Source organism: Loxodonta africana, chromosome 8 (genome assembly GCF_030014295.1).
Source record: "Loxodonta africana isolate mLoxAfr1 chromosome 8, mLoxAfr1.hap2, whole genome shotgun sequence".
Classification (NCBI taxonomy): Eukaryota; Metazoa; Chordata; class Mammalia; order Proboscidea; family Elephantidae; genus Loxodonta; species Loxodonta africana.
This window is the reverse complement of record NC_087349.1, coordinates 32,063,918-32,512,482: the sequence shown is the minus strand read 5'-3', so window position 1 is coordinate 32,512,482 and position 448,565 is coordinate 32,063,918. Positions and strand designations below refer to the sequence as shown.

Sequence of the window (448,565 nt, the reverse complement as noted above, 5' to 3'; positions counted from 1 at the left end):
CAGGAAACTGGAGCTATAGGAGTGCTCTGGGCTAGAAGAACAGGAGGTTAATGAACCTGGGAAATGAGCAAAGCTAAGGACTCATTCATGGTTCCAAAACTAAATCCATTGCTGTCGAGTGGATTCCGACTCATAACGGACACTCAAGGTGAGACAGTAAATATGGCTGTATGTTTTTCTTCAACCACATAAAGCTGCATGGGTGCAGGCGTAGAGTAGGTGAATGCAAGTTGTGACTTTGCTGAGAGGGTATGACTGACCACACGAAGACAGCAAAGTTACAATGACTGTCTGTGGAATTTAAACAGCGTAAGCAGGGAAGTCACCGTGAGCTTGAATTGACTCTATAGCAACTGGTTTAAGGACGTGAGGGAGTCCCTGGGTAATGCAGACAGCTAACACACTCAACTTCCAACTGAAAGAAGGTGTAGTCTACCCAGAGGCATCTCGGAAGAAAGGCCTGGTAACCTGTTTCTGTAAAATGAGCCATTGAAAACCCTATGGAGCACAGTTCTACTCTGACACCCATGGGGGCTCACCATGAGTCATTGGCAACTGGTTAAGGGCATAAGGGGAGGGGAGGGATGGTGAAAATGTGGTATAGTGAGTGGATTTTAGGTATATTTAGAGACAGGGTACTAGAAGGAATGACCTGAAAATGTAGAAGTATTTAGAACATGTTTAAAATTGAGATTTGGAGGAGTTACAGGTAGTAATGACAAATAGCCAGGGAGTGACTAGCTGAGGTGGAACAAGAGAGAAATTCAAGCCACTATGAGGCCTCGGGTTGGAAGAATCATCTCTCGATATTGAAATCCACAAGAATTACCATGGAAGTGAGTGTTCTGACATGCGTGCTGGTTTTCCAGACTGTACCTGGGTATTCTTACATATTTATGAGCTAGATAAATATGTGGTGCAAATGTTCTTAGTGCTTTTCCTCATTTGGAATTTTAGAAATTAAAATGGGCAGGAGCAGTCTTCATGTTAAGTGAAAGGTATCTTGGAAGTTGTGGTTCATTGCGAATGTTCTTGGAGGGTGAACTTCTTAAGTAAGACTACTATCAATAATTCTGTAGCCTTTGGGCGGCTTCTTTTGTGGTTAAAATCATATTTGACTTCTAATACCCCCACTAAAAGCTTTGGAACAATGCAAGTTTCTTTTAAAAAAGATTTTCCATACTCATTGTTTGTGCCTTTGCCAACCGATTATGCAGGTGTTTTATAATGCATCCCAGCCCCACCCATACATGTTACGAAACATCCTTAGAAGGATGTATATTCTGTTAATTTCTCTAAAGTGAATTAATTTAAATGGAGAATCACAATGAACTTATTATTCTGAGTGTCGTGCAAAAACTTTATTGTAGGATTGGCCAGTAGTGCTAGCTATTTCAAAATATTCAGCAGTTCAAATTAAAGTAACCAGCCAAACTTTGACAATCTAACTGGTATTAGAAATTAATGTCAAGTCAGTCAGGAGTAATCGAACTGTTCAGAGGACTATTCTAGGCATTGTGGAGTCAGGAAGATATAAAACTAATTGTTTCTTAAGGAAGTTCTCAGACTAGTCATGGGACTATAGCAGTGTTTTCTAACCTTTTTCACATCACACCCATCCCCATTACCATCCAGTCGTTTCCGACTCGCAGTGACCCTACTATACACGTAGAAAATTGTAAGGCATGCTGGGGGAAATGGATGAGGCTATTTGCCAGCTGCCCTAAAAGTTGGGCTCAGTGTCTTGCACACCTGAACCCATTTAGGAAGGTGTACCACAAATAAAATACCTTAAGATTGTTCACAAGATAAACTTCAAGCCTTACCTAAGGTAGCTTTTAGAGGGATGTCAAGCCAAGGAAGATTTCCTGGAAAAGACAGAATGAGTTTTAAACTTCACTTGCGCACACTAATGTTTTTGTAAGTGTGCATGTAACTGGTAGGCAGAAAATCCCCTTGTAGCCCAATAAAGCATCAAAATACAGATAACAAGTTTCTAGTATCGCTGCCTCTGTTACATTATGGGTCAAATAGCATTATCCGGTTCAAAACTAAATCTGACTTTTTTTTTTTTTAACACCACAGTAGAAAATGGAATCATTACACAGGGGATAACTTTTAGGAAAAATAAGTGTTCTTATAAAATTATAGTATGGCAAATAAGTTTAAACATTTTATCCCTAGTTTTGATACAACCTAACAAAAATACGCTAGTGAGTTTTTTTAGTTGAAAAATTAATGAATTACAGAAATTCCCTTGAAAAAACTTTACACATCTTTTGAAGGATCAAATGAGCACTGAAATATTAGAATTCATATTAAGCATATCTTTTAATGTTGGTTTTAAACATACCATGTTAAAAACAACATATCTGTTTTCATTCTTTTGCATTGTGAACGAAGTTTGTCACACAATCTGAATAGAAAGTCACTCATACAGCATAAATCTTTACTCATTAGCTTGTGGGACTGGTGAAGTTACAGCACTCTGATTGGTAGAAGGCTGTTAAACAAAGTTGGCGTATCTTAGAAGGTTGATGACTTCTTGGAAAATTTTGTAAAATGTTCAGCTCGTAAGTAAATTTCCAGGGAGTTCTCTTGCTGCAAGGATCCCCCTAAAAACCTTGCCGACAACAGTAGAACTTAACGACCTTCCTTCCTGGCTTCACCTTGGCTGCTGATGACCACTAACCTAGCAGAATCTGGAGCACTGACGCAGATCTCTCCATCCCAGACTTACCTGAAACTGAGGGCTGGCCTCCTGCTTCCCTAAAGAATACTGAGGAGAAATACCAAGGAGCTGCGGCTCTCAGGTATAAATTAGACACCTAGAGAAGACTTTAGTTCTTTTACAGTTCACAGAAAAATATAGGTCAGTGTTCCAGGACACAGGAAGTATCTCGAAGAAAAAGCAAAGTAAAAAAAGAAAATCCTGCCTGTATGCACTCACTTTTTCCTCACTTTAGGGTTTTATGCAGGAGAAAGAAAAAGGAAATAAACTCCATGCCGGGTACTTGTGATGGCAAAAACAGTAAACCAGTCTAAACATCCAGTAGCAGAGTGAACACCAATACTATGGTGTGTTAACGTAATTGGGATAATGTACGGCTTTTAAACATGAGCCAAAGCTTCATAAATCAACATACTATATAGATATACACGTTGAGAGAAAAAAGCAAGTTGCGGAAAGGTAAGCACAGTGCGATAGGAATATAAAATTTTAAATCTGTAAAACAACAGTCTATATTTTGTCATTGATAAGTATATAAATGTATAAAACATGCATAGGAATGAAAACCCAAGTTAGGATAATAGATGTGTGGGGCGGAACATAAGGGAATGGGGTTGGGAACGGTGTGTTGTGTACCATCAAGCCAATTTTGACTCACAGCAACCCCGTATGACAGAACTGCGCCATAGGGTTTTCTAGGCTGAAATATTTGCGGAAGCGAATCACTAGGACTTTGCTCCTGTGGAGCCGCTGGTGGGTTCAAACCACTGACCTTTCAATTAGCAGCCCAGCGTTTAACTATTCCATCATCAGGGCTCCTTGGGGAGCAGTAAAGAGAGATTTAACTATCAGTAAACATTTATTTCTTAAGCTGTGTGATAAGTATACAGTGTTCATTACATCATTCACTGTTCTGCTCCCACTCAGGGGAAGAGGATTATACAAGGACGGAGGTCCAAGGCCCTCTGAGAATTCTGCCTACCAGAGGAGTCTTCAAAGGAGCCTCTAAGTGGGGGGAGGGAGAGGCCAGGGCCCTGGGAGAGCACAGAGGAAAGAGGTGAGTCACCATTTAAGCCTAAAATCTTACTCAGATGTCATATTTGGCTGTGGTTACTTGCATGTTGCACATAGAACTGAATAAAAGAAAGTCTACTAAATTTTTGAGGGACTTGTTTTGCCCTCAAACCCGATGAGGTGTAACCGTATAAACCTTAAAGTGTGGACTCAAACCAGTTTGTTCTGGTTCAAACCTCTGCTGAGAGTTTGCATTTCTAACAAGTCCCCTGCTGAGAGTTTGCCTTTCCACCCCAGATATACTGAATCAGAATCTACATTTTAACAAGATCCCCAGGTGATTCTTGTATATAACTTCCTGGGAACTCGTTAGAAATGCAAATTCTCAGCAGCGGTTTGCCCTGCCTTGTAGTAATGCCTGAACACCTGAACATTACCAGGAGTGGAGTGGTTCTGTAATTTATTACCTAAACCAGAATGCTTCTGAGAAAGGGGAGGAGGTGTGTGTGTGTGTGTTTATGTACACTTTAGGTGAAAGTTTACAGAATATTGTATTCCCATTCGATAGTTTGTACATAAAGTGTTTCATGACCTTGGTTTCATTCCCACAATGTGTCAGCACTCTCCCCATTTCTGCCCTAGTTTCCCCATTTTCTTTCATCCTGATTATATATCCTTCCTGCCTTCTCATTTTATAATTGATTATTCTAAGAGTACGTTCCTCCAGGTGTTAACTGTTTATCTCATATGCATGTCTGTTGTTTGGCTGAGAGGTGGTCTCCAAAAATGGTTTCATTTTCAGTTCAGAAGCGTGACTTAGGGCCATAGTCTCAAGGATTCCTCCAGTCTGTCAGACTGGCAAGCCTGGTCTTTTTTGTGATTTTGATTTTTTTCTCTGATTTTCTCCTGCTCTGTCCAGGACCCTCTGTTGTGATCCCCGTTAGAGCAGTTGGTAGTGGTAGCCAGGCACCATCTAGTTCTTCTTGTCTTAGGGTTGTGTATTCTGTGGTTCATGTGGTCCATTAGTCCTTTGGACTAATTGCGCCCTTGAGTCTTTGGTCTCCGTCACTCTCCCTTGCTCCAGATGGGAAGAGACCCATAGTTGTACCTTAGATAGCAGCTTTTATAGGCTTTTAAGACCTCAGATGGTACTCACCAAAGTAGGATGTAGAACACTGACTTTATGTACTCTGTTGTGCCAATTGACATAGATGTCCTTCGAGTCTATCGTCCTTTGTATTCTAGCTGTAGGAACTTCATCCCACAAGGTGTTCGGTTATGTCTAAGAGGTTTCCCTGACTTTATACTTTGTGTGCTCTATAATAGCCACACCTATAGTCATGTATGTAGAAATATCCACCACCTAACCTATATTTGCTCATGGATGTGTTCCCTTACATAGTCCCACACCTCTTGGTGTATCTATCTACATTTTTTGTCCACTTGTAAATTATTATTAATACTATTGCTGCAGAATTGTCAAAGCTGTAGTAGCTACTGTTGTTGCCCTTTATTCTTACATTCCTGTCAGTGTCCTCTCTTGCCTTGGTCGTGCTGTACTGACTTCCCCCATGTATTGTCTCTCCTTTCACCAATGTTAACTCTTGTCTTCTGTTTAGTTGGTAGTTTTCCCTCCCTCCCTCTCCCATCCCTGGTAACCATCAAAGATTTTTTTTTTCTTGTGTGTAAACCTTTTGTTATTACTTTATAGTAGTGGTCTCATACAATACTTGTCCTTTTGTGACTGACTTATTTTACTCAGCATGAACATAATGTCCTCCAAATTCATCCACGTTGTGAGATGTTTGGTGGATTTGTCATTATTCTTTATCATTGGGTAGTATTCTATTGGGTGTGTGTGTACCAGTTTGTTAATCCATTCATCTGTTGATGGGCACTTAGGTTGTTTCCATCTTTTTGCTGTTGTGAATCAATGCTACAGTGAAGATGGGTGTGCATGAAAGGGGGGCTTTTAATGATTACGTTGAGAAAACAGGTGTAAAGACTATTCTGGGCAAACTGCTATTTCTGGTCACTCTAGTCGACTACAGCAAACTTTGAAAGCTGTGTAGCCCCTATTGCAGGCAGGAAGGATAATGGACAATGAAGAACCTTCCCAGGAGCAAAGAACAAGGAGTTCTTCCCAGAGAGCAGAATGGGGCTGCCATGTAGGCTAACCAGGGAGCTCAGTACTTGCCAGGGTGAAGAGACCTTGAAACTCCTGCAGAGCGATATTTGATAAACAACAATGTATATATAGTTTCCATTTCTGACTTGTGGTCATTCTGTTCCTACACCTCCATTCTATATTGTGCTGGGGCAGATAACTTGTCTTTTCATTTGTAGTTTGCTGGACAATGAGGAGATTCGTTTGTTTTTGATGAAGAGGGCTGCATATTCACTCAGATATCCTGGACTTTGGGCTGACTGCTATAGGAGGATGGTCTTTGGGTGTGTCTCCCTTGGGGAGGGGCAAATATACTACTCTTTGTGTGGGTGAATTCAGAGAAGTTCAAAAGTAGACTGGCAGAAATTGCTAGTTGCCGCCCTCCATGTCCATTTTTAGCTGCTCATCTGCCCTAGAAGAAGAAAGACTACATTTCCCTGTACCCCTTACAGCTAGAAGTAGCTGTGTGACTAGATTCCAGCTAACAGAATGAGGAAAAATATGGGCCATTTCTGGGAACTTCCCTAAGGGTCAGGACCTGCAAGTTCTCATCCTGTTTTCCTCTTTCTCTATCCTGCTACCTTGACACCTTGAGTCCCCATACCAGCTTGAACCGTCTACCTGGGCTTTGACATGAAAGAGAAGTAAACCTCCATCTTGTTTCAACCACAGCTCTTTTGTGTTTTGTCACTGGCAGTTTAGCCCAATCCTGAAAAATAGAGCCTTCTCCTACCCCATCTCATCTAATATTTTAAAAAAGAGAGGAATTCCAGATGAGCTAAAGAAACAGCCAAGCCGAATACGAACATTTTGGAATTAAAAATTATATTCTGGAGTTAGGGAAAACCTGTCTTAAAAAAAGACAAAACTCAGAAGTCATAGAGGGAAAGATGGAGAGATTTCTCCTCCCAAAACATCTAAGATTTCTGACCACAGGAGAGCCCGTGAACAACGGTTGCAAACTTTTTTCTCTCCATCTGCCTTTTATCTTTTGATTTCATGCCTGGCATTTGTTGTGGTCACAAATGTTATCGTTCTGTGTCTCACTAAGCATTTCCAAATTCTGCTTGAAAGGCAAAACATTCAGTGTTTCTGTTCCATGTTTGAGTGGAGTGAGATCATATTCTGGAAAATTTCACTGCAGGAGTGGATGAGGTTGAAGTTTCTGAGAGCAGGCAGCAGGTGTCGCTGTTCTCATTTCAGACTAAGAGCAATCCTGGGATGTGCTGCGTCTGCCTACCTGGAGCACCCGGGCTTGTCATGACACAGCTGTTACTCAGCAGGTGACGCTGCTGGTTCTGACAAAGAAACTTTTGGTGGTTAACATCCAAGGAAAAAGACTTCGTGATGTGGAAATCGAGAACAGTAAGTTAGGATATTGCCCACTAACACTTGTGGAAAAGTTTATTAATGCCAAGAAGACAGCGATTTTGAATGGTTTTGAAGTTGAAGATTCGTTTGAAAACCTGAAGAAAGATATGATCCCTCTTCTCAGAAAAATAAAATAAAAGCTGCACGCTGTACTAGAGGCAAAGCAGGCCGGTAGCAGGAGCCTGCACTTTGATGACTTCCTTGAGCAGCTGCACTAGCCTAGACTCTGAACTTCATGTTATGTGAGAAAGAAATGTCCTATTTGGTTGTAGTTAGTTGCCATCAAGTTTGACTCAGGGCGACCCCATGCATGCAGAATAGAACTGCTCCACAGGGTTTTCAAGGCTGTGGCCTTTTGGAAGCAGATCACCAGGCCTTGCTTTTGAGGCTCACCTGAGTAGGTTCGAACCACCAACCTTATGATTAGTAGTCACGTGCTTAGCCATTGGCACCACCCAGGGACTCCTACTTGGTTAAACCACTATTATTTAGATTTTCTGCTAATTCAGCTCATCCCAATCTTAATGAGTACAAACCAGCATCCCCAGGTCCTAAAATATGCCTACGAAGCAGGCTCCCAATAAACATTTGTAGAATGAATTAATAAAATGCAGATGCAGCACTAAAAAACCTTGCAGCAGTAGTCAGTTTTAAGGTAGTAACAAGATGCGGGGCTGCAGGGTTGCACGACTCTGGAGGTCCCCTTGACATTGTGGAATAGCACACGTGGAGCATGAATGAGCACCGTGTGACAGTGCCCCAGGAAATAAGCAATATGGGCATTGTTCTTGTCTTAGGCTGGGTTCTCTAGAGAAGCAAAGCCAATAAAGCATATAAATATATATAGAGAGAGATCTATATCAAGGAAACGGCTCACGCAATTGTAGAGGCTGGAACATCCCAAGGTCTGCAGATAGGCTGGTAGCTCAAGTCCCAAGAGCCAGAGGTCAGACAAACAGGAGGCAGCCGCAAGATCCAGAGTAAGCAGTCAGAATGTCAGCTTATATGCAGATGTAGGCCACACCACCAAGGAAACTCACTTTCAACTGATTGGCTACTCGCAGCAGATTCAATCATGGCAGTGATCACATATAAACAATGAGAATCATGGCCCAGCCAAGCTGACACACAATCTTAACCATCACAGTCTTGATCACCCCAAGTACACGTACATCGATTTTTCATGGTTATCACACAAATGAAAAAGCACAAAAGTTCTTACCAAACTTACAGGTCTCCAAACATCACCCACTTTGAGCTACAAGCCCCAGGGCCTTGCTGAGCCTTTCAGTTAAAAAGAAGTGGCCAATTACCCATGAAATTAGCACATTCTATTAGACTGCTGAAAATCCTGGTGGCTTAGTGGTTAAGGGCTCTGCCACTAACTGAAAGGTTGGAAAGGTTGGCAGTTTGAATCCACCAGGCATTCCTTGGAAACCCAAATGGGCAGTTCTACTCTGTCCTATAGAGTTGCTATGAGTCGGAACCAACTCAACAGCAACAGGCATTAGTAGCTATGAGCATTCTGAACTATCATCTAGTCATATAACTTCACAAGACAGAGGGAAAACATGCATGTTCCTCACCTTACTAAATTTCCAGCAAATTCCAAGTTTGAAGCCAGCATGGTGAGTGTACAGGACAGATCTGTACTCTTGTTTCAGTTACAGTACACCTACCAATCAGCACACCCTATTTATTTACTCATGAAGCCCTATTCACCTGCAATATGCATAAAGCTACTGAGTTCTAAACATAGGCCTAACAGTGTGTGGTTTATTTTCATTACATACTCTTTAAAAGCAACTCTTTCCACCCTCTGAGTGATACACAAGTCAGTCAGCAAGTTAAATCACTTAATGAATATAAGTGAAAGAAATGTAGGGATCTTCTTTAAAAATGATGGTGTATGGGAAGAGTCTGATTATCCTGATTATTGCTCATGTCTCTCTTCCTCCCCTGCAATCTTAGAATGTAAGCTCCACAGGGGCAGGAGTCTTTGCCTTTTCACCCATGTAGCCCAAGCATCTAGAACATTGACCTTCACCCTGTCAATCCTTGCTAATGAATGAATGAACAAACTGGAAAAGAAGGCAGCATATTTGTACAGTGTAGACAAGTAGTCTATAAAGGATTATTGCTTGAAACTTAAGAATAGATTATTTCATCCATGAAATAAGACTGTTTCCTAAAACAGGTTATGAAATATATGGAATTATTCCTAGAAACATTTTCACAAAACTAACCATACCGTAAGATTCATTTTTCCTGTGATTACCTCATGGCTGAATTACCTCTTGCCTTTTGCTTTCCTTCTTTCTACCTTGTAGGCTCTTTCTACAAGTCCAAATCCCATCAATACATTACAGCCTCACTCAAGGGCTTCCCCCCCACCCCCAAAAAGCCCTCCTCCCATTAGCTTCTTTCTTTTTTGAATTCTTGTAATATGTATTTGTATTTCTTTTAAACAATGCATCACTTCATAAATCCTATTATAGTTATTTTCGGGACATCTTGATGGACTGATACTCCATTTACCCTCATTCCTGAAACAACAAAATGAGCAAACCATACGAAACAATTGTTGAGACACTGAATGTATAACAACAAAGGGTAGTGATCCCCAAGAGTTGGGAAACAAATGAGATGAGCCCTACGATTACTCAGCTTACTGCCTGGAGAGAGTTTCCAGGTCGCAGCACAGGTTGGGGAGACTGAAGCAGGGTCCGGCAGGCACCCTGAATTGAGACAGCTGAGAGTCTGGGAAGACCAAGGCAGCTGGAGTCCACAGGACAGAGTGCTGGAGAGGAGAGAGCTGCGCACAGAGAGAACTCCATAGCCCTGCAGAGGGGCCCCATAAGTATTCAGCAGAGTATGACCAGTACATGTGTGACGAGAGAACCACCTTAAATTAAGGATAACAGGGGAAGAGTACCCAGTGCCGGCACAGGCCTAGGAATAATGCCTGTTCTCACTAGTCAAACTAGAAAGCTTCATAATACATGGAGCACTGAACAGATTACTCAGAAAAATCTTAGTAGTGGAGAATAATTAGCCCTTGACTAAACGCAGCTAAAAAACAAGACCTGAAAGAATCAAACTATTTCTAAGTAGTTCACTTCCCAGAACAAAGCTCAAGAATAGTTATAAGAATAAAAAAATAGCCAACACCCAACAAAGTAAAATTCACAATGTCTGGTATTCAGTAAGCCCTGGTGGTACAGTGGTTAAAGTGATTGGCTGTTAACCGAAAGGTCTGTGGCTCAAAACCACGAGTGGCTCCTCTGGAAAAAGAGGTGGCAGTCTGCTTCCTTAGAGATTTACAGCCTTGGGAACCCTATGGGGTTGCTATGAGTCAGAATCAACCTGATGGCAGTGGTCTGGTATTCAATAAAAAATTACCAGGCTTGCAAAGAAGCAGGAAAACATGACCCATAAAAAAAAAATAATAATAATGACCCATAAATCAATCAAACGTTGAAACTGACACAGATGTTAGAATAGCAGACAAGGACATTAAAACAGGTTTTATCACTATACTCCACGTGCTGAAAAAGTTAAGCATAGATATGGAAGATATTTAAAAAGAGCCAAATTTCATCTATTGATGAAAACTACAATGTCTGAAATGAAAAATACACTAGATGGGATCAGTGTACCTGAAGACATAGCGATAGGAACTATCCAAAATGAAATTAAGGATGAAAAAAATAAAAACAAGCAGCGCATCAGTGAGCAATAGAAAAACTTCAATAACCAAAGGAGAGGAGAGAGGGAGAGAGACAGGGAAACAAATCATATCTGAAGATATAATCGCTGGACATTTTCTGAATTTGATGAAAACTATAAACTCATACATCCAAGAATCTCAGTGAACTCCAGCAACATGAAGAAAACAACACCAAAAAAAAAAAAACCATGCCCATTGCTGCAGAGCTGATTCCAACTCATGGTGAGCCCATGTATACAGAGTAGAACTGAACCCCACAGGATTTTCTTGGCTATAAGTTTTACAGAAGCATATTATAATAAAATTGCTCAAAACCAGTGAGAAAGAAAATCTTAAAATACACTCAAAGAAAAGACAACGTTAAACATGATGCCTGCCTCCTATCTTTCCTTTCTGGTAGTAAATTGGGGCTTTTAAAGTTAACCAATTTTTGTTGTTATTGTTAACTTTAGTCCTCTATTTCCTAGTACAAATAGTACCACATTTGGCACATGGTCCATGCTCAATAAATGTTTTCTAGGTGTTACATAAAGATAAAAAGTCAATTATATCAAAAGAAATGCCAAATATTACATTTTACAAATATAGACACAAAGAATACTAATACTCAGATTTAATCTGAGGGTATAAATTAAGATTTGGCCTTCTACACACGATGAGTTTACCTGACTCTGGGTAATAGTTGTTAAATGACCATTAACTTATAGAGATTAAGTAAAAAATGGTATGCTCCTAAATGCCTTTTAATTTGTTTATGTATTTGATTAAAACGTATATCTCTGTGTGATAATAAAATACCTGAGCTGAATAAGAAGAAACCAATCTATTAGGGAAGAGCTTTAAAAGTCCTTTAATAACCCTTTCTTTTTTTTTCTTGTAACGATGCTTGGAAGTATAAATGTTTATAATGACTGTCATAGTCTTTAGTGTTATACTTTGTAATGAGTTTAATAATCTATTTTTGTAAAAGTTTGAGATTTAAATGCAAGAAATAACTGTTCTGACTTATGTTTTTTTGTCTGAAATAAATTTAAAAAATCTCACTCAGGTTTGTTGGTTGAGTTTATGAATTAGAGAATGTCATGGATTGAATCGTGTCTTCCCAAAATATCTGTCAACCTGGCTAGGTCCTGATTCCCAGTATTGTATGATTGTCCACCATTTTGTCATCTGACCTGATTTCCCTATGCGTTGTAAATCCTATCGCTATGATGTAATGAGATAGATTAGTGGCAGTTATATTGATAAAATCTACAAGACTAGATAGTGTCTTATGCCAATTTCTTTTGAGACATAAAAGAAAAAAGTGAGTAGAGATGTGGGGACCCCACATCATCAAGAAAGCAGCACCAGGAGCAAAGCTCATCCTTTGAATCTGGAGTCCTCACACCTGAGAAGCTCCTTGACCAGGGGAAGTTTGATAACAAAGACCTGCCTCCAGAGGCTACAGACAGACAGCCTTCCCCTGGAGCTGACAGCCTGAATTTGGAATTGTAACCTACCAGACTGTGAGAAAATAATTTCTATTTGTTAAAGCTATTCACTTGCGGTGTTTCTGTTACAGCAGCACTAGATGGCTAAGACAGAGAATGTACCATCTTCTTGAATAACATCATAAATAACTGATTAATCCTGTTTAGCGACTTACATAGAACTGAGCAAGTACCAATTCAACCTAGTTTAGTTTTGAAAACCAGTAGAGCAGAAAAACAGGTTTGGAAAGGAATTCACCATTTCTAACCTCTACAAAAGAATATTATCTCTCATAGATTATTGAAGATATAGAATTTCAGCTATAGTTGAAAAAAAAACTAAAAAAAGATTATTTAAATAGCAAAAGTCTTAGGAAGAGTTTTCTCAAGATATAATAGTGCAAAAATATATTTCCATAATCAACATACATATTAGTCTTACAATGAAAGAGACGTGATGACTAGTTTTAGGAAGTATACAATGAATTATAATATTTACCTTTTGTTTGTCCATTCTTTAAAAAGATACTTTAGTTTCTATGTTAAGTCTTCCACAGACATGTCAGCATTCAGTAACACTCCTTAGCACCCCTGGTTTGGTTAGAAATCAAAATCATTTTAATAAGATAAGCTTTGTAATAACAGAATAATTCTGACAGCAAGAATGCAAAATGAAACAATTGGAGCTTTGTGTAAAGAATCAGAAGGCAACCTAACCTTATCTCACCCAAAAAACCTTCCCCAGCCAGTGGAGAATAGTAGTTCCTTATTTCCTAAGGAAAAGAAAAATTCCTTTAAAAGAAATAGAGAAATCAGTACAGACTTCTCCTATATGCTACAAAAACAGAATCAGGAGACAAGACCAGAGGAAGGTAAATAAGACTAGACAAAAAAGCAAACAAACAAAAGACTTATACAAAGAAAACTTCAGTACACTTCCGCAAGAAACCAGAAGAGATTTACATAAGTGGAAGAATGTCCCTTGCTCATGGATAGGAAGACTTAACATTATAAAAATGTCTATTCTACCAAAAGCGATCTATACATTTAATGCAATTCTGATCCAAATCCAAAGAACATTCTTTAATGAGATGGAGAAACAAATCACCAATTTCATATGGAACGGAAAGAAGCCCCAGATAAATAAGGCATTACTGAAAAAGAAGAACAAAGTCGGAGGCCTTACTTTACCTGATTTTAGAACCTATTATACCACCACAGTAGTCAAAACACCCTGGTACTGGTACAACAACAAATACATGGACCAATGGAACAGAATTGAGAATCCAGGCATAAATCCATCCACATATGAGCAGCTGATATTTGACAAAGGCCCCGAAACAGTTAAATGGGGAAGAGACAGTCTTTTTAATAAATGATGCTGGCATAACTGGATATCTATCAGCAAAAAAATGAAACAGACCCTTACCTCACTCCATGCACAAAAACTAACTCAAAATGGATCAAAGACCTAAATATAAAATCTAAAATGATAAAGATCATGGAAGAAAAAATAGGGACAATGTTAGGAGCCCTAATACATGCCATAAACAGTATAGAAAACATTATAAAGAACCTAGAAGAAAAACTAGGTAACTGGGAACTCCTAAAAATCAAACACTTACGCTCATCCAAAGACTTCACCAAAAGAGTAAAAAGACTACCTACAGACGGGGAAAAAGTTTTTAGCTATGACATTTCTGATCAGTGCCTGACCTCTGAAATCTACATGATACTGCAAAAACTCAACTGCAAAAAGACAAATAACCCAATTAAAAAATGGGTAAAAGATATGAATAGACACTTCACTAAAGAAGACATTCAGGTAGCTAACAGATACATGAGGAAATGTTCACGATCGTTAGCCATTAGAGAAATGCAGATCAAATCTACAATGAGATTTCATCTCACTCCAACAAGGCTGGCATTAATCCAAAAAACACAAAATAATTAATGTTGGAGAGGCTGTGGAGAGATTGAAACACTTCTACATTGCTGGTGGGAATGTCAAATGGTACAGCCACTTCAGAAATCAATTTGGCGCTTCCTTAAAAAGTTAGAAAGAAAACTACCATACCATCCAGCAATCCCACTCCTTGGAATATACGCTAGAGAAATAAGAGCTTTTACACGAACAGATATATGCACATCCATGTTTATTGCAGCACTATTTACAATAGCAAAAAGATGGAAGCAACCAAGGTGCCCATCAATGGATGAATGGATAAACTAATTATGGTATATTCACACAATGGAATATTGATAAAGAACAGTGATGAATCTGTGAAACATTTCATAACATGGAGGAACCTGGAAGGCATTATGCTGAGTGAAATTAGTCAGTTGCAAAAGGATAAATATTGTATAAGACCGCTATTATAAGAACTTGAGAAATAGTTTAAACTGAGAAGAAAATATTCTTTTGTGGTTACGAGAGGGGAGAGGGAGGGATGGTGGGAGAGGGGTATCCGCTAATTAGATAGTAGATAAGAACTACTTTAGGTGAAGGGAAAGACAGCACACAATACAGGGGAGGTCAGCACAATTGGACTAAACCAAAAGCAAAGAAGTTTCCTGAATCAACTGAATGCTTCGAAGGCCAGTGTAGTAGGGGCAGGGGCCTGGGGACCATGGTTTCAGGGGACATCTAAGTCAATTGGCACAATAAAATCTATTAACAAAACATTCTGCATCCCACTTTGAAGAGTGGCGTTTTCCTGGGGTCTTAAATGCTAGCAAGCAGCCATCTAAGATGCATCAATTGGTCTCAGCCCACCTGGATCAAAGGAGAATGAAGAACACCAAGGACACAAGGTGATTTCGAGCCCAAGGGACAGAAAGGGCCACATGAACCAGCGACTACATCATCCTGAGACCAGAAGAATTAAATGGTGCCTGGCTACAATCAATGACTGCCCTGACGGGAACACAACAGAGAACCCCTGAGGGAGCAGGAGACCAATGGGATAAAAAAAAAAAAAAAAATTCTCATAAGACCAGACTTAATGATCTGACTGAGACTAGAAGGATCCTGGTGGTCATGGGCCCCAGACCTTCTGTTGGCCCAGGACAGGAACCATTCCCAAAGCCAACTCTTCAGACATGGATTGGACTGGGCAATGGGTTGGAGAGGGATGCTGGGGAGGAGTGAGCTTCTTGGATCAGGTGGACACTTGAGACTATGTTGGCATCTCCTGCCTGGAGGGGAAATGAGAGGGTGGAGGGGGTTAGAAGCTGGTGAAAAGGACATGAAAAGAGAGAGTGGAGGGAGAGAGCAGGCTGTCTCATTAGGGGGAGAGTAATTGGGAGCGTGTAGCAAGGTGTATATGGGTTTTTGTGTGAGAGACTGACTTGATTTGTAAACTTTCACTTAAAGCACAATAAAAATTATTTTTTTAAAAAAAGCAAACAAAAAAGCCAAATCTGAAAAATAGCAGAGATATCAGATGTATTCAAGAAAAACCAGACCAAATGTATTGAAGGTACCCCCTGAAGTCCTGTCTTTGATAATTCCTGGTGATTAAATTTTATATTCGAAAGTGAAAACAAAGAAGGATCAGTAGTTGGAAAATATGGCCTTGGTGATAACAACGATGCTGGAGATCGAGTGATAGAATTTTGCAAGACCAACAACTTATTCATTGCAAATACCTTTTTCAACAACATATACACAGGAATCAAATCAACTACATCTGTGGAAAGAGATGATGGAAAAGCTCAATATCATCAATCAGAACAAGGCCAGGGATGGACTGCAGAACAGACCATCAATTGCTCACAAGCAAGTTCAAGTTGAAGCTGAAGCAAATTAAAATAAGTCTTTGAGAGACAAAGTACAATCTTGAATATATCCCACCTGAATTTAGAGACCAGCTCACGAATAGATTTGTTGCATTGAACACTAATGACAGAAGATTACAGGACTTGTGGGATGACATCAAGGATGTCATCCCACATCAAGGACACATGAGGAAAGCAAAAGGTCATTAAAAAGACAGGAAAGAAAGAAAAGACCAAAATGGGTGTCTGAAGAGACTCTGAAACTTGCTCTTGAACATCTAGTAGCTAAAGTGAATGGAGGAGATGAAGTAAAAGAGGTGAACAGAAGATTTAAAAGGATGGCTCAAGAAAACAAAGTATTATAATGAAATGTGTAGAGAACTGGAGTTAGAAAACCAAAGGGAAGAACACAGTCAGAATTTCTCAAGCTGAAAGAACTGAAGAAAAAATTTCAGGCTTTGAGTTCCAATACTGAAGGATTCTATGGACAAAATATATAATGGAAGGAATACACAGAGTCACTGTACCAAAAAGAATTGGTTGACATTCGGCCATTTAAGGAGGTAGCATATGATCAAGAACTGATGGTACTGAAGGAAGAAGCCCAAGCTGTACTGAAGACATTGGTGAAAAACAGGGCACCAGAAATTGATGGAATACCAATTGAGATGTTTCAAGAAATGAATGCAATTCTGGAAGCGCCTGCTCATCTATGCCAAGAAACTTGGAAGACAGCTACCTGCCCATCCAACTGGAAGAGATGCATATTTGTGCCCATCCCAAAGAAAGGTGATCCAACAGAATGCAGAAATTATCAAACATCATCATCAATATCATGCACATATTCAGATTCAGAAGAGAGCATGGGAATGAGGGACATCATTGCTGATGTCAGATGGATCTTGGCTGAAAAGCAGAAAATACCAGAAGGATGTTTACTTGTTTTTTATATGACTATGCAAAGGCATTCAACTAGTGGAACATAACAAATTATGGATAACATTGCAAATGGGAATTCCAGAACACTTAATTGTGCTCTTGCGGAACCTGTACATAGACCAAAGGCAGTCGTTTGAACAGAACAAGGAGATACTATGTGGTTTAAAGTCAGGAAAGGTGTGTGTCAGGGTCGTATCCTTTCACCATGCTTATCCAATGTGTATGCTGAGCAGATAATCTGGGAAGCTGGACTATATGGAGAACACAGCATCAGGACTGGAGGAAGACTCAAGAACAACCTCGATATGCAGATGACACAACCTTGCTTGCTGAAAGTGAAGAGGACTTGAAGCACTTACTAATGAAGATCAAAGACCACAGCTTTCAGTACGGATTAGACCTCAACATAAAAAAAAAAAAAAAAATTCCTCACAACTAAACCAATAAGCAACATCATGAAAAATGGAGAGAAGATTGAAGTTGTCAAGGATTTCATTTGCCTTGGATCCACAACCAATGCCCAAGTAAGCAGCAGTCAAGAAATCAAATGACGTATGGCATTGGGCAAATCTGCTGCAAAAGATCTCTTTTAAGTATTAAAAAGCAAAGATGTCACTTTGAGAATTAATGTACACCTGACCCAAGCCATGGTATTTTCAATTGCTTCATATGCATGCAAAACTGGACAATGCATAAGGAAGATCAAAAAAGAATTGCTGCCTTTGAATTATGGTGTTGGCGAAGAATATTGGATATGCCGTGGATTGTTGGAAGAATGAACAAATCTATCTTAGAAAAGTATAGCCAGAACTCTCCTTAGAAATGAAGATGGTGAGACTCAGTCTAATGTACATTGGACATGTTATCAGGAGGGACAAGTCCCTGAAGAAGGATATTGTGCTTGGCAGAGAGTCAGCAAAAAAGAGGAAAACCCTTGACAAGATGGATTGACACAATGGTCGCAACAATGGACTCAAGCATAGCAATGATTGTGAGGATGGTGCAGGACTGGGCAGTGTTTTGTTCTACTGCGCATGGGGTCATTACATGTCAGAAATAACTTGATGGCACCTGACCTAGGCTAATGAATCACTGGAGATAACTTTATTACCCAGTCTCTTTGCTTACTCTGTATTCTTTGCAATGGTACTCAGTCTCTCTGTCTCTTGGGAATAGATTCTAAGATGGACTGGTTTTTCAGTTACACTTCAAATAGTGTGAAAATTACCATAATATACTTTTTTAAATGGATACTCAAACCTAAGAGTTTTTAATTGTAGCTGTTTTAGTCAAAATAAGAATCCATTGTCTGAAATTTTCTGTATATGTGAAATATCATCAGCTACTACAATTTTATATATTTTACTTTAAAACTGCATAGTTTTGGTCCATGACTAGATAGAATTTCAGGAATAAGATTCACAGCTAGATATCTCTTTACTAAAATCACACAATTCCAAATTAGCCAGCACTAGTGGTAACCAGCACATAAACTAATTACAAGATAAGTACAAAAATAATATGCTGTCTATTCACTTCCCATGTGCACAGCATTTTGCTTCGTGGTTTGGGTTTCAAATTTCAAGTTCATTCATACAAAACTCCAAAGCTCCTGACAGATTTAGGCACAACAGTTTAATAAACAATCAGTTGCAATAAAAAAAAAAAAAATGCAGAAAACGTGTTAAACTGATGTGATAGGATTATTCAGTAGAATTAAGAAAAATGTGATAGCTGTGATAGAGGCGGAAACCCTGGTGGCGTAGTGGTTAAGTGCTATGACTGCTGACCAAAAGGTCAGCAGTTTGAATCTGCCAGGTGCTCCTTGGAAACTGTATGGGGCAATTCTACTCTGTCCTATAGGGTTGCTACAAGTCGGAATCAACTTGACAATAGCGGGTTTGGGTTTTTTTGGCTCTGTGACAGAGGCTTACATTTGTTTTTATCGACACAAAGTATTTATTCTTACATTCCTGAAAATTTATTCCATTTTTTAACCAAAATGTATTGCCATACACTTTACCAGTTACATTTCATTTTATTCTCATTTCTAATGTGCAAGATTTACAATAGGCTTGCAAATTAAAGTGGAAATTTTACAATCATCTGGCACATTTGGCCTATGTAGAAACCTAATTCAAAAAAGGGAATGAAAGAAAAAAATAGATTATTTTTATCTTAAAGTACACTTCAAAGGCTAGTATTAAATAATGCAATTGCCCAACCCTGCCTAAATTAGCTGTGTTTCTAATATTAATTCTAACTTCTCATCTTTACTTTGCATTGCAAAAATCACTCCAGGTTTCCATTTTATTCTGCATTTCAATGCTAGTTGCACTGCTGCCAAATTTAGCATCTTAGGCATGTTTAACTATAATGCGTTTTATCTTCTTGTTAATAATGACAGCCAACATGGACTATAATTGAAGCTGTGCCTCCCCTTGAGTTTTTCCTCCCCCTCAGAATTATCTTCATAATACTATTTTAACAGTACAACTTCTTCTCTTTGATCAAAGTTTGTCATCCAACCTCTGAGCTGGAACATGTCTGCCTATTCCACTCAAGTCAATTTGAATTACTTTGTCAAGTATGATTGATTGGACAAACTGTCACAAGTAACTTGTTCTAGCCTAAATTTAATTATTGCATATCTATTTCATGTATGCATTGCAAATTACACTTTTATTCCAAAAAGGCAATTATGTTGGGCTACCATAATTGTATACAAACATACCAATGATAATGAAGGTGGCACAGGCCCAGGCAACGTTTTGTTCTGTTGTACATAAGTTCACTATGAGCTGGAGCCAATTCGACAGCAACTAGCAACAACTATGTAGAGACACATTTACAAGTGTTCTTTATAGATATGTTCAGTGGTCCATGTTCTTTTATTATATCTCCTCCTGGGCCTACACAGTGCATTTTGTGCTGATTTGAATGGAAATGAATATGTTGAGTTAGGGGTGAGGCTGTAGGAGGTATTCATTTTTTTTGGCTTCTCACACAATGGTTTTCTAGATTTACATGTGTGATTTTCATACAACAAAGGAGGAATGTATATAAATGACAAGGGACAATATTACAGTTTGAGGAAGAAGCACCTAATAGAACCATTAGCTGACTTTCCACAACTGAGGCTCTCTTAACAGAGGTTTGGCTGACTACCCAGGCTCATCTGAAAATTGGGAACAATAATAGTCTGGTTTACCATGTAGGAAAGGATTCTTGCAGAAGGTGGGAAGTTGGGTGACCAATTCATGCTGATTTGCCCAAGACTGTTCCGTTTTTAAAAGGAAAGCTTTGCATCCTGGAAACCCCTTGACTCACAGTTGGGCTAAATAATCTTTGAGTTCTTATTACCAAGTGGAAAACCCAGGTTCTTACTCAGAATGACTCATACTGGCCAATAAATGAGAGACCGAGGTGAGAAAACAAAAAGGGACCTTTATTTCACTGTACAAGGAATAGAGTCAGTCAGCACTTACTGCTGCCAAGACTGCTCGCCAAGGGTGGGCAGGGAGGTTACTTTTAAAGGGGTTTACAAGTAGAGAGTTCATACAAGTTACGTGAGCAACATTCTTAATTATACTATGCAGGCACAATGGGGCTTACATACAACCTCGAAGCAAAAGTAGAATTCAAATGTAAAGCTGAGGTGGGAAAACCCAGCAAAGGAAATGATTTTGCAATACAACACTGTAGGGGATGAGGCCAGGTGAAGAAAATACAGCACTGTGAGGGTTCTATCTTGTTCTCTTTCTACTCAAGATGCTAAAATGCAGCGCCTACCCCAGGCAAAACTGGGAAGTAGATGTAACTTGCTTTCTACACTTCTTAAAGGACTTTCTCTCCCCCGTATTTGCCTAGGGTCTTCATATGCTTCCCTTGTCTACTCTCAAAATCTGCTCTTGAAACTATCAATTTATTTAAACATAAGTAATGTTACTCTTTCAAGTGTTATATTAGATATCAAAGTCGTAAAATAAAATAATGCTTCTTAAATGTTTCCTGGCATTAGCATATTTTGAAGTCTGGGGCCTTCCTAAACCTTTATATGTGATTAAATTTAATTCCATTAAACAAGATAAGAATAAATACATATCTGAAAATAGAAAAACACAACTAAAATCATTTGTCTGTAAAAAACAGGTTGAGAAGCTAAAAACCTCTATACCTTATGGTGTTTTATTATTAATTTACTATTATTCATCTCTTTTATTGTTATCTAGGACTCCAGAAAATAAATTACAACAATAGGCAAAAGTTTAATAAGAATGTATGGGAAAGAAACTTAGCCTTGAGAAAGCTATTCTCTTTACTGAGAATTAAGAAAAGACTGCGGTTTTAGTCTTGTTCACAAAACACCTGAGTTCCAAGAAATTACAAAGGGAGAAAATTGAGCTAAACAAATGAAACTCCAAATTTAGACATTAACCAGCTGAGGTGGGATTTTCATCATGATATTGTAGAAGCAACATAGAATTTAATAAATGAATATGCATGTTTAGAGAAATGGTCTTCAAGCCTTTTGGCCAGCAGTAAAAAAAAAAATAACTCACTCCTGATATCTGTATATCTATTTATTTCCAACTTAGTATGTATCACACGCTTACTAGTGTGTGTACTATGAACACATGTTGACATTTCAAACATAAACTGAAAATAAATATGTTTTAGCATTTCCTTCCTGAAACCCCGTAGGTTATCTACGCACTTCTTGGCTGCCTGTACCCCACTTTAAGGATCAGTGATTTGGAGAGCGTATGTGTGACTGTTAGTTTATTATTCCCAAGTTCCCTTAGATCACATAACGATATTGCTGCCTATCACAGCTAATCTTAACATAAGTTTGGATGGTTGCCTCATTTTTCTGACTTTTCTGAGTGACCTGAGCAGTTATCACTCTCATCTAACCCTCATCCTATCCCTTTATGGCTTCCTTGCAATGGTCTCTGTTCATCAGTGTTTGACTGTTTATGTCTGAAAGTCTACAGTGGCTGTACTTTTCCAGGAGTCTCTTCAGCCCACGTATAAATCTTTGGATACAAAAGATGCAAATAGGTACCAGAAGTGGGGGAGATTGTTGCCTAATCCCATAAAACAGACGTACTTGAATCTCAACACACACTCAACAGGGATTAAAAAAAAAAAAAGTCATACTGTTATAACAGTAATTTACTTTGGTTTTAGAATTATTTGATTCTTTGTTTAGACTCCAATTTTTAAAAAAGTGTCATGGTATTCTCCATCTTTTTATCAGTTTTTTTCAATTTTTTTTTCTGTATTTTCTTTAAAAATTAATCATAGTTATTTAAAACTCCTTATCTCGTAACTTCCAGAATCTGGATCACCTGTGGATCTATCGCAATTGTTTTGTTTGCTTGTTTTTTGCCTCTTGGTTTTCTCATAGGTTGCTCACCAGGTCGCTCCTGATGTTATTTTAGGATAACCCATCCACCCAGTGCTGTCGAGTTGATTCTGACTCATAGCGACCCAGAGGATATAATGAGATAAACCAAAAAACACCAAATAAATAATGTTCAGTATTTTAGGCCTACCTATTTCCTACTAACCTATGGGCATTCCACAGTTACTGGTAATATTAAAGGGTAGAATTTGTGAATCTCCTTTTGCTTTCTTTCAGTTGTCCTACTTCTCGGGTACTGGTGGTTTGAACCCGCCTAAATGCACCTCACAGGACATGCCTGTGATCTGCTTCCAAAAGATCTCACAGCCTTGAAACCCTACTCTGCACACATGAAGTCACCAAGAGTGGAAGTCGACTTGGTCGCAACTAACAACAACTTTCCTTGGGCGTTCTTTCTCTTCTCATACATTGATTCTTAGTGTCTTCCAGCCTTTCTTCCCCAGCCCTTTCTTCTTGTTCTTTTCTCTATTCCTGAAGGATCATATCCATACGGATACAATAGCTTGCAACTCCTTAGATATGTCTACCTGCCTCTTGACTGCCTCCCAATGGATGGCCTAAAGTCATCTCAGGCTCCTCACACCCAAAACTGAGCTCATTACTTTGTCACCCCTACCTGTTCTTCCTACTAGAGGTCCATTCAGGAATGGTAGCCACCCTTCCAGCTGCCTAATTTGGATATCTAAGGGTTATCCCACCCAGCTCCCTCCCTTTCACTCACCTCCTTTTCTCTCCACATCCAACTGAATATCGGACTCTTGGGCGTACCTCAGATCTGTCTCCTCTATTTCCCTGCCATCATCTTTAATAATGGCCCAGATCATTTTTCATGGAGACAAAGGGAGTAGACTCCCTGCCTCCAGTTTCCCCACAACCAACACCACCATCACCCACCACCCATCCCCCACAACCTACCACCCATACTTTGCTGTCTAAATTACCTTTTAATGCACAAATCTGATAATTTACTCCGTTTAAAATCCTCCAAGCCCCACCCCCACTCCACTGCTACTTCCACCCCTCAAAACTGAAACTCATTGCCATAGAGTTGATTCTGACTCATATCAACCCTATAGCACAGAGTAGAACTGCCCCATATGGTTTCCAAGGAGCACCTGGTGGATTTGAACTGCAAACCTTTTCGTTAGTAGCTTTGGCTCTTAACCACTATGCCCCCAGGGTTTCCACTTCCACCCCAGTACCGACCTGAAGGATGAAATCTAGATGGCACACAGGGCCATTTGCAAGGCCACACTTACCTACGTATGGAGTACTATTCATACCACCAGCATTTTGGCAAACTTGCCATTCTCTTCCACAATGTTGGGGATCTACTCAACAGGATCTGCCTCTAGTATACTTCTCTGTGGTATACGTCACTGTTCAACCTTCTCTCTCTGTCCCAACTACACAGTAGAAGCTTATCGAGAGATGCACTTGAAATATCACCTCCTTTGTGACCCCACCCTCCTCTCCAGAGTTCACTGTCTCTTCCTTAGAAGATATAGCACCAGGATGCCTATAACATAGGCTTAGAGCCAGACAATTCTGGGCTCTACTTCTGGCCCTGCCATTCACTAACTTTGACAAGTTACTGAGCTTCCCTGAGCCACAGTTTCTTCATCTGTACAATGAGGTTACACTTGTACATATTACATTGGATTGTTTTGAAGATTGAATGAAATTCAACCTATAATTCTTTATCCAGTGAAAATACCTTTTAAAAACAAAGAAGAAATTTAAAAAAGTTTCTTTTAGACATGGAAAGCAGAAGGAGTTCATCGTCAGCTGGTGTGAACTACAAGAAATGTTAAAGGAAGTCCTTTAGGATGAAGGAAAATGATATTCAAACACGCACATCATACACACAAAAAATACACAGATAAACACTAGAAAAATATTTGGAAGGATATAGGTTGAGGTTTTAACAGTGACAGTTTCTGATTTGTGAGAATATAGTCCTTTTATTGTGTGTGTGTGTCTTGATTATCTGCATTTTATAGTATTTTTGTACTGATACATACTGCTTTGTAATAATAAAAAATACAAATTAAAGCGGTTAAAATAAAGCAAGCACGAGTTACTGAAAAGGAATATTCATATGTGATATATCGATCATGACATGAAAATGTCCACTTGGCATTTAATTTTCCCTTCTCTTTACTCTCAACCCCTCTTCCATGGCTGGACCTCTCACATGAGCTCCTCCCCACCCCAATTTCTGTCAAAGGCTGGAGACCCCTTTCCAATGGCTGAGGACAGGCAGTGGGCTAAGACTGAGCAGTGTTTCAAACAGTCCTGTCTCTGTAGAGGGTATGAAGTAGAGGGCACTATTCAGGGGGCTAGAAAGATCTAGAAGGAGCTAGAAAGAAGAGGGACCATCTGGTCAAAGGGAATTGGTAGAAAGGATGATACAATACCGAGTACTGCAGGACTTCTCATTGCCCAAGTCTGAATTTTCACCTGTCTGGAACTGTAGTACTTATAAAACAAAAAAACCCAGTGTCATTGAGTACTTATAAGAAATGCTAATATCTGCAGCACTTTACAGATTAGGAGGTTCTTTTAAAGTTAACTAAAAGATAAAAACAAAACCCAAAACGACACTCGATAATATTGAGAGCTCACCGTATACCAGACAATGTTTAGGTTTTAGACATCTTATCGTGTTTAATGGGGCCCTGGTGGTGCAGCGGTTAAGAGCTCGGCTGCTAACCAAAAGGTTGGCAGTTCGAATCCACCAGGTGCTCCTTGGAAACCCTATGGGGCAGCTCTACTCTGCCCTATAAGGTCACTATAGGTGACAGCAACGGGTTTGGTTTTGGTTTTTATTATGTTTAATGCTTACAACAACCAGGGAACTTAGATATTATCACTGTACTCATTTCACAGATGAACAAATATGGCTTGGAGAATTAAACTTTGAGCACAGCCCTGCTTGAGTTTGGATGCACCTGAGAGAGTGAGAAGCATCAGCTTTATTACTGATCAAGGCAGGATTGGGAAATATAGCTTTATTACTGATCAAATGGGCTTACTAGTGTTGCCCTGAATTGAACCTGAGCCTGCCCCATGAACCACTGCAAGACGGAGGAGAGGCCTGTCTTAGTCATCTAGTGCTGCTATAACAGGAATACCACAAGCGGATGGCTTTAACAAAGAGAAATTTGTTCTGTCACTGTCTAGAAGGCCACAAATCCAAATCCAGGGTGTCAGCTCCAAGGGAAGGCTTTTTCTCTCTGTCAGCTCTGGAGGAAGGTCCTTGTCATCATCTTCCCTTGGTCTGGGAGCATCTCAGCGCAGGAACTGCAGGTCCAAAGGATGTGCTCTGCTCCCGGCGCTGCTTTCTCGGTTGTATGAGGTTCCCACGTCTCTCTGCTCTCTCTTTTTTTTTTTTTTCAATAATTTTTATTGAGCTTTAAGTGAACGTTTACAAATCAAGTCAGTCTGTCACATATAAGCTTATATACACCTTACTCCATACTCCCACTTACTTTCCCCCTAATGAGTCAGCCCTTCCAGTCTATCCTTTCGTGACAATTTTGTCAGTTTCTAACCCTCTCTACCCTCCTATCTCCCCTCCAGGCAGGAGATGCCAACACAGTCTCAAGTGTCCACCTGATACAAGTAGGTCACTCTTCATCAGCATCTCTCTCCAACCCATTGTCCAGTCCCTTCCATGTCTGATGAGTTGTCTTCGGGAATGGATCCTGTCCTGGGCAAACAGAAGGTTTGGGGACCATGACCGCCGGGATTCCTCTAGTCTCAGTCAGACCATTAAGTCTGGTCTTTTTATGAGAATTTGGGGTCTGCATCCCACTGATCTTCTGCTCCCTCAGGGGTTCTCTGTTGTGCTCCCTGTCAGGGCAGTCATCGGTTGTGGCCGGGCACCATGTAGTTCTTCTGGTCTCAGGATGATGTAAGACTCTGGTTCATGGGGCCCTTTCTGTCTCTTGGGCTCATAGTTGTCATGTGACCTTGGTGTTCTTGTTCTTCATTCTCCTTTGATCCAGGTGGGTTGAGACCCATTGATGCATCTAGATGGCCGCTTGTTAGCCTTTAAGACCCCAGACGCCACATTTCAAAGTGGGATGCAGAACGTTTTCATAATAGTATTATTTTGCCAATTGACTTAGAAGTTCCCTTAAGCCATAGTCCCCAAACCCCCGCCCTTGCTCCGCTGACCTTTGAAGCATTAAGTTTATCCCGGAAACTTCTTTGCTTTTGGTCCAGTCCATTTGATCTCTGCTCTCTTTTATATCTCAAAAGAGATTGGCTCAAGGCACTACCTAAGCTTGTAGGCCTCATCAATATAACTGCTGTTAATCTATCTTATCTCATCACAGTGATAGGATTTACAACATTTAGGGAAATCACATTAGAAGATAAAATGGTAGATAATCATACAATCATACAAAGGAATCATGACCTAGCCAAGTTGACAGATATTTTTAGGGGACACAATTCAATCCATGACAGGCCCCAGCATATGCTCCCCTCAGGCTAAAAAAAGGCTAGCTACTCCAAACTCACCAATCAGATAAGAAAGGAACAAGGGGCCAGACGTGACACTCTAGAGAAGGTCCCTTTACCTGAAAGCGTGACATGGGGAAAAGGTGCTGCCCTATCATGAATGGTCCCACCCAGGAGCCACCCTTTATTCTTTGTATTTACTCTGTCATCAGGTACCAAGGTCTGCCAATTCTACCTCCATAACATTTAAGTCCCATTTTCTCGTAAATCTCTGGATTATTCCAGCACTGTAATAACTCCCAGCCCCTCCCATCTATTCCCCATATCACCACCAAAGAGATCTTCTAAAGAGTAAATATGATCATATTTCCCCAATTAAAATGCCTCAAAGCCCTTCCAAATAACTCTGATGCCTTTGTATTTTCACAAGGCCCTTCAAAATCCGGTTCAGGCCTACCTGTTCAGCTTTATCTCACTCAATGCTATTCTTACTCCAAGTGTAGCCTGTGCTCCAGCCATACTGAAATAGTCAGTTCTCAAGACATCATGCTGTCACTTCTGTGTCCAAATGCAATGACATACCTCCAACCTCACTCCCACTCCTGTCTGCCCACCAGGGAGAAGCAACGACAAGTAAGACAGGGCAGATTCCCAGAAAATTGTGGCTCACCTAAGTCATATTTGCAACCCTTCATTGAAGCTCACTGACATTGAGAAGCCAGGTTTCTGGATGTTCATTTAAATTGTTGTTGTTGTTAGGTGCTGTGGAGTCAGTTCCAAATCATAGTAACCCTATTTACAACAGAATGAAACACTGCCTGGTCCTGTGCCATTCTCACAGTCATTGCTATGTTTGAGCCCATTGTTGCAGCCACTGTGTCAATCCATCTCACTGAAGGTCTTCCTCTTTTTCACTGACCCTCTACTTTACCAAGCATGATGTCCTCCTTCAGGGACTGGTCCCTCCTGATAACATGTCCAAAGTATGTGAGACATAGTCTCGCCATCTTCACTTCTAAGGAGCATTCTGGCTGTACTTCTTCCAAGACAGATTTGTTGCTTCTTCTCGCAGTCCATGGTCTTGTCAATATTTTTCACCAACACCATAACTCAAAGGCAGCAATTCTATTTTGGTTTTCCTTATTCATTGTCCAGCTTTCACATGCATATGAAGCAATTGAAAATACCATGGCTTGGGTCAGGCACACCTTAGTCTTCAAAGTGACATCTTTGCTTTTTAATATCTTAAAGAGCAAATTTACTCAATGCAATATGTCATTTAATTTCTTGACTGCTGCTTGCAAGTAAAATGAATTTCTTGACAACTTCAATATTTCCTCCATTTATCATGATGTTGCTTATTGGTTCAGTTGTGAAGATTTTTGTTTTCTTTACGCTGAGGTGTAAACCATGCCGAAAGCAGGGGTCTTTGATCTTCCTCAGTAAGTGCTTCAAGTCCTCTTCACTTTCAGCAAGTAAGGTCGTGTCATCTGCATATCGCAGGTTGTTAATTAGTCTTCCTCCAACCCTGATGCCGCATTCTTCTTCATATAGTCCAGCTTCTCGGATTATTTGCTCAGCGTACAGATTGAATAAATATGATGAGATGATACAACCCTGATGCACACCTTTTCTGATTTAAATTAAGCAGAAAATATTCTAGCCCTGTGAATTGCAGAGAATCTGGTGGGCTACTTAATCAGCACATGAAATAGGTGGTTCATTCACTCATGTTTTATTCTATTGAGAATCCAGGTGTCATTGTTAGATGCAAATATCATTTGGTACTGTGCTGCCATAAATTACCATAAAGAGTATGTGTGTAAACTTCTCTTTTCTCTGTACCTCAGTGGAGATCAAACGTATGGAGACACCAGCAGCTGAGAAAAAAAAAAAGGGAGGTTGGAATTAGTGAAAATGCAGACTAGTCCTATTATGTGTGCCGCAAATAGGCACTAGTTCTACATGTAAAAAGTTAAAGGTACATATTTTATTATGGAAAAAACCACAAGTAAGCAAAACAAAATTTGTAATAAAATATTCCCCTGAATGCTCAGAATTCTAAAAATGGCTTGGGTAACTTGCAATTGCTTCTAGTTATTTTCTAATACACAGAAAATTAAATCACACATGGACAGACTTTAAAATTTCATCTGATACAGGCAGCGTTTTATTCAGCACAGGCAAACACATTATAATTCTCCTTTTAAGGAGCAGGTTCAGAAGAAGCCAAAACTATTCTAAAGAACTATTAAAAACAGGCTAAGAGTTGTTTTAACTGTGATCGTCAAAAAATTGTATGATAAACATCCATCTTGTCAAGATTTCTTTGGAAAACCCCTGCAGTGTTTCATGGAAGATAAAATAAAGGTAAATAGCGTGTGCAACCTAAATCTTTCTAAATAGAGTGATTTATCTTCAGGCCTATTAACTGATGAAAAACCTCTCGTCTTTTTTTATATAGCCGCTCCCAATTTATCATCCCTCTGAACCTAGATTGTGACAGAAAGTAGTATAGGGTTTAAGACCTATTCCTGGAATCCATGATTTGCAATCGAATTTTGGCTCCACCTTAAGGGTAACTACGCAAACTACTAAACCGCTGCATGCTCAGTTTCCCTGTCCATAAAACGGGCATGACAATGATGCCTATCAGAATTGTCGTAGCGGTGAAATGTGATTGACCTGGGAACAGCACCTGGCATATAGTAAGCTCTCAACATAGGTGAATACCATGATTACGTCAAGAGTTTCCTTCAGTGAGGCCACTTGGCCTGTCTTTTAAATGTTAGCATAATAAATATAAACGGCATCAGAAGGTGAGGGGGCAGGAGCCACGTGATCCCTGCACGAAGGCCACTTGTGGGGGCCTTAAGGGAGTTAGCAATAAGGCTGTAAAAGGAAAAGCCAGGCGCGCCCGCGGCCCGCGTCCCATTTCCCGCCGCGCCCGCGTCCGGGGCGGCGGGCGGGCTGACAGGCGCGCTCCGGGGGCGCCCGGGCCGCGGCGGCGGCGGCGGCGGCGGCGGCGGCGGCGGCGGCGGCGGCGGCGGCGGCGGCGGCGGCAGCGCGAGCGGCGCCTTCGGGCCGGTGAATCATCCCGGCAGACACCGAGAGCCGCGGCAGCAGAGAGCAGCGCCGAAACATGGCTGAAGCGGGCACGGGCTTTCTGGAGCAGCTCAAGTCCTGCATAGTTTGGTCTTGGACGTATCTCTGGACCGTGTGGTTCTTCATCGTGCTCTTCCTGGTGTACATCCTGCGGGTGCCCTTGAAAATCAACGACAATTTGAGCACAGGTAAGATCGGGCCAGCGGGGCCCACGGGGCTGGCCCCTCCCCCGCCCTGAAAGTTAGTGCAACTCGCGCGGGGCCGCGGCCGGCGGAGCGGGCGCGCGCTCGGGGCCGCGCCGGGGCCCGCGCACCGGCCGCCCGCTGCCTCGGGCCGGGAACCCGGCGCCTCAGGTGGCTGGGGCAGCGGGAGGCCTTCTGCGGGCCCGCAGCCCCGCGGGGTGGAGCCGCGCCGTGCACACGCCGCGAGGCGGGCCCGGCCGGGGTCCGCCCTGCGCCCGTGCTGGGCTCGAGAAGCTGGAAGGCGGAGGTTGGGAGCGCGGGAGCTCCGGGGACTCCCCGTCGTGGGTCGGCGCTTGACGTCTGAGGGCGCCTCAGAGTTAGACGGTGGTCCCCCTCACCCCCTCGCGGCCGTAGATGCTGACCTCTCGGAGGGTCGTCGGCGAACCGACCCTCCACACCCCAGCGGGAGTCTGGCCGGCCGCCGGCTCCCCCGGCGGGGCGCTGCCCTGTGTTCTCAGTGGCGGAGCCCCAAAAAGGGCCGTTCGGGCGGCGCCCTCCGCCGGCCCGGATTTGAACTCCGCCGGGCGGGCGCGTGGGCTTCCTCGGATTTCGACGGGAGGAGCGATTCCCGAAGGTGCTGGTAGCACTGTGGATGACGTGTCAGGTTACCAACCGGAATGTCGGAGGAACAAAAGGAGAGAAGGCCGATTTGGAATTGATGGTGGTCTAAAAGGAGAGAAGGCCGATCTGGAATTGATGGTGGTCTCAGTTGAAGTTTGAAAATGATTCGACCCTTCTCCCTCCCTGTCCTCGCCTGCGAACTGGTTAAGGCTCTTCGAACTAGTAAATGTTTAAAAAGTTAGATAAAACTCCCCTTGCTGAAAGGTGAGCCCTGCTTGTCCTGCATCCACGGTCATGATTGCAGGAAGGTAGTGAGAACAGGATCTTAAACATGCAGTCAGCCGAATCATTAAAAAGCAGCCACAAGGAAAACTCATAAAAACAGTACCACCCCCGAAGCGACTCAGAAACTCAAGGTATATTTTGAAGGAAGAGCGCGATCCTTCTTGAAGTCTGGCAATAGTTGTGGGATTCAAGTTAGGTAGACCTTTTCCTTCCTTCTCCGTTTTTTCTTTCCTTCCTTCCTGCCTCATTTCCTCCTTTCCTTCCTTATTTCACAGTACTCTGGGAATTCTCACAGTTCTGAGAATATATATTTATATTATTGTTAGGTGCCATCGAATTATTTTCGACTCATAGCAACCCTATGTGACAGATTAGAGCTGCCCCCATAAAGTTTTCTAGGCTGTGGTCTCTAGGGAAGCTGACTGCCTTTCTCCTGGAAGCCACTGGGTAGGTTCAATCTCGTAACTTTTCAGTTAGCAGCTGAGCACTTAACCATTGTGCCACCAGGGTTCTCTGTATGGGTGCTCACAGTTTCTCTCTCTCTCTCTCTATATACATATTCATATTCTACCTAGTGTGTGATTTCATACTCTGGGAGTCCAGGTCTGGAAATGCATTTTCATGTGTGGTGTAAACTGCGCTAAAGCAATTTTTAGAACGCTTAGGGTAATGTACTTTGTTAGGTCTTGTGCTTTTAAATGCTAACCCTCAGCTATCTTGAATTGCTTTAACTTTAACCCATGTACCCGCTTTAGTTCATATTTACATTTGTCTGGTAGTGTTATTGGGAGGCAGATAGGATTTGGCACCCCAGAACCTTCTCACCATTTTATTAGACGCCGCTCAGCACTGTGGAGTCAGTCATCCCAGAGGTCATGGCTTCCTGGCTTTTCATCGTTTAGGGTGGCTGCTTGTCAAATGCTGTCTTCTTTGCTTTAGGTGAATATCTGTAAGATACCTTCTAACTTCAGAGTTCCATAATTGTAAGAAGTTGTTTGATTGTATGTTGTAATGGAATCATGTAGTTACTAGTAAAGGACCTCGGCTTTTTTCCTCCCAAAAATTCATTATAGGTTTTTTAAAATGTGAGTGTTTCTTATTTAATACATATTTTAAATTTCCATTTCAGGGCACACATTTGTATACCATTTTTTTTTTAAAGTGGGTTAAATAATTATCTGTTTGTGTGTGTATGTGTGTGTGCATGTGCACGCAAGTGCCACATACCAACATTTTATGCAGAACAGGCAAGAAGCAAAATGCCTTTTGGGAAAGTGTGTAGTTTTTAAGGCAGAAAATTTTTAGGTGTTTTCCCAGTAACTTTAAATGTAGCGTTTCTCAGGAATACTTCTGTCAATTTGTGTAGGGTCATTTCTCAGTTGAGCTTATAAGCGAAAGAGAAAAGTATGAACAGGCCATAGGGGGAGCCTGAGGCTATTTTTCCAGTTAATGCTGTACTTCTGTTTTCTGTGTGGTTTTATGCACATTTTAGTCATACTAAATAATGAAAACAAAAACAAACCCATTGCTGTCAAGTGGATTCTGACTCATAGCGATCCTATAGGACAGAGTAAGACTGCCCCATAGGGTTTCCAAGGCTGTAAAACTTCCCTGTCACATCTTTGTTTCACAGAGTGGCTATTGGGATTGAACCGCTGACCTTTTGGTTAGCATACGAGCCCTTGTAACCACTGTGCCACCAAGGCTCCTACATTTTAGTCATAAAGGAGGTAAAAAGGAGAAGCCTACAGAGAACACTTATTTCTCTGCTGTTTCTGTGAGAAGAGAGGGGAAGAGGGAAACTTTGGCATCAATTATGAGACATGAAATTATGGCAGTAAAGCACCCCAGTTTAGATTTTAAAAAGGCAGTAGCAGACGTTTGAATTCTTTTGTCTTTTCTTTTATAATAAATTTTTTTTGTAAAAATATACACAGCAAAACATACGCCAGTTCGACAGTTTCTACATGTACAAGTGTCTTCTCTTTTAAGTGAAAGTGAGAATAGTAGGAAAACTGCCAAAAGATTGCAGTCAACTTAATTTCCTTGCTTCCCGCCCCCGCCTTGGGAACAATTTCTATACTCCAGTTACTGAGGCTCCATAGCGCCCCCTAGGCAACACATGACCTACCTTCCTATTGTCGCACATGTTCTTACAGATTTCAGTGAGTTCTAATAGGACTGATTTTGCTATTCCTAGGCCCTGCAGTGCTTGCCCTTTTCCTGTGTAGGTGAAGGTGCGTGTCCCTGGGGAAGCTGCTGTTCTAGCACTGTTTTTAGGGAGCTGCAGTAGCGCAGGCCTCGCTTCTCAGGAAAGGTGAGGACACAAACTCAGTGAGGCAGATCAGCGAGGCAGCCAAGTGCCAGGGCTTCTGTGACGCAGGCCCAGCTCTGCACTTTTCAGGTTATGGGATATGATGAAAATGTTCCAGTGTTCTTCTCGATATCTTTGTTGTCTTGGTAATTTTAATATTTTTAACCTCATTTGATCATGTTTTGTGGTAAAAGTGCTTAAATTGAGTTTTTAAAAAAATTTCTTAGATGTTTTCTATGCATGGGGCACTGTGACATAGGGCACTATGATGGGAAAGAAGATGAACAAGTTTGTGAAACTTGAGCTAATTAAGGAGTTTGCAACATTTGTACAACTTCCCATAACACAAAGTGGAGTGGGGTAAGGTGATAGGACCTTCCCTTGAGCTGAGCCTTAGGGGATGAGAAGAATTCCAGGGTTTTGAGTTGGGGACGCCAAGGGATGAGCCTAACCCAACACAGGCATGGAGATGTGAAAGTGCAGGTTGCGTTCAGAGAACTGTGAACCACATGGACATTTACCTTAAAACAATAAAAGTAAAGGACTTTAATGGACAACAGTATATTTCAGCTCTTGTATCATGTGCAATTTTCCAAGTAAAAATACTTTGAAGATTCTTTTCATAGTGTGCCTGAGTTTCATTGTTCTTCTCTATCTTACCATCTAGGTTTGCTTGTTCTTCATTGCATTGAGATAGTGCCATTTAAGAAAACGATAAAGCTCAAAACATTCTGCAGTGTTCTGTTAGAACACAGGAGGAAATGTCACATAGGCAAGCAAACCCTGTAGTGAAAAATGAATTTCCAGAAAGAGGAGAAAACAAAAATATTGGAATAGCACATACTGGTTAGCTTTCATCACTGATATTTTTTAAATTAATTTTTATTGTGCTTTAAGTGAAAGTTTACAAATCAAGTCAGTCTCTCATACAAAAATTTATACACACCTTGGTATACAGTCCTAATTGCTCTCCCCCTAATGAGACAGCAGTCTCCTTTCTTCCACTCTCTCTACTCGTGTCCATTTGGGCAGCTTCTAGCTCCCTCTGCCCTCTTATCTCCCCTCTAGACAGGAGATGCCAACACAGTCTCATGTGTCTACTTGATCCAAGAAGCCAGTTCTTCACCGGTATCATTTTTTATCCCATGTTCCAGTCCAATCCCTGTCTGAAGAGTTGGCCCCGGGGATGGTTCCTGTCTTAGGCTAACAGAAGGGCTGGGGACCATGACCTCTGGGGTCCTTCTAGCCCCAGGTTGACCATTAAGTCTGGTCTTTTTATGAAAATTTGGGGTCTGCATCCCACTGCTCTCCTGGCTCCCTCAGGGGTTCTCTGTTGTGTTCCCTGTCAGTGCAATCATTGGTTGTGGACGGGCACCATCTAGTTCTTCTGGTCTTGGGCAGATGTAGTCTGTGGTTTATGTGGTCCTTTCTGTCTCTTAGGCTCATAGTTACCTTGTGTCTTTGGTGTTCTTCATTGTCCTTTGCTCGAGGTGGGTTGAGACCAATTGATGTGTCTGAGATGGGCGCTTGCTGGCGTTTAAGACTCTAGATACCACTCTCCAAAGTGGGATGCAGAGTGTTTTCTTAATAGATTTTATTATGCCAATTGACTTAGATGTCCCCTGAAGCCTTGGTCCCCAAATCCCCGTCCCTGCTTCAATGGCCTTCGAAGCATTCAGTTTATTCAGGAAACTTCTTTGCTTTTGGTTTAGCCCAGTTGTGTTGACCTCTCCGGTATTGTGTGTTGTCTTTCCCTTCACCTGAAATAATCTAATTAGTGAAAATCCCTCTTCATCATTGATTTTTGATGCTCTACACTTGAGTTGGAGCCCTGGCGGCTCAGTGGTTAAAAGCTCAGCTGCTAACCAAGAGGTTGGCGGTTCTAATCCACCCACAGCTCCTTGGAAACCCTATGGGGCAGTTCCACTCTGTCTTGTAGGGTTGCTATGAGTTGGAGTTGACTTGACAGCACCTAACAACAACAGCCCTTGAGTTGGATAGGAGAGTGTTAAAGTAGTTTAATAAAGTATCGAAAATAAAATGATATTTTAATAAGATTTAAAAAATACTGTAAATTATCACTTGTCAGTTTTCAAGTGAATTAATATCCCAAGACAGTGCTTATCCAGAACAGCAGAAAATTACTTGTTCATAGGAAAAACCATATGGGATATTACTCAGAAAAAACAGTAGAATAGATTAGTCATCAGGATTGGAGAAAGTCTCATTGACAGCCTGCAATATGCAGATGACGCAACCTTGCTTGTTGAAAGCAAAGAAGACTTGAAGCATTCATTGGTGAAAATCAAAGACTATAGCCTTCAGTATGGCTTACACTTCAATATAAAGAAAACAGAAGTACTAACAACCGGACCAGTAAGCAACATCGTGATAAATGGAGAAAATATTGAAGTTGTCAAGGATTTCATTTTACTTGAATCCACAATCAATGCCCATGGAAGCAGCAATCAAGAAATCCAACAACATATTGCATCGGGCAAATCTATTGTAAAAGACCTCTTGAAAGTGTTAAAAAGCAAAGCTGTCACTTTGAGGACTAAGGTGCACCTGACTCAATCCATGGTATTTTCAGTCACCTTGTATGCACACAAACGCTGGACAATGAATAAGGAAGACCAAAGAAGAATTGCTGCCTTTGAATTATGGTGTTGGCGAAGAATATTGAATATACCATGGGCTGCCAGAAGAACAAACAAATCTGTCTTGGAAGAAGTACAGCCAGAATGTTCCTTAGAAGCAAAGATGGTGAGATATGTCTCACATACTTTGGACATGTTATCAGGAGGGACCAGTCTCTGAAGAAGGACATCATGCTAGGTGAAGTAGAGGGTCAGCGAAAAAGAGGAATACCCTCAATGAGATAGATTGACACAGTGGCAGCAATGATGGGCTCAAACATAGCAAAGACTGTGAGGATGGCACAGGACTGGGCAGTGTTTTGTTCTGTTGTACATAGGATCGCTATGACTCAGGGCTGACTCGACGGCACCTAACAACAACAGCAGATTAGTCAAAAACCAAACAAACGAAAATACTGTAACTTACTTTATGCCATAGTGTTGATAGCACTTTCTCATCTACCCTACGTTAGGACTTTAGATGCTGAATTTTTTCCCAATTTGGATTCTGATAGTGACTATGACTCCAGATTCTATGTGACCTCCTTCAGTGGCTTTTCATCGTAATAAAAATAAAATCCAAATGTATAAACCATGTTTACGAAGTCTGATAATCTGGCCCCTTCCTACCCCTCCAGTTTGAACTTCTACCACTCTCTGCACTCCAGACATGCTTCTTTTTTATTCTTTAACATGCCTAGCTTGTTCCTGCCTCATGGTATTCGTGCTAGCTTCCCTCCACTTGGCCTTGTTCCACTTGATTTCTGCATGGTAGTCTTCTTGCCATTCATATCTCACCTTTAATTTCACTTCTTTCGAGAGGCTTTCCCTGATGACCTATCTAAAATGATCATCCAGTCTCTGTAATCTCACTGAATTTTAATTCTCTGCATAGCACTTTGCACTGTTAGATGTAATTCTTGCTTATTTATTTATTGGGTTCACATAGTTTTTCCCCATGTGATTGTAAACTCCATGAGAATAGGGCCTTGTCTGTCTTACTCTGTTTCATTAGGATCTAGAACTGTTTGTGGGGAAAAATAGGTTAATAGAAGAAAAATTTCATTGGGAAAATTTTCAGAACAATATCTGTAGGCATAATGAAATTTAACACAGAGAAACATAACTTGAAGTTATTAGAAATACATTGACAAAATTTTACATCCATCTGTTTCCAGATTTTTCCCCCTAACCATAGAAGCCATTTCTAATTTTATATGAGAAGCCAGTCTGAAAATAATTTTAGCTTTATAGAAATTTGTTTTATATCCAATATTACTGGGATATTTCTTGCTCCATAAAGTACTATGTACCTACTGAAAGAAGTAAATACCAGCTGTGATGAGATGAAAGAAGCATTGGATTTAGAATCAGAATGTATGAGTTTGAATTCCATTTTGCCATCTGTGGGGTAACTTTGGGCAAATTACTTTGTAAGACCCTTTCCTCACTCATAATATGGGGATAATAATCTATTTCATAGGTGTATTTTGAAGTCTAAAAGAGGTAACAATTAGCAGTGAGCCCTGGGCATAGCTCATACATATTAGCAACCATATATTGTACACCTAGTTATTCTAGTTGACTCATTAACTCTGAATATGTTCCTTCATTGGTTAAGTCACTGATCCACTGGTTTTGTTTCGTTTTTTTTATTGTGCTTTAGGTGAAAGTTTACAGCTCAAATAAAAATTTATATACACATTGTTATGTGACCCTAGTTTCTATTCCTGTAATGTGACAGCACACTCTCCCTTTCCACCCCAGATTACCTGTGTCCATTTAGCCAGCTCCCATCCCTTTCTGCCTTCTCATCTTGCCTCTGGAAAGGGGCTTCCCATTTAGTCTTGTGTATCTACTTGAGCTAAGAAGCACAGTCTTCACAAGTATCATTTTATGTCTTATAGTCCAGCCTAATCTTTGAAGAGTTCGCTTCGGGAACGGTTTTAGTTCTGGGTTAACAGTCTGGGGGCCATGTCTTCTGGGGTTCCTCCAGTCTCAGACCATTAAGTCTGGTCTTTTTATGAGAATTTGAGGCCTGCACCCCACTTTTGTCCTGCTCTGTTAGGGACTCTCTGTTGTGTTCCCTGTCAGGGCAGTCATTGGTGGTAGCCGGGTACCATCTAGTTCTTCTGGTCTTAGGCTGATGGAGTCTCTGGTTTATGTGGCCCTTTCTGTCTCTTGGGCTAACGTTTTCCTTGTATGTTTCTTGTTCATTCTCTTTTACCCCAGGTGGGTTGGGGCCAATTGATGCATCTTAGGTGGTCATTCGCAAGCTTTTAAGACCCCAGACGCCGCTCACCAAAGTGGGATGCAGAATACTTTCTTAATAAACTGTTATTCCAGTTGACCTAGATGACCCCTGAAACATGGTCCCCAGACCCCGGCCCCTGTTACTCCATCTCTCGAAATGTTTGGTGTCAGGAAACTTCTTAGCTTTTGGTTTAGCTTAGTGGCACTGATTTCCCCTGTATTGTGTGTTGTCCTTCCCTTCACCTAAGATAATTCTTGTCTACTATCTTCTGAATTCTCCTATCACTCCACACCCTTGTAATCATCAAAGAATGTTTTCTTCTGTGTTTAAACCTTTTCTCATACAATATTTGTCCCTTTGTGACAGACTAATTTCATTCAGCATAATGCCTTCCAGATTCATCCATGTTATGTTTTGCGGATTCATCATTGTTTCCACTGGTTTGTTCATTCATTCATTCGGAGAGGAAGGTGCTTGTAAACTGAAGCTACATGATTTCTGTCAGTTATTATTTAGATACACAATCTCATGTCAGTTTTGTTCCTCCAGGTTTCTGTGTATTTTTTCTATGTTGAACAAGTAGTGTCCTTTGCTAATATACTGCCTTGTTCACCAGTGCTTCCAGGTGTATTTTGCTTCCTATGAGCAGGGGCCACGCATGGTTGAAGTCACGTCTTGAAATAAGTTTGACTGTAAGTCTGTTGATTGGAACCAGGAAGGGATGAGGGAATTAAGCTTTATTGAGTTCTTACATGAGTCAGGCACTGCTTTATGGTTGGTTGTTAGACTCCCTGGGCTTGTCCACAAAAGCCTGTTTATATCCCATAATATAGTTGATTTTCTCTTTGCACCTAGGAATGAAAGTTGTTTAAGACAAAACAAGTACTGTTATAATAATACTGGTTATACTAAAAACAAAAAGAGTACAAGTGAACACATTCAGAAATGTATTTTAATGGGAAAGCAGCTTAATTTACGAATGAGGATGAGAACTTGGTGAAGACCCTTGGCATACTTTTGGAAGGGACTGTTTCCTTAGTATACTCTGAGGAGCTTTAGAGCAGGGATTGTGACTTTTTCATTTTGTATTTCTACCATATGGTCATTGCTTTATGATGGTGCATGAAAAGATAAATGCATGGATTACTTTGGGTGTTCTTAAGATAGACTTTCCAAGAATGATGGCATTGGTTTTCTTTTTTTCATATTATACTTCTTTTCCTTTGGTTCAGAAAGTGTTGCTAATACTCAGCACTCGAGACTGGGGCTTATCAGGCAAACTGGAATAGTAGAGAACAGAGGACCACCTATGACCATTACCCTGAGACACTCTTTAAACCTAGAACCAAGCCTATCCTGAGATTACCTTTTAGCAAAATAGCAGAGTGGCACCCAAAAAAGAATATTACCCATAAGATCAGTGCCCTACTTGAAGAACATCAGTTTGAGACCTAAAGGTCAACAATTTCTCAAAAGCAAAAATGAAAAGATAAGGGGACAGGGAGACTAGAATACTGGAAAGGGAACAAACAGAACACAATTAAAGAGAATGTTGACGCATCGTGATAAATGTAACTAGTATCACTGAAGAGTTTGCGTGGAAATTGTCAAACAGGAACCTAACTTGCCATGTAAACTTTCACCAACAACTCAATAAAATATTATTTAAAAAAAAGACTGGGGCTTATTGTTTGGCTCAAAACTGAAACTCAGGAGAGAAAGAAAGATCTTTCTGAGGTAACTGGTACAAGGGTTAGAAGACGAGGGAGGAGTAGAAGTGTCCCTGTGAATTCAGAGAAGAGTCTCCCGAATAAAACTAATGGAGGAGTTCAGAGCAGGAGAAGGGGTGGTACAATGTGAGCACAACTGGTCAGATAAGTCAGAACAGTCCAGTGACTGACTAGAGGTGGGGCTGGAATGGGACTGACAGGAAATGTGCAGCTGGACAAATAACAATTTAAAGAGTGTTTGTCCTTTTAAAGTAGCCTGTAGTAGACACATCACAGGGCATTCTGTGGTTGAGATAGTTGCCTGTGGCTTCCAGCTCCGTCATAGAATTGGTCCCTTGACTGGAATGCAACTTGAGTTTGCACTTTGTGGATTGTAAAGTACTATTTAAATCTAAGACATTCTAGTAGGTTGTTTCCCCCAGGAGCTTGTATTCCATAGACTTGGCTTTCACAGTGAATTGACAGGTTAAAATATATAGTGGAATCTCTTTTATCCTGGATATTCTCTCAAAAATAACATCAAGCAGGATAATGGTTTTTTGGATTGTTTGTAACCACACTAAGAGCCTGACTGACGTGTACGTGAAAGACTGTCTCCCAACATCCTCATTGTATTTGGGATGTCATTGTGAAGATATCCACAGAGGGTTTTGTGTTTTCCGGAAGACAGAGGATGTGTCATGAAACTCATTTTTGATATTAAAATGGAAGAGGACAGTTAGTTGCCCCTGTAGCACTCTCACCCATCATTCAAATATAGCTGTCATTTCTGCACTACCTACTGTGCTAAAATAAGAAGCTGACAGGCCCAGTTAGCTTCAACAGTGTTTTATTTTAGCTGTGGCTGTGGTCAGAGGAGCCACTGTTCAATTGCAATGGCTAAATCTTCCAGCAAAATAAGGCAATATTTATCTGAGAGCATTTTTTCTCCTCTAAATTTTAGGAAACGGAAAGCGTACTAGTTGCATGCATAGTCTGAGCAGAGCGCTAGCTTTGGTTCTTAAATTGACCCCCAAATCTAATAGAAGATCTTAGTTAAGTGGCTGTCTTTCAGAAATTGTGTGCAAGCCTATGGAGAGTTCAAGGACACTGAGGAACTCTCTTAGGTCAGCGATCAAGAACTTTTTGTTTTACTGTAAAAAAGCTTAACTATTTAAAATGGGACAAACAGTGGAAACACTGAGCATAAAATAGTCTTAAAAGAAGTGCTTAGCTTTTAAAAATAAGTAGTTTGGATCTGGATACATGTGTGATTTAGAGTTCTTTTTTTTTTTTTTTTAAGTTGTCCTACCATTCTAAAGTATTATTTTATTAATAGTAGGTGATAGCAAAGTATTTACAGTTCTTCCTTCTGTTAATCTTTTCTAATTTTCAGTCTCCCTCTTTTAAGAGTGAGAGAATGAAATTTACTTACCAAATTGGTCTTTTCCATTTTTTTTTGATAGGTACTGTTTTTGAGCATTAATAAAAAAAAAAAAATTTTTTTTTTTTTTTGCATTAATAGAACTAGTAAAATAATGTTCTTGGGGTAGTTTACAATTTACTGCACTCACTTTTCTCAGTTGGTATTATTTCTATGATATATATGTAGATTTATACAGTGTCACATAGTTAAGGACTATATGATCTGGTTTGTACTTTTCTCTGAGGCAGGAGGCAGAGGAATTCTTATCCTTTATCATTGGCATCTTTTATTAAAAAAACTAACAAAAACAAACCAAATTATACTTTTATTAGTTCAGGCTCAGAGTATTTGACATTATGGTTTAGAGAGAAGTTTTTTTTTTTCTTAAGTTTATTTTTACTGCAGAAATTTAATATTTTGCTATTTTCATAATGGCTCTGTTAGGAAAAAATGTTTTAAATTGCCCCCTTAACGATTGAGAGACGAAACATGAGAGCTTAAATTACATTTTTTAAGTATTAGAAACTAGTTTCTCAATTGTTTTTTCTCACAACTGGAAGCTGTATATTTGTTATCGTTCAGTAAAAACATGAAAATGTAATTGAAAAATCTTATTGCAAATTTAATCAGTTGGAGGAAGTCATTATCCTAAGAAAAAGCCTTTTCTTTCTTTTACATTGCTTGAAGGATTAGATTCTGTTTTTGGAGGGAAAGCACAAACGTGATGATAGTATAATATCCATTAAGTTTGCGCAAAGATATGCAAATATTAATTCATTTTGGCTATGAAAGTATCCATTAAAATGTTTTTTACACAAACAGTTTTTTTTGTTGTTGTTGCTTGTCTGCAGAAAATAATGTAACAATTTCTAGTAGCATTGGAAGGATGGCTAAAGGCACTGTGGTTCTTAAAAATGAGCATTTTTAGTTTTAACCACGAGAATAAATCTGATGGAGAAAAGTAATAAAGAAGATAAGACAAACAACATGTTACTATTCCAGCTGGAGAGGATCTAGATTCAAAGCTTGCAGAAAAACTGGCCAGCTGCTAAGAGAAAACAAAGATTTATTATTGCCTAATCCAGAGGGAAGATTTATTACTATGGCAGATAAATGCCTTAGATGATATTGGTAGATGTAGTGATTAGCAGGCTGGGAATGGCGGGGGAAAAGGAGTTGCTTATACTGGTCACAGGAGAGGCTTATCCCCACCATGTCTAGAACAGTTATGATGGCCATCCATTGTTTCATTTCCTTCTCTTTTTCTAGAAATAAGCATGGCTTGGAAGTAAAATATAAAAAAATCTCTTTTAACAGTTTTTCTTCTAACTGTAACGCCTGCAAAAACAGAGAAGATATAAAACATATTTGGACATGAAAATATTTAAACATTAAGTGCCTCTTATTGGGTTACACTTCTTTGTGGCAACCATTTATTATTTCAATAAAATATGCTGTGTTTCATTTTAAAATATACTGTTGATATGTGAATGCTATCGATACTTGACTCTGTGGAGACATCTCTTCTTTAGTATTGATTGCTGTCATAATTTTTCCTCTTGTTCAAAACTTTGTTATCCTAGTCAATGAGAAGACTTAGAAATGGTAGCTAGACAGTGTCAGCCTTTTCAAATTGATTTATTTACAGAAGATTTTGAAATAGTTTAGGCAAAGGTCACATGCCCTCCTAGCCAGGAAGCCCAACCGTATTTGTGAAGTGGCATCGTTTTTACCTTGCATTTAAACAAAAACTGCTCTTAGAAGTGCTGGCCCTGGCACATTGCTTCTGCCCCTCTTTTTTTAGAGGCTCTGGAGAACAAGTAACCTTTGCTTCTTGCATCACGATGTTCTATGTCCTTGATTCCTTGTCCTAGTTTTACCATCCAAAATGGGATGGTATATGTCTCAAATTAATAAAAAATTCATGTATCAAATGCTACTTTTAGAAATAAGATTCACATTAGGAAGTCAGACCACCTATGATGTAATAAAGTGTTGCAAAATACCAAAGGATTCACTTTGCACTTTGTGGTTTTCTATCATTCCTACTTCCTTTTTGCCAGTAATCACAAAGTAAGTCAAATAAACCTGTGTCCCTATCCCTCTGGTTATATCTGCCTGGAGATGTAGGATGAAGGATATGTTGGTATTAATAGGCAGTAACAATTCTGGCCTCGGCAGGGTCCCGCAGGCTTCACATGCCCCCAGTGAGGGCCATTAATGTCCACTCCTGCCTGTGACTGTCACTTTTGGCTCCTGGTGCTCAGGACCAGCATCTCATCTTCCTTTTCATTGTTTCCCGTTGTTGGGGACATTAAAAAGTGGCTGTGGTCAAGCAGTCTGTGCAAGTCAGTGTCCTGGGGGCAGGTCTTCCAGGTCTAGCTGGTCCAGTCAGCATTATTAGAAGCCCTGCAGGCCTTTCTGCTAATTATCTCTGGCCTTACCTGTACCAGTTGCTTTGGAGTTGATTCCAACTCATGTTAACCCCATGTATGTCAGAGTAGAACTGCGCTTCACGGGGTTTTCATTGGCTGATTTTTTGGAAGTAGATCACCAAGCCATCCTCTGGGTAGACCTGAACCTCAACCTTTGGCTTAGCAGCCGAGCAAGTTAAACATTTGCACCTCGCATGGACTCCTGCATTTGGCCTTAGCACGCTTGAATTACTCACCTACAATGAAAACAGGAGCTCTTAGAACATTTTAGCACAAGGCCAACGTGGGTTCAAGTCCTTTATCGGCTCTGTGATCTTTACACCAGTTACCTTGTCTATAACTGAAGATAATAGTAGTAAGCTCCTCATAGGATTGTTAAGAGTGTTGAATGAGATAATATGAATAAAGTCATAGCGTAAAGCCTGACACAGCTGAGTGCTCAATACATTTAGCTACTTAAATGTAATTATAGCGACTGTAATGTTGACCTTGTTCTCTAATCCTCAATGTCTGACTCATTTTTTTCTCTTGAGGTTTTTTTTTTCCTTTTTTCTAAAATAATATTTATTTGTGTTTTTGGTGAAGGTTTACACAGCAGTTTAGATACCTGTTCAACAATTTCTACACAAGTTCAGTAGCAGTTACATTTTTCACAGTGGGTGAACATTCTCATTATTTTTGTTCTGGTTGTTCTATTTCCATTAATCTAGTCTCCCTGCACCCTTACATTCTCATCCTTATTTTAATCGTTGACCATCTGGTCTCCTATAGGTAATTTTTTAAAGGAGTATAGTTCTTAGAGGTGATACCTGTAATTTTTTGAGCAAATTTGTTCTTTAGCTACAAGGCTATCTTAGAGAGTAGTTTTGGTTCATGGTTTGAAAAGTATCTCAGGGCAGTGGTCTTGGAGAGTCCCCTAGTCTCAACCAATCCAGTAGGTCTGTTTTTTTTTTTTTTTTTTTTAAGGAATTTGACGCTCTGTTCTACATTTTTCTCCCATTCTATCAGAATCCGTCTATTGTGGCCCTGATTAGAACGGTTGGTATTGTTGAAGCCTTGGTTTATGTCCGCTATTTGTCTTGTAGACTAGGTTCTTCACCGAGTCTGGTTTCCTTCTTTCTCTTTTGCTGTGAATGAGTAGAGACCAATAGTTGGATCTTAGATGGCCACTTGCAATCTTGAGTTAAGTTCTTGACTAGTAGTTTGCTTTTTTTTTTTTTAATACAGTCTTCCTCCTCCTTCATAGTTACTTGCATCTTTGTCCACCGTATGCTTTTGTGTTTTTATTTTCCTTCAATTTTGAGGAGAATTATACGACAGCAGCGATAGGAGCTACACTGCTGGTCAAAACGAATAAGCTTTTCTTATCTATTTCCTATCTTTACTTCTTAATTCTCGGTACTCTAGTGTCCACCTTCATCATTTTCCTGGAACTTCTTAAATCCATGGACAATTTCACAGCCAGCTTCACTACTCTGTTGTTCCCAGATCTTATTTATTGCTCTGTTGACTCTGTACAAAAGGACTTTCTGTGCTGAACTTCTAGTCTCTTATTATCAATTAATAAAGTCATGGAGTCACACTATTACCAAACCACAGTGCTTGATGTGTGTGTGCAGGACTAGAAAGATGACCAAGACCTCGCACCTGCCCTCAAGGTATTTAATGCCTAGAGGCAGAGAGAAACAGGCACACAGCTAACTGTAGTCCAAAGCAAAGTGTGTAGAGTGTAAAGGAGCAAAGAAATACCAAACACAGGGATGAGAGAAAGCTTTAAATTCCTATTGTGGCTGTTGAGTTGGACCTTGCTCTGGGAATCCCAGGTTAACTGCATTAACAAAGGAGTGTGAAACTACTTGGGCCTTCAGAAAACTGCAAGTGTGGCTGAAAACTGAAAATCCATACCTGCTGCTTGCCGTCGAAAGGGTGGGTGAAAAAGGGAGACAAGTTTAATCTGTTGGGGTTAAATTGGAGTTCATTGTGAAGGATTAAAAATATCGATTGAAAAAAATTTTAATTATATATTTTACTCAGATAGAAGAGGAGAGGAAGTAATATAATGGGGTAGCTCACTAATATTTAAAATAAGTTAACATTTTGCCATGAATGTTTCATATTACCTCCTTCCCTCTTTATAATAAACTGTATTTGTTAAAATAGTTTTAGACTTAAAGAAAAATTAGAAAAATGGTAGAGTTCTCAGATAACTTCACACTCAGTTTCTCCCATGGTTAACATCTTGCATTACTATGGTATGTTTGGTACAATTAATGAACCACTATTGACTTTTTTTTATTGACCAGGGGCAGTGGTGGTTCAGTGGGAGAACTCCCGTCATGCATGTGGGAGTCTGGGTTCCGTTCCCAGCCAACATACCTCAGGCATAGCCACCACCTGTCTCTCAGTGAAGGTTTGCATGTAGCTATGTTACTGAACAGGTTTCAGTGGAGATTCCAGACTAAGGGAGTCTAGGAGGAAAGGCCTAGTGATCTACTTCTGAAAATCAGCTGATGAAAACCCCGTGGCCTTCTTCCTCGCAGAGTCTCTAGGCATTTTATTCACCCCTAGGCAGGATGAAAGACAAAGGGCAAAGACTCTCTTCTAGAGGTTTTCTTTAATTTTAGAAGGGGAACTCTTCCCAGCTGACTTCTACTTACATTTCATTAGCAAGAACCGGGTCATATGGCCACACTTGGCTGGAATGTGGGTAACAAAAAAACAAACCAAACCCGATGCCATCGTAGTGATCCTATAGGAGAGGGTAGAACTGCCCCATGGGGTTTCCAAGGGTATAATCTTTACTGAAGCAGACTGCCACATCTTTCTCCTGTGGAGCAGCTGGTGGGTTAAAATCACCAACCTTTCAGTTAGCAGCCAGGTGCTTAACCACTGTGCCACCAGAGCTGCTTGGCAGGTGGATAGGAAAATCAAATATTTACCTCCAGATTCTGTAGAAGAGGAAAGAAAGGGGAAGGGTGTTGTTAATGGCTTTAGGGGAGGGAACTGTCAGTGGCTTTGGAGTAGCCAAGTCACAGTATTTGCTGCAGCCTGTTTGAAATTTCTCAAAGAAAACATTTTTAGACAACGCTGTGATGGTTAAGGTTGTATGTCAACTTGGCTGAGCCATGATTCTCCGTGGTTTGGCAGCCGTATAATGTTGTGATCACATTCATGATGAGATTTGATATAATGCGATCACCTCCATGATGGGATCTGCTGTGAGTAGCTAGTCAGTTGAAAGGGAGTTTTCTTGGGCGTGCAGCCTACATCAAATTTAAGTGGACATTCTGGCAAGTTTCATGGGTTTTTGCTTGCTCTGGATCCTACAGCTGGCTCCTGTTCATCTGACCTCTGGCTCTTGGGACATGAACTAGCAGTTAGTTACCTGTGGTCTTACCTGCTGATCTCGGGATTTGTCAGTCTTCACAGTCTATGAGCAAGAGCCCTGCTCTCTGACCTACTGGTACTGGGTTCACCAGTCCCTGCAGCTATGTGAATTAGGAGAAGCCTCTAACCCATGGGCTTGGGATGTTCCAGCCTCTACAACTGCATGAGCCATTTCCTTGATATAAATCTCTCTCCCTATATGAATTTATACGTTTTACTGGTTTTGCTTCTCTAGAGAACCCAGCCTAAGACAACCCTAGAGAGCAACAGTGGGCTCAGCATAACAATAATTGTGAGGATGATGCATGATCAGGCAGTGTTTTATTCTGTTGTACATAGGGTTGCTATGAGTAGGAACTGACTTGACCGCACCTAGCAACAACAGAGTCAAGTAAGCAGGGAAAGGTTAGTTCTTTGGTCTCAAGTACTTAGCTGAATCATTCCTTGGCCCCTTCTGGCCAGCATCATGTCCTTTGGTAAGACAGGTTGACTTAGTACAGGCTGTTGCCACATATCTTCTGAGAGAGATCAGAGAGGCAAGCCAGTGCATGTGAAACAATGAGTTTCATACCAGCTAAGGGATAGGCTGCTTCCTGATTTGCAGGTGTGGGCTTTTCTGATGTTCCCCGGTTATCACTTTCCCTGGAAGCATCAGCTGAGGATCTAGCCCACATCTGATGTCTTAGAACCAAGCATCTTGAGAGGCAGCAGAGGAGACCTAAGATAGAATGGACCAGTTAGATACAAGAAAAGGCTGTTGAATCGGACTTTGCACGGGGACTTTTGAGTAAGCTGTATATTGTGGAGATAATTGTGGCTGACAAAGGTAGGGTCCCAGTAAGAAACAGATCATACACTCAAATTGGTAACTGAGGAGAATGTAATAAAGGGACTTTTTACAAATGTATGGGCAGGATAATAATAAAGGACACTGTTATGGATTGAATCTTGTCCTCCAAAATATGTGCTGGAGTCTGGACCCTTATTCCTGTGCATGTAATCCTATTTGGAAATAGGTTTCTTTCTTGTGTTAATGAGGCCATGTCAGTGTAGGATGTGTCCTAAACCTAATTACTTCTGAGTGATATAAGGAGCAGCATAGACACAGAAACAAGAAGCACAAAAGGGGGAAGACAGTTGCTGTCTGATGATGGTGGATGAGAAGAATCTACAAGCCCAGGACTCCAAGGATTTTGAGCTTGTCGTTGTTGGGTGCCGTTGAGTCAGTTCCAAGACCCTATGTACAACGGAACAAAATACTGCCCGGTCTTACTCCATCCTCACAGTCTTCGCTATGTTTGAGCCTATTGTTGCAGTCACTGTTTCAATCCATCTTATTGAGTATCTTCCTCATTTTTGCTGACCCTCTACTTTGCCAAGCATGATGTTCTTCTCCAGAGACTAGTCCCTCCTGATAACGTGTCCAAAGTACGTGAGACGAAGTCTCGCCATTCTCACTTCTAAGGAGCATTCTGGCAGTACTTCTTCTAAGACAGATTTGTTTGTTCTTCTGGTAGTCCATGGTATATTCAATATTCTTTGCCAACACTGTAATTCAAAAGCATTAGTCCTTCTTTGGTCTTCCTTATTCACTGTCCAGCTTTTATATGCATATGAAGAGATTGAAAATACTGTGGCTTAGGTCAGGCACACCTTAGTCCTCAAAGTGACATCATTGCTTTTTAACATTTTAAAGAGGTCTTTTGCAACAGATTTGCCAATGCAATACGTCATTTGACTGTTTCTTCCATGGGTGTTGATTATGGATCCAAGTAAAATGAAATCCTTAACAGCTTCAATCTTTTCTGCATTTATCATGATGTTGCTCATTGGTCCAGTTGTGGGAATTTTTGTTTTCTCTATGTTGAGGTGTAGTCCATACTGATGGCTGAAGTCTTTGATTTTCATCAGTTAGTGCTTCAAGTCTTGTTTGGTTTCAGCAAGCAAGGTTGTGTCACCTGCATGTCGCAGGTTGTTAATGAGTCTTCCTCCAATCCTGATGCTGCGTTCTTCTTCATATAGTCCAGCTTCTTGGATTATTTGCTCAGCATACAGACTGAGTAAGTATGGTGAAAGGATACAACCCTGATGTACACCTTTCATGATTTTGAAACCACGCAGTACGCCCTTGCTCTGTATGAGTGACTGCCTCTTATTCTATGTATAGGTTTTGCATGAGCACAATTAATTGTTCTGAAATTCCCATTCTTCCCAAAGTTGTCCATAATTTGTTACGATTCACACAGTCGAGTGCCTTTGCATAGTCAACAGAACACAGGAAACATCTTTCTGATAGTCTCTGCTTTCAGCCAAGATCTGTCTGACATCAATGATATCCCTCATTCCACATTCTGAATCCAGCTTGAATTTTTGGCAGTTTCCTGTTGATGTACTGCTGCAACTGTTTTTGAATATATTGAGCAAAATTTTACCTAAACGTGATGTTAATGATACTGTTCGATAATTTCCGCATTCCATTGGGTCACCTTTCTTTGGGATGGCATAAATATGGACCTCTCCCATTCAGTTGGCCAGTTAGCTGTCTTGCTAATTTCTTGATGTAGATGAGTGAGCACTTCCAGTGTTGCATCTGTTTGTTGAAACATCTCAATTGGTATTCCATCAATTCCTGGAGCCTTGTTTTTTGTCAAGTGCAGCTCGAACTTCTTCCTTCAGTACCATCAGTTCCTGATCATATGCTACCTCCTGAAATGGTTGATTGTCAACCAATTCTTTTTGGTACAGTGACTCTATGTATTCCTTCCATCTCTTTTTGATGCTTCCTGCGTTGTTTAATATTTTCCCCATTGAATCCTTCACTATTGAAACTCAAGGCTATAGGGTTGCTATAGGGTCGCTATGAGTCAGAATCAACTCTACGGCAGCAGGTTTGGTTTTGGGTTTTTTGGAGTGATAGCTATACAAACAGGTTATAGACTTCAGTAGAGGGACGTAGCCGATCTGTGATGACTCCGTACATTGGGATACAAGGGGAAAATGTTGTTAGCTGCTGTTGATTTGGCCCCCAACTCATGGCAACCCCTGACTCATGATGACCCCATGCACAAAGGAACATAAACGTTGCCCATTTCTACGCCTTCCCCATAATAGATTGCAGATCGGACCATTGTGATCCGTGATTTTCACTGACTGATTTTTAGAAGTAGGTCAGCAGTCCTTTCTTCCTAGTCTTAGTCTGGAAGCTCCACTGAAACCTATTCAATCATAGCAACATGCAAGCCTCCACTGACGAATGGGCACTGGCTGCACGTGAGGTTCATTGGCCAGGAATTGGACAGGGTTTCCCTCTAAAGGGATCTCCTGCCTGGAAGGTGAAAATTCTACCACTGAACCATCAATGGCCTCAGGGGAAAATACCCTACCTTTATTCCTTTTGCCCCCTCTTGATCCCTTGTTGATCCCATTGGCCCAGAAGCTAGAGGGCAAGGAGCCTATTGATATGGTCCACAAAGGTCAGCCTACCAGCACAGAGCAGGGTAGGGAGGGTGGGAAGTACACCGGGGGAGCAAATGGAAAATATCCAGCATAGGTATTTTTCTCGGACTCTTTGAACCATGTATATATATATTTTTTCCCTCAGTCTCTTTTCCACACAAGAGACATTTCTCAAGATTCTGTTTTCAGTAACATTTCCTTATGCGGCACCCTTCAGTAAACTCATATAGGTGAAAATTCAGATATACGTTTCTTTTTTGATGCTCTCTCAACTTCCAGGTTTACATTTTCAGCTGCCTATTGGATATTTTCCTTGAGCTAAAGATCACCAGCTCCATTTCTTCTCTTCTTTCTAACAGACCCTAATTTCTCCTAAGGATTTTAGGGCTTTGAAGGCTCATAATAATCTTTGTCTGCTCTCTTTCCCGTGTGTTTAGTTGTAAAACTCTGTCAAATTTGTAGTGTCTCATGAATCTCTTTCTTCAATTCCTACTTCTGCTTTTATTTCAGCCCTTATAATCTTATTACAGTTATCTCCCAACTGATCTTCCTGGCTCTAAGCTCTCCTAGTCTATCCTACATATGGGATATTGCTTTTAAATCCTTTAATGTCTTTCTGTTGCCTAGTAAATAAAAGAGACATCAAAACCTAATATTCTAGTAATATTTTAGTAATATTCTAGGCCTTCTACCATAAGCTCCAGTGAACCTTTCTATCTTGACCTGGAATATGGACTATAAACCTTTCCTTCATATTCTATGGTATACTGAAAGTATACTTCATGTAGCATCATCATTTCCATCATGCTCATATTCTTAATAATCTTCAAAATTCCTCACTTTTCTTATCCTGGAAGCTAGATTATTCATTTACAAGCCTGATACCTCTAGTTTACTTGAGTTCAAATACTCCAAAATCTAAATGCTCCCTCATAACCTATACCCTATTGGCACCTTAGTCTCCTTTTCCTTTGGGTTCCTGAGGACCTTAACCTCTTCCTCTAGAGTTTTACTTCTGCATCATGGGACATACAGGCCTGTCTGCCCTTGGGCTCTGAAGACCCCTGGGCCTTCTACCCCACAGTGCATGGTTCCTCTGCCAGCTGCCTCCTACTATTCAGTGCTGGTCACAGGGAACCTCTGACAGTCTATATGAGGCCCCTCTAGTGGTCCTGACTCACTTTTTCTTTTTTTAATTAAAAATTTTATTTTAAAACAATCTCAAATTCACAGAAAAGCTGAAAGTACAATAAGAACAGGCCTCCTCCCTGCCCCCCCAGAACCACTTAAGAGTACATTGCTAAGATGATACCCTATCACTCTGCAATACTTTAGTGTGGGTTTCCTATAACGAGGACATTTTCTTACATAACCACAATACAGCCATCAAAGTCATAATTTAATTAGAGTAATTAATTAATCAGAAACTGATACAGTACCACATTTAATTTTAAGACCCAATTCAAGTTTTACCGGTGGTTCTGAGTTGGAATTGACTTGATGGAGCGGGTTTGGTTTGTTTTGGTCCAATAATGCACTTTAACAGCAAAAGGGTCCAGTTTACAATCATGCGTTAGCAATTATGCCTACTCCTCACTTACTGACTGTCTCGTTATCTGACATTCACATTTAAAATAGTAAAAAGTCTACTATCCAACTGCTTTGTGCATTAACAACATATGTCTGGAAGTAACGAAGGCCGAGGTACGAGGTGAGAGTAATGCTGGCTGTGATAGTTACGGTTACGTGTCAGCTTGGCTAGGTCGTGATTCTCGGTGGTTTGGCAGTTATGTGATGGTATAGTCATCTTCTATTTTGTGATCTGACGTGGTCATCCTCTGTTTTCACATAATAACCTGCCCTTTGGAACCTAACCATGTCGACAAGTGAGGAGGGAGTGTAGTTGCATGTCTCTCTAGTCTTAAGTCTGGAACAGTTCCTCAGTCTTTCCTTGACTGTCATGACCTTGATAATTTTGATGAATACTTACTAGTTTTTTTGTCGAATGGCCTTCAGTTTGGGCTTGTCCAGTGGTTCCTCATGATTAAGTTAGGTTATGCATCCTTGGCAGGTATATCACAGATGCGATGTTGTTTTTCTTATTGAACCTTATCGTATGGCGCATGATTTTTATTTGTCACATTACTGATGCTCATTTTGATCACCTGATAAAAGTGGTGTCTGCAAGCACTCACTACTGTAAACTTATTCTTTTTCCTTTTGTAATTAGTATTTTGTGTGGAGGCACTTTGGAACTATGTAAATTTCTCATCAAACTCTTTTAATCTATTCATTTATTTCTTTATGCTGGTGGGGAATCCTGGTTTCCTGTTTTATTCAATGGAATATAATTTCTTATGATTATTATTATTTTGATATCAAATTATCCCACATTTGGCCTGTGGGAGCCCCTTTAGGCGGGCTTCTGATTGCTTTTGACGTGTCCTTACCATTCTCTGAGGACTTTATCACTTTCTAAGAAGTTGCAGTCTCTTCTTGTACTTTCCCTGCCCCAGCCTTGGAATCAGTTATTTGTCTAAGAATCCCTATCTCCTCCAGTGGAGAAAAATATTTAGAAGCCAAGATCTGGGCATGAAGTGTGCATATTGCGATTGAGGTGTCCCTGTTCCCACCCCTAGTCTTGTCAGTAGAAAGAACAAGGGACTAGATACATAGATAAAGATAGATGCATGTACACTTACATCTGTGTTTGTTTTTATGCTATCTGCTACCTATCTAATCGGATGTATCAACCCTGAGTTGACGTCAATACCTCAAATTCCAATCTGATCCCTGCAGAGTTCAGTTTAGTTTTCTCCCTTTCTATATATGTTCTTTCCCTGACAGCGAGAAACCTGGATCCCATTATCTTTAATATATTTACTTATTTGCTCAATCCATCTGTATGTAACCTCTATCTCTTAACATTCTTGTGTGATTGGATCCCTCCTCACCTCACTTTGGCTCCAACATGTTTGGATTCTAAAACCACATGTTGAACAACCGTCCTCAGAATCCCTGCTTATTTTCTTTGGGCTCCAACCACAGTGTCCCGTTCTTCCACTTCCCCTTCCCCCAGTGGACACCTTCCTTACACCACTTGGTTCTAGCACCACATGTGGGGCTGCCAGTTGTGCTTCCCATTGCTGTCAAGTTGATGCCAACTCACAGAGACCCTGTAGAGCAGGGTAGAACGCCCCATAGGGTTTCCGAGGCTGTAAATCTTTACGGAAGCAGACTGCTGCATCTTTCTCCCACAGAGCAGCGGGTGGGTTCAAACCATTGACCTTTCAGTTAGCATCCAAGTGCTTTAACCACTGTGCCACCAGGGCCCCTTGTGCTTATACACTCCTTACTCTGCTTGGGCTCTGATACTGCAAGCCAGCTTCTCCCATGCCTGGGTGGCTTCTCTCACCCTGCTCTGGGGCTCTGCTCCCACCTCCTACCATGTGCCCACCACCCCTGCATAGATGTCTACCTTGCTTGATCTGATTTAATGGCTTTAGAACTGAATTATTCAGGAACAGGAAGAGAAAGCGGAAGAGGTGGATCCACTTTTAAGATTCTCATTCATTCTCATTCTCTTGTCCTTCTTCTTACTGTTTTATTTATTTAATAATCCAAATAATCTGTTATCAAGTTACTACAGAGCAGGAATTTCAATGTAGACCTCTTTTTGGCCTTTTCATTAAGCTGTGCTATTGTCCATTCGTAACATCCTTCAGTTCTTAAAATGGAATTGATCTAATTCTGTGAAGATGCAAGGATTTAAAAAATGTAACCTTGTTGCAGTGGGCATGCCTTCTGGAAAGCAGCAGTTTGCGTGCAGGCCCTGGTTTGTGCATATTTATCTCATCCGAGCCAGTGCACGTGCATGTGTGTACGGAAAGGGAGGAATTTTTGAAAGTTGGGATCCATAATTTATAAAGGCCTCTCTGGTGAAGGGTGCAGTAGCCTCTCCCATTGTGTCAGAAGGCCCTACTTGTCTGCCAATTTCTCCGCTAGACTGAAAGTGTTTCAAGGACAGGACTGTAGGCTGTATGAGGGTATGTGTCTACTGTGGACACCTTTGTGCCCAGGCACTGTGCTCTGCCACATAGGAGGCACTCATTCCCTCTTAGGAAACCCTATGGGGCAGTTCTACTCTGTCCTGTAGGGTTTGGTGTGGTTAACGCCGGTTTCTATTGCAGTCTGATGCCAAAGTCCATGATCTTTACACTATACTTTCTCCTACACTTCACTTTTCTCTTTTAGCTAGCGGTCTGGTCAGTCCTCAAGTCTAAGGAATTATGTGTTCTCCACCAGCACATCTGTCTTGTTCATGTTGCAATCAGTTATATATGTCCTAAACTAAGTGCTCGGTGAGTTTGTGTATACTTCACTTATTGTATTACTTTTTTTTTTTTTTTCCATTTTTTCCCCAATGACGCAGTAATAGATTGGCTGTGGGAAGAGGTAACTCCACTACTTAATGTTTGTATGAGTTAAGATAAATTATTTAATGTCTGAGGCTCGGTTCCCTCATTTGTACAGTGGAGATTTTAATAGACTCCTTACTGGGTTGTTGTGTGGATTAGATGAGATGGAGCATATGAAATATGTCTAACTCAGTGGCAGAGTTGGTGCTTAATACATGCATTAGTTCACTTCCTCAGGTTTAAGCACTTCATTCAAAGGATGTTAAAACAGGTAAACCTGGACTATCCTGATGACCATTTAATCTTTGTCTTAAAACTGGGATAATATCAGCTATTCCATGGTTACTAAATTTGTTAAAAGAAATTGGGTCCTGAATAAGAATTGTCCATGTCTTGGATTTTGCTAGGCTAGACCTACTGTTAATACGTGTTTAGCTGGAGCACTTCTTTTTGCCACTGGGTGGTGCTTGTCCCTGTGTTTATGAAACTCTTATATTAACAACAGCAACACCAACGAACCAAACCCAGTGCCGTTGAGTCGATTCCGACTCATAGTGACCCTATAGCGACCCTATAGGACAGAGTAGAACTGCCCCATAGAGTTTCCAAGGAGCGCCTGGCTGATTCGAATTGCCGACCCTTTGGTTAGCAGCTTTAGCACTTAACCACTGCACCACCAGGGTTTTTTTTTTTAATTAGAGTTAGATTATTTAGGGGGGGAGAAAAAACCACACACACATCCTGTTGACCTTTGAGAGTTGTGTATATGGTATTGATACTCATATTCAAAATGTTGGTAGGGTTTCCAAGGCTGTAATCTTTACGGAAGCATACTGCCACATCTTTCACCCACAGGGCAGCTGGTGGGTTCAAACAGCCAACTTTTCAGTTAGCAGCTGAGCGCTTTAACCACTGTACCACCAGGGCTCCTTGAGTAAGTATGGTATTCATATTTTCAAGATGTGCACAAAATTGGACCTAGGCTAATCATGAATTAGTTAAAACTATCAAAACGAAGCACTTTGTTGGCCCCTGCATAATTTCCTCTTGATTTTTCAGTATGATCAGAAGGGCTTAGCAGACCTTCCATACTCAGGTATTCTGTAGTGAATAATCAACATCTTATGCAACTCAGCATGGGCATCATTTGGATTATGTGATTGTTTTAAAAATGTGAAGCATTTTCTGTATTACTCACTGTGAAATTTAACAGATGTTCAATAAGCCTGCCTCACACGGGGATGCAGCAATGAGGAGACATGATCCTTTCCTTTCATGAAGTCATGAGTAATTATTTGTGTTTGACTGAGACTAGCTGCTGTCATAGGAAATTGTGTGGGATTAGAGGAAAGGATTGCCATGGATTCATCATTTTTCTTTATCGATGGATAATATTACACTGTGTGAATATACCATAATTTATTTATCCATTCATCAGTTGATGGGCACCTCGGTTGCTTACATGTTTTTGCTCTTGTAAACAGTGCTGCAGTGAATATGGGTGTGCATATATCTGTTCGTGTAAAGGCTCTTATTTCTCTAGGATATATTCCCAGGAGTGGGATTGCTGGATCGTATGCTAGTTCTAGTTCTAGTTTTTTGAGGAAGCGCCAAATCAACGTGCAAAGTGGTTGTACTATTTTACATTCCCACCAGCAGTGTATAAGTGTTCCAGTCTCTCCACAACCTCTCCAACATTCATTGCTTTGTGTTTTTTGGATTAATGCCAGCCTTGTTGGAGTGAGAAGGACTCTCATTGTAGTTTTGATTTGCATTTCTCTAATGGCTAATGATGGAGAGCATTTCCTCATGTATCTGTTAGCTATCTGAATGTCTTCTTTAGTGAACTGTCTGTTCATATCCTTTGACCATTTTTCAATTGGGTTATTTGCCTTTCTGTAGTTGAGTTTTTGCAGTATCGTGTATATCTTAGAGATCAGACGCTGATCAGAAATATCATAGCTAAAAACTTTTTCCCAGTCTGTAGGTAGTCTTTTTACTCTTTTCGTGAAGTCTTTGGATGAGCGTAGGTGTTTGATTTTTAGGAGCTCCTAGTTATCTGGTTTCTGTTCTGCATTGTTAGTAATGTTTTGTATACTGTTTATGCCATGTATTTGGGCTCCTAACGTCCCTATTCTTTCTTCCATGATCTTTATCATTTTAGATTTTGTATTTAGGTCTTTGGTCCATTTTGAGCTCGTTTTTGTGCATGGAGTGAGGTATGGGTCTTGTTTCATTTTTTTACAGATGGATACCCAGTTGTGCCAGCACCATTTGTTAAAGAAACTATCTTTTCCCCATTTAACTGACTTTGGGCCTTTGTCAAATATCAGCGGCTGTGTGGATGGATGCATTTCTGGATTCTCAGTTTTCTTCCACTGGTCTATGTATCTGTTGTACCAGCACCAGGCTGTTTTGACTACTGTGGTGGTATAATAGGCTCTAAAATCAGGTAGAGTGAGGCCTCTCACTTTGTTCTTCTTTTTCAGTAATGCTTATCTGGGGCCTCTTTCCCTTCCATATGAAGTTGGTGATTTGTTTTTCCATCTCATTAAAAAATGTTGTTGGAATTTGGATCAGGATTGCATTGTATGTATAGATGATTTTGGTAGAATAGACATTTTTACAATGTTAAGTCTTCCTGTCTGTGAGCAAGGTATGTTTTTCCACTTATGTAGGCCTCTTTTGGTTTCTGGCAGTAGTGTCTTGTAGTTTTCTATGTATAGGTCTTTTACATCTTTGGTAAGATGTATTCCTAAGTATTTTACCTTCTTGGGGGCCACTGTAAATGGTATTGATTTGGTGATTTCCTCTTCGAGGTTCTTTTTGTTGGTGTAGAGGAATCCAAGTGATTTTTGTGTGTTTGTCTTGTATCCTGATGCTCTGTTGAACTCTTTTATTAGTTTCAGTAGTTTTCTTGAGGATTCTTTAGGGTTTTCTGTGTACAAGATCACATCATCTGCAAATAGAGTTACTTTTATTTCTTCCTTACCAATCTGGATGCCCTTTATTTCTTTATCTAGCCTGATTGCTCTGGCTAGGACCTCCAGCACAGTGTTAAATAAGAGTGATGATAAAGGGCACCCTTGTCTGGTTCCCGTTCTCAAGGAAAATGCTTTCAGGCTCTCTCCATTTAGGATGATGTTGGCTGTTGGCTTTGTATAAATGCCCTTTATTATGTTGAGGAATTTTCCTTCTATTCCTATTTTGCTGAGAGTTTTTGTAATGAATGGGTGTTGAACTTTGTCGAATGCCTTTTCTCCATCAATTGATAAGATCATGTGGTTTTTGTCTCTCTAGTATGGAACCAACCTTGCATACCTGGTATAAATCCCACTTGGTCGTGGTGGATTATTTTTTTGATATGTTATTGAATTCTATTGGCTAGAATTTTATTGCAGATTTTTACATCTATGTTCATGAGGGATATAGGTCTGTAATTTTCTTTTTTTTGGTGTCTTTACCTAGTTTTGGTGTCAGGGCTATGCTGGCTTCATAGAGTGAGTTAGGCAATATTCCATCCTTTTCTATGCTTTGAAATACCTTTGGTAGTAATGGTGGTAACTCTTCTCTGAAAGTTTGGTAGAACTCTGCAGTGAAAGTGTCTGGGCCAGGGTTTTTTTTGTTGGGAGTTTTTTGATTACCTTTTCAATCTCTTTTTTTGTTTTGGGTCTATTCAGTTGTTCTACTTCTGATTGTGTTAGTTTACGTAGGTAGTGTGTTTCTAGGAATCCATCCATTTCTTCTAGGTTTTCAAATTCATTAGAGTACAGTTTTTCGTAATAATGTGATATGATTCTTAGACTTTCAGGTGGGTGTGTTGTGATAAGGCCCATCTCATTTCTTATTCAGGTTATTTGCTTCCTCTCCAGTTTTTCTTTTTTCAGTTTGGCCAGTGGTTTATCAATTTAGTTAATTTTTTCAAAGAACCAGCTTTTAGTTTTGTTAACTCTTTTAATTGTTTTTCTGTTTTCTATTTCATTTAGTTCTGCTCTAATTTTTATTGTTTCCTTCCTTCTAGTGCTTGAGGGTTTCTTTTGTTGCCCTCTATTTGTTTAGGTTGTAGGGATAATTCTTTGATTTTGGCCCTTTCTTCTTTTTGGATGTGTGCATTTATTGATGTGAATTGGCCTCTGAGCACTGCTTTTGCTGTGTCCCAAAGATTCTGATAGGAAGTGTTTTCATTCTCATTGGATTCTATGAATTTCTTTATTCCATTCTTAATGTCTTCTTTTATAACCCAGTCTTTTTTGAGCAGGGTATTGTTCAATTTCCAAGTGTTTGATTTTTTTTCCCTGCTTTTTCTGTTATTGTTTTCTACTTTTATGGCCTTATGGTCAGAGAAGATGCTTTGTAATATTTCAATGTTTTGGATTCTGCTAAGGCTTGCTTTATGACCTAATATATGGTTTATTCTAGACAATGTTCCATGTGCACTAGAAAAGAAAGTATACTTGGCTGCTGTTGGGTGGAGTGTTCTGTATATAAGGTCAAGCTGGTTGATTGTGGCATTTAGATCTTCCGTGTCTTTATTGAGCTTCTTTCTGGATGTCCTTTCCTTCACTGAAAGTGGTGCGTTGAAGTCTCCTACTATAATTATGGAGCTGTCTATCTCACTTTTCAGTGGTGTTAGAGCTAGTTTTATGTATCTTGCAACTCTGTCATTGGGTGTATAAATATTTAATATGGGTATATCCTCCTGGTATATTGTCCCTTTAATCATATAGTATCCTTCCTTATCATTTGTGGTGGATTTAACTTTAAAATCTATTTTGTCAGAAATTAATATTGCCACTCCTGCTCTTTTTTGATTGTTGTTTGCTTGATACATTGTTTTTCCCATCCTTTGAGTTTTAGTTTGTGTCTCTAAGTCTAAGGTGTGTCTCTTGTAGGCGGCATGTAGACGGATCATGTTTTTTTATGCATTCTGCCACTCTCTGCCTACTTATTGGTGCATTTAGTCCATTTACATTGAGTGTAATTATGGACAGGTATGAGTTTAATGCTGTCCTTTTTTGTGTGTTGTTGACAGTGTCTTTTTCCCGCTTGATTTTTTGTGCTGAGTAGTTTATCTTTATATATTGTCTTTTCCTTTTATTTGTTGTTGCTGATTTTTTATCTGCTGAGTATTTTTTTTTCTTGTATTTTATTTTGATGTAAGTCTCCTTTGTGGTTGCCTTAATATTTACCCCTATTTTTCTAAGTTTACACCTAACTTTTATTTCTTTATATTGCCTTGTCTTCCTCTCATATGAAACATCTATGACTACATTTCTTAGTCCCTCTTTATTGTTTTAATGTTGTCTTCTTTTGCATAATAACATCACTGTTTCTCTGTTTTGAGCGTTTTTTTTTTAATCTTGATTTATTTTTGCAATTTCCCTGTCTAGGTTAACATGTGATTGCTCTGCCCAGTGTTCTAGTCTTGGGTTGATACCTGATATTATTGATTTTCTAACAAAGAACTCCCTTTATTATTTCTTGTAGTTTCGGTTTGTTTTTTACGAGTTCCCTAAACTTCTGTTTACCTGAAAATGTCCCAATTTCACCTTCATATTAGAGAGACAGTTTTGCTGGTTATATGACTCTCGGCTGGCAATATTTTTTCCTTCAATGCTTTATGTAAGTCATCACATTGCCTTTTTGCCTGCATGGTGTCTGCTGAGTAGTCTGAGCTCATTCTTATTGACTGTCCTTTGTAGGTTACTTTTTGTTTATCCCTAACTGCTCTTAAAGTTCCCTTTTTATCTTTGGTTTTGGCAAGTTTGATTATAATATGTCTTGGTGACTTTCTTTTCAGATCTACCTTACGTGGAGTTCGATGAGCATCCCGTGTACATATCTTCTCATCTTTCATGATATCAGGGACATTTTCTGCCAACAAATCTTCAACAGTTCTCTCTGTATTTTCTGTTATCCCTCCCTGTTTTGGTACTGAAATCACTTATAGGTTATTTCTATTGATAGAGTCCCACATGCTTCTTAAGATTTCTTCATTTTTTAAAATTCTTTTATCTGATTTTTCTTGGAATATATTGGTGCCAAGTGCTTTATCTTCAGGATCACCAATTCTGCCTTTCACTTGCTCAATTCTGCTCCTCTGACTTTCTACTGAGTCGTCTAATTCTATAATTTATTGTTAATCTTCTGAATTTCTGATTACTGTCTCTCTATGGATTCTTGTAGCCTCTAGAATTTTGCATTATGTTCTTGAATAAGCTTTTGAATTTCTTCAAATGCTTTACATGTGTGTTCCTTGGCTTGTTCTGCATATTGCCTGATCTCCTTCCTGATGTCTGGAAGAGTTCTGTATATTAATCTTTGGTATTCTGCATCTGGTAATTCCAGGAAGACATGTTCATCCAGAAGATCCCTTGATTTCCTGTTTTGAGAGCTTGTTGAAGTGATCATGTTCTGTTTCTTTATATGGTTTGGTATTGACTGTTTTCTCTGAGCCATCTATAAGATATTGTATTAGTTTATGTCATGTTTGCTTACTGTATCCTAGTTTCTTGCTTTGTTTTGTTTTCATATGCCAAAATAGGTTGCTTGAGTGAGCTAGTTTGATTATTTTCACCTTTGGAGCTCTGATGTCCTGTCACCAGATGGCAAGAGCTTTTATTAGGTATATGAGCTTATAAGTCCATTCACTTTTCTTGTGTGGATTCAGCTCAGGTGTCCAGGTAGCTGGTCATCAAGTGTGTGGTATAAGCTCTGTCCTACAGTCTTAGAGGGGCAGGGGTGTTTGGCGTAGGTACCGGTATCTGGTTGCAGCAGGGGGGTCACGCTCTGAACAAGGCAGGGGGCTGAGAACCATTCCCTGAGTGTGTGTGAGGAAAGTGCGTCCCCATTCCCTAGAGTGTACAGGTGGCCGGGTTCTGTATACGGACCATGGGCACCCAATGGTTTTGGTTGTAAGGACTGGGATATACCAGTTATCCTTGGACCTCTGTCGCGGGTGACTGGGTGAACTGAGTGGAGCCACCACTCCTTACAACCCTGATGTGGGTAGGTGAGGACACTTTTTAATAGGCAAAGTGGTGTCAAATGTCAAACACCCACTTCTCCACTGCACAGTTTAAAAAGTTGCAGTCTGCCAACAGTAGGCCCACACAGATCCATGCAGGGGGAAAAAGTATTCAAAATCCACAAACCGTTTATACCTGGACAGGAGCTGCTTCTGTCCTGAGCTCTCTGGGTTAGTTGAGGTGGCAAAATATCTTTTCCCTCTATTGTGAATTTATTCCTTCTCCAATGCTGGGAGCATGGCTCAGCGCGCTCAAATGGGCCTATCTCAGGCCCAGGTAAATCAACAGCCACTGAAGCTGGCTTGGGGGCTGGGGGCGTGGTAAAATATACGCAAGTACTTAGCTTTTGCCGAGAGCGCCATTATTCTCTGGTTCTGGAGGTGTGAGTAGGCTGTGCAGCTGGCTGCTTCTCCCTAAGGAAACTGCGGCTGAACGCTACCACCAGCTTGTCACAGCCACTCCTGGAAATGGTGCCTGAGGGATCCTGGCAATTCAGGTCAAGTAACTCCTCTCCACTCCTGAACCATCTCTTCCTCCCACTGCCGCTCAGTCCGTTTTCTAACTTTGCCTTTGATGTTTAGGGCTTCTAGCTTGTCATAAATATAAGCATTTCACTTGATTTTCCAGGTCTTTATTGTAACAGGGATCTCGGGAAGCATCTGGATATTCTGCCATCTTAGCCGCGCCTCCTCATCCCATATTCTTGTAACTAAAAACTGGCCCCTGGTTTAATTTGTGACTCTGTACCACCCCTGAACTTCATACGTGTTGATTTCCCATAAGATTGTTCTGGGCACCTGCTCCTGCAGAGAGCCATTACTGACCTTACTGTTTGCTCAGACAGCTACCTCCCAGAAAACCTGTCACCCATGTGCTTCTCTTGTTTTCACTTCTGGAGTCTTGTACCAGGAAACAGCCACCATGATTACCTCCTCTTTTTTTTTTTTCCCACAAGAATTTCCTAAGCAGTCCTAATACTGTGCATTATGTTTTTCCTTTTCTGGTTTAGGGTTTGTACAGAAAACATATCAGGCCTGACTGTTATCCTTTAAAAGGCCTGCTTACAAGGTTGACCCTTAGCTGGCATCTGGAAACTTTGATTTTGGGAGAGTCCCAACCATTTCCAGAATGGATGAGTGGCTCGCTGTGCCTAATCTGTATTGGTTACATGCCAGGCGGAGGTTGTGTGCAGGATCAGCCCCCAAAAAATACCTGAGCACTGAGTTTCTAACCAGTTTCCTTGGTTGGCAACTTTTCACACTTCACAACTCGTTGCTGGGGGAATTAAGCACATCCTGTATAATGCCAAGGAACCCTGGTGGCGCAGTGGATAAGTGCTCTGCAGCTAACAGAAAGGTCGGAGGTTCAAACTCATCTGCTACTCTGTGGGAGAAAGATGTGGCAGTCAGCTTCCCTAAAGATTTGTTGTTATTAGGTGCTTTTGAGTTGACTCCGACTCATAGCGACGCTATGAGCAACAGAATGAAACACTGCTGAGTCCTGCGCCATCCTTACAATCATTGTTATGCTTGTGCTCATTTTGCAGCCACTGTGTTAGTCCACCTCGTTGAGGGTCTTCCTCTTTTCTGCTGACCCTGTACTTTGCCAAACATGATGTCCTCCTCCAAGGACTGATCCCCCCTGACAACATGTCCAGAGTATGTAAGGCGCAGTTTCTCCATCCTTGCTTCTAAGGAGTATTCTGGTTGTACTTCTTCCAAGACAGATTTGTTTGTTGTTTTGGCAGTCCATGGTATATTTCAGTATTCTTTGCCAACACCACCATGCAAAGGCATCAATTCTTCTTTGGTCTTCCTTATTCATTGTCCAGCTTTCACATGCATGTGATGCAATTGAAAATACCATGACTTGGATCAGGCGCACATTAGTCTTCAAGGTGACATCATTGCTTTTCAACACTCTAAAGTGGTTCTTTGCAGGCTTGGAAACTCTATGGGTCAGTTCTGCTCTGTCCTACAAAGTTGCTGTGAGTCAGGATGAACTCAGTGGCGGTGGGTTTGGTTTGGTTTTGCATGACTCCACGAGGAAAGGACTCTCAAAGTTTGCACCTGATTTCCCCTGTACTTTTTTTTTTTTGCTCCATATACCTTTTCCTTTTGCTGACTGTGACTGGCATCCTTTCACTGTAATAAATCATAGCTGTGAGCGTGACTATATCTGAGTCCTGTGAACAAAACTAGAGAATCATTGAACCTGGGAATGGTTTTAAGGACCCATGACAGAGAGGTCCTGGCTATTTAACCCCAGTTCTGAGCTGTAAAAATCCAAAGGGACTGTGACACTTTTACAATTCTATAGAAGGCCTTATAATCGAGTATTTTCCTCATTCATTCCTTACTCCAACTTTATTGGTTGTTTTTATGAATCTGGTGGTCAGAGTGTTTATTCGGATCTGTTGGGAGTGGTATTGGTGGCAAATGAGATTGCAAGGTTACCCACTTTTATGAGTTAGGATAATTATTGTTATTTTTAAAAAAGCACAGAAAGATATTTTTCTCTTCAATTTACGTTTTATTAAGCTGGTTCCCTTAAGACCAGTATTTTAGCTATCTGCAGCATTTAATTTTTGCTGTGTTTTTCTAAGTTCTTTAATATGATCATATGCAGATTTCATATTTAAATTTATTTAAAAATTTTTTTAGAAAACAACTTGATCTTTGCGGACCATGTAACCTATTAATATTCTAATAACATTAAGAACTCTAGAGGGCAGTGTTTAAAAGCTAAAACAGCTGATTTCTTCATTTAAAAAAAAAACTCTTTGCTCATAGCTGTTGAAAATAATTGAGGCTAATGATTAAAACGATTGTTGTATTCTAATGAAGTATGAGGGAATAAATCATGATCTCTAAAGTATATTAAAAAAACCCGGTGCCACAAAGACAGGAAAGGAGCAGCATTGATTAATTGACTGTCCACCTTGCCTCAGGATGTACTTCCAAAATGACACAGTTGGAGACTAATGCTGTGAAGACATATGTCATCTGTTTATTCAGCAGGTACACACTGAGGGTCTACTGTGCTATACGCGCCGTTGTCCTCAACAAATGTATAATGTAGTATCATAGTGCAAACCAAACCAAACCCGTTGCCATCGAGTCGATTACGACTCATAGCAACCCTATAGGACAGAGCAGAGCTGCCCCTTAGGGTTCCCCAGGAGCCGCTGGTACATTCAAACTGCTGACCTTTTAGTTAGCCGCCATAGCTCTTAACCACTGTGCCACCAGGGCTCCATAGTATAGTGCAGTGCAATAGAAATATGTGAGCCATGTAGGAAATTTTAAATGATCTAGAAGCCACGTTATAAAAGTAAAAAGAAACAGGTGAAATTAGTTTTGATAATATATCTTATGTAACCTGATATATCTAAATATTATCATTTCAACCTGTGATGAATATAAAAATTATTAATGAGATATTTACAATTTTTTTTTTGTACTAAGACTTTGAAATTCAGTGAGTATTTTGCACTTAGAGTGGCTCTGAATTTGTACTGGCCACATTTCACATGCTCAGTTGCCCCATGTGGCTCGTGGCTGCCCTCTTGAACAGTGCCGCTCTACAGCCTTGCACTCTTACCAGGCTGCATCCTGGGAATTGGGGCAATGCCCCGCTGTCATTGACATGTAACTTGTATACCAGAAATTCACCCATTGTAATTGTACAATACTCTCACCCCCTCTTTTTTAATTTTTATTTTAAGTAGTATCTGTTCTTTTTCCATGGGTGTAATATCTTCTCTTATCTGTGGAAGGGTAGTATACTTTTAAAAATTTTTCTATTTTCATTGGAACTCTGTATTTCTTCCATATTCTTTTTGTTTTTGTCACTGTCCCGCTAGAAGTTTGCCTCATGTGTCTGGTACCCTTGGCTGATAGAAAACTCTGTGTGTGTGTGTGTGTGTGTGTGTGTGTGTGTGTGTGTGTGTGGTGTGTGTGGAGTGTGATTGTGGGGTGTGTGTTGGGTGTGGGGTGTGTGTGTGCGGTGTGTGTGTGGGGTGTGTGTGGGGTGTGTGGGGGGGTGTGTGAGGTGTGTGTGTGTGCGGTGTGTGTGTGGGGTGTGTGTATGGTGGGTGTGTGTGTGTGGGTGGTGTGTGGGTGGTGTGTGGGTGGGTGGTGTGTGTGGTGTGTGTGTGGTGTGTGTGTGGTATGTGTGTGTATGGTGTATTCCAGGCAGGGAAACGAAGATTGTTTAACCCTCGCTATCGCTGTAGAGTGAGTGGATGAGTGAGTGAAACCAAGTAATTTCTCTCTCAGCCTTTTCCTCTCTCCAGCTTGGGCCAGTTTCTTTCTAATCTGGGTGAACTCATCCCCTTTACTTTTGTTCAGAATGCTAGCTCTGTCTATGCATAAGAATCCTTTTTCTCTGAAGGCTAAGTCTTGTGTTGTTTTCTTTTGTCCTCACATGGGGAAATACCCCCCACCCCTCTTTTTTTAATGTTAAAATGATCTAGGTTGTTTTAATTCCACTTAAAAAAAAAAAAAAGGAAGGTGGAACTCCATTTCGTGTGTTGTATAAATTGTAGCCCCCATGTGTCTGTCAGTTTGTCGTACAGTGGGGCTTGCGTGTTGCTGTGATGCTGGAAGCTATGCCACCGGTATGCAGATACCAGCAGGGTCACCCATGGAGAGCAGGTTTCAGCTGAGCTTCCAGACTAAGGCAGACTAGGAAGAAGGATCTGGCAGTCTACTTCTGAAGAGAATTAACCAGTGAAAACCTTATGAATAGCAGCGGAACATTGTCTGATATAGTGCTGGAAGATGAGCCCCCCAGGTTAGAAGGCACTCAAAAGACTACTGAGGAAGAGCTGCCTCCTCAAAGTACAGTCGATCTTAATGATGTGTATGGAGTAAAGCTTTCAGGACCTTCATCTGCTGATGCGGCATGACCGAAAATAAGAAAAAACGGTTGAAGACCGTCAATGAGGTGGATTGAATTGACACAGTGGCTGCAACAATAGGCTGAAGCATAACAGCGATTGTGAGGATGGTGCAGGACCGGGCAGTGTTTCGTTCTGTTGTGCGTAGGATCGCTATGAGTCAGGGCCCACTCGACGGCACCTAACAACAAAATAAGTTGTAGTGTAGGAGCGTAGATGGAACTAGCTATTCTGTGTTCCTGCTCCTCATCTGTATAGTTTCGTAACTCATATCCTAACCTTTTTCAGGTTTCTAATCAAATGATACCTTCTCAGTTCAGCTTTCCTTGAGGCTTTCAAATTGTGAATCCCTTTCCACACCCATCTATATACGAAGGCACTCTTTAGCCCCTTCCTTTGCTTTATTTTTTTCTTGCTACACTTATCACCTATCTGACATTCTTCATAAGTAAATTTTTATTGAATATGATACTGATACAGAAAAGGGCAGAAATAATAAATTTATAGCTTGATGAATTTTCACAAAATGAGCACAACCGTGTCACTATTACCCAGATCGAGAAATAGAGCATTACCAGCATCCAGGGACCTTCCTCAGGCCCTTGTCTTAGTTTGTTAGGGCTGCCACAATGCAATTCCAAAAGTGGGTGGCTTTAAAAAAAAGAAACTTACTTTCTCGCAGTTCTGGGCATGGTAAAATATACGCAAGTACTTAGCTTTTGCCAAGAGTGCCGTTCTCACAATTCTGGAATCTAGAAGTCCGAATTCAGGGTGTCTGCTATAGGGTTGCTTTGAGTTGGAATCGACTTAACGCAACGGGTGTTTTTTTTTTTTTTTTGGTTCTAAGGTAAGATCCTTCTTCGTGTCTTTCAGCTTCTGGTAAAGCAAACCAAACCAAAACAAAACAAAACCCAAAACCCTATGTCATTGAGTCAGTTCTGACCCCTAGCAGCTTTTAGTAGCTGCCGGCAATTTTTGGCATTCCTGGGCTTGTAGATGAGTCTGCCCCTGTCATCACATGGTGCCTTCCCTTGTGTGTCTCTACCCAGACACATTAACATAACAAAGGAAACCCTTTTCCAGACAGGATTACAGTCACAGGTATACCAGGTGCTCCTTGGAAACCCTATGGGGCAGTTCTACTCTGTTCTGTAGGGTCTGTATGAGTCGGAATTGACTCAATGGCAGTGTGTTTGGTTTTGGGGTTAGATTTCAACATAAAAATTTTGGTGGGGCACAATTTAATCCATAACATCCCACTAACCCTTCTCCCCAAAGGTAACCATTCTCTGGCCTTCAGTCACCATTTATTGGTTTTACCTTTTTAAAACTTTATGTAAACAGAATAATGTAGTATGTATTCTTTTTGTCTTTTTTTTTTCCCCTCTGTGCATTATATGTGTGAGTTTCATCTATGATGTTGAATCAGTAGTTCATTCTCATTGTTTTATAATATTCCATGTATGGCCACAATTTATTTGTCCACCCTACTGTTGATATATATTTGAGTGGTTTCTAGTTGGGGCTGTTATGAATGATTAGTTTTTGTTTTCTAAAAACCTGAAAGGTTCTTAACCCATTGTCATCGAGCCTATTCTGACTCACAGTGACCTTATAGGACAGAGTAGAACTGCTCCATCGGGTTTCCAAGGAGTGGCTGGTAGATTCGAACTGCTGACCTTTTGGTTAGCAGCCGAACTGTTAACCATTGTGCCACGAGGGCTCCAAAAGGTTCTTAGGCTGCTTCTTTTTCTACCCTGGTACATGCCTTCTCTGAAACGCAGCGAGCAGAGCTGACTACCTGCTTGAATTAGGAGAAGAAAAGATATTATCCAGCCATACTTGCTTCTTCATTGAGTTCCTTGAAAATAGAAACCTTGATTTAATCATGTTTGATGCTTAAGTACTTGGCATGGGCCAGACATAATCTAAAGCCTATTTCTGAGGGATCACGTTAGCTTTTATTTTCTGAGTGAATACTAGAGATTGGAGAAATAGGCTTTGTTGAGAAGAGTCAGGGATGAAATTGAGTCTCACCATGTAGAAACTTCAAAAGCAACGATAAGAGGGGTTCCAAATACATTAAAGATGGGAAAAAAAAGATGGAAGTAGGGCTAAAAAAACCAATAGTACTCTTTGATTATATTGTAAAAAGTATCCTCAGATAGGACATGCAAGTAGCAGAGATACTGGATGAATTTTCTGCCTCAGTATAAGGTAGATGTTGGGAGGTAGATGTCTGATTTCTACATTTTTTTAAAAAAAGCAAATAGATTGTGGAATGTTTTAGATCTGATTAGTAAGTAAAATATATTTACATTTCTGGATTCAAAGGTATTTTTTCCAAAAATATCAAAGAAGCTTAAGGACATAATTAATTATTTGCCAAAATATGTAATGCCTAATTGACTAGTAATTTTCTCATAGTAAAGAATAGAATCATTGACTAAGGAAGCAACTATAGCTCTTTGGACAAAGATAGCCTAATTTTTATTAGAATCTACTAACCGTATCTGAGAGAGTATGTTTACCTCCAAACAATGAAAAACCAGTGGTCACTATATTTTTACATTAAGAGAAAACCTTTGATGATATTTTTACACTCAAGGCTATTAAAAATGAATTCATTAAGGCATTAGAGAGAATACTTTGACATGGAGAAGATCTGACTTAGAAACCATCATCAGAAGAAATAAGTGTATCGTTCTGAAATACAATCAGGAGAAATAAATATATAGCTCTGGAACATGACCTGCTAGCAGTAGTTTCTCTAGGAAATTGATGTTTGCCTACTTATAATATCCTTTTTTCCTTTTTAAATAAATGATTGGAGATTTTTTGATGTGCCAACCATCTTCTATTTGTTCCTTCAGATTCACTTTTTACAACTTCTTCACCCTTTGGTTCAGCCCTGGGAGGTGACCTATGTGGATTTTTTTAGTCAGTCATCTTGCCTTGTGGCTTCTGATTGGGTTCAGCCAATGGGAAGCCAAGTAGGAGTTTGGAGGACCCAACAAGAGTGAGTTATCTGGCTGTGCCCATCCACCAAAGTCCGCAATATCTCTGGAGGCAGCCACCCTGAGATACTTGGTTCTGGTAACTTCCTCTTGCCCTTTCCACCTTAGAGATGGTAAGATCCTAGGGAACTACACTATCACTGCCTTTTGTGACAATCCTATGCCCTTTCCATACTTTTGTAAGTAGTCCCTTTATTAAAATCTCCTCAAAGTATTTTAATTTGGTTGTGGTATATGCTTCCTGCTAAGATTCTGACTAATGCACATAACAAAATCTAGTGGTATGTTGAAAGAGAAGAAGAAACCACCAACCCAGGAGATTTAGATATCAGTCTTGCCTCTGCCCTTACTGGTGAGACACTGTAATCTCTTTGCATCTTTACTCTTTGACAAATTAGGAGTAGTAATATTAACCTTCTCCGTCCTGCTGTAGTTTTGTGGTAATATACATACCTAAATTTACCTGAAATGCCTACCACAAATGAAAGGCATTATTATTATTAAGCTCATGACCAGTGTGAAATGCCAAGTGAGGGAGAATAAACCCTTCCTGGTGAGGTGATATGAATGAGCAGGAAGGCGAAAGCTCTATTATGCTTTATCCATCTGCAGAGACCAGAATGATGGCACCTGTTATGTTTTAGTGTATTTTCATGTTTTGTCACGGTGCAAATGAGTAACCACCTTTTGTGTCCCATAAGATATTATCTCTGGGAGATCTGAAGATTTTCCACAAGAAGAGGGTTCTATGGCCAGTAAGTTAAAGAAATATAACCTGTCCTATAACTGTCTAGCAGAGTCACAGTGTAAATTTTCTTGAAAAAGTCTAAGTAGTCTTGTAGGAAGGAAACCTAGTTAACTTTATTTAACCCAGAAATCCGTCCATCCATCCAATATTTATTGAGAGTGTACTGTGTGCCAGGCACTGTGTTATGATCCTAGGATATACAGTGAAACTTGTGAGAGCTGGAAACTCAATGAGACTGCCTTTTTTTCCCGGGTCTTGCAAGTTTTCCACCTTTGACAGGGCGCAGTTTTAACCACTTTTCTATTACTCCTTTTAGTGGAAAACATTTGCATTTCCCTTCTCTGACAGGTTTCCGCCTTACACAGGTTCTGGCTTTCACAGGTTTTACTATACCATCCTCATGGAACTTTTTTTCATCCTCATGGACTGATAATAAAGAACTAAACTAATATATAAATTTTTCATAGATTTTCAGAAGTACCAGGAAGGAGATAAACAGGGTGCTATGACAGAGAATAACGGATATAATGAACTTGAATGGGCAGGGGTCCTCGCTGAGGAGGTGACATTTAAACTGAGACTAAGATAAGAAGCTGGCTCTGTGAATTACCAAGCAGAAGGAACAACAAAGGCAAAAGTAACATTAGCTAAAACATTTTGTGCCCCTACTATGTGGTAGGAAACCCTGGTGGCATAGTGGTTAAGTGCTACAGCTGCTACCTGAAGGGTCGGCAGTTTGAATCCACCAGGCGCTCCTTGGAAACTCTATGGGGCAGTTCTACTCTGTCCTATAGGGTTGCCATGGGTCGGAATCGACTCGACGGCACTGGGTGGCCTACTATGTGGTAAGCACTTTGCATATTTTCATATCATCCACTTTATAGATAAAAACCTTGGCTTATCATACAGTTTGCCTAAGGCCTCGGAGCTTGTTCGTAATCAATCAGGGATGGAACTAAGGCATGCCTGTCCATATGTGTGCATATATATATATATACCAAAAACCAAAACCAATTGTCGTCGAGTCATTTCCAACTCAAGGCAACCCCATGTGTGTCAGAGTAGAACTGTGCTCCATAGGGTCTTCAGTTGCTAATTATTTTTGGAAGTAGGTGACAGGCCTTTCTTCCAAGGTGTCTGTGAGTGGGCTGCCAATCTTTTGGTTAACAGCTGAGCGTATTATCCATTGGCAGTACCCAGGGGCTCTGTGTTCTCCATACTGCCTTCCAAATTACTTGTGACTAGAATACCCACCCCCGGCACTCAGCCTTTTAAAAATAGTGGGCCTATTAATAAACTTTGGTATTTTTTTTTTTATATAGAAAACTCTAGTGTACAAGAAATTACTACAAAATTAAAACCCTTTGCTGTTGAGTCGATTCTGACTCATAGCAACCCTGAAGGGCAGAGTAGAACTGCCCCATAGGGTTTCCAAGGAGCGGCTGGTGGATTCAAACTGCTGACCTTTTGATTAACAGCTGAGCTCTTAACCACTGTGCCATCAGGGCTCCGCCACAAAATTACTGCCTCGAATTTTAGAGGGGTAGAAAAATGCTTTTATGGTGTTATCGAATGGTTTTTTAAGAATTTACATACTAAACATCTTAGATCCTTGAAGTCCAACCTTCTGGACCCTTTCTTGGGGCCAATTCCAAGGCATGGCAAGTGCGTGAACAACAAATCCTGTGCTAGTGAGGAAGAGTACCTGTGACAGATAAAAGAGAAGATGGAATAGTTCTGAATTTGGGGGCAGTGAATAGACCTCTGTACCTCTGTAGCTCTAAAGGGCTACACAGAGCCTTTCAAAAGGCACATCAGCCACTGAAGGGTTCTTTTGTTAAAAAAACAAAAACAAAAACAAAAACAGTTTAGCACTTAATAGATAACATCTAGAGAGGAAAGAAAGGTTAGGCCCCTTGCTAGTATTATTTCACTGATCACCAAGTATTCCATAGACCATTTTGTTTAGGAAATATTATCAGAAAGCTAATTCATTCTGTAGATGCTAGTCAACTTGGTCTAATAATGAAATTTCTGTTTTTAATGTTGCTTACGCCTGGAATTTTGTTCCAAAGCCAGATGTTAAAAAGAGCTCGGAGATGAAATATGGATTAATGAGTGCCTTCTGTTACTGCCACTGAAGAATTCTAAGTCTTTGCTGTGAACATTCCTCAAAATGGCAATGAGGTGGCAGGTCATATGTTTAGGAAGCCTTAGAGCAGTGATGTCCAATAGAACTTTACGTGGTGATGGAAATGTCCTTTAATATAGCATCTGTTGAGCACATGTGGCTAGTGCTAATGCTAGAGCTGAGTTTTTAATTTTAATTCATTTAAATTTAAATAGGCATACATAACTAATGGTTATCATATTAGACAACACAAACTTTGAGGTAATTTGTAATACCTCTATAAGGGAGAAGCAAGGGACTAAAAAGCAAAGTGACCTTTGGGACTTTTTCAAGCAGCGTATTTAAGAAGGTCACTATGAGTCAGAATGGACTTCAAAGCAACAGGTTTGGTTTTTGGTTTTTAGTAGTTAGTTCTACTTCCCCGATCATCTTCATGTGAATCTTTAATTACTTTTGTAGTCTATCAAAAGAATTTGATTATTAAGAAAAGCTTCTTTGTTCTTGTAAAAAGACCAGACTTAATGGTCTGACTGAGACTAGAAGGACCTCAGAGGTCATGGTCTCTAGGCCTTCTGTTAGCCCAAGACAGGAACCATTCCCAAAGCCAACTCTTCAGACAGGGATTTGACTGGACTATAGGATAGAAAATAATACTGGTGAAGAATGAGCTTCTTGGATCAAGTAGACACACGAGACTACGTTGGCAGCTCCTGTCTGGAGGGAAGATGAGAAGGCAGAGGGAGACAGAAACTGATCCAATGGACATGGGGAATACAGGGTGGAGAAAAGGAGTGTGCTGTCTCATTACGGGGAGAGCAAATAGGAGTATATAAAAAAAAAATTTTTTTTTTTTTTATATAGCAAGGTATATATGAATTTTGTATGAGAGATTGACTTGATTTGTAAACTTGCACTTAAAGCACAATAAAAATTAAAAAATAAAAGAAACACTTCTTTGGAACTTTGTGTGACTTGTTTAGGATGGCAGGGAAGTACGTTGTCAAGGTGGGGAGGGCAGTGCTGTTCCATTAGGGGCATATAAAAATGTGTGTGTGGGCTTTGTGTTGTCACAATGATAGCGTTACTGGCCTTTAATGCCTGGGAGCTAGAAATGTTAACTGCAGTATTATCCTGCTTAAAATACCCATAGCATCCTCATTGAGAAATACTGTTGAGCCTTTTTGAGGGTAAAAGTTATATTAAAATGTAGAAACCCTAACATCTAAAGGGATGCTCAGACATCTGGAAAACATTCTGTAAAGTTTCTGGATATGAGGTTTTTCTACACTGTAGCCTATGGTGGTGTGAATCTAGGACTCCCTTTCAACACCAAGCAGTTGGTAGAACATTTATTTTGATGTTGGAAAACACTGAAGAAGCTATTTGACATTTGTTAATAGTAGCAGCTTTGAAACTGGCACCTTATTTAGTGTACATCAAAATCCACTGGGATGATTAAAAAATCATTTCTGCTGCAAATGAATGGAAGAAAGCAGGTCTAAGCAATGTTAGCTGAAACCTCACCAAAGCGGTATCCATCTCTCTCCACTTTAAAAGACAGATCAGTCAAACTTCTTGTAGTGTTATGCAGAAGAATGCATGTATTTATAGAGTATATTTCCAGGTTTAAAGGCCACCTTCCTGAAAGAACATAGTAGAAAAGAAAACTACTGATGCTAAGTGTAGTTGAGTGGTTTTACTGCTGTTTCCTCTTACTATCCCTGGAGCTCCGGTGTCTGTTTTTCAGGAAAAGATACTTTCACTTGATAAATGAGCTGAAAAGAGGCTCTTACATCTGTGTGAGTTAAGGAAAGGACTAGTAGTTAGTAAAGGTGATAATGTTGCAGAGGTCAGGTAATGATGCTTTCAGAAGCAATCTGATGTAGGTTGTTAACAGCCGCCGAGGCTTCTAAACAGCCTCCAAGATTTTTCCTGGGCTGAGCTTCACGGAGAACATGTCTTAAGTAACTGTCACAGTAACTGCAGACCATTCGTGACATAGTCTAGTGTTGCTACAATTTTTGATAACTGTACTAATGTCATTTAAAAAAACCTATTGCCATTGAGTTGATTCTGACTCAGAGCTACCCTATATGACAAAGTAGAGTTACCCCGTAGAGTTTCCAAGGCTCTGATCTTTACAGAGGAAACCCTGGTGGCGTAGTGGTTAAATACTACAGCTGCTAACCAAGAGGTCGGCAGTTCAAATATGCGAGATGCTCCTTGGAAACTTTATGGGGCAGTTCTACTCTGTCCTATAGGGTCACTATGAGTCGGAATCGACATGATGGCAGTGGGTTTGGTTTGGTGTTGGTAATCTTTACAGAAGCAGACTGCCACCTCTTTCTTTTGCAGATTGCCTGGTGCGTTCGAACTTCTGACCTTTCAGTTAGCAGCTGAGTATTTAACCACTGTGCTACCAGGTGTATATTAAAAAACTGAGATGTGTCCAATTTTTTCCCCAATTCCATGGTAATAGTAGGATCCTTATCTTGTTCTAGCAAAACACACTACTTTGCCTGAAGACAAAATACAATAAAAATATCTGGAAATCTGAAAAGGCATCATGTTTTATTAATATACATTCTTAAATACTTAGGTGTATCTAAGTATTTTTAGCTGGTACCAAGTAAAAAAAATCTATCATTTTGAGATTTCAAATTTCTAATAAAATATGGTTGTTTTTGTACAGTATTTGGTTATGTTTATAAGCTTTGTTAATTATGTCCAGTTGATAGGATGATACAATTTTCAATTCAATTTATTTTTGAATTGATCAGGTATGTAGAATCTCAGCCAACTCCGTAAGGTTCACAGCAGCTGTATGTGTTTTTTAAAGGCAGAATCCTCTCAGAATTCAATGAACTATTGAATGAAAAAAGTTGTGTAAAATATTAATAACATTGTATATATATATATAAAATCAACAATGCCAAATGCATATACTGAACTAGTTTTTTAGAATATAGATTTTTTTTCGTGTTGTGTACTGCAGGTTTTTTTTTTTTTTTTTTTTTGATATGTTTTGGGAAGAAGCTCTGAATTGGTTATCTGTAGGCCGGGATTCCTCTGATTTGACTTGTGTTATGAGGGGGAGTGCCTTTGCAGGTTGACCACAATCTGCTTAAAGATCTCTCTTCCATTCTCAGCTGTCTCTACAAATCTGAGGTTAGGGTCTCTCAAAATGGTGCTGCCATTGTCTGTTGTCTACCTTTTATATTAAGAAGACTGACTTTCATGGTATCCTCTCATAAATTACATTTCATTTTAAAAAATTTCTTTACATCCATACGTATCAGTATTGGTGAGTGTGAATAATATATTTTTGACAGAATAACTGGATCCAGATGAGCAATGGTTCTCTTTTGTGTATATTACAGTAAAATTGCTCACGTTATGGAGAAAAAAACTAATGTTCTTAAAATTATTTCTTGAGCGATAATAATAGGAGATCTAGGGAGATACCTAATAGGTTGTTTGACCTTGCTTTTATATTATTCACTTGGCTCAGAATTTTACCATTTTGTTTTGGTCCAAGCCCCTGAACAAAAGGGATGAACTATTCAGCCTGTTTAATCTCTTGACAATTCAAAAGTACATTGTATATGTTGAAAAGAAATGAATAGTCTGTAGAAATTTTTAATAATTTAGGGCATCTTAATAATTTAGAACTTTTGAAAATAATTTTTATTGTGCTTTAAGTGAAAGTTTACAAATTAAGTCAGTCTCTCACACAAAAACCCATATACACCTTGCTACATACTCCCAATCACTCTCCCCCTAATGAGACAGCCTGCTCCCTCCCTCCACTCTCTCTTTTTATATCCATTTCCTCGGTTTCTAACCCCCTCTACCCTCTCATTTCCCCTCCAGGCAGGAGATACCAACATAGTCTCAAGTGTCCACCTGATCCAAGAAGCTCATTCCTTACTGGCATCCCTCTCCAACCTGTTGTCCAGTCCAATCCCTGTCTGAAGACTTGGCTGTGGGAATGGTTCCTGTCCTGGGCCAACAGAAGGTCTGGGGACCATGACCACTGGGGTCCTTCTAGTCTCAGTCAGACCATTAAGTCTGGTCTTTTTATGAGAATTTGGGGTCTGCATCCCACTGGTCTCCTGCTCCCTCAGGGGTTCTCTGTTGTGTTCCCTGTCAGGGCAGTCATTGGTTATAGCCGGGCACCATCTAGTTCTTCTGGTCTCAGGATGATGTAGTCTCTGGTTCATGTGGCCCTTTCTGTCTCTTCGGCTCGTAATTACATTGTGTCCTTGGTGTTCATTCTCCTTTGATCTAGGTGGGTTGAGACTCATTGATGTATCTTAGATGGCTGCTTGCTAGTGTTTAAGACCCCAGATGCCGCTCTTCAAAGTGGGATGCAGAATGTTTTCTTAATAGATTTTATTATGCCAATTGACTTAGATGTCCCCTGAAACCATGGTCCCCAAACCCTTGCCCCTGCTATGCTGGCCTTTGAAGCATTCAGTTTATCCAGGAAACTTCTTTGCTTTTGGTTTAGTCCAGTTGTATTGACCTCCCCTGTATTGTGTGTTGTCTTTCCCTTCTCCTGAAGTAGTTTTTATCTACTATCTAATTAGTGAGAACCCCTCTCCTACCCTCCCTCCCTCCCCCCCTCATAACCACAAAAGAATGTTTTCTTCTCAGTTTAAACCATTTCTCAAGTTCTTGTAATAGTGATCTTATACAATATTTGTCCTTTTGCAACTGACTAATTTCACTCAGCATCATGCCTTCCAGGTTCCTCCATGTTATGAAATGTTTCACAGATTCCTCACTGTTCTTTATTGATGCGTAGATTCCATTGTGTGAATATAGCATAATTTATTTATCCATTCATCCACTGATGGGCACCTCGGTTGCTTCTATCTTTTTGCTATTGTAAACAGTGCTGCAATAAACATGGGTGTGCATATATCTGTTCGTGTAAAGACTCTTATTTCTCTAGGATATATTCCAAGGAGTGGGATTGCTGGGTCATATGATAGTTCTATTTCTAGCTTTTTAAGGAAGCGCCAAATTGATTTCTGAAGTGGTTGTACCAGTTTACATTCCCACCAGCAGTGTAGAAGTGTTCCAATCTCTCCACAGCCTCTCCAACATTAATTATTTTGTGTTTTTTGGATTAATGCCAGTCTTGTTGGAGTGAGATGAAATCTCATTGTAGTTTCGATCTGCATTTCTCTAATGGCTAATGATCGTGAACATTTCCTCATATATCTGTTAGCTACCTGAATGTTTTCTTTAGTGAAGTGCCTATTCATATCTTTTGCCCATTTTTTAATTGGGTTATTTGTCTTTGTGCAGATGAGTTTTTGCAGTATCATGTAGATTTTAGAGATCAAGCACTGATCGGAAGTGTCATAGCTAAAAACTTTTTCCCAGTCTGTAGGTACTCTTTTTACTCTTTTGGTGAAGTCTTTAGATGAGCATAGGTGTTTGATTTTTAGGAGCTCCCAGTTATCTAGTTTTTCTTCTGTATTCTTAATAATGTTTTGTAAACCGTTTATGCCATGTATTAGGGCTCCTAAGATTGTCCCTATTGTTTCTTCCATGATCTTTATCGTTTTAGATTTTATATTTAGGTTTTTGATCCATTTTGAGCTTGTTTTTGTGCATGTAGTGAGGTATAGGTCTTGTTTCATTTTTTTGCAGATGGATATCCAGTTATGCCAGCACCGTTTGTTAAAAAGACTGTCTTTTCCCCATTTAACTGTTTTGGGGCCTTTGTCAAATATCAACTACTCATATGTGGATGGATTTATGTCTGGATTCTCAATTCTGTTCCATTGGTCTATGTATCTGTTGTACCAGTACCAGGCTGTTTTGACTACTGTGGCGGTATAATAGGTTCTAAAATCAGTTAAAGTAAGGCCTCCCACTTTGTTCTTCTTTTTCAGTAATGCCTTATTTATCTGGGGCCTCTTTCCCTTCCATATGAAATTGGTGATTTGTTTCTCCATCTCATTAAAGAATGTCTTTGGGATTTGGATCGGAATTGGGTTAAATGTATAGATTGCTTTTGGTAGAATAGACATTTTTATAATATTGAATCTTCCTATCCATGAGCAAGGTATGTTTTTCCACTTACGTAAGTCCCTTTTGGTTTCTTGCAGAAGAAATTTTCTTTGTACAAGTCTTTTATATCTCTGGTAAGATTTATTCCTAAGTATTTTATCTTCTTGGGGGCTACTGTAAATGGCATTGATTTGGTGATTTCCTCTTCAATGTTCTTTTTGTTGGTGTAGAGGAATCCAACTGATTTTTGTATGTTTATCTTGTATCCCGATACTCTGATGAACTCTTCTATTAGTTTCAGTGGTTTTCTGGAGGATTCCTTAGGGTTTTCTGTGTATAAGATCATGTCATCTCCAAATAGAGATACTTTTACTACTTCGTTGCCAATCTGGATGCCCTTTATTTCTTTATCTAGCCTAATTGCTCTGGCTAGGACTTCCAGCACAATGTTGAATAAAAGTGCTGATAAAGGTCATCCTTGTCTGGTTCCTGATCTCAATGGGAATGTTCTCAGGCTCTCTCCATTTAGGGTGATGTTGGCTGTTGGCTTTGTATAAATGCCCTTTATTATGTTGAGAAATTTTCCTTCTATTCCTATTTTCCTGTGAGTTTTTATCATGAATGAGTGTTGAACTTTGTCAAATGCCTTTTCTGCATCAATTGATAAAATCAAGACTTTTATTTATGTGGTGGATTACATGAATTGTTTTTCTAATGTTGAACCATCCCTGCATACCTAGTATAAATCCCGCTTGGTCATGGTGAATTCTTTTTTTGATATGTTGTTGCATTCTGTTGGGTAGAATTTTGTTGAGGATTTTTGCATCTACATTCATGGGGGATATAGGTCCATAATTTTCTTTTCTTGTGGTGTCTTTACCTGGTTTTGGTATCAGGGATATGGTGGCTTCATAAAATGAGTTTGGTAGTATTCTGTCCTTTTCTATGCTCTGAAATACCTTTAGTAGTAGTGGTGTTAACTCTTCTCTGAAAGTTTGGTAGAACTCTGCAGTGAAGCCCTCAGGACCAGGGCTTTTCTTTGTTGGGAGTTTTTTGATTATTTCAATCTCTTCTTTTGTTATGGGTCTATTTAGTGTTCTACCTCTGTATTGTGTTAGTTTAGGTAGGTAGTGTGTTTCTAGGAATTCATCCATTTCTTCTAGGTTTTCAAATTTGAGTATAGTTTTTCGTAGTAATCTGATATGAGTCTTTTAATTTCAGTTGGGTCTGTTGTAATATCGCCCATCTCATTTCTTATTCGGGTTATTTGCTTCCTCTCCTGTTTTTCTTTTGTCAGTTTGGCCAGTGGTTTATCAATTTTGTTGAGTTTTTGAAAAAACCAGCTTTTGGTCTTGTTAATTCTTTCAATTGTTTTTCTGTTTTCTATTTCATTTAGTTCTGCTCTAATTTTTATTATTTGTTTTCTTCTGGTGCCTGTGGGTTTCTTTTGTTGCTCTCTTTCTATTTGTTCAAGTTGTAGGGATAATTCTTTGATTTTGGCCCTTTCTTCTTTTTGTATGTGTACATTTATTGATATAAATTGGCTTCTGAGCACCGCTTTTGCCGTGTCCCAAAGGTTCTGATAGGAAGTGTTTTCATTCTTATTGGATTCTCTGAATTTCTTTATTTTATCCTTAAAGTCTTCTGTAGTCCAGTCTTTTTGGAGCAGGGTATTGCTCAGTTTCCAAGTGTTTGATTTCTTTTCCCTGCTTTTCCTATTGTTGATTTCCACTTTTATGGCCTTATGGTCAGAGAAGACGCTTTGTAATATTTCAAATGTTTTGGATTCTGCTAAAGGCTTGCTTTATGACCTAATATGTGGTCTATTTTAGAGAATGTTCCATGTGCACTAGAAAAGAAAGTATACTTGGTTGCTGTTGGGTGAAGTGTTCTGTATTTGTCTACGAGGTCAGGTTGGTTGATTGTGGCATTTAGATTTTCCGTGTCTTTTTGAGCTTTTTTCTGGATGTCCTGTCCTTTACCGAAAGCGGTGTGTTGAAGTCTCCTACTATTATTGTGGAGCTGTCTATCTCACTGTTCAATGCTGATAGAGTTTGTTTTATGTATCTTGCAGCCCTGTCACTGGGTACATAAGTATGTAATATGGTTATATCTTTTTGGTGTATTGTCCCTTTAATCATTATATAGTGTCCTTCCTTATCCTTTCTGATGGATTTAACTTTAAAGTCTATTTTGTCAGAAATTAATATTGCCACTCCTGCTGTTTTTTGATTGTTGTTTGCTTGATATATATTTTTTCCATCCTTTGAGTTTTAGTTTGTGTCTCTAAGTCTAAGGTGTGTCTCTTGGAGGCAGCATATAGACGGATCTTATTTTTTTAATCCATTTTGCCACTCTCTGTCTCTTTATTGGTGCATTTAGTCCATTTACATTCAGGGTAATTATGGATAGGTATGAATTTAGTGCCATCATTTTGATGTCTTTTTTTGTGTGTTGTTGACAGTTTCTTTTTCCCACTTAATTTTATGTGCTGAGTAGATTATCTTTATATATCGTCCTTTCCTCATATTTGTTGTTGATTTTGTTTCTGCCGAGTGTCTATTTTTTTCTTGTACTTTGTTTTGATGAGTAGGATAGTTTGTCTCCTTTGTGGTTACCTTATTATTTACCCCTATTTTTCTAAATTTAAAACTAACTTTTATTTCTTTGTATCGCTGTATCTTCCTCTCTATGTGGAAGGTGTATGATTACAGGTCTTAGTCCCTCTTTATTATTTTAATGTTGTCTTCTTTTATGTAATAACATCACTGTTACTGTATTTTAAGCTTTTTTTTTGTTTCTTTTTTCATGATCTTGCTGTGTTTTTTTGGGTCTCCCTGTCTGGGTTGACTTCTGGTTGCTGTACCCAGTGTTCTGGTCTTGGGTTGATACCTGATATTGATTTTCTAACCAAAGAGCTCCCTTTAGTATTTCTTGTAGTTTTGGTTTGGTTTTTACGAATTCCCTCAACTTGTGTTTATCTGGAAATGTCTTAATTTCACCTTCATATTTAAGAGATAGTTTTGCTGGATATATGATTCTTGGCAGGCGTTTTTTTCCTTCAATTTTTTAAATACGTCATCCCATTGCCTTCTTGCCTGCATGGTTTCTGCCGAGTAGTCTGAATTTATTCTTATTGGCCCTCCTTTGTAGGTGACTGTTCATTTATCCCTTGTTGCTCTTATAATCCTCTCTTTATCTTTGGTTTTGGCAAATTTGATGATAGTATGTCTTAGTGACTTTCTTTTCAGATCTACCTTATGTGGAGTTTGATGAGCATCTTGTATAGATATCTTCTCATCTTTCATGATATTAGGGAAATTTTTCACCAAGAAATCTTCAACAATTCTGTCTGTATTTTCTTTTATCCCTCTGTGTTCTGGTACTCCAATCACTCGTAGGTTATTTCTCTTGATAGAGTCCCACATGCTTCTTAAGGTTTCTTCATTTTTTTTAATTCTTTTATCTGATTTTTCTTCAAATATATTAGTGCCAAGTGGTTTATCTTTGAGTTCAGAAATTCTGGCTTCTACTTGCTCAGTTCTGCTCCCCTGACTTTCTGTTGTCTACTTCTGTAATTTTATTGTTAATCTTCTGAGTTTCTGATTGCTATCTGTGTATGGATTTTTCCAGCTTATTAAACTTTTCATTATGTTCCTGAATAATCTTTCTAATTTCTTCAGTTGCTTTATCAGTGTGTTCCTTGGCTTGTTCTGCGTTTTGTCTCATTTCTTTCCTGATATCTTGAAGGGTTCTGTATACTGAACTTTTGTATTCTGGCTCTGGTAATTCCAGGAATGCACTTTTACCTTGACGATCCCTGGATTCTTTGTTTTGAGAGGTTGTTGAGGTGATGATGGTCTGTTTCTTTATGTGACTTGATATGATCTGTTGTCTCCGAGCCATCTATAAGCTATTGTATTAGTTTATGCTTGCTTAGTGTTTTGTAGCTTCTTGCTTTGTTTTGTTTTGATATGCTCAAATAGGTTGCTTGAGTGAGCTAGCTTGATTATTTTTGCCTTTGGAGCTCTGATGTCCTGTCCACAGATGGAGAGAGCTGTTATCAGGTATATCAGTCTAGGAGTCCATTCAGTTTTCTTGTATGAATTCAGCTCAGGTTTCCAGGTAGCAGATCATCAAGTGTGTGGCAATGGCTCTGTCCTACAGTCTTAGAGGATCTGGGGTGATTGGCGTATATACCGGTATCTGATTGCAGCAGGGGGTCACGGTCTGAACAAGGCAGGGGGCTGGGAACTGACCCCTGAGAGTCTCTGAGGAAAGTGTGTCCCTGTTCCCTAGAGCGTGCAGGCGGGTGCGTTCTGCAGACGGACAATGGGCACCCAAAGTTTTTGATTGTATGGACTGGGAGGTACCAGTTATCCTTGGACCCCTGTCGTGGGTGGCTGGGTGACCTGAGTGGAGGTACCAGTCCTTAGGTCCCTGATGCGTGTAGGTGAGGACCTTGTTTAATAGGCAAAGGAATGTCAAACACGAAACACCCACCTGTCCACTGCACAGCTGAAACGGTTGGAGTCTGCCAACAAGGGCCTATTTTCCTGAAATAGGCCCACACAGGTCCATGCAGAAGGGAAAGGTACTCAAAGTCTACGGTCAGTTTATGCCTGGACAGGAGCTGCTTCTGTCCTGAGCTCCCCCAGTTAGTAGAGCTAGCAAATTATCTTTTCCCCCAGCTGTGAAATTTTTCCTTCCCCAAGGCCAGGAGGATGGCTCTAGATGCTCAGCATTGCCTGTCTCAGGCCCAGGGAATTCAGCTGCTGAAGCCGGCTTGGGGTGGGGGGTGTGCGGTAAAATATACGCGAGTACTTAGCTTTTGTCGAGAGCACCGTTCTTCTCCGGTTCCGGAGGTGTGAGTAGGCTGTGTGGCTGGCTGCTTCTCCCTGAGGAAACTGCAGCCTAATGCTAGTGCCAGCCTGCCGCTGCTGCTCTGGGAATCATGATTGAGGGCTCCCCGGGATTCAGGTCCGGTAACTCCTGTCCGCTTCTGAATGGTCTCTTCCTCCCTCTGCCCCTCAGTTAGTTTTCTAAGCTTGCCTTTGAAGTTCAGGGTACCAGCTTGTCACAAATATACTCGTTTCACTTGTTTTTTCTGGCCTTTGTTGTAAAGAGGGCTCGCTGGAATTGTCTGTCTATTCCGCCATCTTGGCTCTGCCTTTATAATTTAGAACTCTTGCTAAACGCTTTTTTTTTTTTTTGTGCCTTTTAACATGGAGTCCTCCAATTTTTTATGGCAAAGATGGAGAAAATGATTGTGATAATATATTATATGAATGTGTCTACCATAGTTTCAGTGTCTCTAACATGCAATAAATTCATAAATGTTAGTTCTCTTCTCTCTTTTCCTTTGAAAACCTTTGTCGAAAAATGTAAAGCAAGCATTCCTAGTACTATATGTTGTTGTTGTTAGTTGTGGTACAGTGGATTCTGACTCATGGCGTCCCCATGTGTGCAGAGTAGAACTACTCCATAGGGCTTTCAATGCTGTGACTTTTTGGAAGCATATCACTAGGCCTGTCTTCCAAGGTGTGTCTAGGTAGGTTTGAACTGCCAACCTTTCGGCTACTAGTCAAGCACTTAATCATTTGCGCCACTTAGGGACTCCATTCCTAGTATAGCTTTATGTAATTTTTACACTGTTAATATTTTTCATCAATTCATACAAATACATTTACACTCTAGTGCTGAAATGAGCTACCAAAAAAGAATGCCTCCTCCTACAGGCATTGACTCTGAGTTCACACACACTTGATCCTTAATTCTTTCAATGGATCCAGAGGACTTCTGCAACCTAGTCCTTGTTGTGTGTGTAGGGAGAAAAATGTGGATGCTGTCAGTGAAGTATCCCCCCACATAACCTGTTTACAGTGAAGAAATCTGTCTACCAGTAGGCATTGATGCTAGTTAATAAGTATAAAAAGAGACTTTTGATTATAGAAATATAATTTATTTTTCTACTTATTTCATGTTGTACTTTTACTTATGCTTTATGTCTGGTGTTAAAAATTGTTTGTGACCCCTGTTTTCATCATGTAATGCTTTAGAGATGAGTGCTTTAGTGTCATTTTAAAATAATGTCTTCTTAAAAAAATGTGTAAGTTACAGAAATGATTAAAAAGATAATTTATCTTTCACAGAATATTTCAGATAGAACAAAAATTTATGAAATTCAAATTTATATTTCTATAACGAAGAATTAACTCGAGTAGAATTAGTAGTATTTTAGGTAAATAGCATAGGGGAACCTAACATGTTTTATGTTTTGATTTGTTAGCTATTTTTGATACTCTATGTTTAAATGTGTTGCTACCATGTAATGGCTGGAATTTCACTGGCATCTGTATTTTGTTCATTGTGATATTATCAATCCTCGATGTATACTTTTTTAAAAGGGACACACATATTCGTAGAATCTTGCATGTTCCCAACAAATGAAAAATCAAGACATCTATATTTACATATCCGTCTGTTCAATCTAATTTTACTGAAGTGGAAAGTATTTGTTAATACATTATAAACGGGCGAAATAATGTTTGTAAAAAAAAATCCCCATTTTATTTGGTCATCATTTGTTTCTGATTTACTATGAGGAATTTTTGATGTTAATAATTCAATATTACATAAATACACATCTGGTATTATTTTAACATTATACAGACCAGGAAAATCTAAAAGTTATTGATCCTTAGTCTAGCCACAGTTTCGATCTACTTCACTTTTAGCTATCTCCTGTGATAATGAGCCACAAGTGGTTCCTATTCCCTGTCTTCCTGTTGTTGTTACTACTTGTTACTATTAGTATAAATATATTTTCAGTTTTCATGAATAGTTTAAGTATGTCAGATTTTTCATGAAATGCTAGCAAACATTATTGATGGACCCCATAGAATTCAGTTCCTTCTTTGCATTATCACACTTCCTGCCTCTGCGATGGTGGCCCCCGGAAACAGTGCCTAAAGTGGAACACTGTGTTTAAGATACAGAAGGCTGAATTCCCAGACATGAATTTAAAAATAAATTATGCTCCTGAAAAAGTATGTAGGGCATGTTTCTGTTAAAAAACTAAGTCCTGGGAAAAATTCTGAATTGAATTGAGAAGAAGATGGAGCACCATGTAAAGAATGACTTAGTCAAAGGACAGATAATTTGTTATTCTTTTATCTTAAGTATTTTAATATATTTTAAAAAGCCAATGCATTTTGTTTGTTAAACTTAAATAAATACGTAAATCACAAATAGAAATATTTCAGAGATACTTTATTATTTAGATAAAAAGTCAATAATAGCAATTAAATTAATAATAATAAATAATAATAAATCCTGACATTTTACCATTTACAAAGTGTTTTTGCTCATATCTCGTGTGACCCTTACAGCCACCTATTACCCATATTTCATGTCTGTGAAACCTGAGGTACAGAATTGCCTAAGAAGGATCCAGAAGCAGATCTTGCTCTAATTATAGTACTTTTCCCACCTCATACCTCTTTCATGATTGATTTATAGTGAGGTCAATGTGCCTTTTTAGAGGACCAAACCCATTGCTGTCAAGCTGATTCTGACTCATGGCAACCCACGTATTACAAAGTAAAATTGCTCCATAGGAGATTCTTGGCTGTAATCTTTACAGAAGCAGCCCTTGACTGTAACCTTTCTTCCGTGGTGCCGCTGGGTGCGTTCAAACCCCAAACCTTTAGATTAGCAGCCGAGAGCAAACCGTTTATGCCATCTAGGGACAATATCTGTATTTTACTGGAAATAATAATGCTTTCAGTACAGAGCTGTCTCTTACAAGTTTTAAAGTTTCAATAATTAACTTTCCTTTCCTAGTTATCATTGTTTTGTCTTAGGGATGCTGCACCAGTTAGGAGCAGTGTGTTGAAATCATCCATTCCGAAGGGTTTGTACATTCTCTGAGATTCTAGGAGTTGCTTTCTACTCAAGCTTGTCTTTTTATTACTCAAGAAACATTGCTAGACACTAGATTTAACAATAAAATTTGTATTCCTTATTTATATTATGTTGTGTGCTGTCGAGCTGATTCTGACTCACAGCAACCCTATAGGACAGCAACCCTATCCTATAGGGTTTCCTAGACTGTAATCTTTATGGAAACAGATCACCGGGTCTTTTCTCCCATGGAGTGGCTGGTAGATTCGAACTACCGACCTTTTGGTTAAGTAGCTGAGCACTTAACCATTGCACCACCAAGCCTCCTTTATATTATTATAATGTCTTTACAGCTGCTAACCAAAGGGTTGGCAGTTCAAATCCGCCAGGCGCTCCTTGGAAACTCTGTGGGGCAGTTCTACTCTGTCCTACAGGGTCGGTGTGAGTCAGAATCGACTCGATGGCACTGGGCTTTTAAATTCAGAATTAAAAGTTATATGAACTTTACATAAATGCTATTTAAAGTTAATACTTTTCGACAAAATCAAGAACAGGGTATTCTTGAACATACAAATTCCTGCCGAAACAAAACAAAACAAAACAAAACAAATTAAACCCACTGCCGCTGGGTTGATGCTGACTCATAGTGACCCTGTGGGGCAGAGTAGAACTGCCCCATGGGGTTTCCAAGACGGTAAATATTTATAGAAGCAGACTGCTACATCTTTGTCCTGCGAAGTGGCTGGTGAGTTCGAACTGCTGACCTTTTGGTTAGCAGCTGACTGCTTACCACTGTTCCACCAGGGCCTCTCAAATTCCTAGCAGTCCTTTACAGCTACTCCTCACTTATCGACTGTCTCGCATCTGACATTTCACATTTACTACAATAGTAAGAAATCTACTATCTGACTATTTTGCACATTAACAATGTATGTCTGGCAGTAACGAACACCGACGTGCGAGGCAAGAGTAACGTTGGCTTTGATGGTTAGGGTTATGTGTCAATTTGCCTGGGCCATGAGTCTCGGTGGTTTGGGAGTTGTGTAATGATGTAGTCATCCTCCATTTTGTGATCTAATGTGGTCATCCTCCATTTTCACATAAGCCAATTTTTGCATTATGACTTGGTTTTTGGAATTTAACCATGTTGATAAGTGAGGAGTGGAGGTATAATTCTTTCAGCCATTTATTTTGACCCTAATCCTATACATAACCCTGGTTACAGTATTTGATCTTAACGTATTTCAAGGCTAATTTTTCCCTTAGCTGCTAGGTTTCATAGCTTTGAGGCTTACTTCTTTTCTTATTAGGACCCAGGCTAATCAGAGGGTGGCTGCAGTTTGCCGTCCTCCTAAATGCTTTTTACGTCCATGCTTCTTCCTCTGACTGCAGGTCCTAAGGCCTCTTTCTTTCCCCTATGTGAAAAGTCCAGAACATTGTTCTATCTGGGAAACATAAAACTTCTTCCTCACAGAACTGTAGTTATCTGTGTCCCACCCAAATCTTTGAGATAGTAGTGTAATAGCTTAGCTTCTTTATTTGACTTTGTTAGCAAGATTGATATACACAAAGTGACATTTTTTAGATTAAAGAAATTTTCCCAGATTTTCTTTCATATCAACTGCAGATATAGTTTTTAATATAGCTAATTTAATATGACTTTTAAGGAGCCCTCATGGTGCAATGGTTAAACACTCAGCTGCTAACCAAAAGGTCAGTGGCTCAAACCCATCAGCTGCTCTGTGGGAGAAAAGACCTGGCCATCTGCTCCTGTAAAGATTACAGCCTTAGAAATCCTATGGGGGAGGTTCTACTCTGTCATACAGGGTCACTATGAGTCAAAATCAATTCAGCAGCACAGAACAGCAATGTGACTTTTATATCCTGAATGTGAAAAGCAGAATTTTTTGTAATGAATGGAAGAATAAAAGGTTCGAAAATCAAACCCAGGAGGAAAGATGAAGATTGACGTTGGCTTGACCTGTAGACTAATTTATTTTGAGCCTGTTGGAAAGACTTAACAACCTCTTGTTGAGAGTCTGTTGTGTGTAAGACATTGTGCCAGATGCTATGAGATTTACAAAAATTAAAATAAATTCCATCTCTGCTGCCCTCAATATGCTAGGGCTCCTGAGCTGTTGGTTTTTGAATACCTACATGAGACACCATTTGTTTACATAAAATGAAAATGCCTTTATTTTTTTTTGGATTGAACATTTTGCATTAAGAGCTTGCACTACTTCTGCAGTAGTGAAGAAAGTAGAAAGGGAAAATCCTCAGTAATTTTACTGCCGGAGATATCTACTGTATGCTTTAAAAAAACAGCTGCAAAATGTTATCATATCATTCCTGTGTTCTGTAAATTCCTCTTCAAGCCTCACAACATATTGCAGACGTTTTCCCACATCAATAGTTATACACCATTATGTACATGTTGTTTCCATTGCTACCATGTGTACCAGCATCTCTGTTCTACAGATGGGGAAACTGAGGCTTAGAGGTGAGGAACTTTTAGTTTATGATTAGCAATGGCAGGAATAAAATCCAGGTCTGTTTCACTCTAAGAGTTAGACTGAAGTGTGGTTCATATAGGTCACAAGTGAGATTATTGTGGAAAACTGAAGTAACTTTAAAGACAAATTTCTGTGGCAGCTAAAGGAACTTACTTTATGCTTTTGTTATGGGGAAGTTCCACAAGTTGGAGTTTGTAGTTGCAGCAGACAAAAATGTATGTCTCTAGAAATGTCTTCCAAGTATCACCCTACACGGTATTTTCTCTTGGAATCACTTTTCTCTGTGTTAAGACTGGTTAATTCCTAAGAGGGTAGCAATTATCCTGATCAGAAATATATTTTCAATGGCCTTCAGAGATAAAAGAACAGAGGAAATTGCTTGCTTATCTGAAAGATAATGAAAAGTGAAAATGGCATCCACGTGAACTTTGATAGAAAAATGTTGAAACTCTCAATGGACTGGATCAGATATCATGATTAGTTGGCTCTTTACAGAATTGTTTCATTTTGGAGTTAGAAAAGACCATAGAAATAATCTAAGCCTAATTCTTAGTTTCATATCAGATGCTGTTTTGAAACGAGCTAACTAAACTAGTTAACTGTGCAGTTAGAATTATAATATGTTTCTTCTCTCTCTCAGCAATTGTTGGTGAATGAGGCCGGGTTTTCTTATGCCAAACGAGCTATTACTTGTATTTAAGACTAAAGTGTGCTTTGTAGAAAGTTTCCTGGCTTGTAGTATAGTTGAAGAGACTTGGATATCTTACCCAGAGATTTCCCTTTTTACAGGAGCTTTGAGGACTGGAGATGTATGAGCACTGGAGATGTTTTTGTTATCCTGTGAAAGTAGGTGAGAATGTCTGAGAGTCTGTCTCAGAATTTACCATTAATGCTAATGTGATAGAGAATGAAAAAGGTAGTGTGGCCTATCAAGACAAGGTGTTGCTAAGATTATTATTAGAAGTGAAGGAAACAGGATTGAAGTTTTCACTGCCTTGATCCGTCAGGCAGTTGTTGATGGAATCATTATCTTTGTTAGCCTTGTCAATGGCAGAGACCTAACTGAAGATCAGAGCCCTTTCAGAAAAAGATCAAATTGACTACAGTAAAGATTATAAATCAAGGTTTTGGCATGCTGTAGTCCATAGGCTAAATCTGGCCTGCTGCCTGATTTCTTATGGCTTGCAAGCTAACAATGTTTTTTTATGTTTTTAAATGATTGAAAAAATTCAAAAGAAGGATGATATTTTGTGATATGTGAAAATTACAAGAAATTCAAATTTCAGTGTCTCTAAGTAGAGTTTTATTGGAACACAGCCACACCTATTTATTTACATATTGTTTATGGCCTCTTTTGCACTGGAACAGCGGAGTCGAGTAGTTGTGACAGACAATATGTTCCTACAGAATCTAAACGATTTATTATTTGGCTTTAAACAGAAAAAGTTTTCCTATCCTTGTTATAAAACATCAAGAATGATTTATGTTTTCATGTACCCTGGAAATGTGTGGCATTCTTTGCTAACCAAGAACTCTAGCTGAATACTACCATATTTCTTGAAGAATTTCTCCGCCGTGTTTTGCCACTGAGATGACCCACAATGGTCCATTCATGACTATTTTCCATGACTTCCTTCACTTATTTTCCAGTGGTTCCTTTTGCCAGCCAGGTGAACAAACCAGAGCCACACAGGAAGGCCTATGGTTTGTCTAAAGAAGCTTTCCTACAGAGGGATATATCTATTGTACCCACTGCCATCGAGTTGATTCTGACTCATAGTGACCCTATAGGACAGAGTAGAACTGTTTCCAAGGCTGCAGTCTTCATGGAAGCAGACTACCACATCTTTCTCTTACAGAGCAGCCAATGGGTTTGAATCGCTGACCTTTTGCAGCTGAGCACTGTAAGCACTGCACCACCAGGGCTCCTTTTCCTGTTTGTTGTAGAAACCTGAATTTTGCTTCTAATGTTTTCACTAGAGCTTTGATTCAATTGCATATAAAATGACCCCCACTTTCAGGGTGTAAAATGAATAAACACATGTATGGTTGGAAGAGAACAAGCTTCCATATTTGTAGGAAGAAAATCTTAATTCTTTCGTATTTTTACTAGGTATTTTAGTAACTTTAGTCATTTTATATCAAGACTAATTGATGTGTATTCTTTTTTATTGGTTACGCTTAAACACTTGAACAGATATCTTTTTTTATAATCATCTTCTTATAGAGTAAAAATGTCAATGATTGGGACACTTCACCTGTTATGGAAGTTATTTCTTCCTTCCACCCTTTCCAGCTGTGGTTACTTAATGTCAGTTCTCTTGGGACTAATGTAAGGAGAAGGGAGTGGTCCTGCTACTTTATAAGATGTCCGTGTTTTGCAAATATGGGAGCCTTAGGTCCCACCACCATTGCCATCAGTCTTTTTTTTTTTTTTTTTAATAATTTTTATTGTGCTTTAAGTGAAAGTTTACAAATCAAGTCAGTCTGTCACATATAAGCTTATATACCCCTTAGTCCCTACTCCCACTTACTCTCCCCCTAATGAGTCAGCCCGCTCCCTCCTTTCAGTCTCTCCTTTTGTGACAATTTTGTCAGTTTCTAACCCTCTCTACCCTCCTATCTCCCCTCCAGGCAGGAGATGCCAACACAGTCTCAAGTGTCCACCTGATACAAGTAGGTCACTCTTCGTCAGCATCTCTCTCCAACCCATTGTCCAGTCCCTTCCATGTCTGATGAGTTGTCTTCGGGAATGGTTCCTGTTCTGGGCCAACACAAGGTTTGGGGACCGTGACCGCCGGGATTCCTCTAGTCTCAGTCAGACCATTAAGCCTGGTCTTTTTATGAGAATTTGGGGTCTGCATCCTACTGATCTCCTGCTCCCTCAGGAGTTCTCTGTTGTGCTCCCCGTCAGGGGAGTCATTGGTTGTGGCCAGGCACCATCTAGTTCTTCTGGTCTCAGGATGATGTAAGTCTCTGGTTCATGTGGCCTTTTCTGTCTCTTGGGCTCATAGTTATCGTGTGACCTTGTTGTTCTTCATTCTCCTTTGATCCAGGTGGGTTGAGACCAATTGATGCATCTTAGATGGCTGCTTGTTAGCATTTAAGACCCCAGACGCCACATTTCAAAGTGGAATGCAGAATGTTTTCATAATAGAATTATTTTGCCAATTCACTTAGAAGTCCCCTTAAGCCATAGTCCCCAAACCCCCGTCCTTGCTCCACTGACCTTTGAAGCATTCAGTTTATCCCGGAAACTTCTTTGCTTCTGGTCCAGTCCAGTTGAGCTGACCTTCCATGTATTGAGTATCGTCCTTCCCTTCACCTAAAGTAGTTCTTATCTACTAACTAATCAGTAAATAACCCTCTCCCACCCTTCCTCCCTCCCCGCCTCGTAACCACAAAAGTATGTATTCTTCTCAGTTTATACTGTTTCTCAAGATCTTATAATAGTGGTCTTATACAATATTTGTCCTTTTGCAACTGACTAATTTCACTCAGCATAATGCCTTCCAGGTTCCTCCATGTTATGAAATGTTTCACAGACTCGTCATTGTTCTTTATCGATGCGTAGTATTCCATTGTGTGAATACACCACAATTTATTTACCCATTCATCCGTTGATGGACACCTTGGTTGCTTCCAGCTTTTTGCTGTTGTAAACAGAGCTGCAATAAACATGGGTATGCATATATCTGTTCGTGTAAAGGCTCTTATTTCTCTAGGGTATATTCTGAGGAGTGGGATTTCTGGGTTGTATGGTAGTTCTATTTCTAAATTTTTAAGATAACGCCAGGTAGAATTTCAAAGTGGTTGTACCATTTTACATTCCCACCAGCAGTGTATAAGAGTTCCAATCTGTCCGCAGCCTCTCCAACATTTATTATTTTGTGTTTTTTGGATTAATGCCAGCCTTGTTGGAGTGAGATGGAATCTCATTGTAGTTTTAATTTGCATTTCTCTAACGGCTAATGATGGAGAACATTTTCTCATGTATCTGTTAGCTGCCTGAATATCTTCTTTAGATGAAGTGCGTGTTCATATCCTTTGCCCACTTTTTGATTGGGTTGTTTGTCTTTTTGTGGTTGAGTTTTAACAGAATCATATAGATTTTAGAGATCAGGCGCTGGTCGGAGATGTCATAGCTGAAAATTCTTTCTCAATCTGTAGGTGGTCTTTTTACTCTTTTGGTGAAGTCTTTAGATGAGCATAGGTGTTTGATTTTTAGGAGCTCCCAGTTATCTGGTTTCTCTTTGTCATTTTTAGTAATGTTTTGTCTTCTGTTTATGCCTTGTATTAGGGCTTCTAACATTGTCCCTATTTTTTCTTCCATGATCTTTATCGTTTTAGTCTTTATGTTTAGGTCTTTGATCCACTTGGAGTTAGTTTTTGTGCATGGTGTGAGGTATGGGTCCTGTTTCATTTCTTTGCAAATGGATATCCAGTTATGCCAGCACCATTTGTTAAAAAGACTATCTTTTCCCACCACTAGTCTTTTAAGGCATAAAAACGGGTGTACCCTGTCCTGAAAGTACCCTTATCTGAAGGTATGAGTTTGGTAAAGTGGATCTTTCTATCAGGTTTATCCATATCATTGGCCATAATTGTGCTTTTGTGCCTGCTAAAGATGATTCTTTGCTTTGGTTCTGTGCCCTGGAAAATATATAGTACTGGTCTATGCCAAGGGAGCAGTTCAAACCCAGCAGCCAGTCCATGGGAGAAAGATGCTTCCGTAAAGATTACAGCCTTGGAAACCCTATAGGGTAGTTCTACTCTGCCCTATAGGGTTGCTCTGAGTGGGAATCCACTCAGTGGCAACAGGTTTTTTTTATTAGTTTGTTTGCTGTGAATCATGGTATTGAGTTGAGCAGTCGTGCTTCCTCCTCATTTCATAGAGCTGTTTTGTTATCTGGTTGGTGCTTGATGCTCCTCTGTCTTCCTTTACGTAAAAGCTGTGAGGTATGGAGGCATAGAACTCACTTGCTGGAGGAGTTGGGCTCATTCTAGTAATCTTTTTTATTCAGGGAATCCTTTTTGGAGTGTAAGTCTTCTCACATTTTTGGGCAGATCATGAGGCAGCCTTAGGGCTCAGAAAGCAAAGCCAAGGAAGGAAAACAGACAGGAAAGCAAAATGCTGAGGCAGATGCAGCCTGGTGTGGGTGGTGAGAGGCCTGGGAGAGCAGCAAGCTGAGATAATATCTTAGATAACATTTGCTCTGACTTAGTAATAAGGGGAAGTTGGAATGAGGCAGAACTTTTAAGGCATTTTGACTTAGCTCTGACATGTTGGTGAGGAGAGTGAAAATGAAGGTTGGAGGGAAACCCCCTATTTCTATTTCTGAAATGTGGAGAAACTTAGGGTGAGCAGTTATAATCCAACCCTGGGGTTTTAAAACATATGTAATAAGCAAAGTGAGTTATTATATGTGTCAGAAATATGATGTGGGATATTATGGTCAAGTTATGGTTTGGGGGTTTAAGAGGGAAGGTTGAAGTGGGAGCGGTTCTCACTCTCCTGCTCTGGCAAAGGTGATCAGCTGTGGACTGTTTGTCCCTGGATCCTCAGCACAACATGGCACAGCAGGAGCTACTCCCAGGTAAGAAGGCCCTGAAGGCAGATATGTCTCAGCCCCAGAGCTGTTATCCACAGTAAACCCAGCACTCCCTGTATGGGCTATCTTAATCATACCCTGCAATCATGCCCTTCCGAAGCTTTATAGGGGGCAGTGAGGCTGCATTGTCCTAAGATGTGACCACCAGGCCACGAACCCTGCAGTAGGCAGCATCTCTGCCAATTATTTCTAAGTGTGTTATGTGAGTGTTTATGTGTATTTGTCTGCTCACCCCAGCCTGCAACTACTGGTAGGACCTGCCTGGAGAGAGCAGCAGTATGCCTGTTAGCAGGAAGAGCACCAGCCATTCACTGTAGTAAATGCACTGCCTTTAGGACAATACCCCCGGCAGCCTGGTTTTCAACCCCAGAGAGACTGTTTCCAGAGCCCCAGCAAGGTGGAAGAGGGGATGGTGTGGGCTAGATAAGGAGGAGCTGTTACCTGCGGGGACTTACTTCAGTTTTCTCATCCAGTTCGTTTGATGTAGAATTCTAGAGTTGTCCTAGATTTTAGGGATCATCCAGTTCAACCTCCTCATTTTACCAGTGAGGGATGGAGACCTATGGAGGTCCCAAGACTTATCTGTGACCAGAATGGTAAGGAATGGCAGTGTTGGGACTAGATCCCAGGTCTCTTCATTTAGTAATTATGCTTCTTCCAGCATGGATTACAAGGGGTTAAGCTGTACCAGGAATCTGGGATGGAGTTCAAAAGCACCGTGTGGGCAATGGGTCAGTGAGTTATAGTTACGAGAATGGGTGATCAGGGAAGGGCCTCCAACTTGGGTTACTTGTTACTACATTTTGGGGAGGATGTGATTGTGTGGGGGACATCTAGGTGCATTAGCAAGTCTCATTCACAGAGGGTGAGGTCAGAAAGTGACGATTCTTGCAGAAGTAGGTGGAGAGATCTAGTTGAAGGCTCTTATGAGATTTGAAGTTACAGAAAGATGAATCTGCTGTAACTCTTTAGAGGTTAGGCCAGTAGTATCTGCTGTGATATTTGGAGAACTGAAGAGTATTGCCAGACTTAGTGGTTGCTGGATAGCTGTGGATAGTTGGTGTTGTTAGGTGCCATTGAGTCAATTCCGACTCATAGCGACCCTATGTACAACAGAATGAAACACTGTCTAGTCCTGTACCATTCTCACGGTTGTTGCTATGTTTGAGCCCATAGTCGAACCCACTGTGTCAATCCATCTCGTTGATGGTCTTCCTCCTTCAGTGATCCTCTACTTTACCAAACATGATATTCTTCTTCAGGAGCTGGTCCCTCCTGATAACATAACCAAAGTACGTGAGACATCTCACCATCATCACTTCTAAGGAGCATTCTGGCTGTACTTCTTCCGAGACAGATTTGTTCATTCTGGCAATCCATGGTATACTCAATATTCTTTGCTAACACTATAATTCAAAGGCATTAATCTTCTTTGGTCTTCCTCATTTATTGTCCAGCTTTCACGTGCATATCAGGCAATTGAAAGTTCTATGGCTTGGGTCAGGCACACCTTGGTCCTCAAAGTGACATCTTTGCTTTTTAACACTTGAAAGAGGTCTTTTGCAGCGGATTTACCCCGTGCAATAAGTTTCTTGACTGCTGCTTCCATGGGCATTGATTGTGGATCCAAGTAAAATGAAATCCTTGACAGCTTCGATCTTTTCTCCATTTATTGTGATGTTGCTTATTGGTCCAGTTGTGGATTTTTTGTTTTCTTTATGTTGAGGTGTAATCCATACTGAAGACTGTAGTCTTTGATCCTTCTCAGTATTTCAAGTCTTGTTTGCTTTCAGTAAGCAAGGTTGTATCATCTGCTTATTGCAGGTTGTTAATGAGTCTTCCTCGCATTCTGATGCCCTACTCTTCATATAGTCCAGTGTCTTAGTCATCTAGTGCTGCCATAACAGAAATACCACGAGTGGATGGCTTTAACAAAGAGAAATTTATTTCCTCACAGTAAAGTAGGCTAAAAGTCCAAATTCAGGTGTCAGCTCCAGGGGAAGGCTTTCCCTCTCTCTCCCTTTTTCTTCCTCTTTCCCTTGCCCCCCCTTCCTTCCTCTCTTTGTGTCTCTGTCTCTCTCTGCTCTGGAAGAAGGTCCTTGTCCTAAGTCTTCCCCTGGTCAAGGAACTTCTCAGGCATAGGGGCCTCGGGTCCAAAGGACATGCTGTGCTCCTGGTACTGCTTTTTTGGTAGTGTGAGGTCCCCCGTCACTCTGCTCGCTTCTCTCTTTTATATCTCAAGAGATTGCCTCAAGACACAATCCAATCTTGTAGAGTGAGTGCTGCCTAACTAACACAACTGCCACCCATCTTCCCTCATTAACATCATACAGGCAGGATTTACAACATATAGGAAAATCACACAATACCGGGAACCATGGCCCAGCCAAACTGATACATACATTTTTGGGGGGACATAATTCAATCCATGACAACCAGCTTCTTGGATTATTTGCTCAGCATACAGCTTGAGTAAATACGGTGAAAGGATACGTCCCTGACGCACACTTTTCCTGATTTTAAACCATGTATTATCTTTGTTTTGTTCAACGACTGCCTCTTTGGTCTATGTACAAGTTTCCTCACGAGCACAATGAAGTGTTCTGGAATTCCCATTCTTCTTGATGTTATCTGTAATTTGTTATGATCCACACAGTCAAATGCCTTTGCATAGTCAATAAAACACAGGTAAACATCTTTCTGATATTCTCTGCTTTCAGCCAGGATCCATCTGACGTCAGCAGTGACATCCTTCATTCCACACCCTCTTCTGAATCTGGCTTGAATTTATAGCTGTTCCCTGTTCATGTACTGCTGCAACTGTTTTTGAGTTATCTTCAGCAAAATTTCACTTGCATGTGATATTAATGATGTTGTTTGATAATTTCCAAATTCTGGGCGTGTTCTGTAGATAGCAGGTCCTTTTATGGCTATAGCTCTCTGCACTTGAATCCTTGTTTCTGCTTAACTGATTAATGCAACTCATTTTAAGCTGTCACAGTGATTGTAAACATTATGACTTTCATTCTCTCTTTAATTTTTCTATATGTTGAAATTGAGCGTATAATATAAAAAGAGAATTTTTATAAACCCAGAGTTGAAATATTTGGTCAACTGTAGAACTGGTTTTATTGGGAAGAATGATTCTAGTTTTTGAAATGATTTTTCTTTTTTTTGCTTCCATTTATCGATCACCTACTTTACAGAGGCAATATTTCATAGTGGTTAAGTGCAAGGACTCTGGAGCTGGGGTTCTTGGGTGTAATCTTTCCTCTCAGTTATATTGTATGACCTTACTTGAATTATTCACCTTCCCCACCTCAGTTTCCTCATCTATAAAATGGGGATAATACCCATATTATTATTCTTGTGAGGATTAATAAATAATGGATGTGTTAGGACAATGCCTGATACATATTAAATGCTGTTTACATATGAGCTGTTATTGCACCACAGGCATTGTTCTAGGTCCTTTGTATATATACATTGTCACTTAATGTATGAGCAAACTCAGGCTTAAAAAACTTAAGATCATCTAGCTAGTCAGTGGCTAACATGGGACTTGAACCTTGTCTGACTCAAAGCCTTGCTCTTAACCACTCTACTCTTATTTCTGATGTGTTGTAAATCACTTTACTGTAGGTGGTAGGTTATCCTGTCCTATCTAGCTATATATCTGTGGCACCATGGTTAAACACTTGGCTGCTAACTGAAAGATTGGAGGTTTGAATCCATCCAGTGGTTCCAGGGGAGAAAAGACCTGGTGATCTGCTTCCATATAGATTATAGCCTAGGAAACCCTATGGGGCAGTTCTACTTTGTCATACAGGAAGTGACTATTAGTCAAAATCGACTGAATGGCACACAACAACAGCCTATTGATCCATCTATCACATACTCCCTAATTAGATTTTTCATTGTATTTGCCTTCTGTTGTTAAAATGCATTTCCTTAAAACATCTGTGACTTAAACAAGAATTACAAAATGTAAAGACAGGTAAAAACCAAATAACTGCTTTTAAAATAATGCTACTCACACGATTAGGTAAACCAAAAACCAAAACCAGTGCCATCGAGTCGATTCCGACTCATAGTGACCCTATAGGACAGAGTAGAACCGCCCCATAGAGTTTCCAAGGAGCGCCTGGCAGATTTGAACTGCCGACCCTTTGGTTAGCAGCCGTAGTACTTAACCACCACGCCACCAGGGTTTTGATTATGTAAGAACTTTAAAAAATCCATGCTAACTGTGCTAAATTGTGAAAGCGTAAAATGTCCACACACATACAAGTTCTGTGGATGTTAAGAGATTGGTTAGTATTAGGCACTTTTAGCTTACTGTTTTAAAACAATAATGGCATTAGTGTTTTAACCATTTGTACATTTTAATTACTAGGAAGAAATTATATCAGTTTTTTGTAGCTCATGGAAATCTTCCCTGTCCGTACCCTAGAATAAAGAGAATTAGGGCCTGAGAAGTGAGATGGGGCTTCTTGGCAACGGCGACAAGTGAAGTTGATGAGAGTTAACAGTTTTTGACTGTTCTTAGCAGACGGGTGGTGCGTTGGGACTTGTTCATGGTAATGAAGCATTGATTGTACGAGCCAGTGAAGTAATGCTTCTCCCATTGATTTCATAATATTATTGGGAGATCTGTTAAGTGGTTCGCCTAAGCCCCGAATTTGAAGCTGTCTGTACTATACATACTTTTGATATTACATTAAAAATTAGAAATCATTTATTTTATAGTGTTGTCAACTTTGTAATTATTTTATGGAGAAACTTATTCAGTAGAAAGGAAACTAACAAGACAAAAACAAAACAAAACAAAACACCCCACTACTCCATCAGAATCACTCTAAACAACGAATTGCCTTATCTTTCTCAGAGTAGCGCTACTTTTTAAAATAAATCTAAATTGGAAATTGTCTAAGCGTTCAGATTGCTTGAAACAAAGTTGATTAAAATTTCAAATATTTATTTATTTACTTACCTACTTATTTATTTATATGTTGTCTCTGGGCAAGGTGAAGAATTGTTTTATCAGTACAAAGTAGCCATTGTTAAAATTTATTTAAAGTTTAGCTGGGGCATACTCAAGGTGAAGAACAATTGGCAATGAAGGAAAACATGGCTCAGGGGACATGGTAATATGACATTAAAGATTACATCAGATAGCATCTGTCTCAGTAATGACCATATGTCCTTTCCATCTGATGTGTGTTTCAGGTCTTGGATGAATGAGTCGGAGGTCTTAGATATGCTTTAAAGGAGTGTTCTTTTATTAGGTTTATTAGATTTGTTTTCAAATTAATCAAATGTTATAAGTGGATCAAACGTGCCTACTATCAAATGAGGAAGCATAATGACAAAATTGCATTCTTCCTAACAGTTTGGATGCTGACTCCTTTCAGCTTCTGTAGCTTTGTGACATTGAGTGCTAGGATGAAATGTGGACTTCTTGTGTTCTTTCCACGTAGAGAAATAAAAGAATTTTATTTCTCATTTCTAAACTAATAATACAGGAATGAAATGGGAAGAGATGATTAAAAAAAAAAGTTCTTATTTTCTAATAACTGTTCTTTTCTAAGAGACTTTTCTGAGGTCAACTTAAAAACAAAACAAAACAAAAAACGAAACAGGGAAAGAGAGCAGAGTCACGGCCGTTGGGGTTTGAGTCAAGAGATAAGCAGAAGTGTGCGTGTATTAATGTCACATGGCAGGAGACTTTCCCCAGAGTGGTTTGCCGGTCCAGGGAGCTCTTTCATTTTGTGTCTGAATTGAGTTATACTTTGGAAGATACCTGGTTTCCTGCCTACTGCTTCATTATGGATTATACAGGTAAAATTAAATTTGAAACATTTCTCAGCCATATAGTTACTTATAATATTGAATTGATATTTTAAAAAATTATATTGATTGTGTTTTTACTTTTTTAAAAAAAATGTTATGCATGACTTTATTCCAGGGTACGTATGAATCGGTTGTGTGCACTTTGCGATTAATTTAGGATAAGCACTTAAAGAAGTTTCTCAGACAGACCTGTGCAGATCTTCTGTTTCAGTTTGGGTCAGCCATGAACAGACTTAAACTGCAACCCGTAATTAATCCACACTTCTCCCTCCGGGCCAAAAAGTTTAAAGTACAAACGTCTGAGTTCAGATTATGACACAGAGAGGATAAAATATGCACCCTCTTTAAAACATCTTTGAACGCTTTTGGCATTGTGGTGGTTGTTGTATGTGTGTGTCTCCATATGTTTTAGATGGAGTAGACACAATGTAGTGAAGTGGCTTGGAGAATTGCAGTTTTTATAAAAGATCTTCTGAGTATAAACATGTCCAGATCTTTCTGGTGGATAACTAGCATCTTCCTTTTAGATTGCATAGCTTTGGTCTCCGTGTCTGGTTTCACTGAGTGACAAACTGGTGCAGGTCTAGAAACAGAGTTAAGGTTAGACTAACTATAGGCAACAGTTTCTTGATGAGTAAGTGGTACATTCTCTTAGCTCTAGTGGTGTGAAGGCGGGGGTGGGAGGGAAAGTGGTGATGAGGAGGTAAAGACAGTGAGTTTTTTGCCCAAAACTTGTGCGCCAATTCAGAATTATATTACCCTAAATTTGAACGTTTGGATACCATTGACACCGTTTTCTGACAGATTGCTTCTAAGCTAAGGAACAAAGGCTTTTGGAAGATTTTCCCACCTGTTGCAGAGACCTACCTTCTGTAGCCAGTGGGATGAGAACATCCCAGCGCGTATTCAGATGAAGTTCTCCTTACATATTCTCTATAAATGATCCCTTTAAACCGATAGTTGGACCTTTGGCAAGACAGCTAATTATGGTGTGCAAGTAAAATTTTTGTAAATCGATAATTTAAAATGCAGTTTTTAGGAACTTGCTATTTAGGGGACTTATGTGGTGAATATCTTTTTTTAAAGATAAAACATTTTAAAGGAGTTAATTGCCTCAAATATGTTTGTTTTGTAAATTTATTATTTTAGGGTTCCTTTAAAGCACGTATACCTGTATTCGTGCGTGCATGTGTATGTATGTGCACGTGTGTGTATGTGTGAGTGCGTGCGTGTGCTTGATTTTCTTTTCCTTAAAGAGTAGTTACCAGAATTTTTGTTGCAGGGCTCTGAAAGAAAATGTACCTACATTTTAGAAGACTCACTATATGAGTGGTACTGTGTTGAAGCAGGAAGGAACACTTTATAGCCATATGCGAAGACACCAAACTTTTACACTCCTATTAGGGCACTTTATTATGATTATGCTTTTAATTATAAGTTGGTACCTTTAAAAAAATTTTTTTAAGAACAGAATTACTGCTTAATTCTTTCATTTTCTATAGTTTATATATTGCCATTAAAATATTTTTCTGTTGTTTTTAAATAATATATGTATAGTTGATATTTTAAACAATATTCTACTTTAACATGCTTAGGGATTCCCCGGGTGGCCAAGTGACTAATTGCTGCACTACTAGATGAAGGGTTGGTGGATCAAATCCACCCAGAGGTACCTCGGGAGATACCCCTGGTGATCTGCTTCTGAAAGGTCATAGCCTTGCAAATAGTAGAGCAGCTCTACTCTGCACACATGGGGTCACCGTGAGTCAGAAGAAACTCTACAGCAACTAACGACAACAACAGCTTAAAGAGACATCGAGGGGAATACAAATAAAGACTTCGATGTGAACAAAGGGGATGGCTCCAAAGAAATTCACGACATGACGCTTCTAAAATTAGTCCTTGTGTATTGTCTAGAGAGAATATGTGGTTTAAGTTCTTACCACATTAATAAATACATTTATTAAATTAGCTGTCTGATGTGGTTGGAAGCCATTCTGAATGCTGTCTTCTGTAGTAATTTTTATGAACATTTACGCATCTACAAATATAACTCTATTTAGTTGATTAAACTTTGAAGAAAGAACTTATGGTTTCAGTTCATGGGGGAATGAATTCTTTTGGACTAGAAGAGAAAATTTGTTCCCAGCATAATGCAGCACAACCACTTTTGTACTAATCACTTTATCATATCACTGAAGGAATATCTTTCAATGTAAAATCGATGTTTGTGATTTCGTTTTTCTTTTAGGGGCTAAAAACACTCCTGTTTAGTGCTTTTGCATTTTCTATTCTCTCTGCCTGGAATGCTCTGTTTTCAGTTACCCACGTGGTTTCACATCACTTTTTCTTAAGTCTCTGTTGAAATGTCACCTTTCCAGAATGGCTCTACCCGACAATTTTACCTCTAAAATAACCCTCCCATTCTGTCATCCTTAAGGAGCCCTGGTGGCGCAGTGGTTAAGCTCTCAGTGGATGTTAACCAAAAGGTCAGCGGTTCAAACTCACCAGCCACTCCACAGGAGAAAGATGTGGCAGTCTGCTTTCATAAAGATTTGCAGCCCTGGAAACCCTATGGGGCAGTTCTACTCTGTCCCACAGGGTCATTAGGAGTCAAAATCTACTCAGTGGCAATGGGTTTGAGTATTTGGGTTTCAAACATCCTTATTCTCTAGTTCCTCTTTATGTTTCTTGGTAACATATACCACTACTTGACATACTGTGTATGTTTGTCGTCTTACCCACTAGAATATAAGCTCCATAACGGTTAAACCAGTTGAGTCTAAATCATGGCGGCCTCATGTGTGTCAAGGTAGAACTAACTGTGCTCCATAGGTTTGTCAATGGCTGATTTTTCGGAAGTGGATTGTCATGCCTTTCTTTCAAGGACATCTGGTTGGACTCAAACCTCCAACCTTTTGATTAGCAGCCAGGTGCTTGACCATTTCTACCGCTCAGAGCCTCCATAAGCTCCATAAGGAAGGGAGTTTGTTCCTGGTAGTATCTCTAGAGCGTAGAACAGTAGGCTCCCAGGAAATAGTTGTCAAGTACATGATGGAGGTTTGCTCCAAAGTAACTATTGACTTACTTTAAGATCTTCACTGTTGTCTTTTTTTCCAATAGCATTTTAACGTAATAATTATTTTGACCATGGAGTTATTTTGATTATTAATCATTTCTTTCATTGCTAACTTTATCCTGAAATCAACAATACTCTCAAAATGGAAGGGCAAGGTCACTGGCAGAGATAATCAGAAAGAATGGATAATCCAAAGATCATTTTGGCTTTGGAATGTATTATGTAAATCTTTTGGGGGGGTGGGGTCATCAGATCGGATTTATTTCCTTAAGCAACACATTAAAAGGCATCTCCATCTCCTGAGCTCATGCCTTCTGACTAGAAGAGAGAATTGGAACAATCTAAACTTTTGGAATCATTTTTGTCAAAGATGGGTGTTCAGCTATACAGATCCAAACTTCTAAGGTATTTGGAAACACATCAGGCCTCCAGAGGTTACACAAACCTTAAGAGGAGTCAGAGGGTGTCAGTTGTATCCAGTTTTGCTGGCAATTGAGATATGTAATATTTTTGACATAGTCGTGCTGTTACAGTATTCTAAAAAGTAGACTCCTTGAAAAATATTGCAACCTTGATCTTACTCTTAGAAGTCTGTGCCAAGAAATAAACATAGACTCCAGAAAAATGCATTTACATATGCATATATACACCCACACATATGAGCTAGAAAAAGGAGCTACAGAAAATGAGTCAGCAAAGTAGTTATTGCATATAGACCATGGCCTCCATTTGAAAATATCTGTTGCCGGGGAGTATTTTTCTCATTCTGCTTTCCCTCTTGTCTTTCTGATGGCCACATCCATCTACTATTTGGATATCTATTCATATGCAACAGCTGGTATGTGATTTAAAATTGATCTTATATGAGATCAAATTGCTCATTTCCCATTGCTGCAGTTATATCTTGACACCGTTATTGATTTTTTTCCCCTGGTGGTTGACCTGATTATTTTTTGGGGGACGGGCTTTTCTTTCCTAATTCCTGTAATTTTTGCTATAGCCTTTTCTGTCATTTTTAGTTTTCTGTGGTTCTTTATCACTTTTTAATAAAGATACCTTTTCTCCACATTTTCAATTGTTTTTTTTTTTTCCCCTCCATTTGAGTTGGATTCAGAAAATATTTCTGTCAATTATTCATTTTTTCAAGAGGCACTATAGTAGGGTATTAAGAGCATATAATTTGGGACCAGACCACCTGATTTGAATCCTGGCCCATTTGCTACCTTTGTGACCTTGCAAATTATTTAACTGTCTGTCAAGTGGGGATAATAATGGTATCCACTCTGTAGGGATGCTACGAAGATTGAAAGAGTCAATCCATGTAAAGCACCCCAAAAGTACCTGTCACATACTAAACACTAGATAAACATTAACCCAACCCAAACCCAGTGCCGTCGAGTCGATTCCGACTCATAGTGACCCTACAGGACAGAGTAGAACTGCCCCATAGAGTTTCCAAGGAGCACCTGACCTGACTCGAACTGCCGACCCTTTGGTTAGCAGCCGTAGCACTTAACCACTACGCCACCAGGGTTTCCAAATAAACATTAGCTTTTGTTATTCTGGGAATCCCTGGGTGATGCCAACAATTAAGCGCTCTGCTGCTAACTGAAAGGTTGGCAGTTTGAGTCCACCCAGAGGTAGCAGGGAAGAAAGTCCTGACGTTCTACTTCCAAAAAATCAGCCACTGAAAACCCTGTGGAGCACAGTTCTACTCCGATGCACACGGTCACCGTGAGTTGGAATGGGTGGCAATCGGTTTTTGTTTTTTTATAATTGTTATTTTAGCCTGTGAGAGAAGATTTGTTCTTTATCTTGTTTAGAATCATTATACTTTCTTCACAATAGTTCGACATTTTCAGTAAGCTAAACATCAATTTACCTTGAATATATTATGATACATCATACAGGGCAATATTTTGCTGTCATGAAAAGAAAGAGAGAGATCTATATATAGTGCAGAATAGCTACTAATGATGTTTTAGGTGGTAATTTGAAGTTCCACGTTCATATCAGAATTTAATTTTTATAAACTGTGAATCTATATATAGATAAGCCTTTGTAAGCAAAATTTATGAAAATATTGTGAAGGGTAGATACCTTAGATGAATGGGTAGAGAAGAGACTTGAACATCTTATTTTATGTGATTTATAAAGTGGTAGTGAGAAACCCTGGTGGCGTAGTGGTTAAGTGCTATGGCTGCTAACCAAAAGGTCGGCAGTTGCAATCCACCAGGTGCTCCTTGGAAACTGTGGGGCAGTTCTACTCTGTCCTATAGGTTCGCTGTGAGTCAGAATCAACTTGACAGCAATGGGGATATAATGTTATTACGTATATATATGTTTACTTTTTGTGGATTTCAGTATTTAAAACATTAAAACAAAAGAAAAGAAACTTCTTTCTTTGCCTGCTATGGATAGGCATTCTAGTGAAAGTCTGCACACTTATAGTACTTTTTTTAAACCAGATTTCTAAGAACAAGATAATGCAGGAAGACTTTTATTGTCAAGTGTATCAATAAAGTATTAATATCTTCAATTATTTTTGTGCATGCATATTCAAAGGAAATATGTTGGTCACAAAGCCTACTCGTATGCAGGTGTATACAAGTGTGCGCAAACAGCCTTAAAATGACTGAGTTACTCTGGAAAATGACAGCTGCCCTCATGAGGCAAAAATAAAGAGAAAGAGGCGAAAGAATAGGATAGGAGAATATATATGTATTTAAATGTATTCCTAGAGCAGTGGTGTTCACGTCTGAATAATAGTTGTAAAATAACTAATAATATAATTGCTGACATTGAGTGTTCACTATATGCTAAGCAGTGTTCTAAGCATTTTACTACTATTTTGTTATCACATTTGTGTGTGCATTTATATGCTTGAATATGGTTATTTTCCTATTTGTGTTTGAGTGTGCAACCCTTGATCTGTCAGTCTACTATAAGCTTAAAGAAAATGACAGTGAACTCTTCTGTAATTTTTTAAAAGACAGATTATTTTTCTTGTTTCTGGTATTGACTCTATTGTGAAAGTTCTATCTGCTGCATAAAACCAAGAACCCTAATCTGTATGATATCCTTGTGCTTAGGTGCTATAAAACTACTATTTAAATTTCTTTGAGGTCTCTTTACCTGCCTGCCATCACGGGATGAAGATCTAGGCGGAAAGGGGAATGTATATGTTATGTGGCTCTTGGTCTTTTGCATTTTGTGACAAAGGAATTCCCCTTGAGTCGAGCTGCTCCCCTGAAGCCCCTGGAGCCTCTGGCTCAAGCAGCGCAGTCGGTCTGTGCAGTGTCCCTGACGTCATCCAGTGTATGCATAAGCCTTGCTATTGTCTTACTGCTACAGCAGGGCTGGGGATTGCAGTATCCGCTGTAGCTGCTGCTCCCAGTCCTACTCCTGCTGCTACCTAGTCCTGCCTCACCGCATCCCACAAGAGCCACGTCGGCCTGTCTTTGCCTACTGGATTTTCACAAGCAGCTCTTCGGGTTTCGGTTCTATAGGAGAGCTTTCTTCTCAATCACTTGGGAGAAAACTGAAGCTCGTGAGAGGAGAATCTGGCAGCTGGACACGCTTGGACTGCATTGTCTGGCTTCATGACCCCTGCTGTGTAGCCGGCTCATCTCTCACACGTACTCTCTCCTCGCTGTTTCTTCCTTTTTTTTCTTTCTTCTTCTAATTTTTTTAAAGCAGCATCTGGAGCCAGCCATGTTTGGCACTGAATCTTCCTGTAAGTAAATGCATCCCACTTCTTTGCTATTTAGAAATCTGCTTGCTGTCATGGTTTCACTGGCTTTGGGTTCATATCACTTTGCCTTAGGTCATTAACAACATTTGTATTTTGGCTCTAATTATCAAAGAATTGGTCTCAGGGAAGGGACTCCCCCTTAACTGGTTATTCATTCCTAAGGCGAGAATGTCAATGTGGTCAAAACCAGGCCTCCAAGAGGGGAGGGAGTAAGACAGGGATCCAGGCATCCTCCCCAGAACGTGTTGATTGATGGGATCAGGTCTGTCACTGATCTGTTGTGAGTTTTGTAATGGTGCTTATTTTGCCTTAAACCCCAAAATAGATACTGGGAGGATCTGAGATGATAGTGTCTATTAGAAAGGAAAGAAGGGCTTAACATTTTATCGAAAGGAAGAGTAAGGTATTGCACCCCCTTCCTCCATATTTTCACAAAAATATAAGAGTAGATGTTATATGTAAACTTAAAAAGAATAAGAAATAAGCTTTATTTCTGGAGATGGATTGTTTTTATGTATAGTGGCTTGAATTTTGATATGCTGGCTACTGTCACAGCCCAGAAGCATCATATCTGTCTTAAAACTTATACAATGAAATTGCTTTGGTGCAGAGCAGGCCCTGCACAATGGGATGGGCTGGACAGCAGCTGAAATTGCTTTTTAAAAATTAGTAAACGACCTAAATTATTTAATGTTGGATATGGAGTGATATCACTTGTCAGTGCAGTTGTATAGGCTCTGCAGAATATTTTGTTAACATCTATAAGCAAAGGTGACAGTTAAGGATTTCTAAATAGACTCAACTTGCTGACCTAGATCATTAAAAATTGCAAGGCACTACCAGGGGTGCAGGGGGCAGGAATTTAGGGAAATTTCATATTCTTAGAAGTTCCATTTTGACCTTTCCTTTCTGATCTCAGATGATCAGTGTGACTGTTTGTGCACAGCTGATGACTATTCTAGAATAGTAGCATTTCAAGAGAGCTAATAATCCTCAGCTCTTTTGTTTCTTGATTGGCTTTTTAAAGAGTCAATTATTTTTGTTATTTCACTCTGGAGGCTTCCCATCTCTAAAGCTACCACACTGCCAAATCAAGGTCAAGATAGAATAACAGTGAGATGTTACATCCCATTCAGCATGTGACAATATTATTTTCTAACAATTTTCAAAAATTTTTGAGTCCACTTAATGGTACCTTTGGAATCCTTGTCATCTAAGAAATAGATTATTAGCTGGCAAAGACCTTCCAGTTTCATTTCGGTCATGGAATTTTGTTTATATAGAACTTAGGTAGGGACAAAAATATTTATATACTAAGGGAAAATTAGTCCTGTTACTTTGTTTAGCTGAGAATGGCAGTTGAAACTGGCGGGGGGGGGGGGGATGTGGGGGTGGGGACTAGGGACTCTTAACATTGTCTGGCCAGGTTTTTGCCAAGCAATGCAGCCATTCTTGATCTTCAAACCTGATCTTTAGACAAGAAATGCAACGCGTGATTTTTGAAAACTGCTAGTTGCTTTTGGTCTCCATAGCTATCAGATTATTGAACAGAACAGAGTATCGTTCAGAAGACAGAACACGATCATGCAGGATTATAGGATTTTTTGACATTACTGGTATTAAGTTTTGTTTCTTGCTTGTCACTAGAAGACCACTGATAGGCTGGTACCGTCAGTGGTTGTTAAGTGTTGAGAATGGACTGCCTTCTTTAGCTTGAAGGATGCCCTGAGTGTGTGCTCAGACTCAAGACAAATGTATTTTCTTTGTGTTTTGAGACATAACTTTCCAGACCTTTGGTATCCACCTTTTGGAGGCTATTTTATAGGCTTGAAGCTCTCTATATTTAGCATATTCAGAAACATGTATACATTTGAGATTTTTATTATGTTCAGAGGGATCTCATGAACCATCTAGGGTGTTCCTACAAAATCATTATAATAAATACTTTAAAAAATGCCTACCTTGTGTACGGTGCTGTGCTAGGTCCTGGAAAGGTTAATTTTTTCTAATATATTCCGATTTTATGATTCTTAACCTTAATGTCTGGTTGCAGTACATTACTTGTATTGGATGCTTTTAATTGAGGTATGGTTTACATACAACAAAATGCATAAATCTAAGGTACACCTCAGTGAATTTTTACTCACGTGTACACCTGTGGAACCACTACCAAGAACAAGACGCAAGACATTTCTCTTACTCCAGGAAGTTCTTTCCTGTCCCTTCCCAGTCAATATTATCTCCCACCTTGCCAAGAGGTAACCACTATTCCGAGTTCTGTTGTCATAAATCTGCTTTGTAAATGGCTCTTCTTAATTTTCTTTCTCTCCCCCTTGCTTTTTGCATATAAGATGAAGAAATGTTAAGGTCTTAATTTTGAAATACTGGATTAAGCTGATTTTATGTTACAGACCTTTGAGGTTAGGAATTTGTAGTAGCCTGGGTATCACATTATAACGTGTTCTAGCTCACTGAAACTAGTATTGCTTGATTCAAATTAAAAAAAAAAAAGAAGAAGCCTTAAAAACAACAAAAAATGTACCTGAAGAGTAGAGCCCAGCTCATCAGAGTTACAGACTTACATAGTTATGGCAGCAGAGTTAATAAATGCTCTCTTATGTCTGTCAGCATTTTAGTGAAGCTCTCCCACAGTGCTAGTTCATCTGCCTTAGTGGAGCTGAATCTCCACAATTGTGTAGATTGGCCACGGCCAATCTATTTTGGGCCCACTTTGAGATGGATGTGTGCTATGGTATGTGTAGATTAACCATTACAAAGCAGAAAGCGTAGCTTCTGTAACCATGTGTGTTACCATCTTGATGTATTTCACTGAGCTTTTCCTTTACTGAAATTTCCCACGGCTAAAATTGGAGTAGCATGTCTGCTCTTTATCTGCTTGAAGGAAATGCAATTTTAGTTTCCGTGGCCAGAATAATTTAGGATTAAGAAGAAACTACTATCAATGAAGTTTTGCTGAGGGTCATTAAAACACATATTTTGGGTACTTAATTAATGGTAGTTTACATTTTAAAATCAACCCATTGAATTTCACAAAAATTTTAACATTTTAACTTCCATTTCAAATTTTCTAAAGGGAGAAAAAAAGAATTTCATCTTGTTTTTTGTGGAGTAAAGAAAGTTTCATCTTTCCTTTTTGTGGCCTAGCAATGCTGCCATATAAAAGCCAGCTATTCTCCAAAGAGTAAATACTTCTTGTATGATTAACATTGATTCAATTAGCATTTGTTGAGCTCAATCCTCCCTCTTCCTGCCTTTACATGTTTAGCTTTTTCAGGTCTCAGGGGTCCTATTTACTATTGTGGGAATTGTCTAACACTAATGTGTCTTCCAAAGCACCTGCCTTATTAATCCCGTGAAGAGAGCAAGATCATACCTTCTGAGAAATGGGTGCCCCTGGGGCAAATAGTGTCAGGCAATCCCTCCTCCTCAATTTTTTTTTTTTTTCATAGTTGTAATAAATTAAAGAGAATATCTAGGGCATCTGTGAAAGGGAAAAGATGTCACCAAAGGGCTAGCAAGGAGGCGGTGTAAGACCACCTACCTCAGCTGAATGGTGATGGGGAAATGGTGAACATGTGAGTCAGGTGTTCTCTAGCGCAGATGTGGCTGCCCACATGTCTTCCCTGCCAGTCTGTATGCCCACATCCCCTTGAGTAGGGTAGCCAAATGCTGGAAAGGAATTGGGGTGCGTGTGATATGCCTTTCATGGGCCCCAAAAGTTCAGCCGTTGCCTTTTATTTTCGTTACTGATAAATGCATTCAGCGTCTCAGCTCTAATAGTAGTACCATGTTACCAAGAAAAAGGCAGTTACCTCAAATTTTGAGCCATTGTGTGGGAGATAGTCGAATGAATATACTCTAGCAATATTAGGCCACCAAGATACCGTATAACTAAATAGTCATCTCTTTGATAGGGAAACAAATGAGTCACACTTCCATTTTACGTGTATTTCAGGGCCATTCTTGGCAATCGATCAAAGTGAGATTAAACCTGGGTCTATTGTTTTGGTGTAGTGCCTGTGAGTCCATTGCGATGTTAATAGTGACTATGGCTGTTCAAAACTGACTGTTCACAACTGGACCATTTCTTATTAAATAATTGCTTCAGAGACTGCTGTTTTTACTGTCAGTATGTTTGACATTTTAGTACTATATTTTCCTTTTCCTTTTGTTAGTATTTTCCATATGAAGCTAGGTAATTTAGGAATACTAGCCATTTTTTTTTATACCTTCAGTCTGTCTGTTAGTGTTCAGCCATATTGGATTTCAGATACCTTCATCTTACTTAAAGATAAAATACAAATCCATAAGCGTACACGAAAAAGCTCACCTCTATGTCTGTATTCATGAGACCCTGCGTGGCACAAATGGTTAAGTGCTTGACTACTAGCCAAAAGGTTGGCAGTTCGAACCCACCCAGGGGTGCCTCAGAAGACAGGCCTGATGATTTGCTTCTGAAAGGTCATAGCCTTGAAAACCCTGTGTAGCAGTTCTCTGACACACGTGGGATTGCAGTGAATTAGAATCAACTCAATGGCAGTTAACAGTAACAGCAAGTCTGCACTCATATCACTGAATTAAAAAAAAAAACTCTTGACATGACTTTAGATAAGTAGAATGCACAGACTGCTGAATTCACAAATATGGAAAAATAGTTACGGACCCCAGGGACTTCCGTTGGGACACTTTCCATTGGGAAGGTAAGGCTCATATAACAATCTTGATTTGTCTTACAGTATCATCATTGCTTTCCTTGGGTTTCTTGGCTGTTAATAGTTCCCATCATAATTTTTAGCATCAAAGTAAATATTTTAAAGTAACTGTGATATTTTTCCCCTCTAGATATTTATTTACTTATTCTGCTAGTACAAAAATGGAATAAAAATACCCAGTGGCTATTTTTACATTCTCACTCAGATTTCTTTTATTTTCGCTTTAGTATTGGTCTCCCTAATTGCTAGTCTGTAGTTTGTTCAGCAGAAATTACATATGAGTTTTCAGTGATCTGTTGTTTTCCTTGTTACAATGAACCAGATTCATATCCTGTATAAACTGCGGGGAGTCTATGGGGAAAAATTACCATATATGGAAAATTTCCCCATAGAATCCCCATGGAGTTGCACAGGATGTGAATAGGATTCATTGTTGTTATGGATTCTAAGCCGGAAAAGTCACTGATTATGTGTGTTTTTTAAACATTAATAGTAGTCACTGCATTAAATTGTGTTCAAATATTATTAAACTTTCAATATAAGACCACATAGAATACTAGAATGTGAATTGTATGATCATTTTTTGTTGCTATTTTTTCGAGGAGCGTTGGTATTCCTCCATTTAATTAAAAACCCCCCTCAAAAAACCCACTGCCGTTGAGGTGATTCCAACTCATGAGCAACCGTATAGGGCAGAGTAGAACACTCCCATAGGGTTTCCGAGGCTGTAATCTTTACGGAAGCAGACTGTCACATCTTTCTCCTGCAGAGTAACTGATGGGTTCCAACCCCTGACCTTTTGGCTGGTAACAGAGTGCTTTAACACCGTGTCATGAGGGCTCCTTCCATTTAATTAACACACTTATTGATGTGTTTTTGATTAGAAAATATACAATATTTGAATTTTTTAAAAGCCTTGTAATACAGTTACATTTGCCATGCTAGAATAGTAAATTGTAGTATTTTTTCTGTAGAGATTTTATTTGCATTAATAATGTATTCAGATAATTATGAACTGAAAGAGGTACAATTTAATACATGTTGCAGAAATGGCAGCAACCACATGCCAGATGCAGGGACTGCATGCAGAGTCTCAGGAACTTGATTGCCTGGATTCAAATCATAGATCTACCGTGTTCTACCTGGGTTTGGCCATCCACCAACTAAGCTCTTCTTGCCCAAAGTGTGGCTTATCCAATGAAATCTTGGTGTTAGAGGAATTGGCCTTTTTGGGCTAGGACATCTGTACCAGGGTGAAGCTTATCAAGGGGCATCCTGGAGAGTAGAGTCTAGCAGTGGGAAAGACTATCTGAAGAAAGGGAGATTTACCTCCTAAAACTGGGTGGAAGTTCCATCATGGGAACCTGTGAAGGGTCCTTGTACGAGATTTGAAGGGAGGAGACTGCGTGAATCTGGATGAAATGGGCCAGGGTTACCAAAGGCCCAGTGTATTTCTCACTGCTAGTCACCCCTGTGGCAAGTGTCATTAATGGGCCATAGCACTTGCTGAAGTGGCTTAGGCAGCTTAATGGTTGGGATGTTCTTCACTTAAAACACTATCTGTGCAAGTGTTTTCCATGTTAGTGTAATAGTCACATAGACGAATATTCAAATAAACTTGCAAATAGTTACTGAATTAAGAAAAAGTTAGCAATCTTAAGAATGTTTCAGAAATGTCCCATTAGATATAAGATAAACACACTATTCTGTGTCACATTGTGGTGACAAGTAATGTCATGGGTTAATGATTCATAGCTACCACTGATGTGTTTTGAATGAAATTTATACCAGTTGAAGACATATTTCCAGAGCCTGGTAAGGAACCTCGCGTATACTAAGTACTCATAGTCTTTAAAATTTGATTCTCCCTATGGCTGAAAGTAGTATCATTGAAAATATGATGTATGGGCTTCTAGGGGGTTAATACTGAGTTTAGTCAAATGTCCTAAGCTAAAGAGTGTATCACATGTAACTGGCACATATCAGAAACCTGTTATGAGCAACTCTTACCTGTCACCCTTCAAAGCAGGGCAGGTGTTGCAAACAGAAGAGCACAGAGGCTTTTATTACTAGGCCCACATTTGTTAGTGGATGAACTGCCCTACACTGATGATCTGCCATGTGTTGATAACTTGACTACATCTAGCCCAAGTTTACTTACCATTTTTTAAGTGTATTAAGTAAAAATGATGAGGCACTATAATCACCAGTTTCTTTACAGGTTGAAAACTGAGAATTGTTTGTACATCAACTCTGATGTGATTTTAGGTACCAGAAAAATTATTTTCCATTTCTTTGTAAGGGTTTCACACTGTTATAATTCAGGTTTGTTGGCATATTTTGGGAATAGCTGCCTGATTGCAATGCATAAGGATTAGGGAGTCCCTGTGACTCTGTTGGAGTATTACCACTCCCTGCACCACTGGCTACTTCTAGAACACCTGGGGTTAGGGCAGAACCTTGATAGGGTTGGCCTGGTGATAGCATGGATGGTCCAAGCCTGGGCATCCCTCAGAAGCCTAGAATTTCTCATCTGAAACTCTTGGATTTGTTTTAATATAATGGTGTTCCAGTTAGCTATTGCTGCATAACAAACCACCACAAAACACAGCGGCTTAAAATGAACATTTATTATTGTCTTTCACAGTTCTGTGGATCGAGTGGGCCCATCTGGTGGGTCCCACTTAGTGATGTAGTTAGATGTTTGTTGGGGCTGTAGCCATCTGACGGCTCACCTGAGCAGGAGGCCCTCAGATGGCTGGCTGGTGAGGCAGCTGTTTTCTTGGGGCTCAGCTAGGGCTGTAGGCAGGAATGCCTATCCTTGGCTTCTCCATGTGACTCAAGCTTCTTAAAGCATGGTGCTAGATTCTCAGCGGGAGCATCTCAGGGACAAATATTTCCAAGAGACCCTGGCTGAAGTGGCAAAGTTTCTTAGGACCTAGCGGTGTAAGTCCCAGAAGTCCCTTCTACCATATTCTGTTGGCCAGGCGAGTCTCTGATACCAGCCAATTCAATGGGAAGGGAATTAGACCCCTCTTCTTGTTTTTTTTTTCCTCTTGGTTAGGGAGTGGCAGAGTCACATTGCACCAGAGACTGTAGGATGGAAAAAATGACAGTGACCATCTTTGGAAAATACCATGTGCCACAAGTAGTTTCCAGACTCCACTCCATGCAGCTGGTTCCCCAGAAGTGCTGCCGAGATTCTCTAAATCAGGGAACTACAAACTTTTTCTGTAAAGTAGGGCTAGATAGTAGATATTTAGGCTTGTGACGATACAGTCTCTTTTGCAGCTACCCAGCTCTGCCTTTGTAGTGTGAAAGCTGCCATAGACAAACAAGTAAGCACGACTGTGTTCCAATAAAAAGTATTTAAAAAAAAAAAATTTAGGGGCGCTGAAATCTGAATTTCATATAATTTTCACATATCACAAAATATTGCTCTTCTTTAGATTTTTTTTTTCTACCATTTAAAAATGTAAAAATACATTCTTAGCTCGAGGGCTGTACAATACCAGGTAATGGGCAGGTGAATTTCATTTTTAATTACTGAAAACTAAAATAAAGAACAACAGATACAATCATGTTTTATAAAAAACTAGTTTTAATGTATTGAGTGCTATTAATAGATAACCTTATGTTCTCATTGGTTGACTTTATTAAATTTTATGAATTTGTACATATCTGTTTTACATATTGGACTCTTGCATAATATTTTGTTTGAAAAATATTCTAAAAATGAGTAAAAGAAAAAAATAAACAAAATCCTAGGACATTTGAAGACTTCAAATTCCAGTCTGTTCTCAAAATAACAATAGGTGACAGAAGTAGGAAAGCCTATGGAGATTTTGTTAGACTGGATTCTCTAGAGAAGCAAAACCATCGAAGCATTTATATATATTTATAACAAGAGAGAGACAGAGATTTATCTTAGGGAGATGGCTCACATGATTGTAGAGGCTGGCAAGGCCCAAGTCCATGGTTCAGACATCAGGCTGGAGGCTTCTCCTGACTCACATAGCTGCAGGGGCTGATGAATCTCAGATCAACAGGTAAGATGGCATGTTGCTGGCTCAGATCCCGAGAACTGAAGGTCAGATGATGAAGATCCGAATGCAGGATCCAGAGTGAGCAAAAGCCAGTGAACTTTGCCAGAATGTCCACATATGTTGGGTGCATGTCACACCCCCAAAGAAACCCCCCTTAGAACTGACTGGCTCATCACATCAGACCACATCATGGAGGTGATTACATCGGCTTACAGCTGCCAAATTACATTATTACGTAACTGTCAAACTACATCATAATTGCCAAACCACTGAGAATCATGGCCTAGCTAAGTTGACATACAACCTTAGCCATCATAGAGACCTTCTGGTTTTTTTTTTTTAATTGTACTTTAAATGAAGGTTTACAGAACAAACTACCTTCTCGTTAAATAGTTACTACACATATTGTTTTATGACATTGGTTAACAACCCCACAGCATGTCAACACTCTCCCTTTTCAACCTTGGGTTCCCTATTACCAGCTTTCCTGTCCCATCCTGCCTTCTAGTCCTTGCCCCTGGGCTGGTGTGCCCCTTTAGTTTCATTTTGTTTTATGGGCCTGGCTAATCTTTGGCTAAAGGGTGAACCTCAAGGTGACTTCATTACTGAGCTAAAAGAGTGTCCAGGGGCCATATTCTTGAGGTTTCTCCAGTCTCTATCAGGCCAGTAAGTCTGGTCTTTTTTTTTTGTGAGTTAGAATTTTGTTCTACATTTTTCTCCAGCTCTGTCCAGGACCTTCTGTTGTGATCCTTGTCAGAGCAGTCAGTGGTAGTAGCTGGGCACCATCTAGTTGTGCTGGACTCAGCCTGGTGGAGGCCGTGGTAGTTGTGGTCCATTAGTCCTTTGGACTAATATTTCTCTTGTGTCTTTAGTTTTCTTCATTCTCCCTTGCTCACAAAGGGTTGAGACCAGTGGAGTATCTTAGATGGCTGCTCACAGACTTTTAAGACTTCAGATGCTACTCTGAAGTAGAATGTAGAACATTTTCTTTATAAACTTTGTTATGCCAGTTGAGCTAGGTGTTCACTGAAACCATGGTCCCCACAGCTCTCAGCCAAGTAATTTGGGCCCTCAGGGAGTTTGGATGTGTCTATGGAGCTTCCATGACCTTGCCTTGGACAAGTTGTGCTGAATTCCCCAGTATTGTGTGCTGTCTTACCCTTCATTAAAGTTACCACTTATCTATTGTCTCTTTAGTGTTTTTCCATCCCTACCCCTTGCCTCCCTCGTAACCATCAAAGATTGTTTGTTTTTGTGTATAAACCTTTTCCTGAGTTTTTACTGAGTCGTCTTATACAATATCTGTCCTTTTGTGATTGACTTATTTCACTCAGTATAATGCCTTCCAGATTCATCCATGTTGTGAGATGCTTCACAGATTCATCACTGTTCTTTATCATTGCATAGTACTCCATAGTGTGTATGTGCCGTAATTTGTTTATCCATTCATCTGTTGATGGGCATCTAGGTTGTTTCCCTCTTTTTGCTATTGTGAACAATGCTGCAATCAACTTGGGTATGCGTATGTCTATTTATGTGATGGCTCTTATTTCTCTAGGATATATTCCTAGGAGTGGGATTGCTGGATCATATGGTATTTCTATTAATAGCTTTCTAAGGAAGCACCATATCATTTTCCAGAATGGTTGTGCGTAAGAGTTCTGGTCTCCCTGCAGCTTCTCCAACATTTATTATTTTCTGTTTTCGATTTGTGCCAGTAATGCTGGGGTGAGATGGTATGTCATTGTGGTTGTGTTTCTCTAATGGCTAGTGGTTGTGAGCATTTCCTCATGTGTCTGTTAGCCCCTTGAATGTCTTTGGTGAAGTGTCTGTTCCTTTCCTTTGCCCAATTTTTAATTGGATTATATGTCTTTTTGTTGTAGAGGTGTTGGATTTTCCTGTAGATTTTAGAGATTAGACCTTTGTCAGATTTGAAACAGCCAAAATTTTTTCCCCAGTTTGTAGGTTCTCTTTTTACTCTTTTGGTGAAGTCTTTTGATAATCATAAGTGTTTAATTTTTAAAAGATCCCAGTTATCTAGCTTATCTTCTGGAGTTTGTGTGTTATTAGTTCTGATTTGTAGCCTGTTAATGTCATGTATTAGGGCCTCTAGCATTGATACCATTTTTTCTTCTATGATCTTTATAGTTTTTGGCTTTATATTTAGGTCTTTGATCCATTTTGAATTAGTTTTTGTATATGGTGTGAGGTATGGGTCTTGTTTCATTTTTTGCTGATGGACATCCAGTTTTGCCAACACCATTTGTTAAAAAGACTGAGACCTTCTGTTTGATTCAATTCCACAAATATATATTAAACACAGAGAAATAGCATGTGGGAAGGCTGGAGGAAGACAGCAAAAAGCTTTTAAGAAGTTTAAAAGTTCAGTTGGGCAAAGGGACAGGCGTATAGGAGAAGAAGACCAGAAAGGGTAATGATTTTAAAAGTGTGTGTTTCTGATTCAGTCAAGGCAGTGTAGACGAGATTTTTTTTTGGACACCAGTGCCCCCAAATCAAATAAAAAGTTGGTTCTCATTTGACTTGGCATTGTATAATATGCAAAATACGGCAAGGGAAACCAGTTTCTTCTTTAAATAATTAATTTATTGAAGAACAATTTACCTGTAATAAGAGGTATCCATTTTAAATGTACAGTTTGATGAATTTTGAGATATCTGTCTGTCTATCTGTCTATCTTATCCTATCTCATTACAATCAAGATATACAGCATTTCTGTCACCTCAACTAAATAGCTCCCTTATGCCCCTTTGCAGTCAATCTCTTACTTGCAGGGAATCATTGATCTGCTTTCTGTCACTGTAATTTAGTTTTCATCTTCCAGAATTTCATATAAATTGTATCATACAAATATATATAATTTTTGTGTTTGGTTTCCTGTCAGCATAATATTTTTGAGATTCGTTCTGTTGTTGTCGGTATAGGTAGCTCATTCCCTTTTATTGCCAAGTAGTATTTCGCTGTAGAGATAAAAGAATTGGCTTATCCACTTATCTATTGACACTAAGTTGTTTCCTGTTTGGGGCTCTTATGAATAACACTGTTATAAAAATTCATTGTTAATTCTTTGTGTGGACCTATGCTTTCATTTCCCTTTGGTAAATACCTAGGAATGCAGTTGTTGAGAAACTGCCAAACTGTTTTCCAAAGTAGTTATACCGTTTTACATTCCCACCAGCCATGTATGAGAGTTCTATTTGCTTCACATCTTTGTCAACATTGGTCAACATTTTTGCTAATTTAGTGGGTGGGACACCTGTGGTGCAGTGGTTAAGAGCTCAGCTTGGCTGTTAACCAAAAGGTCGACAGTTCGAATCTACTAGTTGCTCCGTGAAAACCCTATGGGGCAGCTCTACTGTGACCTGTAGGGTCGCTATGAACCAGAACCAATTGGATGGCAATGGGTTTGGTTTTGTTTTTTGGTAGTAATATCTCCTGATTTTAATTTGTATTTCCCTGGTGCTTAAAGATGTTGAACATCCTTTCATGTACTTATTGGCTATTGATAATATGTTTTTTTTGGTTGAAGTATCTGTTGAAAACCTTTACCTATTTTAAAAATCGAGTTATTTGTCTTATTACTAAGTTTTGAGAGTTCTTTATATGTTCTGATACAAGTCATTTATCAGATATATGTATTGAAAATATGTATTTTTTATAGTTTGTAGCTTTTCCGCCCATTCTCTTCGTAGTGTTAGGTTTTTGAATCTGATAAAGTCCATTTGTATCAATTTCTTGCGTCCTGTGTAGGAGATCGTTGCCTACCATACATTGTGAAGATATGTCGCCTGCATTTCTTCTAGTTGTTTTATATGCTTAGCTCCTATGTGTAAGTCTATGATCCGTTTTGAGTAAATTTTTGTGAATTGCATGAGATAAGGGTGGAGGCTCATTGTTTTTCACCAAATGAATATTCCGCACCATTTCTCAAAAGACTATCCTTTCCCCATTGAATTGGCAACTTTACAGAGATTCAGTTAACCTTCTATTTCTGGTCTGTCTGTTTTAATCCAGTGACCTGTATGTTTATCCTTAGGCCAAAGCCATAATCTTGATTGCTATATAGCTTTATAGTAAATCTTGAAATCAGGTAATGTAAACTCTTCATCTTTATTCTTTTTTTATAATTGTTTTGGCTATTCTGGATCTTTTCATTTCCATATAAATTTTAAAATTGATTGTCAATTTTTATGAAAAAGTCTGCTGGGATTTTGATAGTGTGTTTAATCTATAGAGGAATTTGGGGGAGATTGACATTTTAACAATATTAAATCTTCCAATTCGTGAACATGATATATTTCTGTTTATTTAGATCTTCTTAAATTTCTCCTAACAATGACAAAACCAGTTATGAAATTAAAAGGATAGTTAGGACTTTTTTTGATGATGAAAAAATATTTGTTGGACATGGGGTAACTTATTTTCTGTTACCCATCTAATATGTATTTCTAAGGAAAGTATAATAAAATAGAAAAGTCATGGTATTAGTAAAACCTTGTTAATTTGAATTTGAAGGAGGACTTGTTTGAACTCTTGAAAGTCTAAAATAACCTAGAAGGATGAGATTTTACTAAACAAATCTTGCCATGAGAAGCCTTTTGGGGTATGTTTTCATACATAGGTAAGAATGGCTTGTCCGTAGAACTTTTAAAATTATGCTCATGTAAATGTTCCTTTTATGGCCCTTTAAAATGTTAGTTCTCTCAACAAGGTGAACTGCGTTTTACTTCCTCTTATTTGTTATGTCTTAGGAAATCACATTATTACATTTTAATAGTAAACTTCACTCCAGTCCTTGTCTAAATGTTCACATTTCTTTAATTAGAAGAGTCTGAACTAATGAGTAATGAGCTTTTATATTCAGAAATAGGATCCCGTTTTTATGAAACTAGTTCTGTAATTCTGTTGCATTATCAGCCTTTTTGAGAATTTGATAAATTGATGGATCCTCACGATTTCAACAGATTGAAAACCAAACCTCTCTCTAAAAATAGATTTAAGATGGTATTTATCACCTTTCTAGATTAAACTTTTTTTTAGAATCTTTCTAATTCTTTGACATATTTAAGATAATTTTCAAAATCCTTAGCTTTCATAAAGCTATATTTGATAGAGATTGAATTTACCTGAAATAGCATATTATGTATATGTATTATAAATAGGAACCTATAAACATATACCTGTACCTGTTACTGTCAAGCTGATTCCAACTCATAGCGACCCTACAGACGTAGTAGAGCTGTCCCATAGGGTTTCCAAGGAGCAGCTGATGGATTCAAACTGCCAACCTTTTGGTTAGCAGCCAAACGTTTAACTACTGCACCACTAGGGCTCCTATAAAGGTATAGATGTACCATAATACCTAAAATAATTAATATCAAGTGTCCTTACACTTTTTTGGGGCAACTTATAAAACAGTAGTCCAGTGATAACCCCCAGTTGACAAATGTGTTTTTTGAAACCTGTGGGAAGGAATATACTTCATAGCTTCTGGGTTTATCTATGTGAACTTTCTTACCTTTTTCTAAGTGGTCCCAGGCAGCTCTACTTTTGTTAGTTTTTTTTAGAATATAGCACAATGGCTTAAGAACCTGGATTTTTAGTCAGGCAGACAAGGGTGTCTAGTCTTACTGTGTTGCCTTGGGCATCTTATCTCTTAGCTTCAGTTTGTTTGTAAAATAGGGATAGTAGTTAACCTCACTGAGATGTTGTGTTGCTTAAGTGAAACAGTAGGTAGAGTGGCAAGCCTTTAATAAAAAAAAAAAAAAAGGCACATGATAAACAGTCAATAGTTTATTTTTTAAGTTTCCCGTACCAGGAACACCTTACAGTATAGTATTATCAACATACTGTGTTTATATTGTTTAAAATAGAATATAAATGAGAATAGAAACAGCAGCATCACATACAAATGAGAATGACAAAAATTATTTTAAATAGAAAAAAATAGCATTTCATATCACAGAATGTAAAATTTTGGCTCCTGCTGTCTAGCAGCTTACATTCTAAGGGGACAAGATAAATGGAACTATACTTTGTGTGTGTATACTTTATGTTGATACTGATTTGTATATATGTTTGTACACACTGTTGTATATGATCAGGCCTGTTCTCTTTAAACCCACAGTCATCTCACTTCAGGTATTGTTCTGCAAGGTCTCTCTAGTAGTCACCTTAACTTGTTTCCCTAGTTCCTTTTCTCCCTACCTGGGTCTGTTCCACAGGTGATTATTATTATTTTCTGTTTTGAAGTATAACTAATATACAGTAAAATGCACAGATATTAAGTGTTCAATTTGACAAGTTTTGACAATTGTAGATACTCCTTTAACTACCAGCCCAAACATGATATAGAATGTATCTGTCACTCCAGAAAGTTCTTTCATGCTTTCAGTTTCCCTTCTTACCAGCCAACCTTCCTGATTTTTATCATTATAGATTAGTTTTGCCTTAGAATTAATATATGTAGAATTATATGATTTGTATTCTTTTATGTCAATTAGCTTGTTGATCATGTTCCTCAGTGCTTAAATCCTTTTCAGAACTCTCTCAAGGACTCTTCCTTGCTTTTTAAACTAAATGTAAAATCTTTGCTGGAGTGTTCAAAGCCAGCCACCATATGGTCCCAACTTTCCTTTCTCAGCTTAACTCCCACTACTCTTCTGTATATGCTGCCGTCAGAGTTTATTAACCTTTTTGAGTGTTTTCTCATGCAAGCCCCTCTAATTGAATCTGCACCCATTAACTTTTCCCTTGTCCCCATTTCCAGCTGTTCAAATCTTAACCCCTCTTTGAAGTTCATCTCAAGTACCAATTACTCTATGAAAAATTTCCTGGTTCTCTTAATGTGATTCTCAACCTCTTTTCTGCCTCCATGCCATGATCATCATCACAAACACCTCTTACAGATTAAGGATTTTCAACTCCTTTTCTAATGTCGTCCCTCCCTTCCCCCACTAGAATCATTGCCCTCTACCAGAAAGCATTCCACACTTTTGAGTACTGCATTGCACTTTATAATGGAGGGAGCATGGATACAGGTTTGCCAGCTCTGGAGTCAGACTTTATTGCCTGGACCCTCATTCTACTAGCTACATGGCCTTGGATAGATTAACTTCTCTGGGCCTCAGTTTCTTCCTCTGTAAAATGGGGATACAAATAGGACTATGACATGTTATGAGTTTTAAATGACATAAAATGGCTATTACCTAGTAAAGTTTCAATGAATGTTACCTATTAATATTATTATTATTTTAGAGTCATTTATGTTTGTTTCTTGTCCTTCCAATTGCCTAAGACTGGGTTTACTTATCTTAAAAAAACCCATTGTCGTCCATTCAATTCTGACTCCTAGCGACCCTATAGAACAGAGTAGAACTGCCCTGTAGGGTTTCCAAGGAGTGGCTGGTGGATTCCAACTGTCAGCCTTTGGATTAGTAGCCGTAGTTCTTAACCGCTACACCGCCAGGACTCCTTACTTATCTTAGTGTCTGCCAAACCAAAGACAGTAATTTTTCCATTTAATAGTTTGCTGATATAAAAGTCTATGATGTGTTGGGAGGTGTAGGGTAAAGAGTTACTTAAAGACAAAGCATCAGTAGTTCTGGGGTTTATGCTTACCTCACCTGTTCGTAGTTTATTTCATCTCTCAGAGTGTCCTGCTTGTTAAAATGAACGCAATAATGTTAGTATCCTTCTTCTTCAGGAAAATGTCTGAAAAAATGAATGGAATTGTGTCTTCATCATGGTATCATATTTTAACTTATCTCAAGCTTGATATTTAAGGAGAATCTTTCTAAATACAAATACAAAAAACCAAACCCAGTGCCGTCGAGTCGATTCCGACTCATAGCGCCCCTATAGGACAGAGTGGAACTGCCCGATAGAGTTTCCAAGGAGCCCCTGGTGGATTTGAACTGCCGACCTCTTGGTTAGCAGTGGTAGCACTTAACCACTACGCCACCAGGGTTTCCAAATACAAATAATCGACACCTAATTTATCTGATTTAGAAGTTTCTATGTTTGTCAGATTTTCTTAAAGTCATAAACATTCTTAATTTTTTTTTTTAAGGCTCTAGATGTTGGATGATGCTTTATATTTAAACGTAAATGAATTAGGTGGCATTTTCTCCACCAAGAAGTTTGATAAACTCTTCTTAATTGAGGCAGACAATTATAACGATTTAAAAAAAAAAAAAATTTTTTTTTTTTTTTTTTAAGAACGAATAGTAGAGAAAATGCCTGTGAGTTTATCTTTTGGATAAACTGGGGTGGGGATCAGAGATTGTTTTTGTTTGGTGTGTCAGGGGGGAGCAGACAAACATTGCTTCCCTTTCCAGTATGTTATGCATATTGCGAAAGACTTTCGCTGTTGTTACAAACCGAGTTTCCCTACCAGCGTTCCACTAGACAAAGACGTTTTGTGTGTACATTTGCTTCCATGCAGAGGACTGGAGAGCTGATTTTCTTAGATATAAAATACCTAGGTCCCCCGAGTCCTTGGATCTTCACTTGTTGGAGAATCACCCAGCTGCACACCTGACTTCAGAGTTTTTCTACTTAATGTTAATTTGACCTTTGCTAGGCTCCCTTTCTGAGGAAGTTGAGTCCATCCACTCCAGCCAGCTGTGTGTGTGGTGTCAGAGTGGAACAATAATTCAGGGATGCAAAGTATGCCTCGCCTTTGTTTCCTGAAATTGTGCATTGATTTCTTTGGTCAATAGAAAATTTCAAGTGAATGAAAGCACTGTTTTCTATTTTTAGTCTTTTTTTGAGGGGGGAGGGCAAAGACTTCTTTAAAAAGCGAATATTTCATCTGCAAATTCAAATTGTATTCAGCACATTAAATTTGCTTAGAGTAAAATGTGCACATATATAGTAGAAAATTTAACTAATGAGTGTCTCAGTTTCATAGTTGTCAGATGCCTTCTTTTCGCAGCAGCTTGATTATTTATATTTCATTTTCAGTGAAGGAAATATCTCCACTTTAACCACCGCTTCCTGCATGAGAACAATTTTTTCATGAACTTTTTCAGGATTTTTTGTACCTGGCATTTTTAAGTAGATGAACCTGATATGTTCACATAGTTAACCTCTCTTTTCCTTTGGCATTGAGTATACTTTAATTTGTACCTGCAAAAAATTAGGGTTAACCTTTTTTTTTTTTGAGTGAATTCTTTGTACAGCAGATGCTCCTCAAAGAATTCACTAGTTTAGGATATAACAAGAATCAGTAAATAGTTTCTGTTAAGGAATGTGAAAATCAGATCATTGGGAATTCTTGAGAAGCATACAAAGAAATATATAGCTTCATACCTACTTCACAAATCACTGTGGAGATTTCTTAGAATATTAGCGTCCTAAGCCTGAGATACTGGCTTTTCCTTTTCTCACCTGGAACACATTGGCTGAGGTCCCAGGCTGAGAAGTAAAATAAAGTTACTCGCTGTTTAATAAATCCCTGCTGGGGATTGTTTATAGGGTCACTATGAGTAGGAATCAACTTGACAGCAACAAGTTTGGGTTTTGGGGGTTGTTTATTACTCTTTGGGAAGTTCATCCCAGATGTTAAGACATGACTTTCCTGTATTTATTGGAACTCCTTACTCCTGAAGCACTAAAATTCCTGTTTTGCCATCTCCTTTATAGTGAACGGTCAGCCTCTGCACGCAGTCACATCACTGCTACAAATCGATGGATGTCAGCCCAAACAATGCAGAATACTTTACTTTGTCATTTGTACCGTATGGGGCCCCAAAAATCATCATGGTTGGACAGCATAACATGTATCATGAATTAGTGGGTTTGGTTAATCTGAATGGGAAATTACTGAGAATCTACTCATTTAACAGGCTGGAGTTTTTTTATTCGCTTTTGAGAATTGATGGTAGAAATAAGACTAGGTGCCAGCTGTGCTAGGTAGTACACTGTTTCAGTCACTGCGAAAAAAAGGGAGACAGGATCGTTTATGCTGCCTTTCCGAGAAGCTGGTTGAACACAGAAAGGGGGAGGGCAGGAGCACTTGGGTGGCAATTACAGCTTTCCCTGGGGCAACCATGTATCACGTTCAGACACTTTTGGGTTTGGCTGCCTGCTTTGTATTTTGAAACAGTAGTTGCATAATAATAAAATGCCCTGCGTTTGGTGGAGAAGCCCCACTGGTTGAATTTCCCAATCCAACCTCGGTTTGAATGGCTTTACTAGGGGTAGGGGTAGGCGTGACAGAAGTGTCAAACTTTTTTTTTCCCCCTTTTTATGCCATTGTTCAGCACTTCAGCCTAAAGGCCCGTTATACTCTTACAAAATCCAGCAGTTCACTTCATGAGAAGTTCCTTCTTCTTCTAACCAGATTTTAGAAGCTGTTGGTTGGACCCAGCATCCTGGCTCTAGAAATCCTGGCAACGCAAGTGGAGAGAGCAGCTCTGCCCTGAACAGCTGCTGCAGAAGCTGCTCAGGCAGCCAGAGCAATTGCCACTGCCATGTTCTGTGAGGCAGTCTTTCCCCTGAACATTGATATTTTATGCTGGTGATTAGAAGAATTTGGGATTTGGGAGTAAGTTCCCATGACCTTGTATTTTGTGTGAAAATACACAGCATTGCATTTTTATGTTGTACCCTTAATGCACAGTCCTACCACAAATGCTTCCAAGAAGAGCCAACTTCAAACTGAGTGCACAGTCCTACCACAAACTCTTCCAAGAAGAGACAACTTCAAACTGAAGCGGAAAAACAATTATGATGCCATTTAAGCTGAGCAAAGTCAATAAATTAGGATGGAGTAGACAGACAAGTCAACGGCAAAAAGGTTGACCCTAGCCTTTGCCCGACACCTGTTACGTTGATTGCACCTGAGTTACCAGTCCATGTTTTCTCTTAAAATCAAGATAAGTGACTCCTATGGTCTTTTGAGATTTTCCTGTTAGAGATGGTGGACTATGTTATTTGATACAGTTTTCATGAAACTATTAAAATTACCCGTTACATGTTCAGCACACTGTGTTATACTTAAAGATTTTAAAAATATTGTTCTTATGTATCCCAAGGGCTTTTATTATTTGCCTATGATTTTGAATGGGAGAAAGATCACATGAGACTTTTAATTGCATGACAAAGAGCGTAATCCTGATTTCGTGAGATTATTTCTAGATAGTGTTGAATTTGATATCTGACATTATAATTTAGCCCATCATTTCTCAACATTTAAGCTGTCTACTCAATGGTAAATGGGAACTTTGGAAAATAATTTACAATAGTAGACTTCTCAGGCACGTTAGCTACCTTAAAAAAAATCTGCATTGAAATAATTGTTTCAGGTTATTGTGCTCAGAGTGTGGAGATGTTGAGGGGAGATTTTTTCTTTTTTTAATATTTTATTGTGTTTTTGGTGAAAGTTTACACAGCAAATTAGGTTCTCACTTAATGATTTCTACACAATTGTTCAGTGACATTGGTTACATTTTTCACATTGTGTCAACATTCTCATTATTTCCATTCTGGTTGTTCCGTTTCCATTATTCTTGCTTCCTTTCCCCCTGTCCACCCCTTCCCCCACACCTTTTCATCTTTGCTTCAGGGCAAATGTTGACCATTTGGTCTCAAATAGATAATTTTTAAAAATTATGTCTATAAGGAATACAGTACTCACAGGTGATTGTTTATTTTATGAGCCAATGTGTTATTTAGTTGAAAGGTGACCTCTGGAATTATTTTCAGTTCAGAGTTTAAAGGTTATCTCAGGACAGTAGTCTCAGGGGTTCCCCAGGTCTCAGCCGGTCCAGTAAGCCTGGCCCTGTTTTTTTTTTTTAAGATTTTAAGTTTTGTTGTACAGTTTTCTCCCATTCTGTCAGGGACCATCTATTGTGGCCCCAGTTAGAACGGCCAGTAGTGGTAGCTGGGTACCATCTAGTTCTTCTGGTCTCTGGATCAGTGAGTGCATGGTTCCTATAGGCAGTTGGTCCTGTAGGCTGTGGTTTCTTCTTTATGCCTTTGGTTTCCTTCTTTCTATTTGGTTCCAGACACATAGAGACCAATAGTTGTAACTTAGATGACTGCTCGCAAGCTTTTAAGATCCCAGACGCTACTTACCAAACTAGGATGTAGAACATAAACTTTATAGACGATTTTGTGGCAGTTGATCGAGATGGCAAGGGGAGATTTTTTGATATAAGCTCTCAGTGCTGTATTCTTTAAAGGGAGCCATTGGGGGTTGGGGGGTGGGAGCAGGGAAGGATCTGGGCTTGCTATCACTACTGCCTTAAGTGAAAAATATCTGATGATAGATTCTAGATACTAAAAGGGTTGTCTGGTATGATAACTTTTCAAAAGAGATAATTAAAAATAGCTGTAGTGATAAAAAAAGTTTTGGAAATAGTGATGATTATTGCCTAACAGTTTGAATATAATTAATACCACTGAATTGTACAGTTAAAAATTTAAAAATTGACAAATTTTATGTTATGTATATTTTACCACAATAAAATTAAAAAGAGTAGATCTAATGTAATAATTTTTAAAAATAATATTTTGTTATGTTTTAGGTGAAAATTTATACAGCAAATTCGGTTCCCTTTTAACAATTCTTATACAAATTGTTCTGTGCCGTTGCTTATAATTGTTACAATGTGTCAGCATTCTCATTATTTACATTTTATTTGTTTAGTTTCCATTGATCTAGCTTCCCATCCCCTCCTTACCTTCTCATCTTTGGTTTTGGGTAAATGTTGATTGCTTTGGTGTCATAGTTAATTGCTTAAGGGAGCATGTTACTCAGCGGTGATACTGTTTATTTTATAAGCCAATCTATTGTTTGAAAGGTGACCTACAGAAACAACTTCAAATCTGAGTTCAAAGGTTATCTTAGGACCACCCTCTTGGGGGCCCCTTTAGTCTCTGTCGGTCCAGTAGATATGGCCTTTTTTTGTGGATTTCAGTTTTGTTCTACATCTTTCTCCCATTCTGTCTGGGATCTTCTGTTGTGTCCCTGGTCAGAGCAGTTGGTAGTGTTAGCTGGGCACCATCTGGTTCTTCTTGTCTCAGGTTAAAGGAGGCTGTGGTTTGTGTGGTCTGTTAGTCTCGTGGACTAGTATCTTCTCTGAGCCTTTGATTTCCTTCATTCTCTTTTGCTCCATATGAGTAGAGACCAATAATTGTATCTTAGATGGCCGCTTGCAAGTTTTTAAGACCCCAGACGCAACTCACCACTCTAGGATGTAGAACTTTATTTTTGTGCATGATGTTATGCCAGTTGACTAAATTGTCTCCCAAGAATATGGTCCCAAGTTTTCTAACCCAGTAAACCAATCCTGCAAATTTTTTGGATAGGTCTAGGAAGCCTCTGTAACTGTGGCCCCTATGTGGTTTGTTATACATGTGGATATATATGTAGCACGCACAAATATGTGTGTGTGTGTGTATATGCCGATGGATAAACCTATGTACACATATGCATTTACTCACATGTGCCATTCTATATACATATATGCATCCATATCTACCCACATAACTGCACACAGAGCTTTTGGTTGTTTTTACTGTTGTAAAATTGTATATGTTATATCATTTACTGAAATTGTCCCTTTCTCTTGTGTGCCTCTTAGTATCTTTATTTACCTTGGTCATGCTGTGCTGACCTCACCCATATTTGGTCTTGCCTTTCCCATCACCAAAAGTAACAAATGTCTACTATCTAGAAAGTGATTCCCCCACCTTCTCCCTCCCATCTCTGTTAACCATCGAAGAACTTTGCTTTCTGTGTATGTGTCTGTTCTTGATTTTTTATAATAGTGGGACCATACAATATTTGTCTTTTTGTGATTAACTCACTTCATTCAGCGTAATGTCCTTCAGATTTATCCATGTTAAAAGCTATTTTGCAGACTCCTCATTATTCTTTATAGTTGTGTGGTATTCCATTTTTTGATGCACCAATTTGTTTATCCATTCATCTGTTGATGGCCACTTAGGTCATTTCCATCTTTTTGCTGTTGTGAATAATGCAGTGATGAACATAGGTATGCATGTGTCTATTTTTGTCACTGCTTTTATATCTCTAGGATATATACCTTGGAGTGGGATTGCTGGATCATAAGTTATCTCTATTTCTAGCTTTTTGAGAAAGCACCTGTCATGGATTGAATTGTTTCCCCCCCAAAATATGTGTCAACTTGGTTAGGACATGATTCCCAATATTGTGTGGTTGTCCTCCATTTTGTAATTGATATCATTTTCCTATGTGTTATAAATCCTAATCTCTGCCTGTGGTTAATGAGGTAAAATTGGATTATATTGAAGAGGGTTAGGGTGGGATTGTAACACCCTTGCTCGGGTCACATCCCTGACCCAATGTAAAGGGAGTTTCCCTGGGGTGTGGCCTGTACCACCTTTTAACTTAGATAAAAGGAAAAGGAAATGAGCACAGGTGGGGAACTCAGACCACCAAGAAAGTAGCACTGGGAGCAGCATGTGTCCTTTGGACCTGGAATTCCTGCGCAGAGAAGCTCCTAGTCCAGGGTAAGATTGATGACAAAGACCTTCCTCCAGAGCCTACAGAGAAAGAAAGCCTTCCCCTGGAGTTGGCACCCTGAATTCAGACTTCTAGCCTGCTGGACTGTGAGAGAATAAACTTCTCTTTGTTAAAGCCATCCACTTACGGTATTTCTGTTACAGCCATGCTAGATGACTAAGACAGCACCATACTGTTTTTCGTAGTGGTGGTACCATTTTACAATCCCATCAACAATGTATAAGAGTTCCAATCTCCCCACAACCTCACCAGTATTTGTTGTTTTCTATACTGTGATCATTTTTAAAGGTATAATTAAAGTACATCTCAAGTAATAGCTTTTTTAAGGATAATTGTCTATAATTTACCTGGAGTCTTCTTCATTGCTAATGATCATTTCCAAACTTACTGGAAAGGAGTCCCAGTATACTAACTACAAAGGAGCTTTGGTGGCCCAATGGTTAAGCACTGAACTATTAAGTGAAAGGTTGCCAATTTGAACCTACCCAGTGATTCCTCAGAAAAAAGGACCTGGTGATCTGCTCCCATAAAGATTACAGCCTAGGAAACCCTATGGTGCCATTCTGCTCTGTCATATAGGGTCACCATGAGTCAGAATTGACTCACAGACACACAATAACATACTAACTACAGGGGATTGTAGCAAATGGCAGGGTTCGGCAGTTTCCACTGGTAAGAAAGTCTCTTGGTTCCTACATTAGCCTACACAACCAAGGTTTAGTCTTCCTTATAAGTATTTTTTCCCTAGTGGGTATTGATTAACATTGGATGACATTTTCTTTTTCAAGGTGAGGATGAGATCTATTTTTTAAAACATGAAACCGTTTAAAATTTTTTAGTGTATCTAAACTAATGTATTGTTTCCTTGACACACCAGAGTTTATTTTCACTTAGAAATCTTAAACAATAAAAATAATGAAAAAGGAAAGGAGAAGAAAAAAGAAGACCTGAGCTTTGGAGCCAGACAGACATGAAGAAACATATACGAAGCACTTGTATTTTAGACAGTGTACTAAGAGATTTTCACTATACGTAGATGTGTAGATATCTGTAAAGATGTGTGTATGTGTGTAATCTAATGAACATCTCTAGCTATGTGTTTAAAGCAGAGTGGCTCTGCTCAAAAAATGGGAGATTGTATGATTATTAATAACGTCCAAAACCCTGCTACTCAGTGATAACTTCTCTTAACATGTCTTCACATAATCTTTGGGTAAAAAGATACCGTTTTGGTATACTCTTCTGTGATCTCTTTTTTTTTTTTTTCATTTAACAGTATTTTATAAATATTTTGCCATGACAAAATTTAACGGCCACAGAGTATTTTCTTGTAGGTTGAAACGTACTTTTAAACCAGTCTTTTACTAATAGTTATTTAGAATTTTTCCCCCTATAAACAATGATGTGTTGAACATTCTTATGGTTAAATCCTTGTGCATAGTCATGCTTTTTTTCTTAGGATAAATTCCTAGAAGTAGAATTGCAGGACAAAAGGTATACAAAAGTTTAAACTCTTGGTTCCTATTACCAAATTCCTTTGGGAATTTGTATTTCTTTGGCATGCATTTTAAAATATCTTTGTGTAGACTCAGGATAGAGAAGAATATAATACTATCATTCACCTTTTCTCTTTTGTGTAGGAAAAAGAGTTTTATTCTTTAAAATTTATATTCCTTGTGTAAAAGAAACGTGGCTGGAAATGAATGCTGCCTCCTCACTCTGTGCCAGAGCAGTTCCCAGGTGGCTGATTGGGGCCATTGGTCAGGCTATGATCCCAACAAGTCTGGTGTGACCTCAAGCTGTCCCAGCCTCATTCATGGTCACAGAACACACTGCCGAGCCTGGCCAACCATCTCGCATATCTTGGGCAGCAGACCCGAGAAAAATGGCAGTTAGAAGAGCCCAAGGAGGTTCATCAGTAACATGAAAAACAGTTCATTATAAGAAATTCAGATAATGGCAATTGGTGAGTAAGTATATATTTACCCTACGCATAGTAAATCCTCTCCCTAGGTAGCATATCCATGTCTTGGGAATGGTTGTAGGTAAACTGTTTTAAAGATTGGGGCTCTATCTGGTGATCCAGTCCATTTCTTTACCAATTGGCCAGGGTGTGCTTGTTTGTCAGTCTGGAGAGCTGATAGGTTCTAGTTCCTCTTGGGAATCCATCAGTGGTAGAGTAGTTGCTGATATAGTTAGCCTTTCGTATTTGCATTTAAAGTAGTCCGTGTAGTAATAGCATTGCCAAAAGAGTCTATAGTTAACTCTGAATTAATCTATTGCCTTGAAGAATATTCTTCTCTAGTTTCATTCTGTAGACCTTATCCCATGGAATTACACACACACACACACACACCATTCTTTTTTTTTTTTTTTTTGCCTCTCTTCTTCCTTCCTCTCTCCACACATTTCTGTATCTACCCCACCCCTTCCCTTCTCTGGATTGAGTTAAAGTTACTATCAGTAGGAGATGCTTTCTGGAATGTTCAAGGATTTTTCTGGGGCACAGCCCTCAAGGGCTGTATCTCATTTGTGATGTAAACACTCTGAACATGAGCAAGAAAGCTTGGGTGATATGTGTGCAAGGGTGTTCGCTATTTTCTTTTTAAGAGACTTAGAAATGTGTCCTCCTGAAATGCAGGATTGAACTTTTACTGCATGTTTATTTTCTATGCTGAGAATGAATATAATCTTAGTAGATGAGCAAGCAGATTGGTTATTTATCGCAAATTGTGCTGTTACTGGAGTGTTTTGCTTTTCTCCTCCAGTGAAGCCTGGAGACGTTTATGTGCCAAGGGATCCTGTTACAGTCACTAAATTAGCCAGAGCTGTAAGACAGTGGTAACGGACAATTTTAAAGAATTTGTATTAGAAAATAATGAAGGTCTGCAAAGCAGTTGCTACTGGGAGAAATTATTTGATTAATCCTTGGTTCTAACTGGTATTCTCCCTTCTTTTCCATATGTTTTCCTATATGTTCTTTCTCATTGCATTATTACTTTTGACATGTATCTTCTTTCTATATATCCGGTGTATATTGTCTTTTAAAAAGATCACTTTCCTTCTTATGCACAAATGCTCCTCCTTTCTGCGTGCTTGTTCATCTTTTCCTAAAATGGGTGTATAGACTGTTCTCACAAGGCATATTTTGCCTCAAATAAAAATAAGAAAGTCTTTTTCCCTAAGCTGCATGCCCATGTATGTAGAAAGCAGAAGAATGACACCCCCCACCCCGCCCCCAGGCAAAGATAACCATGTCCTTGTCTCCGGAACCTGTGACTATGTTTCTTTAAATGGCAAAGGAAATTAAAGTAGCAGATGGAATTAAGGCTGCTAATCAACTGACTTTAACAGAGGGAGCCCAGCGTAATCAAGGGTTCTTAAAGTGTGAAAGAGGGGAACAAAAGAAGAGGTTAGGGTGATGTGATATGAGAAGAACTCAATATTGCTGGCTGTGATGATGGAGGAAGAGAACCATGAGCCAAGGAATGTGGGTGGCCTTTAGAAGCTGGAAAGGGTGAGAAAACAGATTCTCCCCCAGAGCCTACAGAAAAGAACACGGCCCTGCTGACATCTTGATTCAGGGAGACCCATTTTGGACTTCTGAGTTACTACAAAACTGTAAGATGATAAATTTGTGTCATTTGAAACCACCAAATTTGTGGTAACTTGTTCCAGCAGCAATAGAAAACTAACACAAAAAAACCTTACAAATAACCTATCAGTTTGTCATATTTCAAATACCATCAGGGTCACTATGGTGGACAGGTTTCAGGGGAGCTTCCAGACTCAGACAGACTGGGAAGAACAGCCTGGTGGTCTGCCTCTGAAAATTAGCCAGCAAAGACCCTATGGATCACAACAGAATAATGTCCAATTCAATGCTGGAAGATGAGCCCCTAGGTTAGAAAGCACTCAAAATACACAGTGGTCGCAACAATGGACTTGAGCATGCCGGTGATCAGTGAGGGTGGTGCAGAACTGGGCAACATTTGTTTTTTTGTGCATAGGTCAGCGTGAGTTGCAGCTGACCCCACGGCAACTAACAACAACAACGTTTTATCTGCCACCTTTGGTTTCTCACTTCTTCAGAATGAGGAGTCTGTTTACTTATTCCTTGATCTAAACATAGTGGCTAAAATATATTAGGTATTCATTTCTCTTGAAAAAGAAGTTTGGATACAGGCAGTCCAAGACTGGTATTGTGACTCCATGAAATCCTTCACTCAGGCTCTTTTTAGCACTGGCTTTTTTTTTTCCATCGTCAGGGAGCCCTGGCGGCTCAGTGATTAAGAGCTAGGCTGCTAACCAAACAGGTTTGGTTTTTCCATCTTGAACGCCGTAGGATTGTTACTGGGGCACCAGTTATCGTTTCTTTTTTTCCAGGTAGGATGAAGGGAAGGGGCACACACATACCAGCTATCTTTCCCTCTCCGAAAGAGCTTTTCTAGATGTCTCAGCCAACAAGCTGCACTAATACCTCACTTAAGGAATGCTGGGAAGCTAAGTATGTTGCCTCCCAGAATAAAATTGCAATTCTGATACTAAATGGAACGGATGTTGTGGAGGTAACTAGCAGTCTCTACCTTGGTTTCCCTTTGAGCCGTCCACATGTCTTTACCCTTCCCCTTCCCTCTAGAGGCAGACAATATTACCAGGTTCTTATATAACCTTCCAGAAATATTCTTGCATAATAAATGCACATACATATGCATTTTATCCTCCTCTTATTTTACACAGCTTACTATCCATGCTTTTATGTCCAAGTTTTTTCTTTTTAAACATGTTTAAAAAATATAGAGAGACTATCACATTTACATCGGTTGTATTCCTTTTTCATAGTATTCCTTTATGTGACTATACCCTAACTTTTAGATTGTTTTTAATTTTGGGCTATTATAAGTCTTTGTGAATATGTACAAGTATATTTGTGGCAGAAATTCCTAAAAGCGAAGTTGATGAACCAGTTTATGAATTTAAAATTCTGATGGATATTGCCAAATTACTCTCCAAAGAGGTCATCCAATTTATAGTCTGTTTTATAGCTCTTTCTAAGCTAGATTGTGCCTCGGTTTTTAGTCACAATGAAGTGGGAAGTATAGGACACTGAGAGACAAAGATCAGACAGAGGCCCACTCTCTCTTTATTCCCTAGTAAAGACAATACCAACGTTGTTGAGTGATAGTCCAGATGATCCCTCATCTTACAGCCAGTGTGGTTCCTTTGTCAGTGAGCGCAGTGCCCATGTCTAGTGTCTGTGGGCATGACTGCCTCCACAGCAGAGGGAAGAGGGGAGGCATGACATCCAACCTGGTCTTTTACCTCATTTGACAGGCTGATGGACATAGAAACATAATATTTAGTTAATGTGCATAATTTCTGCATGCAGCTGTTTGTTTTGGAAATATACAGCTTGTCTCTAGAAGGGGCACAAGACCTTGGCATGTCTTGACGTTGCAGTGACAGATAAGATACTAATCACATGAGCAGGAAAAATGGTATAGCACTTTCAGGGACCTTGGATTCCATATAGGGCATTTTTCCCAGTAGTTTTCCATAAGGCATTATCAGCAATAATGTATGAAAATACTTGCTGCATCTCAGTCTCACCAGTGTTGTGTATTAAAGAAACTTTTAGAAATGACAGCTCTACCCCTTCCTAGCTCTGTGATGCTGTGAAGATTGCATAGCTTTTTTACCTATAAACTGAGGATAATAGTGTATAGTAGGCATGATACATTTTTACAATTATTGTTACTGTTTATCTTTGTGAACCTAATCGGTGAAAATAATATCTCATTTTAACTTGTGTTTCTTTAATTATGAATGAAGTTGAATATTGTTAAATATGTGTTACGAATTGGTTCTTTTTCGTATTGATGCATAGTAGCTTGTTTTATATTAAGAAGAATAATCTTTTTTTCTGCCATATAGTTTAAAGATAAATTTTTCCAGTTTATTATTTGTCATTATTTATGACATTCTTTTCTCATACAGGCATTTTTTAGTATTTATATAGTGTAAGATTTGTACTTTTTTTGTTTATGGATCTGATTTTGTTATCTTGCCTACAAAGGCCCTCTCTTCTCCAAGATTAAAATCAGTTATAAAAACTTCCTTTATTTTTTTTTAACTTTTATTGTGCTTTAAGTGAAAGTTTACAAATTAAGTCAGTCTCTCATACAAAAATTTATATACACCTCGCTGAATACTCCTAGTTGCTCTCCCCCTAATGAGACAGCACACTCCTTCCCTCTACTCTCTATTTTCATTTCCGTTCGGCCAGCTTCTGACCCCCTCTGCTTTCTCATCTCACCTCCAGACAGGAGCTGCCCACATGGTCTCATGCATCTACTTATTCCAAGAAGCTCTCTCTTCACCAGTATCATTTTCTATCCCATAGTCCAGTCCAATCCCTGTCTGAAGATTTGGCTTTGGGAATGGTTCCTGTCCTGGGCTAACAGAAGGTGTGGGGACCATAACCTCCAGGATCCTTCTAGTCTCAGTCGGACCATTAAGTCTGGTCTTTTTATGAGAATTTGAGGTCTGCATCCCACTGCTCTCCTGCTCCCTCAGGGGTTCTCTGTTGTGTTCCCTGTCAGGGTAGTCATCGGTTATAGCTGGGCACCATCTAGTTCTTCTGGTCTCAGGCTGACGTAGTCTCTGGTTTATATGGCCCTTTCTGTCTCTTGAGCTCATAATTACCTTGTGTCTTGGGTGTTCTTCATCCTCCTTTGGTCCAGGTGGCTTGAGACCAATTGATGCATCTTAGATGGCCACTTGCTAGCGTTTAAGACCCCAGACGCCACTCTCCAAAGTGGGATGCAGAATGTTTTCTTAATAGATTTTATTATGCCAATTGACTTAGATTTCCCCTGAAACCATGGTCCCCAAACCCCTGCCCCTGCTACGCTGGCCTTTGAAGCATTCAGTTTATTCAGGAAACTTCTTTGCTTTTGGTTTAGTCCAGTTGTGCTGACCTCTCCTGTTTTGTGTGTTGTCTTACCCTTCACCTAAAATAGTTCTCCTCTGCTATCTAATTAGTGAAAACCCCTCTCTGTCTTCTTCTCTCCCTCCCCACTCTTGTGACCATCAAAGAATATTTTCTCCTCTGTTTAAAATATTTCTCGAGTTCTTATAATAGTGTTCTCATACAAAATTTGTCCTTTTGCAACTGACTAATTTCACTCACCATAATGCCTTCCAGATCCCTCCATGTTATGAAATATTTCACAGATTCGTCATTCTTCTTTATCGATGCATAGTATTCCATTGTGTGAATATACCATAATTTATCCATTCATCCGTTGATGCCACCTTGGTTGCTTCCATCTTTTTGCTGTTGTAAACAGTGCTGCAGTGAACATGGGTGTGCATATATCTTTTCTTGTAAAGGCTCTTATTTCTCTAGGGTATATTCCAAGGAGTAGGATTGCTGGGTTGTATGGTAGTTCTAATTCTAGCTTTTTAAGGAAGCGCCAAATAGATTTCCAAAGTGATGGTACCATTTTACATTCCCACCAGCAGTGTGTAAGTGTTCCAGTCTCTCCATAACCTCTCCTACATTTACTAAAAAACTTCCTTTATTTCCTTCTAAGATTTTTGCACTTTTCATTTTTAGATTTGAACTTTTGATCCATTAATGAATATATGTTTTTTTCAATTTATTTATTGTGCTTTAGGTGAAAGTTTACAAATCAAGTCAGTCTCTCGTACAGAAAGACATATACACCCCACCGTGCGTTCCCAGCTGCTCTCCCCTTAACGAGACAGCACATTCCTCCTCTCTACCCTGTCTTCGCCATGTCCGTTCAACCAGCTCCTGTACCCCTCTTCCTTCTCCTCTTGCCATCAGACAGGAGTCGCCCACATAGTTTCACGTGTCTGCTTGAGCCATGAAGTTCACTCCTGACCATCATCATTGTCTATCTTATACTCCAGGCCAGTTCCTGACTATAGAGGTGGTTTTGGGAATAGTTCCAATCTTGGGCTATCAAAGGGTCTGGGAACTCTGACTGTCAGGGTCCCTCTGGTCTCAGTCAAACCACTAAGCCTGGTCTTTTACAAGAATTTAAGATCTGCATCCCACTGTTCTCCTGCTCCATCAGGGATTCACTGTTGTGCTCCCTGTCAGGGCAGTCATTGGTGGTAGCTGGGCACCATCTAGTTCTTCGGGTCTCATGCTGATGGAGTCTCTGGTTTATGTGGCCCTTTCTGTCTCTCGGGCTCGTATTTACCTGTGTCTTTGGTATTCTTCATTCTCCTTTGCTCCAGGTGGGTTGAGACCAATTTATGCATCTTAGATGGCCGCTTGCTAGTGTTTAATACCCCAGGCACCTCTCACATTAATGGATATTTTTCAGTCTGTGGTTCACTCTTTTTAAGGAAGAGTTCATGCAATTAAATGTTAAAATGATATTTGATACAATTTATAGGGCCTCTCTGTTAACTATGTATTTTAGCATGTTGGTACCTCTCAGTATGTATTCTTTCATGATGATGGTAATAATTTTTTTTTTTTTTTTGCTTTTGAAGTTTTCAGAGTAACTGTTTATGGATGGGGTACGTAATGTTTGAACCATCATTGCAACCTACAAAACAATTCATCTTTTTGTTTTAGAATTATAGTACTAATCCATAAAAAATTAAATAGACTTTGAAGAATGAGTTATTACCGAATCATCACAAAACACAAATGCTGTTAATAATCTTTGGAATACCTTGCTGTTTTCTAGCTCTATTTCCCGATGTCTGATTATAGCAATTTGGGGAGGAAAATGTATTCAGTCTTAGTAATTTTTTATTTTGACTTAAGCCTCCCAATGGGAGAAATAAAGACAAATTATTTATGCTTTATAGCTTTAGAGTCGTTTGAAATTGGCGTTGATAAAAGTAGTGACGAATGAACCAAGCACTGGTATGTGTTGGCTGTGGCACTTGAGACTATTTCTTTTGAGTTTTTCTATTGTGGCTTAACAGACTTGTATTTTGCCACTTGAAGAAGTTATGTGTTTGAGACAAATTGAATTTTGAGGTCAAGAAACATTTACTTGATTAAACCTGTATTACTTGTATGATAACTGCCTTGTATTGCCTGATCAACAGGACCTCTCAGAGGAGTGCAGGGAGTGTCCTGTATTGTTCAATTGCCTTTAGCCAATTAAGGCTTAACATGAGTTGGGCCTAAAGGGAGCCTGACCTCATCTCCCATGATGAGGAAGTGATTGTAACATCGTAATACACAGATGCTGCTATTCATTGAGGTCTCTCTGAATATTTCATAAATGTTATTTCAGTTTTTCAGACTTTATTGTTGTGCAAATTCAAACTTGCAAAATAACACCACCACACCCCTGTGAGATAGCAAATATTATTTCCATTCATAGTTGCGGGGATTCTAATTGTGTGAATGTTAGTCCTTGCTTTGCCTGAAAATGAGGATGGCAGTATGTGATTCTTAACTTCCCAGCCAGTTTTTCTTAATTACATTTTGCATTTCTCAGGGTCAAAAAGAATGGATAGAAAGTCACTCTTATCAGCGATGGCAGCCACTCTGAAAAACAATTCTTTACAGTACTCTGCCTCTTGGACTACCCTGCCTTTTGTCATTACTTAGTTTTCAACATATGTTTTTCGTTCACCGCACACAGCACTGGGATGGGTGCTTAAATACCTGTCTTTTCCATTCCCTCTTAGAAGTGTTCTTTCCTTGGCTTCATAAAGAAAAGAGAAGGGTTTGTTTAAGTTTTGATTTACTTTCTCGTAGAACATTTCATTTTAGGGGAGGGATTAGGCAGGCATGAGGGAGGTGGAAGTAAGAAAAGAAGGGAAAGAGGAACTTAATTTTTTTAACAAAACATTTGATCATATTACTCATTTGCTTAAAAACCTGATAAAGTCAGTACCATTTAAGTGCTTGACCTGTGTTACGTACGCACCATCAATGTGCTTTATGCATTTCATTCATTTCATCCCTAAGGTAGGATTATCATCCCGTTTCACACCAGAGAAAGTAAATTCAGAAGAGTTAAAGCAGCTTGTCCAAAGTCACCACAACCATGTCAGAACCAAGAGTTAAACCTGGGAGTCTATGACTCCAAAGTCAATGTTCTTTGTTCATTCATCCAATCTTGCCTCTTTAAATATATTGGCAGATAGCTCCCAGATATATATCCCTAGTCCCATTCTCTGAACTTCCATTCAGCTCAACCAGTGGCCTACTACACAGCTCTACTTGGATATCCCATAAATACCTCAAACTCAACATATCCCCAAACTCCTTATTTCCAACTCCTCTCTCCACCTACAACTCATCCAATCGTCACCTTCTCAGGTCATGACTGCTCCATCTCTCCAGTTGCTTAGGTCAGAAACCTTGAAGCCATTCATGATCCCTTTATTTCCTACACTAAACCTGTACTCTTTTTTTTCTTCTTCTTCTTTTCTTTTATCCCCAGCCCCTGCTATTCTGTCCCTGAAAGTGTTTGGTTGTGTCCAGGAAATTCCTTAAGCTTTTTGTTTAGTTCAATTGTGCTGACTTCCCCTGTATTGTGTGTTGTCCTTCCCTTCACCTAAGCTAATTCTTCTCTACTATGTAGTTAGTGAATTCAACCTGTACTCTTAAAAGAAATTTTGTGGGCTGTATCTTCAAAATATATGTCTGCCTTTGCCTCCGTTACCACCCTAGTCTGAGACACCATCTTCTGCCTGGATTATTGCAAAGGTCTTCTGACTGGTGATCCTACTTTCACTTTTGCCTCCTGACATCTATTCCAAACATCAGCCAGAGAGCCTTTTCAAACTCAAGCCTGACTATTTTTCTGCTCAAACTCTCCAATAGCTTCCCTTTACCCTAAGAGTTAAAGCCTTACAGGATCTAGCCCCATCACCTCTCTGACCTTACCTTGTTTGTGTGCCTAGCTGACCTGCTGTTTCTTCAGCACACCAGGCACACTGCTGCCTTAGGGTCTTGTACTTCATATTCCGTCTTCCTAGAATGCACTCCCCTCAGATATTGCATGGCTTGTTCCCTTATTTCCTTCTAGTCTTTGAGCAAATAGTACCTTCTCAGTGAGGCCTACCCTGATCGCCCCACTTGCTGGTACTCCCCATCTTCCTTATTCTGTTTTATTTTTCTCCATTGCATGTTAACACTTTCTAATATATTACATAATTTACTTATTAATGCATATTGCCTATCTAACCCATCCTTTTCCCTCCCACTCCCAACTGAAAGCTCCATTGTTGTTGTTAGGTGCCCTCAAGCCATTTCTGAGTCATAAAGACCCTGTTTATGTACAACAGAACAAAACACTACTGGGTCCTGGGTCATCCTCACAATCATTGTTATGCTTGAGCCCATTGTTGCAGCCACTGTGTCAGTCCATGTCTTTGAGGGTCTTCCTCTTTTTTGCAGACCCTCTACTTTACCAGGCATGCTGTCCTTCTCCAGGGACTGATCCCTCCTGATAACAAGCTCCATAAGGGCAGGCGGTTTTGTCTGTTCAGTTCATTGTTGTATGTCTAGCACTCACATCAAGTCCTGGCACATTGTAGGTGATTAATAAATTAGTAAAGGTGGCGTGAATAAACTTACAAACATGTATCAGTCTCTGTGCTAAGAGCTAGGGATACAGAAACCATTCCTGGTTCTCAGGCTTTTAGTTGATTCTATTCCTTTAGGATTTCTACCTTTCAGTTAAAGGGAAATCAAGTTCAAGAGATGTCGTAACTTGTCTAAAGTTACATGGAGCTCCTAGTGGTGATGAATGAACTAGCATGAGCTGAACAGATGCTTTGTACCAAGTGCATCATATAAATAGATTAGAATGGACTCATTTACAGCTTACAACAACCCCATGTGGAATATATTATCTACATTTTGCAGATGAGGAAACTATGGTTCAAGGAGATTAGGTACCTCACAGAAAACCACCCACCCTTTAAACAGCACGAAGAGTCAAGCCCATGTCTGTCTGCCTGTGCTTTGTTCCCTCTGCCACACTGCCTCTGTAACAGCTCCCTGTTGCCTGTGGGGTAAGCCCCGCTTCCTTAGCATGGCATGTAAGACCCTTCCCAGTCTGCATTCAGCCTGTCTGGCAGCCTGGGTTTTTCTTTCTCCTCTGAGCCACATCAGCTCCAGCTTCTCTTTAGTCTTGGTTTTCACCTAATAGGCCATGTTCTTGCATAGTTTTACAGCTCTGCAAAGTCTTTTTCCTCTAACTGAAGTGCCCTTTCTTCACTTTTTTGCCTGGGGAATCTGTGCTTGCCCTTTGAACCCCGGCTCATGTGTTACTTTCTCTGTGAAGCCTTTATAGTGTCTCTTGAAAAGTGCCTGCTCCTTAGAGTGTTTTTCTATTGTGTAATTATTTATCCCTTCCACTTTGTTCCAATTAGTCCTCCAGAATGGGACTTTCTTTTATTTTTCTTTGCTTTATCAATGCCTAGAATATAATATATGTGAAGTAAATGTTTCTCCAGCCACTTAATGGTGATATAAAGTATAATAGGTAATGGAAACATGTAAGGGTTTTTAATTTAGAAATGGAAAAATGCCAGGTATAGAAGTCTAGAAGACATCACAGAAATACTCTGTGAATGAAGCATTTATTCATATATATATATTCATTGCTATAGCATAGTTATTAAGTGCATGGCTTTGGTGCCAGATGAATTTGGGTTTAAAACCCAACCCTGCCACTTCAGGTGTAACCTTGCCTTCACTTCATCTGTGAAATGGGGATTATATTGGTACCTACCTAGCAGTGTTGCTGGGAAGATTTAATGAGACAATGCGTATAGAGTGATGGTCACTAAATAAATATATGTTATTACAACAAAACTTTCCAGAGGTGTTGAAATCTGTACTATATAGTCTCAGATTTAAACTGCATTGAGTAGATTAAGCAAAATACTAAAGTAAGGATATCAGTCATTAAGAAAAAAAGCAAGCCACTTGTTCTTTGTGCTACCTTGTGGGTTCATCCTTCAAAATTATTTTTGCCACTCATCTCCCCCCCCACCACCTTAAATAGAGCCCTCATTTGAGGTGACAAATTTAATCTTTCAAGCATTCACATGGTAAGGGTTTAGTAATGGTCATTTATCGCAGGGGTAACGGCTGGAATCTAACAGTTGTGTGTTTCATCGGAACAGTTTAATTGCAAGCATGTGACAATCTTAGTGTCATTTATGAAATGGGGTCGGGAGAGGTTTTACCAAGTAGAAAATTTGATTGCAAGAATTGAGGCTAACCCAGACCCTCATGGAGGGCCCTGTGATATGGTGCCCATATGATAGGATATGTCTAGCGAGTCCTCTAGGAAAATTTTAGAACCATGCAAATGTGCATGTCCAGCTGCAGTACGATTTTACATTGATTTGGTTTCTGGTACTTTATACTCTGTGCATCGTCAGATAACCTCCTAGGCTGGCAATAATTAAAGGATTTGGATTAAAAAGATGAAATGTGAAGTCTGTGACATGTGAGGGCAGGCTGGCCAGCTTAATACCAGGTGTTTGGAGGCTGGGAATGTTTTTCCTGGTTATAAGGCTGCATGCCAAATTTTTATCCTAGAAATTGGTCTGAGAGAGCATGCTGAGAAAATGAATGCAAAAGTAAACAATGACTTCAGAAATCAGCTGGAAAATCAGGAAATTAGTTTCCCTGCCCTGCTCTAGTGATTATAAAAAACCAAAAACCAAACCCGGTATTGTTGAATCAATTCCAACTCATAGCGACCCTATAGAATAGAGTAGAACTGCCCCATAAGGTTTCCAAGGAGCAGCTGGGGAATTCAAACTGCTGATCTTTTGGTTAGCAGCCATAGTTCTCTGTAGCTCTTAACCACTGCACCCCCAGGCCTCCAGTAATTATATACTTGAAAGGCAGGTAAGGGCCAGATCTTGAAGGGGCTTGTGTCCGTGGCAAGGAATCTGGGGTTTATTCTGACTTCATGGATACTGCAGGGTTTTGTTGTTTTTGAGAATATACACAGCAAAATATACAACAATTCAAGAGTTTCTACATGTCCCATTTAGTGACACTGATTACATTCTTTGAGTTGTGAAACTACTCTCACTCCTTTTCTGAGTTGTTCCTCCTCCATTAGCATAAATTCACTGCCCACTAAGGTTCCTATCTAATCTTTCAAGTTGCTCTTGTCAGTTTGATCCCATGTAGCTAGTTCTTAACAGAGCATAATGCCCCAGGCCAGCATATTTTACTTGTGAAGCTAAACTATTCTTTGATTTTAAGAAGACTTCAAGGGGATATTTTTGGTTTAAGATTTAAAGGTTATCTCAAGTCAGTAGTTTCAGGGGTTCATCCACCCTTCATGGCTTCAGGAAATCTGGAGTCAATGGAGAATTTGAAATTCTGTTCTGCATTTTCCCCTTTCGATCAAAATTCTTCTATAGAATCCTTGATCAAAATGTTCAATAATGGTAGCCAGGCACCATCCAGTTCTTCTGGTCTCAAGGCAAAGGAGACAGTTGTTTAGGGAGGCAATTAGCCACACATTCCACATCCTCCTACTGTTCCTGACGCTCCTTCTTCCCCTATTGCTTCAGGCGTAGAGAGACCAATTACTCTGCTTTGGATGGCTTCCTGCAAGCTTTTAAAACCCCAGGCACTACGCAACAAACTAGGAGATCAACAGAGGCACTAAACATGTTATTAGGCCAATTAACTGGGATGTCCCATGAAACCATGACCCTAAACTTCTAAACCAAGAAACCAAATCCTTTTTTTTTTTTTTTGTCATTGTTGTAAATAATGTGTATCACACAACTTTTGACAATTTAACTTTTTACAGGTACACAATTTATTGACAGCATTTAAAATTATCGGCTGTGCAACCTTACCCCTAGTCAGTGTGGTATTTCCGTCATCATTAACCACCCCCTTTCTTTCTCCTTCCAGCCCCTGGTAACCACTAATAAACTTCATTCTCTATACGTGTGCCTTTCTTGTCTTTTTATATAAGTGAGGTTATACAGTATTTGTCCTTTTTTGATTGACTTATTCCACTCAGCATAATGTCTTCCAGCTCCATCCATACCATAGCATGTATCAAGACTTCATTTCTCCTGTTGGCTGAGTACTATTCTATTGTAGGTATGTACCACATTTTGTTTATCCATTCTTCTGTTGATGGATATTTAGGTTGTTTCCATCTTTTGGCTGTTGTGTACAAGGCTCTGTTTGAATCTCTGCTTTCAAGTCTTTGGGTATATACCTGGAAGTGGAATTGCTGGGTCATATGGTAGTTCTTATTTTTAGTTTCTAGTTTTTTGAGGGATTGGCACACTATTTTCCACAACCACTGTACTATTTTGCATTCCCACCAGCAGTGGGTAAGGTTTCCAATTTTTCCATGTTCTTACAATTTGTTATTTCCAGTTTTTTTAGTCTTAGCTGTCCTAGTGGGAGTGAAGTGGTATCTCATTGTGGTTTTGATTTGAATCTCTCTGATGGCTAATGATGCTGAGCATCTTTTCATGTGACCATTTGAATGTCCTTTTTGGGGAAATGTCTATTCAGCCCTTTTGCCTATTTTATGATTGGGTTATTTGTCTTTTTGTTGTTAAGTTGTCAAAGTTTCATATATATCTTGGTTATTGGATTCTTGCTGGGTATATGGTTTCTGAAGATATTCTCCCAGTTGGTAGCTTGTCTTTTCATTTTTTTGGTAAAGCCTTTTATGAACAGAAGTTTTTAATTTTTATAAGGTTCCCACTTATTTATTTTGTCTTTTGCTGTTTGTGCTTTTTGTTATTAGGTAATCCATTGTTAAAAGCTAGGCCTGAAGTCTTCACCTCGTTTTTCTTGTAAGAATTGTGTTGGTTTGTGTTTGCACATTTAAGTCCTTAATTCATTATGAATTTGTTATTGTGTGTGGTATGAGGCATAGATCCTGTTTCATTTTTCTGCGTGTAGAAATCCAGTTTTCCCAGCACCATTTATTCATTTATTCTAATTTGTCTATTGTGCTTTAGGTAAAAGTTTGCAGATCAAGTCAGTTTCTCATACAGAAAGCTGTACACACCCCACCATGCACTTCCAGCTGCCCTCCCCTTAATGAGACAGCACATTCCTCCTCTCTACCCTGTCTTCGCCATGTCCATTCAAACAGTTCCTGTACCCCTCTTCCTTCTCATCTCACCACTGGACAGGAGCCACCCACAGTCTCATGTTTCTACCTGAGCCACAAAGTTCACTCCTGACCAGCATCATTGTCTGTCTTATAGCCCAGGCCAATTCCTGTCTGTAGAGTTGGTTTCGGGAATGGCTCCAATCTTGGGCTATCAAAGGGTCTGGGGACCATGACGGTCAGGGCCCCTCTGGTCTCAGTCAGACCATTGAGCCTGGTCTTTTTACAAGAATTTAAGATCTGCATCCCACTGTTCTCCTGCTCCATCAGGGATTCTCTGTTGTGTTCTCTGTCAGGGCAGGCATTAGTGGTAGCCAGGCACCATCTAGTTCTTCGGGTCTCGGGCTGATGGAGTCTCTGGTTTATGTGGCCCTTTTTGTCTCTTGGGCTCATATTTACCTTGTGTCTTTGATTTTCTTCATTCTCCTTTGATCCGGGTGGGTCGAGACCAATTTATGCATCTTACATGTCTGCTTGGTAGTGTTTGAGACCTCAGACGCCTCTCACCAAAGTGGAATGCAGACCGTTTTCTTAATACATTTTATTATGCCAATTGACCTAGATGTCCCCTGAAACCATGGGCCCCAGAACCCCATCCCTGCTCCTCTGGCCTTTGAAGCTTTTGGTTGTATTCAGGAAAATTCTTTGCTTTTGTTTTAGTCTAGTCGTACTGACTATCCCTGTGTTATGTGTTGCCCTTCCCGTCACCTAAAAAAAATTTTTTTGTCTACTATCTAGTTAGTGAATATCCCTCTCCCTCCCTCCCTCCGCACCCTCATAACCATCAAAAATGTTGTCTTCTGTGTTTAAACTTTATCTAGATTTCTTATAATAATGGTCTCATTACAATATTTGTCCTTTTGCAACTCACTAGTTTCACTGAGCATAATGCCTTCCAGATTCCTCCGTGTTATGAAATGTTTCACGGATTTATCATTGTTCTTAATCATCCAGCACCATTTACTGAAGAGACTCTTCGTTCCCCATCGTATGGACTTAGTACCCTTGTAAAAAATCAGCAGACTATAGATGAGTGGGTTTATTTCTGGTCTGTCAATTCTATTCCATTAGTGTATGTGTCTGTTGTTATACCAGTACCAGACTGTTTTTTGATTACTGTAGCTGTATGTTATGTTTTAAAGTCAGAAAGTCTGAGTCCTCCTAGTTTGTTCTTCTCTTTCAACACTGCTTTAGCTATTCAGGGCCACTTGCCATTCCATATAAAGCTGAGGATTGGTTTTTCTGTTTCTGGAAAGAAGGCTGTTGATGGGAATTGTGTTGAAACTGTACATTGCTTCAGGTATCATTGACATCTTAACAATGTTAAGTCTTCCAGTCCATGAATGTGGGACATCTTTCCATTTATTTAAGTTTTCTTTAATCTCTTTCAGCAGCGTTTTATAGTTTTCATTGTATAAGTGCTACTGCAGGATTTTGAATAAAGACGCAATGTGGTCCAGTGTTTATATTTTGTAGAAAGTAGGTTGGAGGGAATAAGCAGGAATGGAAACGGAAGGCCAGTTAGGATGTGGCTTACTTTTCAGTGCTGCTGTAATTTAAATACCACAAACGGGTGGTTTTAACAAACAGAAATTGATTTTCTCACAGTTTAGGAAGTGAGAATGCCGAATTCAGGATACTGGCTCTCCGGGCTTTCCCCGTCTGCTCTGGGAAAAAATCCTTGTCTCAGCTTCTCTAGCATTCTTCTCAGTGTTCCTTGGAGATCTTCACATGGCATCTACCTTTCCCCCTTTGTACTTGCTTGCTTCCACGCTGAATCTGCTCTTTTATATCTCAAAAGTAATTGATTTAAGACATACCCTATACTGTAAGGCCTCGCTAATGTAACAAAGAAAACCCTATTCCCAAATGGGATTATACCCACAAGTATAAGGGTGAGAATTTACAACACATATCTTTTGGGGCACAGTTAAGTCCATAACAGGAGGCTATTGTGTATGTCTAGATGAGAAATGATGGTGGCTTGGACTAGGTTGGTAGCCATGGAGAGGGAGAGAAGAGGTGCATTTGGGATGCGTTTGGAGAGTAGAACTAGTGGGGCTTGTGCATTGGATGTGGGAGTGAGGGAGATGGAAAAATCAAGGATCATTACTGAGTTTCCAGCTTGAGGAACTGGGTGGATGGGAGTGTTGCTAACCAACCTAGGGAGTTTTCTGAAAGAAAAAGGACATCCAAAAAAGGCCAAAGGAAATGTGAAGGTTGGCAGCCCTCTGCAGAGTCTAGCCACCCACATGTTTTTATTCCTATTCTCTTGCTTTTCACCAAAATAAAAGCTTTTCTTCTGCTGCAGACTCTTTGAACACAGTGCAGCCTCTGTATCATTAATAATTTATGCAGTGCTCTCAAGTAAAAGCATTAGTGTCCAAGGCCTTGTGCTTCTGTTAGGGCTTCCCAGAATATTTCATGGGGCAGATATGAAAGGGAAGATTAAAAGAAAAAAAAGCTCATTTATTACGATGGTACAATTCAAAGGGTCATGATTAAATTATATCCAGGGTCCCTCTCCATTTTATGGATGTGTAATTTAACTATAAAGGTTATCTTTCTTTTGGGCCCTGTTGTACCAACACCTGCGCCCTATTTATAGGAAACTAAACAGGTTGATTGGTATGTTTTACTTTCAGCTGATCCCCCCCAACCCCCCGATATGCATTTCCAGAAAAGACTTTGGAGGTATAGCTTTGCAACCTTCAACCTAACATTGGTGTCTTAGTTATCTAGTACTGCTATAACAGAAATACCACAAATGGATAGCTTTAACAAACAAAAATTTATTCTCTCACAGTCTAGGAGGCTAGAAGTCTGAATTCAGGGCGCCAACTCCAGGGAAGACTTTCTTTCTCTGTTGGCTCTGGGGGAAGGTCCTTGTCATCAGTCTTCCCTGGTTGAGGAGCTTCTCAGCACAGGGACCCTGGATCCAAAGGACGTGCTTTTCTCCTGGCTCTTGTTTCTTGGTGGTATGAGGTCCCCAAGTCTCTCTGCTTGCTTCTCTCTTTTATATCTCAGAAGAGATTGGCTCAAGATACAACCTAATCTTATAGATTGAGCCCTGCCTCACCAACATAACTGCTTCTAATCTTGCCCGTTAACATCATAGAGGTAGGATTTAGAACACATAGGAAAATCGCATCAGATGACAAAATGGTGGACAGTCACACAATACTGGGAATCATGGACTAGGCAAGTTGACACACATTCTTTGGCGGGGACACAGTTCAATCCACAACCATTGTTAATTGCTTTTTCCGGAAAATAATTATTCTCCTCAGTTCTTATTCTTTTAATAATAAATATCTTTTTCTTGTTAAAAATGTAATATGCAGAGGGCGCCAGAAACTACCTGAATGGACAGGAGGAAAGAGAGTGGAGAGAAGAACTGCGCTGTCTCATTGGAGGGAGAGCATTTAGGAGTGCATGAAAATTTTTTTATGAGAGACTGACCTGATTTGTAAACTTCCACTTAAAGCACAATAAAAATTAATTAAAAAAAATGTAATATGCTCATTGTAGAGAATTTGCGAAGTGCAGAATGTTTTTAAAAAATATAATCACTTGTAATCCCATTACCAAGAGGTAATATTTTTTTTAGACTTTTTTTTTTTGTAATAAGTGTCTGTTCAGCTTCATACTCTATGTGCAGTTTTGTATCTTCCGTTTTTCACTTCATGTTCTGTTGTGAACTTAAAAAAAAAAAATCTTATTAACTCTTACCCAAAACAACGTTTTAAATGTTTATATAATATTCTGTGACATGGAATATTTAATCATTTTCCTGTCGTTGAGCATTTGGTTATTTGTTATTCTTAATAGAGGAATCTTACTTTAAGGAAAAAGCCAGATAATTTTTATAGGACCCATGTTCTAACAAAAAGAAACTAAATCTTCTACTGAAAGCAGAATAATTTGTAAAAACCACTGTATTTCTCCAGGCAGCTTTAGAAGAATGATCAGGGCATCTAAACAAAAGCACTAAAACCCCAGGCTCCTGGCAAGTCGTTCCTGGGCTCTCAGCTCTTGCAGTGCTTTTCTGTGTGCTGGCAGGTACCAGAGCTAACCATGGCCTCTTTGCTAGGCTCCTGTGTACCTTACTCACAGGGGTCAAGGCCCTGGTCCTTTGGAACCTCTCTCTCTTTCTATTTGTTGCTGACACCGTTGTCTTGCCGTGAGCTCTGGCTGGAACTAGGGAGAGAAACGTACAGCCCTCTTGCCACAGTTCTCGGCTGCCAAATTTGCACTGCTTCATCCTCAATCCTGACCTCCACTGTAGCGGGCCCTCAGATCTGGGCAGACTGCCTCCTTCTACCTATCCATCCACTCAACAACTGTTTATTGAGTGCCTGCCAAGGTCCAGGAACTGGGCTAGATGTTGCCCTTACAGGTATGTTTGGTGGGAGTAGACGACAGGGGAGAGAGGACAGATTATTATGTATAGTTTTGGAGAGTGATGTAACAAAGCAGTGGTCTAGGTAGTTCTGACCTCAGCTAGCTTTCCCAAGCTCTGTGAACACTCTCTAGGTATCTATATTCTAACTAGTTGCCGTTGAGTCACTTGAGTCACTTGAGTAGAACTCCGCTCCAAAGGGTTTTCAGTGACTGATTTTTCAGAATTAGGTCTCCAGGCCTTTCTTCCGAGCCCCCCTGGATGGACTCGAACCTCCAACCTTTTGGTTAGCAGCCCAGCATGTTAACTCTTTGCACCACCCAGGGACTCCAGCTATATTCCAAACATTTTAAAGCCTGCGCATGCACGTGTACACGCATGCGATCCCTTCTTCCCTATAACCCTTCCTGGATAGTAAGAGCCACATCTGTTAAAAATATAAAATGAAAGACTAAACAGTGGGTGAGCAAAGTAGAGGCACTGCCTGGTAATGCTGCAGCTCTCTGCTGGCCTTTTCTGTTCTTGGACTTGTCAGGCTGGATCCTCAGATGCCTCAGTGCAAGTCTGTTACAATCCTTGGAGATTAGGAACTGCTCTTTCTGCTGTGCCTGTGAAAGGATGTGTCCCATGTCAAAGGTGGAGGAGCGTGGAGTGGAGCTTGTAGTCTGGCTGGAAGGTGACATTCTTGTGTTCCCCTCCTCTTGAAAGGACACCATGAACATGGAATATCAGTGAATTTTGCCTTTGTCTGGTCCCTGAGTCTGTCACAGTGGGTCTGTGCTGTATCTGAGTATGGGCCCAGGGTACTTTGTAACAGCTTTTTGTTTTATTTTGTATATTTGGCAAATTGCCAAATATTTGGCAATTTGCAAACAACAAGGTTTTATCTGCTAGTGTTCATTGTGAGCATTTTCCCATTTCAATTTTTTTTTTTTTTTTGGTAAAAAACCAGTATTTCTGATGGATGTAATTGCTGTTGAACTCTCTGCTGGACTTTCAGACAAAACGAGTCTGGATTTTAGCAACACATCCATCTTAGGTCACTCCTGTGCGAAGGTGAAGAAGTATGGCCTAGATACAAGGAGAAGCAGATGAATTGGGAAGAGCGGGTACTGGACTAATGGTGATATGGGATGAGGAACCGTGGGCGTGCATTCATTGGTCTGAGTTAACATTTTATTTCACCTCTTATTGGTTGCATGGCTTTGTACAATTTAATAGTAGTTATCATAATTATGTATCATAGCAATTGACATTTACTCACTAATTGCTCAACTACTAAACAGTAATTCACTATTAAAAAACAAACCTGTTGCCGTCTAGTGGATTCCAACTCACAGTGACCCTGTAGGACAGAGTAGAACTGCCCCATAGGGTTTCCAGGGAGCAGCTGGTGGATTCGAACTGCTGATCTTTTGGTTAGCAGTCAAGTTCTTAACCACTGCGCCACCAGGGCTCCATAATTCACTATACTAAGGAGTAAATGTGATGAATTTAATCCTCTGTGAGATATAGGTACTGTTATTATTCCTCAATTTGTATGTGAAGAAACTGAGGAGCAGAAAAACTGAGTGAATAATCCCAGGTTATGTGGCTCATCACTACTGGGACCGGGATTGCATACCGGCCATTGCGACTGAATAGCCTGGCTCTGACCACTGTGTGTACTTAACCTTTCTTAGTTCCATTTCCTCAGTTGTATAATGGGATTTGTTTATCTGATAAAAATATTAGGTGCTGTCGGTGTTCATATTTTGGAAAATTCCAAGTCACTCCCTTTCTGGCACTTTTCCTTCTTCCTGTTCAAATTGGCAGTAGGACATTTTGTTCTGGCTTAGTAAGCCAGGTGAGATGGGGATGTTGATTTGTGCCAGGTGAAAAAAGGGGTTTCAGCGCATTTCTGGCAGTTTTTCTCTTGCTCCGAGTTGTGAGGGTTACATGAGATTAAATGAGATAAAATAGAAGAAAGTATCCAGTAAGTAAAGAGCTCTTCACAGATAAGGGATTATTATTATTTTTTTAATCTTAGGGACACCCTGGGGAGGATTCTGGTGGTGTATTACATAGCCCTAACTTCGATCCTCATCTGTCAGTAGAGGCTTGCATGTTGCTATGGTGCTGAACAGGTTTCAGCAGAGCTTCCAGGCTAAAACAGACTAGAAAGAAAGGCTTGGCAATCTACTTCCCAAAATCACCCAGTGGAAATCCTATGGATGGCACTGGTCCAATCCTGTCGTGCATGGGGTTGCCACGAGTTGGGGGCCAGCTTGATGGCAGCTAACGACAACTTACATCCTGCCCATTTCAATGTTGTATCAGTATCTGGCGCGAAGAAAAAGACAGGGGATGGTCATCATCTGTGGATGACCTAAAACTCTTGCTATTGCTGGGTGCCATCCAGTTGGGTTTGGGCTCATAATGACTCCACGTGACAGAATAGAACTGCATCTTAGGGCATTCTTGGCTGTCGTCTTTATGGATGCAGATCACCAGATCTTTTTTCCGTGGAGCCGAGATACAGCAAATAATTTCATTTCCGTTGATTCTTTCTATTTTATTTTCTCTAATGATTTGAAAGGTAGACTATTTAGAAGGTAATGATTTTAAAATGTATCCAGTTTAAACCAAACCAAAAAACCAAGCCCAGTGCTGTCGAGTCGATTCCGACTCATAACTACCCTATAGGACAGAGTAGAACTGCCCCATAGAGTTTCCAAGGAGCACCTGGTGGATTTGAACTGCCGACCTCTTGGTTTGCAGCCATAGTACTTAACCATTACGCCACCAGGGTTTCCACATTAACTAGAGATTGTGATATTTCAGACCCACACTAAGTTGCCATTTGAATATAGTATAGGAAACTGCTTTATTGGTATCTATGTTTTCTTTTCACCAAATACACTTGAAAAAAGATGGCAAAGTAGCAGAAAGTCAAGAGAACTGAGTTTTGTCAGTAGCTGGTGTGTGAACCTGGGCCTGTCACTTAAGCTCTTGAGACCGACAATTTGTCTGATTTTTCGATGCCCTTTACCGTCTGTGAGGTCTGGTGGCCATAGTCATCCTGCCAGAGCGGGGTGTTTGCAGAGCTGCAGCCGCCCTGATGTAGTCCTACTGCCGTTCCTTGTGCACGGGCCACCGGTTCCAGGATTTGTATATTCCAGTTGCTAACTTATTTTTTACAAGTTTTTATTTTTTAATCTCTTATTGTTATATTTGCAACTGAGTGTCAGGAGTATCAGGAATATTGACTAACTTGTCTGAATGAGTGGTTGGAACCACATCTGCTTTACCTTTTTGAGAATAGATTGCTCTTCAGCTAGTCAAGTTATCTGTCTAAATAACACAGGGAAAATAACATTTTCTTTTTGCATAAGATCAATTGTTTCTCATAAAGTTTAGATGATGGTATTCAAAAAAATTTCTCAGTAAAACATAAACATTAGGCATTTCTATAGCTTTATCTTCAGAAATTAATGGTCAGTTTGTATAAAAAGCAGCTGATATGGAAAACTTAAAATATGCTCTATTTAATACCAATTGTATTCTATCAATATGTATAATAAATTGTTAAACATACTCAACTGGTATTTCTTCTCTATTGGTTATTGATGAAGACGTCTTTTCCATGAAAGTACATTGTGCTTTTTACTTGGAGGCTGAGTTTGCTTTGATTTCTTAGTTCATTTTGGTGAAATTGAGCATCGTAATTCTTAAAAGGAGACAAGTACCAAGAAAGGGTTATTCTTGAGAATTATAAATCCCATTTTCGTAACCATCCTGTGTTTTTAACAGAAATTATAATATAGCAAAATTTTAACTCAACTTTTAAGTCAATTGGCCACATTTATTCAATATTGCTGTGCGATGGTATCAAAGAAATAGACCATTTAGTTTCCACTCTTGAATTGACTGTTATTTAAAAGGCGCAGAGTGTTCAGTTCAATAAATGTTTCTTTGCCTGTCTAGCATGTGCTAGAATGAACACAGATTTTAATAACATGAAGTTTCATTCACATACATGTGTATTATATGCATTATATATAGATGTTACTTTATGTATGTGTTTATAATGTAGTATTATATATATGTACATGTGAAAACTCTGCTAGCATAGTGATTGAGAGCTACGGCTGCTAACCAAAAGGTTGGCGGTTCAAATCCAAGCTCCTTGGAAACCCTATGGGGCAGCTCTACTCTGTCCTATAGGGTCACTATGAGTTGGAATCGACTCAACAGCAATGGGTTTGGTTTGGTTAGTTTTTTGTATGTATATGTATACACACACCCATATACACACTAACAGGAAGTTTCTACTAACTTTAGACATATGAATCTAGACATATTCTGGAATTGATAATTATGTCGCCCACCTCAGACACTTTTATCAAGTGCTATACGCTTAAGTCTCCCTTCTTACACTTACCATTTCTTAGAAATGGTGCTTCTGGTCAGAACTGCGTTGAGTCGTATACGCTTGATGTTAAATCAAATTCTTACATAGTAACTAATTGTTAATTATGTTTTCTGAACTTGAGCCTTTGGCTTCCACCAATCTTCAGGATTTGTTTAAGTATTAAAATTTTGTGTTGAAATTTCACATCCATTTGATCAGAATTACCAGCTGACACATGTGCATGGAATCCTTTAATTGGCTTAGAGCCTGGGCAGGGGTGACAAGTCCACTAGAGACAGACTTTGGGTGGAGCTAGACAGTGGCTGGTCCAAGGATAAGATTCTGCAGATAAAAAAGGCCCAAAAGAGCCTTCAGTTGAAGTGGGAAATGGCAAATAAGACAACAGAATGTTAAGTAATTCATGACTGCAATACCATAGTATAAGGGATAAAAAGAAAATAAAACAAAAAAATCTGTTGCCATCGAATTGATTCTGACTCATGGCGACCACGTGTGTTACAGGGTGTTCTACTCTACTCTGTAGGATTTTCTTGGCTATAACCTTTACTGAAGCAGATTTCCGGAACTTTCTTTCCTGAATGGGTTGAACCCCCAACGTTTAGGTTAGTAGTTGAGTGCAAACCATTTGTACTGCCCAGGGACCTGATATAAGGGATGTTGTTGTTGTTAGTTGCCTTTGACTCCATTCTGACACCTGACAACAGAAGGTTTCTAATCACAGTGCTGGGATTAATTACCCTCTGTCTCTTTCAGAGCTAGGACTGCTAATCAGAAGGTTGGCAGTTTGAATCTACCAGGTGCTCCTTGGAAGCTCTATGGAGCAGTTCTACTCTGTCCTATAGTGTTGCTACGAGTTGGAGTGGACTCAATGGCAAGGCGTTTGGGGTTTTTTTTTAACGTCCTTCGTAATTCCAGCTGAGTGTGGGAAATCTTCTCTCTCCAGATGTCTTTGTAACTAGAAGAGAAGATAGGCCTTCAAGTATGTTATGATCTAAGTAAAGTCTGGGCGTGGAAATAGAATTACAGAGAAATCATTGTATGTAACAGTCTCAAGAAATAAGCAGGAAGCTTCTGAACGCTGAGAGAAAGTAAAATCAAGCATTAGAAAGCCAAAGCCTTACTGGGTTCTTTTTATATGTGTGGAGAGTTTTAATTTATAAATCCAATCCCTGACCTTTCCAATAAAATGCACTTTAAGTCAACATCATTATGGGAATTGGAGGGAACTTGAAAGAATGATTTATTGGAAAATAAACATAGGAGCTTTCCCAGGAATTTTCTGAAAAAGAAGAGCAATGAGTCATAATTGATGAAAAAGTAAAAATTCAGATCTATGGAAAAAGATTTGAGTCTAGAAATACTCAACAATATATAAACACTTAATATAGTAACATGTTTTCTCCAAAAAGGAAGGATTACATTGGTGTTGGGAAGCTGGGTAGAAGGTAGCATTTTTTAAAAAAGTGAGTTAAATCAACATCTTTTACTATATATCCATATAAATTTGAAATGAATTAAATGTAACAAATTTGAGTTCTAGAAGCACCAAAATAAAATAGAATATGTAATAGAACTGTGAAAGGAATCCATTTTATTTTGAAAGAATAGAAGAAATAAAAAAAAGATAGATTTGAAAATGTAAATATTTAAAATTTATGCTAAATGATAACAGTTTTTCAAAAGGATAGTAGCAAAGTGGGAAAACAGTTTGGCACAAACATGATTGGAAAAGGGTAACTATAAAATATAAGGAAAAATTCATATTTATTCCCCAAACATTGAGACTTTTGTAGATGAATGTACGAAACTATGTAAACAGATAATTTAGACAAGGAAAAATGCAATTACTAAAGTGAACATGAAAAAGTGTTCATCTTAAGTTATATAAAATATTTTGAATTTATAACACAGATAACTTTTTTATAAACTGAGATAATCCTCCCTCCCATTGCAAAAGAGAACATCTCATATTGGCAGAGTTGCAGTCAAATTTGTATACTTTTAATTTAAAAAGAAACCAGGAGGCTCAATTGCTGATGAAGATTGGCACAGCCCTCTTTAAAAAAAACAAATGACAAAATAGAGAAAAAGTAAAAAATTATTCAAACCCTTTGACCTAGTAATTCCATCCCAAGGAATCTATCCCAAGGAAGTATGCGTGCACCAGATGATCAGACCCTTTTGTTGCCTGAAATAGCGAATGATTGGAAATAACTTCAGTATTCATACAATGGGAACTGGTATATAAGTGATGCTACGTCAACATGACAGAATCTCATAAAATCATTAATAATAAAAATTTTGAAGACTAAATGCTTAAATACATTCAAGATATGTTAAATAGAGTAGAATCCACAGTATTATTTCAATGATAATAAATGTGTGTGAAAGCTAATAAGCAATAATGCAAGTAATTAAGCTAATAGTTTATAGGAAATTTTTAAATAGTTAAAGTAATGTTTAATGTAATGTGACCTTTCCCATAAATAAAAAGGGAAAGAAATCTAATTTCTTCCCTTGTGAAGTCAATTATAAGCATCATGGAAATGAACCCTAAGATCAGGACATAGGGTTTCAGATCCCTGAGGTGAGTAGACTGTGGAGAATCAGACAGATTGACTATTTGGCAACTTTCCTGCAATCCCACACACACAATTGAGCTCAAAAACTCCTACACTAACAAGGGAAGCAGGGAGGGCAGATCTCTTGAGATTCAAGCCCATTAGCCCAGCTTTTTCACTAGCCAGCTTGGTGAAACTTAAGTTATCCAGTTTTACTTTCTGTACCTTTTGTGTGTGTGTGTGTGTGTGTGTTGGGAAGTTAGTAGTAATAATTTACAATGCAATTTGATGCAAATTATTTATCATGTAAAGTAATTAGATACCCAAAGAACAATTTATGTAAATCATCTGAGTCCTATATTAAGTGATGAGAAGAAATTAGATGTAAGTGCTCTACTTCCTAGAAGACATTAGCCAGGGCCTCTAAATTTTACTTCTGCAAAGGCACAGGGAAGAATGTAAATTGAGTCAGTAATGTAACTGGAAAGCTTGAATCCACAGATATAGCAAAGATAGGAGATCAGATGTAAGTGGGTACTAGAGGGTGACACCAACATTAGAAGGAAATGAGTAGCCATCACTGTGCCAGAAGAATAAAGTAAAATATTAGTCATGCTAGTTGTCACTTGGAAAATTAATATGTAGGACAAAGCTTAAGAATCCAAGCATGTTTTCAGAGTATATTTTTTGTCCCCTATTCAAAACGGTAGCTTGTTTGTCACCGATTTGGTGGTAATCTTGTCAACAGGGACCTTCTCTTACACTTTTCAACCCCAAGAGCAGAGAGCTCATTCTAGATATCACAGTCCCTATGCTCACTCAATATTGGTTGAGCAAAGCTGATACTTTGTTAATCTTTTGTGATGTGAAATTCAATCACACTTTCATACTAATCGATGGAATTTATTTCATCAAGCTAGCCTCCTGTTAGAATGCCAAGTGATAACAGCAGTTCAGGTGTTTAATTATTCTTTTTCCTTTATCTAAAACAGTAACATACATTAACGTATTTAATATATGCAAAATCCTCTTGGATACAATTAATTTGTGAGATCTCAAAATATATAATTACATAATTTATTTTCATAATTTTAGGTTCTTGATAGAAGTAAAGTTAATGTTTATCTACTCTGTATGTCAAATATTAGACTTCAACATGAGTGACAGGAAGAAATGGTACCTCATGAACTTGGCTGGCTCCAATCCAGTCCATTCTATGTGAAAATAATGGGTCAGTTCTGTCATTTTAGTAAGAATTACATAATACCATATAATTTTATGTTATATATTGAGGGAAGCATAAAACACTGGAAACTTAGATTTTTACATTTCTCAAGAGAATTCCCTTGTGTATTCATTTCCTATGACAGCCATAACAACATACCACAAAGTGAGTGGCTTTAAGCAATAGAAATTTATTGACTCAGTTCTGGAGGCTGGGAGTCTGAGATTAGCATGTCTGCTGTGTTGATTTCTTCTGGGGGGCTCTGAGATAATAACTATTCCGTTCCTTTCTCCCAGCTTCTTGTGGCTCCTGGAAATCCTTGGTGTTCCTTGGCTTGCATCTGCCTTCATATTAACATGGTTGTCTTTCCTCTATCTCTTTGTCTGTTCCCTTCTTTTTTTAAGGACACCACTCAGATGGGGTTAGAACCCACCCTTCTCTGCTATGACCTCATATTTACTAATACATCTTCAAAGACCCTATTTCCAAACAAGATCACATTCACAGGGCCCAGAAGTTAGGACTTCAACATATCTTTTGGGGGACACAATTCAACCCAGTTCTTGACTTTGATTTTTATGGAAACTCTCTCATTAGTCTTTATCTAATGATATTTAAAAATCTATATCTAATTATATTTTAAAAGAAAGGTTTTTTTAAGCATACTTTGATGAAGCATTGTCCTATAGATAGAAAAATATCTCATTCAAAATACAATAAAAACCATTGCCATTGAGTTGATTCCGACTCAGAGCAACCTTATAGGACAGAGTAGTACTGCTCCATAGGGTTTCCAAGGAGCGGCTGGTGGATTGGAACTGCCAGCCTTTTGGTTAGCAGCTGTAACACGCTGTAGGTCTGAACCACTGCATCACCAGGGCTCCATTTAAACTCAAAAGAGAACTTGAAATAGAGCCTAAGAGGTCCGCCCCCCACCCCGCAATTTACTCTGTTCTTGGAGGTTCCAATTAGAATTCAATTAGAAAGAAAAGAAAATCTAGGTGATAAGGATCTGATGATTTTATGTAAACGTAAAACAATTTTAGTGTTTCTTTTTTCCCTTCAAGCCCAGGACAAAGATAAAAAATTTTCTGAATGATAAGGCTTTTTTTTTTTTTCCCATTCATTTTTGTTTCCTTCAATTGATATGTCACAGAGTAAGGATTTTTGTGTTTATATTTGAATAATGTAATTTCATTGCTGATTTCTTAGTTTCCTCTGTCTTTCTATAGAAGCATAGTTTACTTGCTCCTTTGAAGGAAGCTGGAATTTTTAAACACACACCAATTAAAAAAAATATCTAGGCTACAGTTATCCTCCAGAGTGTCATTTGTAGCAACTCCCAGTAGGAATTACTTCTATTAATCTATATCCGTGTCTGTGTTTAAGATTTGAAGTTACAATAATTTTCAGAACATTAAATCCCTGTTTAGTAGTCATGAGCTAAATAATAAAAATTAAAGGCCAAAAAAAAAGTCCTTGATGGAAATAATTACATTTCCTCATATTTATTTAATAATTTATTGCTATGACAACATAATATGGCATTAATTTAAAGGTGTCTTTTTACCTTTGGTTTTTCAATATGGTATTTTATTGAACAATAGAAAAGCTACTTTTTTGGAGTTGAAAATTAGCTTAGTATTTATGGGACAATGTGTGTAGGAAGGTTTTTTTCTTCATTATTTGACTCTACATGGTGGTAAATAAATACATATTTATTTGCCTTCCCTTTGTTTAATGTTTTCTTAGAAAAAATTTAAGGAGAAATATTATGTAATAATTATAAAAAGTCAGCAAAAATTAATGAAATATCAAGGTAATTAAAAAACTACCTCCCTAGAGGCTTTTGTCAGGGGCTTCCAGAAGAATCTCAGAAGAATTTGCTTTTTTCACAACCATTTAATTAATTTGAGAAAACTCCCAATTGAACCGTTATTACAAACGTGCTTAAGAAAAGGTGATGGATGACTCTCACAGTGTACAGTGGTGTCTTCACGAGCAACGAGACCAAAATGTTATGTTTTTCAGGGTGAAATTTGGGTGTCATTCATTAATTTCAGCAGAATGTTAAACATGTAAACAGGATAATTTTGCCATGTTTTTTTTTCCAAAACATCTCCTAAAATCAGTACTCATATTAAAATTAGTTGCTTTATAAACCTATGCTATAGCACAACATTAAAAAAAAAATTAAAGTATAACTCATAATATTTTATAGTAATTATCTACCATCTGTATTGAGTTCAGGTTTATAAATATTTATTGAGCATTCATCCCCTTGCTGTGGAACGCAGTAGTAGATGAGGGGGTGTAATGGTGGATAAGATAGATTGCCTTCTAGAATCCGTGCCATCTAGGAGCTTATAGTATTATTTATGTTAACAGATGTAAAAATGTGAGGAGCAACAAACATACAGAAATAACTTTGTATGACATAGGTGGAGGAGGATAACAGATTAGGCTCAGGGACCCTGGGGAGGTTTCTGTCTCCTGTCATCCTTAATGGGGAGCCAAGTGTTTGATATAACTTCTGAACTCCAAAGAGGCAATGCCACTAAGATTAAAAGAAGCTTATGTGTTTGTGAGAGAAATAGTGTTAAAAATCATAAAGAACCAAATATATCTACTTATCATCACATACTTTCCGCCAAGCAAAGACGCTTCAAGTTTTTTGGCAAGCGAAATATGTTTTTTGAGGCTGGATAAAAACAACTACCTCTTGATTCCAGTCTAGCCTGTGTTCCCGCAGCCACTAGCCACTGCTGCTCTCCAGGGTGATGCATTTCCTGCGCTGGCTGCTTCGGGGAAAAGCTGTCTCTAAATATCATTTACTCCCACAGCTCCCCAGAGCCGAGTCTGTGGGAGAGGAGCTTTATCTGCAACAACTTGAAGGGTTTCCCAGCAAGTAAGTGCCCACCCAGAGAAAGACCTGGCCATCTGCTTCCATAAAGATTATAGCCTAGAAAACCCTGTGGGGCAGTTCTGCTCTGTCACATGGGGTCACTGTGAGTCGAAAATAGACTCAAGAGCACCTAACAACAACAGCAAGTGTCACAGAACAAGAGTATGGATTCCTGCCGTGTTCTTTACAGACCCTACTGTATTGAAAAAGCCCAATAACCCGTCCGTTGCCATCGAGTCGATTCTGACTCATAGCGACCCTACAGCCTAATACATGCTCTTAAAAAAAAAAAAAAAAAGCTGACCTTAATGGGGGAAAAACAACTAATCACAACCTGCATTTTTTTTTTGGATAGCTTTTGAGCCAGCTAACTTTTATAGAGCACACTGCCTGACACTCTACAGGCACTTTTTCACATGTTAAATATATGAGAGCTCCTTGTGAAGTTGAGGTGCTATTCTAATCGTATTGCTAAAGCAGCGGAGGCTCAATGAGCAAGTATGTGCCAAGATTCCATAGCTGGTTGGGAGCAGAACGAGGACTTTGAGGACTTTTTGATTCAAGTTTGGTATAGTACACTTTCCTCCAGACCATGTTTATTCTCCTTCTTTTGTTCCATCCAGTTCAGGCTGAGTACATAAAAAAGGAAGGAATTCTGCTGAAAATCAAGGTTATTAGGATTTCTACCACAGCCTAATCCAACTTGTCGTTTTTTCTTTGGAACACTGCTGTAGCCTTCTGATTGGATGTTATCCTCTCTCATACAGCCAGTGCTCGTTTTGAAATGTAATTTGGATCAAGCCATCCTCCTGTTTAAAACCCTTCTTCATTGATTTTCCATTGTTCTCAGAATAAAATCCAAAATATTTATTTTAGTCTGCAAGACCCAGCGCACATTGCGTTCTGCTTATCTCTCCCTCACTTCTTAGGCATCCTCTGAGCACAGTTCCTCAAATGCCTCAAGGTCATTCTTGCCCCATGACCTTTGCACTTGTACTTTCCTCTGGTTGCAGTTTAAGTAACTGACTACCTCTAACTGATCCTTTAGATTTCAGCCCCCATGTTATTTCTTGAAGAGATATGTTCATTTTCCCAGTCAAAGCCCTCCTGTTTCATTCATATGCTTTCTCTTATGACATTTATAATTTGCTATTATATTCACTGAATAATAATAACCGACATTTATGCAGACCCCAAATTCTCGTAAAAAGACCAGACTTAATGGTCTGACTGAGACTAGAAGGACCCCGGAGGTCCTGGTCCCCAGACCTTCTGTTAGCCCAAGACAGAAACTATCCCCAAAGCCAACTCTTCAGACGGGTTGGACTGGACTATGGGGTAGAAGATGCTGCCAGTGAGGGGTGGTGGGCTTCTGGGATCAAGTAGATGCATGAGACTATGTTGGCACCTCCTGTCTGGAGGGGAGATGTGAGAGAGGAGGGGGTCAGAAGCTGGCTGAATGGACACAAAAATAGAGAGTGGAGGGAGGGGGTGTGCTGTCTTGCTAGGGGGAGAGCAGTTAGAAGTGTATAGGGGTGTATATAAGTTTTTGTCTGAGAGACTGACTTGATTTGTGAACTTTCACTTAAAGCACAATTAAAACTAAAATAATAGTAATAATAACTAATATTTAGCAAGCCCTCCCAATGTACCAATCAATCAGTGAGTACTGCTTGAAACCATGTTGTATAGATGAGGAACTAAGACACTTTCCCAGTATACATTAAGTAAGTGGTGAACCAGGATTTAAACCCAATTCCTCTACAAAACTATAAACTCTAGAAGGGCAGGGGCTATGTCTGTATATTTGTTATCTCCCCAATGCCTGGCACACAAGAGGCCTTCAACAAATACTTATTGAACAAATCAACCCATAGGAATGACTCGTTTTTTAATAACAGCTTTATTAATACACATGAGGCCCTGATGGCACAGAGGTTAAGCATTTGTCTGCTAACCGAAAGGTCAGCAGTTTGAATTTACCAGCCGCTCCTTGAAAACTCCACGGGGCAGTTCTACTCTGTTCTGTAGGGTTGCTATGAGTTGGAATTGACTCGATGGCAATGGGTTTGGGTTTTGTTTTTAATTAAAATATAATTCATATACTGTAAAATTCATCCTTTTAGAGTGTACAGCACAGTGACTTTTAGTATATTTACAGGATTATGCAGCCCTTACCACTAATTTTAGAACATTTTCATGACCCCAGAATGAAACCCTGTACCCATCAGCAGTCATTCCCCATTTCCCCCTTCCCTACCCCCTGATAACCACTAATCTACTTTCTGTCTCTATAGATTTGCCTATTCCATACATTTCATGTAGATGGAATCATACCATATATGGCCTGTGTGACAGGCTTCTTTCATTTAGTGTAATGTTTTCAAGGTTCATCTGCGTTACAGCATGTATCAGTAGTTCATTTCTTTTTATTGCCAAATAATATTCTCTCATATGAATATACCACATTTTATTTGTCTGTTCATCAATTGATGGGTATTTGAGTTGTTTACACTTTTTGGCCGTTACGAATAATACTACTGATGAACATTTGTATGCAAGTTTTTGTGTAGATATGTTTGCTGTTCTCTTGGGTGTATACCTAGGAGTGGACTTGCTACGTCATGTGGTAGCTCTATGTTTAACATTTTGAGGAGCTACCACACTGTTTTTCAAATTGGCATAATGACTTTTTAAGACTCATAACTGATAATTCAGGTATTCCCTTTCCAGTTGTTTTCCTCTGTGTGTTAAGAAGGAACAAAAAACTCATAAAAACTCAGTGCTAGCTAGCAAGGAGGCTTCCCTTAAATTCTCTGATACACAGTGGCATTTCATGTAACATTCAACAGGTGTTATTGACGAGGTGCTGGCTAATCTGGGATACGGTCTGTGGAGTATTTTCTTCAAACTGGTAAAGCTGCTTTATTTTCTGATTTACCTGTCTACGTATTAGTGCTTTAATGTTGTTCAGATCTGTACGGGAAGATTTGGCAAGTTTGATAGTTTAGGTCTCTTTGGAAATGTCAGGCTGTAAAGAGTTAAAGACAACATCATATATCATTGTAGGGTTGACAGTTTAGGACACTGGTGTCATTTAGGTAAGTGACTATGTCCAGCATAAATGCGTATTCTAAAATATTTTGATTATGCCTTTTCCCCCTTTCTTTTCCTTTTTTATTCTTCTTTTATAGAAGTGTTTTCTTTGTTATGCCTCAGAATGGCAGTGGCCCTGACCGAGTCTGCTAAGTTGTTTTTATTACTACTGTTATTTTATCACACGTACTGAAACATTCTTGGATGGGCTGTTTATAAATTAATCAGGCTCTGCTAAGAATATTTTCACTTTCTTGCACACTGTGTTATTCCATGTTTCTTCTACCTTGCCACACCACCTTTCTGCAGTATGTCACGTGCTTTCAGTTAATGTGCATGCAAATTCATTTATTTTTATGAGAAGTTAGAGCTGCTCCCAGAAACAATTGGCTGCCTTGGGGAGTTGGGAATGCAAAGTTGTGGCTAGATTAGAAAAATGAAGGCCTCCTGTGAGTGACTAAAGCGGAGCCTCCTGACCTTCACCAAGGTTAATTGCAGCTTTGTCTGTCCAGTTAGTAACTAACACGTGCCAGATCCCATTGTATGTGTTTTTATGACAGGAAGTGGATGCTAATGATTATAATTGCACGAGTCATATTAATATTCATGGCACATGCCTTTTACCTTAGGTGGTGCTAATTCTCTGTGTATTTAACTAATGTACCATTTTGCCTTTCATTTTGGCATAGGGAACCATGATTTTAGAGGGTGTGAAGCAGAAAGCAGCTGGAGGAAGAATGAATACCCAGAACTCAGTGCCAGGATTAACATACTGATGTAGAGAATCTGAGAAGGGATCTTTTGAGGCAGGTTAAAAGGAAACGCCAAGTGGAACCAAAGCCGACCTCGCCCTGGCACGTGATGCTAGTCAAGGAGGTGTCTGGCTTCCCTCAGCTGCATTTTGCTCTCGGGTTGCCAGCTGCTTCAAGCCAACTGCTTTGGCACAGCTACAATAAAGAAAATTATTACTGTTTTATATTTGAGAATCTGCCAGCAATTTCTAAAGCTTAGGATGTTGACTGACAGTAAATAGCATATGGAGGAAAGCTAAAAGCATAGAGATCTCTAAGCAAAATATCTTATCCTTCCTCCCTCTCCAGAATTATTTTCAAAAGGTTATGCTTTTTTTCTTTGGATACTTTTCAGAAGAAAGGGGAAAACGTTTTTCACTCTTTAGTATAATGAGATTTGATGCAGTAAGTATATTGCAAAAATGAATTTAAGCGGGCATTGTAGTGTACCGATTTTAAGTTTTTCGAATGTGGAATTTTCAGAGAGAGGAAGTAACTACTGGAATTTAAATGTCATGCCACAGTGGACCTTCAGAATCCAGTTTGATAGGTAATGCAACCTTTCTCCTCTACGACCTACTCCCGCCTTTCATCCTGATGTCTAGTATGAGACAATCACTCCATTTTGTGTTCTTTTGGTTGGTTATTATGATTGGGAGACTCCCCTAACTTGTTCCTTCTGTGAAGCCTTTGGATGCACATGGAGAGCACAGGTGCTAAAGAGCTTCATTAATTGGCATGAACAGTTTATTTTCCACTTCAGATAAACTAGAAACTCTACAGGATATTTGTATGGCTATGGTTAATACTGGTCTTTAGACCTAACTGGAAGTCCCAAGTGGTGTGAGAATGGGCAGTGAGAGGTTTCCAGAAGGGTAATACTTTTCATTTAATATTCACTTGTGTGACTAATCCAATAGTTTTCATGTTTTTAAAGTGAGAACATACATACTAATATTAAGCAAACTAATTCACAATGGTAAAGTACTTGGCTAAGGAGCCCTGATGGTACAGTGGTCAAAGTGCTCAGCTGCTAACCAAAAGGTCAGTGATTTGAACCCACCAGCCGCTCTGCTGGAGAAAGGACCTGACGATCTTCTCCTGTAAAGATTGCAGCCTAGAAAACTGTATGGGGCAGTTCTAACCTATCATATAGGGTTGCTGTGAGCCAGAATAGACTCAATGGCACACAACAACAACTCTCATTTTTTTTTTTTTTTTTTTAGTTTTTATTGTGCCTTAAGTGAAATTTCACAAATCAAGTCAGTGTCTCACACAAAAACTTATATACACATTGCTACATACTCCCAATTGTTCCCCCCCTGCTGAGATACCCCACTGTCTCCCTCCACTCTCTCTTTTCGTGTCCGTTCCACCAGCTTCTAACCCCCTCTACCCTCTCATCTCCCCCCCAGACAGGAGATGCCAGCATAGTCTCAAGTGTCCACCTGATCCAAGAAGCTCACTCCTCACCAGCATCCCTCTCCATCCCATTGTCCAGTCCAATCCCTGTCTGAAGAGTTGGCTTTGGGAATGGTTCGTGTCCTGGGCCAACAGAAGGTTTGGGGGCCATGACCACCAGGGTCCTTCTAGTCTTAGTCAGACCATCAAGTCTGGTCTTTTTACAAGAATTTGGGGTCTGTATCCCACTGCTCTCCTGCTTCCTCAGGGTTTCTCTGTTGTTTTCCCTGTCAGGGCAGTCATCGGTTGCAGCCAGACACCATCTAGTTCTTCTGGTCTCAGGCTGATGTAGTCTCAGGTTTATGTGGCCCTTTCCGTCTCTTGGACTCGCAATTACCTTGTGTCCTTGGTATTCTCCATTATCCTTTGGTCCAGGTGGGTTGAGACCAATTGATGCAACAACTCTCATTTAAAGAGAAAAAAAATCTTTTTTTTTCAATCTTACATTTCCTAGAGGAATAATTATTTGGGGGCAGTGATACAGATTGGATGCGGAGCACAAAAATGTATTTATATTAGTACATTCTTAAAAGAAATGTGGTATAAATCAGTGAACGAGACTAACATGTTTCCATGTAAGAGAGCCCTCACCCCCTCATCCCCGTCACTTTGTATCATTCTGTAATATTCTGTCTTCTGAATGGCTTATGTAGATATTCTAGACTAAAAGAAAAAACAGAATAGATTAAATTTGAAATTGACCGTTGTTATTGTTCAGTGCCCTGGTGGTGCAGTGGTTAAGAGCTACAGCTGCTAACCGAAAGGCCAGCAGTTTGAATCCACCAGCCACTCCTTGGAAACCCTATGGGGAAGTTCTGCTCTGTCCTTTAGGGTTGCTATGAGTTGGAATCAACTCTATGGCAATGGGTTTATCATGTGGTTAGTGTTTCCACTCAGCTCACCTAGAAACTAAGGTAAGAAGTAATCATGATCTACTTAGTAATTGACTTTTGACTTTTAGAAATGCAGGTCTTCCCAATTATTGCCATTTTCTCCTTGAAACAATGCTTATGCTTACCTGCTTTTATTCACTGTGTATTGTTTTCTCAAAAAATCCTATTGGAGAGAGTTCAGGGTTTAAAACTAAACTTAAAATTGCATCTTGCTTAGCGTCAGGGACCCGCTGAGAAACTCTATTGACAACCTATTTTGGGCTTTTGAGCCAGTTTAATTACCTATTGGGAGAGTCTGATTTGGCCCTTCTTGGGACCTGGCCAGGAAGAACTAATTCCTTCTACAGAGCAAGGCAGGCTGGTGGGAGCCAGAATTGGAAAAGAGATGTAGCCACTGTAACTGGCCCAGCTTCAGGTGTGTCAGATCATGTCCAGAGTCCCATCTGTGTGCAGTCATGGTGTGCAATCACAAGGGGCAATCGAGACACATGGCAAACCAGAGCAACAGGAGTTCGAGGCAAAGAAAGGGGAAGCACAACATTAAAAAATTGAAGCCTGAAATTCTTAGAACCTCAGGCAGGAAGTGCTGACAACCCACAAGGGAGACTTCAGGCTGGGCATCTGTCTTTGGGGAGGTTCAGGTAAGAAAAGACTGAAAAGGAGCAGGGTATTAAGCAGGTTACTAGAATGAGACCTAGAAAGAAAGCAAGAAGCTCGTAAATAAAAACTGGGAGAAATCAGTAGGCTATTTAGTCATATCCCTAGGCCTCCCCACAATCTAATTCTGTATAGCATTTTAAATGAATGAGGTATATCTGGATGGACTGAAATGATTTATTAAGTGAAAATGAAAAGTGAAGTATATAACATCTCAGTGAATGGAATTTTGAGATATGATAAGGTAGAACTATTCAGATGAGTGATACAGATACCTTAGGCATACTTTACAGGGACAGATATTTTGTCTTTTATGTTCATCTTTCTATCCCTCTTGGAATTTCCACAATTATTGAATAATAACTGCCTAAAAGTGATAAAATTTTGCTGGTACTCAGGTGAGAGGCAGCATGTGTGAGTGGTAGGGGCATATACTCTGGATCCAGATTGCCAGGGTTTAAATCCTGGTTCTGCCACTGACTACTTGTATGACTTTAGGTAAGTCTCTTAACTTTCTTTGTCCCTCTGTTTTCCCATCTGTAAAATGGGGACAACAGTAGTTTCCACCTCATAGGGTGGTTATGAGGATTAAATGAACTAATATTTGTAAAATATTTAGAGCAGTGTCTGGCCCATAATAGGCTCTATATAAATGTTTATTGAACATATAAACAAACAAAACCCCTGTTTTCTCAACTTCCAGGAATTTATCACAACGAGCTTCAGACTTTTCTTTCTTTCTCCTTAAATATTGTTCTCTTAGGCTATTAAAAAAATACTCTTTGAAACACTGTGAAAGAAACATAGTTAATATTCTTGTTAACAGATCGCTGGATTGGATTTTTTACCTTAATTCTTCTAAAATTAAGGAAAAAAATACACTAGTTACTTTAAATTGGCTGTTCTATTTTAATGCTGTAATGATACGTTGTTTGTTGTTAGGTCCTTTGAGTTGGTTCCAACTCATACTGACCGTGTATAGAACAGAAAAAACACTGCTTGATCCTGCGACATGCTCATGATGGTAGCTGTGTTTGAGCCTATTGTTACAGCCACTGTGACCTTTTACCAAGGATGATGTCCTTCTCCAGGGACAGGTCCCTCCTGATAACATGTCCAAAGTACATGAGTTGAAGTCTCGCCATTGTTGCTTCTAAGGATAATGATATAATTGATAGATATTATATGATTTCTAATGTACAATTAATCTAGTATCTAGTTTGGCTGGAATGTCCTTTTTCTTCATGGTTAGTGCCTTGACAAGAAAAGTAGACCACACCAAAACTGTCTCCTCTTCCCCCCTCAACACAAGCTAGTCTGAGGTGGAAAAGAAAAGTAATTAGGTACATCATGACTTCAAATAATGAGGTAGAGTAATAGGCTTCTGTTTTAATAAGGCTTTGAGAGGTTAAACCTCCTAAACCTTTTAATGCTATTGGATAAAGTTAAAGAAACCAGACTAGACAAAATAAACGATGGTGTTCTAGTTAGAACCTCTGTGAAATGTACAAATTTTATTGACTTCTCAGAAAACAGTGAGATATAGTTAGTTGACATGTTTGTCAGTAGGTAGCGACACTACAGTGTAGCGCCCTTTTTGCATTTGTGTTTTTTGTTGTACAACTTCATAGAATTATTTCAAATTAATTGGCCTTGCAGCTGAACTATAGCATGACCTGAGATGATACCACAATTTGGGTTATTGGGTGAATTTATTGATTTTTGAGTACAGTTAATACATTCTGTCTATCTTAATGCCAATGAACTGAACATTTAAAAATTATCCCTTGGTGATGAAGATGGTACTGGTGGTATGCTAGTATGGTAAGAATAATTCTTATCCCATCCTAGGGATGTTTATAAGGAATAAAGATCAAAATAATTACTCAAAACATATTGGAAATCTATTAAAATATATTGATTTTTAATAAACTTTTTAATAAACAATATATTTTAATAGATTTCCAATATGTTTTGAGTAATTATTTTGATGTTGCTCAAGAATGAATGGGCTGAAAAATAACAATGATTGTGAGGATGGTGCAGGTCCAGGCAATGTTTCATTCTGTTGTACATAGGGTTGCCATGAGTCAGAACCGACTTGATGGCACCTAACGACGACAACAGACTTCACGTTGCTTACATATATAAGTACCCACAATCACAGGTGTATAATTTTTTTTTTTATCTTGAATAGACATTACATACCCATGGAACTCATCATGATGACAGTTTTTCCGTGGTGGAAGTCCTACCTACAGAAATAAAGGGATAAAGTGGGTAGAAATGGATTATGATAGAAACTAGATAACTTTAGGGGCTAAAGTTCCTTTGCTCCCAAATTAAGATATTTGAACTGGTTGGGAGGCCGAGAAGTTCAGTGCCACCCATTGTTTTCCCCTACATCCCTCTCACCTGGACATTGGGAGAAGCAAGGGGAGGTAAGGCACGGTTCTGTGCACTCCTTCAGCTCTGTACTTTCTTCTGCTCCCAGCCAGCCCTGCCTGTTGGGATGAGGTCTGCAGTGCGTCTGTGTGTTGTGTGGTGTGTGTGTGTGTGTGTATGTGTGCATATAAATGAAACTTCTTTAGTTTAAGTTTTGTTTTTTTTAGGTAATTTTTTTTTGTACTTTAGATGAAGGTTTACAGAACAAACTAGTTTCTCATTAAACAGTTAGTACACATATTGTTTTATGACATTGGTTGACCACCCCATGACATGTCAACACTCTCCCTTCTCAACCTTGGGTACCCTGTTACCAGCTTTCCTGTCCCCTCCTGCCTTCTAGTCCTTGCCCCTGGGCTGGTGTGCCCCTTTAGTCTCATTTTGTTTTATGGGACCGTCTAATCTTTGGCTGAAGGGTGAATGTCAGGAGTGACTTCATTACTGAGCTGAAAGGGTGTCTGGGGGCCTCACTCTCAGGGTTTCTCCAGTCTCTGCCAGGCTATCAAGTCTGGTCTTTCTTTTTGAGTTAGAATTCTATGTTTTTCTCCAGCTCTGTCCAGGACCCTCTATTCTGATCCCTGTCATAGCAGTCAGTGGTGGTAGCCAGGCACCATCTAGTTGTGCTGGACTCAGTCTGGTGGAGGCTGTGGTAGATGTGGTCCATTAGTCCTTTGGACTAACCTTTCCGTTGTATAGTATAAGTATTTCTTATTGGGATCTCTGAGTGATTTATAAATATTGCTTCATTATTTTCTATAACTTCGAGAAAGATAGAAGTATTAAAAAAAAATTATGACTAGGTATAGCCAGCAAACAATTTTATCCAAGTTCCTAAAAGACTGTCCTCTAGCCAGAGGAGTCCCCTTTAGGAATCCAGTAACTCTGCTTTTATACTGCTGCAGATCCTGTGCTAAGTGGGTAGTAGTTATAATGTAAGCTCTAATAGCTCCAGATTAGGTTTTCATGGAGTTTAACAATATAGAGTGAATTCTATATGGTAGGGGAGTTCGTGATGGTGCAAACAGTTAAGGCGCTCACTGTTACCCAAAAGGTTGGAGGTGTAAGTCCACCCAGATCCACCTCAGAAGGAAGGTCTGGCGATCTACTTCTGAAAAATCAACCATTGAAAACCCTCTTGAGCACAGTTCTTCTCCGACACATATGAAGTCTCCGTGTGTTGGAACTGACTTGACAGCAACAACAGTGATAATAATAATGACAAAAATAGTAATGGTTATTACAGGCAGCATATGGGCTTGCCTCACTTTAAGCAAATCTGAAAAAAAAATGCATATATTATCAAACTTTGAAATTTTTGCCAGCCTAACCATGTAGAAAGGAGCCCTGGTGGTGCAGTGGTTAAGGTGATGAACTGCTAACCTAAAGGCTGGCAGTTCGAAACCACCAGTGGCTCTGCAGGAGAAAGATGTGGCAGTCTGCTTTTGTTGAGATTTACAGCCTTGGAAACCCTGTGGGGTCCGTATGAGTTGGAATTGACTCCATGGCAGTGGGTGGGTTTTTTTTAACCACATAGAAGGAGCCCTGGCAGTGCAGTGGTTAGGCATTTGGCTGCTAACCAAAAGGTTGGCAGTTGAATCCACCAGCTGCTCCTTGGAAACCATGTGGGGCAGTTCTACTGTGTCCTGTAGGGTTGCTCTGGGTAGATATCGACTCAATGGCAACAGGTTTTTTTAACCACTAGAAAAAAGTGTAACTCTGTGTGTTTGAATAATCTTGTGAAAGAGGTATTGACTTCTAGGAGCTCTTTATTTATTAGGGAGATTAGCCCTATGTGATATGAGTTACAGAAGTTTGTGGATTTTTAGAACAAAATTCTAACTCACAAAAAAAGACCAGACTTACTGGTCTGACAGAGACTGGAGAAACCCTGAGGGTATGGCCCCTGGACACCCTTTTAACTCAGTACTGAAGCCACTCCTGAGGTTCACCCTTTGGCCAAAGATTAGACAGGTCCATAAAACAAGGCAAGGACGAGAAGGAAGGAGGGGACAGAAAAGCTGGTAACGGGAGCCCAGGGTCGAGAAGGGGAGAGTGTTCATGTGTCGTGATGTTGGGAGCCAGTGTCACAAAATAATGTGTATTGTTTAAAGAGAAACGAATTTTCTCTGTAAACCTTCATCTAAAGCACAATAAAAAAGAAAAAAAATTTGTGGATTTTTAGCTTAAATCCTGTATTAGATTTGTCTTAGAGCTGGAAAGAACCTTACAGTCCAAATTCCTCAATTTATAGATGAGGAAAAATTGATCCAGAGACATCAAGGTATTGGCTTTAGAGAGAGCAAAATCTGGCCCCCAGAGCTTTTCTAGGAAGCAGTGTTCTTAGAGCTAGAAAGGGTTGAAAGACAAAGGCAAGAACTTGGAGTTGCAGCTTTGTTTATGTACTAGTTTTATACAACGTGAACATTGATACAGAATCTAGTGCATAGTTTGTAGCTCTTTAATGTTTAAAAGGTGCACCTGGGCATTTCAACAATTTAACAGTAAAGTAGAAACATAACGATGTCAAGAACTATAATCATTATGTTTTTACTACCTTAGTTTTAGGAGCATTCCAGATTAGACATGTTAATCTATCCAGCCATCTGGTGACACAAATTAATTGCACTCATTGGATTTTATTATCAGCATGGTGAATCCAAGTCACCATGTTACTTTCATTCTTTCTAATAAAGGTATTATTCCATTATCCATTTATTACCATGCAATAACTTACATCATTTTAACAGTGCTGCCCAAAGCCCATGGTGAGGCCTACAGATTCATGTCCAGCTGGAAGGAGCTGAATGCCAGCTACATGGTAGCAAGATAGACGCTCTGCATCAGACTATCGCTACTGTTCTCAAGCTTGAAAAAGAATAGAACAAAAAAGAGCCATGGTTGTATGGGTGCCTTTATGGGTGAATTGGCAAATATAGGACATTTCAATGCCTATTCTTTTAGTTAACTGGTTGGGGGTGAATTCTCTTTTACTGTTTCATTTGCCTTAAAACTAGCAATAGCTCAGCCATTAAGTCATGCCACCAGCCCACTGCTACACTGAAGGATGGCGATAATGCTTGGGTGGGTGGGTGCTGCTCGGCGCAGACTGCACGTATTAAAGCAGAGTTGCTGGCTGCCTAAGCGGATAGCCTTTGGCTTCAGAACAGTCTTTTAGGTTCTTAAATAAATCTGTGTGTGTTACCCATACGCAGTCATAAATGCACTGATTTTAAATTAGAATTTTGTGATCGAAACATTATAAAGGTTAAAACTGCTCATTATTCATGTACCATCTTTCTAAAACTCGAATTCAGATACATATAAACATATATAATACTTTTTCTCTCTAATTCTCCTTAGAAAAACTCCTTAATAAGATAGATTTTCTTGTTGTTGTTGTTGCTATTACTCTATCAATTTATCCTTAAATATCTTGTTTTAAACTAACATAAATTGAATTGTTCTTTAAAAATTTACCCTAAAATTCCTGCTTTAGGAAAAATTCATTTAAGTAAGAAATAATACATATTAGTTTTAAAAACTATAAATGCTTTGTTTAACTACCAAAATAATACATGCTAATGTAAAAAGTTTAAGACAGTGCAGAGTGTAAAAGTATAAAATGGAAGGTCCAGGTCATGTCACCCTCCAAAGATAATTACTTTATGGTTTCTAGTTTGATGTCATGCTTTGAAAACCTTTTCTCCCTCTGGTTAAAAAATAATGGCAAGACATATTCATAGAAATTATTTCAAGTATAGTTCATAGAAATAAATCATAGAAACAAATAACAAGTCTATGATGAAGTAAAAAAAAAAAAAATCACCCTTAATTCTACCATGTAGAGGTGAACGTTATTGGAATATTTTGCTTTATCTCCTTCCACACTTTTCTGTGCTATATATGTTGTAGAGAGTGTACGTGGGCTTATGTACCTTGACTGATTGCTATGTGTATAATCTCTGAATCTTTTGCAAAAGGTACCATATTATACGTAATTACATAATTTGCTTGTTTTAAAAAAGCTAAAATGTGATAGCCTCATGTCATTTGCAACTTGGTTTTTAATGGCTGCATACTATTCTATAAAACCAAACCAAACCCATTGCTGTCGAGTTGATTCCAATTCATAACAACCATATAGGACATAATCGAACTGCGCCATAGGGTTTCAAAGGAGTGGCAGGTGGATTTGAACTGCTGACCTTTTGGCTAGCAGCCGACCTCTTAACCACTATGCTACCACGGCTTCATATTCTATTATATAGGTCTGTGATGTTTAACTAGTTCTCTTCTTGGATATTTAGCTAGTTTTCTTTTACAAATAATATATTTATAAATATATCCTTGAAGATAAATATTGGCACATTTCCATTATTATCTCCTTAGGATAAATTCCTGAATGTGTCATGATTCTTACAAACCAAAAAAAGCCAAACCCACTGCTGTTGAGTCGGTTCTGACTCACAGCGACCCTATAGGATAGAGTAGAACTGCCCCATAGAGTTTCCAAGGAGCACCTGGCAGATTCGAACTGCTGACCCCTTTGGTTAGCAGCAGTAGCACTTAACCACTACACCACCAGGCTGATTCTTAAAGAACAAGAAAAATGTGTTCAATTCACATGTACAAATTTCTGGAATCTGCAAATGGATGAACAAGATCTCATTATATTCTTAGGATGAGTTCAGCAAGGAAATGTGAAGATTCCAAATTATAGGCTTTTAATTTAAACAGTTACCTCGCCTTAAATACTCCGGCTTTAGGTATTCAAATACTGTAATTGAATGTATAATCACTGATTTGTGCAGTGAGGCCCGTTGTGCATGTTTCAATACTGCTCTTGTTCGTGTCACTGAGTTTTTATACCTATTGAATGTTTAGAACTGTGTGTTTCACACCAAAACCCAAATCCCAGATGAAAAATGTGGTCAAACACGGGTTTTATGGGATGCCCAGTAACAAGTGTGACTAGATTGTCTTGGAGGGAAGACACAATCAGGATGTGATGACTTCTCAGGGTGTTCTACATTTCTTTCTTATTTTAGCAGACCTCACTCTAGCAGGAGAAAATTAGTTCAGTTGATTATTTTGTTTTAAAATAAACACATTTAAATTTATCATAGCTTGAAAAATGTAAAAGAATACCGCTTCCAATGTTGATTAAAGTAGTAGTTATGAATTATAAATTAGAGTAAAATTTTAACTGTATAAATGTATTACCTATAATAGCTACTGTGTTAATAGCTACTGTGTAGAGGCTCATATTAGGTGCTGGAAATGGCCATAGGAGCTTCATGCCACTCATTAATCCTCACAAAGGCCAGGATAATAATATAGGTAGTCTCCAACTTACAACGTATTCAGTTACAACGAACTGCACTTGAGACCGTGTGTTTTGTGTTTTGTTTGTTGTATCTCTTACTGTTAGTGATATGTCCACAAGTTTGTATGTAATGTTTCCAACTCTTAAAGACCAATAAGTATTGGATTTATAAAGATACTGATAATAAAAGGCAATAATAATGAAAACTTAAAAAAAAAAAAAGAAGTATTCTATTTATATCAGAACCGACTTATGACGGAGTTGTCGGATCAGAACCCTGTCTTAAGCCGGGGACTACCTGTATACGTATGACAGACCTAAGTGTTTTGATTTTAAATACTTCTCCTCAAGTTATTCATCTTTCTGATGTATTGAATCCAGGAAATGTTTGGGCATCTCACACAGTTTCTTAAACTTTTGCAGTATCTTAAACATTTACTTTAGACTGCAGCATTGTTACAGAAAATGTTTCAAGTATAATTGGTACAACCCATAGCACAACTTTAAATTATTTCATCCTTACTGTCATAGTTTATCTGAGATGTAAGACTTTTAAAACTTAAATGGCCTCTCCATAATCTATGGTTTGAGTAGGTTAGCTTGATTTTTCCTTTTTTAGAATTTATGGTTTGGCAGAGTGAAAATGCTATTGTCCTTTCCTCAGATAGGAGGAATTTAGATATAATAGGAGGTGTGACTATAAAATAATGAGTTTTGTTTCCAGGCAGATATTTTCATCCAAGGGATTGTTGTTTTATAAAATGATAATTGTAAAGAGATAATTAAAATTATTTCTAAAAATTTTCAGACTTGATGTATCAGTCAGGGCTCCACCAGAAAACAGAACCAGTAGAGTCTCCATGAATCTGAAATGACTCAACAGCAAATAACAACAAATATATATGTATGTGTGTGTATGTCTATATGTACATATAGACATACATACATATGTTTATAAATACATGTATATACAGACATATACACATACACACACAGAGAGAAAGGGAAATTTATTTCAAGGAACTGGTTTATGCAATTACAATTGTGGGGATATCTCAGCAGGTCTGAAATCCATAGGGAAGGCCATCAATAAGGGCAGGGGGAACTCCTGGGCACAAGCTGAAGCTGCTACCCACAGGTGACATTTCTGCTTTCTAGGGAAGCCTCAGTTCTGCTCTTAAGGCCTTCCAACTGATTGAATTAAACTCACCCTGGCTGTCTAGGCTAATCTTCCTTACATAAAGTCAACTGATTATGGACTTTAACCACATCTACAAAATACCTTCCGAGCAACACCAAGATTAGTGTTTGATTGAATAACAAGTTGTATCCTAGGCAAATTGACACATAAAACTAACCATCATACTTGATATCTGAACCAATTCACAAGTCACATAAAAGAACTAGCTTCATTAATATATAATTATAGTTTATTTATGATAAAAAAAAAAAAAAGCCAGTAATACCCACTTTGACTGCTTACCCTATGTGCTACTTTGGGCCATAAGATTTTTTGTATATTACCAAAAATAAAATCAACCCTCAAATTTTTTTTTGCCAGAATTGAGAATATTGCAGAGAAATTGCATCATGCGGCAAGTATAATTTTTGAAAAGTTTTAAGAAATGGCAGCATCAGTGGAGTACTGGTGGCTTCCCACAAGGATTTGAAGGGGAAATGGTCATTTAAGTCTATACTTCTCATATTGGGCTTTATAACTCCCCTGCAGTACATATTTACTCTGCCTTTAGAGGTATTTTAGTAGAAAATACCATAGAAGTACTGCTTTTATTTAAAATAGACCAGGAGTTGGCAAACTATTTCTCCAAAGAGCCTAAAGGTAAATAGTTTCAACTTTGCAGGCCATATGATCTCTGTCCCAACTATTCGGTTCTGCAGTTATAGTATGAAAATGGCTATAGACAATAAGTAAACTAATGAGCCTGGCTATGTTTAAATAAAACTTTATTTACTAAAACAGGTGGTGCACTAGATTTGACCCATGGGCTATAGTGACCCTGATTTGCTGACTCCTGGTGTTGACAGTCTGGTTTGTTGTTTAAACTAGGCACTTACTCTGCTTGTAACACCATATATATCCAGTGATATAGAGTGTAAAAAAAAACCATATATATCCAGTGATATAGGGTGTATCTCAGCATAATTTAGAAAGTTAGGAATTGATCAAGTATTTATCAAACACCTGCTATTTTTCTGTTATTTTTGTAAAAACCATGGAGGAATCAGAACAAGTGTAAGAACTGGGCAAGGCCCAATCTCGTTAGGAAATTAAAACTATTCTATATAAAGGTATTAGCAAACAACATGTAACAATACAGGGTTTTATGGTATATATTTTATATATTACATGTAATTGTATAACATCATGGATTATATGTTGACTTATATATTTGTAATGAGCTATATCTCCTAACTCTCAAGGGAAAAGATGAGAGTAAGTATTTGTGTGTGTCTGTTCTGTGTCTTCAGCACAGAAACTAGGCCAGTTATGATTTCCTTGTGAGCATATGGAGCCAGCACAAGAAGACAAACTGCTGATTGCCAGCTTCCTAGCCTTGGTTCCTTCTGCCGTTTTCTCTGTATTAAATAATAATAATAACAAGGGAAAAGTGGAAACTCAAGAATTATTTGAGGATATATGTAGAGGATATAGGCATTTGGTAAAACATCACAGACAACGAACTGTTTGGGTTTGAGATTCTACATTCAGTACCAGAAGTTATACTATCTGTTCTTATACTATGTAATACATTTTAGTTCAGTCACAGGATAAGAAATCAGAAGATTTTTCTAGTACTACAAATATGGCCTAATTAATGATACTTACCGTCTTTGGCCATTAGTTTCGTCATCTGTTTTTTGTCACGCCTCACATTAGTGATCTTTAACCTGGAGTGGATCAGTTGCGATGTGTTAGAAAGATGACTAAGGGTCAGTGCAGAAGATGGGTTAGACTCAGTGCTGAAAGACAGCAGCAAGGAGACAGGTTAGAGGATATGATGATAGCCTCGGTAAGAGAAAGGAGCACTGGACTGCTGAGGGGAGCACAGATGGAAAGAATGACCAGACTGGCAACATCTAGGAGTGCACGCTTCGCGTACAGGCGTATTTACATGAACCCAAGATGGCAACTGCTGTGGGATCTATCCAGTGGAAGAGGCCCTTAGAGCAGTGGTTAAGGACTCAGGCTTCAGGGCTAGTTGTGCCCGAATTTATATTACTGTCACTTTCTAGCTGTGTGATCTTGGGCAAGTGACGTTAGTGATTTAGTCTTTAGTTTCCTTATCTATAAAACTGGGCAGAATAATAACAATGATCTGATCAAGTTGATGTTAAATAAGACAGCGAATGTGAAGCATTTAGCTCGTTGCCTGGCATTTTTATTAAAAGTTAGCTGTGGCTTTTTTTTTTTATTTAATTTTTTCTATTGTACTTTAGATGAAGGTTTACAGAGCAAACTAGTTTCTCATTAAACAACACACATTTTGTTTTATGGCTATTATTATTATTAGTCAAGAGGAAACAAAGCTTTAGTGCCAATGAAAATTTTCAGCCATTTGTTTATTTATATTAATTTGGGAATAAACATACATTTTATATTTTTACTTTTACCAAAGTGGTAGAGGCAAATCAACATTAGGTTATTATTTTGGCTCTCTGGTTCCTGGTTTCCGAACAGTAGACACCTGTTCTCTGTAATTTGGGTGCGTCCATTTATGTCCTATGAAGATTCTTCAGCATCTGCCTAGTGTGATGCTTAAGTCAGCTCATGGCAGTTATTTCTACCAACCTCACTGGAAATATCAAGTGACGAGTAGATACCAATTCTGTAAAAGAAGAAAGGAAGAAAACAAACCAAAAATATCTGAAGTCATTAGTTCTCACTGACAAGAAGAGAAAGAGCTTCTGTTTCGTACTAAGCTGAGGTACGCTTTGTGCTTTAACCCCAAAGCTCTACAAGCGGGACTTTTTTCCTGAACATTTCCTTTCAGCACCTAGGTTCCTTCTCTTTCTGCTTTGAGAAGTTACTTGATCTGATTTTCTCTGCAGCTGTTGACCTGTCTCATATTACACTCCTACCATTTCTAAATCTGGTTTTGCCTGTGACGAAGGCTGAAAAATAACTCCTTTTAACGGTTTCCATGTTCTGTGTCTGTTTGTTTTTCATTCTTTGGGAGGCCCTTAAACCTGTAGTAATGACATCTCATGTAATTACCCGCCTCTACCCATGTTCTCCTTTCTGTGTAGAACAGTGTTTATGGTTTGTGCATGTGTGTGCCATAGCTGTTTGCTGTACGGTTGGGCTGAAGCCCTGTGAAGCTCCACATATTTAATTTGTTCTGTTTCTGCATGTCATCAGATATTCCCAGAGTGCCCCTTCCACTTTCTGGATCAAAGTAACTAGAAAATGGAAAGGAACATTCCAATACATTTTAACTTCCAGTAAATTGTATTAGAATGTATTTTTCTAGTAATATATTTTCTGTCAAACTTCGAATTTTTGTGTAGAAATAGAAAACAAACATCAGAAATAAAATTAAAAGGCAAATGAATACCTAGAGAAAAATTACATCAACTATCACAGATAAAAGGTTAACATACTTAGTAAAGAAAGAGTTTTTACCAATCAATGACATTCCATTAGAAAAATAGGCAAGCAATATGAACTAATAGTTCCCAAAAGAATAAAAACTTAAGAAAATAAACATGAAAAAACTTCAGCCTACTTAGTTTTCCAAGAAATGATTTTTTTTCCCCTTTCTTTTCCTTGATTGTTAAATATTTGACAAAACGTCATACCTAGTTTGGTGAGGTATGTGCTGTCAAACTGCTGGGAGTAGGAAGTGGCACAGCCATTTTGGAAAGTAATTTGATAATATGAATGGAGACTTTAAAGTGTTTGTGACCTTTGATCCATTAATGTTACTTCCAGGAATCCATTCTAATGAAATAATTAGGGATGCCATCAAACATTATGACAAGGATGTTGTGGTTTTGTTAATTGCCATTGAGTTGGCTCTGATTCTTGGCAACCCCCCATACAACAGAATGAAATGTTGCTCAGGCCCATTGTGGCTACTGTGTATTTTGAGCGCCTTCCAACCTAGGAGGCTCATCTTCTAGCACTATATCAGACAGTGTTCTGTTGTGATCCATAAGGTTTTCATTGACTAATATTTGGAAGTCAATGACCAGGCCTATCTTCGTAGTCTGTCTTAGTCTGGAAACGGTGCTGAAACGTGTCAACCATGGGTGATTCTGCTGGTATTTGAAATACCAGTGGCATAGCTTCCAGCATCATAGCAACACACAAGCCACCACAGTATGGCAGACTGACAGACAGGTGGTGACTGTTCGACGATAGTCAGTGTAATTTATAATCGCACTTGAAACATCAAAAAATTTAGAAACAACCTAAATTTCCAATGACCAAAATGGTTGCACAAATTATAGAGAATTGCCAAGAAGGAGTATTATTATGCAATCATTAAAATCATATTTTTGAAGAATGCTTAACAACATTGGGAAATCTTCACACTATAATTTTAAATAAAGAAGGATGAATGGTGCCTAACTAAGAACTGGAGAAAGGAGCCAGATCTTCCATTGCCCATGTTTATGTTTTGATCACTGGACAGTGCTTCTCTGTTTGTGTGAAATACTGGCACTGGGTTTTAGCTTGACACACAATCAGATGAATGAGCCAGCTGTAGGACAGAACGAGCATCAGGATATGTAGACACCATCCTTCATTGCTAATGAGAGCCTTGAGGGAGAGTCACAGTCATTTAGCTTCAGGTTTGGTGGTAATAAAATGACTCAGTAATTGGTCACCGTTCCCTGTTACCCTCAACTCAGGAGGAAGTCATTGCCCTCAGCCCCGGCTGTGGTTTGGGGCACCCCTTGCTCTCTGATTCCAGAGACCTCCCTGAGCCCAGTCATAGGGCCTGGTCCTGGCAGCATGCACCAAAATGCCATTTCCAAAGAGGGAGTGGACATTGCAAACCTCAAACAGCGAATCCAATGTTTAGGTTTTTTTCTGTGTTTTGTCTTCTCCAATGTACTTTAAATTACCTTAAAAGAAAGGTATGTCAGAGGGGAAAGAGCACAGGCTTTGGGGTCAGGGACAGCTGTGTTAATATTAGCCATTAATAGCTGAATGTCTTTGGGCGAGTCATTTAGCCCCGATAAGACTCAGTTTCATCCTCTGAAAATGTGGCTAATAAAAAAAAAATTTTTTTTTTGTTGTTTTTTTGCAGGGCTGTGGTAGGGATCAAATGATAAAATATCTACATCAAACACTTAAAACAGTGCCTGATATAACAGTACTCAGTGGATGGTTGATAAATATTAGTCAACCCTTCTTTCCACAATGTTTGTTTGTTGAATTGAAGCAAGTACTTGAAAATACGGCCTGATAAATATTTTGTTTGCTCCCATAATGATGGTGTCGGACCTTTTGCATGTAGCGATCAGAGTCATATTGAAGGTGGCATTTTTGCAAATCACATGATATAGTGTTTTTGCATAAAGAGTATCCATGCAAATATTTCTTTGTGCTTTAGGATCTGTATCTGTTAGATAAGTTTGCATCCTTGTATCTTAGGAATTAATCCTAAGAAAATCCTAGCCTGTGCAGTTCTATCATTAACAGTGCTACCTGTGCTGGTTTTTTTTTTTCTTCTGTATTTAAAAAATGTATTTTAGAAAAAACGTTGGAAAGCAGTTCACTTTTTTCTTTTAAAATGGGATTGTTTTTATAGCAGTGTGATGGTTGTTTGGCCTCCCAGCGGTAATACCCATTTGTAATACAGCTGGCCAGAGGTGCCTTCTGAGTTTGTGGCACTGGATTCCTGGACGGGAAGCCCAGGTGGTGGTTAAAGTGCTAGGCTGTTAACTAAAAGATTGGTGGTTTAAACCCATCAGCCGCTCTTCAGGAGAAAGATGTGGGCAGTCCGCGTCCATAAAGATTGCAGCCTTGGAAACCCTATGGAGACAGTTCTACTCTGTCCTATAGGGCCACTATGAGTCAGAATCGACTAGATGGCAGTGGGTTTGGTTTTTGGTTTTTTAAGGTTGACTGACTCATTCAGACCCAGGACTGTGCCCTCATTAATCTGAGTCTTAACCAACTGCTGATCTACCTAGAGGTAAACTGCCTGGGTTCTAAGGATCTAGACATTAGGCAATTGCTAATTGAAAACATGCAAGTGTCTTTTTTAAGCTTTACGATGAATGGGTCATTCGCAGTGCGGGATGATAATGTCTGAAAATATTAGAAACAGTAAGAATAGATTCGAAAGATAGGAAAATACCATTCGTTAGGTTGGGAGTAGACACAGAGAATCTGGAATTTAGATGCATCTTTTTATAGATTTTTTTTTTTGAATGGGCTTACCAATATTGAAAAAAATCAGTGCTCCAGATTCCATTGATTTTTTTTTTTTTTGTCACCTGTAAACCCAAAAACCAAACCCATTGCTGTTGAGTCGATTTCGACTTCTAGCAGCCCTATAGGACAGAGTAGAACTGCCCCATAGGGTTTCCAAGGAGCTCCTGGTAGATTTGAACTGCCAACCTTTCGGTCAGCAGCCATAGCTCTTAACCACTATGCCACCAGGGTTTCCTTTTCACTTGTAGACATTGTTTAAAGCCAAGTGCATTTGCAATTTACAACTTATAATTTGCTACCAGTCCTGAACCTGGGGAGATAATTTTAGGTGCCCTTTGGAATAGCAGCTGGTCATTTGGTGCAAACACAAAGCTGAATCTAGTTACTGGAATTGAAACTAAAGAAGCCAAGGGCTTGTTCTAGATGACAAGGCATTCAGAATAGTCAAATACTAAAACACTGGCCAAGGTGATTTCCACTGCCTCTTATCCTGCAGTGGTGCACCCTCACCCAGAGGGAGATAGGCTTGATGGTGCTGCCAGCAAACACTCTGGTGGGGCAGCTTTCACCTCGAAAGAGAAGAAAATGAGTCATCAAACTTTTGGTGAATGTTATGAAAATAAAAACCTAAATTAGGATCAAATTTGAATTTTACTACCTTTGGCCTCCAGCTGCTTTTCTGGCCCAAACTATCATCTTCCTTTGAGACAAACTCCTCAGCAGAGGATTTTAAAACCAAGCAAATTAAATTAATAGAATATGTGAAAATCAGGATAAATGGAATAAACTGTGTGAAAATAAAACAGTTGAAACTAATATGCACTGCTCTAGAACATTTCAACTTATGACAGATTTATTTTTGTTTTGTCATATAATCCCAGCTGATGGACCAGGAGTATACAGTGGTTCAGTGGTAGAATTCTCAACTTCTACGCAGCACACCTGGATTCAATTTCTGGCCAATGTACCTCAAGTGCAGCCACTGCTTGTTGGTCAGCGGAGGTTTGGATGTTTCTGTGATGTTGAACATCCATCTTCGTCTTTTCTTTCTTCCCTGTCTTTTCAATGACCTCTTGCTTTCTTCATGTATGATGTCCTTGATGTCATTCCACAACTCATCTGGCCTTCAGTCACTAGTGTTCAATGCATCAAATCTGTCCTTCAGATGGTCTCTAAATTCAGGTGGGATATACTCAAGGTCATATTTTGGCTCTTGTGGACTTGCTCTGATTTTTCTACAGTTTCAGCTTGAACTTGCATATAAGCAATTGATGGTCTGTTCCACAGTCAGCCCCTGGCCTTGTTCTGACTGATGATATTGAGCTTTTCCATCGTCTCTTTCCACAGATGTAGTCAATTTGATTTCTGTGTGTTCCTTCTGGCGAGGTCCATGTGTATAAAAAAAAAAATAGTCGCCGTTTATGTTGGTGAAAGAAGGTATTTGCACTGAAGTCATTGGTTTTGCAAAATTCTATCATTCGATCTCTGGCATTGTTTCTATCACCAAGGCCATATTTTCCAACTACTGATCCTTCCTCCTTGTTTCCAACTTTCCCGTTCCAATTGCCAGTAATTATCAGTGCATCTTGATTGCCTGTTCGATCAATTTCAGACTGCAGCAGCTGATAAAAATCTATTTCTTCATCTTTGGCCCTAGTGGTTGGTGCGTAAATTTGAATAATAGTCGTATTAACTGGTCTTCCTTGTAGGCGTATGGATATTATCCTATCACTGACAGTGTTGTACTTCAGGATAGATCTTAAAACGTTCTTTTTGATGATGAATACACCACCATTCCTCTTTGAGTTGTCATTCCCAGCATAGTAGACTATATGATTGTCTGATTCAAAATGGCCAATACCAGTCCATTTCAGTTCACTAATGCCTAGGATATCGATGTTTATGCATTCCATTTCATTTTTGACGATGTCCAATTTTCCCAGATTCAAACTTCGTACATTCCAGGTTCCGATTATTAATGGATGTTTGCAGCTGTTTCTTCTCATTTTGAGTCATGCCACATCAGCAAATGAAGGTCTTGAAAGCTTTACTCCATTCACGTCATTAAGGTCGGCTCTACTTTGAGGAGGCAGCTCTTCCCCAGTCATCTTTTGAGTACCTTCCAACCTGGGGGGCTCATCTTCCAGCACTACATCAGACAATGTTCCGCTGCTATTCATAAGGTTTTCACCGGCTAATGTTTTTCAAAAGTAGACTGCCTGGTCCTTCTTCCTAGTCTGTCTTAGTCTGGAAGCTCAGCTGAAACCTGTCCTCCATGGATGACCCTGCTGGTATCTGAATATTGGTGGCATAGCTTCCAGCATCACAGCAACATGCAAGCCCCCACAGTACAACAAACTGACAGACACGTGGGGGAAAGAAAGAAAAGACCAAGATGAATGTCAGAGGAGACTCTGAAACTTGCTGTTGAGCATCGAGGAGCTAAAGCAAAAGGAAGAATTGATAAACTAAAAGAACTGAACAGAAGATTTCAAAGGGTGTCTCAAGAAGACAAAGTAAAGTATTATAGTGACATGTGCAAAGAGCTGGAGATGGAAAACCAAAATGGAAGAACATGCTCGGCATTTCTCAAGCTGAAAGAACAGAAGAAAAAATTCAAGCCTCGAGTTGCAATAGTGAAGGATTCTGTGGGGAAAATATTAAACAACGCAGGAAGCATAGAAAGAAGATGGAAGGAATACACAGAGTCATTATACCAAAAAGAACTAGTTGATGTTCAACCATTTCAAGAGGTGGCATATGATCAGGAACCGATGGTACTGAAGGAAGAGGTCTAAGCTGCTCTGAAGGCACTGGTGAAAAGCAAGGCTCCAGAAATTGATGGAATATCAACTGAGATGTTTCAACAAACAGATGCAGCACTGGAGGTGCTCACTCGTCTATGCCAAGAAATATGGAAGACAGCTTCCTCGCCAACTGACTGGAAGAGATCCATATTTATGCCTATTCCTAAGAAAGGTGATCCAACCAAATGTGGAAATTATAGAACAATATCATTAATATCACACACAAGCAAAGTTTTGCTGAAGATCATTCAAAAACAGCTGCAGCAGTATATGGACAGGGAACTGCCAGAAATTCAGGCCGGTTTCAGAAGAAGACATGGAACCAGGGATATCATTGCTGATGTCAGATGGATCCTGGCTGAAAGCAGAGAATACCAGAAGGATGTTTACCTGTGTTTTATTGACTATGCAAAGGCATTCAACTGTGTGGATCATAACAAATTATGGATAACACTGCGAAGAAGGAATTCCAGAACACGCAATTGTGCTCATGAGGAACCTTTGCATAGATCAAGAGGCGGTTGTTCAAACAGAACAAGGGGATACGGATTGTTTTAAAGTCAGGAAAGGTGTGCCTCAGGGTTGTATTCTTTCACCATACCTATTCAATCTGTTTGCTGAGCAAATAATATGAGAAGCTGGACTATATGAAGAAGAACGGGGCATCAGGATTGGAGGAAGACTCATTAACAACCTGCATTTTGCAGGTGACACAACCTTGCTTGCTGAAAGTGAAGAGGACTTGAAGCACTTACAAAGGAAGATCAAAGACCACAGCCTCCAGTATGGACTGCACCTCAACATAAAGCAAAAATCCTCACAACTGGACCAACGAGCAACATCACGATAAACGGAGAAAAGATTGAAGTTGTCAAGGATTTCATTTTACTTAGATCCACAATCAATAGTCATGGAAGCAGCAGTCAAGAAATCAAAAGACGAATTGCATTGAGTAAATCTGCTGCAAAGGACCTCTTTAAAGTGTTGAAGAGCAAAGATGCCACCCTGAAGACTAAGGTGCGCCTGACCCAAGCCATGGTATTTTCAATCACATCATATGCATGTGAAAGCTGGACAATGAATAAGGAAGACCGAAGAAGAATTGAGGCCTTTGAATTGTGGTGTTGGCGAAGAATATTGAATACACCGTGGACCACCAAAAGAACGAATAAATCTGTCTTAGAAGAAGTACAGCCAGAATGCTCCTTAGAGGCAAGGATGGTGAGACTGTGTCTTACATACTCTGGACATGTTGTCAGGAGGAATCAGTCCCTGGAGAAGGACATCATGCTTGGCAGAGTACAGGGTCAGCGGAAAAGAGGAAGACCCTCAATGAGGTGGCTTCAATGAGTGGCTGCAACAATGAGCTCAAGCATAACAACGACTATAAGGATGGCTCAGGACAGGGCAGTGTTTCGTTCTGTTGTGCATAGGGTCACTATGAATCAGAGCCACCTTGACGGCACCTAACAACAACATGATGTTGAACAGTTTGCAGCGGAGCTTCCAGACTAAGATGGACTACTAGGAATACAGACCTGGCAGTCTTAAAAAAAAAAACTACTTCCAAAAAATCAGCCAGTGAAAGCCCTGTGCATCACAGCGGTCTGAGCTGTTGTGCATTGGGTCGCCATGAGTTGGGGGCTGACTCTATGGCAGCTAATAACAGCATGCATATGTGTAATTGTCAGGTGCAAAATCATGTTGGTTAAAGTGATTTACTCTATTTTAATTTTTCTTGAAGGCATGTGTAAAGAGAGGAATCTCAGGGACAGCAGACATGTTTCTAATATTTTTCAAAGTTTGGTGTATGAATGAATCTGTATTAGATTTCTCAAGAGTAATAAATATTTTTGTTGCAGTGGAGTAAAGGCTTGAGTTTTATTTCTAACTCAGTAACTGATTCTGTGCTATTTACTTTCTTTTAAGTCACACTTTTCTTTACTACCAGGCTTCGTGAAGAAGTAGCCTGCCTGGGCTTGCTGCCTTAAAACTTCCTCACCACCCACTAACTGTCTTTAATGGCTTGCCATTTGACTTTGGTGTCACTTCGCCAACATCCCCCAGACTCTCACTGCTTACTACTACATTCAGTCAATAGCCACATCTTGTTGAATTTATCTCTGCAACATCTGATAGGCCTGACTCCTCACCCTGTGGTATTATAGAAGTTCCCCTCTGAAATAGTTCCCAAAGCTGCAGATTTTACACTACTTTATTACTACCAGTTACGTCTGCCTTAGTCACATCTCTGCTCACAGATGGTGAATAGTTTTCTTACTGCCTGCCAATTTTCTTGACCTGGCATTAGTACCAACTTATGTCCCACTGCTTCCCCTCATCCTTCCTGTTTTCCAACCCAGTGGTACCACTCTCTGTTCCCATCAAAGGCCATGTGTCTTCCTGCAGCTCATCCTTTGTGTGTGCTGTAGTATGTGCCTGGACGCCATGCCCTCCCTTTTCTCATCTCCAATTTCATGTCCAAAGTTTATCCTTCTTTCAGAAGGATAGGACATCTCTTTCATTAAGCTTCCATGATCCTCCTAGTTGGAAGTAATATTTTCTTCCTTTGGATTTTATCTGTATATCTCTTCAGAGAAGCACTCAGCTGCTAACTGAAAGACTGGCAGTTTGAACCCACCCAGCAGCTCCGAGGGAGGAAGATGTGATGATCTCCAGTAAAGATTACAGCCTAGAAAGCTCTATAGGGCAGTTCTACTCTGTTACATGGGTCCGCCATGACTTGAAGGTCACCTAGAGGGCACCTAGCAAGAGCAACTCTTCTGACATGCGTCATGTTCTGCCACGTGTGTGGGCTTCTTATTTCCCCTTCTTAAGAGGAAGATTAGTCTCTTCCTTGCCCCAGTGTTTAGTTCAGGGTCTTGCATTTTCATAAGCTCAGTATACTGTGGATAAATCAATAAACTAGCTAATATTCATAAATATAGAGCCTTTGCTGAAAGATATTTTATATTATAGATTATTGTTCCATTACCGTTGTTAATATTCATCTTAGTTATTTCCATGTATATTCATTTAACAGTTATGTGTCTAAAGACCTGAGTGTGTCTAGTATTTTGATCCCTTTTATTAGGTAGTTATTTTGGGATTTCCATTTTATCATATTCTCTCTCTTCTGGCACATCAGGTAATGAATGAATTGCTGCATTCAATTTTATAGTATGTGCTCTTCCTAAATTACAACTATTAAGGTTTAGGTAATATTTTTCTGTATAACTTCCAGTAACCAGTAACCAGTTCCTGTTGAGTTGGTTCCAACTCCTGGGAACCCCCATGTGTGTCAAGAGTAGAACTGTGCTCCAAAGAAGTTTCAATGGCTGATTTTCCAGAAGTAGATCACCAGGCCTTTCTTCTGAGGCACCCCTGGGTGGACTCAAACCTCTAATCTTTGTTTAGCAGTGGAGTGCATCAACCATTTGCACCACCTGGGGACTCCTAACTTCCAGTATAGGAAGGGTAAACTAGAGATTACTGACCAGATTCTGCTCAAGATAGTGAAAAACTCCAAGCACATTTTGCGTGGCTCATGGTGGTGCTGTGAGGAGCCTATTGGAATACTCCAGTGTGAACACAAGAACCATTGAGAGTGTTCTTTTATAACCTCACTACAGCTGCCCTATGAGAGTGTATATAATAGCTTACTACAGTGACATCTCTCCTTTTAAGAATTCAGCAACCCAATAATTTCAACTCCCCAGAGCACCAAGCACTAAGAAAAAAAGCCAGTGTTTTTAGCTCATGTAGATGTAGCACCAAAGAATTACCAAGGGGAGACCTTAATTTTGTCTCTGGACCTCAACTCTTATTTTACATCATTCCTATGCACATCCTTTAGGGTTCTGCTTTGCAAAGAAACATTCCTTGATGCACATTCTGTCCCCACCCAAGGCCAAGGCCAAGTTAGGGACACCTCCTCTGTAATAATTGCCCATTGATTTGTCTCCATGACTGCCTCTCCCACAAAACCCAGAGACCTTTGAGGACAGGATTCATATTTTATATGTCTAGAATTTTACACAGTGACTGGCAAGCATTAGATATAAGTATTTATTTAGTGAACAATGCATGCTACTTGCCTTTGAACTCAAAAGAGATTTTACGAAGCACCTTAAGGAGGAGAGAAAGCAGTTTGAAGCAGGCACACAACAACAAGTAATAGTTAATACCTGATAGCATGACAGGTGACAAAAGTAGTATGAAAAAGACACCTTCGTCTAGACTCACTTAATTTTGGAGGGAAGTAGCCTGGAGTACTTCAGTAGTTTCTAAAAACATTAATGCATGCTAGTTTGGGTTAGTGTAGTACTTTGGAAACCCCGGTGGCATAGTGGTTAAGAGCTACTGCTGCTAATCAAAACGTCGGCAGTTCAAATCTACCAGGCACTCCTTTGAAATCCTATGGGGCAGTTCTACTCTGTCCTTTAGGGTCGCTATGAATCAAATCAACTCAATGGCAACAGGTTTTGTTTGGTTTTAGTGTAGTACTTTAGTTTATGTTAATTTTGATGACTTCGAACCATCAATTAAAGGTTGAAATACGTTCAGAATACTCTCTTTAAGGGTTCAACCAAGTATGCAATCCAGTTTGGAAAGATTTCTTTGTAAAATTGCTTTAAAAATAAAAGAATCTTTGTTGTTTAATAGGATAAATCCTCAACTATCCAAAATGACTCATTTTTTGAGGGCTATATACCTAGCCAAGGTCTTGTTGTTTGCGAATAATATGTCTGAGATTCTCTCGGTTTATCAATGAGTAGTATTTATTAAAAGCTATGGCTGCTAACCAAAAGGTTGGCAGTTTGAATCCATCAGCTGCTCCTTGGAAACCCTATGGGAAGGTTCTCTTCTGTCCTATAGGGTCACTATCAGTTGAAATCAACTTGATGGCCACGGGTTTTTTTTTTTTTTTTTTTCCTCCTTTACTGTTTATTGTGATCCATAGAGTTTTCTTACTTTACTCACTTACTTTGGATGTGTCATCAGAAAAGACCAATTTCTAGAAAAGGACATCATTTTTGGTAAAGTAGTGGTCAAAAGAAACCCTCAAAAAGATGAATTGATACAATAGCCATAACAGTAGACTCAAACATCCCAGTGATCATGAAGATAGAGCAGAACTAGGCAACGTTTTGTTCTGTTGCACATAAGGTTGCCATGAGTCAGGGTCGGCTCAGTGGCAGCTAACAACAACAGTATTTATTGAGTCTACTTAATATGCATCCCACACTGAGCAAGTACTGTGGGGATAAAAATGCCTGCATATACAGGTAAATGCATGTATACAGACATGTATGTGCACACACGTAGACACAAACAAAAACCCCAGTAGACGAGGTCCCAGCCATCACGGTTTTCAGATTTGCCAGATATAGGAAGTTTATTATCAGAAGTCCTAGGTCGTGATTATTATAACTTTGTCACCTAGAGCTCTGCCCCTATGCAGTCATCAGCATTCATCAGACGTTGAGTTCCTCTGTGGACCAGGCTCTGTGCTAGGAGCTAGAGGGTTGAGACACAGTGAGTGTGTATAGGCTAGATGGGCAGAGCCCAGAGGCCCATGACCTGACAAAGCTACTCTCTCTCTGCAGTCTATGGGGTGGGTTTTCTCCGCCTAGAGACAGACATGTCTTTTCTCTTCCTGATGTTAAATGGTTTACAAGAAACAGAAAGATTCACGAAATTGTCTTCAACCCTAAATTAAAATGTGATATTTTAAATGGCTAGCAATATAATAAGATTTATCTAGGCCTCTCTCCTATTCTTGGCCAGGGTATAGCTCCTCATTATCAGCCTGCTTATGAATAAAAAAAAAACAGATTTGCTGAGATCTTGCTTCACTTGTCCTTGAGGGTTATTGGCGTTGGTGTGTGACTGGACTTTGGACAGTCCCTCATGGCTTGACAGATGGACTCCCTCCAGCAGGGGAGCAGTAGCCATGGAGACTGAACGCTGTGTTGTTCACACCAGTACAGCTTGCTCCCATGGATCACAGCTGGGAAAAGAAGGCACGTGCTAGGCTTCGCTCCCCAGTAGGGCCAGATGCCCAGAAAAGCAGAAACGGTGTACCTGCAAAGTTGCCAAGACAACATCAAGGGTAGAGGGAAGAATAGACAGAATGATTTATAAGGGTTTCTTGCTCTAGGAACGGGGCTTAAAATATACTTCCATGTCTTTTTACTCACAAGGATAAGTGCTATATAGGATTTGTCCAGGGAATGATATATAAAGGCTTGAGAAAAATTAAGAGCCCAAGGAGACCAGGGTGAAGGGCAAGGAGAAGGGAAGCAGAAGCAACAATGAAGAAACACTCATGGTGCCCTTTAAATTTTCCCTTGAAATGATGCTTTGCCCAAATGGAAACAAAAATTTTTTTGAAAATGTGTGAATGTTGCCCCGTGTGGGGGAGAAGGAAAGACCAATTATTGGGGGTAAAATGAGAGAGTTTATTTCCATATATTTTTTTAAAAATTCCTCCCAGGTCAGCACAACTGGACTAAACCAAAAGCAAAGAAGTTTCCCGAATAAACTGAATGCTTCGAAGGCCAGTGCAGCAGGGGCGGGGGTTTGGGGACCATGATCTCAGGGGACATCTAAGTCAATTGGCATAATAAAATCTATTAAGAAAACATTCTGCATCCCACTTTGGAGAGTGGCGGCTGGGGTCTTAAATGCTAGCAAGCAGCCATCTAACATGCATCAATTAGTCTCAACCCACCTGGACCAAAGGAGAATGAAGAACACCAAAGACCCAAGGTAATTATGAGCCCAAGAGACAGAAAGGGCCACATAAACCAGAGACTACATCAGTCTGAGACCAGACTAGATGGTGCCCGGCTACAGTTGATGACTGCCCTGACAGGGAATGTAAGAGAGAACCCTTGAGGGAGCAGGAGAGCACTGGGATGCAGACCCCAAATTCTCATAAAAAGACCAGACTTAATGGTCTGACTGAGACTAGAAGGACCCCGGAAGCCATGGTCTTCAGAACTTCTGTTAGCCCAGGACAGGAACCATTCCCAAAGCCAACTCTTCAGACAGGGATTGGACTGGACGATGGGATAGAAAGTGATGCTTGTGAAGAATGAGATTCTCAGATTAAGTAGACACATGAGACTACGTGGGCAGCCCCTGTCTGGAGGGCAGTTGAGAGGGTAAGGGGGTTAGAAGCTGGCAGAATGGACACAAAAAAAGAGAGTGGAGGGAAGGAGTGTGCTGTCTCATTGGGGGAGAGCAATTAGGAGTATATAAAAAAAAAATTTTTTTATAGCAAGGTGTATATAAGTTTTTGTATGAGAGACTGACTTGATTTGTAAACTTTCACTTAAAGCACAAAAAAAAATTAAAAAAAAATTCCTCTCAGCTTCTACTTTAATATTAGCTTATTTGCAAAGAATTGCAGATCAGCATGTGGAATAACATGTTGTCATGGTGGCGGAGGTTGAAGTTGCATTTCATTTACTAATAGTTGAGAAGTGCTTAGAGCAAATAGTGTTGGTGAATCTTAGCACCTTTTCTGGGCATCTTGAAGTTAGCTGGAATTATCAAATGTCCGTGTTGATTTTCACTTTCAGGAATTGTTATGCTGGTGACTGTACCAGTTTTAAATTGCTGCATAACAAATTACCTTAAACTTTGCAGCTTAAAGTGGCTGCCAGCAAACTCTGTGTGAGGTGGAATGTATCTAAGGAGACAAATGCACAGGACCAAGGGTGCTTACACTGCTTTGCAGAGATCTTTTCCAGGAGTATAATTTGGACCTCTGATGGTGCAGTGGTTAAGCGCTCCACTGCTAACTAGAAGGTAGGGAATTCAAACCCACCTAATGGCTCAACAGGAGAAAGACCTGGTGATCTGCTTCCATAAAAATTATAGCCAAGAAAACCTTATGGGGCACACATGGGGCCACTATGAGTTGGAATCGACTCAGTGGCATCCAACAACGATTTGGAGTCATGTTCTGAAGAAAGAAAGGGGAAGGCTGTTACTGCATAAGGACCAAAAATGTGGCTGGCTCTTCACAGACATGGCCTTGTAGGGCCATTCCATGTGGCTCCTGAATGACCCCTCTGGTGTTCTAGTCCCTGCTTGCAGGAGTGATTTTGTCACTCCCCAGTCACCTGTGTACCTGTATTTCTTGTATTATCTTCTTACCTCTAACATTCAATGATCCATAGAGGCCATTTGATTTTCAATCCATGTACTCACCCCTCCTACCTAGATTCTTCTTAGAGCCATGCTAAATTCCTTCACATTTATTCATTAATTAAATGGGAAGAGGGTGCGAAGTTAAAGTTCATCGTCTTCAGAACTCTACATGATCCACTCCCTGAGACAGCCCTTGAATAACTGATAGAATATTCTTTGAGCAGTGACCTGTTATGAATGTCCAGCTGGGTCAAATGAAAATCAGTTCTGATTTGTTAACTATTGCCTTTGGATTGAAGTAGGCCTTTGGTACCATTTTGTGAATTGTTTCTTCACAAAGCTAAACTAGTCTTTACCTATTTGTTTTTTGCTCTTGTTTTGCCTTCCCCCTCTCCCTTCTTGGGGGTAACACTGATATGTTTGTAGATTTCAGGAATATGAAATCGATGTTTTATGTCTCAAAGCATACCTCCCACAGTTTTGTAGTCTAATGTTTAAGTACTTTGTCAGGCCTTCTTACATTTTCAAAAATAATTGCTAGTGACCCTCATGAGACTAGCCAAGGTATCCCTTGATTTTTACGTATTTAGACCTGCAATTTAATGGAGGAATCTTAACTAGATTCCCACCCTCTTTTAGGGTGGCTTCCAGCCTTTCCACCCTGGTGCTGCACACACAAATGACAAGATCACAGTAGACTTCTCCTTTAAGGTCAGAGGTAAAAATAAGTATAGTGTTAAAAAATCTATCTTTTAATGTCATTTAAGAGCTTCCTCTCCTTTTCTAATAAAGGCTTCTGTTTTCCTTTGTAACTTTGTTATTTAATGCTTTTCGGTACTATCCCCCATGTATCCTGTGATGCCTTGAGTATGAGCTGTGGGAGTAGGCAGATGTGATTTCAATCTTTGCCGGCCTGCAGTTGCAAAATATGACTACTAATAATACTGACTTCACGGAACTGAAACGAGAAACTAAATGTTCTGATGTGTGAAAGTGCTTTGTGATGAACTTTATATACATAGATAAATTGTTGTTGTTGGGTGCCATGGGGTTGGTTCCGACTCATAGCTACCCTGTGAACAACAGGAGTGACTTCATTACTGAGCTGAAAGGATGTCCGGGGCCATACTCTGTTTCTCCAGTCTGTCAGGCCAGCAAGTCTGGTCTTTCTTTTTGAGTTAGTACTTTGTTCTACATTTTTCCCCAGTTCTCTCCGGGACCCTCTATTGTGATTCCTGTCAGAGCAGTCAGTGCTGGTAGCTGGGCACCATCTTGTTGTCCTGGACTCAGCCTGGTGGAGGTAGATAATCTTAATTTAAAAAATGAGTAGTTTATTTTTCCCTTTACTATTATTATTATTTTTTAATTTAGCAATTAATTCTTGAGTCATTTGTTGCCAGTAGATCAGTAATTTTCAGTAGGAAAACTTTCTCGTCCAGTGCTTTCTGTTTTTATTGCTGGGGAGTTGGCAGCAGGACTACTAAAGTGCTTCTAATTCAGGCACATCTTTTCTTCTTCCTTTTAGAAATGAATTTCGTTGAATTCTCTGCTCAGTTTGTCCAGCAACCTACTGAAAAGTACATGGTCCAGATATGACTGCTTGTAACTACAGAATAACAAAGCAAATACTGTTTTGGCAACCGTTTTAATTATGAGGAATGTGGTAGGGGGCCATTTAGAGCATGAGGAGGGGATATTTGGAGTTTTAGGCACTTAAGAATCTGACTGGTGGTTACAAGCTCTAGACTGACTATTATTATTTGTCTTTTTAAAAATCTGTCTCCGTCTACTAACTGTCTATTGCCTGAGAAATTAAAAATCACTACCTTTTTTTTTAACAGCCAACAAAGGTACCTCGACTGTACTTTCCTTGCCCTACAGCCCTAGGCTGATCACTTCTACCTCCTGGGAAGAGTCCACTTAGTTCAAGGGTGAATATTGACTGAGCACAGTGAGTTAGTCCAGACTCTTGTGATTCCAAGTGACAGACTGCAACTGAAATTCATATAAAAGCGGGACTGTTTTGAGAGAATAGAATACCTGGGTTGCCAGGAAGGATGGGAACCAGAGCACCCTCCACTGTCTGAGTCTTTGTGAAGCAGCAGTAGCTCCAGCTCCTTCTCTCTTCAACCTTTCAGTGGCTTTGAAAGGCTGTGCTCTCTCCTCAGCCCTGGGTGCAGACCCCTTCATCTCCCTGAACTGCCTTCCCCTTTGTCCTGCCTCTTGTCCCCTTGGGTCTGTTTAACTCCTGCTTGCTCTTCAGGACTCAATTTAGGTGTCCCCTTCTCCCGGACGTCTTCGCTGACGCCCCAGCCTGAGTTGCACCCCTTTTATGTGTTTTCATGGCATCCTATGCACTTATCAAATTTATGGGATTGCTCTCTTACTTGCCTGTTTTCCAAGCAAACTGTGGGCTTCTAAAGGGTGGAACTGTGTCTGATTCATTCTTTCATTCTTTGTCCATGGTCTCATTCATAATCATAGGAAAATATTTGTTAAGCGAGTGATGATGACATCTCTGTCTGCTTTGGTGACATTACTGCTTTCTGGACTGAGCTCAGAACAGGATCCAAAGCTTCCTCCCCCTCCCCCAGACCACCGATGGCATTAAGATCTCAATTTCTTCTTTCTAAAGCCAGATAGGCTGTGATGCCCTTCCATAAACATTTTCAGTAAAGAAATGCAGATGTGCTTGCAAAAAGCCCACTGAGTTGTTGTTTTAACAATATATAATGAATCTAAGTTTTGTGTGATATCTAAATATAAATGACAATGAATAAAATACATTAACTATGTAGTGGATATGAATATAGTAGCAAGAATTGATCAACAAGGTGCCTAGCGGTGAACATTCATTTAGTATTTTATTTTTCACATTAAAAAAAAATATTGAATCTAATTAGTTTGATGAGCAGCCTAACAGCGTTTTAAGTAAGTTGGTAAAACTTCTACTAATACATGGTAACTTTTATCAATGTGTTCTTCCTTCTTAGAAGTCACCATAGTATTCTAATCTTTAATAGCTGCTTGATACAGTTATTTTCCATTTGTTCTAAGGTTGAAATACTACTTGTTGATTCATCCAGGACTCTGATGTCTGATCACAAGGCATGAACCCACTGCTGTCAAGTCGATTCAGATAACAGCCCTATAGCACAGAGTAGAACTGCCCCATAGGGTTTACAAGGCTCTAATCTTTACGGGAGCAGACTGCCACATCTGTCTCTTGGGGAATGGCTGGTGGGTTTGAACTGCCAACTCTTCGGTTAGCAACTGAGCTCTTTAACCACTGCTCCACAGGCATAAAAAAAAAAAAAAAAAAAAACAGCATAGAAGGGCATTTTCTCCTTTGATTGTCAGTTTAAGTAACTTTGATTAAACTCTTCAGTCGTTAGGAATCCATAAAAAAAATTTTTTGTCAATAGTTTTGAGAAACATTTGCTTTTTTTTTTCCTTGTATGTAGAGTTTCTTGTTTGTTTTGTTTTAGTTTTTAAGACTATCTGACTTGACACCTAGTACTCCAAGCCTTTGTCATGCTGGGAATCTCTGGGTGGTGCAAACTCTTAAAGCACTTGGCTGCTAAATGAAAGGTTGGAGGTTTGAATCCACCTAGAGACACCTCGCAAGAAAGGCATGATCAACTTCCCCCAAAATCAGCCATTGAGAACCCTGTGGAGCACAGTTCTACCCTGATATGCATGGGGTCACCATGAGTTGGCATCCACTCATGGCAACTGCAGGTGGTGGTGGTGGTGTGTTAAGCTGGGCCATTTTAATGAGGCTTTCCTATGGTTCTAAGAATTCCTGTCATCAGAAACAAGTGATTTTACTAGAAAGAAAAATGAAAGAATTGTTTTTACTGGAATACTCATGCCTTGTTCTTCTCGCTTTTTCAGTGAGCATGTTTTTGAACACATTAACGCCGAAGTTCTACGTGGCCCTGACAGGCACTTCCTCCCTAATATCGGGGCTTATTTTGGTAAGTGGTGTGATTTTTCCCATTTAACAACATGCTTTTTACTAATATATGTATTAGTACATGCACAGGAAAAAGATCTGAAAGACTATACATCAGCAGCTTATAGTAATTATCTTGTGTGTGTGTATGTGGGGATGGGGGGACTTATAGAGGCCTTTTACTACCCAGGTTGTGTATTTCTGAAATGTTTGAAAAAAAATTTTTTAAACAATTGTGTATTACTTTGTTGAAAGAAAAAAAAAACAATATGTAAATAAAATGGAAAATAAAGGAAGAAAATCTTCTGTCAAATTCTAATGTCTAAGAAATAAATACTATAAAAATATGACTCAGTTTGACTAAAAAGTGTTTTTTATCACTCTTATCAAAATTGATTATTGAAGGGGCATAACCAAGGTCAGTAAGAATATAGCTCAGTTTCTTTAAATATATTGACAAAGATCATGGCAATTCTAAGCTTTTTTCCTTCATCTCTTTTTCTTTCAAAACTTGCATATATTTCCCTACTGCTTCAAAAAAAAAAAAATTTTTTTTTTTTTCCTTCAGGAAAAATAAATCCCCAATAGGCAAAAAGCAATATGGCTTTCATTTGTATGGCTCCATTACTTTATGCTGTATAATAAATTGTTCTAGGTGTGCTAAATCATGACACCTAAAGCAGTTTTCTTTATTTCGTTGTTGTGCATTGTGGAGTCCGATTCTGACTCATAACGACTCAGTGACCTTAAACAGGGGCCATCTAAACTTGGTGGAACCACTCTACTATAATTAAATGACCTTTACAGAAAAAAGGGTTTTAGAAAACTTTTTTTTTTTCCCCTGTACTGATACCTTCATGCTTACATTAGAGAAACAGGAACAAGAAAGCTCTGACAGAGCTGAAGAGAAGAAAAATAGAAGATCCGTAGAAAAACAGAAAAGTTTTAGGAGAGAAGTGCACAAAAATGTGGAGCAAAGAGCATAAATGGACCTAGACTAATAGAGGATTTCAGAAGCTTGAGCTCCTAAGGAGAGCAAGCAGTTATTCTAGAGAGTGAAAAGGTGAGGAAATGTATGCAGGGCAGAAGCTGTACTTAGAGGAAAGGACTGGTGCTGGCGTGGGAGTATCTTTTTGTTGATCAGAGGATATTCAGGTTAACCTTGCTCTGCTCTATCATTGTGGGCCATCTGCGGGCTAGTGAACTCAAGGAGTGGGATTTTAAAGTTGGTATGTGACGAACAGCAGCAGGAGACACCCTAAGATTGGTTATGTAAACAGAAGTCCAGATAGAAAGCCCACCGCTAGCTGCAAAGATCAAGCCCAGGTGAGCAGAAGCATATTAAAGTTCATCCCTGAAAGGGTTGAAATAAGATGTGTGTAGTAATTGGCTCTCAAATGCCCGTCTGCAGATGTGTGTCTCTGAAGCCTTCCCCTTTTCTGCGGAGATATGAGGAAAAATAAGGACATTGTAGAAAGTTGTTCATAAAGCTAAAAAGTTGTCATTAATTTGCTCCATTTAAGAATCATATTTTATTTGGAGATTGTGTCCTTTCTACTTTTTAATGTTAAATTTTACTTCTGAAATGATGGCGATGATGGTTTTCTTTTACTCTTGTCACTTGGCAAAGAAAACTTTAGCAACCTCATATCGGTCTCCAAATTTGGTTTTTAGTGGGGGAGGGATTTTCATGGAATGTTAAATCCACAAGTCTGGTGACCACTGGCCTCTTACTGGCATAAGAGACCAACCTCAACCATTTACTTCTACTGAGCCTATGGAGGAGCAGCATAAATTGTCCAAAAGGAGAAAAGTAAACAAGACTCTTTGAGTCTAACCTAGAGCAATGACTGAAGGAAAGAAAGGTTTTAGACAGTCTGAAAAGCTCACCAATCTAGGTGGTCCAGGGCAGAGGAAAATGATCAGAGAGAGGCTTTTGTGGAGCGAAGCTGACAGAAACCATAGTGCTAAAACAAAACAATACAACTCTTAAAGGCATGGGAATGAATCTTTCACTCCAAAACTCAAGCAAGATATTGATATGTCATGAATTATGCAATATCCAGAAGAAGACAAGGAATAGGTAGAAGATGAAGTAAAAGAGAAAGTAACAGCAGATTCTCGTAGACTCTAGACGTTCTGGAGCTGTGGATGCTGGATGAACTCATGAAACTATTGCCTTGAGATAATCTTTAACCCTTAAACCAAAAATATCCCCTGAAGCCTTCTTAAAACCAAACAAAAGCTTAGCTTAACTAGTAAAGAATGTCTGCCTTTAGCATTATGCCCTTTTAAGAACTGTTTATATGGGATCAAATCGACAACAGCAACTTGAAAGATTAGATAAGAACCTTAGGGGGCAGTGAGTTTATATTAATGAGGAAGGAACAATTCAGAAAAGGAGGGTGAAAATGGTTGTACAACTCAAAGAATGTAGTCATTGTCACTGACTTGTACATGCAGAAATTGTTGAATTGCTGTATGTTTTGCTGTGTATATTCTCAACAACAACAAAATAAATAAAACTTAAAAAAACAGAGAAAGTAATGAAAAGGGGGGAATAGTATCAGTGAGACAGGTGATGGAAAAGAAAACCATGGCAAGAATCATGGATTGTTGATGTTCTAGGACTAAACAATCATTCATTCCAAGCTTTTCATTTTTCAGAAGAGAAAAATGAGGCTTGCAAAGGTAAGACAACGACGTAGTTAACTTGTGGCAAAGTCAAGCCCAGAGCATGTGTCTTAGATTCTCACTTTAATATTGTTAAAAGGACAGAAGAAACTTCAGACTTGGGAAATACTTTCATATGCTTGATAAATTCTTAATTAGTATGTGGTGAAAATATGGCAACCAATTTATATATATATATTTTTTTTTTTCAGGGTGGGGGAGATATTACAAGTCTCCAAAAATTATCGTTTACATTTTAAATTGTATTTTGACATTTTCTTTCTAAAACATCTTTGAAATATTTTTTAATTGAACAAGTACAATTTGAACAGGAATTTTGTACAGAAACCAGAAATTCACTCTGAGGCAGAAAGGTAGGTTTTTGTTTGTGCTTTCACCCTCTCAGGGGGTGTTCACTTAATGGGATCTTACTAAACACTGAGGACTTAGTTAGTTACACGCTAACTCATTAGTTCCTCACAACAATCCGTTGAGGTAATTGCTAGTGTGATTTCCATTTTACCTATAAGGAAGCTGAGGTAGAATGGGAAGTAAGTTACCTGCCTTGGGTCACAAAGCGAGTAATCAGCGGAGCCAGGATTTGAACCCAGCAGCCTTGCACCAGAGCCCATGCTTTCATGATTCATTTCACTACCTCTCTGGTTCTCAGCCTGCTGAAAAGTGGCAAGTCTGGATTTTACTCTAGCAGTATCATGTGGGTTCCCTAAAAATAAAACCAACTAGATTATAAATTAATTACCACAGCGTGGGTTATTTCCTTTCATTCTGACGAGCTAGGCCCCATAGTCGTTTTTCGTTCCAACCCAGGGGTGGTGATGTTCCATCAGCTTGTTTCTCTTGGTTTTCCCACAAGAGGGATTTCTCTAGACCATGACTGCTTTTGCAAAAAGACCTGGGCTGGAGAGGCTTTCTCCCTGGATGTGGAGCACAGCTCCTGAAACCTGGTGATCACCATTGTGTATTCTTATGCTACATTTGCCTGGCAGCATTCTCAGGAGGCAGAAAAGACTCCTGACTGTTAGGAAATTTTGAACAAAACCTCAAATGGATGCATCTTTTGAAAGGCCTTTCACAAAAAACGCGTGGCCTGGTCTGAGGGCAAAGTAACTACAATGTGGGACTAGCTCTTGATAGCTTTAGGCTCTTACTTTCGGAAATTATTGACATTGGTGTCGTCTAGCCCTTCGGTACTCAACTTTCCTAGCCCTTGAAAAGTACCAGGGTTGAGGATTCTATTCAGCTGGTATTCTTTTCTGCCAAGTGCATTTCAGGGAAAGGCAGCATTGGGGTAAAGAAAGGATCAGGTGCTTCGCAAAATAGCTGTGTGCAAATAACTGCTTAGCGGTTTGTTTCCTGGCACCAGGGAGACAATTACTTAACCGCTCTCCTCTGAGCAGCGTCCTGAGAGCCAGGCAGTAAACGTTCAAAGTGCACCACTGCCCCTGGGGAAACCAGGTGTTTGGGGACCTCAGGATTCCTGTACTAGAGACTGACGTCATGGGAGGAGAACATACAAAGAAAGAAAACTGGCATTTCTCTTATAAAGAAAAAGTTGTTTAACTCAACAAATATACATAGAAATAAAATTCATTTGGCAAATGCTGCTGTCTTTTACGTTCATGTGTTTAAAAATAAATGAGGACTAATCATTGTGTATTTTACTAGGTCTCCCTGATAATTCTTTATTTCATGGGTTGAAAGCTAGCAAGGTGATTGTTGCAACACCTCCCTCTCCCTGCTCCCCTTTGGTTCCTGTGCAGACTCACCCAGGCAGCTCTCTTGCTTAATTTCAAGCTACCCCTCTGTCCACTTGGCACAAGCCTTCCCATCTCAGTCCAGTTCAGCCATAGGAACTGCACCTGTCGCCATAGTCCAAACCTGCCAATTTAGTCTTTTATCTGCTCTAGCAAGGCCATGTCCAGCCTGCTCGAAGTAGCCTCTGCCTACTGTGTTTATTTCAATAGAGAAAATGTCTGGATTTCGTTTTTGCTTTTAGGAGTGGTAAGGTGGGATATATAAAGAAAATACAGTCCTTAACTTCTCCAAATGTTTGTAGAATGGATTAAGTGCCATGTATTGTCTTGACATTCATCCATAGGTGCCTATAGCCACATTAACATGTATATTGACACTCTCCTACCCCTACATCTTATGCATATATGTTAAATAAAACCAAACCAAAAGCAAACCTGTTGCCCTCAAGTTGATTCCAATTCATGGCGACCCCATGTGTACAGGGTTAGAACTGTGTTCCATAGGGTTTTTAATGCTGTGACCTTTTGGAAGGATATTGCCAGGCCTGTCTTTGAGGTACCTCTGGGTGAGTGTGAACTACCAGCCTTTTAATTAATAGTCGAGCACTTAACCATTTGTGTTCCTCAGGGACTCCTGTATCTTAAATACCAAAACCAAACCTGGTGTTGTCAAGTCAATTCCAACTCCTAGTGGCTGTCACGGATTGAATTATGTCCCCCCAAAAATGTGTGTATCAGTTTGGCTAGGCCGTGATTCCAGTATTGTGTGATTTTCCTGTATGTTATAAATCCTGCCTCTGTGATGTTAATGAAGGAGGATGGGTGGCAGTTACGTTAGGGAGGCAGGACTCAATTTACAAGATTGGATTGTGTCTTGAGGCAATCTTTTAAATATGAAAGAAAGAAGAGGGGGGGACACACCTCATACCACCAAGAAAGTAGCACTGGGAGCAGAGTGCATCCTTTGGACCTGGGGTCCCTGCGCCTGAGAAACACCTTGACCAGAGGAAGATTGATGACAAGGAATCTTCCTCCAGAGCCAACAGAGAAAACTGACCCCTGGAGCTGACACCCTGAATTTGGACTTGTAACCTGCTAGACTTCTCTTCGTTAAAGCCATCCACTTGTGGTATTTCTGTTATGGCAGCACTAGATAACTAAGACAGTGGCCCTATAGGACAGAGTAGAACTGCGCCATGGTGTTTCCAATGCTGAAATCTTTACAGAAGCAGACTGCCACATCTTTCTTCTGTGGAGTGGCTGGTGGGTTCGAACTGACTACATTTTGGTTAGCAGCCGAGCACTTAACCAACTGAGCCACCAGGGCTCCTTATCTGTTTAACAGAAAAAAAAAAAAAAAAAAAACCCATACCGTTGAGTTGATTCCAACTCATAGCAACCCTATAGGACAGAGTTAGAACTTCCTGATAGAATTTCCAAGGAGTGCCTGGTGGATTCGAACTTGTCACCTTTTCGTTAGCAGCTTCAGCTCTTAACCACTATGCCACCAGGGTTTCCATGTTAAATAGAGAGATATAAAAAAGGGCTTCTGGGACATAAATTTTAAAAGTGAGACTCGAGAACAAAAATGGAGAAAAATTTGAATAGTAAATAAAAGAATTAGGCTATGGATTTGATGTAAAAGAAGCATGTAATTGGGAAAGTGGTGGAAGGGATGATGATTTGGTCAGAATCAGTTGTAACAAAAGACCCATTTATTGAATTCCCACTCTATGCCATGTAATGTATTAAGCACTTCACGTATATCATTTCATTTAATTCTCGTTGAAATTCTCTGTGGTAGTTAGAACCAGCCCCTTTATGCTGCTGAATGTAAACAGATACACATAGGTTAAATAGTTTTGCCAAAGTTATACAGCAAATAAGGCAGAATTTGAATCCGGCTCTCTCTTATTATGCCCCCATCCTCTCCTATTAAAAATAAGGAATGGGATTGAAGATTGATGGTTTCTTTTAACTCATTTTTGTCCTAAAGGACTTGACCTGCAGTTGAGGTAGCACTTTAATTGGTAGGCATATGGATCAGCCAAATGGTGGTGGTCCTGGAGATAAGAGTGTAAAAAGAGTCAAGGAAACTTGATTAGAGGGTTCTTGGGGTGGGGGAAGCAGCATGTAAGTATCCGGCTGTGTCAGTTATGAAGCAGCTTGTCTCTTGGCTCTAGAATAGTGAGAGAGATGCTGTGAAAGCCAGGTGGCAGGGGAGCCTGCAGACAGTGGGAGGAAACTGAGGTTCCTTAAGCCTTATCACCGAACAGCTTCTTGGGTTCACCATGAAAATTGATAATCTTTCACAGGAGACCAAATGCCAAGGAAAGAAAGTAGATAGATGCCCATCAGGGTCTGACTGTGGACATGAGCATCCGAGTTGATCGGATTAAAGACTAGACATGGCAAAACTGAAGAAGGTAAACAAGCTAATAGTGGGACGAAATTTCCTTTTTCACTTTTTCAGTTTATATCTGAGCACAAATCGAGCGGCTTAAAAATGCTGCAATTGCAGGAGTATGGCTAGGACCTCTCAGAGCCATTTGATTTAAGCTGGTAAAGAACTAGGCCTCCAGAAAGCTTAGGATTTGCCCAGGTCACCACACTAGGTAAAGGTAGAGTGAGGACTAGAATTTTGATTTTCAGTGCTTTGCCTCAGAATCATTCTGCCTCTCATATAGGTGTTGACTAGGAAGGCAGATAGCTGAGTCTAGCAGTTGATGTTTTCATTTTAATGGACCCACAGAAATGCATGAGGTAGGGGAAAGAGTGTCTCTGGAGAAGAGTATTTTTCTTTTTCCAGTTGATCATGGATTAGATCATAGAACTATGGACCAGCACCTACCACAGCTTATGTTTTATTTGTATAATCATTTAATATCTTCTTTCTTTCTAAAATGTAGCTTTGCAAAGGCAGGAATGATATCTGTGTTGTGTATATGACTGTATACACCTATAAGGCTAGGGTAAACACTTAAAAATATTGTTGAATGAAGAGAAGATCCAGTGAATGATCGAATCTGAGTATGTCAGAAATATCTGGGGAGCTTGTTTAAAAAAATGACAGAGTCCGAGCACCACTCTAGACCAACTGAATCAGAGTCTCTGGGGCCTTAGAAGACAGCTGCTGCCTCAGTCTGCTCTGACAGGCAGAGGGCACATGGCATTGGCCAGCTTCTCCTGCTTCTCAGTGGTCTCCATAACTTCACCGCAGGAGAGTTACCCTCCCCTGCAGGCTACAGTGATTAATGCTACAATGGAGAATCTTTTCCTATGTGACACAGAGGTGGAGAGGTCATTGACTGTCAACCATGTAGAGAGCCTTGCCTCTCCATCTTTTCTTTTTCTTAAAGCCTTGGAAACAGATGGCGAGGGAAAGGGGTGGAAAGCACAATGCCAGTTCTTGAAATAGCTCCTACAACTGTTTAGGGGAACAGGTGGCTGAGGAGGAATAGACTAAGGCTTAAAAAGCAGGAGGCCAAGACCCACTATGTAGCTTAAAAAAAAAAAAATCAAACCTGTTGCTGTTGAATTGATTCTGACTCACAGCAACCCTAAAGGACAGAAAAGAACTGCCCCATAGGGTTTCTAAGGAGTGACTGGTGGATTCGAACTGTCAACCTTTGGGTTAGCAGCCAAGCTCTTAACTGCTGCACCACCAGGGTTTCCACTCTGTAGCTAGCGGTTCAGTATTCCTAAACAAAATGTATGAAAGCCAAGAGTGGAAGGAAAAAAAAGTTCTGTTTGTCATGAGGAATTGGGAGAGTGGACATGGAGAAAAGAATATATTTGAGAATTCAAAAAGGAAACTGAAAAGGTTATGGATATTATTATAATCCATGCCAGCTGCCATGGTTTATCTGGTTTAATGCAGAGCATCCCCCCTAGCCAAAAAAATGTTTACCTACCACCAGGTATCTTTTTGAAGACTTAGGGGAGGTGTCAGTTTGGCAGTCTTTCCATCTGGGAGGAGACTGCGGGAAAAGTTTCATATTCCCTCCTCAATCTATCATTACTGTGTCTATCCTTCTGTGATACCAACATCATCATTTATGTTAATACTTAGGAACCACTGAGGAAGGATGATGTTAATTTAAGGCGTCGACATCTTTGTATTTGTAATTGGTGTGGAATTACTGGGGTGCTGCTGTATGGAAATCTTGAAATATTTTTGAGTAAGATATAGGGCACGGGGAAGTCCATGGTACATGAAGAGAAGTGTTTTACATATAGAACATGCATTCAAGAGGAAGAGAGCGTTGTATTAGATAGGAAAAATCTAGACATCTTCAGAAAAGATTCAGATTTGGGGTCTGCTAGATAAGTGGAGCCCTGGTAGTGTAGTAGTGGTCAATAGCTTGGCTGCTAACCAAAAGGTCAGCAGTTGGAATCTACGGGCTGCTCCTTGGAAACCCAATGGGGCAGTTCTACTCTGTCCTACAGGGTCAGACTCGATGGCAATTTTTTTTTTTTTTAAATAGATGTAAGGACCTTGTTTATGGTCCCTTTGCCAAATTTTTCTTCCCTCACAGGGGAAAATGATGAGACAAATTTGCACCTTAGGCTAGCTGCAGACTTGTATCTCCACCTCTGGTCACCAGTGCCAGTGCTCCTTAGCCATCCTCTCTGCTTCTGTTGTATAGTAATGCAGGAAGTCAGTGGATTTTGGGAACCAGGTTCTTCACAAATGGATCTTTGTTTTAAATATGACCTGGGTCCTAAGTGTAGGTTCTGACACTTCTGTCTCACAAGACATAAATAAATACATAGGCGCGAACAACTTCCTGGACCATCGTGTATCCAATTCCATCCCTCCTCTGTTATCCCCTGCAGATGGGCACCTCCCTTGAGATCAGTGTCACCCAGCTTATCCTGTTGTTGTTTTCTTCTCACCTGTCAAACAGCTCATATCACACCCTACTCTTTTAAACAGAACATCTCTGTTGATTCATCCTGCCCTTTTTTCCTGTCTCAGAGAGAAATGGTAGGTTACCTTTTCATGATAGGATGTGACCCCTGGGCTCTTTTCATCATGCTTTTGGTCGTTTACACTCTTTCACATCTTCGGTTTCTCCCTCTCCACTGGATTCTTTCCCCTTGTACAAATATGTGTACGTGTCCCCTGTTTTATAACTAACAAAATGAACACAAAACCTTTCACTGATTCTGTTCTTTCTTTAGACTCTGTCTCATTAAATCAACTGGCCAACTCATCATCCATTCATCCAACTTTCTCATCACCCATCCATCTGTCCGTCTGTCTCTCTGTCTGCCCGTCCATCCATCTATACAACATTTGCTGAGTGTTTATTGTTACTTTTTTCTTTTTTAAAAAAACACATTAGAAAATTGAGCCCCAGAGAATCAGGAGAATGAACCAAGATTGCACAACTGGCTGTCATGAAGTATATTATGGCTTTTGCCTTTAAACTGGATAGTAGGGCCACTGTTGACTTCCTAAATACCAAAACCAATTGACGCTTTTTAGCTCTCATCTTTCTTGATCTGAATAATTCTTGGGGCCGAGCATGAGTAGGAAAAAAACACCAGAGGGATTAAGTTTTTAAGACTAAATACAAAATGCATAAATTTATATCTTAATTTTTTGGTTATTTGTTTTGTTTCACTGTGGCAAGCCCACTAAGCTTCTAGTGTATTCAAGAACTGGTTTTGAAATCTAAATTTGTTTAATGAGAGCTTTGCAGTTTACATTGTAGGTTATGCACCAAGGAAAATTCAAAGTGACACGAATTGTGTATGCATTAAATAGCACAATCTTCCCATTTGGATTTTTGCAGCTCTTTTAAAATACTGTGGGGTGCTGGCCCAAAGCCTGACCTCTTTCAGGATAAGGGCAGGGGGCTGATTGTTATGCTAAAGCCTCACTTCTTTAGTGGTTTGAATAAGGCTTTAAGTCCCATTGCTACTTTCTTTCCCCAGTTCATTCAATAAATAGTGGAGCCTCTGCTGTGTCTGGGGACACTCATATAAAGGTCAGGGTTGGGTAAGAAGCCATCTATTGCTGTGATGTGAGAGGCTCCGAGAAGACCCTTCTTTTCTCCCCAAACAGGTACATGAACAACCCAGTCTTTTTTTTTATTATTCCTGCAAGGAGCCCTGGTGGTGCAATGGTTAAGTGCTTAACTGTTAAATAACTGAAAGGTTGGGGTTCAAGCCCACTAAGCTGTTCTGCAGGAGAAAGACCTGGCGATCTGCTCCCTTAAAGATTATGGCCTAGGAAATGCTATGGGGCATTTCTATTCTTTCCTATAGGGGCTCTAAGAATCGGATCATTATGAGATGATACACAACAATAACATTCTTACGTTAGAAATACGGGGTGGAATGACAATCTGTTATAATGCAAATATCCAGTTAATGTGAGTCATTTATACCTTAGGATGAATTATTCTTTTTGGAAGACTCCTATGGATTAGTTTTGATACTTAAGAAAACATGGAGAGAAAGTGGAGTTGGAGGGCCCTTGGAAGTGAAGATTTGAAAAAGGAAATGATAGGCCTCCATTTGTCTGTGTTTATTTAAATGAAGCAAGAGAATCACAGAAAGATGTCTTGTCATAGGGCCTAGGTATGATCAGTGGCTGGGAGCTGCAGCCCCAGGCCAAGCAGTTTAACTAGCTGTGTGACTTTGGTCGGGTCATTGCACCTTGAGTCCTTGTTCCTTATCCGTAAACGGAGGTTGTAGTTGTAGATGGCCCTTGAAGTTCTCTTTTCATGTTGACATTCTGTGATTCTGCTGGAGGAACTGAGGACTCTAAAGAGTCCCACAGTTTTTGTGATGGGCACAGGCCATGCCAGGGAGCAGTCTGTGAGAGACATTGGCGGTCCACAACATGGACCTGTAGTGGCAGGGGCCACAGCTCAGCTTTAAAACCTGAAAGCATAGCTCATCGTGGTGCAAGAGCCCTTGGGGCTGTGTGAGTAAACCAATGAACTGGCGGAGGTGGCAGGTCCCCCAGAAGTACAATATCAAAAGCAAAGCAAAGACCTGGGGCAAAGGAGGCCAGCCTTTGCCATTCTGTGACTGATATTCTAGGTCCTTTGGAGCCTTCTTTCTCTTCCATTTCTTGAAGGCTTTGTTGAGTGGCCAAGACTGTATGATGAGGCATGTTCTTTTTCACAATTATTTTCTAGGGCTTTCAGCCAACTGCTTATTAATAGACAACATGCTGTACTAACTTGACTTGTATACTGGCAAAAAGAGGGGTGCACCATGGCAGTATGTGAGGTGTGCTGACCTTAAGCTGTGTGTACATTGGTAATATAATAATAGCTTTGCTATTACTTTTGAGCACCAACTATGTAGCGGGCACTGGATTAGGTGTTTTATATGGGGTTGTTTGGGAAATTAAATGAGGATCCTTGAGGAAAATATGATTACCACTTTACAGATGAAAAAAACCAATGCTCAAATAGATGAAATAACTCACTGGAATTATAAACTTGCTTCTGGATCCATGGCTTATCAATCTGCCATTCTTAAACTTTCTCCCTTCTTCAAGCAAGATCTCCTATTTCTAGCATTCCAAATGTAATAGACTAGTGCTGTTTCTTAATTTAGCTTTCGTATTATATTCTCCCCCACCATCTGCCCAGTGAAATTACTTGAATATTTTAACATGTGAAAATTCATATAATCAGAAAGGGTAATTCCCTGGAATTAAATCAAATTAAGCTATTATAGGCCTGGCGACATTTGGTTTGATTGATAGCCCTTCTGGTCACTCATAGATGTTCTTTTGGTCTTTTTTTTAGAAGTTTTTAGTAGAGTAAAAGAGAGAAAATGTTTTAAATAATAGTCCAAAGTCCATTGCAAAATTTTACTTTTATGAAATAAGTAAGGATATAGTTAATTCTATGTTAATTCTACATTCTATGTTATAGAAGTTTAGTATAGCTGTCCTGTGAGACTCTGGGATATAGTTGATTCTTACATTTCTTCTGTGGAATGATTTCTGATTGAACAAATCTCAAGACTTGTTTAGAAACAAATCTCAAGTTAGATGGGGAGGAGAGGAAGGGATGTGGGAGAGAACAACTTTGAACAATGGTGGGAAAGTGTTCACTGTATGGGGCAAAGGGGTCCCAGTAAGAAGGGTTGAGGAAGCTCACTTACTTTTCCAGTGCTTAAGGAGTCTTGATTTCTGTCTAGTCATGTAAATATCATTACTTCTTTCCTTTTATTGAAGTTTTTTTTTTTTTCTCTCCCTCTCTCTTTCTTTTGGAATCCATGAGTATGTAAGAATTGGTAAACTTGTGAACTAGGAAAACTTAAATGGCATGCAACAGATGCCTGTGTTCATGAAGCACTGCTTAGTTGGTGGGATGTTGCTGAGTCTCTCAGTGCTTGGGTGCTGGTGCCTCTCATGCTTGCTTTCTATAAAACCAGCGTTTTTCTAAACAGACGTTTCTTAAAAAAAAAAAAAAAAAGTTTTGCAATCTTAAAATTTTTATGTAGGTATGGTTTTATCAGAATGTAAGCGCCACGAATTGGAATACTTCATAAGCCATACTTCTTAAACTGACTTATTTGTATACATTTCTGGTGCTGCCTTTCAGCGGTAGTGATTTTGTCATTTGAATATCATGTGTGTTTGGAGGAAAATAATATTGAGCAGACCTTAATTTGTGCTTTTATCCATGATTACAGTTGTAGATTTTTTGTAAACCAGAGTTAAATGGAGAAAACAGCAGTGAGAATGTAAAATATAATTGGTGTTTTAATATTATTAAAATCTTTAACTTTTGGAACAAATTAAAACTTTTTTTTTTGGAATAAAAAACTTGTTTCATCAACTATTTAAGGTGGGAATAACCAGTAGCCATGACATATTTTATGTACGTGTATACAGAAATCATAGGCAATAACATGGATCATAAACACATGCTTATTATTTTTCCTGCTCTAGATATTTGAATGGTGGTATTTTCGCAAGTATGGAACATCGTTCATTGAACAAGTCTCAGTGAGCCACTTGCGCCCCCTTCTGGGAGGGGTTGACAACAACTCCTCCAACAATTCTAACTCCAGTAATGGGGACTCAGATTCCAACAGGCAAAGTGTCTCAGGTATGGAAATTCCTTTATTTTGCAACATGGTTTGCATTTTCTTACTAAATTGTTGTGACTGTAAGACAAAAATAATATTATTGTTGAAATATTAGACTTCAAAGCAAATGCAGTTATTTTCCCAGGAGGTTGACAGCCTGTATCAGAAAAGTAGGGAATAAGCATCCCAGGGAAAGGAAATGTCTACCTTGTTTTCTTCCATTTGATTTTGCTAGCAGTCATTTGAGGAGCTTTTGTGGCACGGTGATTAAGCACTCAGCTGCTAACCGAAAGGTTGGCAGTTTGAACCCACCAGCAGCCTCATGGGATAAAAATGTGGCAGTCTGCGTCTGTAAAGATTACAGCCTCGGAAACCCAGTGGGGCAGTTGTACTGTGTCCCAGAGGGTCACTGTAAGTCGGAATCAACTCGATGGCGCACAACAACAACAGCAGTGGTTTAGGTCAATATTCCTAACCTGAGGCTCAGCCTCCCCGCCCCTAGTTTCTCAAACCTCATTGAATTGATCTATTTCCCTTCATTGCTGATGGCAGAATCTTGCATCTGACTAGATCTGATCACATCGCTCCTCTGCTTAAAAGGCTTCATTGGTTTCCATCGCATTGAAGATAAAGTCCCAATTCCTTAGCACAGCACATAAACTGCTTCTAAACCTGTCTTCTGTCATCTTCTGTTTCTATCCAGTACCCACCTCCCCGCCGCCCCGCTGCCATATGTCCAGTGTTCTAGCCACATGAAGCCACTTTTCATTTCTTGAACTTGCCACTTTTCTCATGACACTCTGCCTAGAAGCCTGTGTCCCTTTCTACAGTGTTTATTTATCCTCACAACCCAACTCAAATGTCACCTCCTGGGAAGCTTTCTCTGACATTTTGTGCCAACTTTTCCACCTTCTTTGATCCTTAATATTTTTTACCTTTAGCAACACTTACCAATTACTTTGTAATCTTTGTTTCTTTGTAATTTTTAAGCAACTGTTTCTTTATAGTAGTATCTCTAGCCTCTAGCATAGTGTCTCCTGTCATTGAAACTTGAATGAATGAATGCATGTAGGCCTGTACTTTCTCTGCTCCTAAAAGAAGATGAAAATATAATTCCCTAGATCAGTTTCTTTGTCAACTCATTAAACATTTCCTGAATGCTTATTGTGCACCTGGCCTTGTACAGGGTTGTATGAATATTATGATTTAAAAAAGGTCAAAGTCCCTATCCCCATGAAACTTTGTTTACTAAAGGAGACAAAGTGACAAGTGCTCTGATTGTATGAGGGAAACATACAAAGCTAGGGAGAACAAAGGAGAGGTTCCTACCCCAAACTGGGGGTGGGAGTTTGCTTCTTGAATGAGATAGCACTGATTCTGAGACTTGAAGGATGAAGAAGAAGAAATTAAACAGCTTGATTAGATCTTTTTTCTCTCCTTTTCTAGAATAACTCAATCCACTTTTCGTAGCTATCTGGCCAGGTGATAAGCATTAGGGAGCACTGTGCATTGATTTTGTTCCTTATATTGGTTTTTGCTCTTTCAACAGGACTTTTCTCTCTCTCTTTTTTTTTTTTTTTTTTTTTTTGTGCTTTAGGTGAAAGTTTACTGCCCAGGTTAGTTTCTCATATAAAATTTATACACATGTTGTTATGTAACCCTAGCTGCAATCCCTATAACGTGACAACACACTCTCCCTTTCCACTCTGCATTTTCCACGTTTATTCAACCGGCTGCTATCCCTTTCTGCCTTCTCATCTTGCCTCTGGAGAGGAGCTGCCCATTTAGTCTCTCATTATCTACTTAAACTAAGAAGAAGCACACTTTTCATGAGTATTATTTTGTGTTCTATAGTCCAGTCTAATTTTTGTCTGAAGAATTGGCTTCAGGAATAGCTCTGGGTTAACAGAGTCTGGAGGCCATGTCTTCTGGGGTTCCTCTAGTCTCAGTCAGACCATTAAGCCTGGTCTTTTTACATGAATTTGATTTCTGCACCCTACTTTTCTCCGGCTCCATCAGGGACTCTCTGTTGTGTTCCCTGTCAGGGCAGTCATTGGTGGTAGCCAGGCACCATCTAGTTCTTCTGGTCTCAGGCTGATGGAGTCTCTGGTTTATGTGGCCCTTTCTGTCTCTTGGGCTAACATTTTCCTTGTTTCTTTGGTAGTCTTCATTCTCCTTTGTTCCAGGTGGGTTGAGACCAGTTGATGCTTCTTAGATGCCCACTTGCAAGCTTTTAAGACCCCAAATGCCACTCACCAAAGTGGGATGTGGAACATTTTCTTAGTAAACGTTGTTATGCCAATTGACCTAGATGTCCCCTGAAACCATGGTCCCCAGACCTCTGCCCCTGTTATTCTGTCCCTCGAAGTGTTTAGTGTCAGGAAACTTCTTAGCTTTTGGTTTAGTCCAGTTATGCTGACTTCCCTTGTATTGTGTGTTGATCTTCCCTTCACTTAAGATAATTCATACTTTTTCTTCTATTTAGTGACTTCCCCTCTCCCTCCCTCCCCACCTTCATAACCATCAAAGAATATTTTCTTCTGTTTAAGCCTTTTCTTGAGTTCTTATAATAGTGGTCTCATATAATATGTGTCCTTTTGCAACTAATTTCGATCAGCATAATGCCTTCCAGATTCATCCATGTTGTGAGATGTTTCATGGATTCATCATTGTTCTTCATGGTTGCATAGTATTCCATTGTGTGAATATACCATAATTTGTTTACCCATTCATCTGTTGATGGGCATCTAGTTTGTTTCCATCTTTTTGCTATTATAAACAGTGCTGCAGTGAACATGTGTGTGCATATATCTATTCGTATGATGGCTCTCATTTCTCTAGGATATACTCCAAGGAGTGGGATTGCTGGATCATATGGTACTTCTTTTTCTAGCCTTTTAAGGAAGTGCCAAATCAATTTCCAAAGTGGTTGTACCATTTTACATTTCCACCAGCAGTGTATAAGTGTTCCAGTCTCTCCACAACCTCTCCAACATTTATTATTTTGCATTTCTTTGGATTTAATGCTAGCCTTGTTGGGGTGAGATGGTATCTCATTGTAGTTTTGATTTGCATTTCTCTAATGGCTGATGATTGTGAGCATTTCCTCATGTATCTAGTAGCTGCATGAATGTCTTCTTTTATGAAGTGCCTGTTCATATCCTTTGCTCATTTTTTAATTGGGCTGTTTGTCTTTTTGTTATTGAGGTTTTGCAGTATCTTGTAGACTTTAGAGATTAGACACCAAATTTTTTTTCCCAGTTTGTAGGTTGCTTTTTACTCTTTTGGTGAGGTCTTTTGATGAGCCTAAGTGCTTGATTTTTAGGAGCTCCCAGTTATCTAGCTTCTCTTCTGGTGTTTGTCAATAGAATTTTTGCCAGCCAGCCAGAGTGGCACTGGGCAGCTTTAGGTACATATTTATTTCATCCTGAAGGGTACAGGCATGAGAGATGGCACCATTAGGTTACAAAATCGTCTGGGACTTTGTGAAAGAAACAGAAAACGAGCTCAGGAAAGCAGAACATTACTTTAACCACCTACTCTAATAAATGTTGCATATTATTCTAATGCAAAGTCTTGATCATTCAGTCATCATCACAAAAGCAGTTACAGATAATTGCCACCAATTTGCATCTGCAATAAAGGCCCCACAGATTATATGTGTTCTTCTGACTCAAGTTACTATTCTCTTTGAATGACACAGAACATTGTAGAAAATTAAAACAGAGAGCAGCCTTGTTGAGGACTGTGTTCATACTGAATACATTTATATTTTCTTTTCATTAAAGTTCTCTTTCTCTTTACTCGATATAAATTTCTTGACATCATTTTTTAATGCAATGAAGAGTTCATATTCTTCTTATTGTCACTGTTATTTTATTGCTTCTCTTAGTGGATGCTTTGATTAAGTCTGTTTTATTCATTATATGAGCATTCCTGGTGATGCAGTGGCTAAGTGCTTGGCTGCTGATTGAAAGGTCAGTGGTTCAAACCCACCAGCCGCTCCACAGGACAAAGATATGGCAGTCTGCTTCAGTCAAGATTTGCAGCCTTGGAAACCCTATGGGGTAGTTCTACTCCGAGTTAGAATTGACTTGATGGCAACAGATTTTGGTTTTTATTCATTACATAGATTTTGGTGCTATTCTTAGTGCTGCTACAGCAACGGCTTTGTAAGGGAGATCCTAAGCCCCATATAACAATACACTCAGCGATAGTAATCATGGAAATTCCCAGTTTTATTTGTATGGAGTTTTTACCTGCCTAAGACTGAGCTTTTGAAATGTTACTACTAATTCAATTCCACTAGTATTTACTTCGTGCCTATTATACATTCTATGTCTCCATTCATTTCCAGTATAATAGATACAGCGCATGTGATTTGATCTCTAATAATGTTCGGAAACCCCGGTAGCATAGTGGTTAAGAGCTACAGCTGCTGACAGAAAGGTCAGCAGTTCAAATCCATTAGGCGCTCCTTGGAAACTCTATGGGGCAGTTCTACTCTATCCTGTAGGGTTGCTATGAGTCGGAATTGACTCGACAGCAACAGGTTAGTTTAGTTAGTAATGATCAGATAGCTACATTTAGGAAAATGGAAATTACCTTGCCTAAGTATATATTTGGAAACCCTGGTAGCATGGTAGTTAAGAGCAGTTCGAATCCACCAGGCGTTCCTTGGAAACCCTGTGGGGCAGTTCTACTCTATGCTGGTCTCTTTGAGATGGCGATAGTTTTTTTTTTTTTTTTTTTTTTGGTTAAATATATATTTAGGATTCAGTCTCCCCATTTCTCCCTGACATTTGGGCTTCTAATATTTGACTAATTCAATTCAACAAATGCTGCAGTGCCAGATACCACAGGATTAATCCCATCTTTTTTCTTCTTTTCTTTTGGTGATTTTTATTTTTGAATAAGAAAAATACTGTGAAAGGACACTGTCTGTGTTTATCTCCACCCTTAATTCTGCTTCACATCCTGATTTTAGCTACCTATAAGGATAAAAGAAGGCCCAAAGCTGGGGGATCAGTGTATTTCCTTAAAACAGAGAAATTTGTTTAGAAATCCTTATTGCCTTAAAAATTGAAGAGTGGGTCTGTTATTTTCTTGGCACTTCATAGACAGCTCTTTGCTGTTTGAAATATAATGTGGCTAACAAAGGCCTATAGATATTGACAAAGATAGCTTAGTGGCATTGCTTATCTGAGAAAATCTTTGAGAAAGCTAAAAATAAACTGAAAATACCAGTTAAAAACATTGGTGTATTTGAAGGCTTATCCTGTAGCTTCTTTCCTTAAAGAACTATTTGTTTTGGCTAGAAGCCGAAAGTCTTGGCATACCTGAGAAGGTTTCGCATGGTGGGGGGTGAGAGGGGTTGCTATTGTTACAGGGCAGATTGTTCATATATATTTTTAACTTTTGGATCCATGCAAAGTGGCCTGAGTGCAGACCTGCTTCACATTTGCAGTCGTCTATATTGTTGGCCAGAGGAGAGATGTAGTTAATTACAGTTTCTCACTGAACCTCTGACCTTTCGGTTAGCAGCCGAGCACTTAACCCCTGTGCCACCAAACTTCTTACTGTAGCCAAACTTCTGATTGTTTGGCTTAGGCTAGCACTTGTGAACATTTCACTTGTCATGCTTTATTTGGGAGCTAAACCGCTGTCTTTCTCCCAAATATTCAGTTTTTGATAAACCCTGCTGAAATATTTGCTACATCACCATATTTCTCACTGCCATTTCTTAATTCTACTTAGCTTATGAGCTGATGGTGCACAGGGATTTAAAACTTGGTGAGCTCCTCCCAGCCTTAAGGGCAGGGATTCTCAGGGCCCAGTAACATTCTGAATTTGGGTTTATGGGAACATCTGTTGGATAATTTACCCTGTTCTCAAATAAGATGCCATAAACACAGAAGATTGTAGCATTCCCCTTCTTCAAGTTACTTGGAAAAGTGCAGGGTACTCCATCACATGAGAGGTATCCTTGCCAAAATTAAGTTTCAGCTCTCTGAGACACTCTAATAGCCTTTTGCGTAGAACTAGACTTTTAGATAAACTCCGGTGATAGTCATTTGGCTTCCTGTCACAAATCATCTCACTTTAATCTCATTTAATCTTTATAAGAGTTTCACCTTTAGTTTTAAATTAAAGTTCACTATATTGATTATCTCTGGAGGCAGTTCAAACACTGAATAAATTAAAGAAAAACAATGGAGGAGAAGAAACTCAGGGGGAGTGTAAGGGTGCATCCTAAGGCCTTCCTATTTCCTTGAATTGTAATAATAACACCAGAGCAAATAGTTTTCCCTGTAAAAAGCCACATGGTTCTAATAGTGATAACGAACACCCTTAGTGCTTGCTACTGTCAGCTCTACTTGTATTATCTCATTTAATCCTCACAATAACCCCATGAGGCAAGTACTATTATTATCTCCACTTTATGGTTGAGGAAGCTAAGTACAGGAAGGTTAGTTAAGTCATTTGTCCAAGGCCACATGGCTGGTAACCTGGGAAGTCTTGCTTTAGAATCCAAGCTCATAAGTACTAACTGACCCCACCCAGGACTAACATAATTATTAAACAATCAAAATAAATAATTTTATTAGAACCTGTCCTACAGTACCTGTCATTATATCTGAAGTGATAATGGCTAAACTTTAGAAACAGACCAGTGGCAGGATTGGTGGAGAGCCCAGACTCCAGGGTCAGACAGATGTGGCCCTATTCTTGGCTCCGTCATTTACAGTGTGACCTTAGACAAGTCACTTAACCTTCCTAAGCCTTGGTATCTTAATCTGCAAATATGAGAATAACAGTAGTATCCACCTGATAGAGTCGTTTTGAGGTTAAATGAGGTCATGCAGAAATAGCAAGTCAGAGGACAACGGTTTGGCAATGTCCCTAGAGGAGCTGACTCCTATATGAAGATGTCTGGGGAGAATGGCACAACCACTTGGAGATATGGCTAGTGGTCAGCTAGTAGCTCAAGTGACTTACTTTTGCATCCTGGCCTTTCAGTGCTTGCATTTCAGATATATCCCTTAGCAAAATCGCAAATTGCTACATACTAAGGCCATGGTGGTGCAGTAGTTAAAGTTCTTGGCTGTTAACCAAAAGGTTGGCTGTTTGAACCCACCAGCGACTCGTGGGAGAAAGATGTGGCAGTCTGCTTCCGTAGAGATTATATCTTTGGAAACCCTATGAGGTCATTATGAGTCAGAACCAATTTGACTGCAGTGGGTTTGGTTTCTTTGGCTAAGGACCTTTGGAGATGCTGTCTAATAGCCTCAGTCAGGGGAAGCTCCATCTGTACTTGCCAAAGTTTAATGTGTTTGTTTAAAGTGTTTCTCTCAGCCAATGCTTGTAACATCTTTTAAAATCTTTTGCCGCTAAAATTTATGTTGTATGAATTAGGTGTTCAGTTAAATGGTACAAATGCCTAAAACAGTTTTAGTCCCTGGTGAACATTTATTTAATATTCTTATTTCACAATTTCCACATCATTTGGTAGAGTTGATTGACTTAGGTCAGAAATGACCGATGAGAAATATATGAAATTAAAGATTTAACTGTCTTGGCAATATTCCTGAAGAAAAAAGTATACTATCTTGAGTAAAGAAGATCAATAAAAATGGCCTTAATAACATATTTATCTTTCCTTACTCCGTAAAAGAATTTGAGGGTGCAACATTATATGTTGAATTGAAAGCCACCTACCTGTTATTTTGTGCCTGTACTTCTAATAATAATTTTTCCAAAATAATTATTTTGAAAAGTTATGAAAACAGTTAAAGCTAAATTAGTTAGAAAAATAGGTATTTTTGAATGCTTAATGATTCCTTAAAATTAATCCGTGTGACATGGGGAATTGGGTATTCATTTCTAAGACGTCAGAACTAATAAATATTTGCAGAATCACCTGTTCAAAAATTGATTGCCTTGAGTTTGTCTTGATTGACATAATGCATCTTATAAAACTTTAGGTAGGGCCCTTTAATACTGTTCTTTGAAGTTGAAGTGTGTAAAAATACAGGTAGTCCCCTATGTTCTGTTCTAACAACTTCATCATAAGTTGGTTCTGACATAAGTTGGTTACCTCTTTTTTTCCATTATTATTGCCTTTTATTATCACTATCTTTATAAATCTGACATGTATTTGTCTTTGGAGGTTGGAAACATTACATATAAATTTACAGCTTCAACATCGGTGATCCCTGCTTCTTCGGTTATACACACATTATGTAAGCCAAAAAAAAAGAGAGAGAGTTTTAAGTGCAGTTTGTTGTAACTCAAAAACATCCTAAGTTGGGGACTGTCTGTATTATTAAAAAGAGCCTAACATTTCCTCAAAGGAGTTTTCAAAACTGTTTCCCTAGTGGAAAATTTAATCGATGAAGTTCCAGGATTTTCAGAATATGTTGTTGTAGATTAACAGTTCTATTGTACATTGTGGGCAAGGGTTGGGCAGTCTGGGCCTCAGGCCTATATCTCACTTACTGTGCAGTTTAGGGAAATTATCTAGCTTACCTATGCTTTACTTTTTCCTTCTGTAAAAAAGGCCTACTACATAAAAAAGAAAATTTTTTTTTTTTACTACATGCTCCTCACTAATTTATGTTAAGGACATAGATGACTTGAGCTTTGAGCCCCTGTGTAACCAAACCATACCAAATCCATTACCGTCGAGTCAATTCCAACTCACAGTGACCCTTGTAGGACAAGGTGGAACTGCCACATAGGGTTTCCAGGGATCGACTGGAGGATTCAAACTGCTGACCTTTGGGTTAGCAGCTGAGCTCTTAACCACTGTCCTACCTGTGCTCCCAGACCCTGTATGAGAAATCAAGTTATTGCTACCATAAAAGCTGATGCTAGTTTTAATAACAATAAAAATTTTATTAATATTAATTTATTAATTATTTTCATTAATATTAAAATTTTATTTTAATAACAATAGTACCATCATTATCAGATTTTAGATTCTGGGAAGAGGAGGTAACTAGTAGGTTATGAATTAGTAATTTACATATTTTGAATGCCCTAGGATTGAGGATTCTACATTATTTTTTTATTTTAGGGAAAAAAACATTTTAAGAGTTAAGTAAGTTGGATTTAGAATGATATTCTCTTCTATGTGATTAAAAGCCCTCTTGGGTTTCTTTGAGAATTAAGTTCTATTTTTCCTTGAAAACTGTGACAAAGGGAAAATCTGTGATTCTCTGAGAATGTTTATTCTTTCTATAGAATGTCAGGTAGTGGGTTCAATGTCCTTTTTATTTTTCCACCAAGACTGTAACTCCTCTATGTCATAAGTCGTATCTTTTTTCATAACCCAGGGCCTAGTGCAGGGATGAATACCTAATAGTCACTCAATATATGTTTAACCTAACTGTTCTATGAGTGATGGGGAGGGCGTTCTGGAGGAGTAACTGAATATGAAAAAACACAAAATAAGTGTGACTGTGACTGAAGGTTTTAGTAGGGGATAGTGAGAGGGAAGGCTGAAAAGAAGATTGGGGCCAGGCTTTAGAAATCCTTGATGGTAGTAAGCATTCTCTTCTATGTTGTCTCCTACACAGAAACTTGTAATCATCCCATTATGACAAAGGAGGAAATCTCTTCTGCAGACTTTGGGAACTAAACAAGTGCTATTCCAATATTTAAGGAGCCCTGGTGGTGCAGTGGTAAGCACTTGGCTGCTAACCAAAAGGTTGGCAGTTTGAACCCACCAGCCACTCCACGGGAGAAAGATGTGGCAGTCTGCTTCTGTAAAAGATTATAGCCTTGGAAACTGTATGGGACAGTTCGACTCTTTCCTATAGGGTCACTGTGAGCTGGAATTGACTCTATGGCAATGGGTATTCCAATATTTGCTGCTTCTCTTTCTCTTCAGTTGCATTCTTGCATGCATGCTGAGGTGTGGTGAACATTTGTGTCCGCAGTTGTGGATAGAGGCTCTATTGTGAACTGCTGAAAATGGAAGCCATCGTGTGACACAAGTTCATTGTCTCAGGGGCATATAACCTATTAATGATATTAGCAAGCCCTTAATGGAGTCCCAGTCAACTTTCAGTGCTTCCAAAGAGCCTGAGTTAAAGGAAGATGGAAAATTCTATTTGGAGTAAAATCTTAAATCTGATTTGAAATATGGTATTTACTCCTCAAAAGCACAAATAAGATAAGAATCTGAGCGTCATGGGATAAACTTTTATCCGCTAGAGACCTGAGTTCCATTTCTTGACGTAAATCATCATATTTTAATATGTTTGGCATTTACATCCTTTACCCATATCACTAACCCATCAGACAGCCTGGTATTTATGAGGTATGTTCCCTGGAGTGATTACAGACTAAGGGGGTTTTTATAGTACAGATAAGAGCATGGGAACAAAACAGCAAAGAAGAAATAATGTAGCTATGACCTAATTTGGAAACCCTGGTGGCATAGTGGTTAAGTGCTACAGCTGCTAACCAAAGGGTCAGCAGTTCGAATCCACCAGGCGCTCCTTGGAAACTCTATGGGGCAGTTCTACTCTGTCCTATAGGGTCTCTATGAGTCAGAATTGACTCGACGGCACTGGGTTTGCTTTTTTTTTTTTGTCCATATTTGGTAGCTAGATTACTACCCCTTCAGTTATTTCTTACAAGAAAATTACACCTGTCCTGTACCCTTAATTTAAAAGGTAGAGCTAATGAAGACATTTATATGTATTTCTTTATAACATATTTTCTCTCACTGAGAACACTTTCTATATGTTAAAATAACCTAGATCCTCATTTCTAAGTTTCAGAGACAGTTAAAGAAAACTGAATACAAAACACATATATGACACACATGTTAACAATGATTTTTTTCTAATTATAGTTCTTTAATAAAAAATAGTTCTTTAATAAACTAAACTTTTTAGAAGCCATAAAAGCATATATTTCATAATGTTTGCTGCACCCCCTGCTGGCTCTATAATCAAGCAGCATCTTTAGATACTGTTCAGTGAGTACTTTGGGTATACACACTGTCCCTCTTTGGAGTTATTGTTGTTTAGGAATAATTTCATTTGCATCTGATATATAATAGAATTGAAATTTGCTTTTGTAACTTATCAGTTGATGTTTGAACAGTGCTTATCCTTCCATGCAGTTTAATAATGTATTTGTTGGAGACAAAATATTTTTCAGAAACTTTTTACTAATATTTTGAATGAAACCTAGTGGGAAGAAGTATGTCTTAAAACATGCCCATTTTACCATCAATAATGCTACCATGAGAATCCTTGTATATAAATCTGTATCTTTATTATATGCTAAATATTAACCCTGTAATATTCATGTAGCTTCAAGAAGAGCGCTTTTAACTTTGAAAGAGATTCCCTAAGAAGGGAGCTGGGGTGAGGTGGTCCTAGAGTTAGAAAAGCCACAGGGACAGGAATCATGGCTCTTGACTCTCCAGTGTGTTTCAATCCATGATCTGGAGTCAATGCCTTTAAGGGGCCTTATGTGTGGAGAAAAAATGATGATTTAAGGAAGCATCATTTTCTAGTCAGTGCCAGGTGAAACAGTGGCCATTTGCAATCACTGAATCTCAGTTTCTTAAGAACAAAATTCAGAGATATTGAACTAACTGAGCAAAGATAATTTCCTAAATGGCAAACTTAGGACAATTTAGGGCCATTGTTTATAAATACTGAGTAAATTTTAAGTGGAATTCTGTCCTAATTTAAAGTTAAGTTTATCTTTTTGTGATTTGATATTGCCTATTTTCTCCGAGCCATTTATAAGTTATTGTATTAATTTATTTTATGTTTGCTTACTGTGTCTTGGCTTCTTGCTTTGTTTTGTTTTGATATACCCAAATAGGCTGCTGGGGTGAGTTAGCTTGATTATTGGAGCCTTTGAAGCTGTAATGTCCTCTCACCAGATGGCTGGAGCTGTTACCAGGTATATGAGCTTAGGAGTCCATCAGTTTTCTTGCATGGATTCAGGTCAGGTGTCCAGGTAGTTGGTTACCAACTATGTGGTCCAGGCTTTCACATATGGTCTTAGAGGAGCAGTTGTGATTGGTGTCTGCACAGGTTTCTGGTTGCAGTAGAAGGGTCACACTCTGAGCAAGGCAGGGGGCTAACAACCGTCCCCGAGTGTCTGTAAGGAAGGTGTGCCTCTGTTGTTCTCTAGAGCGCACAGGTGGGTGGGCTCTGCAGCTGTGCCATAGGCACCCAGTGCTTTTAACTGTAAGGACCGAGAGGCATCACTTATCCTTGGACCCCTGTCTCGGGTGGCTAAGTGGCATGCGTGGAGCCACCAGTCCTTAGGCCCCTGATGTGAGTAGGTGAGGACCCTGCTTAATAGAGTAGTGTCAAACGTCAAGAACGCGCCTCTCCACTGCACAGCTGAAACAGTTAAAGTCAGACCTCAAGCACATACGCCTTTGCGCTGTAACAACAAAGGCCTAGCTACTGAAATGGGGCCACAGGAGTCCCTGCAGGGGTGAAAGGCATTCAAAGTTCACAGACCATTTGTGCCAGGACAGGACCCTCTTCTTCCCTAAGTTTCCAGCACTGGGTAGCCAGCAGATTATTTTTCCCCCATTTGTTAATTTGTTCTCCAAGGCTGGGAGAATGGCTCAGGACACGCAGCAGGACCTATCTCAGGCCCAGGGAAATCAACTGTCACTGAAGCTGGCTTGGGGCCTAGGGCAGAGGGAGGAGGGATCAGATAAATGGGAAAGAGTTCTTTTAGCAGGGGTGTTTTTAGATCCACACAGTAAGTTAGATGCAAGCACTTAACTTCTGCCGAGAGAGCTGTTCTCCACTGATTCCTGAGGCATGAGTAGATTCTACCACTCCCTGTCTGTGGCTGAGAAAACTGCATCCAGCATGCTACCGCCAGCACACTGTGGTCGTGCCAGGGGATCGGGGCTGGGGGCGCCGGTTCCCACCAAGTCAAGTCCAGCAACTTCTGAACTGTCTCTCCCTCCCCTTGCCACTCAGTCTGATTTCTTAACTTTGCTTTTGATGTTCAGGGTTCCTAGCTTGTCATATATATAATCGATGCACTTGTTTTTTCGAGTCTTTGTTGTAAGAGGGACCACCGGAGTGCCTGACTGCTCCACCATCTTGGCCCTGCCTCCTTAAGTTTGTCTTTTTAAAATAAAAACATGTCTCCTTGTTCTGTATACATCTTTCATTTGTTATCTTTACAAATATTTATTGAGAGTACACATAGTGCTCTCCATTATCACATTGTATTTTAATTGATGATTTACTTGCTTTTTTCCCTCACTGGGCACTCAAATTAGTGCTCATTTGATGGATGGGCATTGAAGGTACAGGAGAAGAGAATCCTAACAAACCCCTCATCTTTTGATTTCTACAATAAGGGATTACTTTTGTGTGATTATGCTTTGGGTATGTTTTTGGCTGACTACTCGCGTGGATGATTTGAGTACTGTTAACTGATTTTATATTCTAATATAAAATAAAACCTTAGTCTTCCAAAGAAATGTGTATCCGTGGAAAGTGTTAATCATAGGCTGTATTAAAGGAATAGTAGCTTATTAGTCACAAGCATACTATAGCACAGTTTTTAAGCTAATGATTGAAGTTTTTAAGTTAAAGTCCTGTGGTCTTTGTATAATAAGGACATACAATCAATTAGTGCATACTTACATTCTGATATTAGTATGATGATTAGTAAATTATGTCTGTGTATGTGGACAATGTTAAAATGCTTTAAAACAATTTATAGTATTTCTCCCTACATTAATGCTAATATTATTAATTTTCTTAATACTCCCTTTCTCTAATGCAAAAGTAATCTGGGCTCTGCTGAATTATCACAAAATCAGTATTTGTATAGACCCTAATTAAGAGTCTAAGGGTCTTCACATATTATGCTCTAGAGCTTAAGTTTAACTTATCTTGTATGAAATTATTTTAAGAATGCATTTGGAGTACCCACACAACTATGGCCAGTTGATTTTTGATAAGGTTGTCAGGTCCATTCAGTGGGGAAAGAATAGTCTCTTCAGTAAATAGTGTTGGGACAACTGGATTTCCCATGCATAACAATGAAGCTGGACTCCTACGTATACAGAAACTAACTCAAAGTGGATCAATGACCTAAATATAAGAGCTAGAACTATCAAACTCTTAGAAGAAAACAAGGAGTAAATCTTCAGGACCTTGGATTTAGCCATGGATTCTTAGGTATGACACCAAAAGCATGAGCAACAAAAGGAAAAACAGATAAATTGGAATTTGTCAAATTAAAACTTTGATGTTTCAAAGAACATTGTCAAAAAAAAGTGAAAAGACAACCCACAGAATGGGAGAAAATATTTGGAAATCGTATATCACATAAGGGATTAATAAAAAAAAACAAACCAAACCCACTGCTGTCAAGTCAATTCCAACTCATAGTGGCCCTATATATCCAGAATAAATAAAGAAATCCTATGTCGTGGATTGAATTGTGTCCCCTCAAAATATGTGTCAACTTGATTAGGCCATGATTCCCAGAATTATGTGCTTGTCCTCCATTTTGTGATTGTAATTTTATGTTAAAGAGGATTATGGTGGGATTTTAACACTCTTACTAAGGTCACATCCCTGATCCAAAGTAAAGGAAGTTTCCCTGGGGTGTGGCCTGTACAACCTTTTATCTTACAAAAGCTAAAAGAAATGGGAAGGGAGCAGAGCGGGGGAAGAGGGAAGACCTCATACCACTAAGAAAGAAGCACTAGGAGAAGAGCGCATCCTTTGGACCCAGGGTTCCTGCACAGAGAAGCTCCTAGTCCAGGGGAAAATTGACGAGAAGGACCTTCCTTCAGAGCCAACAGAGAGAGCAAGCCTTCCCCAGAAGCTGATGCCCTGAATTTGGACTTGTAGCCTACTAGACTGTGAGAGAATAAATTTCTCTTTGTTAAAGCCATCCACTTGTGATATTTGTTACAGCAGCACTGGATGACTAAGACATCCTATAATCAAAGACAAAAGGACAACCCAATAGAAAAATGAGCTAACAACTTGAATAGACATTTCATCAAAGAAGTTATACAAATGGCCCATAAGTGCATGAAAACATGCTGAACATCACTGGTCATTAAACTAAAAAACTCATTGCTGTCGAGTTAGTTCTGACTTACAGCCAGCCTATAGGACAAAGTAGAACTGCCCCATGGGGTTTCCAAGGAGCAGCTGGTAGATTTGAATTGCCAGCCTTTTTGTTAGCAGCCCAGCTTTTAACCACTGTGCCACCAGGGTGCTAATTATAGTCATCAGGGAAATGTAAATCAAAACTGCAGTGAAATACCACTTCACACCCACATGGCTTAACAGAAAAACAGAAAATAACAAATGTTGGCTAAGGTGTGAATAAATTGGAGCCCTCATCCACTGCTGGTGGAAACTTCAAATGGTGATGCTGCTGGCATTACCATATCAGCAGTTCCACTCCTGGGTATGTATAAAAAACAAACTGGTTTTGCTTCTACCTAAACCTTTACCTTCTAGCTGTTATTTCAGAAATAAACTCATAAAATCTGTCAGACCTCCTGAAATGACCACAGAAGTTAGGAACTAGCTGATTTTGGCATGTATGTTGATTTAGCAAATGAGGAAACTCAGGCCCAGAGAGATTAGGTGGAACTTTTTACAAGCCCTGGTGTCTAAGCCACATTTCCTGACTAACCACCCAGAGATCTTCTACATGGGGTGAAGAATAAAATTATCTTATCAAATGGCCAGGAAGGGTGTTTTGCTGAGTTAATTAACTTTTAGGGTTTCTGAACTTATGTGTAACATTTTCATGTTTCTCTTTGTTGCAGAATGCAAAGTATGGCGAAATCCACTAAATTTGTTTAGAGGTGCTGAATATAATCGGTAAGTATTTTGACAGCTTGGAAAACAAATAGATCTGGTTCAGAGAGCAAAGACAGCAGCAAATGTTTTTGCCGGTTCATTTAGAGGCCATTGCAACAGTCTGTTTAGTTCTTCCGTTTTTTGATACTATCCTCAAATGTTTTGGTATTTCTGTTTTATACATACATTATCATTGGCATTGAGATAATGAACAAAAATGTACATTTTTAGAATTTTTCTATTACACTTACTCTTTTCAAAGAATCAAAACATTTTGAAACTTGCTTGGAACATGGTTATAAAAATGTCACAGAAGTTATGTTGGAATTTAATTTAGCAAAATAATTAGGCAAATCAGAATTGTCATAGTTTCTTGGGAAACATCTATTTATAGTACTAATTACAGAAGGTTTTCATTATCTGGTGCTAGTAAATTTTTAAGACAGAAATTTAGGGAGAAATGCCTCCTTTTTTCCTCCTGAGATACTTCCTGAAGGGAAAATAGGATGTTTTAAAAATATATATATATATGCATTTTGTATCCTTTAGCAAAACTGTTTTAGTACATAGTTAATGGTTTATTTTTCAATTCCTATGCAGCTTAATATTTTGTTGGTCTTCTTCTCTTAAAAGTGTTCGACCGTTTTATTTCCCTTCCCTAGGTACACTTGGGTGACAGGACGAGAGCCTCTGACTTACTATGACATGAATCTCTCTGCCCAGGACCACCAGACATTCTTTACTTGTGACTCTGACCATATGCGTCCTGCAGATGCAAGTATGGAAACTTCAGATAGTGGCTGAGTGGGAGGCTTTTGTTTGTTTGTTTGACTATCAGAGTTTCCACTTTTAGAATATCTGTCTTATAAAAAGCTCAATGAATAAAATAGTAAATTGGAGGTTGACTGGTACAGTGGTTAACAGCTTGACTGCTAACCAGAAAGGTCAACAGTTTGAATACACCAGCGGCTCCTTGGAAACCATGTGGAACAGTTCTTTCTACTCTGTTCTGTAGGGTCACAATAAGTCGGAATCAACTCGACGGCAATGGGTTTGGTTTTTTGTTTTGGCTTATTCTATAAAAACCTCAATAAATAAAATATTAAATTGGAGATTGACTAGTAACACCCAGAATTCGGCTCCTTAAATAAAGGCTTTATCACAATGAAGTATCAGGGTAGTAGTGAGTTCACTCATTATAATTTTTAAGTGGGATTTTTAAAAAATGCATGATTTGAATTTACATATTAAAGAAACATGGCTGAGGCTGCCCCTCCGTCGCCCCTCACCTACCTGGTCGCGGAGTCTTAGGAACGCCATGGCGGTCGCCGCTGCGCCCACTCCAGCCTCCGCCGACGCCCCGGCCCGCCGCTCCCACGCCGGTGGCCTCAGCAGCTGCCAGGGGCCGGCGGGTCGGCGGCCGGCTGAGCTGAGGAGTCCGCGGGCAGGGGGCGGCACCGCCTCCCGGGCCGCCCGCCGCCACCGAGAGAATCGGAGAGTATTTTCTCTACAACATTTGGCATAGTCTTGGTGGGATTCGGTGATGTCTTCCGCAGTGGACCTGGAGGAGCTGAAAAGCCAGAGGCAGGCACTGACAAGCTCCTGCTTTCTCGGACCCCTTGGGACCTGTCCAGACGCAGTCTTCCTACCACTTGTTTGCCAGCCTTTACTGTGGTGGCTTTCATGTTGCTGTGATGCTGGAAGCTATGCTACCACCAATATTTCGAATACCAGCAGGGACACCCATGGTGGACAGGTTTCAGCGGAGCTTCCAGACTAAGACAGACTGTTAAGAAGGACATGATGACTTCTAAAAAAAACTGGCCAATGAAAACCTTGTGAATAGCAGCGAAACATTTGTCTGATATAGTGCTAGAAGACAAGCCCCTCATTTTGGAAGGCACTCAAAAGACAACTGGGGCAGAGCTGCCTCCGTAAAGCAGAGTAGACCTTAATGACTCAGATGGAGTCAAGCTTTCAGGATCTTCGTACGCTGATGTGGCAAGACTCAAAATGAGAAGAAACAGCTGTAAATATCCATTAATAATCAGAATGTGGAAAGTACATAGTATAAATCTAGGAAAACTGAAGTCTTCAATAATGAAATAGAACACGTAAAGACTGATATTCTAGGCATTAGTGAGCTACAAATGGACTGGAATTGGTTATTTTGAATCAGACAATCATATGGCCTACTCTGCTGGAAATGATAGACTGAAGAGGAGTGGTGTCACATTCATTGTCAAAAAAAACATTTCATGAAGAGAAACCCGATAACTGGGAGCTCCTAAAAATCAAACATCTATGCTCATCTAAAGACTTCACCAAAAGAGTAAAAAGACCACCTACAGACTGGGAAAGAATTTTCAGCTATGACATCTCAGACCAGCGCCTGATCTCTAAAATCCACATGATTCTGTCAAAACTCAACCACAAAAAGACAAACAACCCAATCAAGAAGTGGGCAAAGGATATGAATACACATTTCACTAAAGAAGATATTCAGGCAGCCAACAGATACATGAGAAAATGCTCTCAATCATTAGCCATTAGAGAAATGCAAATTAAAACTACGATGAGATTCCATCTCACACCAACAAGGCTGGCATTAATCCAAAAAACACAAAATAATAAATGTTGGAGAGGCTGCGGAGAGATTGGAACTCTTATACACTGCTGGTGGGAATGTAAAATGGTACAACCACTTTGGAAATCTATCTGGCGTTATCTTATACAGTTAGAAATAGAACTACCATACAACCCAGAAATCCCTTCACACAAACAGATATATGCACAGCCATGTTTATTGCAGCTCTGTTTACAACAGCAAAAAGCTGGAAGCAACCAAGATGTCCATCAACGGATGAATGGGTAAATAAATTGTGGTATATTCACACAATGGAATACTACGCATCGATAAAGAACAGTGACGAATCTGTGAAACATTTCGTAACATGGAGGAACCTGGAAGGCATTATGCTGAGCAAAATTAGTCGGAGGCAAAAGGACAAATATTGTATAAGACCACTATTATAAGATCTTGGGAAATACTAAAAACTGAGAAGAACACATACTTTTGTGGTTACGAGGCGGGGAGGGAGGGAGGGAGAGGGTTTTTTATTGATTAATCAGTAGATAAGAACTGCTTTAGGTGAAGGGAAAGACAATACTCAATACATGGAAGGTCAGCTCAATTGGACTGGACCAAAAGCAAAGAAGTTTCCGGGATAAAATGAATGCTTCAAAGGTCAGCGGAGCAGGGGCGGGTGTCTGGGGAACATGGTTTGAGGGGACTTCTAAGTCAATTGGCAAAATAATTCTATTATGAAAACATTCTGCATCCCACTTTGAAATGTGGCGTCTGGGGTCTTAAATGCTAACAGGCGGCCATCTAAGATGCATCAATTGGTCTCAACCCACCTGGAGCAAAGGAAAATGAAGAACACCAAGGTCACACGACAACTAGGAGCCCAAGAGACAGAAAGGGCCACATGAACCAGAGACCTACATCATCCTGAGACCAGGAGAACTAGTTTGTGCCCGGCCACAATCGATGACTGCCCTAACAGGGAGCACAACAGAGAACTCCTGAGTGAGCAGGAGATCAGTGGGATGCAGACCCCAAATTCTCATAAAAAGACCATACTTAATGGTCTGACTGCGACTAGAGGAATCCCGGCGGCCATGCTCCCCAGACCTTCTGTCGGCACAGGACAGGAACCATCCCCAAAGACAACTCATCAGACATGAAAGGGAGTGGTCAGCGGGTGGGAGAGAGATGCTGATGAAGAGTGAGCTAATTATATGAGGTGGACAGTTGAGAGTGTGTTGGCAGCTCTTGTCTGGAGGAGAGATGGGAGGATAGAGAGAGAGGGAAGCTGGCAAAATTGTCATGAAAGGAGAGACTGAAAGGGCTGACTCAATAGGGGAAGAGCAGGTGGGAGTACGGAGTAAGATGTATGTAAACATATATGTGACAGACTGATTGGATTTGTAAACGTTCACTTGAAGCTTAATAAAAGTTAAAAAAAAAAGAAACATGGCTGAGATAGAAGAAAGAGTCTTGTCTCAGTGATAATATTCTAGTTAGAAATGGGGATTCAGTGAATTAAAATGATTATTGAATATATTTTAGTGTGATTTATATGCCTAAATACAGGTTCACAAGGAGCCCTGGTGGTGCAACAGATAAGCACTTGGCTGTTAACTGAAAGGTTGACAGTTCAAACCCACCCAGCAACTCTGAGGGAGAAAGACCTGGCAATCTGCTCCCATAAAGATTACAGCCTAGAAAACCATCTGGGGCAGTTCTACTGTGTCACTCGGGGTTGCTCTGAGCCGAAAATTAACTGGACAGCACCTAACAACAACATATAGGTTGAGTAGCATTGAATAGGGATATGGCGTCAGCTGGTGAAGGCCATATTTGTTTCTGTCCTAACAGAGACCCTGGTTACCATTTCTTAGAGCCTTTCTTTTCACACTGCTCAAGTTCCAAATAACCCTTCTGATACTTTTATAGTATCAAAATTATGCAAAGTAAATAGCTAAACAAATCTTTTTTAAAAAGGAATATCTATAAATTCTTATGAAGCTGATTTATAAAATCTGAATTTATAAAACATATTAAATAGGGAGATTGATACTCATTTTTAAAAGGTACTCTTTGCCGTGGTAGAAAACCATAGTACAATAAATATTCTAAGCAACTGAGCTTCCCATGATTTGTTCAGAAACTGATACACAAAACCTGGGTCTGCAGGTACATTCTGGGAGCAGGAACACAGGTTAAGCAAAAGCCTCAAGCATTTTTTTTCTGACCCAGCTCATAATTCTTCAAGGAGTTTCAAAATGGTGTAATATGTAGAGCCTGCAGCAAGTGCTCAGGAAAATGACAGATAGTAGTGATGCTCTGTCTAAATGGAAGGAAGTTAGAGATTAGTAGCAATGTCATCTCAAAAATGTGTAAAATTATGCTGAATGAAATAACCCCTTGGCGTTGAATCAATTTGGACTCGTAGTGACCCTGTAAGACAGGGTAGAACTTCCTCATAGAGTTTCCAAGGAGCACCTGGTGGGTTCGAACTGCCAAGCTTTTGGTTAGCAGCCATAAGCACTTAACCACTATGCCATCAGGGTTTCCAAGTGAAATAAGTCCATCACAAAAGGACAAATACTGTATGTCCCCACTTATGTGAAATATCTAGAATAGGCAAAAAAGTTTATTAGTGATTATCAAGGGCAGGAGGGAGGGGAAATGGGAAACTCATTGCCTAGTGGACACTGAGCTTCTCTTAAGGGTGGTGGAAAAATTTGGAAATGGATAATGGTGATGGTTGAACAACATGGTAAACGTTACGTCACTGAATTATACATGTGAAAAATGTTGAAATGGCAAATGTTCTGTGTTTTATATATATATATATACACACACACTCCGATTAAAAAGAAAAAGAAAAAATATATGTTCTCTAACAGCAAATGCACTTTAATGAGCAAAAGAAATATAAAAGCTCTGTTAGAGTGCCTTTTCTTTCCTTGGTTTTTTAGTTTTTGATTTAATTCTATCGTTTTACGAGCACAGAATTTTTATATCAGCAATTGAAGAACAATGGAATAGCAAATTAGGGTATATTTGTGTGTCTTTGGAGATTGGCGTTGACCCTCTTCATAAGTGAAATATTCTCTTGTAAATCAAGCTGAAAGCTATTAATTTAGCTGTCATCCTGCCATTGAGTCTTCCTCATGATGTGTGATGACTGAAATGCTTTTTTCTCTTTTTCTAAAATAGTAATGCAGAAAGCCTGGCGAGAGAGAAACCCCCAAGCTAGGATTTCTGCAGCTCATGAAGCCTTGGAAATAAATGAGTAAGTGGGGGAAATCTTGCTTTTAAAAAGAAAGTCTCATCCTTTGCTGAATGTGTTCAGTTGCAACTCAAACTTGAGGATTATTTTGGGGAGTATTACTTTATTATTGTTTTTATGAAGGACAGCCGTGTGGAAGTGGTTTTAGTCATTTTAGAGAGCAATTCAGTGGCTTTGCTGTGACCCTAAATTAAACCCTTCAAGGGCTGTCCCTGGGATATTGTGAGGACATAAAATAAATACAGCTCCTTACATATCTAAAACATTTTGACAGAGAAATTTTTCCAGATGTAGAATGCTCATCTGTGCCATCAAGTTTTCTACGTAGAACCTCCGCTAGTGGGAGAAACATAATAAAGACAGGAGGTAAAAAAGAAAAGAAACCCTAACGTTTTCAAAATATTTCAAAATCAAGACAAAGATAAGAGAAAATACTGTCTTTACTATTGTTGAACTTCCTCTAGCTTCCCAAGGAAGGCTAGGAAATGAGAAAGATTCTTAAAATTGGAGTCATAAAAACTCAGGGTTGGCAGGGACCTTAAAGGTCATTTCGCTCAAGCACCCATCTGGTGCTTGAATCACCTCCCCAAAATCCCTGCCAAGTGGTCATTGTTAAACTATTTTACGAGAAAAAAGAAAAGATTCACTTGAGGGTTGGAAACCCTGTCATTGTAACCTGTTGATCGGTTTGGTTTCTGATCTATCATGCAACATATTTATTTTCCAGTTTCTTGTCACCTAAAAATTTGACATGCCTGCGTTCTGTATGTCATCCATATTTCTGATAAACAACATCAGGGCCAGAGAGAGACACCTGTGACATGACATATAGAAGCTACCCTCTAGGCTCATGTCCTCATGAATCACCATCCTTTGGTATTGTTCAGCCAGTTACTCAGCCACCCAGTTACATTGTGATTCAGCCTGTATTTCTCCATTTTGATCTTGAGAATGTCAGTTGTAGCTATGGATCTTTAATGTATAGTGGCTCTGTTAGAGTCAATTAAGCTAACACAGCCTGATTTGCTTATTCTTAGTGAGTTTAAGCTGGCTTCTAGTGATCACTACTTTCTTTTCAAAGTGGTTCCATTTAATAATCCATTAGAGTATCTTTCCAAATCACTGTTCTATAGTTTGGGAAGTTCTGCCTTCTTCCCCATTTTGAATATTTATGCTACATTTGTCATCTCATCTTTTGGTACCTCTTTACTCTTCATGATTCCTCAACTATCCACAGAGCAATTCTGTGACCTGTCTGGAAGGTCTGTTGGTTTCCTGGGATCTAATTTGCCCATCCCATTTTTACTAATTCATTTAGAATAGATCAGTCAATTGCTATCCTACATCTTTCTACCCATTTTAGAGTTTGATTTCTTCTCTCCTGTTCCATCTGATGATCCTTTTCCTTGATGGAGAAGTCAGGAACAAAATAGTAGTTAGAGGTTTGCTTTCTCTTTATCACGCACTGCTATTAACTATAAACCGTCCTCATTTTGATGTCATTCTTGTGGTGTTTGTCTTTTTTTGCTTATTTGTTTTTGTGGTGGTTTTGGAGAAAAGGGAGGTGGTGCTGGGGTCTTAAATGCAATTTATAAACAGGGACTAGATGGTTGTCTTTAGCATTATGTTTTATTTCATTTTGCAAGTTCAGCTAATTGAAAACTTCAGCTCCCCTGACACTACTCTATAAGTTCATTCCACCCTCTTACAGTCCTTCATTACATGCCCTTCTTTTCATCTTTTCTACATGTCCTTTAAAACCGTCACCTTGTGAGAGATCTCTGGGCAGCCATACTGGTTCCTCTTTTCTTCCGTAGAAGCTCATTTGTTACTGCAGTTACAAATACACATTTGGAAACTGCCCAACCCTCTTAAACCATTTTTTCTTCTGAATCTCATGCCATTGAATCATGCCTCTTTTCTTCAAATTTCTGAAGTCCACTTTCCCCTCTTTGATTACCCTGAACTCCAGAATCACATAGTAACTCTCTGAATGTTCCTATCAATTTTCATTTCACCAACTATTTTTTTCTTCAGAATTAGGTCCAGAGTTGAAGTTCCCCTAATTGCTTCCTCTACCATCTGGGAGATAAAATTGTTACCAAAGTAAGTCAAGGACCCGTCTCGTGCCCTACTTCTAACCAAACGAGACTTCTAGCTGATGTCTGGATGGTTGACACCCCCATCACCATACTTTCTTGCTTCCATATGTATATTGTGTTGTGACAAGGATGCATCATCTATGTCTTCCATTGAGCTTAGCAGTCTGTTCAGTATTCTCCAACCATCAGCACTTCTGTTGCTCTCCTTTTTCCTTCATTCACAAGCTCTTAGCATGTTTCTACCCCAGACTCATGAATTTCCACACAGATGTATGTTTTCTTGGCAGGTAGTACTACTCTGCCTCTCCTCCTAAGATGACCCATTTGAAATCTAAATAGAGTAAGCAAGCTAGCCCCATCCAGTCTTGAGTTCCCAGCCTACCAATTACAATCTTACAGTTATTCCTCTGTTATTGTATCTACCTTTCAGTATTATAATCTCAACTTTCACTTTGTTATCCTTGACCCGTATTTATATGTTGGGACTGAAGCCTTAAGAATCTCTTCTGATGCCTGTGTCAGTTATTTTCTTCAGTGAGTCTCTGGGCAGTTTCAGCATCATTCTTGTTCTCTCCAAGTCATATCCGCTGCCCTCCATGGTAATTGATTTTACAGCCTTTTCTCCTGGACATTTTTCTCCGTACCTCAGCACATTCAATTTAAAACCCCACTGATCAGTCCTGCCTGAAATTAGAGGAATTGGCAAAAGAACTTTCAAGACCCATCCTCAAGGCTAAGACTAACTCTCCCTTCTCTCTTATTGCTGTCAAGTCTATTCTGACTCACAGCGACTCTATAGGACAGAGTAGAACTGCCCCATAGGATTTCCAAGGAGCAGCTGGTGGGTTCAAACTGCCAACCTTTTGGTTAACAGCCGAGCTCTTAACCACTCGGCCACCAGGGCTCCATGAGTAACTGGCAACCCCAAACCTCACATTAGCTGTGAATTCAACCTTCTTTTCCTACTGGCTGTTATGGTTAATAAATAGTAAAAATAACATTCGGATTTGCTTTCTGTTTATTTTCTGTTTTGTGGTCTGCTGGAGGTTCAGATTAAGTAGGGAGATGGCCACAAGAGAGGCAGTGGAGAAGAAAGAAAGCGAAGGGACCCAGTGCGGATCAGGGCCTATGCAGTCTCTTCTGGCCTCACCATTTCCCTATTACATCTCCTCTCTTTGGCACTGGATTGTTCCTTGTATAATTTGGAAGGTTTAAATTTCCAATTGCTCCCCTTGTTTGTTAGTTAGCATCACATCCTTCCTGGCTTCCTACCTTAGGGGGTTGTTGAAAGGATTATAGGAAATGATACATGTTAAGTGCCTGATGCAGTGTTTAATCTATACTGAGCAACAAGTGATAGCTATTGTTGGTAAAGGCATGAGATTTCATTTTTCTTAGCTATGTAGCTGGATCATGTTTTTAGCTGTAGGTTCTTCTAGTGTTCTTCTCTGGAACAGAAAATCCAGTGCAACTGGCAATGAGATGGGGAAGCACTGGTTTTGGCTTTGTTTGTTTGTTTTGAATGAGTAACTTACTTGACTTAATGAATTTCTCACTCTGAAAGAGTCTATAGATTGAAGAGAATCTGTTTAGTAAACAGAGGTAAACTTATATATAGTACCTCTAACTTTGATGTCAGAATGAGACATTTAACTTATTTTCGTCACCATCATTACTTGACATTTATTGAGCACGTACTACAGGCTTGTTACCGTATTGAGGATTTCACATGCATCACCTTACTTAGCCTTCACGACAGCACTGGGAACAAATGGGCCTCATGTTGCTCTCCATCAGGGAGGCAGAGTAAAAACTTGCCCAATCTAATAAGGGGTGGAGTGCAGATGGGAGCTTAGGCCTGTGTGACTCCAGAGCCCATGCTCCTAACACTATACATCCTACCACTCAAGCTAAAATACAGATGTTTCTTTTGTGCCATTACTTTGTGTCAGCAACTACAAACAGGGGTGCATGAATCGGTTGGCCACTCTGCATGTTCTGGTGTAACTCCTTACCCTTCTGCATGCACTCCTACTTGCCCCCTATTACAATGCTCTTGAATTTGTAATTCATTTTTATTATCTGAATGGACAGGTGTGCAACTGCGTATATTCTCTTGGCTGAAGAGGAAGCAACAACCATTGCTGAAGCGGAAAAGCTATTTAAGCAGGCCCTGAAAGCTGGAGATGGCTGTTACCGGCGTTCTCAGCAGCTACAGCACCACGGATCCCAGTATGAAGCCCAACATAGTAAGGTTTCCTCCAGGTTGATGCACTGGGGGATCAGAATTATGAAATAATTAATGAGAGCAAATTTTCAGGCCAGTTCAAATATAATTCTCTTAGGAGAGAACCAAGATGGGCTTTCTTGTTTTTGTTTTTCTGTCCAGTAAGGGCACTTGTTGTGCAGTTAACTTATAGCTTCATTACTGCTTATGTTCCGATTCCCTTTTCTGCCTGCAGATTCCTAACCTCAGAAATAGGTGATAATAACCTTGAATGGTACCTTTTTTTCTTCTCAGAATTCCTGCATATTTCTGTTCATTAGTTGCTTCTCTGTCCCAGAATTTTAAGTCCTAGTTGGGAAATAGGACTTAAATTAGTGTCAGTGTTACCAAAAGGTTTTCTCTTATGGGTCTTCTACAGCATGGGTTGAAATAAGACAATTAAGAACATAGCAGTTACTGGTGATTGTCGCAGCATTTAGCTCACATTTAAGAAACATTAGGGTTGGCTTCCTGAGAGGAAGAGCTAGGATTCCTAATTATTTTCTTATTTGATTTTAAAAATAAGGACTTCTTTATTTAAGATAACTCTTTCACTTCAGTCCACTAAACAGAGTCAGTGATATTTTGAGGGAGTGTTACAGAAACAAGACAACAAAGTCATTTCTGGAACTCCCTGAGCCCCTTGACTAGTCGCTTTGTTGTTTAAACAAAATTTAGCATTCCTTGGTGGGTGGGAGAGGTGTTTTGTGTTTTCATCATTCATCAAAAAATTAGACTGTTTCTTTAATGTGGGCTTGCTCTCATCTCATTGCTCTCTCCTGCAAATTGGAGAATAATCTTGCATCTCATTCTTATTTGGGATTATAAAATTAAATTTTAGTTTTAAATTTGGATTTGGTGTAGAAGCTAAATGCATTAGTCCCTATGACTCAGGTGCCATAGGCCTTTGGACTATAGCTTTTATGTGAATGAGTGTGTCCACACAACCTGTCAACACAGAGGTTTTTCTTTTTATTTGCAATGAGTATATCTGTTAAGCAAGTCTCTAGTCACCATCTATTCCTCACTCTTAAAAAAATAAAGTACTCAGGATAGCACAGTGAATTTTGAAAACTTCTGCAGTAAATGTCTATTTGGTAAACGAAATGAGAATCAATACCTAAAATTACATAACCTATTATACAGCTCAAGAATTTTCTTTCTTATTTTTTTCTTTTCAAAATTAAATCCTTTCAACCTGTTGCCTAAATCTATCCAAAAAATATAATCGAATCTTTAAAATAATTTGTAGGTACTTGACAAATTTTCTTACACACATCTTGTTCTCATTGTTTAAAACTTGAAATGTTAGGACTTTAGTCTTAACATCTTTTAATGGCTGCATAGTATACATATACTTAATCTATAACAGGTGTGTCATATTTTTCTAAAACATGGTAATTTTATTGAGGATTAAACACATGCATATTCTCACTGGTCTGGAAACATATCCAAAAAGACATATAATTAAATAATAAAAGATTAAGATAAGAAGTTGTTAATGTATTTTTTAAGAGCCTTTTTGGTGACTGTTGTTATAACTATTTAGCTTGTCAATGCTTTCTCTGTAACACTAGGGTAGTTTTTCATTTTGTTGCATACCCTATTGTCATGTCTGGAATGTGTTCTATTGCCATCTAAAGTAGACTGCTTTGGGGACCTGGAGATGATTATGATGTCACTACTGTTAGGGAAAGAATAATATAAAACAGAAGTTCAAGATGAGGCTTCTCCAGAGTTAATGTCAAGAAGAAAAAAAAATAGTTCATCAGGATGCAACCTGAGATTCACCTCCTTGCATCTTTACCAAAACCATGCACACTCGAAGAATGCAAAATTCTTCCTGGGAAACTGGACACAGAGTGGAGATGTTCAGTTTCTCAGCACTTTGTGGCAGATGATTTTATTTATCAAATACCCAACATCCTAACTCAAAAGCATGAATTAGGTCACTAATCATGTGAATTGACCTTTGCAATTCTAAGTATTTTGACTTCACGCTGTAGCCATCCAACTATTAACACAGTTGTCAGTGCTCCTGGCAATAAGGATGGGCCAAAAGAGCAGTCTTTTCTCTCTGGGATGTTCCTTTAAGGGCATGGTAAATCGACCTCTGTATTTTCTCTTGCTGCTCAGCTGAAAGTTAATGTTTTTTTTTAAAACTTTGGTCTTTCCTATCTCCCTCTTTAGGACGAGACACCAATGTCTTGGTCTACATCAAAAGAAGGCTAGCAATGTGTGCCAGACGACTTGGGAGGACCAGGGAAGCAGTGAAAATGATGAGAGATGTGAGTTTGAATTTGTGTTGGGGATCAGTGGCAGTGCATCTGATTTAGAGAAGGAGGAGCCCTGTAAGCAACCATAGTAAAGAGTACCAGTGCTGCTGTGGTGGCCCCGTGGTCTCCCGAGCCAGACTGTCTGGGGCTCAGCCCTAGCCCCTGACATACTAGTTGAGTGATTTTGAGCAAGTCACTCAACCTTTCTGTGCCTTAGTTTCCTCATCTGTAAAATAGGGATAAGAATAACAATCTTAAAACTTCCTTCCTAAGATTGTTGTGAGGATTAAATGAGAAAATACATGCAAAGCTTTTAATAGAATGACTAGTGTATAAAAAAATCTCAGTAAATGCCCTTATTATCAAACTTTGGGGGCTATAGCCAGAAGCCATGAATCAGCTTAGCCGTTTTAGCTAACTGGTATTTTCTGTATGGTTGTTAGGAAGATTTGAATAAACTCAGGGTCAACTTGCTACCCTCACCTTTAATAGTATAAAAAAATACCTTTAATAGTAGTATGAGCTAATTCTATTATAGTCATTTTATATATTTTCCTAGATCCTTCCTTGAGTCAGGGTGTTTATTATTGGTAGTAAATGTGAGAATTAAGAAAAGAGAGAATAGGTGAGAATTTTTAAAGCAAACCAAGGGTGGTTATTATTATATGGCTTTAAATCAAAACAGTGCTTTTAAGGGAAACCAGTTGAGGAGCTGTTACTTACACATTTACATAAAAAATACTTTTCATAAAGGAACTGATACCAGAATGAATTCTACTTTTAAGCCATTTCCCTTTTAAAAACAATCTCAGAAAACCTCTGTCAACATATTGTTCTTCTACCATCTCCCTGAATTAGGAGACATAGATAACTGCTCATTATAAACGGACGAGATAAAATTCTCAGCTTGTGAGTTTGAAAACCACCACCAGCTACCATCGAGTCCATTCTGACTCATGGCTTCCCTGTGTGTTTCAGAGCAGAACTGTGCACCATGGGGTTTTCAGTGACTGATTTTTTGGAAATAGATTACTGGGCCTTTCTTCCAAGGGACATCCTGGTGGTTTCCAACCACCAACATTTTGGTTAGTAGCTTAACTCTTTGTGCCATCAGAGACTCCAGAACAGTCCTGTGAAGGACACTGTCAGACATGGTGGAGATGTGTTTTGAAGAGAAATACTCAAAGTGCTTGTCTTAGTTGTCTAGTGCTGCTATAACAGATATACTACAAGTGGATGGCTTTAACAAACAGAAATTTAGTCTAGGAGGCTAGAAGTCCGAATTTAGGGTGCCAGCTCCAGGGGAAGACTTTCTCTGTCTGTCAGTTCTGGGGGAAAGTCCTTGTTATCAATCTTCCTCTGATCTAGGAGCTTTTCAGAGCAGGGACCCCAGGTCCAAAGGATGTGTTCTCTTCCCAGTGCTGCTTTCTTGGTGGTATGAGGTCCCCATGTCTCTCTGCTTATTTCTCTCTTTTATATCTTAAAAGACAGTGACTCAAAATACAACCTAATCCTGTAGATTGAGTCCTGCGTCATTAACATAACTACCTCTAATCTTGCCTCATTAACATCATAGAGGTAGGATTTATAACACATGGGAAAATCACATCAGATTGCAAAATGGTAGACAGTCACACAATACTGGGAATCAAGGCCTAGCCAAGTTGATACACATTTTGGGAAGGACACAATTCAATCCACAACAGTGCTAATTCCTTCAGAAACTCCTTAATCAATCCCCTCACCCCAAATGGAAGAGAGAATGGAGAGGACTCATGTTTCTGTTAAAGAAGCACTTGGTCCCAGCCTTGCAGAAGATGGTTTTTGGTGGGGCCTCACCCTTTGACCCATCTGAGGTCATAAATGGGGACTTCACTGAGAGATTCACTCCCTTTACAACATGCACATAAACCGTCTTGCTGGAAAACTTCCCCTGATAAAACAGCACAGTGGTCTGCAGGCAGCCTGGTGACGAAGCACTTAGGCAGGAGCACCTAATATTTCATTCAGATACAGCCATCCTTTCCCCATATGCATTCGTGTAAATGCATAACTTTCCTAGAGCAGATTTTAATGTGGAAGTGGAAATGCTGGAGTCAGAATGCCTTCCACATAGAAAGCATAGTTGTTTTTGTTTGTGTGTTTGTTTTTTAACTGCTTCTGGAAATGCTTTCAAGGGAAAACTGTTAACTTGTGAGAGATACTGAAAGAGAGCTTCTCGGAGAAGCTGGACTATATGAAGAAGAACAGGCCATCAGGACTGAAAGAACACTCATTAACAACCTGCATTAAGCAGATGGCACAGCCTTGCTTGCTCAGAGTGAAGAGGACTTGAAGCATTTACTGATGAAGATCAAAGGCCACAGTGTTCAGTAGGGATTACACCTCAACATAAAAAAAACAAAAATCCACACAACTGGACCAATAAGCAACATCACGATAAACGGGGAAAAGACTGAAGTTGTCAAGGATTTCACTTTACTTGGAGCCACAAGCAACACCCTGGAAGCAGTAGTCAAGAAATCAAAAGATGCATTGCATTGGGCAGATCTGATGCAAAAGACCTCTTTAAAGTGTTGAAAAGCAAAGATGTCACCTTGAAGGCTAAAGTTTGCCTGACCCAAGCCATGGTATTTTCAATCACATCATATACACAGGAAAGCTGCACAATGAATAAGGAAGACCAAAGAAGAATTGACGCCTTTGAATTGTGGTATTGGTGAAGAATATTGAATATACCATGGACTGCCGAAAGGACGAAGAAATCTGTATTGGAAGAAGTACAACCAGAATGCTCCTTAGAAGCAAGGATGGTGAAACTGCGTCTTACATACTTTGGACATGTTGTCAGGAGGGATCAGTCCCTGGAGGAGGACATCATGCTGGCTAAAGTAGAGGGTCAAAGAAAATGAGGAAGACCCTCAACAAGTTGAACTGACACAGTGGCTACAACAATGGACTCAAGCATAACAGCAATTACAAGCACATGGCATAGGACCAGGCAGTGTTTCCTTCTGTGGTACATAGGGTCGCTGTGAGTCAGAACCGACTCGATGGCACCTAACAACAACAACAACAACACTGAAAGAGAATGAAAGGGAACTCTGGGAAGGCCAGCTGTAAATGATTCTGATTGTTTCCATGGCTCAAGATTGCATTATGGATCTAATGAAATATTAATGAGGTAAAAATGTATTGACTTCTTTATGTCAAGATACATAGCATCTTGTTTGTTTTTTGTTGTTTTTTTACAGCAAAACGTTAATTATTTTGAATTTCCAGAATGTTTTCCCAAAAAGCATATTAACTGGCCTCCTTTTGCAATCAAGAAAATGGAAGCAGCTTACTGCTAACTGACTTTTGGTGGTGGGCAGAGCTGGGAGAACATGCTAACTTTTGACCCTTACTATACGATTTTATTTATAGAATATAAATGTAAAGGGTTGCATTTCCTGCTTTCTTAAATTTATGGGAAAGTCTCTTTGCTTGGTTCTTACTTTTGGTAATTTTTCCTCTTTAACATTTGATATATGATGCCATTTCTTCTTTCCTTTTTAACTTCAACCTGTTATGTAACCTCAAGTTGTTCTTCTATCTTTCCCTGTCCCTGTTTGAGTGGATTTAGAGTAGAATTCATAAGGCTGTTGGCTGTTCGGTCTGGGCCCTTAGCCATCCCAGTCAGAACTCATGTGCATGTGATGGTCTGTCCATCAGAAAGAATCCAAGAGCTCCTATTCTCCAGGTCATGTGATCTGAACCAGGTTTTCTCAACCTCAGCACTATTGACATTTTAGGCCTGATAATTCTTTGTTGTGAGGGGCTCTCCTGTGTATTGTAGAATGTTTAGTATTTAGTAGTATCTCTAACTTCTACCCACTAGATGCCAGTAGCATCTCTCCAGTTGTGAAAACCAAAACATATCTCCATTACGTTGTTGTTGTTAGGTGCCATTGAGTTGGTTTCAACTCATAGCAACCCTATAAAAAAATTTTTTTTGTTTGTTTTTTTCAGAGTAAACTGCCCCGTAGGGTTTCCAAGGAGCAGCTAGTGGATTTGAACACCCAACCTTTTGGTTAGCAGCCAAACTCTTAACCACTATGCCACAAAAAAAAAAAAAAAAAACCCAGTGCCATCGAGTCGATTCTGACTCATAGCGACCCTATAGGATAGAGTAGAACTACCCCATAGAGCTTCCAAGGAGCGCCTGCTGGCTTCAAACTGCCGACCTTTCGGTTAGCAGCCGTAGCTCTTAACCACTAGGCTCCCTAAATGTTCCCTGTGGAGTAAAATTGACCCCTGTTGAGAGCCACTTCTCTAGAAATTCTTGAGGAGAGTATGTCTGTTCAGGGCAGACATTGGGTTCTTATCCACTTGTTAGTAGTTTGGGATTCCCCTGGTGTGGCTATTATTGTTGTTATTGTTAGGTGCTGTCAAGCTGCTTCCAACTCATAGCTATCCTATGTACTAAACACTGCCTGGTACTGTGCCATCCTCACAATTGTTGCTGTGTTTGAGTCTACTGTTGTCCATCTCCTTGAGGGCTTCCTCTTTTTCACAGACCCCCTACTTTACCAAGCATGATGTCCTTATCCAGGGACAGGTCCCTTCTGATAACGTGTCCAAAGTGTGGGAGATGAAATCTTATCATCCTTCCAAGTAGCATTATGGCTGTACTTCTTCCAAGACAGATTTGTTTGTTCCTTGGCAGTCCATGGTATACTCGATATTCTTCACCAACACCGTAATTCAAATTTATCACTTCTTCTTTGTTCTTCCTTATTCATTGTCCAGCTTTTGCATGCATACGAAGCAACTGAAAATATGGCTTGGGTCAGGCATGCCTTAGTCCCCAAAGTGACATCTTCGCTTTTTTTTTTTAACACTTTAAACGAGGTCTTTTGCAGGAAACTTGCTCAGTGCAGTATGGCGTTTGATTTCTTGACTGCTGCTTCCATGAGCATTGATTATGGATCCAAGTAAAATGAAATACTTGACAGCTTCAATCTTTTCTCTCTTTTGCATGATGTTGCTTGTTGGTCTAGTTGTGAGGATTTTTGTTCATTATGTTGAGGTGCAATCCATAGTGAAGGCTGTAGTCTTTGGTCTTCATCAGTAAGTGCTTCAAGCCCTCTTCACTTTCAGCAAGCAAGGTTGTTTCATCTGCATATCACAGATTTTTAGTGTGTCTGCCTCTAATCCTGATGCCACGTTCTTCTTGATACAGTCTAGCTTCTTGGATTATTTGCTCAGCAGACAGACTGAATAAGTCTGGTGAAAGGTACAACCCTGAGACACACCTTTCCTGCCTTCAAACCGTGCAGTATCCCCTTGTTCTGTTCGAACGACTGCTTCTTGGTCTATGTATAGGTTCCTTATGAGCACAATTAAGTGTTCTAGAATTCCCATTCTTTGCAATTGTTATCCATAATTTGTTATGATCCACACAGTCGAATGTCTTTGCATAGTCAATAAAACACAGGAAACCATCTTTCTGGTATTCTCTGCCAGAAGGATTTCAGCCTAGATCCATCTGACATCAGCAATGATATCCGTTATTCCACGTCCTCTTCTGAATCTGGCTTGAACTTCCAGCAGTTCCCTGTCGATGTACTGCTGTAACCATTTTTGAATGATCTTCAGCAAAATTTTACTTGTGTGTGTTATTAATGATATTGTTCAGTAATTTCCACGTTCTGTTGGATCGCCTTTCTTAGGAATGGGCACACATACGGATCTCTTCCAGTCAGTTGGCTGGGTAGCCGTCTTTCAAGTTTCTTGGCATAGACATGTGAGTACTTCTAGCGTTGCATCTGTTTGTTGAAACATCTCAATTGATATTCCTTCAATTCTTGTAGCCTTGTTTTTCACCAATATCTTCAGTGCAGCCTGGACTTCTTCCTACAGTACCGTTGGTTCTTGATCACATGCCCCCTCCTGAGATAATTGTACATTGACCAGTTCTTTTTGGTACAATGATTCTGTGTATTCTTTCCATCTTCTTTTGATGCTTCCCGTGTTGTTCAGTATTTTGTCCATGTTGTTGTTAGGTGCTGTTGAGTTGGTTCTGACTCATAGCAGCCCTATGTACCGCAGAATGAAACACTGCCTGGTTCTGCACCATGCTCACAATAATTGTTAACACTTGAGCCCATTGTTGCAGTCACTGTGTCAGTCCATCTTGTTAAGGGTCTTCCTCTTTTTCATTGACTCTAGTTTATCAAGCATGATATCCTTCTCCAGGGACTGATCCTTCCTGACAACCTGTCCAAAGTATGTGAGACACAGCCTCTCCATCCTTGCTTCAAAGGAGCATTCTGGTTGTACTTCTGCCAAGACAGATTTCTTCATCCTTTTGGTAGTCCATGGTATATTCAATATTCTTCACTAACAGCCCAATTCAAAGGCATCAATTCTTCTTTGGCCTTCCTTATTCATTGTGCACCTTTCACGTGCATATGATATGATTAAAAATACCACGGCTTGGGTCAGGCAAACTTTAGTCTTCAAGGTGACATCTTTGCTTTTCAACTCTTTAAAGAAGTCTTTTGCATCAGATCTGCCCAGTGCAGTGCATCTTTTGATTTCTTGACTGCTGCTTCCATGGGTGTTGATTGACAGTTTCCAATTTTCCTAGATTTGTACTTCATACATTCCACGTTCTGATTATTAATGGATGTTTGCAGCTGTCTTTTCATTTCAAGTCATTCCACATCAGCAGATGAAGGTGCTGAAAGCTTGACCCCATCCACATCATTAAGGTTGACTCTACTTTGAGGAGGCAGCTTTTCCCCAGTCATCTTTTTAGTGCCTTCCAACCTGGGGGGTTCATCTTCCGGCAGTATATCAAACAATGTTCTGCTGCTATTGATAAGGTTTTCACTGGCTAATTCTTTTCAGAAGGAAATTGCTGGGTCCTTTTTCCTAGTCTGTCTTAGTCTGGAAGCTCAGCTGAAACATGTCTGCCATGCGTGACCCTGCTGGTATCTAAATACTGGTGGCATAGCATCCAGCATCACGCAAGCCTCCACAGTATGACAAACTGACAGACATGTGGAGTTATAATATTGCAACTAGGGGCTTGAACTTTTTCTTCAGTTCTTTCAGCTTGAGAAATGCCAAACATGTTCTTCCCTTTTGGTTTTCTAACTCCAGGTCTTTGCACATGTCATCAAAATGTCTTACTTTGTCTTCTTAAGCTGTCCTTTGAAATCTTCCCTTAATCTCTTTTATTTCATCATTTCTTCCATTCATTTTAGCTACTCTGTGTTCAAGAGCAAGTTTCAGAGTCTTTTCTTTTTGGTCTTGTCTTTCCTACCTTTTTAATGGTGTGGCTACAAACCCCTAAGCCACTCAAGGTAGAATTGGTCAGGTCGTCCTTGAACACTTGACGTGGGCGCAGGCTAGTTTGGACCCAAATGGGATTCCTTGAAGCAGCATTCCATGATAGGAAGAGCCAAATGAACTTGGAGATTTTTTGGCATCCTGGTTAGAGAGATGAAAAAGAGAGAGAGGAGAATGTGAGGGCCTGGTGCCAGATCATTGTCTTCCTTGCTCCTCCCTCTTCCTTTTAGGGAAGAGAGACAATGTTTTTCAGATCATTGTCTCTCTTCCCTAAAACGTAGAGCTCCTTTGAAAGTCAGCTCTCAGACTTTACCCCCTGTTTCCCCTCCTTTTTTGTAGTTTTCTGCAGACCTCCGAGTCACTACATCCTTCTTGTTTCACTCACTCTCTCTGTGCAGCACTGCCTCTTTTGGTGTCCATCTATTGCCTGACCTTCCAGTTGGCACAGATCATCAATCCTTTCTTTAAGATGTTTATTTACTTGATTTTAGGACACCATGCTCTCTTAGTTCTCCTAGAATCTCGGTCTCTATGGCCAGATCCTTGTTATCTTCCTGACTCCCAAAATTTGATGTGTCCCCTGGTCAGCCCTGAGCCGCCTTCTTTCCTATCTCCATCTACAACCCTGGGTGACTATATTCAGTCCCAGAGCTTTAAATACCATCTGAGTGCTGACAAACATTCTATGATTCAGTCCTCCTAACAGCCCGACGACGAGTTGATTCCAACTCACACCGACCCCATAGGGTTTCCGAGGAGTGCCTGCTGGATTTTAACTGCCGACCACTTTCAAAAAAGGAAAAAATAAAAAACGGGGAAGACACAGGGAAAGGTGGATATCAAATAGAAATGTAACCCACTTAAAATTTTAGCTTAAAGCTAGACTTGTGACCCTCTTATTACCAGGTCATATATAAAAGCAAAATGTAGATACTCTTCAGATGCCTTCATTCTTTCTAAAATTTCAGTAGCTGTATCAGGTCAGCTGAGGACACATTTCATCTACCTTTAGCCATGTTAAACCCATTCTCAGCCCGGCCTGTAAAAATTACAACTGCTAAGTATTCTTTTTGTGGTCTTACCTTTGTCACTTCGTAAAAAATAATCAGAGGAAGCTGTAGTTAGCCCATCTCTGGACTTGTATCCTTCCTGCATCTCAGCATCTTCCCTAGGATTCCCAGCTGAGAACTAGATTTCCCATTTTTGTTATCAGCAAATTATGTAATTAGTTCCTGTGTGCCAGAAATTCTGCTAAGAAGTTTACATATACCATCTAATTTAATTCACATGTGCTATAGGTGCCCTATTAAATCACAAAAGTAATATTGGCTCATTGTAACAAGTAAAAGAATAAGGAATTTAGTGATATCCCTCCATGTCTACAGTGTCATCTCACTGAGGTAAAGAGCACTCTCAATTTGGTGTATATCTCTCCATCTTCTTTTCTTTGCACCACGTACAAACACATACCTGATTATGTAAGGGTTTTGAGCAGAGTTGATTGTATCTTAACCAAGGTCCTGTGAGAGTATTAAGCCCCAATTTCTGAGCGTCTTCTGTGGGAGTTCCCTCACTAAAGAAAACATGCAAGTTTTGAAATAATATAGTGCCATCTTCCTTGATCTTATTTTTCTACAATTATTTTATCCCTATTCTCAGTGTTTTTGGTCTCAAATCATTTATTCATGTGATCCTTCATGATGCGAGATTAGGTTTGGATGAGCAGAGAAAGACAGGTTTTTTGGGCTGAGTTTCAAAAACATACAAAAGAGTAAGTGAAGTTCACTTGATATTGAACTTCTTGCATCCTGGTACCATATCTGTTCTTCCTGTGCATTTCTCCCAATTCTCAGAACAGTATCTTGTTGACAGACACAGTCAAATAATACCTGAATTGGGAATCACAGCTATGGCATAGAGATACCCAGTTAGCGCTTTGTACCTGTGATGTTTGATTTCCAGCTTCTTCATGATTATGATACCTCTTTGTTACTGGTTTGATTCTACTGGTTTTCTAATATAAATTAAATTAAAATGAGTTCTTTTTAGAAAATTACCATAGATGCTCATTATATGTCCCTTTTAGGTCATTAAAGTTGTTCTAGGATGAGAGCAGCTGAACTTTGGGAATTAGATTAATAGTCTTAATAGTATGAGGATGCCCTTTAAATGATTGGTGAAGAGGAGCACTTGTAATGAGAGTCTGCTTTAGAAAACATATCCCTGCTGGATTAATCAAAGCCTTTGGAGCATTAAGGACTGTTGATTTGCATTTTTGCCCACTTATGTGCATAAGGAAAAACCTTCAAGAAATCAATGATCTGTAAAAGAGGAATAGCATGCCCTTCCCGAATTGGTTTTAAATTTTATTTTAGGGAACATTCTGCAACAGAATATTTCACCTTACTGCAAAGGTGAAAAGATCTTTTTGGGAGGAAAAATAATAAATGAATATTTCAGAGGTTAGTGTCTATGGCCTTTTATCTCTTTTCCTCATTCTCAAACTCTCTAGTTTAGTCTTTCTTTACCTTTCCATTACACGTGTCACATTATTTCTCTCTTATGCAATATTTCTTTTTTTGCCTTAAAATTGTCATGATTATTATAGGTAACTTGATTGATGGATTGATTGAGATGTTACGCTTGGTTGTTGAAGAAACTAAAGTACTACTTTGTGAGGGTGGTGGGTGGGTGGGTATTTTAATTCCTCCAAGAAATCAAGGATCATTTGAACGTAGTTACTTTCAAAGCTTTTAAGATACCCAGATGTACCACTGAACTAAAGACAAAATATAAAATGAAGTGTGTTAATTACTATTAAGTGTTCCTGAAGTGATCGTTGGCATGTTTCTAGATTCTATCTTTGCTATTCTTACAAAGAAAAAGTGAACCTTGACAGTAAGTGCTATAAATTAAAACTCACTGATCTTCAAAGGTAGACTTTGTATGAATCTCTGCCTTCTTTTTGATCATGATTTGCTTTCTGGATTTGCCTGAAATCGTTAGTTAAATTTAACGTTTTTAGTAAATTATTGGCAATTAGTGTGTTATATAGAAAGGACAATATTTAATTTATGAGCAAACAATAGATTAATTATTCATGTACCCAATGGTAGTCCCTAATGATGAAAGATCTTTTTATCAGCATTATACTCCGTATTGACTTTATAGAGTGAAAATCACTCAGTAATTGCTAATGCAGGCGAGAACTTTAGCTAGAAATAGCACTATTTTCTTTGCCATTAGGTATCGTCATTGACATGAAGGTCAACTTCTCATTATTCCGATAGTGCTGCTGTGATCATCCTTGTAGACATGGGAGAAGCTGATACCCAGGAGTGGGATTGCTGGATCTTAGGGTATAGGAGCCCTGTTGGCGTAGTGGTTGAGAGCTCAGCTGCTAATTGAAAGGTCTGTGATTCTAACCCACCTGTGGCTCTGAGGGAGAAAAATCTGGTGATCTGCTCCTGTAAAGATTACAGCCTAGGAAACTCTATGGGGCAGTTCTACTCTGTCCTATGCTGTAACTATGAGTTGGAATTAACTCAATGGCACACAACAACAATAACTATACATATATGTATATACACATATGTTATATATATATGCTTGGTTTCAGTATGTCCTGTCGTTTTGCTCTGGAGAATGGCCTGTGGTTGTGTATATTCTCATCAGAGATACATGACTATGCCCATTGTTTTAGTCACCTAGTACTGCAGTAACAGAAATACCACAAGTGGATGGCTTTTACAAAAACCAAACAAAAAAACCAAACTAACTGCCATCTAGTCTATTCTGACTCTTTAGTGACCCTATAGGACAGAGTAGAACTGCCCCATAGAGTTTCAAGGAGCACCTGGTGGATTTGAACTGCTGACCTTTGGAAACCCTGGTGGCATAGTGGCTTTAACAAGGAGAAGTTTATTTCCTCACGGCAAAGTAGGCTAAAAGTCCAAATTCAGGGTGTCAGCTCCAGGGGAAGGCTTTCTCTCTCTGTCAGCCTTCTCATCAATCTTCCCCTGGACTAGGAGCTTCTCTGGGCAGGGACCCCGGGTCCAAAGGACATGCTCTGCTCCCAGCACTGCTTTCTTGTTGGTATGAGTTTTCCCTGTTGCCCTACTTGCTTCTCTCTTTCATATCTCAAGAGATGGCCTCAAGACAATCCAATCTTATAGATTTGAGTCCTGCCTCACTAACACAACTGCCGCCCATCCTCCCTCATTAACATCATAAAGGCAGGATTTACAAGCTATAGGAAAATTGCACAATGCTGGGAATCATGACCCAGCCAAATTGATACACATATTTTTGGGGGACATAATTCAATCGACTCGATGACACCGGGTTTGGTCTTTTGGTGTAATTCAATCCATGACACCCATGCATCTCAGTACTAGCAAGGCTCTGTTTTAAGCAGTGTGTGTGTGTGCGTGCATGTGTGTGTGTATGTGTGTAAGTAAGTATTTATGTATTTAATCCTCACAATAGCCATATGAGGTAGGTGCTAGTATTATATCTATTTTACCAATGAGGACACTGAGATACAGGGAGGATAAGTGACTTAAGTCAGACAGCTAGTGAGTGGTCAGAATTTGAACCCAGTTGGTGTGGCCCAGAGCTAATATCTAGTTAGAAAACTTTTAAATTTGGAAAATCTGGTGAGTGCAGAGTAGCAACTCCATGTTGTTTTAATTTGTATTCTGCTGTTTATTAGCTAGGTTGAACATGGGTAAGATGGCCTTTGTCTTTCATTAGCACTTCATTTTGGTTTTGTCACATTTTCTATTTCTTCCAGAGTCTACATAGGTATTTTATATTTCTTTAGCAAAATCTCTTTGACAGGGTTTTCAAGTTTATTGCATATCCAAAAACCAAACCCATTGCTGTCGAGTCAATTGCAACTCACAGCGATCCTATAAAAAAACAAACCTCTTGATATCGAGTTGGTTCTGACTCATAGTGACCCTAAAGGGCAAAGTAGAACTGCTCCATAGGGTTTTCAAGGAGCTCCTGGTAGATTTGAACTGCCAGCCTTCTGGTTAGCAGCCAATGCTCTTAACCACTATGCCACCAGGCAACCCTATAGGGCAGAGTAGAACTGCCCCATAGAGTTTCCAAGCAGTGCCTGGTGGATTCGAACTGCCGACCTTTTGGTTAGTAGCCATAGCTTTTAACTACTATGCTGCTAGGGTTTCCCTTATTGTATATAGTTTTTCATAATTAAAAAAATATGTATCTGTAGTTCTTTTGCTCTCTTATTTTGTATGTTTTTATTTGCCTCTTTTTACCTTTATCTTCCCTGATTGGTTTTGGTAGAGGTTTGTCTATTCTATCAATCTTTTCAAAACAACCAAGTTTTCATTTTATTTTCTCAACTCTTTTGTTTTTTATTCCAGTCGTTTGTGTCTGTATTCTTTTCGTTCTTCGCCTCCTCTTTCTCCCTTTCCTCCATCCTCTGTGTTTGTTGCCCTTTTACCAATTTCTTAAGTTGAACACTTAGCTCCATTTGCTTCTAAGTATTTATTTATCCCCTTAGAATTTTATCCCAACCCATACAGTATTTTTTTAGCCCCAAGTCATTGATTTATATTTTTTTTTCTACGTTATTCTTAGAGAACATACATCATATGATATTGATTTGGGCAGAATTTACAGGGACTTCCTCTGAGGCTTAGTATGTGGTCAGTTATTGTAAACATTAAATTTATGTTGGAAAGGAACGTGTTCTCTGTTGTATTTAATTGTATTTTTCATATCTTTTATATATTAGCTTTTTTTGTTTGCTTGCTTTATCAGTTTTTGAGAAGGATATATTTAACTTTAAATTGTTCATTTATCCTTTTTTTCCCATGGCCACTTAGTTGTTGCTGCATATATTTTGAGGCTGTATTGTTAGATACATTAATGTTGATGATTATTATGTATTCTTGATATAGTGTCTTTAATACTATGTAATATCTCTCATTTTTTCTGCCTTGATTAAAAAAAAACTTTTATTAAGATTACTGTCCTAGCTTAATTGAATTCATATTTACCTGGTGTATTTTTTCCAAATTTTATAATAAAGCTTTCTGTAACTTTTGAAAAAAATAGCAAATTTTGTGGTTGCATATATTTTACCACAAGAAAAATTTTTTTTGTAGTAAAACATACGCAACCACAAAATTTGTGTACAATTCCGTGACATTAATTACATCCACAACATTGTACAACCGTCTTCTGTGACTTTTTGATGGACCGTTTGGATTTGTAAACCTTTTGCTGAATATTATCTTTACTCCAATCTGAGAGTTTGTTCCTCTGGTTGGTGCATTTAGCCCAAATACGTATGTATTTATTTTAATTATTATCCTGTTGAGACGTTTTTGCTGTCTTTCCTGTTTTCTATCTATCATACTTCCCCCCCCCCTTCTTCTCTTCCATTGAGTAGATCCTTTGCTGGTTTAATATTCATACATTCTGTTTTATTCTTCTGGTGGTTCCAACTTACTAAGATCGATGCTTATATTTATTTTTATCTATTCTTAAGCTTATCAACACCTGTATCTTCTTCCCAAATGAGTCAATTGATTTAGCATGTGTTCTCCTCCCTCTAAACTCACATAGCAACCAGGGAAATTTGTGAGCAGCCTCTCAGTCTATGAATATGTGCAGGGAGCACTAATGTCTGAGTCCGTGCTTGCCTGGCAGGACTGCTTCTGGGGCCAGCAGCCAGTGAAGCTGTTGATTTATGGGGTGAACAGAGAGATAATCACTGGAAACAGTGATCATCAAATATTGGTTTACCTGGGCCAGCAGGAACAGAAGCTATAAAGCAAGCAAAGCTAGCAATGCATGCGATGACCCAAGAGGCCAATGAGTTTGACCTTTGGGGCTTCCCCTTTTTTAATAATGGATGTAAACGCATTGATCATGTCTCCCTTCCTGCACAGTTTGTCTCTCCTACTTGCTAAGGGCAGATACCTGATAGCCTTCCCCCTCTCCTTGGGGCTGTGGAATATACCTTTGTGATTCAAGAGTCCTCTTGTACACAAGCCTACTTGCTAGGACGTTTCGCTGAGCCCTTTAAATGCAAGTTTAGTCTCCATAAGGGTATTTTGCTATACTGTGTCATCGGTAAAGTTTTTACTATCTAGGCAGAGTAAGGAGCCCTGGTGGCATGGTGGTTAAGAGATTAGCTGCTAACCAAAAGTCAGCAGTTCAAATCCACCAGCTGCTTCTTGGAAGCCCTATGGGGCAGTTCTCCTTTGTCCTATAGGGTCACCATGAGTAAAAGTAGTTACCATCCTTTTCCTACCTTTAATCACCTCTCTAAGGAGCCCTGGTGGCTCTGTAGTTAAGCACTCAGCTGCTAACTGGAAGGTCAGCAGTTTGAACCCGCCAACTTGTAAAAGTATATTGGAGCCCCGGTGGTGCAGTAGTTAAGAGCTACAGCTGCTAACCAAAAGTTCAGCAGTTTGAATTCATCAGCCACTCCTTGGAAACCCTATGGGACAGTTCTACTCTGTCCTATAGGGTCGCTGTAAGTTGGAATCAACTCGACTGCAATGGGTTTAATCACTTCTCTCCTGAGGTATAAAAGGGCTGTCCCTCCAGCTTAATGTGCCACTGCCCCTTTTCCCACTCTGACTCATGGCTCCTTTGCTATTCTCTGGAGGGTCAGGAACAGCCCTTTTCATGTTCTAATAATGGGGATGCTCTCTGCTCCTGCCCTGATGGGCACCTTTTGTTTTTAAGGTATAAAGAGACAACCTTGCCCTCCAGTTTCCTCTGGGCAAGTTATTTCATTATATGACCTTGACTGTGTCCTACTTTTTTCTCCTTGAAAGTATTGTTCCTTGATCCCTCTGATTTTCTGTTCTTATTTGAACTGATAGTTTTCCAGACCCACTGCCCAGTTGTAGTCTTTGTTCTTGTTAGGTGCCATCGAGTCGGTTCCGACTCATAGCGACCCTGTGCGCAACAGAGTGAAACACTGCCTGGTCCTGAGCCATCCTTACAATCGTTGTCATGCTTGAACTCATTGTTGCAGCCACTGTGTCAATCCACCTTGTTAAGGGTCTTCCTCTTTTCTGCCGACCCTGTACTCTGCCAAGCATGATGTCCTTCTCCAGGGACTGATCCCTCCTGATAACATGTCCAAAGTCTGTAAGACACAGTCTCGCCATCCTTGCTTCTAAGGAGCATTCTGGTTGTACTTCTTCCAAGACAGATTTCTTCGTCCTTTTGGCAGTCCATGGTATATTCAATATTCTTCGCCAGCACCACAATTGAAAGGTGTCAGTTCTTCAGTTTTCCTTATTCACTGTCCAACTTTCACATGCATATGATGCGATTGAAAATATCATAGCTTGAGTCAGGCGCACCTTAGTCTTCAAGGTGACATCTTTGCTCTTCAACACTTTAAAGAGGTCCTTTGCAGCAGATTTACCGAATGCAATGTGTCTTTTGATTTCTTGACTGCTGCTTCCATGACTGTTGATTGTGCATCTAAGTAAAATGAAATCTTTGACAACTTCAATCTTTTCTCTGTTTATCATGATGTTGCTCATTGGTCCAGTTGTAAGGATTTTTGTTTTCTTTATGTTGAGGTGTAATCCATACCAAAGGCTGTGGTCTTTGATCTTCATTAGTAAGTGCTTCGAGTCCTCTTCACTTTCAGCAGTCAAGGTTGTGTCACCTGCAAAGTGCAGGTTGTTAATGAGTCTTCCTCCAATCCTGATGCCCCGTTCTTCTTCATATAATCCAGCTTCTTGTATTATTTGCTCAGCATACAGATTGAATAGGTATGGTGAAAGAATACAACCCTGACTCATACCTTTTCTGACTTTAAACTTTGTAGTCTTGGGCTTCTTTATATTGAAACTCTTGGATTATTTCCATTATTTCTCAAATTTATTTCTTAGATTTTGATTCCTTTATTTTGCTGGGAGTGCATTTCAAGAAATTATTTTAGATAGAAAGTTGACCTTCACAGTTCCTGAACTGTTTAACAGCTGATATTTAACTATCTGGTGATTGTTCTGCTAGTGAAGGCCTTCATCCATTTTCTTCTGATATTCGGTATTGCTGATGAAAAATCTACTGCCAATGTGATTCTCATTCCTTTGTAAGTAATCTGCCTTTTTCCTTGGAAGATTTTGCAGTCATGGTCTCTAATGACTTGAGAGTTTTCAACTGTATGTTCAGATGTGAGTTTTTTTTTTCCACACTTCCATTCATCTTTCTTAGCACTGAGGAGACCCTTTCAATCTGAGGACTGGTCTTTATGCACTTCCAGGTTTTCTTTAATTACTTATTTGATTGTTTCTCCCATCTCTTTTTTCCATTCTTACTTTCTAAAATATCAGTTACATGGACATTGGCCTTCCTGGATTGGTCTTCTATGTCTTTTATCTTTTTTCCATCTCTATGTGTTTTTGGTCTAAGTTCTAGGAAATATTTTCCAGCAAAACTGTCCAATCTTTAATTGATTTTTTCCTAATTTTGACACTGATTTTAATTCCCCAAAATACTTTCTTACAGCCCTTTTTTCATAGTAGGCTGTTCCTTTTTGTTGATACAGACTGCTCTTTGATGTCTTTAAGAATACCACTTTTAAAAATACCTTAAGTTTTATTTCCCAAATTATCCCATTTCTTTAGGGTCAGTCTTGCAGCTTATTTTTCTTAATTCTCTCTTTTGTGTTGTTTATTCTCCTTTTTTAATGTCTAGTGGTCTTTGGCTATTCCTTCATATTTACAGGTGAAGGTCTAGATTGTTTAACATGAGTAGCTGGTTATATTTCCTTTGCTTTTTCCCTATGTCTGTTCCACTCTGTCACTTTGAGGACGAAAGTGCACCTGACCCAAGCTATGGTATTTTCCATTGCCTGAAATGCTTGCGAAAGCTGGGCAACGAATAAAAAAGACCAAAGAAGAATTGACACTTTTGAATTATAGTGTTGGTGAAGAATATTGAATATACCATGGGCTGCCTGAAGAATGAACAAATACGTCTTGGAAGAAGTACAGCCAGCATGCTCCTTGAAAGCGAGGATGACGAGACTTCGTCTCACGTTCTTTGGCTATGTTATCAGGAGAGACCAGTCCCTAGAGAAGGACATCATGCTTGGCAAATTAGAGAGTCTGCAAAAAAGGAAAAGACCCTCAATGAGATAGGTTGTCACAGTGGTTGCAACAATGGGCTCAAGCATAACAGCAATTGTGAGGATGACACAGTACCGGACAGTGTTCCGTTCTATTGTACATAGGGCCATTATGAGTTGGAACTGACTTGATGGCACCTAACAACATAACAACAACAGTTTATTCTATGGTTGAACTGCAAGCCCTGTTTAGATGAGTGGTATTTGTGGATTAGCTGGCTTTCCTTGAGAGAGTATATTGGCTTACCCAGTTTGCTTTTCCCCTCTGAAGCTTTTCACACAGTAGGCCATTCTTACTGTTTTTTTTTCCCAGAACTTTTTCATCACCAGACAAAAACTTTGTAGCCGTTAAGCAACAACTCATCTTCATACTTTTTTAAAATTTAGAATTAGTTTTAATTTATATCAAATGTACATATCTGGTATATACACATATGTATCTTAAAAGTCAAATAGTATTAACAGACTGATAATGAAAGATCAGCAGTTTCATGCCCCACCCACAGACCCATTCTTGGACAACCATTCTTGATTACTCTTCTAGTCCTTTCCTTTGGTACTTTGGTATTCCATTCCATATTACAGTGAAACCTGTGAGAGCCAGAATTTGATGGGACTGCCTTGTTTTTCTGGGTCTCGCTAGTTTTCGCCTTTGACAGGGCTCCATCTTACCACTTTTCTGTGACTGTCTATTAGTGGAAAATATTTGATGTTTTGTTCTCTGACAGGGTTCTGCCTTACACAGGTTATGGCTTTTGCAGGTTTTACTGTCCTAAATAATATGCTTATATTTCCATTTGTGTTCTTTTGGTGGTGGCCTCTTCATTCTTTCTAGATGTTCTTAGAGTCTTCTCTTTAATCAATGTGGTTCTGAAATTTGATAATGATATACCTTGATATGACTGTCATATAGACAACTAAAGTCATATCAAGGTGCTTGGTATTTGATTGTTCCGTTCTTGTGTTATTTCTTTGGTAATTTCCATTCACTCTGTTTTTTCTGTTCTTTGTTTCTAGAACTTCTGTTAGTTAGGGCTCTTGGGTGGATCTTGTAGTTTCTCTTAACTTCTCTCTCTTATGACTACCATTGTTTCTTTTTGTGCTGTGTGTCACTTTGAGGACTAAGGTGTGCCTAACCCAAGCCGTGATATTTTCAGTTGCTTCATACGCATGCAAAAGCTGGACTATGAATAAGGAAGACTGAAGAAGAATTGATATCTTTGAATTATGGTGTTGGCAAAGAGTATCAGATATCTCAAGCTATACCAGAAGAACGAACACATATGTCTTGGAAGAAATACAGCCAGAATTCTCCTTAGAAGTGATGATGGCAAGACTTCATCTCACATATTTTGGACACGTTATCAGGAGGGATAGGTTCCTGGACAAGGACATCATGCTTGGTAAGGTAGAGGGTAAGTGAAAAAGAGGAAGAGCCTCAACAAGATGAACTGACACAGTGGCTGTAACAGTGGGCCCAAATACAGCAATAGTTGTGAGGATGTCACAGGACTGGGCGGTGCTTCATTCTGTTGTACATAGCATCACTGTGAGTCGGAAGCGATTCAACGGCACCTGACAGCACTGTTCTTTTCTTAATTTTGCCTATCATTTAAAAAGATTCTGGATACCATTTTAATTCCTCAGGGTTTTTCTTGATCTTTGTGTGTTTTTTATAGCATCCTGTTCTTGTTTTAGGTATATGATTTCTTCTCTTATCCCTCCAGTGATAGTAGTTACTGTTTTTCTTGAAGTTTGGCTCTGCTTCTTTTATTGTATCTTTTCTTTGGGTTCATTTTTGTTTTCTTTTGCTTTAGTCTCTTTTGTAAATTGGGGAACTTACCTCAGATATCTGGTGATCCTTGGCTAAATGTTAATATTTAAAATCCAGCCACTGAAATGTCTTCTGGAGTCTCTGTACATATGCCTGGGCTTGTTGCCTGGTGGGCATTACTTTTGGGCACCCATAAAACTAGATAATCTATGAGTTATACGCCTGCTCCTCAAATTTTAGTATCTGGGTCTTTTTTCGGAGTGGTTCAATTTCTTTGTGGAAGAGTGGTCTATTCTTCTGCCTGGATATCAGGGGTTAGGAGTTTTGGAGTTATCTACATATTTGGAGGACTTAACATGTGATACTAAGTGAGACTACATATGTAGAGTTGTAGATGGAGAAGAGAAAAGGTTAAGAAGTGAGACCTGATGGTCTCCAACATTGGCAGCCTGGGTAGAAGTATCCAAGGGCTTTTGAGAAGAGACAGCTAGAGAGGTAGGAAGGAAACCAGGAGAGTGTGAAATCGTGGAAGCTAAAAGAAGAAACTTCAAGAGTAATGGAAGTGGCCTGAAAAAGACAAGGACAGAAAACTCTAAGTAGAAAGAAAAAGGCACTAGTGGTCTTGGTAAAACTAAAAAGGAAGCCTGGTGGGAGTGTGGTATGAAATAACTGGAGAGCAGTACCTTATGGTCAGAAAGTTGCATATATGAATGTTAGATAAAACATATCCAGATGATATCAAGGAGTTCGGCTATAACCTTGAGTTGCTTAATTGCACTGAAGGGGCAGTCTGTCTTTGGCTGGGTTTTCTACAGAAGCAAAACCAGTGAAGTGTATGTGTATATGTATATATATTATATACATGTGTGTGTATGTTTGTGTGTATAACTCACTGCCTTGAGTTGATTCCGACTCATAGCAACCCTATAGGACAGAGTAGAACTGCCTCATAGAGTTTCCAAGGAGTGCCTGGTGGATTTGAACTGCTGACCTTTTGGTTAGCAGCCATAGCACTTAACCACTACGCCACCGGAGTTTCCGTATGTATGTATATACACACATAAATATATGTGTGTATATATGTGTGTGTGTGTGTGTGTGTGTGTGTGTGTGTGTATAAAGCCTCGTGGTACAGTGGAGCTCAGGCAGCTAACCAAAAAGGTCAGTTTGAATCTACTACCTGCTCTTTGGAAACCCTGTAGGGCAGTTCTGCTCTGCCCTATAAGGTCGCTACGAGTTGGAATCAACTCCATGGCAATGAGGTTTTTTGTTTGGTTTTATTATATATAAAGAGAGACAGAGAGAGAGAAAGATTTATCTCAAGGAAATGGCTTATGTGGTTGTAGAAGCTGGCAACTCCCAAGTCCGTGGGTCAGGCATCAGGCTGGAGGCTTCTCCTCACTCCTGTGGCTGCAGGGGGTGACGAATCTTTGATTGGCAGGTCAGATCGCAAGCTACTGACTCACAGACTGCAGAGGCTGATGAACCCCAGATCGGCAAGCAGTACAGCAGACCACTGGCTCAAGTCCCAAGAACTGGAGGTCAGATGATGAGGAGCTGGATGGAAGATCAGAGCAAGCAAGCGAGCTTTACCAGAACGCCTATGTGTATATTGAATGCAGACCACACCCCTGAGGAAACTCCCTTTATGACTGACTGGCTTATCACATCAGATTGCATCATGGAGGATGACTATATCATCACATAACTGCCAAAGTACATCATTACATAACTACGAAACCACTGAGAATCATGGTCCAGCCAAGTTGACACAAAACCTTAACCATCACAGTCTTTTTTTTTTTTTTTTTTTTGAGAAAGTAAAACAATTGAGAGTCTAGGATATTAGATGGAATGTTCACATGGACTGAAATCATCTATATTGAGAGTAGGGCTTGAGGTCAAGAGTAAGAATGTGGAGTCAGGTGTCAAAATCCTCAGTGTAGGAGGGTCTGTTGCTGAGGTTGATAGAAAACACAGTTAAGAATGGTAGTGGTTACTTGAGCATTGTGGCATGAGCTTCAGAGGAGCAGGAGCTGCTGCCGAAGGGCTGAACGGTAATGGTCTGGAAGAGTTTGGGGAAGCCAGCCCTACATCCTCCCTAGGAGACATAAGTTTTGTGGGGGAATTTAGCAACTAGAACAGAAGCAGTATACTCAGGTTGTGTTCTGTAACTAGCTTATGGATAGGTTGGGGGGTTTGTGTGTCATGGACTCAGGCCCTAGGAGGTCCAGCGGAAAGATCTGGGGACAAAGCACTGGAAGTCAAAGTCATCACAGAGCAGTATGGGAATGAAAGTCAAGTGTTGGAGTCCTAGACTTCTGCCTGTTGCCATAAAAGAGCCTTCCATAATAGTTAACTTTCAGCATGACCCTGTTGTGAGATGCCTGCCAGGCAAGTGTTTGTTAAACTGTGCCCAGATAACTAAATGAGTTAACCTCCTGAATAGACTTATTTACCATTACCCATGTGAATGTGGAAGGGTGTCTGCCAAACACAGTGATTGTGGTTTTGGCAAAAAAAAGCCCTTTCTGGCAACAATTGTTGGCCAGCATGTGTAGCTGCTCGTTGAGGCCACTCCTGGAACAGGAGAGAAGTGCCATGTCATCACAGAGGGAAGGGTGCTTATCGTCCTGTTTTCCCTGGGCCTGCTTCCAAGCCATCTGAAATATGCACCAAATTGTTTAGGTTTGTTCATCATGTCAGGGCACAGCCCTATTTCTCATCACTAAGATAAGAAAGTGTTTTACACAGTGTTACCTGTGAGTTTTGAAAAAAAAAAAAAAAAAAATTTTTTTTTTTTTTCGTGAGTTTTGAGGAGAGTATAAATCAGCCCTTTCCCCAAGACAGTGTGAGGGCCAGCTTCTTCTCTGCCCCCTTCTCACACAACCTCACTGTTGGGGCTCTTGAAACTACAGTTTATGGTTGAGTTTAGGGTAGGAAATTATGTATACAACATATATAAAAACGGTGATGCTATCAGATCCTTGATTTTAGAAAGGAAGTTTCCTAGGTGTTGTGAAGTGGGGTAAAAAAATTTCATTGAGGAGGATAGAGGTTGAAGAGAAGAATCTGAAGATTTCTTAGCTCTGACCAGGCTTGCGTTTGTTTTATCTTCAACTGACTAAGGGACAAATGGAAGAGGAAGTTTTACACTGAAATATTTTTTTTATGATCTGTTAATTCACTATATAAATATAATGAAATGTAGACACACAGAATTTGTATTTTTTTTCTTTAATTGTGCTTTAGGTGAAAGTTTACAGTTCAAGTTAGTTTCTCAAACAGAACTTTATACACACATTGCTATGTGACCCTAGTTGCTCTCCCTATAATGTGACAGCACACTCCTTTCCACCCCAGATTTTGCATGTCCCTTCAATGAGTTCCTGTCCCTTTTTGCCTTCTCATCTCACCTCTGGACAGGAGCTGCCCATTTATTTAGTCTCATGTATCTATTGAAGCATTCTCTTAATGAGTATCATTTTACATCTTATACTCTGGTCTAATCTTTGTCTGAAGAGTTGGCTTCAGGAATAGTTTCAGTTCTGGGGTAAAAGAGAGTCTGGGGGCCACGGGGTCCCTCCAGTCTCAGTCAGACCATTAAGTCTGGTCTTTTTACTGGAATTTGAGTTCTGCACCCCATTTTTCTCTTGCTACGCCAGGGATTCTGTTTTGTTCCCTTTCAGGGTAGTTGTTGGTGGTAGTTGGGCACCATCTAGTTCTTCTGGTCCCAGACTGGTGGAGTCTCAGACTTATGTGGCCCTTTCTGTCTCTTGGGCTCATATTTTCCATCTCTCTTTGGTGTTCTTCATTCTCCCTTGCTCCAGGTACGTTGGGACCAATTGATGTATCTTAGATGGCCACTTGCTAACTTTTAAGACCCCAGATGCCATTCGCCAAAGTGGGATGTAGAACATTTTCTTAATAAACTTTGTTATGCCAGTTGACCTAGATGTCCCCAAAACCATGGTCCCCAGACCCCCGGCCCTGCTACTCAGTGCCTAGAAATGTTTGGTTGTGTTCAGGAAACTTTGTAGCTTTTGGTTTAGTCCAGTTATGCTCCCTTCACCTAAGATAACTCTGATCTACTATCTAGTTAGTGAATACCACTCTCCCTCCCTCCCCACTCTCATAACCATCGAAGAATGTTTTCTTCTGTGTTTAAACTGGTTCTTGATTTCTTATAATAGTGGTCTCATACAATATTTGTCCTTTTGCCAATGACTAATTTCACTGAACACAATGCCTTCCAGATTCATTCATGGTTATGAGGTGTTTCGCAGATTCATCGTTGTTCTTTATCATTGCATAGTATTCCATTGTGTGTATATACTATAATTTGTTTATTTGTCCGTTGATGGGCATCTAGGTTATTTCCATCTTTTTGCTATTGTGAACAGTGCTGCAGTGAACATGTGTGTGCATGTATCTATTTGTGTGACAGCTCTTATTTCTCTAGGATATATTCCAAGGAGAGGGATTGCTGGATCATATGGTACTTCTATTTCTAGCTTTTTAGGGAAGTGCCAAATCGATTTCCAAAGTGGTTGTACCATTTTACATTCCCACCAGCAATGTATAAGTATTCCAGTCTCTCCACAGCCTCTGCAACATTTATTATTTTATGTTTTTTAGATTAATGCTAGCCTTGTTGGGGTGAGATGGTATCTCATTGTAGTTTTGATTTGCATTTCTCTAATAGCTAATGATTGTGAGCATTTCCTCATGTATCTGGTAGCCGCCTGAATGTCTTCTTTGGTGAAGTATCTGTTCATATCCTTTGCCCATTTTTTAATTGGGTTATTTGTCTTTTTGTTGTTAAGGTTTTGCAGTATTTTGTAGATTTTAGAGATTAGGTGCTGATCGGATTTGTTGTAACCAAAAAATTTTTCTCAATCTGCTGGTTGTCTTCTTACTCTTTTGACGAAGTCTTTTGATGAGCATAAGTGTTTGATTTTTAGGAGCTCCCAGTTGTCTGGTGTCTTTTCTGGTGTTTGTGCATTGTTAGTAATGTTTTGTCTTCTGTTTATGCCACATATTAGGGCTCCTAGCATAGTCCTATTTTTTCTTCCATGATCTTTATCATTTTAGATATTATATTTAGGTCTTTGACCCATTTTGAGTTAGCTTTTGCATGTGTGTGAGGTATGGGTCTTCTTTCATTTTTTTGTAGGTGAATATCCAGTTATGTCAGCACTATTCATTAAAGAGACTGTCCTTTCCCCAGTTAGGAGACTTTGGGCCTTTGTCAAATATCAGCTGCTCCTTGGTGGGTGAATTTACATGTGGATTCTCAATTCTGCTCCATCAGTTTATGTATCTGTTGTTGTACCAGTACCAGGCTGTTTTAACTACAGTGGCACTGTAGTAGATTCTAAAATCACGTAGTGTAAGGCCTCCCACTTGGTTTTTCTTCAGTAATGCTTTCCTTATCTGGGGCCTCTTCCCTTTCCATATGAAGTTGGTGATTTGTTTTTCCATCTCATTAAAAAATGCCATTGGACTTAAGGGGACTTCTAAGTCAATTGGCATAATAAACTCTATTATGAAAACATTCTGCATCCCACTTTGAAATGTGGCGTCTGGGGTCTTAAATGCTAACAAGCGGCCAAGATGCATCAATTGGTCTCAACCCATCTGCGTCAAAGGAGAATGAAGAACACCAAGGTCACACAATAACTATGAGCCCAAGACGGAAAGGGCCACATGAACTAGAGACTTACATCATCCCGAGACCAGAAGAACTAGATGGTGCCCAGCCACAACCGATGACTGCCCTGACAGGGAACACAACGGAGAACTCCTGATGGAGCAGGAGAACAGTGGGACGCAGACCCCAAATACTCATAAAAAGACCAGACTTAATGGTCTGACTGAGACTAGAAGAATCCCGGCGGTCACGGTCCCCAAACCTTCTGTTGGCCCAGGACACGAACCATTCCTGAAGACTACTCATCAGACATGGAAGGGACTGGACAATGGGCTGGAGAGAGATGCTGGTGAAGAGTGAGCTACTTGTATCAGGTGGACACTTGAGACCGTATTGGCATCTCCTGTCTGGAGGGGAGATGGGAGGGTAGAGAGGGTTAGAAACTGGCAAAACGGTCATGAAAGGAGGAAGAAGGGAGCGGGCTGACTCATTGGGGGAGAGTAAATGGGAATATGTAGTAAGGCATATATAAGCTTATATGTGACAGACTGACTTGATTTGTAAACTTTCACTTAAAGCACAATAAAAATTATTTTAAAAAAAATGCCGTTGGAATTTGGATCAGAATTGCATTGTATCTGTAGATTGCTTTGGGTAGAATAGACATTTTCACAATTCTGAGTCTTCCTATCCATGAGCAAGGTATATTTTTCCACTTAAGTAGGTCTCTTTTGGTTTCTTGCAGTTGTGTCTTGTAGTTTTCTTTGTATAGGTCTTTTACTTCTCTGGTTAGATTTATTCCTAAGTATTTTATCTTCTTGGGGGCTATTGTAAATGGCATCGATTTGGTGATTTCTTCTTCAACATTGTCTTTGTTGGTGTAGAGGAATCCAACTGATTTTTGTATGTTTGTCTTGTATCCTGATGCTCTGCTGAGCACTTCTATTAGTTTCGGTAGTTTTCTTAAGGATTCTTTCAGCTTTTCTGAGTATAAGATCATGTCATCTGCAAATAGAGATACTTTTGCTTCTTCCTTACCAATGTGGATGCCCTTTATTTCTTTATCTAGCCTAATTGCTCTGGCTAGGACCTCCAGCACAATGTTGAATAAGAGTGGTGATAAAGGGCATCCCTGTCTGGTTCCCGATCTCATGGGGAATGCTTTCAGACTCTCTCCATTTAGGATGATGTTGGCTGTTGGTTTTGTTGAGGAATTTTCCTCCTATTCCTATTTTGCTGAAAGTTTTTATCATGAATGGATGTTGGACTTTGTCAAATGCCTTTTCTGCATCAATTGATAAGATCATGTGGCTCCTGTCTTTTGTTTTATTAATGTGATGGATTACATCCATTGTTTTTCTAAGTTGAGCCATCCCTACATACCTGGTATGAACCACATTTGGTCTTGGTGAATTATTTTTTTGATATGTTGTTGAATTCTATTGGCTAGAATTTTTTCATCTATGTTCATGACGAATATTGGCCTGTGATTTTCTTTTTTTGTGGTGTCTCTACCTGGTTTTGGTATCAGGGTTATGCTGGCTTCACAGAATGAGTTTGGAAGTATTCCTTCATTTTCTATGCTCTGAAATACCTTTAGTAATAGTGGAGTTGAGCCTTCTATAATAGTTTGGTAGAATTCTCCAGTGACACCATCAGGGCCCAGGCTTTTTTTTTTTGTTAGGATTTTTTCAATTGTCTTTTCAATCTCTTCTTTTGTTGTAGGTTTATTTTGTTGTTCTAACTGTTTATGTTAGTTTAGGTAAGCAATGTGTTTCTAGAAATTTGTCCATTTCTTCTAGGTTTTCAAATTTATTATAATATAGTTTTTCATCATATACTGTTCTGATTTCTTTTAATTTCATTTGGGTCTGTTGTGATATCACCTATCTCATCTCTTATTCAGGTTATTTGCTTCCTCTCCTGTTTTTCTCTTGTCAGTTTTGCCAGTGGTTTATCAATTTTGTTGATCTTTTCAAAGAACCAGCTTTTGGTCTTATTAACTCTTTCAATTGTTTTTCTGTTTTCTATTTCATTTAATTCTGCTCTAATTTTTATTATTTGTTTTCTTCTAGTGCCCAAGGGCTTCTTTTGTTACTCTCTTTCTATTTGTTCCACTTGTAAGCTCAGTGTTTTGATTTTGGTCCTTTCTTCTTTTTGGATGTGTGCATTTATTGCTATAAATTGACCTGTGAGCCCTGCTTTCACTGTGTCCCAAAAGTTCTGGTAGGATGTGTTTCATTCTGATTTGATTTTGTGAATTACTTTATTCCATCCTTAATTTCTTGTATAACCCAGTAGTTTTTGAGCAAGATGTTGTTCAGTTTCCATGTGTTTGATTTTTTTTCCTTGCTTTTTCTGTTATTGATTTCTACTTTTATGGCTTTAGGGTCAGAAAAGATGCTTTGTAATATTTTGATGCTTTGGATTCTGTTAAGGCTTGCTTCATGGCCTGATACATGGTCTGTTCTGGAGAATGTTCCATGTGCCTTGAAAAAGAAAGTATACTTGGCTGTTGTCGGGTGGAGTGTTCTGTATATGTCTATGAGATCAAGTTGGTTGATTACGACATTTAAATCTTCTGTGTCTTTATTGAGCTTCTTTCTGCATGTTCTGTTTTCACTGAAAGTGGTATATTGAAGTCTCCTACTATTATTGTGGAGCTGTATATCCCTGTTTTTATTGCTTTTAGAGTTTGTTTTATGTATTTTGGAGCCCTAAGGTTTGCTGCATAAATATTTATTGTGGTTATGTCCTCCTGGTGTATTGACCCTTTAATCATTATATAGTGTCTATATCCTTTGTGGTAGATTTTACTTCAAAGTCTATTTTGTCAGATATTAATATTGCCACTCCTGCTCTTTTTGGATTGTCGTTTGTTTGATATGTTTTTTTCCATCCTTTGAGTTTTAGTTTCATCTTTAAGTCTAATGTGTGTGTCTTGTAGGCAGCATATAAACAAATCGCATTTTTTTATCCATTCTGCCACTCTGTATCTCTTTATTGGTGCATTTAGTCATTTACATTCAGTGTAATTGTTGATAGGTATGAGTTTAGTGCTGTCATGTTGATGTCTTTTTTTGTGTGTTGTTGACAGTTAATTTTCTGTGCTGAGTCATTTTTCTTTATGTATTTTCATCTTTTTCCATTGTTGTTGATTTTGTATTTGCTGAGTCTTTTATGTTTTTCTTTTTTTTTTTAATTTGATGTGTAGGATTGTTAGTTTCTTTTGTGGTTACCTTGATATTTACCCCAGTTTTTCTAAGTTTAAGGCAATCTTTTCTTTTTTATATATAGCCTTGACTTCATCTCCATATGAAAAATCTATGACTACATTTTCAGTCCCTCTTTTTTGGTTTTAATATTGTCATCTTTTACATGCTGACATGTCTGTTTCCCTATTTTCAACATTTTAGCTTATTTATTTTTGTGACTTCCCTATCTGAGTTTATATATGGTTGCTCTGCACTGTGTTTTAGTCTTGGGTTTTTATCTGATGTCATTGATTTTCTAACCAGAGGACTCCCTTTAGTATTTTTTGTAATTTTGGTATGGTTTTTGCAAATTCCCTAAACTCCCATTTATCTGGAAATGCCCTAATTTCACCATCATATGTCAGAGACAGTTTTGCTGGATATATAATTCTTTTTTTTTTACTTTTATTGAGCTTCAAGTGAACGTTTACAAATCAAGTCAGACTGTCACATATAAGTTTATATACACCTTACTGCATACTCCCACTTGCTCTCCGCCTAATGAGTCAGCCCTTCCGGTCTCTCCTTTCATGACAATTTTGCCAGCTTCCAATTCTCTCTATCCTCGCATCCCCCCTCCAGACAGGAGATGCCAACACAGTCTCAAGCGTCCACCTGATACAAATAGCTCACTCTTCATCAGCATCTCTCTCCTACCCACTGTCCAGTCCCTTTCATGTCTGATGAGTTGTCTTCGGGGATGGTTCCCGTCCTGTGCCGACAGAAGGTTTGGGGACCATGACCGCCGGGATTCCTCTAGTCTCAGTCAGACCATTAAGTCTGGTCTTTTTATGAGAATTTGGGGTCTGCATCCCACTGATCTCCTGCTCCCTCAGGGGTTCTCTGTTGTGCTCCCTGTCAGGGCAGTCATCGGTTGTGGCCAGGCACCAACTAGTTCTTCTGGTCTCAGGATGATATAGGTCTCTGGTTCATGTGGCCCTTTCTGTCTCTTGGGCTCATAGTTATTGTGTGACCTTGGTGTTCTTCCTTCTCCTTTGATCCAGGTGGGTTGAGACCCATTGATGCATCTTAGATGGCCGCCTGTTAGCATTTAAGACCCCAGACGCCACATTTCAAAGTGGGATGCAGAATGTTTTCATAATAGAATTATTTTGCCAATTGACTTAGAAGTCCCCTTAAACCATGGCCCCCAAACCCCCGCCCTTGCTCCGCTGACCTTTGAAGCATTCAGTTTATCCCGGAAACTTCTTTGCTTTTGGTCCAGTCCAGTTGAGCTGACCTTCCATGTATTGAGTATTGTCCTTCCCTTCACCTAAAGCAGTTCTTATGTACTAACTAATCAGTAAAATACCCTCTCCCACCCTTCCTCCCTCCCCGCCTCGTAACCACAAAAGTATGTTTTCTTCTCAGTTTATACTATTTCTCAAGATCTTATAATAGTGGTCTTATACAATATTTGTCCTTTTGCCTCTGACTCATTTCGCTCAGCATAATGCCTTCCAGGTTCCTCCATGTTATGAAATGTTTCACAGATTCATCACTGTTCTTTATCGATGCATAGTATTCCATTGTGTGAATATACCACAATTTATTTACCCATTCATCCGTTGATGGACACCTTGGTTGCTTCCAGCTTTTTGCTATTGTAAACAGAGCTGCAATAAACATGGGTGTGCATATATCTGTTTGTGCGAAGGCTCTTATTTCTCTAGGATATATTCCGAGGAGTGGGATTTCTGGGTTGTATGGTAGTTCTATTTCTAAATTTTTAAGATAACGCCAGATAGATTTCCAAAGTGATTGTACCATTTTACATTCCCACCAGCAGTGTATAAGAGTTCCAATCTCTCCACAGCCTCTCCAACATTTATTATTTTGTGTTTTTTGGATTATGGATATATAATTCTTGGCTGGCAATTTTTTTCCTTCAAGGCTTTGTATATGTCATCCCGTTGCCTTTTTGGCCACATGGTTTCTGCTGAGTAGTTCAAGTTTAGTCTTATTGACTCGCCTTTGTAGATGGCTTTTTGTTTATTCCCAGCCACTCTTAAAATTCTTTCTTTATTTGATTATGTTTTGGTGACTTTCTCTTGGGATCTACCTTGTGTGGAGTTTGGTGACCATCTTAGATAGATATTTTCTCGTCTTTCACAATATTAGGGAAGTCAACAAATCTTCAACAATTGTCTCTGTATTTTCTGTTATCCCCCTGTTCTGGTGCTTCGATCACTCATAGGTTATTTCTCTTGATCGAGTCCCACATAATTCTTAGGATTCTCTTTTCAGATTTTAAAATTCTTTTATCTGATTTTTCCTCGAATAAGTTGGCCTCAAGTGCTTTATCTTCAATCTTATGAATTCTAACTTCATTTCCTCAAATCTGCTCCTATAACTTTCTGTTGAGTTGTCTACTTCTGAAATTTGATTGTTAATCTTCTGGATTTCTGTTTGCTGTCTCTCTGTGGATTCTTGCAGCCTGTTAAATTTGTCATTGTGCTCTTCTATAATCTTCTTAAGTTACTCTGTTGCTTTGTCTGTGTGTTCCTTGGCTTGTTCTGCATTTTGCCAGATCTCCTTCCTGATCTCTTGAAGAGTTCTGTATATTAATCTTTTGTATTCTACCTCCAGTAGCTCCAGGAATCTTTCTTCCTCTGGAAGATTTCTTGATTCTGTCTTTTGGGAGCTTGCTGAAGCCATCATGGTCTGCCTTTTTATGTGATTTGATATTGACTGTTGTCGCTGAGCCATCAATAAATTATATTTATTTATTTTTTGTTTGCTTACTGTGTCCTAGCTTTCTTGTTTTGTTTCGTTTTGATATGCCCAAATAGCCTCCTTGAGTGAGCTAGTTTGATTATTCGCACCTTTGAAGCTCTAACATCTGGTCACCAGGTGGTTAGATTTGTTACTGGGTATATGAGCCCAGGAGTCAGTTTACTTTTCTTGTGTGGATTCTGCTCAGCTGTCCAGATAGTCAGTCACCAAATTTGTGGTGCAGGCTCTTACCTACAGTCCTAGATGGGTAGAGGTGGTAGGAGTAGTGACAGGTATCTGGCTACAATAGGGGGTTACCCACTGAGCAAGGCAGGGTGCCGATGGCTGCCCCTGAGTGTCTGGGACGAAAGCATGTCCCTGTTCCCTAGAGTGTATAGGTGGATAGGTTTTGCAGCTGGATTATGGGCACCCAGTGTTGTTGGCTGTAAGGACTGAGAGGCACCACTTATTCTGGGACTCCTGTTGCACGTGGTTAGATGGTGTGGGTGGAGCCACCAGTCCTTAGGCCTCTGGTGTGGGTAGGTGAGGACCCTTCTTAATGGGCACAGCAGTGTCAAATGTCACAAACCTGCCACTTCACCATACAGCTGATACAGTGAGGTTAGGCTTCAGGTATATACCCTGTTGTACTGTGCTAATGAGGGCCTACACTGTTGAAATGGGCCCACACAGGTCTGTGAAGGGATAAAAGGCATTCAAAGTCCATGGACCCCTTACGCCTGTGCCTAGGCAAAGGAGCTGTACCTACCCTGAGTTGCCAGCTTAGAGGAACTAGCAGATTATTTTTTTCCTATTTGTTAATTTGTTCCCTTTCCAAAGCCAGAAGAATGGCTCAGGGTGGATAATGGGCCCTACTTCCAGCCCAGGGGAAGTGGCAATCGGCAATTGCTGAAGCAGGCCCAGGACCTGGTGCAGAGCAGGGAGGGAGCACGGAGAGAGGTTCTTCCCAAACGGGGTATTTTTTGATAGGTATGGTAGGCTAGATGCGTGTACTTATCTTTTGCCAATTGAGGGCCACTTCTTGCTGGCTCTGGAGGGTTGAGCAGACTCTCTGCCACTTGGTCTCTCCTGATGTGGAAAATGCATCCCAAACACCACTGCTGGCCTCACTGTGCTCATCAGCCAATTCAGCTTGCAGGGTGCCAGCTCCCCCTAGGTAGGTCTGGAAAGTCCTAGCTGCTTCTGAACCATCTCTCCCTCCCCCCGCCACTCAGTCCGATTCCTCAACTTTATCTTTGATATTCAGGGCTCCTAGATTGTCATATATAATTGATTCACTTGTTTTCTTGGGGGTCCTTGTTGTAAGAGGGACCACCAGAAGCATCTGACTACTCCACCATCTTAGCCCCACCATCTTTTTTTTTTTAAGAAGACAATTTTTAAAGAATAGTTCTCTCTCTGAAATGGTTTTGACTGGAAAAGTGGATAGTTATTTAGATGACTTTCCAGCCTTTGAGGTTTTGGAGGATACAAACCTGTCATTGGTCAGTGACCATCATGCCAACAACTGTTACTTCTCTCTTCAGTTCTCAATAATGGATACATTTACATAATATGCTCAGTTTTGTAAAAAACTAGTTCAGTTCTCAATGATGGATGCATTTACATAATGTGCTCAGCTTTGTAAAGAATTAGTTAACTGGTAATTTAACTGTCTATACAGAGCGTGTCTTCACCATGTTACTTTTCAATAGATGCAGCTTAATATTTTCTTTTAGAGTAGCTCTGAAAATGGCATTTGTCTATGAACGTATGTTTAAGCCTCTCGGCATTGCATTTTATAGCAATCTGTGTAAATGGAACTCTCATGGGCTTCTGAGGACTTTGGTAAACAATTCATTCTTTCCTTTTGTGGCCTTTGGTGTCAGTAAAAATAACTGACAAAATAATAACCATAAAGTACCCAGTGTCCTTTCTATTTTCTGTTTATGCCTTTATTTGAAACTGTAATTAAATACTGTCAAGCTTGCAACTATAACAAAATAATATCTGCTGTTTGAATATAATACAGGCCAAATTCTATAAACTTTAATTAGGCCAAGCTTGCATTGACCTCAGTAGGGATCTCTTTTAATTACCTCTTCCTTAAAATATGTAAGAATTTTCACATTGCTTTTCTTCCTCAAGAAACAATACATGGATAGCTAAACTAATAAAATGTTTAAATAGTTACAAATCAAACTTGAAAGGCTTAAACTGTTGTTTTCATCCTGTAAGTCAGCTGAGAAAAAGCATACAGTGTGTAGTCCTGAATTATGTCCATAGAGCATTTCAAGTCCAGTAAATTAACTCTCCTTTTCTTCCCATTCAAGCTCATAAATGTTAACCTCAGAAGTGCCTCAAATTCTTCCATTGAAATAAACTTGAACTGACAATAGCCAGATGATGTAAAATTGAAACTGAAATTCTATCCTTGGCCCATCCCATGTTCTTCCCCATAGGTATTAGAGGAATCAGGAGAGTTAGTGTTTTCATTCAACATGAACTGCGGTATTTGGGCAAAACAGGGCATATAAATTTCTTGCTGCCAGGAGAAAGCAATTACCAACATAGAGGAGATAGCTGGCAATAAATAAACAGAACTGATAGTGAACAAGTTTAAAGATTTATTCAGAATGACTTAGCTTATAGAAAACAGACCTTTATGTTTATCAAATACCTTCATTCAAGCTTGATATGGGAACCATGACCTTTTCTAAATTGAGAGACTCATTATGTCACCAAACCCATTTTGTATACATTGTTTTAAAATAAATGAATAATTTGGGAGATGCTATATTGTGCAATTAAAAAAAGAGGGAAACTACGTGTCAAAACAAACAAATAGCACTTTGAAAATGCAGTCTACCTGTGTGAACATTATGAAAGGATGATGGCTACTATTTATCAGCCCCCTCCCACCTGCCTCAATCATGTCAGGGTGGAGCTGTACAGGCACTGTGAGCCAGGTATTATCCTATCTTGCAGATAAGAAAACTGAGTTCACCAGTGGTATGAAATTCCACTGCCCCTGGATGTGAACCAGATCTGATTCCAAAGACGGTGCTCTTGACTTAGCTGTGATGTGCCACCGCTTCCATGGTGAACCCTCTCCAGTAGTCCCACTGCTACTGGAGATGTCTTAGCTCAGCGTGCTATGGGAGTCCCTGATGTGGTTCTGGAGAGGAAGCAAGAAGGACTTCTATGGCAGAAGAATCCTCCAACTAAGTAGTCTTGTCTAACCTTAACCCCAACCCCAATGCTAGGGGTTAGGCAGGGGAGGGACTTACTATATAGTCTGCTCAACTGTGAGGCATTCTTTTGGATGAAACAGTTCAATAAATCCTCACGCCTCATCTGTCAGTGAACCCAGTCCCTGGAACTCAGATGAAGGAGAATTAAGAAATGGGGCTCTAAGCTGTGGTCCATCTGAGATTAACAGTTATTATTTTCATATCATCATAGAATTCAGGTGTAGTGTATTAAAGTCTATTAGATCAAATTCTGTTTTTGAGCATATGCTCTAAATGTTTAGTCACACACTGACTTTTTTTTTTTTTTAAAATAACAATATTTTTAGAAGCTACAAAGTCAAATGGTCAAACCCCTACCAGGAAGAAATAATTTTGCCTCAAAAAGTAGTTAGAAAATAGGAAAATAAATCAAGGTGCAACTGATGGAAATTGAGCTCTTTGTGACTTGAGAAATTACAGGTGAAAAGTACATCTAATGAACTTCCTATTTTTGAGGTAGAAACTGTAAAAGTATAAAAAAAAAAAAGAATAATATATTTTAAAAACATAGCCCCATTGCCCAGAATTAATCATAAATCATAATAAATTAATAATTAAAAATTTTGGTTTTTGTTCGCCTTTTTAAAAAAAAAAAGAAATAAAATGACATAAAGTTCCTGCCCCCACATGACCACCATTTCAATTCCATTTACCTCCCCTGAAGCAGCAGTGAGTTTGTTTTTTCAGTTTGGCTTCATACATCTCCAGAGTATATACCCATAAACAATATGTAGTATTGTTTTGTGTGCATTTTTTAGTTTAATTACATGGTATCATAATCTACATATCACTTTACAGCTTATTTCTTCATTCAAAACTGCTTGATATTTGTCCATATTAAAATAAGTTCTAATTCATTCCTTTTACCTCCTGAAAAGAATTTTGTCATATCAAAGTTTTACCTGTTCATTCCACCATTATGACAGTGTATCCTCATGCTGCAGTGACTATCCCAGCATGTGACCCCTCAGAGATGTGTGAGTGATCTCTAGGGACTATGGCTGGAAGACGAAGTGCTGGGCTACAGGGTAGTCCTTTCCCATTTTACTGGATTCTGTAAACCAGCTGTGTTGAAGAAATGTTACATTTTAAAAATGTAATATCACTATGAAACTCTTTTGAAGAAGACCTTTTTTTAAATTTTATTCCTATTAGCCAAGGGTCTGTTAACCACAGTTTGTGGGCCAAATCTGTTCAACACCAGTTTTTGTAAATAAAGTTTTATTGGAACACAGCCATGCTAATTCATTTGCATATTATCTATGGCTGCATTTGCTTTACAACAGCAGAACTGAGTAAGTTGTGAGAGAGGCCTTATAGCCTGAAAAACCCAACATATTTACTCTCTGGCCTATTATAGAGAAAAGTTTCTGACCTCTGTAATAACAGTATTTTATTAGTTCCTTGGGGTCCTCGTGGCTCAGTGGTTAAGAGCTCAAGTGCTAACCAAAAGATCGGCAGTTCCAATCTACCAGCCGCTCCTTGGAAATCCTGTGGGGCAGTTCTACACAGTCCTATAGGGTTGCTATGAGTCGGAATCAACCCAGCGGTAATAGGTTTGGTTTGGGTTTATTATTTTTCTATTTAATTATTTTTTATTTTACTGTTTAAATTATCTAATGTTCAGCCGCATAAAAAATAAACAAGTGATTTCAGAATGCAATAGAAGCAGTAGGAAATGGTGATTTGAATGGAGTGGGATGAGTAGTGTGGAGGGTATGAGAAGGCACCATATGAGCTGAGAGCCAGGAAATGAGGAAACCAAGGCCCAGAGAGGTTACATAATTTGTCCAAAATCACACAGTCAGTAAGAGACAGAGGTGGAATTTAAACTCTGGAATGGCTCGGCATATAGGGTTCTTTCCTCTGTAATACAGCTACCTCTTATATTCATGTAAACACAATACAAACCAGGCACGTAAGTGCTGTAGCAGGAGCACAAGCAAAGGTTTTCGTTCTCCTGGACTTGGCTGCCCGGCAACTGGGGTTCTGATGTGTTGAAATTTGGAATCAGTACTGATGACTGGGTTTGAATCATAGTCCCGGCACTAACCTTGGCTGAATCACTTAGACCTGCAGCCTTCATTGTTTTTTTGGTGGGGCAGGGGTGGGAGAGAGCTTGTCTGTAAACTGAGGAGAGTGTTTGGGTGATCTCCACGGGCCCTCTGGCTCTCACTTTTCATGATCCTGTGACTTTAGGAGGTGGCGTTTGATCTGGGCTTCGGAGGGTGGGGTGATTTTGACAGGCTGCCTTGCAAATGAGTGGAAAAGGTATTCCAGGTGGCAAAAACAGTCTGAACAAAAACACAGTGGCTAGAAACTGTAGAAAGAATTCTGGGAGTGGTGTGTGGTAGTCTGATCTGACAAGGCTAGAGTTTATTCCTGTAGAAGACAAGGAGAGGCAGGAGAGGCCTGGCACTGACCTCGGGTAGGGCCTAAAAGTCATGCTTACGAGGTGGAATTTTTTCCCCTCTGGAATCACAATTTGAGAAGTCCTTGGTCCTTTCTTTAACATCCCTATCAAGTCAAGTAATTGGCCTCTCTGTATATGAACAGTTCCAGTGATGGAGGTCTCTGTAGACCACCTATTCCATTTTCAGATGGCTGTAAGTGTGAAAAGGTTCTTTCTCATATTGAGTCAAAGTTTACTGATGTGTAGTATCGACACCTTACTTTTTACAAGGTGTAGATAATGGAAAGTAATTGTAAAATTTTTATTGGTAGAGTAAGACATTCAGGGATACGTAACCAACAGCACGAAGTAGGTTTGTGGCAGCACATGTGTAATATGTACGCCAAAGGAACAGAACTTTCAAAAGCTTTTAGGCATTCCATTCATCAAATATGTATTGAGCAGCTAGGGTGGGTCAGGAACTGACTGAGAATACAGGGTTAAGACAAAGTGGTGTCGTATTCTTCTCAGGCTTATGGAGACATTGTGACAAGGCCTCTGTGAGATCAGGGGAGGAGTACTTAAGCTGGCAGGCGGAGGAGGGGAAGAGGTTTGGGGTCAAGAGTCAGGGGGCAGGTGAAGATTCCTGGAGGCGGAAGAGCTGGCCAGTTTGACCAAGGAGGCAGAAAGGGGAGCAACATAGGCAAAAATCCTGGAAACATGACTGAACTTGGCCTGTTTGAGGAGCTGACAGGTGTTCTCTCGCTAGAACATGGTGTGTGTAGTGACGTGGCTGGAAATGAGGCTGGCGCAGTAGACAGAGACTGTGGTCATTATGGGCTGTGTTTGCCTCACTAAGGGTTTTGGATTACATCTTGAATTTGATGAGGAGCCAATATTCTTAGAGTTCCCCACCACCCCACCCCGTCCCCAGTTTATAGAAGTTATACATACTCCTTTTAAAAATGTTAGAACATGCAGAAAATATGAAGGAAGAAATAAAAATCATCTTAAATCTCACCAACCAGAAATAACCACTGTTAAAATGTTTGGGTATGTTTCTAACCAAATAAGTTTCTGTGCATAGATACATACAAAAAGCATGATCTTACTGCAAATAAAATTTGTAACCTGCTTTTTCTTACGTAACATTGTGTGTCAGCATTTTCTAGGCTGTGTTGTTAAAAATTCTTTGAACATTTAATTTCTAATGGCTACATGTAATAACCTAAAAGATGACTACACCTTGGTATACTCAAATGTCTCATAATGGATTAAACTTTAAATTGTATTTTTCACTATTACAAATAATGTGATAAACAGCTTTGTTTTTAAATTTGTATTCATGTCTATTTCTTTGATGTGTTTTTGTTGTTGTTGTGTGTTGTCAAGTCAATTCCAACTCATAGCAACCCTGTAGGGCAGAGTAGACCTGCCCCATTGGGTTTTCTAGGCTGGAGCCCTGGTGGTGTAGTTGTTAAGAGCTCAGTGGCTAACCAAAAGGTCACCAGTTAGAATCCACCAGCAGTTCCTCAGAAGCCCTGTGGGGCAGTTACATTCTGTCCTATAGGGTCACTATGAGTTTGAATTGACTTGAAGGCAACAGATTGTTTTTTTTTTTTTAATCTTTAATGAGAGCAGATCATCAGGTCTTTTCTCCTGTGGACTTGCTGGTGGGTTTGAACCGCTGACCTTTCAGTTATCAGCTGAGTGCTTAACCATTGTGCTACCAGAGCTCCTTTTCCTTGGACTAGGTCCAGCTATGTCAGTGGTTGCCTCTTAGCAGGTGCATGGTGGAATCAAGTGTGTACATTTGAAAAACTGTGATAGCAGCAGTGTGAGGGGTAGAAAGAGGTGATCCAGAGGCAAGCAGGAGAATGAGGAGGTTAGTTGAGCAATTTAGGCAAAGTACAAGGGCATAAACTAAATTATTGGCAGCAAGCTCAGAGAAAAGGGGAGATGGAAATTATTCTTAAGGTTTTATTTGTTTCTGCAAACTTGATGAAAGCTATATGTATTTATTTAGTGGTTTAAGGGTGTCTAAGATGTCTATGGTGGATAGGGAGAGGGTAGAGTCTGGGTTGGGAAACTGGGAGGCTGGTGGTACCTTTCCCTGAGATACGAAATACAGGGAGAGGAACAGGTTTGAAGGGTTGGCTTGGGGAGTGGGAAATTATAAGCTCAGTATTAAGTGTATGACTTTTGAGGACACCAGATAAAACTGCCAGGAAGGTAGTTTATAAATGAATCTAATAGCTCAGGAAAGGAGTCAGAGCAAGATGTTAAGATAAGGGAGCCAGCCCCACAAAGACAGAGGTGTTGAAATCCTGGACACAGAAGTAGTCCCAGAGATCAGGATGTTTGTGAGAAGAGAATTTGGGACATAACCCGGGAGACTGCTTACTCCAAAGTAGCAGACAATGGAGAAACCAGAGAAGGAGCTACGTTTGAAGAAATTCAGAAGAGAATGGTGTTGAGGAAGCCAAGAGAGGCAAAAGCTTCAAGGAAAAAGTCATCAAACTGTCAGATGATGCAGAGGTCAAGCAAGAAAAGACTGGAAGGTTTCCAAGGGAGCAATTTCAGTCACCTGTGAACCTGAGAGGAGAGGACTCCGAGGAATGGTGGGGCTGAAAGCCAGATTACAGCATTGGGATCAGGAGTAAACAGAGGTGACCGAGTAGAGCGTTCATAAGCATTTTTCTCAGGTAGCCTGTTGTGAAGGGCTGGAGATGGCAAAGTGATAGCTGAACAGGGACAGGGTCACTGGAGGGCTTGCTTTTTCCTTCTTGTTTATATTAAATAAGGAAAGCTAGGTTTCCAAATTGTCATATGACTTAGATTACCTCTCCAACATTTGCTATTTGCCATGTTTAAAATCCTTTTATTTGTGATTGTTTTTTTTTTTATTTTGGACATGGTAGACTCTCTCCAGGCTTCCAATGAAGCTGCTCAGGCTCTTACTTAAGTTCTACTTAGACACATGGAGACCTCCATGTTTGCTTCATGGGTTTTAGTAGGACTCCCTTCTCAGTTTTTAAGCTTCAGCACACTAATATGTAGAATAGTAGTTTTTTAAATTACAGACTATGACATGTGTCCTTGAAGTTTGACTGTTACCTGAAGGATTGGTCAAAAATGATAAATGTTTAAATATTGCAGTTTCTCTGCTGCCTTTATTGCATTGCCAAGTGTTGAATGACAGAGAGCTTTAATTCTAACGAGCTCTAATTAGAAAGAGAGAAGAAAAATCAAAGAGTGATGTCAACCAGAATCAGAGTGAACCAGAACAAGAAATATTTTTATTGGTTACAGGACATCAATAATGCGTGGGATAGTCTTATTCACTTCCTTTCCTAACAATGAAAATACTGCAGCCTGTCTCTAGGGGGTTCAGACAGTCAGTCTTACTGAACACGTAATCACTTTGATACGTGTTTTTTGTGGGTAATGTGACGTGATGCTCTTTGCGGCTGCAAAAAATTATTTATTTTTAAAGATATGCTAAATGAGTCTTAGCTTTAAAAACAGACCAATATCGTATGTTTCTAGTGTAGGAAGAAGTGCCTTATCAGTGCTCTGTATCCACTCTTTGCTTGCTAACAGTGAATTAGCCTATTTTTGAGTGTCATTTCTCCCAGCACAATCAACTGATATTGATATAAAAAATAGTTATCACTTCTTGAGAAGTCATTATAATTGGTAGAATGACTATCTATATAAATTAAAGCTAACAGAAAAGTTATATATGTGTGTGTGTGCAGGTGTGTGTGTACACATATATATGTATATGTATGTATGTGTGTCACCATGAGTTGGAATCGCCTTGACGGCAGCGCGTTTGGTTTTGGTTTTGGGTATGTGTGTTTGTGTATATGTAAACATACACACACAAGATTTTGCTTTGTAAAGCACCTGGTTACATTTCTTACAAGACAAAGTTTTACTCTGAAATTCTTGAACTTGTCTTCTCCATTCTCTTTGCTTTCCATTAAAGTTAAATATTGTATATATTTAACTCCTTTTGGACTTCTCTTCCTCTCCATCCATTGCAGAACCCTTCATCCATTCTTTTAATGGTTTTTTCACCATTATCATCACTCTCTTGTCCCCTTGACTTTTCAGTGAACCTAATTCGATCAGCTCAGGCTAAACCTAATCACTTAATATCTTTACTACTGCACCTGGGCTGCTGAGCCCTGCTAGCTTACACCTGACAACCATGCCAGTTGTAACCAGTGGCTATGGAGTGGATTTCAACTCATGGTGGCCAATGTGTGTCAGAATAGAACTGTGCTCTATAGGGTTTTCAATGGCTGGTTTATTGGAGGTAGATTTCCAGGCCTTTCTTCTGAGGCACCTCTGGGTAAACTTGAACTTCCAAACTTTTGGTTAGCAGCCGAGTGCTATAACCATTTGTGCCACCCAGAGACTCTATGCCAATTGTAGCCTCTGTACACTCATGGCCTCCAGTTTAGTTAGGCTGTCCAGCAGCCTTAGCTATCCTTGTCTCTCTAAGCAGTTTTCCCTTCAGTGGCTCTTCTACACTTTTACCCCTCTCTGTAAACTTCCTCCGTGCATACCTAATTCCTCAGTTTCAGGAGATGATCTTGACCCCGGTGTTCCTGAAGTCACCAGACAAGAACTCCTGAACATCTGTCCCCATCTTCTACCATCCCCCATCACTGCCTACAGTTTTTTTCCTCAACGACATCACCTTCTAGCTGCCTTCCTATTTTTCTCCTTAACTTTGTCACCAGGCTGCTTGGATGAGTGGTACCTACTTGCTGGCCCTCCTGCTGTCTGGCTTCCGTTGGAACTGCTCTTGACAAAATTACCAGTAACCTAGCTGTTAGAGCCTGTGAGGTGTTTTCCAGCTTCATCTTACTTGGCCACTCTCTGGAATTTTAACATTGCTGAGCACTACATCTAAGCATCTTCTTTGGTTTCTATGAAAAGTCCTCTCTGACTTTTCTCCCATTCTAGGTTCTCATAAAATCAAAGTTGCCGTTGTTCCAAGATAGCAGGGGAAAAAAAGGGAAGCATTTAATGCTTTGCAAAATGATGATATTAGGTGTGAATGCTTATATTTTCATATTAGCTATACTTTAAAAAGTATATTGTACTTTTATAACATAAATATATTATAATTCAGTATTTATTATACCTAAAAAATAAAAAAATATATATTAATTATTCCATGTTTTCTGCTTTCCTAGTTAATGAAGGAGTTCCCTCTCCTGAGCATGTTCAACATCCACGAAAACCTTTTAGAAGCCCTCCTGGAACTGCAAGCATATGCTGATGTTCAGGCAGTCTTAGCAAAGTATGATGGTAAGCCCTTGAGTATTTTTATCTACTTGAGTATTTCTCTCTTCTTGGTATATTTCAGTGATTAGGTTGAAAGGATCATTTCAAATAGCACAGCACTTTGATAGTTATCCTCTTATAGGGCTTTCACCAACAATTTTATGATGGTGTTTTGTAGAATCTTAGAATTCCGTGGTTAGTAGGGGCCAGAAATGTTGTGTGGCTGTGCCATGTACATTCCACTCTAAATCCCTACGAGCAGGTTCCCTCTGCACTGCCCCTGTCAGGCAGTTACACACACTTGTTCATTACCTCCATGGTCAAGAATCATTTGGAACTTCTGCAGGTAGCACATGCGCTGCTGGGTCAACATGGACTATTAGAGCACTTGTTGACTTGTGGCACTCCTGTTGGTCATTGTCTTAGTTACCTACTACTGCTGTAACAAAAATATCACAAGCAGGTGGCTTTAAAGAACAGAGATTTATTTCCTCAGAGTTCCGGAGGCTAGATATTTGAATTCAGGGCATTACTGTAGGAGAAAGTCCTTCTTCATCTCTTTCAGCTGCCGGCAATTCTTGGTATTCCTGAGCTTGCTAATGCCTCCATCGTCATATAGCATCCATCCTTCCCCGTATGTGTCTGTTGTGCCTGCTCTGCTCATTTTGTAAGACTGAGAATGGATTAGGTTTAGGACCTATCCTACTCCTGCATGATCTCATTAACGTAAGAAAAACCCTCTCTTTCCAAACAGGTTCATATTCATAGGTGCAGGGGTTAGGACTTGAACATAATGGTTTAGGGGACACAGTTTAATCCATAGTCACGTTGATCCTTTGGAGGATATAGAACAGCTAAAATCCCTTGCATACAGAAGAGCCTAGAAAATATTTGATGATAAGATCATGTCCCCTTAACTCCCCATCTTCTCATCAGCAGAACACCCCACTTCTTCACATGGTGGGCTTTGAAGTCCTTTTGCCATTCTGGTCACTTGCCTATGAACTCATTCCATTTTACCTGTTTTTAATAAACCAGGAGAATAAAGCAGCACATCCTAAGGATTTGAAAATCCTTCTGCTGTTATTGCCATTGTCTATAAATATTCACTCTGTGATTAATTGTACAAAAATTATCTGCCTAATTATCCACCATGACTTAGCTACTGGAATCTCTTCAAAACTTCATACTATTCTGCCTTGTTTCAATAATACTCTCCCCAAAATAAACATATTTGCTTTTAAAATTGATGTTAGTGTGTAATTACTTGCATTATATTCTTTGCTTTAAAAAACATTACATTCTTTCTTTAGTAACTTCTTTAGTAGTTTTAAATAATTATTCAGTTCACAAATTTCTAGGAATTCATCAAACATATAGAGCAGACTGTACCATTTGGAACTTATTTTTGACACACATTCTTCATAAAGAATCTCTGAAATGAGTTGGAGTTTTTACCCCTTACGGTTGAGGGAACTGAGGCATCACAAGGCTGTTTTTGTTTTTATTTGGTTTTAATTCTTCTTCAAATTGATGGAAACTAAAAGCCCTCTGCCAATGATAGTACCGCTTTGCCTCTGCAGACATGAGCACCCTGTGTAACAAGATATATGCTACCTTAGTATGGAACTCATTTTAGAAAGAGAGAAAAGTATTTGTGGTGCACTTTAAAGTAAACAAAATACAGGCTGTTTGGCCTCCACGTCAGCTCACTTTTATTCTCTGTTTATACACTGAAGTCTCTGTTCAGCTGACCTTGGGGGCCAAGTCATGAGGCTGCTTTATGGGCGGGTGCATGTGCATTGAGGTTCTTTCGGTACCAAAGGAACCCAGGCCCATGAATGTGGGCACAGGTGGCCCTGCATTTTTCCAAATGCCATCTTATAGCCATCAGTGCCATAGCAGAATTTCCGTGTTCCCATCCCCACTGCTTACCTGTACTCCAACTGACATATCCAGGCTTAAGAAATCAAGATTTAACTAATAGAGCCTTTGGGATCACAAGTTTCATAAGGCTGCTTTCATGAAGATCTCAGTTCATTATAGAAATCATCAGCCTTGTGTTATAAGACTGATTGTAAAATAAAGAAATGAACTCATTTGGAGCTTTCTGTTGTTTCTGTCTATCCCACTGCACAGACTCAGTTCCACAATAACCAACAGCTGATTTATTAGATTCTGATAACATATGTTCACATTATTTGTTACAACAGCTTGTCCCACCCTCCACTAAAACTTGGCTCACACTTTGAGAAATTCCTTTGTTGCAAATGGACAAATTCACCATACCAAGTCCCTTGTGTTGAGCTGTGTTTATGTTGTGTACCTGGCAACAGAGATGATGTTCTTGTTCATTATTCATGGAAAAAGAGCCTCATTAGTGGCAGGACACAGACTGTTGCTGAGATGCCTTGTTATGGGTTTTAAGTTCAGCAGTTGTCAATAGAGTGCAGATGACCTAACCCCAACTGAATTCAGAAAGGAATTTTGGTTCTGACTTGGCACAGGCTTGTGTCATTTACAGTAGAAATATAATGAAGCGGCTGCTGAAGTGACTGTTCCTGAGGGGAGAGCTGCAACCACTCAAGGTTGTTGAAAAACATGCCTGTTGTTTCTCACTCTGTACTATGAAATGGGTTCTTTCAAGTTCATCCCTGCGTCCTTTCCTGGAGACCTGAAGGACTTCGACAGAGTTACTGGGCAACCACCTGACCCTGTGTGAGGAAGTGGGTGCTTTAGAGCTCAGAGTATAGACAGCTCTCAGGGCACCCTGTTCTTCACCTCAGTTCAGATGTCATCATTCTAATCCATGAGAAGCCAGAGACAGCACTTTGAATCCCGGCCTCTCCATCCCACTCCACAGAGACACACCCAGAGCCGCAGGATTATATGTTATCTTTGCAAATTGGAATGCTCTGGTTGGGTAGCTGTTTCTTGGATGGTTTATGGGTACAGCAATCCTGCTTTATTACATTTGCTAGGTGGCTGGGTTTTTTAAGTAGTATTTTGGGAAGTGACACAACAAAGATTAGTGTTGCTTTTCTGACCTTTGCAAAAAGGATTTTTTGAAAATTGCAAGGCACGGCAACGTGGGGGAGGGAAAGAACATTTCTGGGGAAAGGAGGAAGGCAAAATAGATTTCTCTTGCCTTCTTCGTCTTCAACTTTTTTTTTTTTTTGCTTTGGATTTTAAATGGAATCAGTGACGTTCACAAACTCTCCTTATAATGAAGCTCTTTGGAAACCCTGGTCCCTCCTTACTAGGATTACCAGTTAATCGGTCACACCTCCTTGTAATCTGCAGTCTAATTTTGATTTTGCCCTTGAGATAGCTTCTTATGTTCTATGATTCCAGCTCTTAGTCTGAAATACTGTCTTGCGATCTCAAGAGTTCTCATACTCTTGAGATCGCAACATTATGGGTGGGCAGAATTTTTATCCAGGTGGTTGGTCCTGGTTCTGCAGTGTTCTTCACACGATGACAACAGCAGCAGCACCAACTGGCGTTTATTGAGTTCTTATTATGTGTCAAACACCATCCTAATCTTTACGTGGATGAGCTCATTTATCCTCATCCTTGTATGAGATAGATACTCTTATTATCTCCATTTTACAGCTGGGCAGAGAGAAGTTAAGTAACTTTCTCAAACAAACAGCCTAAGATGTCATAGTAAACCCATGCAGATGTTCTGTTACTGAGAGAAGAGAGAGATCAAGAAAAATCTTTGTTAAATATGGTGTGAATTTTACGAGGAAAAGAAAGCAAAGATATAAACCGAGATAGTCTGACTCTAGGCCCATGCTCCTCACCATTACACACTGTCTGTGTGGTTGGCGGTATTTTTTAATTTTTATTAATACTGTTATTCTTGTTGTTGTTGTTAGCTACAATTTATTGAGAGCCTACCATGTGCCAAGCATATTATACATATTACTTGTAACTCTCACAATAACCCTGCAGGAAGGTAGTTATCCCACCTTAGCAGATACAGAAACTGAGGCTTTCATGGATTTAAATAACTTGCAAGACCACCTTTCTAGAAAACTGCAGAGCTGGGCTTCAAATCCAGGTCAAGCTGGATCTAAAGCCCATTGTTTTCTATAAACATAAGCCTGGCTAAAGTAACTCTCTGCCTATCTTCACTCCCCACAGCATGAATCAGGTGGGTGGGAATAGTTGTGCAGAATTTCACAGATGCCACATTGTCTTTGAGATTCCTTTCTAATCATTCTTTAAGGCCTGATCTCTACTGCTTGTATTTCCAAAACTATCTTCAAATACGACTTTGCATCTTCAATCAACTTGTGCCTAATCTCTTTAATCACGAAGAGAATTTGATGTACACTGTTCATTTAAATTGGGCTTTGTCATCTTTTTTTTAGTCCTACATTTGTTGTAAAGTCAGAAATGTTATCAAGACCATTAAGTCATCAGAACCTTCTTTTAGAAGCCATTGGGAAAGTTGTTGCAGGCATAGGATTCCCTTTAAAAGAAGTTTATAGGCCACCCAGAATGAAAACATAAGTCTCAAAGATTAGGATGGTAATATGGAAAAAAATTCATGTGTTCTTACTCGTTATCATGTGTGCTTTTCAGGTATAGAAGAATTTCACACAGCAAGTGAATGTGAGTGCTGCAAGGCACCTTTGGGAGCAAATGGTGATGTCTGTCTCTAGTTAGTGACCCCTGGGGATACTAAGAGGTAGTCACATGTGCTGTGATGAGTGCCAGCTCTTCCACCCACTAGCTGAGTAAGCCTAAGCCCGAGGCCATCGAGTCAATTCCGACTCTATAGGGCAGGGCAGAACTTCTCCGTAGAGTTTCCAAAGAGTGGCTGGTGAATTTGAACTGCTGACCTTTTGGTTAGCAGCTGAGCTCTTAACTACTGTGCCACCAGGACTCCAGCTGAATTAAGCTCAGGCAAATCACCTAACCTAAGCCTCGGTTTCTTTCTCTGGAAATGGAATCAAGGCTTAGAAAGATTAAGTAATTTGCCCAAGAGCACACAGCTGTTAATTTGTTGTGAAGATTAAATTAGTTAATCCATGTTAATTGTTTAGAATAGTATGGCGCACATAGCAAGAGCTCAGTAACTATTAGCTAAGGAGCCCTGGTGGCACAGTGTGGCTAAAGCGATCAACTGCTAACCAAAAGGTCAGTGGTTTGAAACCACCAGCAGCTGAAAAAAAAATGCCAAGGATTTTCACTCCTAACAAAAGGGCTTCAGGCTTGGGGCAGTTTACACCAATGGAAATACAAATCCAAGCTCTTTTGGGTCTATACTCCCTTAGATCATTTAGTGATTCCCTTAATTTAGGGACAAAGACTTCCTTATGAGGGCCAGCTGGTCTTTTCTATAGTCACAACTGTTACATACATGCACTAACTGTATCAAGACCTCTTTTACTAATGCCATCAATCCCATCCTAAATGAGCATCATAATCTGTCTTCTGGTAATATGCAGAGGATATGCTTTTTAGGACAGAGCATGTTTCTAACATTGGGGGAAATGTTTCCCTCTTAATAGATCGAAAACAAAAGTTCCAGAGAAAGTCATTAGGTAATCACTTTGTTGAGACTATTCAGATAATAAGCCTTTCACTGATATTGTTTTGCATAGTTTGCGTGTAGTTAGTTATAAGTAGAAGTTTTGTGAACTACGTTTCTTGCCCAGTGCCTTATAGCCAGCACATGTTACTCAACTGTCATCCCCAGTTACTAGTTGCTCTCTAATCGACTCTGACTCCTGGTGGACCTGTCTGTCAGAGTAGAACTGTGCTCCATAGAGTTTTCAGTGGCTAATTTTTCAGATGTAGATTACCAGGTCTTTCTCTGAGGCCCCTCTAGGTGGACTCAAACCGTCAGCATTTTGGTTAGCAGCCAAATGCGATAACCATTTGTGCCACTCATGGAATCCACTGAAATGGTTACTGGATGTCCTGCTTCTTGGCTAAGGGTTTCCATATATATTTAAAGAATAGGCAAGAATAAGAGGGAGTTGAGATGTAACGAGGACCAGTGGATAAAATCTGAATTCCTCAGCGCCTCAAGCCCTCTATACCTCCTAAGCAGTGCTTTACAGTTAAGAATAGAGATGTGAGTTCTGATGCCATGGGCACAAGCAGCTTCTAAATCATATCTGCCACAAAATCAGATTGCATTTGAGAAAGATGGTTCCAAGTGCCTCAGTTCCAAGTGTTTGAGCGGAGCTCAGCTCCCTTCCCTGGGCTGGCTCTTAGGGAAAATGATCAGGGATGCCAGGAAGATGTCCAAAGAACATTCTTGCATAAAAGACAGCAGATGAATCACATTGCTGCTTCACAGAAGAAAGTAATTATCAGCACTGATACAATGGGCTATGGCTTTAGGCCTGTAAGCATGAGTCACTAAGAAGTGATGACCCTGCATAGCTTTGCACTGGGTGCCCTGCTGACTTGGACACCAAGAGGTAGATCTTTCAAAAGGACTAGATCTTTGCGATCACTTCAGAATGAGATGATATACTGTTGAGACAAACTATATCTGCAAGGAGCAGAAAAGTACTAATAATGGATATCATTTCAATAAACGTTCTATGCATTAGAAGCTTCTACTGTCTCTGATGATGGAAGACCTTTTATGAATGTGTACATCTATAATTCATGTAGTTGGCACATGCACAGACTCTCTAAATTTACATTGGCTTTAGTAATCCTTATTGTCCAGCTATTGTAACTTACCAAGGTAACATCCCTCCCCAGTCAGCCATTACCATCAGGTAAACTGCCATGTTTGGCTCCAGGGCACCAGCCATAGTAGGTCCCTCTGACACAGACCTTCTAGAGTAATCCAGTCAAAAAGTTGCAAATAACACCTGGTCTTTGGCTTTGTAGCATCAAATGAGTTTCCCTGGGTATAGTTGAATGAGTATCTGTCCCTCCCCCCTGCCCAAAATTACTAAGGTCATGTAGAATTTCCTAATTAATCATTGAACTCCCATATGGCACATCTTTTTGAGGTTCTTACATATCAATCTTTTTTATTTCTGCTGTTAAGTTTTCCCCTTTGGTTGACAGGGGACCATGGATTGACTTTTTGAAGGTTGGGCAAAAACATCACATATCTTCAGGAACAACAGCAAAATCTAAGGATAGAATTCTGCATTTCTATCTTTTTTTTTGGGGGGGGGGGCATCATTTCATGAACAGGACTAACCTGAGAAATTTTATTGAAGACAGCCCCAAGGAGGACAGTATCACTTAATAGACAGTAACAACACATTGTAATCCATAAACATACTGGGAAGGAGAAATAGACCAGTTTTTTGTTTGGTTGGTTCATGGCTCTTGACTCCAAAATCATCTCTCAAGGCCACATAGATTGGATTAATACAAGCTCAAAGTATGTCTGCTGAATATATCAATTTGTTGCCTGACCAAGAAAAGGGATACTTGATACTCTATAATCTTAAAGGATTACAGAGAGTAATTAGGTTAATTTTTCCAAATCAATTCAGCAAGGATTTATCAAACCTTTATTATGTTGATGATACTAATTTTCAGCTGCTGCCAGAATTCAGAGGTAATATAACCTATTCTTTGTCACCAAGAAGCTTTCAGTCTAGTGCAGAAAATGTTAAAAAAGAAAAAAAAAAAACCCACAATAAGTGGAGGCAGGATGAATCAGTGCTTAATGAATCCATTTGAAACGTGCTGTGGCAAGTACAGAGAAAGAAACCCTTTGAGGGCAAGACCAATATCTTCATCTTTGACACCTGTGTACTAGGGTCACCATTCAGAACATCTGTGTTGAATGACGAATGGAGATGCACTATGACAGAGTGTCCTCACTTGAGAGACACTGTGGAATTTTTATGTCTACTAGCTACTGCCCTTGAAAACACTGTTTTGTAATCATAGACATATCTTATATCTCATGAGAATTGACCCTCAACTGACCTAGTCTTATGCATAGGAACAGTAATGACCGTTTTAAAACTACATCTTGATTGTCATAACTAGTAGAGAAAAAAGGAAATTTAGTCAAAAAGATTATCACTGAAAATTGTTCTATCCTATCTAAAATTTTGTGTTGTGAGTTTCTCCATGACCCATCTAAATGACAGTTTTACTCATGATTAGATAAATTTCTCTCAAGATTATTGCATTGAATTTTGTTATTATGAGGCACTTATGACTTTTGAAAGCTTAAGAGTCATTTTCTCTCAGATGATCTTTCCCTTCAGCTTCATCATTCCAATAAAGGGCCCTTAAAGAGCCGGAAGAGGTGTGGTTCGCCTTCCTTGGTACTGGCCCAAAATTCTTCTACTTTTCTTCAACCTTGTTCAAGCTTTTGCTTATTCTTCTTACTCCACTTTTCCTCCCACTTCTGTTTCAGATAGACATCTAGATTAGAACACCAATACAATTTCATGCATTCTGCTGGAACACCTTAAGCAAAGATAAATGCAGTAAACATGTTGAGAAATAATGCGTTTCTGACTCCCTCTTTTTTTTTTTAAATAATTTTTATTGTGCTTTAAGTGAAAGTTTACAAATCAAGTCAGTCTCTCACACAAAAACCCATGTACACCTTGCTACACACTCCCAATTACTCTCCCCCTAATGAGACAGCCCGCTCTCTCTTTCCACTCTCTCTTTTCCTGTCCTTTTCGCCAGCTTCTAACCCCCTCCACCCTCTCATTTCCCCTCCAGGCAGGAGATGCCAACATAGTCTCAAGTGTCCACCTGATCCAAGAAGCTCACCCCTCACCAGCATCCCTCTCCAACCCATTGTCCAGTCCAATCCATGTCTGAAGAGTTGGGTTCGGCAATGGTTCCTTTCCTGGGCCAACAGAAGGTCTGGGGCCCATGACCACCAGGGTCCTTCCAGTCTCAGTCAGACCATTAAGTCTGGTCTTATGAGAATTTGGGGTCTGCATCCCACTGCTCTACTGCTCCCTCAGGGTTTCTCTGTTGTGTTCTCTGTCAGGCCAGTCATCAGTTGTAGCCAGGCACCATCTAGTTCCTATGGTCTCAGGATGATGTAGTCGCCAGTTCATGTGGCCCTTTCTGTCTCTTGGGCTTGTAATCGCCTTGTGTCCTTGGTGTTCTTCATTCTCCTTTGATCCAGGTGGGTTGAGACCAATTGATGCATCTTAGATGGCTGCTTGGTAGCGTTTAAGACCCCAGACGCCACTCTTCAAAGTGGGCTGCAGAATGTTTTCTTAATAGATTTTATTATGCCAATTGACTTAGATGTCCCCTGAAACCATGGTCCCCAGACCCCTGCCCCTGCTACACTGGCCTTCGAAGCATTCAGTTTATTCAGGAAACTTCTTTGCTTTTGGTTTAGTCCAATTGTGCTGACCTCCCCTGTAGTGTGTGCTGTCTTTCCCTTCAGCTAAAGTAGTTCTTATCTACTATCTAATTAGCGAATTAGCGAATGCCCCTCTCCCACCCTCCTTCCCTCTCCCCTCTCATAACCACAAAAGAACGTTTCCTTCTCAGTTTAAACTATTTCTCAAGTTCTTGTAATAGTGGTCTTATACGATATTTGTCCTTTTGCAACTAATTTCACTCAGCATAATGCCTTCCAGTTTCCTCCATGTTATGAAATGTTTCACAGATTCCTCACTGTTCTTTATCAATGCATGGTATTCCATTGTGTGAATATACCATAATTTATCCATTCATCTGTGGAGGGGTGACTTGGTTGCTTCCATGTTTTTGCTATTGTAAACAGTGCTGCAATAAACATGGGTGTGCGTGTATCTGTTCGTGTAAAGGCTCTTATTTCTCTAGGATATATTCCAAGGAGTGGGATTGCTGGATTGCATGGTAGTTCTATTTCTTACTTTTTAAGGAAGCGCCAAATCGATTTCCAAATGGTTTTACCATTTGACATTCCCATCAGCAGCATAGAAGTGTTGCAGTCTCTCCACAGCCTCTCCAACATTTATTCTTTTGTGTTTTTTGGATTAATGCCAGCCTTGTTGGAGTGAGATGAAATCTCATTGTAGTTTTGATCTGCATTTCTCTAATGGCTGATGATCGTGAACATTTCCTCATATATCTGTTAGGTACCGGAATGTCTTCTTTAGTGAAGAGTCTTTTGCCCATTTTTTAATTGGGTTATTTGTCTTTTTGCAGTCGAGTTTTTGCAGTATCATGTAGATATTAGAGATCAGGTGCTGATCAGAAATGTCCCAGCTAAAAACTTTTTCCCAGTCTGTAGGTATCTTTTTACTCTTTTGATGAAGTCTTTGGATGAGCATAAGTGTTTGATTTTTAGGAGCTCCCAGTTATCTAGTTTTTCTTCTACATTCTTTATAATGTTTTCTATACTGTTTATGGCATGTATTAGGGCTCCTAACATTGTCCGTATTTTTTCTTCCATGATCTTTATCATTTTAGATTTTATATTTAGGTCTTTGATCCATTTTGAGTTAGTTTTTGTGTATGGAGTGAGATATGGGTCTTGTTTCATTTTTTTTTGCAGATGGATATCCAGTTATGCCAGCACCATTTGTTAAAAAGACTGTCTTTTCCCCAGTTAACTGTTTTGGGACCTTTGTCAAATATCAACTGCTCATATGTGGATGGATTTATGTCTGGATTCTCAATTCTGTTCCATTGGTCCATGTATCTGTTGTTGTACCAGTACCAGGCTGTTTTGACTACTGTGGCGGTATAATAGGCTCTAAAATCAGTTAAAGTGAGGCCTCCCACTTTGTTCTTCTTTTTCACTAATGCCTATTTATCTGGGGCCTTTTTCCCTTCCATATGAAATTGGTGATTTGTTTCTCCATCTCATTAAAGAATGTCCTTTGGATTTGGATCAGAATTGCATTAAATGTATAGCTCACTTTTGGTAGAATAGACATTTTTATAATGTTAAGTCTTCCTATCCATGAGCAAGGTATGTTCTTCCACTTATGTAAGTCTCTTTTGGTTTCTTGCAGAAGTGTACTGTAGTTTTCTATGTTTGTCTTGTATCCCGATACTCTGCTGAACTCTTCTGTTAGCTTCAGTAGTTTTCTGGAGGATTCCTTAGGGTTTTCTGTGTATCAGATCATGTCATCTGCAAATAGAGATACTTTTACTTCTTCCTTGCCAATCTGGATGCCCTTTATTTCTTTATCTAGCCTAATTGCTCTGGCTAGGACTTCCAGCACAATGTTGAATAAGAGTGGTGTTAAAGGGCATCCTTGTCTGGTTCCCGATATCAAGGGGAGTATTTTCAGGCTCTCTCCATTTAGGGTGATGTTGGCTGTTGGCTTTGTATAAATGCCCTTTATTATGTTGAGAAATTTTCCTTCTGTTCCTATTTTCCTGTGAGTTTTTATCATGAATGAGTGTTGAACTTTCTGACTCCCTCTTAAGCACCCATCAGCACTGATTGCTTTTGGTTCCCAGAGGCTAAGTTAGATGTTCATGTTTGCATATTGATGGAGGCTAATATCAAGTGATTTGAGATGATAGTACATTAATTTAGGATTTTATTCAACAAATACTGACCACCAACTGTGTGCCAGACATTGTTTTTTGTTGTAGGTACAAAGCAACAAAAAACATGGCTTTTATTACTAAGGAACATACTATGGAAATAGGAGAAAGAAATAAAGGAGCAGACAAATGCTATAAAGTATTAGAGCTGTTATGGAGTTTTACCCTCCATGGAAGTGATACCTCAACAGCAAGGGGAAGTGAGGGAGGTAATGTCGGCTGAGCCAGGCAGAGAACGTGCTTGGGGCAAAGAGAGCATGTTGAAACTTTCAGGGGCTTGATTGACATGGCTTGTCTGGAGAACGGCAAATACTTACTAAGATACAAATCCCACCAAGCAGAGGGGTGGAGGAGGCAAAAGTGCAGAAGATGCATTGATGGGGTTTGGGAGGGACCAGACTTCAAAGGGCTTTGGATCTAGCTTTTATCCTAAAGGTAATGGAGAGACATGGAAGACATTTCAGTGGAGGAAGAACTCCAATCTGACTGCAAAGTGAAGAGAGTGACATGATGAATCCATACTGTGCCCTATGTTAGCCTTTGCTGAGGTGGTTGAGAAGTGAACCCACAGTGGGAAAGCATGAAGTCTTGAAAGAGAGCGGAGCACCACTGAAGAAAGCTGACGGCCAGATTTCAGACACGGCAGTGAAGCTGAATTCTATTATTGGTCTTCTAGCCAATAAGTACAAAAGAGTTATTAAAGTTTGACTGGTTTTTCTTCTTTAAACAAGAAATGAGAATCCCACTGCAGAAACTTTTTGTTTCCTGAGTTCTCAAAACATCCTACTTTTTGAACTATAACCACTTAATTTCATTTGCTCTCTGGTAAGCTCAGCTACAGGAAATTGAGGCCTGTGTATCCCCTAGCATGATAATAATAATAAAAAAAAAAAGCATAGCCTTCCAATAATCTGGCTTTTGGGCACGGGGAGTAGTGTAGCTAAGACATGATGAAGAGCCTTCCAGGATTCATACAACCCATCAACATCTACCTACTTCTACTGAGTCAAGGAGAAAAAACGTGGTTGTGGGGAATAGGTGGAGTGTCCTTCGTGTGACTGCCTGCATGTGTAGATCTATAAGTCTCATTTGCTAAAAGCAAATCCTCTGATAAGTTCTTGCCTTAGCTTGTTGACCCTTTACTTACTCCTAAAGTAGTCAAAGCATGAGGGTAATTAATAGCCCGGCTTTAATTATTACCAACAAAAAAGAACCTTAAGAGAAAGAGACTATGTTATTCTGTAGCTCAAAATAGTAAAAGAAGGGAATAATTAAGTATAGCTATGCTTCTTGAATCTAAAAACAAATAAACAACAAAGAGTCAAAGCCCCACTCTTTTTAGTTCAGGGAAAAGATGAATACCCAAAACCCATTGGCATTGAGTTGATTCTGAGTCATAGTGACCCTACAGGACAGAGTAGAACTGCCCCATAGGGCTTCCTGGGCTGTAAATCTTTACAGAAGCAGACTGCCACATCTTTCTCCCATGGAGAGACTTGTGGGTTTAAGCCACTGACCTTTTGGTTTGCAGCTGAGCACTTAACCACTGTGCCACCAGGGATGCTTAGGAAAAGATTAATTGAACCTGTAAATGGAGATTCAACAAGTAACCTACTTTCTGCTAACACTATTTGGCACTGGAAATAGAGTTTTTTTTTTTTATGTAGATATGGTTCAAGAAGGATAAGAGACTCTAAAAGATGAAATTGTTATTCCTAATGGGAAAGGATGTAAAGGAAGCTCAAATGATTAAAGTACATGAAAAAATCAGATGACATATAGCTAAGGAAGCATATACAGCCCACTGCCATCAAGTCAGTTCTGACTCATAGCAACCCTACAGGACAGAGTAGAACTGCCCCATAGGGTTTCCAAGGCTGTAAATCTTTTACAGAAGCAAACTGCCACCATCTGTCTCCCAAAGAGCGGCTGGCTGGTAGATTTGAACTGCTGACCTTTTGGTTAGCAGCTGAGTGCTTTAATCACTGTGCCACTAGCACCACCAGGGTTCCTTAAGTATATACAAGTGAGTTAAGCTGGCTCTCTGAGTGGCTAAAAGTCCAGAGAGAGCAAAAATCTCAAGATTTTAATGTGTGGAGCTGTTTTCCAAGCAAAAGGGTGATGCAAGTGTAAGAGAATAATGATGGGGAAAATAAAAGCAAGCATCACACTGGTAGTATGGGATGGTGACAAGGACATAGTATTGCAAGATCAGTTCTGCCAATAACTAGTTGACTGGTTCTTAAGCATATCATTTGTTTTCTCTGGGCCTATATTCCTTCATCTGTAAAATAAAAGATTTATTATGGGGGACCTTTGAATCTCTCTGATGATACTATTTGGGGAAGAAAGTATTATATTAATAAGTTGTTAAGAAGATACAATTATTTGCTCCTTTTTTATTTTCCCCTTAATTTTTTTGAAGAATTTCAGCAAATAAGTCAATTCCAGCAAAATTATAGAAGAAGTGTGTTTTATGAACACTTGAGAATAAAAGAGGCAAGGAAAGATCCAGCCTGGATTTACTAAAGAAATTGTGCCAAATAAAATCAGATGAGATAGTGGGTATGAAAATACTTGGTAGTCTGTAGAACAGTATTTAGATGTTTATTTTATTAGTGTAAGTGATCATTTTTCTTCATGTTTTGAGTTAGGGGACTGCCGTAGGCATATTTACATCCTTATTTAAGTAAAACATTTAAAAATGTTTTTAATGTTATTCTTGTGTGTAACATGGAGCAATGTGGTCATAATACCTAGTTAATAAATGGTTGCACATATATCATTGCCAACCCTTGTAAGTTGAAGGTGATCTCTAGACTACTATTCCTGGCTCCTTTCCTTGGTATTAACACGGTCACTACTGTGTTATATGAAAATAACTCATGCCTTCTATGTTTGTTTGCCACTGCACCCTCCCCCCGAGAGGTGTTTTTGTAAGAGCACTATGCTATTTTTTTTTTTTTTTACAGCAACATGTAAAAAAAGTTGGCATGGCCGCACTTACGAAAATACCTCGCGGGGCGGGGAGGGGGGGGTGGGCGTGGTTGGCAAACAAATATCGAAGGTATGCATTATTTACGTAAACTTAGAATATTTTTCTCTCAGACTCTTGGAGACAACATAGTACAGTTAAAAGTCATGTGCTCTGGAGACGGCTGATACTTGTGATATGGCTATATGATATTGGCCTGTTTCTTAACTGTTTTATGCCTTGTTCTCCCCATGTATAAAATGGCACTAATTGTAGGTTCTATCCCGTAGAGTTGCTCAGAAGATTAAATAAGATAATGTATGTAAGTGATTAACAGCAGTGTCTGGTACATAGTAAAAAAAAAAAAAAAAAAAAAATTTTTTTTTTTTTTTACATAGTAAGCCCTCAATAAATTTGCAGTAATTTTTTAAGTTTTATTTATTTTGCTGTTGTTGAGAATATACACAGCAAAACATACACCAATTCAATAATTTCTACATGCACAATTCAGTGACATTGATTACATTCCTCAAGTTGTGCAGCTAATCTCACCTTCCTTTTCTGAGTTGTCCCTCCCCTGTTAACATTAGCTCACTGCCCCCTAATGTTCCTATCTAATCTTTCGAGTTGCTATTGTCAATATGATTCCATATAGTTAGTTCTTAAAAAAGCCTAATGCTCAAGGCAGACACTTTTTACTAGTTAAGCTAAATTATTATTTGGTTTTAAGAAGACTTCAGGGGATATTTTTGGTTTAAGGTTTAAAGATTATCTCAGGGCAGTAGTTTCAGGGGTTCATCCAGCCTCCATGGCTCCACAAAGTCGAGAGTCTGTGAGAATTTGAAATTCTGTTCTATGTTTTCCCCCTTTTGATCAGAATTCTTCTCTAGAATCTTTGATCAAAATGTTAAGTAATGGTAGCCAGGCACCGTCCAGTTCTTCTGATCTCGTGGCAAAGGAGACATTTGTTTGTGGAGGCAATTAGCAACACACTCTGTGTCCTCCTTTTATTCCTGACTCTCCTTCTTCCTCTCTTGCTCCAGGTGAATAGAGACGAGTAATTTCGATGATGATAATGATAATATGAAGAAAGGCATGTTTTTGCAGTGTATGGATGGAACACAGCTGAGGCTGGTAGCTTGAGTCAAAGATGACCAAGAGGCTGGAATGATGTGCTGAAGCCATTGAGATTTAATGGTTTAGATTTAATTTTGATATTTAAATTTTAATTGGGTCAAATGTGAAACCCTGATTATAAATTCAAAGTTTTCTTGGTTTTAGTAAAAGAGAGGAAAGACCTGGCTTTGGCTGAACTTAGTGTGAGTAGAATCTTGGAGTCTCTGTTGACTACACGATCATAGGAACAAATGAGATTTCTGCCCAACACCAGCTGTTCAATCCCAGGGCCAGCCTTGCTGGCATTCAGAGAGGTGTGGTGGCCATAGTTCCTCAGACTGTACATCTCCCCAAGCTCTGGACTGGTCAGTTTTGGGGGATTTAGAGGATTATTCCTGTTTCTAGTTCTCATACTTTGAAATTACCCATGGCCCAGTAAAAAAAAAAATGATGAGTTCTGAAGAGTATGTCAGTTGAAGAACTGGAGGTAGTTATCCCGCAAAAGAAGAGGTTTATAGGAGATATTTTAACCATCAATTGACTCGATGGCAATGAGTTTGGTTTTTATTATTATTATTTTAAAAAGGAGTCCTGGTGGTGCAGTGGTTAAAGCAATCGGCTCTAATTGAAAAGACTTCAGTTCGAAGCCACCAGCAGCTGTGCTCCCATAAAGCAGGGATCTGCTTCCATAAAGATTACAGTCTAGGAAACCCTAATGGGGCAGTTCTACTCTATCTAATAGGGTCACTATATGTCAGAATCGACTGGATGGCAACACAACAACAGCAACAGTATGTGAAAGGCCAGCTTGAAGGAGAGTCATATTCCATTTGCTGTGGAAGGCAAAACTAGTAAGTAATTTTCGAGGAGGATGTGTGGAGAGAGTGGAGGTGAGCAGAATGATAAATTGTAGGTTTTAAGAAATTATTTTTTATAGAGGTAAAAATTATATATAGTAACACACACAATCTTAAGTGTAGAACTGGATTATTTTTCACACAGCTGTGTGGCCATCACCCAGAATGCAACATAGAACTTTCCATCATCCCAGAAGGTTGCCTCATACACTTTTCAGCCAATGGCTACTCTCCAACTGAGAAGTCACCACTTTCCTGACCGCCGTCACTATATATTAGCTTTACAAACTTCATACAACCACTTTGGAACACTGTTTAACAGTTTCCAAGTAAAGGTAAACATGCGTCTATCTTCATAACCAGCAACTCTATTTCCAGGTATATATCCAAGAGAAATGAGTTTATATGTTTAAAAAAATTGTACAAGAATAGTCACAGCACCTTTATTCATAATAGCTCCAAACTGAAAATCCAAATATCTATTAGCAAGAGAATAGATAAACATGTTGTGATATATCCACATAACAGTTGTTGTTGTTGTTAGGTGCCGTCGAGTTGTACCACAGAACGAAACACTGCCTGGTCTTGCGCCATCTTTACAATCATTGTTATGCTTGAGCCCATTGTTGCAGCCGCCGTGTCAATCTATTTCATTGAGGATCTTCCTCTTTACTGCTGACCCCATACTTTACCAAGCATGATGGCCTTCTCCAGGGACTTTTCCTTCCTAATACCATGTCCGAAGTATGTAAGACGCAGTCTTGTCGTCCCTGCTTCTAAGGAGCATTCTGGTTGTACTTCTTCCAAGACAGATTTGTTTGTCATTTTGGCAGTCCATGGTATATTCAATATTCTTCGCCAACACCACAATTCAAAGGCATCAAGTCTTCTTCAGTTTTCCTTATTGATTGTCCAGCTTTTCACATGCACGTGATGCAACTGAAAATACTGTGGCTTGGGTCCGGCACACCTTAGTCTTCAAGGTGACGTCTTTGCTTTTCAACACTTGAAAGAGGTCTTTCGCTGCAGATTTGCCCACTGCAGTGCATCTTTTGATTTCTTGACTGCTGCTTCCATGGCTGTTGATTGTGGATCCAAGTAAAATGAAATCCTTGACAACTTCAACCTTTTCTCCATTTATCATAATGTGGCTTTATAGGTCTGGTTTTTTTAGGATTTTTGTTTTCTTTTTGTTGAGGTGTAATCCATACTGAAGGCTGTGGTCTTTGATCTTCATTAGTAAGTGCTTCAAGTCCTCTTCACTTTCAGCAAGCAAGGTTGTGTCATCTGTATAACGCAGGTTGTTAATGAGTCTTCCTCCAACCCTGATGCCCCATTTTTCTTTGTATAGTCCAACGTAATGGAATATTAACCAAAAAAAAAAAAAAAAAAAATCAAACCATTGCCATTGAATCAATTCCAACTTATAGCAACCCTGTAAGCCAGAGTAGAATTGCCTCATAGGGTTTCTAAGGCTGGTGAATTCGAACTGCTGACCTTTTGGTTAGCAGCCACACTCCTAACCAATGGAGTATTATTTGGCAATAAAAAAAAAGTGAACAACTGATACATGATACAACATGAATGAAGCTCAGAAACAGTATGCTGAGTGAAGGAAAATAAACACATATTCTGTGATTCCATTTGTATTAAGTCCAAGACTGTAGTTATTAATGAAAGACTTTTATGACAATTCTATTTTGCATGTCTAAGACACTTGGGGAAGTTCTTTGCCTTTCAGAAAAGGACCTGAGTGAAACACAAGATGGCAAAAAAGTGGGAGGAAAATTGAAATAATGGCAGCAGTTCTGCTGTACTTAAGTGAGAGGCATTTACATAACGTTCCTTGTTTCTGCAGTGAATGAGAGAATTATGTGATGTCTTATTATTTTCTTTTGTTTCCATCTTGGATTCCAATTAAGGGTTTTTTTTTTTTTTAGGAATAGTGATAGCTAAATGGCATAGTTGAAGGGCCTGTTCATACAAAATCTGACTAATTTAGAATGATTTCGAGAGTCTTTCCCTCACAGTAGGAAACCATGGTGGTGTAGTGGTTAAGTGCTATGGCTGCTAACCAAAAGGTCGGCAGTTTGAATCCACCCGGCGCTCCGTGGAAACTCTATGGGGCAGTTCTCCTCTGTCCTAAAGGGTCGCTATGAGTCGGAATCAACTTGATGGCAACGGGTTTGTTTTTTTTTGTTTGGTTTTATTCCTCACAATAAAATTTCCCATAAATCACTGTCAGTATTGCAAAGCAGATTCTTTGTTATTTTCTGCTCAAAACTTCTGACATAACTATTTTCATGACTACTGTTAGCCACTCTGTTCACCTGATCGTTATATCCATTTCCTTAGTGATAAAAGCATAAAATCATAGTAGGCAGACAAAACTATACAGATGGAGAACAGATTAATGGTCACCATGGACAGGTGGGTGGTGGTGAGGAGTGTACAGAAATATAAAGGGGTACCATGAGAGCATTCCTTTGTGGCGATGGAACAGTTGTGTATCTTGATGGTCCTGTACACGAATATATACATGGGATAAAATTGCATAGAGCTGTAGCGTGGCACAAACAGTTAAGCACTTGACTACGAGCCCCAAAAGATTGGCAGTTCGAGCTCACCCTTAAGTGCTTCAGAAGACAGGCCTGGCAATCTGCTTCTGAAAGATCACAGGCTTGAAAATCCTATGTAGCAATACTACTCTGCACACGTGGAGTCACCATGAGTCGGAAGTGACTTGAAAGTAACTAGCAACAACAACAACAACGCACACACACACAGAATGCACATAAAAAATGGTGAACGATGTGTATAGCCTAGTTAACAGTACTGTACCAATGTTAGTGTTCTGGTTTTTAATACGGTACTACAGCTGTATAAGATATCACCATTGGGGGAAGCTGAGTGAAAGATATGTACTATTTTTACAACTTCCTGTGAGCTTATAATTATGTAAGATACAAAGTTAAAAAAATTATAGTCAGAACAATAAACAAGTCTAAGCCCTTTTTTGGAGTCCCGCAGTGGTGCAAATGGTTAATGTGCTCAGCTGCTGACTGAAAGGTTGGAGATTCAAGTCCACCCTGAGGTATCTGGGAAGAAAAACCCGGTACACTACTTCCAAACAAATCAACCATTGAAAATGCTATGGATCAGTTCTACTCTGTCACTTGTGGGCTCGCCATGAGTCGGAATGGACTTGATGGCAACTGGCTAAGCCCTTTTCTTGGAATCAAAGAGGTACTGCACATGTGGCAAGCGGCCCAAAATAATTCTCTTTCTCAGTAGGTAGTGTATATGGCTTTTTCCAGAGTGAGCCAAATTACTGCAATTCCTGCCTCAGACTTAGATGTTAAATGATTATTAAATTTGGAAAAAAAAAAAAAATCTGGTACCGTCGAGTCAGTTCCACCTCATAGATACCCTGTAGGACAGAGTAGAACTGCCCCATAGGGTTTCCAAGGCTGTAGTGTTTACAGAAGCAGATTGCCACATCTTTCTCCCAAGGAGCGGCTGGTGGGTTTGAACCACCAACCTTTCATTTAGCTGCTGAGCACTTAACAACTGCGCTACCAGGGCTCCATGGTTATTAGATTAAAATATGCTTAATGGTGACTGCCCTGTACCAGACACACTGCAAAAGGAATATCCACACTAACTTTCACAACAGTGCGTGTAAGTGCACCCGATGGATCTGCAGGCAGACAGCACTTCCTGTCATAAACCCCACCTTTGTCTGTCCATATCTAGCTCCACCGATGAGTTTGCTTCAGATAAATTGTATAGCAGAAATCTTCCTTTTAGCATCATTGTTATCGTGAAAAAAAAAAAATCACTTATTACATATATATTACAGGAAGCTAAAGAAAATACAGATAAACAGTAGGAAAAAATGCCTATAATCTGACCACCCAGAAATAAACACAATTGCCATTTGGCATTTATTCCAATCTTTTTCTCTCTACGCATATAAATGCTTTTAAAAATAAATCTGAGATCATACGTTTTGTAAGCTTGTTCTACTTATGGTTGCACATGGATGTGTGCACAACAGTGTAACATTTCCCCAGGTCGTGAAATACTTTCTACCACTTGATTTCATGACTGCATAGAATTGCACTTTATGGATATATAGTACCTTAATCAGTCTCCTGTGGTTGAACATTTATGTTTGTTGTTGCCAGTTTTCCACCATTAGAAACAATGTTGTAATGAACGTCCTTAAACTAGATCTTCATACACATTCATGATTATTTCCTTAGGATAAAGCCTTAGAAGTGAAATTGGTGGGTACGCAAAACGTTAAAGCTTTTTTGGTTTACATTGCCAGAGTGATCTGCAGAAAGATTAGCATAATTTTTTTTTTTAATGTTATAAACAAAACCTTCATTTGAACAAGATGCTTTTTCTGAAGGGAAACTTATCTAGGACCAATTTCTTTAGAGTGATTCATCCTCCTTAAAGACAAATTGCCGTGGGTATAATATCTCCTTACCTAAGAGACATTATTGTTTTTACAGTTTAAAAAAAAAAAAAAAATCTGACAAAATCTAAATAAACAAGTTATGCCAGAGCTTTTTACTTTGTAAATGTTTGTTAAACAGTGAGAGCAAAATAACTTGCCAGGGTGGAGTAAGCATCCCACTAATGGGGAATGGGGTGTTTTCATAGAGCCATGCCCCTACCCCCTTTCCCATTTGATATTGATTTAAATTTTTTTTTGATTATTTAATTTTTATTTTTGTTGTACTTTAGATGAAGGTTTACAGAACAAACTAGTTTCTCATCAGTTAGTACACACATTGTTCTGTGACATTAGCTAACAACCCCACAACATGTCAACACTCTCCTCTTCTCAACCTTGGGTTCCCTATTACCAGCTTTCCTGCTCCCTCCTGCCTTCCAGTCCCTGCCCCTGACTATTTAGTTTTTAAGCTTTATGTTTGTGTACATAGGAGTAGAAGTGATGCTTTTCTTTAATGAAAAAAAATGTACTATTGTAGCCATAATGTTGCTGAATCCAGTGCATTTTTTGGCTGTAACTGTCCTGTCTATGTGGTGGGAGACAAGGTTCTGGTGTGATTTTTGATTGGGCCTCTTTAGTCTTCTCCTGAAACACCTCAATTTTATCATTTTCTGAGTTTCCAAGTGGGTAAAGGTGCTTGTTTGATTGATTAGGGACCCATCAAAACACAATCTGATCTTTCTCCTTAAGAAGCTAAGTCCTTAGCAGATTTTCTTTAGCTTACCAAGTGAGGAATCATTTTGCATTGCAACTTTCAAATGATTGTGATCATTATTTTCAGCCACAACAGCTTCCTAGAGCTTTTCCTTGGTTCCCACTTCACAGCAAGATGCCAAGTTAACATAGAAGGAACACAGGCCACACACACCAGAGGTGGAGACAAAGCCATGGATAATTTTTAAATAAAAAAACTGAACTTTTAAGCAGAGCTTGTATTATCTGTAGCTTTTTATCATCTTCCAGTAGCAAGTGGACCCTAGAAACAAGATATTTGCTTTCTGGTTAGATTTTTTACATTGGGAAGCTGTTAAATGTTTACATGGGCAAAACAGCAAGACAAATTCATAAGTGTCCAACATTCATTTTTTCTACTTAGTCATAAGCATGTCATTTTATACTATGCATATGGTGGTAAAATTTTGTTTGAATGTAGTCTATAAGATCTGGGTTATAAAGGCTTTTTTTCTCTTTCAGTTTTATGCTGGTATTTTCTATGATTATTTGTGTTTTATTGAAATTTCCCCAAAAGAAATTCCTCACGATGAAATTGATGGTAAATACTTGTTATTGGATGCGGGATTGGTTTTCTTTTGTGAAATTATTTTCTTCTTATACTATCTATTGACTAATTATGAGACTTTCCTTTTAAATCCTTCCGTAATCCTAAGTTATAAACAGTTCTTTGAAGAAACTTGCAGGGCATTCCAGGTGTTAGAATTTCTTTAACCTAGAGTGACCAAGAGTGCAGGGCCTGTGAATGGCATGTTTTTATCTGTTTTGAATTAACAAAGCATTTATCATACTGTAAATTGGGTTGCAGGTGTTAAAAAAAAAAAAAAAAAATACCAACCCATCCTATTCTGATGAGAAATGGAATCATGATTTAAAAATAAAATTTTCCACAAAGAGACTATCCTCTTTGACTGTATCTACTCTCAGTTGTACCCTGTATTTTTATTTCCCGGTAAACTCTACCTGAATCTGTTACTCATCATTGTCTCTTTCTCCCATTTGAAGGAGGGACAAGGATGAGTAATTTTCTATAAGAAATTTTCTGCACAAACTGAAAGAACCATTTTTCTGGGTGATAAATTAGGCTTCATTTGGAAGAGGGTTTGTCATGAGTTAGAATGAACAAAAATTGTATAGTTTTAAAAAGATCATATCTGTCCTGTAGGGTCACTATGAGTCGGAATATATACCCTTTTTTTTTTTTTTTTGTACATACCCTTGGTTTTTTTTTTGTATATACTCTTGACTTTTACATGTTTAACATATGCTATAAAAAATTGAATATGAAATCCTTAAAATTTAATGCAAAGGAGTTTTAAAAATCTGGTTTATATCTGTTAAAGAATAATTTTTTTGCTGTGTTTTTTTTTTAATCTAGGTAATATTTTTTTCTTCATATTTGTATTTGTTGAAAAATTTTTATGAGTGACATAGAAGTCATGTTTGCCTTTCATGATATCAGGGATGTACACTTATTACCTAAATTTATGTATTTATACCTATTCTCTGTTTTGAATAAGCTCAACATATGACAATCCAGATATTAAAAAGGTGATATTAGATGAAAAATCAGCCTGATAGATTTAACACAAATTATTCACCAAATATGAATAACCCTTAGTTTTGCACACCACCCCTGCTACTTAAAGAAACAGCTGAAGTTCTTATGTACTCTATACATTAAAATATCCCTGATTTATGCTTTATTATTTGACTTTCATGACTAAAATACTTACGTGATTAAAAAGTGTATTAAAAATCATTGCTCTTTGTTTCTGCAAATTTACAAGAGTCCCTACTTTTTCTTTTTTCTCTAACAGATATAAGCTTACCGAAGTCGGCAACAATATGCTACACAGCTGCCTTGCTCAAAGCAAGAGCTGTCTCTGACAAGTAAGTGAATAATAACTTCTGCGGTACTAAATGCCTGGCCTGACTTAAGGAGATGTGTTGCCTCTGAGGGCTTTCTCTGGAAGTTTCTGATAGCCTATAAGATCCCTGCTTATGAGCATGCATTTTCCAAAACCGGCTGATCTTTTCTTTCACTACTAGAAGGAGGAAATATGTATCCCCAGGTATCATAAGGGTGTATGGGTCCCTAAAGAGGGATTTATATGAAATTCTATACCTCTGAGGTGATTTTTTTTTTTTTTTTTTTTGCCAGACAGTAGATACCAAAAGGCCTGCTTGGGACTGACACAAAATGCCTTCCTTTTATTCACTTTTTGCGTATTCCTCTTCCTTCAGCAGTCCACAATTGGGTAGTAGTTGTGACAACATGTAATATGGCCGAGGGGGTGGTCAGCTCCCATTCTTCACTTTATCAATTCTAAAAGCATTCCCCACACCAGGGCCCATTTAATTTGAGTTGCCATCTCAGTGGGACATTTGCCCGTTTTATTCAGGCAGGTGGCTATGACAGAGAGAATTTCCTTAAGCACCCAAGAATGACTGGCAGGTACAAGAGAATAGATGGCTTAACTGTTTTTGAGTTCACAACCACTTGCCCTTCCTGATACAGTCCCTCTGTAGCATTGAAAACAGATAACAGGAACAGAAAACAGCCTCTGCTATGTCAGACAGGTTTGCTGTTAAGTGTGTGTGCACTTCAAGACCGAAGTAATTTTCTTTCATTCTTTTTTATCCTGTAGATCGCCAGTACCTACTGCAACATCTTTTCTCCCTACACAGCGACTCCAGCTTGGGAGGGCAGGGCCAGGGTTGTCACAGCTTCCCCTGTGGTGTCTGCCTGCCAAGCACAGCTCTGGAGTTAGCCCTGGGTGTGAGGTGAGAAAGAGATTGCATGGTCTGGTTTTTTTCATTCACTTGGGCAGGTGTCTCGCCCGCAGTTTGGGCATGCACACCCCCCTGCCGGAACGGCCCCTCGCAGGCTCACCTGCTGCTGAAGCTGCAACGACTTAACCCTCCATGGCAGCACTGACATTGGGTTGGGAGCCCCCTTTAAAATTCTCCCCAGTTCTGTTTTTAACCAAGTGCGCTCTTCTGTAACATCGTTTTCTCTTTTTCCTACACTGTCTGCCCTTGTCAGTCCTCCCTCCCCTGCACCCCCCGACCTAAGCAGGTACCTCTAGAAAATTTAGATTAGCTATTTAGACAGAGAGGCTTGACAGCTGAATCTAATTCCTGCCGCAATTAGATGCAAGCACGCTTTCTGCTTCTGCTGGGGTTTTTGTTGGCCTCGGTCTGAGGGTTCACTCAGAGGTTCCATGTAGTGGAGGTCTGGAGAGCTGGTGCCAGTGGCTCGCTGTGGTTTTATGGGCCCTTAATGTGTAGATGCTTTTCCAGGTTGTTGCCCAAGCAGTGGTCCCAACTGGATGGTGTTTGTCTTTCTGCTTTTCAGATTCTCTCCCGAGGCTGCATCTCGGCGGGGGCTGAGCACAGCAGAGATGAACGCGGTAGAGGCCATTCATAGAGCTGTGGAATTCAATCCTCACGTGCCAAAAGTGAGTGGAATCCCCACAGGAACTCGTTATGATAGCAGAGAAAGCATTCACTGACCACAATGTCGTGTTTCAAATACACCCAGTTATTTAAAAAAAAAAAAAAAAAAAATTGCAACTAACAAATGTTGAGGCACTGTAAAGTCTGTGGTCATTAGCCTCATTTTTAAGCAAAAGCTACATTTGAGAAGCTTTGGGGCCAATTTCAGGGCTTTACATAATAAGGGTAAATTGATGGACCTGGCTTAGACAGGCCAGGTCAGGAAATTTGCAATTGGCAAAATGTAGAGATCCCGAGGGTGTTGATGCATTTGATAGGAATTTCACACCAGTTATAGTCTGTCTCAGACCCAATTCGAGAAGTAAATCTTGTTGTGAATAAAAGTAATAAATACTGTCTAAGGTTACATTCCCTGTCTGTATAAATAAAACATAATTAATCAGTATTGGCAAGAAGATAGTAGGGGATAACCTCAAAGTATGAAGTAGCTTTCTTTCGATTTGTGATTGCCATTTTAATAGGTATATATAGTAGGAAATATTTGTCTTGTTAACTGCACAATTGATCATTTATAAGCACTAATTTTAAGGGAATCACATCTATTTTTTATTTCTAAAATTGTTACTACATCTCTATGATCATTTTATTCAGGAGATGGATTTATATTTATGATTTACCTATACTTGAGTACCTGCCGTGTGATAGGCAAGTAACTGAGGGCCTTTTTCAGTTTGGGATATTTGTGGGTAAAGCACATTTTGTCCTCCAAAAAACTATTCTTGCAGTTCACATCAGGGACTAAAATGAATAACTTTGTTGGTGAGATGTCTGCTAAGGACTTATGTTGGTGAAAAATGACAAAGGAAGGTTTTTTTTCTTGCATTGTTCCAGTAATGTAGCAAAAGGGTGGTGTGTGGGTCTGTTGTATATGTGTGTATGTATGATGATGATTTATGGAGTTTCCTATTTTAATTCATTTTGTTGATATCCACAGTGACAGAGATAAGTGATCTAATATCATTCCTGAGGTTTTACTCAAGTCAAGGTCATCCTTTCACTTAGCAGGAAATTGAAGAGCAGTGCACGGTGCCACAGTTGCATAAGGATGTATTTGTCTGCTCTAGTTCAAGTGGAAAAAAAAGTTTTGTTCTGTTGTACATGGGTTCGCTATGAGTCGGAACCAACTTGACGGCACCTAACAGCAACAACAGTTCAGGTGATGATGAACAACATAGTATGTATAGACTTAGGGATTGACGATAGGGTACCATAAGATATCTTTATGTGGTATTTTTTTTGCTAATCTAAAAATGTTTATTCAACTTTGGTTAAAATTTAAAGCTAAACATGAAAATATTTTCCTGAATTACAGTAAACTTAGGTCATCAATGAACATTTATTAAACACCATTCTCTGACTACAGAGTTCCTCTGTAAGCACAAATAAGACTCCTTTAGAAGTAGTATTATGCAGTAGGGTCCTGGATTCTGAGACAAAAACTTGGGTTCAAGTTCTGGCTGTCATTTACTAGCCATGTGAACCCGGGACTTAGTTTCTGTGAACTCAGTGTCTTCCCTCAATCTTTCAAATGAAGATTTAAAAAAATAAGCCCTAACAAATTTATGTGATAAAGATCAAGTCCTTTGAAAAAGCTTGAGCACCATGTATTTATAAAATAATTGATATTGTATTTATAAAATAATTGATGTTTAGTTTGTTGGAGACCCCTTAAGGCTAGGAACCAAGTCTTACCTTCTTGAGGTATACCACATAGACCCTTGTAGTATACCTGGGCACAAGATAGAAAATCAGCATGATGCTTGTTGTAGGTTAGAATTCTTTATTGAAAAAACCATGTAATTTTATGATAATGGTCAGAAAAGGTTAGTTGAGCCTCTCAGAGTAAGCCCTAAGAAGTAGTTTAAGCCTGCCATGGAAGAATTCGACTCAGTCCAGTAGCACTCCACCTGCAAAATACAATTCTTCTAAGAGTGGACATATTTAAATATTTCGTCCCACTCTACTTTCTAATCATGAAACCGAGAGAGGATAAGGTGCCCAGGAAATAGATTCTCCACCAGTTTGCTTAGTTGGTGATTGTGCTGAGGGGGAATGTGTTGTTTCCAGGAGGGCTTCAAATTGGTTCCTCCCGGTTCAGTCATGGCTGAAGAGGTGACACTGGAACAGACCTGAATATTTTTTAATTTGGGTGACCCGGAATGCAAAAAATTATGGGTCGAAGCCCTGCTAGAAACTTAACTTCCCTCTTAGAAGACAAGGGCAGCATAGCAACAAAATTTTGCCTGTCAGATTCTGCGCAGAGTCTGAAACAACGGTACCGTCTCAAAGATGGCGGCCGGCTGTGCAACTTTGAATGTTTGTCACTCTCCTCAGTCCTAGCAGTAATCCAGTTTCACACATTCGGCTCCTGAAAGGGCTCACTACACTTCTTCCAGAGTCTCCCACTCCACTGCATCTGGGATCCCACCAGGTGGCCGTCCAGCCTAGGCTTGAGTGCTTCAAATGGTGATGGACACATTCTTTCCCAAGGCACCCCATTTCTTAAGGACAATTCCTATTGTTTTCAAGATACTATCATATCTTAGGAAACCCTGGTGGCGTAGTGGTTAAGTGCTACGGCTGCTAACCAAAGGGTCGGCAGTTTGAATCCGCCAGGCGCTCCTTGGAAACTCTATGGGGCAGTTCTACTCTGTCCTATAGGGTAACTATGAGTCGGAATTGACTCGATGGCACTGGGTTTCTGGGTTATCATATCTTAAACACTATCATACTATCATGTCATGGCTTCCCTTCCCCTACCGCAGGAAGTGGTCAGTGACCCACCATAGGAATTTTCAGTATCTACATGCTGTTTTACCTAATTTTAGTCTGTTCCAAGAAGAAATACAAAATACATCTTAGGCCTGCCTTCCATAAATTTCCATCTGGAATTCCATTAAGCAGAGGTACATAGATAATATTTTAACATCCAAGATGAATATTAGTTGTTTACTCCAGGAGGGTTCTCTTAGGAACTCTCTTCACCTGGAAACCTGAAGAGGGGGGAGTAAGTGTTGCCCTTGCCACACTGCAGGACTGGGAAAAAACTTAGGAAAGCCTCAGATCTCTCTTCTATCGGAGAGCCTCTAACAAGTCAGCCAGATTCTAAACCCTAGGGTTTCTGAAGGTTTAAATCCCAGCTGATTAAAAAAAAAAACTGATTAGTAAGGAAGAAATAGGCACATAGATTCACCATTACAGATCATATTGTGTTGCTCCCAGATCCTGCAGAAGAAGGTCTGAATTCCTTTCCTTGGGTGGTTCTTCAGGACCCTTTACAACCTGACCCAACTTGTTTTTCATTTTTTCCAGCTCCTTTTAACATTCATCATTCCAGAAACATCCTCCTCCCCTTCCCTCTCTGCTTCCTCTGAGGAAATCCTACTCATCCTTCACACATTCCCCCGCCCCCACCATTAAAAGCCACCACCAGGAAGCCTGTGCCTTCCTGTCCTGCCTTGCTCTCCCCTCTGTGGTCTCTCACATACATAGTGCATTGACTGTGTGCTTGGGAGCAGGCAGAGGGATCGTGTATTCCAGCGCCTAGATCAGTGTCTGGCACTTGGCTGTCCCTCTGTTAAGTTGATATTTCCTGTGCACTTACTGTCAGCACTGTGAGGAGAAGTGTTAGGGCCTTGATGCTGCTGGTGATTTTTGAGAACTGGGTACACTGTTTAAGAAGATAGAAAGATCTCTTATCAATTATAGGATGTGTCCATTTGATGGGATTAAAATAGGAGCTTTGCAAGTTAAAGGGACTATTCCCCATTTTTGAGAAAATTATACTCATACAATAATGGATAGATGGAAGCATTACCCTGATCTCGATTTTATACCCTCATCTTCGTATTGTTACAGTTAATTAGATTTTTGGCTTTGGCTTTTTCTTCTTCTTTCTCTGCAAATATGTTGCCCTGCAAATATGTTGGAGAGTGGTTCTGTCAACGACTCAGTACTTGACACGTATCTGAATTGACTAGCGCTTGTGCACACTGCAAGGCTGTCTCTATGAAGAGACACATTCGTGTAGAGGACGTTACATGAACTCCATCAGAACAACTGGTAAACTTTCATTTTATCAGTTGATAAGGTGATAAACTTTCATTTTCTGACAAGTTTCAAAAAAAATTAAATTATCCATTTGTTACAAGTAGTATTAGATCTATTTTTTTCTCTGCAGTGGTTTTATAAAAATGAATTCTTTATATTAGAGAATATTATGAAGAGAAAAAAGTCATTTGTAATCCTGTCATCTGGTCATATTTAACAATATTTCCTTCCAGCCTTTTTTGTATATGTTTTTAATACATATACTTTCATATTTAAAAAAATTAACATGGGGCTCTTAAACTTTGTGGTTGGGTGTTAGACATATATTTATTGTTTCCGGGGGAAAATCATCAGATTTTCAGAGCTCCATGACCTTGAAAAGGTTAACCCCTGATTTAAAGTCTAAACTTTTTGTCCATGAGCATTCAAACCCTTTATAAATATTCTCAGTAACTGTTTTCTGGATAACTTACTTCTTCAGTCCTCTATATTCAATTATTAGATTGTGTCCAAAGCCTGTAGTGAACCTCTTCGGACATAAAGACACTTTGGTCTTTGGCATTATTTTCTTAGTATAGACTTAAAGAACTGGAATCACCAAGTCAAGTATGGAAGCACTTTAAGGTTCTTGATACTTATCGCTAAATTTCTTACCAAAAAACATTTGACAGTTTATACTCCCATCAGCAGACGACTTCCTCTTTAGCATTTCATTACACCCTCACCAGCACTGAGCAGTTTATTAAAAGAAAAGAAAGAAGGAAAACAAAAGGCGTTATGATTTTATTAAGTACAAATGGAATTTTGCTCTTTTAGTTTGCATGTCTCTGACACTCTTAGTAAAGTGGAACACTGTCAGCTATGTATATTTATTCTTTTCTGAATTGTCTTGCCCATTATGCAGAATTCCCTTTATTACAAGGAAAATACATTGATTATGACAGAGCTAGGGGTGGCAACATAAGAGTAGGCAGAACTGTGAAGTATAGTTGAAAGGGTTAAAAAATGTTCAAAACATGGACGCCTACTACATCCTAATTATGGGACCAAAGGCAGCCGTGGAGGGAGTTAATTAGCTTCCTGCCCATTCCTTTTTTGATAAAATAGGGATGAAAATAACAGCCTCACAGGGCTGATGAAAAGTAAATAGAATTACATTATGTAACTCACTCAGTGTATAGTAGGTACTCACACATGTTGGCCTCTTCCTCATTACTTCCCTTTTTCCTTCTGCTCCATTTATGTACTTGCAGCCCGGGTGGAAGTAGAGGCTGCCTAGACACATGATTAGCAGGTGCTTCTTGGATCACCCTAGCCTGCAGAAAAGCCAGAGAGTGTGAGTAACAACAGTGGCACACCACTGCCCCTGATCTTGAGTACCCACAGGCTCACTTTAGGGTCCCAGATTTGTGCGAAGATTCTAGAGTATTTTCCTTGCAGCTGTTGTCTTCAGGGATTCCCAGCTTGTAGCTCTTTTTCTGCTTGTGGCTGATAGTTACCCACTTCCAATCAGTGTCTTGTATTCCCATTCTGAGCTTTATACCATCCCTGCTCCCCTCTCCCCGCCCCCCCAACCCCATCCTTGCCTCAGCTCAGTGCTTTGTATCTGGGACGAAGCTTCTCCATACTCAGGCCTCTTGCTCTCCTTGTCTCTCTGCCCCCCGCCTCCTCAGGTGGTCTAGGCCTGTAAGTTTGTTCTAGGCATGAATGAGGTTACCTTATGAAGTGTATCTGCCTTTTTCACCTTTATTACCCTAGAAGAGACAGGGTGTCCCCCCATCCTAGAGGCTGAGGCCCCACCAAGACTGTCTCTCCATTTTGTTGTTGTCGGGTACCGTCCAGCTGATTCTGACTCATAGCAATCCCATGTGACAGAGTGGAACTGCCCCACAGAGTTTTCTTGGCTGTGGTCCTTGTGGAAGCAAGTCACTAGGTCTTTCTTCTGCAGAGCCACTGCATGGGTTTGAACTGCCAGCCTTTCGGCTCAGAACTGAGCATTTAACCGTTGCACCACCATAGTACAACTCAAATTTCCTTATCTGAGTAAGCAGATGTTAAGGCCTCCTTAACAGTCCCTAACACACACACATATACGTATACACTCACACATGTATACACACACAGAGGTAACATGTACACACATACGTACATACAAAGTGCTTCCTGTTTCTGTTTTCACTCTTCTCCAAGCCTTTCTTCTTCACCCCGTGAAAAAACAAGCAGTTATTTGTTTCATTCTCAGGGGTGCTTCTTTCCACCTTCCAACTGAAGTGTGCTGTTAAGTGATGCTTGACTGCTCACCACCAGGACAAGAGAAGCAGTAAGTGCATGAGATGGAGGCAGCAGGGCAGCCCCCTCTACCACAGGCTGTGTGGTCAGGGGTTCCACACTCCCAGAGTCAGAGAGGACGTAGGGGCAGACTTGAGACTCACTAGATGTGTCTTTCAGACCAGGAATGACAGGCTTGGAGTGTCCCAGCCTTGCTAGCTCACCCTCCCTCTTCCCTCCCAGCCTCCACATTCTCTGGCTTGCTGTCTATTCTCATTGGTCAGAGGTAAGGACTCCCATACCCTCGGCAGAGGAATTTTTCCTTTTCCTGCCTGAGTTGGGAGTTACACACTTTGCTAGGTCTCCTGTCACCCATAGCATGTTTGAACTACTTTTACTTAAGCAGTATTAACTTTGCTTTAGCAGGATAACCAGGAGGCACCCCAACTCTTACTTGATCCTAAGGGCACAGTCTTCCTGCCACCCATCAGCCTCTGTATTCTTCAAAGGTGGACAGTTCAGCAGCACAATCCTCTTTCCCTCCCAAGAGCGCATTTGGCTTACACTTACTGAGTGCCTACCACTTGCCAGGCACTGGGACACTAATAACCACATGGTCCATACTCTCAAGGAGCTCCCAGTCAGTGAGAAGACAGACCAGGCCACATATCTGTGAGACCAGCAGAGTGCTATGAGACTGCATAGGAGGGGCAGGTATCCAGCTCACTCTCAGAGCTGGGGAACGTAACCTGGGAGGGCCCTGTTGCTCCTTGAAGACAGATCTGCCCTTTGTTGCTGTAAACATTCTCCAAGTATGTAGCACTGCGGAGGTGGCTTATGTGTGTACTCAATGCACAAGCCTTCCTCAGCTCTGAAAACCCTGGGCATGGTGGTCACCAGGACTGAGCCCTGACTAATAGTCAGACGTGGTCAACATCGACAAGGAGGGCCTCCTAAGTCACAGTCCTCTTTCCCACGAGTCATGGTCCCCACTGACCACTGTGCCTAGACCACTCAGGGAAGGGTTAGCCTTTGCTTTCCACACACACACAAACACAAAAACCCTAAGAGTAATTTTTAATTTTTTTAAGCTGTAAACATTGTTTTCCTCTTAATATAGCCTTACATGAAACCTTAATAAATGAAACAATTAAAAGTGGAACTACCCTGGTCACAACTCGGAAGAGAAGCCCAATAGCCCAGTAACCACAGGGCATCTCTGCCTAGGGTTTAGAAAATAACGGATGCCTATGACAACCCTCAGAAACGCTGGTGGCATAGTGGTTAAATGCTACGGCTGCTAACCAAAGGGTCGACAGTTCAAATCCACCAGGTGCTCCTTGGAAACTCTACGGTGCAGTTCTACTCTGTCCTATAGGGTCGCTATGAGTCGGAATCGACTCGAGGGCACTGGGTTTGGCTTTTTTTTTTTTTTTGGTTTTATGACAGCCCCTCTCCCTCAAAAATCCCAGGCTGTTGAGATCTGCACCCATTGGACCAGAGGCCCCATGGCCACTCTGAGCTGCCTGGAGTGGGCTCAGAGAGCCAGTGACAGCCCCTGGGGTTGCCTGGGTGCTGTGGGTAGAGCTGTTGAGGGAGAAAAACCACCAGCACCAGTGGGCGAAGCTCTCGTGGTAGTCTTGCCTGAAATCCCAGTGCTATTAAACCATGTGCTCTTCCTATGGCCAACCCAGGGGGCAGCAGAGGGAGCCGTGGGCAGTCCCTGAGGGTGCTGAGAGAAACTTGTTATACCAGCAGGGCAGCCTGGACTAGACAGACTAGTGAGGCAAGGACCTCAATATTTAGTTTTTAAATTGTAAGTCTAGGGCTGTGGAAACATTATGAGAAATTAGAAAAGAACAAAGAATGTTGTGTCAGACATGCATTCCCATTAAAAATTACACTTAAAAAAATCTCATCTGATATTAATCTAGAAACTGATTTCATGAGGCTTATGGGGAAACACCCTAGTAATTGTATATGCTAATAGAGTGTCCACAGACATTGTTATAGTGATAGAAACCATTTTGTACAAACACTGAAGCAATCCTCCCTTTATATCTTGGTAAAGCTGATTGACAGAGTATAAAATTGCTTTTTAATCCAATTTAGGAAACAAAATGTGTAGTGGGTTTTAGCATTTAAAAATGCTTGAAGCGTGGAAGCAGAAACTCAAAATATCCTGGCCTGATTGTCTGTGATATTGTATATCAATGGCACATTTCAGAAATATTATTTCAATATAAATTTCTTTGAATTGAGTAATATTTTGTGACAAAGCTTTTTTGGATTAGAGTAAGGAAAATGTATTGTGGAAATATGATCCAGAAGAAAATTAGCACAAAACAGGTTTTAGCCACATTTGCTGGGAATAGAAAGCCTTTAAGAGGTCTCTTTCTTTAACAAAAAGCTCTGCAGCTGCCTCTACCAAGGTCACCAGATCCTTTGGCCCCTTGTCAAACCGTATCTTATTTTGCCTCTCCTCAGCATTTGACAGAGCTGGCCACTTGCTGCATCTTGAGGCTGTCTTGGCTCCATGATACCCTCCCCCTGTGCCACTCCTGTGTCTCTGAGCACTCCCCTGCTCCTACGTTCTTTCCTCTCCTGCCACCCCTTCGTGTCGGTTTGCCAGGGATCGCCATTCACTGCCCTTTCCTTTCTGCTCAAAGCTCTGCCTGTGAGATCTCATGTGCTCCCACTTTTTCAGCCTCTGGCCCAGATTACCAGGTCTGTCTCTGGCTTCTCTCCCAAGCTCCAGATTTGCACACCCGTCTCTACAGGGATGTTCTGCAGGCCCCTTCAAACTGGTTTTGTTACTGTCATGGATTGGATTGTGTCTCCCAAAAATATGTGTCAACTTAGCTAGGCCATGATTCCCAGTATTGTATAGTAGTCCTTCATTTTGTGATCGGATGTAACTGTCCTGTGTGTTGTAAATCCTAATCTCTGCCTGTGGTTCATGAAGCAAGATTAGGTTACATTAAAGAAGATTAGGGTGAGATGCAATATCCTTACTCAAGTCACAGCTCTGATTCTATGTAAAGAGGAGTTTCCCTGGGGTGTGCCCTGCAAAACCTTTTATTCTACAAGAGGTACAAGGAGAAAGAAGCAAGCAGAGAGATAGGAACCTCCTACCACCAAGAAAGAAGAACCAGGAGAGGAGTGCGTCTTTTGGATCCAGGGCCCCTGTGCTGAAAACCTCTTAGACCCAGGAAGGATTGATGGCAAGACACATCGAGATTTCCAAGTAACAGGAGGGCCCACAGATGTTGAAAGAAGATAAGACTCTTCCTCCAGAGCCAACAGAGAGACAAGGACCTTCTCCCAGAGCCTTCCCCTAGAGCTGGCGCCCTGAATTCAGACTTCTAACCTCCTAAAGTGTGAGATAATAAATTTCTGTTTGTTAAAGCCGTCCACTTGTGGTATTTCTGTTACAGCAGCACTGGGTAACTAAGACAGCAACCTTCCCGCTTCTTAACCTCTTCCTCTGGTGCCTTTGTCCAGCCAATGGCTTCACGTTATTCTAGTTTCTTAAGTTAAAGTTTTGCCGTCATCTTGATTCCTTTTCCTGCCCTCAGATTCAATCAGGCACTGAATCCTGAGGAAGTCTTCCCCGTCCCTCTGCCCTCCCTGCAGGCCTCCTCACCCTTTACCTGTGCTGTGGCAGGAGCATCCTAAGGCTGTGCTCACTTCAGTCTTTTCCCCATCCAGTGGTGCTCCAGGCCACTCGCTCATTCCTTTCAAAAACAGACTGCACCAACTCACTTCCCAGTCGCCTACTGCAGTAGTTTTCAAGCTGTCTTCCAAGGAGCCGTGAGGATTTCTGAGGATTCCTGAGACCTCTCGTGGGTCCCTCCCTCAGGTTCGCCCACAGCTTTATTTTTCATCAAGTTCATATATTGTTTTAAATTTCTTTTTTCCTTTGAACAAACAAGTTTGTAAGCCACTGAGTAATTCCCGATAAAGGTCATATTCTGGTGTGTATCGCGGAAGGCCTTTCACAGTCTGTTTTTCCAGCTTCACTTTCTTGGGGAGCAGCATAAAACCCAAATTCAAATTCAGGTTCTCACACACTACTTTTGCAACCCTGGGGAAGTTACTTCCCAAAGCCTCCATTATCCTGTCTGTAAAATAGGAATAATAATACTTCCCTCACAGAGTTGTCAAGGAGTACCTGAGAGAATGCTTGGCACATGTCAGTGCTTCATCAGCGTCAGCACCCACTATCATGTTAACACCTGAAGCCACCAGATTCCAAGCACATAAGGGCCTTTGATGCCTTGTTCCCACTCCCGAGCTTGTGCCTGGCCAGGAATCCCCACCCCTCCTCTATGCCTGGCAAACTCTTGCTTGTTTAGTAAGACTGGCTTGTATCTTTTTTTGTGAAGTTTTGCCAGATACAATGCTCCCCATTTGCTTCCTTAGTACTTAGTATGTAACTCTTATTAGGATTATGGATCACTAAATCAGGGACCTCACCTAATTCACGCCCTTGGGGTGTTCTGCGGGTGCTCTCAGATCCATGCCCTTGGTGTACACTGCAGACACTCCCCGATCTGGGTCCCTGTGGTACACTGCAGGCGTGCCAGATCCATGACCTTGGGGTACACTGCAGGCGTGCCGGGTCTGTGTCTTTGGAGTGCACCGTGGGTGCTCCAGTATCTGCGTCCTTGGGGTACACTGTGGGTGCTCTGATATCTGTGTTCTTGGGATGTACTGTGGGTGCTCTGATATCTATGTCCTTGGGGTACACTGTGGGTGCTCTGATATCTGTGTCCTTGGGGTGCATTGTGGGTGCTCTGGTATCTGTGTCCTTGGGATGCATGGTGGGTGCTATGGTATCTGTATCCTTCGGGTGCACTGCAGACACTCTCAGATCCACGCTCTTGGAGTGCACTGTGGACGCTCCCAGATCTGTGCCTCAGTTCTCTTCAGGTACTTTACCTAAAAACAGACACACTTATCTGTGGGACACACACACACAAACACACAGTTTATGCCTACAGTTAAAAACTAACATTTCATTTTGTTTAATTAGCAAAAATAGCTATTCTTCAGTGAACGCTTATGTGCCAAATACTGTGAATACTTTGAATGTATTATCTTATTTAATCTTCTAAAATAAAGCTAGAAAAATGGGTATTACTATTATTCCATTTTTATAGATGAACAAACTGAGTTTTAAAGAAATTAACTACTTGTCCAAGGCCTCATAGCTAGAGGGTGGAGCCAGGAGTCAAACAGTGGTTCATATGGCAGATCACAGAGAGGAGAGGAGGTGAGGCCAGGCCTGGTGATGCCCCTCTCCTTCTCCCTCACAGCAGGACCGGAGGGAGCACTGGCACTTTGCATTTTTGTGTTCTGTCCCGGTGACTGTGTCTGAGTCGAGGGACTAGGCAACACTGAAACTGGGAATATATAGCATCTCTTCTAAATAGCACTACGTTTATCCTCTGAACTCTTTACTAATTAAAGAAAAATTATTTTTCCTGGATTTAAAGTCTCTTTGAAAGCCCATTGCACCAAAGTATCATAGACATGCAGAAAACTTCTGTCTGTGTTTATCTTTATTTGTGTTCTTTGCTTTTTATGTTTTTAATGCAAGTTTAGAAAATAGGCTTGTATTTTATATACACACACGTGTATACATACATATTTGTATACATAGACACACATTCATACATACATACATACATATGTATAGAGAAACACTTAAAATACCTATAAGAGAAAGCTTGGAAAGCATAGAAAATGCACAAAAGAAATTACTCATAATATCCAATATTTAACCACTGTTAATATTCAGCCTGTGACTTTCCAATGCTTTTTAATGCCTACATATACATCCTTATTACCAAAATCATAATCTGTGTATATTGTATGGTGCCCTTGTGGTATAGTGGTTAAGAGTTTGGCTGCTAACCAAAAGGTCAGCAGTTCAAATCCACTAGCTGCTCTTTGGAAACCCTATGGGGCAGTTCTACTCTGTCCTAAAGGGTTGCTATGCATCATAACTGACTCGCTGGCACCAAACAACTGTATATATTGTATTTAGTAGTTTGTCATGAACTTTTCCCCATGCTAATAAACTTTCTTCTACTACCAGGTTTTTGGAGCAACTCGATAGCAATCAACTGAATGTGCTGTAGTTTAATTAATCTGTTGCACATTTTGTTTATTCATATATTTTTGCTAATGGTTTTCATAAGACTTTTCTTGTTGGTAGTGAAAATCCCAAAAAGAGATTATTATTTAATCCCTTGGTGTTAATATCCCTGTGAAGGAAGGGTAACATTAGGGTCATTTTCACTCAGATTCTTATAGAATGATAAGACCTTACCAGCTAGAGACCTGAAGAGTCACATGGGGTAGCCTTGGAGAGGCCAAGTCCCTTCTGCAGCTTTCCTGACAGATGAGCCAGCCTCTGCTCAGATACATCCATACTAGGCACTGCTCACACCCAAAGACCAGAGCCCTCAGCTCCTTTTTGTACATCCTAACATTTATATGTTCCCATATTATGCATAGGGAAGTAGATTCTGACACAAGTAGATTTTGAAAAGTTGCTTCCAAAACCTTTAGGAGCACTGTACTTCAGGATCAATGGGATTTTGCAATCTGGGAAGGAAGTTAGAGACGGGATGGAAGGGAGGATAGCTTGGAGTGCTGGCTGAGCTAATAGAAGCCAAATAATTATTATAGACAGAGTGTTCTCTGCTTTGGGAGCTACAGTTGTTCTAATTGATTTCTGCATACTTGTGGATAGGGATCTGCCCTCTTCCATTTATTTTTCTCTTGACAAGTAAGATGTGAAATGTTGTTCCATGCCTTTCTAATTTAAATGTTGCACATGTTGAGAACTGATCTTGCCAGCCATTTTAAGCCTGGCCAAAAGCATAACACATTGTTGTTATTAGCCTTCGTCGTTTGGTTAGGGCCAACATTGTGTTTAGAACTATACGGGAGTGTAAATCTCCTCTATAGGTATAACCCATTTCTGCCATAACACAGATAAGATGAGAAGGCAGCTAAGTTTCCGTGGTGAGCTGCTTTGGTTAGACTCAGGGTGCTGACGTTTAGAACAGGGACACTCATTTTGAAGACTTCTTGTGAGATTTCCACTTAATTCATTTTTTTGTTTGTTTGTTTAAACCTTGATGTGAAAGACACTGTAAGAGGTGCAGTGGGGAAAGTGATGAGGAAAATAACAAGGTTCATGCTCTTGAAGGTCTTACGGTCGAACTGGAGAAAAAGATACATGGCTATCTAATATAAGGCAGTGTATGGAAAGTACCTGTAAACACAGTTCAGAGGAGCCTAGAGGAGAAACAGCAGTACCTCACAGCCCCACATTTGGGGCTGCCAACTATGTCCTTGAAGCCATATGGACCCCATTCATCCTATACAGGCTGAGTAAACCATCTGTCTCACACACATTATTTTTCAAATGTATGTCGTTGCTCTGGTGGCCTACAGTGCTCTTAAATGAATGCTTATTTTATTAAATTTATTGTAGCTTTTTGTCTTAGTGTATATTTTCAATCAGTAGATACTAATAACTCTTGAGCATCTGAGAATTTTCATGTTAAAAATTGGTCCATTTAGTTGAAAAGTTGGAAACCATTGTCTACAGCAATGCTGTCCAATTGAACTTTCTATGATAATAGAAATGCTCTCTGCATTGTCTAATGTGGTAGTCATTAGTCACATGTGGTCCTTGAGGGCTTGAAATATTGCTAATGGGACTGAGGAACTGAATTTTTAATTTCATTTGATTAGAGGCTACCATATTGAACTGTGCAGATGTAAAGTATCCCTTTGCAGGTGGTTTTCTAAAGTCCCCCCACCCCCACCAAGTTTCTTCTGCGCTGCCTCTTCTTAGTTTGTTTTGACCTCTACCCACAAATGTGAGTGGCTACCAGGCCCGCTTCCTCTTAGGTGCCCCTATTCCTCAAGGTTCATTCGGTTAAGAGAAGAGCTCGCTCACAGATGCGTAATAAAAAAAACCATGTCAAAGACCTTTCCTAATTATAGAAATAAAATGGTGTTGTACACTTTTCTTTAAGCCACCATCTGATTCTCAGAGGCACTGAAGAGATTTCTGTACACCTGGGACACACAAGATGGTTGTTTTCATATTTAGTTTTTTCTAAGTCATATGTGATCCTTCTTTAAAAATTGACTGTTTGGTAGGCAGAGTAGCTATAAACAAGGATTGTTGTTGTTAGGTGCTTTCCTGCTCCCAGAGACCCAGTGTGACAGGGTAGAGCTGCGTCATAGGGTTTTCTAGGCTCTAATAGCCACTGGTTGTTTCAAACCACCAACCTTTTAGTTAGTTAGTGGTCGAGTGCTTAACCCTTGCACCACCAACAAAAAACCAAACCCAGTGCCATTGAGTCGATTCTGACTCGTAGTGACCCTATAGGACAGAGTAGAACTGCCCTATAGAATTTCCAAGGAGCGCCTGGTGGATTCGAACTGCCGACTCTTTGGTTAGCAGCCGTAGCACTTAACTGCTACGCCACCAGGGTTTCCTTTGCACCACCACGGCTCCTTAAACTCAGAAATCAAAATCTTACTCTAGGACTCTTGTTAGGTAAGAAATTGTCACTCTCTTCTCTGGTTTTCCAGATGATTATTAAGGGTAACCAAATGGTCTTCATTCTCTAACTCACTCTGAAACAATGCATTTCATAGCACTTTAGAGGTTATATGTCTATTTTATGGCTCATGGCCTTAGGGTCTTTTAAGATCATCACAGGCAGTGGCAAAGTATATTATAATGGCTTCTATTAAAGTAAAATCATGAGAGGATGGCCAGGTGTCTCTGAGTACAAAATCCACCTTTCGTATTTTTATTAAGATTGTATTCATTATAAATACAGCGCTACTTCAATTACTAGGTAATTCTCTATTGTTATTTTTCCCAAGAGATTTTTGTCTTTTGCTGTTTTGAAAGATGTAGGAGGAAGGAGTAACTTGTAGAATCCAAAAAGGCAAATGACCCAAAAGTTCTATGGAACTCATGTTTGAGGAGTTTCCATCAGGATAATAAATACCTTTCCTGGGCCAGCATGGGTGGGGGAGGGAGGTAGAAAGTCCGCCAGGAGTGCCTGCTCTCCCACCCACCCCGCGTGATGACCAGTCACTGTTCTTGAGCTGCCCGCTAGGTGTCTCTCTCACCTCCCTACTCTTCCTGCTTCGAGACCAGAGGCTTGGAGGTTTCAAGTATCAGACCCAGAGTGAGGAAAGGTTCAGTTGCTGAATGGAGAAATCAGAATGCCCCCCTCACCTTCCGTACACACTCCTGCTGAGCTGTACACGTCACACGGAGTGGGCCGGCAAGAGAGGAAGCTTCAGAGCAACAGGGTAATGCCCGCAGGGTATAAATGCACAGCTAGATAATGAACAAGTGAGTTACATCCTAGTCTCCATGCTCTTCCACCCCTCATTCTCTTTCATTAATTTCCACCAACAGATACCACCTCAGGCAATTGTTTATGACATTAAAATTTTTGAACATCTCACAGCACTCCTTTTTTTAGTGTTCCTTCCATTTTAATGAAACACATCCCTCTGTCACCTGCTAATCTCCATTTTAAAGGAGATTACTTGGGTCACTGTTGGCAGTTGTGGTGGAGAGTGTGTGCATGTGTGTTGTGTGTGCACATGCGTTTGTGTGTGCTCCAGTGTGTATGTGCATGTGTGTGCACATGTGTGTGTGTTTGTGTATTGAGGATGAGTCAGGGAGGGGCAGTGAACAGGAATGGAGCACAGAAAGAGCGCCAGCCAGAAAACAGAGGTTTACATTTGCAAATATTTAAAAAAAAAAAAACCTTCTAAATTTGCTCTCCTTTCTATAGTAAATACAAAAGACTAAAGATAGAAACTTAGTCTTCTGAGTTCCAAGAAGAATGTTCTTTCTTGTCTTGTACTCCCACCTCTTCTGAAGAAGGTAGGAAGGAAGAGGCTTCACTGAGAACCCTCCAGTCTTTGGGAGGAGACCTAGAAGAGCATTGCAGTTTGGGTTCCATAGCCCCTCATTGGGTCTTCCTGTGCTCAGGGGGCCACACTCCCTCCAGCATGTGAGCAGCCACGGGTGGCCCTCTTCACAGGGCTAGGCCTTCTCCTAGATAGAGCTGTATAGAAAAAATAAGGGGCAGCCCTAGTCAATCTCCAGTCTCTCGTATGACTTCTTAGCCTTCATGTGTTGGTTTTAATGTATTTTCATTCTGGTTACAAAATTACACCAAATTACTGTGTCTCCTAAATGTTCCTTGATGCTGTTTGAGTCTGTATGTATTTCTTTGATTAGAGTACCTCAGCCTGCAAGCCTCTGATCTTCACTGTAGCAAACTAGTACAAGGCTAATCATCTGTCAGCAAACTTTGTATTGCTGGCTATTTTAGTAATTGCCTTCAAATATAGTCATGAGGTTGCAGATTTGATGAAATACTTGTGAATGGTGGCTTTAGGGAAATCAACCTCTCTATTTTCAGTATTGAATTCCAAATTGCTATGTATTAACACATCTGTCTCCTGCCTTTTTTATTTCAGTACCTACTAGAAATGAAAAGCTTAATCCTACCCCCAGAACATATCCTGAAGAGAGGAGACAGTGAAGCAATAGCATATGCGTTCTTCCATCTTGCACACTGGAAGAGGGTGGAAGGGGCTTTGAACCTTTTGCATTGTACGTGGGAAGGCAGTAAGTAATTTTCTTTCTTTGAAACATTTTTTTAAGAGCCTGAAAAGTGCTAAGACTGTTTTTACCCCGAGTGCTCATGATGAATAATGAAGACTTGCATACCTAGAGCTCTTCTCTCAGTGATGTCTCATCTCTGAGAGACAGCTGATGACTTAGGTTCCCCACTTCTCTGTTGGTGGTGGGTATTATTCCAGTGGTGCCATCTCTGCAGCTCAAGAAGGCAAGTTGATAAAACAGACTGTTCGAAGCCAGGACTATTCCAGCTGAGGAGCATCTCCCACCCTGAGAATCCACTTTGGAGCCCTTAGGCATCACGGGGGTCATTGGCACGGGGCGAGACCTCATGCTGGTCTTTGATCACCACCCTTTGATGGCCTTTCTCAGAAGGTTGGCTAAAGAGCCACAGTTGTCCTACCAAAAGCTAGGTTGGCTATACACAAAGGAGCAGCAGTTATGCTTTGTTCTAGGATAAAATCATCACAAAGTTATCATAAAGCAAAAAGAAAGGTTTTATTTGGCATATATTCAAAGAGGCAAAAGTAAGAAATGGACAAGTATGCTGCCAGAGCCATGTCTGCCCAACTCCAAGGAACGTTAGAGGATCTTCAGTACATATTAACATTAAAAATGGGCAAGATCAATGAAGGCTTCACCTTTTCACAGATTTGCTAAGAACTGCCAAATCACTGTGATTCTACATTTTAAATTGTCTTTCTTAATAATCATTGGTACAGGTTTCTATAAGGACAACCAGGAGGGTCTTCATTGGTCCAACAAATCTTGTTATTCTCTAAATGTTAAAAGAAAAAAGAGTGGAATATAGTGGGTCTTTTGTGCTCTGTTTATGTGAAAGTTTTCCTGAAAGATGTTTTCCAGGATTGTCCTAGCTATTGTGTTTATATGGCAGGGCCCAGTTAATGTGTCCTTGTGAGTCTGTCTCCAGCTGGGTCACATTCTTTATGCTCAAGGAAGGGAATAATGGCTCCAATATTATCTCCTAAATCAGCTTCAAAACAAGAGCAGTGTCTCCAGGACCCTCGTGTTTGGTGGGAAGTGTGGCAGTGTTTGCTAATGGATAAATGGCTTTTGGATGGCTGTAGGAATAAATAAATCTGAACGCATGCTATCTACAGATAGCATCATTCTTGGCTGTGTAGGGAGAAGGGGCTCTGATGGTGGGTGAGACACGTTCTCTGCCCTGGAGCAGAGGAGCATGTCATCTACTTGGGAGGAGTAGCCAGCAGCGTGTGGCAACTTCCCAGCAGTTTTTCAGAAGGGAGAGTTCTATAGGGTGGAGCAACCATGGTTGACCTTATGGGTCAAATGAGATTTGCACCAAGCCATGAAGAACTAGGACAGTATTATAAGCAAAGGACACTGTGTGAAGAAATGCTAAGTAGTGGGACTGTTGCAGAGAATATAAATTAAGAAAAAAGGCCCAAGACTGCAGATTATTGAACATGTGCACTGACACTCTGTTGTCATTAATTTAAGCAAAACAAGTACAGCGTGTAGCACGGTGTTTTGTTTTTTTTTTTTTTCCTCTCTCATGAGGAATCAAAACAAAAATAATAGTCTTCTGATAATTTTTTCCTAGTTCACCCCTATTCTGATCAGCCTCACAGACAAATGTCTTTTTAATCCCTTTCACTCTGTTTATCTTTGCAGCTTCCATTTTCATTTTGATAATGCCCAGCTCCTCCCTTTTCCTGCCCTTCCCTAACCCAACAGGAATCCAAGTTGGTGCAGCAGCACCAGTGGGAGTGGGGGTGGGGCCAGCAAAATGGGGTGGGGTAAATTGACAGAGATGGGACTCAAAGTTGATTGAAAGTTTTTAGTTTAGCTGTTGTGAAAAAGATTTATTTAGAGAATTAATACGGGACCTACTTACAATTTACTGTTTATAACTAGAGAGAGATGATTTGGTTGGTGTTTCTACCCTCACCTCCATCAAGGTAATAATGTACTCTAGGTGTGCTGATCGGGGCTAGCAGCTGTTTCTGGGTCTGTTCAGATGTAGCACACTCTATTCAGGGCGTGTGTGGGCTTGTGCATGAGTCCCACTGGCTTATTGTTGCATGCAGGCTGTTTTAACTGGAAGAGACAAAAGGAATTTGTATTTAACCATGAGGAAGAGATAGAAAAAGCCCAGCCAGGTTGAACATGAGAGACCTCACCTAACGTTAGTAGTATAAAAAATGAAGTGGACAGGTTGACTCACAAAAGTAGAACATATTTATAGATTGGCATCTTGGAAATCTAGTAATAGAATCTCATCAATTGGATCTGATGAGCCCAAGTTACCAGTCCCGTAAAAACAAAAAAACCCAAACCCACTGCTGTCAAGTAAATTCCAACTCATAGAGACCCAATAGGACAGAGTAAAACTGCCCCATAGAGTTTCCAAGGAGCGGCTGGTGGATTCAAACTGCCAACCTTTTGGTTAGCAGCCTAATGCTTAACTATTGACCAGTCCTACAGAAAGGACCAAAAACAGTGGCTGGGATGGGATTAGGATGGGGAACAATGTAGAGACACCATGTTAGGAATGGTATAACCATAACAAAATAAAAATTCTCTCAGGAATAACTGGAAATTCTATTTGGAAATTAGTTACCCATGTATTCAGGTAACGATGGGGAGATGCTCTGGGTCAGCTGGGAAGGACAATGAGCCTGAGGGACATGGGAAAAGACACAGGGGAGCTGCAAAATCGAGCTGAGTCATAGTGTTGGGGGAATTTAATGACCCCAAATTATAGTGGCAGAATGCTCTATTAGGATAAAAAGAGGAGGCAAGTTTTTAGACATCAAACAGAATGGCAAGGCAGTCAGGGACCTATAAGAAAGGGAAATTCTGCGTTTGATGCTTATAAATAAATAGGAACCACTTTAGGGAAGTGTCTGAAAATCAAGTAACTGTGATCCCAGCCAATTAAATTCTGATCCTAGTGGGGGAGGGAACCCCCATGAAATCAGTTACATAGCTTTTAGGTTTTAGAAAAGAGAGCCATGACATTCAATTTTAGAAAAGAACCATGAGCATTCCGACTGTGTACTGGATGCCTTGGAGAATATGAAGAACCTTGAAGAGTGTTTGTATAACTGGGTAATTTACAGAGGGTTTGCTTTTACATCATTTCATTGACTCCTGCCAATGTTCTGAGTTAGGCAGGATGGGGTTGGCCATCTTGATTTTTTCAGAGAGGAAACAGATCCATTTAGTTGATGATTTGTTGAAGGTCATGCAGCCCCTGTTGGTAGAGCCAGGGTGTCAACCCAAGTTTCCCTTTTCTTCCAACTGTTCTTTTCTATAATAACAGATTAAGGATAAGAGCTCAATTGTCTGAATCATTTGCTTGAAAGCCCGCAATTTAAATTTGTGTCCCTACTTACAAACTAGGCTAATGCTACACCTGGCTCCTTTAGAATAGATAGAAAGTTAATAATTCTATATAAAATTACACTGTGTTCTTGAATGCTGACTTACACATTTTAGACATAGAATGAGCCCAATTTTATAAAAAAGAAAATAAATTCTATGTACGCACAAAGGAAAGACTGGAAAGAAATATTAATACATCTAATTGTTTTAAGTGTTTACTACTGAGTTGTGGATTTTAAGTGATTTCATTTTTCTTCCTCATGTTTATATTTTCCAAATTTTCTAAAACAAGCATATATATTTTCTACATGTATAAGTATATACATTTATGTATTGTGTGTGTGTGTGTGTGTGTGTGTGTGTATGGAAACCCTGGTAGCACAGTGGTTGAGTTTGGCTGCTAACCAAAACATTGCAGTTCAAATCCACCAGAGACTCATCGGAAACTCTGTGGGGCAGTTCTGCTCTGCCTTATAGGGTTGCTATTAGTTGGAATCAACTCAGTGGCACACAACAGCAATATATATGTATGTGTATATGTATATATGTTTAGAAAAATTATCTTTGAAAAGGCATTGCAAACAAAACTCAAGACAAGCTTTGGTCCTTCTTGAAAACAAAGCTATAAGTTAACATAATAAAATCTATTAAGAAAACATTCGCCATCCCACTTTGGAGAGTGGCGTCTGGGGTCTTAAAGGCCAGCAAGCAGCCATCTAAGATGCATCAATTGGTCTCAACCCACCTGGACCAAAGGAGAATGAAGAACACCAAAGACACAAGGTAATTATGAGCTTAAGAGGCAGAAAGGGCCATATAAACCAGAGACTCCATCAGCCTGAGACCAGAAGAACTAGATGGTGCCCAGCTATAACCGATGACTACCCTGACAGTGAACACAAGAGAGAGCCCCTGAGGGAGCAGGAGAGCAGTGGGATGCAGACTCCAAATTCTTGTAAAAAGACCAGACTTAATGGCCTCACTGAGACTAGAATGACCCTGGAGGTCCTGGTCCCCAGACCTTCTGTTAGCCCAAGACAGGAACCATTCCTAAAGCTAACTCTTCAGACGGATTGTATTAGACTATGGTATAGACAATGATACTGGTGAAGAATGAGCTTCTTGGATCAAGTAGACACATGAGACTATGTTGACATCTCCTGTCCGAAGGGGAGATGAGAGGGTAGAGAGGGTCAGAAGCTGGCTGAATGGACTCAAAAAGACATAGAGGAGGGATGGAGTGTGCTGTCTCATTAGGAGTGGAGCAATTAGGAGTATATAAAAAAAAAAAAATAGTGGGGTGTTTATAAATTTTTGTATGAGAGTCCAACTTGATTTGTAAACTTTCACTTAAAGCTCAATAAAAATTAAAAAATAAATAAAATAGAATGAAGATAAGAACCTGGGGGGGGGGACAAACCTATGAATCTGTCACCCAGTTTAGAAGAAAGAACTACCACCCAAGTGCAGACAATTGTGTGCAGTACTTTGAAATCACTTCTAGATCTGTATCATTATAACCTAAATTAAATGTAAGCATCAGAGCCGCCCCAGATTTTACACCTGAGGAGTACTTAATTTACCTAATTTGTGGAACAGTGAAGCACTGATGATACTGAATGCCAGCCTCCCGCCCCAAGTTTGTGGCTGCTCCAGAGGTCAGCTGTCAGCCCTGGCCATTCTGCGCCTGAGCAATGGAGGCTGTACTTCCTCCAGTCCACCACTTGGTGGTGCCTTTTGATATCTCCAGCCTCCTAGGTTAGAGATTCCTGTTTGAATCATTTTTTTCTTCATTCTAAAACTTAGGGCCACTCCCCAACTCCTTTCCAACCTCATTTTCTCATTAGAAAGGAAATGTGAGGAGGAAGATTACAGCATCTAATTTCACTAGGTTCCATGTTTGAAATGGTTATTGTTTTCGTCAGTTTATGTTTTGGAGATTAAAAAAAAAAAATTCTTAGTTCAGTCGAAACTGTTGGTTGGCGGAGGTATATTTTACTTTGCTCTTTAATGAATTTATTATGTTGGAGCATTAGTCATCCTGTGGAATTAAGTGTGTTTCCCACCAACCAGACTGAAAAAACTCCCATGTTTGATAAAACCCCAAAGTTCAGCTGATGCATGGCAGAGATTGTTTGGGTTTGAAACATATGGTGGTTTTAAAAAAAAATCTGAATTCTCAACCACAAATACATCAGCATTTCAAAGGTTTCCAAAATGTTTGATTCATCACTGTCCCAGCCCCTGAAATTACACAATATGTTCCTCAAAGTCAGGATAATCAAGAAAGGGGAAAAGTTTTAATTTACAAGATTTTATGTTTTGCCCTGTAGCTTAGTTCATTACACAGCTACCGCCTTATCTGAATTATACACATTTTAAACACTGTAGGTTCTGGTTATCCTCACACACACACCACTGCAAGTATGAGTTGAATATAAAAAGCATACATGAGTGAGGGATCTTGTTTGAACTGGGTCTTATTTACAATAATATCATGCTTTATGGGGCCCTATTTTAAATGGCACATCTTCCGTTTAAAAAAAAAAAAAACCTGTATTAAATACTGATGTGGCATTATCTCCCTCTTACCTTGATCTATTCAAGGCTCTGTTTTGGCTGTATTTATTTTATAAAGCAGGGTCGTCTGCTGACCACAACTGTGAACTTTAAGATTTAATTTTCTAGTTCCATATATCAGACAACTAGATTGCCATGGGGTAAATCACTTAACCTTTCTTTGTTTCCATTTGACCAAGTAAGATTCTTTATTTTCCTTTTGGAGATTTTTTTCCCTCAAAGAATTCACTAAATAATGTATAAGATTTCAAGGTGGTGTTTTTTAGGGGGGCTAGGGCAGAAGATTCCCTTGAGAGGGGAAAATGGCCCATTGTTGAAGGATAGGATGAGATTCTGATTCTAATTTATTCTCTTTGAACCTAATGGTAAATGCTAATCGCTGTAATATGTGGTCCTTAGGATATTTCCTCTAACCAAATCTTTCCTCCAAATGGCTGGCACTTTTTGGACTACTAAAGAGAGATTTTTTTTTTCTCCTATAGATCCAAGGCTAAATGTTGTAACTTCGGAGAAAACAATGATCAGCTAAAGTCCCTGGCGTAGCTAAGTAACTGAATAAGCCTGTATCTAAGCCTTTTGCCAGACATCATATGATGCCCCCCCACCTAACTGCTCAATAGAGCCACCTTGCTCCTTTTGCTCCTTTCATTTATTCAGTCTTGGTTAGTAACCGTAATTTGGATCCCCCTGAGTTTCTAAAGGGACAGTTCTGTCTCTTCCTGATTGTGCATTAATTCAGTCATACATTTATCCAACAGACATTTATGGAGTCCATCCTTTTTGCCAGGCATTGAGTTAAAGATACCAGGATGACTAAGACATTGAAATGCTTTGGGAGGAACATTAATATGTGTGTTTGTGTGTATGTATGTGTGTGTTTATGTATATGTGTGTGTATATATACACATATAAATGTGTATATATGTATGTATATATATATGATATAAATATAAATAGTACTACGATATGGAAGTAGGAGCAGAGTGTTGAGGGTCACTAACAAGTTAGTGAATCTGCTGTAGAGCTCTAGAATTTCTCTTCAGAATTGGAATCCAACATTATCACTTGATTCCAGCTGAGGGAAAATGATTTTCCCAAGGCCTCATAACTAGAGACTGGAAGAATGTGGATCAGAACCCAAGCTTTTGACTTTTAGACCAATTTTCTTTATTGCTGTGTCCAAATGCCTCCTGAAAGTCATGTTACCTACATTGCAGTCAAATGTGAGAACATACATTTTGTATTTAATGATAATTTTCTGTTCTACTATTTGTACTTCTGGTTGTTTACAACCAAGGACCATTTTTATTTATAAGCTAGTGGGTGACCTGATAAAGTAGGAACTTTAGTAGAAAGGAAAGGGAAAGGGACCCTCATTGAGTTGCTAGGCATGGTGTTTAGACACCTTAACCAATGCCATTGTATGTTTAACAACCTTGGGAGTATGTGGAATTCTTATCATTTTCACAGATGAAGAGACTTGGACACAGATTAACTGACCCACTCAACAACATACAGCTTTTAACCTGGTCAACTTCTACTCACCCCGTAGGTGTCAGCTTCCCTGCTCCTCCATTAGAAGCATACAGCACCACAAGTCTGTCCTTTGTGGTGCTTGTCATAGTGGGAACTTTTTACTTATTTCCCTCATTAGTGGATCATCTGCTTTCCATCCAAGATGTGAGCTCCTGAGTGCAGGGACAGTGTGTTTTCAGCTCACCTTTGTATCCTTGGTGCACACAGAAGGCCTCACATCTTGACGAATCACTGACTGTAGGAGGTAGAGCTGGGATTCAAACTCAGGTCCATCTGACTACTAACCTATCTGTATAAGGTTCTCTAAGATGCTTTTTGAAAAGACACTATAGACAGGCGCAGTATTAAAACAACCGCTATCCTTTCTGTCCTGTGGGTAGAATGAGGGGTCACTAGGGAATCCTTGGGGAAATCTGCAGTCAGCTTGTTCAGGTATCCATCCTTCTGTCCACTCTTTTGATCTTTTGGTTCTCCCACCATATCTCACTGATGGACTTGCAGCCTGGAAAATGCTGTATGGCCAGGGATAGAGGGAGGTAGTGCCGTGCCCCAGACTTCATTGTAGAGGGCCTGATGTATTCATTAACTAATTCCCAGTTTCATTTTGACTCTTCAACAAAAGTATAACAGAAATCAAGGTAGAGAGGGGGATCGCACACAAAGGAAAATGCAGAAATGTCATTTGTATACCACGTGTTAACTTTGAGTGACCCAGCTTTTGTTTTTAACCAAGTACATATATGTTTTTAATTCTTCTAAAATGTGTGTTCTCTCAGACAAAGACTTTTCAGAGGTCTGTAGTCGTTCATAAAATAGATTTGTTCAAATGACCTTTTTCCATTCTTATTTGCACTGCCAAATCAATATGTTCTTAGTACTTGTGCATGCAAAATTTGTGGCTGTGCAGCTGAAGCCAGAAGGCTCTTACATGTCTTTGCAGTGAAAGGGACCAGGAGGCGGGGAGGTGAGGCTGGCAAGGGGACCGGCCTCTCCCAGCCCTTCCAGACCTCTACTGCTTATCTCACACTTTGCTGGACCCTGCTCAGCAGGGTGGGTGAAAGATAGGATTACAGGCAGAAATTGTATTTGCTTTTGTTTAGTGAAGCCAAAGGCCTCAATATTATTTTATGAACTCAGTGTAAATGACAACTGACGTGAGAAAGAGAGAGTTGCAAGAGCTGCATAGTGTCATTACAATCACTGGAGACTGCAGGATGTACATATATATATATTTTTTAAGTTGTCTATAATAAGTATCTTTACCCTCTCCAAAAAGACCAGAACCGATTAGAAGAAGAAAAAGATGAACTTGAAGCCCAAAATTCTGTATGCATGCCAAATACTGGCATGAAAAACGTTTGGCATCTGTCTGAAAAGACACCAACAAACCATTAGCTTTTTATGGCTCAACACTCTCAAATCTTGCGCTCCTGTATTTCACTTAAACAGTCGCTCCCTGCCGTGCATACTGACTTCGATTTTGAGTAAAATTTAGCATTCAAATTTATAGCCACTTTGAAAAGTCTGGGCTTATTTAGATCACATAAACCTGAACAGATTCTTAATTACAGCAGCCCTGATGCATGTGAAGAATCCGGGTTTCCAACAAAACTTTCACGTAGGTTTTGCCACATTTCTGAGATGCATTCTTAGCCAGGAAAATGGCATTAAAATCTCACTATGTTTTACTTTAAATCAGTGCTCCCCAGAAGAGATTTTAGTATATCCTAAAAAAGCACTAAAATGTTTTTGTTTCTTTGTGGTTCGTGCTTTTGCATTTTTTTTCCTTTCTCGAAAATCTAGTGTCATTGAGAGAAACGTTGGCTCCTTCAAGCGATCTCTATGTGTTACGCTGTGCGAAGTGCTCCTCTCTTGCTCATTTGAGCGGGCAAAAGTCACCTTTGTTTGCGAGAAAGAAAAGGCCTGATTCAACGAGGGCGAGCTTTTCATTTTCTGAAGAGTTAAAGCCTGGGGTGTTTTTAATGTTTTAATCTCTGTTTAAGAGATTTCTGCTACGAGAGGAAAATTGATAACATTTTTACCTCAGCAAACTGCCAGCAAACTGGCTCTGCTCTAATCCCACGTTTATAGTGATTTATATTCTCCGTGGCAACGGGCTGTAACCTCAGAGCGATACCACTGCGGTGTAGATTGACTGCATTCCAAATGCTGGAATCACATACATAACGTTTTTACTTTTAAATAATATTCAGACACCAGAATAAATACCATATGTGCACTGATACTGGTTACAATGGAACCTTGTCATTTCTTGTGAAGGAGAACATTCTTTGTTTCTGATTCCTGTTTGAAATAAGTATGCAAAAGATAAATATGTACAGTGACAGCATTTGGAGAAGGCTTAGGTAATTACACAGCTTAGGATGTTGCTATGAGTCCTTGAAATGTAGTATTTAAAACTGAAAATATCACTGCATGTTGCCACCATCCCCTAGTGACACACATGAGGGCACAGGTTGGCAACTGACATTCCTGGTGTAGGGTGTAGTTTTTATATTTATAGCTACAGCATGCCGCAGTTAAAGGACATCTGTTGAGAAAAAATTACCTCCATGAGCACTGTTCATAGGCACAGTGAGACTAACATGCTGATGACATCGTAACCGGGAGAGTAACACATGTGATAATGGCAAAGGATAGATTGATTGGAAAGCTATAATTCAGCTGCGAGGCCTAATGTTGTCTGAAGCCACAAGAGCAGAATTAGGTGGCCTGACATCATCAACATACAGATAATCAATCTCTCCAGATTCATATTTTTCCACATGATAGTAAAGATTTAAAAGTTTCATAAAGTTTAGAAATACCTCCCAAGTCATGCGTTTTTAGATTTTTGTTTTTATCCATCTTGGTTGGAATTCTAATCCACTTAGACATATTTTTTAAATAGATGTGGTAGAATGCCTTTCATACTTGTACATATGTGACAGGCTCCAAGTTGATCCACGTTTGCTTCTCAGGGAAGCATTTCATTCCAGGTTTGTGTTATTACCATCGACCGGGTTATTGGATTAGTGCTTATAACATTTTTATAATATTTTATAGATGACAAAACCCTGGGCGTTGGTACTGTTGGCTTCCCTACCCCTCTGCACCCCCACCCCCACCCAGTTCTGTGAGGTTTGCCCAGAATATATAGTGTGAGATTAATGCACGCGTAATACATCACAGTGTATCTCTGAGAGTTTACCCAGTAGGCCCTTCAGAGGTTGGGTAGGTCTTGCATCTGTTCCTGGAGTTGTTTGTAGAAGTGTTCGCCGTCATGAAAATGTTCAAAAGGCCTGTTTTGGAATTAGGTAGTTGTGAGACAAATATTGGACCTCTAACTCTTTTTTTTTTTTTTTAACATATTGTCTCTCCTTTTCAGCTTTTCGGATGATCCCTTATCCCTTGGAAAAGGGGCATCTATTTTACCCTTACCCAATCTGTACAGAAACAGCAGACAGAGAACTGCTTCCATGTAAGTTTCAACCCCCTATAGCCCTCTCTTCAGCCAGTAAGGTTGCTGTGACTAAAGGTGGGGTTGGGAAGAGGTGGGGAAAGCTGAATGCCTATAATGTGCCTGGTCTTTTAGTACTCTTCTCCTAAACCTTCCAGTGTGGGATAACATATGGTTAAAGTGAGTTATGTGAGTGGGCTCGGATTCCTGTTTCTCTGAGTCTCTACAGACCCAACAAAGGAAAAGATTCTAAAGGACTAGTATTTAGATGAAGAGGTATCATGCACTGATTGGCCTGAGCCTGGAGACCCCTAGTTTGAGTGATATTCAGGCAAGATGCTGGGCTGGTCCATTGTGCAGGTTCTGCTGGAGCTCTCCAACTGGTCCAATGTGGCCCACACAGACTAGGGCCTGAAGAAGAAGCTGAATTCAGGGGGAGCTCCAGATGAGTCACAAGCAGGAGGGCAGCCCCGGGACGTGGCATCCCTGCAGAGGAGGCGCCTGGAGGCTGTGGCCAGAGGGGTTTCCTGTGAGCCTCTCAGGGGTGGGACTAGTGAGCTGGAGTAACGTGTGCAGAGCCCACGTGCAGCCTCAGCACTGTATCAAGGCTCACGAAAGACGAACCCTGCCCTCGAGTGCCTTACACGCGAGCAGCCTAATGGCCCACACCACATGTGGAAGATATTATTATGGTTACTGTAATAGAACATTGTTTTGACAATTCGGACTAAATAGTTATTATCGAATCATACTGTGTACAAGGCTCATGTCCAGGCTTTTCATGTGGCCCTGACTTAGGACATATTTTTCTCCTTCAGATAATAAGCTCCAAATCGTGACTCTTCTCTCTTTCACCTCCTCGCTCCTGCCACCCCCTTCCTTTTAACAACCACAGTCATATCAATAGCTCATAGCTATATCGTATGTAAATACTTTGCCCTGAGGAACTGTGTAACTTTGGAGGCCTGGGTGCATAGTAAATTTCCAAACGCCGACATTATCGAGCCAGTCGTAAATCTCCATGTGGCAGGGTCTGGGTGCAAAACTGATGACTGTCATCCAATTAAAGTAGCGGGAGGTGCTTAGTTTCCTTGTTAGCCAGACCCCATGTGGAATTTGTTACTGGGGGAACTGGGAGAGCTCAGTGATGCGGTCCTCCTTGTCCAAGTCTCCTTGTAAAATGAGTCTGGTGCCTCCCACTGCATTACGTTTGATTTCAGAAATCCCTATTATGGGCCCATACTTTACCTTTTGACTCCCCTTCATGAAGATCCTGGTTAAAGTTTCAGTTTTCTGGAAAATGCAGTGTTTAAATGTTTTAATTGGGTCCAGTTAAATTTCTGTGAGAACAGATGAATTAGGAAATTGTAGTTCTTAAAAGAAATTTTATAGGGATAATCTTGATAAGTTCTAAAATTATGGCTCATAAGTGTTTAATTGAATATAATGATCAAAGTGATCTCTTCAGAAAATCTTTTGGGGGGTTCAGGGCAGAGGGTGAGGGTAGGAAGAGGTCAGGTGTTTTAAAGGAGCCCCTGTTTTGCACATGGAAAGTGCAGCTGTTGCCACATCAGACTCTGAGCATACCTCCAACCCTGTGTTTGCAGCCTCACAGGTTGACTCAGCTGGATTCAGGTCTGTGGTTTGTCCATCCAGACCCCCTCTGCCCTCTGGTTTCAACAGTATGGACTACTGTTTAGGACTCTGAGTCACAAGAGCTGATTGGTAGAGGAAAAGCCTTCAGATCTTAGCTTTCCTGAGGCAAAGGGAACAATTTCTACTTAGGCTTCTACGCTTTGGGTTCCTTGAATGCCGCTCCTCACAACTCCCCTCCCAGGGCCCCAGGCAGGTGGGTCTTCCCTCCTCTGTACAGACCAGCCCCTCCCTCTCTTAGCCAGCAGCCCCCACTCCCTATAACCCAGATAGTCACAGGCAGCCATACAAGGAGCAGAAAGCTGGGGAGCCCATTCTCTTGGCTTTTGTACCACAGCTTTTTGGTTTTTCTAAAACCCAAAGTTTGAAGTTTAAAAGCTTGAAAGGCACCCTAAAGAACACCATTTGTTTGTTTATTTATTTTTGGTGTTTGTTGGAAGTCTATTTATCATGAAGAGTCTCCTATAATTGTGCGAGATGACCGCCGCTGCGTGGACCCTCAGTTCAGCCTTTGCAGGCTGAGGAGGCCAGCACCCAAGCCCCCCGCTGAATACCTCTCGATCAGGGCAGCACCCTCCACTGACATACTTACAGCGTGCCAGGAGAAAATAGTAGCTAAACTAATAGCGCCTCATCGTCGTGGTGGAAGAGCTACAGAAAGCTGAAAATGTAGAGAGGATTTTTTTTTCCCCAATATACTTGAGTTGGGATTTTCCAGGTTTTGTACAATGAACATGCATGCATTTTATAATTTGAATGAGGTTTAGCTGTTTTATTTGTGTTTGTTTTTGAGAAAGGAATACTATATATTAGACATAAATGATGCTACTGGCCCTGCCCTGGATGTCTGACATCTGCAAGACAGCCCTCTCCTGCTCCTAGAGAGGGGGTTGAAGGCTGAACATGGACTTGAGAGAAGCAGATAGGCAGCCAAAGGCCAGGTCAGGTGTTTGAGTGTGCTCTGTTCATGTCCTACATTTTTCATTGCTAGCTGGCTCCGTCCAAGCTCTATAGAGTCTGTGCCACCATACAGGAATTTCCTGAGAAGGCAGTTCACTCCACCCTCATATTTCCCTTTTGGTCTTCTCCACAGCTTTCCATGAAGTCTCAGTTTACCCAAAGAAGGAGCTTCCCTTCTTTATTCTCTTTACTGCTGGATTGTGTTCCTTCACAGCCATGCTGGCCCTCCTCACACATCAGTTCCCAGAACTCATGGGGGTCTTCGCAAAAGCTGTGAGTATTTGGCAAGAGAAGGGCCTTGGGGAAGTAGCATGAGGGAAACTGGGATTGTCATTTACAAATGATATGAGCCGGTATTGACCGTTTGCTCACTGTTTAACTTTCATTAGCATCATAGGGTTGAGTGTCAAAAAGAGTGTGGGTTGCTTGTTAATGCATGCTTTGCCTCATTCCACCAAAAAAAAAAAAAATTTCAACTGTGTCCAAAAAAGTATGAGGTCCACAAGGATAAAATATATTTTTAAGGGAATCCTAGCAAATGAAAAAATGTGTGGGAAATTCGTTTTTATATAAATTGAATGGCATTAATTCTAATCTTTAGATATTTGTGGGTCTTTCCTTCCAGAAGGATGAGATTTATATTTTCAAAGATGATGAAGTAACATTTTTTAAATGGCTACAAACCCTTGGCTTGTTTGGGGGATGAACTGAGAGGGTGTGAAGGGCTTGTAGTATTAAGAAGTAAACCGACATGACATTTAGAAATATGGAAATCCATTAAGAGTTGTTAGGTAGGTTGTGGAGAGTAGCTGTAATAAGAATAGCCTCCTGCATTGACAGCCAAGAACCACTGTTTCCTTGTTGAAAACTGCACACGCAGTGAGGATAAGTTTACTGATTTTGCTGCAGATGAGTTTCAAAGAGAAGGAAAAAGGAAAAATGTATGAGTTGTGTCCCTGGAACGCCATTAAGATTTCAAGGAGAGTGGAGTCAGCAAGGATGATTTCTAACGTGGCTGGGTTGATTTAATCCCTTTCCAGATGATTGACATTTTCTGCTCGGCAGAGTTCAGGGACTGGAATTGCAAGAGTATTTTCATGCGTGTTGAAGATGAACTGGACATTCCACCGGCACCTCAGTCTCAACATTTTCAAAACTGAATTCATCACTCTTCTTCTCCCATCACCGAAACCCCTCCTTCTCCTGTATTCCTGACTCCCACCAGTAATGGCCCTGCCATCCACCCAGTTACTCAAGCCAAAACTCGGCAGCCGTCCCAGGCTCTTCTCCATCTCACTCCCTGCATCCGATCTGTGTCGGCTTCCACAGTCTGTCAGTTCTAACCTCCTCTTGCCATTCAGTCAGTGTGACTCAGCTGTCCTGCCCCTCCTTTCTCTTCCCATGGCCTCTTCTTAGTTTAGGGTCTCATTATTCCTTGCCTGGACTCCTACAATAGTCTTAACTGGTCTCCTTGCTTCCAGTCTTATCCTCTGGCAGCCTGTGTTTCCTACTGACTCAAGAATGATCTTTCTAAATTGCACATCTGAGCATGTCACATCCCTGCTTGAAATTCTCCAGTGGTTTCCCACTAACATCAGGATAACGGTTCAGCTCTTTAGTATGGCATACAAGGCCCTTTATGATCTGGCCCTTGCTTGGCTCTTCAGCCTCATCTCTCCCAACTCTTGCACAGACATCACCCTTGGGCCATAGTGAATTACTTTCCATTCCCCAGATGCACCTCAGTGCCTTTGCATGTGCTGTTTGCTCTGCGTGGATGCCCTTCACCATTACCACCCCGACTTGTCCACCTTACTAACGTCTCTTCATTCTTGTACACTCAGCTTTCCATAAGTTTCTTCCATGCTGAGTTATGTGCCTCTTCTCTATGATCCCACAGTCTTCCATGGATACCTTTATTGTATTTTAATTGTTGCAAACTTGTCTGTCCCTCCTTTAGAATGTGAGCTCCTTGAGGGCAGGACTGTGTCTTCCTCATCTGTGTATCCCCAAAGCTTTGCTCAGTGCTTTGGAAATAGTAGGTTTTCAATAAATGATTATTAAATAAATAAATGGTAGTGGTTTCTGCAGAAAGAATCAATGTAAAACTCAGATACAGCTTAGCATTTCTTCTCTTATAATCATTGATGCTCAGAGCTGAAATGGGATCTTGAACAAATTCCCTTCAACAGTATCCCTGATGGAGACCATCTAGACTCTTCTTGAATATTTTCAGTGACAGTGAGCTCACCTCTTTAACATTAAAGTCCCTTCTATTATTGGAACCCTCAGAACTCCCTAATACTGATAAAATATGGCTCCCTTTCGTTTCCTATTATTCCTATTCTACCTTCTGCAACTGCACTAACAAATCTACTTCCTCCTGTACATTCTTAAGACAGCTGATACATTCATGGCCCCCTCTAATCTCTAACTGACTGCCTTCTTCTCTTTTCTCCAGGCAGAATATCTTAAATTCCCTTAAGTCTTCTGTACATGGCTTGATTTCTAAACCCAGTACCACCCAAGTTGCCTCCATGGATGTGCTCCAGTTTACAGGCCTACACTCTTCATTATTGCCTTCTACTCCCAGCCCAACCTCTGAGTAACAATTTCTTGCCCAAGCTCAGAGTAGGTTAGAGTGCAACATAATAAAATTGAAAATAAGAATATATTTACATTAGACTATTGTTGTTTCTCCCTTTTATTGTTCTTCCTTTAACTTTTTTTTAAAGCACAATTGTAAAAGTATGTTATCAGTCTAGTATTCTCCATTAAACTCACTAATAGCACTTGGTAGGAGTTTTGGGGTAGAATAAAGATTCATAGCCCCTAGGAGCCCTGGTGGCGAAGTGGTTAAAGAGCTTGGCTACTAACGAAAAGGTCAGCAGTTCAAATCCACCACTTGCTTGTTGGAAACCCTGTGGGAACAGTTCTGCTCTGTCCTATAGGGTTACTATGAGTCAGAATTGACTCGACAACAATGGGTTTGGTTTTTTGGTTTGGTGAGTGTGCATAAAATTCACGCATTCCCACCCCCAGAAATTCAGAATCTTAGTATCTAGCACTCTGTATTCTTAACAAGAACCCCTGCAGGTACTGCGGATGCACTTGAGGCCACTCTTGCTCCCAAGAACACTAGCGTCGAGACAGCGGAGCCTCTGCGGAGCCATTGTACGGGTGTGGGCGTGCTGTCGGAGCTGCCCGGGTGGAAGTGTTGACCCTCCTTCTGTTAATCCGTGATTTCACCCTGACTCGACCTCAAAAAGGAGCGCTGGTAGTGCAGTGGTTAAACTCTTGGCTGCTAACCAAGAGGTAGGCAGCTCCAACCCACCAGCCACTCTGGCTTTGTGGGAGAAAGGTGTGGCGGTCCAAGGTTTACAGCCTTGGAAACCCTATGAGGCAGTTCTGCTCTTTCCTGTAGGGTCTCTGTGAGTCAGAATCAACTTGATCGGCAGTGGGTTTGGTTTTTTGGTATACCCTGAAACCATCTAGGGAGCTTAAGGCATGCTGATGCCAGGGCCCCAGCCGGGGACTCTGACTTAATTGGCCTGGGTGCAGCATGGGTATCTGAGCTTCAAACGCTCCCCAGGTGGTTCTAGTTGAGAACCACCCTACTGAATGAAGTGACTCACCTTCAGATACATAATTGGTGGAAATGACTTTAACCCTGGAGGTGATTGGGACGTGTGGGGGATGGTAGAGAGAATACCTGGGGTTCTCTGGGAAAGACAACACAGCTGCCTTTGTAGAATTTCGGCGGGTGTGCTTGGCACAGACATCATACGAGGGGCCCCACTCCTTGTTTCATGTTTCTGAAGCTTTAGTTTTGAGTTCAAATGATGCATTAAATGAAATATAAAGATGCTTTCAAGATCCTTGTATTCTGTACTCTGCCATGGTGTGGTGGTCTGGTCAGCCACCCATAATTTGAAAATGTAGTTAGGTAAGTTTGCCTTTAAAGCTCTGTCAGGAGGGTCATATTTATCTTGCCCTTCAGTAAGGTTTAGCACTTTCCAGAATGTCTGGAGAGACTTGGAGGGGAAGGAGATGGATGGCCTGAATGAGACAAGCTCCATCTCCCCCTCCACACCACCCTGCCCCCAGAGTCTTCTCCACATTTTCCCCTTGTCACTTCATCAGGACCCTCATGGAGCCCCACATGCAGGTTATCACGGCTGCCCTATAGGCTGCCTGCAACCATTTGCAGCTTGTGAAGTGATTTTCTCAACTCCCGCCTGAGATAATGTCCCCAGGATAATGACTTTCAGGAGATGCAGGGAAATTGCTACGCCACCCGCCAGGCTGCCAGCAGCTTGGGAACGCTCCAGTGTGTTTACATGTTGATATGCAGCTGGTAGGGAACCCCACATGGAAGTGTGAGCAACTGGAGAGGAGTCAAATGAGAGGCTTCCCCTGGCTCTCCCCCTAATCTAATCAGCCTCAACGATTTAGGACTAACTCTTCCTAGGATGTTTGGTTACCAAGATAAGGTTGCTCATATAAGTAAGTGATCTTTCCAAACCCAGCCCTCGTAGAACGTGGGAAGGTCAGCATTCTGACCCTTTCTGCTTTCAAGGGCCCTGTCTTTCCTCCCATGGCCTCCCTCCTTCCCTGAGACGAGCCCCACTGACTCCTGCCTCTCGTCTTCACTTATAGGCCCCGACCTCTTTGAAGTCTGATATTGATTACAGTGAAATGTCAATTGTCTGATTGCAATAGGGCACCTGGAACTTATTCAGATAAGCAGAGGCGTTTCGAATGTTAATGAGGCATGTTGGGAGCCGTGACCTTCTTCTAAATAATGGTGTTTCTAGAAAAGCTGGCTCAGGGGATTGAAGTGTCACTCTCTTTTTTATTATCTCAGTTGCTTTTTCTCACCACAAGACACTGATTGAATTATGGTACATTTTGGTCAAAAATTTGACCGAGTGTCTCTGCCCTCTGGACAGAAGTTTTGGACATAGAGATAGATGGGCTGTTCCAGGGTTGCCTGGTGTTACTCATTCAGACTTAACTTTTCAGGCAATAAATTTCCCTCTAAGCCTATAAGTGAAACTGCTGTTTCTCTTTGTGCATCGGTTGAGTCTCTGGCCAAAAAGTGTTGACTGGTTTTAAAACATGAAAAGAAACACAGAGGAGCATCTCAAGTAAGGCATTCTCCTCCAAACAATTTGTATTAAATAGTGCCTGCTGAAAGCCACTGGCCATTATCTGGTTACTAAATGAAAGGGCTTAGCAGTTTAGGACACCCAACTGCATTGTCTGCTGCTTCCTTGTCAGTGTCGGGTGAGGAGGAGGATGTAGGGAGAGGTGCTAAGGTAGAAGGTAGCTTAGTACACAGGTTCTGCAAGAGAATCAAGACCTCTAGGAACACAAAACCAAACCCATTGCTGTCAAATTGATTCTGACTCATAGCAACCCTATAGTCAGAGCCCTTGTGGCAAAGTGGTTAAGAGCTCAGGCTGCTAACCAAAAGGTTGGCAGCTTGAATCCACTACAGGCTCCTTGGAAACCCTATGGGGCAGTTCCACCCTGTCCTATAGGGTCACTATGAGTCAAAATTGACTCAACAGCACGCAACAACAGCAGCAGCAACCCTATAAGACAGAGTAGAACTGCCCTATAGGGTTTCTAAGGCTGTAATCTTTAGACCCTGGGTTTTCTGGGTTAATCTTTAGAAGCAAGCTGCCACATCTTTTTCCCAAGGAGTGGCTGGTGGGTTTAAACCATTGACCTTTCCGTTAGCAGCCAAGCGCTTAACAACTATGCCACCAGGGCTCAACTCTCCTAGGAATGGTACATTCTAGAGTGGAGGAGAGAAATACATGCAGTGGCAGCATTGGGGCTTAATTCTTTTGCGGAACCTGGTGGAAGAGGACAGGTGTAATCCAGGGAAGCAGGGATGCTGTAGCGTGCTTGGCAGTGTGGGAAGAGGGACAGTGAATGGATATCAAGCAGGGTGAAGCTCTCCTCTTCATTTTTAAAAGCCATGCTTTTGCACTTTTTATTCAAATCGGATCAGTGCCCAAAACAAAGCAGGGAAACCAAAAAAAGCCTTTTTTCTGAATGAACTTTGTAACAATGTCTCCATTCACTCAGATGTAAGTTGAGGCACCCCGTGTCCCACATTTTAGTGTGTGCAGTTGCTCGGAGTACAGACTTCGATACTTTTCATCGCATTCCTCTGCCTCATGCTGTTACTTCAGCAGTTCCTTTCCCATTTGGTCACAACCTCGTGTCTCTACATCCATTTTGTTCAAGTGTTTAGGATATGATAACCTCAACAGCCATATTACTTTACTTATGGAGCCCCATCTTCCAGCTCCTGTCAGAATCTCTGATTTATATAGGCCACTTTAGCACTTAGCTCCTCTTTATGGAGTTCAGTATTATAGGCAAATGATGTGTTCTATGGAGCCTTTGCAGTCTCTCTCTCTCTATATATATATATAATATACATATATATAAGATTTGAAGGCCAAGTGAATTTGGGGAACTTGCCTACAATACCCCTTCTTGAAGACCCACCATCCACAGAACATATGATTAGTAGAGGGACCCGTTTAATACCTTGTTAGACCTGAGAACCATGTCCCCCTCTGCATAGGATACTCCCATCCTGCATTACGCAGCTATACTCTAGGTCATGTAGGCATTGCTATGCAGTGAACAAGGGATTGGGACAAAGGACCCCATGGTACAAGAACCAGGTGTTGGACCCTAGTGAGGCGCTGTCTTGGTTGAACAGATCAAGGGAAAGGAAACCATCAAAACACCCCTCTCAGCCCTGGCTAGGGTTAGGTAGGATGCCTCTTCTTTCAAATGCTGGATGGTTTATAGAGTGAGGATTCTTCTTCACAAGAACTTAGAGTAGATGTGAGATGTTAAATGAGTCTCAGACCAAGGCACTTGGCTTTCTTCAAAGGCACAGATAATGAGCATTATTCTCTACTAGAAAAGCAGAAGTGAAAGAGCTCACAAAGGTTCCTCAGCTCAGAGCAGCACCTCTTCAACAGGGACATGCGCCCCAGGGAGTAGCCTGTTTGCAGCCTTCCCCAGGCTCCTCTGAGGCAGCCATGAAGTAGGCCCTTCAGAACTGAGCACAGGCTGCCGGTGTGCGGGAGAGGCTAGAATCCCAGAGCAATTAACAACTATATAATGAACTTGACCTTTTCCTTTTAAAGTGAGTTCCACACCCAGCTAGGAGAGCAGGTAGTCTAAGTTGTCACTGTGTTTTAACCTTCTGCCCACTGGCCACCTGTCTGTAGTCCCTTTTGATGACACAAGGCATCTGCATGGGCAGCCAGCAAGCTCGCAGACTGATTGGAAGACCCCAGCTGTCAGAGGAGTGAAGGGGGCTGTCAGCAGACACTTCTTGCCTTATCTAACAGAGCCCAGGGGCTGGGACTCAGGTTTGATAACCAGCCTCTGTCTCCTATAAACATGAATATGAAATTGTATGCCTTTCGAGAGTTTCATAGCAGAGAGACTTAAGATGCACGTGTGGGTGGGAGAGGTTCATTGTGTACTCGTGAAGAGATCTCTCCTGACGTCTGTCTTTCTGGTTTCCTTGCAGTTCCTCAGCACTTTGTTTGCCCCCTTAAACTTTGTCATGGAGAAAGTCGAGAGCATCCTCCCATCCAGTCTGTGGCACCAGCTGACCCGGATCTGAGGGAAGCCCTCTGGCTTCTGCTCACCTCCCCAGCTGGCTGCCATCATCTCTTCTGTGCCAACTCCCCGTGGACCGCAAGAAAGCATGACTTTGAAAAGGGGAAGCCATTCCGAGACTTAGAAACGTTCATGGACTGTCTGTTCCATATTAAAAGCTGTTTTTTGTTGTACAAAATTCATTGATGTTCAGTTCTATTTTGCCCTCAGAAAAGAAAAAAAAAAGTCAAAAATAAACTTTTGTGTATTGCAGCAACCAGTTGTGTCTTTCTATATCTTCTAGCCCTAAAAGTGTTGTTCCAAACAAACCAATGGGTTTACATTTAATTCGCAAGGAACCAGCCCAGCCGTGTGCTAAATGCCTCACCATGGTTTTCTTTGCTAATGGACCTCATCCCAGCAGGCTCTTAAAAACACTTACTGGCTTGGAAAATGGGATCCGTCAGCCTCGAACTGAGTGTCCTCATAGCCAAATGTGGAAAGACATTTCCAGAAGGAATGACAGGAAGCAGGTATGAAATGAAATGTATGCACCACAACAGGTTGTTCCAGCCCAGAGACTACTTGTCGAGTGGTGGTCAACACTGTCAGTCCAGGAATCAGTTCATTTTTGCTCCTGTGAGAAAAAAGAATCTCTGTTGAGAAGCTACAATCCCAGCAGTCCGTGGTAGAATCTGACCACTTCACCAACATTGCCATTTTTATTTATTAAACATAGACAGTACTTTTTTAAAAAAATCACGTTTACATTCTCAGTGCTTCAATGGGAGCATTCTTTGAGTATTTCAGCGATCTGAACCAAAATGATCATTTGCCCTCACCACCTTGAAAAGCCTATGTGATTCACTCCTTGCTAAGGATCCAGCAAAAGAACAAAAGGAAACAACTTAGAATCTTCCATCTGAAAAGTACCTTTATTTAAAAATCCCAATCCAGTGCTTAAAAAAAAAAAGACTGTCCTTAGCAAGGTTTGTTTCCCTTTTTTTAGCATTCTACGTCTGTCCCCACTGGTGTTAAGATAGGTGGTGCATGAGGACAGTCCCACACCACATCTCCTTCCCAGTTGGGCTTCCTGCTGGTTCCTGATCTTCATCCAAGCAGAGTCATGTTAGCAGATGAAGTTTAGGTGTACAAGGGCCTTGCATGCTTCTGGCAAACATTTCTTTGTACCTGTTTTGGGTGAAGCCCTGGTGGGGATATTCAGCTGACTCCTGCCCTTCACAAAATTACCTAGTAGGTAGTTGATTCCCACATACATACCAGTATTGTTGCTCTCAGGGGTAGGGTCCATGTCTGTCTTGTTTATCCCATTATCTCTTCTTCCCTCAACAGAGCCCTTGACATAAAAAGTGGATGCTCAAATGATTTGTTGAATGGATTGATGCAGTGCATCATAGGTACAAATAAACTTTTATTTCATGTTCAGAGGAGAGATATTGGTTCCAGCTGAGATGGATCAGGGAAGGCTTAGAATTGTAATTTTGAGCTGGAAGAAAAAAATAATAATTATCTAAGGCAGTTCTTTGACTTACTAGACGAGAATACTAAAGCCCAAAGAGGTTTTTACTTGCTTGAGTTGGGACTCCAGATTGTGCTAAGCCTTGGATGAAAGAGTTCCCAATACCTGTAGGCAATGGGAATTTGAAGGGGCCCAACTCAAGCTGTTTTAAACGCAGGTTGCAGGAGATGGATAATGTTTAAGCAGAGGAGAGAAAGGGTGAAGGACATTATTGCAACAGTCCAGGGAGTCTTCAAAATCAGTTGCTATCAAGTTGATTCTGACTCATGGTGACCCCATGTATATCAGAGTAGAACTGTGCTCCATAGGGTTTTCACTGGCTGATTTTTCAGAAGTATCTCGGCAGGTCTTTCTTGCAAGGAACCTCTGGGTGGACCTGAACCTCCAACCTTTCAGTTAGCTGAGGACATTAACCGTTTGCACCACCAAGGGACTCCCTAGTGAGTCTCAGACTCAGGCAGTGAGGATTGTAGAGTAGATACAGAAGAGATGGGAGAGTGTCGTTGATGAGAGACTCCAGAGACAGAATCCATGGTGCTTAGTTTCAGGGGACACCTAAGTCAATTGGTATAACCAAGTGTATTAAGAAAACGTGTATCCCACTTTGGTAAGTGGCATCTGATTAAAAGCTAGCAAGCGGCCATCTAGGATGTATCAATTGGTCTCAATCCACCTGGAGCAAAGGAAAATGAAGAACACCAAAAACACAAGGAAAATATGAGTCCAATAGACAGAAAGGGCCACATAAACCAGAGACTCCATCAGCCTGAGAATGGAAGAACTAGATGGTGCCCGGCTACCACCAATGACTGCCCTCACAAGGAACACAACAGAGAATCCCTGATGGAGCAGGAGAAAAGAGGCATGCAGACCTCAAATTCTCGTAAAAAGACCAGACTTAATGGTCTGACAGACTAGAAGGACCCCAGAGGTCATGGTCCCCGGACTCTCTGTTAGCCCAAAACTGAAACCATTCCTGAAGCCAACTCTTCAGACCAAGATTAGACTGCACTATAAGACACAAAATGATACTGGTGAGGAGTGAGCTTCTTAGCTCAAGTAGACACATGAGACTATGTTGGCAGCTCCTGTCTGGAGGCGAGATGAGAAGACAGAGGGGGAAGGAGCAGGTTGAATGGACATGGAAAGTACAGGGCGGAGAGAAAGAAGTGTGCTGTCACATTTTAGGGAGAGGAACTAGGGTCACATAACAACGTACGTACAAGTTTTTGTATGAGAAACTGACTTGAATTGTAAACTTTAAAGCACAATTTAAAAAAAAAAAAAAAGAATCCATGGTGCTTGACAACAGATTAGATGTAGCAAGAAAGGGAAAAATGCAAGATGATGAGACGTTGAGCATAAGCGTCTATAATAATGGCAATACTGTTACCAAGAGTATGGAAGTTGAAAGGGGAACGATTTTTTTTGACAGAAAGCGATGGCTTTTTTCATTTTGCCTGGCAGACAATTGTAAATTAGTGTTTAGAGTTTAAGAAAGGTTAACAATAGAAATACTAATTTAGAAATTGTATAGAAGAGTTTCATTATTCATCTTTTTTTTTTTTTTTTTTGAGAACCTACTATGTGCCAGGATCTGGAATTCCAAAGTAAAAAGACGTAGTACCGCTCTTGAAGGATCCCAGGCAGCTGGAGAGGCAGGTGTGTGACTAAAGTAGCCAGTGAGAAACAACCCTGTGAGAAATGAGCTCTGTGAAACAACTAACATAATGCTCAAGATGAGAAGTGGTGGAGGACATCCCAGAGGAGGTGGCCCGGGCAGCATTCCAGGCAGAGGGGGACAACATAGACTCCATGGTGGGAGAGAACGTGACCTGTCCAGCTCCCTAGGGCTGAAGCATGGTGCAAGTGATGGGGGAGTCACTGAAAGATTTGCTCAAGGCTAGGATATAGTCAGATTGGTTCATCTACAGAAATTCCTCTGGCAGAAGTATAGAGGATAAATTGGAAAGTAAGCCTGGATATGGGAAGACAAATTAGGAAGCTAACTTAATAGGAGTCCCTGGGTACTGAACATGGTTAATGCTCTCAGCTACTAACCAAAAGGCTGGATGTTCGAGTCCACCCAGAGGCACCTTGGAAGAAAAGCCCGGTGATCTACTTCTGAAAAATCAGCTATGGAAAGCCCTGTGGGGCACAGTTCTACTCTGACACACATGTTGTTACCATGAGTTGGAATCACCGTGACAGCAACCGGTTCTGGCGCTTCTCTTTTTGCATGTTTCTCTCTTTTTCTGCCTTATTCAGCCCCAGAAAGTTATCTATTTTATATGAAGAAACAAGTTTTAGATTTACTGATGCATTCTACTATTCTTTTTCTTTTGTATTCTATTATTTTCAGCTTTTATCTTTATTAATCTGCTCTTCCAAGTCCTGTTTATGCAGTGGTGAAGCACTCAGCTGCTAACCAAAAGGTCGACATTTTGAACCCACCAGCCGCTCCGTGGGAGAAAGATGTGGTAATCTGCTTCCGCAAAGATTACAGCCTTGGAAACCCTGTGGGAAAGCTCTACTCTGTCTTATAGGGATGCTGTGAGTGGGAATTAACTCGCTGGCAATGGTTTAATGTCTCTTATTTATAAGAATTATAGTTTTTTCTCATTTCTTTAGGTGTTTGGTTCATTTTTATTCTTTCTCTTTTAAGAAGGAAGGTATTTAAAACTAGACATTTTTCTCGCACTTAGATTTTGCTATGGAGAGCTCCCCTTTTCATTCTTTTCTAGATATTTTGTAATTTCTGTTTTGGTTTCTTCTTATTTAGGAGTGATTACCTTTGGGCATTGCCAAATACGGGGTAGTCTCCAACTTACCACGTATTTGAGGTGTGACAAACCGCGCTTACGGCCATCTGTTTTTTGGGGTTTTTTTTGGTACATCTTGTAATATGCACTACATACAGTGTTGCAGTGCATAATTTTTTTTATAATTTTTATTGTGCTTTAAGTGATAGTTTACAAATCAAGTCAGTCTCTCACACAAAAACCCATATATACCTTACTCTCCCCCTAATGAGACAGCCCACTCTCTCCCTCCACTCTCTCTTTTCGTGTCCATTTTGCCAGCTTCTAACCCCCTCCACCCTCTCATCTCCTCTCCAGGCAGGAGATGCTAACATAGTCTCAAGTGTCCACCTGATCCATGAAGCTCACCCCTCACCAGCATCCCTCTCCAACCTATTGTCCAGTCTAATCCATGTCTGAAGAGTTGGCTTTGGGAATGGTTCCTTTCCTGGGCCAACAGAAGGTCTGGGGCCATGACCACCGGGGTCCTTCCAGTCTCAGTCAGACCATTAAGTCTGGTCTTATGAGAATTCGGGGTCTGCATCCCACTGCTCTCCTACTCCCTCAGGGGTTCTCTGTTGTGTTCCCTGTCAGGGCAGTCATCAGTTGTAGCCGGGCACCATGTAGTTCTTCTGGTCTCAGGATGATGTAGCCTCTGGTTCATGTGGCCCTTTCTGTCTCTTGGGCTTGTAATCGCCTCGTGTCCTTGGTGTTCTTCATTCTCCTTTGAGAATGTGTTGAGACCATTTGATGCATCTTAGATGGCTGCTTCAGTGCATAATTTTTTCGTGTTCATTCTCAGATGTTCACTTGCAGATGTTTATATGTAATGTTTCTAACCCACAAAGACAATGATTGGATTTACAAAAATACTGACAATAAATGGCAATAATAATGAAAACTGGAAAAAAAAAAAAGTATTCAACTTACCTCAGAACTGACTTATGAAGGAGTCATCGGAACAGAATCCTGTCGTAAGTCGGGGACTACCTGTGATTGGAAACTTTGATTTTCTGTATATATTTTAAATTTCACCTTTCTTTAGTACAAAGCTTCAGGGGCAATATTAAAATTTTAAAACACAGTATGTGCTTTCCGCTGGCTCATATTTGTCTACTTCTGCCATGACCATGCGCTTCATCAAGCTGAAACAAACCCTTTTGCCAAATCACCAGGGGCTGAGCGAACACAGGCAAGCGTTCTTCCAAGTTAGTGCAGCTGCTCCTCTATGCTTTGCTTAAAATGAGGGAGGAGGGTGCGTTCACATCACGTACAGTGGATCTTCATTATTTGCAGATCCTGTATTTGTGAATTCACCCAATCGCTAAAATTTATTTGTAACCCTAGACCAATACTCGTGGTGCCTTATAGTCATTCACAACCTGCCCAGGGCAGCAAAAATTTGAATCACCCAACGTGTGACTCCAGCTGGATGGAGCTGAGCAAGGCAAAGCCCTGCCCTCTTATTTCAGCTTTCATACTGTAAAGAATTCTTTTCTTTTTACAGTATATTTGTTGTGTACTCTCAAGCTGATTCCAACTCATAGTGACCCTGTAAGACAGTGCAGAACTGCCCATAAAGTTTCCTAGGCTGAAATCTTTACGGGAGCAGATCACCAGGTCTTTTCTCCCACAGAGCCACTGGGTGGGTTTGAACTGCCAACTTTTCGGTTAGCAGCCAAGAGCGTAACCATTGCACTACCAGAGATCCTTACAGTCTATTTAGTGACATGTCTTTCACATTCTTTGTGCTTCTTGTTGATGCTCTCACTGTTTAAAATAGCCCCCAAATGTACTGAAGTGCTGTCTAGTGTTCCTAAACCCAAGAAGGCCGTGCTGTGCCTTATGGAGAAAATATGTGGGTTAGATAAGCCTCATTCAGGCATGAGTTATAGCGCTGTTGGCCCTGAGTTCAATGTTAATGACTCAACAATATGTATTAAGTAAGACGTTTTTAAACAGAAACACATAGGAACCTAACCCTGTATTTCCCTTAGGCTCATGGGTCAGTAGTTGCTAATTCTGTGTTTGTGGTGACTTTATAGAGCGTAACCACCACAAATAATAAGAATCGACTGTATTTGGGTCTGCTCTGCAGTAGTGACTGCTTGGACTATGCTAGGAATTGAAATTTTCAAAACAGAGGAGGGGGCTTTAGACAAGGGCTTGAAGGGACTAGTTTGTCAGCTCTGGCTTCGGCGATCAAGGATGGCTGAGGCAGGAGTTGGCTGAAGCAGAAATGTCCAAACAGAGGCAGACTGATGCTTTGTCAGCAGTGTTCTGGAGAGCTACAGGATGCTTAGGGGGCAGATGGCTTTGAGGCAATATCTTTATCTCCCCTACGGTAATATCTATAATCCTCTAATATGAGCAATACAGGCAGAAAGGAAGACAGTTACCTTCCCTTCCTTCTCCAGCTTGTCACCTGTTACGTCCAACTCAAGCCAATTTCACAATCCCTAGGTCCTCAGCCCTTAAGCGGTCTCAGGAAGAATCCCTTAGAAAACCTCAAATGATCATCATCAAGGGGCAACAACCCTGAAGTTGGTGTGCGTTTGTCAGGGGGAAAGTCAGTAAGTAACAATTTCAGAGGGTCTGCAAGGATTTTTTTTTTTTTTTTTCTTTAAAACCACTGGCATCCTGCTCTAAATTACCCTCCCACCAAGCTGGCAGGGACTTCATCTCAGTCATTAGTGGACTGGGCCCCTCCTCCCAGATTGGGTCTGCACTCTGATAGCTGGTGACCCTATCATCAGTCTGACCTGGTGACCTCTGACGGCATGGTTATCCAAGTCCTCAGTGTCCCTGACGCCCTGTGGCACACACGGCCATAGCACCTCCGCTCCCACGGGCACCTCGCTGCCGCCCCCTCTGAGGTCTGCCTGCTGCTTGCAGGTACAAAGACTGCCCCTTAGGCCTCTTGGCTCCTCCCTTCTCCCCCAGAACACCCAGGATGATCTCCCCAGTTGGGGCGGGCCCTTCCAAACACAGGCTTTCTCAAGCTGCTTCTGTTTCTCTCCCTGACGGCTTTCAGGTGCCAAAGAATTACAAAATCTGGACTGCTGCTTGAGATGACAAAAAGGGACGTACAGGAAGAAAATATGCATTACTATCTCAAAAATGCCCTACAAATCAAAGATAGCTTCCTTCACATCCAGTGTGAATTAGATTACTTTGTTCACTCATTCCTTTATTCAGTCGAAACTCTTTGAGGACCTGCTGTGGGCCAGGGGTATCCAAGGGTTCCCCCAAGCGCACCATGAATTGCGTCACTTCTTACACTGCTTTAGTTGTGTGTTTACTTGATTGCGTCCTCCTCTGGACTGTAAGGAATTCGAGTTCCAGGTTATGACATATTCACTTTCACATCCTCGTGATCTAGAGCTCACTATTCTATATTCTGGAAAATAGAAGCTCAGTGTGCATTGGTAGGAAGACTAGGTACTCGGGGCGGGGGGAGGAGCGGTGACCTCAAACCGGAAGTGAGAATTGTTTTATAGTAGTCCAGGGGAGGAAAAAAAACTTATTAAAATAAAATTTCTTTTTCTTCTTTTCTTGCAAGTGCAGCTTAATAAGGGAGATTTTGTGAAAAGTTTCCCAGATTTAAGTTTTATCTGGGAGGTATTATTTCTTCTTGTTCCATTGTCCCAAATGATGGTCGTTGAAGTTTATGGTGTGCCAGTTCCATGCGAGGTACTTGCTGTGCAACACCTCTTGTAATCCTGCAAGCCACTCCGTGAAGTGGGTACTGATGTTGCCCCCACTGAGAATCTGCTGAGTCAAGGAGCTGGGGTTTGGATCCCTGAGCGCCTTGGCTCTGGGCACCATGTGGTGCTACTACAGGCTGCTCGTCCACCTATCCTACCTCCCTGTCTGTCTAGTTTCTCTAAGTGGAAGCAGATTAATCATCAGTGGAACTTTGGTTCTATGAAAACGTACACCAGGGACCAAAACCAAAAAACCAAATCAGTTGCCTTCCGGTTGATTCTGACTCATGGTGACCTCATGTGTGTCAGTGTAGAACCGTGCTCCATAGGGTTTTCAATTGTTGATTTTTCAGAAGTAGATCACCAGGCCTTTTCTTCCAAGGTATCTCTGGGTGGATTCAAACTGCCAACCTTTTGATTAGTAATCAAGTTCTTAACAGGTTGCACCACCCAGGGACTCCACACGAGGGACACTGCTTCTCAAATACCCCAGGAAGGTATAGAGCCTGAACAGATCGTAAAAACAAGGTGGACTTCACATTTTTCTTCCCATTCTAGCCATATATGTTACGATAGGAGATAGGGGGGCTAATGTTCCTGGATTAGATGACATAAGCAGAAAAACAAATTGTAACGCTGTGGGCTTGAAACAGGAAGGGGATTCCCCTGGTGAGCACAGACCAGTGTTTCCCACAAGCTTTGAGAAACATCAGTCCAATGTAATGCTTGTTTCGGAAACATTGCAACCATCCTCTTGTGAATTCCCGATATACACTAACATGTTGAAAACCTTGAGAAGCCTCCAAACAGTCAACAATTACTTTAAAACAAAGATGAAAACATAAGGGGTCAAGGAAACTAGATGAATGGAAACTAAAAAATTTAGCTGGACAATGAATAAGAAAGGCCAGAGAAGAATGGATGCTTTTTAATTATGGTGTTGGTGAAGAATATTGAATATACCATAGACTGCAGAAGAATGAACAAATATATCTTGGAAGAAGTACTGCCAGAATGCTCCTTGGAAGCAAGGATGGTGTCATGGATTGAATTATGACCCCCCCAAAAATGTGTGTATCAACTTGCTTAGGCCATGATTCCCAGTATTGTGTGGTTGTCCCCATGTTGTGATTGTAATTTTACGGTGAGAGGATTAGAGTGGGATTGTAACACCACCCTTACTCAGGTCACCTCCTTGATCCAAGGTAAAGGGAGTTTCCCTGGGGTATGGCCTCCACCACCTTTTATCTTTCAAGAGATAAAAGGAAAGGGAAGCAAGCTGAGAGCTGGGGATCTCATACCACCGAGAAAGAAGCACAGGGAGCAGAGTGTGTCCTTTGGACTCAGGTCCCCGCATGAAGCTCCTAGTCCGAGGGAACATTGATGAGAAGGCTGACAGAGAGAGAATGTCTCCCCCTGGAGCTGATGCCCTGAATTTGGACTTTGAGCCTACTTTACTGTGAGGAAATAAATTTCTCTTTGTTAAAGCCATTCACTTGTAGTATTTCTGTTATAGCAGCACTAGATGACTAAGACAGATGGGGAGACTTCATCTTACATACTTTGGACATGTTGTCTGGAGGGACCAGTCCCTGGAGGACATCATGCTTGGTAAAGTAGAAGGCCAGTGAAAAAGAGGAATACCCTCAACAAGATGGACAGACATAGTGGCTGCAACAATGGGATCAAGCATAAAAATGATTGTGAAGATGGTGCCGGACTGGGCAGTGTTTCATTCTGTTGTGCATAAGGTCACTATGAGTCAGAATTGACTCAATGACACCTAACAACAACAAACAATTAGAACCGAAGTACAGAAAATGTTCACATGTTGTGGAGAATATAACCAATGTCACTGAACATTTTTGTGTATAAAATGTTGAATGCGAACCTAAGCTGCTGTGTAAACCTTTACTGAAAACACAATAAATATTATTTTTAACCCCCCCCAGAAGACTCATAATATAGAAACATGTTTAACTCAGCACTTTCATTAATTTAATTATAGGACACGCTCTCCTTTTGTAAAGAATACTTATTAACATCTTCCAGCATTTATTTTGGAAAACGTTGGACTAGACTAATGCCGAATCAAAAGGAGGGTCCCAGAAACAAGGGGTGTTGTCCTTCTGAACATCTCATTCACCCTGACCGGTTGGGGGCCTGCCAGACAGAACTCTTAGAGGAATCCCAGGCTGCATCCAGCCCCGGTCTCCTGTGGTGCTCCCTCCTGGGCTTCCTATGCATCCCAATCTTCCCATGAGTCCCCCTTGGTGTTGGCCATGATTGTTGGCCACAGACCCCCAGCGGGGTTGTGGGGCCTTCTAACTGTCCACAGATACCGACACAACTCAACAAAGTGGAGAATTTAAGGATTTGGGCAGCTGTCATAATTCAACTTCTGTTTTCTTTCCAGTCATCCAAGCAAAACCCAGTGACTATACCTGCAAGAGCCTATGAAGAGCTGTTTTTTGGCTGTGGTGACCAGCCAGTAACCACTACTCTCCCGGGGCCACATCAAGTGGAAACCGCAGGTAGGGTTTTTCAGGAACCCTCCCAACAACCCCAAGGCCTATGAGTTTTAAATGTCACAAATTATATTTTATGTTTGTTTTTTTTTTAAGCAGGTTAGTGACAATCGGGATGGTCCTTCTGCAATTAGAATCTGATGTCAGAGTGAGAAAATCTCCTGTTCACTAGGCACTCCCATGTCACTCATTCTGTATTAATGATATTTATTCACCTTCTTGTTTTATTCTTAAAAAATGGCTCCCCTGGTTGCAATGTTATGTTAAGCATATTACATGTTACTCCAAAGTCAGTTCATATATTATAGCTCATTACACTCCCGGGTATACATTTCTGAATAGCTCTCACTCCACAGTTACAGTTTCACGTTAAATATGGACTGCCATGAGGGGAGCCTGAGAGAGTTGTTCCATTCCCGGCTCCTTGTTTTCTCTGGAAGTTCTCTTCCCCCTCTATTTTATACTCCTCGGGGAAGATGTGCTCTCCAGTAAGAAAAGTCTCCCTGGGGAAGGTAGAAAGTCTCTTTCTCTAGAGTTTTTTGGAGTGGAAGTTAGAAAACCAGTTGCCATCAGTTGACTTTGACTCATGGCGACCCCATGTGTATCAGAAGAGAACTGTGCTCCACAGGGTTTTCAATGGCTGATTTTTCAGAAGTAGATCCCCAGGTCTTTCTTTTAAGGCACCTCTGGGTGGAGTTGAACCACCAACTTTTCAGCTGGCAGCCAAGTGTGTTTATCATTTGCACTATCAGGGACTCCAAAAGAAAAAAAATGTTGCCATGGTCAAGCTGATTCCAACCCACAGTGACCCTATAGGGACTCCAAGAGGTTAGAAAATAGGCAGCTATTTGGGACAGAGTGCTGGCGAACCCTCTGCGCAAGCCTTCGATGGTTTGGAACATGAGTGGCCACATGGATTAGGAGAAGCAGGGGGTGGGGGTGCCAGGATCCAATAAGGTCTTTGACAAAAAGCCACAATAGTTTTCCTTCTGTAACATTTATGCCAAAGTGAGTTTTTGTCTTCGATGTCTAGCATGCGCTTGAGCAGCTGTTTTGTAGTATCGTGAAAAGTGTTTTAGGGATTTCACAGGATATAATCTTTTTAGTCATGTCATCAATCTTTTTAGTCACATCATCAATAGAGTCCAGAATGACAACTTATTTTTTTTATTTCTGTTGACTCCGGAGGCAAGCATAAAGCTCCAAAGAACCACCTGCTTCTTTCCTCGGCACATTCATTCAGCACATATTTTACACTGGGTAGCATCTGGCTCTGGTAATACATCAGTGAACAAGAAAGATTTTAGCGATCTCATGCTTGTGGCATATGGCAGGGGGCACAGTCCTCTGGGGCAAAAGTCCTCACGTGCAGTTGGGTGGAGTTCTTACATGGCACCTGATGCCAAGAAACACCAATATCTGTCCCCTCTGGTGGCTCTTTTGAGTAGTAAACAAGCAAACTTGAATAGCCTGCATGTTGTACCCAAGTGGCCTTATGAAGTTATTCTCAGGGGGCCCCAAAGGCTCTCAAAAGGTGAACAAGTCAAGAGCCACTTTTGTCCCTATGCAACGTTGCTGGTTCTGATTGCCCCACATGCCTTCTTTCAAGCTATCTTAGCTGTTGCCCAACACAGTATGACGAGCCCCAGGCCAGGCACCTCTGTTTTCTAAGATAAGGGGAATCTTCAGAGGAAAAGTGACTGCCAGGGCGCGAGAGTCTCTGAAGCCCACTGCTGTCCCCCTTGGCTGCAAAGCTGAGGGTCTGAGATGCTTGAGAAATGAGAGTTAGATTGTGTCCAGCATACATCACAACCTCTCAAAGCTATCTGTGGCCATATAAGGAGCTGGTCAAGAGCTATTTATCAGAAAGGTTCCTGAAGACAAAGAGAACCTACAAGGCACTTCGATTAGCTGAGCAGTCCCCAGCTCTGATGAGCCTGCACCATCACAAGGAGAGTGTCATGGATTGAATTACGACCCCCAAAAATGTGTGTATCAACTTGGTTAGGCCACGATTCCCAGTATTATACGGTTGTCCTCCATTTTGTGGTTGTAATATTATGTTGAGAGGATTAGAATGGGATTGTAACACCACCCTTACTCAGGTCACCTCCCTGATCCAAGGTAAAGGAAGTTTCTCTGTGGTGTGACCTCCACAACCTTTTATCTCACGAGAGATAAAAGGAAAGGGAAGCAAGCAGAGAGATGGAGACCTCATACTACCAAGAAAGCAGCACCAGCAGCAGAACGTGTCCTTTGGACACAGGGTCCCTGTGCCTGAGAAGCTCCTTGGCCAGGGGAAGATTGAGGACAAGAATCTTCCTCCAGAGACGACAGAGAGAGAAAGCCATCACCTGGAGCCGACGCCCTGAATTTGGACTTTTAGCCTACTTTACTGTGAGGAAATAAATTCTTTGTTAAAGCCATCCACCTGTGGTATTTCTGTTACAGCAGCAGTAGATGACTAACACAGAGAGGATATTGGCTACCCAAACGGCACTGTTACTGTGATTTCATGCGCAAGGCCTGCAAAGAACTCCTCTTCTCTTTCCTCGACTCCTTTTAGTAACTTTGTTCATATTTGCAAAGGATCTTGGTCTCCAGGAAACATTTAAGTTTAAAGACAGTCAAGCTATAAACAAACATACCTTTTACTCACAGTGTAAAATGAGACAGCCCAAAGATCACAGTTACCACAACCAAAGACAGACTTAAAAGGATCATTCAGGCAATCTACTTGGTTTTCCCAGATGACCCAAGTAAGAACAAAGCAGTTGAGCCATGACAGTTGCCCTGGACCCTAATGCCTCTGCTGTGCTCAGCTGTAATTATATCCACTAACAGCCCTAGCCCCTGGGTAGTGCAAACACTTAATGAACTCAGCTGCTAATCAAAAGGTTGGCAGTTCTAATCTATTCAGAAGTGCCTTGGAAGAAAAGACTGGCATTTTTCCTTCCTAAAGCTAAGTCATTGAAAAGCCGGTGGAGAACAGCTCTACTCTGATACACATGAGGTCGCCATGAGTCAGAACTGACTCCACCGCAAATGTTTTTTTTTAACAGCCCCAAAACTAAGGGGCCCTATAGCTTCCACAGCAAGACTAATAAATTCCTGTTGGGTCTCGGAAGGAAATGTTTTCCTACATGTAGATCTTCAGGACCCATGTGCACAGTTGCCTTCAAAAATATATGTAGATGTCTTTCAGCTCTGAAAGGCCTTACTATTTTAAAAACTCTGGAATTTCACAAATTACGAGCTCCACTCCCCCCACAGCCAGGTTTCTGCCATGGGAAGGGGTGATCGACGCCAGGTTTGAGCCATTTTATCTTTCTAGGCTGTTTTTTCCATCTCTCTGATGGAAGTCTGAAGTTTATCTCCTGAAATCCTATTTGATTTGCCCATTCAGGTATAGGGTGCTTTTTCGAAAATTCTCCCTCTATTGAGACCTTTAGGCTAGCCCTGAGAACTTCATGTTTTGATGTCTCTGCATAATCTCCTACCAGATCGTGAGATTCTCCATCTCTGTATTTCTAGTGTTTAGCACAATACTGACATCAGTGGTGCTGAAAGAGTCCCAGAAGCATTTTCCTCCCAGGCTGTATCATGTGAGGACTTAAGCTCCCAGGGTGCATGACCAGGGCACTGGTGCCCTTTGTAAGATTTAGTTTGGTAATTAGAATTGAAATATTTCAGTAGGTATGTTCAGGGCTGTCTTAGTTATCTAACCAAAACCAAACCAAGCCTGCTGCCGTCAAGTCGATTCTGACTCATAGTGACCCTAAAGGACGAATTATAACTGCCACATAGGGTTTCCAAGGAGCGCCTGGTGGATTTGAACAGCCGACCTTTTGGTTAGTAGCCACAGCACTTAACCACTATGCCACCAGAGTTTCCATCTTAGTTTTCTAGCGCTGTTATCACAGAAATACCACAAGTGGATGGCTTTAACAAAGAGAAATTTATTCTTTCACCGTCTAGGAGGCTAGAAGTCCAAATTCACGGTACCAGCTCCAGGGGAAGGCTTTGTCTCTCTGTCAGCTCTGGGGGAAAGATCTTTGTCATCAATCTTCCCCAGTCAAGGAGCTTCTCAGCACAGGGACCCTGTGTCCAAAGGACACATTATTCTCCTGGCTCTTTTTCTTGGTGGTATGAGGTCCTCTGTCTCTCTGCTTGCTTCTCTCTTTTATATCTCAAGGGATTGACTCAAGATACAACATAATCTTGTAGACTGTGTCCTGCCTCATTAACTTAACTTCCCCTAAACCTGCCTGATTGACATCATAGAGGTAGGATTTATAACATATAGGAAAATCACATCAGATGGCAAAATGGTGGACAATCACACAATACTGGGAATCCTGGCCTAGCCAAGTTGACACACATTTTGGAGGGAAACAATTCAATTCATAGCAAGGGCCTATTGCAGTCACCTTCTGAAAATTCTCTCCTTGGTGGGTAGTAAAGAACCAGAGCTCCCTGAAGAGGGTGTGAGGCTGGGAGCTCCTCTACTTGTTCCTCATGCCTCCTCCACAGCCCATGTCCTACTGTGAAACACAGACTTCTGGGGCTGTTGCTTTTGTTGTTGTTGTTGTTGTTAGGTGCCGTTGAGTTGGTTCCGATTCATAGCGACCCTGTGCGCAACAGAACAAAACACTGCCCGGTCCTGCACCATCCTTACAATCGTTGTTATGCTTCAGCTCATTATTGCAGCCACTGTGTCAGTCCACCTCATTGAGGGTCTTCCTCTTTTCCGCTGACCCTGCACTCTGCCTAGCATGATGTCCTTCTCCAGGGACTGATCCCTCCTGACAACATGTCCAAAGTATGTAAGATGCAGTCTCACCATCCTTGCTTCTAAGGAGCATTCTGGCTGCACTTCTTCCAAAACAGATTTGTTCATTCTTTTGGCAGTCCATGGTATATTCAATATTCTTCGCCAACACCACAATTCAAAGGTGTCAACTCTTCTTCGATCTTCCTTATTCATTGTCCAGCTTTCACATGCATATGATGTGATTGAAAATACCATGGCTTGGGTCAGGCGTACCTTAATCTTCAGGGTGACATCTTTGCTCTTCAACCCTTTGAAGAGGTCCTTTGCAGCAGATTTACCCAATGCAATGCATCTTTTGATTTCTTGACTGCTGCTTCCATGGCTGTTGATTGTGGATCCAAGTAAAATGAAATCCTTGACAACTTCAATCTTTTCTCTGTTTATCATGATGTTGCTCATTGGTCCAGTTGTGAGGATTTTTGTTTTCTTTATGTTGAGGTGCAATCCATACTGAAGGCTGTGGTCTTCGATCTTCATTAGTAAGTGCTTCAGGTCCTCTTCACTTTCGGCAAGCAAGGTTGTGTCATCTGCATAACGCAGGTTGTTAATGAGTCTTCCTCCAATCCTGATGCCCCGTTCTTCTTCATATAGTCCAGCTTCCCATATTATTTGCTCAGCATACAGATTGAATAGGTATGGTGAAAGAATACAACCCTGATGCACACCTTTCCTGACTTTAAACCAATCAGTATCCCCTTGTTCTGTCCAAACAACTGCCTCTTGATCTATGTAAAGGTTCCTTATGAGCACAATTAGGTGTTCTGCAATTCCCATTCTTCACGGTGTTATCCATAGTTTGTTATGATCCACACAGTCCAATGCCTTTGCATAATCAATAAAACACAGGTAAACATCCTTCTGGTATTCTCTGCTTTCAGCCAGGATCCATCTGACATCAGCAATGATATCCCTGGTTCCACGTCCTCTTCTGAAACCGGCCTGAATTTCTGGCAGTTCCCTGTCGACATACTGCTGCAGCCATTTTTCAATGACCTTCAGCAAAATTTTGCTTGCGTGTGATATTAAAGATATTGTTCTATAATTTCCACATTCAGTTGGATCACCTTTCTTGAGAATAGGCATAAATATGGATCTTTTCCAGTCAGTTGGCAAGGAAGCTGTCTTCCATATTTCTTGGCATAGACGAGTGAGCACCTCCAGTGCTGCATCTGTTTGTTGAAACATCTCAATTGATATTCCATCAATTCCTGGAACCTTGTTTTTCGCCAATGTCTTCAGAGCAGCTTGGACTTCTTCCTTCAGTACCATCGGTTCCTGATCATATGCCATCTCTTGAAATGGTTGAATATCGACTAATTCTTTTTGGTATAATGACTCTGTGTATTCCTTCCATCTTCTTTTGATGCTTCCTGCGACGTTTAATATTTTTCCCATGGAATCCTTCACTATGGCAACTCGAGGCTTGAATTTTTTCTTCAGTTCTTTCAGCTTGAGAAACGCCGAGCATGTTCTTTCCTTTTGGTTTTCCATCTCCAGCTCTTTGCACATGTCATTATAATACTTTGTCTTCTCAAGAGGCCTTTTGAAATCTTCTCTTCAGTTCTTTTACTTCATCAATTCTTCCTTTTGCTTTAGCTGCTCGACGGTCACGAGCAAGTTTCAGAGTCTCCTCTGACATCCATCTTGGTCTTTTCTTTCTTTCCTGTCTTTTCAGTGACCTCTTGCTTTCTTCATGGATGATGTCCTTGATGTCATTCCACAACTCATCTGGTCTTTGGTAACTAGTGTTCAATGCATTAAATCTGTCCTTCAGATGGTCTCTAAATTCAGGTGGGATATACTCAAGGTCATATTTTGGCTCTCGTAGACTTGCTCTGATTTTCTTCAGTTTCAACTTGAACTTGCCTATGAGCAATCGATGGTCTGTTCCACAGTTGCCCCCTGGCCTTGTTCTGACTGATGATATTGAGCTTTTCCATCGTCTCTTTCCACAAATGTAGTCAATTTGATTTCTGCGTGTTCCATCTGGCGAGGTCCATGTGTATAGTCGCCGTTTATGTTGTGAAAGAAGGTATTTGCAATGAAGAAGTCATTGGTCTTGCAAAATTCTATCATTCGATCCCTGGCATTATTTCTATCACCAAGGCCATATTTTCCAACTATTGATCCTTCTTCTTTGTTTCCAACTTTCACATTCTAATCACCAGTAATTATCAATGCATCTTGATTGCCTGTTCGGTCAATTTCAGACTGCAGCAGGTGATAAAAATCTTCTATTTCTTCATCTTTGGCCCTAGTGGTTGGTGAGTAAATTTGAATAATAGTCATATTAACTGGTCTTCCTTGTTTTTTTTTTTTTTTTTTCCCTTGTAGGTGTATGGATATTATCCTATCACTGACAGCGCTGTACTTCAGGATAGATCTTGAAACATTCTTTTTGACGATGAATGCAACACCATTCCTCTTTGAGTTGTCATTCCCAGCATAATAGACTATATGATTGTCCGATTCAAAATGGCCAATACGAGTCCATTTCAGCTCACTAATGCCTAGGATATTGATGTTTATGTGTTCATTTCATTTTTGATGATTTCCAATTTTCCTAGATTCATACTTCATACATTGTAGGTTCCGATTATTAATGGATGTTTGCAGCTGTTTCTTTTCATTTTGAGTCGTGCCACATCAGCAAATAAAGGTCCTGAAAGCTTTACTCCATCCACATCATTAAGGTTGACTCTACTTTGAGGAGGCAGCTCTTCCCCAGTCATCTTTTGAGTGCCTTCCAACCTGGGGTGCTCATCTTCCAGCACTACATCAGACAATGTTCCACTGCTATTCATAAGGTTTTCACTGGCTAATGCTTTTCAGAAGTAGACTGCTCGGTCCTTCTTCCTAGTCTGTCTTAGTCTGGAGGCTCAGCTGAAACCTGTCCTCCATGGGTGACCCTGCTGGTATCTGAATACCGGTGGCATAGCTTCCAGCATCACAGCAACACACAAGCCCCCACAGTATGACAAACTGACAGACACGTGGGGGCTGTTGCTTTTAGGTGCCATGAAGTCAATTCCTACTCATAGTGACCCTATAGGACAGAGTAGAACTTCCCTAAAGAGTTTCCAAGGCTGTAATCTTTATGGAAGCAGACTGACACATCTTTCTCCCATGCAGCTGCTGGGTAGGTTTGAACTGCCAACTTTTTGGTTAGCAGCCAAGGGCTTAATCATTGCGCCACCAGGCCTAGAAGACCTGAGGCATCTGTAGAGTGCCTTTTCCCTTCTCCTGTTTCTACCCTGACCCAGAAGTTTCAGTGTGCTCTGTAGATCAGAATAAAAAAAAGGAAGCTGTTCCCTTAGGACAGGGTTTCTCAACCTCATCACTGTTGACATTTTAGGTGAGATAATTCTTTGTGGTGGGAGACTGTCCTGTGCATGGTAGGATATTTAGCAGCATCCCTGGCCTCTACCCAATAGACACCATTAACACCTACCTCCCAGTTATGACAACCAGAATGTCTCCAAAATTGCCAAATATTTCCTGGGGGCACAATTGCCCCTGGTTGAGAATCTCTGCCTTAGGAAGAGTCCCACCATGCCTGGAGCTTGGACAGCCAAGGCATCAGTGGGGAGGTATGTATTTGATGCAGTATTTGTTGACTCTGTGGCTTGGTGAGGAGCCCTGCTGACACAGTGGTCAAAAGCTCAGGCTGCTAACCAAAAGGTAGGCAGTTTGAATCCACCAGCTACTCCTTGGAAACCCTATACAGCAGTTCTACTCTGTCCTTTAGGGTTGCTATGAGTCAAAATTGACTTAATGGCAACGGGTTTGGTTTTTCGGGTTTTTGTAGCTTGGTGAAGTCATTTTCCTCAGGAGCTCAGCATGTCTGTTGAAAGGGTGAATGTCCCCCCTCTGAACTTTACAGCCTAAATTGGTGAGGATATCAAAAGGATATCTTGCAAAAGGTCCCTGGGTGGTACAGTTTGTGATCAAGTGGTAACCGAAAGGTTGGCGGTTCGAACCTGGTGATCTGCTTCTATAAAGATTACAGCCAAGAAAACTCCATGGAGTAGCTCTATTTTGTAACACTGGGGTCTCCTAAGCACAACTCAAAAACAAAGTCAACACAAAGGACATCTAGCTTTCAGTCTTGACCTATTTTTCTCTTTCCAAGAAAATGAGAGGAGTAAAGTACTCCAAAACAAAGCTCCATTGTTTTTTAATTTAAGCATAAAGATTGATCTCTTTATATTTTAGGATTTGTTTTTTGTTTTTTTTTTAACTTTAGAAACAATCAAATAAAAACTTACAGAAAAGTTGCAAGTATGGCCCACAAACTCTTTTTTCAGGGGGGAGTAACTTGCTGACATGATGCCCTATACTTTAGTATTTTCTACAAACAAGGGCATTCTCCCACTTATCCACAGTTGTGTTGTGAGATGTTGTTGAGTCAACTTTGACTCATAGTGACCCCATCTGACAGAGTAGGACTGCCCCATAAGGTTTGCTGGGCTAGTAATCTTTACAGGGGCAGATCACCAAGTCTTTCTCCTGCAGAACCACTGGTTAAGGTTGAACCGCCAACCTTTTGGTTAGCAGCCAGCCAAACGCTTAAGTAGCGCCACCACAGTAAAAAAAAAAAAAATCAGGAAATTAGCACTGATACAGCGCAATCTCACTCTTACACTCCTCGCACCCCACTCTCATTTATCCAGTTTTCCCAATGTTTTCATAGCAAGTGGATCTACTTCAGAATCCCATGTAGCATTTAGTCGTCATGTCTCTTCAATTTCTCTCCCTCTCAAAGAGATCCGCAGCCTTTCCTTGATTTTCAAATCCTTACCATTTTTGAAGATAAAGGCCAGTTATTTGATAGAATATCCTTCAGTTTGGGCTTGTCTGATAGTTCTTCATGATTAGATTCAGGTTATGCATCTTTCACAGGAATATCCCAGAAGTAACGTTGTGGTCTTCTCAATGTGTCTTATCAGGTAACATATGTTTTTGATTCAGCCCATTGCTGGCATTGAAGACTTTGATCACTTGATTAAGGTATGCCTGCCAGGCTATTCTTTCCACTCTCTTAATTAGTATTTTGTGGGGAGAAACTTTGAAACTATGTAAATATCACTTTCCTCCTAAAATTTGCAATACATCAGTGTATTTTTTCATATTTGTAAGGACTCATAGATTCCTATACTGCCCAGAGGCAGTATCAGATAAACACTGCAAAGAGGCTTCTAGATTGGTGCCCAGGAGTTTATAACTGTTACGATGCCTTCAGCTGCAAGTAACAGAATACCCAATAAAAAGTAGATTCAACAGTAAGGAATTTGTTAAAACAAATATGGCAACAGGGCAGCTCTGGGTTCTTTCAGCAGCTCAGCATTGTTATCACAGACACAGGCTTTCCATATTTCTGCTCTGCCATCCTTGGTATATTGGTGCTATCTCCTCCCGTGATAGCAAGATGGCTGCCAGAGCGCCAGACTTCGCCTGTACACATGCAATATCTGACCAAAGAAGAGGGGCATTTCCTCCCATGACAAATCCTTTTTATTAGGAAGAAAACCATTTCCTGGCACCCTGCAGCAGACTATCCCTTAGGTTTCATTGGCTAGAATTGGGCATATGACAAAGTAATCACACTGGTAAGGGAATGGGATGCTCATCTTTGGGCCACCTGAAAGTTTGTTTATTTTCCTTGAACTTGCTATTCTATATCATATGCCTTCACTAGTAGTTCCTTTGTGAAGACAGTTATCTTTGTTTTCTGCCAATCCAAATCTTCCCATAAGTCAGAGTCCAGGTCAACAGCCATTTCTTCTGTGAAGCCTTCTCTGAGTCCTCCCTGGACAGAACTAGCAATTGCTCCTCTTGTCTTCCCTAGTGCACAGCTTCAGCAACTCTTTGACTCTGCCTCCTGTTATAATTGGTCATTTTTATTTCTATCTGTGAGTTCTTTAATAACAGCTGTTTACTGAGTAATGTCTGTCGTTCGTTCTCATTTATTTAAAATTTACCACAGCTCTTCAAAGTGGCTTTGTTATTCCCTGTTGCCAAGGAGGAAACTGAGGCTCAAAGAATTTAAATTTTTTCTTTATCGCACAGCTGGTAAGTGGTAGAACCAGAATATGAATGTGGGTCTGGTTTACTCCAAAGCCTGTTTTCTTTCCCTTAGGCCAGTGATTCCTAATCTTTTTGCTGTACATTGACATCACTGGGGGATCTTTAAAAACTACCAATCCTGAGTCCCACCCCTAGTCATTTTGATTTAGTTAGTATGACATGCAACCTGAACATTGGGCTTTTTTTTTTTTTGGTTTGATGAACATATACATAACAAAACATACATTAATTCAACAATTGCTGCATGTACAATTCAGTGACACTGATTACATTTTTCAAGTTGTACCACCTTTCTTGATATCCTTTTGTGAATTGTGTCACAGTCATCAACACAAACTCATTGCCACCTAAGCATGTTATATAACCTTTTGAGTTGCTGTTGTCAATTGATCTTATATAGATTATTGTTTAAAAGAACACAATGCTTGAGGCAGACATTTTTTTCTAATTAACTGTTGTTTGGTTTACGATGACTTCAGGGATAATTTCCATTTAAGGTTTAAAGATTTCCTCAGGGCAATAGTTTTGAGGGGGTCATCCAGCCTGAATGGCTCCAGAAAGTCTGGATTCTATGAGAATTTGGAATTCTGTTCCACATTTTCCCTCTTTTGATTGGGATTCTTCTACAGAATCTTTGATCAAATCATTCAGTAATTGGTAGCCAGGCACCATCCAGTTCTTCTGGGCTCATGGCAAAGGAAGCAGTTGTTCATGGAGGCAACTGGACATGCATTCCAGCTCCTCCTCCAATTCCTAACCCTCCATCTTCCTCTGCTGCTCTAGCTGAACACAAACCAATTGTCGTACCATGCGTGGCCACTCGCAAGCTTTTAAGATGCAAGGCACTACACAGTGAACTAGGAGGTAGAACAGAAGCACTAAAATCAAAATTAGGCCAATTCACTGAAATGTCCCAAGAAACCATGACCCTGCATCAGGCTTTTTAAAAGCTTCCCAGCCGATTCTAATGTGCAGCAAAGTTGAGGAACCTCTGCCTTAGGCTATTCAGTGCTTCCCCCAGTGTTTGACACATAGTATGTATACTACATATTTGCACTTGATGTTTATCCCATATGCTTTTCTGGTGCACTAGACACTTTATCCCCAAATTCTAAGGTCAGCAAAAATTTCAAAGCAAAAAACAAGCAGAGAAAGAATTATCTGGCTAACATTAGCTCCAGATTGATTTCCAGTAGTATTTCCCAAATCAAAATGAAAAAATTGGGAAACATAGGCCAAAGTTACATTTTACTAATTTGTCTTGATCATTGATTGCCTTTCTTTGGCTAGAGACACCCCCTTGACATCCTCCAGCCCCTTGTCTTGTCATCACTCTGGCAGCTGCATGTTGACATGAGTTGTTTGTACAGATTGATCCCAAGGCAGAGCCTACCTTCTTGGGAGAGAAGTAGTTGAGGCTCTGCAGGGAAAGCATGTACAGAAGGTGAGGACAGCAACAACAATCGGGTCACACGCCCGGAATCCTTGGCGCTGTTCCTGCATCCAGCTGTCATAGCCACGCACTGCCCTAGAAATTGCTGGAAAACGCTCTCATTGAGTCAGCCACTCCCCGTGCCACATTCGCTCTCTCCTTTGCATAATTTGAGGTTCTTATGTTACAGCCAAATTTATGGAAGGAAATTTGGAAACTAGACTACTGCTTTAGAATGTTTTCTCCCATTAGGACTTTATTTATAGCTTTTAATATTAAAGTCTGCCAATGAGGAAACATCACCTGATATAACTGTGCTGTGAATTTATGTGAGCTTCCTTTCTAACAAGCAGGGTATATACATTCTTATAAAATTCTATTAAAGCTTCTGTTTTGCTGCATTTAAGGAGCAAACAACTCAGAAGACTTTTTCAGCATCCATTTCAAAGGCCATAAACTACTCTTTCCAGATGTTATTGAATCCAGATGTTGACCATTGCTAGCAATAATCTAGAAACTACGAGAGGTGTGGACATCAATTCTGTATGCTCAACGTTCTAGATAAATTAAATAATTCATTCTCCGACTTTTATTTGGAGTCCTCACTAACTGCCCACACATACAGTGTCTGCAATACAGGGCCAAATACTGTATACAGGACTACAATTTTCACAGAAGTGTTCCTTTATTAAGATGCCTAAGCTCAACTGGAGTCCCTGAGTGGTGCAAACGGTTAATGAGCTTGGCTGCTAACCAAAAAGTCAGAGGTTGGAGTCCACCCAGAGGCATCTGGGAAGAAAAGCCTGGGAATCTACTTCCAAAAACTCAGTCATTGACAACCCCATGGAGCACAGTTCTAGTCTGACACACGTGGGATCACCATGAGTTGGAGTTTATGCTACAGCAACTGTTTATTTATTTATTTAGTGTTTTGTTTAAAAAAAATTTTTAAATAAGGAAGTAGTTTAAGCAAAGAAGTAAAATACCTACTGTCTTAGTTATCTGGTGCTGCTATAACAGAAATACCACAAGTGGTTGGCTCTAACAAAGAAGTTTATTTCCTCACAGTAAAGTAGGCTAAAAGTCCAAATACAGGGCGTCAGCTCCAGGGGAAGGCTGTCTCTCTCTGTCAGCTCTGCAGGAAGGTCCTTGGCTTCAATCTTCCCCTGGTTGGAGAGCTTCTCAGGGGCAGGGACCATGGGTCCAAAGGCTGCACTCTGCTCCCGGTGGTCCTTCCTTGGTGGTGTGAGAACCCTCTGTCTCCTTGCTCGCTTCTTTCTTTTATGTCTCAAGAGATTGCTTCAAGACAGAATCTAATCTTGTAGATTGAGACCTGCAACCTAACTAACACAACTGCTGCCCATCCTCCATCATTAACATCATAGAGGCAGGATTTACAACATACGGAAAAATCACACAACACCAGGAATCTTGGCCCAGCCCAATTAATACACACATTTTTGGGGCGACATAATTCAATCCATGACACCTACCATTTCCAAGCAACTACTTTGTGTCATTTTACCCATTCACTCATTAATTCTCACAACGACCTTATATAGAGTCAGCACTATTATTCACCTGTGGCAGAGGCAGAAAAGTAGCTCCAAACTCAAAATAAAACCCATTGCTGTTGAGCCAATTTGAACTCACAGTGACCCTATAGGACAGAGTAGGACTGCCCCATAGAGTTTCCAAGGTTGCAATCTTTATAGGAGCAGACTGGTGGGTTCAAACCACTGATGTTTTGATTAGCAGCTGAGCCCTTAATCACTGCTCCACCAAAAAACCAAAACCAAACCTAATGCCATCAAGTCGATTCCAACTTATAGTGACCTTATAAGATGGAGAACTGCCCAGTAGCATTTCCAAGGAATGGCTTGTGGATCCAAACTGCCAAACTTTTGGTTAGCAGCCAAGCTTTTAACCACTGTGCCAGCAGAGCTCCTTAAATGTAGTCCAGAGAGATTAAATGACTTCTCCAATCTTACCCAGCAAGAGAGGGACAGAACAGGGATCGGAATGCAGGGTTATCAAATTTCAAATCAGGAGGCACAGAGCTCGGGTGAAAATGTGCTTGGTGTTTCTAAGAGCTAATGTGGAGGCGTTTGACTACAAGGGCGGGGAATAAATTTGGAAAGGTGTGTTCAGGCTCAGTTGTGGAGGGGTAAGGAGTTTGGACCTTTCAGGCAACAGGGAGCCTGTGAAGATTTGGGAAAACAGCAGTGAAATAGTGAAAACACAGTTTTAGAGAGATTTACTTGAAAAGAGTGAGGAAGATGGATTGAAGAAAGGGTGGGTCTGGAGCCAGTGAGCCTTATTGTGGACTAATTATGATTTAGAAATTAGGTTATACAGGCCTTGGTTTGGGTGGCGGCAATGCGAAAGGCGAGAAAGGGGAGAAATATTTAAAAGAAAGAATAAATGGGAATGGTTGAATATAGACATTGTGTAAAAGACTCAATAGAATGCTGAGGTTTTGGGATCTAGACAGGGCCAGATTATCAAATACACTGCTTCTAGGTATGGCTGGCATCTGTCTCTCTCCCAACCCCATAGCACCTTCCTACAGAATCAAAGCCTATTTTCTACAATCCCTGATAGGGACAGGTGACCCAGTAAGCAAGGTAAGCACTACAGATGAGTAAGTAAACACGAGTAAGCCCGTGCTTACCTTGCTTATTGGGTAATCCGCCCTAGGTCTAGACAACTAGCATAGTAATGATGCTGCCTTCAGAAGTGGAAATTTTGGGAATTCTGGAATGTTTTTCCCTTTAGAATGTGGCCTACAGCTGCCTTCACTGCCTCACCATGATAGTGTATGAATTCCTTATACTCTTCTGCCTTATCCTTGATAATCGTCAGTACAATTGACAATTTAGAATTAATTAAGAGAAAACTATTTGTGGTGTAGCCAGCAAAGTATTAGATTGGGGATCAGGGTCTGGGTTCTACTATCCATCTCCTGTCATGTACTAGCTATTTGACCTTATTCAAGTCATATAACAATATGGCTAAGAGGATTCATTGGGCTGATGTATATCAATGGTTCTCAAACTTCGGTTTGAATTATAATCACCTTGGATGATTTTAAAAAAAAACCAGCACTTGGGTCCATCTCTAGAGCTTCTGATTCAATTAAGCTGGGATGCTACCCAGTCTTTTTAAAAATCAGTTTCTTTCCTCCCCTCTCACATGCATTCTTAACCTCAGAGCAGTTCACTAATGCAAACCAGAGGCCCAAAGGTTATCAGCACAAGAGAATCCACCCAGACTGGTTTACCCCATTAAGGCAGGTGGTGAGCATCTCACAAGACAAAGGCACAAGAAAGAAATTTTGCTTGCCAACAAAACCACAGCTCAGTAGGCATTTTGGTTTGTCAGTCTCAAGCAAAATGAAAACATATTTACAATTCTATAGGGTTGCTATGAGTCAGAATCGACTCCACGGCAACGGGTTTGGTTTTCTGGTTTTTATATAAGAAGAGCAAGAATCTAACACGCTGTCTTTCTAATTTTATGTAAACACCATGGAGCTCTTTGAGAGGGATAGGTTATACATATGACTGCAATTCACAGAATGATATCCCATTCCATTTGGGTGGTCCAAGCTGGTAGGGCCCCATCTTACCCAAAAGGTAGGTCCTCAAGCCAGCATGTAAGGCAAAGCGTGTGTGTGTGTGTGTGTGTGTGTGTATGCATGTTTTTGTGTGTGTCCATTCTGCTCATTTTATAACTCAGGAGCGATTAAGTTTAGGATCCACCCTGTGACCTCAACTGATCAATTGATTTTATTATACTAGATTATATTATGGAAGATGATTAGGTTATATCACGTTAGATTATATTATGGAAAGTAATCTGCTCTACCCAAAGCTAACTAATTTAATCACAGGTAACTAATCCATGACAGCAACTAGTGTTTGGCAAAACAACAGGGAACCATAACCTAGCCAAGCTGACACATAAAATTAACCATCATACATATTAATCTACTTGTTGGTGTTCAAAAATTACAGGAGTTAAAATCCTTTCTCTTAATTTTGAAACATGATCCATGATATTTTTCATGCGGAGCCTGTATCAATTGTGAAATTTATCTTTCTATCCTGAGGTCCCTCAATTCATTTCCTATCATAAAATATTTATGATATATTTTTCTATTACTCTCACAATTTTTAAAAACATTTAACAAATCAATCCATTTGCAATTTTTCGGTATAGGATGTAAGGTATGTACCTAACTTTTTTCCAAATTCATTTACTAAATTATTTACTCTTTTATTTGAAATAATATTTTTATCATTTACAGCTCTGAGCTTTTTTTTTTTTTTAATAGTTATTTGGTTCCCTTGATGTATCTGTTTATTCTTGCAGTAGTACCACACAATTTTAATTATTGTCATTTTAATATAAATATTGATATCTGATAGTAAAAGTCCCATTCTAATTCTTTTCAAAATATTTTGGGAATTTAAAATTAATTTTTTTTTTTTTTATTCTTCAATAATTATTATATTGCTATGCTTAATTTTTTTGGAATTTTATTAGAATTATAGCTTTATAGTTGACATTTTAGTTGACAATGTTAGGTCTTTTTATGGTAGTCTTTTTGTTTATTCAAAACACCTCATTTCTATTAAGTTTTATAGTTTTTTTCTTCTAGTTCTGTACAGTTATTATTGTATATTCCTAAGTATTTTTATTGTTATTATGAGCAATAGAATCTTAACAAGTTTCCTTACCTCCAGTCTAAGCCTTCCCCACATCTATACCTACAAATCTATTCTCCTTCTTTTGGATTGATTGAAGAGTTTAAAAATTATTCCTCTACCAGATAGGAAATTATGCATTTTTGTTGTTGTTTAAATGGTTATCATTAAAATTTTAACATGTATATATAATTATGTCTAAAAAAAAAAGTCTAAAGTTTATCATTATTTCTCTTCTCCTTCTAAAACAATATAAGAAACTTAAAATGCTTAAATTTGATCACTCAACTCCCATCCCAAAATTGTTGCCAGTACTTTAGTTAATCTTGTTTTGTGCTATCAGAAATTACTAATTACTACAGTTATTTTTGTATACTCATTACAGTTTAAATTTAAGTGTATGTTTACAAATTTCTTTTCTCATCACTCCTTCTTGCATCTCAGTCCTTTCTTTTGGAATATATTTCCTTTTTCCTGAAATTTCTATAGAAAAGGTCTGCTCTTGATAGACTTTGTTGTCTGAAAATGTCTTTATTTTTTACTTGTTCTTTAATGCTAGTTCATCTCAGTATAAAATTATAGACCGACAGTTATTTTCTTTCAGGGTTTTGAAAATAGTATTCCAGTGCCTTCTGGTCTGCATCATTACCTTTAAGAAGTATGTGATTATTTAGTCTGATTATTGTTCTTTTGTAGGCAATTTTTATTTTCTCTCTAGTAGCTTTTGATATCTTTTTTTTTTTTACTCCCATCTTTCTTTGCAACGTGTTTGGTGTGGATTTATTTTACTTCTCCTGCTTGGAATTTATGTTTCTTGAATCTGACAGTTTATATCTTTCACCCATTCTAGAAAATTCTCATCTTTCCCATCTTCTCTCTCCTTTCTTTCTGGAACTCTTATTATAAGACCTGTGATGGACCTACTCATCCTATCCCCCATGGCTCTTAACCTATTTAATATTTTCTATTTCTTTATATCTCGGGCAGTATTCTGGATAATTCCTTTAGCTTTATCTTCCACTTCATTAACTCGCTCTTTAGCTATGTCTATTTCTCTGTTCACCACCTTCATGGAGGTTTTTTTTTTTTTTTAAGATACATTTATTCAGCCTCATGATCAGACTATCATATTTAGCAACCAACAACATGGATGCAAAAAGGAAAAAAAAAAACTACATCAAAACTGTTTGTTGGGATGCTTTGCACTTTCTACAGAACAGAAAACTAAAATAACTGTCATACGGTTAGCTGCAAATACAGACATTGTTTTTTGCCCATAAGGAGTATTGTCTAAAACATGTCTTCTTGGTAGCAGCTAGGCCCTGCCACTGTTCTTGGCTGAGTTCACAAATCTGTTGCAACCTGTAGCTTTCCTGTTACTTCTCTGGCTCTCCAGCTAAGCTTTGTTTCATAAAACCTTATGCCACTTGTGTAGCTAGTGCTGCTACTGGAACCTCCATATTCACCTTGGTTTTGTGGTTTGGCAAAGTATTGGCCTCCACCATCCTAAGAACCACAGTTTCTGTCTCCAAAGTTTCCTTCCTTCCTTAGTCCTGAATTTGAAAATTAATCATTGTAATTGCCAAAGTCGTTGTAGCTTCTACCTACTCCAAAATTTCTTCTCTTATTACCAAATCCATTATAGCCATCCCACTGCCACCATATCTACCACCACCATCACAGCCACCAAGACTGCTGAAGTTCCCTCCGTGACTGAAATTGTCATTCCCACCAAAATCACCTCCACAACTATTACCTAAGTTTTTAGTACCACTTTGACTGGGATGAATCACTGGCCATCATCCCATGCTTAGATAAGACACTCCTTACTTCATAGTATGGTATTTCTGAATGACAATCCTAACCAAAGAGTCATGGTCACCAAAAGTTATGAAAGCAAAATCTGTCACTGCCTCAATCAGCAATGATTTCAGTCACTTCAATCTTCCTATACTGCTCAAAATAACCTGTTACCTGATGGTCTTCAGTGTCCTCCTTAGTGCTACCAACAAAGATCTTTTTCACAAGTTAGTGAGCAACTGGTCTTTGAGATCTCTTGAGACTGCCCTCTTTGGTTCTACACCTCTTCCATTTACTTTGTGTGGCCTCACATTCATGACTGCATCCACTTTCTCCACAATGACGTATGTGGCAAACTCAAAAGCCTCTTGAGTGCCTGGTGCTTGGATCACCTATTACCACACAGTCTGTGAGCATTCTCCACTGCTCAAAATGGCTCCTCAGATTCTCATTGGTTGTTTCAATGCTCAAACCTCTGATAAAGAGCTCCTGGAGCTGTTTGGGTTTTTTGGGAAACTCTGAGTTGGACATGATGGCAACAGGAGGAAAGACTTTAACAATGTTTCTAATGTCCAGAGGTAGAAAATCACTGAACTTTTGATATCAGTTGTTTTATATTTAATTTCTAGATTTTCTTTTTAGCTCTTTTTCAAATATGCTTAATTTTTTTTCCTTTAAGTATCATGTACCTCATTCATGTTTATTATTCATTTTGGATTTTCTTTTATCATTCCTCAACAGTTGTTTTTTGTTCTATGTGTAATAATTCTATTTATTGAAATTTTGGGAAGTCTAATTGTGTGTTTTGTTGTTTCTGTGACTCTTGATCATGGTGGCTTATTTTGTGGCCTGTTTTGTAATTTTGGATTGTGAACGCAGGTTAGGTGAAGCTTTAACTGTTAGAATCCTCTGAAGTTTGGTTGAGAATATGACTCTCAAAGAAGCTGTGCTCTTACATCTGCTAGGCACCTCAGTTTGGGACTGCTTTTGTCCTTAGGTTAAATTTCTTGGCTACGCAATTCCTAGAGCATACAAGCTGGGTAAATTCTAACACCAAACTAAGGTGAGGAGAGGTTGGTAACTGTAAGTGGTCAGAAGACACATTTTTTACTATTTCAATCCCATGTCACAACAAACTGGTTCCTTGTTGATTTCCTGTGCTGCTGAAAGATTTTTCCTTTATTGAGTGTATAGTCCTTTGAAGATTTTGACTTTATGTGGGAAGGAATGTGATATGTCTTAATTCTAATTCTCCTCTTCAAGAAGGCCTACATGGCCTTTAACACCTAAACTTCTATATAAGAATATTAATAAACCTCCACTGGGGCATCAAAACTTGGGTTTTCAGTTTCTTGTTAATTTTTGATCCTTGGATCTTTCCTGTATTTGAAGGTGGGAGTAGGGGGAGTTCACTTAACACATTTCAAAAGATGCTTTTTTTTTTTTCATCTTACTCAGAATTTCTAGCTGTTTCGAAGCAGGAGGCTTCTTTTTTGGACAGTCTGCCATATTACCAATAGAAGTCTAATTAATTTAATTTATTTTATTCAATGCCATTCCCTCAACACTGGGAAAAAATATTTGGCAGGTGGTAAGTTGGGCCAGATACTTGTTAAATAAATAATTGTTGAATTAAGGAATAAACTCGACTTACATCCATTTTAAAATAAAATTTCAGACAATAGGGTCTTAACCCCCAGACAGAAGTACTAAGGGTAAGAATTTTAAGCCCCACTTAAAGACTATGAAAGGAAAATGACATTTGGGGGTGCATTTTTCCCCCACATGGGTGTCAATATAACCTATCTACCAAATGATTTGATTCTGCTATAGCTGGTATAAGGAAAAATGCTTATATGTCCAAGAAATAGAAAAATTGCTTTTGGACATCATCTCACACTATTCATTGCTCCAAAAGGATGAATCACATTCTAGGCAGGATTAAATTGCCTAGATTTTATTTGCTTATTTATTTCAAGTTCCACCTTCTCCATGAACTCACATTTCTTAGCAGCTTTCTCACAAAGTAAAATGCATATCCCGGGACAGCTGGGTTTTTTTTCCCCCCATTATTAATAAACATGAGTGTAATGCCACACACTTTTAGAATGGTTGTAATAAAAATTCTCCACCCTCTCCCCTGATCCATCTTTTAAGATTCCATTTAGACAAAAATTCTCTCTTTTGCTCTCCTATACCCCTCAGATATTTACATAAGAACTTATCCTCAGATCCCTTACTTTCTAAAGAAGAGACTTTCTGTTTACTTATTTGGCATTATCAGAAACAATTTCAGCCATAGGTTGGACTAAGCTAGGGTCAACTGGAGATCAACTGGAGGTCAGTGCCAGGAACCTGTATTACTCCAGCCCTCCTGGACTATAATTAGATCAGAAAGTAGGAAATCTACTTAGAAACTCTACCTAATTATCTAACATTAGATAAAACTTCCCAGTTTGCTTTATGATAGATAAGACCAACCATACTTCATGTTTCCCGACACGTCTGTGAGTTTATTGTACTGTGGGGTCTTGTGTGTTGCTGTGATGCTGGAACCTATGCCACCTGTATACTGAATATACCATGAATTGCCAAAAGAACAAACAAATCTGTGTTGGAAGAAGTACAACCAGAATGCTCCTTAGAAGTAAGGATGGTGAGGCTACATCTCACATACTTCGGACATGTTATAAGGAGGGACAAGTCCCTGGAGAAGGACATCATGCTTGGTGGAGGGTCACTGAAAAACAGGAAGACTCTCAGTGAGATGGACTGACACAGTGGCTGCAACAATGGGCTCAAGCATAACGATTGTGAGGATGGCGCAGGACCAGGCAGTGTTTTGTTCTGTTGGACATAGGGTTGCTATGAGTTGGAGCCAACTGGATGGCACCTAACAACAACTTTAAAAATATTGTTTTATTGTCTGGCTTACATTGTTTCTATTGAAAAGTCAACTGTTCGACTTATTGTTGATTTTAGGGGGTATTTTATTTTAAATAAAGGTGCTTTGTTAAATGTATAATTAAAAGTCACATTTTTGTACAGTTCTGTGTGTCTCTACATATGATTTGCTGTCTGGATTTCATATAAATGAAATCAGAAATCATAAAAATCCTTGCAATCTTCATTTTTGTTTGGAAAATATGGTCACTGAACCAACTAGGTCATTTTTAGTAGCCCATTGGACGGAATATTTCTCACTGAGTTTTAATCAGAGGGAGCTTTGGTATACTAGAAAAGACACTGGAGTGGGTGTTAAAAGACAAAGATTTCATCCAGCCTCTGCCTCTTATGAGCTTATAAGCCTCTTATAAGCCCTGGTGGCTCAGTGGTTAAGCACTAGGTTGCTAACCAAAAGGTTGATGGTTTGAACCTACCAGCCACTTCACGGGAGAAAGCTATGGCAGTATGCTCCCATAAATATTACGGCCTTGGAAGCCCTATGGGGTAATTCTACTCTGTCCTATAGGCTTGCTATGAGTTAGAATTGTCTTGACAGTAACATGTTTGGATTTTTGCTGGGGCAGGGGCATTTTATACCTTGGGGAAATTACTCAATCTCTCTAAAACTTGCCTTGTCTCAAAAACGGGGATAATCCTATCTGTATCTAAGTGTGGCTCTGCGCAAGGGCATGTCTGGAAACGCAACAGTAACTAAAACAGACATGCCCTTGCTCAGAGCCTTCTGGAAGAGCTAACACCTAATACTCATACTTTTCCTTTGCAAAGCATTTTCACATGCATGATTGATTTAGTCCTTAGGGCCACACTTATTCATTCACCAAGTCTTTACCGAGCATCTCCTGTTGAATGAATAAGTATTTTTCCTGGAAGATGAGTCAGTGTCTTGCTCACATTGCAGTCCGAACCATGAAGTTTCTTCTGTTTTCTCATCAATAAATGTAGAGGCTGCAATAAATTATGTGTCAGGTTCTTTCCAAATATGACAGGAATCCTTGCCCTCAGGATTCTGGAAGTTTCCTGTCACCTCACAGCTCTGTTGAAGCCCCATATCCAGATAACAGGACAACACAAAACTCAGAAACTGTTTAATTATCTGTCTACAATATACAAGCCAGAGGGACCATCTTGCCCTAAACATTCAATTTGGAAAAAATAAAATAGCCAGTGAATGAATGGTTAATAGCCAGAAGAAGCATTCAAATTCAGTTGACTGTATAGACATAGTCTACTAATTCTTACTCCAGTTACTAAGCCCTGTAGGAGAGGAAAATTTCTCATGTGTGAATCATGATCCTAACAAAATCTCCAAGGGCTGGTGTAAATACTTTAAAAAAAACTCAAGTGCTTATTATTTCACGAGAGTTACTGGGAAGATAAAGCACTGTTTATAGTTACAGCAATATGTAGGCAAATTAAACCCATCCTCCCTTCTCCTAGTCGTACTCTTGGGCTGGGAGTATTTGTCTTAAGTATGAATCCAAAATGATGACTCGGAGTTCAAGGCTTTCATGAAATCTTCATTACTATTGGAGAAAAATGACCAAGGGGCAGATGCCAATGTTTATGTGGGCTGGTAGACTTGTGGAGATTTCCAGTTTTCTGTATTTCCTACTAGTTGTTCGGCTGGTGTGCAACCTCCACCTGTAATATGAAGCCCCTAAACATTCACAGATGGGTTCACGAAGTTCCCCAGCCTCTGCTGAAGTAACCAGTGTGAGCAATCCAGCTGAGAGGATACTGGATGTATCTTTGTCATTTAATTATTTGAATTGGGTTTATGGGCAGTAATGCGATGCCTCTCATTTGTGGAACTTAGGAAAGCCTGTGATGCTATTAAAATAGGGGTGGGTGGACGGCCTGGGGAAACCCAGGGCCGGTGATTCAATTACAGGGGCTTTCACAGGGTCAGTCACTACTCGGAAATTACAACATCAAGAGTCCAAAAATAGTCTAAATGTTACATTGATCGTGTTGATCAGAGTTTAATCATGCTATTATCTTGAAGTGGATAATAGCATAAAGGAACACATGAAGAGCTATTTGTTCGTCCCAGCAGTTCTCATCTGATCTGGACTTCTTTGGGCAGCATAAACTATAAGGTCAGTCTGGCCCATGAAAAATTGTCAAGTAAAAGAAGACAGCTTTCTGATTCCTTCTGGAAGCCAGCTGTCATCTGCCCCAAGTTCTCTAGTCGGCTGAGAGCATAATAATACCTTTTTGTCTTGCCTATCACCCCTGACTTGTTTCAGTCTACACTCTACCTCACCTTACCCCCAGCAGGTGCTGTCCCTCTCCCACCCTTTGTTGGCCCAGGGGTGGAGTCTTGGGTGATGCAGTTAAGCACTCAACTACCAACTGAAGTGTTGATAGTTCACACTGACCCAGAGGAACCTCAGAGAAAAGGCCTTGTGATCTACTTCTGAAAGATCATAGTCTTGAAAACTGCATAGAGCGCAGTTCTACTTTTCAACACATAGGGTCATCATGGGTCAGAATTCACTTGACAGCAACTGGTGTTTTTTTTTTTTGGTTGGCCCTTGTTGGACACCACATTGATCCTTCACTTTGATAAAACATCCCCCACACAAGGCTGTGGTTACCTGAGGTAGGGGCAACTGGCAGTGGGGTTGGGGGAGTTTCAGTGAACAAAGTACATCAAAAGACCTGTAAACGACACCCATCCTGGTCTTAAAAGTCTTTGGGTAAAGCCACTGCCAGAAAGTCTCACTTTCTTCCCTTGAAACTCAGACTTTCTCCATTTTGCACAGCTCATCTTTATTATCATCCTCCTCTCTGGAGATCCTAAAAGAGCCCTGGTGGCAAAATGGTTAAGCACTCGGCTGTTAACCAAAAACTTGGTGGTTCAAACACACCCATCAACTCCTCGGGATAAAGACCTGGTGATCTGCATCTGAAAGGTCATAGCCATGAAAAGCCTACGGAGTGCAGTTCTATTCTGAAACACATGGGGTTGCCGTGAGTCAGAATCATCTCAAAGATAACAGGTTTGGTTTTGGTTTGGAGACATTTTTGTTGTCACAACAGGGGTGGTGGGGTGCTGCTGGCATCTAGTGGGATGCCAGGGATGCTGCTAAACATCCTACGGTGCACAGGACAGCCTCCCACCCCACCTCCCCACACACATATAAAGAATTATCTGATCCAAAATGTCAAGAATGCCAAAACTGAGAAGCCCAAAGGTCTGAATGATACGAAAATTTTCATTGATAATTTCTGGGCAAAAATACGTTGGGGAATTGTCCTTTGGAAAACACATACAGACACGTGACTCGCCATTGTTTTTTCAGATCATCCAAGTAGGTGTGGGAGTTTCTGGAAAGAATGATGAAATCCTAGAGGGACAGCAAGCAGCCGGGTACGGGGCCATCTTTGTGCTTGAAGTGCAGTCAGTGCCTTGCTTTTTTAGGTCACCCCTAAAACACAACTTATTAGGGATGAGAAAATGGGGAGAGTTGATTTCCATTTCCCAAGCTTTCACTGCTTGTAGATAGGTAGAACAAACAGGATACACAAATCTCTGTAAAGAGGCAAGGGGGTTTGTATGTTTCTAATCAAGCTGAGAAAATGCCACTTCAGCCAAGAGCAAGCACTTCTATGGAAAACAATAACCCAGAGAAGTCAACGGTGGCAGATCTAGCTGCTGTAGAGAGACGCTAAATTTACAAACACTACCAAAGCACTCAAGGAGCCCTGATGGTGCAGTGGATTAAAGCACTCGGCTGCTAACCAAAAGAGCAGCAGTTCAAACCCACCAGCTGCTCCGTGGGAGAAAGATGTGGCAGTCTGCTTCCTAAAGATTACAGTTGGAAACGCTATGGGGCCATTCTATTCTGTCCTATAGGGTTACTATGAATCAAAATCGATTTGATGGCAATCGGTTTTTGGGCAAAGCATTCTGGCACAGAGTAGGAGCGGGCAAGCACTTAGATGGTAACCATAGGGAAACAGAGTGAAAAGCTGGAATAATTTTGCAGTCCGGAACATAGTCTTACCTATTAACTCACAGAATCGTTACCAGCAACGTAAGTCAATTGCCTTCCCTGAAAATCTTCACAAACTTGAAAGATGCCTCTTAAGCTGTCTGAAGTGTGGTCCTGCAGGGATTTCTTTTCACCAGAGGGTTTGGCAAGAGTATTAGAAGTTTAAAATAACAAAGTTAACACTGAAAATTCACTTTATTATGTTTTGATTTCACAGAAAATGCAGACTTGTAAATAACAATAGTTCTTTGTAACAATCTGCGTGACACTTTTATTAGCTGGTGGAAGTGAGAGGTTTGGTTAAACAGGAATCCATGTAAGTATCAGGAAAAAGAAAGAAAAAAAAAACTAGAGCTGGAACAAGTATGATTTAGAAAAATAATCACCATGTTGGGCTTTGCAAACCACCTGTCACCTTGTTGATCTGCAGAAAAATATAAAAAACAGTCTCACGGATGAATGAAAATTTTCTCTGCCCAGGGAAGGAGAGGGTCAAAATAAGTATGCCTCAGCTCTCAGCTCACCCCCGCGGGTTGCTTTTTAGAAGCTCAGCACAGACCTGCCAGAAGCATTTACCAGGTTTTGGATTGGCAAAGACTATTAAGAGGACCATTCTTGCACTTAGACATCAGAAAACCCAGGTTGAAATACACTAAGTAGATACAAAAGCATGGTTCTGGTCCACTGGACTCCTCTCTGAGCTTTTGAGAGTGGGCAAGAGGGTAGATGAATGCTCATCAGCTGAGTGACACTGCCACCGGCCAGCCTTCAATAAGTGGAAGAAATAACAATATCCTGCCTGAAAATGCTGGCAGGCCTGGCACATGTTCAGTCAGGCCAGTTGCTTCAGGACAGCCCTGATTCAGGTCTCACTGAGTCCATACGAGATTCCTTGTTGATCTTGTTGTTAGGTGCCGTCGATTTCAACTCATAGTGACACCATGTGACAGAGTAGAACTGCCTCATAGGGGTTTCTAGGCTGTGGGAAGCAGACCACCAGGTCTTTACCCCACCGAGTGGCTGGGGGGTCGACCCGCCAATCTTTAGGTTAGCAGCCAAGTGTTCAACTGTTGCGCCACCAGGGCTCCTTAGGAGGTTCCTTAATAAATGGATATGGCCCAGAAAGGCCATTGTGAAACTGGATTATCTGACTTTAAAGCCACTTTTTGAAAGATATACTTGATCTTTTTTTCAAGCTTTGTAATAATTTGAATGTAAGAGTGAATAATAAAATATCGTTTTGGCAATTTCAAAACACCTGTTGAAATGACTGTTGGCAGCCTCGAGCAGAGCTACAGGTGGAATATGGCAGATATGAGCAGTGGCCTGGGGCCCTGAGCCCTGGGGCCTCACAGTGGTGAGGCAGTAGGTGCTGGGCAACGAAGAGGCAGCAAAGGCTGGAGGAAGGGCGGGGAGTTACCATCAGAGCTGAGAAAGCCACTCCCTACCATCTCCAAGAGCAGTCAGTATCTGGTAACAGCTACCCCTCTCTTTCCTCTCATCCATCCTCCCATCATCTGGCCCCAATCAGACTACGCTGCCATTTGGTGGATCCTTCGTTTCAGGTGTTTATTGCAATCTGGTGACACTCGTATAAGGGAAAGCAGATAATGGTTCTGGGGTGTCCCACGTTTCTCTCACTTCTTTTTGAGCCTCTGTGGTTCAATAACATGTCCGGGCCCCCATTCCTGAGGGGCACAGAGTTGGAGCTGAGTATGGTCATGGCACTGGAGGCTTTTGTGTCTGAGCTGAAGGCATTCGAGGGGTAAACTGATCTCTTAGGTAGGCCATTGACTCTTTCAGACCATGGGGGACGGTCTGGGATGCCGTCACTGAAATACTCCTTGACCGGCATGCTCAGAGAACACAGTCAGCATCACAAACTCGTCAGGGGAGGCAAATCCACTGAAGAGAGAGCTCACATGCCAAGTCTCAGAGTCACGTGCAGATTATATCTTTATTGTATAAACTCCAGGGAACTGGTCAAGATCTCTTGTTGTGTTGGAATTCTTTCAGATACTTTAGACAATCATCATCTTGGGCCTAGGAGGCTTCCATTTATAATAGGATTTTTACTGGAAGAGAATTTGTAAGGGGGTTTGACCTGAATGGATTTTCCCATGATTTTGGTGTGGGTAATTTGTGCCATACAGCCCCTTAGATGCTTCAGATATCAGAATCTTGGAATACCAATGGCATGGAATGCTATTTCAGCCAAGAGCAAGCACTTCCATGGAAAACAACAGTACCTTCTACGATGCACTCAGGAGTCCCTGGGTGACACAAATGGTTACGCGCTTGACTACTAGCCAAAAGGTTGTCAGTTTGAACCCACTCAGAGATGCCTCAGAATGAAGGTCTGGTGATCTGCTTCTAAAGGGTCACAGCCTTGAAAACCCTATAGAGAAGGTCTACTCTGTATACATGGGGTCACCACGAGTTGGAATCTACTAAATGGAAACTAACAACAACAACAATCAAGCCCTAAAGAGAATGAGCTGGAAATTATCTTCACCTGTATTTTTAACATTTGTCAAATGATGGAGATTACGTCCTTCAGAAGTAAAAGCAGATAAAAATGTTTCACTCTCTTTCTATGACCTTCAGGACCCACTACCACTTGAGATGGTCCCCATAGTCACCCTTATAGATGAGGAAAATTCATGCAGTCTACCTGGATATGGCTTGTCCCCTTGCGCCTTATCAGGAGGGATGCACTTCACCACAAAAAGAAAGTCAGATCTAAACACCCCAGGAATAAAACAAACAATGAACATCCCCACTGGATGCTAAAATTATTTGTTATCTGTTGGGTTAATCTGAGAGAAAGAAGTTTCATTTAATAGATAAAGTTCTTAAGTTTCTTAAATACTTCTAGAGCGTGGTCCTGTTTGTGATGGAGCCTTGGCCTAATGGCTGATAGTTTTATAAATCCCTGCACTTCTCTTGGCCCCAGTTTCCCCAGATACAAACTGAGGGGAACTGATATGTCCTCAAAGATCCTTTCCAGTTCTAAATACATCCATGGATTTACGAGGCTTTGGAACTCTCATGAAAGTCTCTCTCATCCTCCCATTTAGAAATTGATCCTGACTCTGTCCTACAGGGTTGGTATGAGTCAGGATCCACTCAATGGCAACAGGAGGAGGCAAGTATCAATCATGACGGAGTACCCCAGTAGGATGTTTCCCAAGAGCTTCAGTCTAAAGGACCTACTGCAAACCAAGGATAGAGAAACTAAAAGCTAAAGTGTTAAAGAATGGGCAAGAATCAATAATCCAACACCAGATGCATATAATGAAACATACTGTTAACCGATGTAGCTCTGTGCAGAGAGCATATTTAGAACGAGAACTTAATTGTAGAAGGTGATGAGAAGTAGCTTTGTACATTTCACCTTTTAAAATAAAAAACAGGGCAGACAGTCCCTCCATTTTCCCTGGATGTCATCTTTTGGCTCATGGCAGAAGGCAACCACTATCTGCATAATGATGTTCCCACAATTATAGCCGGGTCCCTTAAATACAGTCTCCAAGTGAAGATGTTTGCAATATAATACACTGGGGTTGCCAACTTTCTAAGTAAGACTGTGTGTCATTTGCTTTAGGCTACTGTATCATATCGTCTTGTAAGCGTCAAATGAACACAATTAAATGTGACAGGTCTTTAAACGTGCTTGAAGGATGATGGCTAATAGCTGATGCTCATCAGCATACGTGGCCAACTTCTCTTAGCCATCTGCTTATGGTAAAGTCTGTCCCAGGCATGACTTAGCTCCGGAAACCTCTCTGTCAGCATTTTAGATCCCTGTTCTCGTCATCCTGAAGTTTTCATTCTCAGAGCTGTTTCAGTTACAAAATTCCATGGGTCACATGCCTAACACCAAACAGGAATTTTACCCCCCTCTTTTTTTCCTTAGCTGAACAGACACATTTTCTGATATTCCACTCACTAATTTATCTTCCTCTATATCTACCCAATAGTTACAGAATACTGCCAGCTCCTCAGTCCTCTTTTTAATTCATATCAGATCCAGGCGGGGAGGAAGTCTCATTTCCTACAAGTTCTTTATGTTGAGGGGACAATAATTCAAAGCAATCATTTTCCAAGGGTTTTGCCATTGCAAAGACTCAAAATGCTACTGTACCAAGAGACATACATTCCCACCTTGTTACATCAGATTTTAATATGGCAATAAATGCCTTGAACAATATGCACTTTAAACCTAAAGTTTATTGAAAGACATCCTGCTCCAGGCAATTACCCATTAACCCTCGGGGGTGGTGGCTGTGGAATTCGCTTGATCAGACAAAAGCCTTGCTCGATTTTTTCAAGAATTAACGTTAATTCAGTGGGAGTTGATTCTGATTTCTTTATTTCACTCCCCAGGGAAAAGTATGAAATTTCTTAACTGTGAGAATTTGTTGGAAGACACAGAGAAAGTTCCTTTGAGACAGGCTTCTTCCCCCCTCCCGGCCAGCTGCTCTTGAAAGAGAAGTTTAGGTGGGTGGAGACAGTAATCTGGGCCTACCATCCTTCCCCTCTAAAAACCTGTCATGCTTTTTCCAAAGAGAATTCACCAGGAAAAGGTGTGACCCCAGAATGCTGGAAGATAGATAGAATAGGGTATGCCTTATGTGTAGTATGTGGCCCTAGATTTTGGGTTCCCAAGAAGGGAGAAGGGGCTTCTGTTGAGAAAAAGGCCACATGCCTTAGGAAATATTCCCCAGGGGGGAACCCAAAGGTCTTGCGTCCTTGCAGATCCAATGGCATCCTGGCAGGAGGAAGGGCAGATGGTGACATCTGCTGGGTCATGTAGGAGCTGCCCAGTCGGCGCTCTTGGGGGCCTTGCACGTGTGCACATCCAGAGCCTCCAGGCAGTCCTGACAGCGCACGGCGCAGCACCAGTGGAACTTACACTCGCACTTGGTCATCCGGGTGATGCGAGAGGTGTCGTAGCCTCTCCCGCAGCACATGACTTCGCAGCTGTCCATGCCTCGGGAAGTCAGGTTGCACACTCGACCTGCTGTACCCGGGGAGCCTGGAAGACAAGCAAGCCAAGGAGGTGTCATTGAGAAGGTCTGGGCAGATACAACATGCCTGGGGAGGAGAAAAGCCACGAGGTCCATCCTCCAGACAGGGCCCTGGCCCCTCTCACCACAGCCCAGAGCTGTAAGCCCCATTCCATGGAGCTATGCGGTGTGTGCCAGCCTCTGCCAGCCACAGTGAGATCAGTGGCATTGAGAGGCCAAGTCCAGGGAGGATGGACATGAAGCTCTGGGTTCACCTTGTCAGCCTGAGTCCAGCTCTCTCACTGTTCAGTTGGATAAACTCTTCAGGTTGTTCTGATCCAGCCTTGGATTCACAGATTCAGGATCGGACACACTAAATGGACAGGGCCAGATTAGAATGAAAGAAGAATCTATTCTGGTTCCCTCTCTCCCTACCTGAAACCATGTTAGGAAGCAGTGGCAAAAGTTGCCTCTCTGTCAGGGTGTGGAACCCTTGAAAGGAGGGAATCCTATTTTCTCAGACCTAGTTACACTGGCTTATTAGGGGAAGAGTAGAACTCTGGTCACTAAAGGAGAGGAGTGGGCATCATTCTTATGAGACCTTGAGGAGGGAGAACAGCCCAGCCTGGTTCACCAGATAATTATCTCTCTTCCCCGCTACACACTAGTGGGCCATAGAGATGTATGTGAGGCACCTGGTGGGAGCCAGGATTCTAGGCCTTCATTGAACAAAACCAGCATCGAAAACATGTCTAGTTAGCAATCACCAATGGAATGTCTTCTTGGTTAATCAGGGTGATGTTTGCTAAATGGCAATCCGTATGTGTGTATTTGTTTCTGAAAAAGAATCTCAAAAGATAGGAAGCCTCTTATTTTCGTCTGTTCCTGGGGAAGCACCCAGAATTCTTTTACAAGAACATTATCACAAAACAGAATCAAGAGTAGTGGACATTTTTGAGGAGCCTGTTCGGCTTACAATGACTCCTTCCTCTACAGAGATTGGCCCTTGTCAGCCATGTTGTCCAACATTACCTTGCTCCACTGGCTACAGATGATTAGAACAGGGGTGGGCACCTCACTCAAGCTGGGCCAATCAGGTAGATTTCCCTGGGAATTTATGATTTTGACAAAGACTGACTCTTGATGATTAAACCCTGTAGCCACTGGCAGCCATGCACCATGATAATAAGGTCTGCTGACTAGAGGACATCTGCAGAGAGGCAGGAACAAAGCAGATGTACCGGGAGAAGATAAGACATGAAAGGATGCTGCCCAGGACCTGTGCTGTTTTCTAGTTCTGCTTTTCGTTTCCCCCCAAGACCTGGCTGCATTCCAACCTTTGGGTTCCTAGAGATCCGATACCTTTATAATAAATTCCCTCTTTTAGCTTAAATTGCTGCAGTTTCTACTACTTGCAATCAAAGATCCTAAATAGCTGATAAACCTAGAGATGCTAAACTCTTCATTTAAAATGAAACTTCTCCAGGATAAAAACAGTGACAATTCATTTTTAGTTCATCATTTAACTAGAAGTTTCTGTCTCCTTGTAAGTGCTGCAGTGCTTCGTGGCTTTCCCTGAGTTGACTACACTCCTCATTGTGTCAGAATTATCTATCGAAGTGTTATGCCGCCCCTGCCTGACAAATGACTAGGGAAGCAGCAAGGTTCAAGCAAGACATAGGGTCAAGAAGAGAAGAGGGCGGGGCCAAGCTTGCTCTGCGTGATCAGGTCACTGACAGCAGGAAGGCAGGCAGGGGAATTTCATGGGGACAGGAAGGATGGCAAAGGGCTGGGGTCAGGGTGGTGTGTGGGTCAGCCATGGAAGGCCCTGAGCCTAGCATGCTGAAGAAGCAAAAGGTTAGAAGAGGCAGCAGTTGGGCCCAGATTCAGGGCAACCAGGACAGTCCTCAAAAGCACTCATTGCCAGATGCTGCTCTTAACAGCTCTCTCATTATTTCATCCAGGAAACATTCATTAAAGAGCCCTGGTGGCGCAATGGTTAAGCGCTCAGCTGCTAATGGAAAGGCCATTGGTTCAAAACCACCCAATGCCTCCACGTAAGAAAAGACCTGGTGATCTGTTCCCGTAAAAATTACAGCCTAGGAAACCCTATGGAGCAGTTCTACTCTGTTACATGGGGTCCCTGTAGGTCAAAATCAACTCGACAGCACACAACAACAGCATTTATTGAACAAAAATGTGTGTAAGACACTGTGCTCTCTGCTTGGAGTTTTGGGGGGCAAATAAAGGTAACTTGGGATCCAGTTCCTATTCCCAGGAACTCATAGTGTAATAAAGAAATAGATTTGTAAACATATTTCCACTACTTTGGGGTGATGGTTTCACTTGCTGAAGACCTACTGTCACCTCCAGTAGAGTTGGAAAGCACCATGCAAAGTACCATGGTGGACAGAGCTCAAAGACATAGAGTGAGATTATTTATAGCATGAATAAATCAGGGTTCAAATCCTACCTATGCCAAGTATCACATGTGTGACCTTAGGCAAGTTATGTAATCTTGCTAAGGTTCGGTTTCCTCCTGTGCAAAATTGGGATAAAAGAGTTCCTTCCTCATAGGGTTATGGAAGGGAATGAGATAATGCACCAGAGTGTCTGGCAGAATAAATCAACCCCTCTGCCATCTATTTGATTCCGACTCATACCGACCATGTAAGACAGGGTAGAGCTGCTCCATAGTGTTTATCTTTCTCCTGTGGAGCAGCTGGTGGGTTCAAACCACTGACCTTTTGGTTGGCAGCCAAGTGCTTTAACCTCTGCACCAACAGGGCTCCATTCTGGCAGAATAAGTGCTCAGTAAAGGTTAATCTTCATTCATCCACTTGACAAGGGTTTACTGAGTGCTAGGCACAGCCCTGGAAGTTCGGGATGTATCAACCAACAAAACAAAGATACGGCCCCAGGACCTTCTGTTCTAGAGGGAACAAGCCAGGCATATTACAATTATGGTATTTTCCAGCATTGTTATTATTAGTAGCAAACATGAATTGAAAAGGAGCCACTAACTTTGTATGGTTTCACAGAGGAAATGACATTTGAAATAAAACTTAAAGGAAGAGTAAAAGATTTTCAGGGGAGGAATGGGTGAAAAGCATGGGGTGGCAAGAGAACTTTGCAGCAGGAAGTCAGAGAGTAAGTTAACAAAAGACCATGCAGATTCAGTGTGGCGAGGCACAGGGTGCGTGTTAGGCAACGAACATGGAAAGGGAGGTTAGGGCAACATTTTTAAAGTCTTTTATGCCCTGCTACAGGTTTGAATTTTATTCCATGGTGGGTGATAGGCCACTCCAGATTTTTAATCAGAGAAAAACATGACCAGACCCATAAACACATGGGAATGATAAATCTGGAAGAACGTCTTAGGGTAGCAGGGTAAGCCTAGAGCTATTGGGATAGCCCAGGCAAGAGATGGTGAATGGAGACAGAGTGGGACAAATGAATGCTAGGTTAAAGAGGGAGAATCCCTAGGACTCCAAACCAAAAACCCACTGCCATCAAGTAAATTTTTACTCATAGCGACCCTGTAGGAAAGAGTAGAACTGCCCCACAGGGTTTCCAAGGAGTGCTGGTGGATTTGAACTGCTGACCTTTTGGTTAGCAGCCCCAGCTCTTAACCACTGCACAACCAGGGTTCCCACTAGGACTCCGTGACTCATTAAATTAGGAGGTGGGTAGACAGCGTTGAGTAGGAAAAGACAGAAAAATATTCATTTAGTTCAACAATAAGGAGGCAGTTGTTGACCCTGATGAGAGCGGTTTCAGTGGAATGTCACGGATGGATGCAGTAGATTGGAGAATGATGGGAGAGGATGTGGGGACAGTGAATGTAGGCAATTTTTTCAAGAAGCTTGGTGACGAAGCAGACAACAGAGAGCACAGCTGCAAGGAGTCATGAGGTCAAAGGTGGGACTTCAAGGTTGTTTTAGGCCACGAAGTTTGTTGGTAGTTTGTTATGCAGCAATAGGTCTGACACAGTTCTGTAGCTTTCCATTTACACAAAGTACAAAATTGGGAGAAATCAGTCAATGCTATTAGAAGTCAGGGTAGTGATTTCTTTGGAGAGTAGTGAAAAAAAGAGATGAGGGAGGCTTCTGGAACACTGGTACTCTTCAAGTTCTTCACCTGGGTGCAGGTTACATCAGTGCATTTTGTTTGAGGAAATTCATTGAGCTGTATACATGTGATAAACCCAAAACAACGAAACCCACTGCTGTCAAGTTGATTCCAACTCACAGTGACCCCATAAGACAGAGTAGAACTGCCCCATAGGGTTTCCAAAGAGCAGCTTGTGGATATGAACTGCCGACCTTTTGGTTAGCAGGCGAGCTCTAAACCACTGTGCCACCAGGGCTCCAAAACATGTTATACATGCACTTAAATTTTCAGTAACTAGTTAAGAAGAAGGAAGAGGAGGAGGTGGCTGACGTGTGAAAGGCTAGGAAACAAGCAAAGCTCTCTAATATCTGAGGAGAAGAAAGGTGTTTGACATGGCTGGAATGTAGCCTTCAAAGGGGAGAATGGCAAGAAATGAGGCTGAAGAGGTGGGTAGAAGCCTCACCGTAAAAGGCCCCGTGTAACAGGTCAAAGGGTTTAAAGTTTAACCTTATGACGATGGGATGCTATTGAGGGCTTTTACATAAAAGGATAACATGATTTGAGTTGTGTTTAAAGGATCACTAAGGATTGAAGTGGGGCCAGAGTGAAGGCAAGGAGACAAGCTGGAGACCATTACAGCAGTCTGGAAAGACAAGGTGGAGGACTGGACTCAGACAGTGGTCGTGGAAATGGGGAGAGGAAACGGACTTGAGAGAAGTTTGGGAGGCAGGCAGGGTATGGTGATTGGATGGATGGGTGAGAGGATGAGAAAAATCAAGAAGGACTCCCAGATTTCTGGCCTGAGCAACTGGGTTTATGCTGGTGACATTCTCTGAGGTGGGCAACACCTGAAGAGGGGCAGGCTTTGAGAAAAGACAATAAGTTTAGTTTTGAATATGTTGAGTTTGCTGCGACTGTGAGTCATCTAGGTAGAAGTGTTCGCTGAAAATACCCTCTGGAACTCAGGAGAAAGGGCAGGAGGAGACACAGATTAGGAAATTTGCACCTATGAGGTAACTAAGCCATGTTTGTGAATTGGACCCAAAGCAGGTATGCAAATGGCTCTCACCTGGCACTCCCCAGGTGACTTTGCATTTTTACCTTTCTGTGTTTTGTTTATAAGCCATGCATACCAATAAATATTCTTCACTTCCACCAATATGTAATTTATCAAAATGTGAATACATTAACCATTTAATTAAAGCTCTTTATCCCCATTTTGGGTTGTGGGGTGTAGAGAAGCCCTGGTGGCTCAGTGGTTAAGAGCTTGGCTGTTAACCAAAAGACCAGCAGTTCGAAACTGCTAGCTACTCCTTGGAAACTCTATGGGCAGTTCTACTTTGTCCTTTGGGGTTGCTACAAGTCAGAATCAACTTGACGGCAATGGCAATGGATTTACCCCCATTTGGGGTTATGGAGTGTAGGGGGTTCCCTAGGGAGCTGACTGTCTCATGTGGATCTTTGTACTGGCATCTAGCTTGGTGGTCTTTTCCCAGTGGTTTGAAGCCTACCAGGATCTGAGCTGATGGACCAACTCAGGCCTGAGTAATGGTCATAGTGTTTTTGTCCCCCAGATACAGAAAGCTGGACTGGACTCTAAACAGATGAATTGCTCAGTGAAATGACCTCAACACCATCAGAACTCTAGAGAGGAACAGACAAAGCAATGGCTATTGGCCAGGACTTAACTCAGAAATGGTTTCAGTAAAGGAAATAAAGATTCTGGCAATGAAATATCTCAGCAGTTCAGTGTTCAGTTACAAAGTGCTGGAAAACACAATTAATCTGAACATGCCACTCCGCACTGGTTGCCCAAACGGCATAATGCAGGCCCAGAAGAAGGAAGTTGAGAAAAGGTTTCTCAGGGTGACAGCCACTGATGTGAGAGCAGCAGCAAGGTCGCAGCAGCCTGCAGCTGGTAATGGGTTCCTCTGAGACATCAGGGCCCCAAGGAATGGCCAATCTAGAGGGGAAGGGTGCTCTCTGAAGTGGGAAGAGAGGAGGCGGCCCAGCAATGGTCTACACACTGGCCCTGCTTTGGGATTTGGGTCCTATTAGATCTAATGATAGACTGTAGCAGGGCAGGGGGGAAGTTTTGACACTTGCTGTCATGTTAGCAGAACATAGAACCATTTCATCGAAACCCTGAAGAAGAGCATTTCCAGAGCACAGAATCTTCACAAAATGCGCTATCATTGCGCTCTTACAAGGGATTACAGTAGACAGGAACTAAGATAGCAGCTATTGTCTTAGAGATCTCCCATCAGCCTTTCCAAAATATCAGAGTGCATCACCTTTATTCTTAAAATAAAAGATCAGAATCAAAACTGCATTTATATATGTGTATATTTGTGTGTGTGTGTTTAATGAAAGGGATCTGCCCACATGTTTAGATCTGAATATTTGGGACATACATTTTTAGATTTTTCCAAATAATACCCCAACTTATCGATTAACAAGTAACTCACCCCTGCTTGGGCCACAACAAGAACCATTGGGGAAATAAATCCAGCTACACCTATCAGCATAATCCCATAAGAGCCAGTTTTCACATGGTCAAAGCTGGAGATAAGTGAAGTCCATCTATACTTTTTTTTTTTTAACTTGACTCTCCCCTCCCCCTTATTCTTTTCTTTCTTTCTTTTTACTCTTTCTCTTCATTGCATTCATTATTGGAGCCAATATATATGAAGCACTTACAGGGATTTTTTAAATGTGATATAATATACATTGCCAAAAAATCTGCTGTTACAACCAGTCTTAAATGTACAATCCAGTGACTTCATCACATTTACCATGCTGTGCAACCATCACCACTATACATTTCCAAAAAAAATTTTATCACCCCAAACAGAAATCCAATACCCCTTAAGCAATAACTCCCCATTCCTCCCTCCCCCGATCCCTGGTAACCACTGATAATCTTTTGTCTCTATGCATTTCCTGGTCTAGACATAAGTGGAAATGAACAGTATTTGTCCTTTTGAGTCTGACTTATTTCACTCAGCACAATGTTTTCAAGGTTCGTCCATGTTGTAGCATGTCTGTGATAAGCATTTCACATTCATTATCTCACTGAATTCTCATAAACCTATATGGTAGGTACTATTATCATCTCCATTTCAGAAATGAGGACATAGAGGGTCAAGGAGGTTACGTAGCTTGCCCAAGATCACACAAGTAGCTGGTGGCAGGACCAGGATTTGAAGCCAGGCTTACCTGACTCCAAAGCTCAAGCTCTCGACCACTATGGTGCTCTGCCTCACAGCACAGAGCTCTACCAGAACACAAAGCAGGTTCACTGTAACTGTATACAGTCAGTGCTTTTGTATCTTTCCTGCTTTTGCCCTTAACTCACCAAATGAAGTTCTCACAAAGGTCCTCACATGTAACTTTGTTGGAGGGGGGGGATATTTTTCCATTGCTGAGGATATTAGAAAAAGCCCTCTCTAAGGCAAACCTTCTGATCCAGGAAAGCTGATGTCATCAATGTGTAGCTCATTAAAAATGGAATTCCTCACCCTGATCACTCATCTAACCCTCCAGACTCAATGCTGAGATTCTCTGAGCCATTTCCAAAAATCAAACTGATCTTTACTGGGAAAATATCTGCACCACACAGTGTCTATAAAAGCATGTCGAAATTACTCCAGCGAAGAAATTCTTAAAATATATCTGAGTAACGGCCTTATCATTAGAGACCCCAAAATAGATAGTTTTAAAGGAAAAACACATATTTGATGCTTAACGTTTAACATGTTTACTTTAAAACATCATTCGCATTGCTTTATTAGGATAAGTTATCTCTTCTTGCCCTCTGATTTACATAGTTCACTCAAGTGAGAAGTGACAAACTGAAAGCTCATTTCCCTGACTTTGTTTTTTGTTTGTGAAGTATGTTCAAGTGTGTGACTTTCCTGGATACAGTTTTCAATCCCCAGATACACAGTGTTGCAGACTCAGACTCAGCCAGGCCCACCCTCACCTGTCATCTTTCCACCAAACTGTTGTGAGCTTACCTGCCTAAGCTTAGTGCCTGAAAGGTCCAGGGAGGTCTGTGAGGCAGGCAGTGTCTATGCTGAGAAGGTGCTATTCCATACAGACATACCTTTTCCCTCCCCACACGTGTTGTCTGTACCCTGACTTGCACGAGAGCACCCAGATGCAGGGGGAGAAGGAGGGTGAAGAGGTGGAGTTTCTAGCTTATATCGTTTGGGACCACATAATGCACTTTTGGTGGGGCAATGCTGAGGAAACTCTTCAGAAGAGAGCATCCCATCCCCAGGGCTATAAAATTAATAATGGAGTCAGGGTTCCCAGTGTAAAAACATTTCTGTCTCCACCGACATGCATCTTCCTGACAGCAGAGGAGGAACAGAGGGCTTTCACTAATAGTTCCCAGACCCACACCTCTGGGACCTGGAGGAAGGGCGCTCACTCTGTCTCTGTGGATAGGCCTATGTCTTTGGAAATTCCTGCCACTCCAGGCTGACAGAGGCCCATATGTTGACCATTAGGGCATAAAGCAAGATTCACTTAAGCCCGTCATCCAATAGGCTGTTTCTCCTCTGGTTGACTTACACGTTGTCATTAATGACACAGATTTATTGAAGGAAGAAAAGAATGTTAAAGAGCAAATGTGAGAGACCGCACATTCATCTACTTGCAAGGCTTACCCTTTCTTTCCATTAAGGACCGCAAAACTAAAGCTACCTAGGCAAGACAATATCCTCACTTAGATGGTTTTGTTCAATGCTTTCATAATAATTAGGAAACATTTGACTGGCACAGGAAAGCACATCCCATTAAATAAGCAAATCCTATAATGGAATTAAAGTTGTTAGGATCAGGCTCTTTCACAGCTCTGCGTATCTGGCACTACCTAACCTACCCAACCTTATCTCCTTATCCCATACCTGGACCGTTTCGTGAGGCCATTTCCTCCCTGTCCACTGACATGACCTTCTGATGTCACCTCCATGTAGGCTGTTTTCTCATAGAAGTTACTCTCATCTGCACTGGCCTTTCCTCTCACTCTTCTGTGGGTGCATTACAAATGCAGGTTTCAGTAGCTGCCTGGCCTGTTCACGGTCTCCATTGATTTTGGTGCTCTCACAGCCCTAGGGGCATTACAGCTCTCAGCCACTCCTCTCAGACCTCTCAGTTGCCACTTCTGCTTCTCCTGGCCTCTACTGCTGTTTCTCCTCCCTCTGCCTTCTATCAGGCCCAGGGTTTCTGCTGCTTCCAATGCCAGTCCCTTCTGACGAATTTCCAATCTCTTATCCCCCTGGCTGACATCACCACCCCGGGACAAGGATAGGGGGAGCTCTTCAGCACAGAGCTTCCATGTCTCAGGGGACATGCTCAGGTTTGGATTAACCAGTAAGCAAGGTATGCATGGGCTTAATTGTGTTTACTTACTAATCTGGTGAAATTGTACATTACAGAGCAGTAAGTAAGCACAAATAAGCCCGTTCGTACCTTGCTTAATGGGTAATCCCTCCCTAGACATGCACACCCTTCGCCCGAGAGCAGACTGTTCATACTCTCCAACCCAGCAAGCTCCCATGAGCCTGTCTTCCAAGGATTTTATTGGCCTCACCACATGGCCTCCTGAGGCTTAGTCAGCATCAGCCCCCAGGTGGTCAACTCTCATTGGGCTCTGGTGTGGTCCTACTCTCAGAACCAGGTGACCACCTACTCAGCCCCTCAGCACCACGGTGAGAAACCCATAAAACCCATTGTCGGCTGTGGATCTTTGGGTTAGCAGCTGAGTGCTTAACCACTTCGCTACCAGGGCTCCTACTATGGTGGGAGTAGGTTAGCTAAAAGCCTTTTCATATTCAAATACACCGCTCATTGTGTAGAAAACAGAGACAAGCAATGTGGCACATTTTTTAATTCAAACGACAATTTAAGAGAATTTGTGGCATCAAAGTTAAGGCTCTGTTTTTGTAAACCTACAGTAAAATTAATTGATCATTCATTCATTTATTGAATCTTAGAATTTCTGGCCTAAAAGAACCTTAGAAATTACTAGATGAAACACCAATATATTTCAGTCTGTGAGACAGACTGAGAGATGTTGATTTGTCTGTGGCTACCCAACTATTCACCAAACCAAAACTAAACTCGTTGCTGTCGAGTCAATTCTGACTCATAGTGACCTTGTAGGACAGAACAGAACCACCCCCGGGGTTTCCAAGGCTGTAAATCTTTACGGAAGCTGACTGCCACATCTTTCTCCCCTGGAGTGGCTGGTAGGTTCAAACTGTCGACCTTTTTTGGTGAGCAGCCAAGTGCTTAACTACTGTGCCACTAGGGCTCTTTTACCCAACCAGTAATTGCTAGAAATAGTAATCAGTAGTAATTGGTAGCACCTAACCCATCACAGGGAAACCCTGGTGGCGTAGTGGTTAAGTGCTACGGCTGCTAACCAAAAGGTTGGCAGTTCAAACCCACCAGGTGCTTCTTGGAAACTCTATGGGGCAGTTCTACCCTGTCCTATAGGGTCGCTATGAGTTGGAATCGACTTGACGGCAACGAGTTTGGTTTGGTTTAATCCATCACACAGGGCTCTTTTCCTACTTGTATGAAATTTGCATAATCTTAAAGAAGAGATTTACCACACCAGAGCAAAATAGGTTTCACGGGAAATGTGGAAACAAAGTAAGCAAAAACACTGTTTTAAAGTTCTTTAATATCCCTTTGGTTGCAATACATGAATACGGTAAATAGAAAGGGACTTTTTCTATTCCAAAAAATAGAAGGACATCTATTTTGCAAATTCTTTGTTATTAGTAATTCAGGTTATAATTGAAGAGTTGGAAATAAGAAAATAAAAATTTTCTTAAACTTTCTTTTTTTTCAATTTTCACAAATTCAATCTACCACCATCAATAAATTCAAATTAGGGCACTTTTCAGCGTATCCTTAAAACAGCAATTCTACTAAGTATATATTCTGAAAGATAACACAGATTTATAGATCATGCCTATAACATAAACAGCAACCAAGGTTAAAAAAGTAGTTTTGCTTATATTAACAAGGAAATCTGATTAATTACCCAGTGATCCCACTGATAGCTGCAAAAGAAAAAGACCCCCAAGGCGTAAAAGAACTGAGCATGTGATGGCAGCTAAAGGCAGTAGAAATGATCTACTGCGGCATTTATGTTTTTTTGTTTTTTACCTCACTCAGGGAAATGGCCCAGAAATGTCTTAAGCTTAAACCAGAATTTTCATAGGCTGTGTGTTATAAGGTAATTGGTGATGAGTGAAGACACGCTTAGTAGTCACCTGTCAAGAAACCAAGTTATCTTTAAGCTATGAAGCTGTCCAACATATCTAAAAATTAGCTAATATGATGAACAATATATTTTATGTTGCTTATAATTTGCCATTCAATTCAACACATGTTTATATGGTTAGTGCTCCAGGGGTGCACAAGACAGATACAGTTCCTACCATTATGGAATCCAGAGTTCAATGGGGTCAACACAGGTAACAAACAAATATTTAAACAAAGAACTACAAATTGTAGAGTGTGTTATGAATGAAAGAAACAAAGCCCTGTTTGGAACTGGGAGGTAGAAGATGGAGATGCAGATAGATCCGTGATAGATCATAAGAGGACCTGGTGATGGACTAGATGATGGAGCTAAAAGGGAAAGCACGGTGGCAAGTGGTTTGCAGGTTTATGTCTTGACCAACAGAGTGGAAGACAGTGTCATTTTCTGGGAAGGGAAAGACTAGGGGGAAGGAGGTTTGGTGAATGGAAGGAATCAAGACCAGTTTTGAACAGAAGCCTGTTGATGCTTACGTGAGAAATCTGAGTGGAGCTGTTAAGTGGGGAGCTGGATACGGGATTAGGACAGAGGAGACAGGATGAGGATTGGGGGCACATTTAAAGCTTTAAGAATGGATGAGACCACCCAGGGAGAAACTGCAGAGAGAGAAGAGGACCCAGACTGAGCGCTGAAAATCTTTAAAATTTAGAAGTAGGAGAGGAGCATCTAGAAATTGAAATTCTGAAAGACCTGCCGCTGGATCCTGGTTGATAGCAGAGAATACCAGAAAGATGTTTACCTGTGTTTTATTGACTAGGCAAAGGCATTCGACTGTGTTGATCATAATAAATTATAGATAACATCGAGAAGAATGAGAATTGCAGATCACATAATTGTGCTCATGAAGAACCTGTGCATAGACCAAGAGGCAGTCGTTCGAACAGAACAAGGGGATACTGTGTGGTTTAAAGTCAGGAAAGGTGTGTGTCAGGGTTGTATCCTCTCACCACACCTATTCAATCTGTATGCTGAGCAAATAATCCGAGAAATTGGACTATATGAAGAAGAATGGGGCATCAGGATTGGAGGAAGACTCATTAACAACCTGTGTTATGTAGATAACACAACCCTACTTGCTTTAAGTGAAGAGGGCTTGAATCACTTACTGATGAAGGTCAAAGTCCACAGCCTTTGGTATGGATTACACTTCAACATAAAGAAAACAAAAATCCTCACAACTGAACCAACAAGCAACATCATGATAAACAGAGAAAAAAATCAAAGTCATCAAGGATTTCATTTTACTTGGATTCACAATCAACACCATAGAAGCATGAGTCAAGAAATCAAAAGACATGTTGCATTGGGCAAATCTGCTCCAGAAGATCTCTTTAAAATGTGGAGAAGCAAAGATGTCACCTTGAAGACTAAGGTGCACCTGAACCAAGCCATGGTGCTTTCAATCGCCTCACATGCATGCAAAAGTGCGAAGATGAATAAGACCGAAGAAGAACAGATGCCTTTGAATTGTGGTGCTGGTTAAGAATATTGAATATACCATGGACTGCCAAAAGAAAGAACAAATCTGTTTTGGAAAAAGTACAGCCAGAATGCTCCTTAGAAGCAAGGATGGCGAGACTATGTCTCACATACTTTGGAGATGTTATCAGGAGGGATAAGTCCCTGGAGAAGGACATCATGCTTGGTGAAGTCAACAAAAAAAGAAGAAAACTCTCAACAAGGGCTGCAACAATGGGCTGAAGCATAACAATGATTGTGAGGCTGGTGCAGGACCCGGCAGTATTTCGTTCTGTTGTACATAGCGCCACTATGAGTCAGAATCGATTCAATGGCACCTAACAACAACAGCCGCCATTGGGACGTGAGGAACATCAAGGATGTGTGTCACAGAGGACCAGGGAATAGAGTATTTTTAGGAAGGAGATGGGGGCTAATTGTGTTATATGCTATTAGGCATTTGAAAAGAGGGTCCATTGGGTAGTAATTAATATTACTTATATGATATAAGAGGAGAACTGGTGGCACGGTGGTTAAGCAATTGGCTGCTAACTGAAAGGCTGGCGGTTCAAATCCAGCAGCCACTCTGGTGGAGGAAGATGTGGCAGTTTGCTTCCATAAAGATTACAGCCTTGGAAACAGTATGTGACAGTTCTACTCTGTCCTATACGGTCGCTATGAGTCGGAATCGACTCAATGGCAACAGGTTTATTTATATATATATACATATATATATATTTGTTGTTGTTGTTAGGTGCCGTCGAGTCTGTTCCAACTCATAGTGACCCTATGCACAACAGAACAAAACACAGCCGGGTCCTGAGCCATCCTTACAATCATTGTTATGCTTGAGCTCACTGTTGCAGCCACTGTGTCAATCCACCTTATTGAGGGTCTTCCTCTTTTCCGCAGACCCTGTATTCTGCCAAGCATGATGTCCTTCTCCAGGGACTGATCCCCACTGACAACATGTCCAAAGTATGTAAGACGCAGTCTCGCCATCCTTGCTTCAAAGGAGCATCCTGGTTGTACTTCTTCTAAGACAGATTTGTTCGTTCTTTTGGCAGTCCGTGGTATATTCAATATTCTTCGCCAGCACCACAATTCAAAGGCATCAATTCTTCGGTCTTCCTTATTCATTGTCCAGCTTTCACATGCATGTGATGTGATTGAAAATACCATGGTTTGGATATATATGTATATGTATATATGTATATGACATAATCAATAGTTGCCTATGAAAATAGTGACTTATCAGCATCACCAATACATTTTCCACAGAGTTCTCTTCTGGTTGTCTTGGCACCTCTAAGGTATCAATTCATTAATTTCTACAATAAGCCTTAAAATAAAAAGGGATGGATGACTTACCCTTCACATTTTCAAAACTACAAATATAAGGTAAGGCCTTATAACAGGGCAATGCAGCAAGGACTGAAACCTAAGAGACATACCTTCCTGTCCAGGGTTCCCCAGCACCTAGACTGTGCCCCACTGCCTGGCTACTGATCGACTCGCCTGCAAAGACCATGAGGGCTGTTAGTTATCTAGCGCTGCTGTAATAGAAATACCACAAGTGTATGACTTCAACAAACAGCAATTTATTTTCTCATAGTCTAGGAGGCTAAAAGTTCAAATTCAGGGTGCTGGCTCTAGGGAAGGCTTTCTCTATTGGCTGTGGAGGAAGGTCCTTGTTTCTTCTGAGCTTTTGCTCCTGGGCAATCTTCATGTGCTTGGAATTTCTCTTCCCTATCTCTCCTTTGGAAACCCTGGTGGTGTAGTGGTTAAGTGTTACGGCTGCTAACCATCATTTCAGCATACAAATAAGGTCTACCCATGCTTTTGACCAACATATTGTTCCTTTGTGTTTAATTAGCCAGTGGGTCACAATCACAGTCTTCACAAGGTTCTGCAAATCTGGTCACACCAAGCGGCATGTCTAGAACACTAATTTCTGAAACCCACATTTGGGACTGCATTCCCATGGGTTCTGAGCTCTGTTTGCCACATTCGATATATGTGGGCAAAAAACCTGAAACCTGAGAGCTCACCTCATCCACAGCCTGCAGCTGCTGGCCAAGTATTGGGCTTTCAGCAGGCCACGAGTTAAACAACTGTTGAACTCCATTTGTTTCTTGAACTTGACTGGAGAAAAGGTAGAGGGTTGCTTGTTTCCTACAGTGGGAGAGGAGACCTTAGGGTGACCTCTGGCCCAGGGAAGTGTTTTTACATCAGAACCAGTGAAAGTGGCCTGTGATTAGGTGCAGACACGTCTCTGCAGAGGAGAGCGGCATTCCTCAGCTCGGGATGAACCTATCTCTAACTTAAGGGCTTCTTTGATTTACAGATGCCTGGGGCAATAACCAGAATAGATAACCCCAGAACCACCAGAATACCCATTCCAGAAAACCCAGCTTCCAAGATCTAGCCTCCAATTTGGCCTGCAAAATGTCACATGCACATCACCCAGTCTATGTACTCTTCAAGTCTGAGCCGTGTAAGGGAATATTTATAGTTGAACCTCAGCGCACTTACTTTCTTCAGCTGAAGACTAGGAGAAAATGGATTTTGCTGTTGTTTTTGTTGCTGCTATGATATCTTCCTTAATCAGTTTTTGAGCGGGTTTTAGGAACAATTAAAGATACTACACTCTTGAAAACTTGAAGTGCTTCTAATTGTAAAGGGCTTCAAGCCAACCTCACCTAAAATAGGTAGAGCTTGATTCCAATCACTTTCGACACCTCACCTCTTCATGGGTGCCTAATCCCATTAAGTTCCCATCCCCTCATGCTGCCTCTTTATTACACAGGACGGGCCCTCTCCAATACACACACATGCACACACACATGCACACACACATGTACAGCACCACTGCCTTCACCAGCACACCAAATTTCAGGAGGTAAAATGGTATAATAAGAAAGGATTTTTGCGTTTTTTTTTTTTAATGTTTATTTTGTTTTGTTTACCATTTGGAGGCCACGCAGTCTTGGGCAAGTTAAGTCACTTTTGAGAGCCTCAGTTTTCTCCTCTATAAATGGAGGTAACTGCTGTAAAGGTTCAGAGAACATGCACATGAGGTGTGTAGCACAGGGCCTGACTCTAATAGGTGCTCAAACAATGTTCCCATCTTCCTTCCCCAGCTAAGTCTGTCCTCACCCAGGAATTCCCCAGGGTCTTTACTTACCCTTATGCGATCCTTCTCATCAAAGTTAACTAGGCCTAGTGTTATTTCAGGACTTCACTAGAGGAATGACTTGATAATAATCTCTTTCAAGCTAATTTCAGTGAAACCTTTGATGGCTGAAATAATTTCAGTGTGGTTAGTCACACAGTAGAAGAGGGTTCCTGGAGACACAGGGCCAAAACATGACGGAGCGACTCTCTCATACTCAGCAAGCCAAGGTGGGGGATTTTTTGGGGTGATATTTATCTACAGCCCTTCAAATAAAGAACTTTCTTTTTTGCTTTGTAAGAAATCAGGCACTTCAAAAAGAGAGAGAGAGAGAGAAAAGAAAGTCTCCTTGAATTTCTTCTTACCTAATACTTAGGGAAAATCGGGAGTCATGGACTACATAAATCATTGATTTTTTAAACTTTGAGGCGCTTAAGTTTGATAAGTATACTGAGTCTCAGGAACAACACCCCAAGATTCTGATTCAAGAGGTCTCTGTAGAGGCCCTCACTTTGGGAAACAGTGGATTAGACCTGTAAACTTCATCCACACACACAAACCTAATTGACAGAACAAGCCAGTTCACATCTGTCAACCAGTTAGCTAGAGCTTGAAGTAGTTGCTGACTCGCGATAATAAAGTTAATCAGTTCCAAAAATATGTATTACTTGACAATATTCAACCTGCTCACCATCACAGCTTTTCCAATGCTCCCAAGTATAATTTACCCAATAAGCTGAATATTCAATGTGCATGATATGAAAAACAAAACAAAATGACCACAATGAAGCAGACTGTGTGGTATGAAATGTAATCTAAAAAAAATGTAATCTAGGGAAGGATTAAGGTCAATCTTAACAGAGAAAATGAAAAAAACTATATACCATTTGACTTAAATTTGACTGCAATCTTTTGACTTGTTTTGGAGCCTGGATACCCATGATGGTAACCCATTTCTAACCCATGGGAATTCTGTGTACCAGAAACAGGCCTTTCCTGATGTAGTATGACTCTAGTGCAGGGAAGAGTGCTGGCAGTGATGTGCTCACTCATCATTCCCCATCACACGCACATGCGGGTGGTTCTTTAGTGTAGGCTGATAGGATGTGAGCACTAACCCAACACCTTCATTCCACAGATGAGGAGCAGAGGCTCAGACAGAGATGGCTCCCATGTCCTACCATGAGTTACAGGCAGGAAGCCTCCCTTCCTGGAGAGCTCAGATTCTGTCACCTCTCCTTACCTTCATAAACAGAGTTTAGAGGCAACTCCAGGATGATTCTATACCCACAAACTTCTACGACTGTTTTGATTGACTTGCTAGTGCACAAGTCTCTGGTAAAAAATTGGAAGAATAAAGGCTTGTCTTTTAGAAGGCCATAGATCGCACAGTTAAGAGCAAGGCTTGTGGGCACCTCTGTAAGTTGAGGAAACCTTGGTGGCATAGTGGTTAAGCGCTACAGCTGCTAACCAAAAGGTCGGCAGTTTGAATCCACCAGGTGCTCCTTAGAAACTCTATGGGGGCAGTTCTACCCTGTCCTGTAGCGTTGCTATGAGTCAGAATTGACTTGACGGCAATGGGTTTTCTATAAGTTGAAGCAGGCTTTCTCAGAGGAAATGGTCTTTATCGCTTTGAACATCCACAGGTAATTAAATGTTCTACAACTATTACCCTTGTGGACACTGTGTCAGTCCTTAGAACCAGAAAAGATATCCTGGGAAGCAAGTCCTCTTGCATTTGAAATAAGGTTTTTGCTTCACAAAGCCTTTTCACATACATGTCCCGGGAAATAGGTAGGGGCAAGTGCGTAACATCAGCGCCAAGAACAGAGCCCATCGGGTCAGATAACCTGAGCTCTGTTTTTTGCTACAAACAAGATCTTGACCAAGTCACTCGCTTTCCCGTCCATACAATGGGGATAATGATTTCTAAAAAAAACCACTTGCCGTCCGAGTCAATTCCAACTCATGGTGACCCCATGGGTGTTAGAGTAGAACTGGGCACCATAGTTCTCGATGGCTGGTTTTTCAGAAGCAGATCACCAGACTTTCTTCTGAGGTGCCTCTGAGTGGACTCAAACATCCAACCTTTTGGCTAGCAGCCGGACACGTTAATCATTTGCCCCACCAAGATATCCTGATGATATCTAGGGCTGGCTTACCTGACTTCAAACAAACAAAAAAAAAGGTGTGAATTTGGTTCTTGGTTGGCTGTCTTCTTATTCTTATTTTTTTTTCTTTTAAAGTAACCAGTTCCAATGCATCAATGTCACAGCGCTGATCTCTGGCATACATAAGACCATGTGTGCAAAGGTCTTAGCCCAGAATCTCGCATACAGGAATCAATAGCTAGTACCTAAAATGATCAAGATGTCATCATCCCCCCATTCCATTTCAGAAGGCTGAGGTCAGCTAGGTAATGGTAGAGGGGGACCCAGACCTCTGGGACAATCATGACAAAGCACACGTTTCCTGGCAACATGGCTGAAACTTTGGCCTGACAGGTAGAATGACTATGACTTGTCAAAGATCCCAAAACATGTCAGGGATGAAGCAGGGTACAGAATGTGGCCGTGGGGCTCTTAGTCATTAATCCACGGCCTGCATGTACGAACCAACTCAGCTGCTGCAAAGAACGAGCTCACCAAACTGCAAAGGACACTGATCCACTCAAGGGCAAAAAGAGGCTGTGGACTTCTCGTGACGTTCTCTGGAAATCGTGCCTCTTGGTCAATCGAAACTTAGGAGCTGGCTGCCATCTTTACTGTTTTACTAATTTCTTTGCAATTATTTTGGAATGAAAAACAAACTCAGAATTTGAATTCGAGTATGTTTTGCCTGATAACGCGCTCCTTGCTCCCTATCGAGTCTGAGGAGTTGGCTTGAGCCAAAGTGAGCTGTGAGCTCCCAATCAACCTCCCATTTTGCACCAGAGTCTTTGCAAGGAAGGCTCCAAGCCTGGAGTTCAGTGTTGGTCATAACGGTGAGTGGCGGAGGACCGCACCTGTGTAAAACCAGAGAGATGGGAATGGCTACTGTGTTGACGGTGGCGGAGGTGCTCTTTGAGTCAGTTCGAGATGGGGAAGGTGCTGTCTGTGGAAGGGAATGGTGTGACTTTAATAAATGAAGCGCCTCTTACACTGTCCTCACACACCACCCACCTACAGCCTAGCAAGGGGGAATGGATTCTTGCCTTTTCTAGTACTTGGCAACTCCTGAGTATATTGGAAAGAGCAAGGATGTGTGAAGTATGGCAGATTTCAGAACAGGCTGATGAGTCACCAAGGTGGGATTTACATGGGGGGAAATAACACTCAAAGCTAGCCTCGTTGCAGCTACAAGATCCCATGAAAGATGCTAGGTTGTGACACTTAGTGTATATTTGTCAAGCTTTAAGAATTTTGTCCAGGCTGAAGATTTTTGCTAATCTACATATTTTGACTTTTTGCCACATATTTTCTTCCTGTTGGGTTCCCACGTCTCCTAATTTGCCCGCTGTCAACCAGTTTCTTCAGGTGTTTAGGAAAGCTTCCTGCGTGCTTTAAGTCTGAATTATAAGAAACATGAGCTTTGAACCTGAAGGCAGCGGGTTGCATTTATAGAAATAGCCACTGAAATGCAGAGCTTCATTTAATTTTTGTAGTAACAGCTGCTGAAAGACTTAGGTGCTGTGAATAAAGAATTTTGAACTTACCTGCGTCTCGGTCCCTGATACAGTAGTCTGGAGAATTCTCAAAGTACACAAGGTCATTTTTTGTTGGCTTCTTGAACCTCTTGTTGGCCACAGTGAAACCAGTGCCGTCCTGGTTCATGACGACCTGAATGGCCCCATTGTACTTCCTCCAGAGATAATCGCCGGTTTTTCTGAAGTCGGCCATGGCCAGCCAGCATGTCCTCAGAGTACATGAGCCACTCACACCATGACACTTGCACTCTTGTTTCAAGAACCGCTTGACCGCCTACCAGAAAAGACAGGGACAGGTTCAGTGGGGGTGGGCTCAGGTACAGGACATAGCTACAACTTCTTTACCTCTGAGCCATCAGGAAGTGACTCAGGCAATGTTGGATCCAGGGGCTTATGACTGGGAGGTTTTGGAGTGTCCCTTGCTGGTAGAAGGTCCACCGTTCAGCCACTCTGGTGGGTAGACAGTACAGGTGCAGTGCCTAATCCCAAACCTCATTTGGTTATTGGTATGACAAAAACCTCATTAATTTGAATTCAGAAAGGCACAGGGCCAGAGGGAAGAGTGAGGGAATACATTAGAGAGTGTTTTCTGAATAAACATAGACTTATTATCTCAAAAAGGTACACCAATACTCAAATTAGATTAACAAAGTAATTGCTAAACATCTTTCAACAAACCAATAATGCTATTTGTTGCTATTAACTGCTAACCAAATGGTCAGTAGTTCAAAACCACCAGTGGCTCTGAGGGAAAAGGATGCGGCAGTCTGCTTCCATAAAGATTATACAGCCTTGGAAACCCTATGGGGTCACTATGAGTCGGAATCAACTCAACAGCAGTGGGTTTGGGTTTTTTTTTTTTCCCTATGTTTCGGGCATTGTGCTAACGCTTTATAAATTCTGTCTTCATGACTATAATCTTCGCAACAATCCTATGAAGTCTGTACTACCAGATTGATTTTGCAGATGATTGAGGAGCAAGACTTAGAGAGGTTAAGGCACTTGCCCAAAGTTATATAGGTGTTAAAGGACAAAGCCAGGTTGCACAGGGAAGAATGCTTTTCCCCTGGCAAGTCAGCTGGTGACTGTGAGACTGACACTAAATTAGAGAAATTATCATTCAACTTCATATTCAGTTTAGGTGACAGGGCTTAGCTTGCTCTGCTCTCTCTCAGGGAGGGGGCAAAGGAAAGCAGGGGCAAGTCCATCTCAGCTGGCTCCCGGCCTACAGACACCTCTTCTGTGGGCTGTGAGGCCTGTGGACAGGGAAGGAACCCAGTGGGCCCTGCAGCCATCCAGGAGAGGTTCTCTTTGTGGTCTCAGGGTTAGCCAGCATTGCTGCACCATTCCCAAAGTGATTTGGTGAGGGTTATCCCGCCCCACCCACTTCTCCTTGGATCACCTAAGTGAGGAGAGTTATTAGTACTGGGGGTCCTAGAGGTAACCCTGAGCTCTTCCAATTTTACAGATGAGGAGACCAGGACCAGGATGTGGAATGACTAGAATGCAAACCTAGACTCTCAAGTTTTTCCAATTCACAGCATATGCAAATAAATTGATTTCTTCGACATATTTTCTGAGAGCACATTTTCTGACTAAAAACCTCTCCTTGTTCTCTTTCTCAAGATTCACGGCTTTAACAATCATTATTTTTCTCTCCCAACAGCACTGAATTCTTGCTCTGTTAATCAACTTTCAAAGATAAAATAATATGAAAGGAGCTTTCTATTGCTCAAGGGAGACCATGACTGACAATTATCCTCCCCCATCAGAAATCCTGGTTGCTCAATGGTTAAGTGCTTGGCTGCTAACCGAAAGGTCAGCAATTTGAACCCACTAGTAGCTCTGCAGAAGAAAAGACCTGGCGATCTTCTCCTATAAATATTACAGCCTAGGAAATCCTATGGGGTAGTTCTACTCTGTCATATAGGGCCGCTGAGTTGGAATCAACTCGATGGTACAGAAAAACAGCATCAGAAACTCAAAGCAGTGTGACTCAAAAAAGGGTTGTGAGGGAGACCAGCCTTGGAGATCTCCCCAAGGCTGTGGCTGTGGTTCTGGGCTCAGTCACGGAGCAGAGGAGAAGCATGTCTGCTGAGGGCTCCATTCTCTTGATTTCTGTCCCCAAGACAGAGGGTGTCTGGAGTAGGAGGGCAGAAGCAGGGGGGCAGTGAGTCCCCTTCATGACATTCTCTGAAGTGGCACTCTTTGAACAAAACTCTTAGGGTAACATGTTCAGATAACTATTTTTAAGAACTTGGAGGTAGTAATTTCAACCTTGCTCTGCCCAATCCCTGAGATTCTGATATAGTCGGTCTGGGTATGGGCCTGGGTGATGGGTGGGTGGCTCTAGCACACAACCCTGGTGGAACAACCTGCAGTGCACATGCTCAATCTCCCAACACACATAATCCAATATCCAGGGTGCCCCTCCCCATGGCCTCACCCCAGGTAAGTGGCCTGGTGCTTGAAGCTAGTTTTGCTTCTTCCACAGACTAGGTTTCCAACCAAGTGTATTGGAGAGGTAGGTGTGTGAAGATCCTCTTCATTCCAGAAAGTCAGCCCCAATTCATTCACGTGCCCAAAAATGTGTCAAAAGCATCCTAGAGCTGAAGAAGCCAGGACAAGAGGTGGCCCTTGGGGTTGATCGGTAACGGGAATTTGCTCATGCTCTTCCAAGGTCAGGCCTCGGCGTCCAGTTGCTTCTCTGTTTGCCCTTCATAACTGACAGTGGAAATCTGTCCTTTTCAGCAGGAGCCCACTTTGGAGGCAAGGACAGAGAAGAAGGCAGGAATAACCTCATTAGTTGGATCCTCCAAGTTACAGAGATCTGGGCATCCTGAAAAGGTATCTTAGAACGAACTTCCCCTCTCCACTCATCAGCCTCTCCACATATATACGTCTTTATGATCTGGGTGTTTGGTATGAGCCTCATGGGATGACCCTGACGGCAGGCCTCTGCTTTCTTGGACAACCACTCAGAGGAAGACATGTTTCCACAGACAAAACCCTATAAGTGCCACCTCGGTTCCCCCACTCTGCCCTACGTGGGCCCCACTGTCTGGGAGCTTTCCCTCACATCTGGGATAACCAGTTTCCGGCAAGTCTATTCCGACTCATGGTGCCTCCATGTGTGTCAGAGTAGGACTGTGCTCCACACGGCTTTCAATGGCTGATTTTTCAGAAGCAGATCATGGGTCTTTCTTCCCAGGTGCTTCTGCATGGACTCGAGCCTCCAACTTTTTGGTTATCAGCCAAGCATGTTAACCATTTGTATCACCCAGGGACTCCCAGATCAAAACTGAGAAAACTCACTTCATGCTACAGGAATAGATTATGAATGCTCGTTCTTCAAAACCGATTCCTTTTAAAGCTAGGTTATTTACTCATCAGTGCGAACATACTGTCCTCCCTTTGAGATGCTAAGCTTCCAGGTGACAAACCTCAAAGCTGATATGCTTATGAGATTAACTGAGGGAAAGTACATCTTAAATACACCATATAAATAAGCATGGTGGTGACAGACACTGTCGATCATCTGTGCAGCCGCCATAACCCCCTCTTCCTTGCTAAGTTTTGTTCAGGCACTGGGGGGGTCATGTGTTTCACAGGCGCCTGGGCCTCTCTCTGACCTAAACCCAAAAAACCAAACCCATTGCTGTCAAGTCGATTCCGACTCATAGTGACCCTATAGCACAGAGTAGAACTGCCCCATAGAATTTCCAAGTCTGTAAATCTTCGCAGAAGAAGAGTGTCATATCTTTCTCCTGCGGAGCAGCTGGTGGGTTTAAATGGCCGATCTTTTGGTTAGAAGCTGAGCACTTTAACTACTGTGCCATCAGGGCTCTTCTCTCTGACCCCAAACCAAAAAACCAAACCCGTAGCTGTTGAGTTGATTCCAACTCATAGCAACCCTATAGGACAGAGTATAGCTACCCCATAGGGTTTCCAAGGAACGGCTGAAGGATTCTAACTGCCAGCCTTTTGGTTAGCAGCCTGAGCTCCTAACCACTGCGCCACCAGGACTCCTCTCCGACCCAGATAGCCTGAATTGGTAATAGTAATCTCATTATCCAGCTGCTGGTTTTCTTTGATACGATGCAATTGGGGCTGATGTGATGTTTGGCGAAATCTGATGAGGGATGTGTTGAAAGGGTTCTTCACTCTTTTCAAGAGATGCATGAGGAGAAACATCTCTTCTCTGTCTCTGGGTGCTGTTCTCTGGAGCAGCCTCTGTGGGCTCATGACGGCAGCCAATGCGGGATAAACACAAAGCTGCAGATGCCATTCTTGGAAGATGAGAAGAACGGCTCTTCAGGATATTGTGGAGATGATGAACGAAGCCACCTCAGACCTGCCCTATGTCAAGACCTGTGATCCAAGATAACTAGTTTTCCTTATTACGTAGTACCCCAGGGGTCTGTTACTTGTAAGTAAAAGTATCTCAACTGGTACCATGGTCAGTTCTTGACCGAGGATGAACCACAGGACTTTATTTGATGGTTAACCCTGGGGAAAGTGGGACAACTTCTCTGGTATTGGGTTTGCTCGCATCTGTCACCTGCTCAATGCCCCATCACAGTTTTGGACTACCACCACCACTTCTGTTTACTGAGTTTGCAGACTCAAAATTCAAATCCTTAACCTTGGAGAGGACAAACTCTGCTCATTCATAGAGACAGAGGCAGAGAAAACCAAAAAATCTTTACATCTATCAAAATGCACCAAAGAAATACAAGGTACTAATAAATCCACAAAAAGAAGTTCAACTTCACTAATAATCAGAGAAATGAAAACTGAAACAATACACCTTTTTTTTTTTTTTTTTTGGCCTAGCAGATTAGCAAATAGTAAAAAGATTCACACTAAGTAGTGTTGCTAAGAGTATGGGGAAAGAGATGCTTCAACAAACTGTTGGTGGGAGAGTAAATTGATACACCATTTAAATCCAAGAGCGTTTTTGTAATGCCTGTCAAAATTTAAAATGACCGGGTGAGTCCACTCTGGAAATATGTGCACACGTTTTCAAGGACACACCCACACAAATATTCACTGCAGCATAAGTAGCAACAGCAAAATATGAGATAAAACTCAAATGACATCACTAGGAAAATGGTTAAGCAAATTATGGTATATGCATGATGGAATATTGTGTGGTCTTTAAATAATGAGATAGATCAATCTTACAGGTATGAAAGGAAGCCAAATGATAAAAGCAAAATGCAGAACAATAAATATGGTATGATCCCCTTTTGGTGTAAACACAGAGGAGGAGGGGGAAAAAATGACCATTTACAATCTGGCTGCAGTCTAGGGGTTGCATGGTCTGGAAAGAGAGAGAAAAACAAAAAAATTAACTGCCCTGCATAATAACAGGCATTCGGGGATTGTCCCCTGGCAACCAAAGAAAGCAGACCATGGTTCTGAGTCCTGGTTACGCATTAAAATCTCCTGGGGATTGTTTTGGAAATCCTGGTGGCATAGTGGTTAAGTGCTATAGCTGCTAACCAAACGGTCAGCAGTTTGAATCCACAAGGTGCTCCTTGGAAACTCTATAGGGCAGTTCTACTCTGTCCTACAGGGTCGCTATGAGTTGTAATGGGCACCGAGTTCGGCAGGGGGGTTGTTTCAAGCACACAGGTTCCAGCCTCTCTCCAGATTGAGTAAATCAGCAGCTGGGGTGGAGGCGGGGCTGCTATTGACGACGGAGCTTCTGGTTACTCAGGAGATTCTAATACTAAGCCCAGGTGGAAAATCACGTCCCAAATACCGTCAACTTCAATCTTTTCTACGTTTATCATGATGTTGCTTGTTGGTCCAGTTGTGAGGATTTTTGCTTTCTTGGTGTTGAGGTGTAATCTATACTGAAGACTGTAGTCTTTGATCTTCATCAGTAAGTGCTTCAAGTCTTCTTCACTTTCAGCAAGCAAGGTTTTGTCACCTGCATAATGCAAGCTGTTAATGAGTCTTCCTCCAATCCTGATACCCCGTTCTTCCTCACATAGTCCAGTTTCTCGCATACTTTGCTCTGTATACAGATTCAATAGGTATGGTGAAAGGATACAACCCTGACACACACCTTTCCTGCAGTATCCCCTTGTTCTGTTTGAAGGACTGCCTCTTCATCTAAGTACAGGTTCCTCATGAGCACAATGAAGTGTTCCGGAATTTCCATTCTTTGCAATGTTATCCAAAAGTTGTTATGATCCACACAGTCAAATGCCTTTGCATAGTCAATAAAACACAGGTAAACATCTTTCTGGTATTCTCTGCTTTCAGCCAGGGTCCATCTGATACCAGCAATGATATCCCTCGTTCCAGGTCCTCTTCCGAATCCGGCTTGAACTTCTGGCAGTTCCCTATTGATGTACTACTGAATATTTTTAGCAAAATTTTGGTTGCGTGTGATATTAATGATATTGTTTGATGATTTCCACATTGGATCATCTTTCTTGGGAATAGGCATAACTGTGAATCTCTTCCAGTCAGAGGAGTAGAGTGGTTAGAAATTCCCTGTGGCTGAAGACGGCACTACATTTCTAGGAACACCTGATTATTGAATTAAAGTTGTTTCCTACCCTATGCCTCCAAAATGACCTAAACTCCAGAAAAATTTGTCACAAGCAACAATTTTGTGCTAGTGCTGGTCCGAAGGGAGATGAAAATGGGTGGCGACCAGCAGGGTGAGACCTAGGAAAGCCAAGAGGAATGCCAGGGGGTCACAGCAGGGTACCTGGCTACAGTGGTGGGTCCTGACTCAGAAGATGGCACTGGTGTGGAGCTGGTGGGCTTCCTACATGTGGTCACTGATGGAGGGGCTGGGGACATTTTATTTGAATGAGAAAGGAATGAGTGACCAAAGCAGAGAAGCGGCGGACATCCATGAGGAACTGGTGGCTCAGTGGTAGAATTCTTGCTTCACATGTGGGAGACCCGGGATTGATTCCTGGTCAATGCACCCCCACCATTCACCTGTCAGTGAAGGCTTGCATGTTGCTACGATGCTGAATAGGTTCCAGTGGAGCTTCCAGACTAAGAAAATCTAGAGAGAATGGCCTGGTGATCTACTTCTGAAAATCGATCAGTGAAAACCCTATGGTCCAATCTGTAACTAATCACAGGGGTGGCACAGGATCAGGCCATGTCTCATTCTGTTGTGCACGGGGTCCCCATGAGTTGGGGCCAACTTGATGGCAGCTAACGACAGCAACAAGGGGCATCCCTGAGGCTGAGGCTGTTTGTTTTTAATTATTACTTTTCAAAATTTTAATGAGAGAAATATGTGCACATGAATGAAACAAATAGTACGGAAAGGATTACAGTGAAAAGCAGTAGCCTCTGTGACCCTTCCCCTCCCATACTCTCCCCTTCTCACTCCTCTCTTGGGTCTGCAGAGCACAAGTACTTTTAAGGAATTCTGCTTTAGTCTTTGTAGTGGTTACCCCCTTCTGGTGGTTGCCTACATGTGTATCGTGCCAGTCTTCCGGTAGCTGATAGCTGACTCTGCGAAAAATAGAGGCATTTCGTCCTCAAGGACATCTGCCAGAAAACTATCATAATAATGGAACAAATCTACAATGACAATGAGGGGAACAGTGTCCTCTGGAGCTGTGCAATGCTGGCTCAGCTGAATGTGGCAGCCCAGTATGTCACTATTTATTAATTTACTTATTACTCAACTTTGGATATTTCCCAATAGACTTCTAATTATGAAAGATGAGAATTTAATTCATCCCTCAATTCCCCTAACACTAACTTCCAGCATGACTGTATCATGATTCTGGTGATCTCTACAACTTCAAGCAGCAAACTTAAACCTCCGTTTCTGGTTCCAAAAGTCATAGACACTATCTCTTCTGAGGTGAGGATACTTGTGGCCCCTCTTCCTCCTTGCTTTACACTTCCCAATCTCTGACACTCTATCATCATTATATCGACAATGATGATAACATTAAAATTCTGTTCTGTAGCCATAGTTAAGACTCTCACCATATGTCTAGAGGTTGGTTCGCAAAATTGAAAACAACAAGCATCTCGGCAGGACAGAGAGGGAAAGGGGGGTTAAGAGTGATGGAAATACCACATTGATTGAGGGTAGGGTTGTACAGTTGATAACTATAAATGCTGTCAGTAAGCTGTACACTTGTAAAAAGCTGAATTGGCAAAAGCTGTGTGATAGATACATTTACAACAATGACCAAAAAAAAAAAAAAGAGTAGCTGTTGAGACTGATTATATACAACCAAAAACCTCATGGGATTTGGTTTCTTGGCTTGAAGTTTCAGGGTCATGGTTTCATGGGACAATCCAGTTACTGGCCTAATAACATGTTTAGTGCTTCTGTTCTACCTCCTAGTTCGATGTGTAGTGACTGGGGTTTTTAAAGCTTGCAAACAGCCATCCAATGCACAACTGTTGGTCTCTATTTGCCCAGAACAACAGAGGAAGCAGGAGAGTCAGGAATAGGAGGAAGATATGAATTGTGTGGCTAATTGCCTCCATGTACAACTGCCTCCTTTGCCTCGAGACCAGAAGAAATGGATGGCATCCAGCTACCACTACTGAACATTTTGATCAAAGATTCTATAGAAGAATCCTGATGAAAAGGGGGAAATCCAAAATGGAATTTCAAATTCTCATGGATCCCAGACTTTCTGGAGCCATGATGGCTGGATGAACCCTTGAGACTATTGCCAAAAACATCCCCTGAAGATGTGTTATGATCAGCTGCTGCCATCTAGTAAGAGGCTGCCCCTGCAGGGGAGGCCTGGGCAGGATGAATTAAGTCTGCCTAGCTCAGGAGCGAATGCTAGAAAGCACTGCACTTCCAAATCCCAAGGGCAGCTTCTTTTCAGTAGTGAAGCTGACATTTTTACTCCATCTGTCCATATCTCCTGTCCAGTTTTCAGTTGGTTTCAAATTCAAGTAGAGAGAGGTTTATGGACCTCCTTAAACTCCATTTATCTTTTGGGCTTTTTGTTTTACTCTCTTAAAATTTCTTCGGCATTATCTTCAAAGTTCTTTCTTGTTCTTTGTCACTTTTTCAAAGCATGTATTTCTTTCTTTTTTTTTTTTTTATGGACGTAATATCTTCTTGAATCTCTGTGCAAAGACTAAAAAGGCTTTTTAAAAGTTCTCTACTCTTCCCTGAATTATTGCTTTTTCCTCAAGAGTCATTTTTTCCTACAGTTTTTGTAAATTTAATCAGATAAATGGTAATCCTTGAAGAATCATTCTGTATTTAAAAATGAAGCAGTAAAAAGATATTTAAGAACACTGGTTATGTGGGTGGGCTTGTGGACCAGGGAGATTTGCTTTCTGGTGAAAGGGCGAGAAACTGGCACTTTTGACCAAGCAACCTCCCAGTGTCTTTCTAACTCTTCTGTGGAACATGAGAATTTTTTTCTTGGAGTGACCTGTACTTTGCTAAGTTTATGAACCCCATGTCATGCCATATTCTCTTCCTATTAAAAAAAAAAAGCAATCCCTTTATACTGTATAAAATATATTCAAATTTAACAACTGATCTTGCCTTAGAAATCTTTTTTAGAATTTATTTTAGGTCTCTATATGATGTCTCTTAGATAAATTATTTAGTTAGACTTGAGCATTCAAAGAAGTGATAGCGTTTCACTTTTTAGTTGGGTGTACTACACAAAGCAACTAATATATTTCTGGTCCTACATCAGTTTTCCTGAGGGAAACACATTAAAATCATATTTTTTAATTTTTGGATTCTGGCTTAAAGCCAAGTACATTTACTAACAATTAAATCCTCTTGACAGGTCCACGTCTCTAAGATGGGCGTTACTTAAAATTTGGACCAACTTATAGCTTTCAAACATGTATGCCCTGGAACTAAGAAAACAAGGAATATTTATTAGCAAAGTGTGTCGGTGACTCTCTTATGCAATCATTTATTAACTTAAATAAGACATCATGATTTCTTCAGCACTGTCATTCTTTAAAAACAGTGACTGCGGGTGGGCTTGACTACAAAATATAAGGTGTGGAACTCATATTTGTGGAACTCAAGAACATTACCGTTGACTAACCATATATATAATAATTCTTATTGACTAATGAGGCCAGTTTAAACAAACATTTTCCATTAATAATAGAACTGTACATGGAACTGTAACAATTTTGTTAAGAGTTATTCCCTGTTTGGGAACTTAAATTCTGGTTAGTTTTTGATTCCTGTGATATCAAAAAATCTATAGTATCAAGTACCTACTATTTTGGGGTCCACCAAGGCAGAGGTGTGGGGCTGGCAGAACTGATCTAATTTTTCAAATTTTATAAACTAAGCAGACCAGTCACAAAACAAATACCTACTGAGAAACTGTAAAAAAACTGTAAAAGTGAAATTTGCAGCCCATAAAGGTGTTCAAGATTATTGAAAGGAGTTGTTCTTGTTGTTAGGTGCCGTCGAGCTGGTTCCGATTCATAGCGACCCTGTGCACAACAGAACAAAACACTGCCTAGTCCTGAGCCATCTTTATAATCGTTGTTATGCTTGAGCTCATTGTTGCAGCCACTATGTCAATCCACCTCGTTGTGGGTCTTCCTCTTTTCTGCTGACCCTGTACTTTGCCAAGCATGATATCCTTCTCCAGAGACTGATCCCTCCTGACAACATGTCCAAAGTATCTAAGACGCAGTCTCGCCATCCTTGCTTCTAAGGAGCATTGTGGTTGTACTTCTAAGATAGATTTGTTCGTTCTTTTGGCAGTCCATAGTATATTCAATATTCTTCGCCAGCATCACAATTCAAAGGCATCAATTCTTCTTCGGTCTTCCTCATTCACTATCCAGCTTTCACATGCATATGATGTGATTAAAAATACCATGGCTTGGGTCAGGCGCACCTTAGTCTTTAAGGTGACATCTTTGCTCTTCAATGCTTTAAAGAGGTCCTTTGCAGCAGATTTACCCAATGCAATGAGTCTTTTGATTTCTTGACTGCTGCTTCCATGGCTGTTGATTGTGGATCCAAGTAAAATGAAATCCTTGACAACTTCAATCTTGTCTCTGTTTATCACGATGTTGCTCATTGGTCCAGTTGTGAGGATTTTTGTTTTCTTTATGTTGAGGTGCAATCCATACTGAAGGCTGTAGTCTTTGATCTTCATTAGTAAGCGCTTCAAGTCCTCTTCACTTTCAGCAAGCAAGGTTGTGTCATCTGCATAACGCAATTAACACTTGATTGAGTTCATGAGGAACCTGTTGTACATAGATCAAGAGGCAGTGGTTCAGACAGAACAAGGGGATACTGATTGGTTTAAAGTCAGGAAAGGTGTGCGTCAGGGTTGAATTCTTTCACCACACCTATTAAATCTGTATGCTGAGCAAATAATATGAGAAGCTGGACTATATTGAAAGGAGGCTTAGGATAAATAGGAGTTGAAAGCAACCTGGGTCTGTAGTTCAGTTTAGAAGGTGTTCCCAAAAGCAAAATGTTAGGCTTTATCCTTTTATTTCATACTAATAGTCCTTACTTTTTACGAGTGTGTGATTTCCTTTTAATCATGCCTCAGTTCTCTTAGGACAGGCCAGCCCATTTTTTATTATTATTTATTTTAAGTGGCATCAAAATGTCTGGTGGGGCAATGAATTACTTAATATTGTCCTTCTAGCCATGGTCTTTGTGACTCAAACACAATGACTGACAATGATTGAGACTATGCAAATAAGGTATATGGAACCTGTGATGGTTGGGATTATGTGTTGACTTGGCTAGGCCACAGTTCCCGGTATTGTGTGGTTGTCCTCCATTGTATGGTTGTGGATCCTGAACTCTATATGTCGATGAGGCAGGATTAGTGTAAGGTGTGTTTTGGATCACAGCTTTGGAGATTGCGACTCAAGCCCCACCCTTACTGAAGTTAGACCCTTCCTGGGGTGCGGCCTGCATCTGATATATGTGTGTGTCCTGGAAAGACTCTCTGAATCTAGATCCTGTGTCCAGTTTATGATCAACTGACCTCTCCGGGGGTCTACTGTCTGACCTGCCGATTCTGGGATTCACCAGCTTCCTCAACCTTGTGAGCCAGCAGCCTGTGGTCTGAACTGATGGTTTGGGTCCGTCAGCTCCTGCAGCCACATGGGTTGTGAGAAGCCTACACCTGATCCGCAAATTTAGGACTTGCCAGCCTCCACAACCACGTGAACCACTTCCTTTATACAGTTTGTGAGTTCTCTGAGACACTGCAGTGAGTTAGGAAACCCAAAGACAGATGGGAGAGTGCTGAGGGGAGAAGGAGTAGTTGATATTAGAGACGATGGAGCAGTACAGCAGCCTGGAAAAGTTGGACATCTGGGACATCTTTAACCTCTGCCTCACAGGAACCAGCTTTGTGCTGATCGTTATAAAATAAATGACTCGTTTAGTTGGTGCCAGAATGGTGGGTTTTGCAGGAACGGCAGCAGAGAAGCAGCAGCAGCAGCAGCAGAGAAGCCGCAGCAGCACAACCAGGAGACCAGCCTGAGACAACGCTGGAGCCAACCCATGGAGCTAGAATGCTGCGTACCTTTGGCAAGAGGCTTCCTGGTGGAGTGGGGTACCTTCGGGCACTTATCAGTGGAGGGAAGCTTGCCGACCCATAGAGCAAAAGAGCAGAGTGCCTTCCAGCCAAAGTTTACTGGTGGAGTGGGGTGCCTCCAGGCACTTACAGGTGGAGCTAAAGAGCTTTGGAACACTTGCCCCTGCTGGGCAGATGTGTGTGGTGAGACCCGAGGGGCTGAAACGCCGAGGAGCCAGGAAGCAGAAGCTGAAGAGGCAAGGAGCACAGGAAACAGAGCTGCCTCAGGCTCAAAGGGCAGTGCCACGACATCTGGGGTCTCAAAGGGTGGAGCCATGCCCTCTGGGGTTTCGAAGGGTGAAGCCACAGCCTTCTAGACTGTGAGAGAATAAATTTCTCTTTGTTAAAGCCATCCACTTGTGGTACTTCTGTTATAGCACCACTAGATAACTAAACAAAAACAAAACCCTGTTGCCATCGAGTTGATTCTGACTCATAGTGATCCTACAGGACAGAGTAGAACTGCCTCGCAGGGTTTCGAAGGAGCAGCTGGTGGATTCGAACTGTTGACCTTTTGGTTAGCGGCTAAGCTCTTAACCACTGCACCACCAGGGCTCCAGATAACTAAGACAGGTCTATTTTTCAAAGTTTTTACTAGAACCTTGCCCTGCAAGGTTGTGTAAGGATGTGTTTCCACCACTCATCGGTCAGTTTGTTGTACTGTGGTAGCTTGCATGTTGCTGTGTTGCTGAAAGGTATGGCACTGGTGTTTCAAATACCAGCAGGGTCACCCATGGTTGGCAGGTTTCAGTAGAGCTTCCAGACTAAGACAGACTAGGAAGAAGGACCTGGTGATCTACTTCCAAAAACTGGCCAATGAAAACCCTATGGATCACAAGGGAATTTTGTCTGATATAGTGCAAAAAGATGAGCCCCCTAGGTTGGAAGGCACTCAAAATACACACTGGCCACAACAGTGGGCTCAAGCACACCAGCGATGTGAAGATGGCCCAGGACTGGGCAATGTTCGTGCTTTTATATAGAGGGTTGCCATAAGTCAGAGCCGACTCTATGGCAACTAACAACAACGAGGTTGTGCTTACAAATTGTACAATACCTGTTTCCGTTTCCTTTGGAGGCGTTTCCTATGAATGGAATTTAGGAGAGTCTCCTTTATCCCAGCACCCAGGGGCCATGCTCACGTGTGGGCCCTGGTGCTTGACAGCACCGCGCACTGGTCTAGGGAGGTGCTCTTTTGGGCAACACATGAACGAGAAACTCTGAATCCCTTTGTGCTCCAAACTTCTCCCAACCAGGGTTCAAGCCAGTCTAAGAGGTAGGTACTGGGATTATCCACACTTTATATATGAGAAGACTGAGATCTAAGACGGCTGCCAGATTCAGCAAATAAAAATACAGGAGGCTTAAGTTTGAATTTATCGGAAATTTAAATTAAGCCGATATTTCTATATTTTATATGGCAGCCCTAGCTGGGTAAGAAGCCCTGGTGGTGCAATGGTTAAGTACTCAACTGCTGACTGTAAGGTTGGCAGTTCAAACCCACCCAGCAGTTCCACAAGGCAAAAGATCTGGTGATCTGCTCCGAAACCCCACGGGGCAGCTCTACGCTGTCATATATGCTCACTGTGGGTTAGAATCGACACTACAGCACCTAACAACAACAATAACCCAGCTGGGTAACCTTCCCAAGGTCGTACTCAAGGATTAGAGCCAGCTTTCTGAGCCCCAGCCTCATGGCATTGATAGCTCAGAACTCCTAATGAGTAAAGAAGCCAATAAGAAATTAAACTATCAGGTTAATAATATAAAGAACAACACACTTGCCATATGCTAATTTTACATTATTAGTAACCATCAGGAGGTTTATTAGTCACTCTGCATAAATTTAAAACTGGAAACAAAATTCAGGGAGATAGAAATTTTTCATAATTTTCCTAGAAAATCTATTCAGATCATTAACAAAGTGTATTACAGAACATCTGAACTTTGATGAAATCTATCATTCAAAACAGATTCCAAAGAAATTAGCATATGCATAAATACTGAACTTAAATATTCCATTTTCCCTGTGTTGTTCAATGCCTTCCTGTAGCCTTCTCGGTAACATCCACATATCTCAGCACAGCATTCGAGGATCTCCAGCTCTGGCCTCCACTCAATTTCCAGCCTCAGCTCCCATTAACTCTCAGTCCCGAGTTCTACCCTAGAGCCCTCAAAACGCTTCAGCTTTATGATGTGCTTCCGGCCACTTTCTTTGTCATGCAGTCTCCTTATCCTAGAAAGCACTTTTCCTATCTCAGCCAAGGGCAATCTCCAGTTCCAACACTAGTTCTTTTAGTACACAACCTTCCTGTCCTCAGCTAACTGGCCCTTTGGCCTATTTCTCTAGTATCCCACTTAGCATAGCTTGCCTTGCTATTACACTCCACTTGACTCCCCAAGTAAAATGTAGTTTCTTTTCAGGGGCTTCTTTGTCTTATTCTGTTCCACTTCTGCCTTAGGTCCAAAAATGATGCCTTTCCCAAAGCAATTCCTTAGTAAATTATCTTTTGAACCAAGTTTAGCCCAATAACAGACTTACAGTGCTGTTAGTTGAAACGGTGAATCCGCCAGCTAAGGCTCAATTGCTTTGGGCGTGCTCATAATGACTAACAGTTCTGTTTTTGGTGTTTAAAACATAATGTAACTTTTTTTTCCAGTTGTTACAAAAATAATACACTTTTCATTATACAGAAGTTGGGAAATAAAGATACACACAAAAAGGGAAAAATCATCAGTTAAACAACCTCCCACGAGCAGTTTTTGTTTTTTTTTTTTAAGATACAGAAATAATTTTCTTTTTCCTAGAATTCCCAGCACAGACAACATGGAAACATTGACAAGTGCCTAAGGGCAAACACAACTAGGTTTGACTCCCCAAGCCCAGCACTGACTGTGTGACCCTGGATTAGTCACGTCATCCCTCTGAGGCTGTTTTCTCATCTGAAAAGTAGGCATTTTCATACTATTTTTAATTCCTGTAGTGGTTTTTGGAAGATGAAATTTTGTAAATTAGAAAACACTCAACGCCTGTTAATTACTAGCACGTTCAATCGTATAGAAGATGAGTCTCTGGGTACACAAAGGATCAGACTGAATCCTACGCAGTAGTTCAGATCAGATCTGTGCCTACCTCTGTTACCTACATGACAAGTAAACGTCACTTCACTAAAGGAGAAAGGAACTCATTTTTACTGACACCTACACGCGGGGTTCTGTGTTGTTGGCCACAGCACTCCGCGATGCTCGCTCACACGCGAGAAAAACTGCAATTCAGTGAACTAAGCCTCTACTACTGTATGGTTACAGCTAAAGTGGGTCTGATTTCAATCCTATGTTCTCCGGATTGAAACTCCTAAAATATATTTTAAATCTAATTTTAAATACATTTCAGGAGGTTTCATAGAATGAAACCTTTATACCTAAGAAGTGCTGCTGAGAGAAGCTGTGGTGCCTTCCCCTTGCTATAATGTTTGTTTTAAACTGGGTGGGCTTATCTTTCTAGGACTTAATAGTCATCCCATTTGGAGGTGGAAGACTAGATTCAATCCAGGATGAGTCTTCAAGTCAACAGGAAGGAAAAAAAATATCATTGTAAATCAGCATATATTAAAATAAAATATATACTTTCTAGGACGTAAAAATGATATTACAGCATAGGGACACATGAGGGTGCTCTAACCAGCTGATATAACAAATGAATTAAACTACTTAAATAAACTGGGGAAAAATTAGGCCTGTTGTGAATGGCAGTGTTGAATGCTTACTTGTAGCATGGGCCAAAGAGAATGATCTCGGAATAGATGATTTCTTTTTTAATAAGATGTATTGGTCTTTCTCCCCCTAGTTTAAAAAGTAGAAGATGTTCATATCAGACACTTCGGAAAATACAGAAAAGCACAAAGAAGAAAATAAAAATGAACTGATGCCACTGTCTGCCCAGGGAGGCTGGGGTTTTCTAGAACCAGGCCTGTTAGAAACTTAGCTCAGGAGGTCTGCCTTTAAACACAAGCCCAGCCTGTTCTCATTTTGATTCCACAGACCTTCTGCTGGTATGAAGGGGGAGTAGAGACTGGGGGTCTAATGACCGCAAGAAGAGAATTAGAGACGCATGTTTATCTCAATACATTTACTCTCATTAAAGTTCATATTCACTGACATCATGCATCTCCTTGAAGAAGTCTGCCCACCCACCATTAATTAAAGCCACATTTTAAAAAGTCAGTGTGTGCACTTTTATTCCAATCAAAAGTAGCCTCCTAAGTTCTACAGAGTAGGCAGGAGAATATCTGAGGCCTGACAGCTGTTCACCTCTACAGAGCGAGGAATCATGTGATTTACATTAAAAGTCCATGTTTATTCAGGGCCTAACATATAAGAGCCAAGATCTATTGTCTTGAAGAGAGTTGAAACATTCAACATCTATTGACCTATTAAGCAAACTTAACATTTATTTTGATAAGTCCACATTCTCTCTGAGACATATGTATGACCGTATGCCTTCATCTTTTCAAATAGTCTAAGAGATCTAATCATCAAGCAGCACACTCCTATCAAAGACACCACACTTTATAACTTATACATGCCATATCAATGTCAAGACAAAGGTCAACGTGAAATTTTTTTTATCTAACCCATTGCACAAATAGTAATTACCAATAGTTATAGGATTGCACAACCATAGTCTATATTCTTGGCAGTAGTCACTCTATGTCCACAAATTCATGAAAATAAGGAATGTTGCTTTTTAAAGTTCAAGAAAGGTACTATTTGTAAACAGTTCAGGTCACACTCATCTTAGTTCATGTGCTAAGCAACAGTTCTTTCCTTCCAGTTTCCTTTAAGTGAGATTTGTTCTCTCTATGAGTCTATTAAGAGGGTGGTTATCCAAACAGATCTGCATTTTTTTCTATTCTTTTTTCTATTAAACTCCTCGGCTAGGGACCTTTCAATTTTACACAGATCTTTCTTTATATATATGAATATAAAGCAAATTTTTATGCTCTAGTGATAAAAGATGAATTATGGTTATCTCTTCCCACTGGCAATTACATTATTCTAGAATGGTTCTGACCAAATATTTGATCAGTCAGCCAGTCTTGGCTTTCTACACACAGGCATAAAGTGCAGCACTCAGATTCTCTAGTTATTCTGGCCTTGCCATCTTGCAAGTAGATATGGCTAATCAATGCATCTGAATGTTGGCACTGAAATGGTTTTACCCTAGGCCAAAGCACCCTGGACTAGGAGTTGAAACCTGAGATCTAGTCTTGACTTTCCTATTGACTCATCGTAAGACCTTGAGCACTCTGAGGACCACAGTCTTCTCATGTAACAAATGGGGGCTGGAGATGAATACTGAGCATATACCCACAGCCAGGAGGTTAGTCGGGACTAGAGTGTAATTGGCCAGAGTATCCCTTTGGGACCTTGTCTTTTCCTGGTCCGTTTACCCAGCACTGGAAACCACAAACTGGTGTTTTGAAGAGGGAGACCTGGGTCTAAGAAAGAGCACCCTGGATCTAGAAAAAGCCAACCTGCCATGCCTGGTGAATTGCTTCCACAAAGAGTCTGCGAGAAGATACTCTGTGTCCTGGTATTACTTAGAAACAAGCATTCAAGGCCCCATTGCTATGTGGGAGGAAGCATATCCTACCCACCGATTATATTTTCTGTCTGGATGATACAGTATCCAGAGTGACCATAAAACACTTGACTATACACAATGCCAAAAGCAATGGGTGGACACCATCAGCTCAGTTGTGGGAAGGAAGGTGGAGTGCGGGTGGGGATGTTTCAACCCAGTCAGCGGTGTTCTTTAGAACAAACAACTCTAGGCTGGGGGACAGTGGAAAGTTGTGACTGTACAGCGTCTTATCAACTCTAGAAAAGTTTAAGAAAAGCTTTACTTGAGACATTTATGATAAGGCCATGCAGTCTACAACGAGTACCAGTTGCGGTTCCATACCTTCCTCCCGGCTCTGTTGTTGTGAAGATTCATCAGGGCTCTGGCATCCTTTCCTTTCCTTTCCTTGGCATCCACAAATGCGCGGGCAAATCTGATCCCATAGTCAATGTTATCACTGCAGCCACCCCAATCGAAAGTGCCCTTGCTGTCCTTGGCAGTTCCCTTCTTCTTTGGATCACAGGAACAGGATTTTAACTCTCCTTGGCTACAGGCCCTGGTGATGGCAAATACAACTCCAGCTGAGGAGATGGCGTAAACAAAGGCAGATTCCCGACTACCTGAAACAAAAACACTTTTCTTAAAAGTGGTCCGGTATCGCTAGTTCCGAGTAACTTTCACAAGATGGCCGCTTAATTCTGGATCTGCCTCTGGCATGCTTCGCCACTAGACAAATGGATGCTGGCACTCTTGAAGAATTTTTCTAGAGCCAAGACTCTCTAATGTGAACCATCAGCAACTAATTGATAGGTTTTTGTCTGTTTAGATATCTGAATGACAGCTATTCTTGAAGTACATAAAGAATACAAAAAAAAAAAAGAGAGAAGAAGGAGGAAAAGACTGTCTTATCCAGCTCCTGGCTAACCATTAGTTTTATCTGTGTGCCTCCTTGCTTTAATGCCATCCCTAAATGTCCTAGAAGGGAGGGTCATCACATCTCTAGGTCTTATTGCTTCATCTGTAAAATAAGATTTAAAAAAACCAGTTGCTGTTGAATTGCTTCAAACTCATGGTGACCCCACATGGAACTGCGCTCCACAGGGTTTCCAACGGCTGATTTTTTGGAAGTAGATCACCAAGACTTTCTCCCAAAGCACCTCTGGCTGCTTGAACCTCCAACCTCTAGGATTGCAGCTGTGCGCATTAACCGTTTCCACCACTCCATCAGATGGCAATCTACAATTCCATAACATATTTGGGTATTCATGATGCTACATCTTCCCTTGGAAAAACCCTTCCAAACCTCCAGGCATTACTGAGGACCCTTATCTACATTTGAATTATTGAAATTCAAATACTGAATTCAGAGAAATCTAGGGGCTGAGGTGGGGAGAGAATCCAGGTAGTAACCACCCCGCTCGACGCCCTACTCCCCGCGTAAGTGCTGGAGAGCTTTGGCTTGGCATCAACGTTCACAAGTAATTGAGAGATTGTTGAAGGCAATATGCAATATCCTTGAGTTACATACTATGTCTAATTATTAAGGTGAATTTACTTTCTTTTGGAACACCTGCACTAATCACTGGTATTGGGCAAAAGACAGTGAAAAGCTTTTCTTTGGTTTTTCTGGAAGGAAACAAATTTACCGCCTATAATTAGACTTGGGCAAGAACCCTTTGGGGTGCTTTCTTAGAATTGTTCTTTATTAGAGTGCAGGCTACTTTCACTTACAGGCTGAAAGGTACATATTTCAGTGCAATAACTACATTAAATTATTTTAATAATCTGTAGTAACTCATAACACGGCGTTGTGGTATAGTGACAGATATAAGGCTCTTTAGGGTCCGTGTGCACCTCGTTTTTCAAGTGGGGTTGTATTTCATTGTTATTAGCATGCGTTTTTATTAATGGTTGCTGCAGCAAATATATTAACAATCAAAATAGAAGCTGAACAAGCTAATGCCAACGCAAGGCAGAAAACAGAGAGCCATTCGGCGATTCAGTATGTCAAGACAAGTGTGACTTTTGAACCACACAGCTGGGAGAACAAACCACCTTTTCGCATCGAAGCCCTGCTTGTTTCCGTTTGTCACTCAGTGTTAGAATTTATTATACGTCCCTTGCAATATTTGTTCTGCTAGTCTCATTATTAAAAATAGGGAAAACGCATCTACACCATATTAAATGGCACTTACCTCAGCCTTCAAAAAATACCTCCCCAAAACCTCCAACCATCAAAAAAGGAATCAATCATACCCTGTAGTTAGGTAAAGTCAATTATACGAATATTTGCCATAGGTAGCAGGTAACACTCTCCAGAGAGAAATGTGATGATCATGTGAGCTATTTTAAAGGGCCCCTGCTCCTATTACAAGGGTCACAAATTGTCTAAGTGGAGTTGAGATGTTTTCTAAAATAAGGTGACTAGGGGTTAGATGCTAATGTGGCTTAGTCTCAGGTTGTGGCTTTCAGATAAATAAAGCTTTTTATTATACCCATTTTATAGGCTAGGAGACTAGCCTTGAATCCAGTTATCCTGTTTACCCACTATAGCTTGGTTTTTGATTACCAGTCCAGTGCCCATGTTTAGAGAAATCAAATAGAGGAAAAATTCCCAAATGTTTAATGTATTTAGTACTCGTCTTATTTTTTTAAGGAGAAAGAAGAGAGGTTTCACGAGGTGGGCGGTCTGTTAGCAGAAAGGAGTGGGAGACAGTGACCAGACAGTATTCTGAAAACAGTAGAAAAGTAAATTATTTGGGAGCAGAATTCATCCTGGTGTAATTCACGAACAATTACATTAACTTGTTGGCTGAAACAAAACAAAACAAATCATATGAATCTGCTACATTGCAGAAATAATTTCCAAAGCAAAAATACTACTGATTTATTATTCACAAAACTTTACTAAACAGCCAATGATTATTTATTTTAAAAATTTAGCACATTGACTAAACTTTTCATTTTACCTCCCGATGTTTTGGTGTCATGTAGATACGGCCTTAAGATGTTTTGAGTTAAGCGTCGCAGATGAATCACTAAAATGCTATGTGTGAAATAGTAGCACATTTCGGAGTTGGCTTTGTAGCAAAACAAATTTTGATCTTGAGCCTCTTCTTAGAAAAACTGATTCTTTAAAAAGCCATCACAAAATGGAATAAAATTAAAATCTAAATGGTGATATTTATACTTCCTGGTGCGCTACTACTGAAGTTTCTCTAATTTGGGGATTGAGACACGTCCAGCAATGTTTATTAAGTACATATGCTTACTTTTCGAGTATTTTTTGAGGGGTGGGAGACGACTGTTAGCTGGAAGAGCAAGACATTATAAGCTAGGCTTTCTTGAAGGTTATGGGTTGTCCAACTCGCTTCTAAAGTGCTGGCTTATTTTATTGAGAATTGCAAAGATGTGACCTAATCACCTTTCTGATTTTTAAGGTTTATTCTAGAATTCTGGAGGTGTATTATTACAGGAATACTTTTGGGTTTACTAGTTCTGTCATCAAGTTTCTTTGCCTGTGATTGGTGAATGTTTGTTGAATGAGTGAATTACAAATGTTCCTAAAAATTGTTCTCTCTTAGTCTGGGTCTCTGAAGCAAAAGAGATAAATGTTCTCTTTTTCTCTATGATCACGAATACTTTAGTAACTTTTATGTTCTCTGTATAAATGGTGCTGCCCTCTGTCTTGCCTATTTACCTACAGGAGCCCTGGTGGCACAGTGGTTAAGAACTTGACTGCTAACCAAAAGGCAGGCAGTTCCAATCCACCAGCTGGAACCCCTATGGGGCAGTTCTGCTCTCTGCTATAGGGTCACTATGAGTCAGAAACAACAACGGGTTTGAGGGTTTTTTTTGTTTTGTTTTTAATTCATCAATAAGGACATTTGGGTTTCCAGAGGAGAGTTCTTTACAAGTCTGAGATGTGAACTCCCCTCCAAGCAATTAATTGTAAAACTCTTTGGATAGCTTCATTGGAATTTCATGATTATTTCCAGGATAAGCTGCTTCAGGCCAAATTCAGCCCTCCCATAACCAATACAAAATCATCACTGACAGTCGCCGGGGTTTGCAGAAATGTCCAGAATGGAATCTGGCCTTCTGTAAAGAACGGAAAGAAATTGTGTAGCATGCATGTTTTAAGTTTTGAGTACTTTGGCAAAGCACACAGCTTCATTTGAAAGAAACGTGAAGGAAGTACAAGTTAAAATCTCTTATTTACCTGGGGCCTGAGACTAAGCCAAACTAGTTCTGTTTTCTCATGTTCTAACCTCTTCCCTCTCAGCAACTCTACAGCTCTGAAGAAACAAACAATGCCAAGATTAAGCTAAAAAATTTTATGAATGAATTCCCAGATACACTATCTTTAGGAGCACTGGTCAAAACTGCTTCCTTTGATTTGTAACCTAAAGGTTTCCCAATATGGAGACAGTAATAGATTTTCATAGACAGAATCTAGAGATGGATGCTTTCTAAATATGTGCATTTGATTTTTTATTCATTGGAAAACGGTTGTGAGCACTTTGAAAAGGAAAACTCCTTATGCATCTTAAATACCAAGGAGGGGTCTGCATATAACATATTCAAAGATTACTCATGCTAGATGTTTGCAAACTCTCTTTGACAGTGTCCAGCACTTTAATTGATTTACTGGTGAGCTAATCTAGGTGAAGTCTTAAATTCCATGTAGCTGAAATTTACCATCTCAGAAATTTGCGATGTCATATCTATCGAAACTCCAAAAGGAATGCAGAAGAATATCATTCTAAACTAGAGAACAAAATTGCAGAATATCGCAGTAAATTAACTTTAGGGATACCCGAACAGTGAGAGTACTACGCCCTTGGGGGATTTTAGAGACGTTCAGTTATGCATTTGGCCTCATAAAACCCTAGGGCTGTGATGATTACATGATAGAAACACCCTTTGTTAAGCATTACCAAGTGCGTAGCCTGAATGATTTTCCTTGGAATGGGGGGGAACGGGCAAAAAACAAGGGTAAAGTTTCCTGTGTCTGGGGTTCGCACACAAACTATTGTGTTTTCAGTCAGATTTGCCACTAGCAAATGGATGGTGTTATTTGTTAGAGAATGGTAATAGTGCCAGGTCAGTGGATGGGTATTCTTTGAAAATAAGATCTGATTTTTAAGTAATTTTCTCTGATTTTACACCAGCTGATGGTGCAATGGTTAAGTACTCAGCTGCTAACTGAAAGGTTGTCAGTCTGAGCCTGCTCAGTGGCTCTGGTGATCTGCTCCCATAAAGATTACATACCCATTGCCGTCGAGGCAATTCCGACTCATAGCGACCCTACAGGACAGAGAACTGCTCCGCAGGGTTTCCAAGGAGCACCTGGTGGATTTGAACTGCTGACCTTTTGGTTAGCAGCCGTAGCACTTAACCACTATGCCACCAGGGTTTCCAAAGATTACACACAGCCTAGGAAACCCTATGGGGCAGTGCTACTCTGACACATGGGGTTCCTATGAGTTGAAATCAACTCAACCGCACCAAACAATAACAACAGCAAGCTACTTTACATATTCAGAACTTTTGAGAAGTTTATTAGTATATAATTAGACAATGTTGAACACTCCTTCTAAGTTAAAAAGAAATCAATATACTCATGGTCCCCACCCCAACCCTCCATAGATATCCTTACTGCCTAAAATGCATCCAGAAAGTGGTAGGCGTTCACTACAAGTTCATCCATTCATTCACTGTAATGAATGAGTAGTGTCTGCAATACACAAGGCACCAAGTGAGGAGCAAGAAGCACAGTCTTTATCCTTATGGAATTTGTAGTCTACTGAGAAACATGTTTAATTTGGACACAGCGTGACCTAGGGCTGAGGAGCTAGATGGGAGGTCAAAGGTGATGAGCAGAGATTTATCTCTGCTTCTTAATAAAACTTGCGCGGTATTTTTATAATCATGATCATCTTCGGCTGATAAAAGATTAGAGCATTCCATCCTGACCTTCTGCTCAAGTCCTTCTGGAAGATTCAAGCCCCAGAAAGATGAGGAAAAAAAAAAAGTCCAGAGGGCCCTGTGGCTGCTTCCTCCCTCCTCCTAAGACAGAGTCTAAACCTTGGGGGACAAGCAAGGTTTAAGTGAGGGACAGAGCACATTGCTGAAAGACAAGAGCCCAGGTCACTATATCCAGCTCTAGGACTGGCCTCCTATTAAGACTTCAGACAAGTTCCTTGATTCTCCAGTCCTTATCTGTAAGACTGGAAGAGTGCCACCCAACAGAACACGTTTCCAGTTGAATAAAATGCAATTAGAGATGAGCAGAAGGTTTGAAGGGCAGGTGAGAAGCACACAGATGTGTGATGGGAGAGCCTGCGGAGCTGGGCAAAGGTAGGACACTTACTTCGGAGCAGCACCCTGCCAAAGAGGCTGTGATCCCTGTCTAGGGTGTTGCAGTTCCAGCGGTGCTGGCGGAACTGATGCTGGCACTCTGCCGTCCACTCGGCCACCCCTAGGCCAATGGCACGCATCACATCCGGGTGTCGGTGGCACAGCTGCCGCTGGCGGCTCACCAAGCCTGGCACATTGTCACACATCACCCTGGAGGAGCCGCCTGTAGCTCTCATGTACCTGTGAGGAACCAACACAAGGGTGAGTGCAAAATGAGACTAAAGAGGCCAGAGCACTTTTCAAATATGAATTCCTTATCCTTCTGCTGGGTTAGAGAACATGGCTTATTCAATTTTAGTTCAGTGCAGAAGCAGGCAGGCAGGGATAGGCAATGATCTTGCAGAAACCAATCCAAAGTGGGGCTCTGGCTGTCTCTTGCTATAAAGCCTCCGCAAGCAAATGATGCTTTGGGCAGGGGGGTCCAGACAAGGTCTGCCGTCAGAAAAAGGAATGAGAGGGGGAAGGGCACTGTGTTTTGGAGAGAATGTTTCAAGGGCTTTTCCCAAGAAGGCTCTGATCTCAGTGACACAATGTGTCTGGACTTGGCTTTGGAGGAAGCTGGCCTTTCGAAGTGCCTTGTTCTCTTTTATTTGACCTAATGTTCAAGTGCCTTAAAAACGGTCTGTATCTGTCTAATCAACACCTGCTGGTATCTGATGTTACACTCTCCTCCCAGACATGCTGTTCTTTCCTTACCAAAGAATCCTTTAAATATCTCCATTTTCCAGCTCTTTTTGGCTTTTACTGAAAACCTTTGGAAAAAAAAATTCCTTCTATTGTTATTAAGGACACTAAATGTTTGGAAGACTCAAACAGTGTTATAGCTCCACAAAGTACTTTTGAAAAAAAACTTTAACAAAAAATTACATCATCATCTGTACCCAGATGTTCTCTATTAGTTGTGAAATGTTTAGAAAGGTACCCTTTATATAACCCAAGCTGCCATAGGTGTCTTTTGAAGCGATCAAACAGGGAGAAGGTCTTTTTCTTGTATTTTCATTATTTTATATGATCATAAAATCGTTACAGCTGTGACTTCCAAAAAATATATTTACATGACAGCTGAGAGACAATGTGACAAAAAGCCTGAGCAATAAATAATGTTTATACACCCATGAAAACAGAAATAGTCATTTTATTGAAAAAATGGTCAGTCTGATAAATCAATCTTTGATCCGATGTCAGCAATGTCAAGGCTAAACGCCTTCCTGTTCAAAGCGGGTTTAGGAAGGAATGGATCCCCTCTTCCCAGCAACGGGTTGCCTTACACCTTTGAAAAGCACCAGTGTCGTCCCTGCTCTAGTCTTTCATTTGGTTGAGACTCCTTACTTTTGTCAGATCCTTTTAAGTAGAGCCCACGATAACAGGTCTTTCTGAATCGGTATTTTAAGATCTGTTCTGAAACTTTTATGTGCAAGGAAGTTACAGAGCTCTCAACTCCATCTCTTCAAGATCAGAAGGCTGCGGAAGATGGGGAAGAGTTTCTGGGTGGGGAGGGAATCTCCTTTTGGAGTTATGAACGATGCTAAGACCTGTTCCTGTTCAGCGTTCCTTCATTAATGGAAAAAAAAAATTCGCAGATCAACGTACAAGGGACAGCAGCAAGGTTACTCTTTGGCCTGACGGTTCGGAACAGGACAACATCTTAAAGCCCCCAGGGCGTGCAGCGCCGTATCAAGGCAAAAATCTCTACCTGGAGGCAGCTGAACGTCTTTCCGCCCCACTGGGGTGAAGTATTAGGAATGTGGAAGGACGGGAAATAATGCAAAATCACCCGCTTCGGGCTCTACAGCTCCTGTCTGCCTCAGCTGGCCCATCGGTTCATCTTGAGCCGGTTTTTTTTTTTTTTTTTTTTGAAGGTGGGGGGTGAGGGGTAGAGAGGAGAGGCGATTGTAGCTTTCAAGGTGAATTTACACACACACACACACACACACGTCTGTGCTAGAGACCCGGCTAGCGCGTCTCTCAACGGGATAAGAAATTGCATGATTTTGCTGTCGCTCAGCTGGATCCAAATAAACCAACATCCGAGCTCTCATTTGAGGGAGAAGGTGGCTTTTCTGGAGTTGTCACAGCTGGACTGGTCTGTCGGGAAGAGCAAGGGGCTGAGGATGGGGCGAGAGGAGAGGACGGCCGCCGGGGCTCCGGCCGGGTTCGGCCACCGCCGTGGCCGCAGGGCAGCGCCGCCAGGGGGGTCCGTGTGGCCAGTGTGGTTCCCACTCCCGTCTCAATAATCCTCCCCGTGCCCGCAGGGCGTGTGGACTTACCACCATGAAGAGCTGACCTCGGGGGCGAGCCAGGTCAAGAGCAGAGGGAGCCAGGGCCAGATTCCGGCGAGAGGGGCGTTCATATTAGCCCCCTTGCGTCGGCATCAGGTCAGACTCCGTGTGCGGGCGCCATGCGTGCAGAGCAGAGCGCTCAGCGCCCCAGCGCCTCGTCACGGCCGGCGCCGCGCCCCCGCCCCCCGCCCGTCTGCGGCGCGCGGCGAGCCCGGCTGATAAAGTTTCCAGCGCCGAGCCCGGCGAGCGATAAAGGCCGCGGCTTGCCGCGCCCACAGTCAATTCCCCGGCGGGCGGCGAGCGCGGCCGCCGGAGCTCTGCGCCTCCGCGCCCGTCCGCGCTCCCTGCCGGCGGCCGAGGGAGGGGGCGCTGCGCCGAGCGGGGCACGGGGAGTCGAGAGGGGACCAAGTGATGGCAGCAGACGTGTGGGGTGCGGTGGGGTCGGGGGAGGAACACCTCGGCGTGGCCTCGAGTGCCTGCGGCGCGAACACCTTCGGGGAGCTTGCGGCCAGAGAGCGTCGGTGGGCTCCCGCCGCAGGCACGCGCGTTCCGGATAGGCGAGGCTCCCCGGCACACAGAGCTCCCCGCGCGTGCGAGGTGGGGGACCCGGGAGAGGAGCGGGAGATGACTGTGCACAGGAGACAGAAATCCAGAGATGGTTTGCAACTCGTAGCTCTGCGTCTCTCCCTGACGCCGAGGGAAAGCGCGAGCACTTGTGAATCTGGCGCTGCCGCGTCTACGCAGGGCAAGGCAGGGAAAGGGGGGGAGGCCTCAGGGAGATGGAGACCCCGCGGCTTCGATTCCGGGGGCTGGGCCTATAGTCAGAGCTCGCAGGGAGGGACCCGGGAAGGTCCGCGACCTGCGGACCTCACACAGGCGTCCTCGCACGGCCCTTGGGGAAGGTGCGGTTTCACACACGCCCAGCTTCTCCCAGCGCTGCGGAGCGCAAACGATCGCGGAGACCGGACCAACGGCGGGGAGGCGCCCGCGCGGGGTCTGGGCCCCGGCGTCCGCCGCCCGGCGCTCCTCCTTCGCGCCTTGCGTAGGTGAAAGGACCCTCGGGGTCTGAACCCCCGCGGAGCCATGACAGAAGGGCTTGGGCCCGCGGGTGGAGCATCTTGAGCGGCAACTGGCTTGTAGCCCTGCCGTTTATCACCGGAAAGGAAGGAAGACGAGGAACTCGCGGCGGCCGTGAACTGTTCCATTGCTCTTTTCCTGGGGCGGAGGGACCCGTCGCGCGCTGGCAAAGCGTGCTCTAGGGACAGGGAGTGCGTATCTACGGGTGGGGAGGGGGTCTGCGCCGCATCGTTCGCAGGACGCAGAGGGTAGTGGTGTCCAGATAGGAAGGACCGGCTCTCCACGACCCACGCGGCGCCCGCCCTCCGGCCTGCACTGGCCGGAACGTCAGCCCTCGCCGGGAGCGAGCGCGGTGAGAGGCTGGACGGGGCGAAGCTCAGCGACGCCAAAAACCTGAAAGATGCTGTCATCACCACCCCCTTCTCCCCCTCCGGTCCCTGGCAGGTCCAGCCCCTCCCAGGCTGACCCAGATACATCCCCGTTTGGGTCCGGAAAGGGAGGGGAGGGAAACAAGCATCGCGCCACCCACGACTCGGGAAGAGCGAGGCTCTGCGCCAGGGCCGCTCCGTATCGCTGGGCCGCGACCCAGGGGAAGTTCTGGTCGGTCTGTGCCGGCCGCAAGGGCGGGCGGGAGCGCGGGTGGAGGGCGTTTCTGCTCAGAGAACGTGCGCATGATGGGCTAGTGCTGGAGGTGTGGGGAGCGATGTGACAGGCACCAAAGAGAGACAAATAACCCCGTTTACCTCTGTACTTATGCTCATAAACCTCTTTCTGCAAGCAGAGAGTAAGCCAAAATTTACCTCCACCCTCTTTTGTCCCAGCGTCTCTTGCAGTAAATTCAGACACTTGGGACATGTAGAACAGACGGTGGTATGGTCCTAGAGGGACCAAAACTTATCAAAATTTCACTTCTACCAGCGAATAAAGCAGAGGTGTAGATGTTTAAGTTGGGAAGGTAGATAGTTGTACACTCCTCTCATGGAGAATGAGAACGGAAACCACCTAAAAAACTACTCAAAGTTCCCACCCACCTCAGTACACCGTGTCCTTACAGCTAAGGGGAGTTGGAAATACATGGAGTGTAACTATCAGCTTAGAGGCCCTTCTCCTCCACCCAGGGAATTACTGACTGGCCAGGAGACCTGCCCTTCAGTTGTTGGTGAGGCCAATGGAATGACTTAAACCTGAAACAGACCTCCCGGAAAAGGAACTGACCATCCCCAAAGCTAATTAAATCCACTTCAAAGGACTTCATCCTGGGGCAGGAGGAGGAGTGCCACGTGTCTTGTAGAGAAGAAATCAGTCTTGATGAAAGGCAAAAGACTGAAAAGTTCAAGAGAAGCTAAATCCAGATGTGAAAATGGCCCTTCCTGGCCTGTCTAGAGGCAGTCTGGATCAGATGATTTGTCTCTTGTAGACCTGTGATTCCATTTTTCTAGCAGTCTCCCTCTCTACTCACTTAGTTAGCCCAGTACAATTTCTCTTACTGCCAGCAGGGGTTGACTTTACTCCCTGCTCATTTATGCCTATTCCCTTGGTGGATCCTTCATTCTGAAGATACAGAATTTGTCCACTAGTAAAGAAAGTTGGGAAATGCTGAAGAAAATTAGGAGGAAAAGAGGTTACAGCAAGCCTCATTTTTCTTGCAACTGCAACTACTGTCCTAAAGAAGAGTTAATAAATAATGAAGTAAATTGCATTTGACTTCAACCTCTCTATAGCAGATGATGAGGTAGGGAAAGACAGGGTTCAGGGTACCTTCAGATCTATGAATTTATTATTTCTGCAATGAGAAATCTCAGACTTAACTGTAAAATTCATTTACTGTATACAGAACCCAATTTTCTTCCTGGAGATTAATGTTATTTGCTTGTAACTTCAGTATAGCATTGTAGCCAGATGAGTCTGTCTATTTTCTTAGTTAGATCCATTGTTTGTCTAATCTCCCAGAGCAAAAGAACTAATTTACAACCAAAGTATCTCCACCCATTAAAAATGGAGAGTTACTTCTTCAAATCATCATTTGTCTTTCAGTCTAAATTGGCTTTTTTCTAAGGCGGTGACTCCTAATTTAGCTACTCACCAACCAATGACTCAAAAGTCCAGGGTCTCCAGTGACTCTAAGAGAGAACATTATATGTTAACAGGTCAAGAATGGGAAAGAATACGTATCATTAGAACTCTTTACTTCCAAGGCTAAATCTAAGAGTTTCATATACACAACAATATAGGTTAAGTGTAAAGTACAAAGTTTGTTTTTAATGCCCTTAAAAGCACTCCCTCTTTCTTTTTCAGTCACTCCCAAAATTTTTATCACTTACACCCTTACCTGGTCTTTGTCAAACTTGCTTTTAGGAAATGTTCTAGTATTAGTCATTTAAATCTCAGTGTAAATTTAATGTGTTCCTGGTTGGACTTCTGCTTCCAACTAGGAAAGGGTAATAATTACCTGACTTGCTCTCCCACTGAAAACAACTATAGACTGGAAAAAGTTATACAAATCTTTTCAGACATTGGACAATAGAAAATACAGGGCTGTGAGCTTTGAGAAAAGGTAAACACACGAGGTGAATTCCACAACCGTACCATATTTGCCCTGGCTTTTCTGCCTGAGGGAACTTTTCTTCTGGGGTGAAAAATGGTAGAATCCAAGCAGAAAAGTGGTCTCATTTAACTAAGGAGGCAGAGATTGTTGTTCTGGGCTACTGAAGCCACTGAAATATGCATGACAGAATAGGAATAGATAGCTTTGAAAAGGGGGGGTTCCAGAAGTCTACTTTTAAGATTCGCCATTGCTTCTTGGCCAAGAGTTGGGCTGAATATAGGCAAAGCAATACCCTGCAAAGTCTAGCAGAGATCATCTGCCACATGTCATGCAGTGCTGGGAGACGCTGAGTTCCAGTGGAGAGACCTCATTGAGCACTTCAGGCATTCAGTTTCAATGCTGAAGACCCCAAAAAGGCCATGCCTTAAAAGTAAAGGCCATGCCTTAGTGTAAAGAACATGTCTTAGGACAAAGTACAAAATCTTGTTTCCCCACATCGGATGCTCTAACAAAGAATGAAATTAAACCAGACAGGACCAAGAGAATTTATAAGGTCAAACCCAACAACTATTAAAGGGAGACAACATAATCCAGACTCTCTTCGAAGTATCATTCACAATGTCAAGCATACAACAAAAATGACTAGATGTGAAAAAACAGAAAAATGTGACCCACACTCAAGAGAGAAAGTAGTCAATAGAAATTGACCTTGGATTAACCCAGATGTTGGAATTGGCAAGATCCTGTTTTAAAGTAGCTATAATATTTTCAAGGAGTTAAAGGAAACTGTGATTATAATGGGAAACCCTGGTGGCGTAGTGGTTAAGAGCTATGAGTGCTAACCAAAAGGTTGGCAGTTCAGTTCCACCAACCACTCCTTGGAAACAGTATACGGCAGTTCTACTCTGTTCTATAGGGTCGCTAAGAGTCGGAATCAACTTGACGGCAATGGGTTTGGTTATGGTTATAATGAGGAAACAGATGAAGAATCTCAGTAGAAAAATAGAAACCATAAAAAAGAAATGAAAATTCCAAAACTAAAAAGTACCGTACCTGAAATGAAAAATTCACTGGCTGGGTATAACAACAGAATGGAATTGCCAGGAGAAAGGGATGGTGAACTTGAAAAAAGAAGTTATCTAATCTGAAGTACAGAGAGACAAGATATTGAAAATAAAATATTACCGCAGTGATGTGTGGAACTGTAAAAACGGTGTGGGGACAATGACTTCCTCCAACCCCACAAGGGGGAAGGAGAACCAAGATCAACAGCCCAAGGCTGACTCCCATGAGGTGGAGGCCAAACAAGCCTCCTCTCTCCACCATCTTTACTAATTCCGACACCAACTGTCCCTTGCACAGCACTCTCTACTTCTCTGCTGGGTTTGATAATTCATTGCAATGGCCACATGGAACTCAAAGACCATATTCACGATTATGGGGTTTATCAGGGAAGTAACAATTACAATTCAGGCTAGAGAACACTCAGGATACAGTTCTTTCATCAGGACAGCCTCTTCCCAACCATGCTGGCAGGCATGCCTCTCCCTGGCCCTAGGCTTCTCCCTAAAGGCACTCAGCATTCTTTCTCCATGGGGTGGGAAGCCCACCTTGCTGTCCCCTGCTGCCGGGTCCCTGTTGCTAGGTCTCTCCTGTTACTACTTCTCACCGTTTTCAGGGTTACAGCTTGTTCTCTCTCTCTCAGTCTCCTTCTTCTAGGAACTTTTCAGTGCAGGGATCCCAGGTCCAAATGATGAGTTCTCTGTTTCTGGCTGTTCTTCCTTGGTGGTGGTGGGATCTTCCTCTCTGTTCTGGAATTGGCTCTCTTTTAAGGCAAAACTGACCAATCCCCTTGGTGGGCCACAGAGGATACAAGTTAGATGCAGAAAAAAAAAAAAAAAGATGCAGTGTGCATATTAAATATAGGAGAACAAGGATATGAATTACAGCTACTTCTCATAGGAAGCAATGGTGGTTAGAAAAAAATAGAATGACACCTTTAAAATGCTAAAAGAAAAAAATGGTCTGTACAGAATTCTATAGTCAGTGCAAATGTTCAAAATGAAGGACAATTCTTCTGTTTCTTCTTCTTCTCCCTCCCTTGGAAGCAAGGACCACATCGTATTAGTAACTGAAACAGGCCAGGTTTAACCAACCCTTGACAGGACCAAATTGGTCAGCTAGTACTCCATTTGCAAGTCAAAAGAAAACTTAACTCTTTTTGGAGGAATATAATATCATGCAGGGTCTCTACACATTTTTATTCATAATATCCAGCATCAAATTAAAAGATACCAAAAGAGAAAGAGAGAGAAAATAGAAATAGACCCATAGGTAATTTAAAGTTTTGATTTATCTGAGAATGCCAAAATAACTACAGTTAAAATGTTCCAAAAATAAATAAAAGGATGGGTAATTTAAATGGAGAGTTGGAATCCATACAAAAGAGTTAAGTAAAAATCTTAGAACTAGGGGAAAAACAATAGGTGAGATTAAAGATAGATGGATATAAAATTAAATAGCTAGAAGAACTATCTAGAAATACCAGAAGAGTGGATTAGTAAACCAGAATATAGGTCAGTAGAAAGTATCCAAATTAATGCACACAGAGAATTAAAGGGCTGGAAAATGCAGAAAAAATAGTAATTATGATACAGTGAAAAGGACTGTCTTAGGCTGGGTTCTCTAGAAGAGGAAAACCAGTGAAGTATACATATATAATGGAGAGATTATTTCAAAGAAATGGCTCACTCAGCTATGAATGCTGGGAAGTCCCAAATCCATGTGTTAGGCATCAGGTTGGAGGGGCTCACAAAAAAGGGGCTAACTCACGTGGTTGCAGGGGCTAACAAACCCAAAATCAGCGGGTCAGACAGCTAGGTGCTGGCTCACGGGGCTGAAGGAGCTGGTGTGTTCCAAAATCTGAAGGTCAGAGAGCAGGCTGCTGGCTCACGTCACAAGAACCAGAGGTCAGAGGATGACAAGGCAGATGCAGGATCAAGAGAGGGTAAGCTTTGCCGGAACATCCATATATACTGGATGCAGGCCACATTGCCTCCACCCCGCCCCAAGGAAACTTTCTTTTATCTGATCGCAAAATGAGGGATAATTACATAATACTGAGAATAATGGCCTAGCCAAGTTGATACAACATTAACCATCATAAGGACTAACATAATTATAATTGGGGTTCTAGAAGAAAGGGAGAGAATGAAGAGAGAGGATATTCTAAAACAATATTTGAAGAAATATGGACTGAGAACTTTCCAAAACTGATGAAAGAAATCAAGCCACGTGTTCAATAAATCTACAAATTTGAAGCAAGACAAATACAGAGAAAAAACAAAACAAAAAACCACACTTCAGCAAGTAACAGTTAAATTCCTGAAAATCTTAAAAGATGATAGATGAAAGAGAAGCAATAGCTTCGGCAGAGAAAAAAAAGATATAGCTGACTTCTCAACAGAAACTAACCGAAATCAGAAGACAGTAGGATGGCATCTTTGAAAGGGGTCAGGATGGTGGAGAGGCTACTAGCCTAAATTCTAAGAAAATTCGTCATTAGCAGAGCTGATGATAAATATTAACAAAATTCTTTAGACTGAAAGAAAATGATCCCAGATGGAATTATGAAGCTTCATTGGAAATGTTAAGTTTGTAGATAAATAGAAAAGAATACCGAGTGTTTAAAACAATGATGATAATATTTTGTGAAGTTTAAAACATGTAGAAGAAAAAGATATGACATCAATAGCACAAAAAGGCAGTACAGGACTCTGATTCCAGGTAAAATGGAGTAAGCATGTTCTACCCTGTCTCTCTCACTAAATGCAGCTGTAAAACTTGGACAGCCAATGAAGAAGCCATTTGAGGACTCTGAAAAGAAAATGGTAGCAAGTGAAGAAGGCCAAGATCTTAAGTACCACTAAACAGTGGTGAATTTCCCATTTTATTTTTCCTCTGATAGCCCCTAAACAGGACGAAGATAGCCAAAACCTCTATGTGGAAACCAGGTGTGGACAGAAAGACCTCAAGGAGAAACTAATTCTTTATTTTTATTGTACTTTAGATGAAGGTTTACAGAACAAACTAGCTTCTCATTAAACAGTTAGGACACATATTGTTTTATGACATTGGTTAACACCCCCCTGACAGGTCAACACTCTCTCTTCTTCACCTTGGGTTCTCTATTACCAGCTTTTCCATCCCTTCCTGCCTTCTTGCCCTTGGCCCTGGGCAGGTGTGCCCTTTAGTCTCGTTTTGTTTTATGGGCCTGTTTAATCTTTGGATGAAGGGTGAACTTCAGGAGTGACTTCATTACTGAGTTAAAGGGGTGTCCAAGGGCCACACTCTCGGGGTTTCTCCAGTCTCTGTCAGACCAGTAAGTCTGGTCTTTTTTTGTGAGTTAGAATTTTGTTCTACATATTTCTCCTGCTCTGTCTGGGACCCTCTATTGTGATCCATGTCAGAGCAGTCAGTGGTGGTAGCCAGGCACCATCTAGATGTATTAGACTCAGTCTGGTGGAGGCCGGGGTACCTGTGGTCCATTAGTCCTTTGGATTAATATTTCCCTTGCATCTTTGGTTTTCTTCATTCTCTCTTGCTCCCGAAGGGGTGAGACCAGTGGAGTATCTTAGATGGCCACTTGCAGGCTTCTAAGACTCCAGACACTACTCACCAAAGTAGAAAGTAGGATATATTTCTTTATAAACTGTGTTATGCCAATTAAGCTAGATGTTTCCTGAGACCATGGTCCCAACAGCCCTCAGTGTAGTAATTCGGTCCCTCAGGGAGTATGGATGTCTGTGGAGCTTCCATGACCTTGCCTTGTACGAGTTGTGCTGGCTTCCCCAGTATTGTGTACTGTCTTACTCTTCACCAAAGTTACCACTTATCTATTGTCTATTTAGTGAAATTCTGAATTAAGGAGTGGGAAAGGGACTCCAAACACACATGTACACGCACACACACACAAACACACACAAAGTGGGAGAAATCTCATTTTTTTTTCATCCATTCTCTCTCACACCTAGACCCTTGGGCAGTCCTGTGTCGATGCTGGCAGTGGTGAAAACAGCAGGAGTGGGACCCCTCAGGTGCCTAAAACTCTTGCAAGATGGAAAAATTCCTCTCTAATCACAAGAACTGTAGGCTCAAGAGGGTGGGTTAAAATCCCATTGCTTTTTCTTTCTCTCCTTCTTTCCTTCTGCTGTGTGGCTCCAGACATGGCTGCAGTCACAAAGAGTATGTAGCAGAGTGGGATAATTAAAGCCACCCATTCTGGTCAGAGAACCAAAAAGGGGAGTCTTAGGGAACAAGAAACTTCCCAGAAAGTTATGAAGAGAAGAAGGACCTGGGGAAAGCAATCCCACAAAATTATATATGGACTCCTGTGCTCACCCTCAAACTGTGCACAGGTAGATCTGACCCTCAAGATCATACCAGAGTTTGAGAACAGAAATATGTGATAGACCACCACCACCCAGGTCCCAGACAAGCCACTCGGTTTCACACATGTGAGACAGGCATGAATAGCCCTGCAAAGGCTTCAAAAACTGAGCTGACATTGGAACATGAACACACAGAAGGCTGGTCAGAATTTGTCTGATCCCAGTTGGGTGAAGTGGATGCTAAAACAAGAAACTCAAGATTTTTCAGGATTTAAGCAAGACCCGAAGTCTGTTAATGTTCTATTCAAAACATCAAGGATGCAATCAAAATTACTTGATGTACAAAGAACAAGGACATTATCAACTCACACAGGAAAAGACAAACAAGAGATGTCCATACCTAGGTAATAAAAAAATAGGTAATACAGATGTTGAAATTATCAGATGAAGACTTTAAAGCTGCTTTTATAAGAAATGATCCAAAAAGTAAGGACGAATACTCCTGAAACAAATGGACAATAGAAGGTCTCAGCAAAGAAACAGCAGATGGAAAGAGGAACCACATGGAAATTTTAGAACTGAAAAATACATAACAAATAAAAAAAACTTAGTAGATAAGGTCAGTAGCAGAATGGAGATGACAAAGGAAAGGGTGAGTGAATTTGAAGATAGAGCAATAGGTATCTAATTGAACAACAGAGAGAGAGAGAGAGAAGAAAAGAACAGAGCCACAGGGAACTATGGAACAATCACCACAAGGTATATCATTGTATCACTGGAGTTCTAGGCGAGGAAACACAATCCAACGCAGAAAAAATACGTATTTGTAGAAATACTCCCACTTCTCACTTATCAACATGGTTAGGTTCCAAAGACCTGAAAATGGAAGAGTTTCTATTTTCAGATCATCCATTTGTCCAATGCTTTTCATTTAGAGAATATGATCATAGAAATAATAGCCTCTAAGATTTACTGAGGTGCTCATCACTGTGACGAGTCCAGTTACGGATTATTCTCTGTGGAGAAGAAGTTTTGGAGGAAGACAAAGCTGGAAAAGCCAAGCTGGGTGACGGGAGTGCCCACAGCTTAACCACTTCACCTTCCCTTGGACACAGCTTCCCTCATGCAGGGCTCCACTCCCACCCCTGCAGGCCCTGCATTCTTGAACCTGGAGCCTGCTCTGCTATCTCTGCCTGGTGAGTTACCAAGGCTTGGGACTTCCTGTGAGGGTGCCAGGATCCTGGCCGAGCACCTGGCCCCAATGAGGTAGAGGCTTCAGGCCCAGTTCAGCTCACTTTGGGATGTCATTAAATTTGCAAGCATTTCTTCCAAACATCCCCTCTGATGCCTCTTTCTTTCCTCTCCTCCCACCCCACACCAATTTTGAGCTGCAGGGCCTCCAGCCGCATAGGAGCTGAGAAGCCAGAACAGGTGCCCACTGGCTTGGTGCTGCCTGTGCATCTGCTTGGAGGACATGGCCACGGAGGAGGCTGGCCCTGTGTGGCAGCTGGATGCAGTGCCCTGCTGGCAGAAGAAAGTGGAGGGCGAGGGGCAGCAAGGCCCAGCTTCCCAGAAGCTACCTGGGTACTGTGTGGGAGGGGACCCTCCACAGCCATCGCCACCATGTCCACTGCCTCCTTAACCCACAAAATTGTTGGATAGTAGATTTTTTACTATTGTCATAAATTTGAAATATCAGATAACGAGGTAGTGAATAAGTAAGTAGGTGTAATGGTAAAAGCTGCCATATTTAAAGTCATGCTTGAGATAGACTGCTGCCTTCAAGTCAGCTCCGACTCATGGTGACCTTATGTACAACAGAACGAAAAGCTGCTCAGTCCTGCATCATCTTCACTATTACCCGTATGTTCATGTCCATCATTGCTACTGTGCCTCAATTAGTAAAAGAACAACAGAATAAACTCAGAGAAAGCCCCACTCCAGAGAAAGCAGGAGGAAAAAAATGACAAAGAACAGAGATTAATGAAATAGAAAACAGGGATTCAATAGAAAAATTTAACAAAGACACATGCAGGTTCCTTAAAAGATTAATAAAATAGACAAGACAAATCCAGGAAAAAAAAAAAAGAGAAACGCATATACTGTAAGGAATAAAAATGGGAATAACTACAAATCCCACAAGATTTTAAAAATAATTAGAGAGCCTCAACTCATTTTTATGAGGTAAGTGTAATCTTGATACCAAAACTAAATAAGGGCAATACAAGAAGGGAAATAATGTTAACATCACTTATGAATATAGATGCAAATATCATAAATAACATTCCAAACTCTGTTTTGAGTGTGTATTTGTAAATCATGCCCAGGGGATGCAATACTTAAACATTAAAAAAAAAAAACTATTACTGTAATTCATCACATAAACATATGAAAGAGAAAAATATGATTATCCCCCAAAATGCAGAAAAATATTTGATAAAGGTCAACAGTTGACATGAATTATTTTAAAAACTGTTTTACATAACAGAAATAGGAGAAGTTTAAAGAAATCTAACAAAAGCCTACAGCAAAATATCATTTTTAATAATGAAGTATTAGATGTATAATCCCCAAAGTATGAAACAGGAATACCCATTATCACCACTATTATTCATCATGGTATTGGAAGTCCTAAAATGTTCTGATAAGATAAAGAAATAAGAGGTATAAGAAATGGAAAGAAAGAGTTAAAATTTTCATTATTTGCATGTAATATAAACATTTACATATAAAATCTAAAATATCAATGGACAAAACTATTAGAATTAAGATAGCTCAGCAAGATTACTGGATTGAAGATCAACAACAGAAATAACTTACATTTCTCAGCTAGCAATGAACATTTTAAAATGTAATGGAAAATTACTTTTGCCCTACTAGATATTAGGACATATTGGAAAGTCAAAGCATTTAAAACAGTGTGGTATTGGCAGCAAACAGATGAATGGCAGAAAACAAAAAATTCAGAAACAGAAATATAAGCATATTTGACATAGGTACCATTTGTAGGACATAGGTACCATTTCAAATTAGTGGGAAAAAATGGATTATTCAATAATGGTGATGTGAAAATTGACTTACTGTAAGAAAAGAAGTGCTATTATACCCCTATTTCACACTGTGCACAAAATAATTCTCAGATATATTAACGATAAAAGTATGAAAAGCAAAACTTTAAAACTATTTGAAGAAAATATAGGTAGAACTTAAAACGTTTCGGCAACTAAGAACACCACAAAAGATAAGCACTAAAAATAGGAGATATTCCAACATGTATAACAGATAAGGATTTAGTACTCAAATATTTAAAGTACTAAAAGTCAACAAGAAAAAGGCAACACAGTAGATAAACAGGTACATGACAGTAAAAAGCTATTTATAGGGGGAAAATGGCCTCGAAAGAAATCCTCAATTTCAGTAGTAATCAGAGATATAACAAAAAATAATCAGCTGTGTATTCCTTTCATCTCCTTTGATGCTTCCTGTGTCATTCAATATATTTGCCCATGTTATTATCGTTGTTAGGTGCCGCCAGTTGGTTCCAATTCATGGCAACCCTCTGTACAACAGAACAAAACACTGCCTAGTCCTGCGCCATGCTCACAATCGCCGTTATGCTCAAGCCCATTGTTGCAGCCACTGTGTCAATCCACCTCATTGAGGGTCTTCCTCTTTTCCGCTGACCCTGTGCTTTACCAATCATGATGTCCTTCTCCAGGGACTGATCCCTCCTGGCGACATGTTCAAAGTATGTAAGATGCAATCTTGCCAACCTTGCTTCTAAGGAGCATTCTGGTTGTACTTCTTCAAGGCAGATTTGTTTGCTCTTTTGGCAGACCATGGTATAGCCAATATTCTTCGTCAACACCACAATTCAAAGGCGTCAATTCTTTTTCGGTCTTCTTTATTCACTGTCCAGCTTTCACGTGCATATGATGTGACTGAAAATACCATGGCTTGGGTCAGGCACACCTTAGTCTTCAAAGTGACATCTTTGCTTTTTAACAGTTTTGCAGCAGATTTGCCTAATGCCATGTGTCGTTTGATTTCTTGACTGCTGCTTCCATGGGTGTGATTGTGGATCCAAGTAAAATGAAATCCGTAACGTCAATCTTTTCTTCGTTTATAGTGATGTTGCTTATTGGTCCAGTTGTAAGGATTTTTGTTTTCTTTATGTTGAGGTGTAATTCATACCTAAGGCTATTGTCTTTGATCTTCAGAAAGTGAAGTCCTCTTCACTTTCAGCAAGCAAGGTTGTGCCTTCTGCATAACGCAGGTTGTAAATGAGTCTTCCTCCAATCCTG

At 40.5% G+C, this 448,565-nt stretch overlaps 1 protein-coding gene and 1 pseudogene across 6 annotated transcripts; one reads left to right on the top strand and one right to left on the bottom strand.

Annotated features, from left to right (window-relative positions):
- The first annotated feature begins 30,207 nt into the window (after nucleotides 1–30,207).
- Nucleotides 30,208–349,969, top strand: ST7 (suppression of tumorigenicity 7). 6 transcript variants are annotated; one of them, XM_064289786.1, is made up of 16 exons: nucleotides 95,250–101,067; nucleotides 102,675–107,894; nucleotides 199,845–199,927; nucleotides 213,289–213,448; nucleotides 229,252–229,306; nucleotides 229,948–230,063; nucleotides 235,077–235,152; nucleotides 239,346–239,500; nucleotides 241,708–241,805; nucleotides 283,579–283,693; nucleotides 307,187–307,259; nucleotides 308,728–308,830; nucleotides 325,764–325,914; nucleotides 336,803–336,895; nucleotides 339,621–339,760; nucleotides 340,528–341,885. In XM_064289786.1, exons 2-16 carry the CDS (start codon nucleotides 107,873–107,875, stop codon nucleotides 340,645–340,647), a joined length of 1,560 nt encoding a protein of 519 aa, XP_064145856.1. In that variant the 5' UTR covers nucleotides 95,250–101,067; nucleotides 102,675–107,872; the 3' UTR covers nucleotides 340,648–341,885. The 6 variants fall into 6 exon arrangements, with proteins under 6 accessions (XP_064145853.1, XP_064145857.1, XP_064145854.1 ...); XM_064289783.1 differs by lacking the exons at nucleotides 95,250–101,067; nucleotides 102,675–107,894 and adding an exon at nucleotides 30,208–30,401; XM_064289784.1 differs by lacking the exons at nucleotides 95,250–101,067; nucleotides 102,675–107,894; nucleotides 340,528–341,885 and adding exons at nucleotides 30,209–30,401; nucleotides 347,067–349,969.
- A 25,968-nt stretch (nucleotides 349,970–375,937) lies between these two features.
- LOC111749758 (heterogeneous nuclear ribonucleoprotein A1-like) lies at nucleotides 375,938–377,405 on the bottom strand (annotated as a pseudogene).
- Nucleotides 377,406–448,565: the final 71,160 nt, after the last annotated feature.

Bases quoted from the DNA above. Each gene is read 5' to 3' on its own strand.
- ST7 (XM_064289783.1), top strand. From the start codon at position 30,251: ATGGCTGAAGCGGGCACGGGCTTTCTGGAGCAGCTCAAGTCCTGCATA. The intron at 30,402-199,844 runs GTAAGATCGGGC...TCGCTTTTTCAG, and splicing joins CAACGACAATTTGAGCACAG to TGAGCATGTTTTTGAACACA. The intron at 241,806-283,578 runs GTGAGTTTGAAT...CTGCTTTCCTAG, and splicing joins CAGTGAAAATGATGAGAGAT to TTAATGAAGGAGTTCCCTCT.